At 42.8% G+C, this 468,928-nt stretch overlaps 1 protein-coding gene, 2 long non-coding RNA genes and 1 other non-coding gene across 24 annotated transcripts; 2 read left to right on the forward strand and 2 right to left on the reverse strand.

The window, feature by feature from the left end:
• Positions 1 to 19,754: 19,754 nt before the first annotated feature.
• Positions 19,755 to 430,263, forward strand: FGGY (FGGY carbohydrate kinase domain containing). 21 transcript variants are annotated; one of them, XM_027572804.1, is made up of 17 exons: positions 19,755 to 19,869; positions 20,829 to 21,014; positions 38,247 to 38,461; positions 49,710 to 49,821; positions 56,570 to 56,721; positions 82,193 to 82,281; positions 172,592 to 172,707; positions 217,015 to 217,143; positions 250,868 to 250,971; positions 291,332 to 291,439; positions 308,904 to 308,965; positions 320,207 to 320,354; positions 333,420 to 333,494; positions 339,285 to 339,405; positions 345,762 to 345,856; positions 424,854 to 424,915; positions 430,023 to 430,263. In XM_027572804.1, the coding sequence occupies exons 2-17, from the start codon at positions 20,990 to 20,992 to the stop codon at positions 430,102 to 430,104; spliced, it is 1,695 nt and encodes a 564-aa protein (XP_027428605.1). In that variant the 5' UTR covers positions 19,755 to 19,869; positions 20,829 to 20,989; the 3' UTR covers positions 430,105 to 430,263. The 21 variants fall into 21 exon arrangements, with proteins under 21 accessions (XP_027428605.1, XP_027428690.1, XP_027428679.1 ...); XM_027572816.1 differs by lacking the exon at positions 19,755 to 19,869 and adding an exon at positions 20,043 to 20,098; XM_027572807.1 differs by lacking the exon at positions 19,755 to 19,869 and adding an exon at positions 20,053 to 20,150.
• On the forward strand, positions 186,120 to 186,253 carry LOC113917085. The gene has a single exon (XR_003518119.1). It is a non-coding gene; the product is annotated as a U4 spliceosomal RNA (small nuclear RNA).
• Positions 380,206 to 388,963, reverse strand: LOC118356924. The gene is made up of 4 exons (XR_004820039.1): positions 388,902 to 388,963; positions 385,815 to 385,904; positions 385,280 to 385,442; positions 380,206 to 380,744 (listed from the first exon to the last, which is right to left on the reverse strand). It is a non-coding gene; the product is annotated as an uncharacterized LOC118356924 (long non-coding RNA).
• Positions 388,971 to 397,061, reverse strand: LOC113910673. Its single transcript, XR_003516180.2, has 3 exons — positions 396,778 to 397,061; positions 394,886 to 395,011; positions 388,971 to 389,028 (listed from the first exon to the last, which is right to left on the reverse strand). It is a non-coding gene; the product is annotated as an uncharacterized LOC113910673 (long non-coding RNA).
• Positions 430,264 to 468,928: the final 38,665 nt, after the last annotated feature.

Genomic DNA, 468,928 nt, shown 5'->3' on the forward strand with positions numbered 1-468,928 from the left:
GCTCCCCTCCACTGGTTGCTCTCCTCTGACCCATTTCCCTATCTGTAAAATGGGGATAATAACAGTACATTTCAGAGGTCTCTTGTGAGGATTAAACGAGTTCAAATAGAAGAAGTGCCAGCACAGTGCCTAGCGTGGCACATAGAAGGCAGTAAATGCTAACTATTATTATTTTTCTCTTCAGAAACCAAAATGACTACATACTGTGTGCCTAGGAATTTATCATCGTCACTCTAAAGGTACAGGATGGACCCCCACCCAGACTGTGGTTGGCACATCAAGAATGATGAAGGCACACGTGTGCTAAGGGGGTAATTATAAAAGGTTTCTTATTTGCACAATGAGGCTTTCTGGGGAGAGCAGGGTGGCTTCCAAGCACATCCAAAAATGGCTTGAGAGAGCAGGGACAGGAGAGTTGGTTGGGGTTTTTATGGTGTTCGGGTGAGGCTGGGGTGAAAGTTTCCATGCATGGTTAAAACTTCCCATGGGGGACAAAGGAGGGCGTATTGGGCTTTCTTATCAGCTTCCTGGGTTGTGGGGAAGGAGCAGAGGGAAGGTGAGGCTTAAAAGCTGTCAGCAGCCAAATACTTTTTAAAAATAATAATGATAGGGGCACCTGGGTGGCTCAGATGGTTAAGCGTCTGCCTTTGGCTCAGGTCATGATCCCGGGGTCCTGGGATCAAGTCCCGCATCAGGCTCCCTGCTCCTTGGGAGCCTTGCTTCTCCCTCTGCCTCTCTGTGTGTGTGTGTGTGTGTGTGTGTCTCTCATGAATAAATAAATAAAAAAATCTTAAAAAAATAATGATAATGAGGTCAGACTCTTTATTACAGAGCTAATAGAGCAAGCCTTAGGCAATCAGCCATCAAATATTTCCAATTTTTAATTTGAATTACCTCTAATATGTGCCTCTTCCCTCCCCCTCCCACAATGCTGAATGAACAGAGGCTCCAATCACTTTTTAACCTCAAGTAGCACAAACTTTCCCTTCTGGCTCCCAAACCTCTCTTTCTCCTGTCCCCTCTTGCCTGCTCTGTTCCCAGCTATCTTTGTGATCATGTACAAACTCAGATGTGAGTATTCCTTCCCACTGTAAGGTTCAAAGTGGTTCCCCCATATGACTTTTTAAAACACAGTCCAAAAATTCTTTGACACTCTTCCCAAAAAGAGGTGGGGTGTATATTCCTTCTCAGTGGTTCTATTTCAACCAGTGAGGTGCTGCAAAAGTGCTACTATGGACTTCCCAGGCTAGGCCAGTAAAGGCCATGTGGCTCTACCTGATTTTCTTAGGATGCTTGTCCTGAGGTAAGCCAGCCACTGTCTAAGAAATCTGACTCCCTGAGACTAACATGCTCTGGAGGCTATTCGTAGGGGCTCCTGTTGATAGCCTGGCTGAGCTACTAGTCAGCAGCCAGCATCAACTGTCCCCATGAGAATGAGCCACCTTGGACATCCAGCCCAGTGGAGCCCGCGGATGCCTACAACCAAAGCAGCTAGTGGACCATAACCGTACGAGAGACCCCGGACAAAAACTTCCCAGCAGGCCCTTTCCAAAGTCCCAATCCACACTGTGAGTAAATGAAATGGATGTTGTTTTACATCGCTAATTTTAGAATAACTTGTTATGTGGTAGTAATAACTGGAAACTCTCATTCTGGCATTAAACAGTGGGCTTGCCTAGGTATAATTTCTTAAAAACATAAGCAATTATAAAGTGAACACATGTACAAGACTAATCGAAATCCCTAATGAAGAAACCAACAGATTAGTAAAAATCATTAAAAAAAAAAAACACGTAAGGCAGAAAGTATTTATGTGTGCTAAAGAAAGAATGTCCAAATAAGACAAAACTGGTTAATGTCCTGCTGGGCGATAAAATCATAATCTTTGGGGTTATTTTTCTTCCAGACAAAAATCATTTTCATCTGGCTCGAAAAAAGAGTCTACACGTTGGTATGTTTCATCACAGCATCTGGGCCTTAAACAATAGTACATGATGTCCTAAACAATAGAGAATTAAAAAATCCTAGGGTAAGCCTATTGGACAATGTCTCAGTATGATATTGAAGGAACACACAGCTAACATTTTCGTCTAAGGTGTCGGTAACTTTTCTAATACGACCTACACTAGATCTCACACTTCTGAGGTGGAAAACAACAAGGCACCCGTGGAGGAGTACTGAGGCTTTGGTGTCTATGCCAGACCGTGGAAAGAGGCAGAAAGAGAAGGTTCTGTCCTAACACCTTCAAACCACATCATGTTGTTACCCGTCTCTTTCTGTATTGTGGCTATCATTTAGCAAAATCTGTGGTTTGCAGACAGTATGTGGTTAGAGAGCTGACTGGGTATTTTTCCTTTGGAAAGAAAGGGACTCTCAGTAGTAAAGATTGTGTTGGGGAATGTCCTGAATATCAGGTTTTCAGACTCTTTTCGAGTCTCTATCACTGCGTGATAGATTTCATTTAAGCAGGAGGTGTATGTATGGAAAAACAGAACGTGATCTGGTCCTGAGTCCTTTTTTACGAAGATACCCCTTACCAGCTGAATCACAATCTCCCTGACACCTGGTTTCTTGATCTGCAAAATGGGGCTATTAATACTTACTTTCCTTACTCAGAGAGACAGAGCTTTAGAAATGGTACAGCTCTGTTCCCAAGTAAAGGATTATTATTAGTAGTATTGTTATTACGGATTTGAGGACACACATGGTGGAAAAGGAGGAAACCCCTTCCAGCAGATTGCCAGGTCAATGCAGCCCCACCCAACTGGCTTGTCCTAAAGTTTCCAGTGCAGCTGACTATTACCCAAGGAATTGCTCGGGTGAGCAGGTTGTTTTGACATCCCCTGGCAGGGGCAGCTCAGGAAATCCCCTCTTCACCCCAGCAGTGACTCATAAAATAGACTCAGAAAAACCAAAAGTGAGCTGGGGGGAGTCTCTTGAGCCTTGAACACACCGGATCGAGAGGAAAAACTGGGCCTTCAAGGAAGGGAGGAAGTGATACTGCAGGCTTTGGATTCACAGAGAATCAGGTTAAAGTTAGGTTCTGGCTCTGCTGCTGAGTGGCCATGTGATGGCAGGGAAGTTTCTTACCCTTTCTGATTCTCCATGTTTTCACCCACATAGTAAAGCTGACAATACCCGGTTCACAGAGTTGAAGGGAGATTTGAAACTGGAGATGGGAAAAAAGTAGAGTTCTTCATAGAGTAGGTAATCAGGGAAAAACCCCAATCCGCCCATTCCCACCCCAGCCCCTCGACAGCAGAATAGATAAATCTATGGTGGTGCATGAACACAGCACACTGGACAGGGAAAGGAATTAACCAAAGCTAGACGCATTCGAGTGACTGAGTCTTTGTAATATAATAAATACAAATGTGTGTGTGGGCAAACTGTCCATTTTTTTCATACTGTCCATCAAATGAAGGGAGCTCACTTTGCAAGTTGGAGAGCTTGGAAAGTGGTTAATGGGGATGGACCTACAGGAGGGAGGGAAGAGGAACACAAGGGTAAGTGCCACCGTCCAAGGGTAAGTGCCACCGTCCTGGTCCTCGGGTTCTGTGGCAGGTGCAACGACAGATTGTTTTACTGTTGATGATGAGTGTTACTCAGTATTAAAATGACGAGTATATTATGAACTAAGGATTACAAGGCATTCAGTGTTGTGCAACAATAACACAGAACAGACACTCAATAACTACCTCTTCCTGTCTCCTTGTCTCCTCTCCAAAGTTCTTCTTCTGGAAATGTTAAAAAAATAAAACAATAAAGAAAAGGAAAAAAAAAGTCAAGGAAGAAAAGAGCAAAGCATTTTTCTTTGAGGTAATTTGTTTTCTTCACATTGTATACACAGTCCTTTGTCCCACATGTCTTTAATTAAAGCCGAAAATTATTGGTATAGCTCTGTTTAATAGTTTCCATCTTTGGAAACTGTGTTACTGAAATAGTCATTTGCTTGTCTTCTCTGTCCTGGGTCCTTTCAAACTTCTATTTCCTACCCACGTTTCTAATACAATAAGGGGGAAATGCAGTAAGATATTAAGTAATTGAGAAGAGAATGGTGTCGTACAGACAAGAGGGTGTCGAGACCTTGGACCTGCACAGGAGCCTTTCACAGTCCTGCACCAGACTCAGACTCAGGCGTCCGGTACCCCTCCATTGCAGTCAAACTGAAAGTCATGGTGTCCGCCCAATGTATTGTAACTGTTCAGCCTCTATGCAGGACCCTTCTGGAACACTTTTACCCCCATTTTTTTTTTTCCTCTCAGAAAATTCCTACTCTTCAGAACCACACTGAAATATGACTTCCTCTGTGAAGATTTCCTGAACACCCCCAGGAGGGTCTGTTGCTACCTCTTCTATGCTTTCCTATTCTTGAAAAATACCACTATTTTAGCTCTCAATACGCAGTTCCTCTAACTATGATGTCACTTTTGGCCCCCCAACACTCCTGAGGAGGAACTATACCTACTGCACCTCAGAAGTGTCTGGCACATCACAGACAGGCAAATAAAAGCTTGCATGCATGAGTGGGGAAAGACTGTTACATTACGCATTTCATTCCCCTCCACCCCTTGTCACTGGCTATTCTGACTGCGGGGGGTGCTGCCTGGTAGTGCTAATGACATCCGCCAGCATCCAGACAGGGAGGTTGCTTGGAGAAGGGTTTTTTTTTTTGTGGAGCCTTGGAGGACCAGAAATATGGGAAAGGGGATATCTTTGTTGCAACACCATCAGTCCCTGGTTGTTATCTTTCTTGATCTGCGCCCAGAAGAGCCAGCCCCATCCTAGTAACTGAGCTCCCGTGAGTCCCGCTAAGGCAGAAGATGACTCTCTTGTGAGAGGGTCTCACAGGAAACACACAAGCACTTGCAGGTACAACTTTGAATGGCCTGGGGACAATTTCCAGAGGTGGAAAGTTATGGGATGCTTTTATGTTCCTCCTATGTGGTGACATATATTTCCTCTTCTGAAAGTGTGCAGCCAAGGAAGGGGAGCCGGCATGACTGGTTAATAGGTGAGGTCAGTCAGAACGCCGGTGGAGCCCCTGATAGTTGGTTATGACCTACCGCTCAGGGCTAAGGGTGCTCATGTGCAAGTACTATGGACTATCTAGAAAAAAACAGTGGGGTGTAGTGACCAACGAACAGGATTGGAAATTAGGCGGGGGCTCAAACCCATGTTTCATATACCAACTTAAATATCCTTGGACAAGTTGTTTAACTTTCTGGATCATTTACTTCATCATTGTAGAAATGGGCAGAAAATAACATTTACCTCATAGGACTGTTGTAAGATTAAGTGAGAGGTAAAAACAATGAGCACATCAGAGGTATTCAGTAAATGGTGGTGATGATTATTATTCAAATACTCAGAGTCTGTTTTCTGTAAGAAAGAAAAAGATGAGCAGCAGGCAATGTTCCCTACCTCCAAGGAGGGTTAAATGAGGAAGCATTTAGTAAAAATAGTTAGAATAGTTTTTAGCATATGGCTCAACATTTGATGAATACCTGAATCAAGAAAAGAGGATACCTTAAAAATGAGGGAGTCCAAATTTCTTAATATTTGTTTCTAGATGTGTAATCAGAGACTCTCTTTAATGATCTTAAACAACTTTGAATCATTTGACCTGAGGGAGAAAAAATATATATTTTTATATGATGTATATACATAATCTAAAATTCTAATAAAGTTGTAGTGATTTCCTGCATTTTATTTTTAAAAATGGAGTATTTAGATCTCCAGGTTTAAAATCCCTGATCTAAATAAAGTTATAAAATATGGGTTAGAGGAGATGGGAACTGTACTGGTAGATTATTTTTCCTTGGTTTTAAATAAGTAAATCTATCACTCATTTTAAAAACTCTTACTAACCGAGGCAGGCAGAGTCTTAAGTGTAAATTAATAAACTCTTTTGGTGGATGAAACAGGAAACAATGGCAAATATTTAATCTTTCCTCTTCAAAGTTGGAGTGGTTTAGTCTCTGCCCTTTTTGAACACACTATAGATTTTAATACCCTTTTGGCCTTTTCTTTTGATTACAGCTAATGGAATTGTCCCCCCACTTATGTCCTCATTTTCCATTCCTCAACCTGTCTGGACTTTTGCCTCCAAAGGTTAACATCAGTATGAAGTAATGTAATTCATCATTACTATTTAGACAGATTTATTCAGAGTTCTCTCCCCGCAGATGTCTATAAGCACGGTGAATCTGACATCCAGCATTGCCCAGTAGGGTTGGATATTATACAGGCAGTATCTAAGCCCAAAACTGAAAACAACAACAACAAAAACACCAAAGATCCCTCCAAACCCCCACAACTGTAGATTTAATCAGAATTAAATGACAATGTGTTTCTAACAACTGTCCCAATTAGGGTAGAAAATTCTCCTGAAAACAGGAGAGTTGCAGGTTGGTCTGGCTACATATAGAGATGAGCTCTGGTGAACTTAGTTTCTGTTACTTGGCCTTACATCGATTGGGGCACTGAAGTTAGGCTTACCCAAGAGTTCTGGTTTGGATAAAATGTACAAGGTCATTGAGTCACAGACATTAAGGTTTAGAGGGATGTTTCAAGAACAGCAGTATTTCTCACTGAGCTTCCCTGTGAGCAGTTTTTCCACAGAAGCCCAGGTAGCTACCGCCATCAATCAGTTGGAAATTCCTTAGGAGTAGAAACCTCTTTGCTATTTCTGGGTATTCTAGGAAATGCATTTGGGGAATACCCTGGTCACATCTCCACAGTTGACTCCCTCTTTTGAAGGGGACCTAGTAGCCTGTTCCATCCTGGGGATGCAGAGCTTTCCTGTATCCAAGAGTCAAAACCTGTCTATTCCATTGGAACTGATGTTTCTTCCTTGGGAAATAAAACACATCTAATCCCTCTTCTACTTGACAGACATTCAGCAAAATGTTTAGTTAATTGCTTCATTTACTATTTATTGAGCATTAACTAGGTCCTAGGCACTGTGCCAGACACTTGGGGTAAGCAGGAGAGAGCCCACTTCTCACAGAGCTTCTGTCTCAGCAGGGAAGAGTCGATGGCAACTGTGATTCTTCTGGTCTACAGGCTAACCACTCACAGTCCCATAAACCCTTGGGTGCAGTTCCTTCACCATCCTGCTCACCCTCTTCCACATTTTCTCCAATTGGTCTAGAACCCTCTCAAAGGGTGGGGCCTTAATTGAAAAACCAGGAGGCAGGCAGGGGATAACAAGACTTGTTGCTACTGTCCTATATTAATGACTTTTCCCTAGGCGTCTCTGAGGGCCTCATCATTATTAACCTTCCGTTTGAGTCTCTCAGCTGCTCTATGGGGTAGAGGCTGAGGGCAGTGCCTAGCCAGTCTGAACGATCTGGAATGGGTGTCAGTATCATTCTGATCTGGGGGCACTCCCACTGTAGGGTTACTTATAAATTGAGACTATGGACTTCTGGATCAAAGAGTTCTCTTTAAGTCTCAGCTCTGCCACTTACTAGCTTAAGTAAGTTGGACCAACCTTATGGGCATGTGACCTGTGCAGTTATGGGGGTGAGCAGAGGGGGAGAACCAGAAGGACTCTGAACTTTATTTAAGTTGTTAAATAAACTTAACTGCTGTTGCTATTTTGGAATTCTTTTTTTTCTTTTTTTTAGACTTCATTTATTTATTTATTTATTTATTTATTTGAGAGAGAGAGCATGCCAGAGAGAACACGAGCTGAGTGGAGGGGCAGAGGGAGAGGGAGAAACAGACTCCCCGCTGACCAGGGAGCCAACACAGGGCTTGATCCTAGGACTCCAGGATCATGACCTGAGCCAAAGGCAGGCGCTTAGCCAACTGAGCCACCCAGGTGCTCTGTCATTTTGAAATTCATAATAATTTCTCATCATGGGGCCCTGCATTTTTATTTTACACTAGGCCCTGAAAACTATGTAGCTGGTCCTATGAACAAGTTATTTAACCTCTCTGAACTTTAATGTCCTCATCTAGGACACCGGAGTGATGATGATACCTACTCTACAGGTTCCTGCAAGCTTTAGATGAGACAATGTGTATACATGTCTATCCCATAGTAAGCACCCCCCCACACACATACACATACCAACCGATGTAAGTCAATGACATTGTTATTTAGAATATCTGACATCAACTATTCTTTTTTTTTTAAGATTTTATTTATTTATTTGAGAGAGAGAGAATGAGAGACAGAGAGCATGAGAAGGAGGAGGGTCAGAGGGAGAAGCAGACTCCCTGCTGAACAGGGACTCCAGCCAGGATCATGACCTGAGCCGAAGGCAGTCACTCAACCAACTGAGCCACCCAGGCGCCCTGACATCAACTATTCTGAATTTAGAACATATGCTAACAAAATGAGCTCTTCTAATTTCTCCGTGCCATCAGTTAACCTTTTTGGTACTTCTTCTATTCTCCTAAGTCAAGAATACATATGTGGGAAAGGGACGTTAACTTTTTTTTTCTTTATTAGGCATCTAATTTCTTTGGTTGCAAGTGACAAATACTATTTCTAGGTAACTTATGAAAAGAGAATTTTTGGAATGATAATGTGACTTCAAACAAATAAAAGTGATAGTAAGGCTAGAGAATAAAGCTTGAAAATGAATAGAAACAAAGACAGCTTTGCTCCCTGGTGGAAGAGCTCTGGCAAAGATGAAATGCCAGAACACCTACCATTTTCAGTCTCTGTCACTCTACTGAAGACTCAAGTTCCAGAGAGCACATACCCATGACCTAGCTTGGGTCACATGTTCCTGGCCAGGCAAGTGAAGGACAAGGCATCTGATTACAGCAGCATAGGTTGGGGGCGGAGGGGATTCCCCAGAAGGAAAATGATGTGCTGGTAAGAAGGGGGAAATAGTGCAGTAAAATAAAAACAAAAAAATTTTTTCTCCAGAGTGTCATCTGCTCTATACCTGGCACTCTGCTAGGGACTTTGGGATAGTATTCACTTTACCTTACATACAATGCCTAGCATGCAACAGACACTCCCTAGATATTTGTTGAATAAGTGAATAATTGAGTGAACTTATTTAACCTTCACACAACTCTTGGAGTTAGGTTATATTAGTTCCATTCTACCGAGGAAGCGATTGAGTCTCCGAGAACGTGAATAATTTGCTCAAAAATCACACAACCAGTAAGCAGCAGAGTTGAGGTTAAGACCTGGTTCTGTCTGACTCCAAAGCTTGTCTCCGTGCTGCTGCATGCTGCCGGCCTCCCTTGCGGAGTATGTGAGAGTCTGCTCTAAACCTGAGAACCTTCTGTGGTGCTGCCCCAAAGTCACAGGGGCTCCATGCATTGTTGTTTATTGACAGATTCTAGAAAGTTTATCTAAGCTGGGAAAAGTTCATTTTGTGATTTTCCACTAATTTCAGAAAGGAAGTGATGCAAATGGTGTGACCTTGGACGAGATATCTCAGTCTCTTCAACATTAAAGGGTATGATAGTGGTATCTCCTATGAGGCTATTGTGTGATAGGTGAGGGGATGTTTGTAAAACCCTTAGGACAGCTCCTAGTACAGAAAGCCCTCAGACATGACACTTTACCTAGAGTCTTAGAAGAGTACAGAGAAGCAGGAAGTGAGTGATGGGGGAGGCATCAGGTTTCACTATCATATTTCATCACAGTTAAGACTACCAGCTGAACTGTTAATTTCCATATCTCTGAGAAAGTAAAAGCATCGCCAATGAAGCTATAAGATGCTTTCTAATTACTTCCAGTTTAAATTATTTTATTAATACTGAAAAATCTTTTAGACATAAGTAGACATGATTTAGATATATTTTGAATGAAAATCTTTTAGACCTATTTAGACATACATTTTTTAAAATCACATATTGCCCTTGGGTGTATGTAAAAGGGAAAATACAAGCAAATACGTTGGTGAAAGTATTACCAAGACTTTTTTTCACTTGGAATGGTTCACCTCTTCCACAGCACATTTTGACTGAGTTGTTGATGTGTTTTGCACACAATATTGTCAACTGAGCCCTTGAGAGAGTCTCCAAATGCAGCATTTCTTCAGAGAATGCTGTTGTCTTGGGAAGATTCTGTCAGCCCGCTGGTACCAATTCACAAATTCTGATGTCGGTGCCATTTTTTTTATTCCACTAGAAGACACGAGTAGAAGTTTTCCAGAAAACAACAGCAATACACGTTTTTTCCTCCAAAGGTCCATAGGTGGTTTGTTGACTAAAACATCAACGGCTGTGGTTGCCAATCATTTTACCTCAGAATAATAACCAAGGGCCTCCAGGCAGGCCACGTGACTATGGCATTGCCAGAACCTGGCCATCTGATGTCATTGGTTGTAAGGCATGCCTTGATTTCTGGGACGTTAAATGTTCAATAAGAGTCTGCGCCTCGGAATACGTGAAATACGGCAATAGGAAAAGTCGGGGAATTAGAGGTTCTCAGACCTTTGTTTTATTCCTTCTTTGCCACAACTAGCTTGCCACTGCAGAAAACATTCAAGCATTGAGAGACCTTAGGAATGATCTTTTGGAATCCTCTTTCTTCACACGTAAGAAAACTGAAGGGCAGAGACTTAGACCATCCAAGCACACTCAGAGTAGGATAGCCTGACTGCAGATCCTCCGCCCTACACACTTGGCTGCCCTGGCTCCTATGGGGGAAAGGTAGTTGCAGAAGAGTACACATCATTGGCAGCCCTTTGCTGTCCTGTCATAGAAGCTCCTCGTGCTCTCTAACGGCTCATTGGCTAATCTGGGCATTTCCAACCACTTTAGTCCTTCTTGGCCAACACCTCCCAAATCAAATGTCCTCTATTCTTGGATGACTTTTCTAAGAGCCATTTTCACCTCTTGCTCCCACCCCGAACTCCCCAGGCAGGTAATTGCCCTAGGTTTTGTGGTTTTAGTTCTTGTTTTTCTCATGGAAGTCATCATATTGTTAAATATGACTCGATTTGCTTTTCAAAAACTCATTTTTATGGAAAATTCCGAACATACACAAAATAAACACAATAGTGTAGCAAACCTCTATGTACCCATCATCCAGCTTCCGCAGTTACAAACATCCTGTTATTCCCGATTTTTCTATACCTTGCATCACTCTCCACCCTACCTAGTTATTTTTTTAATACTTTTTTTCACTTAATATGAAGTTCACATGTAATGAAATGCACAATTACAAATGGGTATGCTTGTGTAACCCACACATCTATCAAGATTTTGAACATTTCCATTGTTCTAGAGAGTTTTTTTCTGGTCCTTTCATGATTAGGCTTCCTCCTAATCTCCACCTCTGCACCCTCCAGACAAACTCATGATATTTATTTTCCTTCATAAATTATTTTACATTCTGTTAGCTTAGAACTTCACAGAAACGCAACCATACAGTTGGTACTCTTTTATGGTCAGCTCCTTTCACTTGACCTACTTTCTATGAGATTCATTCCTGTTATTATATGTATCAGTACTTCATTCTATTTTTTTTTTTATGACTGAGTAATATTTACATTGTATGCGTCCACCACAGTTTGTTTATCCATTCTCGTGTTCATGGATATTTAGGTTGTTTCTAGTTTGGAGCTATTAACAATGTACCTTCTATGAACATTCACATACAAATCTTTTTCGTAAATGTGTATTTCCATTTATCTTGGGTTAATACCTAGGCATGAATTGCTGGGTCATAGCGTAGATGTAGAATTTTACAAAATGATTGTACTATTTTATGTTCCCACCAGGAATATAGGAGAGGTCAGCTGCTCCACGTTATCTCCAATATTTGTTGTCAATCTTTTTAATTTAAGCCCTTCTAGATGTTAGGTAATGGTATCTCACTGTGGTTTGAATTTGCATTTCTCTGGGAACTAATGATGTTGAGCAACTTTTCATGGATTTATTGGCCATTCATGTGCCTTCTTTTATGAAGTTGTCCAAGCTTTTTGCCTATTTTTAAAAATTGGAATGTTTGGGGGGTTTTTTTTGTTAAAAAATAAAAATGTTTTATGCATATCTCTTCCCACTCTCTGCCCGCCTATTCATTTTCTTAGTGTTGTTTAATGAAGTTTATTTTATCAGACTTCTATTTTGTGGCTATTGCTTTCCACGTCCTTTACTATTTGCTTACATGCCATTTCTATCTCTAGGCTATGGATTCCTAGAGGAAAAGAATGTGAACATTTTTTATTTTGTGCCCCCAGCCTCCAGCACAGATCTTGACCCATGAGTATATCTGGAAGTTGGGAGGAGGAAATATATTCCTTTTTCTGTCTATTATCTCTTTGGGGAATCATCCTCAACCCTCATTCTTCAGTTTTTCTGGTTCAGGTGATTACCTCTTTCTAATCCATCCCTAGGGATGGATACTTGACCAAAATTGGGCCAATTACAGCTTTATCCAGCACTCTTGTAAGAAATAGGAGCATGGAGAGACACTCACCCACCTCCCATCAAGATTCATAAGGACATCGTAAAGCTAAAGCAATTGCTGGCCGTCTTTGCTACCACATGAATTGATGCTACTTGAGTATGAAGTCAACACAGGAATTGAGACATAAAAAACGGAGACTAAAGATCCTTGAAGACATAATTTATATCCCTGGATCCAACCTTTCCTGAGGTTCACCTACCTTCTGAACTGCAAAAATATATGAGACAATGAATTGCCTTTTGGCCTGTTTGTGTATTTGTTATTTGTTTAATCAAGTCTGAGTTATATTTTTATTTCTTACAACCAAAACATTCCTATCTAATATACTCCTTAATAATGTTACACCCTTTCTGCCAAGTCCCCATAACATTTTCCACAGCTCCAGAAGTCTTTTGGGAGGGGAAGAAGTTGGGGCAGACACCAATACTTGTAAGTTCTGAAACTGTATAAACCATAAAGCAGGACTCCTGATTCTTTTTTTTTTTTAAGATTTTATTTTTATTTATTTGAGAGAGAGACAGAGAGAGAGCACATGAGCAGGGGGAGGGGCAGAGGGAGAAGCAGACTCCCCACTGAGCAGGGAGCCCAACACAGGGCTCTATCCCAGGACCCTGGGATCATGACCTGAGCTGAAGGCAGCTGCCCAACTGACTGAGCCACCCAGGCACCCCTGGAGTCCTGATTCTATATGTTATGTAGCAGTATTGAAAGTCACAAATTTTTCATCATGATATAAACTGAAAACAAAATTAATTGCCAGTCTCCTGCCATGAGAAGACCTGCCATTGTCATATCTGAGTGTACCTTTCTTCCCACTATCATTTAATTTCTACATATTGTCATCAGTAATATTTGATAAGTGGATTTAAAAAAAAAGAATCTTCTAAAAAAGCAAGTTAATTCCCTTTCTTTCAGTAGTGGAACATTTGTCCAATGAATTTTGTAATAGAATTTGTCATGTCAAATTGATAAAGTTGAGTTGTTCTTGTTAAAGTCGTACATATGTATGTATATCTGTGTATATGTGCCTGTATATAAGTATATTTTTGTGTATGTATCTGTGTGGTCTGTGTATCTACATATATGTGTATTTGTTTATATGTGAGTGGTACAAAGTGCGTATGAGACTATATGTGTATATGTGTATGTGTCTGAGGGTCCACGTGTTTGTGTGATTTGTGTGTCTATGTATCCATATGACTATATTTGTGTCTGTGGGTATATGTCTGTGCACCCTATGGTAGCTTCGTTTGCATTTGTGTATGTCTGTTTATGCATGTGTGGGATATGATATGAGTTTGTGTGTGCATGTCTGTATGTGTCTGTGTACTCTGTGTATAGAGTGGATAGATGTCTATATGAGTGTTTGTACAATAATGTGCATGTGCTTGTGCTTCTGTGTGTGAGTCTGTGGGTATGTGTTGTGTGGCTGTATGTGTACGTGTGTTTGCATGCGTGCATGGTGGGGGCAGGGAGGAGAACAAAGCTACCAAAATTCTGTTTTATACACTGTGCGAATTGGGAAAAGTGGACCTCTCTGGTGAGGCCGAGCAGCTTCACAGGCAGAGTTTGGTTAGCAGAGCGGAGACTGGATTTCAGCCCCCACTAGCCCCCTCATCTGGCATCTTGAAGAAAAGAACAACTTGGCAGGGAAGGGAGACATTTCCGAAGGCCCAGAAGTTCATTCCGTCTCTCCTTCACCCTATAGGAAGCTTCCCATAGAATCTACTCTGAAAACTACCCAAACCAGTGCTCTCTAATGCTTTCCAAATGACATGATTCTAGAGAAATTCATGGCACACTTCCTCCAACCGAAGTCCACATACTGCACCGGCTCCAGGGGCCTTTGACTCGGCCCCTGAGGTCATGAGCACGCTCATTCAGCAGGCTGCCTCCCACCTCTCTTCTGGCCTTGTCATCATCTCATGGCCCTGGACTCTCTTCTTCCACCTGTTGCCTTGTTGCAGAAAAACACTGGTGGGGGTTTAGGGTTGCACGTTGTTGTCATGGCTCATCACATAGTTTGCACTTTTATTAAAATAACTCATGGCCAAGAGGCTGTGGGGTTGTGATCAGGTGGTGTTAGGGGAGAAAGATACAGATGGTGTGGAACTGGTTTCGATGGCAAGTGAGGTCTTGGAACTGGGAAGGGGGTGAGCAGCTCAATCCCAGAGGGGAAAATAGGGGCTGTGGGTTGAAACCAGTGAGATTACTAGGACTTACTTCATCGGAAGCCTTTAGATCCAGCATGAGCTTCTCTGCCCACTTTAGCTCCTCAGCAGAAACTCCCTCTTTGGCAGCTTGACATGTGGTCTTGTGATCGATGACCTTGGGCAAGTTGTTCCACGGTTGTGAGCCTTCCCTTCTTCAGCAGCAATCCCTACCCCCACACGTGGGAGTAGGGGAGGAATCACTGAGACTGCATGAGGAGGTACAGAACACAGCACTCAGCAGAAAGTTAATGCAATCTTTCCTCTCCCCTCGTACTCCATACCCCCTCTTCTTCTCATTGGCCTTGGGGTGCCCACAGCACTTCACCTTTACTTTTATGATAGCAGCAGCTCTGGCCTAGCACTTAGCAAGTGCTCGGTATTCAGTCAATGTTTGCTGAGGGAAGAGATGAAGGCAGGCAGCCCGAGGACAGGTAATAAGTAGGCAGTAAATAATAAAGTAAGTTGGAGCATTCTCCTACCTTTGGAAATGAGCTACTGGCATCCTTCAGAGATGAGGGCTGAACAAACTCATGATTTTGTGTATAAAATATGGATCTAGGTGTTGGTCAGAGTGGAGAGGTCAGCAGGCCCTTCTAGAAAGTGCTTTCCCCTTATTGACCATCTGTTTGGGCTCTAATGAACTGTTACAGTTATTTGCCTCCTGAGATGACGGTGGAGATTTGGAAAAAAGAGAGTGTGTATACAGTGGCACCTGTTCCTGCCGGAGGATCAAGTTTAAGGGAGGTTTAAAGGAGTCTAAGTTGAAAAAGAAAGAAAGGAAGAAAGACCAGAGAAAACAAGTTTCATTAGCAGTGAGGGACCCAGTTGGCAGGTAAGGGCTGTCACTGCCACAATTATATTCTAATTACATACCTGCTCTTGCCGCGCACTGTGCTAGTTGCTAAGGCTGTAAAGTAGAAGGCATGGTTCTTGCCTTCCAGAGGCTTCCAATCTAGGGAATGGAAATGGATGGAAGACTGAGCACTGTGGAGCACTTACTATCTGTTTAACACCGGGACACATGTTTTAGGGTATATCTCAAGAAGTCAATATTATTATTCTGCAAGGAAACTAAAATACAGAGAGGCTAAGAAACTTCTTGTAGGTCACCCAGCAAACACGTGGAACTGGGAGAAGAGCCCAGGTCTCTGTCTGGCTCTGGCAGCCTATGCTGCTCCCAGGACTGTGAGCAAGGACATCAGGGCAAGCCTGTGAAAAAGAGAACTCACTCTACAAGGTCTCCTAGGTTCAGCGCCACATGAGCAATAGATAATGATGTTTGTAGGAGTCTAGAAGAGATGTATTAAGGTCTCAAATAGAAGTGGCAACTTGGCAGAGGAATAGGCCCTCCAGTAGATGCTGAAGACAGAATATGAACCCAACAAGAGAAGAAGGGAGGGGGCGGCTTTCAAGGCGGAAGGAGGCAGAGCATGTGCAAAGGTGGAAGGTAGGAAAATGTTCACCTTCTAGATTTGTGGAATACTGGAGAGAGCACAGCCTGCTCCAAACTTAGTAATAGCCTTAGGCCAGCCACCTGATCTCCCTGAGCCTCAGTTTCCCTATCTGTATAATGGTTGTGGGAATAGCCACTTCATAGGATTGTTGAAGACCTGAGATTATGTATGTAAAGCACCTGTTTCCTCAAAATCATCAGTCTAAGTTAGACCTTAATCTAAATCAGTTCCTTCTCTCATAGTATCTTATTTCCCTTTCTACTTGCAATTGAGTCAATTATATATCTGCATGCTATTTATTGAATGTTTGTTTCATGACTGTAAGTTCTGTGAGGATAGGGACAACATCTGTTCTCCTCAATACCATTTCTTTAGTGCCCAGAACAGTAGGCACTCAATAAACCTTCGTTAAATGAATGGATATATGAATGTATGAATGAATAAATGAATTAATAAGTAAATGAATAGCTATATCTATTTATGTGCTGTGACTCTAAGAATCTCAGGGAAGACGTGTCTTTTCTCTGGTGAGGGGGCAGGTTGCTAATGGAAGAAAAAGCCTTCAGAGAATGCCATTAGAGAGTCACAAGGCCTCCACGGGTCATCAGAAGGAGCCCCAGGTCTCCTGTGTGTGTCCTGGTGCTCTACATAACTGTCTCCGAGCAGGAAGGAAATTACACAAACTTCCAGTTCAGCTGGTTCCAGGGTTTCACAACCCATTTCTTTCTGTCTTAAATCCATGGTGCTGCTTTTTCCACCGTGACTTGTGATGTGCCTAGTGCACAATGACTCTGCATGATCCCCATGTTGCCGGGCAATAATTCGGAGGGGTGTCTAGACTTTCCAATAATCAAGCCTTCTGATCCAGTGCAACACAATAACCCCTAATGTAGAGTTGGAGAGGAGGAAAGGGGATATAAGCAGATGCACTAATATTTACTAGGCATTTGATACATTCTATGAATTGCATGTTAGAAGAATAAGGACAGGGACCTGAAGGGTACAGAGAAGGATATCGGGCTTGGCCTGAGGTGAAGCAGCATACACACAGTTGGATAATATCTACAGCTTTTGAAATACGATTATGCATATCATCTCATCTTAGTCTCACTGCAGCCATGGAAAAGGGGGACGTATGGATAACATTTGTATTGTTACTTGTTCCTCACAAAGGGAAACCGAGGCAACTAGGGGTGGTACAGAATATAGATCTGGTTTCACCAGCAGATATAAACTCACTGCCCCAGTCTCATAACTCTCAGTTCAGGGATCTTCTTTTGGGCCACACTGTTCTGCACCACCCTTTACATTGGATAACATTTGTATTGTTACTTGTTCCTCACAAAGGGAAACCGAGGCAACTAGGGGTGGTACAGAATATAGATCTGGTTTCACCAGCAGATATAAACTCACTGCCCCAGTCTCATAATTCTCAGTTCAGGAATCTTCTTTTGGGCCACACTGTCCTGCACCACCCTTTACATTGGTCAACAGTGTGGGGGTGTCTGCAATGTCACAATCCTCCACCTTCTGGAATGTAGTTCCAATGCACTTTTGTGATGGAACATCAATATCAAAAAAATCGGGGGCCACATTACCCCTTTGCCTGCTTTAGTAAATAAAAAAAATTTTTTTGAAACGTAGTCACACCCACACATTTACTATCATCTATGGCTGTTTTTGCACTACAAAGGTAGAGTTGAGTCGTTGAAACAGAAAAGATATGGCTCACAACGTCTAAAATATTTACCATTTGATCCCATACAGAAAAAGTCTGCCACTGCCTAGAATAAATGAATGGAATGGAAGTAGATAGAAAAAAAAAATGGACTCATTCATTCATAATAAGCAGTGGGTCATAATTGAAACTGAGAATGAGAATTGGTCTCAGAATCGAACCTCTGTCACTTGGCTGGATGACCTTGAGCAAATTACTGATACTCTCTGGGCATCTATCACCTTACAGAGTTGCTGTAGGATTTGCACCAGGTAAGGTGTATGTGTCAGTTATGATTAGGTTTGGCCCCATGTGACACAGGGTGAAGGGTCTTGCATAAGACAGCAGCTTATTTCTTTCATGTGGAAGTGAGCAGTGGGTGTTGGTCTGGTGGGGCATGGTGTCAGCAACCCCAGCCTTCTCACCCTGTTGCTTTGCTGTGCATGGCTTTTATTCCTGAGGTTCTCTCATGGTCCAAAATAGCTATTGGAGCTCTAGCCACAGTGCCATGAGTGCTATTACTACTAATGAGTGTATGATGATAAGAGGAAACAAACCAAAAATCAAATACAAGAAGCCCAGAAACAGAGTCATACAAAAAGTCTGGACAACAAATCCACCTTAATTCAAGTCTAGCCAAAACGAGACCTCCTGCCATAGCTCAGGAGGCAACAAGTGTGTTTTGTGTATTCTATTCCCAGGGTACACTGAGGAAGATCTAGAAGCCATGTGGTCCATGTATTCAGCATCTAACACTTTACAACGTATTTCCATAACTATTACTTTATTTGCTTTTCACAGTACTCTAGAAAGGTTAAGACGAATAGGTCTTAATATTATTATTCCTATTGTACCCTGTAATTCAACCAGGTGTTAAGTAATCAGATCCCAGTACCTCCTATCTTCCCAAAGGGTCCGTGGTTAGATCTTTGGATATTTGTTGGAAATGAAAGCGGAGCAGTTCTCATATAGAAGAAAATGACCCCCAAACAGGACCCCTAGCAGATGTAGCTAATCATATGGCCTCACCGAGTCGGTATCCTCACCTATATGATGAAGATAAGAGCATCTATTGATTTGGGGGGTTGTTGACTGTAATGCACACGGCAAATAGGCCAGTTCAGTGAGATCACTGCTATTACCTAGGCTTACCTCTTACATTTGCTGTGTTCTTGGAAACTCACTTCCCTTTACTGGGCCTCAGTTTACTTTCCTAGGAAAGCGAAGTGTTTGGATTCAGCGACTTGCTAAACTATCTTACAAATTCTCCAGTCCCATCAGCCTGGGAACCTGCCTTTTCAAGGGAAAACAGCTGAGATTGGAGCCCAGGTTGGAACTCTCCCTCTGGTTCCCTAGTAGCTCTCTGTGTGTTTCAGAACAAGCTAAAAACGTTTCTGACTCTTCGCATCCGTTAATAGGGACAGATTACTACGTAGTTTACAGGAAAGGCAAGCATCACGAGGATTAAATGAGGTGGGTGTGTCCACGGCTCACAGATTGTAACTTGGGCAAAGCGGGCCTATCTGCTGTGTAGATTTGAAGACTGTGACACCACTTCAGAGGGCTGGCCACAGGATTAGACGGATAAATTCATGTAAAGTATCAGAAACAAGACCTGGCACAAAGTAAGCATTCGGTAATTACTGTTATTATTATTATTATTAACTTCATCCGCCTACAACAGTCTTGGCGTTCAGTAAATGGTCGAGAAGTCGTTATAGGGGACACACTCCACACACACACACATACACACACACGCAACAGAGGCTGCGGAGAGTTTGCGTGAGTCAGCTCGGTGCCTTTGAAAGTCCAAGAGGTGGGAGGAGCCGCGGCGGGGCTGCTGTCCACGCCCCCAGGCAGCCGAGCCAGGCTGCAGGCGACGGGGGCGGGCGCGCGGGCCAATCCCCGGAGCGGTTCAAAGGGCCAATCAGGGCGCGTTTTACAGGGGCTGCGTCCGGCGGGGGCGGGGCCGGGGGCGGAGTGCAGCCGCAGTCGCCCCCGGGGACCGCCCTACCCTGCGCGGTGCACCTCGGTGCGGCAACCTGCAGAGCCCCGCTAGCTAAAATGTAATTTCAGATTGGACAAGTAAGTGACCCTCCTCCCAGTCCCACGTGTGCAGCAGGGGCTTTTGCAGGCGCGCAGGCTCGTAGCGCCCACGTTCTCCAACCCGAGAGCGCACCCGGCCCAAGCCTCCCTCCCCTTTCCCGGAGTCGCCGCCTCTTCCTCCTCCTCGTCCTACTCTGGCCCTTTAAGTCTCGTGCCAGGCCAGCCTCGGCCCCCGGGACGATGTAGAGTTCCCTGTGTCCTCTCCTGGGTGAGGCGTCCGGCCACTCAAGGGAAGGATCGGCCTTTACTGCATCCCCAAGGTTTCCTATGAGATGTCGGGAACCCGGGGTCCTCTGCCATCCCTGACCAGTTAACTGTTCGTTCACTCCAGCTTCCCGTTCCCCCTTCCTTTGCCCTGGACCCTTACTTTAGGATATTTTTCCCAGGCCATTTTGAGCTTTTAATAAAAATCTGGCTACCTAAGAGATTTTTAAAGGCCAGTGCTGCTGCTTGTAACTTTAAACGCTTAGAGCAGCTTGTGATAATGTTTGAGGTGCATTTTAGTTTAGATCGTATAATGCTGTTTGGTTACAGTTATCCTGGGTAGGAAAGGCCTAGGGTTATCTTTCCATTCTAATTCACTTCCCTTCTTTTAAGGATGGACAGGATGCAAAATGGTGAATTCCCTAATCATTGGCTATTTTCCACGAAAGCACTTCTCCTGTCTTAACTAATTTCGTCCCTAAATTAAAGGGTCAGTCATTACCAAGATATGGAAGAGCATTAGGTTAATTTTTAAAATAGGAGATCTGGAGGGAGGAAGTGATTACACTTTTGAGTTGCAAATCAGAAAGAAGGCATGTCTTCTCTAGCTTTGTGGCTGTTACACAGATGGTACAGTTTTGCTTTGTTTTGCTTGCTTTTCTCCTTTTTTTAATGATCCACCAAATGTATATCCTGATTTTTTTTTTTTTTCTTTTTACTTTTTATGTTGCCAGCTGGGTCTTGCAGCCTTCTGACCGCCTCCTGGTCTTCTGGGAGTCTCCTGTTAATGAGGCCTTCTGCCTGGCTCTTGATCTGATGATCACTGGCCTGGCTCTTGGAGGGATCAGCTGAGGAGGACCTGCATGTGGGCGGCCCAGAGGACTGTTGATTAAGGATGATGGGGGAACAGACCAGAGAGGGTGAGAAGGGCCTGGGGATTGATTTTGAGGGGAAGGGAGCTTGGGAGCCTCCCTTGCTGGATTTGGAAATCAAAACATGTGTACTGGGAGAAGGGAATAACCCCGAGGGTGGAGATCTGTGTCTTTCTGGATGAAATTAAGAAGTTTACTAGGAGGAGACTGGGCCTTCTTCCAGGCTGTGTTAATTTTTGCTGTGGGCCTTGTCTTTTCCTGGAATCTGGTTCTCTTTCCCTAACCTTTCACTTAGTTCAAATCACAGTCAATTACCAGCTGGTTTTGAAAACAGTTTGAAGTAATGAATCTTGCCCAGCCAGAGTGGGGACCCCTGGCCTCCTGCCAGGGGATTTGAAATAATTATTTTACCAGAATGCACTACAGAGATCATTTAGCCTCACCTGCCCATCTATTTATAAGAAGAAATACAGGATCAACCCAGCTGGTGGTGTAAGGGGTCATCCAAACCAGGTCTTTCATTCATTCATTTGTTCACTAACCTTGTGGCACGTATTCTGGACTTGGTACTGTGGTAGGCTCTGGGAAAGTAAAGATGAGCAAGACTTGGTCTCCACTTTTAGTCTTTCACTCAAGTCTGCTTGTCTAGTCTGTCGAGGGAGCTTATATGATACCAAGATGAGTGCTGTGGCAAGGTATGTGGGAAATTCTCAGGAATTGGGAGAAGGGCAGATAGCCCAATGTGGGGTTTTGTGGAAAACTTCCCAGAGGAGATAATACCCTGAGCAGAATTTCACAGCCTCAGTATGAGTGGGCTGGGGAATGACAAAAGGGCAGGGGATTATTTGACTTGGGAACAGCATGTGCAAAACTATATAACCTGGCACACTGTTGACTAGTGTGGCTGGGCAGGATAGGGTGAGATGGGAAATCACCAGAAAGGAGGCTGGGGAAGGTGAAAAGGCCAAGGGAGCGTCAGGTGAGTCATAGTAAGGGAGTTTGAAATATATCTCCAGAGCAATCAGGAGCTGTCTGAAGTGACATGGATGTGTGTTTTAGGAAGTTAATTCTGGCCGCAGGGTGGAGAGGGAATTGGTGAGGTGAAGACTGGAGAGAGGCTTTTATAATACAGGTGAGAGATGGGTTAGAGTAATAGTTCTGGAACTGGAGAGAGATGAGAATACAGTTGACCCTACAATACGGGTTTGAATGCAGGTCCACTTATATATGGATTTTTTTTTTTTTTTACAGAATTGGTTTATTTCTTCCTTAAATGTTTGATGGAATTCACCTATGAAGTCATCTAGGCCAGGAGTTTATTTTTATTTTTTTGTGACGAGGGAGTGCTCAATTGATTTAATAATATAAGACTATTCAGATCATCTCTTTCTTCTTAAGTGAGGTTTGATCCTGTATTTTAAGGAATTTGTACATATCTAAACTGCTCGTAATCCCTCATTATCATTTTAATATCTATAGAATCTATTGTGATTTCATCTCCCTCATTCCTAATATAGATAACCCTAATATTGTTATCTTTTCTCTTTATTTTCCTAATCATTCTGTCCAGAAATTTATTAATTTTATTGGACTTCTCAAAAAAAAACTTTTGGTTTTATTTATTTTCTATATTTTTTAACTTACTGATTTCTCCTCTGAAATTTATTATTTCCTTTCTTCTGCTAACTTTGGGTTCCTTTTACTCTTCTCTTTCTAATTTCTTTTTTTCCAAAGATTTTATTTATTTATTTGACAGAGAGAGACACGGTGAGAGAGGGAACACAGCAGGGGGAGTGGGAGGGGGAGAAGCAGGCTTCCTGCAGAGCAGGGAACCCGATGTAGGGCTTGGTCCCAGGACTCTGGGATCATGACCTGAGCCGAAGGCAGATGCTTAATGACTGAACCACCCAGGTGCCCCGACTCTTCCTAATTTCTTAAGGTGGACAATTAAGATTATTTATTTGAGATGACTTTTCTAATAGGCATTTGATGCTATAAATTTACTGCTTCAAGTGCATCCTACAACTTTTGCTATATGTTTATTTTCATTCAGTTAAAATACTTTCTATTTTTTTTAAATGTCTTCTTTGATCCGTGTGTTAGGTAGAAGTGTGTTATTCAGTTTCAAATATTTGAGGACTTTGCGCTCATCTTTTTATTATTGATTTATAATTTAATTCTGTTGTGGTCACAGAAGGTACTTTGGTATGATTTGAATCCTTTTATCTTCTTGAGACTTGTTTTATGGCCCAGAATGTGGTCTGTCTTGGTAAATGATGTATACTTGAAAAGAATGTGTGTTCTGCTCTTGTTGGATAGAGTGCTTTTTACATATCAATTATGTCAGCTTTATTGACTACCGTACATTACATCCTTGCTGATTTTGTGTTTACTTACTGTATCAGTTATTGAGAGAATGGTAGTAGAATCTCTGAGGATAATTGTGGATATATGCATTTCTCTTTGCAGTTCTAACAGATTTTGCTTTATGTATTCTGATGCACTGTTATTAGGTGTGTTAATATTTAGGATTGTTAGGTTATCTTGGTGAATCATCCCCTTTATTATTTCTTAATTTCTGATAATATTCTTTGCTCTGAAATCTACTCAGTCATTATACCTGGTACTATTTTTGCTCTGAAGTCTGCTTAGTATGATAATGATTTAGTTTCTTTTGAATGTTGTTTAATGGCATATCTTTTTTGTCTTTTTACTTTTAACCTATGTGTTTCTTATGTTTGAACTGGGTTTCTTGTGGGCATCATATAGTTAGACTGGGTATCTAAGTAAGGCTTGGTAATCTCTGTGTTTTAATTGGGGATATTTAGACTATATTTAATATAATTATTCATATGGTTTGTTTTAAATACACCATCTAGCTTTTTTTTCTTTTCTATTTGTTCCATCTGTTCTTTGTTCTTTTTATTCTCTTTTTCTGCCTTTTTTTGGATTAGTTTTTTCATAATTTCATTTTTTCCTCCTTTATTGGCTTATTAGGCATAACTGTTTCTTTTGGTATTATTTTAATGGTTGCTTTAGGGTTTATAGTATACACCTTTAATTTATCAGAGTCAACTTTCAAGTGGGATTATACCACTTAACATATAATATAGGAACCCTATAACAATGTTTATAATTCTTGCCTCCTAGCCTTTGTGCTACTGTTGTTTTATGTGTACGTTTTACTTATACGTAAGTTTAAGTTAAGTTTAAGTGGTGGTTATTTCAGTTTTAAGAAGTCAGTTATCTTTTTAAGACATTCAAGTAATTTTTAATTTATGTACCCACATAGTTACCCTTGTGCTCCTCATTCCATTTTATAGATCCAGATTTCCATGTGCTGTCATTTTCCCCTCCTCTTCTTGTGGTGCAGTTCTGCTGGTGATGCATTTTTTTCATCTTTTCTTTGTCTGAATTAGTCTTTATTAAAGCTTTGGTTTTGAAAGTTTTTTTTTCACAAGGTACAGAATTTTAGATATGAAGTTTTTTCTTTCAGTATTTCAAAAATCTTACTCTGCTGTCTCATAGTTTACATTGTTATTTCTGATTTCTCATATTTTTCTTTCTTTTGTGCATATTGTCGTCTCCTCTCCCCCTAAGTTACTTTTAAGATTTTCTTTATCACTGGTTTTGAACCGTTTGAATCTGATGTTTCTTGGGTTAGTTTTCTTCATATTTCTTGTGCTTGGGGTTCATTGATATTCTTGAATCTGTGGGCTTATAGTTTTCATCAAATTTGGAAGGTTTGTGCCCATTATATTTTCAAATATTGCTCCTGACCCCTTCTTTGTTCTTTCCTTCAGGGATTCCCGTTTCACATATATTATGCTACTTGAAGTTTTTCCACAGCTCACTGATGCTATGTTTATTTTTTAAAAATCTTTTTTCTCTCTTTGTTAGTAGATGGTGTCTGTTATTGTTTTTTAAAGGTCATTAATCCTTTCTTCTGTATTGTCCAATCCTGTACATTCAGTTTTTCATTGCAGACATCTTGGTTGTCATTTTTAGCATTTCAGCCTGAGTCTTTTTTATCTTCCATGTCTGGACTTTCAAGTTCAGTCTCTTCTCTAGCTTTCTGAACATATGAAATACAGGTATCATAGCTGTTTTAATATCTGTGTCTACTAATTCTATCAAATTTGTCAATTCTAGGTTAGTGCCCATTGATTTTTCTCATTTTGGATAGTCTTTTCCTGCATCTTTGTGTGCCTGGTAAATTTTGATTGAATAGCAGACATCATGTATTTTATCTTGTTTGGTGCTAGATATTTTTGTAATTTTATAAATACACTTGAACTTTGTTCTGGGGCATGTGTGAGGTATTAGGAAACCATTGGATTCTCTTGAGTCTTGCTTTCAGCTTTGTTAGGTGGGACCAGGGCTCATTCTTCTTCACTGCTGAGGTAAAACCCTTCTGTGTACTGTACCTAGTGCCCTATCAATGACAAGGTTTTCCACTCTGGCTGGTGTGAATAGGCACTATTCATGGCACTGTGTGAAATCCACTGATTGTTTACTCTGGGAGCTTCTGGCTCAGATGGTTTCCTCACATGCATTACAGTGGTGGGTACTTTACTGAATACTTGAGGAGCACCCTTTGCAGTTCTCTGGAATTCTCCCTCTGTGCAACTCTCTCCTTTCTTGTACTATGCCCCAAGAAACCTAACCTCTTGTTTTCTGCAAACTCTTGACTCTGTCTCCTCCACTCAGGGAGACTGCAGGGCTTGGCCTGATTTCTGCTTCCTGTGCCATGGTCCCATGCATTAAGCTTGAGCCAATTCAGGACACTTCTTTTTCCCCCCACCTTGCTGGGATCACTGTACTTCATTTCCTAACGTCCAGTGTGGTGAGAACCCTTGTTTCCTATATTTTGTTTGTTTGTTTTTTTAAGTTGTTTTAAGAAGGGACTATTTGAGCATGTGAGGAAGGGATTTTGAAGTATCCAGGCATCAGCAATAATGGGACCACTTACTTCCCGAGGCCTGAAAGGGCACAGGGCAGGAGGTAGATCAAAAGGAAACAAGACACCCTCCAATTAGGATAATTTTCAGTAACAGAACTATTTAGAGAGATGAGGAGAGATGAGGGCCACCTGAATCATCCCTAGGGCTAATAACAACAGGATTTTTCTATCCTTCTATTTAAAGGGGCAAGGTGAGGAATGGTTACCAGAACCCCAAAGGAGTAACTATGTGCAGAAAGCTGCCTTGAGAGGATTCATTACCTTAGTTCAAGAGATCGGGTAGTTCATTTCAGCTCCCAGCAAAGGGAGTCCTGACTTTTCTCCCTTTCCTCCTTGAAGCTAGTGCTCTCCATTGGCCAAACCCAACTAGAGGACAGAGGATTGGAGTGCTGGGCGATCCATACTATAGTCCCCAGGACACAGGGTAGGCAGAAAAGGATTTGAGTATATAGTGTAGGAGTGGGGGAAGCTGAGAATAACTGCAAGGAGTCATGATAACCTCTAGATGCCTGGCTAAGTAGCACGGTGGTTGGTGGTGCCACTCACTGAGAGAGAGGAGAGAAGGAATAGTATGTCTGGGAAAAGTAGGTTTGACATGTGAGGGAGAAATGATGAGATTTCCTTCCCAAACTAGGCATACTTTTCCCAGGAGACTCCTATAACACCCCCCTCCCCCATCATCTTAAATTATTGAGGAGGCCCTTATCAACATGCAGGAAGCGGAGTTCAAACAGCGGGTACATATACAGTGATGTATGTGTGGGGTGCGTTTCGGGAGAATAGGGAAATGAGGTAGAAATCATTCAGGCTCAATGTATTACCAGTCCCTTGGCCATCTGGCTTTGGGCCTCTGGTTGCAGACCAGCCTGACAGCTGAGTAGCTTGCATTCTGCTCAACTGGCCACAGGATGGAGAGTTTAAAAAAGGACTCAGTTACTGGTGGATTATGGGGGACGAAGGCTGAGAGGAAGATGCTCTAAAAAATTAAGAGTGATTTCAACAGACCAATCTCGGTGTAGTTCACCAAATTCTGGGATTGTAGAGTTTCTGGCCAACTCTGATGTTCAAATGAGGCTACTGTTAGAATGTTTAGAAGTATCGTGTGGCTTGGAGGAGGGGGCATAGGATTGAAGTCCCTCTCTGGTTTTTACTGGCTCTGTGACGGCGGTCAAGTAACCAAAGTGCACAAAACCTTAGTTACCCTATTGCTAACTCTGGACCCCTCTAGGGTTGTTGGCTATTAGCAAGCCAGTGTCCTAAGTTACTGGTACCAGGCCTGGAACAGAGTAAGCACTCCTAAGAAATTTATTGACCCAAGATGAGGCTTGGCTCAAAATACGTTCAGGAAACATTTGGATTCATGTGAAGATACATACTGATAAAACACAGGTCACACTAATTTTAGGGACCTAGGAAGAGAAGACTAGGGTACTTGATGAGGGCTCCCTCAGAACCCTCCATCATAGACAGTTTGTGAAGATATTCGAGCAACTTTTCCCTTTTCTCCTGAACAAATTATTCTGATATTAGTGTCAGAGATTGGGTATTGGGCCGAATGGGCCACCGATTTGTCCCAGTATATGTTGCATCCAGGGGGTTCTCCAGGCAGGTAAAGACCTCTTAGTCCACTTACCTCAGCTCCCCACAATGTCAAATGGAAACACGAGTGTCTGAAGATCATTCTTGGGGAATGTATCAAGTGTGCCTCATTCCTTTTATTTTAGAAAAAGCCAGGGCGTAGGGGAGCGGTTATAGGAACCGAAAATCTATAGCCTGGAGGAAAGAAGACCACTGGGAGGTCACAAGAATCATCTCAAAGCATTTGAAGGGCTAGCTCACCTAAAAGGGATTAGGTGGTTTGGATGATCCTGTGGGACGAGGCGTGGAGGGTGGGAGCCATGCAAAGCAGAGCTCCACTCAGTGTTAGGAAGATCTTTCTTCTTCTTATTAAAGTAACAGCTGATCATTGTGAAAACGCTGGCAGGGGAGAGAGGAATTTAGAGATTGCCCTCCAAGTTTCCACGACCTTTCTTTTCCCTGGGTGTCCCTGTGGGAAGCAGGAGCTTGGGTGTTCTTCCTGAATCTCATCTTTTAGGTCTATATAGGATGCATTGGCTGTCCAGCTGTAGCATGGGTCGGGCTCGCCTGAGGGCTTCTGTGGCACTGGCCTTGGAGCTGCACTCCTAGAATCTCGGAATCAGTAGATCTGGGCTGGAGCCTGAGAATTTGTATTTCTAATGCCTTCCTTGGCCATGCTGATGTTGTTCTGCTGGAGACCAGTTAGAGAACCACCGATAGTCGTCTTTAAAAAAAAAAAAAATAGCACAAATGGGGTCATACTGGCATCTTGAAGAACTTGCTGTTTTATTTAATAACATATCATTAGCGTTTTTCTTTAGCTCCTTCTCATTGGTTTTAATAGCTCCTTATGTATACGTTTTAGCAAGTCCCCTATTAATTAACAGTTAACTTGTTTCCAGAGTTTTTATAAGTGTGCTCTTGCCTTGACAAAAACATGTTGTAGTGTACATTTTTTTATATCTCTCTTTTGCCAATCCGTAAATTCTTAGAAGTTAAACTGTTGGGTAAAAGGGTCAATTTTTAAAAATGGGCAGATTGTTCTAGACAAGGCTGAGCCCATTATTCTGTCACTAAAAGTGTATGAAACTGCCTATTTCCCCACTCTCTTGCCAAAACTCGGTAGAGTTTTGCCTGGAGAACCCCCCGGATGCAACATATACTGGGACCAATCAGGGGCCCATTCAGCCCAATATCCAATCTCTGACACTAATATCAGAATTTCAATTTTTGCCGACTTGTTACATGTAAAATTATATTGTTTTATACTGCATTTCCTCCATTATTTGTGAGGCTAAAGGTTCATATGTATTCATTGTATTTCTTTTTCTGTGAACTGCAAGTTTGTACTCTTTGCATTATAGGAAGAGGGAACAGTATGAGCAAAGGTGCCAAACCTTCATTTGAGGGACTGCTAACAGTTCCTAGGGTTTGAGTATAGGGAGTTGAGATTGGGGGGCAGGCGGGTAGGGGGGTGAGGTTAGGGAGGAAGGCAGGAGCCAGAGTTTTGAGGTTCTTGGGCTTATTTTGGGCAGAAGCAGCACTGCTGTAGTCAGCAATTTGAACTTGTCCTGTAGCTCTTGGTAATTTCAACAGGGTCTGTTTGTGAAAGGCACCGTCCAGTTCCCCAAGTGTAAAATTTAATCTTCAAATAACTCGTTCTTTATGCCTTTCACCTTGGACCTTAAATCCCCTTGGTCATGCTTCATAAATAGGTAAACACAAGAAGAGGCCAAAGACCTTAGCTAGCTTCTGGCTGAGCCTGGTCTCTGACGAAGGAGTTTTGGGAGATTGTGTGGGGAAGGGATTTTGTTGTTCTAGCTAATACTGTCCTGAGCCTTTCCTGAGTTTGCTGACATCTGACAGCAGTCACTGAAGTTGGTGGGTTCTTCTGTTGTTTTAATTTGAGTGATTTTTCTCAGAAAAGCCATGGATTCCGGCCAGTATGCTAATGATAACGGCCTTGCTTTGAAGGTCTGGTTAGTTCTGTAGAAAATCATTTCATAGTTAATTATGTCAGCAAATCAACAGCAGCCTCTTGGAGAAGAAAGTGACAGAGGGAGAGAAACTACACATGTATTTAAATTATTCAGAACTCAGAGGTCAGGAATTCATGTTCCAAAAAGAAGAATCCATGTAATAATAAATGACTAAGTGTGTGTACACTTTTCCCTGTTATGGGCTTAGCTTGGTAATTGGCATATTGGGGTTAAAATATTATAACTTTGCATTTAGAAGCGGGACACCAGCCCTCACTGTCTTTCTTCCTTTTTTTGCTATTTTTCTGCTTCCAGGGCCCTGGCATGGGAGGGTGAGTCCATTGGATTTATGCTCTGGCTTTTAGTGAACTCAGTGTGAATTGGATTTGTAGAAGATAGACTGACTCCGACGAGACCCCTTGTCTGAGGTGTCTCTCTATCAACCTTCTCCCCTCCATATACGTGCCTCGTCAAGGGGGGAGATTGTCCTGGGGGAGGAGCAGGGTGCCTCACATAGAAGAGAGGCTTGCTAATAGTGCTTCTGGAACTCTCCAGGGGCAGAGTCCTTAGAGACTTTTTATTTTGAAAGGTATTTCACTATTTTATACATTAAACATCTTCCCCTCCCCCACAACCCAGTACTTCCCCTGTTACTATCTTTAGCTACACTGTGCCTATCAGCAGGTCCAAGGAAGTAGCTGGCAGAACATTCTCCCTTAATATCTAATGTTGCTTCTAGTAGCATGTATAGTGACATAAAGTAGTCTTTATGAATCAGAGCAGGGAGAAGCCATTTCTAATGATTGAGTATCCAAGAAGGTTTCGTAGGATAAACACACTTGGAAGGGCATTCTGAGTTTGCCCAGGATAAAGGCCACTTGGTTCATAGGGAAAGCCAAGTCACTTCAGGGACAGTAGTAGCAAGAGCCCTGCTCTGGCTTAGACAAACCTGGATTAAATACAGCCTCCTTCCTCTCCTGGCTCTGTGACCATCAACTGGAGATTGATCTCGCAGAATTTCAGCGGCCCCATCTGTAAATGGGAAGAAACGGCATGTGCGTCATCGATGGGTGTTATAAATGGGGCATCCCTTCTCCCCTTCTCTGCAAAGAGAATAGCTAGGTAGGGCATTGTAAGGAGCTTGGGAGGCATTATAACAAATAAGGAGTTGCTTTACCGGGATCACACGGATTGAAAAGAAGAGGGATCCAGCGGTGTCGTACAGAGGAGGATGTGGGACATGCAAAGTTTCATCTGCTCTTAGGGCACTGTTTGTTGTTGGAGTTTGGGGATGTCTTCTCATGAGTCAGGTTTTCCACCCATGATTTCTTTAGGACCTATGCTCTGCATTTGTCCACAACATGGTTGGATTTTGTATTTGTGTCAGCTGTCGTGTCTTGCCTGGGCGGCTGGTGGAGGGTGGTGGTTTTGGCTAACAGCCAGAACTGGCTTCGTTTTGATTCTGTGGCTGCCACATTGTGAGGCAGGCATGGGGGTTTGGTGAGTTCTGACTTCTCTGCCTTTTGGAATCCAACTTTGCATTAACAGAACAGCCAGCCTTTCTACTGTTAATACTATACGCCTCCTTGAATCACCTCGTGCTTATATTTGAAAATGGCCTGATAGACAAGATCCTCAGCATCCTGAAAAGTACGGAGTTTCTGATCTAGTGGTTGGAACAGTGACGAAAACAGTCCACTGGTACTTCCTTTGCCAGCCATCATCGCTGCATTCTGTGGAGAAGGGTGGTGTTGGAATAGGGACACTTGGCCGAGAGTGTGGCTGGGATTCTGGTGGCAGCATGAAGCCACTTTATTGCCATATGTAGCTCGCGAGGTGCATTCGGTTTAGCTTGAAGTACAGAAACTAGGAATAATTTGAGTCATCACCACTTGATTTGCAAAAATCAGATTCTTACATTAAATTGTCAGCTCTAAAATCAGAGCTCCTGTATTTTTTAGCTTCCTTACTGTCCCGGCACAGAGAACGCACTTAACATTTGCTTTGTTTCCTGGAATTTGCGATGTTAGATACAGGCGAACATCCAGGTCTAGACTACGTATGTTGCAGGTGTCCAGAGGCGATTTGGTGTTGGAAGGGACATAATAATGGCCCTGATAATTGCTGCTGTTTACGGAGCATGTACCGTACATCCGGTGTTATGCTAATCAATTATATAATCTCAGTTAATCACAAAACACCTAGGACATTGGAGCTGTGGGAGATAGCTTTTCACGGTAAGAGAAGAACTGTGAGTGACCTGTACTGTTTTCCCCCCTGTGTATTCTTGGTAAAACCAATAGACAACCAGTTATTATTGCCAGATTAGCTCTTTACTTCCCCTCCCAAGCTTTTTTGCCATCTTACATACAGCATGTGTGATTTGTTTAAAGTGCTATTTAGTTCTTTCTGTTAGAAGACTGGAGTGGACAGGCGTACTCATTGTTTATCTTTTTCTTTCCAACCTTACCGACTGTCTGTTTGCAATATGACTAACTAAATAAATTGTGTGGGACTCTTGTACCTGAGCTCCCAGCAAAGTCCAAAGATCAACGTCGAAAGACGATACTGAGTTCCCTCTCCGATCCCTGGGACACTGTTTCTGTGCACACTGTCACCTAATTGGTCCTGGAGAAGTGGCTTTTTAAGAAATAGGACTGAAGGTAAGCTCACCTACTCTAGAGGATTGTAGTCTTAGGAAACAGTATTATTGCTATTAAGTTATGTAGGGGAAAAGGAGGAAGGAAAAATACAAGAACAACCCCCAAATGGTGGGTTTTCAGCACAGTATTTGTAGCATTGACCCCCTTCTTAGAATTACTGAAATAGTTTTGCAAAGAACAGCCTCCCAAGTCCATGTCCCTCTTCCTTTTTCATGCTGCATTTTAGCAACTTACATGTTTGGTGAAGAATCAGCTGTGAAGCCTGTGGTTTCCTGTGGTACATTACTAATAATGTTTATATAAGCTATTACTTAATGAACTGTATAAATATTTATCATAGGAACAGTATTTTGATCATGAATAGGGGCTAAAAATGAGTCCCGTCTGATGTGGGAAACAAAGGCAGAAGAAAAAATATTTCCTTACTACCTACAGCCCATTGACAAGTCCTTGAAATAGGCAGATCTGACCTTCCTCTAGGGACTCAGCTGCCTTGATGTTAATACTTGGCTAAGGGCAAAAGGCAATCTGAACCCAGCCCCTAGGATCCTGTAAGTCTACTTTAACATAAAAAAAAATTCCTTTGGAAACTTCCTTTATCTCTTCCTCTCAAGATACATGTTGGCAATCATCCTCTAAGCATGTGACCCACCAATATACATCTGAAGGGTCTCATGACTGAGGTTTACTAAACAATAATAAATGACCTTTCCAAACAACAGCCAGCCCCTTCTGGATCTTGGAAACCTTGTTTCCAAAATACCTGGGAGGCTTGCGTTGTCCCTAACCCCCTCCCAACTTGAAAGTATATAATGGGCCACTTCTCATGACCCCAGTGCGGCTTTCTGCCCACGGGTCCTGTCCCATGGTGCTTTGATAAAACGACCTTTTTGCACCAAAGACCTCTCAAGAATTCATTCTTGGCCATAGGCCTCGAACCCTAACATCTTTCCTATATCACAGTCCATGCTGGGGACTTGGATGGGAGGCTGTTTCTTCCCTTTGAAGGATCTTACAGACTGAGAAGTTAGGTGGCCCAGGACTCGTGTCCAGCACAGCTTGAATTTTTCTCTATTATTTTCTTTCTCGTGGTCCCCACAGTCCATGTCCTCATTTCTGTCTGCCTGTCACTGTCCCCGTAGCCCTAATAGTAATTTCTCTTTTTAGAGTATTCATCTTTGCCTAAAAAGAATGAGATAGAACCAAAGTTCTGACCCTCACCATTCACAAATTGGGCTTTGCAGCCCTTCCACCTTAGCCTCGAATCCCAGCTCCTCAGGTTCTGCGCTGTGTGACCTTAAACAGCTTTATTGCTGAGAACCTCAGTCTCCTTACCTGGAAAATGGGCTCATACTGCCTACCTCACAGGGTTGTTGCAAGGAGTAGATGCAATCACAAAATCATGTGCGTGATTTGCAGAGAGCGCTTAATTGCTAATCGTTGCTACATTTGTTGTTGATAATTGTTACTGAAGAAGTTAACAAAGAATTCTGTTTTCAGTTATAGGTTGGTGTTGTGGAGGGAGCCCTACACTTGCCATAGAGGCTGGCGTTCAAGCCTCGGTGTTGCCGTTTACTGTGTGTGCCTGGGGTGAATTTCCCCATCCCCCTGAAGTATAAGATGGTGATAGGTTTACCAACTCAGTTGAGTTTCATTTGGAAGAGATTAAGGCATGTGCGCAAGTGCCAGACACACAGACTATCCTCCTCCTTATTACTATTTTTTTCTTAGCAGATTAGAAAATGGAATGTTTTCCATTTTGCAGTTATTTTATTTGTTGAGGAGAAGGGGAACTGGATACAGTTTGGAGCCCAGGACACAGCAGAGTACTTGTGACCCAGGAACAAAGGGCACCAAGGGGAAGACAAGGGATCTGAGTTGGAGAAAATTCTGTGGCAGGGTTTTTAAAACTCTCAGGGTCAAGTTTCAGGGAAGCCGCCCAAGGGCTTGAACTTACTTCCCTGCTTTCAGGGTCCAGGTGTGGAAACAATCACAAAGAGATCACTGAAAACTATAGTAATGGGAAACATGGTGAACCTGAAATATTTAATTAGGATCTATTTCTTAGAAAAACATGAACTGGGAGGTGTGCGTGACCAGTGCTGGGAGGTATGGTGCCCTGGTCCGCGTGGGTTTGACTGTCCCTGACTGATGCCTTGGTTAATGTGGTTTAGAAATGGGTGGTTTGTCAGAGAGAGGCAGCCTGGCATTGGGGAAGGGTCAGGCTCTCGAGGTGCGCGGCTTGAGTTGGGAGGTAGCCAATCTTAGACAAAGGAGGCAGGGTCCTTGGCAGATAGGCATTTAATAGATGGAGGAGAATCAGGCAGTAGAGCACCCTGAGAATGGTTGAGGACTTTGGAGCCAGAGGGAATGGGATGGCTGTCAACTCTATTCCTTACTAGTTATATGACCTACGGGAGCAAGCTACTTTACCTGTCTGGGACTCAATTTTCCTCATCAGTAAAATGGGGATGATATTTTTCTGAATTATCTTCAGGAGTTGAGGTCAGGATTAAAAGTGGTATGGCAATAGAAGCAAGCTGTTGAACAGAGCATTGGAGACACAGTAAACATAGTACCTTTTATTATTCCCTAAGGATAGGTTTTAAAGGGATGCACAGAGTCACAAAGACTCGAGTTCCTGCTCTGTGCCAGGCACCGGGTTAGCACAGGGGCTAGCTGTGATCCCAGCAACAATGGAGTTAATAGTAAAGCTCCACTCCTCATATGAGGTAGGGGCTTTCCTGAAGGGTGGGCCCCTTTCCTGTTTAGTGAAGACATGGATCCAAAACTGGGGTAAGCCCTGGGTCAGCTACAGAGTAGAAATCTGCCTCTAGATTTTCCTGGAAATAAATCGGATGTCTGGGTGGTGGGTGATAAGGTGTTGCGCTCCCTGCCAAGGAAGATAGAGTCAGAAGTGAGGAACCCAGGCTTGAGCTGGGCCAGCCCCCTGGGGGAATCTGTCTCATCACTGGGGCCAAGCAGGAGTGGGTGGCCACATTTTCAGTTCCTACCCAGCAGAGAAGCCTGGGTGATGGCTGGTCAGTTTGGGTAAGCCAGAACATTTGTAGAGACTCTTCACTTCCTACTTAATTCCTTGTTTCTCTTAGAATAGTCTTGGAGAGTTCTAGCCAAGGGCAGAGGGTTGTTGGCATGCTAGGATCAGTGTTAGGAGCAGCACCTCTGGGCCTTCACGCTGGAGACAGTGAGATGCTAGAAGAGGGAGTTCCAAGTGAAGATGTGAGTGTGGGAGGCTGAGCACCTGCTTGGTCAGTCTTCCTCCTATTTGCACATAAAGAATGTTGAGGAAGCTCTGAGCCAGTGCACTGTCCTATTTGGTCCTTTAAGGTATCCTCAGCTCTTAGCAGGGTGCCTGGTGCCTGGCCCAATCTGCGTTTCTTTGAATGTCAATCATGGATTCGTGAGGTGCAGTGCTATTTCACATACCACTAAGAATAAGAAAGACAATGTTACCAATTAATTGTAAGATGCCATCGATTGTGGGATTCATTGATTTCAGAGAGGCAAAATGTGAAAAAAATGAGTGTCCTAGAATTAATAAAATGTGGTTGTAGGCATCCAATAAATATTTGTTAATTGGATGAATGAAGCGTACAGAGATTAGAATCAAAGCAAAACACCAGTACCCATAAGTACAAAATTAGGAATTCAAACTATTAAAGCATGAACCTCTTCGTGCTTGTTTTCTATTGACCTCACCGACCTAGTTGTTCATTCAGTACACATTTATTGAAAACTGATTCTATCTCAGACACTGCTAGGAGCTAGGGATACAGAAATCACTAAGTTCCTTTGTTTTTCAGGTTCAGGCCAGTAAGGGAGTCAGACCTGGAACCCCCAAAAATCACATTTCAGAATGGTTAGGATTTAAAAGGAAGTAGGGAGGCGCCTGGGTGGCTCAGTCGGTTAAGCGACTGCCTTCGGCTCAGGTCATGATCCTGGAGTCCCGGGATCAAGTCCCGCATCGGGCTCCCTGCTCAGCAGGGAATCTGCTTCTCCCTCTGACCCTCCCCCCCTCAAGCTCTGTCTCTCTCATTCTCTCTCTCAAATAAATAAATAAAAATCTTAAAAAAAAAAATAAAAGAACGTAGGGACGCGGTACTCTCCTGGCACCAAGGGACGGAGAAAGGCAAGGAAGTCTTTCCTGAAGGGGAGATGGTTGAGTTGGAACTGAAAATGTGGTCACCAGGCACACAAGAGAGGAAGGGGTTAGGAAGGGAAGGGCAAGTACAAAGCAGTGGGGCAGATGCACCTGAGAACCTGTGAGGGGTCTCAGGACGTCTGGAATTTCGTGTAAGAACGGGCAGGATTGTGTTTGACGACGAGGACGGCCGCAAACGGAGGGAAGCTCCTGGTGGGCCTGGGATGCCATGCCCGGGGCATCAGGCCGTATTGTAGCCATCCTGAGTCCCGAGAAAGGACCCAGCAGAGGGATGGCTCTGGGGAGACGGGGAGGGTGGAGCTGGACCCATCCTTGTTTCACACGGAGCAGCTCTACTTTGACTTGTTTTATTTAAATTTTCTGTGAGTCCTGGCTTGGAGAAGACGAAGGAATGCATAGTTTGACAACTGGTGCTGTGGGTCCTGTGTAGCTCCTGAAACCCTGGAAGCGAGGGAGGCAGGATGATGGTTTAAAGTGCAGAGGCTGGAGCCCAGCTGAAGGTAGCACACGTGCTCACCGTGGCGTCCCTGCTTCCCTCTCCACCTGCCTGGGAGCCTGCAAGCCAAAGGGAGCAGACCCCATTGGGGAATCATTGTGATTAAGTCAGAAGCAATCACTTTTAATGAAGCTGTTTTTGACTGGGATAAATATCCAGGAAGCAGTAACTGAACATCTGTGGGCTGGCTTCGTTTTAGAATCCCCAAGTGTGACTTTGCCGAGGCAACATTACCTTTTTTGCAATGGAAGGGCTCAAACTGCTTTCTCTGTGGAAATGAGACTCCGGGTGCTAAGACTGCCCCGAGCTCACCTGGAGAGCTGTAGCCTGTTCACCGGCGTGCTTGTCTTGGGGGCTTGTTCTTACTCAGTGAAAGGCTGATCTGGGAAATGAGAGCCTCTGTGAGATTTCTTTGTCATATGGGCTAATCTGACCAGAGGGACTTAGAGCAGCAGTGAAGGCCAAGGAATTCCTGAGTGTTCTCTGGTCCGATTTCCTTGTAACTCACAAGGGGTCTGTAAAGAAAACAGATTGTCTAACAAATTCCTGATTCTATCTCCCATGAGGCTCCTTCCCCATTCCCAGTCACTTCATGACTCGGCTGCAGTATATTTGCCTCTTCTCCAAAACGACCCCGCAAGCTGTTAAGAACGAACTGGAAGGGCCTGGGATTGGCAGTGCACAGAGGGGAGACCGTGGGTCCAGGCTGCTTGTGAGTGATGCCGCCACGTCTCTTCACTTCTTCGAGACCTGTTTCCCCGTCAGTACAATGTGCATTATGTACACTTTCTTACGTGTGTGGACCTAGCTGTAAGAGAAAAGTCATGTATCTCTTGGAGTCTCCCCCTGATTACCTGTAAAGTAGAGATTTGAGTATACTCTCCTTCTAGAGTCCCAGTGAAGAATAGAGGGGGTGCATGTACTTTTCACCGTGTTTGGCATGTAATAGGTACTTAGTAGATCTTTTGGAATGAGTGGTTGACAGGGTAGGTGAGGTAGATGAGTACTTTGTAGTACTGTGGCCGCTGTCCTCCTGATTCAAATTCAGTGAGAATAAATGCGTGTCTGTTACCTCTAGATTGGCTGGATTCCACAGCCCCATATATACCTGTATAGCACTTTTCACCCAATATCACGACTTTGCTTAAATTATTATGCAACTTGCAACTGCTGAACATCTGACTTCCTTCCAAGAATGGAAACTCCACGTCTGAGGCCTTGCCTGTCTTGTTTACCCACCACCTAGCGCAGTGTGCCCCTTAACATACTTTTAGCACTCGGCCATTTTGTTGGGTAGAATAAGTAAATGGCCACCAGTTGGTCAGCTGCGCCCCTTTTATTTCCACTTGAAGGTGTTTTGTGCCTGATTTTGCAGACCCACTTGGTCTTCATGTGGTTTTTGTCCTTGGTTACTGCAGGTGGAGGGACCACAATGCCTGGCAGAGATCAGGAACCAAGGAGCTACTACGTGGGTGTGGACGTTGGAACAGGCAGTGTGCGTGCGGCTCTCGTGGACCAGAGGGGCATCCTTTTGGCTTTCGCAGACCAGCCGATCAACCAATGGGAGCCTCAGTTCAACCACCATGAGCAGTCCTCCGAGGACATCTGGGCCGCATGCTGTGTTGTCACAAAGGTATGGCCACAACTGTGGCGTTCTATCCTTGCGTATGCTCCCCTGCTCCCACCTGCTGAGCACGTCTATTGTGCACTCCTGCTACCAGGGACAATGTTGGGATGCTTTAGCTACAGGCCTTGCCTTTCAGGAGCTCACAGTCCAGTGACAGAGACCAGTAGACGGCTAAACTATGACTCGGTAGGTGCTGGGGGCTAAGTGGCTGTGGCTGGAGCTGAGGAAAGAGTAACTTTGAGGGGTTCAGGTGGACGGGACCCAGGATGTGGAACATGAAGAGGTTCTGGTCACATGTGACCGGATGTGGAAGAGGTCACTGATAATCGTAGCTAACACCTGTGCCTTCATGTGTGCCCAGTGCTATGTAGACTGTGTTAGCATGCATCGTGTATGTGAATCCTCTCAAGGACCCTAGGAAGGTAGTCCTTTTACAACCCCTATTGTACTGAGGAGGAAACAGGTGCAGAAAGGTTAGGTGACTTACCCAAGTTCATGCAGTTAGTAAGCAGCAGAGGCAGGAGTGACTCCAATGCTGCACCCTGAGTCGCTGGACTGTCCTCCCTTCCAGGTGGACAAGTGGGAGGAGCCTCATTTTGTTCAGAGGCAACAGCATGTGCCAAGGCATGAGGGGCAAGCGCTTGTGGCATGTTTGGAGAAAGCAGGGACATTGAGTTGTGCCAGACAGATGTTGATGTGGAGTGGCCTTGGATTGCAGTCCGCCCGCTGGCTCGGGAAAGGAGGAGATGCTCATTTGTCTCATTTGACTGTTTGGTTTTAGAACCTGGTGATCTGGAGGGACAGAGATACTTTGGTCTTTTTTTCCTTTTGGAGGGAAAAATAAAAGTCCTGGTTTCTCTTTTCTCTCTGTTCCTAGTTTTGTTCCTTAAATATTCATGAAGGGCTTGGTAATTTGCAGATGGACAATTCACCATTCTGTGTGTATTGATCAGTCTGTTTAGACTTTAATGAGCTCTGGGCTACTGTCAGTACCCCCAGGGAAGAAGGCAGAGAGAGGAGGTGGGCGTGGGCAGCGCCGGTGCTTTTGATAGGAAGAAAAGTGGGGGCACATCTCTTCTGCCTGTTTAATTTTCCTCCTCCCTCCCCACTCTCGGCCCCTGCCTTGGTGAGAATCTTCTACTCTTTGCCCTTGGGTCTCCTTTGTTCTTTGAACATATAGCCTTTCTTGCCATTAAGGAAATTGTCAAGAAGAAAATACAATCCCCTGATGAAAAGCTACTTTAAAAAAGGTCTGCTCTAAGTACAGCTTGGTTTAATGGTAGATTTTTAATCATCTCCTGGTGACGGCCAGCCCGTCATCTGTGTGAGCCCCGTGAGCCCCATGAATGCCGTGGGCATTTGTCCTAAGCGAGGCTGTCTCATTGAGGCTGTTGGGGTAAAGCTGCTGGGTCTTAGGCTGTCCCCTCACATGGAGTATGGCCATGTGGCCGTGGGCCAGCAGGCATAGCATAGGCCTGACACAGCTCATTGCTGGTGTGAGGTTTAGAGAAGGAAGGAAGGTGCCTTTCCTTGACCGTCTGGTCCTGTGAAAAGTGTGTGCCCCCTGAGCAGGGGTCATGTTTTGTTTATCTATAGTTCCCTAGATTTCCTTGCCTCTGATATGCCCAATTCATGTTTGTTGAGTACATGAATGGATGAAATGTCTGTTATTTTCATTATCTGGAATGTTCTTTTACCTTCTTCACCTGCCCAACTCCTGTGCAGGTCCTTGTAATTTCCATCATTACTTGCTCCTGGGAGCCTTCTTTGATGACTTCTGGCCCCTGCCTGCCCTTGCCAACTTGAGAGGAAAGAGAGGGTGAGAAAGCCCTCTCTGCCGCCCCAGAGCCCACTGTCTTCACCTGTCCTCACCACATAGCACTTATTCTGGTCATTATCGGATTGGATTGTAATTGGTGACTTGCGTGGTTTCCTCAAAACCACGAGCCGAACTCTTGAAGAGAATCACCCCTGTACTCCCAGCATCTAACATGTTGCCTGGCATAGCGTTGCTGCTCAGTCAATGGCTGCTGCATTAATGTTACTTAGAGCTAAAAACGAACAAATAAAATTCTGGCATCCCTCATCTTGCTTAAATGTCACATAACTGTGTGAGATAGACTGCCGTTCTTTCTGTTTGACACATGAGAATATTGAGGCTGTGAAACTAACAGGCATTAGAGACAGGACAAGACCCCTAGCAAGATGGCTCCAAATCCTATTCTCTGTTCCACTACTCCCACTGCTCCTAAAATTGGAGGGTCTTTAGTGGGTTGGTACTCACAAATCTAAAAAGTGCTATGGGAACACCTAAGTCTTGGAGGTAGACACTGTCCCTGATTTTAAGGACTTCTATCTCTTTTTGGACCCATAATCTTAATCATCCCAAGAAAGTGAAAACATTGCAAGTTCGTGTCTAGTGAATACCAGCGTCCATTAGGAAAAAGGAAGAAGATAAGCCAGAGGTGTCATTCAGCCAACAGGCATTTGTCGAGTATCATCTAGTTCTCACACAATTTTCTGAGCACCTACTATGTGCTATGGTTTTTGCTAAACCCTGGAGTGTGTACGGAAGAGGTATATAACAAATTCTCTGCCCCTAAGGATGAAATAGTTAAGTTGCATGGAAAAACCCAGCACCTATGAGGCCAACGAAGTAGTGTTTTGTTCTAAGTTGTACTAGCTGTATGAGTAATGGCTGGAGGGAGGAGGAGCAGAGAGGGAGTAACCCATGTGGGATTGAGCAATAATGTTAACCTCTTACAGTCGTAGAACCTGTGTGATTTACAAAGCATGTTCATAGCCTCTGATTGTCATACAAGGTAGGTGGGGCAGGGTGGTGGTTCCCATTTTACAGTTGAAAAGAAAAATGGAGACCCAGAGAGTTAAGTGACTTTCCCTAAGTCACCCAGGAGTTGGCGATAAGCCTGAACTCAGGTCAGATCTTTGCCTTCTTTCCATGTCTAGCACCACGTACCTTTGTTGCTTGTCTGGATTCGTGCAAGAACCTAACAGATGTCACGTATGCACTTCCCCCTTCCAATCCCATCTCCTATTTGCAGCTAGAGTGATTTTTTTTAATTTATTCATTTGAGACAGAGAGATACAGAGAAAGAGAGAGAGCATGAGCAGGGGGAGCTGCAGAGGAAGAGGGAGAAGCAGGCTCTCCACTGAGCAGGGAGCCGGATGTGGGACTCGATCCCAGGACCCTGGGAATCATGACCTGAGCTGAAGGCAGAGGCTTAACCATCTGAGCCACCCAGGTGCCCAGATTTTTTTTTTTTTTTTTTAAATGTAACTGGATCTTGTCACTCTTATGCTCACTATCCATCCATAGCATCACACTACTATTTGGATAGAACTCAGGTTCCTTAATGTGGTCTTCAGGCCCTGCCTGGTTTGGGTTCCACCTACTTTCCTGGCTCATCTCATGATGCTTCTCTCAGCTGCCTTTGTTCCAGCCACACTCTCCTTCTGTCCTGTCCCCAGGCATGCAGTGAATGCTCCTTCTAGTCTCAGGATCTTTATACACATTGTTTCTCCTTCCTACAGACTCTTCCCGCCTTCTGTCAATGTATCTAACTCCTCTTCATCCTTGGATTTACACCATCTAATACACTAGTCACTAGGCATGTGTGGCTATTTAAATTTAAGTATTTAAATAAAAAACAGTTTAAAGTTTGGTTCCTCGGATGCACTGGCCACATTGCAGATGCTTGGGAGCCATGCATGGCTGGTGGCTACTGTATGGGGCAGCACAGACACAGAACATTTCCATCACTGTGGGAAGTTCCACTGGAGAGTGCTGCACCGAATCTTAGCTCAAAAGTCCAGTCCTTCAAGGAGGAAGCCTTTTCTTACCCAATATCACCTCCAAACTAAGTTCTATTTTACTTACTTACCATAGAACTTCACATGGCTTGTGAATCATCCATTTTTTGATGAATAATAAATAATAAAATATCAAATAATAAAAATAAATTTAAAAATAAATCTTTGATTTTTTTGAGTTGATCTCTATCTTATCTCCTAGATTTGATGTTTCAGGGGGGTAGGAACTACAGTTTGTTCACCCATATCCTAACGTCTCGTAGACTCAGGAAGTGTCAAAAGAATGAATGAGTAAAGAAATCGAGATCTCTATACTCCTAGTCAATGGAGAAGGCTTGAGGAAGGGTGTATGGCTAACTGGGACTCTGGAGAACTCTAAGAGATGACATTCAGAGCTGGAGGAATGGCATGGGCAGAAATGCTGACATGGGTATGTGAAGGAGCTAGACAGGGTTGGGGCAGATGGGTTCCAATTGGAGGAAGAGGGGAGACTGCATTGCATGAGGGGGCAAACCTGGGACAGCTGGTTCTGAGGCCATAGGGTATCTTCTAGAATCATCCTGTGTTTCAGATTGACTAGCAGCTGATTCAGGATGGCTTGCAAAGAACAGAAACTAAATTCAAGGATGCCAGTTAGGAGGCAGTTTCTTCTAATGAAGTTCTAGAGGCTGAAATTCCTTTGAACTATCAGCCCTGGGAGGCTAGGACTACGTGTGTCTTATTCAGCATGTGTACTCCTTGCTGGTACATACAGGTGCTTAATAATTTCTTTTTTCCTTTTTAAGATTTATTTATTCGAGAGAGAGAGAGAATGAGCGCACAGCAGGGGGAGGGGCAGAAGGAGAGGGAGAGAATCTTAAGCAGACTCCCTGCTTAGCACATGGAGCCCAAATGTGGGGCTCGATCTCACGACCCTGACATCATGACCTGAGCCAAAATCAGGAGTTGGACACAACCTACTGAGCCACCTGGGCACCTCAGTAATTTCTCTTTAATCATGAATGGCTGGGTGAGAACGTTGGCAGAGGAATAAATAAGAGTGACAAGACTGACTTTGGAAGGAAGATCTAATAGGACTTGGAGAAAGTGGAGAGGAAGGAGGTGAAGGTAGTTTCAGAATTTCCCTTCTTAGGAGAATGTTGGTGTCCTTGATATAAATGGAAGTGTTTGGTCTCCATTTCCACTTATCTTCAAGGGACACCACCACGCCTAAGCCAAGATGCTGTGTAGTCCTGGTCCAGGGTTGGATTTATGCATTGTACTAGTCACTAGAGTAAATTTTGTTAAATAGAGTGTCTCCAGGGGCCTTGCAGGTAACATACTCCCCATACAAGCTGTATTAGCCTGCTTGCTGTTCCCACCTCAGGTCTTTGCCCTGGCTGTTCTCCTGCCTGCAACAATTTCCCACCAGATTTCCCTAAGGTCAGCTCCTCAGGTCCTTTATGTGTTAACTTAAATCTCATATTCTCAGCAACCACCTCCCTCTTTTTTGGCACTCCTCATCCCCTTATCATTTCCTAGTACACTATATGTTTTTTTTTTTGTATTAGGTATTGTCTATTCCTAATTAAATGTAGTCTCCAAAGGAGCAAGGATTTTTTTTTTTTAATATTCTCTTTGTTTCCCAAATACCCAGAAGAGTGCTCAGACTGACTCGAGAAGAGGTTTGATTATATTTGCTGACTGATTGAACGTGTGAGTAATTGAATTGTGTAGGCAACAGGGAGTGATGAGCCTGAGGGAACCAGGGATTTCATAACCCCACACACCCTCAAGGCTGACAGAGGCATTCAGATCAAGATTGAAAAGAATACAGTACCATCCACAAAACTCAGTTGCGAGTTGGACTCTGTCTGCGAGGCCCTAGGCTTTGACCCTTGCTCCAGAGAGAGCTAAAGAAAAAGCCAGGTGTGCCTCTGACCCTCCAGTTCTCAGTTTGGAGGGTTCCAAAGGAATACTGTCCCCCCACCCAATATGGCAGAGCCCGCTGATTTAAAGCACATGCAGGACTGAACTGGTTCCCACCATCAGAACAAAGCGACGCACAATCCCTTCCCCAAATACTTGTTTGCTGCCCCATAGCTACGAGTTGACAGATGTTAGACAATGGACCAGGTTACCAAATGAAGTTGCAGAAATCTTCTCTGGAAATTCTTCAGAAGAGCAATGCGCTTTCTCTCTAGCTGTGGAAGTTCCCTCGATGCCAAGTCATTGGGGTGAGTTTACTGGACTGCTTTCTTCTTCCATTAATAAGAGCACTGAAAGGAATCCTCCGGTCAGAGGTCAAGTCCCAGGTACCTTCTGGGTAGTGTGGCCTTGACAGCCATCTTTCTGGGATGGTTTAGATGGGGGCGGGGTTGGGGAGTCGGGTGGTCCTACTCCTGGATCAGCATGATCATAAGACATTTTCATGTAAGGCTGAGGTTGTGGCTACCTAACCGAATCAGATTTAAATGCATGTCACAATTATTCTTCTAGTTCTTTTTTTTTTTTTAAAAGATTTTATTTATTTATTTGAGAGAGAGAGAATGAGAGATAGAGAGCACGAGAGGGAAGAGGGTCAGAGGGAGAAACAGACTCCCTGCCGAGGAGGGAGCCCGATGTGGGACTCGATCCAGGGACTCCAGGATCATGACCTGAGCCGAAGGCAGTCGCTTAACCAACTGAGCCACCCAGGCGCCCCTTCTAGTTCTTTGTGATTGATTTCTGTTGTAGAGATGGAGAGGTTGAACCTTTGTGAGTGAAAGGGCATGAGTAGAATTTAGAACTTTGTAAGTCTTCAGAGGGGTTCATAAAATAGATTGAAGAGAATATTTTCTTTGCACCTACTGGAAAGTTACTCCCACCATAATTCTTGAGAAGATTTGCATTTATTCAGTCTTTTTGATCACTATTCCCTTTGCCTCTCATTTGTCCGTGTGCTTACGTGACATAGAGCACGCTATGCTTTGTGCATAAGAAAGATTTCATGAATGTAAGTGTAGATTGGTCAGTGTTGTAAAGGTGTGCAGGGCATTCACCTCGTGCTGTGAGGCAAAGATATTGCCAGCAGTCACAGATGGGTCACTAGCAGATGTTCCCCCCACCCCTGGAATCCTAAATCACAAGTCTGGGATTCTAAAACAGGGAAAAAGAAGAATTGTGTATTTTAAATGGGGATGGACACTTTTGAGTTGAATTGTGTGGGATTAAAAGGTTATCATTTTTTGTTTTTTAGAGAGAGCATGCATGTGCTTTTGCATGCACAAGTGGGGGCGAGGGGCAGAGGGAGAGAGAATCATAAGCAGGCTCCACTTTCAGCATAGAATAATAGAAATAATCTATTATTTTACAACTTTAAAAATTATATAACAATGTAAAAAGTCTCCTGTTTCCTCCAACTGCAATTTCTGCTCTTAGAGGTAAACACTACTGTTAACAATTTGTTGTATACAAATTCATCCCTAGCTTATGATTTTTCAACTTTATGATGGTGCGAAAGTGATAGGCATTCCATGGAAACCATACTTCGAATTTTGGGTTTCGATTTTTTCCTGAGCTAGTGATATGTGATATGATGCTCTCTCTTAATGCTGGGCAGTGGTAATGAGCCGCAGCTCCCAGTGAGCCCTGTAATCCTAACGGTAAAGAACCAACACACTTACACCATTCTGTAACCATATAGATGTTCAGTTTTTCACTTCCAGTACAGTATTCAGCAAACTACATGAGATATTCAACACTTTAGTGTAAAATAGGCTTTGTGGTAGATGATTGTACCCAACTGAAGCAAATGTAGGTGTTTTGAGCACATTTAAGGTAGGCTAGGCAAAGCTATGATGTTTGATCGGTTAGGTATATTCAGTGCATTTTTGACTTAACGCTATTTTCAACTTATGATGGGTTTATCTGATGTAAGCACATCCTAAGTGGAGGAAGATCTCTATATTTTTTTAACCTTACTAACATGTCATGGATGTCTTTCCATTTCATCTTTAGCTGAACCTCTTTAAAAATATTTAACAATTTGAGGTATAATTTACATACCATAAAATCCATCCATTTAAATATATAATTCAGTGATAGTACTGAATTTACACATTCGTACAATTATCATTATAGTCACATTTTAGGATACTTCTGCTACTTTAAAAAAGTTCCTTTATGGCTGTTTGTGGTCACTCCCCAGCCCCAGTTATAGATAACTGTTTATCTGCTTTCTGTCTTTATAGTTACTCTTTTTTAGAAATTTCATATAAATGGAATCCTATAACATGCATTCTTTTGTGTCTGACTTCTTTCATTTAGCATAATGTTTTTAAGGTTCATTCATGTTGTTGTACTTAACAGTTGGTGCCTTTTTCTTGCTGAGTACTATTCCATTGTATGGGTATACCACCCTGATTAACCATTTGATTAAACTCTGACGGACATTTGATTTGTTTCCGGTTTGGGGGTATTATGAATAATGCTGCTATGAATATTTACATATAAACATTTATGTTGACATATGATTTTATTTTTCTTGGGTAAATGCTTAAGTAAAATTGCTTGGTTGTATGATAAGTTATATTTAAAAATTGCCAACCTGTTTTCCCAAAGTGGCTGTATTTTCCATTCCTTCCAGCAGTGTATGAGGCTTCTACTTTCTCCCGAATTTTCTAACTCTTAGTATTGTCAGTATTTTCCAATTGTGATTTAGTTTGCCTTTTCTTAATAACTAATGATGTTGAGTATATTTCCATGTACTTATTGGATATCTGTATGTCTTCTTGGGTGATGTGTATATTTAAATCTTTTGTCCATTTTGTAATTGGGTGGTTTTTCTTATTTCAGTTTTAAGAGTTCTTTATGTATTCTATACATAGGTCTATTATAAGATGTATGAATTGCAAATATTTTCTCCAATCTGTAGCTTATCTTTTCATTTTCTTATGGTTGCATTTGAAGAGCAAAATTTAAAAATCTTGATGAAGTCAAATATATCCATTTTTTTTTCTTTTATGAGTCTTGCTTTTAAAGAAATCTTTGTCTAACTCATGTCAGAAAATTTTCACCTACAAGTTTTGTGGTTTTATTTTTTACATTTGGAGATATGACACATTTTGAATTAATTTTTGTGTGCATGTGAGGTAAAAGTCTAGAAGTGTAAATTTTTTTTTGTTCTTGCATGTGAACATTTAGTTGTTCCAGCCCTATTATTTTCCTGTCCTTTTGCCATTGAATTGTCTTGGTACCTTTATAAAAAATTAATCAACCATAAATGTTTAGATTTGTGTCTTATATTTCTGTTCTTTTCCATTTAATCTATAAATTTATCCTATGCCAATCCCACACTAATTATATGATAGTTTTATATAAAGTTGAAATCAGGTAGCTTAAGTTCTCCAACTTTGTTCTTTTCAAAAATGCTTAGGCTCTTCTACATTCTCTACATTGCTACATAAATATTAAGAGCAGCTTGTCAATTTGTAAACAATAACAAAAAAATCCCAAATATCCAAAAACCTGCTGAAATTTTTATAGGGGTTGTGTAGAATCTGTAGATGAATTTGAGGATATTGCCATTTTCACAATGTTGAATTTTCCATTTCATGAATATAGCTTATTTCTCCAATTTGTAGCTTCTTTTGTAGCAATGTTTTATAATTATTAGGGCATTGGTTTTGAATTTCTTTTGATAAATTCATTCCTGAGGGCTTTTTTTTTATGCTATTCTGAATGGAATTATTTCCTTAATTTCAATTTTGATATGTTAGTTGCTCGTATATAGAAATACAGTTAATTTTAATATGCTAATCTTGTATCCTGTGATCTTACTAAACTTGCTTATTATTTCTAGTAGCTTTTTTTTTTTTTTTGGTAGCTATCTTAGGATTTTCTGCATATGAGATCATGTTTTCAGCAAAAAAAGGCACGTGAACTTCTTTCTTTCCAGTCTGTGTGCTTTAAATTTCTTTTCTTGCCTAATTGCATTGGCTGGAAACACTAGCTGCAGGTTGAATAGAAGTGGTGAAAGAGACATTTTTCTTTGTTTATAGTAGGAGGGAATCATTCATTTTATCATGAAATGTATTGTTAGCTGTAGGTTTTTGTAGATGCTCTTTATCAGGTGTGGAAGTTCCCTTGTCTCTGGGTTTATTAATTTGTTTTGTTTTTCTCTCTTTTTTCTGCATCTGTTGAGATGACCATTTGGTATTTGTGCTTTATGCTATTAATATGCATAATACATTAATTGATTTATGGATATAAAATCAACTTTGCATTCCTGGGATAACCCCACGTGGTCATAGTATATAATACATGTTTTGTAGTTAATATTTTGTTAAGGATTTTTACACCTATTTTCATGGCAGATACTGGCCCATAGTGTTCTTTGCTTTTGATGTCTTTGTTTGGCTTTGATAAGAGAGTAGTGCTGGCCATGTAGAATTTGTTGGACAATGTTCCCTCCTTCACTATATCCTAAACAAGTTTGTGAAGGAATGGAATTATTTCTTCCTTGAATGTTTAACAGAATTTGCCAGTGTAGCCATCTGGTCCTAGAGACTTTTGTTTTGTTTTATTTTGCGTTTGTGGGAATGTTTTAAATACAATTTTGATTTTTCAAGAATAAATCCTTCTCAAAAATTAAATGCTTTGATTTTTCAAGAATAAATAAATGTGGCTTTATTCACATTCCATAGCCCCCAGATGCTTGTTTTTGATTATTTTGTCCAGCTTGATATTTTTATTTTGCTGAAAGAATTTGCCACCCCCCTTCAGAGTACCACACTCAGAAGCTACTTCTCTGCATCTTTTTAATGGCTGTACAATATTCCATTTTGCAGATGTACCATAATCTAATAAAAAATAGTTTTTCCAAATTTTAAATATATTCTTAAATAGTGATACAGTTAAATTTAATCCACATACAACTTATGCTAATAATTCACTGAAGTAGGTTCCTAGAAGTGAGTTGGCTGGGCAAAAGTTATGCACATTTTTAATTTTAATAAATACTCTAAAGTTATTCTCCAAAATTTGTACCAAATTATTACAGAGATAGAATAATATAAGAGAAGGTCCACTTCTCTCTATCTGCCACTACTGTATACTGTTAATCTTATACATATTTGCCAATGTAAAAGGCAAAGATTGGTGTATTTTTATTTGCATTAATTTATTTAAGTGGAGTTGGGAATCTTTTTTTATGCTCTTTGTTTCTTTTTATTTTATGAAGTGACTTGCCATGTCCTTTGCTTGATTTACGATTAGATTGGTTGTCTTTGTCTCACTAATTTATAGGATCTTCTGTTATTTTAGTTATATGAAACTTTTATCTGTTTTCTGTTGTAAATATTTATCAATTTAGCCGTTCACTTTTTTTCTAGTCGTAACTGTTTTCAGTCTTTTAAAAGCCTGTCTTGTAATTTATGTTTTTGTTTGTTTGTTTTTAAAACAGCAAGTTGTACAAGGGATTGATGTAAACCAAATCCGAGGGCTTGGGTTTGATGCCACGTGTTCTCTGGTGGTTTTGGATAAGCAGTTTCGTCCTTTACCAGTAAACCATGAAGGTAGGACCATTCCACTTTCTTTCCCTGGTGGTGGGAGACTGGCTGGGCCCCAGGTGTAACATGAGGTCAGGTGTCTCTTATTGCCATGGGTGAGATTTAGTGGTGGAGCACGGAGGCCAGAATCATGTCCTGGAGGTTACCTGCTTAGAGAACTGTTGGTGGCAGTGGTGACATGGGGGCTGGATTAGGGAGAGACTTGGCTCACTAATGCATAGAGCCACAGTGGAGAGCACACTGAAGGAAGGACATGGAATCATTAGCTCATAGTGAGCAGCCTTGAAACAGGCAAGTGGTCTGGGTGTTTTCTGGGAAGGGAGTGTCAGTGCCTGCAGTTGCTTTGTGTATGATACTCCCATAGCATCTTTATTTGGATAGGTGAGCCAAGTCCATATAAAGGAAATAGAATAAGGTAGACAGGACCATGCATCACACAGAAGCTGGAAACAGATTGGCTTCTTTGTTTTCAGTAGCCAGACCAAAGGACATTCCCACTTAATGACATTGTCCTAATAGAGACTTGTGAGTATAATAATGAGCTGTTCCAAATGTATGTGCCACTTGGCTTCACCATCAGAAGCTTTTCATGGGTCAAGATCTGTCCCTCTTGGGAAATTTTAACAAGTAGCACAACACTGAGGTTGCAAACCCAAAAGCCCATAGTAGTCGGGTAGGTAATGAAAATGAGTAAAGTGGACCAGGTTTGAAAAAAACCCGATAGCACATGTGTGGAGATAAATTTCAACTAATTTTTAACCTTTTCATGAGCAGAAGACATTTGGGATGGTGGAGACCACAGCACAGTGGAAATTGCATGTTCCATCTAAGGAGCGTGGCTCTAGGCATCGTCAGCGAGTTGTTGCCAAGATAGCCATTGCAAATGTGTTTTAGGCCAAGATTGTGTTTGAGAACCCTCTGCAGTGGACACTACTATCGCAGTGCCCTTCTTAACAGGTGGCTATGGATACCAGGGTACACTGGGACACCTTGGAACTGGAGTCAGAAAGGTCCTGGATCTCAGCTCTGTTCATGCTGAGTCATGACACCTCGAGCGAGTCACTTTCCCTCTGCATTTTCTGAAAGAATTGGAATTTAGCTTTGCTGTGAGGATTGAGAGCCTGACACCTGAATGCTCAGAAACATTTCTTCCATCCGATCATGAATTCCTAAAAAGAGAATGTGTACCACTCACTTTTATGGACCTAATTCATAGAATAGTGATTTATATAAGTTACATGTGCTGGAAAAAGTATGCAAATGGATGGATGGTTAGAACACAGTGGTAATGATGTCCGTCTTTCTACACACACACATACACACACACACACTCACACACTCACACACTTTTCCCCCTTTTTGCCACATTTATTAGCACCTCCCATGGGCCAAGCCCTGTCTCATTGAGTGTTGGGATGTCAAAGACAAACATGAATGTTCCCTGTTCTCAGTGGCTGATCACTGGCTCGCCTGGCATTGTTCTGGCCTAGGAGGGCAGAACAGCCCCAATCTGGGCCACTTCAGAAAGCACAGACCGAAGAAATGGGGCTGGGCCTAGCAGATCTCAGCTTGCAGCAGCAATAAGCACTCTCCAGTTATGAGATATGGCCAGCCATGGAGCTGGCCCCTTGGGGAAGCTGTCAGCGCTTCCTTGATTGACTTGCTTTCAGTAGTGACCAGGCGATGGTCTCTTAGGGATGCTGTTGGATGAGTTCTCATTTGGGGTGGACTTTAAATGTTAACAGCCCTAGGATCCAAGTGCGCTAACCTCTGATCTGCTAAAATGTGTGGTTTTTAATTCTGGCTTTATATTGAAATCAACGTGGGATCTTTTAAAGTCCCCGATTCATGAGCCTTACCTCCAAGATTTGTATTCGCTTGACTTGTGGTGAGAGTAGGGCATCAATATTGTCAGAGTTTCCTCCATCGTTCTGGTATGTAGAGAGAATCACTGGGTGCAGCTGAATGGGCAGCTAAGATAGCAGCAACAAGAAAGAACACTTGAAGTGGAAGAGAAGAGTTCCCTGTTAAGCCTGCTTACATATGCATCCTCTCTGGGTGCCATCTTTTTTCTCATTGTAGGTGGAATTGCCTCCTGTTAACAGGCCTTCTATTAAAACAGTAGTTAGGTTGCAACCCTAATTATAAGTGTTGAAATAATTTTATTCCACCAAAATGGTTAAAATATACCCATTCATCAAATGCATCCAGCAGTATGTGCCCCTTACCAGCTTCTTGCCTTTCAACGGGTTCTATTAAGGTTAGATTTTATCTGAAATGGATTATCTTGTGCTAGAAAATGAAATTTTAATTTTAAAGGTGAGTCAAAGGTTGTTTCAAGACTTCTTATGCCTGCATGGCAGTGAACAGCTCTTGGCTAACTGGAGTAATTGTGAGGAGCAGGCAGTGAGGTCAGGAAATTAACCATCACCATTTAAAGGCAAACCCACAACACTGGCAAAAATACAAAGACGGTAACAAAAAAAAAAAAAAAAAAAGATAAGGGAAAAAACCCCGAGTAAATTAAGTACAGTAGTTTAAGAACATTAATCATGACTACATGATAAAATATTCTCATTTTAGCCTCTTCTTGTTTGATCTTCTTTCCTTTGAAGATCAGACAGCCCCCAGGTTGGACCGTGGAGCCAATGCTTCCAACTCTGCGACCCCCCCCCCTCCCCAACTCACAGCACAACTCTGCTTGGGTCATCCCAGCCGCAGGAGCTCTTGGGAGCAAGAAGAAGCACGGGTGGTAATTCAGGGTTGGGGAGGGAGTTATCACTTAGGCTACTCTGCAATAGAAACCTAATATTGAGATGTTTTTGCTAATTCATAGTGATTTCCCACAAGCATACCTCCTGTGAGATATTCAGAATGTTAATTGAATGAATACATGGATGAATCATCTGCCCATGGGTAAACTGATTGTATAACCCAAATTCTGCTCTAGTAGTTGCTTCTAATTCTCTTAAAACGTGACACTTTCTAAGGCCTGTGCTTTATTTCACGTGCTGACCCTTTCGTGTTAGAGCCTCCTTCCTCACCCTCCCTTCATCTGGCTGACCAGCAGCCAGTCGTTTTCAGAACTAAATGAAAGCGTCCCTGCCTTCTGGAAGCTCTCTGTGCAGCCTTGGGCTCAGCTGTGCACAGCCTCCTCTGTGCTCCATGTCCCACTTCTGTTCTGACTGTTGACTTACCTGGTAGACTGGCTTTGTCCATCCAGCCACAGGCTGCATACAGGCAGGACTGTGGCATATTCTTCCTGGCATCCCAGCACCCCGCACTGTGCTTGGCAGGTAATAGGTGCTCAGTGAGAGATTAAATGAGCTTTCTTTTTTTTTTTTAAGATTTTATTTATTTATTTGAGAGAGAAAGAATGAGACAGAGAGAGCATAAGGGGGGGAGGGTCAGAGGGGGAAGCAGACTCCCCACCGAGCGGGGAGCCCAATGCAGGACTCGATCCCAGGACTCCAGGATCATGACCTGAGCTGAAGGCCGTCGCTTAACCAACTGAGCCACCCAGGCGCCCTTAAATGAGCTTTCAGTGGAGTCCTTTATTTGTGATTTTCTGTAAGAACCGAAAAATGATTAACTTCCTATTTTTTGTTCACAATGCGAATCATTAATTGATAATCTTCATATACATATATGTAATAAGCTAATAGCGTCTCACAGTTTCATTGTGCAGTTCTGTGTTTTGAGAGCCTCTTCCTGTAGAGGCAGTAGGAGCTGCCAGTTGAAGGTCGTCCCAGTTGAAAGTTCAGCGACAGGTGTTTTTGTCTTGAAGCCATTGCAGTTGCATTTATGTAATATTTAAGAAGCAGTATTAACATCGTTCCCCCTTTTTTTTAAGATTTATTTATTTGAGAGGGAGAGAGAGCACGCGGAGGGGAGGGGGAGAGGCAGAGGGAGAAGGGGAAAGAATCTTAAGCAGACTCTGCTGAGTGTGGAGCCCATGGTGGGACTTGATCCCATGACCCTGAGATCATGACCTGAGCCGAAACCAAGAGTCAGCTACGCCACCAGGTGCCCTGACATTGTCCCCCTTAACACGCACACATACACACATGCATGTGTATGCGTGTGTGCACTTGTGTGTCTGTGTTTGCCTACACACCCACAGTCTGATTCCGTGATGATTCTGGGATGAGACCTGGACATCAATGTTTTTAAAACTATCCTGGGTGGTTCTAATGTGCAAGGAGGGTTGAGAACCGAAACTTTAAGCAGTGATATTATACAGTATAATCACTCAGCTATTTAAAAATAAATCTTAGGGGCACCTGGGTGGCTCAGTCGTTAAGCATCTGCCTTCGGCTCAGATCACGATCCCGGGGTCCTGGGATTGAGCGCCGCATCGGGCTCCCTGCTCGGTGCGGAGTCTGCTTCTCCCTCTCCCATTGTCCCTTCTCCCTGCTTGTGCGCTCTCTCTCTCTTGCTCACCCTCAAATAAATAAAATCTTAAAAAAGAAACCAAACAAATCTTAGATGTGTCTCTGGAAGGTTTCAGGTATTTCATCTTATTTTCCAAATATTACTGTTGTTTGAGGAGCTTCTGTGGGACCTGAACCCCCCAGCAGGCAAAGCTGAGACTGAGTCCTTGCCTCATCATGGTGGTGATGACCTGACTTCCATATTTTCTTAGGTTGGCATTTTTTTTCTTTCAGTTTTAAAGATTCTTTTTCAGAGACATGGCAAAGTAAGGAAAATAAAATTTGTAGCTTCTTGTGTACCCACTACTGAGGATAAAGAGATGAAAATTTGCCATCTTTACCACAGACTTTTTTTAAGAGAAGAAGTACTTGAAGCTTTGGCTCATGCCTCCCCCTGCCCCCGCACCCCGCCCCCCTGGCAGGTGACCGGGCTGCTGTAGTTGGTGTTCATAAACACATTGTTGCTGTGCTTTGCCAACATATGTGTCTACCCTCAACAACAAACAATATATATGGTGTTTAAAAATATCCCAGCTGGTAGCGTTATTCATGTTGATATGTGTAGCTTGAGTTTAAGTTTGTTGTACCAATTTATTTATCCATTCTCTCGGCACAGATCTGTTTCAAAGCACGCTATATGCTTTTCCAAGCTGTGAGATAGGAGGCATGTCTTAAATCTTGGAGTCAGTTTGTCATGGAAAACGACCCAGGTCAGAGAGTTGTTTTGAGGATTAAGTGAGATGATGCGAATAAAATGTTTAGCACAGGGCTTGGGGCACACACACACATGCACACACACACATACACAGAGCTTTATAAATATTTGTTATTAGCAAAGATATATAATTGCTACAGCTCTTCTGCAATTGCAGAATAATGTGTGAAGGGCCTGGTTCAATTACTGTTGGGTCCCCTTTTATCTTTCCCTTTTATTATCTCCCAGTTTATTCATTGCTGCTCTCTGCATTTTGCCATCCAGGAAGCAGAGGACTGTAAAAGTATTGGCTTGCCCATTAGTACATGAGGAATTAATCGAGGCCGTGGAAGGGAGAAAGGGACAGTTTGTTCCTGTGTGGGCTGCAGGACGGTAGAGGTCGGATGTGAGGTGCATGCTTGCGCTGCCTTTCCAGCTAGTTTTAAATTCTGTTTCTTTTTTCTTCTTCTTGAGAGCCTACTATAGGATAGCTACTTGCCTTTATGTGCATTGCCTTGTTCGGTGAACAAAAAAAATCTCAATTAACCCTTAATGCTATTAGGTGTTGTTATCCCTGTTTTATAGGTAAGGACACTTAGGCTAAGAAAAATTTAATGACTCTTGTGAGGTATCTCCACCTGTAACTGAAATAGTGCGTGTTCCCCATGAGGTCCGCCTGATCCCCAGACTGAAAATAATTCCATTGCTTCCCACTCCATGAAACCGAGAGAGGGGGATAAAACAGCTGAGTTAACTGATTTTAATCAAAGTGACTAGAAGAAGTGGGGCTATAAGCAGATAAAAGCCATCGTATGGATGTAGTTGGCATGTTATATTGGATATATTATTCTGTTGAAGTGTCTGTCCAAACAGATCTTAAAAAGCCAACATACTGTTTTAGGCTTACTTCATAGGCTCTTTTCCTGAAGATAGACCCAGAAAAGGTTTTCTGGAACAAAAGGGATAGGAAAGGAGAGGAAGAAGTTGGGAGAGAATGAACGAGAATCTACTATATTGGTAGATCTCAATTGGTTTTGTTTTTGTTTATTTAATTTTTTTTGGTGATTTTTACTAATTTTATTTATTTATTTATTATTATTATGTTATGTTAGTCACCATACATTACATCATTAGTTTTGGATGTAGTGTTCCATGATTCATGTTCACGTATAACACCCAGTGCTCCACGCAGAATGTGCCCTCTTTAATACCCATCACCAGGCTAACCCATCCCCCCACCCCCTCCCCTCTAGAACCCTCAGTTTGTTTCTCAGAGTCCATCGTCTCTCATGATTCATCTCCCCCTCCGATTTCCCCCCTTCATTCTTCCCCTCCTGCTATCTTCTTCTTATTATTCTTTTTTTTTTTAACATATAATGATCTCAACTGGTTTTAATGTCGACATTTGACCCTGGGGTGACACTTAAAGGACACATCGCGCGAAGGCAAATCCAAGGCTTGGGTGGAATGTACTAATTCATGTTGGTGGTAGCCCTCTCCCTTGCTGTTGTTGATGTATGAAATTATAGTAGTTGTGCACATTGGTGCCTTTGGGATTCCGGAAGTGCCTCCTTGAATTAGAAGGCTAAGATTGTGCGTGTGTCTTCCCCTCTCTCGTTTCTGCTAGGGGATCCCCACCGAAACATCATCATGTGGCTGGACCACCGGGCGGTCAGTCAGGTCCACAGGATCAACGAAACCAAGCACAGCGTCCTGCAGTGTGTCGGTGGTGTGATGTCTGTGGAGATGCAGGCCCCGAAGCTTCTGTGGCTCAAAGAGGTGAGCACCTAGGGTGGAGCGAGTGTGGTAATCACAGCCGGGCATTCTGTTTATGCCCGGTGCCAGGCGCCATGCTAAAATCTGTTACGTTTGACTTTTCCCAGCAGCTCTCTGATGAAGGTTGATCCCAATTTATTGATTACGTTGCAGTTAAATCATTCCTGTTTTTAGGTGCTAACTTTAGGCAGGCACGGTTCTAAGTGTTTGACACAGATTATCTTTTTGAATCCTAGCAGCCACCTTATGAAGGTAGGGGTTGTCTCTTTTTTGGGGGAGGGGGTGAGGGTTTTCTGTAGACAAGAAAACTAAAGCTAATAGAGATTAACCAACTCACCCAAAATGACATGATAAGTATATGGCAGAGCCAGGGTTGGAACCTGAGACTGGCTGACTCCAAAATCAGTTCTCTTAATATCCAGGACTCTCCTGGAGTTCAGAGGCTGATTACCATTCAGTAGAAAGTGGCAGAGCTGGGCTTTAAGTCCACATCTTCTGACCAGAACCTTCTTTCTTTGTGCACTTGTATCCCCCGAGGATTAATCTGACGTTGGTGGCATGTTGGGGTTTTTCATGTCGCCTGAACTTGAGTTTCCCTGTCCTTGAGTGATACAGTGATCTCTGGATGGAGCCCTTGTGGGTGGTTCCTGTTTCCAGATGTTCAGATCCATTATGAACTGCGGATAATGGTGATGTCAGCTTCATGGTGCCCAGTAGGGATGGATGTGTGAGAAAGTTCAAGTCCTCTGGGAACCTCGGGGACTTGAAAATCCCTAGGTGGTCTGGTGAGGAGAGAATCCATCTAATGAGTAAGACCTGGCATGATTCATTTACTGGCTCTGGGGTTTCAGGTGATCTGAGTCTTCGATTACTCAAAAAGTATTTGGGGGTGAGGGGAGTGTAAGGGTGCTGAGGAGGTGTCCCTGGATTGCCACCGAGAGCAGAAGAGACAGAAGCAAAGAGGGCATCAGTAATCAAGGGAGGTTTGGCTTGTTACCTGTTTAGCATATTGAGCTGTTATGTAAGCTTTAATTTGCGAAAAGGCTTCTATATTTATTAAGAGTCTGAAAACCAGAACGTTTTAGGAGTCAGGGGTTTCTGACTCTACTGGCATCACCTTATGAGACTTTGAGCAAAGCAGTTCTCATCCCAGGCCTCACTTTGTCCATCTATAAAGTGAGAGAGCTGGTCTGAACCAGTTTGAAAACCTGATATGAATATATCCTGAAATACCAGTCAGAATATAGAACTACTCCACACTGCCCACACCTTCTGCTTTGTGTTCTGTAGACGTTAATTGATTTAATCTTAGCAAGCTCTGCCTGATAGACAGCATGGGAAACTGAGGCTGACAGAGATAGCAGCATGATTTTCCTAAACAGATGGTAGAGCCAGAATTTAAACCCATATCTGCTGGCCTTCAAATCCCAGCTCGCCTCATCATGTTATGCTGCACTGAAATCCCTCTTTAAGGTGTGTCACTTAGGGTAGGACCAGGAACAAGGGAAGTGGTGTTTTTAAACCAACCTAAACACGGTGCAAGGAAACAGATGGGTTGGATACATCACACCCTTCTTGACCACAGGTAAGTAAGAGCTGTACTGAATTAAGGGAGGAGGATCAGGTAGGTGGTCATTGGTATATCCTGAGGGTCTTATTGAGCACCTGCTTCATGGCTGGCTTGGGACTGTATATCCCAGGAGGTCTGAATACACATCTGGTGTGAACCTCTCTGGATGCTCAGCGCTGTGCGCTTGAGATCAAACTGTACTAAATAAAGCACATAGAAAATAATTAGGTTCTAGATTGCATGGCATTCAGTGATTATGACCTCCAGAGACTGACCATCCATCCATCTATCTAATCAGTTCCATTTCAGAGTTTTCTGAGAAAGACCTGAAACATTATCTCATCGTGTATTTAACTACCTGACGGTTGAGCCTCAAATCGGTTTTTAAAATTTCTTAAACTTATTTTTATTTATTTATTTTTGGTAAACACGTACAGGAATCCATGCTAAGAATTCCTTTGATTTTTATCATGATTGCAAATTCAAAATAAAAGATACTGCCTAATACCAGTTTTAGCATTTTCTCCTTAAAGGCTGACCCAGATGGCTTATGACCCTTTTCTGACTTGAAGGTGTAAGTGAATCATCTGAGGATCTTGTTAAATTGTAGATTTCTGATTTAGTATTCCTGGGGTAGGGACTGAGAATTGGCATTTCTGACAAGCTCCCAGGCGATGCTGATGTTGGTGGCCCACAGACTTATAAAACCACTTCTAGTTCGAGAAGCTCTGTGCTTTATATCCTGAAGAGCACCTATTTGTGGAGAATCAGGAGACAGTACCTTCTTTTGAATGGGGCTATGGGAGACTGGGGGACCAGGAAATTAGATACTTTCAAAGAGTTGTTGAACAGCACATCAGAGTCAGAACGTGACTCTGTGCTAAGCTCATGGGGCTGTCATTTGTTTACTCCCTTATTCACTCTTTAATTCACCAAATATTAACTGAGGTTCTGCTGTGACCCAGCAGTGTCACAGGCACTGGGGACACAAGCACAGAGAGGACTCAGGCTTACCCTTGAGGGGTCCAGTGTCCTCTGGGGCAGTGGTGGGGAAGCAAAGGGGGGGTTTGGGTGGAGGAAAGAGACATGGAACCAGAACTGTCGGAAGATGTTCTAAGCACCTCGATAAACGAATATGCAAAGTGCTTTTGGAGAAAATAATTTGCTTCCGGGAGGAGTTCTTGAAGATGAGTCTCAAGATAGGAATGGAGGTTTTGCCTAATAGAGAAGACAGGGAGGAAATTCTAGAGAAAGGCTATGGTTCATTTTTGGTAAGGTACGTAAGTCCTGGGATGAGAGCCCAGGATGCTTCTCTGAGTGTAGTAGGAGATGAGGCCAGGTAAGTAGCCTGGGCTCAGTTTGTTAAGGGCTTATTTGGTGATAGATGGTTTTTAAGCGAGGGGGAGGGAATGTCTTAGATAACTTTGGCAGGGAGGTAGAGACTGGATTAGGGGTGAGGAAATGTGTGTGTGTGGGAGTAAGAACCAGTTTTCATACTTTCCTGATTATAGCACTTTGTTGGCTTGGCTTTGCTCTTAGGATAAATTCCAAAATTTGTAACACAGCCCAGAAGATGGTATGTGATATCATTTTCACCTACCCCTTTCAGCTTACTGTGTGCCCCTCACCTTGCTCACTCTCTCCTCCGGGGCCGCATCAGGGTGTCTCAAACATGCTCTGTTCTTTGCCACCTCCGTCTTGACTAGGGGTTGGCAAACTCCAGTGCATGGGCCACATCTGGCCTGCTGCTTGCTTGGGATGTTTTGGGAGCAAAGAATGGGTTTTACTTCAAATGGCTGAAAAAGGATTCAAAAGGAGAATGATGCTTTGTGACTTGTGAAAATTATGTGAAATTCAGATTTTCAGGGCCATGAAGTTTTATTGAAACACAGCCACACTCATTCATTTATGTTTTGTCTGTGGCTGCTTTTGCATCACATTTGCACCTTCAAGACAAATGCATCACAGTGACAGAGCTGAGTAGTTGAGACAGAGACTGTGTGCCTGCAAGGCTGAAAATATTTACTCTGTAGACCATTAGAGAAAAGTTTCCTGACCCCTGGTCTTGGTGATGTGATGCTATGCTTTCTGCCCCTGAATATTCTTCCCTCTACTCAACACTGATCCTGACTTATCATTCAGGTTTCAGCTTTATTGTTATGTCTTCAGAAAAGCCTTGCCTGACTCTCCAGTAAATTAAAGATCTCTTTCCATTGCCCTCTTACTTCACTGTATCTTTCTTAAATTGTAGTGATGTATTATTTTGTATGATGATTTGCATGGTGCTTGGGTCTTCCCACCACTGTAATCCATGGGGGGATGGAGAGCCTATCCGTTTTGTTCATGACTGTTTCGCTACCCCTAATCAGCCTGGCATATAGTAGGTAGTCAATAAGTAGTTTCGAGTAGGGGCTCGGTAAGGGGCTTTTGCAGTCCCCCAGGTGAGAAGTCATGAGGCGTGAAGTAGGTACTGTGGGGTGGAGAAGAGATAGGTTCCAGAATTTTTAGAGCATACTATCAGCAGGATGTGGAGGCTGATTGGCTATGAGGAGCGAGCGAGATGGCAGAGTCAGAGCTGACCACTCACTTTAGTGCTGCTGTCATTTGTGGGCTCCTTGTCCTTAGCCTGGAATCTGATGACATCGGGAGTCGGGCAGAATCTGGAGTTCAGACTTCCCAGAAGATCCAAGTGATAGACTAGGACCACCGCAGCTCTTGGGCAAAGTCACGCGGGTCCTGGTTCTGCAATGTGGAATTTTAATCGTGTCCTTTACATTTAAAATTTGTGTGTTTCAGGTTGATGTATGTCTCCTTAATAAGAATTGTCAGATAAAAGGAGAAATGCCATTTGAATTTTTCATAACCCCCAGCAGTCTGGCTTTTCCATTTGGTCTCAATGATTCTGACTCTCATCTTAATGAAGGCCAAATGTAAATTAAGTTCTGTCAAGGCTGGAACAGCTGGAGTCTCCTATCTTTATAAACATGAAACATTGCAGGGTAACAAGGTGCAGACTGGGGAAGGTCAAGAGAGTTAAAGGCTGATGCCGATCCTGACAACTCAGTGTTAATGGAAGATAATTAACTGGCGTGTAGGGGCTGCGTGGAGATCTTCCAATCCGACTTTTAACTCATTTCCTCTTTTTGCCATTGTCAGCAGAGCAGAAAGCTAATCATTTTATAGTTTGAGATTTTCATTGTTCATTCCCAACTGGAACCGACTGGCTGGAATGTCCGAGGATTTTGTTGGTGGGTTTAGAAGATCTGTCTGCCCCCGCCTCCCCCATCTCCCCCCAGTTCATGCCTCTGTGCTTCTGTTCCCCTGATAGCGTGCTGGGAAAATGAAGAAATGATTCTCTGGTTCTAATGTGCCTCTTGCTGTGTATGTAGATTCTTTGGAGGAAGCTGGGAGTTGGGATGCCTAGAGAGGTGGTTTGATAACTTCCTGTTAGCTGTGGAAGGTGTGAGTCTGGAGTGCTTTTTGTGAGAACTATTGAAACAAAACAAAACAAAACAAAACTCCTTGAGAGGTCAGGAAAGGCTGGTTCTAGTCCTTTCTGTGAAGTAAGAGGCTTGTCCCAGCTCATTTTTAGTTCCTTGTCTGGCCTCATTCTTTCCTTCTTCTTGACTGTATAATAACATCTATTATCTTAGATTGTTTCTTGCTTGAAATTCTGTGGAAGATAAACAAAGTTAATTTCCTTTCTTTGAAATATACCATTTCTTTTTTAATGGCAATTATGGTGGGAACTACGGTCTTTCTCTGTGAGTTACCCTGGCTTTAAATTGCACGTATAGGCCTATTATTGTTCACCCACATTCATCAGACCTTAGCAGTAGAGCTGATATAAGATATTGGGGAAATTTGGGGGATAAATCACAGTTGTATAACAGAAGTGAAGTACAGGATTTGAAGCCAGACACACTTGCATTTAAATCACTCTCTGCCACTTACCAATTCTGGGACCTCAGACGAATGGAATCAACTTCTCTGAGTCTCACAGTGTTGAGCTGTAAAATGAGACTAGTAGTGTCAGCCTTGTGGAACTATTATAATTTAGTCAGATATTTGTAAAGCACTTTATGCAAGTAGATATTCAGATAGTAGTTACCTCTTCACTTCCATTGCATGAAAAAAAAGTGTGTTCTACTGATGGTCATGTCAGTAATATCCTACCACCAACTGAGAGAATTTTAAAAACTAGAATATCTTATTTCACGTAGTTGGCTGTAATGAGTAGTATTTTTCCTATTTGACTAATAGCTAAGGAAAGCATCTAAAAACCACCATGAGGTTGTCAGAGACAATCATAGAAAATATCCAGTACAATAGTACAAAACATTTTCAGAGTCATTCATTTATGTGAATCATCCACATCCTATGTGTAATCCCTATACCAGAAGGCAGCCGACTTTGAGCTTTGAAGCAGATTTACCTAATACCTTCTACTGTTTCCCCTGAAATTCACCATTGCCTCCAGCCTCAGCATTATTTTATTTCACAAAGATTATTTTATTTACTCTTCACACCCGACTTGTGGAGTCGATATGATCTCTTTTTGTGGGTAAGGAAACTGAAACTCAGAAACATTAAATGACTTACAGTCTCATACTGAGTGAGCAAACCTCCATCGGGAGCCATACCACAGTTCTGTCCCCTGTACCCATCCTGTGGGGGCCTCTGTAATCCACTGTTGGGATCCAGAAGTGGTCTTTGCCTTCAAGAGATTATAGTCTGTTGGGAGAAGAAAGGTAACGGCTCACCTGAGCAATCAGATCGGAGAAAGGAAACAGGTGAAGACAGTAGCTAAAGCGTATATAGTGCTAATTATGTATCTAGCACTTTTCCAAGCATTTTATCCATGGTGAACTCCTCTAATCCTCACTGCCACCCTATGAAGTATCAGATGATAAAACAGACTCAGAGATGTTAAGCAACTTGCCCAAGGTCACTCAGCTAATAAATGGCAAGGCTGGGATTGGAACCTTGGCATTTCAGATCTAGAATCTGGGCTTATCACCATTTCTCCCTACCGCCTTCTTCAGGTGTTTGCCTTGCAAGGTTTGGATAGATTAGTTCAGGGAAGAAATTTGTAAGTGATAACTTCATTGGATGGTGGGTTCATTTTTTTTTCCTTTAACAAATATTGTTTATTGTCTCCTATGCAATAGGCACTGTGTTGGGCGTTAGAGATTCCAAAGTAAGCAAGACAGTAAGGGCCCTGGGTAGGCTTCTGAGAACTTAGATTCTAGTATAGAGAGGCAGAAACTAGACAAAGAGACAAATACACACACACACACACAAAGTGATTATATTTTCTGGAAAATGCTATGAAGGAAAAATACAGATGAACAGATTTGGCATGGCTGGCATGTTCTCTCTTGGGAGGTTTTGTTTGACCTGAATGATGATGATTTCAGGAAGAGAGGACAGCAGATTCATGAGGGGATGAAAGTACCTGTGAGATCAGCAGAGGAGATCAGCAGGGCTGGGAGGGTGTGAGCAAGGCAGAGAGTAGTGGGACGTGGGTTGGAGCACTGGGTAGGGACCAGCTCCTGCATGGCCTTGAGGCCATGGGCAAGAATTTGGATTTTATTCTAACAGTAGTGGGGAAGGGTCAGTGGATTTTAATCATAAGTATGACATGATCTCTGGTTTATGACGTAGAAATCACTCTGGCATAGTACTGGGTAGGTAATAAATATTTGTATAACAACAAAGTTTACATTATAATGTTAAAAGGAAAAATTACAAAACTGCAGTCTTATGAATATATTTGTTTTAAGAAATTATTAATATAGAGGGGGTACTGGGTGGCTCAGTCTGTTAAGTGTCTGCCTTCGGCTCAGGTCATGATCCAGGGGCCCTGGGATGGAGCCCGGAATTGGGCTCCCTGCTCAGAGGAGAGCCTGCTTCTCCCTCTGCCTCCACCTCTCCCCCTCACTCGCGTGGCTCTCTCTCTCTCCTTCTCTCTCTCTCTCAAATAAATAAAATCTTTAAAAAAAGTTATCAGTATAGAAAAAAACTGGCTGTGTATACAAAAAACGTTAACAACGGGGCAATAGTTTGCTACTGTTATAGCACAGTGCTCATGCTTTTATTACTTCTTGGTAATTTTTTCATGAAAAAAATAATCTTGTAGTCCTAGCTAACCTTTCTGGTTTATACTACTTTGTCACTTAGCATAGGAATTTTTTCTTCTTGGGCATGTTTTCCTTAAAAGCACCAACACAGTATTATTACCCCATTATACAGATGAAGAAAACAAGACCCAGAGGGCTTAAATAGCTTCCCCAAAGCTACACAGCAAATATAGGTGGTGCCAGGATTTTCTCAAATCCAGCCCTCCTCCAGGTCCTGGCCTCTCCGCATCAGACCTCAAGGCCTGTTCTCAAAGAGCACTCGTTTCTTGCGACACGCCAGGGCTGCCGGCTGGCAGCCCACAGGCCGAATCTGGTCCCCAGATGGGTTTTGTTTGACCTTACCCTGTGCTTGAAAACAAAAACAAAAACAAAAACTTTTTTTTTTTTGGTATTCGTTTTCAACATTTAAAAACTAAGAAATTTCACATAAAAATCCAAATTTTCTGCTTCTTTAGAAGAAATAACAAAAGGATTTGGCAGTCGGGGCCCACATTCCCATGTGGAAGGAACTGGCTAGTGCTGAGCACGCGCTGCCCCCTTTAGAAGGGGCAAGTGTCCTTCATTTCACAGCCATCCCCACCCAGCTTGCTCTGCTCATTTCCTTTCCCAGCATTACCCTCTAGGCGTTTGGATTGGAGACCCAGTCTGTGGGAATTTGTTCAAGGAATCCATCATTACTTTTCCTATAACAAAATGCTTAGAGAAGTGGAAAGATTTTCCAGATGGCGAACTTCTCCGTCAGTGGCTCTAGGAATGCTATACCCATATTCTCTCACACCTCTGAGTCTTTGCTTAGGTTTTGTTCTGCCTGGCAAACTTACGATTTCGTCCTTCACTTGGGAAAACTTACACTAATTCTTCAAGACTCCAGGAAGCCTTCTTTGACTTTCTCCATTGGGTATTGATTAGGCTCCTGCCCTTTGTCCCCCATGGCATCCCCCCCTTTCCTCTACCTTGGAATTTATTACAGTATATTGTACCTTGTTTATCTCTGTGTTCCTAATGTCTAGGGCACTGCTTAGCATCTAACACTAACCACCCAGTAGATCTTTTAACCGATGGATGGGTGATGAACAGATGAATGAATTTACCAAATCATTTATCATGCTATTTTGATTGTTGTGTACGTCTGACCAACAGTTCCATTCTAAAGTAAAGATCTCCTGCAGACCAAATGTAAGTTCATTTCTCTTCCCCATTGTGGAAAGGGAAGTTTGGAGTATTACCCCTCCTTTCCACCCTCTAGCCACCCCTCAGCTGCAGTCCTGTTACCTTGAGTCACAGCTTGTTTTGTGTGTGCAGTGAAGGCCCCAGATGGAGGCAGGAGCTCCTCCTGGCCTCTCTACTGTGTCTCTGTGTCTTGAGCATAACCCTTGGAGCTGCTTCCTTTACCCTGCGAGAGAATCCAGGGCGTATGTACTGAATCCAACAGCCTCTCTTTGGAATATTTATACCAGGGGCCCTGTTACGTTCGGACCAGATTTCTACCAGCCTTTGAGCAGTGTGGACCGTGTTGTCAGCTGTTGTGAGGGCATCTTTTGTGGATTTTCTCTCCAGGGTTGTCTGCCCATAAACTGGGCTTATAACTAAGTATTCGGAGTGTTGAGGCTGGTGCCTTCATCTACCTGGACAATGAATCCTTTCCTTATCATCTTTGCATTTGCATATTTGATTTATGCCAAGTATGTACTGTATTCTTTTCATTTTATAGTCCAACGAAGTAATTTTAAAAAGTAGACCTCCCCCATATAAAAGGACTTGGTCAGATAACTAGTAACATCTAATAAATGTTGGCTATTATTATACTATGTTTTGTATTTTGCTTTATGGCTTATGGCAGACTTTGATGTATATTTTCTTTATTTGACCTATGACATGGTCTTGTGGGATAAATATTACTATTTGCCACATTTTACAGGTGAATACACAAGACTCAAAGAAATGAAATGCTTGTGCACAGGGATTAGGATTGGGTCCCCTTCAGTGAAGGTTCTCGTGGTTCTAAATCATGTCTTGTTCCTTCTCCTTTGGGTTGATGGATTTTTAGGTCTATAAGAGCAGGGACCAAATCTCTCTATCCATACCTGGTAGTTGTCTCCCCAGAGCCAAACACAGTGCTTGCATTAAAATTGTACTCAATAAATGCCTGCTAAATGAGCTCACGTTGCCTGGTCCGAGCCACACATTTGGCTGTAGCAGGAAGGCCCATGTGCCCAGCATTTCTGCTGCCTGTCTTCCTGACCACTGTGTAGGGATGTCAGCTACATCCAGCCATTTTTAATGTAACCAGAGGCAAGAACAAGATTGCTAAGTTCAGCTGCCTTTATGCCTAGGTGGGATGATTCAATGTAAAACAAAAATTGGACAACATTCTTTTCTTATTGTGGCTACAATGCCACTCTATGAGCTTTAGAAAAGATATGAAGAAAGACCGTGCATTTAATGTGTGTCGTGATAGAGGAACTCGTTGGCACAATCCGCCTTGTGGAAGTGAACTGTAACCTTGGAAATCTGGAGACTCAGGGTAGGTAGATGTTGATTGAGGCAAGAGAGGAGGCAGGCCAGAAGTCAGGAAAGATGCTAGATGGGATTCTTCTGGAAAGATAAGTCAATCTCATTTTCTCTGTATATACAGCTTGGTTTTACTCTTTTTTTTCTTTTTTTTTTGGTTCAAAATGAGAATAGCTGTTCTGTCTTATAGGGACATACTCATTTAATCAGTGAAACAAACTTTTGGCTGGCAACTACTATGTAGAAGATGCTGTGCTTGGGGTTGGGGAGATAAAATGGAAGCTAAAAATCACAAGTTGCTCCCAGGTCTAAGACCAAGTGCAAGAGGCTGTGAAAGCCATTTTCCCCCGACATTTTATGATCATAATCTTTAAACATACAGAAGAGTTGGGAGAATTTTAATCATAAATACTCGGAACCATCACCTGGATTCTGCCATTAACATTTTACTTGCTTTATCAGGTATATGTCCATCTATTTGCCCTTCTATCCATCATCAGTCCTCCTTAAGTTTTTTCAAGTTGAGACATTGTTACATGTACAAAAGCAGTTTGAAATGTGTTCACCTTATTGAGATACTTACTAAATTCTATTTAAGGTATTTACCCTGTTTGATTGCTGTCAACAAACATCATCAACACTAGCACTAGAATTTATTAGATATCTACCATGTGCTTTTAAGTTTGCTATCTGACTTAATGCTTATGAAAGTCCTGTGAGGTGGACGTGATCACTTACTTTGCAGATAAAGAAGGTGAGGATAGAGGAAGTGAAGTAGATAACCACTTACTGACTGATGGTTCTGGCAGGGCTGGAATGGAAACCTGGGTTTTCTAACTCCAGGAAATGGGTTTAAAAAGAAGTTTTAGAGGTTAGCTGGTCAAACTCCAGCCTTTATCAGGCACGGTCCCCCATCTTCTCTACAGATGAAACACCTGGGTAGAGAGCTAGTTCTCATAGTTCAGGTTGCAAATCTCAGATAACAAATTTGTCTGACTGAAATTTTGAAGTTAAATATGAACTCTAGAATAAAAAATAATCAAAGTCATCCTAAGTTAGACTCCCAATTAAAGGATCATGCCTGAGACCCTCCACTACACAAGTTCCAACCCGTTCCTCTTTGTCCGTGCTCTAGCACATTAGTTACCTCTTAAAGAGCTGGCCTTTTCCTCCCCTTTGCATTCACCTTAAAGTGTTTGTAGTTCAAAAAAAAATGAGTGAATGATTTAACTAGTTCCTTACCTCTTCTGAACCCAGGGGTCCTGGAGGCACCTCTGCAGCTGACCTCACTCAAGGGTTATCTCTGTGCATCATGCTGTGGCCACTCTGCTGGCGGAATGATAAAGTCATTCAGGGATCTCCTTAACACCCCACGTCTCCTGAATCCTTCCTATATGGAGAGGCTACGGATTAGGTAAAACTTGGTAATAAAAAGTCTGATCTCAACTCTACAGCCCCATCAGTACCCGTCCCCACACCCTCTTAAAAAGCTGCTTTAGTTTGGCTTCCAAGCTTTGTAATCTCGACAGTCAGTGTCTTCTGGCTCAAAATATGCAAGACTAGGGAGTGCTCAGAGGGAATGAGCAACCTGCCCGAGGAAGTGGCTCTGCCCTTCCTGGCCTCTGTCTCTCATTAGGGCTTTGCCAGAGGGTCGGAACTGTGGCACAGAGACATTTTCTCCCAGTCATGCTACGTGTATAGCTATTGGAGCTTGCCCAAGTAAAGCAAAGCAAGCAATTAGGAAATAAGATCTTTTTGCCAATTAATTATTCATAATATTTTTACTAATAAGGATTTGATCTTCCCCAATATAATAATTATTATTACTTCACCATCGATGCGTGAAAATTATGGGTCATGGACTCGCACCAGTCCATGGTCTGGTATTTGGGAGCAGCTGGTCTCCGTGAGCACTGAAATTCTCCTGCAAAGCTGGCATTCTGTAGATCTAAGATAGATGAGAAGAGAATCAGGACCTGAGTGAACCCTACTGCAGTTGTCTTGGCATGAGTCCATGTGGTCTGGCTTTGGCTGAGGGTCAGAGACAAGCCCATGGACCTGAGAAAGAGGGTGAATCACTGTGCAAGTATTTATCGAGCACCTCCCTTGTCCTGGGAAGCGGCAACCGGACAGTAGTGTATTGGCCTTGGAATTCATGTGGCTGGGGTTTCACCCAGGCTTTTCACTTACTATCTGCATGATCTTGGGCAGTTCTCTTCACTATGGGCCTTAGGTTCCTGTCTATAAAATGGTGTTAACGGCAGTATTGTTTCTCTGTGTCTTAGAGGGGAGGGTATTTGGGAAGTTGTAGAGTGCTGGTATAATGATGTATTTCCAAATGATGAATATGATGGAAGTGGTTGGTTTGGGGAAAGAAAATTAGGCCTATTTTTCATATTCTTCCCTCTAGATGCAGCTGAGAAGGCCAAGAGTGAAGGGGAAAATTCACATTATTGTGAGGACAGGCAATTAACAAAGTGTGCTTAATCTTTAGGGACAACTTGGGTGCAGGTATTACTGTCCTGTTTGAACAGGTGGCAACAGGCTGAGAATATTCACCTCATGCAGCTCATGAGTGGTCAACCTGGGCTCTAACTCGAAGTTACTCAAGCATGTGCTCATAACAGCTCACAGACCAAGGATCGGGGAGAGTGGAAGAGCCTGGGAGAGAGTCAGTTCATCCTGAGATGCTCCAGAGCAGTCTCACTTACCCTATTACTGGTAACTTATGGGGTCTTCAGCAACAAACATGCTCAGGATGATGGCTCTGAGAATGAGTACATCTTTTAGAAGTGGTCTAAGAACAGTGTGTGCTCATCAGTTCCCACCAGAATCAATCAGGGACATTCATTCATTCAGCAAATATTTATTGAAAATGTACTTTATTCCAGGAACTCAGTAAAGTGCTGGGAATATAGCATAAGAGGCCCTATCCTCCAGCTGCTTCTGTTCTAGAAAAGGGACAGAAATGAAGAAATGAAGTCCCAGTGCCCTATAGGTGGGATGGCATCAGGTCTCTGTGGAGGTACACCCCAGTTAGGGGAGAGGAGTCAGGCGGAGGTGGTCTGTAGGCAGGGGCTGAGGTGGAGGGGAGCTAGTTAAGCCCTCTGGTGAGGTGGCTTGCAAAAGGCAGGCCGGGTAGGTGGAGTGGCACTGGGCAAGGTCTGCCCATCTGAGATGAGACCTCCGTGGGGCTGCAAGTACCCTTTGTTGGGAAGGCAATGAGTGAGTCAGTCAGAAAGCACCTTTTGAGCCCCATCTGTGTGTTTACTGCTATTCCTGATGGGAGTGTCCCATTTGCACATGGATAGAGCCACTGTACTCCAGCTACAGGCAGAGAAAGGCTGGGAACTCTCTGCCCCTCCCCCCTTTTCTGACACTCCCATCTCAAGGGCCTGAAGCTGAAACCCAGGGCTCACATGGCTGCTGTGTCCTCTCTGAGCAGAGGGGCAGTGTCCTCATTTCAGTTCCATCAGGACCAGGCTGGACAGCACCCCAGAGAATGAAGTGGTGAATGAACCCCTCTTGTCCAGCAGGGTGGGACCGAAGGCCAGGCAGGGGCTCTTGCCACCTCTCCCTTGGTGGGCGTGTGACTCAGAGGCGGTGACATCAGCCATGACTTCATTTGCCCAGAGGAGAGACGGTGTGCATACCGACAACGGGCTCTGGTTCCTGCCCTTCGTTCCCCATGGTGTGTCTCGTCAGGGACACTGCCACGGTCCTGCTGTTGTTTTCCACACATCTTCATTTTTGTTTTTTTTCTGTCTTATTTTATTCATTTCTCATGCTTAACCTGTTCATTTACTTTGCCCCATCTGTCCTTTCATTTTGTCCATCTTTTGCTTTGTCTTTATTTTCTTCCTTCCCTTTCTTGCACTTTCTCCTCCTCCTGTGTCAGAAATGCATATGGAAAGAGGTCCTCCTGCTTCCTGTGTCTTCTCTCCTCCCGGCTGCCCACATGGCGTTCTGTCCAAACCTTTCTCATACCGTACTCACAAACCACTCCCTGCCAGGACTGGCGTGGCTCCCGTTCTCTTCTGACCTCAGTGTCTAAGACAAATTCAGATTTCCTCTTACTATACTTCAGCATACATCTCTCAGGCTAAACTTCTCAGGATTTCTTTTCCATGTCCAGGGATACAGTTGATGCTTCTTCCTGAACTTTTCTCAGGCAGTTGGCGCCAGCTAAGTCACCCACCACCCCATCTCTCCTGGTCTTTGCCTTCTCTCCACACTGAGTTCAGACACTACCTCCCACATAACACTTTTCCTTGGCTGCTTGCCCACAACCATCTCTTTCTTTCATGACCATGCAGTATCCTTAGTTTATAACAGGTATTATTAAACTTGGGTTATTCTTTTTTTTTTTTAAGATTTTATTTATTTGAGAGAGAGAATGAGAGAGGGGAGGGGTAGAGAGAGAGAGAGGGAGAAGCAGTCTCCCTGCTGAGCAGGAAGCCTGACTCAGGGCTAGATCCCAGAAGATCCCAGGACCTGGAGATCATGACCTGAGTCGAAGGCAGACGCTTAACTGACTGAGCCACCCAGGTGCCCCTAAACTTGGATTATTCCGTACTATTTGTACATGACTGCCAAGTGTTTCATATGCAGACTCTGTTCCACTTACCCAGTAAACAACATGAGAATTGGGGCCAGTATACACCTGCCTTTCATGCATGGTCTTAGCACAGACTTGACCACAAACCGGGGCTGATAGACAAATTGTAGCATGGTCAATAACTATTTCATTTGAGAAATAATTGTTTCATGCTAACTGTAGAGATACAGATGAGAAAATTATGGTCTTTCCCTTAAAGGAGGTGACAGTCTAGTTGGAGAGACAGGCCCCCATATAATTTGAGAAGAGTAAGGATTGAGGAGGAAACTGACAGTTTCCTGTTTATTGGGAATGTGCCAAGATGGGCACATTAACATCTATCAGCTCATCGAGTTGAATCCTACTAACAGTACCGTGAACTAAACATTGCTATAGATGAACGTGAGACCTGTGGATAGTAGGCGACTCACTGTCCAGAAGGAACACAGATAACAAGGAGAAGAACCAAGGTTTGAAGCAGAACGTGTCTGTATCTAAGGCTCCTGCTGCTTCCTGAAGATGGAAACAGGTCACGCCACTGACATTCTAGTAATAAGAACAGTCATTTGAGAAGTGCTTACTCTGTGCCACATGCTCCAAACACTTCACATACAATTGCTCATTTGTTCCCTCAACAACTCGATGGTGTAGGTAGTAGTATTGTTCTCTGTAGTTATTACAGGACCAGGAAATTGAAGTGGAGAGTAGTTAAGTAGCTTTCCCAAAGTCCCACGGCTATGAAGTGTTAGAGCCCGGATATGCACCCTTGCAGTCTGGCCCTGGAGAAGAGTCAGCAGAATGTTCTGAGGCGCCCCCACGGAGAGCAGCATACTGCATTTTCAGAACTGCCACTGCATCAGTCCATTTGGAGAATCAGGGATGGGGGGTTGCTGATAGGTGAAGGTGTTGAGAGGTGAGGCTCAAGAGGAAGCTGGAGCCAGGTCACAGAAATCATATAGTGTTCAGTGCCCTCTACAAAGACCTTCACAAAAGGCACAAGAAATGTTCTATGGAAGGGATGTTTTCTGTGATGTTGAACTATTCTGCATCCACTGAAGTTACGGTCTTTTTCTATTAGTCAAGTTGTGAAAGGATTTCTCCGGTGTGGACCTTGTCTGTGCCTTGCAGGAAATGACAGACGAACTCTGTAACAGTGGGATATACCTGCCCAAATAAGACCCAGAGAAACGCCAAATGGAACAGTAAAGCATACATACCTGCCCTTTACGGGTTGGGGATAAGTAAAGTTCGGATTGAAGGAAATTTGGGGAAGAAAGAGGAGGGGGCATCCATGTCAGCCACCCTGGCCCTGACGCCAGGTTGTCCTCAGGTGTCCCGGAACACTGGCCATTTGATGGAGTGCTGTTCCCGCCTCAGCCCCCTCTGCAATGGTGCTTGGCAGCCATTCAGCACTGGGTTACACTGACCCAGGAATCCAAGCCAGGAAGTGAATGAATCCATTTTCCAATTAAAATGAAACTTCTCCAAAGACCTACTCACCCCAAGAAGAGAAATTTATCTTCCTGGCAGTCTGGTTTGGCTAGAATGTCTCTGCTCCTAAGACAGATGGTGAAAAGCCATTAACTTGAATGAGGAAAGAAAGACTGGGACAGTTCTTATTCACAGTCTCATTCATTTATTCATTCATTCCTTATTCCCATTTCCACAGACTCCTCTTTAGCTTGTACATCTCTGCTCACTTATTTATTCCTCCATTCAGCTAACATTATTCATCATCTATATAGCAGATACAATCCTAGGTCCTAGGTATAGAGAGATTTAAAAGAAGAAAAAGTCTCCCCTCCACCCTCCACCCCCTGCCCCCCACCTTAGAGTTTTCAGTCTAGTGAAGGAGACAGACCCATGAATGGGTGTGACGGGAGGTGCCATGATAGGGATATTCACAGAGTATTATGGCGGTATAGCATGGGACCACCTTACTCAGGGGAAATCAGGGAAGAGTGTGTGGAGTGGGTAATACCTAAGTTGAGTACAGAATGATGAGTACATGTTGGCCAGGTTGAAGAGGGGAGGGTATTCCAGGTAGGATACACTAGGAATCAAGATATAATGGTAAGAAAAAGCACAGTGTATGTGGGTGATTCTAGTATAGTATCTCAGAGTGATCAGAGATGAAGCTGGTGGGTAAGACATGGGTTGTATATGCCATGTTAGTGGATTTTATTTTTTAACTCCAAAGGTAGTAGAAAACTTTGAAGGGTACAAAGTATACTAGATTGAAAGCTCCCTGTAGGTGGGAGCTGTGTTTGTTGTTTGCTTGTTTCCCTAGCACTGAGCATAGTACCTGACATGCAGAAGATACCAAATAATGAATGAATGAGTGAATGATTTATATAATCAAGTGTACATGTTACATAGGCGATTGTGTTCTAATCGGCTGTGTAGATGGTGGGAATCGAAGGGGGAGAGATTTGAAAGTTAGCCACTGTATCAGTTGGGTTGATAACAAACCACTTCAAAACTTAATGGAAAAACCAACCATTTATTTACTTCGTAATTATGCAGGTTGCTGATTTGGGATGAGTTAAGATAAATGATCTTTCTGGTCTCTACTTAGTCAAGAGTAGAGTAGGTTTCCTGGGTAGGGTTTTGGTCTTGGCTTTGCTCAGCTCTCTTGCATGTCTGGAGCCTTGGCTGGGGTGGTTCATTTCTGCTGCACGCGTTCTCTCGTCGTCCAGTAGGCCGGCCTAAACTGCCTCACCAAGCAGCACTCCACTCCAAGAAGACAAGAGCAAGGTATTTTGAAACCTCCATTCAGAAGTAACAAAGTGGCACCTCTGCTCCCTTCCACTGGTCAAAGTAAGGCCAGACCAAGTGAAGTGGTAGACAGACGGATTCACCTCTTGATGGGAAGAGCTACAGGGTTATATCGCAGAGGGCATTAATACAGGGAAAGGAAGAATTGTGGCCACTTGTAGAGTATGCCGTAGATATGATAGCTGTAACCTAGGCAATAGAATGTGATGGACTGAAAATAGGATAGTGATCTAAGATGTAGTGTGATGGTTAATTTTATGTGTCAGCTTGACTGGGCCTCAGAGTGCCCAGACATTTGTTCAGACATCATTTTGAGTGTATCCAAGAGGATGTTTCTGGATGAGATTGACATTTGACCTGGTAGATGGAGTAAAGCAGATTGCCCTCCCCAAGGTGGCCTCATCCAGTCAGTTGAAGATCTGAGTAGAACAAAAAGGCTGAGTAAGAGGGAACTTCGCCTACCTGACTTCCTTGAGCTGGGACATTGGTTTTTTCCTGTCTTTGGACTTGGACTGGTTCTTTTTGGGTCTTGAGCTGTTTTTGGCCTTAAGACTAGAAATTACACCATAAGTTCTCCTGGGTCTCAGGCCTTCGGACTCAGATTTGAACTTCTGGGTTTCCAGCTTGTCTACTGCAGATCTTGGGACTTCTCAGCCTCTATAATTGTGTGAGCCAATCCTTATAATAATTTTTTACATATACATATGTATAAGATTTCATATATATGAAGGAGATTATATATATACATATATATATATATATATATGTATATATAAAATCTCCTTTTGGTTCTATTTCTTTGGAGAATCCTGACTAATACTAATAGCGGGTGAAGTGTTGGGGACCTCTTCATGAATGAATTGGGATGGATGATTGGATGTACAAAATGAGAGAGAAGGGGAAGTAGAAGATGACCCTTTGGGTAACTGGAGCAACTGACATAGAAATCAAGGCAGAGGAAAACATTTGGGGAAAAACCACAGATTCTGCCTTGCACGTGTTGAGTTAGAGGTGCAGTGGAACATCTGGGAGGCATGTCTCAGAGGAGAGTGTGGAGTTTGAGATTTGGCGAGTCATCTGACTTGTTGGTTGGAGCAGTGGGAGTAATTGAGATTGTCTAGGCAGCATGTGAACAGTGAGAACATTTGGGTGAGGGAGGAACTCTGGGGGGCATCCACAATTAAAGGGCAACTAAGGAAAAGGTGCTCAAGAAGTAGATGGAAAAGCGCCTGGGTGGCTCAGTTGGTTAGGCGACTGCTGTCGGCTCAGGTCATGATCCTGGAGTCCCGGGATTGAGTCGTGCATTGGGCTCCCTGCTTGGCAGGGAGTCTGCTTCTCCCTCTGACCCTCCCCCCTCTCATGTGCTCTCTCTCTCTCATTCTTTCTCTCAAATAAATGAATAAAATCTTAAAAAAAAAAATACTGATTTGTTTCTGAAAATGTTAAAAAAAAAAAAAAAAGTAGATGGAAAAGCAATGAGAAGTGATCCAGGAGAATGAAGTATTAGGGAAAACCTCCTCATCTCTTCACTGGTCCAGATCTGCTTTCTTTCACTTCTGTTCAAAACCTTCTTTCCCATGCCAAGGCCTTCTCTTCATATTAGGACCCCATCCATCCCTCCTTCCCATCAACAGTACCACCCACGAGGAATTGTGTTGTCTAGATCACCATCTCCTTTCCTCCTGGTGCTTCTGCATTTTTTTTATGTTTCTGGGAGGTGGGCACCTGAACTAGTCCTGGGCTCATCATTAGTGATCTACATTTTAGTCTGCTTTGCACTTATCTGTGCATAACCTTAGGACAGGGTGCTCCCTTTCTGGGTTTTAGTTTCTCAACCTGCAAGGTGAGGTTGATTGCTTCCTGCCTTCCCTGCCCTACAGAATTACACAGAGCAGATGAGCTCATGCATGTCAAAGTGCTTTGAAATACATGGAGCTCTGTAGCAGTAATGAGGGTGAAACTTGTTGACTTATCAGGCACTCTACATCATTTCATTTATTTCTCACAACATCCTTTGAGATAGATGCTAGTAATATGGCACTTGAGGAAACTGGGGCTTAGAGAATTAATTTGCCTAAAGCTACACAGCTGGGAAGTGGTGAGGCTAGTAATCAGACTCAGGTCTGCCTGACTCCAACATTCTTAGAGCCCACATTCCACAGCCTTGTTTTCCTAATGCATGTGGTGGTATCACATTCCTGGCAAAGTCAGCTTTGCTCGATATAATCAGTTTTCATGAAAATGATAACTTTTTTTTTTTTATGGTTGGGAAATCAACTATAGTGTGGGCTATAAGTTTGCCTTTCTGTACAACCGTAGGGCTCTAGGGGAGATGGTGGGGGAGGATGCTTACAAATCTAGTTCCTAAAAATTAATTTAAATTATACAATGGAATTATTTCATTTCACAAATAAGTTCTATGATGGTACAGTTAAACAAATCCCTCTCTAATGGGGGCTGTCCTGTCAATTCAGATTTTGTTTGTTGGGTTTCCTTCTCAATGGCATAGATGGTTATTCGACTTGACCTCTAGGCTTCTGCTCACATCTCTTCCCCACAAAGACTTTTCTGGCTACTCCAGCCCCAAAGCTCTTTCCCTCCTCTGAACCTTGTCTGTGATTACTCATTAGAGGCAAATATATGGCCTACACAAAATATTATGATAAAGTTATGAGGCTGACTCACCAAACCTTGGTATCAGGCTCATTACATTATTGTCATACATCATCATATTAATTACCTTTTCCTTTGTGCACATCTTTCTCCAGTCCTGCTGTAATTTTCTTTTGAAAGAGCCTGACTTTAAATTTCTTTATACCTCCCGAAACTTTTTGCATCTTTTTTTTTCCCCCATGTGTGAGCTGGTTCTTGCCCTCTGGGAATCTGTCATTTTGAGGCGGATTTTGGCACATGTTTATATAATTGGGATACAGCGGGGCCCTGGAGGGATTCAATGAAAGGATGGCATTTGAGTTGGATTTGAATCAAAAGGTAGAAGTTTGGTTATGGGAGAAGGTGGGGAAGGCAATCCAAGTAGAGGCACGAGCCTCCATACAGGCGTGGAAATGTGGAAGGAGCATAATGCATTTGGGCAAGTGAAGGAAATGAGGTGAGTGCTGGGTGCAGCGCACGAGGAGATGAGACCGGAAGGATTCATCATTATAATGGCCAAGCTGGAGCCAGGGTGTTGAGTGTCCTGAGAGCTATGCCAAGGAGTTCAGTGATTCTAGGCCATAAGAAACTGTCGGATCATTTTAAACAAAGGAATGCAATGGTAAGTTTTCAGTTTTTATATGCCTCTAGTAGCACAAACCTCTCAGCGTTATCTGCCTGTCTGACCAGAGATATGTCTGGTGTTTGGTCTCTTCTTTGTGGATGGGAGTTTGAAACACACAATTGTTTCATTCATTCTGGGAGGTTTCTGGCTGCAGATTATGACCCACTCTATGTTTTCAGCATCATTTTTCTTTTAAGAATGACATTGAGGATTACATTTCCTCCTGAAACATCTTTCTTCTCTGGCCTATCAGTCCGTGCCCTAATTTGGAGTCTATGGTACAGAGTGAGGATAAGGCTTTGCTTTTTCATTGAAAGTTATGCTGGAAAACAACATTGTGAGTACTTGGGCTGTTCAGGCAGGATCATTTAGTGGGTGGGGAATTAGGGAACTCTGTCCCCTCCCTTTTGTTCACTGCACACAGCAGATAGCCCAGACAGAACCTCTTTGCAATTCATAATAAAATCCTTGGATGATCCTGTTTTAGCTGCTCATCCCTACCTTCTCATGCTGCTCCTAGACCCCAGTGTCTTCCGACACACCCTGCAGGACTTGCTTCATGTTCCCCATTAGTTCCTTCAGCATTGAGAAGCCGGGAGATACCTCACTTCCTCCCTGGACACACAGAGAGAGGGCAAGGGAGAAAGTTCCATCTCACTGCTCCGAGGCTGGCAGGGCGGCTGCTGCCTGGCTCTGAATCTTGGCTATATTGCTCTATCTCCACCCTCTGCTGAGACCCGCAGCTGTGTGCACTTTGAGTTGTAGCCTCCTCCCAAGAAATGCTGTGGTTTTATGAAGTAATAGATGATTAAAAAAAAAAAAGTAAGAAGTTGTTCTCTTTGGTTGCTTTCAAGCCTGGGGGATTGCTTAGCTCAAAGGATTCTTATTGGAATGCAGAAGCCTTTAGTGCCAAGTCATACACCCCAAATCACAGCGGATTCCTTTTTTTTTCTTGAAAAGACTAGTTTTTGTTAGTTGCTTGGTAACTGGAAGATAGGCTTAACTCATTCCGCACAGAGAAGTTCTAGTGTGAACTGGCTTCAGCTGTCATGTGATGAGATACAGCTAAAACTGGTGTGTGTTGAGGGCCTGCTCTGTGCTTTCTCCGCCCCGTACACCATCCGTGCATGGAAGGTGTTATTAGGTCCACAGAAGTTAAATGAGCTGTTCAGGTTTGGAAGTGAAATCTCGGAAATTTTTTAAATTGTGGTCAGAAATGTGTTTGGAAGGGCTTTTGCTTGTTTTCTTCTGTAAAGGATGGCAATAGCTTCCATCATGATGTTCCTCAAAGGCCAAACCCCACATTTCTGACGGGTCTGGGAGCCTCAGGATGGTGACTGTGGCATAGTGGGAGAAAGGAGCACTCACTTTAGAGGTAGAAGGCCTCTGTGACTTTGGCCTAAGCCTTGTCTGAAATTGTTTGTATGTCTTTGAGACTGCTGTATATTCACCTACACACCCCTGAACCGCCCTGAGAGTCACATGTGATCAGGCATGTGGGGGCTCTCTTATGAGCTGTGGAGGAATACAGGAGGACAGTCACAGGCCCGATGGTTCAAAAAATAGAATTAATTCAGTAAGATTGAGGCCCTCAGCTGGGACTGTGTACTGGCTGGGGAGTGGGAGGGAAGGAGAGATTTTCCCACAGAACTGGATTAAAAATCCATCCATGGGGCTACGTGCTCTTGGCCCATCTGGCATTCGATGACAAAGCACTTGTGAATCATGTAGCCCAACATAAGAACAGCATGGGATCCTTACAGATAGTCTGTCAGCATCTCAAAGTAAGAGATCAGGCTTTAGGAGATATTCCCTCTCATCCCTGTAAACTCTGCCCCCTTCTCTTTGCTGGCTAATCTCCAGACTGCTTTTGTAGAGAAAGCAGGGACCATATCGCTCTCTCTTCCTCCAAGATCATGTGTGTTCTTAAGGATACCGCATACTTCTATTTAGATGATTCTGGTTTCTCATCTTATAGACAGAGTTTGGACTGGGGTCTGCGGCTTTGGTAGATGAAGCTGGCCCGGTCTCAAGAAGAAATGATGTTCCCTGGCTGCCTCACGCCTCCTACCACAGTGTGTCTCTTTTTGGCAAGAAGCTTGAAGTTCTCTTGGAGACATTTGCTCGGGTCCCATTGTCCACAGTGGCTGTCTGCATGGCTCCAGGCTGAAAGCTCTCATTATGTGAAATCTTTAATGACCATATACAAGATCTAACAGAAGCAGTTGTTTTCGGAGTTTAGGAACATTGTTCAGCTTTGGCTTGAAGTGCTGGTTGTTGCTACTGTGGTTTGGCGGTTCATTTCTGGTGACTTGGCCTTGGGCTTCTGGAGCCCGTGGGAGGAGGCTGCCTTTTCTCCTTCTCCCTAGGAACTGATTGCCGAAACCACAGAGCACAGGGAGAGATTTCGGGGGTTGCCCCGAAGACAGACTAGTAGGTTGACTCACACAGCTTCAAAGGCTACCATTTTCCTGATTGTGACCCTTTTTAGGGTCTGAAGATACAACTGGTTTATAGCTGTGTTAGGCACATTTAGTCAGCTGTGAGTTTTGCCTTGCTTGCCGTGAACATGTATGGGCGTTCAAAGAGAAGCTTAGCCCTTTCTAGATGTAAGCTCTCAACCCCAGTGCTTAGGAATTTAAAACAAATAAACAACAACAGTAATGGAAAATGGGCTTCACACTGTCATTTACTTCTGAATCCTTTTGGTATTACTGTTGTTTTAATGGGACCCTGGACCTGGGATTATACTCAGTTTCTCTGTCATGCACATAGATAGTTCATATAGTAGTGATAGGGAAGGAGGAAGTAGGAAGAACTCAGAGAATTTGAGGGCAAATGTAGATAAAGGCCAGTCATATGTCTATAAAGTAGATGTAATAACACTCAGAACTTTCCCTCATTCAAAGGAGATAACACAGGTGGAATCCATTTCTAAACTCTGAAGCATTCTTCACATGAAAGAGATTGGAAGGTGAAAGTGAGCAGTTTGTCTCGTTGTCCAACAAATATTTATTGAGTATCTGCTGTGTTTCACCCTCTCGGATACTGGAATATATCTCTTGTGGAACTTCTTCACGGTGGCCCTAAGGTTCCCCAAGATACTCTGTGCTTATGATACATTCCTTTTATTGTAGCCTCTTGGGAAGGGAATAATTGAAACCAGGACTTGGAGAGTTGCCTGGATGGTAGGAGACCTTTCTTGCTACTGCTTCTGTCTGCTTTACTCTTTTCTTTGCAAAGTTCTGCTTCTCTAGGTACTTGGCAGAAAATGTCCACTTTATAGTTTCCAAGTTTATCTCCCCTCATTCGTAGGCAGAAGTTAAATGACCCCATTTGGATCCTGAGTCTAACTTCTTTGGAGAAGGAATCTGATTGGCTCAATTAGGTCACATGTCCATCCCAGGGCCAGTTAAGTGTGTAAGGCCACTGGAGTCAGGTAGCTTCTATCTCAGGGCTAACAGTCCAGTCCTTTGGAGGGAAGGAGAGGAGAGAGTTGTGGGGTATATCATAGTGCATAAGATTGACAAGGTCCTTGACATTGTAGAGCTTACATTCTCACAGTAAAGAAAGAGAGTACACAAATAATTGTGGGGTAGTGTGGGTCGTATGAGACTCAGACCTACCCTGAGTAGGAGATCCTGGAAGGCTTCTTCAAGGAAGGGTGGATAGGGTTGACCAAAGGGGGCAGGTGAGTGGATCCTGGGAAGCAACAGGGTGGTGGGTGAGGAATCCATGTTCTAGACAGAGATGGCAGAGGAAAGAAAAAGCCCAGTGGCAAGAAAAAAAATCTGACCACTTTGGCAATGTGGAAGAGACTGGAAGAAACAAATGTTTAGTTATTTTATAAGAATAGCGTGGGGGGCGCCTGGGTGGCTCAGTCGTTAAGTGTCTGCCTTCGGCTCAGGTCATAGTCCCGGGGTCCTGGGATCGAGCCCCACATCGGGCTCCCTGCTCCACGGGAAGCCTGCTTCTCCCTCTCCCACTCTCCCTGCTTGTGTTCCCTCTCTCACTGTGTCTCTCTCTGTCACATAAATAAATAAAATCTTAAAAAAAAAAAAAAAAGAATAGCTTGGGTATGTGCCATTCTCTTTGGCTCAGACTGGAAGTTCTTTGAAGGCAGGGACCAACTGTTCTCCTGCCTTTGGAACCCATTGATGTGGGGAGAATTCTACATGGAAGAACACATTCCATTTCATGGGGTAGTTTCTTAGTGCAGTTTTCTTGCCAGCTTATAACTGTTCAGCTTTGAAACCTTGCTTTGTGTCTTGAAGTGTATCCTGTGACCCCTCACTGGGAAGATGGATTGCACATCCTCACAGAGTGTGCATCTTCCCCTCCAGGCTGGCCAAGGGAATAAAAAAGAAATGACCATTTTTGGAAGGATCAATAATTGCCAATTTTTCTTTCCTATATAGGTACTGCTTACATAGCATCCCCCCCCACCCGGCTCCCCGGCCCCCAGCCCCTGAACAGATGTTTTATGGGACACTGTTGGCTATGCTTTTGTTTGGAAAAATTTGAAACATTATTGAAAGAGGGGAGGGGTAGGGAAAAAAAAGCCCGTAATTGATTCTAATATATATTTAATTTGGCAGAACATGAGAGAGACTTGCTGGGATAAGGCGGGACATTTCTTTGATCTCCCAGACTTCTTATCGTGGAAGGCAACAGGTGTCTCAGCACGGTATGTTAATTACAAGTTGGATTTTATTTGCGCTCATCCATTCTCGGGTGTCTGGATATATATCGCTTTCTTAACTCGCTTTGACTGGATGTACTGTTTGTACATCTGCATGCGATTTTGCATACTTGAAACATCTTGAATCCATCTTCCACCTCCACTGCACATGCCCAAACACCATTGTTCCTATGAGGCCTGGAATGTTGGTATCCAAGGTGAAGACCGTTCATTAAAATTGGACACATTTGAAGGAGATGTGAACAGTCCATCATGAAATGTGACTGTTTTTCCAAAGGCACTTTTTAAAAACATGGTGAATAAAAGAAAAAAATTTTTTTTCGGCCCCTAAATTGAAGGCAAGAGATATGTTTTTCGAGGAAGCTGATTTTAACTGGATGAGTGGGTTGCTTTTTATATTAATGTACCTGAATCATTGCAGAGTGTAGAGGTCTATATGTTGAAGTCACAATATTTTTCAATAAATTATGGATGTTATAAATAAGTATGTGCTACATGGCAGAGGCAATTTAAAAAATACTTGGTGTGAAGTAGCAGCTGCTATAATTAACAGAATGGCCGTGTGTGTGTAATAGAGACAGGTTGAACGTGAAATCTCAATGTCTGCAAGTCTGTTGTCATCCTGACCTCAGGTTTCAGGGGGTACACAAGAGAGGCAGCAGGACAGGGGGAGGGATTTTCTCATCTTGAAAATGATTTAGATAATCTGTATTGAACAAATCTGTGAGGAAGACGATCATTTCCCAGAGGACAGGTAAACCTGTATAAATACATATATTTAGGGAGGCAGGTGTTGATCTTAAAGTCAACTCCTTCAGGGAGGGCTAAATCCTCCCCATTTTCCTTTTTATTTAAAGCTGAGGGAAGCTTGGAATAGGAGTACCATTTTCCCTGTGCTCTTCCTGTCTATCTCATTTTGTATGATTTGGACTTTTTCTTGGTAACAGTTGATAAGAGTTCAGTGTGAGGGGCTTCCAGAAAGGAGATAGTAGAGGGCGTGTTTCACAAGCACGCCATTCTTCATGTGAATTATTCTCCCCTACTGCTAGGGAAATGATCATTAGCCGCAGGTCTCAGGGAGTGGGGATCCACATGTGTATAAAAACAGCCTCAGCACACCTCAGATACTTACCCCTCTCTGGGGGAGCAGGCTCTGGGGGAGTGGTCTGAACTTGACTCCAGAAGGTACAGTTAGTCACTGTTGTACTGCTATCACCAATGGGGATGTCAGTGTGTGGGTGAAGATCTCATCTAGAGCATTCTTCTTTTGATGTGACATTAATTGTCTAAAGTTATTTCTAGAAGGACCTTTCTTTCTACCTTCGTGCAATAGTGAAACAACGATTTCCATCATTTTAGCCAAATGGACCTATTAGTCAAAGCAGTGCTAATAGTGTGGGTGTTGGCAATACCCCATTGGCCCACAAAATTTAAGGGCTCAAAAATAGAACTGCAGGGCACTTGGGTGGCTCAGTCGGTTAAGTGTCTGCCTTGGGGTCAGGATCAAGCCCCATGTCAGACTCCCTTCTCAACGGGGAGTCTGCTTCTCCTTCTCCCTCTCTGCACTCTCTCTCAAGTAAATAAATCCTTTTATAAAAAAAAAAAAATAGAACTGCAGATAGAGGAGGATCTTGCTTTCCTTCTCTTTTTCCTTATGTGTGATTCAACCCAGGGAGTTGACTTCTCTGGTTCTTCCTGATGGCACTGGATAGTCTACACCATTTCCTGGTGTCTGATGCCATATTAAGACAGCAAGGAGTGGGCTTTTGAAGCTAGCTCTGGCTCAGATTTCAGTGTGGTGGCATGCATACCTACTGTAGAGTCACAGTGTGATTTATAGTTCTCCATTCTGCCAGACATGAGATGTGTGACCTTGGGCATGTCCGTTCCTTCTTTGAACCTATCTTTAAAATGGGGGTCATGATACCTACCTTGAAAGCTTGTTGGGAGAGTCCTCTTAAAGCAGTTTTTCCAAACTAGCCTGATGACAGGAATCAGCTGACTCATTTGTTCAAAGCACAAGACCCCCAGGGCCTCCAGTGTTTAGCCTACTGAATCAGAATCTCCTTGGGATACCTGGGAATTTATAGGTTAAACAAGTACCCCAGGTGGTTGTATATGATCAGGTAATTTTGGGCAACACTGCTTACCAGAATATACAGGAAACTGATATGACTCTAAAGTACTTCACACCTGTGAGGGATTGGAAGTATTTTAAAACTTAATGAGCTCGGTAAATTTGAGAACAGGAGCTTCTTTTTTAGCCCATCAGAATGTGCCTGGGGGCTTCCATCCCCACCCACAACAGTCTGAAACCCTCAGGAAGCAGAAAGTTTAATGTTCAGAAATGATTTATTGGCCGTCCACTCTCCCCTGTCATTTTTTTTTTCTTATTGGCTGTGACACTCATGACTCATTCTGTTTTCATTAGTACAAATCTGCAATCCCCCCTCCCCCTGCCCGTTGCCCCGGACTCAGGAGCACCCTCAGAGGCCTTCTCTCCAGCTTCTGTCTCCTCGAGCAGAGCCTGTGGACCTTGGGAGAGGGAGCGTTTCTCTTGCGAGGCGGTTGCCCTCTCCCTGGCACCCCTGGCTCTTACACCTGTCTTTCTCTCCTGTTGGTTCCTCAGTCTCTCAAGTCCTTCTCCCTTCTCTATTTCACCCTGCACAATTAGGACAAAACAAATGAGCCCTCTGAGCTTTCTCGAGTGTAGAATTGGGACAATGACAGCACCCAATCTGGGGCATTATTGTGTGGGCTGACTGAGGTAACAGAACTTCCAACACATTGATGAGAAATTTTTTGAAGGGATTGGCTATTTTATTTAGTTCCCTTTCTCTATCGATTTTGGCGGAGAGTCTTTGCATTAAGTTTCTGGCATAGTGGAAAGAGGGAAATCCTTGTAGTCAGACTGACCTGGGTTCAGTGTCTCCATCGTGTACTGTCTACAAGAACCTGGGGTGAACTAGTTCCCCCACTGAGCCTCAGGTCCTTATCTGGATGTGTCCTCTTAAGGCCATTGAGGGAGTTAGAGGTATTGTACACACAGTATTACAACAGTGCATTGTTCTTTTAATAAAAAAATACCCATTGTCTGTCCCCTTTTCTAGAATAAGGGTGATGAGGGTCTGAGTTTGAATGTGCCTATACAAAAGACTTTGGGCAGTGAAACATGAACTTGGCATCGTTTGGGCCAAGGAGAGGTTCAGATTTGGTCTTTTTTTGGCTCTTACTATGATTGTTTTGGGAGGCTTTGGAGAAATGAGTGCCAGAAAAACTAGAGGGTGTTTTTTCTTTCTTTCTTTTTTTTGCTTTTTATTATTCTAGTGGAGTCAAGGCTAAAAAGTGATCAGATTTCACCTTGTCTTAAAGATTTCAGACTTGTTTTTGGCAGTGACATTGTGTAAGAAGTCCTCCTTCTCCTCTTCCCCTATTTGGCTTTGTCCTCCCCTTTTTGTCCACCCGCCTTTAGTTATTGTTCTCATTCCCCTAAATATGGTAGCTACCCTTGTTTATGTGGGTCACCGAGAAAGTCACCACCTGGCCTTTGATTAATTTGTAAATCAGCACCATTCTTTTCATTATATGAATGAAAATAATGATTGCTATTTTTGTTATTAATGCGATTGTTATTTTCAGGCACCTTCTCTCTATCTGTGCTAGGCGTATTAGCAAATATGAACCCCATTAGTCCTCATGACCATTGGTTACAGCAGGTGGTGTTATCACCATTTTGCAGTTCAGAAATTGAAGCTGGATGCTTTAGTGTTTTGCCCCGTTCTAACCCTTGAGTGGGTCACTACTCAGAATTTTGGTTACATGACAAATGGGAAGTCAGAAATTTGAACAATGCAATTTTGTATTATCAGACAAAAACATATTCATATATATAAATCCTCCCTCTAAAGAGATTTGAGATGACTGGTAATAGGATAAGATAAAAGGTGATAAAATATGTATGAAAAATCACAAAGGAGTGAAAATAGTACTAGAACAACTAAGATGAAGCTACGAACTTTGTAAAAGCTCTAAGATTCTTCATAATTACTAATAGATTTGTTTCCAAGCTTCCTAGTGGCCAAAGCAAAGATTAGAGCATTATCAAGATTAACTGAGTAAACAGATAAGAACCTTACTGCTGTTCAGGAGAAGTAGAACTCTTTCTAACACTGGAGAATGAGAGCAATTTCTCCTAGTTATCAAAGGTTCGCAGTATTCTATAAATTATTTAAAAGTGTGACTTAATAAGTTTAATTATAATTTCAAATACACTTTTTATTTTAAAACAGTTTTAGATTTATAGAAAAGTTGTAAAGACAGTATAGAAGAATTCCTAAATATTTGACACCCAGTTTCCCGTATTATTAATATCTTACATTAGTATGGTACCTCTGTCACAATTGATGGACCAATATTGAGACATTATTATTAACTAAATTCCATACTTTATTTATACAGCTTTAGTTTTTACCTAACGGCCAGGTTCCTATCCAGGATACCATAAATGTATATGGTTTAGTCATATCTCCTTAGGCTTTTCTTGGCTGTGACAGTTTCTCAACTTTGTTCTTGATGACCTTGACAGTTGTGAAGAGGACTAGTCATGTATATTATAGGATGGCCCCCTAATGGAATTTGTCTGATGTTTGTCTCATCATGAGACTTGGGTAGTATGTTTTTGGTAGACCACAGTACCATTCTCATCATATCACATCAAGGGTACACGCTATCAGTGTGACTTCATGTTGATGTTGACTTTGATCACCTGGCTAAGGTATTGTTTGTTAGACTTTTCCACCCTTAAGTTACTCCTCTCCTCCTTTTAGATGATACTTTTTGGAAGGAAGTCTCCATGCACAGTAGGCATGTAGGGAGTTATGTTTCACCTCTGTGAGGGCAGAGTATCTACATTTATTATTTTGAATTATTCTGTATGGGAGATTTGTCTGTTTTCAGTTCACTTATTTTCACTTCTTTGGACTAAAAGAAAGTGATGGCCAGGCTCTTTGAGTATAAGAGACACATTGGTAAGTTTGCTTTAGAACTTACTTACATGTTAGGCACTTGCAGTAATGAGCACTGGGTGTTATATGCAAGTGATGAGTCACTAAATTCTACCTCTGAAACTAATAATACACTATATGTTAATTAAATTGAATTTAAATAGAAAAAAAGAAGTTACATGTTAAAATTTCCGAGACTTTTCTATGGCCCATGAGACAAGGGAGCTGATTTATAAAATCTCAGGTTGGTTTTCCCCTTAGATTTCTTTATAGGATATGTTTGTTTATTTCCCTTCCCTTTCCTCTCCACTACAATGTACAATTCTGTGTAAGTTGTCAGTATTCTGTCCTCTACTTAAAGAGATGAATTTTATGGTTTTAAGAAACTGTAATCCCTATTAAAATTGCAAGTATTTTCCTGATTTGCTTGGTTCTCTATGTTTTGAAATTATAGGAGATATTATTGTACTGTTATTTTTTCATGGTTATTTGCTAATCTGTCAGGAGAAGATTCTGGTCAGGTTATTGATCCAGATCTGTAGTCATTTTCCAGATATAATCTCCAGTATCTCAAAAATAGTATCATATTTAGACTTATTCTACTGTGTTTCTGTTTTTTAAAAAAATTATAAATCTACTTGTATAATTTATTTTTTACTTCATATGGTAGTCTATCTTCCATATCATTAAATATAATCTCAAAACATGTTTTGGATACCTGTATAATATGCTACCCTATATCAGTATAATGTCTGTGTCAATTTTGCCAAGTTTTTAGGATTAAAATAGTATTTTATTTATTTTTTAAGATTTTATTAGAGAGAGCGCATGCACAAGCGAAAGAGAGAGCGAGAGAGAGTGCAAAATGAGAAGCGGGGAGGGGCAAAGGGAGAGGAGAAGCAGACTCCCCGCTGAGCAGGGAGCCCAACACTGGGCTCAATCCCAGAACCCTGGGATCATGACCTGAGCCGAAGGCAGGCACTTAACTGACTGAGCCACTAAGGTGCCCCCAAAATGGTATATTATTTTAACTTTCACTTTTTGACTATTAAATGCAGTAAATTTTTCATATATTTAGCCACCACTGGTTTTATTAATTTATGTCAATGTCAGTTATTATGTCTATTACTATTATAAATGTCAATTACTAATATTTATATTGGATTTTGGTGTTTTCTTAGATATTGGTGAGAACTCTATGTGATCTATCAAAAGGATTGAATTATTGTTTTGCTATTTTCCCCAGGTGTTATTTTTGAAAAAATTTTAAACCTACAGGAAAGTTTAGAGAATGGCATATTGAACACCATATCTTTACCGAACCTTCCTCAACATTTTGTTCCATTTGTATCTCAAGTGCTCTGTGTTTATTTTGCTGAACCATTTGTAAATGAGTTGCAGACATCACCTACTTCCTCCTAAGTTCACAACATGATCACCTAAGACTACTGACAATCTTCTATGTAACCACAGGGTCATCATTACACTTAGAACAATTAACACTGATCTTCATTATTTGAATTCCTAACAGGTATCCCTGTTGTTAAGGGTTCAAAGTGTCACTCACTCTTGATTGCCACTGGGCTTCTGACTGATAGACACTACATAAAAAGCATATTAGCTAAATGAAGAACGGAAACCTACCTCATTATTTCAGAAAATGACACTTTAACCTCTAATGTATAGAGCTTCTGGTATATTGGGTGGATAATGCAGCTCATAAGTGAGACTAAACCACCATCTATGTGTTCAGGTGAACATGTACGTATAGGGGGGAAGGCAGACCAAATATGTCAACCAGTTCTCTAGTTAAGTAACTGGGTCAGCAACATGAATGTAGACCATGCTCAGGTGTGCTTAACTGAAGCCAAAGCCTGCTGGTTGCACTTAGGCATAGAAAGGGAAGGAGTACGGTTTTTCTTTCCTTTCTTTTTTTTTTTTTTGAGGTTTTTATTTATTTGAGAGAGGGAGCACAAGCAGGGAGGAGGGGCAGAGAGAGAGGGAAAAGCAGGCTCCCCTGCTGAGTGGGGAACCCAATGTGGGTTCATGACCTGAGCTGAAGGCAGGCACTTAACTGAGCCACCCAGGCACCCCGGAAGGAGTGCGTTTGATGTTGTTCAAGGCATGGCTTGTCACCTGTCTTTAACACAGTCAGCCTTAAAACGTGTCTTAATATATTCCAGTCTCTCAGCCATCAGATGAGCCCTTACCCCTTTGGAGAAAATTAAATAAGGGCATGGGGTGCAGAGTCCGCTGTGCCTCCCTGGTGCAGCACTGAGTGAATAGAGAAGGCTGTGGCTGCCTCGTCCTCCCTGAGGGCTGAGACAGCAGCATGGCCGGAAGAAAGGAGAAACTTCCCACTCTTGGCCTGTGGTGACCTTCCTGCCATCCATGTCCCTTACTTAGTACTTTACTTCCTGATCGCCTTTTGTAGTTGCGTATCTAAGATAAGACTTGATTAAAAAAGAGTTTTGTTGAGATATAATTCACATCCTATGTAAGTCACCCATTTAAAATATACATACAGTTCAATGCTTTTGATAGATGGCATTATTAATTTTTATTGTAAATTGTAAAAATAAGTATAGCATAAAACTTACCATTTTAACCATTTTTAAGAGTATATAGTTCAGCAATAATTACATTCCTGCTGTTGGACAACCATTACCACTGTTTGTTTTCAAAATTTACTCTTCTCCCCAAACAAAAAACTGTAGACTTTAAGCAGTAGCTCCCCATTCCTCCCTTCCACCAGCCCCTGGTAACCTCTAATCTGCTTTCTGTCTCCATGAATTTGCATACTCTACATACCTCACAGAAGTAGGATCATACAATATTTGGTGTTTTGTGTCTGGCTTATTTTACTTAGCATTATGTTTTCCAGATACATCCATGTTGTAGTCTGTGCCAGAATTTCCTTTTGGTGGCTGAAGGATACTGCATTGTGTTCATATACTACATTTTACTTTTCCATTCATCTGTTGATGGACCCATGATGGATGATTGGGTTGTTTCTTCCTTTTGGCTATTGTAAATAATGCGGTGAACATTGAGGTATAAGTATCCATTTGAGTCTCTTGCTTTCATTTCTTGTGGGTATATACCTAGGGGTAAAATGCCTGCGTCATACGGTTAATCTGTGTTTAGCTTTTTGAGGAATTGCCAGATTTTTCCATAGTGGCTGTACCATTTTACATTCCCACCAGCAGTATATGGGGATGCCAGTTTTTCTACCTCTTCACCAATACTTTATTTCCTTTTGTATTTCTTTTTTATTTTAGCCATCCTTGTAACTATAGAATAGATTCTCATTATGACTTAAGGCTTGATTTTTTTAATGTTAGAAATGTGAATGAAAGTAAAATTGATTGAATTTAAATCATCCTAGAGATAACATTTTTTGGCCAGACCTTAGTTGAAACTGGATAAGGATTCTCTAGGAGTGTAATGAAATTAAAGAGTTCTGGGGGGAAAAAAATCACAGTTGTTCTTGACATGATGAATGCTAAGGCTCTTTGACTTGCATTGTTTTATGGCTCTACTGAAGGATGATTTCCAGAACAATGGTATAAAACAGTGCTTCTAGGTTCTAGGAAGAACGATTCAGTCCTCTCACATCAGCTTATTTTTTAGTATATCTCATAGTGCTGAGAAATGGCCTGTAAATATTAGCTGTTCTTTACCCTTATTTTTGGGAAGGAGAAGTGCTTTCACTGTCTACAGAAGAAGTATGATCTTTACCTCTTCACTGAGAAATAATAGAAATAATAGAAAATTTAAAAAAAATTGCTTAAACACAAGTGTTCATTCTTTTCTGTAAATAAATGGAGACATATGGAGTCTTGAGCTCTTGCATCAGCCCCGTGAAGTTATCAAGGACACTAGCTCTTTTGATATTTTCACTTCACCATCCTTAGCCCTGACTTCTATCCTCAAGGTCACCCCATGGTCCAAGCTGGCTGCTGGAGTCTCTGTTGTCCAGTCTACATTCTTTGTGGCAGGGAGAAGGAAGACAGGGGTGCGTAGAGAGGATGTTCCACATACCTGAGTCAGCCTTATTTAAACAACATTCATAGAAGATCTACCTAATCCTTCTGTTTGTATATCCTTGGCCAGCCCTCAGGTTTATGGTCAAGCTTAGTTTAATGGTGCCCAGACAAAATAGGCTTTTAGCTGGATGCATTGCTACCTGAATGAAATTGGGTTTCTCTTACTACTAAAGCAAAAAAAGAGAATTAGTATTGGGCAGGTAAAAAGATAATCGCAGAATTGTCATTTTGCAGGAAATTACATTGACCCCTATCTCAGATACCAATGTGTAATCCATCTATGATAGTGATCAGGAGGAAGTTGAGGATGGCTGAAGCCATGGGGGAAGTGGTATATGGTTTGAAGTAACTGTGGCTCACAATTTCTGTCATTCATTCATTCACTCATTCACTTATTCCTTGCATAGATATTAATAGAGCACCAAGAAGTACCCTCCCTCTAATCTAGAAGTAGGTAGGTACACATTTGTTTAAACTATTCAAATGTATGTGAAGGCTAGAGCCAGATACTCCTTAGCCCAAAGCTTTGCTCTGCCATTTATCAGCTGGGTAGATTTGGGCAAGTGGTCTTTGGGCAATTCATTTAATCCCTCTCAGTCCCAGGGTAGGTGTCAAGAGACCTCATAAAGGTAAGTATCCAGAGGCTGAAAGTCCAGGTAGGCAGGAGAGAATGGAATGTTCCGAGTCCATCAGGGGACAGGAGAGGGCTTCTCATCCATGCCTAACAGAAGCACCAGAGCCCGGGCACAGATCCTCTGCAACTGGGCCTTCTACTGTTGCCCTACACTGATGCTTGACTGTGGGATCACTGACTGTCCCTCTTTATCTGTCATGTTGAAACTCTGCAGAAGGATGAGTTTCTTTCTTCACTTTTCATCAGTAAAGTAAATCTGGACAGAAAAGGTTAAAAATCCCCACCTTTGTCCTTTGGAACAAAGGAGGTAAAAATGTGTGACCTCGGGTGGTTATATTATGCACCCTTTGTTAAGAACTACTAGTCTGAATTTGTTCGGTGTCTATGCACTTTTTTTTTTCAGCTCTCTGCTGCATACATCTAGACAAGAATTTTCTATGCCTGAAAGATGATAGTCGATATGACTGTGATTTTCCAGCCGAGCAGCAATATAGCGTTTTCTTTACCTAACACTTTGCTCTAAGACCTTGCATCACTTTTAGAATGTAATCCCATGTGCTCTTTCAGTATGGTAAAGTAGAACAACCTCTGAATACGATTCTGCATTTATAAATAGTGTGATGGTGTATTCTCTGCTGGAAATGTTTGAAACTGTGACAGTGTTAAACAGAGATCTCATTTTCCAGGGTGACATGACTGAACCCAGAGATGGAGTAGTGGTTAGATTTTGAAGGGACCTCCCCATACCACACATTGCTTCAGGGTCACTTTTGTGCCCTGAGAAGGCATCCCTCAGACGGACAGGGCATCATGGTCCTTGTGGCTTCTGATATTTGTTTCCCATTCAGGGTGGCTGCCTCTGTTGGACAACTCTTTTGTGAACTTTGCCATTGGGCCTTTGGGATATGTTGTACGTACCTCTGTGATTCTGGGGACCTAGTTTCAGTCACTGATGAAAGGTATAACATTCAGTCCTGGGTCCCATGCTACTGGAAAGGCTTGCTGGTGCCCAGGACCTACATCATGAGATGCACAAGGGGGCATGGTTTGAAACTGGGAAGATGGGTGTCTGGTGCAGCTAGGTCACCTTGGGCCTCCTGTCTCTCAGTTCCTTTGTCTGTGAAACTTGGTGGTTGGATTAGGTGATCCCTTCAGGACTAAAGTTCTCAGTCCATGAGATGTATTGGTATTGGCCAAAATCTCTCTTTGGATTCTTTCTTAAAACTCATTCCTTTGTAAAAAGTTATTGTTAAACTCTACAACTCAACCATTTGGGCTGGAATTTGGTGTCAGAATGCTGTATCCTTTTTCTTCTTTTTTCTCTTCTTCACTTCTATTTAATTTATTTTTTATATATATGTTACTTTTTTCTTGTTTTCTTCATTTTCCTTTCTTCCTCTCTCTAAATTATTGTCAAGGGCCTTTGAAGAGAATTCTTAAATGTTATTAAGAAATTGCAGTCAGGGAGTCCTTTGTTCCCAAGCCATTTAGAAGATTGTTTTTCCTTTTGTTAAATACAAAAAATTGTCAACCTGTGTCATTAAAATGTGCCAAAAACCGCATTCACCAGTAAAAAGTGTCAGCTCTCATTATTGCCCAGATATTATTCTTTTCAAAAGCTGAGCACTCTCCCCAGGCTTTCTAAACAATCTTCGGCTCATTCATCTTCCTGGTTTCGTTACATTTTGAACTTCTCTGGGTCTATATAGGGTGGCAGCCTGTCTTTTAAAAATTAATGGGTTCCAAATGCCATTCAAACCTATTTCCGCCTCAACCTCCCGCTCCTCTCTCCAGCCCTGCCTGTTAGGAGTCTTATATTCTGTATAAATATTGAGCTGGAGATAGTTTCTAAAGAGGTGTTTGGACTTTTAATTAACACTGACAGCCTGTCTGCTTGGGATTTTGCTCTCCTGTCTCCATGGAAAAGTCAGGCAGGTCAGTATGGAGAGGGGAGGGAGGCTCCACAGTGGATATGTTCCTGGCGGCTGGCCCCAGGGACACTGAACTCTGAGCCAACCATGAAGTCATTTTGAATTTAAGGAGTCTTGCTAATCCAAGGCAATGTGTCTTAATTTGACAAAGTAAAGGCTGCCCGATAAGCAACCCTAACTACAAGTTCTGTGAAACTGGGGGTGTTTGTAAGTTTAGATTGTGCTAGAGAAATGTGGTGATGTGGAAGAATGGGCTCATTTTCTTCTGTTTACTCCTTTTCCCACCCCAGCCCCCTCTCCTCTCCTCTCCTCTCTCTCTCTCTCACTCACTCACTTTGGCCCAATTCAGCCCTGCAGTCTGGCCTCTGCAGTGGCTTGATGTGAAATTTGAGAAACATATGTAGTTTTCTATTTCAGGAAAATGATCTCAGGGATTGAATGTGTTTTTTTGTTGGCTGTTAAGCTCTGATCTTGCCCAGTGTGGTTTTTTGATGATGGGAAAGAGGCTTCGAAGTGCTTTTTATCAGAATTTCGTGTAATAAACCTTAAGGCTTGGTTTCTTTAGTTCCGCCCCTCCCCCCTCCCCAGCCCACGACTCAATGTCATCTCTTTTGGCAGAAGTGGGAAGAAGTGCACATTGTTCGTATTACAATCAATTCATTGCTGCTGGCACACATACACAAAAATGGCCACTGTGTCTGTCTTTCACAAAAGCTATTTTAAATGTAGTTCAGTGGAGGACCAGGGGTCTGCATACTGTTGCTCATAAAGGAACAGAGATTCATGGGGGAGAAGTCTGCTTTTGTTTGGCCTTGGAAGGGCCAGTATTCTTCTTTGTTCTAGAGGTGAGTGCCAACAATGGGCCTAGTGCCCTGTAAACCAAACTTCATCGACCCAGCCATGCAGAGGATGCACAGGCCAGCATCTCTGGGGCCTGTCGGGACAGGGGCCCAGTGGATTCAGGCGAGTGGGCCGGGGTGAGGGCCCTGGGCCCTGGCTGAGAGGTGGGAGGTGAACTCAGTATTTTCCGTTAGGTCTGACCTGCCCCATGGCTGAAGCATGACTCCAGCCCTTGCAGGCATCTCCCTCATGGTGGAGAAAGGCTCCATGACCGTGGTTATCCACCAACCATGAGCTTCCTGAAGACAGTAGCGTGTGTGTTGACATCTTTGTATCCGCAGAGCGCTTGCTGAATTAACGAGAGAATAATGTGCTTCGATGGAGGTCTCCACAGGATATGCTGGGGATGCAAAGAGGGGATCAACCTACTCACCCTCAGACTTGGGATGGGGTAAGGAGGATGAAGCAGGAGAAAGCACAGGAAAGGCATATCCAGAGGGAAGGGGGCTGACATTCCTGGCAGTATTATGCTATTTGATCCTTATATCATTTTTACAGATGAGGAAAATAAGACTCAGAGAGGTCAAGCCATACATTCAAGATCACACAGCTACTAAGGAGCAGAGAAACTCTGAAGCTCCTAAGCCATGCCCCTTGTTGTGGCCCATCTTACTAGCAGGGGTCAAGAATGAAAACCCTAGTTCCTCTCACACTGAACTTGGCTCCACCTTCTTTTTTGTCTTAGAGGTGAACTGACCATCTCCTTTGGTTCCCAAAATCTGGCATTTGTTGCAGTAGGTTGGGAAAGTCTAAGAGACTTTAGGGCAGTGGCAGAGGTGGGCCTCCCATAAAGTGAATGCGGTGAAGCTTAAACTTGACCCTCACTTGCATGGGCCCTTCTGAGTGCTGGGAGTTATTGGGAGTTGTAAAATATTCCAGGTGGGGAGAGGTTGCTGTAGGAAGTATTTCTACCTAGGCATTTCTGATCTCAGGAAAAATGGGACTTCAATCCCCAAGGCTCTGGTTATTTGTTTTAATTTTCTTCCTTTTGTAAATATTTGTCATTACGCATGACTTTATATTCATAATTTGTATTCCTTTCCTCAAAGAGCGCCCCCCCCTCCCCCGCCCCACATAAAAGCTTCCAAACCTGGATTTGCCCTGGGTAGTGGTGTGAGGGGAAGGAAGGTGAACTGAAGAGTGGAAGGCTGAGTTCGGATTCTGGTGTAACATGAGAGCCCAGGAACTGATGGTGTGACCTTGAGCAAGTTACTTAGCTTTTGTGCACTATATTTCCCTCCTCTGTACTTCATGGGCTTATTATGGGGACAGGAAGAGTATTTTCACAGAACTGAGACATGAACTGCCTTCATCTTCTGGCACTCTTTATCACACACCAGCATTCCGGCCCCATCTGACGTCCTCCCGGGTCCCTGGGCTTCTTCATGTCCTCTTGCTTTTGCACATACTCTTCCCTCTCTCTAGAATGTCCCTCATGTGCTCTGATTTCTACTTGGTGAGCTGTTGCTGTTGCTCATCCCTTAGGGCCCATCTTCAAACCCATCAGACTCCCTGGGACTTCTCTTTTATACCCTTGACCCTTGATCAGTGCAGGGCTTCCTGGCACTGACCCCCATGCTATTGAAAATCCACATCTCACTTTTTACTCCTCCACAACTACCAATAGGCTACTGTTGACTGGAACCTTACTGGTAACATAAACAATTGACTAACACGTATTTTATGGGTTATATGTATTATACGCTGCATTCTACAATAAAGTAAGCTAGAGAAAAGAAGGGTTATTAAGAAAGTCACAAGGAAGAGAAAATATATTTACAGTACTGTGCTTTATCTATTGAAAAAAATCCACATGTAAGTGGACCCGTGCAGTTCAAACCTGTGTTGGTCTAGGGTCAAGGGTGCTGTAGGTGTTTCTCAGCATGTTTTTCTTCTCTTAGCTCAGGAACCTTTGGGTTAAGAAATGACAGTTTATTCACCTTTGCGGCCCCTGGTGCAGAGCGCATGAAACCTTAGGAGCGGGGAAATTTGGAGGCAATGAATGGAAAGAGTTTCTCTGATCATGCCATTATGTTTTAGAAGTCATAATACATTGTTCCAGAAAAGCTGTATGGTGTGATTACAAATAATCATCTTTTTCCATTCGGTTTATGCTCCACTTTAGGAAGTGTTCTTGGTGTCTGATTGATCTTCAATTTGAAATGACTTTGTAGCCTTTTCTCTTTGCTTCCCTGCTTTTAACATCTGATTTAAGCAGATAACACTTGGTAAACAACTACTTAAGTTGCCTTCCTTGCCTTCCTAACTTTGTGAGTGCGGGACCTTGTGTTTGGTCCATGCTCCATCCTTTTTTTTTTTTTTTTTAAGATTTTATTTATTTATTTGAGAGAGAGAAAATGAGAGAGAGAGAAAGCACATGGCGGGGGGGGAAGGGTCAGAGAGAGAAGCAGACAACCCACTGAGCAGGGAGCCCGATGCGGGACTCGATCCAGGGACTCCAGGATCATGACCCGAGCCCAAGGCAGCCGCTTAACTAACTGAGCCACCCAGGCGCCACGCTCCATCCTTAAGTCCTAACGCTGGGATTGGCACAGAGGAATAGTTCTCGAGGTAGAAAAAGTTATATTATTTATAGTATTAGTAGTTTAAACTTGTTACAGGGTACTTAGCATGTGCTGGCTCATCATGAGCCTTCAGATATACTAGCCCTTTTTGTCTCCCCAGTATCCCTGTGTTATATGTACTGTAATTATCATGCATATTTGGTAGCAAAGGAAACTGAGGCTCAAAGGGGCCAAGAAACTTGTCCAAGGTCACGGAGTTAATGAACGATAGAACTGGGATTTGAACCCAGGCAGTTGTTGTAGAATCCTGGCTTTTTACTGCCATGGTAAACTGTCCCTGATTAGTACTAATTAGCTCAGTAATGTGTTTTGTTTTTTTTTTTACCTGATAATTAAGGGAATCTAATGAGACCCGTTTTTCTAAAGAGTTCATTTGTTAGGTGATTATTCATTTAAACCAGTGGTTCTTCAAAGTGTGGACCACAGACCAGCATGAACATCACCTGGAGATATAGTAGAAATGTATATTTTTCAGCCTCATCCCTACCTGCTGGAGTAGAAACTTGGAAAGCGGGACCCAGTAATCTGTGCTTTAACAGATACTCCAGGAGTTTGATGGATGTTAAAATTTTTTTTTTTTTTTTTTTAAAGATTTTATTTATTTTGAGAGAGAGAGAATGAGAGATAGAGAGCACGAGAGGGGGGAGGGTCAGAGGGAGAAGCAGACTCCCCGCCAAGCAGGGAGCCCGATGCGGGACTCGATCCCAGGACTCCAGGATCATGACCTGAGCCGAAGGCAGTCGCTTAACCAACTGAGCCACCCAGGTGCCCCGGATGTTAAAATTTGAGAACCACTTCCTAAGACCAAATTATTTCCTATGGAATTTTACTCTTTTTTTTTTTTTTTTTTTTTTTTACTTTTTTTTTCTTTTCTTTCTCCTTTTTGCTTGAGGGTAGAAAATAAAGACTTTTTTTCCAGGTTTATTGTGATATAATTGACATCTTACAATTGTGTTGATTTGATACACTTATGTATTACAAAATGATTACCATCTTAGCATTAACAAACACCTCCATCACATCCCATAATTATCCTTTTTGTGTTGAGCACATTTAACATTCACTCTCTTAGCAGCTTTCAAGTGTGTAATATGGCACTGTTAACTCTAATCACCATACTGTACGTTAGGTCCCCACAACTTACAGCTGGAAGTTTGAACACTTTGACCAAGATTTCCGCATTTCCCCAACCCCACAGCTTCTGGCAACTGCCATTTTACTCTGTTTCCAGGAGTTTGTCTTTCCCACATCCCCCTTATAAGTGATATCATGCACTATTTGTCTTTCTCTGTCTGACTTACTTCACTTACCATAATGCCCTTAAGGTCCATCGATGTTGTTGCAGATGGCAAACTTTCCTTCTTTCTCATGGCCGAATAATATTTCATTGTATTTAGGTACCACATCATCTTTATTTGTCCATCCATCCACTGATGGACACTTAGATTCTCTTTTGTGCATATCTTGGCTATTACGAATATGCTGCAGTGAAGATGAGAGTGCAGATATCTCTTAGAAATCCTGCTTTCATTTCCTTTGGATCTGTACCCAGAAGTGGGAATGTTAGATCATATGGTAGTTTTAATGTTTTGAGGACCCTCCATACTGTTTTCCACAGGGGCTGCACAGGTTTGCATTCCCACCAAGAGTGCACGAGGGGTTCTACTTGCCAGTACTTATCCCTTTTTGATGGTACTTAACGGCTTTTCTTAAAATGAGTTATACTTTTGCATATCTCACCTCTGTGTACCCCTGATTTATGTGACGTTTATATGGGGGAACCAAGCTCTAACCTTAGTGAAAGTTTTTGCTAAGGTTCTTGAGAGATTTTGAAGTTTTGGGTGGGTCTGTAGCTTGATGATGTTTTGTTTGTTTTTGTGCTGATAGATTTCAGGATCTGAGAACTTTAAGAATACAGTACCCCCTTCCTCCAGCCCAGCTCTCGCAGGTTGCTGTCATTGGAGGGTGAAGAAGGAGCCCAGAGATACAGGGATTACAGAGAAAGGGGAGGTAGCAGAATCAGGAATGGAGGAACTTAAGTTAATGTCATTGCATTTCCCAGAAATAGCCTCAGCTGCTGTGGACCCTTGGTTTACACATGGTAGAAAAAATAACACTGGACTCTGAACTGGACTTGGAATCCTGATTCAGGGGTGCTTGAGGGGCTCAGTCCGTTAAGCAGCTGCCTTTGGCTCAGGTCAACTGAGCCCTGCCTTGGGCTCCCTGCTCAGTGGGGAGCCTGCTTCTCCCTCTCTCCCTCTGCCCCTCTGCCCTGCTTGTGTTCTCTTTGTCTCTCTCTCTCAAATAAATAAATAAAATCTTTTTTAAAAAACCCAAAACTTTAAAAATATTCTTTAAAAAACACTTCAGGGCATCTGGGTGGCTCAGTTGGTTAAGTGTCTGCCTTTGGCCCAGGTCATGATCCCAGGGTCCTGGGACTGAGCCCCACATCAGGCTCCCCACTCAGCGGGGAGTCTGCTTCTCCCTCTCCCTCTGCCCCTCCCCCCTTCTCATGCTCTCTCTCTGTCTCTCTCAAATAAATAAATAAAATCTTTAAAAAAAATAAAAAGGAATCCTGGTTCAGCTTCTTTACATACATGACTTTAGGGAAGTGACCCTGCTGAGCAGCACTTTCTTTATCTGTGATGTGGGGATAATATACCTACTTGGTGATGGTGATGATGATGATGATGATGGGAGAATTTATTGAGGCACATGGTGAGCATTTAAGTCCTGCCTATTGTATCTGTGTTGAGGGGAAGCAGGAAGAGCTAGATTTAGTCGCCGGCTTCTTTATCAGATAGTGTTTTGAGAAATGGATTGTAGGTTTTACAGAACAGCAAGGACTCCGAAGTATTCCAAATGGCTGGTATTCCAAGGAGTGGGGTTCTGGGAGGTCCACTACCAGAGAAAGCCAGGCACCAGGTTGAACGCTTTATGTCTTAAATCTTTCTGTTTTCAGAAAGGTATCTAGAAGTGATTTAACAATGTCAGGATTTAGACGTAAGTTTTTTTGTGTCTAAGAGACCAGTGCTGCAAGTCAAGGCCTAAGGACTATAAAAATATTGATGCAACTGTCAGGGGTACATGGTATTTGACCTTCTATTAATAAAGACAAATTACTGCATTTCTGTGATATTTGAGTCTCCAAGAACTTCCCTTAATTCCACTGGTATTCCATTCCACAACTACCGGGGCTGTGGGGACGAGCGACACAGGTTGTGTTTCTGATTAATGAGGTGGAATATCAGCCTGATTTACTAAAGCGAAAGTCAGAGAAGGTTCAGATAACAACATTGCGAAGTTTCCTGAATGATAATAGGCACAGAAACACCTCGAGTATTTGGTGGTACAGCATCAAGTTTGGCCAGAAGTTATCCACAGAATAGGGAGGAATATGGAGGAAAAAGAAGTAGGGAAGTACAGATACGTAGAGGGCAAGGCACATACTGAGCAGATGAAGCTGGGAGCAGAGGGACTTTGTTGGGGGTTCTTCACAGACATCTGCAGGATGTAGGCTGTGGAGTGTCCACATGGCGGTCCGCTGACACCATCCCACTACGTGGACTGCTCCTTTTCACCCAGACTTTAATGGCGGGTCATGCTAGCATAGAAAGGTAGGGAAGTATATTCTGCATTACTTAAAAGAAGTCTCAGCTTACACAGGGCAGTGTTTTTATTTTTTATTGTCGCCTTTGCTGCAGTCAGAGAGCACTTGGGAATCAGCTCATGAGAGCCTCAGCCTTTAAAGGGAGCTCATTCTTGTCTGACAACAGTCATGTGAACATCCATTCTTGCCAACTTTCTGACCTTCGGAATCATGCCCACTTGGGTCTGACCTGTCAGTGTCTGTACAGATCCATCTGCATCAAGGACTCCGTATTTTCGAGAGCACATCTAAAGGATGGGGGCCTTCTAATTTTACTCCTCCAGGACTTGTTTGGGGAGAAACCAGCTGCTGCTTCTGGTCTTAATGAGATGTGACTATGGAAGGATTGAGTCTGTGGGGCCTCGACTTACATTATGATCCTGTCCCCTTTTATTACAAGTTGCACGTGATGTTTTTAGCCACTTGTGTCAGCATTTTTTTTAATCTCCAGCTGCAGTCAATTTTATCTAATTCTTGTTAATCATGATTATTGGACTGTAAAAGCATAAAAAGAAAAAAAAAAGTCTTTCCAAAAGCCATTTGTCATGGGCAAACAGGATATGTTGACCTTTCCACATGGGTTTATTTGGGGGCTTTGGGCCATAAGGGTCAGTTCACATGTGGCCTTTGGGACCACTCTATGTGTGTTTCAGACAGTCCAGATGTTTTGAAATTTTGCAGAATGAGAAAGAAAAGCTAGAAAGAAGTCTGATTGATTTGACCAGAACCCGATTGGCTAATTGGGACAATGAAATTCCTAATGGAACTTGTTCATGTCTTTGCAAAATAGTAATGAATAGCATTACTTTATGTTTACATAGTTCCCATCTTTTTAAAGAACTCAAAGCAGCATCCCTTTCTTTATGCCCTCTGTTTCCAAAATATATCCGAAGTGTTGAACGTGTTTTCAAAATTCAGGCACGTCATCATGAATGAAGGACGAGTGCAGTGGTAGTATGGGAAGTACCTGAAATTGGGGGTGAGGACAGCCGGTCAAGCTTCCAGTAGCTACGAGGCATTTTGGTATCTGTTTCTTCATTTGTACTGTGGGGATAATGATCCTCCCTGTATCATAGGGCTATTGTGACCATTGACTGTGTTAATACATGTAAAGCATTTACGTAGTAATTCTGGCACATGATCAGTTCTCAATAAATGCTCTTGAGTTGGTTTTAGTATCAAATATGAATTTGTATGCCTGTGCTGTCACTTATTAGTTGTATAGTATTGGGCAATAACAGTCAAAATGGCTACTATTTATTGAATATTAATTTACAATGCCAGGCCTTATGTTAGGTACTTCATATACATTACTTTTCTCTTAATGCTTTCTCTAACTTTCTGCAGTAGGTAAGATTATATCCATTTTTATAGATGGGCAAGGTAAGGTTGAGAGATGTTTAGGAACTTGCCCACCGTAACAGAGCTAGATGAATGGCAAAGCTGACTCTCTAAAGTTCTTTTTCTTAGTTAGCTACTTAGGTTTCCCGGGCCATGGTTTTATCATTTGTAATAGGAATAACAATAATTATTTGTAGGGGTTATATATTTTACCTAAAGTGTTTGGCACTTATCGGGCACTGTTGACATGAGGCACTGTGATATTATTATCATCTCTGATTAGAGGTTTTCATACAACAGAATTTTGTTTTTTCTTTTTTTCTGTTCCTCATATCACATATATACCTGTAGGGATTGGAAGAAAGTTCTCAAGGATGGGTTCTTGCATTTTTGAGAACTTTAGGATCATATGCATGATCTGGTGCTGTGTCTACCTGGCCATGTGTGTGTACGTGCACCTTCTATCCCATCTAGAGGTGGATGGATACTAAATCTGGGTGCCGTGTAAGGAAAAGCACGAACATTCATGCACTTGAACAGGTCCATGTCGTGGCTTCAACATTTTGCTTTTCTGTTTATTCTGAAAGTTTTTGAGGAAAATGGCTCAGTGAAAGCCAAACATCTGGGAATCACGTGAGTTTGGATGGTAGGGTGGAGTCAGCATTATACATACATTTCTGGCACTCAGAAGCAACAACAGTCTTGTAGACTGGTACGTACAGATGTAATATTCTGTGATGTTTTAGCCTCTGTGTCTTACCTTAGTAAGTGAAAACATATTATAGAATTGGACTGGGGACCACCTCCCCATTTTCTTTCCTCTCCTGCTGTAGTCTGATCACTACACTACACTACACAGTCAGAGCACCCACTTCCTTCATTTATTCACTTACTCTTTCACTTCTCATCCCCCTGTGGTACAGCTTCAACCTTACCGTCTACCATAGAGAGCACTCATAATCCCCTTTACTGTGGTTTATGTCATTAACACAAATCCCAGACATTTCTTCTCACCTGCGTATCAGTCCCACATCCTCCAGAGAAACAAAGTTTTAAGGAATTATTTTCTAATGGCATATTGTAAAGTTTATCATTTTAAAGATTGGTTAGTAGGAACAAAATATGTTTGGGGCATTTCATTTTTCTCTAACACTTCCATTTTATGTACTCTTTGTGTCAGATGATTTATCATCATTGTTCTTGTACATAATTTTAGAATTTTGCTTCCTTGTGAAATTTGGAGATTGTAAAATTGACATTGTGCTTTTAATTTACCTTTATAAGATATGAAGAATTCCTAAATGGAACTTTTTTTTGGGGGGGAGAACTTATTCTTGAAAGACTTTTGACATAAGTATAACTAAACAATCAAACATTGTATGTATTCTTTATTGTTGTTTTATATTATGAGTGTTGAAAATCAGGGTCATAAAAATGAGAATTATAATCTCATTTTTAATATAACTGAATATTTAACTTTTTTATATGGATTCATAGTCTCCAAAAAGATACAGTGTTCTTTGTTAATTCAACTAGTTATGCCCTGTCTCTTGATATTGTCAATCTTTTATTTATTATCCATCTATTATTATTACATCATTTCACATTTTTAAATAATTGATTTGGTACATGATATTAACAGTTTTCAAAATCATCATTAATAGCATTTTTCATTCACGACAATGTGAATAATACTAGGAAATATTTATATTCAACTAACTGGTATAGCTTCACCATATAAAGCCCATAAAGAAATTTTTTCCACCCCCCAGGTGGATCTGAACCACTTACATATATTTAGAAGGGAATATTATGATATTAACAATAAATCCCAGACTGCTTTGTGTTAATGACTGTTGTTAAACTATCTAGATATGGCAGAGACCCTTGTGATGATCACCATCGTTGATCACACACAGGTTAAATAATGCCAGAATGGATGCTGAAATAAGAATGCCAGAGACTGAGGCTAAAAATAAAGCTGATAGTGGTAATGGGTAAATACTGTTGCCATGCTGAACTTGAGTATATTCCTGATTGATCCCCATTTTAGACATGTAGAAAATGTTGAATGGTCTGAGATGTTAAGTAACCTTTCCAAGGTCATATGGCTAGTTAAGTACTTACCAGGATTTAAATGATAAAACTCATGCTTTTAACCACTACAGTCCTGCAAGCCACTCGATATGTATCTGTCTATTAAGGAAATCCATTCCCTCAAGGAATTGATTCTAGTGATGAAGATAAATAATCGTCATAAACTGTAAGTCAATGTGAAAAATGTTGTGACTGCAGAATGAAGAGCACAATAAGAAGCATATGAGTGGCAATAAATTGTGGTGGGACTGGGGACAGAATGAGGGAAGGAAGGGAGAGAGTAGCATCTCAGAGAGGAGGCACCAATTCTGGTCCCAACCCTTTCCTTGGAGCTACCGCACAACCTATATTCACCCCCGCCATAGAACATACTATTTAGTGTTTTGACTTACTTACTTACCTTTACCTCCCAGTAGACTGTAAGCTTTCTAAGGACAGAGGCTAAATCTGTATCTTTATCACTTAGTGTACGAACGGGTTTAATTATGGAATGATGTTTGCAGGGGCTAATACCATGGATAGGTGAAGACAGGACATTACAAAGGTATGAACATGAATGAAGGTATGAAAACTCATTGCAAGTTCAGGGAACAGTGGGTAGTATAGAGTGCATGGAGCATGAAAATGTAGCCTGGAGTCTTGTGAAGAGTTGGGTCTGCCATGTATACAGATACATCATAATTAAGAGTGATATTATTAGATTTCTGAGTACATGCTTTTCCCTAATATACTTTCATCTCTTCCAAGGACAAAGACGGAGGACCAAGAGCTGGGATATATTATGGGAGTTAGAAAGAACTGTTTTCATATCCCACCTCTGCTGCTCATCAGCTGTGTGACATTGGCATGCGACCTAGCTTTGTCATTACACAGTAGATAATTGAAAAGATTTGTCGAATCGATTAATTAATAATAGCCTTTTGTAAGAAGGTTTTGAGGCATTTGAGATGCAGCTATATAAAAGACCTAGTAGTACTGTGCCTACTCGTTAAGTGGGAGACAAGACCCAGGGGCTTCCAGGCATGAGGGACACTGAGTGTTGGTAAGGTAGCAGCTCTGTGGCTCAGAGTGGCTAGTCTCTCTGGAACAGAACCAAGCTGGTCGAGAAAGGTCAAATCTCTTGGGAGATGGATTATTTGGCAAAAAGAAGTAAGGTTCACCCAGGCTCCTAGGGTCAGGGAAAAGGCTCTGTCTCAATGGGGCCCTGGAGTGCAAATCAAGTAACGGATGAGATGGTCAGCTGTTCACACCTCACCTGGTGAAGAGGTCAGGGTTCAGGGACCCCTGGGCATGGCAGCCCTGTGCTCCTGAGGCCTTGGACTGAATGCTGGGGTGCAGGCAACACAGTCAAGTCCAGACTGCCCCATGTGGCTGAATCTAAGATGACTGTTTTGCCCTTGCTATGGTCTGAATGGGGCTTACCTTAAAGGTTGTAGGGCCATGCAAGAAAGGAACTAATGCATTTGGATAGTCAAAAAGTAAAACAAGGTATGAGATACCAGTGAGCTGGATGCTTAAGTATTCTTTGGTTTTCTAAAGCAAATTACTTTTTTCTTTCCTTCCTTTCTATAAATGTTACCAGAGAGTAACATTTTTCTCTTTACTGACTGTGACCACACTCTGTACATGGCCAATGTACAGCTTTAGAGAGCCCTCCATTTCTTTATTCTTTACATGTTCATCAAAGTTCTGCTGTATGCCCTTTCTTTATAGGATATGGGGGCTGAAAGCAGGGGTCCCCCAGATAGTCACTTGGCAGTGCTATTAGCACCTAACGTAAGTCTGGTAGGTTCTAGATTCTGCACCAGCAAAAGGGAGAGTGATCAGCTCCATCCAGGGGATCAGGCAAGGCCTTACAAGGTAGGAAATGAAAGATGAGTGGGAATCTACCAGCTGGATGATGAGGGCTACTTGGCAAATAGGCAGCATGTGCAAAGGTGTAGGCATGAAAACCATGGTCCATCTGCAAAATTGTGAGCATGCGTAGGATTTGGAGAGAAGAACAGAAAGTTCTTCCATGCTTTACTCATGTTTTGGGCTTTAGGAATGGTTTTGGCATGAGCTGTGGAACCAGGCTGCACGGCTGTTAACCCTGACCCTACTGCTGCATGCTTCTGTGGTCTGGGACCAGTGTCCCAGCTTTTCTGTCTCTCTCTTTCCTTATTCGAGATAACAGCGTGGTTGTGAGAATTGGAATAATGACATAAAGCACTTCAAACGTGTCTGCTATCCGTTATTATGAATAATACTTTATTATAATTATGTAACTAGCAGTTATTCTTAAATTTAAACCTATTGTCAGAGTGGAATGACCTGTTGAGGATGATGCCTGGAAAGGTAACTGGCAGCCGCATAGGGTGGAGTGTCACTTGGAACAGCGGACTGAGGCTAGAGGTCGGGAAGTACCGTGGTATTTCCAGGGGTGTTGGAGGGCTCTGATAATGTGGGTAGAGCAGAGGTAGATCTGGAAGATGCTAGGAAGGCAGACCCTTTGGGTTTTGGTGGAAGATTAGATGAAGCCTCTTCTCTCAGTATTCAGAAGTCATGCTAGGTGGATGCTGAGGTCCATATGACATCGAGGTACCACCGTGGTGTTTATGAGCACTCCGCTGAGTGTGCTTTCACAGAGCTCCCATCCACACTGTGCATGCTGGGCAGTGTTCTCTTCATGATGGTTTCATGGTTTCAGCTGACTTAAATGTAACACATGATGATGAACATATTTACATAATGTGTGGCTGGTGAAATCATGGAAGGTTGGAATTTCCCATTTTAATTCCATTTTAAAGATGCTTGTTAAGCAAAAGGATATAATTCATTTTTCAAACTGCTGAAATGTTATTTTGGCCTCTTGAATCAAAGGCATTCCGTAAGTGTTTTCTTTATTACATGCCTTAAACTTTAATTAGAATTTAATTATAAGATCCTGAAGGCATGAGTAAGAGGAGCAGATGGGACAGTAAAAGCAGCTTAGTGAGGGAGGATTAAAGATTAAAAGTCGCTCGTTAATGGCATAAGGAATGAACACAGAGCTAAATTACCATGGCTTTGTGCTATTCTGATGCTTTTTCAGTTCTGAAACTTAGTTTTATTCCTGGTTTGAAGCCGAAGAATCTTATAGATTAGGTTTCATTTTTTTTTTTTTCCATCACCAGAGTAGGTTTGTGCATCTAGAATAAACTCAGAGGACACTTTTTATTTGACTCTTCATTCTAAGCTCAGAAGGATCCTTTACTGTTGGTAAATATTTTTGAATACAAACAGAGAAAGCAGAACCAGGGTATATTCTTTTTCTCCAGCTCTGGCCGGAAAGTATGCATAAAAAAAAGATGGATAGATGTTTCAGGTGTTGTTTATACAACCATGCTTCTAGAACTTGGCTGGACTCATATCATTTTTATAATGTGCACCCTGGGGCATGCTTCAGTGTCAGTGGGCCTGGGATGGTAGAAGGGAACACTGTGCGTGAAATGCATAACTTCATAACTGAGATCTTGAACAAATCACTTCCTTTCTGATCCTCTTTCCTGCCTGTATACATTGTTAAAGAATTCTTACCTCTGTGTTTTGGTTAAGGATTTAATCTGAACGCAGTAATTCTGCAAGGGTTATTGAGGGTCTATTCTCAAGAGGCTTAAACACCAAAGGGAAAATAGGCCAATAAATAAATCAATATAACGTAATGTGCTATAGCGGAAGATAAATCTTAAATGTCAGAGGGGTAGAAATTATTAACAGAGACAATTAGAGGCAGTAGATAATACGTATATAAGAATTTTGTAAATATAAGGTGCTCTATAGATAGAAGCCATTTACATATATAAGATAGTATAGCTAGAGATCCAGACCCTTTGATTATTCACAAAACAGGTAGAACATGATGTGTGACAAAATGGTGTTTTATTCCTTCCAGGACTTAGTACAGTGCTTTGTACATAGTAGGGGCTCAAGTCATAGTTGCTGAATTAAGGCGAAAGAGGCTCACATCATCTCATTAGCAAATGTGAAACGAGCATGAGAGCGATTTTGTTAGAGCTGGAGGGGGCAGGTGTGAGTCTCTGACCCCAGGCTGTGTTGTTTTCTGGGACTGTTTGCTATCTCTTCAGGAAGTTAGTTCCTGTGCCCTTCCTGTCTTTAGCCTGGCCCACAGTCAGCCTTTGCATTTTGCCCACCTTGGATCATTGGCTTGGTTGAGGAGTGGGCTTCCTGGGGGCATATTTAGGATGATCCCCTGCTAAGCTAAATGATTCCACTACTTAATGCCTTTGCCCCTTATTTTTCTTTCCTTTTTGAACCATAAATTTTAGAATCCTGTCTCTCCTTAATTGCAGTCTTAATGCTAACTAGACAACATTTGAGAATAAAAGGGAGGACAGATAAATAATGAAACAAATAGCCTTCTATCTCATAACATCCAGGGCCTTTTTTTTTCTTTAAATATCTTGATGTACAATCAATTCTGATTATTTGCGGACTCCATAGGTACGAACTCTAGTACTTGTAAAATTTTATTTGTAACTCCCAAGTCAATACTAGTGGGGGTTTTTTGCAGTCATTCTTAGACATGTGCAGAGCGGCGAAAAGTTTTCGAGTTGCCTGATGCACATGTTCCCAGCTGAGGTTGAGCAAGATGACCCTCTGACCCCTTATTTCTTCTTTCATACTATACAACAGTGTTCTTTTTTTTTTTAAGATTTTATTTATTTATTTGAGAGAGAGTGAGAGAGAGCATGAGCAGGGGGCAGAAGGAGAAGCAGGCTCCCTGCTTAGCCTGGACCCTGGGATCATGACCGGAGCTGAAGGCAGACCGAGCCACCCAGGCACCCAAACACTGTCCTTTTTGTGGTCTTTTAGTGCCACATTTTTCTCATTTTTGTGCCTTTTGTGGGTGATTTCGGTTTTTAAAATGGCCCCCAAGTATAGTGCCGAAGTGCTGTGTTTCTAAGTGCAAAGGAGTTGCATTGCGTCTTATGGAGAAAATACGTATGTAGGTAGGCTTTATATAGACGTGAGTTAAGAGCCATCGGCCATGCGTTCAGTGTTAGTGAGTCAACAATATATACTTAGTGGGGTGTTTTTAAAACATGCACACATGAAACAAGGCTGTGTATAGATCCGTTGATGAAAATGTAACCAGCGGCTCAGGAACCTAACCTAACCCTGTGTTTCCTTTGGGAACAGCAGTTCAGTATTCCCCAATGAAGCATTTGTGGAGACTTTATAGAACATGATGACTGCGAGTAATGGGAACAGATCATCTTATCTTTCTAGTCTTCCATTTGCTCTTTCTTGATCTTTCCATCTGACAATACCTCAATCTCGGTATTGTATATAGTATGTATATATTTGCTTAAATTACATACGCATACATTTAGCAATGATGACACACTGTTTTAACTTAGCACTTGTGTTGGCCTTTGGCCTCTTTGCGCTCAGATCCATCTGCTGCCCTTGCCGTGCTCCGTTGTGCATTGCAGGGGGTCGACCCCTGCCATCTGACATTTTGACACTGTGGGAGATGGGAGGGCAGGAAGAAGAGGGCGGCCAGAGTGTCGGTCCTTCCCTCTCTCTGCCTTGGGTGATGTTGGCAGTGGCCACATCCCGACTTCAGGGCTCTCCCACCCTCTTGGCAGGCCCCTGTGGCTCCAAATGCTAATAGATGACTTTGGCTCTTGGGGCCCAGCAACTGTACCTCCTTGCCTTGTTCTGTCAACTTCCTGTTGTTTCTAACCTGAGTTTCTTCCCTGTCCCCATGCGTAAAGCACCGGATTCAAAAGCCAAGGGAGGACAAAAAAATGAGAGAACAGTAGCAAGGGTCACACACTGTACGAGAGGGACTGAGAAGGGGATGGAGGGAGTGGTCAGCCATAGGCCGTACGTGTCGAGTGCATGATGCTGGCGCTCTGCGTGCACAGGTTAAGCAGCTAAGATGCCGTGGACGGTTGGAAAGCAACAGGACCTCTCATCTGGAGCTCATTTGTCTGGAATATGATTCCCTTAAACTTGACTAGCTCATCCACTGAGGGAGAAAAAAAAATCTATTCTGATCATTATTCTGACAGGGCTCTAACAGGGCCTCTTTCCCTAGAGTGAAAACAAATATATATTTCTGGCTTCTTTTTATTCCCTTTTTCACCTTAGGACCCTTTCTCCCAAGAGTGTGTGGTCCCTTGCGAGTCTTCTACTCCATTCTGAGCCTTTTGTGTTGGCACAGTCCTTATTAAAAATGCATTTTCTCTGAGTCTGGTGTGTACCCCCTGAAGTGTGGGTGAACAGAAAGGCCTTCAGAGCTGAAAGACATTTTTGAAGAACCACTATACCAGGCGGCATTAAATATTGATCACCTGCCACATGTAAATTGTTCATCTTCTTTCTTTAACTCTTGGACCAGAGTGTTTCTCGTCCCTTTTCTGCTAAAGTGAAGTTCACAGAGAAGCTGCTTTTGACCCTGCTGCGAGTTGCTTGCTTGTCCCAGGAATATGGGACATTTCTCTGTCCTTAGGGAAATACTAGGAAGGATTGCTTCTGACTGTCAGCCTTTCATTGGGGGAAGGGCAGCGATGGGCAGTGATGAGGGCAAAACACCCAGATTCCAGGGCAAATGGAATAGGCTCTGCCACTTGCAAGCCACGTGGGCTTGGGAATCTGATATTTACCATCTAAATTTGTTGTGTTAGTGCAAGGAGGCCGTGCACGCCCAGCACCGAGCACAATTCCCGGCCCCTTGTGGGGCTGCCATCAAACAAAGCTCTCTCCTCACTCTCCTTACTTCTTAGGTTTATCTGGGGCTTTCCCAATACATTTCTAAGCAACCTAGAGTAAAATATGCTATTAATAATAACCCAAAGCACCCAGTATAATCTTATTAAACAAACTGGTTTTGGAATGTTTTTGTAAAAAAAAAGTCTTGATCTTGCTAAAAAAAGCAACAGCATCTCAATGGCTTGTTTCAGCCCTTTGTATTCATACCTGAAAACATCAGAAGTTTGGATAGTTTTGGCATACACACGTGCACACTCGCATATGTGTGTATATATATGTTTTTTTCTCTCTATACGTATATGTACATATATGCAGGCGCACATACATAACTCTTTAAGAAGGGTTCTTCTAGTGTTTTATTTTCTTAAAGTCTGTACTTCACATCATTTCCCCCCCCCCCAGAACTGTTTATCCTCACTCCAGACATGACCGTTGGAAAGGTGGCAGGAAAAACAAACGGCTAGTGTGTTTTGGGGCAGTCTGCATTCCTTTTAACTCTGAGACTGGGCTTATGCTTGGGCTTTCAACCTATTTGTCCTGGGGCCCAACCACTTTGATTTGCTTGAAAATTATCCTGTTGTTCAAGCTCCTGAGAGCTGCCCCAGAGCTTGCTTGGGTTCGCGAACTGGAGATCTATGAAGTGTTTGATTTTATTTGTAACTTTAACCATGGCAGCCTTAACTGGGCTTTTGTTTTCTTATTTAACTTTTATCCTTGTAACCTTAACCTAATTTATTTTTCAAATCTCCATCCTCTCCCATCCCACAGTTCCTAATCCCTCTTTTGTCCTCAGATTTTCCTTCCAAGTCAAGAGAATGACATTTAAATCCATCCTTTAGGAAGTGTCTAAAATGCAACGCACACATAGCATTACTGTCTTCTCCTGGATTTCGTAGGAAGAAAAACAAAGGTTTCAGAACGTAGACTCGGAAAAGCGCTGACAGAGGTTGTGGAGCAGCTTGGGAGTGGGAGTGTGGATTTTGGAAAGCATCGGGACCCTTCCACTTGGCCTTCATACAGACTTTTCCTTCCTCTGTGAGGGGCCCAGGGGCCAGGGCTGTGGATGGCTTTGACAGGAAAGGATTGAAGGGATAACTGCTTCCAGACCCTGATCCTTGAACACTCCGCCATCACTCAGGCTCGTGAGAAAGGGAGCAGGAGAATTGAGGGGTCTAGGGAGTATCCCCCTCAGCTCCAGCTTGCCTCTGCTCATCTCCAGGTGTGTCCCCAGCATGAGGGAAGATACGGCATCCCTCAGGTAACCCCGCCACAACTCTGTGGAAGGGAAAGAAGGAGTTCTCTTTTACAGGTAAGGAAAGGGAACCTCTGGAAGGTTAAGGAAGTGTAAGGAATAACTAGGGTTACACCAAGTCTGGATTCCCCAGTTAGTGGATTTTCTTTCTCACCAGGTTTTTTCCTCCCTGGTTTGTAGGGCCCTTCTTTGGAGATTTCCTTCTTGTGATATTGCAGCCAGAGATCTCTGGAGTCTCTGTTATGCATCGGGCACTGTTTTACGCAAAATGTATTGATGCAGCGTATGTTCTAATAACCTTGTGAAGGGGTGGTATCATCCCCTTTGAGAGAGGAAGCCCCTGAGGGTTAGAGGGCTGGGTAATGTGCTCAAGGTCACACAGGACACAGGAGGTGACTCCAGGATTTGAGTCCAGCTGTGACTCCAGAACTTTTGCCTTGTCTGCTACACCCGCTCTCCATGTTAAGAGGAGGGCCATTGGCGTGAGGCCACTCGCACCAGATGTGGTAGCTGTGAGGCAGTCGGTGCCGAGGAGTCGTGTTTCATGCTCTCTTGTGATCTCAGTTCATTTCTAGCATTGTCGAGATTTAAAGCAGAGATAGGCTTGCTTTCTGAGTCTCCGTCTCCTCGGAAACCGAGATAACAGCAGTGATGGTAGGTATTGCTACCGAATGTGAGCATCTGTGCGTACCAGACAAAGTACTTGATCTTGATGCACATCCTTTCACGTTGACCTTGTAACAATGCTGACATTTTCTCTAATTTGCACTTGTGGAAACAGGGAAGTTGAATCACTTCCCTGCCCCTTGTCACACTACTAGTAAGTGGAGGAGTGGGGATTTGAGCCTAAGACTTCTTACACCAAAACCATAGTCCTTCCTCTCAACCTATGGGACATCTGTCCCTGGGAACATATTACAGAGATTTCCAGTGGCACATAAGATGATTTATAGTAATGTAGGGAACAGGTGTTAAAGAACATGCACTCATGTGCCGGAAAGTGACCCTTCCTTTTTAGTTGTCTTATAAGCAATCTTATTACATCAAGGAGAGAGCCTTAGGTAGGTGCCAGAATGCCTTTTACAACTTTCTAATATTTGTGCTTATTTTTTTTTTCTTTTAAGCAGAAAGAACAGGACTCAGGCTCTGAGGCTTAATCAACAGAACCTAGAACATCATAACATCCATTATATTTTCATTGTATATTTAAATTTTCTCAATTAAAAATACAATATGTTCATACACCCAGAATATAATGTATATGTAAAGTATAGAGAATAATCTAATGGACATCCATGTATCTATCACCTACTGAAAAAGTAGACTAATTTCAGGTACTCTTGGGGCCTTCTGTATATCTCTCCCCATCACATCGTCTTCCTGTCCATCTCACCAACATTTTACATAATCACTTTGCAGCGATTCCAGTCAGGTGATAAACATTCGTGCTGCAGTTACCTAGCTTTGTGAGTCATCTTACTGATGTCTCTGTCTGAGTCAGAATCTAACCTAGGATCACACAGTGCATTTAGTTCTCCTATCTTCTTTGTCTCGTGTCACTTGGAACGGTCCTCAGTCACTACCTGTCTTTCATGACCATGATGCTTTTGAAGCATCACACAGTTATTTTGTGTCACGTCTCAGTTTGCTCGCTGCTTCCTCAAGATGAAATTCAGATTTTGCGTTTTTGGCAGGAAAACCACAGAAATGATGTTGCGCTCTCCATAGTGCATCATATCAGGAGGCACAAGTGATGCCAGTTTGTCCTGTTGCTGGTGAAGTTAACAGGGGATGGCACCTGCTTAAGTTGGTGTCTTTCAGTCTCTGTACTGTAAAGGCACCATTTTCCCTTTTGTAATTAGTAACTGCCTTGTGGGGAAATACCACGATTTTGTAAATATCATGCTTCCTATCATACCTTTGCCTACTAGTTTTAGCTTCCATTAGTAATTCTTGCTTATTGCAATTATTCTGATGGTTTTGCCAGATGGCATTTTTCTGTTCAAAATTCCTTCTATATTTGTTAGGATCTCTACCGTCAATGGCTTTCTCTTTGTCTCCCATTTATTTATTCTTTCAATTATTTATTTATATCAGTATGCACTTATGAAGTATTTTCTTCTATTGCCCTCAATCCATTACTATCATTATCATGCTCAAATAGTCACAAATTTCACCATTGGGAACCCCTTCAGGTTGGCTTCTGTGTCCTTTTGACTTGTCCTCATTTTCTTTTGGAGCACATCTTTTCTTTCTGGCACCATTGGGTGTCACTTAGGACTCTCCTTGCTCCAGCCCTGGAATCAGCTAATACTCTAAGGAGCCCTGAGAGAAGCCTTCTCTTGGTGTTCTGCTTCCTTTTCTCCCAGTCAATACCTTCATCCGCTATAATATGATGTATACCCTTCCCAGTGCACTGATATTGCTGTTGTGAAGGTCACTGCTAATGTGGTGGGTATTCTTGGTTCTTACATTACTGTGTCTCAGACACCTCTGGGTCCTGCATCAGATCCTCTCAGAAGGACGGTAAGGAAAAGTTGCCTCATTTCTTGATCCAGTTGCCCGCGTGGCACCCAGTACTGTGCAGGGCATTCTGCAGGTGTAAACAGTGCCTCACCTCGTGCCGCATGCCTGCCTTGCATGCCGTCCATTATGTAGCATGACGCTTCCCTGTTGATGCCACCTCTCCATCTCACTCTTTGCCCACAGGTGCACAACCTGGACAAAGTGGGGAATTAATGTTCCTTTTTCCCCCATCGTGGATGGTTCTAAGATAAAGTCTGTATGGCTCGGGGGACTAGAGTGTGTGTGGAGGGTGTGGATGGTCCTGTGGATGGAGAATGCGTCACTCTTGTGGAACCAGCTTGATAATGCAACTTCATCTTGCCTCTCCTGCTCCTTATCTGTTTCACTTCCTGTGTCCATTACTCTACTCCTGCTCCTGGAGATTGCGCTTCCTAATGCAGTGCTGCTATGTAACCCTCTCACACAGGGTCTGCTTTCTGGAGGATCCGGGCGAAGATATACTGTGATTAATATCCATTCTCTGTAATCCCTTACCGTCCACAGTATCGCATGTTCGTTCGTTCGTTCGTTTGTTTGTTCATTCATTCATTCACAAACTTGAGACCATCTCTGTGTGAGGCATTGTATAAAGATAAAGTCCTTGACCACATAGAACTTACTGTAGTGTGGGAAATGAACCAAATACACAAGTAAACAAATACAAACATAGCTGAATGATAAGTGCTCTGAAGAAAATGCAGCAGGGAGAGTGGTTGAAAGTGGGTCAAATGAGGAATGGTGTTGAGAAGGTTAATAAGTACTCTCTGAGAAGGTGACCTCTGACTGGAGAAGGGGCCAATGAGAGGAAAGGAGCTGAGGGAAGAGGGATCCATTCAGGAGGAGGAGGACGTGCAAGGGCTTGAGGATGTGCTTGACCTGTTGGGAGAAGAGCAGAGAGCTCAGTGTGACTGAACATAGAGGGGCCGGTTGTTGGAGATGCAGCCAACAGAGGTAGAAAGGGGTCCCTCCTTGGAAGACTGTATAGGGTGTGTTTCTGGGTTTGGATTTTTTCTCTATGTCCTGGGAGGTCACTGGATAGTTTTGGCAAAGGAGTGGTGTGCTCTGATTTACATGTTAATGAGCTTTTTTTATTTGCTGTGTGGGGAATGGATTTTTGGGCAATAAGAGTGGAAACAAAGAGGCGCCGGGGTGTTTCAGCCGGTTAAGCGTCTGCCTTCGGCTCAGGTCATGATCCTAGGGTCCTGGATCGAGCCCTGCATCGGGCTCCCTGCTCAGGGGGGAGTCTGCTTTTCCCACTCCCTCTGCCCTCCCCCCCTCACTCATGCTTTCCCTCTCTCTCTCTCAGATAATTAAATAAAATCTTAAAAAAAAAAAAAAAGAGTGGAAATAAGAGGTGATTCCAGTAACTCCACTGAGCAGTGATGGCGTTTTGGACATGTGTTGAGATGTGGGGTGTACCTCAAGTTGTGGGGGAGGGGAGATATCAGCAGAGCAATCAGGGATGAATGCGTGACTGCTCCATACCCTTTACTTGATGGTACCACACATGCTCTCACTTTTCTGATATGTCTTTCTCGGTCTCATTCAGAGACTCCTCTCTTGGAGTCTTTCTGTGTTAGTCTTCAGAGGCTTCTGATCTTAGTTCTCTGCTCTTCTCATTCACCAGCAGGTCACAGACTCACATTTCCTACCGGATGGCAGAAGGTAGCACAGGGCAAGCAGGGGCAGAGATACCAGCACACGCCGACCTTGTGCAAGTGGGGGCAGCCAGGGTGGGCCGTGTGGTCTGAGCCTGGTCTGGGGGGCTTCCTGAAATGAGCTCTCGCTGCCTGTGTTACCCAGAATGGGAACGCTGGCACCTGGAATTGCAGAATCTCCTGAGTTTTCAAGAGAAGATAGAAATCCAGATTTAGAAAATTCACCATATTAACATTTTTGTATGTTGGCTGAAACTTTTTTTAGAACTCTGGGTGGTGGTGGGGGCAAACAAAACAAGTCTGTGTTCCAGATGTGGCCCTTGGGCCACTGGTTTGCAGCTTCTGCTGAAATATTCTTTCTGGGGTCACTCATTGTATGTGGCTTGGTTTATCGGTTTAATTTACGGGCCAGTGGCTTCTGAGTCTTTATTCCTAGCTCTGTTCTTGGAAATGTTGCTAGCCACTAGACCTAGCTCCATAGCTCTCCACAGTTGTGTCCCACCAGCATTTTCCAGATTCAGATTCCCCACTCCTTTGCCCCTCGCCTGTTGCATCTTAGTGATGGGCCATCTCTTCTCAGGGGTGCAGGCTGACACGTGGCTTCATTCCTGCTGCCTGCTCTGCTGACAAACTGCCTATTGAGAAATCCATCTCTCTGTCTTGTTTAGGTCCCTTTCTAAATATTTTTTAATGTGCCACCTCCTCTCCCTTTCTGCTACCACCTTAATTTGGTCATTCAGCTAGCTTTGGAACCAATATGGCTAAGTCCTCATTCTTATACCCATTTTACAGATGATGAAACTGAGATCTGGAGAACACTTGTAATTTGGCCAAACCACACGGTAGAAAGTGTCAGAGCAGCGATCTGAATGCAGGGCAGTGTTGCAGAATGTGCACATACTGTTTATCAGTATAAAATAATAAATTGATCATCTGTATTATAGGGATTTAAATGACAAGTATATGATTTTGTTAATCATTCCACAATTTGTATGCATATCAAATCATCACCTTGTATACTTGAAATATATACATTTATATTTGTCAGGTGTTCCTTAATAAAGTTGGAAAAAAATAATTCAGTGGCAAAAACATAAAAAAATAAAAACTAAATAAATGATTTCTATATAAAGAAAAGTGGAGGTCATCAACTAGAATCAAACCTCTTCTAGTGAGCTAAGAAAAAATATACAGTTTTAGTTATAGTATCCTCTAGATATGAAACGGTGCTTGCTAAATCCTCAGAGAGTATTTGAAAACACATCTTTCTTTTATAGATTTTTAGTTTTTCCTTGTTTTAGATAAATTTGCTGTATTCACGAGATTGGCTGAATCACAGAGACGTTCAGTATAAATTGTGAAAGTTTGGTGTTCACATTGAAAACATTTTAATATCATTTACAAATATGTCCGTGTAAGGGAGTCCGGGTGTGTGACCGTAAACAGTAGTGACCTCTCCTGACAGGGAGCCTGTTGCCTGCTGTCCCGGAGCCCCAGTTCTGGACGGGCTCTCTGTAGTCATCCCTTTTTTCTGACTGCCTTCACCCAACTGCCCCAGCAAACAGGCCTGGCCTGGCCCGGCTCCCAGAGGGAGATTCTGCCTTGCCACCCCTCTCCGTGGCATTTTCCAGATTTTTTTTTCTTTTCTTTTGTGGTAATAGAAAACCACTGGCAACTGTACTTCGATCATGTGGCAATACCCACTTAGTGGTTGGTTTTCTGCCTACTTAAGAGGATAGCTTTTATTTTGGAAGGACAGTTTTCGTCATCCCCAAGAGAACAAATTTCTTCCTTGGTACATTGATGCTCTGGGTTCAAACATAACCAAAAGGCTTTGTAAGAAACCCACAGGGGTTTTTTTCCACCAAAAATACAACTATAACGGTTATATGTTTCACCTTTGGATTCGGACATTCCTGGGTTGGAGCCCCAGCTCGTTTCTCTGAGCCTAGTTTTAATCTGTAAAATGGGAATGATAATACTGCATAGGATCATTATGTGGATTAAATGAAATGTTGTGAAAGCGTTAGTTGAGTACATGGCATGTAACAAACACTCAGTAAATTTTAGTTATTACTGTTGTTATTACAGTAATTATTTTATTATTGTATTGGCTCATTTAACAGTTCTTCAGTTCGCTCCTATTATGTGTTCTCCCAGTAGAGCTCACACATTGAAGGGACTCCTTAACTACTGTTAAGCCGTGCTTGATCAGCATGTCTTCCTGTCCAGATTTGAATTAAGTAATCAAACAAACAGAATGAGTGTCTAATACGTGCCAGGAACTGCACTAAACCCTGCACACTTAAGAATGGGGCCCTGTGAAATTTCACCCCTTTTCAAGCTGAAACTACATTATTGTGGTTCCTCAAATGCACCCTCTCTCTGCCTACCTGCACATTTTCTTACAGGTTGTTCCTATGACATGGAATGCTCTCTTTCTCTTATCAAGCTGGCAGATTCTTGCCTTTAGCTCAGATCTCATCAGAAGCCAGTTTGACTCCCCCAGGGAGATTGAAGTGTGTGGGTTTGTTTGTTTTTTTCCTGTTGTCCTTGTCCTGTGCTTTGATATTATTTATGATATTCTCATGAGTGTGTGGATCATAATTGTTTACTTATATCCTCCCCTCCAGGAGTAGGAACATTTTGAGGGTAGAGATTGTGTCTGTTTACTTTTGTATTCTTAACAAAGTGCTCATGGGGACTTAATTCTGTTTATGGGTGAATTGGATGGATGAATGGATGGACAGATGGGAGAAAGAAATGATACATGATTAAAATAAGCAAAAAGACCGGTGAATGTCATGGGGACCTTGAGATTCCCAAAGGGGAGACAGGAATGCAAACACTGTCAGGGTACCGTGAGAAATACTTAGAGATCTCTAGGGTGTAAACAGCTGGTGACAACTAGCACATTCTGCCTGTAGACATGTATTGTTTCAGCTCTTCCATGTTTATTTACTTATTTATTTATTTATTTTTAAATCATTCAGGTAGCAAACATAAACATCCAGACCTCTAGCTTCCCAGATTTGGTGACACGGGCCCATTGTCCCGCATGAAATGGTGTAGTCAGGAAGAGCCAAGAGGCATGTGTGGGCATGTGCTCTACAGCTCCCCATCCTGACCCTTGAGTGCACTTGAGTTTGCGACCCCCACTGTTGGGGGTGATTTGGAATTTCTCTCAGTGGGGAAGTGAAGAATGGGGCAGTCCAGTATGGAAAAGGGTCACAGCAAGTAAAAGGGCCTGGAGATGCGAGAACTACATGGAGTATTGGAGCACCGGCGTGGTTCTCATGCACGTGAAGGACACAGAGCTTGTAGGCAGTTCCACAGGGTTGGCAGTGGTCAGAGAAGCCTGCAGGGCCCAGTGGTCAGGCCTGTTTGTATCTCTTGCTAATTTTAGATTTCAGCCTATAGTCAATGGGGAGTCGAGTGGTGGTTGAAGCTGAGGAATGACACGGTTGGACTTGCATTCTGTCTGTGGTACGGTGGATGAGTTCCAGAGGGCACAGGAGTAGGTGCAGGTAGAGCTGATAGAAGCCTATGCTCTAGGCCAGTGGTTCTCAACCTGGGTCGATTTTGCTTTTCAGGGGACACTTGGCAAAGTCTAGAGGGGAGGGGGGTGGGGGGATGCGTTAGCCTGGTGATGGGTATTAAAGAGGCAAAGTCTAGAGAAATTTTTGATTGTGAGGAGGGGTCGTGCTATTGGCATCTTGTGGGAAGAGGCTAGAGATGCTGCTAAACATCCTATAAGGTGTAGGACAGCCACCACAACAACAAAATTATCCATCCCAAAATATCAGTAGTGACAAGGTTGGGAAGCCTTGCTCCAGGCCAACTGAGATGTGAAGAGGACATGAGCTCAGGAGTGACCACGGGTGTTCTTAGAAAAGTTTGGAGGGCTCCTGGGTGGCTCAGTTGGTTAAGTGACTGCCTTCGGCTCAGGTCATGATCCTGGAGTCCCGGGATTGAGTCCCACATCGGGCTCCCTGCTCAGCAGGGAGTCTGCTTCTCCCTCTGACCCTCTTCCCTCTCATGCTCTCTATCTCTCATTCTCTCTCTCTCAAATAAATAAATAAAATCTTAAAAAAAAAAAAGAAAAGGTTGGAGCCCACGTAGATTTAGGAGGTGGAGTCAGCAGGCGTATTGACAGAATACCTGGTTAGAGGAGAGAAAAGGAAAAGCATGAGCAAAATAGGGAGACAAAGCAGAGCAAGATTTATTTAGCAAGTAAAAAAGAAACTGACTTTAAAGGGGGTAACTGAAAGTATTGTTGTCACTTCTACTGATTGAAAGTGCCAACAAATATGTTCTCTTTAAAGATTTTATTTACTTATTTTAGAGATAGGGTATCCAGTGAGTGGGGGGAGGGGCAGAGGGAGAGGGACAAGCGGACTCTATGCTGAGCGAGGAGCCTGATGCAGGGCTTGATCCCTCAACCCTGAGATCATGATCTGAGCTGAAATGAAGAGTTGGATGCTTAACTGACTGAGCCACCGGGCACCCCTGCTATTTGTAATTTTGTTAGTTTGTAGCACACGGCCTATTTGGGAAAAAAATAGAGGAAGGTTTTCTTTTATACTTTGGTGCTTTCACTTGCAAAGCTTTTTTACTTTCAGGTTTTGAAATAAAGATATGAGGCCAAGGTCAGTTTAATTGCTCTCCCAGGTCATTTTCTTGATGTTTTTCTCCCTCCAGAAACTCCTTGATCCTTTAATATACATCCCTTATAAAAATCTATTGGAAGATGAGACATTGTGAGGATAACTCTATCAAAATGTGTTTCAATTTTTCTTCTAACATGACTGTTTTGATACTTGCTCTTACTGGGTAAGGAAGAGTGGAACTTGGGGTTGACAGCTCTTACCTTCCTTGTGCTAAAATTAATTTGATCTATTCCATTGGTGCAGGAAATTCAGCTTTTGAAGGCCCCGTGAGAGGACGAGTGTAGGGCAGAAAGGAAGGGTGATTAATAGTGCCCTGGCAAACTACTCAGTCTTTAAGTCCCAGATCTTCCCCCAAATACTGCTTTTTTTTAAAAAAAAAATAATGGGATATTTTATTACATAAAAAGAAGGTAAAATAAAACCCATAAACAAAATGGAAAGCTGAACAACAAACCAGGAAAAACACTTTCAACATGACCAAGAGTCCTTCTCATTAAACCTATAGAGTCTTATAAATCAAAACCAAAAAGGGGAACTTCCCAATAGTAAAATAGTGAGGTCACAGAAAAGAAGGTGGAATATAATCCTACTTTTCTAAAATAAATATGTATACTATAATACACACACACACACAAAATAGCTCAGAGGCATCTGGATGGCTCAGTTGGTTGAGCATCTGACTCTTGGTTTTGGCTTTATCCAGATTCTTGTTCCCAGGTAACATTTCAGGGTCTCCAGGTTAGGCAGGATTCTGAAGAAGGGGATGGGAAGTACACTTCATCGCCATCTCCATGTAATGATGGCTGTTCTTTGTGTTTCCTTTCTGGAAACTGCCATTATGGAAAGAGGGGTCTCCCCTGCTGTTCCTTTAGTACCCATTGGAACATGTGTGTCCCTTCTGTTTTTCAGTGTATCAGCCAGGGTCCCTGCAAGAAACAGGTGGCACAGTCAGATGGGATAATTTGAGAAGAGTGGGTAAGTGTCGGGAAACCACAAGGGTAGTGCAGGACCTCTGGGCTACCAAAAGCGGAGCTGGTACCAGCTCTGGGCCTCAAGGACAAGGGGCAGGCAGGTCACCAGGTCCCGAGGAGACTCAGTGTGACCTTTGGTGCAGAGAGCCACAGCCAGGCTGCTTTTTCTTTCTGCCTGCTGGTATCCCTCTGTCCTCATTGGCCAAACCCTGCTCAAGGCCGCAGGGGGGAGAGCCTTTGGGTATGCTCCATTCTCCTCAGCATCCATGGGCAGAAAACAGGGTGGAGAAGGGTTCAAGAGTGATTCCGGAGAGTCACGTGGAAGATGTTGGAACATTTGGACATTCTTCCTGATTGGTTGGCTCTTGTGGTCAGATATTTGTGGAGGAGTCAGGTGGTGGTGGGGGCTGTGCTTTGGAGTCGTAGAGTCTGGTGCAGAATCACATCTGCTTCACTTGCTAACTGAGCGATTCTCAGGTCTTTTCAGTTCACCAAGCCCTTATTTCCTCATTGGATCATGGGAGAAGGGTACTGCCTACATCAGAACGCCTTGGGGAGGCTCAAAACAGAAAGTATTCCAGTGCTGTTGACAGACTTGGAAAAGGCTGCTAGAGGATATAGTAAAATATGAGCAGTACACCTCAGCAAAATTGTTTTTCTTTTCTCTCTCAAGTTTTTAAGAGATTTTATTTATTTGACAGAGAGAGAAAGAGTGCACTAGCAGGGGGAGTGGCAGGCAGAGGGAGAAGGAGAAGCAGACCACCCACTGAGCAGGGAGCCCGGGTGGGGCTCAATCCCAGGACTCTGCAATCATGACCTGAGCCGAAGGCAGATGCTTAACCGACTGAGCCACCAGGTGTCCCACAAAATTGTTTTTCTATATAAAACAGAGCTATGTTGTGAGATAAAGGTTGATTTTATTTCTTCCATTATATTTTTCTATATTCTGGATTTTTTACCATCAGAATAACAAAGACATCCATAAATGTGATTAATAAATATGTTAGTAGTGCCCCCCCTCCCCCAATTAGTTTTTTGGTTCTCATTGTGCTCTTTGGGCTGAGGTGTATGAATTTGTAGCTGGCTTGACTGTAGCCACATGAGTGGTGTGTTATCATGGTGTCACCTTTATAGTTAAATGCACATATTCCCAGGGAATCTGTGATGGCCAACAGAGTGGGGTTTATACGATCAAGACAGGTCCAAATTAAATCATTTGGTTACAGTGGAGAAGGAAAATGAATCAATTAGGAATGCATTCAGCTTCCGTGTTAATACTAAGAAACTCTTATTTAAATCAGCAGGTTACACTGGGGAAGAAGCATGTATCAAGAATTCCATTTGCAAGAGGGCGAAAATTGGTTCTTGGTGGATGAAAGGATCTTAGCTATTATAATGGTTTGTAGCCTTCTAAAGCTGAGCCCTACCTAACAATGTAAACCAGTAAATAGGTATTAAACTATCATGGGGGCAGGGATAAGGAAAAGAATGTCTGTTCAGACTTTTCAGTGAGGTTGATGGTTTAAAAAAAAAAAAAGGTTGAGAAGCACTAAGTTACGATGACAGTCATAGTAACTAACTCTTACATAGTACTGACCATGTGCCAGGAGCTGTTGCGAATGTTTTACATATATTATTAACTCATGGGACAATATACCCATTTAACAGTGTCTTATATAAATAGGCTTGAGTTCCTGTTCTCTCACCCCTAAACAAATCCAAAGGTGATTTGATCATGTCAAGGCCAGCATATCTTTAATTCTTTAGACTTTTCCTTCTTGCTAATTACCTCATGGTCGCAGGAGACATTTATCCACCTTTAATCACCTTTAATGCTGAAACATGAGGGAGAACTGGAGAAAACAGAATCTCCTTTCTTTCTTTCTTTTTTTTTTTTTTAATGATAAGAGGAAGTTTTCCCAGAAGGCCTCCTACTAGATTTCTGCTTAGGTTCTCATTGGCTGGAATTAGGTTGCGTGGCTACTTTTAGCTACAAGGGAAGCTGGGAAAGTACAGAACAATATGGTCATGGTTGGCTTAGATCTACACAATTTAGTGTGATAGCCACACAGGACTATTTAAAAGTTTTTTTTTTTTATTGAGATATACTTCACATACCATAAAATTTACCACTTTAATTTTACCTTTTAGTGGTTTTTAATATATTTACAGGATTATACAGCCATCATCACTGTCTAATTCCAGAACATTTTCATCACCCCCCAAAGAAACCCAGTATCTGTTCGTAGTTACTCCCCCTTCCTAACCCTACCTTCACCCTCTGGCAGCACTCACCTACTTTCTGTCTCCCTGGATTTGTATGTTGTGGACATTTCATATAAATGGAATCATACAATATGTAGCACTTTGTGTCTGGCTTCTTTCACCTAACATAATTTTTTCTAGGCTCATCTGTGTTAAAGCATATATCAGTATAAGTATTTTAAAAAATCTGTTCCTTTTCATAACTTACTGATAGTCGACTGCATGGATATGGCACATTTTATCTATTTATTTGTTGGTGGACATTTAAGTTGAAGGACACTTTTGTTACTATAAATAATGCTGCTGTGAACATTCATGTACAAGTTTTTTGGGTGAACGTATTTTCATTTTTTCAATTCTCTTGGGCAAATTCCTAGGAGTAGAATTACTGGATTATAGGGTAACTCTATGTTCAATCCTTTGAGAACATGCCGGACTGTTTTTTCAAAGGGGCTATAGCATTTTATACGTCCTGATGAGAATGGATACGGGTTTCCATTTGCCCACATTCTCACTAACACTTGTACTTTTTGTTTGTTGGTTCTAGCCATGCCAGTGGATGTGAAGTGATATCTCACTATGGTTTTTGTTTGCATTTACAGAATCATTAGTGATATTGAGCATCTTTTCATGTGCCAACTAGCTGTTTGTGTATCTTTCTGGAGAAATGTCTGTTCAGATCCTTTGCCCATTTTATAATTGGGTTGTCACTTTATTGTTGAGTTATGCTGGCTATTTAGATTAACTGAATTTAAATAAAGTCAGAAATTCAGAAATTCAGTTCCTCAGTCATGCTAGCCGCATTTCAAGCACGGCTAGTGGCTACGTTACTGGGCAGTTGCGTACATCAGGCATATCCATCATTGCAGAGAGTTCTGCTGGCTGGCACTGGCTTAGACCATCAGCTTTGATCACTTGGAGCTGGCCACTCTGAATAGAATCAGGGCTTCGGTAAGCCGAGGAAGGAGGGGAATGGATATGGAACACAATCACAGAACGTTCTTCGCAAAAGTCAGATGTCTTGGTCCCTACAGAGATGAATGTGCTTATTCTCTCCTAAGGATGGAGATGAATGTGCTTATTCTCTCCTAAGGATGGAGATGAATGTGCTTATTCTCTCCTAAGGACGCATAGATGTTTCCCAAGGGAGGATCTGGGACAGGACGTGAGAACACACAATTCTAGACCAGGGATTGGCAAACTTCTTTTGTAAAGGACCACATAGTAAATATGCTCAGCTTTGCCAGTTCTATGGTATCTGTCACAACTCTTCAGTTTGACCGTTACAGTGAAGAGGCAGTCAGAGACAATACATACGCCAAGGGGCATGACCGTGTTCCAGTTAAACTGATTTACAAAAACAGGCAGTGGGCGGGATTGGGCCCATAGATCATATTTTGTGAGGAACCCTCTATAGAAAGGGGTGAAAGCTTACAGGGGCTAGTGTGCTGCAATCAAGGGTATGGTGACATATTTGGTATGTTTGGAAAAATAGGCTTTTAGGATGATGGTGTGCAGAAGGTGAGGAAGAGGCAGAACCAAGTTTCAAAGGTCCTCGGTGCCTATCTGGGTTGTTTGTTGTGGTATTTTTGTTTTTAAGTCTTGTAGGTGACAAGAAGCCATCAAAGGATTTTAAGTCAGGTATTAATACAATTACATTGACTTTTTAGACCACCTTCTGGCAGCATTGTGAAGAGTGAAAGGTAAAGAATAGCAGTTAAGAAGCTGTTGAAGGGCCTGAACAAAAGCGAGTAATTCTGTTAGGAAGTATACCTGGCCCTAATCCTGCCAGATAACAGGGTGTTTACAGTATACTAATGATTCGACACAGGTCAAGGCTGTGTGTCTTGGATTAAAGTAAAGATCTGGTAATTTTTGTGCTAATTGCGTAAATCAGCTAACCTATTGGCTGTGGGCTGGGCAGGAAGCATATTGATTTAAATGAGGCGTGAAGAGTGGGACTGGACATGTTCTTTTCCTGTCCCAGGACAGTCACTTGAAGGCCAGGGAGTTGGTGTGGAGGGTTAGTTTCCCTGAGAACGTCAGTGACTCTTGGGAGCTGGGAGAATGGACGTGGGTCGGGGTGAGACTCACTGTGGCCTTGGAAGAGGTGACTTCTAGATGGTGAAGTGAGCTCATTCTCCACTATCCAGTTCTGAGAGGCCATTGGAGGGAGAAAGGAAACCTTGATGAACCCCTAATTTCTAAAGTTAGGTCCCAAGTTAAGCACAGTATGGAGGTCTGCGTGGAACTATTTGCCATCACTAAAGATGAATTATCCACGTGGGCTTAGAAAATTGCAGATGCACGTTCTGTGTCCATGGATCTTTTCTTCAGCATGGTAATCTTAGCCTGTGAGTACACAGCATATTTTCAGAGCTGGTCTGCCAGGCTGAATAATAACGCTACAATAAAGGTTACTATAAACCATTAAGAAGTTGGTTTTCCTACCTATAATTTTAGTACAGAATTCTCTGGTGATTAATTCAAGGCGGGATAGTGATTTCTGACAGTCTTCACTCTGAGACCATACTTTTTAAGAAAGTATTTTGGCTTGTTTGCTAGTTAAATCCTCACTGATTTATAAAATTATGAAATATAAATTATAAGAAACAGCTTAGGGCCTTTCACCAGGCACAATTGCACCTCACCCCGGGAATGAAAATGAATGAATATCTTCTATACATAGCTTTTCACGGATGTCCGGACTCCAAATGCTGTGAGAATCAGAAAATGTCTCCTGAATCTGATTTTGAGTGGCTAGGCCTACATCCAATGGGAATTATGAGTGCTTCCAAGGGTGGGGCAGACAGAGGTGATAACATCAGAAGAGACTGACCCTTGGACAAGAGGCCTGCTTCCTGAAGTCATTTCCCCAGGGCGGGTGGTGATGGGGGGGGGGCGGTGTGTACTGTGTGGGCTGCTGTGGAAACAGGGCTCCCTGGCTTCTCCAGGAACACTCCTGGGTGGAGGCCATGGTGTGCCTTGAACATCAGTCTTTCACACTGTGTTGTGGAGGTGTATGTGGGGAGTGAGGAAACCTCATTCATTTTCTGAATCCAACACCCTGGAACAGAAGGGATGGACTGAATGCAGGGCACTTGAGGTTTACCGAACGTGGCAAAGTATTTTTTTAAGCTTGTAGGGTTTAGGACTTGCCCATATGAATTTGGCCAAGTGCTTGTACACTGGTGTCTATTAAGAGCCATGTATTCTGTATGTTTCTGATTTGTCTGCCCTGGAAATAATCAAAATATTGTACCTTTGAGATCTCTGAAGTCCAGAAAGTTCTTTTGAAATTTTTTTTTTTTTTTTTTTTTTGTGCTTTAATGAAACTAACAGATGTGGGTGATCCCAGTGACCACAAAGAGGCTCCTAGTGACCCCGACTTCCTGGCCACCAAGAAGCCTTGGGCATACATATTTCCTGGGTTATTTGTGCCGCTTTCTAGGATGTGTTTCTAGTTTGCTTTGTACATACTGTCCAACAATCTTTTTTTTTTTTTTTTTTAAATGAAGCTTCTCAAGTCTTTTCTTTGAATGGGGAAACCTTTTTGGGACAAAGAACAAAAAAACCTCCAGCATGAAAAGCTAGTTAGGAGACCTTGTTTCTTAACAACGGCAACAACAAATTGCAAGGGGGTAAAAAGAAAGTTGGAGGGGAGCTGTAATGAACTTACAGCTCTGGAGGCACCTGCACTGCTTGGGATCAGAGCCTTTATTTGAGCCCTCCTGCAAAAAAAAAAACAGCTGTTAAAAGAAGAAAAGTAAAACATGAGGCGAAATATGAATGCAGCATGGATATTTGGTGATGGGAAGGTGTTATTTTTAATTACGATAATCATATTGCAATTACTTTTTAAATGCTCACTACATTGTATGGGTGCAGGCTGAAATACTTGCAGAAAAATAATACAGAGCCTGGAAATTGTTTAAGAAGAATCGGAGTGGGGTATAGATGCAACGTGCTGGCTAGGAATTGAAATGATTTGACGCTGGGTGATAAGCACATGAGGGTTCACTTAGCTGTTCTTTCTAATTTTGAATATACTTGAAATTTAACATACTTCAAATATTTTAAAGAAATTAACAGTTTGGAATCTCTGGAAGTCTTGGATTCCCAAGGGTACTTCTTTGGTCGCCTTAGCTTCTATTCCAAAGCTTCTTTTCCCCAACACTGGGTGGTTTCCTTCCCTAGCTTCTGTGCGTCCGTCTTTCTGTCTCCTTCCTTCTTGCCCCACTCCCTCCCTGTCTGTCTTTCTGTCTTCTTCCTTCTCTTTCCTTTCGTGTCATTTGGGCTGACAAGAAGAAAGGACACATGTTTTGTATCAAGTTGCAGATAGATGTGAGGCCTATTTTCATGGCAACACAAAGGCTGGGCAGTTCTGAAGACTCAGATGTCTGTTGCAGACTGCGAGGGCCTGCCTGGCCCCTAAGTCGTCGAACTGGGCTGAGGTCAAAACTTGCCTAGACCACCCACCCCACAGTTGGTCACTGCAGCATGTTTTTTTCAACATTTTGCCATGATTAGAATGTGAAGAAGTTAACTTTTTATCCGTAGTCTGCATTTGCAAAACGGGTTGTTGGGATCCTGCTCTTACTTTGTTACTATCTGTGATTTGGGATGAGTTCTTGGCTTTGAGATTTTGCTGTGAGATTGGTCTGACCTAACCACAGCCTGAGTAGACAAGCAATTAGGTCATTGGATCCCAAACTAGCCTCAGAAAGTAAGTCATGATGGCAAGAATCACCTGGAGAGATTTTTAATTTTTAATTTAAAAAAATATTACAGTCCCCTGAGAATTCTGTTCAGTAGGTCTGAGTGGCAACAGAAACTAAAAGTCTAGTTTTATCAGCTTCCCACATGAGTCTCATGATCATTAGGTTGGAGATCTACTAGATTCAATGGTTTTTAATAGAATGGAAGGATTCTCGTTCAAGGAACCGATCGAAATTATATCCCCTATAGTTCTGCCTTACAACTGATGTGGCATGTTTTTCGTTGGTATTGTTATTTTTAATTGTTTTTATTTAAGATAACTTGCTCCTGAACAAGGCCTTGCATGTGGTAGTTACCATATAAGCAACTAGGCAAATAAATGGCAAATTCAGAAAGGAAAGGAAAGGGGCAACTAATATTTATTGAGTGCCTATTATTATAGTATTTTTATAGACTTGACTCATCATTTATATTTTCTCCTTTAATGTTTGCCACAGCTTGAAAAGTAATTATTATTACCCAGTTTTGTGTCTGATGAAATTAAAGCTCAGAGAAGCTCAGGATTTTATTCCAAGTCACACAGTAAACCTGTGGCAGAAGGAGTCTTTGACCTCGGATGTGTCTTGCTCTTGTGCCATGCAGCCTTTCAGAACACTGCAGCCTGTTTGTCTGTCCTTCCTTGGCCCCAGATGATTGTGTAACAGGAGGGGAAATCTATGTTAGAGGTCAGGAAACCCAACCAGTGGGGCAGGCCCCCAGAGCTTCCCTTGTCCAGGCTATACTGGCACGTTTGTTTTTCCCCGGTCCAATACCGGGTAAAGGTCCCCGTGAGGGGCTTTGTCACTGCCTATCACTGTGTTATCCCTGGGAACTGTTTGGCAAAGGAACATGGTAGCTGAGGGACAGAAGTCTTTTCTAGATGGTTTGCCCATATCTGAATTTTTCTTTGGCGCCTTGTAACAGGCCTGAGAATGTTGAGAGTTTTGTGCCACTGTGGACACCATCCAGCTTGTTGGCATTCTTTGATAGTGTGAAGATCAAAATGTCAGGTGGGAAGGGAAATTCCCCCAGTGGATTCCAGGCCCTCACTGCCGCTCTCCTGGCATACGGCCGGAGCCTACATTCTGGTCTTCCTTCCTGCAGTCTACCTGCCTTCCAAGTCACTTTCCTCAGAGGGGATCCTCTTAGAAATGCAGATCTGATTATGTGTCTTCCATGTGAAGTCTCTTTAGTGACTCTTGCTTTCCTTGAGGAAAAAGTCTGAGCCTTTGAACATAGCACGGAAGACTTTTCCTGGCCTGGCCCTGTCCCCCCAGCTGCATTTCCCACTCCTTCTCACTTCACGAGCAGCCAGAAATTGGCACTGGACAGCTATGCAGCCCATTTTAGAAAGAGAGTGGAAAAGAACCCCAAGAAAATATATAATTTACAGTTATATAATTTAGTTCTAACTTGCATGGTGCCTGATTTTTCCGTGTCTGCTGTCTGTCTTTGCTCCTGTATGGTAAGCTCCCTGAGGACAGGAGCTTTGTGTTGTCTCCTGTTGTATTGTCTCATGGGGCACAATGCCCAGTCCAGAGTGGGTGTTCACTTACATGAGGGCTCAGTGAATAAATGAACAGTAGGCACTATTCAGTGCTCTTCAAGGCCGAAGGAAGGCATGGATCTTGTGGGCTGGAGTGGTCAAGGAGGCCTTCATAGCAAGCTGGTTGTAAAGGATAGGCTTTTGAGAATCGGCAGAATTGGTTGTGAGCTTTAGTCTTAAGAATCCGAGCTTTAGAAACGCTCTTGCTATATTGGAAAGAATATCAGTTTCCTAACCAGAGAACTTAGGTTCAAATTTGGACTCTCTCACTTACTCGCTGTGTGACTTCAAGATCTTTGCATTTTACTTTCTCCCCCCATAAAATGAGATTGCTGTTCCTTTCCTTAGAGTATTCTCATGAGGAACAAATGTGGTATCATATATAAAGCCTGTAGCACAATGTTCAGCATGTACAGACATAACTCGGAGATATGGTGGGTTGGGTTCTAGACCACTGCCGTAAAGCCGATATCATAATAAAGTGAGTGAAATGAATTTTTTGGCTTCTCAGTGCATATAAAAGTTGTGTTTACACTACACTGGAGTCTGTTAAATGTTCAGTAGCATTATGTCTAAAAATACAGTGTAATGCCTTAATTAAAAGATACTTTATTGATAAAAAAAATGCTAAGCATCATCTGAGCTTTCAGCAAGTCATTATCACAGATCACAGATCACCATAACAAATATAATGAAAAGATTTGAAGCATTGCAAGAATTACCAAAACGTGACACAGAGACATAAAGTCAGCAAATGCTATTGGAAAAATAGCACCAATAGACTTGTTCAAGAGGGTTGCCACAGACCTTCAGTTTCTAAAAAAAACATGTATTTGAGAAGCACAATAAAACGATGCGTGTCTGTATGAGGCTCTAGTAAGTAAAAGCTTATATAGATACAGTACAACCAACATGCCTGAGAAAGATTATTTAGGTGAGGTTGTTAAATTTGATTAAAATGGCATAATTCTGCTGCCCGAGAACAGTTATAATAGATTTCAGTTTTTATAACTGTTTTGAGGTACTACAAAGAGTTCTGTCACATTTCTATACTTTTTTTTTTAAGCTTTTGAAAATTGGGGGTGGGTATGCACCCCCGTCCTACTCACCTGATACCTAGATCTCCTGTCCCCTAACACTGGGGCCTGTTGGAAGGCAGCATGTGCCTAATGTGTAAAAGAGATGGCAGGAACGAGCTTTCTGTTGACTCTTCCAGTGGTTTTTCTTCTGTGTGCACGCACATGCGTGGTTCCCTACAGATCTTCACGTTCGAGTTTTCACTGTGCTCATGATTCTGCCCTCTGCTTCATTCTTCTACTTCATCTCCCACCTTCTCTCTCTCTCTCACTGTTGTCCAGCCACATCTGTGTCTTTAAAATCCCTGAACACGCAGCTCTTTTCAGCCTCGGGTTCTTTGACTCTCCACCCCCCTTGGACCAAAATTCTTTTCCTCTGCCTCTTCCCATTTTTCAGAAAATCAGCAGACTCCTTGTCTTTGGAGTAGTCTTGGAGTAAAAGGACTGAATTGGTTTTTTCATGTTTATTTTACATAATACCAAGGAATAATACTGTAAGAGTGTTTGCAATTCTTAATTTTTTTTAACCAGAGAAATTTAATACATGCCAAATACAAAAATGTAGGCATATGTTAGGAAGCTTTCCTTTGGGTGATTCTGGTGGTACTTCTCCTAGTGTCTGTTCCCTGTGTCTGGGCCCCCCGCGGAGCTACTGTCTCTAACATGGAGGGTGTTTAACCCCGCCACCCCAACCCTGTGGAGCTCCCAGTACCGCCTCCTGGGGCACACCTCCTCTGCCTCAGTTTGCAGCTCCCAATTCCAGCCAGTTTTATTCCTCTCCCTGCTAATTCCGGAGGGATGTCCCTGCTGTGGACTTCATTCCTCCCTTTCCCCAGCAAGAGGTGGGCCAGGCAGAGGAGTAGCCCCAGCTGGGTGGCACAGAGGGGCCCGGAGGGCTTGTCAGTAGGGTACCCAGGATGGGCGAGGAGGCAGAGGATGGAAGGAAGGAGGAGTGGGTTGGGAAGAGTCAAGAAGGACGAGAGAAATTGCTGACTGATGTCTGAAATCACAGTATTACAGCAACAAAAAGAGCACGAATTCAGGACTAAAAAAAATAGCACAATATGCTTTAATACCACAACATGGTGGTGTGTCCCTAATTCTCATCCAGGGTTCTGACATCACAAGTTACCTCCTCAGGGAGGCCTTTTCTGGCCCCTGTTGTGAGTGGGCCTCCCCAACAGTCCAAGTTTATGTCCCCATAGCACTTAACGTTTCTTTGGAAGTATATTGTTTAATTTTTTGTCTGACTCCCCCAAATGAAATCTGAGCTCCATCGAGGTAGGGACCTGGCCTCTTCTCCCCAGTGCCTGGAACTGCATCTAGAAAATAGTTGGTCTCACTCAGTATTTGTTGAACGAATGCGAGGGGATTATCATGGCAATCCACGTTGCTGTGGAGGAGACTAACCTTGAGAAAAGGGGTATAGTTGCCTGCAGTTCTAGAAGCCCAGTCAGGCAGTGCTGATACAGGCTTGGCTATGATTATCACGATTATTATTTGTTTCAAAGCCCTTTCAGGATGCCAGGCATGTGGTAGAATGGAGGGAAGTAAAAATCTTGGAACAGATGGTACCACCTGCAAAAGAGAATAAATCTTTTTTTTTTTTTTTTACCCTACCCTCCACTCCCTATCACAGATACGAATAAACAACAAAAAAATTGTTTTTAATTCTGCCTTTGGAGGTAGGGCACATTTAGTATTCTGAGTCAGGCAAGGAGTCTCTAGCCACAGGACAGCTGGGAACTCAGGTCCATGGAGGACGCCCAGGACTGAGGTGAGGAGAAGGCGCCTCCTTGTCTGGGGACAGCAGCTGGGGCCCTCTCTGCTTCCCTCCCCACAGAGATCCAGTTGGAACCAGCCCCTGCTGGGCTTCTGCCTGCTGGACAGAAACAGATGGCCTCAGGCTGCTGCTGATCTGGTGGCCTGGGCCGCATAGCTACCGCTTTACTCATGGGCCAGTGAGACGGGATGGCCGGCGTGAGGGGCTGTCGCCTCGCATTCCCATCCTCAGCTGAGGTGACTCACTTTGCTGTTAGCAAGAGTTTCAGTTCAGGGTCTCTGGACTGGGAGAGTTTCTAACGTTCATGCTCCTGAGAACCAAACACGGCCAGGAATGTTTGTCGATCTCCACATGGTCAGTCAAAGCATTTGAAAAGAGATCATTAGTTTGCCCCACTCCTCCTCCTTCACCTGCCACAGGAGGGGGCTTGCTGGAATTAGATTACAAGTCATTTGCTACGGGCAGTGGCCCCTCTGGGGCAGCCCTGAGGAGGTTATCCAGGAGGGTGTCAAAGTACCTTCCACCATCTCCCCAAAAATGTTTTGGCAACCCAGAGAGACAGAGCGGAAGTGACTCCACAGGAAGAGTTAGGTGATAACGCATTCTGGGCCAGGACTGTCACTTAACTAAATGGGAGACCCGTGGCAGGCCACTTAAACCTCGGTGGCCTTCTGCTTTCTCTTCTCTCACATTAGATGGTGGGACTGGTTGGAAACCGCAGGTAGTTTAGCTCTCATGCCGGCTCTTATTGACTGGAAATTGCCGTCTGGAAGAGTGTGGGGGAAGCCAATCTAAGTTAAGTGAGAAAGGGCAATCCGCTATTGATGTTTGCCAGTTGTGTGGACGGGCAGTAGTGGCTCATACGCCAGGTATTACCTGACTGATGGTCATTTCTGCCTCTGTTATTTTCCAATTCCATGCATCCTACAGGTGATTCTACAGGGAACACGTAACATTTTCTAGTCTTAATAATTGCGTTGAACTTTATGAATGATGGCAAGGAGCATAGACCTACAACCTGACTTTCATAGAGCAACAACCTCATCCTTCATAGAGAAACTAAGGCTCATAATGATTGAATGACTTGCCCAAAGTCATCCAGCGAATCAGAGAGAGAGAGCTAGAATTCAGACTCAGATCTGTCTGCCTCCAAACCAAGTGCTCCACCACCATCCTGTTCTACTTCCCGGTTGGAGAATCCCTCAATACAGACTATAATGAACTGTCAGTGTGTGGACAGCACGGCCTGCCAGTACACAGAGATCAGAAAGGTGCTTGAAAGACTTGTTAACTGATGTCTGCACAGCTCTTTTGAGCTTACAAAGTACTTTCCAAATACTATGAGCATATGCTGATTGCTGGAGACCTACTATGAGGCATGGTACAGAATGCTTTACCTGGATTCTCTCATTTAAACTTGTCCAACTATTGCTCCCTTTTCCAGATGAGATAACTGAGCCTCAAAGAAGAAGGCAGCTTGCCCCAAGGTCACGTGGCTGGGATCCAAGCCAAGGCCCAGCCACTCTGGAATCTGTGGTGGCATTTTCTAGTATTGGAGAGTCCTCAGTGGACCGCTCAGCAGAATTAGAGGCTTTTTCAATATAAAAGGGGTGGTGGGGCCGAGATTCCTCTCAATACCTGTTGTGTACTCTGGAAATCAGGGATAATTTTGGCCCTTAGTCACTGCTGCAGGAAAGAGAGAGACCCTGGCACTCCTCCTGTGCACCTTTCTCTTGGGGGCGGGGGGGCGGAGAGCTGCTCTGGTCTACGAGCACTCTGCAGGTGTGCTGAGTGGCAGGTCCCCACACAACGGACCTCATGCGGCAGAGGACTCTCTTCACTTTCATGGAAGTGGAGAGCGCCACACTGTCCAATGGATGGCTGCACTGAAGGCGAAGGATTATGGAGAGGTGACATGGCACATAGGTGACCTGGAATAGACCTTGAGAAAAGTGAGTTCTCTGGTGGCTCTGATCCAGTTAATTTCAATAACTTTTTTTTTTTTTAACTAGCTTAGAAACTTAGAGGTTAAATGATAATAATTGTACGTACCAAAAAATATACATGTAGAGGTTTAAATGATGTGCAAAAATCGGGATCTTCAGAGGAGGAGTGGAGTATCACTTTCTGCTTCAACAGTTTCTCCTCTTGACTTTTTCCCTTGGGTAAGTTTCCATCTTCCCAGTCAACTCAGTTCACTTGGTGCTATTGCTTTCCTTTTATGAAAATGATTAATTCTGGGGATTTGATCAGAACAGACTTGAAAACACCACCCTCCAGTTGCAAATATCAGGGAATCTGGACGTTGCCTTTTCTAGGCTAAAGTAATTTGCCCCCGCCTCTACCCCACCACGGTCAGCCTCTTCCACTTCCCAGGTCTCCCTTCCCAGTCGGTGTCCGGCAGATGTGCGCATGCACCCATGCACACACGTGTGCATGCATACATATGCTTGCACACGTTTTTGACTGTGTGTTAGTAGGTAAAGGAAGGCCAACATCATCTAGGCTGGGCCACAGGCCTGTCTGGTTTAAATCTACGCTGCCTGGGAGATCTGGGGTAATAAGTGAGTGACAACAGGTGCACATTTCGTTACACCCTCTGAACTCAGCCCATAGTTCTTTCTTTGAGTCTTTTCACCCAACACCCTTGCCTGAGTTGTGTCCAATAAATTTTATAGCTGCATGATCCTGTTTCAGAGCCGAAGGGAGATTTATTTTTTTCTCTTCACTTGACTAAACGGTGCCCAAGTCAAAACCCCACTTCCTGCCCCCTCCTCACTCCTTAAGAAGTAATAAGGAATAACCCCAGGCCAGAAGCTGCGGGGTCCAGTGTCTTCAGTCTTGCACATGAAGAGCTAATTTTCTGGTCCCGTTTTAGAAAAGCCAAGAATTAACTTGCAGAGAATTAGCCATAATTGGGGAGAAAATAATTACTCGGCTTTTTCTGCCCTGTGATAACTGGAGCCCCATGCAGATCTTTCATTGCAGTGTCCACGCCCACTTCTATTTAAAACAAAGTATTGCTCCAGGGGCCTTGAAAGCCCAATCTCAGTGTTCTCAGGGCTACATTTTTGTGCAAACTACCCTAAATGTTGGCATCAAAAAGGGATTTGTTTCATGTCTTTTTGGTGCAAAGGCCCAGGGCAGTGAGACATTTTATGTCCTATTTGCAAAGGAGAATGGCTTTTGCAGGTGTCAGGTACCTTCATGGGCCCTGCACGAAAGCTTAAGTTTGGGCCAGATCACTGTTCCTTCAGGAACAGGCAGTGGTCTGAGAAGTGAATTGTTTCTGAGAAGGTCCTGTGTCTTCAGGACCTTTTTCTGTTTTGAAACATGCCCAGTTGCCTCTACTCCAGTGTGTGAAGTTAAAAAAAAAAAGTTTTTTTTTAAGATTCCTGGCTCACAGTAAACATGCAGAGGCAGTGGACCTTTTCTTTCTTATTGGAGGCGACCTGAAGACAGTTTGTCAGATACCTTACTTAGTCCCATCAGAGCACAATGAAATGTCATACCTTCCCAGGATTTAAACACCCCCTCCCCATTGATGGCCCACGATGTAAATGTCCTTAGCTCCAGACTTATCGTCAGACACCTCTACCTGCTGCCTCATAGGCATCTCCACCCCAGGTGATTTTCCCTGAAATAAATTTGCTTTTTTTCCTGTGTTTCCTGTCGTGGTGAAAGAACTGTCATCAGTTACCCAAACCAAAAGCCTTGATATGCCATACCTTCTAGGGTATCTCTTAACTGTTACCTAAATAATGGGCAAAAATTATGATGTGGCCTTTTCAGTCTCTCTGGGATCTATTACCCTCCTAACTGGGCTCGTTGGCTCCAGCCCTCCTCCCTGCCTATCTCCCAGCTTCTACCCCACCTCCACCCAACTGATACCCCAGCCCACCTCTAGCCTTTCTCTTTAAATGCAGATCTGATATTCCTTACCTGTTTGAAACCCTCCTGTGGTATTCCCGTGCCTGCAGGATTTAAGTCTTCCCTCTTAGTGTGGCAGGTGAGGTCCATGGTAACCCAGCTACTCCCTGACGCTCCTGTCTCCTGCCCCATCACTCTTCTGCTAGGTGAGATCCAAAGCTTCATTCTCTCTCAGCTTGATTCTCTTCCAACTCATTGTACTTTTGCATGTACTATTTTTTTCTGCTAGTAATGGCCTTTCCTTAACTGGTCTTTCCAGCCCACAGCTATACTTCTGTATTATTAGGTTATAGTATTACTGGTGGTTTAAGTAAGATAGCTTCCTTCTTTCTCACATGGCAGTCCAGAGAGCGATACTTTCCATGAGATGCTCCAGGAAGGCAGGTGGCTTTTGTATTGAACCATCCTTAATGTGACACCCTTGTCTGCATGATCCATGGTGGCTTTCAGCCACAGCCTCTTTCCACGGATGACAAAGAAATACACCTTATCCTATTACAGGCCCATTTTAGATGCTGTACCATCTCCACTTCCCCGTCCTTCATGCCTCCTGGCTCTCTGGTACTCTGTCCCTCTAACAGCAGTGGTGATGGTGACAGTGGTGGTGGTAATAGTAGATCTCTAGTCCAAGTTGTAAGAGTAGTAGGAAGAGTAGGGGGAGGAGTAGAAATAGTACCATGATCTTCCATTCACAGTGTCAGAAGAAACTGAGAGGTTAAATGACCCGGCCAAGGTCACACAGCTGGTAAGTAAAGGGCACAGCATTTGAACACAGAACCCTCCTACTTCAAAGCCCAGTATTAGGCTGTGGTTACTTTTAGTTCCATCCCACTGAATGACAATTGTTTCTTTACATGGTTATCTCTCCCACTAGACTGAACTCCTTGAGAAAAAGGACTTAATCCATTTCGCCTTTGTACTTGCAGAGCTTAACACAAGGCTGAGCATGTAGTCATCACTCAGTAAATATTTTAGACATTGAAATCGGGGTTTCTTAACCCTGGCACTCTTGACATTTTGGACCAGATCATTCTTTGTTCTGGGGCTGTTCTGTTGTGCACTGTAGGATGTTTAGCACCATCCTTGGCATCTACATGCTAGATGCCAGTAGCACATCCCTTTACCCCCCTACCTCCCCAAGAAAAACCAGAAATATCTCCAGACATTGACAGCTGTTTCCTGGGAGGCAGAATCTCTCTATTTAAGAATCATGGATTTAAATTAAATGTCGGCCAAGGAGCTGCAAGTAGTACTGACATCCAGAAAGAGCATCTTCAGGGTTGGTGAGGCTGCTGGGTCTCTCTAGGATGATGATGTCTTTTCCAGGCCTCTCTATGTCTGGAGCAGAGAGTAGGCTTGCTGCACTCACAGGCCGTCACAGAAGCAGCTGGGAGGATCTCCTGGAGTGTGCCAAGCCTTCTTGGGGAACACCACCGAGGGTCTCTCTGGAAGCAGATCTCGCTGGGCCATGCAGACCTGCTGTCTGGCGTGCCACCACCTGGCAAAGTCTCATCACCTTAACCAAAAATATGCTTTTGTAAATCTGGCAAAACAGGGGCCATGTTCTGTTCTCTTTTCTAATTCCAGATGTGTCACTGACACATGGAGCCCAGCGAGAACTCTTTTGGGAGCCCAAGTCTCTCATTCTTCGCCAGCTCCGTTGTCATGATTTTCCTGCTGTCTAAGCCAGTCTAGGTTCTCTAACCCACGTGGTGGGCAGTGCCTGCGTAGCATTTTCACCTTCCTTATCCTCAGTCCCGTAGCATATGGCAAGGAGAAAACTTTATAGGTTATCTCACTAGTGGGGTTAACCCTTCCCCACTTGCAATGCCTTTATTGATGACCAGAGTCGGGAATTCAAAATCCACCATTTATTAGCACCGTCGCTTTGAGCAGTAAACTTAATTTCTTTGACTCTTTTGTTTGTCTACAAAATAGAGTAACCTCTTTGTTCAAGCTACCTCCACAAAGTTCTAAGAGCAGAATAAGATAATCTGTGCAGAAGGCTTAGACTCCCTAGTATGATAGACTCTGAATGTACCTTTGGCATCGAGGGAGCCTACAGCATCCTCGTTCATGGGCATTGGGTTGATTCTAAGTTCAGTTAAGGCCAACTCTGTGTCCTTCTTTCTCTCCCAATTCCCAGGACCTAGAAAGTATTCAGTGAACAAGTGGTGAATGACTTGTATGAAGAAAAGTGAGAAAGTCTGACCCTGTGGTGTCCATTGCTCCGGTGGGGGCAGGAGGGGGAGGGAGGGTTATTGTGTGGTTTATGTGTCACTTATATTTGTGACAGACATCCCAAACAGTCACACTTTTAGGAGTGCAGTGTTTGTTCGGGGTCACAAACCTCAGTGCCTTTAGAGGCAGTACACAGGTAGGAAAGTGAGAGACAAGATGGTGTGGGGAGGGACCCCCACATATGTGACCTGAAGACATTCATAGTCACATGTTTTGAAGTCCCTTCATCAGCCAACAAAATATGTCTTTGGGCCAGTTTAGGTCTTCAAGCAACAATTTTGCAACTCCTAATTTACACAGTACCTAGGATAAACCTGGATAGGTGCTGGTGGATAAAGATGAGGAGCCTGGACTTCAGTAGCAGAGATGGACAGGAAATGAACCATGAGAATGGCCAGGGAACATTCAGAGCTCGGCCAAGCCCTGTTCCACATCCTTTACGAACGGTGCCCTGTATTTAGCCCTCACAGAGGCCCAGTGTGGGGTAGGGGACGTTAGTTTACGGAGGAGGACAGTTGAGTTGCTTGCCAGGGTCATGAAGCCGGTAGCTGGCTAATAATAAAGTGGAAAGTGCTATTTCCAGTGATGAGAGAGAGCACAGAAGCCCCCCTTTTAGATCTCACCCCTTCCCCCCTTGCCCATTTCCTGTCCCTCCTCCACACAGCGGCCTGAGTGTTCTTAACCTATAACTGAGGTCATGTCACTCAGCAGCTCACCAGTTGGCGCAGTAACGTCCCCACTCCACTGAGGCCCCGTGCCCTCGGGATGCCGCCTCCCTCACCAGCCCGGCCCTCCTCTTCGTGCTCTATGCTCAGCTGCACTTGTGCAGGTGGACAGTCCCCTCCCCCGCCCCCAGACCGTCCAGTCACTCTCTCCTCTGCCCAGGTCTCTCCTTATAATGAAGGACCCTTCTGTTTCCTCAGGCCTCAGCTCTGGTGTCCTCTCCTCAGAGGCCTTCTCTGCCCATCCTGCCCAAAGGTTACTCTCTTCCCCCCAGCCACGAGTGTGCTGTGTCCGATGGCTCTGCTAGAATATATGCACTGGGAGTGCAAGGACTTGTCTTATTCCCTGCCACATCCCACTGTGTGACACAGTGGCTGGCACCAAGTAGATGCACAATAAATATCTGTTGATTGAATGAGACAACACGTGGGCAGAGTCTTCGGGACGTTAGTCTCTGCAGAATCGGAGACTGGGACTTACCCAATGTCACAGTGTAACAAGTGGCCTAGTCGGGATTTGAACTGATCAGCACAGTCCCTCAGTTGAAACCCATCATTGCCTCCTCACTACTCTCAGCACCTGACAGGGCTCTTGCCCTTGGTGTCTGGCCCCCCAGCAACCCCTCTGGTCTCCGCTCCCACACTTAGCTACACACCCTCCCTGCAGCGACACCACATGACAGCCCCATCCCACAGTCAGGCCATGTCCTCTCCAATCCATGCCCTTTGTCAGTTCTCTTCCCACAGCCCTTGTGATCCTTAAAGTTTCAGCTTAAACGCACCTTCCCCAGGGATTATTTCCGAAGCTCCTGGACGAGATTGGGGCGCCCCCCTCTCAAGTGACCTTCACTGCATTTATCACAAATGCCCTCATCTACTTCTGACTCTTCTGCCCGTGCCCCACGCATGGCAGCCTGTTCATCCTACTCATCTCTGTGGACCCAGGAGCTCCCCCTGGGCCTGGCAGGTGGCATATTCTAAATATACATTTGTCGAGGGAATGAGTGAGTTAATGGATAAATAAAGAGTGAGCCAGTGATTGAAGACCTCCCCACTCTACTTCTATCCCACCCCCCTCCTCTGGGGAGTCTCACCCAGGATAAGATTTCTCAGCCCAGGCAGCGCTTGCCCCTTGTAGATGCCTTTCCTTTATCTGCTAACAGGGAAATTGAACCACAGGGGCAAGGGAGCCTTGCATTTGTCTTGTCACAACACAGGAAAGGGAAGAACTTGGGCTTTTACTGTTATAACTAGGACTAAAATTAGCTCGCTGGGGGCAATCTTTGTTTACCACGGCCTGAGGCCACTGTGCTTGTAGGAAGGTCAAGAGAAACTGGACAGGAGGTGGGTGTTTACAAGTTCTGTCCAAACTGACCCATAATACCACACCACAGGCCCTTGTTTCCCTGACTCCTTGCTTAGTTAGGGCTGAGGAGGCCACTCGAGGAACTTAAGACGTTAGTTTCTGTTTTTGAGGAAGGATCCAAAACCCAGGGTATCTTCCTCCATGCCAGTATCTCACCAGGTTGTTATGATGCCACCTCCTTAGTAGCTTCTCTTCTTCCTCACGGCCCTTGGGTGATGGGGTGGCAGGGCACGGGGGTCAGAGTTCTGTTGTTTCCTAAGGAGTTCTGTGGCTTAATTTGTGTTACATGTGAAGGTACCCGCCACGACCTCCAGATTGGATGTTCCTCTGGATTGGTGGTTGGGAGCCAGTTCCCTACCGAGATTCAGCCAGAAGGAAAGGGGTGGAGGCAGAGATAAACCCACCTTTGAGGTAATAACAGTGATAACACCACCCACCCTGTGGTGGAGCTCTCTCTACAGGCCAGGCACTCCCTGAGCACACAGTCTACACCCTTCTAGACTAGCCATTCCGAATCATGGTAAGATCCAGAGATCACTTACTAGCTTATCTTTGGGTCTCCTGTACCTTATTAAAGCTTAGAGGAGGCACACAAAACCTTGTGAGTTTGGTTTTTGGTTTTGGTTTTGGTTTTGGTTTTTTTTAGCTAATAAAAGTATTTGAGACCTAGAACTTCATTGGTTTCTAATCCCACCAACACAACTACTCATGTATGCACATCTAACTATATACACAGGTATAGGGACTTATAAAAAGTTATGCAGCTGGTATCTGCTAGGGAGCATCTGGAAAAGGAATCACAGTTGCTGATACTAGTGAGTAATTTTGGCAGTGCAACTGTGCATCGGTTACCTCATTTATTTTCTTCTTACCAGGACTGCTGTGAGGCAAAAATCAGATGAGTCAAAAGTGCCCAGGAGGGGCTGGGCTCAGAGCTGACAGGACACGTCCTGTTCCTTTGATCAGTGTGGCTGCGCCCTGGTTGGGACCCTGCCTTTTCCCTCCCTCCGTCTTTACTGGAAAACACTGATTCATCCTTCAGGTGTCCACTTAAGAGTCCTTCCCTGACCCTCAGAGTAAATTTGGCCCCTCTTACGTGATTTCATGGTACCTGCACTTTTCCCACTGAAGGCAATTGTAAGTATTTATGTAATTGTATGTTAAATACTGGCCTCTCCTCCTTCATCCTGATTCAGGAGGGTGGCTAATACCCTATCTAAATTCCTTCTGTGACTGGCCTTCAGATTGTGAACAGGCATTCAGACTGACTTTCACTAGGGTCAGCATTGGACACTTCCATGCCATTAAGTCCTTTAAAGTTGTTTTTATGTTTTATTGGCAAAAATTTTCGAGGTAGACACCTATAAATAGAAAAGAAATTTCGGTACCTATTACATGTCAAGGCTGAGAATATATTTGCCCTGCATCGTACTTCCTGAGTGTTGGGTCTGGTGACTGCTTTGTTAGGGAAGTGGTCGATAGAACTTAACGCTGGTGTTATAAATGTGTCAGTAGGCAGCTCGCTCTGGAGAATATGTCTGTGTACACCTGTGCCTATGTCAATGATTGCTCTGATGGACGGGTGTGAAGGTAGAGATTTAACTTAAGACGTTTTGGTTGGTAGCTTTGACAGAAATTCCACTGAAGACGTGAATATTTCAGACCCTTTCTCAATCCAGAGTGGTATTAGGCTCAGGGGAACTGAATGACTCTTTGGAGAGAATCTGAGCCAATAATTGATAAGCTGACAAGAGATTTGTGTCATGGTGTAAAACCTGCCCTTTCCACGTGGTCTCTGTACTGGTCAGGGAGCAATTTTGGGGTTTCAGAAGAGACTAATGTGGAGATTTTCTGTTCAGTTTGATGCACAGATTTCAGTAGTACCTGTGTGTGTGTGTGTGTGTGTGTGTGTGAGAGTGTTTAAATGTGGTAAGTTAAGGTGAAGAAATATGAGTGCTGCTAATAATAGTTACTGTTTATTGAAGGCCTACATGGGTCAGTTACTGTGCTAGGGTTTTATTTTGTTTTTTCAATATTTTATTTATTTATTTGACACAGAGAGAGAAAGAGAGTGAGAGAGAGAGATCATGAGCAGGGGGAGCTGCAGGCTGAGGGAGAGAGAGAAATAGGTTCCCCACTGAGCAGGGAGCCTGACGTGGGGCTCCATCCCAGGACCTGGGGTCATGACCTGAGCTGAAGGCAGATGCTTAACCAACTGAGCCACCCAGGCATCCCCGTGCCAGGTTTTTTTGTTTTGTTTTGTTTTACAATATATCTATTCCTCACAACAAGGTTTTAGGCTCGTGTCCTTACCTCCATCTTAGATGGGAGAAAAAATGCAGAAATTCAGAGTTACCCAAACCTAATTACATAGCCAGGGGCAAAGCTGGGATTTAAATCTATGCCCGCCAGTTTCCAAAGCCTTTGCCTTTTCCATAATATTAACAGAGCACCCTAAAACATTCTGTTTATTTGAGAGATAAGTACCGGTTGGGAACTAACTCCTTTATTTCACTGGACAACCCAGAATGCTCTACACATGCTGTTGACATAGCTGACTCTAAGGTTTAGGCATGTCATAGATTTTTAAACAATGGCTGGCATCGGTGTTGCTCTGCTTCTGGTTTGGAAAGATTTTTCGGAATCAGGTATCTATTGTGATAACATTTTTAAACCCTTACTCAAACTGCCAGGTCCATCTCATTAGCTGTTCTAGGCAATCAAATCCCTATTGGTCCCTTATGGATCCATTACAGTGGATGGGAAGCCAAAGGTTTTATATGTGTTTGGCAGCTCTCAGTTAATTGCCTAATTGTGACTTTCCAATATTAGGATTTCTGTTAAAAAATAATACTCTAATAAATTTGGCCTGATTTAGTCCAGCTGAGGGGGGAAATAATTAGGAAATGAATTTATTTTGCTTCAGGGATAATAAATATCTCTTGCCTCACATTTGGAGGTTTACATAGTGGGTCACTTACATGATGACTCAAGCCAACTTTCAAGTTTTTTATTTTTAATCTCCCAACACCCACCTTTGTTCAGATTAAACAAGGACATTGCCTGTTCCCAGGCATGATTCAAGTATTCATATGTCTGTGTCTTTGTCTGTAAGGTTTATAACATTTACCATTTTATGAATTTTTAATACCCACCTCATAATCTACTTCGTCCTCAGATTTTGTCCAGCGCTTGACAGCCGTACTACATATTATCTTTCTATTCTTTTTACTCCATTGGTGCTTCCATCACAGTAATTGATGGGCTCATTTTCTCTCCAGTGGACTGAGGATCAGGACTCATGTTTATCTCCATGCTCCTGACACCTTGCACAGAATTTGCACTTCATAACCACTCAATATATTTCATTAAATTGAAATTTAAAAGGAAACTTGTGTGCTTTTATTTAAATAAGGCCATAAATTTGGCACGACTGTCTTCATGAATTCGAAATTCTCAGAAATGCTGTTCTTCAGTATTGTTCTTTTGTGGCAAAGAGGTTGGCTTTACAGTAAATGAAGTGAACCACACACAGAATCTTCGAACCAGAATCATAACACTAATAATGATAAAAACAGCAGAAGTCATCTATGTAATGCAGTTTCTTCTCTTCAGTCCAGACAATTCCCTGGTCAGCTGAGGCTGATGGGGGCTCTTCTTTCTCAAAGAGCCCTTTAAAGAAGACCATCATCTTCTCATACCAACTCCTCATGACTCCTGGCCCTGTAAGTTAGGCAGCTTTCCCTCTGCTAATCTGAATCCTCCCTTTCTGAAATTTATGCTCACTGCTTTCATAGAAATGAAAAACAGCTGCTTTCAACTGGAAATATTTCCCTTCCTAAAGATGGTTATTCCATCATTCCATATCCTTCTCTTCCCCTGGTGTAATTCTCCCTTGCATCTGACATTCTTCTTTTTCTCTCCCATTTCCAAACTGTTGGAATGCTACTTTGTTAATTTATTGGACTTTTGCTTAAAAAACAAAAAACAAAAAACAGGCTAGGTATGATTAGTAAGTGATCATTGATTTCAGGTGTACTTGGAAATATGTCTCACACCGTTAAAATCAGTCAAACCAGCCAGACTGGTGGGTGACTGAAATACTATGACCCAAGTGATATATGGGGGGTGTCTTTTTAAGCCTGCCATCAACCATTACCATTTCAGTTTCTCTAGTTGCTTAATTTATAAGACATGATTTATTTGTCATAAACTGCTGTGCAAGGTTCAAAAGAAACAGAAATGATGCACAAGGGAAATAGAGTAAATTTAGGCCATTTTTTTTTTCAGATCTGGTTTATAAATAAGTCTTTCTTAATTAGAAAAACACATGATAATTCTCTAGGAGTTAAAAAAAAAAGATCATGGTACACTCCAAGTGCACTCTTACCTTTTTGTATGGTTTCCCAAATAAGAAAGCCCACAAGCTCCTTCATTGAAGCTGGTTATTAAGGATAGCAAACAGGCAACTTTCTTTCCTTTAGTTTAGCAAGGATATCAGTTGACACTTGAACAGAAGCCCTTGGTTCCTTTTGTTTGTTGGCTGTTTTGTTTGTTTTTAGTATTTAAAATCTCAGCATTACGGACTGAGTTGCCATGGTAGAGCTCCCATTCAATGCTCAAAGCAAACTTCCTCAGCAAGAATAAAATGGGTATATTTGTATGCAGTAGTAGGTTAAAGAGGACATCAGTGACAGGTGTTGAGTCGGCAGACATTTATTAAGCATCTTCTATGTGTCAGCCTTCCTCGGAAGCCAAGGATGCGGAAAGTACCATCCTTCTGGTTTACGGTCCAGGGTGGGAGAGAGGACAGTTGAGCCAGCAATTAAAATGCAGTAGGTGCCACAGTGGGGAACACTGGAAACATAGTTGTCTACACCGTTGGACGAATTCCCAAAGGATGGTTCTGAAGATGATTAAGATTTACAAGGGCTAAGTAAGGTGAAGGTGTTTCAGGCGTGACCAATCACAGAAGTGAGAGTGGGCATTCCCCATCCTGGAAGCTGCAGGTGTGTTTCAGCCAGAGAAGAGGCAAACCAGGGATGCCCTCCTCCTCCTTGCCCTGAGATCCCTAGGTTACACATCTTAGGCAGGTTTTCATTTGGCTCTGGTCTTTCAGCGAGGTTTCTAGAACCTCCACGGAATTCGTTTCTCTAGCCTTCTGTGCTCCCCTAGACCGTTGTATATACCTGTATGAAGACCCTTCTTAAATTATTTTTTGCATTTTCCCCTGCATGTCTGTCTTTGCCTTCTATCCTTGGCACTACTCAAGGGAAGAGATCTACTCCTCACCTCTATATCTCTGTGGCGCCGTGCTCAGTGCTGGCAAAAATACGTCTGGGGAATAAGGAACCACTCCATGAGTGGGTGAAGTCTTCTGAGTGGCTTTGCTCCTAACTTTGAGGAGGGGGCGCAGTTTGGGCCCAGTATTGGCATGTAAGTTTAAGATATAAACCAAGAATTTAAATATATAAAACTCAGTTTTATGTTGAGTTGAGCAGGGCTGAGCTGGGTGGTTTACGTCATTAAGTTCATTTAGGTCAGATAATGCTCATGAAGTTAGAGCTGAAAACCCATCTTAATTTGTAGTGTTCTTAGCACTGCATCAAAGCGATTTTTCATTTGAATATTTCTCTTTCATTGATATTTTCTTCCTCAGAGGAAGCTATGAGATGATGATGAGGAGGATGCTCATTTTGATGAAAACAAGAAGAAAAATTACCACCTTTTGTTGGGCGTGTGCTGTGTACCAGGGGCTGTGCTACATGCTTTATGCAGATTAACTCCATGTTACTGAGTTTATGAGGCAAATTACTATTTATCTAGTCCCATTTATCTGGTACTATTGCTCGCCTTAATAGATGAAGAAAATGAAGTACAGGGAGGATCTCTCATTCAGTAGTGAATGATGACATCACCATGTCTGACCCAAAACCTGTCGCTTGTACATGCTCAGTAGTTTCTTCCTCATATCAGCAGTGAAATCAGGAGCCTGGAAGAGTCCTTAGCAGTCAGCTATTCTATCTCCTATCCAGAGGCAGGATCATTCTTGAATTGAATACTTTGCTATATACACTGTGCCTGAAAGGTTTCTCTACCCTCTGTCTACCTGATGAGCTCTTCTCCATATTTCAGGACTCGCAGCTCAAGCTACTCCTCCTAAGGAGTATCTGATATCTCCCAAGTAGACTTGCCCTCCTTCTCTGGTGTCCCTCTTACCTGTGAAATGCCCCTATCACACAAGGGGCATGTTCCTGGAGGCAGTGTGTATAGTAGTTAAGGACATGGGCTTTGAAGCGAACTGTTTGGGGTCAAATGCCAGCTCTACCCATGTCATCAGCTGATCTTAGGTGCTCTTCTGCCCCTGAGAGACTGTGAATCCCTTGGCCTCAAGGGATGATATTTACTCTGAGTAGCTTAGATGGCCAAGATACTAAATCACCATGTTCTTGACATTAATAGCAAACCTGATTGCATCTTCCTGAAGAGCAGATGCACTGTTTCTGCCAGTTTTTGGATCTTGATCCTTGAAGGACATTTGAGAAGTAAGGTTGGTTGGTTGGTTGTTTTTAATATACTTTAATTTTTTAGAGCAGTTTTCGGTTCACAGCACAATTGATTGGAAGGTACAGAGATTTCCCATACTCCCCCCGCTCCCACACATGCACAGCCTGCCCCCCATCCACATTTTCCACCAGAGTGGTGCAATCACTACCAGTGATGAACCTACGTTGACACATCATCATCACTTAAAGCCCATGGCTTACATTACTTTTTTTTTTTTTTGGAGATTATTTATTTATTATTGAGAGACAGATTTTGTTTATTACTGAGAGAGAGAATGAGCGGTAGGGAGGGGCAGAGGGATGGAGAGAGAGAGAGAGAAGCAGACTCCCTACTGAGCGGGAAGCCCGATTCGAGGCTCAATCCCAGGACCTGGAGATCATGATCTGAGCCAAAGGCGGACGCTTAACCCACTGAGCCACCCAGGCGCCCCCCATGGCTTACGTTACTGTTTACTCTTGGTGTTGGACACTCGATGAGTTTGGACAAATGTACGACATGTATCCACCATTATAGTATCATATGGTTTCATTGCTAAAAATCCTCTGTGCTCTGCCTGTTCATCCCTCTAGAAACTAGTTTTGAGGCTGTTTTTCTCTTTGTTTCTTTTTCTTTTCCATTTCATTTTCCAGTTCCTTGCCTTTCCTTCCTTTTCTTAGAGACAGGATAGCCTGAAAGTTTTGAAAACCTCACGTCTGTTCCCTGTCCCCATGGACACTTGCCTGGCTTCTTGCCTCTTCTGCTCCATGCAGACTAACCATCCGTCTGATTGGCAAATCCTTTCTTTCGCCCTCTGAATGCCTTCCGTCTGCTCACTCTGAACCCTGAGTCCTAGAAGCCACTGTGTCTTTTCATGCTAATTTTGTGCATTTCTACTCCAACTCGTGAGTTGGCCTCATAGCTTGAACTCTCGAAAGCAGTGTTCCTTTTTGCCTCTTGAGGGAGCATCTCACTGTTGTCCTTGTGTCCTGGACTATGGTTTGCATCTCTTGAACATCTTAAGTTTTACCAGAACATCTTCATGGGAAACCTAAGGCGCTACTTATTTACCCCTAGATCTCTGTGTTTCTTCATCTGTTTTTATTATTATATTTTTCCTTCATTAAGAAAAGGAGGTAACAGACAAGATAGACACAGAGAAATCAAATATCTCAAATATATTACACTCTTTCACATGCTCTAATTGATTTGTAAATATTCATGAATGGGCCTGGAAAAGCGCATATTTGACCAGTGTAGACTTTTAATCCATCAGACCAGGGTTTAAACTTCTGCCTTGCTCTTTCGTAATGTATGACCTCAAATGAGTTACCCAACCCTCGTGAGCCTCAGTTTCCTTCTCTGTTGAATGGGGATACTGATAGCGTCCTTACCATTTTGTTGTGGGAACACTTGCAATAACGTACATAAAAGTACTGGTATAGTGCATGGTCTGTGGCGGGGACTTATGACGTGTCCCTAGGTTCCTTCCCTTCCCCTTTTACTCCCGCACCCTCATTTTGCTTCTAATCATTGTCATCCTTATTTTTTAGGAGATAAATGCAAGTCCATGAGTCCAGGGGCTTCCCCAAAAGCTTAGAATGTTTTGGCAGTGACTTTAGGATCTTTTGTTTTCTGACTCTTAGATCTCTTTTTCCTTGGAGGCATGGGAAAACTCCCTGAACTTGATTATTTATTCACTTCTTTCATGCTCCCCATATTGTCACAGCCATGTTCAAACCATGTTATCAGCAGGTCTCACCGAAAAGGCAATTTAATATTGCCCTGCGTTGCATCATTGCATATATTATTTCGGTCTGTCACGGGCCTGTCAGCAGGTCTTGATGAAGTGCAGAGCCAATAGTACGAAGCCTGAAATCTGACAGCTCTTTCGAAGAAGCGGCTCTGATTGGTGCAGGGGTATTTCTTCAGAAATAAGGCCGTCTTGGTGTCTTTGTTGATACAATTGGCAATCTAGCCCCAGTCATATCTCCCCCTGAGCTCTATCTTCAGAGCTGGTGATTCAGTCTGTTGTATGGCTTGGAAAAACAGAGCCACGACAGGCCTGGGATGTACTGAAGGCTGCAGCCGGGAATAGTTGGGTAATTTATCCCCACTCTTGGGCTCTAATTATTCTGTTATTCACCAGCTTGTTCGACTGAGACTCTCCAGGTTCTGCCTTACCCAAGCAGAGAACAAAAGGCTTCCCTTGAAAGTGGGGGCCTGGCAATGTCAATACAGTGAACTGCATATAAATAATGCAGCAGTGCCGACTTCCTTTTATAAAATCTTGTTGAGAAAGGCATGATAATGATCAGACCTCTGGAACTCAGCAGGCGTGTGCTTTTGATGTGTGCCTTGCTCTGGGTAAAAGCAGGAAAGGCAAAAGTTCTTGTTCCTGCTAAGGCTTCTTCATGGTCTCAGGAGTGTGACGGGAATCCTGGTGACACTTTCCCTTTGTTTCTCTCAGAGTTGGGGGGCTCCTCCCTGGCTGGAAAAACTCTGATATAAACACAGTGGATCCACAGGAAATATTTTCTGAATTGATGTGTTTTATTAGGATGATGATGATGGTGATGATAATTCTCAGTTACCACTATTCATCATCAAAAATGGATTTTATTGCCATTTTAATCCTCCCAAGACTAGAGTGGCTTATCTCTCAGATTGCCCTCCCAACTGGCCTTCGGTCTTTTCCTTTTTTCTGCTTAGATTCCCCCAAAATGAGTCTTTGGGCTATAAACCTGGCAGCCATGCTCCGGGAGTTGAGTTGGGGGAAGGATCTTGAGGGGCTGACTTGCGAAGAGGCATTTCCTTATTTTATCGCTCTGTTCTTGTCAAGATGCTCCTCCTTGTAGCTGGGCCTTGTTACCCTACTCAGTCTCAGGAGAACCTTTGTCATCTCTCACGGTGCAGGAGAGGGAGTACCCTGGTTGCTCATCGTGAGGGCACATGGGGATCTACTTACTTCCTATGAAGCTTTCAGCCATCTTGCCGTTTTTAGCCCCACCTGTATTCCCACTTTCTGAAGTACCTGGTGCCTTTGCAGGGAAATCATTGTGCTTCTGGACTTTTCACCCTGCTACTTAGGTTTTATCTTTCAAAGTCTACCAAGGTCCTTCCAACTCATCCATCTGTGTTTTCTGCCTTTCAAATCTCTGCTGCTATCATCTCTCCTATTATCTTTGTCATTGTGGGTTTTTGCCTTTCTGAAATACTCTTATACTGCCATCTTTTTGGAATCTTTAAAGTGAGCAGAGGTCAACGTGTATTGCCAATCCTGCATCTTTAACTGGAAGGCTTTTTTTGTTTTTTGCTTTTTTCGAAAGAAAAGAAGATGTGTTAGAGATTCGGCATGTGTTTGTGTCTGGGGACGTAGGTGACGGGAGGTGTGTAAGGTAGACAAAACACGTGGGCGCCTGGGTGGCTCAGTTGGTTAAGCGACTGCCTTTGGCTCAGGTCATGATCCTGGAGTCCCGGGATCAAGTCCCACATCAGGCTTCCTGCTCAGCAGGGAGTCTGCTTCTCCCTCTGACCCTCTTCCCTCTCGTGCTTTCTATCTCTCATTCTCTCTCTCTCTCAAATAAATAAATAAAAAAGAATCTTTAAAAAGAAAAAAGGGTAGACAAAAACACGTTTTCAAAAAGCTCTCCTTGTTCCATTAAGGTGGGTGGTTTGTGCAGGGAACGCAGTGTTCTGCAGTTGCTCTTGGTCACTCCAGGAATCAAGAACCTAGCCTTCTCTCTTCTAGAGCTTGCTCAGAGAGCAGTTGCTGAAGATCTGGGCCTTATAATGGAAACAATTAAAAAGTGATTAGGAACCTGAAAGTTTTCTCATATAACTGACATCCTACGGTTCTCATTAATTTACTTAATAAACATGGATTGAGCTTTCAAAACTTGCCAGAGAGGCACTGTGTCTGGTCCTGGGGAGTGGCATGACGAATAAGGCAGATACAGTCCCTGCTGTGGGAGGTCATGGCCAGACCAGAGGTGCTGAAATTCCCAAAAGGCTGGATGGAGCATCAGGAAATGAAACAAAGTAACATTCTTTTATTAGAAGGAGGTGGATGCTTTAGTACCTCCTGACCTTCCTCACTCAAACAGGCTCTTATCTAAAATACTATAAAAAGACAACAAGCCCACAGTTCTGGACCCCTCCAGCCTGTCAGACCTTTTAATCAACATGGGCCACTGAGACTGATGTATTTTAGGCAAACCTGTGTAAAAAAAAAAAAACAAAAAACAAAAAACAAAAAAAACAAGGGTGACCTTAGGTGGTCACATCCAGTTAAACTGTCATGAATCCTTGATGTCATGTACAGTCTCGCATTGCTTGTTAGTTCTGAGCTAAAACAAAGAAGAAAGAAATCAAACTGTAGCTGAGTTCAAGTTGCCATTCTAACAACGATTTCTTCTTGAAAAGAAGTTGTCTTCTTTTTGTGAACAACTTGTTCACAAGTTGTCTTGATGAATTGACCCTTTTATCATTATGCACCTCTTTTTTCCCTGGTAATATTTCTTGTTCTGAAGTTTACTTTCTGATATTCATATAGCCACATGTACTTATTTATTATGAGTATGTGCCTGGTGTATCTTTTTCTCTCCTTTCACTCTTGAACCTATTTTGCATCTGGATATTTAAATAAGTTTCTTACAGATAGCATGGAGTTGGATTTCATTTTTTTTTTTTAATCCAGCCTGACAATTTTTGCCTTTTCATTGGAATTTTTAGACTAGGTTTTAATCTGCCATCTTGCCATTTGCCTTTTATTTGTTCTGTGTATTCTATGTAATTTTTTCCCTTTTCTTGCCTTCTTCCAGATTACTGAAATGTTTTTAGTATTCCATTTTATCTCCCAAATTGGTTTATTGATTTTATCTCCTTTTTTTTTTTTTACTGGTTCCTCTAGGATTTATAATACACATCTTTAAGTTATCACAGTTTACCTTAAAATAATTTTACACCCCATCACATATAATACCTTTCATATCTTTCATTCATTTGTGCTATTATACTCACGTTTTGTTTGTACATACGTTATAAGCCCTGCAGTACATTGGGTTTTTTTTTTCCTAAATTATCTTTTAAAGATGAAACTGAAAGTCAATTCTCTTTTAAAGAAACTTAAAAATGAAAACCTGCTGCTTGTATCTACCCACATATTTACTGACTCTGATACTTTTTCATTACTTTATATCAATTTATATTTGTATTTAGTGTCCTCTTCCTGCTCCATAAAGAAATGCCTTTAACATGTCCTGCAATGCAAGTTTCTTGGAAATGAATTCTCCCAGTTTTTGTTTGTTTGAAAAACACTCTATTTCAATTGCTTGAAGATCTTTTTTTCTGAATATAGAATTCTAGTTTGATTTTTTTCTTTGTAAAATTTTTCAGTACTTTAAAGATGTCACTCCACTTTCTTCTGGGTTGCATTATTTCTGGTAAAAAGTCTGCTGACCTTGTTGGACTGTTCCTCTATTATATGTCCTTCCTTTCAATGCTTTTAAGATTGTCAACTTTTTTTTTAAATAATTTGATTATATAATGTGTCTTGATGTGGTTTTCTTTGTGTTTATCTTGCTTTGGTTCCAGTGAGCATGGCTCTGTGGGTTGATAGCTTTTATCAAATGAAAAAAAATTGGCCATTGTTTCTTCCATTATTTTTTATTGGATGCTGACGTTAATTTTATGTTGTCCAGTGTCTGGGTTTTGTTGTCTTTTTTTTTTTTTTTTTTTAATGACTGTTGAGCTACTTTTTCTGGTAGGCTGTTAATGTACTTTTGGCTTTGTTTTATTTTTTGAAATGTTCATTCAAAACGTTGTTTATTGTAACCTTTACACAGGAAGGTTCAGTTACACTTCTAAGGCATTCTTTGGGGGTCTCCCCGAATGTCCCAAATGATCAATGAGGACATTCCACTCTAATTTTAATCACTCAGATGATTCGCATTCTTAGGTCTTTGTGAGCCCTGAGAATGTCTCAGCTCATAGCCTTCAACCAGACCTCTTGGAGTGTCCATGTACATATCTGCATCTTTGTAGCTAGATTTCGTGGGACACCTGTGCAGCTTTTCAAGACCCTCTTTCTGCATAGCTACCTCCTCTTTGCCATCACAGCTTCCAGCCACCTCAAATTCCTTGAATTCTCATCTCTGTCTTCCCAATTTTGTGAACCTGACCTGTTTTCCTTGGCATCCTTCTTTCTGCTTTGTGGTCAGGTATGGGCTTCCTGGCAGAAAGCCAGAGTGACGTTAGGGCTCACTGCATTTGTTTCCTTCTCTCAGGGATCACAGTTCTGTGCCGCCTGTTGTTCAAGGTCTGAGAGTAGTTGTGTCATTTTTTTCCCCTGCTATTCCAATTTCTTAAGGTGGGGGGTGGGTAGGTAAAATCCAGTCTCTGTTAGTCCATCATGATTAGAGGAAGCTTCTATTCTTGCTACTTCAATAACAGTTTCTATCTTGATGTGGCCTTTAACTTCATCAAATACTTTTCTTTCTTCAATGTGAGTTGATCATTTTTCTCTCCTTTAATAAAATACTGTGGCAAAATACATAGATCTTTAGTTATTATATCTTAGATCTTTAATTATTAAAATGTTTTGGAATGTTATTCATTATCTACTTTTTCCCCTTTTTTATATAAAATTTGGTCATGACTTCCTTAGAATTTTTATGCCCCCATTCAATAACGTAAGAGTGGCCTCTGATTTTCGTTTCTTATACTGTTTTGTTTGGTTTTATAATATAGTTATCCTAGCTTCATAAATAACTTCGGGAGCATTTCTTCTTCTTCTAGTCTCTGAAATAATGTGGAATGCTTTGTTCCTTGAACATTTGTTACAACTTTCTGGTACAACCATTTGGAATTGAAATTTTATTTGAAGGATAATTTTTAACTGTTGGCTTATTTTTTTTTTAATTTTTCTTTAATTTTTTTATTGTTATGTTAATCACCATAATTACATCATTAGTTTTTGATGTAGTGTTCCATGATTCATTGTGTAAAACACCCAGTGCTCCACGCAGAATGTGCCCTCTTTAATACCCATTACCAGGCTAACCCATCCCCCCACCCCCTTCCCCTCTAGAACCCTCAGTTTGTTTTTCAGAGTCCATCATCTCTCATAGTTCGTCTCCCCCTCCGATGTCCCGCCCTTCATTCTTCCCCTCCTGCTATCGTCTTCTTTTTTTTTTCCTTAACATATATTGCATTATTTGTTTCAGAGGTACAGATCTGTGATTCAACAGTCTTACACAATTCACACCGCTCACCACACCACATACCCTCCCCAGTGTCTATCACCCAGCCACCCCATCCCTCCCACCCCACTCCCACTTCAGCAACCCTCAGTTTGTTTCCTGAGATTAAGAATTCCTCATATCACTGAGGTCATAGGATACATGTCTTTCTCTGATTGACTTATTTCACACGACATAACATCCTCCAGTTCCACCCATGTCATTGCAAGTGGCAAGATCTCATTCCTTTTGATGGCTGCATAATATTCCATCGTGTGTGTGTGTGTGTGTGTGTGTGTGTGTGTGTGTGTGTGTGTGTGTGTGTGTGTGTGTACACACCACATCTTCTTTATCTATTCATCTGTAGATGGAAATCTTGGCTCTTTCCACAGTTTGGCTATCGTGGACATTGCTGCTATAAACATCGGCGTGCATGTACCCCTTCGGATCCCTACATTTGTATCTTTGGGGTAAACACCCAGTAGTGCAATTGCTGGATCATATGGTACCTCTATTTTCAACTGTTTGAGGAACCTACATACTGTTCTCCACAGTGGTTGCACCAGCTTGCATTCCCACCAACAGTGTAGGAGGGTTCCCCTTTCTCCGCATCCCCGCCAACATCTGTCATTTCCTGACTTGTTAATTTTAGCCATTTGGACTGGTGTGAGGTGGTATCTCATTGAGGTTTTGATTTGGATTTCCCTGATGCCCAGCGATGTTGAGCACTTTTTCACGTGTCTGTTGGCCATTTGGATGTCTTCTTTGGAAAAATGTCTGTTCATGTCTTCTGCCCATTTCCTGATTGGATTAGTTGTTCTTTGGGTCTTGAGTTTGATAAGTTCTTTATAGATTTCGCATACAAGCCCTTTATCTGATATATCATTTGCAAATATCTTCTCCCATTCTGTCGGTTGTCTTTTGGTTTTGTGGACTGTTTCTTTTGCTGTGCAAAAGCTTTCTGTCTTGATGAAATCCCAATAGTTCATTTTTGCCCTTGCTTCCCTTGCCTTTCGCGATGTTTCTAGGAAGAAGTTGCTGCGGCTGAGGTCGAAGAGGTTGCTGCCTGTGTTCTCCTTTAGGATTTTGATGGACTCCTGTCTCACTTTAGGTCTTTCAACCATTTTGAGTCTATTTTTGTGTGTGGTATAAGGAAATGGCCCAGGTTCATTCTTTTGCATGTGGTTGTCCAATTTTCCCAACACCATTTGTTGAAGAGACTGTCTTTTCCATTGGACATTCTTTCCTTCTTTGTCAAAGATGAGTTGACCATAGAGTTGAGGGTACATTTCTGGGCTCTCTATTCTGTTCCATTGATCTATGTGTCTGTTTTTGTGCCAGTACACTACTGTCTTGATGATGACAGCGTTGTAATAGAGCTGGAAGTCGGGAATTGTGATGCCACCAGCTTTGCTTTTCTTTTTCAACATTCCTCTGGCTATTCGGGATCTTTTCTGGTTCCATACAAATTTCAGGATTATTTCTTCCATTTCTTTGAAAAAGGTGGATGGTATTTTGATGGGGATCGCATTGAATGTGTAGATTGCTCTAGGTAGCATTGACATCTTCACAATATTTGTTCTTCCAATCCATGAGCATGGAACGTTTTTCCATTTCTTTGTGTCTTCCTCAATTTCTTTGATGAGTATTATATAGGTTTCTGAGTACAGATCCTTTGCCTCTTTGGTTAGATTTATTCCTAGGTATCTTATGGTTTTGGGTGCAATTGTAAATGGGATCATCTGCTTAATTTGTCTCTCTTCTGTCTTGTTGATGTATAGGAATGCCACTGATTTCTGTGCATTGATTTTATATCCTGATACTTTACTGAAGTCCTGTATGAGTTCTAGCAGTTTTGGGGTGGAGTCTTTTGTGTTTTCCACATAAAGTATCATATCATCTGCAAACACTGAGAGTTTGATGACTTCTTTGCCAATTTGTATGCCTTTGATTTCTTTTTGTTGTCTGATTGCTGTGGCTAGGACTTCTAATACTATGTTGAATAGCAGTGGTGAGAGTGGACATCCCTGCCTCGTTCCTGACCTTAGGGGGAAAGCTCTTAGTTTTTCCCCATTGAGAATGATATTCGCTGTAGGTTTTTCATAGATGGCTTTTGTGATATTGAGATATGTACCCTCGATGCCTATACTCTGAAGAGTTTTGATCAAGAAAGGATGCTGTACTTTGTCAAATGCTTTTTCTGCATCTATTGAGATGATCATATGATTCTTGTTCTTTCTTTTGTTAATGTATTGTATCACATTGATTGATTTGCGCATATTGAACCAACCTTGCAGCCCAGGGATAAATCCCACTTGGTCGTGGTGAATAATCCTTGTAATGTCCTGTTGGATCCTATTGTCTAGTATTTTGGTGAGAATTTTTGCATCCACGTTCATCAAGGATATTGGTCTATAATTCTCCTTTATGATGGGGTCTTTTCTGGTTTGGGGATCAAGGTAATGGTGGCCTCATAAAGTGAGTTTGGAAGTTTTCCTTCCACTTCCATTTTTTGGAGCAGTTTCAGAAGAATAGGTATTAATTCTTCTTTAAATGTTTGGTAGAATTCCCCTGGGAAGCCATCTGGCCCTGGGCTTTTGTTTCTTGGGAGATTTTTGATGACTGCTTCAATTTCCTTAGTGGTTATAGGTCTGTTCAGGTTTTCTATTTCTTCCTGGTTCAGTTTTCATAGTTGATACATCTCTAGGAATGCATCCATTTCTTCCAGGTTATCTGATTTACTGGAATAGAGTTGCTCATAATATGTTCTTATAATTGTTTGTATTGCTTTGGTGTTGGTTGTGATCTCTCCTCTTTCATTCATGATTTTGTTGATTTGGGTCCTTTCTCTTTTCTTTTTGATAAGTCTGGCCAGAGGTTTATCAATCTTGTTAATTCTTTCAAAGAACCAGCTCCTAGTTTCATTGATCTGTTCTACTGTTCTTTTGGTTTCTAGTTCATTGATTTCTGCTCTGATGTTTATGATTTCTCTTCTCCTGCTGGGTTTAGGCTTTATTTGCTCTTCTTTCTCCAGCTCCTTTAGGTGTAGGGTTAGGTTGTGTATTTGAGACCTTTCTTGTTTCTTGAGAAAGGCTTGTATTGCTATATACTTTCCTCTCAGGACTGCCTTTGCTGTATCCCAAAGATTTTGAACAGTTGTGTTTTCATTTTCATTGGTTTCCATGAATTTTTTTAATTCTTCTTTAATTTCCTGGTTGACCCATTCATTCTTTAGTAGGATGCTCTTTAGCCTCCATGTATTTGAGTTCTTTCCGACTTTCCTCTTGTGATTGAGTTCTAGTTTCAAAGCATTGTGGTCTGAAAATATGCAGGGAATAATCCCAATCTTTTGGTACCGGTTGAGACCTGATTTGTGACCTAGCATGTGATCAATTCTGGAGAATGTTCCATGGGCACTAGAGAAGAATGTCTATTCCGTTGCTTTGGGATGGAATGTTCTGAATATGTCTGTAAAGTCCATTTGGTCCAATGTTTCATTTAAAGTCTTTATTTCCTTGTTGATCTTTTGCTTAGATGATCTGTCCATTTCAGTCAGGGGGGTGTTAAAGTCCCCACTATTATTGTATTGTTGTCAATGTGTTTCTTTGCTTTTGTTATTAATTGCCTTATATAATTGGCTGCTCCCACGTTAGGGGCATAGATATTTACAATTGTTAGATCTTCTTGTTGGATAGACCCTTTAAGTAGGATATAGTGTCCTTCTTCATCTCTCTTTACAGTCTTTGGTTTAAAATCTAATTTGTCTGATATAAGGATTACCCCCCCCAGCTTTCTTTTGGTGTCCATGAGCATGGTAAATGGTTTTCCACCCCCTCACGTTCAATCTGGGGGTGTCTTTGGGTCTAAAATGAGTCTCTTGCAGACAGCATATCGATGTATCTTGTTTTCTAATCCAATCTGATAGCCTGTGTCTTTTGATTGGGGCATTTACCACATTTACCTTCAGGGTAACTATTGAAAGGTATGAATTTAGTGCCATTGTGTTGCCTGTAAGGAGATTGTTACTGTATATTGTCTGTGTTCCTTTCTGATCTATGCTGCTTTTAGTCTCTCTTTTTGCTTAGAGGACCCCTTTCAATATTTCTTGGAAGGCTGGTTTTGTGTTTGCAAATTCCTTTAGTTTTTGTGTGTCCTGGAAGCTTTTTATCTCTCCTTCTATTTTCAATGACAGCCTAGCTGGATATAATACTTGGCTCCATATTTTTCTCATTTAGTGCTCTGAAGATATTATGCCAGTCCTTTCTGGCCTGTCAGGTCTCTGTGGATAGGTCTGTTGCCAATCTAATGTTTCTACCATTGTAGGTTACATATCTCTTCTCCGAGCTGCTTTCAGGATTTTCTCTTTGTCTCTGAGACTTGTAAGGTTTACTGTTAGATGTCGGGGTGTTGACCTATTTTTATTGATTTTGAGAGGGGTTCTCTGTGCCTCCTGGATTTTGATCCCTGTTTCCTTCCCCACGTTAGGGAAGTTCTCTGCTATTATTTGCTCCAATATACCTTCTGCCCCTCTCTCTCTTTTTTCCTCTTCTGGGATCCCAATTATTCTAATGTTGTTTCATCTTATCGTATCGCTTATCTCTCCAATTCCACCCTCGTGATCCTGTAGTTGTTTCTCTCTCTTTTTCTCAGCCTCTTTATTTTCCATTATTTGGTCTTCTATATCGCTGTTTCTTTCTTCTGCCTCATTTATCCTAGCAGTTAGTGCCCTCGTTTTGGATTGCACCTCATTAATAGCCTTTTTGATTTCGACTTGGTTAGCTTTTAGTTCTTTTATTTCTCCAGAAAGGGTTTCTCTAATAACTTCCACGCTTTTTTCAAGCCCAGGTAGTATCTTTAAAGTCATGATTCTGAACTCTTGGTCCGACATCGTACTAATGTCAGTATTGAGTAGATCCCTGGCAGACGGTACTACCTCTTGTTGTTTTTGCTAAGGTGAATTTTTTTATCTTGTCATTTTGTCCAGAGGAGAACTGATGAATGAGAGAACAGAATGCTAACAGGTTAACAACGTCTCCAGCAAATATACTCTATACAAATCAGAAAAGACATGAAACCAGGGGATTAGAAAGGGAAAGAAAGAAGAGGGGAAAAAAAAAAAGGAAAAAGAAAAAGATAAAAACAGAAAGAGAACAAAAGAAAAAAAAACAGAATATGATCAAATATGATCAGGCTAGTGAATAGATCAGTGCCACACACTAGCTTTTGGGCATAATTTGGTCTGTTAGAAGAAAGTGCCTGCTAAAATTTTAAAGGAAGAAAGACTTATATATGTACAAAATAAGTGTTGATATAATGAAGGGTTGACAGATGAGTGTAAAGATGAAAATTATAAAAGATTTTATAAAAGGAATTGATAAGAAGTTGTTTTTAAAAAGAAAGAAGAAGATTTAAAAAGAAAAAGAAAAAAGAAAAAGGGAGAGAATGTGATCAGGCAGGAGAATAGAACAAAGCCATACACTAGTGATTTAGGGTATATTTTGATCTGTTAGAAGAAATTGTATCTCAAAATTTTAACGAGAGAACAACTTATATATATATGCCAAAAATAAGGGTAACTACTATGAAGGGATAAAAATATGACTCTAAAAATGAAAACTAAAAAGTGTTTTTTTTAAAGGGATTGATAAAAATTTGAAAAAGGGAGAAAGAAAAATTCAAAACAAAAAAGTTAAATTAACTTTGAAAAACTAATGAATTATGGTAAAAAAGCTATGAATTTTATGTGCAGTATTCCCCTAGCACTGGAGTTCTCCCGTTCTCCTTGATCGGTAAACTTGGTCTTGGCTTGCTGGCTGTTCCTGCTGATCTTCTGGGGTAGGAGCCTGTTGCCGTGGTTCCCAAATGTCTTTGCGGAGGCTGAATTGCCCCGCCCTTGTGTGTCCGGGCTAAGCAAGCTTCTCCAGTTTGCTCTCAGGAGCTTTTGTTCCCTGCAAGCTCTCGGTACAGCTTTTGAGGACCAGGGTGAAAATGGTGGCCTCCCAATCTCCGCCCGGAGGAGCTGAGAACTCGGGTTCCCGCTCCTCTGTGCGCCCCCAGAGAAAAGCAATCACTCCCGTCTCCCCGGTCTTCGGCCGCACTCCGTGCTCACCCGGCCTGTGATCGAGTGTTTCTGTCTCTGGCACCCGACCCCGTGTGGAGTCTCTAAACCCAGCAGATCCCTGCGGTGCGCTCCCGCGTCGCTCCTCCCAGGGGAGGAAGGGGAGTCTCCCTGGATCTGCCGCTTGTTGGGTCCCTGGTGGAGGAGCAGCAGCCAGACTGGGCCGCGGATCACAGTTTATGGCAACCCTGAGCCGAGAGCCCGCGCCTCGGCTCCGTCTCTGCAGCCGGCTTCCCCGCTCCGATACCTGGGAGCTCTGCCGCACTCAGGCACCCCCGGTCTTTCTGTGACCCCGAGGGTCCTGAGACCACACTGTCTCGTGAGGGTTCCACCCCCGCTTAGCCTCTGGAGCGATGTCCCTCAGCAGAGCCGGCTTCTAAAAGTTCCAATTTTGTGCTCCGCCGCTCTGTCTCTTGCCAGAAGCGGCCGACAGCGGCCCCCTCCCTCGCCGTCTATCCTCTCGAATATTGCCTCGGATTCACTTCTCCGCACGTCCTACCTTCCAGAAAGTGGTCGCTTTTCTGTTCACAGTGTTGTTACTCTTCTTATCTTCGATCTCCTTTTGAGTTCGTAGGTGTTCAGAATGGTTTGATCCCTATTCAGCTGAATTCCTGAGACCAGACGAAATCCAGGTCTCCTACTCCTCCGCCATCTTGCTCCGCCCCCGACCCATTCATTCTTTAGTAGGATGCTCTTTAGCCTCCATGTATTTGAGTTCTTTCCGACTTTCCTCTTGTGATTGAGTTCTAGTTTCAAAGCATTGTGGTCTGAAAATATGCAGGGAATAATCCCAATCTTTTGGTACCGGTTGAGACCTGATTTGTGACCTAGCATGTGGTCTATTCTAGAGAATGTTCCATGGGCACTCAAAAAAAACGTGTATTCTGTTGCTTTGGGATGGAATGTTCTGAATATATCTGTGAAGTCCATTTGGTCCAGTGTTTCATTTAAAGTCTTTATTTCCTTGTTGATCTTTTGCTTAGATGATCTGTCCATTTCAGTCAGAGGGGTGTTAAAGTCCCCCACTATTACTGTATTGTTGTCAATGTGTTTCTTTGCTTTTGTTATTAATTGCCTTATATAATTGGCTGCTCCCACGTTAGGGGCATAGATATTTACAATTGTTAGATCTTCTTGTTGGATAGACCCTTTAAGTAGGATATAGTGTCCTTCTTCATCTCTCATTACAGTGTTTGGTTTAAAATCTAATTTGTCTGATATAAGGATTGCCCCCCCCAGCTTTCTTTTGGTGTCCATTAGCATGGTAAATGGTTTTCCACCCCCTCACGTTCAATCTGGGGGTGTCTTTGGGTCTAAAATGAGTCTCTTGCAGACAGCATATCGATGTGTCTTGTTTTCTAATCCAATCTGATAGCCTGTGTCTTTTGATTTGGGCATTGAGCCCATTTACCTTCAGAGTAACTATTGAAAGATATGAATGTAGTGCCATTGTATTGCCTGTAAGGTGACTGTTACTGTATAATGTCTGTGTTCCTTTCTGGTCCATGCTGCTTTTAGGCTCTCTCTTTGCTTAGAGGACCCCTTTCAATATTTCTTGGAGGGCTGGTTTTGTGTTTGCAAATTCCTTTAGTTTTTATTTGTCCTGGAAGCTTTTTATCTCTCCTTCTATTTTCAATGACAGCCTAGCTGGATATAGTATTCTTGGCTGCATATTTTCCTCATTTAGTGCTCTGAAGATATCATGCCAGTCCTTTCTGGCCTGCCAGGTCTCTGTGGATTGGTCTGTTGCCAATCTAATGTTTCTACCATTGTAGGTTACATATCTCTTCTTCCGAGCTGCTTTCAGGATTTTCTCTTTGACTCTGAGACTCGTAAGTTTTACTATTAGATGTTGGGGTGTTGACCTAATTTTATTGATTTTGAGAGGGGTTCTCTGTGCCTCCTGGATTTTGATGCCTGTTTCCTTCCTCACATTAGGTAATTTCTCTGCTATTATTTGCTCCAATATACCTTCTGCCCCTCTCTCTCTTTCTTCTTCTTCTGGGATCCCAAGTATTCTAATGTTTCATCTTATGGTATCGCTTATCTCTCGAATTCTGCCCTCGTGATCCAGTAGTTGTTTATCTCTTTTTCTCAGCCTCTTTATTTTCCATCATTTGGTCTTCTATATCGCTGATTCTCTCTTCTGCCTCACTCATCCTAGTAGTTAGTGCCCCCATTTTTTATTGCACCTTATTAATAGTCATTTTGATTTCGGCTTAGTTAGATTTTAGTTCTTTTATTTCTCCAGAAAGGGTTTCTCTAATATCTTCCATCCTTTTTTCAAGCCCAGCTAGGATCTTTAAAATCATAATTCTGAACTCTATGTCCGACCTTTTACTAATGTCCGTATTGAGTAGGTCCCTGGCAGACGGTACTACCTGTTGTTCCTTTTGTTGACGTGATTTTTTCTGTCTTGTCATTTTGTCCAGAGGAGAATAGATGAAGGAAATAATAAAATGCTAACAGGGTAACAACGTCCCCAGAAAATATACTCTAAATAAATCAGAAAAGACCTCAAACCAGGGGAAAAGAAAGGGAAAGAAAGAAAAAAGAAAGAGGAAAAAAAAAAGGAAAAGGAAAAGATAAAAACAAAGAGAACAAAACGAAACAAAACAAAAAGAGAATATGATCAAATATGATTAGGCTAGTGCATAAATCAGTGCCACACACTAGATTTTGGGTGTATTTTGGTCTGTTAGAAGAAAGTGCCTCCCAAAATTTTAAAGAAAGAAATATATGTACAAAATAAGGGTTGATATGATGAAGGGATGGAATATGAGTGTAAAGAGGAAAATTATAAAAAATTTTATAAAAGGAATTGATACGATAAGTTATTTGAAAAAAGAATGAAGAGCATTTAAAAAAAGAAAGAAAGGAAACAAAGGGGGAGAGAATGTGGTCAGGCAGGAGACTAGAACAAAGCCATAGACTAGAGATTTAGGGTGTATTTTGAGCTGTTAGAAGAAATTGTATCTCAAAATTTTAAGGCGAGAACAACTTATATATATGCCAAAAATAAGGGTAACTACTATGAAAGGATAGAATATGACTCTATAAATAAAAAATAAATATGTTTTTTCAAAAAAGGTATTGATAAGGTGTTGGTTGAAAAAGGGAAAAAGAAAAAAATTATAAAAAATTAACTTTGAAAGACTAAAGAATCGTGGTAAAAAAGCCATGAATTCTATGTGCATTATTCCCCTAGCGCTGGAGTTCTGCCGTTCTCATTGATCGGTAAACTTGGTCTTGGCTGGCTGTTCTTGCCGATCTTCTGGGGGAGGTGCCTGTTTCCGTGGTTCCCAAATGTCTTTGCGGGCTGCGGAATTGCCCCACCCTTGTCAGTCTGGGCTACGTAATCTACTCCGGTTTGCTCTCGGGAGCTTTTGTTCCCTGCAAGCTGTCTGTACAGCTTAGGAGGACAAGAGTGAAAATGGTGGCCTCCCAATCTCCACCCCAGAGGAGCCGAGATCTTGGGGCCCTGCTCCTCAGTGCACCCCCAGAGAAAAGTAGTCAGTCACTCCCCTCTCCCCGGTCTCTGGCCTCAGTCGGTGTCACCCGGCCTGTGATCGAGCGTTTCTCTCTCTGGCACTCGACCCCATGTGGAGTCTCCAAAACCAGCAGTTCCCTGCGGTGCGCTCCCGCGCCGCTCCTCCCACGGGCGGAAGGGGAGTCTCCCCAGCTCTGCCATTTGTTGGGTCCCTGCTGGAGGAGCAGTGGCCTGAGTCTGTCACCGATCTTAGTTTATGGCAACCCTGAGCTGAGAGCCCGTGCGGCTCTGCTCCGTCTCTGCAGCCGGCTTCCCCGCTCCGATACCTGGGAGCTCTGCCGCACTCATGCACCCCCGGTCTTTCTGTGACCTCGAGGGTCCTGAGACCACACTGTCCTGTTAGCGTTCCACCCCCCACTTAGCCACTGGAGCAACGTCCCTCAGCAGAGCCGGCTTCTAAAAGTTCCGATTTTTTTGCTCCGCGGCTCTATCACTTGCCAGAAGCGGCCGCCGGAGGCCCCTCCCCTGCCGTCTATCCTCCCGAATATCACCTCGGATTCACTTCTCTGCACATCCTACCTTCCAGAAAGTGGTCACTTTCGTGTTCAGAGAGTTGTTGCTATTCTTTTCTTCGATCTCCTGTTGAGTTCGTAGGTGTTCAGAATGTTTGATCCCCATCCAGCTGAATTCCTGAGACCTGACGAAATTCAGGTCTCCTACTCCTCCGCCATCTTGCTCCATAAGTGTTTGTTTATTTTTTTAATGGAAATAAGTTTACTAAGGTTTTTTTTATGTTTTCTTGAGTCAGTTTTGGTAAGTTCTTGTTTCTAGTCAATTTCCTATTTAATCTAAATTTTGAAACATACAAGCATAATGTTATTTACTTAATCTCTTTTTTCTATTAACGTCAGCTTTTTCTGTAGTTATGTTATGCAGTTATGTAGTTATGAATGAAAATTCATGATACTTATTATTTTTTTCCTTCCTCAATTTTACCAGAGGTTTTTTTGTTTGTTTGTATTGTCTTTTCTTAGAACCATATTTTGGCTCTCTTGATTACCTAAATCTTATCTTATTAAATCTTTCATATGCTTTTATCTTTACTACTCCTTTTGATTTTTTTTCAATTCAATCTATTTTAGTTTTTTATAATTTCTTAAATTGTCTGCTTAGGTTATTGATTTTCATACTTTTCATTTCTAATAAAAACTTAAACTCAAAATTTTTCTGTAAAATACCATTTTGCCTATTTAGTTTCTGCTTGTATTATAAAATGTTATCTTTCTCTCTACCCCTATGTGAACATACAGCATTGAATTTATTGATTGTATTTGAGTCCTTTAATTCCTCAGTAGTAATATTATTATTCTTTTGGTTTACCCATTTCTTAAATTCTGAAAGTACAGTAAAATCTTCAAATAAATTCTCTTTTCAAGTGCCTTTTTTTTTTAATTTCTGGGAGCTCTTGTTTTATATATTTCACATTATGTTGTTCATTCATAAAATTCAATGAACAGTAAGTAATATTCTTGGATTGAGTACTTTGTCATTATGGAATGCCCCTCTTAGTCTTGGCTAATATTTTAAATCTTGTATTCTACTTTGGTATTTAAATTGTCATAATAAAAAATTTGTTATTTTTTGTTGACTTTTTTAAAAGATTTTTTTACTTATTTTAGAATGGGGGAGTGTTGGGGGGGGCAGAAGGAGAGAGAATTCCAAGCCGACTCCATGCTGAGCACAGAGCCCAATGGGGCTCTCAGTTTCATGACCCTGATATCAGAACCTGATCCTAAACCAAGAGTTGGGCACTTAACCATCTGCACCACCCAGGTGCAGCTCTTTGTTGACCTTTTTATAAGAAACCTTTTTATCACATTAAAAAAATCTATGTTGTAAACAAGATATAACTCAATTTTAACCCCAGTGTGATTGCTATTATCTTTTAACCACTTGTGGACAGCCCATTAACGTTTGTTGTCATAACTGAAATAAGTGACTTTATTCTTTCTATGGTATTTTTATTTTCTATTTATATTATGTTTCCCTCTTTCCCTTTTGATTGGTTTAGTTTGGTTTGACTGACTTCTTAATTTTCTCTTCATTCTTTTTTTATTCTTTGTTATTTTGAGAATTTTAAGGTTTTTGTTTCCGTTAGAAATTACCTTCTCATTCCATACACTAAACTTAACATTCTGCCCAAACATACATACACACACATTTGCATACTTCTCCTCTGTACCCCTTCTTTAGTTTCTGACTCTGAGGTTTTGCTTGCAGTATTTTCACTTCTGGACCATTACTACATTTTTCCTTCTAAATATAGCAGGGAGGTGTTTCAGGAAGACTTAATATTACAAATCCCTGCTTACATTATTTATCATCATCTATGTAGATTTTAATATGTGTGTATGTATGTGCACATCTTTGAGCACACGTGTACACGTGTACATCATGTACGCACACACACGCACACGCACACATATGGAGAGAGAGAGTGAACCATCAGTGCTCACCACCGCTGGCTCCACTAGTCTTTGATTTCCCTTATGTGAATCACTTGTTTTCTTGGTTATGTTCATTCTCAAGTATTGTCCTCAGAGCATGTATTTGGGAAGTTTGCTTTTTGAATCTTCGCATGTTGAAAATGTTTTTCTTTTGCCCTGACAGCTGAATAATATTTTGTCTGTCCTATGTCTGGGCATAGGATTCTTGGATCATTTTTCATAATAGTCTGTACATTGTTCCACTGTCTTCTACATTCCAGAGGTGTAGATGAGAATTCCTTAGCTAGTCTGAATCTCTTGCCTTTGCAAGTAACTTATTCTTTCTGTCTGGAAGCTTGTATAATTTTCTGTTTATGCTTGAAATTCAAGTATTTCCTGGATTCACTTCCTGGACTTAATGAGAGTTTTAATCTGCAAGCTTAAATTTCCAGCTCAGTATATTTTTAAAAAAATCTAGTACTGTATTCATTTAATTATAGCATCTCTTTCATCTTCTTTTGGGTGTGTATATATTTTTAATTCTTCCTTCTTTCTTAAAAAAAAAAAATCCCTTCTGTAATTCCAGTTATTCTCATGTTACGTTGTTGGATCTGCTCTCCATGCCTCTGTTCTCTCATCGTTTCTCTCTTCATGTCTTTGCTCTGGGAAGTATGATTTGTTGTTCACTTGGTCTTGCAGATCATTAATTTGCATTTCAGCAGTGCCAGTGATTTTTTTTAGTTCTTCTGCAGAAACTTAAATTGAAAATTGAAAATCGGTGGTTCTTATTCAGAAAGTCTTTCTCGCCGCCTCCTGAGCTCTCACTGCTTCCCTTAGTGACGCTCAGTTCCTGTGGTTTCACCATCCTCTCTTTAGAGAGACCTGCCTCCTATACATGTTCTCTTGGACCTGCTCTTACACGAACTGGACCTCTAACTTAGATATTGTTTTGGTTCTCCCTGCTCATTGATCATTGGTCTTTCGACTTGCATCTAGGATGTTATAGTCTCTTTGGCATTAACAGATCTGCGTGCAGTGAAGGCCTAGCAATTTTTGCCCTGGCAGTCTGGCTCCAGAGAACAAACAGCCAGTGGCCCCTTCTCCCTGGGGACAACACTCCTCCCTGGCTGCCCATCTGTGAAACAGCTCAGCCTGCTAGTGTTGCCCCAGTCTTTCAAAGTCCCCTACCTGCAATTGTAATCCTACAAAGTACATCCTCCACCAGTGGGCTGGTAGGTCAGCTTGCCTGACGATGAAGAGTTATTCTGGGAGTTGCCCGCTGCTCACAAACACCTCGGAATGACAGAAAACTGGTCTTAATAGAGGCCTCAAGGGGGAGGCAAACCTTTTGTTCTGCTACTGGTACCTTGTCTGTACTCACTAAGATAAAATCCTATGCTCCCTCTGTCCTGGAGATTTCTGGAGAACCTGTGGCCTCAGGTGTACTCTCTGTGTTTTGCCAATTCTGCTGCTTTTACACATTTATATTGCCCAGGAGTTGATTTAAAGAGATCTGCATGAAATGGACCCTCATAGTGTTTGAATAATCCTGATGGGGGATGGAGTTGCCCTAGGCATCTGCACCTGTAAATTCCCTGCCTCCTGGGCTAAGTCATTTTCCCTCAAAGCAGGCTCTCTGGCCCCCCATTCTAACTTGCTGTGAGGACTGAGCCATCCCTCTCCTTGCCCTCTTTGGAGGTGGGGGGGGGCGGGTATCTACTTGGAATAACTTAGTTGTACTATAAAATGTTGAGTTAACTATTGACCATTACCAACCACAACCAGTGCTCAGTAGTTTAACATAATAAGGCTTCCATAATAATACTTCCTCCCTTTTCCTTATGGCTCAGGGGTAAGCTCATTTAGGCTGTGGTCGGCTGGGTGATTCTTCTAGTCTTAACTGAACTCACTGAGTCAGGTCTTGACTGCGTGGGAGGGGATGTGGGATCCAGGTTGGGCTTGGTGGTCATTGCTCTGCTCCACCTAACTCTTCTCCTCCTCCTCCCACTAGTGAGCTGGCCCTACCTGATTTTCTCAAGGCTGTGCCAGAGATGCAAGAGAGCAAGCAGAAACGCATAATGCCTCTTGACGCTTAGACTTGAACCCAGAGTGCTGTCCTCCTGCCTTACATTTTTGGCCAAATCCAGTCATGTGACAGAATCCAAAATATAGAGGTAGGAAGGGAGATCATGTCCACAGTGTTGGGGTGGGAGGGGGTAGGGCAGCATGGCAAATTACACAGCAAGAGATGCAGATATGTGGAGGGTCAATGACTTGGGGCATGAACTCAACCTGCCTCTGCTATTAAGAACTAGAATGTAGTATTTTCAAGTTAGAATGCTGCCTCAAAAGAGAGAGCCATGAGTTTACCTTGGAGGTAGCGGGGAGGTGCCATTGCAACCGGACCATCTGGATGACTTGGAGTTTGCCAAGTAGACAAGAATGAGTGGAAGGAACAATAAGCAGTTAAGACAGAAGGAACAGTCAGAACAGAGGCATAGAATTCTGCAAATGAATGGGGCATTTGGAGAGTGAAGGGTTGTTCTGTGTAGTCGAATCATTAGAAATAATCTGTCTACACTATCTTCTGTTCCATAGCATTGTTCTTTGCAGTGAGCTCTCAGAGCTTCCACAAAGTTGGAATTCCAGGCATTGTGCCAGGAGGAATTAACCTATTTTGTATTCTTCAGGATATGCTATACAGGCGACTACCTTCTTTATGCCTGAAAAAAAAAAAAGGAACTTAAAGAAGGGGAAGGATTTAACACATGTGTGTTGCATTTCTATTGGTGCTAACACTCCCTCAGTATATCTATTTTGCTTAGCTTAGCTCAGCTCAGTGTGCTCTGCCATCTACATGACATCTGAAAAAAAAATCAGTAATGATCAATAACATTTGTTTGCTTTCAAAAGAAATTTAGGTCTCACAAAATGTCACCTCTGTGGAGCCTTTCTTGCTTGATACTTCCTCCCTTTTCCTTCCACCACATACCTATCAAGCAACTTTCTTGCTTGATACTTCCTCCCCTTTCCTCCCACCACGTTATATCCGATTCCCCTGCTAAAGGTTTTCACTCATCTCTCTACCTCCTTTAGAACATTATTGTTAGTATGTGATTTTAGATGTGATTGATCAAGTTCTGTCTCCCCCAGTTTAACTGTCAACTTCTATGCGAGCAGAGGACCAAGTCTCTGGCATACCACTGGTTCCCCAGGGCATCAGCTGGTGCCAGAATCATAGTAACTAAATACTAAATATTTGAGTGGGTGAGTGAATCAATGTGAGTGATTGAAGGAGATGCACCTTGACTCTATGAGATAAGTTTATCTTTAAAACTGTGTGAGCCTCCCAGGTTTATCACTTACCTGATAAGTGATAAACGACAGGCGAGGTGGACAAACCATATTCATTTGTTAGTGCTGCCATTTACTCAGTATTCTTTGTGCCTGAATGTAGACTCACTACTGGAGATAGAGCTGAGCAGGACTGGTTTTGCTCTGAAGGAGTAGCTGGAGTTAATGGGAGAGCTAGGGAAGCCAATGGGCAGAGACAGTTACTGTGGTCATTGTTAAGACTATGTCTAGATTGAAGCTTAGAGAAGAGGCTTTGGACTCAGCTTGCCTTTCACTGGGGCCTCATGAAAAGGGATGATCTGAGCTGAGTCATGAAGGCTAACTAGCAAATACATAACAGTGAAGAACATTAGGCAGAATGAAGCAAAGATGCACAGGGAAGTGAGAAATCAAGGCCTGCTATGGGAAACTTCAAATAACTCAGTTTTGTGGAATGGAGAAAGCAAGGGTGGGAACAGCAAGACAGTAGTCTGGTGGTCGGCATAGTCATATCACTAAGGGTGTTTTAAGCCCTGCTAAGGATTGGATTTTTTCCTGAAGGCATTGAGGAACAATTGAAAAGTTTTAATCAGGGATTGATAGCATCAGATTTCATTTTCTAAGGTTTTCTATCAATAAAAGATAAGCATGGAAAGCAGTAGCACTACTGGGAAGATATGTAAAGGAGTTAATTATACAGCATTTTAAGGGCTGTGGTAGAAGGTATGGTGCATGTTCTAGAAGTTCAGAGGAGGAACACTTAGACCCAGAACTGAAGACTCAGCCTAGGCTGGAGAAGTATTTGAGTTATCTGGGGCGGAGAAGCTGGGAAGAATTTTCCAAACAAATAGGAGTAGGGCAAAGGCACAGAAATGTGCAAGAACTTTTTTTTTTTCCCCAGAAGACTGCAAATGATTTTTTTATTGCTGGAGTGTAGAATACTAAGGGTAAATGTATGAGAAATAAAGCTGGAGAGGAAAGTACCTTCAGCATTCCAGTCTTCCTCCAATTAAATATTGCTTTAGACTAGAGCGACCGTATATATACCAGGTACTTTTTCAATTTCTTTTTACCTTTTTTGTTATAGAGAATTTTGAACATGCACAAAACAGAGTAGATCATGAACACCCATTTATCCATCACTCATCCCCATAACCACCAACCCATGCCCAGGTATAAGTGGAGACTTTGGATCTGAACGATGTGTAATTACTTACTTTGGCATGTTCTACTTCTTTAACACTACTGCAGATATCTGGGTAGGTATTTGGCAAAATATAAAGGAAGCCTGACTCATATTATTGGTTCTACCTTTCTCCCATTTACTTAGGTCTCTCTGCTCCCTGGTGTGCAAATGGACATACTCTGCAGAGAAAGGCTGGGATGACAGTTTCTGGAAGATGATCGGATTGGAAGATTTTGTTGCAGATAATTACAGCAAAATAGGTATAAAGCAAACAATGAAAACATCTGGAGAGTAATTATGTGTATGTTCATATAAGGATATTGTCTTTTTTTTTTTTTTTTTTAATGAAATGCAAGGGGTGCCTGGGTGGCTCAGTGGTTAAGTGAATGACTTTGGCTCAGGTCATGATCTTGGGGTCCTGAGATCAAGCCCTGAGTCAGGCTCCCTGCTCACTGGGAAGTCTTCTTGTCCTTCTCCCTCTGCCCTTCCCCCTGCTTGTGTGCTCTCTCTCTCTCAAATAAATAAGTAAAATATTAAAAAAAAAAAAAAAGGGCACCTGGGTGGCTCAGTCAGTTAGGCGTCTGCCTTCGGAACGGGTCTTGAGCTCAGGGTCCTGGGATTGAGCCCTGCACCGTTCCGGGCTCCCTGCTCAGCAGGGAGTCTACTTCTCTTTCAGTCCGTCTCTCTGCTTGTACTCTCTCTCAAATAAATAAGTAAAATTAAAAGAAAAGAAAAGAAATGCAGAAACTCTGCCCTGTTTTTCTAAGAGAAATGAGTCCATTGTGTTGGGTAGACCATGACTAGTAGGCCCTTGTTTTGGGTCTCATACGAACTGAGTAGAGATGTGGAAGTGGAAGTGCAGACTGTGGAAGTCTGCAATGAAATACAGAATTGTAGACATTGAGCTAGATTGAGGGAGACATAGTTGGGAATAGAATAATCAAGGGGGTGTGTATAGATTGTTTCCAGTCAGTATTAGGAAGGTGCTTTGTGAATTACGTTCAAGGAGCCAGACAAGGCCATGAACAGAAAGAAAAACAATTGAGATAAAAAATGAGAAGAAACAGGAGTAAGACAGTAACTACAGCATGAGCCAGTAGTTCCTGACTAAGGCCACAGAGTCCCAGACTTCTAGTTTTATGTGACCAGGTAATAAAGGTGTGGGTGACTGGTCGGGGTTTACTTGGGGAAAGAATTGAGATGCTAGGTACATTTATATAACAATAGCTGGCATTTGAAAGTTTAAGGTTTGCATGTTCATTTCACAGGAAGTTGTTTATTTCCTGTAGTTACTACTTGCAGTTGTAGTAAGCTGTCATCAGGTAGGCAATTACCCCTAATTAAATAGAAATCCTTTTGTACTGTTTAGTGTTTAGGCTAAGACGTTGTAACAATAAAAGTGAAAAGGACAGTGGGTTAATAAACAAGATGGAAGGTAATTCCCTTTTTTATGTAATAGAATAGAGGGAAGTGACTTTCAGGCCAGCTCTGATATTGTCACAACATGGCCTCCAACCTTGGGTCCAAGTTAGTTACTCCAGTTCTCCTCAGTTCCGTGAGTGGGAGGAATGAAAAGGACCAGAGGAATCCATCCACATTTTCCTGGAGAGACCATAACATGGACATGAGCCACGTCATTTCTGATCACATCCCATTAACCAGAATATGTTCCTAAGGCCCCACAAGGCTGCAAGGTGCCTGAGGAATGTCGCCATGGGCTGGGCAGCCATGTGTCCATGCACGTGGCCAGCTAAAATATGAGAGTTGTGCTGTTAAATATTGGCAAAAAACAGTTGTCTGCTACATCTTGTGACTGCCCATGCTAACCGAGTCATGTGGTAGGTCATTTCAGGTTCCCCTTTCTCTGGGGGAGTCCTCATGACCCATCTATTAAAGGGCAAGAGTTTCAGGATAGAAACATGAAAGATTCAAGTAGCACCTATCCTACTACGTTGCAGATAGCCTCACTTGGTTGTCTGTGGTCTGTTCAACTACTAATTGCTAAGTCTGGGGAAAAGAACAGTCAGAGTAGTATGCAGCAGGAGCCATTCTGGAATTTCTGTGGCTCCATGGAAATCATTTCTGGATCTGAGCTGGTAGAGAAGGGGAGGGGCTTGGGGCCACGGAAGAGAAGAAAAAAGCAAAGCATCGATCATTCATCATCAGCTATATTCTGAGTCCTTTGGTAGGTGATTTATGTGCATTATCTCATGTGGCCCTCACAAACCTGTTGGTGTAATTGCTATTCCCATTTTATGGATGGGAAAACCGGGATTCAGTTCCTTGTCCACTATTAAGTTGTCGAGTCAGTATTAGAACTAGGGTCTCTAACTGCACACTTTCCTGTGAAAGCACACTGACTATCGGGATATACGAGACTGAGGGAGCTGGTGTGGCTGTGTGGTTGGCCTCCAGTGGGATTACGCAGTGGTCCAGGATTTAGCTCCCAAAGTCAGCATCAGCCAGACTGGAACAAGTGCGCATACCTGAACATAAGAAAAGCATGATGGGGTCTGAGTGGATAAGTGCAGTATAACTTCACAGGGTGTAAAAAGGTGCTAATACCCTAAGTCATATGATGGTTGGCTTTAAAATTCTGGGTCTTCCAGCCATTTGGAGGCAGCCGCTTGGACAGCAACTGGGGAATATGGTCGGTCTTTCATTCTGGGGGCTGAGTGAGCTGGCTAGAGGCTGGCGTGTTGGGACTCCTGCCATCCCGGCTGGGTTTTTAGACAGGGCTTCCAGTTCATGAGCAGGAATGAGCAGCCACATAAGAAGCCAATGCTAAACCGAAAGCTTCTGGAGGGCAGGGATCAGTGTACCTTACCCTTGAGTGTCTCGGCACAGGCAATGTTGATAAATATCTGCTGGTGGAATGTGTGAGACACAGACACAGTTGCTGGAATGGAGACAGATGGCAAGAGTGAAGAGAAAACTGTGGCAAAGGGATGTCCTGGGTGTCTTAGTCCACCAACGCTGCTGTAGCAAAACACCATAGACTGAGTGATTTACAACAATGGAAATTTGTTTCTCACAGTTCTGGAGGCTGGAAAGTCCAAGATCAAAGTGCCAACAAAGTGAGTTTAGTTCTGAGGCCTCTTTTCTTGGCTGTTGCAGCTGCCTCTTACCGTGTGCTCACATGACCTCTTTTTTGTACATGTGCAGAGTGCGCACAAGAGAGTGCTCACTAGTGTCTCTTCCTCTAAGGGCACAAATCCTATTGGCTCAGAGCCCCACCCTTTTTCTAAAGATTTATTTATTGATTTTAGAGAGAGAGAGTGCAAGTGGGGGAGAGGGGAAGAGAGAGAGAGAGAGACTGACTCTCATGAAGACTCCCCACTGAGTGCAGAGCCCAACACAGGGCTTGATCTCACGTGAGATCATGACCTAAGCTGAAATCAAGAGTCAGACACTCATCTGACTAAGCCACCCAGGCACCCCAGGGCCCTACCCTTTTGACTTCATTTAACCTTAAATACCTCCTTACACACCCTATCTCCAAATATAGTCACGTTGGGGATTAGGGCTTCAACGTATTAATTTTGGGGACTCAATTCAGCCCATAGCACCAGGGTATTAGTGCATGGTCATTAGAGCTAAAGCAGAGCCATCAAGTCCTGAGTCCCCACGCTGCTGTTCTGGAGGCACCCCATGAGCTTGCTGCCTTGATGGAGAACCATCAGGACTGAGTGCCAAGAGAAGGTTTTTTTTGTCTTGTAATTGAGGGGTTATAGGCAAGATGGGTCTAAAACACTGAACTGGGAACTAGAGTGGTTCTAGTTCTGGCGCTAATGGTGTGAACTTAGACTGAGTCTCATCATGTTTCCATATAGTCTTACCTGTGAAGGCATAATTAATGGTAGCAATGAAAACTAATAGCTTACTGCTTCTTGGACATGATACTATTGCATCTTAACCATTATCTTTGTAAATTTTTAAAACCGTGTAGTAGAGTTATTTTTATTTGTCCACTTCTATAGCTGAAGAACCTGAAGGTCAGGAAAGGGAAAAAATGTTTAAATGATGGTTGCACAGTTTGCAAATGGTAGAGGCAGAATATAGACCCATGTTTGGATGATTCCAAATCCTGCTCTAACCCTTTTGCTATATTGACTTTCAATTAATAATATTCATTGTGTGCCTATGAATGGTAGGCGACGTAAATACTAACCCTGCTTCCTTTTCTATATTTCAAGCACATTTTTCTGTGCTTTCCCAGACCTTGTTGCATGTAATTCTCACAATCCATGACAAAAGTAGTGTTACCTTGTTTGCAGATGAAAATTTGGTGAGTAATCTCATCTAACCCCATGCAGAAGTAATAAATGCTAAGTCAGGATTGAAACCTTCCCAATGGGAGTCCCTAGAAGGAGCTAATATCTTTTTGGAACACAAATTTCAACTTCAATTACTTGTGCCCCCCACCCCCTAAATTTGGTTGTTCCTTCTGAGTGTTCTCATGGTATATTGACCATATCTTAGTATAGTATACATTGATTACCTGTATGTGTCTTGATTCTATGCTCCTGTGAGCTCCTTGACATCAGGATTTTCACTAATTTACCTTTGTGTCCTCAGTCCTGGCATAGGGGATGGTACACTTTAGTAGCTCAAATACTATGTGATTAGTAAGTGAGTAAATTGACTTGAGATGGCTGGTGCTAGTCAGATGGCACTTTTTGCTTTTAAAAGCTATAATGATATTTACTGATTTTAGTAGTATTTTCGGTGACTTGGGTCCAACCTCAACTCTGATTTTTTTATTTTAACATTTGGTGCTCCCCCCACCCTGACACAAAACCCATGTTTAATTATTATGTTAGGTTTGCTAATAGAGCAATACCTACAGGAAATATTTGTTAAAAATCCATAATGTTAATCTAGCAGAAAATTTCCAGAGTAACTTTATTAGATTTAACCTCTTAAGTTAATGGATTTTTAATGGATGTCCTAAGGAGACATATCATTAACCAGAATATTGCCATACATGAATTAAAACTTACCCATTCATCAAAATTGTGATATTTCCTTTGATTTTCATTTCTGGTGACTTGAACTTGTAGTTTCCGTCTGATCTAAAAGTGGAAGATAGTAAAGAGTTGTTAACTCTCAGTTGTGACTTTCAGAGATTGCTCTGGAAGATACCTCCAGAGATTCTTCAGTAATTTTTGTAACTTTGAGCAATGAATCTCGGAAGCTTCCCCGTGAAGTGTTAAACATTTCCAGTGGACTCATTGCCCGTCAAGATGTGGGCAATAAAGTGCAAAACCTTTTAACAGATTTGAGCAGAGCTTCATGGATTTGAGCATTAATACAATTACCATAATTCGCTCCATGTGGAGCTTTTAGCCAAGTCTTTACCAGCCTTCCTGGGCTCATGCAGTAAATAAATGCTTTCCCTGAAAACTGAACACCTCAGCAACTGATGGTCTTACTGAGGGATATTTATGAAATAAATTATTGATGGAGTGTAAGTTAAGGATCAAATGCAATATTTATATGGTGCATTTGAAGGACAGGGGAAGAAATTTACAATGTTTTGAGTAACTTACATGCAAATTTTCAAAGCTAAAATGTTACCACCTAATGCCTTCTTTCAAGGAGCTATTTGGATGGTTTGATTGGGGAACATTATACAAAGTAAGGATGAAGAATAGTTTTGTGACTCAAAAGAATACAGTAGACATTTCTTCACAATTGAAGCTATACTAACGAAACTGTTTAATGTTCAGAGTTGATGGGAAACACTTAAACTCGGTGTCTTGCAGGGATTCATCTACCCATAGTCCAATAAAATAATCTGTGCCAGTAAACATTGACCTTCAGTTCCATGTGCATCATCGGCAGGTCACCCATCTAATCCTACATATCTATCAAAAGCAAACAGGAAGGAAGAGAGCAGTGGGGAGAAAGGACCCTTAGGAAGACAAGCAACATCCCACCTGCTCTCATCCATTGTCCAGGCTGTCTTTCAGCATGTCCCAGTTGCCATTTTACTTCCTGAGAAGAATGCTTCCCTGTGTTACTGGGGCAGGCCACTTCATGGAAACTCGTGTGCACATCACAGCTGAATTATAGACTGCTTATTTGCATTACAGTAAGGGCTTTGTTATGTGCAAGGGTGCAGTGTGCTAGCCTCCAGATCATGCATTATGTGGCTTGAGGAGAACCAGGCAAAAAAGAGACTTACAAGCTCAGGTAGAAGGAGTTACTAACTTAAGTGAGAGGCAAAGTTGAAGATATGCACATGTGAAGGAAGACCGTTCCCTAAAGGGAGGAAGGCTACATTTTTGAACTTCTTTTCTCTCCCTCTGGAAGACTGTGTTTTAGGCACAGGGCACTGGCTACTATCTGGCACATAATAGATACTGACAAAATACTTGGTGAATGAGTGAATATATGTTCGAATGGAGGAGTTGATAAACAATTCCTTTTTTGGCCTCAATTGTCCAAAATACTGACGCACTCTCCATAAATTGTTTTGAATTATGTGACATTACTAGGTGACAGACGGTGATTTCATTTCATAATTTCAGTGTTCACAGTTCTTTTTTCATGAATATATTTGCCACTTAAGAAAAGCCTCTGTGGAAGACACACCACAGCCCTGAGTGATAGTTGCAGTCCAACCTCATTCTTGTAGCATTTCTCTGTGAGACTTCTGCATGACAAGGAATATTTCAAACTCCTTCACAGAAAACAAACAAAAAACAAGCAAACTTATTTTAAGATTAGGACTACCACTTTTCCATAGGGTCAGGTAACCCTGAAGTTAACTAAAGCTGCATTTGAGATATTTTTGTCATGTAGGCTTCACACTGGAGGTAAAGAATCATGACTCATCACAAGTATGTATTGAGGACATTGATGGCCCAATATTCACCACTGGTCTGCTCTAAAGTCTAAACAATAGAGCACAGTTCCCAGAGCCAGCTGAAGCAAAGTGCAGTACTGAATTAAAGAGCACGGGAGGGATATCCTACCTCTTTTCTGAACGTGGCTAGACCATGGGACCTGCATGACACTCACCTAATCTATTCATTGGTAGGCCAAGGAGCTCACACAAAGAACGAGACCTGGCTGGGCTTGCTTCGGCATTTGATCTGCTTAATTCACAAATTGAAAGAGCCCACTGGTCTGGGTCTAGGTGGTTCAAGAAGAGAGACCCATGCCAAGCCTGCACTGATTCCATATAAAGGCAGTGGCACTCCTTCCTTGTGAACATGGCCCCAGGGAGGTTGGTTTTCTCCAAGTCTCATGGATTAGCTATCTTCAGCTAATCAGCTAATCTAAACCAGTGATCTTCTTTGCATGGATGGAATATATAAGAGTATACAAACATGAGATGAGAGTATTCATATGAATGCTACTGCATCCTGAGGGAGAGAAGAGGAAATCCCCTTGTGGAAACATGACAAAGGGGTTTCTACCAGTGATAGGCATCATGGCTGATGTTGGGAGCCTGAATCCAGGGATATCATATCATCCATGCTTGTGGGTATTATAAGAATCCTTTTATGGCCATTAATACTCAGTGATCTGAATTGTCCTAATAGAACCAGATATGTTTGCAAGGATTTATCCATTCATTCCTTAGAATTTGAGACTTTTCATTTAGAATTTTGCTGAACTGCTGCTCCAGCTTGGTATCATGAGATGTTCATGCTTTTTTTAGTAATATGTTTTGGGAGATCTGGGGAAATCTTTGGCCACAGGTAATCCCAGCATTTTCTAGGATCTGTGGATCCTTTCACACCACTGTCTCCCATGTCCTGGGGGAGGCCATCCCTCTGGGTGCCCTGGACTAGGCTTTGTCTTTGCTCTTCACCCTGAGTCTTTGGTCTTACCCCACTTTTTTTATTACCCTTCTCATTCCTGTCCAGGTAATAGAATAAGGTCTTTTCAGTGTCTGAGGCAAATTCATATCCTCTGAATATTGTACTGTCTTATTTTATCTTTTTTAAAATAAAACTTCTGCTTAATGGAGAATGACCTAGAAGTCTTCATGTTAGTGGTCCATCCAGTCATGCATCCATCCAAACAACCACACTACTGAATGCTTCCTCTGTGCCAGGTGCTGGACTAAGTACAGGAGATATAAAACTACTCATCATGGTCTATGCCCTTGGGCATCTCATGTCTAGAGGACAGAGGCAAATAAATCAATAATCTCAGTATTTTTCTTGCTTTTCAATAAGTCTAGATATGTTCCAAATACTGTGGGCAAGCAGAGCAGAAAGTCAACTGGCAGTGGTATCAAGGAAGTCTTCTTATGAGATGGCATTTGAGATGTCTAAAAAATATTAGTGGTGGGGCACCTGGGTGGCTCAGTCGTTAAGCGTCTGCCTTCAGCTCAGGGCATGATCCCAGGGTCCTGGGATCAAGCCCCGCATCGGGCTCCCTGCTCGGCGGGAAGCCTGCTTCTCCCTCTCCCACTCCCCCTGCTTGTGTTCCCTCTCTCGCTGTGTCTCTCTCTGTCAAATAAATAAATAAAATCTTAACAAAAAAAAAGTTTAAAAAAAAATATGAGTGGTAGTTTACCAGGCAAAAGTGGTAAATGATTTTTAAGGCAGAAGAAACATCTCAGGCAAAGGCATGGAGGCACAGAAGACTATAGGTGTGCATGAATTTCTGGATGTGGCTTGAGCATAGTGGACCTATGGTGGGAAAGGAGAGGGGACTGGATTTAATTTCTTTTTTTAAGTATTTATTTATTTATTTGAGGGGTGGTGCAGAGGGAGAGAGAATCCCAAGCAGACTCTGTGTGGAGTGCGGAGTCCCATGTGGGGCTCTGTCTCACGACCCTGAGATCATTACCTGAGCTGAACTCAAGAGTCAAACACTTAACCAACTGGGGCGCCTTTGGGCACCTGGGGCACCACCCAGGTGCCCCAGAGGGACTGGGTTTAATTTCTAATGGGGCTTCTATCCTTCCTTAATGAGTCACCAGTAGGAGACTCAAAAAGATTTTCTCCATGCCTCTCAAGAGATGATTCTAATGATTACTCCTGCCCATGCTGTAAATAAAATTGTGGGCAGTTTTAGAAGTTTTGTAGCTCCTATGAAGATGTGTGTGTGTGTGTGTGTGTGTGTGTGTGTGTGTGTGTGTGTGTGTACATGCACGCCCACCAGGTCTGTTTCTTTCCTCTAATCACATACAGTACCCATTACCTACCTCCCTACCATAAAGTTTTGTTGTGGAGCTGAAAGGAGATATCTGATAGCACAGGAGAGTGGTTTACAAAGCCTGGAGACCTGTTAGTTGTTATCATTTTGAAATGTATCTTGGCACCACAAAGACAAGGATCTTTATTCTCTCAACATTTCTGTTCCCTCCCTCTTGGGCCTGAAAAAAGTACTTGTGCTCTCCCCACCCACCACCGCCACTCTTAGATTCCCAGAAGTACTGTTTCAGTTGCTAACCCTTCCAGGAATAGCCCTGTAGAGCCAGGAGGGCAAGGGAGCAGTGATGACCACATCATGCTGTAAGGTAATGGCTTTCAGAAGGCTTGCTGTGTATAGGTTTCATGGAACTGCTCTTCCTTTCAGTATGGCATCTGGAAGATAATTGGAAGCCCCCCCAAAAGTGAAATCAGCCGCCAACTTCTCTTACTGCTGGGCAGAGAATAGCAGAGCTGAAAGGGATCATAGAGATTTTGCTCTCCTGTCTTCATTTTATAGATGAAAGCCCAAGATTCAGGATGGTAGGGTGAATTTCCTTGGTCTTGGAGCACTCTAGTGATAGAGCTGAGACCAGAAACCAGGTCTCCTGACCCCCAGTCTGGTGGCTGTTCCAGTACTCTGTGCCACCTTTCCTTGTCTTACCTTTTTAAAAAAATTTTGGTCATTTAACCAATCTTGTTACCATCATTTGAAAGGGACTAAGCACCAGAAGAATGTCTCTGAGGGACGGGCTTACATATGTGAATTCACCCAGTTGAGTGTCTACATTTCAGCCTTGCAACTGCAGGAATTGGACTTTGCCCAAGCAACCAGGGATCATTGGATCTAGGAATATATCAGTCAAGCTCCTAAGCTACTAATGCAGTTAAACTAAAATCATTAAATACTACATTAGTTGTTGCCTATTTTAATGGCTGAGAATTGGTCATCCGTGTCAGGCCTGTGTTCGGATGGCTCTGTCATCTGCAAGCCATATATGCTCTGCCATATGTATTGTTGGGTGAGGTACTTGATTTTCCTGAGCCTTAATTGGTATATTATGAGGATTAAAGTAAGTAATGTAGGTAAAGATCCTAGCACATAGTAAGTCTTCAAAAAATGTCCCTTCTTACTATCTTAATAACTGTTCATTCTTCTGAACTCAAATTCCTCCCTAGGTGATAGGTCATGTCTGCCAAAGTCAGTACCCCATGAATAATGCCATATAATTACTGCCAACTTCTTCTGACTTTGGGGAATGCTTTTTTTTTTTTCCTTCTGAGCTCTACCCTTGGGTTCACACAGCTTTTGTTCCAAGCAGCATATAATAAAATAATCAGACTTCTGCTTCGAAATCATAATCACATTCCAGTCTTACCTCCTTGAGAGCTTACATTGACCAGAATTATAGGTTTTCTTAAATTCTTCAGCACCATAACTGGCAATCTTTAGCTTTTTCTCATGAACAAAAGGGCACACATCCATAGGCAAATAAAAAATACAGGATACATAGGTGATAATTAGCTAAGAAACTCAGTGACTAATATTCCTACAGTGCTTTGTGACTTTAAAAGAGTATTTCTTTTCATGCACTCTCACACTGATTTCCCGTCCGATTTGAAAAATGGCTTTTATTCCAGATTTACATTTGGGGAAACCAGAAGTTAGAAGTTTTTGAGTTAGAAAGACCTATAATTGAATCCCAGAATCACCACTTATTGACTCTATGACCTTGTGGAAATCACTAAGCCTCTCTGAGACTTGATTTCATCTATAAAACAGGTGTAGGAATACCTACCTTGCATGGTCTTCATGATGGAGTGGTGATGTATGTAAAGTGTCTGACTTCTGGTAAGACCCCGGTAAATAGTAACTACTAAATTAACTGACATGAAGGATTTAATACTATGTAAAATATCATAGTGATAAAGAGAGCTAATATTGGGCTCCCCTAATGTCAAATTCCATGAGCAACCAAAAAAGACTTTTGGTAAGTGTATCCACAGGAAGAAAAACCAAGAAGGTTGGGTTAATGGCTTGCAAAGATTGGATCATATTAACGATTTGGTTAAAAAAAAAAAAGAAGAAGAAACACTCTTATTTTCCTTCTTTGTTCTCACTCATTAACTTAATGCTAGGGATCATGCTACCTGTAGGAGAATAGTGATGAACCAAAGCCGACAGGGTTCCTGCCTTCCTCTAGTTTTCAGTGTAGTAGAGAGTGCATTAGTCCATCAGTCACAAAATTAAGTGCTGAGATAAATGGTACAAAGAATGGGTCAAGGGGGCCTAAAGAATGCGTATTAATGGGATATGGCCTTGTCAGGGAAACTAGGAAATGTTTGAGGAATGGATGTTTAGAGGAGGTTGATATGCAGTAACTCTGAAAAGAGGGCTGAGAACAGTGTTTCAGGTAGAGGGAACAGCATTTGCAGTAATTGTGGCAGGAGGAAGCATGGTGAAGGAAGACCACTGTGACTAGAGCTGAGAAACTTGGAACAGGTTGCAAGATGATGCTGAAATCATTATCTCAGAGGACTGGCTTCATTCAGACTGAGTGTGGTTGAGAGAAAATGGAAAATTTAAGGAAGTATTTTGACAGTCTCAGTCAGTGTTGTATATTCATGCTCAGCTGGGTATTCACAACTAAGAAAATAAGTTGCAGATGTGATCTTGGAGCCCCTGAGAGCAAGATTGAATTGCTGCTCAGATAAGTTACTGCTCCCAGCTTTCCAAAATTTTGACCCCTAAAAATGACCTGTGCACTTCATGTTAATCACACAAGTTATCTTGGTTGTGATTGTTATGCATATAATTGTAAAAGAGGATGTCATTAGGAAGTCACACAGGTTCACTATGAATGAATTCTGCTAACCTAACCTCAGATGTTGTCTGTTCTTGAAATTGCTTTCTCAGGAACACTCTCCTTCTTTAGATTGTTGGGCATAGTTGAAGCTCCAGTAGCACGCAGTGCTTACATCTTGTCCGTCTGCTCTTATATCCTCAACTAGACTGTTTGTGCTGTCTCCTCTGCTCAGCATCACCACTAAATAAAGGCTGGCTGGCTGGCTGGGGGAGATTGAGATCCAACACAGAATTCTTGATTTGCCCACACAACCCAGCTACCTAATATGTTCCTCTTGTTGTCTCTTCTATCTCCCATAAAAGGTACAGTAGCTCTCCTACTTGGTCAGGACCCAGACCCAGAAGTTATTCTTGATGCTTCTCTTTCTCTTTCACCTAGCATTCAATTTGCCAGCAAGTCCTATCTTCTTGGCTCCAAGATGAACCCTGAATTAGGCCATTCCTACCCCTTTTCACTATTACCATCCTAGTTCAAAGTACTTTCATCTCTTGCAGGGTTCATGTACCAGCCTCTTAATTGGTTTCCTTGATTATGTTCTTCCCTCTGATAATCCATTCGCTACCATAGTTGGATTATTATTTTAATAATGTAAATCAGATGATGCTACTCTCATGGCCACATTCTTCCAGTGGCTTTCTATTACAATTAAAAAAAAAATCTAAATCCCTTGACATGCTCTTCAAAGTCCTATGTGATAGCTCTCTCCTTCTACCCTCTTTCATTTCTTGCCACGTCCCCACGTATTTACTGTCCAACCACAGTGATGTTCTGTTTCTCAAACATTTCTGTTATGTGTAGCCTTTGCATTAACTTGGCTCTCTGTCTGCCATGGCTTTTCTAAAAATATTGACATGGTTATCTCTTTCCCTTTGTTCATTGCTCAGTTTAAATGTCATTGGAGAAGAGCCTCCTCCGCCCCTGAGCTACCACTCCCTTCCCTGCTCCAGCAGTATTGTTGCTCTCTTGTATTTTCTTCTTAGTACTTGTCACTATCTTACTACCTTATTCTTCTATGTATTTATGTGTTTATCGACAGAATAGCTGTTCATTAAGTATTTTTGAATAAATAAATGAGTTAGAGTTTTAGAACTGATAAAATGGCATAGAAGAAATGTATCTTGTGTGCTATACATTTTTTAGGAATTTCTAGCAGTTTTCTCCTAGTTAAAATAGAAGACCTTGGAATGAGTGATGCATTCAGAATGGATTCCCAGAGGGCTAAGAAACTACCTCAAAGACTGTGGATAAAGAACTTCATCTCAACTCCTTGTGAGCCCCTGGTGGCATGGCACGTGGCATTCATTGCATTTTAACTTCCCCTTGATAATATTTTCAATCAGCAACTTGGATGAACACATAGAGGACTTGCTGAATAAATATGTAAATGATACAAAGCAGGGAACCATAATTAATACAATTAAATAACATAATTCAGAAATTTTTTAAAGATTTTATTTATTTATTTGAGAGAGAGAGCAAACATGAGTGGGGGTGGAGGGAGAAGCAGGCTTCCTGCTGAGCAGGGGAGCCTGACATGGGGCTCTATCCCAGGACCCTGAGATCATGACCTGAGCCAAAGGCAGGCACTTAACCAACTGAGCCACCCAGGTGCCCCTCAAATTTTTTTTTAAAGAACAACAGATTAGCTTTGCACAGTGGCAGTATCGTAGCCAATGAGGTTTATCCGAGGCGCGATTATTGCTAAAAGAACAACAGATTAGAAGGGTAAGTTAAAATTAATGTGAATTTTTATCAGGGTATGTCTTTTCATTAAAAAATGCATGGAAGGAATGGGTAAAAGATTTGAATATATATTATAAATAAAAGGGAAAATAAAAGGACAATATATCTTTTCTAAAGAAGATATACAGATGGCCAACAGGTACCTGAAAAGATGCTCAGCATCACTAATCCTCAGGGAAGTGCAAATCAAAACCGCTATGAAAAATAAAAAATCACTATGAGATATCACCTTACATCTGTTAGATTGGCTCTTATCAAAAAGACAGGAAATAGTAAGTGCTGGTGAGGATGTGGAGAAAGAGGAGCCCTCATGCACTATTGCTGGGAGTGCAAACTGGCACAGCCACTGTGGAAAACAGTAGGGAGGTTTCTCAAAAAGCTAGAAGTAGAATTACCAAATGATCCAGCAGTTCTACATCTGGGTGTTTATCTAAAGAAAACAAAAACAGTAATTCAAAAAGATACACGCCCCCCCCCCCCCCCCATTTCACTGCAGCATCATTTACAATAACCACGACTTGGAAGCAACCTTAATGTCCATCAGTGGAGGAATGGATAAAGAAGATGTGGTGTGTGTATGTGTGTGGACACAGTGGAATATTATTCAGCCACAAAAGGAATGAAATCTTGCTGTGTGTGACAACATGGGTGGATCTTGAGGCCATTATGCACGGTGAAATAAGTCACTTATATGTGGAATCTTCAAAACAAAACAAAACAAAATAAACAACAAAGCAGCTCATAGATACAGAGAACAGATGGTGGTTGCCAGAGGCAGGGGTGGTAGGTGGGTGAAATGGGTGAAAGAGGTCAAAAGGTACAAACTTCCAGTTATAACAAGTCCATTCTGGGGATGTATGTACAGTATGGTGATTCTAGTTAGTAATGCTGTATTGCATATGTAAAAGTTGCTATGAGAGTAAACCTTAAAAGTCCTCATCACACACAAAAAATATGTAGTAAGGTGATAGATTTTAACTAGACTTAATGTGATCATTTCACAATATATACAAATACCAAATCATTATGTTGTACACTTGAAACTAATATAATGTTATATGTCAGTTATACCTCAATTAAAAAAAAATGAAAAACAAAAGTAGCTTCTCAGTGGTGTATATGTAATCTCAGTAGTAGCCTAAATTTCTTAGAGAATGCTTGATTGCCAAGGAGCAGTGAACCAAGTACGTATTTGTTGAGTACTTATTATGTACCAGTCACTTCCATACGCTTTATAACTATTAACTTATTAATCTGCTTAGCCAGTCTAGGTAGATACTCTTATACTTTACTGATATACTTTACTGATTAGGAAACTGAGGCGCAGAGAGGTTAAGTAAGTTGCTCAGATCACACAGTAAGTAATGGAGCTGGAGATAGTTCTTCTCTAGAGCCTGCATCTCTGACCACAAGGCTGCAGAGCCCCTTGAGGCTGGGCTGCGTTAATATAGCTGCAGTGTTCAGGTCAGGATTAGCAAGAGCCTCAGTTCTGGTCAGATTATATCTGAAATTCTCTGTCCCATTCCAGGCCTCACATTTATAAGGACCACTGACAAAAAAAATAATAATAATAAAAAATAGTGTATCTACAGGGGAATGACCCAGATAAAGAAGATAATTTAGATCTGGTGAATGTGGGAAATAAAACAGTTGACCAGTCTGGGGCTGTCCAACCTGATAAAATCACCTGCCCAAAGTCAAAAACATTAATAAATGATGGCGCTCGATTCTAATTCAGATCTGTGGGCCACCAAAGCCCCTCCTCATTGCTGACTCAAGAAGCTAACAAAAGATGCAAGCCCAATTCCGAGGTTCCTTCTTCCTTTGCTCTGAACTGGCACAGGGAAAAGAGGCCTGAGGATAGGGCTTTCAGAGGATTAGAGTTCTCTTGGCTTCTCTGAAATTCCAGGAGGAGAGTAAGTAGACAATATGACACTTGCAAAGCCACATGCTTCATTCACATTAAAATTCACAAGTCAGTTTGGATTTTTTCCCCTTTACGGAATGTTATTAAGTAGAGACTTGCATCTGGATCCCAGGTGGACATCTGACCTCTTGCCATTATTACCATCCACAAGAGGTCATTTAGTTGAGTGTTCTTGGAGAGTGGCCATTTCCAGTGGCTGCCTTCATCTGCCGTATGCGGCCTGTCCTAGCCGCTGCCTCTCCAACTTAGCTTTTCTTGGGCATGCAGCCGGTAGGTGGTGACCTTGGTTTCCAAGGTGGCCCTTATCCCCAACTTCCTAGCTCCTCTGCGATGCCCTTCACCCCAGTCCTGTGGATTTTGATTGTGAGATACCCATGACCTTTTCTGTTTCCCAGAACGCTCTAACCTTTCTGAGAATCCACATCAGAAGGCTGCTGTGGTCAGGTTGGCAGGTCACCGGTTGACTAATGGCCTCTTCAAGGTTTGCTGACAGATACTGCGTTGTTGTGAACCCTATTGATCCCAGAAGTTGGCCTGCTGCACATACAGCCTCTGTGGGCATGAGGAGGTGGTGAGTCACGGCCCCACCACCCCTACCACGCATCTGTTCTCATGGCAAGGAGAGCAAAGATTATCTCTTTGTGGTATCGTAAAACCTAGAAAGACATTAAAAATTCCGTTAAATTTTCATACGCTTTTAGCTGTTGAAATGTACAATCTATTAGGAGGGGAAAATAGCCTCTTGCAGTTTTTTTTCCCCATTGCTCTTACTTCAGAGGCTACTTAAGGGACCAGGTAATGATCTTACAATATTTATTAATACTTCATGTTCTGCTTCCTCCCCCCGTTCTTTTCTACCAAAGACTATGCATCTGTCTTTAAACTGAAAGTACAGAAGCTGCCAGGGGATCTTTAAGGTACAGAGTTTCTGCAATGTCTTATGTTGTCCTATTACGGACCTTGTATGTAGAGATCTTGGAGCTGCTGGGTGGGGATATCTATTTTTGAAATGCACTTTGGGGTAATGGAAAGAAAATGGGTTTTGGAGCCAAATAGGTTTGAGTTTGAATCCTGGTGCTGCCATTTATCAGCTGTGTGACTAGTATTAAGCAAGCTATTTAACGTCTGAGGGTCTAAGTTCACCTACCTGCCACATTGAGAGAGTAATATCTGAGTAATACCTGGTAATTAGGATGACTGCACATAGATACCTCATAATGTAGGCCTCATGGGAAAAATCTTGTCTAATCTGAGTACTTATATTATTTTTTGTTTATCCTAATTTTTCTGAATAATTTCTTTATTTTCTCTTTCTCTCATGGGCATTATATTAAGTAACTGACAAGATAGCCCTCATCCCTTTGGCTGCTTGAAGATTTAAAGCAAATTTGAGACTCCTCTGTAGTGGATTTTTAAGCCATTGGTGTATATGTTTAACCCTGTCTCAATTAATTTTTTTCCCATCTGTGGTTTTATTTAGCCTTTAATCCCACTGACCTTATTCCATCTTCGTGTACTAGTTATAAGCTCCCTCAAATATTTTCTAAGACAAGATAGCACGTAGAAGAAAGTCTAGAACGTAGCGGATGCTCCATAGATATTGATAAATGTATGAATGACTGAGTGTTAGAGAGTACATTCAGAGACAGATGCTTCAGAGGACAGTCAAAACAAGGTAAAGAAGGTGAAGGCCACGAGTTCCTGCCTCCAAGGTATTCAAACAAAGACCTGGAGAAAGCAGTGAGAAGTTGGAGCCATGAGGCTAGAAAGAGAGATTTGGAAGCCATTGGTGTTGATGGTAGTAAAGCCAGGGGTACATGTAGAAGACTCTAGCCCCAGAAGAAAAATGGATCTGGAGGACAGGAGTCTCAGCACTTAAAGGCCAGGCGCCTGCTAGGGATGGCGCTAAGGAGTACTGGGAGAGAAAAAGACGGGGAGGACTGAAAACTGTCTATTGGATAAAGTGACTTAGAAGCCCCAGGGAAAGCCACCCACTTTATTATAGTAACAGTGGGGGCAAAAGATAAGGGTTGGGGAGCAAATGATCATTTCATAAAAACTACAGTAAACATTTACCAGGCATTTACTAGATGCCAGACCTGGTGCCAGGTGCTGACTGTGGATTCACATGTAGTAACAACAATGTTTTGAGGGAACGTTATCCCTTCCCCCTCTTTTACAGAAGAGGAAGATTGAGGCATAATGAAGTTAATCACCCAGAGTCCCACAGCTGGCTAGTGTGGATTCAAGCCAGGACAGTTGGATGCCAGACTGAAAATACTAGCTGGGAAAACAGCCACATTTAGACATCTCTGTAAGAAATCTGGTTGGGAGGAAAAGAAAGGGAAATGGAGGCAGTGACTAGAGGAGGAAGAAGAATAGTTGAAAGTGGATGGAGTTTCTTGTTGCTCGGTTGGTTGAAGATGAGAGAGATTTGCTCAGGCAGCTCTAATTGCTGGTGGGAAGGTTCGGGTAGTGGAGCGATAGGCTGACGATACTAGAGAGAGGAAAGAGAATTGCTATGCTGAGTTTCCAGAGAAGGCAGGAGGAATTTCTTCTAGAAAGAAGTGGGGATGTAGTTGTCCTGTTGCACTACGAAAAAGGCGATGAGTGCAGACCTGGGGAGGAGGGTATGCTCGGAAGTGGGAAGTGGAGGGAGCTCCCTTTAAGTGGCTTCTGTTTTCTGTGTGAAGTAGATGAGATGATCACCTGAGAGTGTGGTAGAGAAGTAGGGGAGTTGGAAGTCTGAGAAGAGTGGAAAAGGTTTAAGTAGAGAATGGGGGGGTGGAGCAGGAGGACTAGAGAAACCTTGGAGGGTTGTTGAATGATATTGACAGTTTTGCTGAGGGGTTGTCATGAGTTTATCATTAATCTGCCCTGTTGTGTGATTGTCCCCTGCCATGCACAGCCTTCTGGAAGGGGCTATTCAGTTGCTGTCTTGTTCATCGTCCATCCAGTTCTGCGAGCCTGTGATGCTTCTGCCCTGTCTTGATCGGCTCAGTTTCCACCTGCCGGCAGTTCTGTGTTCCACATGTTGTCCACGCACTCTCTCCATCTTAAATGCTACTATGTTTGGGTTCCTGGAAACTCCCACCTGGACTGTGCAACAGGCTTCTTCCTAAACTTCTCACTGAATGGAAACTTGCGTTCTTCAACCCATTCTGTACATGGCCACCAACATGCGCTTTTTATAATAAAAATCTAATCCCGTGACTCCCTAGCATCAACCTTCCCAACTTTTCCCAGTGCTCTTAGGGGACAAAACAGAAGCCCCCCACCCCCCACACCATGACCTCCCCTTCCGGCACCATTCTTCCCTCTGATCTCTGTCTTCCAGTTCACTGCCTTTCTTTTAATCTTCTGCACCTAACCCCCTCACCACACGGCTGGCTTTTCTGGTCTTATTGTCTTGCCTCCAGTATCAAGTCTATGTTGCAGACGGAAGAAGGACATGAACAAACGGCAAAGGTGTGTGTGTGTTAACTGAAGCTGCTTCCATTTTGGGATGTTCCTTTGGACACCTCACCCAGTCACTTCTGTGTATATCTCATTTTAAAGCCAGAAGTATATCACATGAATACCACCATCTGTAAGGAAAAGGTAAGTTTTTCCCTGGTCGCACTGCAGCCTCCAACAACATCAGAGTTGTGTTATTAAGAAAGAAGGGGAGGGTGTGCGCTAAGTAGGCAACTTAGTCTCTCTGTTGTAGATGCGGAGGTGGTTTTCAGGTGAAGAGCTGAGGAAAGTGTATTGCTGATGGAAGTTACAGCCTAAGTAAAAGCTCAGAGCTGACTAATATGGTGTGTGCAGCAGGGAGTTGCTGGAACATTGAGTTTGGGGCAGGAAGAAGACGTGAAGCTGGAGAACCAGGCAGGGACCAAATTATACTGGCCTTTCTGTGCCATGATGAGTTGCTTAAACTTGATCCTGTGTGTCCATGTTCTGTAAATGGGGTTTCATGACCCAAGTGGTGTCAAGCAAGATGGTCCAATGAGTATGGAAAGCAATTTAGAATTTCTATTTACCTCTATTTATTTCATTCTTTTTATTTTTATGTATGTTTCACGATACACACGTATGCCTTATAAATCCACTAGCACATGCATATAATTGATAAGTAATATGTACATTGGGAATCCATGCTGAAGACTTTTTAGTGTCACGCACACTTAAAACGTTTAGAAACCATTGCATGAGGCATCAGGGAACTGTTGAATTTTAAACAAGGAAATGACATGGTCCATTGTGCCATTCTTTTTCCTTTAGAATATAATGTTTTTTAATTTTTAAAAAAATAATTTCAGAGTGTTAGTATTGGGAAAGGGACATAGCAAACATGTACTTTGTTTTAGAAGGAAGATAGCTAAAGGTCAAGAAGGTGAAATAATTAAGGACGATCTCTGAATCAGGTTGTGGCAGAGCTGGGGCTCAAACCCAGGTCCCATCTCCTCAAGGTCCTTTGTGTGTTTTTCTGGCAGGATTCTTTTCTCTTCCTGATGCTCATCCTCTTTCTCTGCAATTACTTTTCTTGCCTCATCCAAACCATGGACATGTGAGCACCAAGAAGGGAGTAAGGGTGTATATTTTTAATAAACATAAACGCCAACAAAATAGAGTGGTGTGGAAATGAATTACCTGCTTCGCTCAGGGTTCTACAAACCTAAAGTCTCGGGGCACAGATTCCCACAGGTTCTCTTTCTGTGATGCTCAAATCATCCACAGTCCAGCTCATGGGAAAGCCCTTTGCCATTGTCCTTGCCATGCTAACAGTCGAAAGTAAGAGACTGAACTGAACAGGTTTCTGACTTGGGAAGAGAGGCTGTCCACGGGGTGCACTGCTCACTTTAGTGCAGCTCTGTGCATAGGAAGAAACGGGCGTTCCCATGGGAACGTGTCTGTATTTGGATATATTTCACAGAGAGTATCTTGTAAAAACCAATAGGGAAAAACGTCTGATTTATAGAATCCTATTTCCTGATGCTGGGAATGCTAGTTCAGGTCTCTGTTAACTACTTCTTGGCCAGTGTAACTGATTTATTTCCACCATGCCGCCCCCCAGCCCAGCTCTGCAAGTATGGGAAGAGCAGAGACTCTCTGATAACCAGGTGGTAACCAAGAGCTGGACTCTGCTGGGTATACTAAACTCTTCAGGCAAGTCTGTTTATAGGGGTACAGACCAAGGGTTAGATGACTCCAGATGAATGTGTTTGTCAAGTGATGATCATGTTTACCAAGATCCTTTTATCACCAGCTGAGTCCTCTTTTAATGGCTTAGGTCACCCTGGAATTATTTCAGAAACAGCCTGATGTTAGAATCTCTTGTGGGCTTGCCAGACACAAATCTAAAGTGAAGTCTGTAGTCTTTTTGGTAGGAGACTCCAACCTCAAGCCCACTTGTATGAATTCTGAACAAATGTTTTCATATTTGAGAAAGTTCTTGCCCCTGCAAAAATGACCATTTATTTAAAAGAGAGAGCTTTGGTTTTATTTATTTATATTAGATATAGTTTTTGGCTATAATAATCTTGACCAATTAAAAAAAAGAATCCTGACTACATTTTCCAAAAGAAATTATATAAAAGGAAAATTATATATATATAATATAGTATATAATTAATTACATATTATATAATATATATTATAATTTTTCACTTGTAATATATAATATTACATATTATATATAGGTATAGTACATGTATACACATATATACACACATACATAGTTATAAGACCTGATAACAGAGTATTAATTTATTTGACAGTCCTGCATTGTCTATGAGATTAGTTTGGATATTGAAATATTCTTATTTCTAGAACATTCTAATGGCTTATGGGCCCAACAAGAAAGAATCTAGTATATACCATGTAATTTTATGGTTGTTGTTGAATAAGTATATATATGACTAGAGTTCCTGATTTTTATTTAGAATACAGGCTGTTGCTGTAATAAAATCTCTAATTCCAGGGCTCAAATAAGAAAGGATTTTATTTCTCATGATCCAGAGCTGGTAGTGTACCTGAATGGATTCAAGGATACAGGCTTGTTCTGCCCTCCATAGGGTTTGGTCCACGTGACTGAAGGGAAAACCATTCCAGTCCTCAGGAAGGAAATAAGAAGAGGAACCTATGTTCCTTCCCTCTAAGGTCAGGAACAAGTGATTATACATATCACTCTTGCTGTCATCCCATTGACCAGAACCTAGTCACAAGGTCAGAACTAGCTGTAGGAGAGCCTGGGAAATGCATTCTTTAGTTGGTGGCCATATACACGGCTGAAATAACATATACTATAGGAAGAAGAGAGAATGTATATCGGGGGGCCAACTCTCAGTCTCCACCATAGTGATTAAGTTGAATGTGTGAGTTTTCCAACATCTTTGGATCTCAAATCCTGTGACACTATCCCTCAGTCTACCCTAAAGTATGATGGAACAGGGTGGCATGAGAACTAAGCTTTGTTGAATATCTACCATGGTCCATGTCCTTTATATATAGTGTCATTTAATTACTATTAACCACCATGAGTAAGTAGTAGTCTTCCCATTTTACAGTGAGGAAACTGAAGCTCAAGAGAGGCAAAATAATGGCACAAAGCCAAGAAATGGTAAATTTGCCACCTTTTCATTGTCCAGTTATTACAAAAGGTGATTCTGGAAAAACTGATTTTTCCTTCCTGGGCTTCCATTACTCTTTTGTGAACTGAGGGCAATGAACTATATCAGCTATTCTCAAAGTGGAACACATATCAGAACACCTGGAGAGATTCTTAAGATGCTGAGTTTCTGATAGAGAAGATATGGAGTGGGGCTGGTGCCCTGGCATTTCCAGCAAGTTCCCAGGTGATGGTCCCCAGCCATACTTTGAGACCCACTGGTGTAGATGGTCTCTCAGATTTCTTCCAGCCGTTACATACTGGAAAGTCAGCAACCTGGCTAGCTTCATTAGTCCTGCATTGGTTGGTGATCAGAAACACTACTACTCCCCAGCTGCTTTGGCCACGTTTAATGGTTCTCCAGGAAAACTGTCAACCTGAATGGAGGAAAATGCTGTTGAAAATCACTTCTCCATGTATTCATTTACTCATTTGTTCAACAGATATTTATTGCTCATTCCATGTGCCAGGCATTGTGCTAGATGCTGGAGAGACTAGGCATGACTAAGATATACCAAGGCCCCTGCCTGGGATGTGTATAGAGACTCTGGAGAAAACAGATTGTTAATTTATTATTATTACTGAAAAATAGACTATGAAGAAACAGATTATTTTTTATTATTTGAGAATGAAATCCATGGACCTATAAGAATAAAATATTCTGCTCTGGAATTTGTGATTATAACTAAACTTTACCTAAAGAGGCTTATTTTCTACTGTGGTCTTAAGTCATAAATTGCCTATTTTTCTGTATCTAGTTTGACTTTGGTTCTTTGCTTTTTGAGATATTTCTATTGTGCCAGCGCAGTAAGTGGCATTTTCATTTAATTTTTGCCAACCCAAACTTTGCCTTCCTGTCCTAGATGAAACCTTGGCTTTGTTCAAAATTTGCATTTTCATTTTTAGCAGATAGTGACAGTTTAAATCAACAGCAAGAACAGAAACCCTTGTCTAAAGCAATTTCCTCACTATTATTCCTCACCTCAATGAAATTAGAAGTCCTAGGGAGATGAATTCAGATAGTCCTCTCCACCCTCACCTGCACCTCCAGCAATTTGCCTTTTTTCTTTTTTTTTAAAGAATAAAAGATGAAGGATAAAGGGTTCTTGAAGGGAGGATATCTAGTCTGAAAAAGAGAGAGAAAGGAAATCATGTACTGATAATGGTGATCATTTGTTGAGTGTGTATTATGTGCCAGGGACCACTGCCAGGCATTTTATGTGAATTATCAGGTAAACTTCCCAACAGAACCATGAGGTGCAGGTACTATTACTATTTTCCTTTACAGATGCGGAAATCAAGGCTCACAGAGGTTAGATAACTGTCACCAAATCTCATACTTATTTGATGGAGGAGCAGGGATTCAAAACTAGGCCTGTCTGACTTTAGAAGCTCATGCTTTTTACTAGTCAATTAAACCTCCAGTCATTTCCATGCATTTTTCATAGGGATGGTGCTGAATCATTTGGCTTACTGGTTTTCTGAGTCATCTCCGCCAACAGGGCCAGATCCAATGTATCTTCTGCACTGTCTTGTATCCTCTCTATTCCTGCCCTTTTTTCTTGTGCACTCCACCTACTCCATCATCTTTCTTTCCAATAGCTTCTTGTGGCCTGTTTCTGTGATGCAGAAGTCTGGTAAGCTTGCCAGGGAGTAAAAGTGCATTTGTTCAGGACTATAATGTTTATTTGAAAGGGAAGTTCAATCACAGATGTGACTTTTTTATGAGCCTCATTCTATATCCTTGTGATTGGGAAAATACATCAGTAAGTAATGCTTCCATGAAGAGTCACTATCATGTCCATTATTTTAAAAGATTGGCCAATAAAAGCACTCCATTATTGATAATCCATAATTAATATGAAGTAAATAATAAGCATTTTAAAGTAAAATTCATCATGATAATAATGAGAAATGAGGGGTTTTTTTGAAAGTCAAAGATTTAGAAAAGGTAGGTTATCTATCACTAAGGAATGTGTAATCACATAATCTGGGGTTCAGTTTTTCTCTTTTTATTGGTGAGAACATTCTGCTCTTCAGAAGAAAGTTTGTGGTTTTATTTTTTAAGCTCATTAGGATGATTCAAAAAGTCTTGGCTAGCAAACACCTTTTAAAAAAATCAATTTTTCAATAATTTAGAGTGAATCAGACCCATATAGTTACATTTCCCTTAAGGGGGATGTGCTTTCAAAATAATTAAAGTAGAGATAGCATTATAGATCTTGAGAAAGTGTGCTCAGAAAATGTCTTTTGATTTGTTATGAACCACAAAACTTTGGTAAAATGGGACAGGACTGGAATGAACTGTCCAGTTTCATCACTAGCTAGTGGAACATGACCAGTAGTACAGAAAGTGCTAAATGTCCACCTAATCTTTATCCTTTTTATTAACAAGAGTCAGACTTTTAGCTGTACATAGGGCTCTTAAAGACCACATTTCCCAGCCTCCTTTGCAGCTACATAGTTTCGTCTAGGTTTTGGCCACTGAGATGTAAGCAGAAATATTCCATGGGATTCCTGAGAGGTCCCCTTTAAAGAGATGGTGGGCAGAGTGTGGATGTGTTTTTCCTTCCTGCAAGCCTGAATCAGGGAGGTTGGCTGGAGTTCTTGCAGCCATTTTAGATAAGGAAGACAAACGCCATACTCTCGGGATGGCTGAACAGTGAGCTTTAACGAGGCTACCATACCAGCCTTGGATTTGCCATCTCTGGACTTCCTTTACATGAGAGAGAAATTTCTTTTTTTCTTATGTCACTTTTTTGTGGATTTGTAGCTACATTTAATCATAACTAAGAAAAACAGTGACTCATCAGATTTGGGGAAAGAGCAAATGCATTAATATAATAAGTTTAGCTACCATTACTGAGTACCTTCTGTATGCCAGGAACTGTTGTGAGAGCTTTATTTCTAATAACTCACATAACTCACTCAACGGTCTTCTAAGAGACTGTTAACCCCATTTTACAGATGATGAAACAGAGGCATAGAGAGGTTAAATAATTTGCCCAAGGGCACACAGCCAAGACGAGTTGAAGCCAGTTAGTCAGCTCTAGAACTTTCTCTGAATCACTGTGGAAGAATGACTTGACAATATTTTAAAAACCAGCAGGGCACCCGGGTGGCTCAGTCTGTTAAGTGTCTGCCTTCCTGGGATGGAGCCCAGCATTGGACTCCATGCTCAGCTGGGCGTCTGCTTCTCCCTCTCCCTCTGCTCCTCCCCCCTGCTCCTGCTCACTCTTTCAAATAAATAAATAAAATGTTAAAAAAAAAAAAAAAAAGCAGAAGCTGTACTCAGACTCCAGCTTTTCTACATAGAACAGAATTATCCCCTAGATTTGACTTTGTCAGTGATTATGTGAGTGACCTCCGACAGGCACATCATTTAACTACCCTGTGCCTTAGACTCTTCACCAGTAAGAGGCGTATGACAGTCCCTCACCATGCCTGTGAGGCATCTACTCTGAGCCTGGCCCTGTGCCAGGTACACAGGTTTGTTAGTGGCCACTCTGCTCTAACCCACTAACCTGTGAGTTAGTGACCCACAGGTGGGTCAAGGAGACAAGGCCTGAAACACTCGAGAAAAAGCAAGGAACAAGGGAAATACATTTGCTTCCCGAATCCTGTGTACAGTTGAATTTGTGTGTCCTATCTATGCAAACCACAGATCTTCTGTACATCCTTTTATAACCCTCATTACATTTGAATTTTTCATGGATTGTTTGTAGTTATGGGTTTAATGTTCCCACTAGAGTATACATCCCATGAGGACAGGGCCATGGGCCCCTCATTAGCTGCTGTGGCCCCAGCAGAAACCTGCCTGGGCTGGTACTGCTCTAATGCTACAGAAACCCTCGAAACTGATAATTATCCAAAGATACTTGGTATATCTAAGGGCCTTTGGACCACCTCAGCTCATTATCACCTCTAAATGGTCTTCTCTCCATTCCCACTGCCAGTCCCATGCCCCAAGGCTCCTCCCCAGCTTGACTTCCACTGAGACCGGTTCACAAGTGAACATCATGGAAACGTGATCTTGAACATATGTCAGTGTGGGCCACTGTTGATGTGTGTTATGATGGAAATAAGATGGCAGCTGAAATGTGGGGAAGACTTTTGGGTTGAGACCTCATCATGGAGATGGTTTTAGCAGTGTGAACATGTGGGCAGGAGTGTTCCTGGCAAATGACAAAACAAAACAAGAGCATGTGCAAAGTCCTAGGGAGAAAAAGAAGTTTGGCATGTTTGAGGAAGTAAAAAAAGGCCAATTTAGTAGAATGCAGTCCAAAAGGGGAATGGCAAGAGATGGGGTAAGAGATTTAAAAAATGTGGAGCCTTGTGAGCCTTGGAGTAAGGCATCCGAAGTTTTCCTAAGGGTAATAACAGAAAGCCACTGGAGGGTTTTGAAGAGGGAAATGTGATGTTAGCTTTTTAACATGCAGTTGGCTTTCAGCAAGTATCTACCATATAGCAGGTACTTATGCAGATACCAGAAATGCTCTATTGAACAGATACTGTGGCCCACAAGGAAATGACAGTCTGGGAAGGAGGAAAGCAGACGGTGTCAGTAAAAGATAGCAGTAGAACCTGTCCTGTGCACTCTGGAACTACAGATGGTTTTTAGGGAAAAAAATTCTCCGTGATCAAATCATATTGGGACTTCATATTTCATACTTCCTTAGAGATTCTCATTGTACACTAGCATATTAAAGTGTCTTGAGAATCACTGCAGCATAGAAACCTGTCTCGGTGCAGCTTGGCATTTCCCGAACTTACTTGCATCGAGATCTGCTTTCAAATAACAGGAGCTTTTTGAACCCGTTGTGTTTGAACCACGCTCTGGGAAACACTGCATTAAGGAAACATGGCAGTTAACTTAGATGCTAGGTGTGACAGCTCCTGAGACAGGATCTAGCTCAGTTCAGGTGCAGAAGGGGCAGGGACTGAGGGTGGCCTTCCTAGAGAAGGTGACCTCTGAGTTGCTTTCTGAAGAGTGATAGAGGTTAGGCATGTGAAGAAGCAGGGAAGGATGTTCCATGGAGAAGGCACAGCTGGAGCAGACATGGAGACCCAAAAGAAAGCACGTGCTCATTCTGGGAAGATAGATTTACAGATTCCAAGAGGAAGAGGAAAAGTTTGTTACTTTCACACCTTAGGGGAATAGTTGTTTTAAAATGGAGACAGAGTAGAATGCAATCTTCCTCATCTGGATTTTAGTCTGAATGCCAATTTTGGCCGTCCCCTGTTCCCACTGTCTGTGCCTCGCCAGTCCCCTTTCTGCACCTTTCTCCTCCTGTGGCTTGCACATGCGGTACAGCTCAGTCTTGGGAAGGCCAGACAGCAAGCCCCTCGCTGTGCACCTTTGTCCCCTGTGTCAGATGGCTCAGCCTTCCCAGAAGTGTGGGTTTCCTGTTCATACCTCCAGCTCCATTGGCACCGCGCTGTTTCTGTCTTCACATTGTTTCTGAATACTCTCACACTGCACCCCGTTTTCCCTTCCACATCCTTCCAGGTTCATTTTTGATTTGTGCAAGGCAGCATAATTAGAGGATGTCACATTTCTCTGCCAGAGAGAGTCTCATGCCTTGCGGGACCCCAAGCGAACTGGAAAGGTTCGCAGATGCCAAAGGGTCTCCCTCCTGTGCAGCCAACTCCTTCCGTTTGATATAATAGAGGTTCTTTTACATGGGTTATTTTTGCTTCGTTCTTATCAGGTGATTAATAAAAATCGCCCCCACTTAACTTGCTGTCGCGTAATCGTTTTTATTTTCACACTCTGAAGTATGTGTTTATGAACTCTATTTTACAAAGGGGAGAAAGCCGGAGAGTAACTTGCCCAAGGTCATTCAGCTAGTTGTGGAAGAAGCCATCGCTTAAACTCAGGGGCAGTTGTAAAGGTCTCACATTAGTACATAATGCCCTTAAAGGGTCTAATTGTAAAAGCATTTCTTTTGGGAGGAGTCTGTGCTTGCATCTCCTTGGGCATCAGGATCACCAGGGAGTTTTTAAAGAAAAAAACAAGGATTCTAGAGTCTTCCTTCATAACCATTGACCAGAAGTCGGGGATGGGGACCCGGTGATAATGCAGGGGTTCTCATCAAAACTGCCTGAGGGGTGACTGCCGGCCCCCCTCCCCCAGCCCCACTGAGTTTCTGCCTCAGTGGGTCTAGGGTGGAGCCTGCACCTGTGCTTTTGCTACATTCTTCCAGGAGCTGTTCACACTGCCTGTTGGGGAACCCACTTTGATAAGCTGGCTTAATGCAGCGGGTGAGAAATGAGGGAACAGGACAGGGATAAGAACTGCAGAGTTGGCGACAGGAACGCTCATGCCTTTTTCATTCTTCCTTTTCTTTTTGAAGCCCTTGAGGTTTTATTTCGTTTTGACCAAACATTTAAGTTAAGAACTAGGAAGGGCTATACCCTAGAGTGGGATTTGGAGCCAGGCAGCTGGGATCAATTCCCACCTGCAGTGCTTAGCGAGGCTCCGTGCTTCAGTTTCCTCTGCTGAGAAACGGAGATGCCAATAGCTGCCCCCAGGCATCGAATCAGTGATGGTTCTGTCCTTATCTCTGTCTTTATCTCTTCCCTTCCCATTCACCTCGGGGTAAGAATAGTGAAAGCCCAGAGGCTCCACTTGGCTGTCTTTAGTTCAGGAGGTTATCCACGCTTTGGAAGTCAGCTGTGCTCTGCATTCATTTTGTGAATTATTTAGGCCTGGTGGTGCTGGTTTCTCTTCGGCCTCTTTTGCATGCTCCTGCAATTGTTCCCAAGAGGAACTGCAAGGGGCGGGGAAGACAGTGGAATCCTGGAGCCTCTGCTGGATAGTCCACTGGTTCTAGGTCTGGGTCACTGGCTCTAGGCCCAGGGGAAAGCAGTACCAGCCTTGCATTGCAGAGGGAGGCTGCAGGTTACCAAGCAGAACCATAGCGAGGGAATTTGCAAGTGCCACGTTTAGGACAGGGTAGTTTTCCCAGAAGGAGTGGGTAGAACTAAGAGCTCTTACCTGGGCCTTGCGAGGGGAGTGTTTTCACTCGTTTGGCTGACGGAGAAGTGTGCTTTCTAATCAGAGCAACTGCCATCTTAAGTCCAATCCTGATGTTTCCTGGAAGGTGGGATTCAGACAAGTTACAAGTCCATCTTGTGTTTGGATGTCTTTATCTGTAGGATGGGGATGGCTGCCCTTCCCTCACAGGATTTATGAGTTTCAGTGAGGTAAGAGCTGTAAAGTAGGGTGTCACACCTTGCGTAGATCACAGCTAGCGCTTAGTACAAAATAGCCCCCTTCCCTTGTATCATGATGTCTTCTATATAACTTCCTTTATATGGGGGGGGGAAGAGGAAAGTAACATATTTATGGGAAATCAGTTAAGGGCCGTGCAGTGTGCTGGGCTCTCTCATGTCCATCATGTCATTCATTTTTCTAGCATTTCTTTTCTGTACTATTCTTCCCATCTTAGACAAGGAGAAATAGAGCAGTGACATAACCTAAAGTTTTAGGGGTGGTAAATGTTGGAGTGGATTTGAACCTGAGCGTTCCGAAATTCAACACTTAGGCTAGTATTATTCTGTCTCACGCAGCAGGGAAACTGGGAGAGCATCGAAGGAAGGAGATTCAGGTTGTTTCAGATTTGATTTTTCAGGCTAGAGAAAATCATTTATACTTTGCCTTGTTTTTCTAGTTCCTTGAGGATATGAGCTACTGGGCCAGAGGATATCAGGCACCTGTTTATTTATGGCTTCCCCTGTTAGGTGAAGGGTAACAGAAGTGCCATTCCTAAGTTCCTCAAAAAAGCCATGATGCCATGTGTCAAGCATGCATGTTCAATGATGTTCTTTACAGTATTATTTATAGTAAGAATAATTAAATGACAGTGTTGGGTTTTCCCTAAGTCCTGTGCTCCTAGAAAATCGTGAAGGTTGATAAATGCCGCCACGCCTGGTGCTCCAGAGATGGCCTATAGCAAAGAATTACTCTTTCCCATTTGACTTTGATAAGACTCCTGAATACCTCCCTTGTTTACTTAGGACAAGACCAGACAGAGACCCTCCAAATTCCCTTTCTCTGTCTTATGAATGATTAGCTGACCTGCGTGTCCTCACTGATCAATTGGAACAAAATGCTCGTTAACCAAACATTGGTTAGGATTCTCTCCTTCCACCTGGGCCCTAAAACTTTGCCCCATCCTCACCCTGGGCCAGGATACAGCCCTCCTTAAGAGTCCTACACTAGTCAGGGCTCTCCAGAGAAACAGCCCGTGTGTGTGTGTGTGTGTGCATGCCTGCGTGCGCGCACTTGTGCATTCACACATGTATTGTGTGCACACGTACCCTACAGTGAATTCACTCATAAGTGTGTGGAGGCTGGTAAGCCTCAAGATCTCTAGGGTGAGTTGGCAAGCTAGAGACCCAGGAAGAGCTGATGTTTCAGTTCAAGTCGCAAAGCAGGATAAAACCCATATACCAAACTGAAGGTTGTCAGGCACAGGGCGCCTGGGTGGTGCAGTTGGTTAAGCATCCAACTCTTGGTTTCAGCTCAGTCATGATCTCAGGGTTGTAACAGCGAGCCTGGCATCAGGTTCCCCGTGGAGTCTGCTTAGGATTCTGTCTCCCTCTCCCTCTGCCCCTGCCCCCCCGTGCCATGCACACTTTCTCTCTCTGTCTCTCTCTCTCTGTGTCAAATAAATAAATAAATCTTGAAAAAAAAGAAGAAGAAGTCTGTCAGGCAGAAAGGATTTTCTCTTACTGAGGAGACCTAGGCTAGGGAGAGGTATCAACCTTTTTGTTCTACTCGGGCCTTCAACTGATTAGATGAGGCCCATCCACATTACAGAGAGCAATCTGCTTTACTCAGTCTATTGATTTAAGTGTTAATCTCATCTAAAACACCCTTGCAGAAACATCCAGAATAATGTTTGACAAAATATTTGGGACAGAATTGTAGCTTACAGATCCAAACTTCCAGACAAGGTGATACATAAAATTAACTATCACAGGTTCCTCCCTCAAAATATACTTACCTCAGAGTAAAACACTCTCTGATCTACTTTCAAGTCACACCACTCTTTTACCCCATTTCCCTACATTCTTTCTCACCTTGTTTATTCCACTATGTAAAAGAAAGACCCATTTTGTCTAACTCCTGAGACAGTTGCCGATCTTGTGGTCACAACATTCTCTGTATTCTCTCTCCCCAGCTGCAAAACCCCTTTACCTCCTTATAGTAATCCTTACTAAGCCTTTTCTTACTAAGTCTGGATGTGTTTTTAATTTGACAAACATACCAAGTGTCTAGTACTAAGGGATTGGTTAAATAATGGGTACATTCAAATTACAGAATATGATACATTTTCAAGAAGAATGTACTAATTGGTGAGGAAAGATGTCTATGAAATACTATTGAGTTCAAGAGGCAGAATATAAAATTGCATACTTATATTATCCCTTTTATTTACAATTAAATATGTGTGTATCTTCATATTTTTCAATGGTGGTCTCTAATAGTTTCTAACATTTCAGTTGTAGTTATCTCTGGGAGGAGGAAAATTAAGGGAGGATCTTTTCTCCTGTCTTTTTGTACTGTTTGAATTGTCTATAATGAAGTTGTATTGTTTTTGTAAACTGAAGGAAAACCACATTGAATAATAGCTTCATGATCTCGATTTTTGATTTAAAAAAAAAATCAATTCTGATCATACAGACGAGGGCCCAGTGGACTGGCCTCTTGGATGCCCCTCTCCATGGATGTCCACCCTTGATCACCTTCCAGAGGCTGTATAATCCCAAAGTCTTTCCCTGGGGAAGACAGTGCCAAAGGGTGGAGTCCTGCACAGTTTATCTGTCTCTCCTCTCAGCTCCATGCACTGAAGCCTGTTGGAGCTTGGATCTCCCTCTCTCTGCCCTCAGTGCTCCCTCTGGAAGCAGCCTCTCTGGCCACTGTGAAGGGATTTGATGGCTGGGGACACTTCTGGGCTTTGGGCCAGCCTTCCTTTTCCATTTTACCTAAGGTCCTTCATTCTTGTGGGTCTTGTGTCCAAAGAATGAGAAACTTAAAAACTGGAGAAACAGATTCTATTTCATTGACAAAGCTTGAAGCTTCCATCTTCTTAGCACTGGAGCGTTTTCCCCACAGTCTGCATGAGCCTCCTGCATTGTATAACATTGTATAACATACACATTGGATGACATAGTTGGAGATTTAAATGACATTAAGTGAGAGCATCAGTTTTGGAATCTTCCCCTGCTGAATTCCCATGGCAATGTGGGTGAGGGCTTCAGGGATTTTACTCTAACGTTTTGGCTAAATGCCAGCCTGGCAAATTCCATTCCTTTCCTTGGATGCTGCAGTGCCAGCCGTCCTCCTTCACCCAGGGTGAGGTCATTGTCTCTGTGATTAAATAGTGGACACTTTCCGCTTCTTCAGCTCCTTCGTTACAGGAAAGCCTAAGAGGAGGGGCTTAGTATTACAGCTCCAGACTCCCATTCCTCTCCTTTTTCATGTCTCCAGATTGGCAATCTCTGCCATAGGTTAAGTTTTAGATTCAAACCTCTGTTCCTCAGCCCCTTATATCTCGATGTTCCTCAAGTGTCAGCGCTAGGGCTCATCACTCTTGAACATTCCCTTCTCTCCTTGAACTAGATCAGATTTATAGTCTAGGGTTCTGTGAAAGATTCCTTTTGGGGAAAAAAAAAATCTGGTCCTTGGAAGAAAGTTTAAAAAATGATTGCCACATTTCATTTCTTTATATATTTGAGGTGTTTCTGGGCTTTAGTGATAAAAGAATCTAACATCTCAGGATAAACACAGTAGCAACAACAAACTTAGCCCTTTGTCTTTCTGTGCTGTGTTTATTGTAGCCTGGCTACTGAACCACAAGGGCTATTAAACTAGAAGTGAGGTCCCATGGCAGCCTCTCCTCGCCTGGTTGAGTTCTCTGTGCAGTGCTGTCTTCTTTGTGTAAGTTCATATCTATGCATTTATTTCCCCTTGAAGGATCTCATGCACAAAGACCCTGGTCTTTTGAATATTGTCTCTGTACTGTTGAGTTTTACCTACTAAACCAGACTGAAGGGATACATTGTCATCTGCTTTCCATGTTCTGTCTGGTAAATGGTTGGTTGTCAGGACAACGGCATAGAAGGTGGAGGGTCGTTGATAACCACATGAATTCTTTAAATAAATGTGATGAGAGCAAATCCCAGTCTGTCCTTGAAAGCAGTACAAGAAGAGGAAAGGTTTCAGACAGGTCCTTCCTTTTTATAAATTTGATACTCCCTTTAAAAATTATCCACAGTTGAAGTTGCTTATACTTTTACTAAAAATTCTGAATAAAGGCATTGCCTTTGTTGGACAATATGTTGCCATTCAGCATATGAAATGTGACTTTTCTGGCCGCCCTTTGGAGCACCTGCCTGTGTCTTGCCAGCTCCCAGAGGACAGCATGGTGGCTCTCTGTTGTCTCTGTGACAGGCACATAGAATGAGTGCCTCATGGGTACCACAGGAACAAACAAATGGTCTCAAATCTTCATGGTGTCCCTTATAGATGGGTTTGATGATTTATAACTGCAAAACAAACTGAGCTCAGAGAGTTTAAGTAACGTTTTCCAAGGCCCTTAAAAGCTTGGGGGTGGGGAGGGTGTGCACAGAATTAGAACCCAATTCATCCTGACTCCTAAGACCACACTCTTTTCATTACAGCACACTGACTTGCTATAAAACACACAAAGAGGAACAAACATTTTAAAAGACAGAACATTTCTAAGATGAAATATATGCTTTTTAAAGCAAGAGTGGAAAACCTTTTTCAAAGGTAGAGTCGTGGAAAAAAAAGAAATAATATGTAATTTAGTATTCATTGAGAATAAGCAATTAATTCTGCCCTCCAGGGGTGAATTTATGTCTAGCTTATTTGCACATGAAAGTACAAGATTAGCTTCATTTATATGAAAGTAAGACATCTGGTTGGGAAGTGAAAAATTTGGTCAATTACCTGAATCATGTTTGGTCTACATGACAGAAAAGCCCCAGATGTCTTCAAATCACCAGATGTTTGGCTTGTGTGGTGAACACCGGACCTACTGACTTTTTCCACATGAGAGCTTGTGGTTCAGTCTCCTGTAGATTCACCCCTTGTTGGGAGGTTGTTAGCATTCTGTAAACTAGTAGTTTGCAAACAGTAGTCTAGACTAGAGACCCGACACTGGCCCCTGACAAAGGGGTATGTGATAGGATGAGAAAATTAGGTCATAGAAGCATATTGTACTTAATTTTTTTAAATGTTCTTATCTTGAGATCATCTCCTTCCTGTCTTTTTAGTGATAAAACATTCCGTTAAATGATCCTGATTCTAATGTTTGGATTTTGTTTTTTGTTTTTTTTTCAAGATTATTTATTTGAGAGAAAGAGCACAAGCAGATGGGAGGGGCAGAAGGAGAGAGAGAGAGAGAGAATCTGAAGCAGATTTGCCACTGAGCACAGAGCCCTAAGTGGGGCTCGATCCCACCACCCTGAGATCATGACCTGAGCTGCAATTAAGAGTCAGACGCTTAACTAACTGAGCCACCCAGGTGCCTCTCTAATGTTTGTTTTTAATGAATCTTTGGGACTAAAGGAAAAATGGAGATGCCTGTGTGAGTCGCACTTTTCTTTATATGACTTCTTTAGTAGATTCTGAAAAAATAAAACCAACCCAAACTGTGAAGGTTACTGCTTTAAACACGTTAATTTCTTTAGCACAATGATAGCTAAAATATTTTTATTTCCCAGATTTGTCTTTCTCTCAGAGTGGGGGAACTGTCTATGTCCAAACTGTTGTCCTGGGTCTTGAAAGCATTGGTCATCTTAACAGCCAAGACTTTTCCTGACAAAATAATCATTTTTCCTCGTGAAACAAACATTTAGTCCTTAAAATAACTCCAAAGAAAACACCTTCTGCACTTTTCACTCTGGAGACTTGCCATGGAGCTATGACTACAAGGGGGACACTTTTTGTGCTGGAAAACTGAATTCCATCACTGTGAATATTTTAACAGCTTTCACAGTCTCTGTGGTTTGCTCTCATGACCCCAAAAGCATATATCTCCACATGCTGTAACATCAAGGATCTCTCCTCAAGCTTTATAAACTCAGCCCGAATGAACTGAGTAACCATTATATGCCAGGCGATATCAGGGAGACCAGGAATACAGAGTTGTTGTAACCATTATAATATCTCCTATTAATTGAGCATTTGCCCCAGGACAGACAGCATCTTAAAGTGCTTTATTTGTATTACTTTGCTTGATTCTCAAATAACATAATAGAGTTATTGTAGCTGTTTTATAGGTGAAGAAATAGTAGCAGAGAAATTAAATCAGTTGCCCACCATCACAAGGCTTCCCGTCTCCTGACCAGAACTGCTAAACTGCATGCCTCCGGCAAATACACCTGTGACAAGAGCGATACCCTCAAGGTGGTTATAATCTAACACGGAAGAACGAGGCACAAGAAAAAAAAGTCATTGTGTAGAACAGAATGATGTAATTCCAAGAAACATGCTGTGGGGTTGTAGAGGAAAAAAGTGATTAATTATGTTCTACCCAGGAAAGGCTTTTGAAGGTGGCCTTAGGCTAGGTGAGAGCAAAATAGGGCATTGGCAATTATCTAGAGAATTAGGTCACTGTGGGTGTCAAAGTGGATGATTTCAAGCTGAAAAGCCTGCACTGTATGCTCTGAATAGTTGAGAATCGGCAGCCTACACCGCTAGAATCCACTGGATTTTGCCAACCCTCTTGTTCGCCCTGTGACTTAGAGTCCTGGCTTGGGTGAGCTTCTTGCCCCAACTGGGGGTGGGTACAGGCTGGTATTGCCACAGCAGGGGTGTGGAAAAGTGTGGCCCCCGGCTTCAATCTAGACTTCTGCCACCACAGCAGGGTGGCCCCAGAGAAGCCACCTCCCTCCCTGGCTTTGGTTTTCTGTCCTGCAAAAGGAATATGCTGAGGTCAGTGGTCACAATGGACCATTCACAATCCAGGGTCTCTGTTTTTGGAACCTGCCTAAGGCAGTAAAGGAAGGAGCTAGAAGATTTGAGCATGCTGGGATTTCATGGCTCTTAGGGGTTTGTTCCTGGACATGACCCCCCAGGGGAGCCTCTGCAAATGAAAGTGCATTCCTTTTCTGTTCATGACTCAACAAACACTTGAGATCATTCTTCCTGGCTCCAGTATCAGCCCCTTCTAATCTACATGATCTAGAAGGGAGATCCTCAATTTTGGAATCTGGGAATCCTGGATTGAAAGCCTGACTGTGCCCCTCATCCGATAGGTGACTGGACAAATTAAATAACCTTTCTGTGATTTTGTTTCTACAGCTGCAAGGCAGTGATTCTAATACCAGCCTCATAGGTCTGTTGCTTAGCATGAAAGGTGAGAGCAACTGAAAAATGCCAAAAACATGACCAGAAAGCGTGTAGGTTTTGATCAACAGGCACTATTATCATTGTGATATTTATCTTCCTAAAATACAAGTTGTCTGCACCACTCCTTGGCTCACTGACCTATATAATAGTTAGCAGTTGCCTGTCAGAACAAGTCCAAACGCCTTGGCCTGCTGTCCATCCTGCCTTCCTCAGACCTACTTAGCAATGAGACCTGTGGCTTTTCACCTGTAAGTTCACCACTGTCCACTTCTTGAATCAGACTTGACCAGCCAAGGAGCATTTAAGAGCCTCTGTTCGTTCCACTAGATGGTGATGTCCACAATGTGTCCGCACCACAGCATCTGGGTGCTTAAGTGAGAGACGTGGGCCTGCTGGTCCCCATTTTCTAGGCATACAGATAGGTCTTGATACCTTACATTGTCTCTGAGTTTGAGAGATGAGGTTGTGTTACTGGTGGGATTATGTTAGGAAACACGTTTCTCTTCTCTTTCCTAGCTGATACTCAGCATCGTGTGTGTGTGTGTGTGTGTGTGTGTGTGTGTGTGTGTGTGTGTGTGTGTGTAATATATTTGTCTAAGTTGATTGATCTGTGTCTATGGTCTTCTCTTTTTAAAAGAAACTATAAATTCAGTTGAATGGATATTACCGAGAACTGTTCTAGGCACTGCTGTGTCCTAGGGGGAGGGAACCTGAATGCAATGATAAAGAAAATCATCTTTGAGTAATTCTGTGTTGAGCAGGAGAGAGAGGAAGAGAAGAGCATGGGGAGAAAACAAAACATAGTGTAAGGGTCATTTAAAATTTGATTTAAACTATGTGATATGTTTATTAAATACCACCTGTAGGTCAGAATATAAGACCAGAGATACAAAGATTTGTAAATGACAGTCCACACCACAGAAGAGCTTACAAGATAAAATATTTACAAGATATAATTCAGAAGAGGTATTGGATGAGAATCCTATGTCTACTGAAAGCCCTATGAGGGTAAGGAACTTCTCCATCTTGTTCCTTAATGCATTTTCTGTATCACAGCAATGCCTGGCACATAGTAGGTACTCAGTAAACCCTTCTGTAATAGATAATGAATGATGAGGATACCATCAGAAAGTTTTACATTTAGTCAATAATTTAAGGTTTAATTCCTAGTTAAAATGAGGTCATTTTTAGGAGGCAAATGAAGGGCAATGAACAAATTAATGTTTCAGAAGTTGTCTTTCACCAGATGGCAGAGCATGTCAGGTTTGAGTTTTTTGTGAATTTCTCCGATTGAGTGAATAGTTCTGGATGTCTGTGACTCCTATTCAGGAGCAAGAATTACCAGAATGTCCTTCAGTCTTGTATCAGTTTTGGTTCCAGAAGGCTCCCTGATCTAACCCTCCCAAACGGAGATCTCTATAGAGGAATTTAGGTGCTTGGTATGGGTCAAGCCCCTAATATTGTCCATTCGTTGAAAGTATCAATAGCCAGTCTACTGGCTGCCATATGCACATGATGCTATTATGTCTTGTTTGGTGAGCTTTCATGCTTCACCTAAGTTTGGAGCTCAACCAGAGTCAGGAACAGGTCGTAACCACCTGTAAAATCACCCCAGCGCAGAGGATGCCTGCATGAAACGACAACCTTACATACACCACCGTATATAAAGATAACTTAAGATTAATACCAGCCTCTCATTGGAGAGTACAAGAGTACAGTCCTGTTTCTGTTCCCCCACTCCTAAACGAGATTGAAAGTGGCTTCAGTCCCAGAGCACTCAGAGAGCCTTGACTGCTGGCAAGGCCAGGTGAGAGCGCCATCCCAGCCAGTCTGGATGGCCTGTTGACCTTGGCAAAGCTGAGCAGGGACAAGTGCCCCTATGCCAGGCACAGAGGAGCCAGGGTCGCATGCCACCCGTGCCCAAACGTCTCTCTCTCTGACATTTCCAAGGACATGAGCCAACTTTTCCCCTGGGTTTCATCTCCTGTTTGTAGGGATACAGAAGAACACTGAACCTTCCAGTTAATAACAATGCCCCTCCCCCATCTCCCCCTTCCTGGAGAGGATCAGAGTTCTGTTGACCATTATAATGCATTTTCTGTCTCCCAGCAATCCACACAGTCATTAATTTCTGCTGCTGACGTCAGAAAAGAGGATTATGTGTGTGTCTGAAACTGTTCCCAAAGTGCTCATTAGTCATAGATAATTGAAAAACTGGTAGGGAAAGATTTGGTGTAATAGTAGCCCCCGCCTGTGAAGAGGGACTTCAACCACCAGATAATTGCAGGCTCCAGCTTTTGACCGCTCACACTGCATCTGCCTGTCTGAATAGGAATTCAGTGGACATGAGCCCACAAACCCTCAGAGTGATTACTTTTTTATACCCCAACATGAGAGTGTGTTGATAGGGACAGAAACCAGCCAAATCAAGAAAAGAAGTGAACTGTCCTTGGACCGCTCCTGCCTTCAGGCTGACGAGCAGGGTTTGGAAAAAGTGCCCAGGATACTCCTTAACTTCATTTTGCTTTTATTTTAACTTTAAGCTAGTTTGTTTTGATCACAAAAGAAATGTAAGGTCACGGTAGAGAGGAAGCACAAATCTTAGGGAAAAATGTCCTACCCTGGGTCCCAATCCCTGCTATAACAATATTCTGCATACTTTTCTAGGACTTTTCTGGAAGTAGAGGTGCTTGTATTTTTGTCTACTTTAACAAAATTCACAAATGAGATCACACTCTGAACACTATTCTGTATCTTGACGGTTTACCAAATTTATCTTGAACTTCCTTCCAATTTCATACCTTAATTCTTCCTCATTCATTTTGATGGCTGTGTGGGATGTTTCTGGATACATGTGCCCTAATTTGTTTACCCTGATTTATGGGGGAAACACCTTTAAAAAATTTACACGAGAAATGTGTAGAAGAGTTTTAGAAAGTATAGGTTGGTAAAAAGAAAAAAAAAACAGTAATAATTTTTTCATCCAGAAACAAAGTTTTCTTTTCTTTTTCCCCCAGGAATGTATTTTTACAAATAGCCCATCTACCCTCTTTGTTGTTGTTCTTTTTTTTTTTTTTTAAGATTTTATTTATTTGACAGAGAGAGACACAGCGAGAGAGGAAACACAAGCAGGGGGAGTGGGAGAGGGAGAAGCAGGCTTCCTGCTGAGCAGGGAGCCTGAAGTGGGACTCGATCCCAGGACCCTGGGATCATGACCTGAGCCGAAGGCAGACGCTTAACCATCTGAGCCACCCAGGTGCCCTTTGTTGTTGTTCTTAAAATGAAGTCACACTAGGCATAATGTTTTGCAGCTTGCATTTCAGTTGGCTTGATAGTTTCACAGATAAAAACTGTTTCCTATTCTAGCCTTTCTCCACTGCAGGTTTATCTTCTTAAAAAACAAATCTTAGTACTCAAAGCTGTTGGCTGGCAGGGCCTCATTGCCTTAGTTGGGGCTCCTTGCCCTGCTGGAGGCCCACACTTCTCTGCTCCTCCCTGGTGCCCCTTTTGCCAACATACTGAATGCCTCAAACACTCTGTGCCCCTTGGGGCTCCCAGCAGTGAACCGCTTTTTGTTCTAATGGCATCCATCTCCCCTGAGCATTCTAGCTCTGAAACCAGCTATCCGCCACCTATCTTACCAGACTGGGCTCAGATGTCACCTTCATCTGGATTTCCTGCACTCTCCTGGGCCAACTCACTGTCCCTCCTCTGGGCGCTGGGAATACCACATACATTCCACCTGCCGAGCCCTTGATGAGAGGCTGAGAGCCCTGGTTTGACCAGACCACTGTGTGAGCCTACTTCACTTACACCCTAGCACCTCAGTGTTGCCACCACTGTTCTTGAAATGTTTAAGATGCGTGGATGAGTGGTGGAACAAAGGCTAGGAAAGACAGCCAGTGCTGAGACTGTGAGGTCTTGATTAAGTCTGGGAAAATGGATGCTGTGATTAACTTAATTTTATGGTCAAGGAAGAGCCGAAAGGAGGATTAATTCCAGAACAGTTGTCAAGGCGCACTAAAGCTTGTTTCTGACAGCTCCTGTAGTCCCTCAGATGCACCCCTGGCTAATAAACTTAAAGCATGATCTGATGGGGTGATTTCTCAGCGATTCCTACCTTTTCGAGCACCTTCTCTTATGCCAAGCCATTTCTGTTTGGTCTTGAAATAAACAAAGCTTCTTCCTGCTTTTGGCCCGGATAGACTATTCCTGAAAGGTGTGGTTCCACTTCAAAGGAGGATGTGAATCTTTGTGCATGTTTATTTTCATTCCGGGGCCACTGGCCTGTGGAGAAGGCCTGGCTGACCACCCTAAGTTGGGTTCTCCGGCAGCAGATGCTGAGACAGATTTGGGGGTACTACAAGGTAATTATTAGGGGTTGCCATCTGTGATAGGAAGAAGGAGAGAGGAGGATTGGGCAGAGCAAGGATTAGAGCTGTAATCCGGCCCCGCCTCCCTTGGCCAGCCCAGAGGAGTGCTCTGGAGTGAAGTGGCGTCCCTCAGAGTCCTTCTGCTCCCAGTACGCTGAGTCATCAGGTGGGGCTGCCCGGGGACAGGGGCCACCTTGGTACAGTGGCCCAAAGGTGCTGGCAGCTAGCAGCTGTCTGCTGATTTGACCCCCCTTCCTGGGCCTCCAGGCTGTCCTTAACAGGGATGTAGGCGGTGGCGTCTCCATAGCTCCCATACTCCCTGTATCCAGGTGACCGCCATGGCCTCTCACTGCCTGCTTCACAAAACCTCTCCCGTTGCCTGCTTCTGCATCTCCCTTGCCCATTCCTTGATGGAGGTCCTCCTCTTCTCTCTTACCAAAATCGCTTCACAAGTGTTCTCCCTAAGCCTCGATGTCTTCTGCTGCAAGTGCTCCCAGAGAAATCTGGAAAAGTGCAGACACAGCCACCTCGCACCCTGGCTGTAATGCTTCTCCAGAGGCTCTCAGTGAGCTTCATGATGGAGTTTGGACGCCTCCGCCAGGATGGCCGTACATGCCTTGTCCCCCTTCCATCTCCAGCCTTATCTGCCCCTTCCACCCCCAGCTCCTCTTCCTCCTTGCGCAGCCCCTTTGGCTGTCTCCCGTGTTTCTTGGCTTTTGCTCCAGATGCTGCCTGTGCTGGGAAATCTACCTGCAGTCCTCCAGAAGCCCGTCTCAACTGCTGCCCAGAAGGCACCCCAGAGTGCCCCATCTTGCTCATCCTCCTGTCTGGAATCTTTTGTTAAGGAAGATTATACCCCTTCTGTTTGTGAAGCTCAGGGATGAAGGTGAAACATTTTTACCTTCCTATAAAAATTAACCCTTTAAGAAAAATCTGAAGGTAGTGAGCATGATTTCCAAACGGTGCTACCGTTTTAAACGTAGCATAATGTTTGTTCTAAAAGTACTTCTTTGGGGGCATCTGGGTGGTTCAGTTGGTGGAGCATCCAGGCTTTTGATTTTGGCTGGGGTCCTGATCTCGGGGTCATGGGATCGAGCCCCGCCCATGGGGAGTCTGCTGGAGATTCTCTCTCTCTCTCTCTCTCTCTCTCTCTCTTTCTCTCTCCCTCTCCCCCCACCCACATGTGGTCACGCTCTCTAAATAAGTAAATAAAATCTTTAAAAAAAGGAAAAGTACTTCACTTGTTTTCTTCATTCACTTAAAATTTTTTTAAAATAGATATACTTGTATGTAATTTAATGAATAAGAGCACAGGTCTGTGTCCATCACAGTGGAATCCATGGCCTGTACTCCAACACTTGTGGGGTATTTACTTTCCCTGTATAAACTGACCTTCCCCATCCGTCTGTGCCATGGGGACACTAGAGTATCCTTCACACGGGGTTATGACAACCAACTGAGAAAATGCATCATATGCCCTTAGCACAGTCCCTCGCACAGAAGTGCTCAGTAAAGATAAATGCTATCTCTTACGTGCTGGATACTAGATGTAGTGCCATACTTGAGATCGTATGTCTCTGGAGACAGATTGTCTCCAGCGAAGGGCACTGCTCTCCTTCAGGTTTCTGCTGGCTTGGGCATTCAGAATAGGTGAGAAGTTCTCCTTGCTTTCCACCCCATCATAGGAGCATCTTGACTTTATCTTCTAGACCAGGGCTATCCTATGGAATATAAGCCACATACATAATTAAAACTTTCCAGAAGCCACATTAAAGGAAAAAGCAATAGGTGAAATTAATGTCAGTGTATCTTATATAACTTAAAACATCCCAAACATCATCTCAGCGTATATTTGATGTAAAAGTTATTAATGAGATATTTTACATTCATTTTTGGCCATACTTTTTCGTATAAAGTCTTTGACAGCTATTGCATATTTGCCACTTAGTACACCCCAGTTTAGACACTAAATTTTCATTGTAAATATTTAGATTTCTTTTTTTATTATGTTAGTCACCATACAGTACATCATTAGTTTTTGATGTAGATTTCCTCAATTAACATTGAAAATGTAGATTTGCGCACCCAAAGTGGTTTCAAACGTACTTAAAAGTTTTACAGTAACTGAATTGAGTATCAGTTTTTAAATTGAAATGAATTAAAATGAAATTAAGTGGAAAATTTAGGTTCTTGCATTATTCCAGCCACATTTCAAGTGCTCTGTCTGCATGTGCCAAGTGGCTACCATATTGGATGGTGAAGCTCCAGAGCACATTGCAGGGGTTTCAGTCTTCTGCTTGCTTTTCTTAGCTAGACATTTTTCAAATTCAATTATAGAAGAAGCTCATTACCTAAAATGGATAAAAATGGTGTCGTGGAGGGTTTTTTTTGTTTCTAGTTAGAGGAGGTCGGTGAGCCACTCACCTTCTGCTTCCCTCAACCCCCACCCTCCCCTCCACCTCCAGAAGTGCTGAGCAAACTGCTGACCGCACATTCAGAATCTTAGAATCTTGGAGCTCAGAAGGGTCTGAGCATATATGTGGGTCCACCCCCCCCTTGCAATGTAGAAATACTTATTATATATTTCTTGGCAGGGGGAAGGGAAGGACTCAGCCTCTGCTAAACACCTGAGAACAGATGGATTTCTTCATTGTATTCTGATTTTCGTGGCTCTCTGTGTCCTGATCTCATCTCCCTAACTAGGTTGGGTGCAAGGACTGCCTTTTACAGCACCACAGCGCCCACACAAAGCAAGACAATCAATAAATTCTTAACTGAAGGGCTGACTGACTGCAGGAATTCAAGGTCACTTGAAATATCAGGGTCGCAGCATTGCACAACTCCAAAGAACACCATTCAGATTGTTTTCTGTGGTTGTGCAAGTAGCAGCCTTGTAAAAGTTTGCAAGATTTAGACTGGGTTCTCTTTTCCAACGGAGAAAAACTTTCAAGACTTTTATATTGGAACAAAATAATCCCCTCCCTTATCCTCTGACAGGAAGCAACTACACAAGTAAATGTTCTCAACTTCCTTAGGAATATATATTAATCAGGGACCGGGTGTGGACGCATATGTGTGTGTGTAAGGTATGCTGGTAGAGCTGCTGCCGCGTTAGGAACAGTTTAACCATTTTAACCTCGTCTTGAAGAGGCCACTGTGTTTATATCTTTTGGAATTTCCCGTGAATGGAATCTTTCTCCAATTTGAAAGGTGCCTTAGAGCTCTTGATTTTGTAAAGGACCGCAGAGCGTGACCCATAGGAACCAAGGACATGCACCTAAGTCACCATATGAGCAAAAGGACTGTTGGTGGGTGCATGGTTTTTATCTTCATGATGTTGACAAAAGGCAGAAGAGAGGGGAGGGAGCGGAGAGGTTCTCTTAAGAAAACCCTATGTTTGCTTTTGTGTTTTTCAAACTGACAGGTGTTTGTTTTTCCTCCTGTCTACCCAGGAAACCAAGTGCTGCCTCCTGGAGCCTCTCTTGGACATGGGCTCACACCAGAGGCAGCGAAGGACCTTGGCCTTCCTGCTGGAATTGCCGTAGCAGCTTCCCTTATTGATGCCCACGCGGGAGGCCTAGGTAACCGCTCACTCCGCGTCCATGAGCAACACCGGGTTCAAATGGAATAGTCCTCAGAACCAAACACGCTCCTTTCCTGTTTTTAAAGCAGGGAACAAGGGCTGGTGGTTCAAGATATAGAAACAAAAAGCCCTTTTACAATTAGGCATTTGGATAGAATTATAGAACTTTTTATCAAATGTGGACTTTAATTTTATTAATTTTTCCATACAGAATAACAGGGGAAGAATCAATATCTGGATGGTTCTTTGGTTTACTGAAAATATGAAAAAGATACGTTAACTTCCAGCTAGCATGTATGGTGGTGGTGTATTTACTTATATGTTTTTTTCTGAAGGTACTCCAAAACCCTGACGAGACTAATTAATTTATTTTCATAATTTTGGCTTCTATCCTATATCCAGTTACTTGAGTGTAGTCTTGATTTCATCTCCTAAATAACTCTCACATCTGGCATTCAAATGTCTTCATTATTTCAAAGACCTGTTGAACACTAACTGTGTCCTAGAGGTGGTGCTTGGGAGCACTGAATTTAAAACCAAACCAAAAACCAATGTATCTCTTCCATGAATTTTAATAGGTAGGCGGACAGTGAGACAAGGTTACAGTCAAGTTGTGATGACTCTCTTCTCCTCTACATCTTTAGTGCTGTTTTTCTTTCTTTCTTTTTCTTTTCTTTTCCTTTCCTTTCCTTTTCTTTCTTTCTTTTCTTTCTTTATTTCTTTTTCTTTCTTTCTCTTTCTTTCTTTCTTTCTTTCTTTCTTTCTTTCTTTCTTTCTTTCCTTCCTTCCTTCCTTCCTTCCTTCCTTCCTTCCTTCCTTCCTTCCTTCCTTCCTTCCTTCCTTTCTTTCTTTCTTTCTTTTCTTTCTTTTCCTTCCTTCCTTCCTTCCTTCCTTTTTTTCTTGGGGGGGGGGTTCAGATTCTCAGTATCTCTCACTTCCACTATAGCCATATTTTTTTTCCTAGCCTTTCTTTCTAACAATCTTGTTGTTGTTGTTAATTATGGTTAAGACTTCATACGATCAATGTAGTTGGTCATGACCATTGGATTTTTCAGAATAGATTTGATTGGAGTAGAAAACATCAGAGTGCATGTCACCTAGTAAGAGTAAACACTGTTTTTATGGAACATACATTTATATTTTGTGTGTAGTACATGTGCATACTGGCCCATGATGAAAATGAATTTCTTACTATGGATCATAGTCAAAGAAACTTTGAAATGTATCCTGTTCCATACTTCGTATCAGAGGTTAGAGGTGTCATTCAAATACCTATACTGACTTGTGCTCCCAGAATTCAATTTGTGTAAACACGTGTATTTCTATTCCCAGACTGATGATCGATCCTCTACTTCTCTCTCTAGCTAACTTCTACTCTAACTTGAAGATTCATAGCAGATGCTTTCTTCTCTGCATAGCCTTTCATGGACCACTCAGATTTATTGTAAAAATCTCTAAGCTGTACTTCTTTCAACACTTTAATCTACTCCTAGTGGAGAAATGATCTACATTGGATTGTAATGACTGATTTATCTGCTTGTCTTTTCTAATGGACTTTGAGCTCCTTGAGGGCATTATATTATTAATCTTGTCTCACCTGTGCCGAGCCCTGGATCAGGATCCTATGGGTGCTTGATAAATTATTAAATGAATACAGTCACATTAATGCAAGAATAAGGTGAAATGGCCTTCGCCTGGAGAGTGGAAGTTCATGGTTCCTTAAGCAACAGGATAATAAGCAGTATCTGGTTCTTCTACATAGTCTATGGACTTCCAGGGCAGGGTAGTGCTCATCAGTCTACGAATGTGTCTGTCTTGTTCATCTTTATGTGTTCAGGATCTAACACAATGCCTGAGAAGTTGTAAACAGCCAGTAACACATGTGGGTTGGTTGAATGGTAGATAATACTGAGTTATAGGCAAGGGTGTTTATCTCCCTTTTCAATGTGAGCAGTGTGTGCTTTTGATTAGAATGGCATGATTTTGGTTTCAGAGAGCAGGCACAGAAAGAACTTGTGGTCTAGATAGATAGGGTGTTTTCCTGTCCCCTCATAATCCTAACATCCTGTACCACGTTTGAGGCCAGGGAATCTTTCTCCATCATGCTTTTTCAATGCTCATGCTTTTTCAATTTGTTTCACCCATCCACCTCCACCCAGGTGCCGAGCACTGGGCTTGGACCACTGCGCTCTGAAAGACGGGCTGTACCTGCAGGGGCTCCTGGTTCAGTTTCCCAGACCTCCTGAAGCGATGAACCAGAGCACCCTTTTTCACTTCTGGCGAGCGCTTGCTGTGCCCTATATGGCACCTGCTATGTGTAGATACTCAGAAAGTGTGGGTTGAATTGTACTGGGAGGAATCCAGGCTATTACAGGACCCCCCTCCCCTTTTCCTAAATAAGAGACGTTCAGTGATAGGAATTTTACCCCTCGAAGCTTGGTCTAAGGCTTTTTATTATTTTTAATGCTCATCAGTTAGTGAGTTTCCCTTGTGTTTTTCACAAGGAAGTTCTTTACGTGGAAAGGTAGAATAAGGGCTTTGGATTCTTTAAGGGCTAAACGTAGGGGCCGGTGGTATCTGGGAAGGCACAGGAAGGGGCTTCTCCGGCAACTGAGAGACAATCAAGATGGTAACTTTGACCAAGATTTATCCTTTGTGTACTTTCTGATACTTCCTCCTCTCCCCTTTCATCCAATTCAGGATTAGGGTGTCTGGGAAGGAGAGGAGGCTTGGAACAGAGCCTTCCTCTTGCTTCTCACCCTGCCTGTACCCTCCGCAGCCCCGAAGGTCTTGCAAAGATCATCCACCATCCAGCCACATAGTCACTAAAGATATGTACCGAGTGCTTGCAAACCTGCCAGTTACTGGTCTAGGCACTGGGGGGTTATGGCGGTGAACAGAGCAGACAAAGCCCCACTCCTTCTGGAGAGAAAATTCTGGTGGTTCTTTCCTGGCTTGCACAGTCGTTGCTTTATAATACTGGTTGGAGACAACTGTTGTTGTGATGTTATAAATAAAGGCTCTGAACATGGAGTCTGAAGATCTGGATGTAAATTCTTACTCTCTCCACCTGTGTACGTTGGGCCACATATCCTCCCTCTTCGCTCCTGTGTTTCCTCTTCTGCAGTAAGAGAGAGCAATGCCCCCCATCCCCCGCTGGGTTGTTAAGAGAGCTGATGTTGTGAGTAGGTAAAGCAGCTGACGTAGTAGCTGGCCCATGGTAGGCATGTTATTATGAGGCATCTCTCTTTGGTTTTCTCACTCTGGAATCACAATGCCTGATGCAAAGAGCTTTTACATTGGAAGTTCTCTCAGTTACTATTGTAGTAAGAAGTGTACTAGGAGAGCTGTCTCCTTTTTGGATAGGCAGTTGGAGAAGAACCTCAGGCTTCTGGACTCTGTCTGCCTTCCCCGAATGTGCCCTAATTCTCCTTGCCGGGCACTTGGTGACAGAATGCAGGATTCACTGCTTTAGATTCTGTATAGGTGGAGGTCAGAAGCAATCTCAAGAAATGGGTAGATGAACTCCATGCTAAGAAGTTGCTGAATGTCAGGTTAAGAATCCAGCTTTGGAGGTCAGAATTGGAGGCCATGCAAGCCTCCTGCAAACAGGCCCTGACAGTTATGGCCCCTTCAAGTGCTGACCTAGCATGACCTACCTTGGACCCTACATCTGACTGGTAGGAGGGGTCAGCACTGTGCTTTGGAGAAATCTCCCTGGGCTCTCATTCTCCAGGGAGCCTGGGGCAGGAGGATAAAGATCAAAGAGGCAAGTAAAATTCAACCCAATGCTTTTTCCAGTTCTGGAAAAAGAGGAGGAAGGACTTTGTGGGAATAAAAATCAAAGATTAAAAAACATTTTGTTCTTAAGGTGCTGGTTAGTAAGTTCTCCAACAGACAGCCAGAAGATAGGAGTAGCTTTGTTTGCTCTTTGTGGGGCTGGTTCTGGCCAGAGCTCCTGCTGCTGCTATTTTCCTAGCTTATAAAAATAGTATTAGCTTTGTTCCAGGTCTGTTCTTGGCTCCAGCACCCCAGCTGTCCTGAAAGGCAATAACAACCCGATTTCTTTCTCAGGCTCCCTTCTCTCGGTTGTTCTAAATTTATCAGACAAACTCCTGATTATCCCTCAAATCTTGACTCCAGTGCCACCTCCTCTGGGAGCCTTCCCTGACTCCCTCGAGCTGACTTAAGCAATCCTTCCTCTGTTCCTATGTATCTTGAACTTGCTTTCCTTTTACTCTGCATGTCACCCAATCTTGCATGAGCATCATGGTCTCACTTACTAGTTGTCAGCTCTTTGAGAGAAAGTACTATGTCATTTCTTCCTTCTATCCCGTTAGCCTGCATGGGGCTTTGCCCGTGGAGGACTCTTAACACATGCATGTTTAGTGACTGAGTGAATGAAAGCAATGAGTGCATCCTCTCCATGAGGGGTGGATGCTACAACTGAGAGAGCGAGGCAATTATCCCTACACAGTAGCTGTGCCTGGCTCAGTTCTTCATGAAGCAAAAGAGTTGGGTTCGGGCACTCCCTGATCCACTCCTGGATGTCTGGGAATGGGTGTCCTTTGTGTCCCATCATGTTAGCAGGTGTTGGCTAAGAGCAAACTTTGTGCCTAGGTTTAGCATTGCTCTTTGCTTCCAGATACTGGATTCTCTGCCAAGTGTTGAATTGGTATAAATTGTTCATCTGAGTTGCAAAGTCAAACCAAAAGGAGGATATTTGAATTCCTCCCTCTCTCCTTCCCTCCCTCCCTTTCTTCCATTCTTGTTTTTTCTCAATAGCAGAAGAATTGGTTTAACCAGTATGATAAAAAGAGCTTCTGGTCCATGCCCTCCCATAGCAAAACATAGTTTATTCCAGTGAGCAGTAAAACTTGTCAGCTACCTATCTTGCCACAATCAGTGGTCTAGAAGCAGTGCTGATTCTCGGCACAACTTTATACTTATACGTCCTATTATTTTGTTCCCGTTTATCAAATGAAACAGTGAGGCTTACAAAGATTACCAGACTTGCCCAAAGCCACACAGTTAGTAAGTGGTAAATCATTTAAATCCATGCCTTCTGATTCCAGAGCTCACATCCTAATTGCTGTGCTATATGGAATGGCATATCTATTAAAATGTATCCAGTCTACTCTTGAATTTGATCCATAAAAATATCATTTTAGCAAGTAACAAATAGTAACAAAAGGATTTCAATAACTATCTATTGATGACCAACTACTAGTTGATGCGAGTATCAGGTGAATATGAGAGAGAATTGGACTTCTGGGAATTTCTGGTCTAGTAGAGAAAATAAACATTCAATAAACAATGACAATTATATGTACCAAGTTGGAGAGCTTCAGAAAAATATAGAATATGCCCCAAATTGGGACTTGAAGAATTATAAAAGAATCCCTAGAGGACGTGGTGTCTGATGATGTAAGCACAACATTTCTTGCCCCATTATGGTTTCTTGGTAAAGCAGAACTTATTTACTCTTTGTAACTTTTTAGCTTCAGTTAGGCTTTATTCTTTTTTTTTTTTTAAGATTTTATTTATTTATTTGACAGAGAGAGACACGGCGAGAGAGGGAACACAAGCAGGGGGAGTGGGAGAGGGAGAAGCAGGCCTCCCGCTGAGCAGGGAGCCCAATGTGGGCTCCATCCCAGGACCCTGGGACCGTGATCTGAGCCGAAGGTAGATGCTTAACGACGGACCCCCCTCAGGTGCCCCCCCCCCAGTTAGGCTTTATTCTTAATAATCATACCAGCAATGAGCACATCAGCATCATTAATAAAAACAAGCATTAGAACCACTACTCTTAATTGGCACCTCTGCTATTAGGACCATTCTTCCTTGCTCTCTGTGTGCCAAGTGCTCTGCCTGACCCTTTATCTGCTTTATCTCTTCTCCCTCACAAGAATCCTCCTCCGCAGAGGTTACTTCCTGTCTTGTGCATGGAGAAATTGAAGGCCAGAAGCAGAATACTTCCGTAATCACATAATTCGTGTCATGGCAACAGCTGAGCTTGCGTTTGACTCCTAAGTTCACCTTCTGTTTCTCTAGACCAGTGGTTCTCAACCAGGGCTGATTTTAAGCCCACCCCACCCCAGGGGCACTGGGCCATGTCTGGAGAAAGTCTTTGGTTGTTAGAGGGGTGTGTGGTGGGTAGAGGCCAGGGATGCTGCCAAACATCCTACAGCACTCAGGATGAGTCCACAGCAAAGAATGAGCCAGCCTTTAATGTCAGTAGGGCTGAAGGTGAGAGGCCTGCTATAGACCCAAACACCCTCACTGATAATGTTTCTCTGCACCAGTTTATTTCTGTGGAAGCCAAAAAGCAGCCCAAAATAAGGGTTGTGCTAATAGATTAGTACTTTATCAACACGTATTTTGTGTAGTGAACTCTTAGGTGAAAATAGCTGGGAGGTGAGAACACAGAAGTGAGAGGGAACAGTGGAGAGACAAGGGGGCCCCTCCCCCATCTGTCTCACTGAGAGGCAGCCTTCACCAGACCGCCCGACCTCCTGTCTGCACATCGCACACCTTCTGCCCCCTTGCCTTTTCTCCTCCTGCTGTTTGCTCTGTTTGGGGGGCCTCTCCACATCACCTGGACAGCCCTGCTCAGGTGTCAGCACTCAGTCTAAATGTGACTTCCCCCGAAGCTGACCCCGCTCTTAGAAAAAATGAATCCCTCTCCGTCTGCAGCACTTTGCCTCTACTTCAGTGTTCCCCCCCAAATCATGCTCACCTTTGTATGCCCGTCATCCAGCGTAGAACCCGGAGTCTGTCCTCAGTAAATCAGTGAGTTGATTAACATAATAACCATGAGAGGATTTTGAAAGATCAAAAACAGGGACGCCTGGGTGGCTCAGTCAGTTAAGCAGCTGCCTTGGGCTCAGGTCATGATCCCAGTGCCCTGGGATTGAGTCCCGCATCGGGCTCCTTGCTCAGCGGGGAGCCTGCTTCTCCCTCTGCCTGCAGCTCCCCCTGCTTGTACTCTCGCTCACTCTCTCTCGCCCACACTCTCTCTCTCTAACAAATAAATAAATAAAATCTTTAAAAAAAAAAAAAGAAAGAAAGATCAAAAACAAAGATTGCTAAATGTGAGTGGGGGAGCCTTTAAAAACCCATAGATTCCTAGGCCCTACCCCCCGACCCATAGGTTCTGAGCCTGACCATCAGGGGGGACCTGGGAAGTGGGTTATGCAGCGGAAGGGTCCCCGGGTGCCCAGAGGGGTCAGCCTGCGGGACAAGTTGGTGCTGGGTGCACAGGGTCAGCAGCAGGAGTGACATGCAACTGCCAAGTAGACAAATCAGACCAAACCAGAGCCATGCAGAGGAGCCAGGCCCGGGCTCAGGCCAGGAGCTAGGCAGGAGGGAGCATATCCAATGGGAAAGGGAAGGTGGATCCAGAGAGGCAGGCGGTCTGTAAGAAATGGAGGGGAAAGACGAGCAGATGAAGCCATGCTGGGGAATCGGGAAGGAGAACCACAGTGTCAGTGCCTGAGCAGATAGAGCAAGGGCAGCACCAGGAGTTCCTGGATGTGACTCGTGGGGGAGGAGGAATCTGGTAATGTGAGTTCCAAGTTCATTGCTTTAAGTTGAGGTTTAGGTTAATGAGAACCAGTGCTGCCTGGGACCTTAGCAGCTGCAGGAGCCCTAGTGAGGCTGGAGGGGGGCTTTGGGTTTCCTGTCCCCAGGCCCCAAGGCTCCCTTGGAGTGCTGGGTTTCTCTGGACTGGGAAGCACTGGCCTCAGCTAGGAGACCAGTCTTTTTTGTCTGTGATCAGAAAGCGAGGAGGACGGCGGGGCCCCGGGGCCATGGCCAGCTCTCCCTGTCCCACCCGCCTCGCGCCCCTGCTCGGAAACGATAACATCTTCTGTGCGATACACCCGCTCCTGTGGATCATGAGTGGTCATAGGCTTCGAACTGAAAGGTTACTCAGAGATTTTCTGTCTCAGATTTTTCACTTTGCAGATGAGAAAGCCGAGGCCTAGAAAACCAGTGAGTCATCCAAGGTTAGTCCGGCAAGTTACTGTCAGAGTTGAAGTTAGAAACTGGGCCTCCTCATTCATCTGTCAGTGCCTCTTCCCCTGTTAGGCTGCACTGTCTCCAAATTAGGAAAAGGGAATGATTGCACACCCCAGGAGAAGAATGGGGTATGCACATGGTTTGTGTGCATACATGTGTGCGTACATACATAGACAGTTGTATATGCATCACATGTGTATGCATATGCTTGTGTATATGCGTGTGTGTGTGTATATTGTGGTACGTGTGTGTAGATGTTATTCCATTTTACACATTCTGTCCCACTGAATGCCACAGTCAGTATTATGGGGGGCTGTTAAATAAGTAAACCCGTTCTCCTCAGCCGCGTATGGACAAGCTGCTTTGTTTGGCTGTCACAACCTGCCCTAAGTCTCCATCAAAAGCTGGTAATAATAAAAACACCTGGTATTCACATTCCTTGTGACGAGCTCAAAGTAGTTATTTTTATTTCACCTACCACTTAATAAACACCTACTCTGTGCCAAGTGTTGGGCTTGCCACTTTAATAGCACCATCGGCTCCCAGCCTCACTGTGAGCTACCCCTGTTTTCTGATTTTAGCATAAGGAAATCAAAGTGCAGTAACTTCCTCCAGGGGACATTTTAATAATTGATGAAGTTGGGTTCTAGGTCCAAGGCTTTCTGACTCGGGTGCGTATGAGCTTTGTCCTGCCCTCCCTGGCATCCTTATGGTAGCCTGTGCTTACACCGATGTAGATATCTGTAACAAAAGGTAGCGCTTCTGTGTAACATTTGGCCAGGCAGGTGTGTTTCTTTTTTCTTTTTTTAAAGATTTTATTTATTTATTTGAGAGAGAGAATGAAAGAGAGCACAAGAGGGGAGAGGGTCAGAGGGAGAAGCAGACTCCCCACTGAACAGGGAGCCCGATGCGGGGCTCGATCCCGGGACTCCAGGATCATGACCTTAGCCGAAGGCAGTTGCCCAACCAACTGAGCCACCCAGGCGCCCAACAGGTGTGTTTCTAGATCCATTTTGTGGTGGAGAAAGTTGAGGCCCAGAATGGGGACGTGACTTAGTAATGAATACTTAAAGCAGCACAGGTTTCCAGGACTCTTATCAGTCGTGGGGAATAAGACCAGGCTTACTAGACCGGCCTTGCTATTGTTTGACTGCATCCTGGGGAAATCAGTAATATTAAAGAGGGTGTTAATTTTGTTAACTTTGTTGATTAATGTCAAAATTAATCTCATCTGTGGGGTAACTTGCCATTTTGAAACCACCACCTGGTATTTTTGCCTCCTTTACTCATTGAGCAAATGGTCATCCTGGAAGTGAAGGGAATTGCCTAAGGTTACAGGATCAGAGACTCAGCCCTGATCTATGGGTTTCTTCCTGTGACTTCACATTGGCTTTGATGCAGCCTTTGCATCAAACAAGGGAGCAAGTACTACTTAGTAAATGGAGCAGAATGTCTTGACCCAACAAGAGTGCCTGTGCCCAGAGCCCCCGACTGTAAGCAAATCTCTACCAGCTCATTATCTGGTTGTCAGAAGTTTCCATTTGTTCTCTCATGTATTAATAGATGACTGAAAAGATGAGTTGCTGTTTTCCTTTGCTGAGCTTGGGAACAAAAACAACACACACAAAGAGCCCAGCCCCAGGTTCGGACACTGCCAGCCACCTGTTAGGAGGACGTCCCATTCTGTGTTCTAAGGTAGAAGACCGCTGGAAAAGTGTTTGGGGGCTCAGCGTCTAATACTGCACTTGCGTCACGGTGACAAGAGTAAGCTTACCCCAAAGACCCACTGTTTTTCATGGCACAGGAACTGAACACCTGGCGCTTCACGTCCATATAACATTTCGGAGCACCAGTGTTTACTTTAGGGCTTGCACATCAGCAGCTGTTGGTGGGAAAGTGCACATCTCCAGCTAGCACCCCTCAGTGGCAGCCTCCCATCTGAGCTGCTGCTTGCTTCCTTATCATGGGCCCACAGGCCCGGCTACTTTCCTCCTTCCAGTTTTCTCTTGGCCATGCATTCATAGAAGTCAGTGTAAAGAGCAAAGAGAAATAATTTTTGATTTCCCCACACTGGGGATCTTGATTGCCTCATGGCACCCCATGGCCAGTGTAGATGTCTGGAAAAACTAAGAAGGAAACTTCCTTGAAATATAGAAAAATTGCAGTAGTCTCCAGTTACATTATTCAACAGCATGCCCCCCCCGCTTTACATAACCTTAACCTTTATCATACTCTGGACTGTGACTCTGATGTAAGAATTTGGCTTCTGAAGGGACACCTGGGTGGGGCAGTCCGTTAAGCATCTGACTCTTGGTTTCAACTGAGGTCATGATCTCGGGGTCGTGAGATCAAGCCCTACGTTGGGTTCCATGTTCAGTGTGGAGTTTGCTTGAGATTCTCTCTCCCTCTCCCTCTGTTCCTACCACCCATGCTCACTCTTTCTCTCTAAAATAGATAAATCTTAAAAAAAAAAAAAAAAGAATTTGCTTCTGAAGACAATGCAAATGAAAGATCTGGAGGTAACCTAGCGTAGTAGTTAAGAACACATGACTGATTCAAATCCTGGTGCCACTTGTTGTATGTGTGACCTTGGGAAGCCACCTGACATACTGTGCCTCACTTTCCCCATCTGTGGAATGGAAATAATAATAGTACCTACCTCACAGAGTTGTTTCAGGAGTAAATGGGCTCATATCAGCAAAGCACTTAGAGCAATGTGTAGCAGTTCTGTGTATTTAGCTATGATTGATGTGATCGCAACAAATTTACAGGATGAATGATAGCAGCGGGCAAGAGAAATTCAAAGATTGATTCCTTTATTTAACACATATGTGATATCTTCCTATTATGTGTCAGGTATCATTTATAGGTGTGTTGGAAATAGTGGTGAACAAAGACAGGTTCCTACTCTAGAGCTTTTATCTGCTGGGGGAGTTCCTAAAGACCCATATAAACATATATGTGCATATTTTATGTGTTGCTTCCATATCTGTGCACACGTGTTTATATACATGTGCATGTGGTTGTTCCATATCTATGCACACATGTGTATTGTGCATGTGTACCTGTGTGCACATCTTCATAAGTGTGCCTATGTCTGTGTTTGCACATATGTATTTATGGGTATACAAATGTTCATGTGTATGCATGCGTCTGCTTATATGTGTGTGTGCTTTGTATGTGAGTATATATGTGTTTGTGTGTGTGTGCATGTGTGTATATCAGGCACTGCCAAGTGTTATGAAGAAAAGGTTTATATAGAGCGATGGAAATTATCAGGAGTTGCTACCAGTACAGAGAGTTCTGAAAAGTTTAGTCCAGAGTGGTGACCTTGGGAAAACGGACCTCAATATAGTGAGGGAACATTTCATGGCATAAGAAAGAAGGTAGAGACGAATTCAATTGGCAAATCTATGTCAGGCCCATGCTTGGCCTCAGGTACCGTCCTGGGTGTGGGGCATACCAGGGTGCTGATGACTCAGTCCTTTCTCTGGAGGGGTCCAGCAGCTTGTGGGGAGACAAAGGCCGTGAAGCACTGTGTGGACCCTGGAGTTCCCAGCTTTTCCACTTATTAGCAAGTTACTTCACAGCTCTGTGTCTCAGACTTCGCTTCTATGAATGGGTATCATGATGGTGCCTCCTTGGGTGGTTGTATAGATGCATTCTCCTGACACATTGTGAGTGTTCATCCAGTGTTAGCTCTTCCCAGTGAACTCAGTTATAAAAGTCCTGGAATTCCAAGCCAAGGAGTTTGGATGCAGAAATTAAGTTGGATCAACTCTATCCATTCAAATAGCTTCCTCAGCACTGACGGTCATTTGAAAACCATGTCAAGTGTCCTACAGCTACACTGGGTTACCTCCAGATCTTTCATTTGCATTGTCTTCAGAAGCCAAATTCTTTTTTTTTTTTTTTTTTTAAGATTTATCTATTTTACAGAGAAAGAGTGAGCATGAATGGTAGGAACGGAGGGAGAGGTAGAGAGAATCTCAAGCAGACTGTACTTGCCTTTGGGAGTACAGCTATGGTTTTTAATACCAGTGGATGATATTCCAAAAGAACAGTATGACCAGTAAGAAAGATACCGTCTCATTTTAAGCTTAGAGCAAAAGCTCACTTCAATAGAATTAAGCAGGTATGTATTTTGCCAGGCTCTGGGGATTCAGAAATAACCCACTCCCTGCCAGGACTTTGCACTCCACCTTTGCAACTTCTCTTAACCCAACCTGCAGCATCGTAGCTGGAAGGGAAACTTGATTCCCCATCCTCTCCATCTCCAGATGATTGTTCCCTCATCCACCGGGTCCAAGGCTGGGCAGTGCTCCTTTTCACCATCTCATACCTCCTCTGATATCCGCCACTGTCTTTTGTGCAAGGAATTTTATCTCTACCGTTTTCTCTTCACTCTGTTATCTCTTCTCTGTCTTCAGATCCAAACAGAGAATGTGCAGGGTTTGCATGCGTTCACTGAAGTATGAACTGGTGGAAATTCTCCCAGAGCCCTAAGGAGTTCTGTGCCCATACTTCGAAATGTTCCATCCTCATTCTGTTGGTGGCAAGACAAACGTTCGCACACCACTTCTCTCTTCCCATTTTAGTTAGCAAATACTGTTTTTACTGAAGATAGAGAATGGAAAATAGATGGAGAAGTGACATGAAAGATTGGGTTCTTTCAGTTATTTCCAATCATTCATAGTAAATTGAATTCATAATGCAGTTAATAAAAAAAGTATTTTAATTTAAACTTAGAATGATTTATAGATGTTTTTAAAAACTATCTGACTTCTGTCCTTATTTACTTTTCAAGCGTGAGTATTCAGAGTCACCCCAGGAACTAGCATAGAATGCAGATTTCCCTACAGCCAGCACCACAACCAACCGAGTCTGCTCAGCAGGTGCCCCTGGGGATTGTATCCTCCCATGAGCCTGATCAGCTTTACCACTGGTATCTTAAAAGACAGCATGAGGGGCAGCCTAAACTCTAGTTGGTCACTGTCAAAAGTTGTCTGTGTATAATCCAGGAGGAGCAAAATTAAACCCAGGTTAACGGAAAGAGTACGTTTTAAAATTTTTGTTTCAAAAGCAGAGCAATGAAGAGCTCTTGGGTCTGGTACACTTCTCACAAGTGACACACTACTTAAGTGTTCACTGAGGCAGTACGTGGTATGGACGTGGCACAAGCTTGCAGCCATGTACTTTCTTGCCCTGCCATATAAAGCCAAAGATGAGACTTAACCTAGGCTCAGGCAGCAAGTCTGGTGGCATTTTGAGAACCTTGGTCTGTCCGACTCCAGGTCTTACCATCATAGAGCTTTACCCAAGCCTGTGTTAACTGAGTTAGCTATAGATAATATTTTTTAAAAAATTTTCAAAACAGAAAACATGGAAAATCTTTGCATCAAATGCAAAGGTCTAGGGAAAGCCTCGGCTCTTATATTTTGTGTAAGTAGGATGGCTTGGGTCGTTGATGTGTATTACTGCAAGCCCCTGGGCTCACTTTAGCTTCGGGAGTTAAAGGTGTACCAACCTGTGGCTCCCCCACTGTGAAGCCCTGAGGGGGACCTCCCCCACCAGGATCAATAATAGGGTCGAAAACTGTATACACCTTCAAGATTCAGGCATCTCACAGCTGAAAGTTGTAAAGAAAAACCCACACAACTCAACTCTGTGAAATGTATTAAGTATACCCGAATAATGTGGCTCTTGTTCATGTGTTCTCTGTGTTACTGCGATGTGACATGATTGCCCAGCCTAATGCCGGTGGCCTGCCCATGATTCCCCCTGTGCCTGTCCATCATTACAGGTAACACACAGACAGTAACACTGAAATGCTTGAAGACATGGTTGCATTACTCTCTGCCCCACTTAGACTGTGAGCTTCTTGTGGGCAATGCAGTCTTGGTCCTATTCATCTTTGTAACTTCAGACCCTGGCATTTAACTCGGTAAATGAATGATTATGTACAGCAGTTAATGGGTTTGTTTATTAACAACATCCTAAGCACTATACTAGTTACTGTGGTGAAGACAGTGATTTAACAAGGTGGAGATAGCATGTGGACCAGGTTGTACAGGGATTTGAAGAAGGGGGATGTCTCAGTAGAAATAGTAAGGCAGGGGAAGGACAAAGATGCTGGTATTCATTGAATGACCTCAGTGTGACAGAAACGTGTGCTGGATCGTCTCCACGTTTAGTCTTGACGTCAACTCCCACAGCTTGCTCCGGGTCATACAACCGGTAATGATAACCCCCTGAGTATCAGCTACCATGCTCCTTCAGGGAAGTGGGAGGTGTCAGCCTTAAAAATAAAACAGCCAGTTATCTGACTGGTGGAATGAGTTTTATTTGGGAATAGCAGAGGAGTTGCAATATGGGACAAGCTAACTATGGCGAACCATTGACAAGTCTGGAGAACAAAGGAGAGGAGCTTGTGTTTGTAGCAGGAAGGAGGCAATTGGGGAGGGTTGTTTTGAACAAAAGTTCACTGGAGAAAAACAAGAGTTTGAGGTGTGGTGGTTCCTCAGTGACTATAAGCGGAGGCTAGTGTGTTGTTGCTGGGGCAGGGAGGGATCTTCCTCCTTTTTCTTACAAGCGGGAGATGGAATTAATTCCTATGTGAAAAATGGCTTCCCTTGCAAGATAATTCTTATCTTCCATCTTTCTGCTGGTGATGCCAGCCTCAGTGAGTAGCACGTGAGTGAGAGCTCCCCCCGCAGGGCTGCCCAACTCCATTTCTAATGGCATTTCTTTTACTTTCACAGAGGGGTAGCTTTGAACTGAACATAAGACAATAGGTATTTTCTCCACTAGAAGCGAAGAAATGTTGAATCTTTTGAATGGAGAAGGTAACGTAAGTGAGGGCACAGGGGCTTGGGAAATGATGAGCTTTTCAGTTTGGCCGAAATCTCTGACATCTCTAAGGGATTCCTGGAATATGGGGCTATCAACATCAAGTAAGTGGGCATGATCAGCAGTCCTTGAGCGCCATTTTGAAAAGTTGGTCCTCCTCCCTCTTCCCCCAGACTTTGGCGAGCCATCAAAGGGAGTTTTACCCAAGTCATTTCCGGCAGGGCTTTGTGTAGTTCTATACATAGTAGTTGAGGAAGAGGAAAGAGCACTGGAGAAGGAGTAACCTCGAATAGGGGTATGGCAGTGGCCCTTGAAAGGAGGACAGGGAATTTGAAAAAGACAGGAAATTTGACACCTTCTTTATTTTCTAAATACATTATTAGGCAAGAGTTATTTAAAATTTTAGATTCTCTTTATATATCATCTAGCTATTACTAAATTAAATGCATGAAAGTGACTTCTTTATTTGAAATAAATTTTCTCTCATATTTGGAAGAAGATAATAACTTGTCAATTTCAAGTCAGTAATTCATCCAATTTCTAAGCTGGGCCTTCATTAAAGTCTCTTATCTTTGGTGGAGATATCCAGTGAACTCATCCATTTAAAGCGGAGCTCTGAATCCTGAAGTTAAATAAGCAAAATGCTAGACCTCCAAAAGTTGAGAAGACACTTGTCTCAGAGTCCACGTACTGTAGGAAAGTCCAAGGACCATTCTCAGCTGTCACGCAGCACTGTTGACTTAGAATTTTGGTAAAATATGGCAGATTGGCAGTAAGAAATAATAGCTGGCAGGGAAAAAAATAGTCCTTTTTTCCCCACCTTCAACCAACAGGTAACACATCCTCACTAAGTGCCAGGTACTGTGCCAGGAACTAGAGATAGACATAGGAACAAAAATCTAAGTCCCTGCCCTCAAGGAGCTCACATTCTAGTTGTAGAAACAGACAAGTAAACTGTCATAATATGGTGTGGGAACTGTTTGATAGAAGCATGCATGGGATATTCCAGGAGTCTAAACTCCTTTTACCTGAGTGGATCGGGAAGATTTCTCCTTCACAAATGGTATTGATTTGACTTGGAAGACGAATAGGAGAGAGGAAAAAGGAATTTATCAGATGGGTAAAGTAGGTATGGGGCAGGCAGGAATGTAGGGGAGAGGAGAGAGGCAGAAGAAGACAGCATGCACTAAAATCCAGAAGCATGAGAGTATCTGTTTGGGCCACACAATACTGAGATGTGTTATCCAGCGTATGCATGTTGAAACAGACGGGTAGGAGGTATGTATGGGGACCAGGTTTTCAAGGGCCTTAAATGCCATTTTAAAGAGTTTGGACTTCTTATCCTTAAGGTAATAGCTTTTATTTATTTTTTTTAAAAGATTTTATTTATCTATTTGACAGAGAGAGACACAGTGAGAGAGGGAACACAAGCAGGGGGAGTGGGAGAGGGAGAAGCAGGCCTCCCGCTCAGCAGGGAGCCCGATGTGGGGCTCAATCCCAGGACCCCGGGATCATGACCTGAGCCGAAGGCAGACACTCAACGACTGAGCCACCCACGCACCCCAAGGTAATAGCTTTTAAGTAGAGACTTTAGAGACCATCAAGTTAATGGCTCAGGATAGGACAGCACTGAGGTAAGATATGTTGAATGCTGGGCCCAAGGCAGAACCAGTAGGAAGGGAAAAGAGGGAAAGATTAAAAAATTAAACAAAAAGAGACTGATGATCAGTGAGAAAAAGATGGTGGCTGTGTCAGATACTGATATGGAAAAAATTGAATGATGGCCTTTATCCTATATAGGAAAATAAATTCCAATTGGATTATAGGCCTAATATGAAATATAAAATATGAAGTTTCTAAAAGGCAGTATTTGGGAGATCTTCATGACTTTAGGATAGGTAGATATTTCTTTAATAGGACATCAGTATAAGTACAACTGTAAAGAAAAAGGTTGATAAATTGGACTACATTAAAACCAGGAAATTCTTTTCCTCAAAAGATGCCAATGAAGAGGGGAAATGGGAGCCACAAAATGAAAAATGCTATTTGCAATACATATAACAAAGGACCTGTATCCAGAGTATAGAAAGAATTTCTACAAATTAGTAAAAAATAATCATCATAAAAAAAATTTAAAAAACACAAACAAAAAAAAACCATTTCCTGCCATGCTGACAGGAGAATGGCAAAAATTATTTGGATGTTTTTGCAGAAAAGAGGACATGCAAATGAACAATAAAATATGAAGTTTCTCTACCTCATTAGTCATTAGGAAAGTCTAAATTAGAACCACAATAGGAGACCACTACACACCCACCATGTTGGCTAGAATTAAGAAGATTGGTAATACTAAGTGTTATCGGGATATGAAGCACCCGAGGGGCTGAAGCACTGCCACGGGGGTAGGAGTTGGTGCATCACCCTGGAGAGAGGTTGGCAGTATCTCCGTATGCACTGAGTCGACAGTCCCAGTTAGGCATCTACCCAACAGCAGTGTGCACCCCCACCCCCAAAAGAGCATGCGCAAGAATACACAGAACACCTTTATTTGTGATAGCCAAAGACTGAAAACACCCCCCTAATGCCCATCCGTAGTAGAATGAATTAGCGGTTGATATATTCATGCAGTGGCATCTCGTTCGGTGATAAAACTGTACAGAAATTGCTGCACACAGCAACGTGATTGAATCTCATAAATGTGGATGACAGAAGCTGGCACAAAGAAAACATCTGAATGGTTCAAAAATTAAAAGTCAGGCAACTCCTATGGTCGAGACACCTAGTAGAGTTTTCTTTGGTGGGTGTGGTGTCTGGAAAAGGGCATGAAGGGGTGTATTTCTTCATCTGGGTAGGTGTGTTTACTTTGTGAGATTTCACTAATGTGTATGTTTAAAATTTGTGGCCTTTTAAGGCATGCTATACTTCACTGATAAAGTTTATTAAAAACGTCAAAGGGAATAAAAGTTATTAAGCGTTAGCATCATGTAGCCCTGCGCCAGCTGCTGGGAATGCAGGCAGGAGAATGACCTGGTCTGGCGGAAGGGGGTGAGGTGAGTGGTTTAATATGTAATAGGCCATAAGAAGCAATCGGATAGGCATGAACTCAGGATGCATCTGCACACAGAGCAACACAACTCAACACCCTTGCTGGCCTGTATTAGTTGCTTAATAAAGTTAGTTCCTCCTTCCTCCTTGGCATAGTGATAAGTCATCGAGAGAGGCAGAAATAATGTTCAGAGTCCTCTTTTTCAGTGCACAGTACATGTTGGGGATAAAGGTGGTAACGTATTTTTCTGTTTTGGTGTCTAAACAGTGAGCTTCCCTTACCAGTGTGTTAAGTAGAATTCCATCCTCCTCAGCTGAAATGAGATCATCAGTTAATGCTCTCTCCACGTCATATTACAGGGACCTTCTCTTATATATATAAGCAAGGACTCTAAGCCCCTTCTGTCTCCACCTTGGACCATGAGTCCAATGGACTCATTGGACTATGGGTCCAAAGCTATGGACTGAGTGTTTGTGGGCCCTGCCCAAATTCATATGTTGAAATTTTAAGCACAGATGTGATGGTATTAGGAAGTGTGGGGCCTTTGAGTGAAAATTCAGTCCTGAGGATGGAGCCCTTGTGATTGGGGTTGGTGCCTTTCTAAGAAGAGTTGGGAGAGCTTGGTGTTTCTCTCTCTGCTCTGAGGACACAGCCAAAAGACAGCCATCTGTAAAGAAAGAAGAAGGCCGACAGCTGAACCTACCCCTGCTGGCACCCTGGTCTCAGCTGGACGTCCAGCCACCAGAATTGTGAGAGAGAAATGCGTCTTCTTTCAGCCAGCAGTTTATGCCATTGTGTGGTAGCAGCCGGAACGGACTCAGGCCACACAGCCCCACGGAAAGACGACAGAGTATAACATGAGGGAATGCCTGCTGGCCTGCCAGAATTTAAGCTGTAGGTTGACAGGCAGAAGGCAGGATGTGGGGAGGACATGAATGATGAGAAGAACGGGTTCACTTTGGGGGACATTGCCCAGGGGGCCACTGCGAGGTTGGGAGGCCCTGGCAGGTGGCATCTGCTTCACATCCTCCCATGGGTTGCTGCCTCTGGGCCACACGGAAGGGGGCCGCCGAGTCCCTGTTCCGGTGTGCTCAGGAGGAAAGGGCCCCGAGTTGGCCACAGTCTGGGCTTGCCTGTGGGTGCTTTGAGGTGGCAGACCGGGAGTTACTTTTTAAATCATTGAAAAATTCTTCCCTTTAAAATATGGAGTTTCAGAAGAGAGCAGAGAGTGAACAGTAATGTGGGTATAGAGCATAGACCCAATAGAAATGTGTACCTGTGTGTACCCAAACCACCTGCACCCTTCCAGCAGCCTAATGGTTGGGGAAAAGCGTGATCCCTGGAGCCAGACTGAGTTAGAGTCCACGCCATCACCTGCTACTCCCTGTGTGACCGCAGGTCAGTTATTTAACCTGGTAGGTCTCAGTTTTCATAAGATGGGCATCATAGTAGCGGTTGTGAGGATGAAATCAATGAATTTCCATTAAGCGCTTGCAACAGTGCCTGGCACAGGTAGATATGACACACATATCAGCTGTGATGATGTAAAGTGACATAAAGAAGCGCTAAGGCTTTTGAGAATAGCCGGGGCCGACCTGGAGCGCAGGTGTGCTCAAGCCATCAGGGTGAAGAGGGAGGAGGGCCGCAGTGGAGAACGCTTGTGTCCCCCCAACCCCCCGCCCCGGGAGTCCTTAGCTCTCCCTGCCAGAGGCTTGTTTGTGCTTCTGTTGCAGACATTGTCAGTCTGCTGTGTTCAAGCATCCATGGCTCCTGTGAGTTTGTAACCTCTTTGAGGACAGTGATTCTGTTTTTGCAAGCATTGTTTCCCCTACAATGCCGAGTGTGGCACTGGACGTAGAGTAGTGCTAGATGAATGTTGTTCACATTGAATCCTACCAAGCGCAGTGGGGAGAGAACATTACTCAGGGCCTAACACGTACCAGCACTGAGCTTTCAAACCAAGGGGATATTTTTACACTTTTACTTTGAAGTCATCACTTCCCCTTTTACAGATGAGGTATCAGAGAAGCAAGGAGCTCAGCTCATTTGCCTGCGATCATACAGTGAGTCACTGGGGTGCCTGGAAGTGTCTCCCTTTCTAGCTATCACCTGTTAGCCCCATGGAGCCTGGAACGGGCACAGAGAAAGGAGAGCCATGCTTGGCCAGGGCTGTGCTCCCAAGAAGCTGGCTTTAGGAGCAGGTGCATAGGTGGAACGGGAGGGCTGAGTCTTGATCTCTGCTGAAGCAGAGATGTTGTTTCAACTGCAGTTTTTGAAAAATGCCAGTGTATTCCTCATGGGATTGCCTGTAATTCGCTTTTGCTCTCATCTTCCACACTATTTATTTACCTAAGCTTTTGTTCTCTTTGAAACTATTTCAGCCACATGTCATTCATTGTGTTAAAACCCTGGGCCCTTCATCCTGCTCAGATTTTTTTTTTTTCTCTCTCTCCAGCTGCTCTCCATATCACTTTTAATTCTCTGCCACTCTGGCCTGGCTCTGGCCTGACTCCTGTCCGGTGCTGAGGGTCGCCTTACACTCCCACCCCCACTCTCCCGGGAATGGGGCTGGAGGTGTTGAATCAGGATCCAGCTTCAAGATCTCTTTTTCTTTTTTGTCTCCTTGTCTGAAGCTTGGGGCAGGGGTAGATTAATCAGTCTAGGTGTGGTGGAGCCCAGTGACTCCCCCTGGAGGAAATCCTCGCCCCATAGAAACTTGGCCTGGTTTGCGCTCGCAGAGTGAATTCCAGGCTTTGAAGAATCTGTCAATGTTCAACTAACCCCACAAAGCCTCTGGAAGTTTTTGATGGAACCGAAACTCCTACCGAGGGAGGAAGTTCTGAGCTTGGCATCAGAGGTTCGGGAGAGCTCGCCTGCCAAATGAGGTCTTTTTCTCTGAGATTTCAGGCCTCACCGTATAGTCCGACTATCCTGTAGGCTGTCTGAGCAAGTCCTATGTCCCTCCTGGTATTTTCCTGCAGCATCTCACTGGTCTGCTCTATGTCTTTGAGGAGATTATCAGGGCTGCTGATTCCTCTCTTCACCTTAAAGGAGCCATCGGAGAATTTTATAAATGAGACCGTTTGTCCGGGGCAAGAAGGTTGCTGAAGGAAATGTACTGTTGCTTTCTCCAGGAGGAAATGGGACACTAACATTTATTTGGCCATTCCTATATCCCAGGCACAAAGCCACTTGCCCTCTACATAGGGTGACCAACGATTCCAGTTTGCTCGGGACTGTGGGGAGGTGTCCTGGGACCCTGGACATACAGTGCTAAAGCCAGGAAGAGTAACTCCATAAAGCACATGCCATTCTTCCCACCTTACAGCTGAGGAAACTCGAGTCTCAAAGTTAGCTGAGATAAGTTAGCTTGTCGAAGGTTGCTGAGCACACTTGTGAACTCAGAATCGAATGTAGATCCATCTGATTCAGACCCAGAGCTTTACACCAACCAAGGTCTTCAGAATACAAGACTCTTGTCACCTCAGACAGTGTGGCCCAGCGACCTTGTGTTCTCTATTTCTCTCTCGTGTTTTTGTTTTGTCTCAAGGTCTACCGGAAACGCCTTTCCCTCCCTCTCTCCTCCCCATGCCAACTGACATGACTCCTGCCTCACCTCCTTCGGTGGGTCCTCCCTGACTGCCCAAGCTAGGTCAGGGGCCAGGGCTCCATACTTCCATTAGACTTACTCAGGTCTGAGTCACAAATTGTTCCATACTGTCTTCTCAGTGTCTGCCTATATATCTCTCCACCCCTACTAGGCTGGGACCATGTAGAATAAAAGGAAACCTCTTCCAGGCTCTAACCCCTAACACAGTGCCTGGCTCTTAATTGGGAGTCAGCATATAGCTGCTGAATTAGTTTGTGAGATATCAGAAGGAAGCTGTGTGATTTAGAATCAGTTTCAGATCTGTTTAAGGATTTATTTCATAAGATACATTTCTTGTACTTGTGCCAGTCCTCTTTCTTTTGATTTCTTTATTTTAGAAAGAAAGTAATTTTTGTGTGTTAACTTGGCCATTTGTGTTGGATTTCAGCCTGACCCTTTACCCTTTCTAATGCCTGCAAGTGAAAAATTGTCTTTTATGAGGTCATAGATGAGAATGTCCAAGTAGTCTGGAGGCTGTATTGAGGTTAAGAAGAAAGGAATTTCTGAAACCAAGTTTTTGCTTTGTCTCTCCTGTGGATTTCGCTAGCATTCTCTAAGGCTCAGATTTCTAAGCTATTACATATTAGTCTACCTTCGAGATTTGATCTTTCTGGCTAGAAGGGAGGGACGGAGGAGTGAGACCCAGTTCTCTGAAGGTTGGTTCTTTGTTCTCTGGCCCTCCCAGGGCTCTTGGGAGGTTTCTGATTGGTGCCAGTCATGGAAAAGTGTAGCATTTAGAAAGAAGTGAGAAACGCCTTTGCCAAGTTGAATTGCAGTATGAGGAGTGCTACATGTTGTTGTGGCTTTTAGAGATAAAAACAGCTTTTGGTTTATTCTCAACAGTGTTTAAAATGTTAGCCTGGATTGTCTTCATCTTCCTTATTCCCCGGGGCCCTGCATTATCCTGTCACCGGTTGTGTACTCAAGGACAGAAAAAAAAAATGTTCCAGTCAATCCAAGTAAACCCAAATAACTCAGGCAGAGCACGCACCATGCCGAACTTGAGTGTCTGCTCTCTCCTGCCAAGCCGCGTTATTAACACCCCAGACCGAGAGTTGTCAGTAGTCACAACAATGGCAAAAATATATTGAGTAAACTATGTTCCAGGCCCTGTTCTTCTCACTTCATCTGCACAATAGCCTTATGAGTTACACAGTATCATCATTCCAATTTTATCAACGAGGAAACTGAGGCACAGGAAGGGGAGGTGATCTTTAAATCAGGTAGTCCAATTCTAGAGCTCTTGTTCTTAACCGTTACATTCTAACTAGTTCAAATGTCCAGTGAAAGTCTGTCCACATCTCATTTAGACGGAGACCTTCGCTGTTCTCTTTCTGGCTCTGAGGAGGGTGCGGTGTGGGGAGGGGAGATGGTGGCCGTGTCAAGGTGTGTAAAATTTCTTTGTGGACTTGTCATGTAGGGGTTTTTGTTGTTGTTGTTGTTGTTTTTAAAGGTAAGTTCTACTTCAGGATTTAGACTGGGTGAATTCTAAACTGCATTTAAAAGCCAAAGTCATATTTCATCAAACACTAGGCTCACAGAAATCTTTTCAGCTGTTTCACTCCCCTTTTTCTGTTGGGCTTGAGATGAACCCTGTGGGCTTGCTCTAGTGGCATTATAACAATAAATCCTGAAAGGGATCTGAGTTCAGCTATGCTGAGTGTGAATCCTTAGCATTCTTGCACACGGTTGAAAAGAAAGGAACCATTTCTGTAGGCTCTTTAGGATTTAGAGTTCAGTAGACCCGCTTGTGACACCCTCTTCCCTCACTCTCCTTCTGAGGGACTTTGGACAAGTTACTTGAAACTTTGCTCTCATTTTCCCTGTTAGTAAAACAGTGTGGTAATAACTACCCCTCAGGATTGTTAGAAGAGTTAATACAGTAGTTTTGCAAAGTGTCAGGCACAAAGCCATCTTGCCATCTTGCAGTAAGCATAAGGACCCCAGGACCTTTCCTCTACCAGTGATTTAACTCTTCTAAACAAGATGTGTCGTGAGGCTCCAGTGATAATTTTACTATTACCCATGAATTGTCACTCAAACCTCTTCAGCACTTTTCACCATTAGTCATATTAAGACACATAGCATTTTTCCATGATTACATCTGCCACTTTTTTCTAGAAAATGCTTTGGACTTTACTAGTACCTGCCTTCTGCCACATGAATGCCATCCATTCATGTATTAAACAACAACGGTGGGGCGCCTGGATGGCTCAATCATTAAGCATCTGCTTTCGGCTCAGGTCATGATCCCAGGGTCCTGGGATTGAGTCCCTGCATTGGGCTTCATGCTCAGCAGGGAGCCTGCTTCTCCCTCTCCTTCTGCTGCTCCCCCTGCTTGTGCGCGCTCTCTCTCTCTCTCTCTCTCTCTCTCTTTCTCTCTGACAAATAAATAAATAAAATATTTTTTAAAAAGCTTAAAACAACAACAACACCAGCAGCAAAATTTAGTGAGCCGCTGCCCTGGCCTCAGTCTGCTCATCGTCTAGTAGAGGGAGACAGCTGTGCACACAAAGAAATCACAGATACACTGATAGACTCTGGACAGTGTCAAGGAGTGGGGTGTAAGAGAGAGGTTCTGTTGGTTCTCCTTGGCCGGAGTACCTGGAGGGATGGGGAAAGATGTGGTCAGGGAAGACTTCTGATGAAAGAGTTGAGTCTTCAAAACATATGACAAAACATGTCAGGGTGATTGTCAGGGGAGGGAGTCTATTGTAGAAAGAATATTCTCAGCAGAAGGAACAGCATGAGCAAATGATCAGTGGTATGGATGAGCAAGACACAGTCAGGACTAAGTAGAAAGACTGTACAATTATGCCAAGCACTTCCATAAGTCCTGGATTTAAGGATTCTCATTTATTGAGTACTGATATGTTCCATATGCATCTCACTTAATTCCCACAGCAAGCTTGTTAGGTAAGTGTTGTTATTCCAGAATCTTCAGATACCGAATTTGAGGTTCTTAGAGATCAAGGCATTTGCCAAGGGCATGTAAGTGAGAGTCAAGTCTCTCAGTCTGAGGACAATAATAACTACAGTAATAAAAACAATAAGCTGTTCCTATAGTGCGGGGCATGCTCTGACCTGCACTGTATGTATCCGCTGGTCACATGTGGCTATTTAAACAAAGTTGAACAAGATAGAAGCGTCAGTCCTTCGCTTGCATGATCCACATTTCAGGTGCTCAGTTGCTAGGTGGGCCTGGTGACTACAATATCGGACTGTGCAGATCTAGAACATTTCCATCATCTCAGAGCATTCTCTCTATTGGACAACACTTTACATATATTCACACATCTAGTCCTTGTAACAGTCCTAGAGGAAGATACCATTATTCAAATTGTACAGATGTGGATACTGAAACATAAAGATAAGAAACGTGAGTTAGGTCCCACAACGAATGAGTCCATGTCTTTAAGCACAGCACTATAATGTCAACCCCATGTGCTCTAGTCTGTATAGCATGGTGGAGTCTTAGAAGAGTAGAGTTCAGTGTTTTCATGTGTATAGACTAGCGTTTCATCCTCTGCAGAGTAAATGTCTTTGATACGATTCTTACCCTTCCAAGAGCTGACTGTTGTTGGTGCAGGCCTTGTAAACGTGAGGCTGGTGGTCTCCAAAGAGCCTCCTCCCCAGAGACCCTATCAACCTCTTAGTAGAACAACTCATTGGATAGAATTATCAATCTATTCATTCCCCCCAAATGGCCAAATCTGTAATCTAAAGATGATATAGTCTTAGGTAGTGTTCAAAACCCTCGTTCTTTTTCTCTTCAGAAAAGGTGTCTGAGGCTGTTATTTCAAGAGAATTTTTTTCAAGATGCCAACACATCTGTAGCAGCCCTTTTTATTTTCAAACACAGGGGAAAACAAAAACAAAACTATAGGCCGGGAGGCTGAAAATCCTAGTTTGAGCCCTACCTCTGCCTCTAAGTAGTTAAATAAACTTGACTGAGTTACTTCATGTCTCTGAAATTCAGTTTCTTCGACTCCGACCTGGAGAGAAAATAACACATTTCTCAGGATTTTTTAAAAGCTAAATGAAGGGTACGGTGTTTGAGGATGCTTTGCAAGTTATAAAGTACTTTATATAGCTATAAAGTATGAGATAATTATAACACAAATCCTAGAACTTGAGATGATTTTTTCCCATATAATCCTTTAAAGTTTACTAAGCAGTGTGGCTTGATAAATTATAGGATGACTTACTCTTAATCATAACATTTGCAAAGTTTCTATTTTCTTTTACATAAATATAGTAGATATTGAAAAAAAGGATGGAAGGAAGAATGGATGGTTGGTAGATAGGGGAGAGGGAGGGAGACAACACATAAGGGTAAATGGGAGAGTTGTACGTGAAGTTTTAATTTTGTTTTAAAACCCATTCCTTCATACGAACTGTGTTCTGTGTATGTGGAGGGGTAGGAATCATTAAATAAGAAGGCTTGCATTGATTGATTCCATAAGCTTATTTTCCTGATTTTTTTTTTTCATTCAACAAAAATTTATTGAGCAACTACCATCAGCTGAGCATTGTTCAAGTTTCAGGAAAAATAAGATTGGATGTCTCACTTTTTTTTTTTTTTTTTTTGGTACCTATTTCTTCAGCTGTTCATTTTGCCCTTTAAGCTTTCTGCCAAATGCCAAATAAACTGACACTTTACAGCCCTATGAAGGGCCCCAGCAGTGTGGAGGGCTGTGCTTGTCAAAATCTCGTCTTGTGAATTGTTTCCTGATGTACACGTGCAGCCTGTGAGTCTTCTCTGAATTGTGCAGTGTATTCATTCAGAAAGGAGGAAGCTCCTCCTGCCCCTTGTTGCTTTCCCTGCTTTGGGCCTCTTTTCTCAGGGAAGGCCCCTCCAAGCTCTATGTGGCCGAAGGAAAAACGAGATACATCAGCTCTCCACTCACAGTGAGCATCAGCTATGCACTGCTGTGGATTGGGGTGGACATGAAACGGGGTTAAAGAGCCTCTCCTGAGGGAAATCTGGACATGACCTGCCTCTCACCCATGTTAGACGAACCTGACCGGAGGTAATTGACATCTCAGAGCTTGAGAGTGTAGGACTTGGGGAGGCGTTTTTCTGCCTTCCTGTTTCTAGGAAAGGAAACACTTCACTTGGTTTTTTGAAGAAGCACCAATACACGATATTTGAAGCACAATACATAAGAGTATTGTGTACTGAGAGTATCTGAGAAAGGATCTCCATTTGTGACCCATGTCTTCACATACATTGTGGATGTGGAGGAACGGTTCAAACTTTGATATAGTGTGGCAGAATTGGGGCTAAAACTCAGATTTTCTAACTCTAAACCCATGGCTCTTACCAAGGTTCTGTGGTGGGCTGATACTTAAATATGTATTTCCCTTACATAAGACAATATAACATCAAAAATTGAGGGAGTGTGGAAGGAGCATGGGCTTTGGAATCAGACAGGACAAGGTCCAGTCCTGACACTCCTTCTATCTGCGTGATGTTCCTTGGGCATGTCACTTGAATACTCTGATCCTTTCCTTCTGCATCTCTTGAGGAGGGGGAAGAATATGGGCATTGTGGAAATTAAATGAGATAATATTTAAAGAGCTTAGCGCAGTACTCAGCCTGTCTTAGATGTCTGGTATGGTTGCTAGAAAGGAAGAAAAAATACAACTGTCTCTTGAGAAATAATTCAGTTGATGTTGATGCTGATGATGGTGCTAGTGGTGAGGGTCATTCTGGTAGTGGTGATGGAGATACAGCTACCATTAATCATACTTTTATTTTTGAAATCTCCTCAGTATCTGAGCAACCCTATGATACTGCTGTTGTCTTCGTTTTATAGCTGGTCTTTCTGTCTCCAAATTCCACTCTTCTCCCATTACTGTGCCCTACTCCTCAGATTCCAAGCCTAGATATATCAACAATGAGTCTACTGGAGAAGAAACAAGCAAACGCTACAGACTTATTTTTTTCTCACTTTCCCATTTGAAACCCTGTGAGATAGGCTTTGCCTGTGCTTTATATATGTGGAGTCTGTAAATATGGGTCATCATTAGAAATTCCCTGAACTTATTTATAACACTGTAAGACCAGCAGTGTCTGACCCCTCTTCTGTCAAGGATCTCAGGATCAGTATCTTTAAGACCCCAGTATTTTGAGATCTACAGCTAAGTAAATATCAGCCACATGGTTATTGGGTTTTTACCTTGGAGAACAACCTAAGAACCAACAGTTTGAAATGAGGCTACCTGGATATGAATCCAAGCCCTGCTTCTTGTGAGCTGTGTGAATGTGGTTAAGTTACCCCTCATTTGTAAGCTTCAGTTTCCTCTTCTCTGAAATGAGGATGATACAGTATCAGTCACATTCAGTGGCTGTAAGAATAAAATGAGACAGGTATGGAGAGAGCATGTGCAAAACCAGCTCAGTTAATACTAACTCATGTCGATCTTGCCATTTGCAACAACGTGGATGGAACTGGAGGGTGTTACGCTGAGTGAAATAAGTCAATCAGAGAAAGACATATATCATATGACCTCACTGATATGAGGAATTCTTAATCTCAGGAAACAAACTGAGTGTTGCTGGAGTGGCAGGGGTGGGAGGGATGGGGTGGCTGGGTGATAGACATTGGGGAGGGTATGTGCTATGGTGAGTGCTGTGAATTGTGCAAGACTGTTGAATCACAGATCTGTACCTCTGAAACAAATAATGCAATATATGTTAAGGAAAAAAAAAAAGAACGGGGCGCCTGGGTGGCTCAGTTGTTTAAGCGACTGCCTTTGGCTCAGGTCATGATCCTGGAGTCCCGGGATTGAGTCCCACATCGGGCTCCCTGCTCAGCGGGGAGTCTGCTTCTCCCTCTGACCCTCCTGCCTCTCATGCTCTCTCTCACTCTCTCTCAAATAAATAAATAAAATCTTAAAAAAAAAAAAAGAAAAAAGAAAAAGAAAAAAAAAGAAGAAGATAGCAGGAGGGGAAGAATGAAGGGGGGAAATCGGAGGGGGAGACGAAGCATGAGAGACGATGGACTCTGAAAAACAAACTGAGGGTTCTAGAGGGGGAGGGGGTGGGGGTGGGTTAGCCTGGTGATGGGTATTAAAGAGGGCACGTTCTGCGTGGAGCACTGGGTGTCATGTACAAACAATGAATCATGGAACACTACATCCAAAACTAATGATGTAATGTATGGTGATTAACATAACAATAAAAAATTAAAAAAAAATACTAGCTCATGTCTAGGGTTTCTTCCTGTGAAAGCTTTTGTGCCCTGGATAGGGAGCTGTGTCACTCAGGGCCCACCTAGAAAAATCTAAACTGCCCTAAGTATTTAAAAAACAGGGAATTTTGTACAGAAAATTGGTGACCCAAATAATGAAGGCGCCAAGACTGGCTATATCCCTGTGAAGCAAGCCAGTGATCAGCAAAATGGAAGCTGTTTCTACCCCTAGGCAGGAGAGACAAAGGAAGGAGGGGGTTACCAGAGTCCAAGGGTGTCAGCAGATGTCAGAGCCATGCAGCCCTGTCAGCAGAGCTGAAGTCAAACAGGAGAAGGAGACACACTCTGCCTGTCTACTTTCTGCAGCCTTCAGATCTCCTGGCCGATATTGAATTGCAGTCTGCAGGAACCCACAGTACTGAGCAGAGCAGGGGACCTGATAAAAACCAATAGGCCCAGGACTCTTACAGGCTCAGTCTCAGACCTCAATCACCCAGTTGCTGGGACCTCACTGCGGTGATAATCACCACAGAAAGTTTGAAAGAGTCTTCCCCCCGCTGCTGGGCCTCTGAACAATGGCCCAGGTTTTCAAGTTGCTGTGCTTGGGGAGGTAGAATTTGGAAAAAGCCTTGGAAAAACCTAGAAAGTTGTTGGAATGTAAGAGCCTCTCCTTGGCCCTCGAGGTCCTGATTTCTGGAAAGTCCTGCTTGCTGAGCAGCCAATGCTGTCAATATCTAGGGATTTATGTTCTGCGGAGGCACCCCTACCCCGCCTTTCCCCTGGCCAGTTCCTGCAGAGCACAGCAGGACCTGGGGGAACCTCCCTGAACCCCTACCGATTGAGCTCAGCTGCTCCTGTGGTCCCCATGCTTCCATCCTATCCTGGCCCCCCTCAGAGAAGGGCTCCTTTAGGGTTCTCTTTCCCTCCTGCCAGACTGGGAGCAGCCCAAGGACAGGGAGTCATCTTCCTTATCCTTGCATCCCCACGCCTTGGTACTCTTGCCTCCTGCTCTGCACTAGCATCTGTGGAGGGGCTGGGCTTCTAAGCATGTGGATAAGAAAGTGTCAGCTTCCAGAAGCTTTTATTATAGAAGAAGAGGCAGGCAGTGTAGGGACTTTAAAACCACCAGTGTCTAATACCTATTCTTCTGAAGCTGTTTCAGAAAATAGAAAGGGTAGGAAAACTTCTAAATTCGTTCCATGAGGCCAGCATTAACTTGATCCCAAAATGAGACAAAGAGCCCACCAAGAAGAAGAATTACAGACCAATATCCCTGAAGAACATAGATGCCAAAATTCTCACCAAGATACTAGCCAGTAGGATCCAACAATGCATTAAAAGGATTCTTCACCACGACCAAGTGGGACTTATTCCTGGACTTCAAGGGTGGTTCAACATTCGCAGATCAATTAACGTGATACATCACATTAATAAAAGAAAGGACAAGAACCATATGATCCTCTCAACTGATGTAAAAAAAGCATTTGACAAAGTACAGCATCCTTTCTTGATCAAAACTCTTCAGAGTATAGGGATAGAGGGTACATACCTCAATATCATAAAATCCATCTATGAAAAGCCCACAGCGAGTATCATTCTCAATGGAAAAAAACTGAGAGCTTTCCCCTAAGGTCAGGAACACAACAGGGATGCCCACTCTCACCACTGCTGTTCAGCATAGTACTAGAAGTCTTAGCCTGAGCGATCAGACAACAAAAAGAAATAAAGGTATTCAAATTGGCAAAGAAGAAGTCAAACTCTTACTCTTTGCAGATGACATGATACTCTGTGTGGAAAACCCAAAAGACTCCACCCCCAAATTGCTAGAACTCATACAAGAATTCAGTAATGTGACAGTATATAAAATCAATGCACAGAAATTAGTAGCATTTCTATACACTAACAATGAGACAGAAGAAAGAGAAATTAAGGAATCAATCCCATTTACAATTGTATCAAAAACCGTTAAGATACCTAGGAATAAATCTAACCAAAGAGGCAAAGGATCTGTATTTTAAAAACTACAGAACACTTATGAAAGAAATCATGGAAGACACAAAGAAATGGAAAAACATTCCATGCTTGTGGATTGGAAGAATAAATATTATTAAAATGTCTGTGCTACCCAGAGCAATGTACACATTCAATGCAATCCTTACCCTATCAAAATATCATCGACACTTTTCACAGAGCTGGAACAAATAATCTTAAAATTTGTATGGAATCAGAAAATACCGTGAATAGCCAGAGGAATGTTGAAAAAGAAAATCAAAGCTGGTGGCATCACAATGCAAGACTTCAAGCTCTATTACAAAGCTATAATCATCAAGACAGTATGATATTGGCACAAAAACAGACACATAGATCAGTGGAACCAAAATAGAGAACCCAGAAATGGACCCTCAACTCTGTGGTCAACCAGTCTTCGACAAAGCAGGGAAGAACATCCAATGGAAAAAGGACAGTCTCTTCAGTAAATGGTGCATCCAATAAAATTGGACAACCACATCTAGATGAATGAAATTTGACCATTTTCTTACACCGTACGCAAAGATAAACTCAAAATGGATGAAAGACCTAAATGTGAGACAGGAATCCATCAAAATCCTAGAGGAGAACACAGGCAGCAACCTCTCCGACCTTGGCCACAGCAACTTCTTGATAGACAAGTCTCCAAAGGCAAGGGAAACAAAAGCAAAAATGAACTACTGGGACTTGATCAAGATAAAAACCTGCACAGAAAGGAAACAGCCAAAAAAACTAAAAGGCAACCTATAGAATGGGAGAAGATATTTGCAAATGACACATCAGATAAAGGGCTAGTATCCATGATCTATAAAGAACTTAATCAAACTCAACACCCAAAAAACAAGTAATCCATCAAGAAATGGGCAGAAGACATGAACAGACATTTCTCCATAGGAGACATCCAGGTGGCCAACAGACACATGAAAAAATGCTCAACACCACTCAGCATCAGGGAAATACAGATCAAAACCACAGTGAGGTACCACCTCACACCAGTCAGAATGGCTAAAATGAACAAGACAGGAAACAACAGATGTTGGCGAGGATGTGGAAAAAGGGGAACCCTCTTACACTGCTGTTGGGAATGCAAGCTGGTATAGCCACTCTGGAAAACAGTATGGACAACTTCCTCAAGAAGTTGAAAATAGAGCTACCCTACGACCAGGCAATTGCACTATTAGGTATTTACCCCAAAGATACAAATGTAGTGATCTGAAGGGGCACCTGCACCCCAATGTACATAGCAGCAAGGTCTACAATAGCCAAACTATGGAAAGAGCCCAGATGTCCATTGACAGATGACTGGATAAAAAAGATGTGGTATACACACACACACAATGGAATATTACTTAGCCATCAGAAAGGATGAAATCTTAACCATTTACATAACCATTTACATGGAACTGGAGGGTATTATGCTGAGCAAAATAAGTAAATCAAATTATCATATGGTTTCACTCATGTGCAATATAAGAAACAGCACAAAGGATCATAAGAGAAGGGAGGGAAAACTGAATGGGAAGTCATCAGAGAGGGAGAAAAACCATGAGAGACTCTTAACTATAGGAAACAAACTGAGGGTTGCTGGAGGGGAGGTGGAGGGGGAGTAGGGTACCTGGGTGATGGGCATTAAGGAGGGCACATGATGTGAAGAGCACTGGGTGTTATATGCAACTGATGAATTACTGAACACTACATCTGAGACTAATGTGCTATATGTTGGCTACTTGTATTTAAATTAAAAAAAAGACAAAACACTATCTTGTGTGCTAGGGAAGTTCAAGGGTGTGTTTGAATACTGAACAGGGAGACTCCCATCTTTCCTGGAGGACCAGGGAAGCCGCCTGAGGAAGTAACATTGGAGTGAGGAATAAATAGGGGGTAACCTGGCAAAGAGGTTGGGGAATGGCATTTCAGATAGAGGCAAGAACAAGTGCAGAGGTCTTGAAGTGGGAAAGAGAGCGGGGAGTGGGGGCGAGGCTGGTGCTGCGTGGAGATGGGGAGGTCCGCGGGAGCCCCATCTCCGCCCTGCCCCCACATGCTGCCCCCCGGCCTGTGTTGTAGTGAGGAATGTTGGCATGTTTGCCGCTCCCACTTCATGACGCCTGCTGTATGGTTTTGTGCATAGAAAATGCTTGTTGGACATTTGAATAAACGATGGACCATTCTAGGATCTAAATAGTCCTTTTAGCTCTGTCATCACATTTATAACTTCATTTATCCAGCAAGTATCAACAAATACAGTCTGTGCAGAAGAAGCCCGAGCTTATACCATTTACGGGAAAGTCTCCATTATCGCGCATTCTTTGAACAGAAACTCACTGTCAGTCACCCTGTCCTTTACACCAAGAGTTCTGTGATAAGTAGTAGTAAGAATGGGGACCTAGAGATGCCAAAAAGATTTAGTCATCACACAGCTCAGTTGCCTTCTTTGAGATTGAAATGGGATGTGTTAAGCCAAATCCCATTCATCTCTGACCTTCACTAGCAGTGTGACCTTGATCGGGTCACTCAACCTCTGTGTGCCTCGGTTTCTACACCGAGGGGTGTGGCACTAACAGTAGGGACTTGACAGGGTTAATAGAAAGGGAGGTCATGCACATAAATATTCACAGTGCCTGGTATTTTCTGAGTGTAGAATCATGGATGGCCGATGCTTTTATTACTCTGACTACGGTTACTGTGATTCCTACAATGGTTAGATGCTGTACACTGACCAGATTAAGCAAGGACAGCACGAGTTACCTAGTTTCCCCATGGCAGGCAGGTATGTTCTCTTGCTTTCCATCTGAGACGGGCCTGCACAGGAATGCTCTCTCAGTGTTTGGCTGTATAAAGGAGTGTCCTATGCTTGTTCTTAGCTTTCTTTTCTCATTCTCCATTTTAGCATTTTTTAAAGAGGGTTTTGTTTTGTTCTGCTTTCTCACAGGAGTGATTGGAGCAGATGTGAGAGGGTACGGCCTCGCCTGTGAGGGACAGCCAGTGACGTCACGGCTGGCTGTCATCTGTGGAACCTCTTCTTGTCACATGGGGGTGAGTCTGCCGGGCAGGGGGCAGGGCCACCACCCCTTGGTGGGGGGAGGGGCAGCCTAAGAGGAGATGTGACTTGCTGGCCCCTTTGCCTGTCAGTTCCTTTCTTCCTGCTGCCCGCCTGTTGTCTAGCCAGAAGCCCAGCCCGTCTCCCAAAAGCTGTGCTTTGATTTGCCGGATCTTTCTTTTTCCAGGGGCCAGATTCTTAAAAAGTGTGCAAAGGTCTGAGTCTGTCTTTGACATCACCCTGGTCAGAGAGCCCAGGCGTGAGGGGTGAAATTGGATCCAAGGGTGGCAACGCCTTGCTCCCAGGCGGATCTGTCCCTAATGGGTTGCTGAGTCTTCTCTGCAAAGGGGTGTCTATTTTCCTTGGCCACTGAGCTCTCTCCAAATCAATATAAATCCATCTCCCTGGGAGCGCCCTGATGATCTATAGAATCAGGCTGCATATCATGACTTCAAAAGAACACTGATAAGCAATTTTCACTGTTAATTTTTCTCCATGAATTAGTGGAAAGGCGTTCTCCCAAGATTGCAGTTAAAATTTAGTGCCTGCCCTAAAATTTATATCTCCTTTAAATGCATGAGTCTGAAAGCATTCCATTTTGATAAGTACCCATTTCTACCATATTTTTATTTAAAAGTCATTACTCTGTTAAACTTAGATGGACGACTCCTTGGATTTTTCCCAGATGAGTAAAATAGAGGGAGAGAGGGAGAGAAGGAGGGGGAAGGTGGGCAAGGATTAGCGTGGACACAGTCCAGGGGCAGAATCTCTGCAGCCATGGAGGGAATCATGTGCCGTGTCAAACTGTGTTGAAGTAACAGTAGGGACCAGTGAGCCTTTTTTACCATTAAATATTTTGGTTGAGTAAATAGTGATACATTTACTTACTTACTTATCCCCTCTTCTTGTGTCTGGAGCTGTGCTGAACCTTGGGGACATAAGGGTGACAGAAGTCCTGCCATTGATGAGGCACAATTATAGCTGGCATTAATAGTACAAGGCCCCAGGATATCCATTCAGATTGAACCTGTGATCCTGAGCATCTACCATGTGCCGAACACTGTGCACAGCTTCCCATTTCACGGAGATGGTAGTGCCAGCCCCATTGGTTTCCAATTTTACTAACTCTGCTTACTAAGTATGGGCCCCCTGGTGAGGTATTTATCCCCTCCGGGCCTCAGATTCCTTATCTACAAAATGTGGAGAGTTCTAGTACACGGCTCCTAGTATTCTGAGCATGAAATGAGGCTGCAGTGTGCTTCACATAAAGTAAGCACACCATAGTGGTTAGCTCTTGATGAGTTGTGCTGGTGCTGTCGGGCAGAAAGGAGACCGGGACTAACTCTGCCTGGGAAGGGTTTTGGGTTAGGGACACCTTCCTGAGGGGACATTTATGTTAGATTCCAAGGTCATAGATTCCCTTGATCCTCCCCTTCCCCCCACCAAAAACAAACAAACAAAAAGTTTTCTTTTTTTTTTTAAGATTTTATTTATTTGTATGTGTGTGTGAGAGAGAGAGCAAGAGCGAGCACGAGCAAAGGGAGAGGCAGAGGCACAGGGAGAAGCAGGCTCCCCGCTGAGCAGGGAGCCCCATGCGGGACTCCATCCCAGGTACCTGGTATCATGACCCGAGCCGAAGGCAGATGCTTAACCGACTGAGGCACCCAGGCATCCCCTCCCCCCCCGTTTTCCTTTTACTTGTTTCTGTGGACAAGGTCTTAAGTGGAACTTCTTTAACTGAAGTTAACAGCAGGCCTGTTGTAGGGCCCAGCTATCCCTGAAGGCAAAGGTCTGCAGAGGCCTCAGGCCTCCTCACACAGGGGCTGCCCTGCTGGGCAGCCCGCACTCATCTCCCTAGACACGAGTCTACACTGGTTAGCTTGTCTTAACTGAACCCTGACTGAAACCTATTTAAATCACCCCCATTTTCACAGGGACACTTCTAATCTGGTTTCTCCTGTGAAATCTGAATTTCAGGCACTTTTACTATACTCAATTCAGATTTCTGAGCAGAAGCAAATCCAAATGAATGTGAGGGACTTTGTCGTGTCCCCACTTCTCATTCTCCTTGTCTCTTAATGGAGATGGTACTCCCTTTTCCTACAGGATCCATTTTGCCAATCAGGCAGCTAAGGAGTAGAAAAGTCCAGCAATGTTCCCTGGGTCACAAGCTGTTAAGCTGGAGCTCAGCACTCAGACCCAGCTCTGTCTCATTCCCAAACGCATCCCTCTCAGTGCCTTGCTGTGTTGTGCACGATGGTCATGTCCCTCAAAGAAGTGGAGACAGCCTGGGCTTCAGAGCTATCCAGATGTGGGTTCAACACCTGTTCATGCACTTTTTGGGCTTGTGACCTGAGAGGTGAGCTACTTTTCCGAATCTCACGTCCCTCCTCCATCCCATCGGGGGTGGCTCTGCCAGTCTCATGGTGTTGCTGGTTACTGTGAATCGTGCACGTATATATCTAGTACAGAGCAGACACTCAGATATGGTGGAGATTCTTAGTACACTTTCCTAGTGTCATATAAGGCTCACATGAAGCAACTGTTGGGGCTTTAACGAGTTTGATGGGCAGCTGCAGTTGGTTGCAATGAATGAGGGCCATAAAATGCCAGTTTATTATGGTCGTGTTGTGCTGGAAATAAAGTCCCCACCCCCATCCCGCTTTGTACTTGGGAGTGGGAAGGGACCTTCTGGGCCAACGGGATTAATCATCAGCTTTAATGTTATGTGGTGAGGGCGAGACTGTGGTCATGCTGGCATCAGAAAGTGCCTTTGATCTTGCTCAGGTGCCGGGCGCCCAGTGAGCTAGCAACAATAACACCTTTGTGAGGTCTAGGGGAGGTGCGGGTCTAAGGAAACACTCCCGGGGAAACTCAAGGACCCCCTTTGTTGTGGTTCTGGCAAATAAAACCACCAACTGTCAGGAAAAATTCACCAAACAGAACACAGGGACCAGAAGGGGCTCTGAGCTTTTCAAAAAGTGGTATTCAACCTGGTCTAAAGGATTCTGTTTCTTCCTGTCTGTGCACTGCTGATGTTTCTGATTCAGTACATTGATTGAGTCAGAATTCCCAAGAATATTTTATGCTTGATCCCGGTTGCCTCTTTCTAGATAATGAATGAATGAATGAATGAATGTCCAAGTAAGCAATTATTCATAAATACTTAGAAGTTCCTTACTCCCGGTCCCTGTTACTTCCAGGAATCTGGAAAAAAGCTTGAGGTTGAACATAAGCCCTACTAATCAGGCCTTTGATATTTTGGAAGATACAAGTGTGGGCTGTACATTTATCTTCCTTTAGGTGATTTAATTAACAAGGAAAAATGAATACTTGTTCCTTTTTTTAACTCCATGAAAGCAGAGCTGCTTGTTCAGAGTTAATTACTACCAAGTCCCCCAAACCCAAGATAATACACAGCGGGGGTTAGCCAGAGGTTGAAAAGTCACGGGGTCAGATGGAGATGATCCTTGCCATTGCTCTACCACCCCTTTCCTGGCGTCGTCAAGTCAAGCGGTTACTTGGCAACCTGTGTTGCAGTTAGCATGTCAGATGAGGAGAGGACCCTGGAAAGTGGAAGAAGTATTGAAGAGGTAAGATGTGAACAGAACACTAGTTGTTGAGGGCTGGGAATTACATCTGCATCTTAAATCACTCAGAACTGAGGTTTTTTGCAAGGACTTAAATGAATGTGGGGATGGTGGTTCTGTCGATCCCAAGGACGTAGGCTCTTGTGCTGGCCCCTCCACGTACTACATTTAGATCAGATACTCCATCTTCTACTCCCTCAGTGTTCTCATCTGTTCAATGTGAGCAATAGTATTTACCCATAAAGATGTTCTGAGGATTAAATGGGGTGATCTTTGTAAACGGCTTGTCACTATTCCCAGCATAAAAGACCAAATACAGTGCTGTTATTAAAAAATGATTCATGAAGGCCAGAATGATCCGTTTGGTAATGGGTTTGAATTAGAGGCATCAGAGTGAACTCATGTTTAGCTTCATCTAGTTTACACATAGATACACATACAAGTATCTATAGACGTGTGTAGATATACAATGCACGACCAGAGTGTGGTGGGAATAGGGAGAAGGGCCCACCCAAAGTCTTGAGTAGACAAGGACGTTTTCCTATAGGATGTGCTATTTCGCTGATCCCATTGGGACACTTCCTGTTAGTAAACATACATATATTTCCTAGCTCTGACAGTTGAGAGGATCTAGAAAACAGAATACCCCAGCAGCTAGTTGTTCCAAGCATACCAATACCCAGATCTTGGTTTCTAATATATTTCTCCAATAAAAAGAGCCAGGATTCCTTAGAGAAATGGTTGATTCTAGGACTGGAGCAGGAAATGGAGGAGATAAGCCTGGGGCATCTTATAGTGCCAGAAAAGTGAGGAAATGCTCAAAAAAAAAAAAAAAAAATATATATATATATATATATATATATATATATATATATATATCAGGAGCCAACTGAGGGTGCTCCCAGTGACCAAGACTGGAACAATGTGGGTGGCAAAATAAAGTGGTACTGGATAATAACCTAAAGTATCACACAAATATCATGAGTCCATAAATGACTAAATGAATAAGACAAATCTCTCCTGCAGAAGAATTCCAAGTAATTTATATAAATACTTCCCCATCAATGAGGTGGAACATAATTTCCCACTCCTTAAGGGTGAGCTGCACTTAGTGACTTTCATTCTAAGTGGACAGTATGAAAAAGGGGGGAAAAGTATAATTTTACAGAGAAGTCTGACAAACGTTACCTCCGCCAGGTGGCGAAGGTCAACATCAACGATGATAAGCCATGTTGATAATATGTACTGTTGATATGATTTAATGAGAATGGCACTTCATCATCCTCCTCAAAACCCATAACCATAGTCTGATCCTAAGAAAAAAATCAGCAAATCCAAACTGAGAGAATTTCTGTGAAATACCTGACCCGTACTCCTCGAAACTGGGAAAGTCATCAAAAAGCAAAGTCTAAAGAATCATCACCTAAACAGATAGGACAACTAAATGTAATGTAGGGTCGTGGGTGGGGTCCTGGAACAGAAAAAGGACATTAGGTGAAAACTCAGCAAATTTGAATAAAGTAAGGCATTTAGTAATGATATATCAATATTGCTCTGTAATTGTGATATTTCTGCCTCATGTGGGATATTAATGGTAGGGGAATCTGGATGTGGGGTATATGGGGGCTCTGTACTATTTTCATAAGTCTTCTGTAATCTAAAACTATTCTAAAATTAAAAGTTTATTTTTAAATCATTCATTAAATCATTCACTCATGATGGAAACATTTTCTTGTACCTGCCTGGCTAAGTGCTAAGGGTATTAAGATCAATATGATGAACGTGGAATGCCTGCCTTCATTGAGAAAGAGACAAGAAGGGGCGCCTGGGTGGCTCAGTCGTTAGGCGTCTGCCTTCCACTCAGGTCATGATCTCCGGGGTCCTGGGATCCAGCCCCGCATCGGGCTCCCTGCTCCTCGGGGAAGCCTGCTTCTCCCTCTTCCGCTCCCCCTGCTTGTGTTCCCTCTCTCGCTGTGTCTCTCTCTGTCAAATAAATAAGTAAAATCTTAAAAAAACAAAAAAAAGGAGACAAGAAGGGGACAACTGCAGCACAGATGGGAATTGCTATGGTCAGTGCACGACCAGAGTGTGGTGGGAATAGGGAGAAGGGCCTGCCCAAAGTCTTGAGTAGACAAGGACGTTTTCCTATAGGATGTGCTATTTCCCTGATTGCACTGGGACACTTCCTGCCAGCCCAGTTTCAGGCCACATGCCCTGTCCTCTCTCTTCACTTTGTTTTTCTCTTCTGTGTCTACAACACCGTGCAGGTGACTTCCTCCGAGTTCTGGATGGGATGTGGTTATGTGCAGGCCCATCAGGAGGCCACCATAGGTGGGGAGAATAGCCACATGTCTTGAACACCTTCTGTTAGCAGTAGCTTGAACACCTTTAAGCCACATGTCTTAACCTTCTGTTAGCAGGTATCACCGCTAAGAAGAGAGTAGTCAGGTAGGACCAGTTTCTCTATCTCAGTCTCTTTAGCAAGTGGTATTGGCTGAGGTCATTGAGAAAGGTGGACAAGGAAGGGGGTCTTCATGGTACAAATAGGATCACTGTTACACCTGCCAATGAAAGAATTAGGGTTCTGTGCATAAAGTGCCCTGCTCCCTCTTAAGTCACCACCATTCCCCGGAGACTCTCCATATGGAGGCTGGCCCAGGGCCTCACAACCACATTTATTGAAAATAGACTATATGCTAGGCATCAGTTTGTCAAGGGGAGGGTTGATGTGGTTCTGTGAGCAGTAAGAAACAGGTCATATACTCAGGAAGCTCAGGGTAGTGCTTCTCCTGGCATTTGAGGCTAGGGAAGTTCTACACTGTTCCGGACGAGGAGGACATTGAACAGCTCTGGACCAGCCTCAGTCAATATGAGGAGACAGACAGTAGTATTAGCTGCTCCCATCTATCCGGCACCTACAGTGTACCCAGCACTGTGCTGAATCCTTTATGTCATGTAAGCAACAATTCTGGGAGATAGCCACCATTACTGTCTTCATTTCCCAAGTGAGAAGAGTGAGGCAAACAGTAGTTGAGTGGGTCATGCCCTGTTCAAGCCCTCTAGGGGACTGACCTCAGAGGCCTCGCTCTTCCCTTTCAGTTCAATAGCTTCTTGCAAAGGTCCAGAGGAGAAGGAGAACAGGCTCAATGCAAATATGAGCAAATGTTGGTGCAGACTTCTCACCAAAGAAAAGATTTGAAAGACAAGCACCTGAGAAGATTCTCACCATCATTCATCATTAGGAACATGCAAACCCAAACCACAGTGACGTACACGCTTATTGGAATGGCCAGTCTCAGGGCGAGGATGTGGGGACTGGAATTTACATGCTGCTGGTGGGGGCGTGAAATGGCACAACCACCTTGGAAAAGACGTTAGCAGTTTCTTCCAGAGTTAATGTACACCTACCATGTGATTCAGCCATCCTGCTCACGAAAGCCTATGTCTGCTCGTAAACTTGTACAGAGATGCTCACAACCGCTTTATTTATAATAGCCCCCCCATTGGAAACAGCCCAAATGTCTGTCTATGGTGACTAGAAGACTATGCTATTGGGATGTCCATTATAATGGTTTACTACTAAGCAATAAAAGGGAATGAACTATTCATATAAAATACAGCATGCATTGATCTCAACGTAAGTAGGCTGATAGAAACCAAACCCCAAAAAAGTACAGACTATGTGATTCCATTTATTTAAAATTCTAAGTAATGCAGACTAACATATAGTGACAGAGAGCAGATCAGCCGTGAGAGCAGGAGAGCAGGTACGGTGAAAGCCAGGAAGATAGGCAGAACACAGATGGCACAAGGAAACTTTGGGGTTGATGGAGATGTTTACCTTGATTATGGTAATGTCTTCACTGGTGTATGCTGTGTCAAGACTTATCAAATCAGACTCTCAATATATGCAGCTTAGTGCATGCTAATTACACCTCGACAAAGCTTGTTGAAAAAACAGAAAGGAAGACCAGAAAAAATTAAAAACAGTAGTATCTGCAATCACTTATATAGTGCTTACTATAATTCAGGCACTGTTCTAAATATATGTATAGAAATTACTTCATCATCATTTTAAAAAACATACAATAAATGTTAGTTTTCACTTATTTCCTTCTAGCCCAACTTAATTCTTCAGCTACTCTGATGTGGTTTATTATTCTCTTCTTTTGGCCCCAGGCACAGACCAATAGTTAGTGTTATTTGTGTTTTACTGGTACCGACTTGTATCTCAGATGAAGCAGACTTGCTCAGTGGGTCCATGTCTCCTGTGGCCCCTGTTGGCCCATCCTGTCCAGTTAGGAGCTAGGGCGTAGTAGATGCTTAGTGACTGCATGGTTGGATTGCTTCCCACCCATTTGTCCCAGAAGTGTGCAAGTGCTTGGATTTTCCAGAGGGTCTTCTTACTTCTTCCTGATCCACCTTTCATCATCTGTCTCTGCTGAATGGGGCTTGAGTGGAAGAAGCCCCTCACATGTGAGTTGCTGGCAGTCTGTTGCCCACCCCACTTTACCAGAGATAGCCGGGTATTCATTTGGCCTCTCTGGGAAGTAAGATTTTTCATTGAACAGTGTTACCTAGTGAGTCCTGGGATACATGAACCATCCATACTTGCTTTCTCTCCTTTCCTCTACCATGACAGCCTTCCAGCGCTTTCCAGTCCTGTGCTCTGCCCACCCTCCCCACCAGCCTGTACCCTTAGGAGGAGAACTGACCCTCCCTACTCCTCCCCCCGCCCCGCCGCCAGCAGCTCATCAGGACACATTTTGTCTCAGAGTCCTTCTATAGCCTGATGTCTGTTCTCTTGGGGAAAGAGAGTTGAGGAGCCTGAGGCTCTGGACTCTAACCACAGCAATGCCCCGTCAGACCTGTGCCGTGTTCTTAGAGTCTTGCTCTTTGGGTGATGGCCTTGGTGCAGCTCTGCAGCTTCCTCACAGCAGGAAGGAGGAAGTTCCCCCAAAGCAGACTGGCCCGGGCCTGGGGCACTGTTTCACGCAGGCCAGTGTTAGAGGAGCAAAGGATGCTCCCCATCATTACTTGGAAGGGGAATGCAAATTGCAACCACCTTGAGGTCCACTGCACGCTTTTCGATTGGCTGCAGTCTTGGTGAGGATGTGGGGATGGGAACTCCTCCACGCTGCTGGTGGGGACGTGAAGCGGCACAACTGTTTTGGAAAAGAGCTTAGCAGTTTCTTACAAAGTCACACCTACTATGTGACCCAGCCATTCCACTCCTATAAAAGCCTGGCAGGGCTGTCTGGTCCTATGTTTCTGGAAGACCAGGAACAATGCAAGGTCAGGTGACCCAAGGCCTCTCCGAAGGTCTGAAACAAAAGCTTCTGGTGGTTTTTGTCAACTGGCCTGAGCCTCGCTTTCCACAAAGACAGCAACCTGCCGGGAACAATGGTCAAAGAAGCAGAGGAAAACAATAAAACTAGCAGCAGTAAGAGTCACAACTAATAATGTACTGCATGCTTATTGTGGGGTAAGAAATGTAAATATCTGATCAAACCTCCCTAATAACCTGATGTAGTTATCAGAATTATCCTCCCACTTTACAGATGCACACAGAGGGTCAGAAAGACAAAGGTTACATAGCTAGTAAGCCCTCGAGATCGGTTTGCAGCGCCACTGTTTGATTCCAGAGCTGATATTCTCAACTCCCAGAGCAATGATGAGATAGAGGCGGCAGGGTGAGCCAGCCGTGCGCATGCGTGTTTTGCGGGAATGAGGGGGTGGAGTGATTACAAGGTAGATCTTTTCCAAAGCCTGATGAGAAGTGCAAAGTTAGGCTTGGATCAAAGCTAGACCACAGTACTCTTGTTTTCCCTTCTTCCCGGGCTTTCAAATCACTGCCTTTCAAGAGGCCACCAGTCTAACGATAACAATAAAAATAAACAGCATCATTTGTCACCATCGTCCCAGGGGAGGAGAGTATTTATGAGTCTTCCCTGTTTCCCTGCTGCTCTGTGGTCAAGTACTTAAATAGGCAATTTGAAAACAGGCAGCCAACCTCCCAACTCATGAAGATGTTTTTATATTCGTTTGGAAGAGCATGAAATGAAAACCACATTGATTTTTTTTTTCCCCCCTTTTCCCATTTACCACTCATCTGCTGTGTGGGTAACTCTGGTAGTGTGGCTGCTGAGGGCGACCTAGCAGTTACAGGAGTGTCTGTGCTTTAACGGAGGCTCATTGCACGTGAAAAAGATGCTGAAGACAGCCTTCCCAGAGCCCTCTCCAAGGACTGGGTACTGCGCCACGGACCTCCACACGCTCCTGTTCACTTAGTTTTATGTGTATTTAGTTCAGAAGTTTTAGTAGTTTGGCCGTGTTGATTTTCTCTTATTTTTCTCATTCCCCTCTCCAACTCCCCTTCTATGCTCCAAGAGCCTCTTTTTTTCATATGTTAATTAAATTTTCATATATTTTGTCCCCCAGAGCCATTGTAAGTTAGGGGTCATTTCTCTTCTTCCACTTAAACACTGTTAGAGCGCGAGGAACAAGAACATCTAAGAAACCGAAGATCCCAGGAAAACCCATGAGAAATTTATTGAACAGTCAAGACTATATATAGGATTGAGACTGAAAGTCTCTTCCTAATGAATAGTCAGTGGTTCCCTACTGCCAATAGGAAAAAATGTTCAAAAGGAAAACTAAATGGACATTTGACCATGTTGTTAAAGATTAAGGATACATTCAATTAAAAAAAAAAAAGGAGTCTTAAATCCAGAGGAGGTGAAAGTTACTGCAATGCTGTCATGTATTTAAAAAAACTGTTTTAATGAAAGATCATTCACATAAAATTCACCCCTGCCATGTATTTTTAAAGCCCCTAGAGAACTGAGTTTAGTGATGTTTGAGAAAGAGAACATTGTAAGTGTGCATCTTTTCGGTGACACTATGAAATGATACCAGCATGTAGCCTTTATTACTTAGGGAGGGAACAGAAAGAGATCTCAAAACAGTAGGTTTCCATTTCCTTGCTCTTAGCACAGTACCTGACATGTGGTTTGGAACCAGTACATGTTGGATTGATGGTTGGATAGAAAGACAGGCAGAAACATACTAGGTAGCCAAATACAGTATACCGGATATACATAAAAGTTCATTGAAGACCAGATCATGCCATACCAGTTTGACTTAACTTTTTTTTATGGATTTATAGGCTATGTGTGAAAGGAAGAACCAGCATGTGAACTACCTAGTCTTCAGGAAGGCTTTAGTTCTTTATTTGATCAACAGACTCTCCCCACTTGACACAGAGCCTTGGTCAATCCAGTAACAAAATTCCACCCACTTGAGAACTGAGTTTTTCAGTAAATTATGGCTTGAAACAGGCCAAAAGCAAAAACATAAAACTGATTGAAAAGTATCCACTACATCCAGTTGCCAAATTTATGTATGGGCTTTTCAACCATTGGTTGCGGCCTTGTGTGGAGCCAGGAAGAGACTGGGTCTTGATTCTGTAGGTCAAGGGTACATTTAGCTGGAAGGTGCTGCTTGGCTTAGACCAGTCATGGAGCCTCCCTGACTTGGGCACCTATCATCTGCCTGCATGTTAAAATTTACTGAAACTTCCTTAGGTTTCCATATAACTCCTACCTGAGAGATTTACTATGGCCTTGGAATATATGGCTAAGGTTCTCTGGAATTAGGGAAATGGCCTATGAAAAAGAAGACAGAACCTGAGAGAAATTGGCCTGTTTTATTAATATGTATATTTGTTTTTCTGTGATGTGCAAGACACTAATTTACATGGACCTGCCTACCCTGATAGACCACAGTGAAGATGCTTCTCAGTATTAAGTCTGATGGCTTCACAGTCTTGATTAAAATCTCTCGGTGTGTCTCCTGAGTCCCAGAATCCAAGCAGGGCATGGCAGATTTCATGTGATCTGGGTCCTACCCACCTCTAGCTTTATCACTCACTGTCCCTCACTTTTCATCTATAGTCTGGCAAGTACATTCACACATCCTTATCTGAATTCCATGGGGCCCAAGATGTTTGAGAATAGACAATATCCACACTTGTAAAAGTTAATAGTGGATGTATGACAGTATGTTACATGACACTGCTGGACAGGTCTGGGGTCCTGTCCTAATAAAACACATCAGTATTTCTACAGTAAAACTTACGAATATTCACACCAAGTAGGTTAAATGGATTCTAAATAGTTTGATCAGTTCACATCGGATTTTACCATCAAATGAATCAGGGAAGAACTTGGTATGTGAACTGCTTTAGATGCAGTACAAAATTCTGTTCGCTCTTCTGGAAAGAAGTCCATGTGCTCTCCTTTGCCCAGCCTTTGAGCATGTGTTTTATCTGCCTGGAGTGGCTACATCTCCCTTCTGCATGGTGGATACCGTCATCACCAGAATCATCACCATTGTTACCATTCACATTTATTGAGCATTTTCTGTATTTAATGCTCCCAGTTAAGTCTGGGGTGGTTCTCATTGAGTTATGATCTCCAGTGTTCAGAAGAGTAAACTGAGGCTTGGAAAGTTCACAGGGCAAGGGGTGGAGCTGAGGTTGTACCGAAGCACAGGGACCTCAAGCCCGTGTCCTCGGTCACTGTGCCATCCTTGGTGTGTGTCTTCCCCAGAGATCCAGCTTAGGCATCTCTGCAAGGCTCTCTTCTTCCTCTACCACGGTTAGTTAACCTTGCCCCTGCGGACCTTCCTAGCTCCTCCTGCACAGCTCCAGCCCAGCGCTTGTCATGACCCATGTCTTCCCCATAAGCCGGAGCGCCGTGAGCAGTTGGGGGAAAGCCTACTTCATGCTCTGTCTCTAGGGCTCACTAGGTGCTCGACACATAGTTTATAATTGGGCTCAACCCCAGAGATACACTACCAGCAAATAATTTGTATCCCCCATGAAATAGATACGAAACACCAAACCCCAAATTTAAGGATGTAAAATCTTGGATCTAAAAAAGAGAAAGAAATATTCACAAAGGAAAAGGCTACTCAGGTTCCTGTCTGGTGTGCAAAGAAGAAGAATTTGTTGGGGACAGTATTTCAAAAATGAGCAAGGAATAGGTTTATACTTAATAATAGAATTTTTTTATAAGATTTTATTTATTTGAGAGAGAACATGAGCAGGGGGAGTTGCAGAGGGAGAGAGAGAAGCAGACTCCCTGCTGAGGAGGGAGCCAGACACGGGGCTCGATCCCAGGGTCCCAGGATCATGGCCTGAGCCAAAGGCACACGCTTAACCAATTGAGTCACCCAGGTGCCCCCCTAGCTAGAATTTATTACATGTGGACCATGCGCGGGGTCCTGTGCCAGTCTGTATATAGCAATTCTAATCCTCACTATTGTGATATGTAAGATTAATTTAAGAGAGAGAAAGATATAGTAGCCATGTTTTAGATCTTAATAAAAGGTAATACTAATATATTCAGATTAAATAAAAAGTGTCATTAGAAGGTAGTAACCTAAAATGGCCCACAAGAGTACCATTTCTCCATCTAAGAGATGATGGAATTGAGGTTGAAGAGATTTGAGGGCTAGGACATGTGGGAAGTGAGGCCTGGATGGGCTCCTGACTTTTATATCCATTCCTTGAAAATGTTAACATGATATCAGGAATGTATCCTGCTATCCTACCCAGGACTGGGTCCAGCTTTGAGCTCTGCTTTCAGAAAAATCTGGGGAACCTGAGACCCGGAAAGAGTCACATGCTACACAGTTACAATGTTTAGAAGAAACTGGCCCCGCTTCTTTATTTTTAATCTTTTTATTCAAAAATGATTTCAGGGGCACCTGGGTGGCTCAGTAGGTTAAGTGTCTACCTTCTGCACAGGTGATGATCTCAGGGTCCTGGGATTGAACTCCTGGGGCTTCCTGCTCAGTGGGGTCTGCTTTTCCCTCTGCCCCTGCTTTTCCCTTTCCCTCTGCCCCTGCTTTTCCCTTTCCCCCTACTCCTGCTCCTGCACTCACGTGCTTTCTTTCTCAAATACATAAAATCTTTAAAAAAATGATCTCAGACTTACAGAAAAATTGCAAAAATAGAACAAAGAATTCTGTATACGCTTCACCTAGATTCTTCTAATATTTTGCATAAGCATTGTACCCATATTTTATATGTAGAAATATTTTTTCTGAATCATTTGAGAGTAGGTTGCAGATATAATGCCCATTTACTCCTAAATACTTCAGTATGTATTTTATAAAAACAAAAATATTCTCTTATATAGCCATAATACAATTATCCTATCAGGAAATAAACACAGATACGATTCTGTTATTTAATCTGTGGACCTTATTCAAATTACATCACCTGTCCACAAACTGTCCTTTACAGTAAAAGGAAAGAAAATGTTCTTCAGAGCTTAGGATAGTTAGAAGGTGGGGTAGTTCTGACTGCTTGAGAGAAACCTTAGGGGTTGGCTTTATTTTCTTGTTTATTTGAAGTTTTTGTGATGATAAAATGACTTAACTCTTTCTTGGTGCTTTGGAGTTGATAAATGCCTGGTGGAATTTGCTACTCGGAATAACTAAGTGAGGCCTTCAGAGCAGGTGCTGTTTTCTTTTTTAAAACGAGGCTCCAAGAAACAGTGATTTGTCCAGCATCCCACAGCTAGCAAGTGATAGGGCCAAGACTCAGATACTCTCTGAGGAAACGCTGAGCCTTCTCCTCTGCATCCTTAGTGGATTCATCTCTATTTACTCAAATTGAAAGATCTGGCACCTGGGGGAAATCTGGTTCATTGCAGGAAGGGCTCCTGATTCTGTCACTAGTCTCCATTGTGACTGGAAATTCTCTGATCTTCAAGCCATTATGTTCTCAGGGTGCATACAGTGGACCTGAGGAACTCCCTAAAATTGCATTTCCCCAGGTCCCACTCCCACAGGGTCTGACTGGGTAAGTCTGCCTGGGAAGGAGTGTCTATGAATCTGTACCTTTAACGTGTGCTGCAGTGCTTCTAAGGGAGGACTTGCAGAAAAACCACGTTCCTCTTTTCCCAAGGAGCAGTTCCAGTATCTTTCCATCAGTGTTTGTGCCGGGCTTCACAGAGCCTCCTGTACATAGGAGGACTCCAAATTTACCCTTGATGAAGGTAAGCGTGAAGTCGATGAATGTAAAATGACTGCAAAATGAAGGAAATCAAGTTGGACAGTCAGTCCCTGTCATTTGGGGACACACTAGGAGGTTCCTTGGGTCCCTTTCCTTTCAAATAAGTTTTCTCTCAGTGAGCTGAAGTGCAGGCGGCATGGGAAGTCAGGACTTGGCTAGAGTACCTGGTGGAATCTGCCAACAATTAGAGATTGTAGAATTCTTATTTTCTCATGAAAAGCAGAATGAAGTGAAACAGAGACCCCATTTGCAGCTCTGCGAAGACAAACAGAAACCAAAGCACAGACACACCAGTATGCAACAGGAAACCACAAAGGCCTAAGATCTTTCAGTGTAAATAGGAAGTCAGTTTACTTTTGAGTCCACAGTGCCAAGCTGAAGCAGAGTGTCTAATCCAGTTCTCTGCCCAGCCCTTCCTGGATCCCTGGCACAGATGAAAGATGATGCCACCTGGGTGAAAGCATTTTAAAATGTTTGTTCTGATCAGGGCTTGGAGCAAGCTCCTTTTGTTTGTGCTGGTGAATAATTTGGGACACAGGTACAGCTTGGACTTGAAAGCATTAATTGGTCTCCCTGGTTTTCCCTGCAGTGATATCTGAGACCCCAGTCTTCCTCTACAAAGTAATCTTAATCCACATACATTCATAAGGCATTTGCCACTGACAGCCAGCTTTCATATACCCCATCTGTGGATCTTTGGGTCCAGGTGCATAGTAGTGCAACTACTGCTGGAGTGTTCTCTGTGTTTTGTAGATTGGCATCTGTAATCTCATTTGATTACTACGATTACATTGGAAAGTAGGATACAAATGATCATCACTCTTTTGAGATCAGGAAAATATAATGTGGTAGAGAAGACATGGGTTTTGAAGTCAGATCTATGCTCACATTGAAAATATGAAACTTTCTTATCCAGAGCACCTTCTTTTATTCAGACAGTTGTTTTTGAGCATCTACTCTGTGCCAGGTGCTGGAGTGAAAATAGCACAAGTAGACTTAGACCTAACAGTCTAGTGGAAGGGAGGGATATTAAGCAAACAGTCACAAAAACATGTAATTATGGACCTTGATAAATGCTTTACAGTCATACCCTGCTGGCGGGAGTATGAATTGGTGCAATCACTTTGGAAAACAGCAAAGTGATGTCCTTTGAATATGCATGTACCCCTCACTCCACCAATTCCATTCCTAGGTAAAAACCTGGAAAAGGTATTGCACCTGTGTACCCATGTGCACCCAGGGACAAGTACAAGAGTATTCATTGCGTAATATCTCATACTGGCCCCAAATGTGAATCAGTGCAGACTTCTACAAGTCACAGAATGGATAATTAAATTGTATTATATTCCTACAGTGGTGTGCCTATTTAAAATGAAGGAACTAAAGCTATATGAACAACAATTTTAAGTGAAAGAAACAGGATATGCAAGAAATACAGAACTATTCATATAAAATTCAAAAAGAGGCAAGAGGAACAGTATATTTTAGGAATGCATATATAGGTGCCAAACTTAGGAAGACAAGTCAGGAAATGATTACTACAAATATCAGGACACTAGTTAATTACATGGCTGGGGATGCTGGTTGTGGAGGTAGAAAGAAGCCTTCTAGTGGGGTTTTGGGGAACTGGCATTTACTGGTGAAAGATGCATGAGTACTTTTTTTTCCCCTTTTTTTTTTAATTTTATTTATTTGAGAGACAAAGATAGCGACAGAGAGCACAAGCGAGATGACCGAGCACGAGCAGGGAGGAGAGGGAGAAGCAGGCTCCCTGGGATCATGACCTGAGCCAAAGGCAGACGCTTAACCAACTGAGCCACCCAGGCACCCCACATGAGTACTTACTATCCGTCTTTAAAATGTACACATACGTTTTATACACTCTTCTGTATATATGATATATAGGTGCTGTAAAGCAAAGGAACAACCATAAGAGCACAGAGCCAAGTGACTGATACAGTTTGGGTGGTTGGCTTCTGTAAGGCAGTGAAGTCACTAAGCAGAGTCTGATAGGGGAGGAAGGAGGTATCTCCATGGTGGTGGTTGAGAAGAAAGTGGTCTAGAAATTGCAGCAGGATAATGGGAGGAAAGTTGGCAGGTTCAAGATGACATAGGAGAATGGAGTGGTACCTGTTAAGGCTGAAGAAGCAAAAGGGCAGGGCAGGTTGGATCTATAAGCCTTATGAAGGATTTTGGTCTTTTATCTTACAAGAAACAAAGGTTTTAATGACAGTGGGTAACATATTTGAATTTACAAAGGATCCAAATAATTGCAATTTTGGAGAACAGGTTGGAGAGAGACCAGAGTGGATGCTAGGGGACCATATAGAGGGAGATGAGGGGTCCGGGTGAGAGGTGATATCATGGCAGCTTGCCTTGGATTATAGTGGGGGAGATGGGGAGAAGTGGATATATTTGAAGGATGTTTAGAAAATGCAATCAGTGACATTTTTGGCAGTAAAAAACACCAACGTTGCAGAGTGGATGCAATATAGCTTTCCTAAGTGAGTCACCCAGTCTTCCAGGATCAGCTAGTGCTTAGTGAGCAGAGATCTGGCTAGACAGTAGTAGGGTCTCAGGCGTTCCTTGGACAGACTCGGCTGACAGGAGCTTTTTTGGCTAACACTATCAGCTGTGTTTTTATGTAAAAATTCAATGTTTTGCCCTTGGCTCTTAGCAAAAGCGAAGGTCTCCCCAAGAAGTAGCCATGTAAGCACATGATTACTTCTGTGGTAGTCCTGACAAAAATGCCTAACCTGAATCTAATCATGAGGAAATGTCAGAAACCCAAATGGAGAGGTATTCTACAAAATAATTTGCCTCTACTCATCAAAAATATCCAGGCCACAAAAAATAAAGACAGGAGGGTTCCAGATTAAAGCAGACTAAAGAGGGGCACCTGGGTGGCTCAGTCGGTTAAGCGTCTGCCTTCGGCTCAGGTCATGATCCCAGGGTCCTGGGATAGAGCCCCGCATTGGGTTCCCTGCTCAGCGGGGAGCCTGCTTCTCCCTCTCCCACTGCCGCTCCCCCTGCTTGTGTTCTCTATCTCTCTGTATGCCAAATAAATAAAGTTTAAACAAACAAAAAAAAAGACTAAAGAGATGTGACAACTGAAGGCCATGTGTGGTCTTGCATTTTTCTTTTGAGGTAAAGGACATGTTGTGGACAATTGATCTAATTTGAATAAGGTCTAAAGATTAAATAATAGAATGGTATCGATGTTTAATTCCTGATAGGATAGTTGTATTATCGCTGTATAAGAGAATTTAGGAGTAAATGGGCATTATATCTGCAACTTACTCTCAAATGATTCAGAAAAAATATAAAAATATAAACATAAAATACGGGTACAATGCTTATGCAAAATATTGGCAGGACCTAGGTGAAGGGTATAGGGAATTCTGTTTTTGCAACTTTTCTGTAAGTCTGAAATCATTTTTGAATGAAAAATTTAAAAATACAGAAAAAAAAAAGTAATAGCCATGTGAAGGCTGGGCCCATGCTGATGAGTTAATAATGTCATTCATTTTACCCCCTATAAAGTCATGCTGGAAAATTTGTTTTAGAATTCATATGACTGGAAAAGTGATCTTTATTTTTTTTTTTTAAAGATTTTATTTATTTATTTGAGAGAGAGAGAGAATGAGAGATAGAAAGCATGAGAGGGAAGAGGGTCAGAGGGAGAAGCAGACTCCCTGCTGAGCAGGAAGCCCGATGCGGGACTCGATCCCGGGACTCCAGGATCATGACCTGAGCCGAAGGCAGTCGCTTAACCAACTGAGCCACCCAGGCACCCGTGGAAAAGTGATCTTTAATCTGAACATCACAATATTTTCTGTTTTCTAGTAATAAAAGCTGTACAACCGATCATCTTTTTTTTTTTCTAACCCTGGAAGCCAGGAAGCTCAGAGTTAATTTAGAACACTCAAGCGAAAATATTGAACCTTCTTTCTGCCATATTTCCACTCTGATTTTCATCAGTCTTATATTACACGTGACTATAATATCTGTGTTGTATGCATGTGTGCACATGTGTATTGGGGAAGTATTTAAAATGTATTCAACCTTTTGTACTAGTTTCCTATGGCTTCTGTAACAAATAACTACAAACTTGGTGACTTAAAACAATGCACATTTATTTTCTTAAGGTTCTGGAGACAAGAAGTCCAAAATCAGTTTCACTAAGCTGCGATTAGCTGTCAGCCGAGCCTACTCCCTCTGAAGGTTGCAGGGTAGACTCTGTTCCTTGCCTCTTTGAGCTGGTTTACCTTGGCTTGTGGCCACATCACTCATCGTGGCCTCTGTGGTCATACTGCCTTCTCCACATCTGTGGCCAGTCTCCCTTATGATTGCACTTAGAGCCCACCTGGATGATCCAGGATTATCTCCCCATCTCAGGATCCTTGTTGTAATCACATCTACAAAATCCTTTCTTTTTTGCCTTATAAGGTAACATTGACAGGTTGGAGGGATTTGGACATGGGTATGTTTTGGGGGGCCATTATTCAGCATACCACACACACCCTTTGTGAAAGAAGTGACACATAAATAAAAATAAAATATATTAGTTTGTTTCTACACTCTAATTCATGTATAGCAATGGAACACAGGTAAAGGAATCAGATTCCTATATTGTGACTTTCAATCGCTTTTATGAATTGCATCTAGTTTTCTATTGTATTTACTATTTAGTTATTGCTGGAGTAGAAAAATATATTTGATCTTAAGACATTGATCTTATGTCCACTAACCTTGCTACATACTCTTACTCAGTTTTAAACTGTGCATGTGTTTTGCAATGTCTGCATGCATACTGTCTTTGCCAGTAATTCTTAAACTATAGAACTAGATGGTCTAATGTGATTTGGATGGTCGGAGAAGGCTTCTGTAAGACAGTAAGTTTGAATTGTAATATTCTGGTTAGAAAAAAGAGCAAGCAGAGGGGACAGTATGAGCTATGTCTGTGAGATCATTTCACCTGCAAAATTTTGTCTCTTTTTTCCCTCCTCAGTACCTTTTGTTGTTGTGAAATTTTGTCTAATTATGTTTGTCAGGACCTCCAGTATTTTGTTGAGCAGTTAGGATAATAAAAAGTAATCTCATCTTGTTTCTTATGTTAGAGGGAATGTATCTAAAATTTCTCCAGTGAGCATGTTATTTGCTGGAGATTTCTGATGTATATACCATTTATGGCATTGAGAAAATGACCTTCTATAGCCTCAGGACAGATGATCAGTATCCTGTGCTTGAATAGCCACTAGGGATTATTTTATTTGGCAGCCTAATTCCATAGCCACAGAGCTCCATCACGGTGAACTTCATGAGGGCAATGACCATTAACTTGCTATGGTATCCACAGTGTCTGGCACAGTGCCTGGGACCTAATTAGGCATTCAATATTGAATGAATGAACGAATGAATGAATGGAAGATAATACATATTTGTTGGATGAATGAATTAAAGTTAGCAAATTATTATTTAAAGTGAGCCAAAAATCTCACCCCTTTCCATACCCGTCATAAAATGAATTGAGTTCATGGTGCTTGCCATTCTTTCTTCCTCTCAGTCCCTGGCACGGTCAGCTAGTCATTTGACATATGAAGGAATAAATGAGTGAGTCAGTTCCAGGACATTCTGCCCATGGCCATTAGACTTTGCCCCTAGAGATTCACATTTATTTGAACTGAAGCCAGGTGGTTAAAGATGATTTAATTAGAACAAAAATAAAATACGCTCTTTAATAGAATAATTGCTTATTTCATTTTCTCCTTAAAGTTAGCCATTCATCTCATGCCACTGTCTTTAAATTTATATATGTTGTCCATGGAGTAATGAAAGTGATTACTCTGAATGAAGTCAAAAGTATTCACTAAGGACTGTCTTATTGTGTGACTAGAGAGTTTATGATTCCAGTATTAAACTAGACACGGGTTGGGTACAGTGGCAGGCTTAGAGTTTACATCAAAAAGACAGGGTTGAACATCTGAGTAAGGACATACACAGATATGCCGGGGAACAACTGAGGGAGGGTGGTTGTCATAAAAGAGGCAGGAAGTTAGGTAGGAATGTCTTAGTTCTTAGTAGTTTTAAATACTTGATGATGGTGGTTCTAATGCTGTGTGTACTTCCCGTTTCAAAGGGGTATTTCATTTAGTAAGTTAGTTCATGTAACACCTCATATTAGAATGTCCAGTGTCTTGAAATTGATTACCTTTTCCTAACTTGGGACTCTGTTCAGAAAGCCTTTGACGACACCATCTTGCCTAGAAAGTAAAAGTCAAGTAGTTTAGACATCTCCAGCTCTGTGTACCCCCTCTCCCAGCACACACGCTGCTTCAGCTGTGTGTAATGGGTTCTTATAATAGGGGTCTTCCTTCTCTGGAGTTTTTGGAAGAGGCCTCAGAGACCAGATCACTTATGCAGGACTTGCTAAAAGATTGCAAAATTTGCCCTGGGGTATAAAATAGAGATGGAGGAAGTCAAAAGTGAGGACTAAGGAAAGAGGCTGAGGTTGACTATTGTATCTGAGATAGTAAGCAGAAAGTGAGGGCTGCTTTTGGGAACAGGCTGTATGTCCACTAAAAACAAGGCAAAGGTGTGTGTGGGTCCAGCACGAAGGAGCCAGCTGGGCAGATCTTAAGTGGGACCCCATCCAAAAGGTTCAACTGAGGGAGCAGTGTGATCCCCATAGACAGGTAAACCACCTGAAGACCAGGGCTGGAAGGGAGTTGGGAGTAGAGCAGTGGACAGAGAGCAAGCTCGCTTCAAGCATACTACTGTGGGGAGGTGGAGGGAGTCCACCGGGGGACACTGCAGTGAATCACCAAGACCACAGGACAAGAGAGCTCATATTGGATGTGCACCCCACCCTGAGGACATATATGGAAGCCCAATCACGACCATATCAGTTAAGTAAGACCTTCCCTAGGCACCCTACCCCCTGTGTGGAGTGCAGAGCCCTTGGAGAAGAAGGTGGAGCAAGAAAAGAGAGAAGCAGGATAGCCCCCCTCCCCTTTTCCAGGTATGCTTCTAAGCCTGAAATAAACTGTTGCTACAGGAGGGAGAATTTTTAATTCAGTGAGATGGGAGTTCTAATTATTACAATAGAGTGCACACATTTAGCGCTTGAAGGTAAACAGTGGACTGTTTGTTATTTAAGAGTTTAGGAATACTATCGATCCACCTAAAATTCCATCTCAGGACAAGGAAAAACAGTTCACAGGACAAGTTTAACAGGGAGTAGTACAGTGAATAAAGCTGTTTTCGTCCTGTACACCACCTGTAAAGGTCCTTTAATAGAGTAGGACATACACAAGGCTCTGTGGATTCTCCCCCTCCTGCATTGACAAATCTCTTTCTCTACTTAATCATTTAAGATTAGAGCCTGCTATAATAGCTGCCTTCTAAAGAACCGGGGGGCGGGGGGAACTCTCTTGACCCCATATCTGACTCCTAATTCCCCATTTATCTACTCGTCTTTACTTTTCCTCCCTCTCTCACTCTTCTCCTCGTTCATACCACTCAAGCTATACTGCTAATATAAGACAGGAAGCACATCCCTGCCACAGGGCCTCTGCACTTGCTTTTACCTTTCTGCTTGTATCATGCCTAACTGCATGCTTCGCTCCCTTCCTCCGTTACAGTCTCTGATTAATCCAACCTCATAATTAAGGTCCACCCAGATCACCCTTCATTAAAATAGCAATGCTTGCCCCGACCATACCACTTAACCTCTCTCTCCTGCTTTATTTTTCTAAATAGCATTATCAGACCTGACGTATTATATATTTGAATATTCATGTGTTTTTATCACCCCACTCTCCATATGACCATATGTTCCATGAAAGTGGGAGTTTGTTTTTTCATAGCTATGTCCTTGCCCCTTGAACAGTGTTTTGAATATAGTAGACACTTACATTCAAGAGATACTTCTTGAATGAAGGAATGCTTTCTATTTGCTTTAGCCTTTCCACATGCCATTCCTTCGGGCAAGAAAGCTTCCTTTTACCCCTTTTCCTTATAGCTGAGCCCCAGCCGAGCCTGCTAAGATTCTGGGTATCCTTTGAGGCTGCATTTCCATGCCCCCTCTGTGCCCCTGCCCTAGCCAGATTTAATCTCTCTCCTCGGGACTCCTAGCTCTCAGTTCTATTTCACTTTAATCAAGTTCATGCTCTTAACCACTACATGGGACTGCCTCTCAGACTTGCATGTTCTTGATTTTTAGGTTTATAGATGACTAACTCAGCAACCACAGGTCCTTCTCACATTGTAGAACTGGAACGTGGCTGTCTTTGAACTCCGTGCAACAGTGTGCATCCTAAATCTAGAATTTTCAATTCTGCAGCCCTGCCACCTGTATTTTCCACCCTTCCTTCTCTTTCTCTGGTTGTTTTTCTCCTCCTCCTCCTCCTCTGCCTCCATCATCATCATCGTCGTCATCATGCAAACGTCCAAGAGCACATGACACATCCGTCAATTTCTTCAAGCTTCTTTTGTTCACTGTTAAGGAAAAAGTGCACCTCTTCCACTGCATGTCCTTCCCCGTGACTATGGGGAGTGAGAATTCTTCCTCTCACTTGGCCTATTTAAAACGCTGCCACGCCCCGATCCATTAAAATCAAATACTGCGTAGTGGTGCTCGATAATGGCTTAGGTGAACTTTTCCTCTAGTTTATACATGGGGGAAATGAGTTGGGGCTGTGGATCACATAGGTCATTTTAGATCTTCCCTGAAAGGGTTTGAGAGATGAGGCTGATAGTCACCTAAGCTCTGTGCCTTCCTAGTAAGATCCCATTAGGTTTTTGGCCAAGAACATGGTAATATTTCACGACAGAACTTGGAAAAGTTAAAAATTTACAGATGAATTAATGCTTTTTTTTTCCTTTCCTCCTTCTAACTTATTCCTTATTTTTTATTCCCTGAGACCATTTGCATGAGGAGGAATTTCATTAGAATCCCCAGGTGAAAAATTCTTCATTGGACACAATTGGGCCTCGAGATAAAATGACTCACAACATGTGTTGAGTGAGATATATTAAACGGTGTCCGAAGCAGCTTATTTATGAACTGCTGGTCACCAATGTAAACACTACCTCTTCTCTAAAGCTTGGCCTAGCTTTCTCCCCTGACCCCAGGCAAAAATAGCCTCCTCTTCCTTTGTGTTACTGTAGCAATTCATTTATATGTTTGTTGTTACACCCATTTTACTTTATAAAAATGTATTAAATGTGTGTCCCTGCCACTACACCTTGAGCTCCCAAGGGCTGCTGCTGTGGCTCATTCATCTCTGCATACTCAAGGTCTTACGTGTAGCAGACAGACAGTAAAAGTTGAAAGAATGTACTGAGCTACAGTCTGTCTAGTCCCATCAATACAGTCATTGGACATTTGCTGAGTAACTGCTTATATGCCAGATATTTTAACATATTTGGTATTCTCTATTCCTTACAGCTTCCCTACAAAGCATTGCTATCCCTTTGTTAGAGATGAGAGAGTAGATAAGGGATTTACCCCCATCACATGGTAAGTGGCAGACCTCGCTTTGATTTCAAGTCACTTGAAGCCATATTCTGTGTTCTGTCTCCTTCATTAGAGCTTAACACTTTTTTCAGGCACCCATCTATAATGTTTAGCTACCAACTCTATAACACCATGAAATAGATTCCCGTTAACTGTCATCATTCATTTGATGAACAGAATGGGAGACCCAGAAGGAACATGTAAAGATCATCTAACTCAATACTCTCAAATACAGGAGACAGAATGGAGTCCTAGAGAGGAAAAAGATCTTAGCCAAAATTGCTCCTACCAGTTCGAAACATGTTATCCTTCTCCTTTACGTGGGGGGACAATCGGAGGGGGAGTCGAACCATGAGAGACGATGGACTCTGAAAAACAAACTGAGGGTTCTAGAGGGGAGGGGGGTGGGGGATGGGTTAGCCTGGTGATGGGTATTAAAGAGGGCACGTTCTGCATGGAGCACTGGGTTGTTATACGCAAACAATGAATCGTGGAACACTACATCAAAAACTAATGATGTAATGTATGGTGATTGACATAACATAATAAAATTAAATTTAAAAAAATCCTTAGCATTCTAATGACCATCTGCATAGCATGGCGCATGATGACCAGTCAACTCACCATAGAATTATTCTTCACATTCTCTCTCCTCCAGCCCTGCTCTACTGTACTCCCTGCTGCTTCTCCCTTTGCTTCCTCTCCCTCTGCCTGCAATGCCCTTCCCTCCCCTCCTTCTCCTGTCTCACTCCCACTTAGCCTTCAGATCTGAGCTCAGGCATCACCTCTTCCTAGACGTTTCAGAATAAATGAGGTGGAGTATCTGTGTGCTCCCATGGCACATACCTATGGCAAAGGGCATACTCCTCCCTGTTTGTTGTTGGTTACCTGGGTGTCTGTCTTCCTTGTTCGCATGGCTGTGAATTCCTTGAGGGCAGATGTTGTGGCTCATTCATTTCTATAACACTTGTGTCTAGTACAGTCCCTGGAACAAAGTGGCTTTCAGTAAATTTTTAATGTAACAGTCACTTAGCAGGATTCCACTGTGAAGGGTGACAAGTCTTGGAGATGTAGTGGTGGTGAAGGCTCAACTTTTTGATATCTGGAAGGTGTTCTTGAAGACTCTTCCAGTATTGAGGATCCAAGGGAACCCACCATTTCTTAATGCCACAACTATGTACTGGTATCTCTAACGTTTGAGTGCTTTTGTTGAGTTGCACCAAGAACTTCTGAAGAAAGGTCTGGCATGGCATATGCAGGCGAGACTCTCACCTAATACTGATGATCTCATGTGTCCGTTCTCTACTGTCGCTAAGGAAGATAAAGTGCATTCATGTCCTTTTTATAGTGTGGTATAACTGACTACAGGATGTGTCCCTGTGCAACATCTGTCTTCTTACCAAAATCAAAGCTTTAAATTAAGTGAGTGAGGCTCTCCTCTGGTGTATCATCCTATAGGAGACCAGAAGGATGATGGCTTTGGGGGGATTATAAGGGTGTTTTTGACTTCTCTGAAATCATGTACATCCATTCTCAGTACTATACCAACAGAGAACTTACTGGCCTTAGAAATAAAAGGAACAGTCTTAATTTTGACATTGACACTTTCTGAGTGATTCATTTGATTTTTCAGGGCCTCCATCTCTTTATCTAAACAGTGATGGCTTTGGGGCATGGGTGGCTCAGTTGGTTAAGTGTTCAACTCCTGACTTCGGCTCCAGTCATGATCTCAGGATCGTGAGATCGAGCCCCATGTCCAGCTCCACGCTGAGCGGGGAGTCTGCTTGAGATTCTCTCCCTCTGCCCTCCCCCTGCACAAATAAATCTTTAAAAAAATTAAAATAAAAAGCCCTGGCCTTTCTTACTTTCTAGATATATCAAGCATTAGTTGAACTAATGATTGTAACAGCTGTCTGGAAACCCTCTGTAGCATGGAGACATCTTAGGTGTCTGGGTGGACTGGGAGGAGGGGATATTTAATGGGGAACATACTTGATATGGGGTATTGCCTCTATGGAAGAGTACCTTTACCTTTGGCCACATGCAAGAGTCCCTCTGTAGGGTGTTGGGCACTAGGCTGGTACCCTCATCTGAATCCAACTCTGGGTGATGATCCTCAACAAGACTTTCAGAGTAGGGAAAGCTAGTGGAGTGCATTTAAGCCAAAGTCATCAGGGGAAGTCAGGATTTGGAAGACTAAATTCAAATGCTAGTCCTCTGGACCAGGCATGTCATGGAAGAGGGATGAAGCGAGGGTCTTGGGCCAGATCTTAACCAAATCAGGGCAGAAGCATGTCTGAAGTGGCTGACAGTTGCCCCCTGCCCCTTTGCGATGTCCCGGGATCACCATTTATGTATTGGCAGATCAGGTGGTTTAAAAGTCCAAGGTCAAGGTAGCAGTTTGGGGCCATTTAAAGCATGGAGGGTCTGAAGGCTGTGGGGAGGGTGAACTGGAAAAGAGGAGATGGATAGAACGAGGTGAGGCAGTGAAGGGCTTTTGGAGAAACAGATTTTGAGGCAAAGCCTCTTCTCCCCTGCCTGGAACTGTTGACTTAGCAAAACAGAAGAAACCACACATACTTCCACACCATGAAGCTGATCTGGAGCTCGGAGGCTCTGTAGGGCCAGGGAAGGCCTAGTTCTGTGTGGAAGAGTTACGTAGCCTGTGACCACAAACTTTTGGGCAACATAACAGGTGATTATCGTTCATTATGCATTCAGTTGTGAATCAGAACAAACTGAAATGAACCACTGTGTAAGTCCAGCCTTTGGTAATCCTGAATACGTGCTTGGGAGGGGACAGTGGTGGGTGTGTGGGCTTCTAGCTACAAAGTAACCAAAACACAAATTGGGATTATTTCCCCATTGCCTTCAAGAGAAGAGTTCCAGCTATTTAGCCTGTCATGAAAGAACCTTTCATGATCTGTCCTCTGCCTGTCCTCCGACTCATAGGTTTGATTTTTTTTTTTTTATATCCTGCTCCATGGAAGCCTTACCTTGAGCAAGTTATATGACCCCTGTAAGCCTCAGTTCCTGCATCTGTAAAATGGAGATACCGATACCTGTCTTTACAGGCCTGTAATAATTATTAAATGAGATAGTGCACGTAAAGCCACTACCATAGTCCTTTGCTCACGGTATATGGCAACATGACATGTGTGGGATTTTTCTCATTATTACTGTAAATTCTACATTCCAGCCAAACCATAGCACTCTCTTCAAGCCATTGTACTAAGAACTTAGACCTTTTTCGTAGATTAACTGTCACATACCCTAACTACATTGAAAACTAGGACAAAGACAGTATCTCTTCATCTCTGTTTCCCCAGAACCTGACCCCCATAGTAGGTGCTCAGTTAAATGTTTGCTGAAGAAATGCATGAACTGTCTCTGTTCTGGAGAATCTTGATTCTCAGCAGATGCTTCATGAGCCCCCCCTCCCCCCGCCATTACCCATACTAGGCACCTACTATGTGTAGGGAAACCATACCAGGTGGTTGGCATGCATGATCTCAGTTAATAGCCCTGCCCCCGCAGAAGGCAGCTATTATGTAAACTCTTGACAGATGAGTACAGAGCCTCAATTAACAGAAATGCCTCAAGTGTAAACAGTAGATGGCTTTTTTACCATGAACCCACTAGGAACCCAAACCGAGATCCAAACAATCCTCTTGGTCTGGCATGAAAAATGAGACCCAGATTTCTTCCACCTAAAACTCACTCTGTCTCCAGCTATTCCCACCCTCTACTGGCACTGCTGTTGTTTGCACCTTACCAGGATTAGCCAGACCAGTCTGTACTCTGAACTCAGAAAAAAAGAAATTAAACATTTCCTGGCTTTAAAAAAAAATGAGAGTAGAGACAGTTAAATAATCAGCTCTTACTTGTTGATTATTTACTGTGGACAGGCGGCATGTCAAGGCTTTCTCTGCATTGGCTCTATTCTTTCCGAACATTTTGGAAGGTGAATGTTCTTGTGTGCCTTTGACACTGGAGGAAACTGGCATCTGTCAGGGTCTCAGAGATGGATCGTGGAGTTGTGATTCCTGACCAGGCTGAACTAAACAAAACTCTATCTTTCCATGGCACTAGTCAGCCTAGAGGAAGCCTTGTCACCGGCCCCCAGGCCTCATGGACCCCCCACACCTTCTCTGAATCCCCCAGAGGCAGGTGTGCAGGGATGTTTCCTCCTTCCACGGCGGAGTGCTCTGTCACCATCCTAAGAGCGCAGGCCAGTGAAGTGGACAAATAGCTCTTACTCCTCACTCCGGCATCTGTCCCTCAGGTGAGAGCCAAATTCTCAAATTGCGAGGCCAATGGCGAATTGGTCTACACTACACACACAAGGTATCAACACAGGGAGTTCTGCTGGAATTCACACATCCTGGAAGCCAGGCTGGTGTTGGTTGCCGGTTTAATTTAATCTTGTCTCTGATGGCTGCATGATTAGTGGAGAGAGGGAGGAAGACAGGAGCGTAGGAAGCACACAGATCTCCAGAAACGGGGTTTGGTTTGCCCCTTGAGAGTACCTTTAGGCACTGCCCTGAGCCTTCTCTGGCAACCCACAGCAACAGCTCACATGTCCAGGGAGGGGGAGGGCTGGTTCTACCGGCCCCTTACATTCATCTGACTTCTGTGGTTCTTCAAGTGGCCAGGTATGAAAAGAGCATGGCCTTCGGAATCAGAAGTGACTCAGATCACTCGACTGCCACTTGGCACCTATATGACCATAAACACATCTTTGAACTTCTGTGAGTCACTGTTTCTTCATCTGTAAACTGAAGGAAATGGCTGGATTATCATGAAGATGATGCACGAGGATGTGTATAAAACAGTCAGCACCTAGTAGGTGCTTGGCAAATGTTAGCTGCCTTCCCTCCCTTCCCCACCCCACCCCCACCCATTCACCTGTAATGCCTTAAAAAAAAAAAGCCATTATAATTGGAGTTTTTTGTGAGCTACATGTGTTACTGATTAATAACACAGAAACTGTTTAAACCGCACTCACAGAACTGTAACCCTGCCCTACATCATGTCATAGCATTTCACAGATAGCTGTTTTTCCCCCTTTTTTCTTCCCTGTTACCCCCTTTTTTTCTCCTTTTCTCTAAGGAAGTCCAGATGGGCCCGATACATTCTTAGACACTGGGTAGCCTCCGCCAAGGGTTAAAATCAGGTCTGTTTCACATGCAGATGATCTATTCATAACAAAAGCTGCCTCCTGGGCCTGGGCCCCAGCTGAACACTATTCCTCTCAAGCCCTCCTTTTCATTTGTTTCTGATGGTTCCGCAGTGTTTACATATCTTACTTATTAGCATGGTCTTTTATAGAGTACAGACAGAGGGCAAACCCCCCAGGATCCGCTTTCCCTCTCAGTGCCCTTTCTTCCTTGAGTCTCCCTACCTCTCTGGACCATTTCCCTTTCATATGAACTCATTCAAATAGGGAAGCAATTTTTAAGTCTCTCCTTTTTCTTTTTTTCTTCTTTAACATGAGAGTCACTTAGCATTCTCAAAGAACTGCTGTTGAATATGGAGAAGAGGCGAAAGATACCACTGGAATGTGTGATTTTTTTTTCTCTCTCTCTCTCCCTCTTCGATGTAGGAAAACCTCATCATGTCCATTGACTTTCTGAGGGACATCTTCCACTCAGGGCACAAGGGGTGCTGGGCTGGCCCCAGACCAGATGTTGAAGATGGTGTCTTCTTCACCTGATGTCTGCCTGCTCTGTCCATGCCTCTCCTGTTTACAGCCTTTTTTCTCTTTAAAAAGGAAAAAAAAAAAAAAGGTGTCTCAGGAAGCCTGTGGACTCTTGAGTCAGATTTGAGTCTAAAAGCTGGTTCTGACCTCTTGACGAGTCTGGGAGCTTAGCCTAATGTCCCTGAAGCTCGGTTCCCATCGAACCTGGAGGACACGGGCTTGCCCAGCATCTCGGGTTGGGGAAATGGCTATACCAGTGCCCCATGTGGGGATGAGAGAAGGTCCGCACAGACGGCTCTGCAGCTGACGGCGGCAGCTCCCTGCGCGCTGGCCTGGGATGGGTTCTGAGGCCTGGCCCAGTGGTGGATCGCTGTCTGACATGGACATTCTGGTCTGTGTGCTACTTATGTGCTGTCCCTCGTGACCTCTTAGGCAACCCAAGTACATGGGGTTCCCACCCTCTCTCTCCATCTTTCTCCTGACCTCCCAACTAACCATCACTATTTTTTAATGCTCTTGCAGTCTGCTTTGTTATAGAGAAGATGTGAGGGATGAAGTCCTTCACCCTAATTAATACTTGATAACCACTTGTCGGTTTCTAATACTTTCGCAGTCCTTCAGTTAGGGAACTACAAAAGCGTCTATGCACAGCTTTTAGTTCTCTTTGCCTGGCCACTTTAGCCTTCTCTTGTTTTAGGCCACAAGTGCAGAGAGAGTTCTGAAGATCTGGATCCTTCAGGTCCAGACTTGTATGGACATGTCCCAAATCCCCTGAGCTGAACCTGAGAAGACAGGAGTGTGTTCTTTTGGAGATCGCTTCCAAAAGGCAGGGATTGATGCATATGCTCAGCAATTCTGACTTTTTTCAAAGGAGTCCCCGATATAATTCAGCCAAGATTCTCTTTGCCTTTACACCGTATGCTGTTAACAGGGTATGTCTCAGGTGCATTTGTTCCTAGTGACATGTCTTTCAAACAGAAATGAATCCATCTGAATGATCATGTTGATTTGTATCTTGCTCTTCTCTAGAGCCAATACAAACCCTGTTCCCTACTTCAGAATTCTAGTCAAGATGGTGTCAGATCTTACTTTTTAAAATTAAATGCCTCCATGTAATCCGCTCCATAAATAAGAAGTACACCTTGGCCAGTATAGGGGTGATGATATTAGGACAGGCTCCAGTTCCCTGGGTTACTGAATGTACCAGGCACTGTACCAAGGCCTATAATAGACTGTGCCACGTTTAATCTTTACAAGTCTATAAAAGAGGTCCTATCTGCCCCATTTTTCAGATGAACACCCCGGGGACCGATGTCATACAGCAAGTTAGGACTAAACATTGAGAGTCAGACCAATCTCTAAATCTGTGGTCAGATTTATGAGACGATATCTGAGACTAGACACTGGTATCAAAGCAAAAGGTCGTAACAAGGGAAACTCAGAAGGCGATCAGGAGCTGGGCAGGAAGAGAAATTGTCCACAGTTTAGCAGTCGGAAATCAGAGGATATCTGACAGAGGTGCTGTGCGTTCGGGTGCCATGTGCTTGTTACCGGGAAAAGGCTGTGTCATCCTCGTCTGCACCTGCTGATCAGCCTCGGCTCTAAAGGCTGCCCTAGGCATTTTTTTAACTGAAGTGTGTAAGGGAGAGCTTCTTTTCCTAACAGCTGACTTAGAATCAAAGGAGGACATTGGTTGGGTCATATTTGAGAAGCACTCAATTAGTCCTATGCTCATTCCTGGGGATGTGGCAGAAATAGAAGATACGGTTCTGACCCTAAAAGTCCAGCTCACTATGTGACATTGAAGCAGAGCTAAGAATCCATCTGGTGACCAGCACACAGAAAGGGCACCCTCTCTTCTCTTGCTCGCCGCCTCCCCTTCCCCCACCCACACCTCCAGCCCCTCCTCCCTTACTCATGGGATCCACAGAAGAGACCAGGAATTGTTTACCCACCACAGATTGTTTAGGCTGTGAAAAAGATGCAAGCTATGATTTTTACATCTTTGGGCTCACACAGCTTTTGGAGCTTTCAAAGCTGAAAGCTCGTCTGAGCTCACTGGAGCCTGTATAGAGGAGGCCCAAGTGTAGCTTCTTATCTGCAAGGGAGAGAAAATTGGGGGAAATTTTAGGCAGGCCTCAAAGTTTTCTTGGCTACTCCGTCACTTGCAAAGCAACTTTGGGTGTGTTTTAAGTGTATGTGAATGAGAAACATATGGATTAAATTTCTATTGTGATCACATATGGGTTTCAAAATGATGAAGAATAAGGAATTCGGGGTTTAGGGAGTCCAAAATAGTTGGCAAATAACTCAGGACATTGCAAGCAACATTTGGCTGCCTCCCTCCATCCCAAATTTGGGGACTGTTTGGTTGGGTGACAAACCCGTTCAGTGCCCTCCCTGCCTGCTCAAACTGCTAAGCCCCAGGAGATATCTGTGGACAGGTTTCATGTGTTCTTGTTTTGCTCAAACTGAAATAAGGGGATTGGATTTCTAGGAAGGGCATACTCTCTACTGGAGGACTCTTAACCTTTCAGAAACCTCCAACCAGAGAAGAGGAAAATTTGGCAAGCCTGAGCTTTATTAACTCTGTGCCACTTATGGGTGATGGAACACATGTCCTATGCTATTATTGCTCTGAATATCTGTGACATTGTTGATAATTTCAGCCATGTGCTGCATTGTGTGATTTAGTTTATAAAGCATTTCATATGCATATTACATACTAAATACACATTACATACGATTTATAGGTACAAGTATATACACATGCACGTATGTAATATACACAATAGACTGTGTATACACGTAACGTATATTGTGTCAGCCTACAGTATAGAAGTACAGAGGATTAAGGAAGATGTAAGAAGAAGCAACTCAGCCAGTCAGGGTTTAGAAAAGCTTCCCAGAGCAGATAATATTGAGCTAAATCCTATAAAAGGACATGGAAGAGTTAGTCAGGGGGAGGTCAGAAGGAATGCCTTTAAGACAGAGGAGAATTTATGAAGACATAGAGATGAGAAAGAAAATGGCACACTTGGGGGAATTTCTAGGCTATGATGGGCTTCTTGGAGTAAAAATGATGGAACAAACAGTGAGGAAATGGTACCATGTGTGATAAGGTGAGACACATAGATAAAAGCCAGGTCAGAAAAGTCTCATATGTCATGGGGGAACTCCTAAAGCATGTAAGGGAATGAGATAATTATAATTAGGTTTGTGTGTTAGAAGGATCATTGTATTGGAGGTAAGGAAGTTGGATTCTCTGAGCAGGGTTTTTGGGGGTCCAGGAGAAGGACAGTATTTGAGACAGGGAAACCAGCTTAATTACTCTTGCAATAACCCAAGCGAGAGATAATAAAGGAGTGGACTAATGGGGCAATGGGGAGAAACAAGCTTTGTTTAAAAAATAGAGTTGACAGTGTATAGGGCCTGTTGTGGGGCAGAGGCGAAAGACGACTGCATCCTAAGGTTAGGAATGGTATCCTAATGGTTGGATAGATAGGCAGACAGGGACCCCAGCACAAGAGCAGCTCTGGGAGGAAGGATGGCGAGTTCTATTTTGGATACATTGATTAGACATCCAGGTCAGGTGTCCAATATGGAACTCGAACAAGGCCTGAGTTTGGGAGAACAATTTGGGTCTCAACAGCATAAAAATTGCCATCGCACCCGTGGGAGGGTTGGGCTGACCCCGTGAGATGTGGTGAACGAGACAAACACGGCGTGAATACAGGAGGGATGAGGAAGGATTAACTCCCAAAGGGACAGAACTAAGAAGGGTAGAGCCTAGACCGGAACCCAGGACTTTGGACTCCAGATCTTTCCACTGTCCCAAAAAGGAGTAGAGTTAAGCCATCTGTTGTTTCACATTTCTTGAGAGCATATTATGTCCTAAGATTTTTATACACATTATACCACTTAGGACTCACACAGAACTCTGTGGGAGGTGAGATTATCCCAGTTATAAATGAGGAAACTGAGTCTCAGACAGATTCAAAGGCACATGGCTAATAAACAGCCTGGCCAGAATCGAAACTCAGATTTGTCTAACTCCCAACGTCTGTGCTCACATTACTAAATCATGTTCACTGTCTTTGAGATAAGAGGTGTCTCCTCACTATTTCGCAGGAGGGGCACCCAACTCATTACAGCTTAATCTGAGAAGTACAGAAATAGAGGTCAAGGCTAAGAGCCCCATTCAAAAACCAAATTCTCTGTGCTCTTTTTTGTACTGTGGAGTGAGCTGGGAGTTGGCTGGAATGTGTGTAAATGGTTTTTTTCCTAGTAAGACGATAGCACGGTCCGTTAGGAGGGAGACATGAGCCACCACGGAAATACTCAGCCCCACACATGCCTGTGGCTACCCTCTAAAATTCCCAACCTGGCTGGAGGCGCTCAGAACAAAACCTCCTGCTCCCTCCCAGCACCACTGGCGCCTGGAGCCTGCCTGCTGCCCCTGCCAGAGGTTTCGGCCAACCCCAGCATGATGGGGTGGGGGCCGGGCAGGACGGAAATTGCTGGAGTGGCTCCCTGCTCCGAGCCCAGTCATCTGTCCCAGCAAGAGGTGTGAGCAGGCGCTTGGGCTTTAGCACTGCAGGGAACCTCAGCTGACGAGAGCGTAGCCTCCGCTGAAACGTAGCCAGTGGCACCCACTCATGGAGCCAGCTTGGGCAAGGACGTGCAAAGAGGCAGGAGCAAATGGAGGGAGGCTTCTGCTCCCTGCTCGGCCCTTTCTCATCCATGTGATCCTGGGTAGTTTGCCCACCCTCCTCACGCCTTTGTCTTCAGTTATCAAATGGGCCGTGCTTGTTCGACTCCACAAACTATCAGGGTAATTGCACATTTGAATACAAATATAAAGTTACAAATCACTTGATACCTCAGTTACCCCAGCCCATTGTGCGCCTTAATTCCTACTAGATTACAAACTGCAGGTGGATACAGGGCTCTGGTGCCCATCTTTCTGTATCTTTGCATGTTTGAAGCAATAGTTTGAACTCCATGTGTATCCAAGAAATATTTGCTGAGTATTTGCTCAGTGAATGTCGGATATTATGGATAGTAGCCATTAAATGCAATTCATGGAGTTGATCGTCAAGAAAGGCCCCTGATAATCTAGGCCACGGTCACAGGGGTGGCTGGGCAAAGTTGGGACTTCAGGAAGCCCCAGGAGGCCACCCAGCGGGATCCCCTGAGCCACGGGGCAGTGTCTGTGTTGAAATAGCCTGCTGGAGAATTCTCATTGGCCAGCTGGGGAAGAATGACTCAACTTCATGGAATCTTAGATAATCTCGAAGACAAAGGAGTTATTAAACTTTCTAGTCCAACCTATTTATTTTATAGATGAGGAAAATAGGGTCTGCAGAGGGAAATAAGTTCATAGCTTGGATCTTGTTTGGATCTGAAGTTACTCTTTTATATATTAGCTCTCTGACCTCCTTCAATTTAGATTTCCTCGTTTTGGGGTGAGTATAATAATAGGACCTATTTCATTCGGTTGTCATGGTATTAAATGACAGAACGTCTGTAAAGAGTCTAGAAGGGTATTTGGCATTTTATAAGCCCGCAGTTAACTGTTAGCAATTACTCTTTTATTATTTCTTATTATTATTCTTATTTCTGTGTGATTATTTCTTACTATCATTGCCTGACTTAGAGGGTGGTTTCACTGAGAACTTTTTCCTTTTCAAAAGCCATGGCTTTTTAAAAAATTGAATTTTTGACGAGCACTAGGGTCTATTGTTGCAAAAATACACCTATCCTTCAAACCTTATGACCTTTTAGTTAAAGTAGAATTCAGAACTGTAAGCCTTCATGAAAACCAAAATGGCTGTGCAGCTTCATGAGTGTGAGCCCAGCCTGGAAACAGTTGTTTCCTTCAGGCCTAGCTCACATGTGGCCATCTCTGGAAAGCTTGGGTTTCTGCCACACTTCTCCCCTACCTGACTATAGCACCTCTCACGCTTTGTTGTAATTTCTACCATTTGTCGGCCTGGTTAAATGAGGAGCCCTTTGAGGAAAGGGGCCATGCCTTATTAGTAATTATTATTGTTATTATTTTACTTTATTATTTTTATAGGCTTGATGCTGATCTCGGTGCCTGGCATATGGTGTGCAACCAAATGTTTTGTTTTATTGCAGTTTTCTATAACTTTATTTTATTTATATCACACATAATTAAAGACTATAGCACATGTCTACATGATGTTTAAACCTTACCAATTTAAATCCTCTTGTGCCACCACCCGTGAGAAGGAGTATTATGGAAGAGAATATTTCCAGTACCTTTTAAGTTTGAAGGTTTAACCATACGATTCAACAAATGTTAACGAGTTTCTTGTATTTTGCTTAATGTTCTAGCTCTTGGAAGTAATTTTGAATCTTGATTTGGACATGCTCCATCATATGGAGCATGATATCCTCCCACGTTTATACTGTCTGAAAATACGATAAGTTTTACTTCTGTATCATGGTCTACTTCATTGTTAAGAATACTGACTAAATTAGACCACGGGCAAATCTAGAGACCTTCTTACCGAGTCGTAATTACTTTTGGCTGTGGTCGTTCAGTCCTGTCCCCTGACTGTTCCACCACAAGCTTCATTTCAAGGAGAACCAACGCGTGTTTGGTGTTGAACATATAATAAGCTGTTTGTAGTTGGCGGCTTATTCCATCCTCACCAAAGTTCCCCAACATTCGTATTGATCCTCCCCGTTTTGAACTGAGGGAACTGAGGCCCAGAAAGATGAGCTTGTGTGAGATCACCTGGCTGGAAATCGGCAGGCTGAAAGAGATAGGTCTCTGACTCAGCCCACACTCAACTCTGTCCGCTCCTCACAAGCCTATAGGGGAAAATTTTCCAAAAGCTTTTTAGAAATGCAGATTCCCTAACTTGTTATCAGGGCCAGAAGGTTTGTTCCATTTGAATGAGTCTGCGCTGGCTGTGATGGCCCTTGCTTTCTGCCCTTGGGAGCCAAAGAAGGATTCAAAGAAGCAGTGGTAGCCTAAAAATAAGACCATACTTTGGCAGAGACAAATTTAGAACCTGCAGAGTGTGGTGCCTGGCTGCTTTGCATTTTTATAACCTTGGACATGGAATTAAACTCTCTCTGCTTTAGTTTATACATCTATATAATAGGGATAGCGGTGGAATCTTCCCTCAGGGTTTTTATGAGGGTTACGTGGTTTAATTCCTATAATATGCTTGGAATAAGGCCTTTAGTAAGTACCCAGTCAATCTTGACTATTGTTGCCAACAGCACCACCATAACTAGAAATCAACGTCCTGTACAGACAATTGTTATCAATGGAATAAAAAGAACTCCCTTCTTTGGGTAACAGAGCAGCCTCCAGGCCAAGATAGCCATCAGCATGGGAAAGAGCTTTCACAAAAATACCTTTAAATATTTAGGTTTATTGCAAAGATATAAAGCACACAGAAACATACAGATGTGCCTCTCTCTCTCTCTCTCTCTCTCTCTCTCTCTCAAAATAAACTATTACTTGTTTTCTCTAAGAGCACCGGGTTTAGAAGTGATTGGAAATGCTCTGGGAAACATATTTCTGTGTGTTGGTTTCCTTGCTTTACTCTGATGTCTGATGAGAAGCATGTGCCATTTCAAACGAGTGAGCACAAACAGGAATCAGCTCAAAACTCTCTCCCTGGCCAGAGCCAGGCAAAGCCTTCATCTGACATTTCTGAGCAGCAGACCCTCATCTTCCAGTGAAGCTCTGCCGCAGCTGACTCGGAATAAGTTTAAATAAATTGTGAGATGGGCTGGAGGTGGGGGCTGATGCATAACCTTCCAAAGCAATTTATGTATCAAAAGTTAAGAATAAAACGTGCCATATGATTTGAGTCCAACATCTGCCTGGGTTCAAATCCTACCTTGGGTGGTTACTGTGTGACTGTGGATGTCTTATGTAACAAGCTCACTGAGACTAATCTTTGAAACGGGGCTAAGAGTTCTGGAAGGGAAGGGGTGCAGGGCATGATAAGAGATGACTTGACTTTGGCAGTTATCCATGTACCTGCCCAAACACTGGGTCCTAAGTGGTTGTGAACATGAGCTTTCTTATTCACCCCAAAGCCACTCTGGGATGAGTAGTGTCTAGGCCTGGCATGTGATAAATTTTCATGGGCAAAGACAAAGTGACGAAAACGAAGACCATTTAGTGTGTGCTCCTTCTGGTGGGAACCGTCTCCATATCATACACACATACACAAACACACACTTACACACACACATGCCCTCACACCTACTGAGTGACTTCTGTGTGTGGTTTGCATCTTAATTCAAATATTGCCTCCTGAAAAAAGCCTTCTGAGACCCCTAGACTAAATTGGGCACCTCACTTATTTGCCCTTATAGTACCTTTGATTTTCATTCATTTATCACAGTTTATAATTACACATCTGTGCAATGATATAACTAATATCTATCTGAGGGTGCCCAGTGCTTTGTCCCATTTGCCCAGGACTGAAGGGTTTTCTAGGACACAAGATCTTGACTGCGAAACCTAGGAGATTCCTGGCCAAACTTGAAGGATTAGCCACTCCCATCTGACCCCATCTCAAGACAGAATGCTTCATGAGGGAAGGGACCATGCTGTTTTATTTCACATTCGTTGCCAGTGCCTGGCACAGGCTTATACCACATAGGGAATTCAGGAAACATCTGTTAAACCAATAAGGAAATGAGTGAATATGTCATTGTAAGCCAAATTGTCTTTTCTTGTAAAAGTCTTTCCTTTTTCCCTGACATTATTCCTATTTTAGGTGCTAAATGTCCCTTTTTATAGATTATCTTTATTTCACAAAATTTAAAGTTGACAGTGTTGTGTAGTTCCCTCACTTTCTTCATATTTGAAGGTTGGAAATCCCACTGATTTGAGGACTCACTAGTTTAGTGAAAAGGGAACTGGAATAGTGCGGGTCAAGACCTTTAAAGAAAGCTTGTTCCTGTGCTAAAATGCTGGGCTACAAATTTCATGAGGGTAGAAATCATGAATATTCAGTTCAATTCTGTATCCCCAGGATGTGACATAGTACCAAGTATATAATAAGGACTGAATAAATATTTGTAGGATAAATGAATGAGTAGATTTGCTACCTGTCCAGAAGACATGTGGGAGTAGACCTGGTATGCTTCACTCCCTTTTCCTCCCCACCCTCTAACTACACCTCTCCACAACCAGAAATATGACTTCAGCATGCATCCCTACTAGATGGATGAGAAGCATGTGCCATTCCAGATGAGTGAACACATGGTCCTTCCTTGTCTGTCCTGGCTCATGTTTTGGTATATTCTCCTAAGACCTGAAAGGACTTCTGTGGAACATAGTGTCTTAAATCCTAAGAGCACCTCTCCCTCACCTACAGGCTTTGTTCAAGCCATTCCCTTGACCTAGCATGCCTGGCTCAATCCTACATCTATATCCTGTTCTCTCAGACCATTCATGCCTTGCCCCCTCTGTCCCTCCATAACATTCTGCATTTTCTCTTTATCATCCCGTGGACCACACTGTATCCTATTTGTCTATTTACTTGTAAAGCTCCCCTCTAGATGAGTAGCTGCTTGAAGACAGAAACTCTGTCTGATTCATCTCTTTATCTCCAGCACCCAAGAGAGGGAGATGGCATGCTAATGGCGGTGACTAGTAAGTGTTTGTAGAAGGAAGGGGATGTATCAGTTATCTACCACAGAAATGCTAGGTGACAAACACACAATCTTAGTGACGTACAACAGGACATGTATTTTTGTTTACAGGTCTGCCAGTTAGTTGGGTGATTTGGTGATCTGGGCTTGTTAGTGTTGGTTGACTAGGATGATTTGCTGATCTTGTTTGGTCTGTCTCTTATATGTGAGATGTCACTTGCTACATTTGGGCTGACTCAGCTCTGTTGCTTGTCCTTCCATCCAGCAGGTTACTCTGGGCTCTTCTGGCAAAGGTAGAGAACCAAGGGAAAGAATAGAAGCACACAGTCCTCTTGAGGCCTAAGCCTGGAAAACCGGCACAGTGTCACTTCCATCTCATTCTGTTCACCAAAACAAGTCACAAAGCTGACCCAGATTCAAGGGGTGGGGACTCCCACCTGTCAATGAGAGGAGCTGCAGAGTCGCCTTGCAAAGGGGTTGGATCCACGGAGGGGGGAGAATGGGGACCATTTTTGCAATGAGTCTACCACAGAGAGGGAGTCAGCAAGGAAATGTCTCATTAGTTTCTTTCCAAAATGATCTCTTTTGCTACCCTGACATCTAAATGAATTTATCAAGAAGGCCTCCAAAGATGAAGCCATGCCTTCCTTTGGAAGGAATGACTTTCTTACCAAAGAAACTATTTAATGAAAAGTTGAATTTCATGGTCATAGAAACAGGATGGGAGGAGGTTAAGGCTTCTTCTAGCCCTGAGCATCACTTATTTTCATCTATATTGTCTCTTTCCTTTCAGATCAGCAAAGACCCAATTTTTGTACCAGGTGTCTGGGGCCCTTATTTCTCAGCCATGGTCCCTGGGTTCTGGCTGAATGAAGGTGGTCAGAGCGTTACTGGAAAACTGGTAAGTTGACACTTTCTCAATATGGGTCTGAATTTTTTTTTAATTTAATTTTATTATGTTACGTTAGTCGCCATACAGTACATCATTAGTTTTTGATGTAGTGTTCCACGATTCATTGTTTTCGTATAACACCCAGTGCTCCATGCAGTACGTGCCCTCCTTAATACCCATCACCAGGCTAACCCATCCCCCCACCCCCTCCCCTCTAGAACCCTCAGTTTGTTTCTCAGAGTCCATCGTCTCTCATGGTTCATCTCCCCCTCTGATTTCCGCCCCCATCTTTCCCTTCCTTCTCCTAATGTCCTCCATGCTATTCTTTATGTTCCACAAGTAAGTGAAATCATGTGATAATTGACTTTCTCTGCTTGACTTATTTCACTTAGCATAATCTCCTCCAGTCCCATCCGTGTTGATGCAAAAGTTGGGTATTCATCCTTTCTGATGGCTGAGTAATATTCCATTGTATATATGGACCACATCTTCTTTATCCATTCATCCGTTGAAGGGCATCTCGGCTCTTTCCACAGTTTGGCTATCGCGGACATTGCTGCTATGAACATTGGGGTGCAGATGGCCCTTCTTTTCACTACATCTGTGTCTTTGGGGTAAATACCCAGGAGTGCAATTGCTGGGTCATACGGTAGCTCTATTTTTAATTTTCTGAGGCATCTCCACACTGTTTTCCAAATGTTTTTATAGCCTTGACCAGCCCATTTTGTCACACTACCCATATACCCAGGATCTGGAAGATTTGCAGGTTCCTAAATCAGAAAACTTAGCTTTGTCAACATATGGTGCATAGGCAGCATGCGTTTGCCAAAGGAATAAATGTTGGTCCAGGCAATGATGACTAACCCGTCTTGTCACCTATCTTTCACACAAAAATCCTTTTTTTTTTCCATGGCAGTGAAAGTGATATTCTCCTTTGTAAAAAGGACCATGTAAGTCACCAGCTGAAATCCTTTAGTGGTTCTCCATAGCCTTGAGGACATCATTCAGATAGTTTTCTGGGCACGTCATGCCTCTCATGGTCCATCCCCTCAGTCCCACACATGTACTTGTCACTGAGGCTAGATTACCCTACCCACAGCTTCCCCATGACTTGTGTTATTCTTTTTTTTTAAAATATTGATTTTTTTTTAAAGATTTTATTTATTTGACAGAGAGAGAGATAGCAAGAGCAGGAACACAAGCAGGCGGAGTGGGAGAGGGAGAAGCAGGCTTCCTGCGGAGCAGGGAGCCCGATGCGGGACTCGATCCCAGGACCCTGGGATCATGACCTGAGCCGAAGGCACACGTTTAACGACTGACCCACCCAGGCACCCATGACTTATGTTATTCTACTCTTCTGTGCCTTTGGATGTGTTTCTTTCCCTGCTCAGAGAGCTCTTTATCACTTAGATAATTTTACTTGTCCTTTAAGACACAACTCTACTTATAATATTCTGTATTCTTATTGGTTTACTAATTTGCCATTTCCAGAAATCTGTGAGCTCCTTAAAGGTAAGGGCCATATCCTACTTTTGTTTGCATCCAGCTCAGTGCCTGGTTCATAGGAGGTAGTTGATAAAAATTTGATGAATTCATGGGGTTGTCTAATAGGGAAGATAGAGGACCCATAGAAGTGAGATGAGTACTGTACCAGAGGGACAAAGCACAGAGCTGGCATTAAGCTAGGTTAAAAAAACATTTTGCAGGGGAGAAAGCAGTTATGTTGAGTCTTAAAAGGTAAATAGAGACCAACCAGGCAAAGAAGGGTAGAGATACTCCTCTAGGCAGGAGAACTGGCATAGGAACAAAGATATGGGAGTGACAAATAACAAGGCATATTTGAGGTGATGGCACATAGTCCAGCATCTCAGCTGTGGCATAAACTGTTCTTAGAAGAATGACTGACAATAAAAGTTAGAAAGGGGGGTAGGGACCACATCATAAGAAGTCCCTGGAGAACATGCTAAGGAAATGATCTCTGTCTGGTAGACCAAGGGGAAGCAGTGCAAGGTTGGAAGAGTGGATGCACATGTTCAGATCTCAGTTGTACAAACTCTGGCTAGCAGCCATGAGGAAGAAGGCCTGAAGGCACACGGCTGAAGGTGGGGGAGACCAGTTTTAGTCCGTTAGTCCACAGACAGAAAGCCATGGGGGCTTGAATGAGGACAAGGGCAGTGATAACTGACAACTGAGGTCAGGAGATCGGCAAGCCTTGGAAGGATTGCATGTGGAAGGCAAGAGAAGAGGAGACCTAGGCTCAGTTAGCCAATCTCACATCGTCTGTTTGTGGTCTCATTCCCATACCAGCTCTTCCAAATTTCAACCAAATGATAACCGATCAGATCCAAGGCTGGCTCTGGATGCAAATCCCCATTGTTTCCATTTCTTAGTATGTGGCTGTTTTATACTTACTGCCTCAAGTTCTCTTTCAAAGTTGGTGGAAGCATAGGTGGCTGGCTGGCTTTGAAGCCCATGTTCTGTGCCCTTGCTTTTGTGCCAGGCTGCAGAATGCATTCAAAGAGCAAGACCTCCATCAGGCCCTGGTTTTGAGGAGCTCGTTGTCTTGTAGACAGTGCCTATAAAAGAAAGAATATCTGGTTGGTCTGCAAGAACCCAATGCTAGAGAAGCTAAGAAGACCACACGGCTGTATGAAGGCGCCGGGGGACTCAGGCTTTGCATTCTCCTACTGAAATGAGTGTCGAGTGTATGCACGTTTCACTTAAAAATCTATTCCCTTTCTGTGACGTATCGAAAGCCCATTACTGAAATATACCGTTTCAACCCTGCATAGTGGTATAATCACCCTTTGCAGACCCAGAACTCATAGAGGACACAATCCAGAGGCTTTTTTTTTTTTAAACAAGAATAACGATCCAGTAAACCAACTCTTTGTGCAGAATGCATTGTCCACGAAGCTGCCCATCAACAGGTTTTCAGAGACTTAGTATGCAAATTGAACATCTGTGTCAGTCTGGAAATACTTTTCCCAGTATTTGGCTCAAAGTTCGCTCTGTTGCTATGGATATAAGCCATCTTTACCCAAACATTATGACATATCTTTATGGATAAGAATTGGTTATGCCTGTTTCAGGATCCTGAATTTAAATAAAAAATGTGACCTCTTTTTGGCCATTAATAAAATCTTCATAATAGTCTACTATGACTTTCGACAGGAATCATGGGAATTGTTAGCCTTTCTCTAGTTAGTGATTTTGCACCGTCACCAACCAAGCTGCACTTGGAGCCCGACTTTGGGCTATTCTACTTATATTTCATTGTCCATACAAGTGGGGCATGATTGACCTGTGCATTATAGAGAGCAAAATCTTAGGAAATCCAAAAGCTAGCATGATGGGGCAAAATCTGAATCAAGAACAGAAGAGACTGCCCAGTAAAGCAACAGTCCAGTCTGGAGGAGGCAAGCAAAGAGACAGAAACAACCTATAAAATAAAGAAATGAAATAAAAATAATGATGATGTCATATGATCTCACTGATATGAGGAATTCTTAATCTCAGGAACAAACTGAGGGTTGCTGGAATGGTGGGGGTGGGAGGGATGGGGTGGCTGGGTGATAGACATTGGGGAGGGTATGTGATAGGGTGAGCACTGTGAATTCTGTAAGACTGTTGAATCACAGATCTGTACTTCTGAAACAAATAATACATTATATGTTAAAAAAAAGATAGTAAGAAGGGAAAAATGAAGGGGGGGTAATCAGAGGGGGAGACAAACCATGAGAGACTGTGGACTCTGAGAAACAAACTGAGGGTTCTAGAGGGGAGGAGGGTGGGGGGATGGGTTAGCCTGGTGATGGGTATTCAAGAGGACACGTACTGAATGGAGCACTGAGTGTTATACGCAAACAATGAATCATGGAACACTACATCAAAAACTAATGATGTACTGTATGGTGATTAACATAACATAATAAAAGAAAAAAATAATGACAATAAAAATCCTACTTTATTGAGGATGTTTTTCTGTGGAAAGGATTTATATATATAATCTTATTAATCCTTGAATGATATTCATGATAATCACAGTGCCTCACATTTATTTATTTTTTTTTTAAAAGGATGTTGCAGTCTTTTTTTTTTAATGATTTTTTATTTATTTATTCATGAGCGACAGAGGTGGGGAGAGAGAGAGAAGCAGAGGGAGAAGCAGGCTCCCAAGGAGCAGGGAGCCCGATGCGGGACTCGATCCCAGGACCCTGGGATCATGACCTGAGCCGAAGGCAGACGCTTAACCATCTGAGCCACCCAGGCGCCCCCTCACATTTATTTTGAAGGCTTATTTCCCAGTCTCGATGCCAAGAGCTTGGCATATACTATCTCATTTAATTCTCTCAAAATCCCTGTGAAATAGGTACAGTGGTTATCCAAATACACAGATGAAGAATGCACACTCAGGGTAGTAAGCACAGCCCAGAGAGATTCCTGATGCACCATCAGTGGCCTTTTTATGTGGCTCCTTTGCCGTTCATCGTTCCTTTCCATTTACTTATTCTCATTTATTCTGTTGTGAAATTCTGATCTCTGGTTTTACAACACATTGTTTTCATGTAGGACTCTGAGAGGAAGTTGCATGTTTTATGTTCGTTGTTTCAAATACACATCTCCGATATGCTGTGTGTGTGAAACTGCTCCATCATTACCTTGTCCACAGTATATTCTAAACACCGTCACAAACATACCATCTGAAGCAGAAGAGAAGAGAGAAAGGAGAAGAAGAGGGAAGGGCAGGAGGAGAAAGAAGGGAAGGAAAAAAGAAAAAAATTACCTAAACACTAGATTTGGGGGGTTGGAGACGCTATTTTGTCTCATTTTTACAATTAAAAAAAAAATCTTCCATCCCAAAGCAAATCATTCCAAGTGTGTGAATAGCTTGGTACTGGGGGGAAAAAAAATTCCATCTGGTTAACTTCAGGATGAAGGAAAAAAAAATAGAATAGGATCTTTTCTGGTTCTGGACCTCTTACAGTTTCATTTGACTAAGATTTGGATTCATTTTTCACTCGTTTCAAGCTTGTGCCACTGATACTCATTTCCTTTTAGAAGGGCACATGCCTCCAGCCCGTGGATGATTGATTTTAGTTGCATCAATCGGGCACCCAGCAGGGCTTGCCTCGTGCTTGTCAATACTCTCTCCAGAATAACTGTGCAAAAAACATTGCTTTTCTGCCCAGACCTTTTCCATAGAACACCAGCCCATGCAGTCACTGCATCCAGATGCTGAAGCTGGTTTCCAGCTGGCCCTTGGCCATCCCTCTCTCCAAGCACTCTTGTCTGTCTTAAGTTGGAGTCATTTTCATTGGGGGAGGTGTGGAGTAAGGGAAGCTAAGTCAAATTCCTAAGCTGCCTCTCTGGTGGCTTTGGCTTTCTGGGATAATTGGACTTGGGTGGGGGTTACCTTTGAATTGTTCCTGTTTTTGTTTTTTAAGATTTTATTTATTTATTTGACAGAGAGAGAGCACAAGCTGGGGGTAGTGGCAGAGGGAGATGGAGAAGCAGGCTCCCTGCTGAGCAGGGAGCCCGATGCAAGACTTGATCCCAGGACCCTGGGATCATGACCTGAGCCAAAGGCAGGTGCTTTAACCTACTGAGCCACCCAGGCGCCCCACCTTTGAATTGTTTGAACCCAGAATTTAAATTTATGAACTTGAGCCCCAGGGTCACCATGTAGCAAGATGCTGTGTGCTCAGAATTTTGGCATTTGTGCATTGGGAGGCGTCTCTCCTGGACCTCTATCCCCAGTGCCACTCAGCCTGAGGCTAGCCTCAGGAAGTCCATCAGTGCTCCACAAATGGGTGTGTGAAGAGCTCGGGTTGTACACATGCTGTGCATGGATGGAGATAGTGATTTCACCCCTTTACTCGTTCATTCTTTCAATCATGTGACAGAGATGACTCTGGGCCAGGCAAGAATACAGTCACGTGATTCCTGTCCTACAGTAGCTTATCATCTAATGGGAGGGTTGGATATAGGCCTGATAATTATAAGTTAGGGTAGCACATAAAGTAGATTGCATGACCCCTGAATCCTACTTAGAGTATCTGTTATGGGACAGACACTTTCAGGCCCTTTTTAAGATTTAGTATTCTTTCTGATCTGCACAGCATGTCTGTGTGGTCAGTGTTGTTATGTTAGTTTTACTAGTGAATAAATAGGTTCAGAACAATGAGGTAACTTCATCAAGATCTTAATAGTTGTAAGTGGGAAAGCCTTGATTCAAACCCAAGTTAACTACCAGAAGACCCAGATCTCTCCAGAACTGGACCTGACTTTGGTGGAGCTACATTTTTGAGTTTTTCTTATACTTGTCTTGTACAGTCCCTGGAGAAGCAATTATTGTGAATTAGTGTGACTTTCTTTTCAAGTACAATGAAGCAAATTCAGTTGGCAGGCTTTGTAAGGCCATGAGAGAAAAAAATGTATGTGTATAGTATTGACAGAATCTGTGTATAGACTTAGGTGTGTCCCCAGCATTTCTCATTGGCTAATTCGAATGACTTCATGGATACAAACACCAACTCTGCATAAACAAATGTTTCTGTGTTCCCTCCCACCTACGCTTGCACTGTATTTTTTGTATACTCACCTGGGTCCCTGCACAGCTCCCTAATTACCTTCTTTTTTCTAATCCTTCCCTCTCTAACCTCTCTTGTCTTAGTTTGGCCACTCTAACAAACCACCATAGACTGGCGGGGGGGGGCAGTGTGTACAACAGAACTTTATTTCTCACAGCTCTAGAGGCTGGAAGCCTGAGATCAAGGTAGCAGCATGGTTGGTTTCTGGTGAGGATCCTTTTCTGGGTTGCAGAGGGCTGACTTTTCCTTGTAGTTTCACATGGTGGAAGGGGAGAACTCTGGTCTCTTCAGACCCTTAGAAGGGTGTTAATCCCGTTCATGAGGGCTCCACCCTCAGACTTACTCACCTCCCAAGGGTCCCACTTCCCAACACCATTACCCTGGTGGTTAGGATTTCAACATGAATTTTGAAGGAACACAAACTTTCCACAACATCCTCTTTAAAGATTGTGGTGAAAGCCCGTAGACATGACCCTGTCACTCTTGATACCTCTCCAGTTATCTATTTAATAAAAGTTTAAACTCTTTAGAGTGATGTTTATTTACACTACGTTCATGGTACTGTTCTGAGTGAAAAATAGGCAGAGAATAAAACAGCCCTTCCTATACCTCACTCCAAAAATCTGCCCCCTTGTCAAGCTTACGTTCTAACAAGAGGAGATAGAACCTACAAAATAAATAAAATGAGAAAGCAGTAAAGTTTATTTTATGGTATAAGTCATTAAAAATAAAAGAGGAAGTAAGTTTATGGGTTCAGGTGAGCAGTTTGCAATTTTAAATAAGGTGGTTACACTAGGCCTTTTTGATGTGACGTACAAACATAACAAGGAAGGGAAGGAAGTTAACCGTTTGGAAACCTAGGGGAAGAACATACCAGGCCAAGGGAAAAACCAGTGCAAAGGTCCTGAGGGCGGATGGCCTGCCTGCAGTATTACAGGGATAGCAAAAAGGCCACAAAGATGGAGCCGAGTGAACCAAAGTGAGAGTTGTAGGGAATCAGTTCACGAGGTAATTTGGGGCTATATTATTGGCCACTGTTAGAAGTTTGGCTTTTACTCTGAGTAAAATGGAAAGCCACTGGGGAATAAGGAGCCCAGGACAGACAGGACTTAGTTTTTAAGGGATCATTCAGACTGCTGCCTGCTACATTGGGAATAAACGATGGGGTGGGGGTAGGAGTGGGGGAGATGGAAGCAGGGGCCCCAGAAAGAGGCCACTGCAGTAAACCAGCTGAGACGTGAGGGTGGTGGCAGTGGAGCTGGTAAAAAGTAGTCGTGTTTGGGGATATATTTTGAAGGTAGAGCTGATGCAGTTTCTTGATGGATTGGATGTGAAGTGTGCAAAAGAGAGAGAAGTCAAGGTTTTTGAAGGATAGCATTGCTATGAATGGAGAGAAGATGGATTCAATGTCAGGGAGACAGGGGGAGGAAGGATTCCAGAATGAGTTTTCTGACTCTAGTAACTGATACATTCTCTAGGTTGATCCTCAATTATTTGTCTTCATTTGAGTAAAGACCACCATCATTTATTTTTTTATTAAAGCCAGAAAATTAGGATTAATTCTTTACCCCTCCTTTCCCTTCCCTGCCCTCATCCAGTCAGAAAGTCCTATGGATTCTAACTCTAAAATGTATATGACCACTCCATCTGTTTTTTTTTAACCTTCACTCCCAACACCATCAGTCAAAGCACCGTCATCTCTGTCCCAGTCTATGTAAAGTGCATCCTTTATACACAGTATATAGTTGGGTCTTGCTTTTCTGCAGTCTTGTAATCTTTGATGTTTACTGAGAATGTTGAAACTATCCACAATTCAATGTGAAGATAAATATTGTTGGATGGGTCTTCCATTTAGCTATTTGTTTTCTGTGGCGGCTCTGTTTTTTGTTTCTCTGTCTCTCCTTTTCTTTCATCTTTTGGATTACTCAAATATCTTTCAGTTTTCAGAATTCCATTTTAATTCTCCTGTTTGCTTTTTAGGCATGATCTTTTGAATTCCTTTTTTAAAATGATTTCTTTAGGAATTACATACAATAAATGTCCTAAATTTTTCAGCCTACTTAGACTGTATGTTATATAACTTCATGTAAAATATAAAAACCATTCAACTCTATAGTTCCCTTTGCCACCCCCCCAACTCTTTATGCTGTAGTCATAGTATGTGTGATGCCTACATATACTCTACGTCCAAGAATATAGTAGTTGCCATGTTGTTTGCTTTAAATAATGTAGTAGTCTGTCCAGCGTGCCATAACGAAACACCATCAACTGGGTGGCTTAAACAATAAACACTCATTTTCTTACAGTTCGGAGGCTAGAAGTCCATGATCAAAGTGCTAGAAAGTTCAGTTTCTCATGAGAGCTCTCTTCCTGGCTTGTAGGCAGCAGCCTTTTCACTGTGTCTTCACATGGCCTTTTCCAGGTGCATGTGTGTAGCCAGAGAGCTTTGGTGATCCTGGCTCTTCTTATAAGGACAGCAATTCTTTTGGAATAGGGCCCCACCCTTACGACCTCATAGAACCTTATTTCCTTCCATCATGTCCCCATTTCTAAAAACAGTCACAGGGAGGGTTGGGGCCTCACATCGGAATTGTGGTAGGATACAATTCCATCTGTAAGAGTCACACGTATTTCAAAGAGATTCTGAGAAATGGACATTGTCTTTTGTATTTACCTACATATTTACCATTTCCATTTTTTTTAATTTCTTTCTGAAAATGTAAATTTCTGTCAGGTATTTCCCCTCAGCCTGATGAACTTCCTTCAGCATTTATTCATCTCTTATAGCTATTGGTAAAAAAAGAAAAAAAAGAAAAAAGAAAAAGAAAAATTCTCTTAGTTTTTTTTTTTTAATGAATTTATTTTATCTTCTATCTTGGAAGATATTTTTGCTCAATCTAGAATTCTTGGTTGACAGGTTTTTTTGTTTGTTTTCCTTCAGTGCTTAAAGATGTTACTGTTTTGTATTCTGGCACCATTGTTTCTTATGAGAAGTCAACCATCATTTGTATTGTTTTTCCCATGTCTACAGTATATTATTTTTCTTCTACTACTTTCTTGATTGTCTCTTAATCTTTGATTTTTAGTGTGGTATGCCACACGTGGTGTTCTTTGGATTTACCCTCCTTTTCCCAGGTTTGCTAAACTTTTTGAATTTATAAATTTCTGTCTTTCACCAAGTTTGGGAAATTGTCAGTATTTATTTATTTAAATATAAATATAATTATTTATATTTAAATATATAATTTATATTATAAATATTTATATTTAAATATAATTATATACATAATGTATATTATATATAATATATAATATATAATTATTATATTTAAATAAATAAATGCTGCATCCATATGCCACAGTAGCAATATAAATGGCAACACAAGATTAATATACCCATAAGACAAAAGAAAATACTTACAACTATGGTTCCCCAGTTACCCAGGAAGAGGTCCTTTCCATAGACCCACCACCTTCAGCATAGGTGGTAGCCCATGACAAGAGTACATTCCCTGATGCAATAGTAAGAAACATCAGCTTTGTAAAGCTAGGAGCAATAAGACAAATGTTTTACAAGCAGGATATGGCAGATATTCATGTATCAAATACAGTAAAGTTTGGTCCTTATGAGCCAGTACCACCCTGGCTTAGGTATTTTCCCTGTGGGATGATACCATATATTTACCCCTTAATAACATCAAAGGGTATGTCTATATTATACATGGACATCTCGGTTGGCACCCATACTAACAGCCTTACTTCAGTACCGAGGTCCCATTTTGCTCTTATTCCTCCTACTGTGACTCCAGTTGCATATATATGAGAGCCTTGGCTATTGTCCCACAGGCCTGTGAGGGATTTTTTTTTATTCTCTGTCTTTCTACTTCTCCCACATCTCTCTCTGTCTCCCTCTCTCCCCCTCCGTCCATCACCCCCTCCCTCCCTTCTTCCTTCTCTCTCACAATTAGATACTGTGTCTATTGAAAGTTCATTGACTCTTTTGTCTATGATCTTCAATTAGCTGTGAGGTCTGTCCACTAAATATTTCAGATACTATCTTTTTCAATACTAGGATTTCCATTTTTAATAGTTTCTTATCTATTGATTGATTATGAGACTATTATCCTTTATATCCTAAAGCATTATTAAACTACTGAATTCATTTTTTAAGTTTATTATTTATTTAAGTGTTTATTTTTTAAGGTGAGCGATGATATTTAAGCAGTATTTATTGACATTCAACAATGTCAAAACATACCAGTGCTCAGATCAAGCAGCGACTTTATAGAGTTCTCACCTCCCCCCCTTTTCAGATAAATGATGATTTTATTTTTTTTTATTTTCAATATAATTAACGCACAGTGTTATATCAGTTTCAGGTATACAATACAGTGATTCAGCAATTCTGTACATTACTCAGCGCTCCTCACGATAAGTGTGCTCTTAATCCCCTTCACCTGTGTCACCCATCCCCCCACCCACCCACCTTCTTTCTGGTAACCATCAGTTTGTTCTCTAGAGTTAAGAGTCTGTTTTTTGTTTGTCTCTTTTTTTGTTTTGTTTCTTAAATTCCGCATATGAGTAAAATCATATGGTGTTTGCCTTTTTCTGACTGACATTTCCCTGACATTATATGTATATGTTCTTTATTTTATTTTAATTTCAGTGTAGTTAACATAGTTATTAGTTTCAGGTATACAATATAGTGATTCAACAATTCATATATTACTCAGTGCTCATCAAGATAAATGTACTCTCAATCCCCTTCACCTATTTATATAAGTTCTTTATATATTTTGGATACTAATCCCTTATCAGATAATGTCTTTTGCAAATATCTTCTCCTGTTCAATAGGTTGTCTTTCAGTTTTGTTGATTGTTTCTTCTGCTGTGCAGAAACTTTTTATTTTGATGTAGTCCCAAGAGTTCATTTTTGCTTTTGTTTCCCTTGACACAGGAGACAAATCTAGAGTAAACTACTGAATTTTTGCCTTCTAATTCCAGCATCTATGTCATCTCAGGGTCATTGGCCATTAAATGGCTTTTCTTTTAAGTATGGATTACATTTTCCTTCTCTGTATATGGCTAGCAATTTGGGATCATATCTTGAACATTATGATTGATATATTGTAGAGACACTGGGTTATTCTTATTCCTCTGAGAAGTATTTTTTTTTAACAGGTGGTTAATTTGGTTGAACTCAAACTCTCAAGTTTTGTCTTTCCTGTGATGATCACCTACTGAAATCTCTGTTGAGTTCTTTCAGCTTTAGCTGGGCTACTTATAATGTAACTCAGATCATCCAGAAGTTGGAGTAGCATTTGGATGAAGTCTTGAGCTGCCTTTCTATGGCTACTGACTCCCCTGTCCTTACTATGACTAGAGCAAAGGAAATGTTCAGTAAACATTAGTGAAATCTATAAAGAACCTGATCAGTCGAGACCATATTTGAATATTGGTATGCTCATTTTCCACTGACAGGCAGGGCTTTGTGAGAGCAATGACTTTTGTTTATCTTTGTAGCTTCAGTTATTAGAGTGATGCCTAACACAGGGTAGCCATATATCATCTTAGTTTCCTGAATAAGTGAATTAATTAACAAACTATAAGAAGACACAAAGCTATTAACTTTGATGTTGAATGATGTTGAATGAAACTGACTAAACTAGCTCTGGATTAAATCAGCATTTTTCTACTTGTAAGAGAAGTTGTTCTATCTCAAGCTAATATTAAAGTTGTGGGAGAAAAAAAAACAGTTTACGTTTTCTTTCAGGAATGTTTGTCGTTCTTAGGAACCGTTCAGTATTGAAACCCACAGTTCTTTCCAGCAACATAAAAGAAATTGTCTAGGCTGGGCTTTCTTCTTTCATTAGATTTTTATGAGAATTTCAAGGCTGGGAAAAATGAGATAAAATGTTTTCACTTTAAGATAAGAAGATGAAGTTAAGTAAAAGAGTTGGAAGAACTGAGATGAAAAAAGTGACTTTGCAGGTAAATACAAATGGCAAAAGGGAGTTGTGATAAGCAAGAAACATTTCCTTGAGCCTAATGATTTCATTATCTGCAAAGCAAGGTGAAAGCTTTGAGACTAATACATAAAATTGGTTTTAATAGAGAAAAAGCCCATCATGCCATAAAATAGCTTTGTCTCAGCAAAATGATCATAGAATCTAAAATTCTGGGATTCTGAATTTGTCTTTGTCATGTGTTTTTCTTGCCTATGGACTCTGTGTGCACAGTTTTGAGATCTCAGGCAATTGCAGTCCTCTGTCTAATTTTCCAAACACTTGGCTATTTGTCATGTTAATTTATTAAATGTTGTAGAGAAAGAACTAAATCTCTTAGGAAAAATAAAGAATAAATCTTAACCAAAAAAAAAAGAAAGAAAGAAATGTTCTTGTTTAAGGTCATTCCCTGAGCCAGAACTGACTCAGGTCTCAGGACTGCCTGTCTCTGTTCTCTCTGTCATTTCAAGAGTCGGAAACTCAAATGCCTAAAGGAGTCAGACAGATAGCATAAACAGATTAGGCAAACAATTTTTTTTTTTTTTTTTACTTTGATAGAGAAGTTTTTCTTTCACCTCATGGCACTCTAGGGAATGATTTTATGTTCCTTTCTTTCATAGAGAGTTGGGTGTAGAGAAATAGATCTCTCCTACAAGTAAAACATTCGTGCAGTCATGATGAGAAATTGGTGAAATCTGGTGTCTGTTGTTGGGGCTGGAGGGGTGGGGAGCAGTGGTGTCTTCTACATACTGAAGGGTGCAGTCCTGTCTGAAGGGATTAGTCATCACTCGGCTCCAGCTGACTCTTGCCATGGGGGAATATGGGTGGCCCAGTGTCCTGCATATGCTGGTTCTTTGGGAGAAACCAAAAATCTGGATTTTAAGTGGAATCTCCCAATTTAAAAATATTGGCTGATTTTTTTAAACATTATATAACCCAAATAAAATACATCTGTGGGCCAGATGTCCCCTCATACTACCCGTTTATGATCTCTGTGTTATACTGTGTTGTGTTTCTGTTTCTCCCATGTTGCAAATGCAGATGCCACCTTTATAAGGAACGACCTAAAAATCCAACCCTAGATGTATATCATAAGACGGCTTTTCCCTCTTGATTTAGAAAGCCATCCTGAAGAAGATCTGACTCAATCCAGCTCAAGCTTCCTACCTATCCATATCGTTTGTACACTTTTCTGCTTGCTCTCAGAGCTGAAATCTGAGAAGATGGAGGAAATAAGAAAGTAATCATAAAGTTAGAGGAGCTCTGTCTATATATTTCTAAGGCAACCAGTTGGCAAATACCGTCATTGTGGTTAAACTGTTACTTCACTGAAAAACAAATAACCACTAATAGGACACTGTGTTCTATACCATGCTAAATGCATTCGAGAATAGAACATAAATAGAGAGATCAACCCTAACATCAGGCATTCCAGGCTTTTGAAATGAGTGCTCGATTATTTGAAAAACTGACTTGGTCTTTGCTAACCAGAGTGGGCCTTTACTACCAGATGTTGCTGGGGGGAAGAAAAAGGCACAGCTGTCCATTTGAGATTCTGTTCTCCCAACCATTTTTGCTCTTTTGGTGGCATGCCCTTCTTTTTAATAATAGATGTTATGAACTGAGAGCCACCTATATACCAGGCACCCCTGCAATGCGAATTTTATTATCACCATTTTACAGTTGTAGGAGATGAGTCTGAGAGGTCAAGTAACTTTTCCTTGGTACCACAGAAGATGAGTGTAGACCATGAATTTGAACCTGAGTCTGTCTGTTTCCAAAGCCTGTGTTCTTTTCACTAAGCCACTGTTGTAAAATGTAGATTTTATTATTATTCCCATATAATGAGGCCAACAGATTAGGGGATGATTGCCACTGAAAGGATAGTTTGTTGCTCACCGTTCTCAAGAGGAGGGGGCACGCCATACCATCATGCGGGGCCACATGTGAAGCCCCAGAGTTGTCCCTAGCTCTCTAATACCCAGCCCTGGGGTGCTTAGAGCAGGGTAGCAGTAGTCCATAGAGGAGGTGGGGGTAGGTAGGCTCTGGAGTAGTTAGCTTGCACATGAAAGGCATGCTCATAGATGAATTGAGTCCTTTGCTATCTCTAGGAATTGCCAGCCCTGCCAGGCGCAGTCTCTCCAGGGGCAATAAGACCACAGACTCAAAGCGTCAGAGGTACCAGAAATAACAAGATGTGATTCATATGGCCACATTGCCTTGTCTTAGACCCCAAACATCTTTCTCGACTGATTTTCTAATGTTCTCTAGTTAGCCACTAAATTTGTTTTCTTCCAAATGTATCTCATTTATTCATTCAAGGTGCCAGGCTCTAATGTAGACACTGGGGATTGGGAACTAATGGGGCTCTTGATTTAAAAGAGCTCAGAGTATAGGGTAAAGATGGACATATAAGCTAATGATTATTAAAAAAAAAAAAAAAAAAACCTGCTAAGTGCTACAGTGGAGCAAGAACAGGAAATATTTTTGCCTCGTGTTCTCACCCTCAGCCTCTGAGCCCTGGCTACATTTCCTGCCCTCTGTGCCTAGCTCTCTCTCTGTCCTGCATACCCCACCAGGCTCATTTTTCTTAACTTCTCATCATCCTGCTCCCCAGATCAAAATAATTTCATGGCCTCTAATCCAATAAAACTATAAACACTTACCTGGCTTTCATGACCCGCTATCTGCCCCCACCCTCCCCATTCATCCACTATCTTCACTACTCCATTTATTCTCTAATTTAACAGTTAGATATGACTGAAGTGTGCCCCACACAAATAGACACAAATGACAAGTGTGTGATCGTGTCCAAGAAGTACCTGGTCCTGTGTGAGCATGTGGTGTGCCTCCATTATGCTTGATGCATCCCACAACCATCCCAGAAATATTTACTGACCAGCTCTGATATGCCAGGCACGGGGCTTGGCCAATCTCCCTACTGTCTGCACCCATATATGTCTTTCCATCTCAGCCTCCTCTCTGGCATGCCTTGGCTCTAGCTTCCTGCTCCTCCAAGCTACCTGTTCTCAGCCTCTCAACTGAAACCTCACCTCCCCCAAATTATTGACCTCTTACTTTATGTAACTATGTATTATATGTCTTGTATTTCTTACTTTCCACTGTATTCCCGGAGCCTAGACACAGTGAATGCATTAGGCATTTAGTAAATACAGAAAACTACGTTCATGCACACACTGCACAGGCTAGGTTCTCTGCTTCCCACTGGATGCTCATGTAAATGTCCCTGCTCTGGACTCTGAAAGTGTTTCCCGTAGAGATCAGCATCAAATTGAGGAATGCCTTTAATTATCCACTACTGATGCAAACTCTTTAAGGTCCATACCTGCCTCATCACAGTCACCTAAAACTGAATCTGTAGGAAGTTAATATTTGAAACCTGCATAGCTTTTTCTCATCGAAATGACCAGTGGCTTTGGTGTCATTTTGAACATTTCTGCATAACTGTACCAATGGAATTCAGCAGCATATACCTGCACGTTATGGCACAGTAGTTAAGAACCAAGGACTTTAGACACAGAGAGACCTCAGCTGGAAACCTAGATCTGTCACTTACCCCTGTGACCGACCTTGGACAAGTTGCTTACTCTCTTTTGAGAAAACTCAGTTTTCTCATCTCTATAGTAGAGAAGAGTACCCTTTTCCTAGGAATCGCGTAAGGAATAAATGGGATCATGTATGTAAAATGCTTAGCTCAGTGTTGATATATGGTAAATGAGTCAGGAAATTTTAGGTGATAGTATTTATACTATTGTTGTCATTATGGCCGACACCTTCTACAGCCCAGCAATCCTGTTTTAAAGGGAGGCTGGGGGGGGGGCTAAGGAGACCATTGAGGCTCAGAGTAGTGTAGTGATTTACACAGTCACACAGCTAGTTAGTATCAGAGCCAGAATCCAGACCTGACCTCTGTGGCTCCAGAAAAAATTCTCTTCCCCTTTACACAGCCCCGGCTGTCAGGAAACACGCTTAGAGAGACTATTTCCAGGAGGCCCAAATAACCAATTGGTTCGTAGTCTGAATGAAAAATGGCTTTGGAGTCCTAGAGACTCATGTGAACATTGGGAAGACAACCAGATTAGGTTCAGGAACACAAGCAGTGTGTTGGGTGTATTTTAGCAAGCAGAGGAGCATCATGGGGAAACATTTCCCTTCCTGATACTATTATGTATTATTTTGTTTAGAGCTACCAAGTAGATTAAGAAATAAAATCCTAGACACGGGATTTCAAATGAGAAGAAGGTAGTTATCCACAGAGCTTAGACATTTCTGTCCTAGGAGAGTGATGTCCCAGTTTCTCCTGTGATAACTTGTCAATCAGGAGAGGTCCTCTGAACAGTTCTAGGGCAACTTTTTGTTGTTGTTGGTTTTTGAACTGGTAATCCCTCCTCCTCACCTCTTTCACTCTGCTTCTCCACTAGTAAGGCAGGGTGAGTAATTCAAGGTCTGACATTGCCCTGGGGTAACAGCCTGGATCAGGAGGCTGACAAGGTGTGATCCAGAGCTTGGTGCTTTAAACACCCAGGCCCTTTACCACATACCTGGAGTTACTCCTTCTCACTCCTGTCCTCATGCCTCCATTTTGGACCTGTTGCTACCAGTTTAGCCTTGAGAGTTTCATTTCCTGCACCTTTTTCTTTAGACTGCTGTGCTTTGTGGATCAAGAGACCAGCACTAGGTGAAGCAAAGCTAAATTTCTGAAAGAGCTCAGACACTCTAGTGGAGTTAGCACGTTAACATTCTTAGATCCTCCATGGACAGAGTTGAAAGAAACCGACATTTTAATATATCTTTTTCTGGCTTAAACATAAATCAGAAAAACTGTAAGACTGACCCATCTCTCTTGTTTTTCAGATAGACCACATGGTGCAGGGCCATGCTGCCTTCCCTGAACTACAAGCCAAGGCCACAGCCAGGTACCTGCTGCCCCCCCGTCCCCCTACAACCTCCCCTGCAATCCTCCATGACGGCATTCACCTTAGGCAGCTGGATGATTTTCAGTTCCTTTGGGTGATGAGAATGCCCGGCAGTGTTGGGTTATAAGACAGTCATCCAGATGATCCAGGACGTACATATGTTAATTTTCAAACAGAGAACTCAAAGAAACTAGAGGTCCCAAAGAATATGCCAGGAACCATGGATGAGAGACTCCGATGTAGTGGAAGGAATGTGGATTTTGTAGTCAACACTTTTTGGGCTCAAATCCAGCTTTGCTCATTACGAGGGGTGTGACCTTGGGCAAGTTATCCAACCTCTTTACACCCATTTCTTCATCCTCTACAACAGAGGATAATAAGTGATATGAAATGATTTCTAGGATATAGTGTTAAGAACGTAAAGGAGTATTTACAGTTATGCTTCCTTTCACGGAGAAAGAAGGTGACAATAAGAAACTATATCTGCATTTACTCATTTGTGCAAAAGAAATACAGGAAGGTCAAACCAGAAACTGGTGAGACTCGTTACCTAGAGGTGGTGGGTAGGAATGGGTTGGAAAAATGGGGGAGTGAGAACAGGGTAAGAGGTGGAGATAGTACTTTTCTGAGTAGATCTTTTTATATAACTGTAATTCTTAGAACCTGGTGATGTTTCACGTGCCCCTTGAAAATATATAGAAGGTAGATTGGTAAGTAGGTTAGATAGTAAGTAGGTAGGTTGGTAGGTAGATAGGTAGATAGATAGGGAGGTAAGTAGGTAGGTAGATAGATAGACAGATACCAGGATGTATGTGTGGTGGGAGTGGGCAAAATGAAATACAATTAGCACAATCTCAACCTATTGTATTAATAGTGAATAACATAACCACAATAAGAAAGATTTGGGAAAGAAAAAAACTAACCTAGTAACTTTGGGAAAGAATATTTTGATAGTATAATGTATGGCTGAAGATAAAATGACTGTATATGAGTATTATACTCTGGGGCCCCTGGGTGGCTCAGTCAGTTAAGCATCTGCCTTCGGGGCCTGATCTCGGGGTCCTGGGATCAAGCCCTGCGTCGGGCTCCATGCTCAGTGGAGAGTCCGCTTCTCCTTCTCCCTCTGCCCCTCCCCTTGCTTGTGCTCTCTCTCTCTGTCGCTTTTTCTCTCTCTCTCCCCTTCTCCCCCCCCTTTCTGTCTCCCTCTCTCTCTCAAATAAATAAATAAAATCTTTAAAAAATTTTTAAGTATTATACTCTAATTCCTAAATTTGTTTTTCATAAATGTCTGGATTAGCTCTTCTGGAAATCCTTTATGTATATACTACAGCTAAGCAAATAAATAAATATGTTGTGGATAATGAGAGCCAGGTTTCTCTTAAATAGGGAAAGGGGAAGGTTACAATGAACCCTATGGCAGTGGGTGGAAGTAGGAGGTATTAGAATCAACTTGTGATTTTGCACATACGTGCGTAGGGATAGCTGTATACAGAGAGAGGTGTAGCCATAGAGAGAACCCAATGCAGTGTGTGTATCTCTGTGTGAGGACGCTTACATACATTCCCTGTGCTCTCTGCTGGGGTGGTCTGGAAACAGTGACCCCTTGCAGCAGTGTGCACACCCCGCACCAGATCCTGGTTTTTAAATACTATGCTCTGCTGAAAAGGAATTAGGAACATGGCTGATTCCAGGGCATGGGCAGGGAACATACATGAACATTTTGTAAAAAGGTGAAAGTAAGAAACTACTCGAAGAAGAATTGCCAAAGTGCATGGGAGCCAGCTTTAAGAATCTTTCTGTGCACAGCCTTTGGGGACAAAAAAACTTTGATCAACAGAATAAGTAATGCTGGAATACAGTGACTCCCCAAGGCCATTCTGATAGAAGGAAATTAATGAAGAAATAAATGGGAAGAAAGGGCAGATCTTCCTATCTACTGCAAGGACCATGTACTTGAAATTAATAAATGTGGAGGAAATAATGGAACTAGAATATTATCATTAGGCAAACACTATAGTAATACTTGTTACAAAGGAGAATCACCCAAAGAGATGCTGAAATTAGTGAAAGTATGATGCAGAGCGGGATATGTGCATAGTCTCAGAGTATCTTGCTGTAAGATACCCATTATTATCAAAGGAAAAATAGTAACTTCCCAGGGGAGAGATCTGGCAGACAACACCTCCCCCACATGATCAAACTCAACAGCACCGGCAATGAGATCTCTCTCACCTCTTTTCATGATGCACCAAGAAGGACACGACATCATTTCTATAAGGCTCTTGCCAAAAATGGATCACCTCAGTGTAAACATAAGAACACATCGGCCAACCCCCAACCAAGGTGCATTCTACAAAATTATTAGCCAGTATTCTTCAAAAGATGATGAAATTTCAGGAATTACTAAAGAACTGCCCCAGATTGGAGGAGACAAAAACAATGTGTGATCATGGTTTAGATCCTGGACTAGAAGAAGGACATGAGTGAGGGAAAACTGTCAACATTCAAATAAGTCAGGGAAAACTGTCAACATTCAAATAAGCTATTTACCAAAGTGTAAATAGCTAATAATATTGTATTTAGATGATGAGTATAAGGGAAGTCTGTATATTCTTTGTAAGTTCTGTAAATCTAAACTTATTTCAAAATGAAATCCATTATTTTTCAGATTCTTTATGATAATAATGCTTCATTACTGGGCTTTTTAGAAAAGTAAGGTATTTTATATTAACAGAGAAACCCCATGTAGCCAGTACACGGAAAATGAGAGATAGTCTAAGGTGGAGGTTAATATCCCAGACTCTGGGGCCAAACTGCTGGTGTCTCAACTTCACCCCTTAGTAGCTAGGTGACCCTAGGCAATTTACTTAACCTCTTTGTGCCTTAGTCCCTCACTGTAAAGGGAAATAATAATAGTAAACACTGCATAAAGTTGTTGAGAAAATTAAATGAATTTGAATAGTGGGTGGCACATGGTGACAATTAAGTGTCAAGCTGTTATAAGTGTTCAATGAGAGTAGTCATGATAGAATTTATTGTTCTGGTTGCTGTAACTTACTTATGTTAGACATTTCCATCCTAATAGGGGAGGCACCCGCACAGAGCAGTATGAGATGCATACTGTACTAGAATATAAGCTGTTTATCATCAGGGTGTAGAGAGGACATGATCCTGACCAGGAGTTTGAGAAAAGCTTCGCAAGCTTTCCCTTCCAGGAATCTCTAGTTAAAACACCATTACCACTGAGAGGGATCACACGTTGAATTTCATCAACTAACACTTTGTTTGGCTTAGAGACCACGTAACCTATGCAGAGCAGGGGTTCCTACATCTAGATCATCCATGAGCCCCTTAATTGTGTGCAGTTTTGTTGATTGTATGCTGACGCATAATTTTCTGTGAAGAGCGGCCATAACTTTCATCAGATTCTTGAAGGGATCCAGCATTTATAAACCACAAACCCGAACACTGGATTTGGAGTTCAGAGATCTGGTTTCAAATCTCAGCTCCAACATGCATCATTGTATGAACTTGTGTCCTCATCAGAACATGGAGTAGTAGCTCTGAGAGAGCCAGCCCTGGGTACCTTTGAGAATTTGTTTTGATTTTAATGAGGTAATATATTTGGCAAGGCTTTGTAAACTCTACTGTGACAGTTAAAACAACAGGCACCACTGCTCTTTCTGCCACTGTTACTAATGGTTTTATTAAAGAGGAGAGCGTTTCAGTGGTGGTGGTTCTAGGGGTGAGACCTTCTTGTGCAAAGTGTGATGAAGTAGCAAGAACCCTGGACTACAAATTAGAGGTCTTGGATTCTTGTGCCAGTTCTGCCATAAATGTCTCAGTGACTGAGTTCCCTCACCCATAAGACCACAATAAGACCACCCTGCTTAACTCATTTTACAGGTATTCTATGGAGGAAAGTAGATTGTGCAAGTGCCAGTCTCTGGAGATCTTAGAGCCCAACACAAACCCAAGGGGTAGTTAGATTTTGCATTGAAATACTCAAAATTTCCAGAACTTTCTTCTGTAGATGAGCCTCATGTGAGTAGTTTTTATTGAGAAGAGGAAAGAGAGATTTATGGATTACCAGTGTAGACTCAGAGAAACAGCAGCAGGGGTGGTTCAGAAGCAGTGATTATTAGGACTCAGATGTGGACTCAGAACTGGATTTAAATCCCAACTCTTTCCATGTACTAGTCAACTTCATACCACCTTCAAACTACCTCCCTGTACTTCTCCCCTTTAGAGCTGAGTTTTTCCAAAGGATGGCCTACATTCTTGGTCACTACTTCCTCGTTTTGCACTCATCCCTTGCCCACTTGTATTTGAATTCTGTCCTCACTGGCCCCTGAAACAGTTAATGATAAGGTCCTCAGCAGCCTCTGTTGATGAGTCTTTCCAGTCCCCATCCTGGGCTCTCAGCAGGATGTGGCACCAGTGATCACACCTTCCTCTCCTTTATAACACTCTCTTTCCTTGGCTTTCTTGCTGGAATGTTGCCTCTTCCCAGTTTTCCTCCTATATCTCTGGCTTGTCGTTCTGAGTCTCCCTTTCAAGCTCAAGATTTCTTTCTTTCTGTCTTTCCTTTCATTCTTTTCTTTTTTCTTTCTTTCTTCTTTTCTTTCTTTTCTTTTCTTTTTTTCTTTTCTTTCTTTCCTTCTTTTTCTTCCTTCCTTCCTTCCTTCCTTCCTTCCTTCCTTCCTTCCTTCCTTCCTTCCTTCCTTCCTTCTTTCCTTTCTTCCTTCCTTCCTTCCTCTCTCTCTCTCTCTCTCTCTCTCTCTCTCTCTCTCCCCACACTGGATGTGGAGCCCAATGTGGGGCTCGAACTCATGATCCTGAGATCAAGACCTGAGCTGAGCTGAGATCAAGAGTCGGACACTTAACCAACTGAGCCACCCAGATATCCCTCAAGATCTTTTTCTTGACCACCACATCAAAGTTCATTACAGCTACGGTCCTGGCCCTCTTCCCTTCTCTCTTTGCCATCTCTTCCAAGATGGTCCCATCTACACTCTTGGCTTCATTTCTTTCTGTATCTCAAATTTTACATCCAGCTCATATATTTAGTAGGTATTCAATAAATGTGGATTCTCTTTCCTTTCACTTTCTTTCTATTGTCTTGTAAAAGAAAGTGCATCTCTGCTTATCAGATATATGAATAGATAATTCCAAGACTATAGGCCCCATTATGCATTAGGTCTTAGGAAGAAATAGGCATAACTGTTATTAAAGTGAATTTGGCTGATTGGAAAGGACAACAAATCCCTTGGAATCAGAACTGCATGCCTCTTTTGGTGTGGCTTGAGGCTCTCTGAAAAAAGAATGCAAGTCACCCTGCCTCAGAGCTTAACATCAGCAAATCCTATTTAAAACTGTAGGAATCTTTTCAGACCCATCCCTGAAGAATAGTTTTGTGAGCTTATAAATTAAGTAAGCAATAACTAGATGTGCTCATCCATGTCACTGGCCAGCAGAGTCTCTCTCTCTATGTGAGGCCAAATATCCAGAGATTTCACTCCTTAGATAGAGATTGCCTGACTGACATTGATCATAACTTTGGCCCTTTTCCTCTAAACTTCCTATTATTGTCTTAATTCTCTTATTGGGAACTGTATTGGGAACCTTAATTCTCTTATTGGGAACCTTAATTCCTGATGTCTCAGAATGATGTTCTAGTGACAGCAGGGTTTGGTGGGAAGGTGTTGGCATAAACCACAAGTGTTCAAGGTTGGTAGCATTTATGATCGTAAACAAAGTAAAAAAAAAAAAAAGTCCCTACTTTCATGTAAATTTCATACACACATGTATATATACATATACGTGTGTGTGTGTGTGTGTGTAGATAAAGAGCACACATTCGCCCACCAGGAATTGGTAAGCTTTCTAAAGAAAAACAGAGATGAGTAAAGAGACAGATGAGGGGTGTTGGGGTGATGGATGGCAATTCTTTCAGGTGAGGAAGCCATCCTTGATAAGGTGACATTTAAGCAGGACTGTGAATACAAAGAGTGGGAGCAAGCCATGATTATATGGGTTATATGGCAAATGAAGAGTATAAAATACTAAATCTGTTCATCAGTACTTGTTTCTACAGTTTGAAATAGGATGTGCTGATGCTAAGCTCTGAGACAGGGGTGTTCTGTTTTTGGAGAGCCCCAGCCCACACCGGAAAGCCTAAGAAACAGCAAGTCCCCAGGCCTTGAGGCAGCAGCCAGCTTGGCAGGCTGCAGGATGCTCTAAAGGCCCCTGCAGCCGGACTAGAGTGGGGGCGAGCTGCGAACAGGTGAGGACTTGAAAGTTAGCCAAGGTCAAACCATGGAGGTCAGTGTAGATAACAGTAAAGCCACCAGAATTTATTCAGGGTTTTAGTTTCTGAGCAAGGGAAAGGCACCGTCAGATTTACCTTAGAAGGATTACTTTGGCTGCTCTGGGGAGAGTAAACTAGACCATTAATGGGGGGGAGACAGAGTAGAAGACAGGGCCCCTGATCTCAGCGAGCTCACAGTCTACTGGAAGGAGAGGACTATAATCAGAGAAGCCCAGCCTATTCCGAGTTACTTTTGCAGAAGTCACTGCAAGCAGTGATCATTTCTCGTTGTAATGCTGCTGGCTTCAGGTCCTAATTTAGGATTATCAGAATGAACTTTTCCTAATTCATATTTTCCCTCCCAACCTTTCTTTTATCCCACTTGCCCTCAATTTTTCTATCATTTCTGTAAGGACGATCAATGTTTCTTGATCGGATTTATTCCTCAGGCCTTTTTGTTTGTTTTGTTTTGCCTCTGTGATTCCCATAATCCCACTGAGGATCAATTTCTTCAAATGCACTGGCCCCCATATGCCAAATCTCAGTTATATTTAAAATTAAAACTCCCCATTAAAGGCTGTATATGTTCCCTTGTGGCAAGGAAAGGAAAAAGAAAAGAGAAGAACATTTATTGAGAACTTGCAGTGTTCCTGGCACTGCACTTGCTGCTGATAGTTGTATGCATATTATCTCATTTAATTCTAGATAAGGAAATGAGGATTATAGGGAACTCAGACTCCACTTCCAAAGATGATTCTCACTTTCCATTCTGCTCTGGTGTTCTCAGATTGCTTCCTTGGCCTTTATGGTTTCTTCAGTCTCGGTCCCTCAGTCTGACAACTGGGGCCATCAGTGTATCAGCAAGTATTTACTTAGGCTCTCCTGAGCTAGGACAGTCATAGAACGAGGGTGATGATATTAATACCTTTCCTCCCCTAGGGTGTGCCAGGATAACCACTGGATTCTTGATAGCTCTTGGATGAGAAATGTTTATTAAACAGAAATAAGACAGAAATTCTAATGCCTTTTTTTGGCTTCTATTTGGCATGCAAGGATAAGAAAGTGCTCAGTGCATTGGGGTTGTCTCAAGAAAACTGAGGACTATGCTGGCTTTAGGAGATAAATTCACCATTTCAAGAGTGGACATCCAAGAGGAAGCATTTGATGGGTTGTTGGCTATCTGACCTGGAACTCATAAGAGAAATAGGCAGGAGATGAGTGTATATTTGAAAGTCCTCAGCCCTAGATGGTACCTGAAGCCACAAGAGGAAGATGGGATCACACAAGGGTATAGAAAGAGTGACAGGAGGGGCAAGGACAGATCTCTGGGAGACTTAAAATATTTAAGGGACAGAGGCTTCTGGGTGGCTCAGTTAGTTAAGCATCTATCTTCGGCTCAGGTCATGATCCCGGATTTCCAGGATCGAGCCCCACATCACGCTCCCTGCTCAGTGGGGAGTCTGCTTCTCCCTCTGCCCCTCACCTCACTTGTGTTGTCTTTCTCTCACTCCCTCACTCTTTCAAATAAAATCTTTAAAAATATATATTTAAGGGACAAGTAACGGAAGAGAGCCAGCTGGGGAGGAGGCAGGAAAACTAAAAGAGTATAGTGTCTGGAATCAAGGGAAGGAGAACAAACGAGTAAGAAGTGGTCAAGTGGTGCAGAATGTGAGAGAGAATTCAAGGAAAATAAAGGCAGAAGATGGTCCATTGGAGTTGGCGGCAAAGGGTATTGTTCCTCACTGTGGGACCAGTTTCAGTAGACTCCATATGTGGAGGGTCAAGAAGTGAAGGAACTAGAGACAGACAGACTTTCCCAACTCCTGGAAAGGGCACAGATGTCTTCTGGTTAGACTATGTGTTCTGATTTTTGGTTTCAAAATATGGTCACTACACTTCTGGGCAGCCCAAGAATCCCAAGAAGTAAATGACTTATAGAGAGGCAGGACAGAGTAGAGATTCTAGGGGTGCTGTCTTCATTTAAGATTGTGAGTGATAAAGTCTGAAAAAAATCATCACTGACTCTTGGATTTTTTAAAGCTAGAAATGAATTTCCTATGATGGGAAGGGAGGGGGAGCTCTTTATTGATTACCTATCATTTTATAGTGCTATAGTGCTCAGGCTCGATATTTAATCTTCATAGCAGCCTATAAGGTGAGAGAATTAGCCCCAAGTACAGAAAAGTAAACTAGGCTTGGGAGGGTTTAGTGTACCTGACCACCCAGCTGCGACATGGTGAAGTCACTGTGTGATTGTTGAAACTGTATTTTTTTTCATCATATGCAGCAGGGAGACCAGGGCAGCAGGAATTCCTCCCTCTGAGAGAAGATATATGAGCCCAGAGTTTGTGAGGGGGAAGAACCACCCACTTGAAACAGCTAACATGTGATCCCCGAGCTTGGAAGAGGGCAGACCGCCATTTGAGAAGGAATTGGTAAAAAATACAAAATGAAATAAAGTCAGAACCAAAAAAGGCATCATGTAAGGTTAAAATTACGTGAATAATGATGTGCATTTGTTATTATAATGTTTTCCAAGTGCATTTCATTTTGAATGATATACTCAGATAGCGCGCATGGTAAGGTATAATTGAAAAAACATGCAGGAGAATGGCTGCATTCAAAGAATAAACATACAGCTGTGAGGAGGTTAGGAGTCAAAGGGGTAAGCATATGCCCTGTCCCCCAGGGATCTCATTAGTGCATGAGTGACCATATATGTAAGAGGCTAAATGAATCTCAGTGTTTGCAAAGACCCACGGTAAATGAGACAATGATGAATCAATAGTAATTAGGCCTATAGATTCTTATTGACCCAGATGTCAGAAACCAAATGCCCTGCCCTGAGATTCCTTGAGAGGCAAATGAAAAGATTTATAGACGTGTGCTTTAAAAAAAAAAAAAAAAAATCCCTTTAAGTGCAGTAATGGTATTCTGAATTGGGATATTGCTAGAATCGGTGCAGACTCTTGACTTCTGGCTCAGGAGGACGTTCTTGTGGCTTTTGTTGTCACTGTCGTTCCTGTTGGACCATGAGCAGAGGGAGCTGGGCAGTAGACAAGCAGAATGTGATCAGATTCGCCCCAGGAGCAAGGCTCTGGCCCTGCCTTCCATGGAGGCCTCAGGGACCCTTTCCTCACTGTCCTGGAATCATGCGAAAACAGAGTTTGAATGTGGGCTTCAACGAGTTATCTCTGACCTGGGTTACAGAAAGCACATGGCATCAGAATCACACAGAGGAGGGTTTATTTAAATTCAGCCTCACTCTCCTGTCTTCACTTCTTTGAGCATCCTTCTGGAAAGGGGTGTTACCGGTCCTGGGCTCCTGAGCCTGGGGTTGAAGGCCTGTGTCCTGTCAGGCAGGTGGTAGAGCTGATGATGCTGTGGCAGGTAAGCCTTTTTCCAACAGTATCATTATCCTCCTAAGAGGATCCAAGGCAGAAGATGTTTACAGATGGAAATGAGGTGTCACAGCGAGAAGCAAAGAGATTGCCTCCACCCAGCATACCTTGCACACACACACACAGGCATGCTCACACACACACTTGCACTCACTCCTGCACTTACATAGACCTGTTTTGTTTTGCTATCTTTTCTGTCTCGGAGTTCCACTTGAAATTTTTATTTAACAAAAGAATTTGAAAACCACCATTCTACTTGTTTGTTTCTTCCTTTAAGCTTCATTTAGGAGACTTTTGGGAACTTCTTGGGCTCCATGGGAACATTCAGTGTCACAAAACTGGAACTAGAAATCTCTGAGCTGCACTCCTAAAGCATTTTTAAAATGCAAATAATATGTTAGGTATGTCAGATACTAACCTCCCTTGGACATTGATTTCCTATACTTTTTCTCCTGCCATTATTCAAGCCATGCTTTTAACCTTTAAAGCTATCTTTCCAAGGTCACCAGTGAGAAGCAGCTTGGATGCCACCCTCTGATAAACCCACTTTCCTCTAGAATCATTGGTTCAAGACTTGGAGAAGGAAGCATGTTTAAAGAGGGGAAGGGTGACCCACTTCAATCTTGGTGCCATGCAGTAAGATTTAGCTCAGTGAGATAGGTATTATGATGCCCATTTTATGTATGGGATAACTGAAGTTCAGAGAGGGTGAGTCACTGGCCCATGTCACCCAGCTAGGATGGGTGGAACCCAGATCTGAGCCCAGGACTCCCTCGGCTCCCAGTCCGCTCATCTCTGTCTCCCTCTCACGCAAACATATGAAGACTGACAGGTGGTGTGACTCCCTCATTCTGCACCCAAGGAACCTGAGCCTTAGAAAGGAGAAAGAATAAATGTCATGCCATTTGGTGCATTTGGGCTGGAAATAAAGTCTCCTAATTCCTGATCTAATTGCACTCCTCTGCCCTGTCACTTCCTTTAGCCAACTCCCATCCTGAGTCTTGGAACTTGCCTTTATATTTGTCACCTCATCCTTATTGTTATAATTAGGAATACTGATTTTAAAAAATCCTTCACATATGTACAGTATTGTACAGTTTGCAAAACACACTATCTTCACATACAGAGTCTCCTTTGATCTTCACAATAACCCTATGAGGTAAATTGGATAGGGATTATAGTATCTGTTTTTACAGATGCTAAGAAAGTGGTTCAGAACGTTTGAATAACTTTCTCATGGTTACATACCTACTGGGGGTAAAGCCCCTCCTGGACCTGGTGCTCTGATTCCAAGCCTTTCCACTTTGCACCAGGACATGCTACCTGTTCTTGGTGATGGCCCAGTATGATCAGAGAGTGCAGTAGTGCAGTGTGCTGGTTCCTGTGGGTTTGGGTAGTTTCTCTGCTGAAGGTTTGGGACCCTGCTTTCTTTCTGGATCTGATATGGAAGTACAAATCGTTTCTTTCTGCAGAACAGTTTGCTTCCCAACCCTACCCCCCTTTTAAAAACAAAATCAACTTCTCTTCCAGATGCCAGAGTGTATATGCATATTTGAACAGTCACCTGGATCTGATTAAGAAGGCTCGGCCTGTGGGTTTTCTCACTGTTGATTTACATGTTTGGCCAGATTTCCATGGCAACCGGTCTCCCTTAGCAGATCTGACACTGAAGGGCATGGTAAGTAACAGCCAGTCCTTGCACTAAGGTGAAGGCAGGCCAAAGGGCTACAAAGTTTGGAAGAAGCAAAGTGAGGAGAAAGAAAAGAGGAAAAATAAACAGGACAGGCCAAGGGCGCACAGGCTTTTTGCAGATGCATCGCTGTTGCAAAGGCTCTTGCAGCTCCCCAGGATGAGCTGCTGAAAGTTCTCATTGTTTCTGAGCCAACCTTGAAAGCGTTAAAAGCACTATTTCTTATATTTAGCTACTGCTGCCTCTTTGTCCTGTGGAGGGGCTGGAAGTCGTGAGCGCCTGCCTGTGTGATTTTTTTATTTACATCACTCTGCAGAGTCATGTTTTCTGCCCTCCCCCCACCCTAGGCCACCCAGTAAATAAGTGGTAAATATTACCACCCATGGTCTTGATTGCCACAACCACATGTCTGTTCAGGCTCTGAGTCAGAGCTGTTCAGAGTGCATGTTAACATTATTAGGATTTCAGATTCAACTTGGCTAAAAGTAAAATAAAATTCATAACTTGGGGGATAAATGGAGCTGCTGGTGACCTTTGGGGTCACGGGTGGTGCAGAAGATCCTGGGCCCTCCTGGAGGGGCCAGGATGAACTTAGGGCAGCGTTTGTAGCCCCCTAAGCTAAGATAGGGCACCCTAGCGTCCAGGCGAGATTAGGTGGCCGAAAGTAGGATAGCCATTGAGAATCGTATTTTAGGTTTGAGAAAGCATGTTCAAGCTGGAGAAATAGAACTAAGCTTCAGAGGCCAGGAGGGGCCACAAATAAGAAAATAAGCCAGGAATTCAGAATCCAGGAAGATGTCAAAAAGTTGAGAAGCAGAGTGTGTGGTGAACGGAGGCGGGGAGTTCAGAGTGGAGGCCGTGAGCAATGCAGGGTTTACACGGCGTGACAGTGGTGCAGGCTGCTAGCTTAAAGAGCTTCAAGACTCAAACTTCTATGGTTTTGTGATTCATTTTATTGAGATTGTTTTCAGTGTTTTTATGATGCCAACAGGAAGACCTGATCTTTATTTTCATTACCTAGTTGGCATAATCAACTTCTGCTAATAAAAAGGAATCATGGGGAAAGAAAAGAAAATTGGACATAGCATAAGTTATGTCTGTCTGGAGTCCATGAAGCGTGCCCACACAACAGATAATGAGCTTGGCCTCCTTACTTGGCCTGTGGAAGCAGAAGAGGAATGTCGGGAGAGGGCCATGTGGCCACAGGCTGCGGCCAGAACGCTGTACTTGCAGATAACTGACTCTCTGGGTACAAACAGAGGTTGGGGAAGAGCACATTTTGTATGGATACAAAAGTGAGTGTTTTAATTGAAAACAAATATCTGAAACCAAATATAATGGACCTTTAAAACGTTAAAGATGTTAAGAAGCATGGCCAGTTCATAAAATGACCCCAGAACAAAGCATGGCTATGTAGTGAAATGATCGTGGGTCTGGACTCCATGGACTTGGACCTGCAGTCCTTCCCTGGGGGCCCTCTCTCACCAACTTCTGTCATTCCTAGCGTGGCAGGACCCATGGCTTCTAGTGGTTTTTGTCTGTTTCTTAAAACCAAGCTTGACATCAGAAGACTTAAGAGTTACCATTATAAGGATATTCTTATAAACGTAACCCAAATCCAGAATGTAATCCCCAAGGAGTCCATGGAGGGTTTTGAAGAATGCCTGCCTCCTTATAATGAGTACTGCTAAGTACATGCTCACCAAGAAGACTACCTGTACGGGGGCATCTCCCCAGTTGTATCAGAAAATCCATTAGTATGTTTAGTTTTTTAAAAAGTTTTATTGTTTTATATTTTTTATTTTTTTAAGATTATTTATTTATTTAAAGAGAGAGCACAAGCAGGGGGGAGCAGCAGGCAGACGGAGAGGCAGAGGGAGAAGCAGGCTCTCCACCGAGCAAGGAGTCTGATGCGGGGCTTGATCCCAGGACCCTGGAATCATTACCTGAGCCAAAGGCAGACACCTAACCAACTAAGCCAACCAGGTGCCCCCCCCAAAAAAAGTTGTGTTGTTTTATAAGCAAACCTCATATATCGCATGGTATTTCTGAGCATTGACTTCCCTTTGTAGCTGCTTGGGTTGGGTTTACATTGGAATAGCTGCCACTCTGTGAGCTTACATCACCACACTGGAAGGAGAAGGTGACCTCGATAAGGAAGGAAATTCTGGGCTAAAAATTTCTCCCAGTATTGCTCTCCCTCAGTTAGTTTTACTTTTTTTTTAAGAGTTTATTTATTTGACAGACACAGCGAGAGAGGGAACACAAGCAGGGGGAGCGGGAGAGGGAGAAGCAGGCTTCCCGCGGAGCAAGGAGCCCAATGTGGGGCTCGATCCCAGGACCCTGGGATCATGACCTGAGCGGAAGGCAGACGCTTAACGACTGAGCCACTCAGGTTCCCCTCCCTCAGTTAGTTTCAGATAACATCAAACTAATCACCCTGAAATCTCTATTGTCCTGTTCTCCTTTGTCAGAACCTGTAATGACTACTGTCTCCAGCACCCATTCAGTAAATACTTATTTGGTACCTAGATCCCAGAACAAAGCATGGCTATGTAGACACAGTAAGGTACAACAAAGCCGATGTTCCTGGAGCATGATTCAAGGGAGGAGAGGGATACAATGTATACATAGCAAGTAGAATAGTCAGGATGTTCCTAGTAGGGAAAGAAACACACATGATTTCTTCTTTTGGTTCCTGAAACATTTCTCTGGGCATATACTACGCAGTTAATATATACTTAATTGATGGTCAGCATGGAGATAAGAAAGAAATCACGTATTGCTTTAAAAACATACATATGAACAATTTGCTAACATGAGATGGGTTAGTTGCTACTCTTACTATCCATATAAGTATTTAATATCAATATTAATGCAGCCGTCCTCTACTTCATTTGAAAATACATATGAAGATGCAAAAAAAAAAAAAAACCCATAAACTCATGCTGACTTTGAAAATTCACATCACATGTCATTCAACTAGCGACACTAGAATTGACAGTCTTGGAATCTGGGAAGATTTTCCAGAATCTAAAAGGCTAACTGGAACTTGTTGGTTAAATCTATGACATATGAACAAAGTGAACCTCCAGCCTTGCAGGAACCCGGACCTCTCCATCTTCTGCTCCTTAGCCGAATGGTGCAAGTTCCCTTTAAGCCTCAGAACAGGGCAGTCCTCCCCTCTTCTCTGCTGCCAATGGTTTTAGGGTGTTTTGGTTTTCTGGAAGCAGCCAGTGAGTTTAACTTTCCAGAACTCTCCCACAACCCAGACCTTATCGTCCCTTTTAATTCAATCCATCAGAAAACTGCCAACCAGGAAGCCAACTGGTCATGAAGTCCAATTTGGAATGACGGGTGATGCCCTGCATTCTAAGGATCCTGAATAACACTTTGTTATTGGGACATAGATAGGAGTTTGGAGGAGAGGTGTAGGTTTGCATGTCAGCTGTCTATTCTAGGGTTAGAAAACTGGGCCGTGGTAAGGCCACCAAAGCTACTCAAAACAAAAACTGCTGGACTCTGGGAACTGGCAATTAGCTATAGATCTGAAGAGGCAAATCCACGTACCAGTGAGTGGGGCTGAGAGTAAATCATGTGTACGGTCTGCTGGGAAACACTGAATATGTATAGCTCTCTAGTTAAAATGAATAAAAAAATAAAGTGAGTCTAGGGACGCCTGGGTGGCTCAGTCGTTAAGCGTCTGCCTTCGGCTCAGGTCATGATCCCAGGGTCCTGGGATCGAGCCCCACATCGGGCTCCCTGCTCGGCGGGAAGCCTGCTTCTCCCTCTCCCACTCGCCCTGCTTGTTCCCTCTCTTGCTGTCTCTCTCTCTCTGTCAATTAAATAAATAAATAAAATCTTTAAAAAAAAAAAAGAAAGTGAGTCTATTAGGAAAAACATGTTGCATGCAAAGCAAAAGGAGTATCATTGGAACACTTAGGGAAAGGCCTCAAAGAATTATATACTACTCAAAGCAAAAGGAAATATTACAACCTCTTTAGCATATTCAGTAGGATTTTTTTAAAGGGCACATCTCTATGAAATAGGGCAGAAACTTAGTGGGGAAAAAATGAGCTCAGATGGAAAAGCAGTGGAATGAGAAGAAAAAGGAAATGATAAAGACAAAAATACAGGAGCAGAATTAAAAAGTGCATTGAAGGCAATGAAAAATAATTTTTACGGAAGAAAATAAGATCAGAGCTGCCATATGACATAGCCTGTGTTTTACATTTATTAGAAAAACATTTTGAGGGTAGAGGCTACCTATGGCATGCATGTTTGCTTTTAAATTTTCAACAGTGTTTAGGTCAAAGACAGGCATCGAATAATTGCCCTATGGCTAAGCGATTATTTCAGTCTTCACTTGTCAAGGGAGGAGTAAACGGTGACCTGCCCAAGGTCACCATGACAAGAAATGGGGAGGTTAAATAAAAATGTGAATCCTGACTTCCAGCATGCACATCCCCACAAGGCTGCCGTAACTCACACCTCTGGACCTCGCTCGATGTGCTGAGGACTCTAAGATAGGAGTCCTACCAACCATCCTCTGCATGGTTTAATACCGAACCACACTTCTCAGCCTAGTCCTCGGTTCCCTGCTGCGAAAACCAGCCTTCTCACTCCTTTCCCATGTTCGTCCCTACCCTGGGCCTTGGATTTAAGCTCTGTCCTCTCTCTCCTCAGTCATGGTTCTTATTTCCTTCACACTCTCACTGACTCAGATTCCAGGAGCAATCACCACTCCTGGTTTGACCTGGCTCTAAACCCTTCTGCTTCAGGTGCCTACCCTCGGAAGTAGGAACAGGGCATGACCCAGGACTCTTGCCATATGCATGAGAGCATCATTTTCTTCTGGTAACAGGTGGCTCCCTGTCATGTGCCTTGCTGCTTCATTTTTCCTTTGGTGATGCAGTATTGACCCATGACACTGGGCGAGAAAGAGGTGGACGTTAGGGGGTGGGCCACTTACTAGTGTGCCTAGACCAAGTAGCCGCCTATGCAAATATTTCTCCTTTCTGCTTGATACATTAGGGTGCAGGACCAGCATGTGGATTCCTTGCAGGGTCATTGTCAGAATCAAATGGGGAGACTGTCACATTGTGGACAGACAGCAACAACAAATACTTTTGAATCTGTAGCTTCTGCTTAGTGGCCCTTGCACTTTAGAAGATGACTAGCAGGCTTCTAAGTGTGGCCTTGGAATGCTGAGCGGCCAGTGATGAGCCATCTGCCATAGCCCAAGGACCAGCTGGACTCACCAGCTATGGAGGTCATCCACCGCTAACAGCCAGCTGGTGTAGCTCAGCAATCACCTGGTCCATCATAGACCACGTCTCACACAGGTACAGAGATTAGTCTTTCTCTGTATGTAAGTCCTTGGCCCTCAAGTCCCTCAACACAGCAGGAAACCCACATTTGATATACAAAACAGCTAGTGCTGTAGGAATTTTGAAAGAGTCCTTGCCTCGTGTATATGACCGGTTTCCATTCTCAAATTAATACTATTTCTTTGTCTTGGGGTGTGTGTCTGTTTATTTTCCTGAAATATCCAAGAAGTAAATTAATCAAATTTAATCGCAGGTGCAAGGCACCTCAAGCGTATCAGGCCATGAAAACACCCTATTCACCAGTGGTTGAAATGTGTTTTTTCTGCTTCATTTTGCAAGTACAGCCCTACCCAGAACAGAAAGTTATTTTCTGGTTCTTTGAAGAGCTGTGATTTCTAACATAAGGCCATATGCTGCTCAAACTGCTGGAGAGGTTGAGTGCTGCTCCAAGGGCTCTTCAAAGCAAGCACAGAGCAAGTGTGCATATGAAAAACTAGGTGGGAGTCAGGAAAGAAGCATGGCAAGATTTTAGCCCGTTCCCAGAGGACTGAACCCCCAGCTAGAGATGGGCATTACTAAACAGAGTCAGATGTGGATGGAGTCAGCAACTCGGATGAGTATTTGCAAGAGCTCAGTAGAAGCCAGAGGTTGTATCCCAGTGGCTTCCTCTGATGGGGAGATGGATGACATAGCTGGAAGCTCATGAGCTAATTCAAGCAGCTTTGGACTGATCTATTTATCAGGCTTGCAAAGACATGGACTCTTTGACATGAGTTTGTTGATGATTTCGTTACAATGTAATGCTGTTTCATCTCACCATTTTTTACATATTTTTCCCTATGACAAATTGAGTCCTATAACAAAGCTTGATATCCTAAGTATCATTTAGCTGGGTTTCCCATAATGTGTTTTCTTATTGAAGCAACTAATTTAGCAGCTGGTATTTTGTTTCGTAATAGGGATCTTTTTTTTTGTTTTGTTTTGTTTTTTTCTGGAAGTGCATTGTATCAGGCCCCATGATAGATGCTTTACATACATCATCACCAACTCTTAGAGTAACCCTGCTTGACAATGTTGTTGCCCCATTTAAAAGAGTGAAGAAACTAAGGCTCAGAGATCAAAGTTATTTGCCCAGAGCAGCAGAAAAAAAACAGATTAGAACCTAGTCAGTTCAAACTGAGGTCATTCACATCCTTTGGGGGAAAAAATTTTTTTTAAGTAAAAAGAAAAACTAGGTTTTTGTGTTTTCATATTTTCCCCTCATTTTAGTGACTTTTCAAAATTATGTCTGATTCAGATACCATTTTCTTAGTGCTTTCTGTCTTCCCTAAATATACCAAAAAACAAGTAAAACCCAGGGGAGGCAGGCAGTGGCAAAATAATTATAGACAGGAGTCCTTCCCCAGGTAGTATGGCATGGTAAAAGACTGAGGGATGAATCAGGGAGAAATCTGCTGGGAGGTCCCAACAGATAAATAATGGGAAAGCTCTAAGGCCAGGGGACCAAAGATGGGATCCAAGTTTGTGTAAATTCAGACAGGTTGGATGACACCAACTAGGGGCCAGGACAGTTGACCAGAACAGCTTTGGCATACTGGAGCACTGAGTACATTAAAATGACTTAGATTTAGAGCATCAGAAGCGGAACAAAGATGTGAAGTGCCTGTTCCATCTGGGGAATCGCAAATGACTAGCGTATCATGTACGGTTCGCCAATAGAATAAGGTTGCAAGGGAGAATGTCAGTCTGGTCATTGTGAGTTTATTGATTGTCTGTTGCTGCTTTAATAAATTATCACAAATTTAGAGGCTTAAATTTATCATCTCACAGTTCTGTAGGTCAGAAGCCCTGGCTGGCTCAGCTGGTCTCTCTGCTCCAGTTTTCATAAGACCAGAACCAAGGACTCTTATCTGGAGACTTTGGGAATAATCTATCAAATTCATCCAAATTGTTGGCCAAGTTGAGCTCCTTGCAGTTATAGGACTGAGGTTCCTATTCCCCGGCTGACTGTCAGCCGGGGGTCCTCAGCTTCTGGAGGCCACCTACATGCATTTCATGACTCATTGCCCCCTTCTTCCATCTTCAAAGCCCCCAGTGGCAGATCATGTCCATCTCATACTTTGAATCTCTCTGGTTTCCATTTCTACCTCATTCCTCCTGCCTTTTACTGGATCACTTGATTGACTCATCTGCCTTCCTCTTCAGCTCGTAAGGGCTCATGTGATTACAGTGGGCTTCTACTGGATAATCCAGGATAATCTCTGTATTTTAAGGTCACCTGGCTAGGAACTAGTTCTCTCTGCAAAGTCCCTTTACAGCAGTGCCTCGATTGGTGGTTGATTGAGTAACTGGGGGTGGAAATCTTGGGGGAACATCTTTCGAGTTCCACTCACCACACTGTGTTAACACATTGATCTGCCTTTCCCAAATCTGGGTGAGTTTTAGGCAATGCCAAGTGGCAGCCTCAATTCCTGGTACTTCCTGAAACCAAAGGAAGATTTTTTCCCTTTGTCTTCCAGTCTGGCTGATCATTTCAGACCTGTTCTTCAATCTCTGTTCTCTCTCCAGAGGTTTCCTATCAATTTTTCTCTGATCCTTCTCATTTCCTTGCTGTCTGTCCATGAGCTCTGCCTGTATTATTGACTGAACAAACAGCATTTTGCTGTTCCTTTGTGTTCTGAAAAGCTTTCAACCAATTCCCCTGAGCCTTGGATACCCCACCATGCTCTGATGACCCTAGAAAATCTCAGGACTGGGGATCCTGTTTTCTTGTCTTTTGTAATCTTTAGAGACCCCTTGAGAATTTATTTCTAAGCTTTTTTTTCTTACTAACAAATATAACTAATTCCTTTAACAACTAAGAAGGAAAAACATTAGCTAACTTACTACTACATTTTTTAAGTAATTTCAACTATTTTAGGACCTACCAACCCATAATTCACAATGCCAAGGTTAAGGACAATTATTTCCACAGTTTATTGTGCATTAGGACCTTGCTGAAATACAAATTGCTGGGCCCACACCAAAGAGTCAATAAATCTGGAGTTGGAGTTCAGAAAATCTCCATTCAGCTAGGATCCTGGGAAAGGGCTAGAAACATGCCCAAGCTCTCACAGCTACTAAGTGGCGGCAAGATTTAAGGTGAAGTCCAGGGTGAAATTCATCTGTCCTTCCTATTTACAGAGTGAATGGAAGTGTGTAGGTTGATAAGGACTAAGGCTTCTCTAAGCAGTCCTTGAAAGTGAGTCCCCCATCATCCTATCCCTGGGCACTGATCAGGGGCGTACTGCTTCTCCACACTCTTGATGTTCTTATCTTTAATATTATGATCCTGATGCTGATGGTTAACATGCCTTTTGCCCTGTCTTCCCCATGCCGTATATGCACTAGTCTTCAGTGCCCCTCATTAATACCCTGGGGGTACCCATACCATGTTGAAGGAGATGCTTTATTGCCACATTCCAATTAATAAATGGGATTGAACCCTTCATGCATTTAAGAGAAAGAGAATGCACATTTATTAAGAGAAAGGGAAAGAAAATCAACGTTAATTGCCACCTATGCTCAGAGTTGGCTCTATAAGGGTTTAGCTCTTGTAGACTCAGTCTAGCTTCCTGAAAAAGTAAGACACTTTGCAAATGATATTTAATCTTCACAAAAATGCCTTGAGGCATCATTATCCCTATTTCATAAATGAAAAAAAAAAAAATTGAGGCTCAGAAAGGTCACAAAACTCACACCGTTGTGCAGCCAGTTGGGAGAATGTCAAGATCTGAACCTTGGTGTCTTCATAGCTTGTCATCTTTCCATTCCCCCACACATCTCTTCCAAGCTCAAAAATACCAAGATTTACGTAAGTATTTTATAACCATTATCTAGGACGTTGGCGTCATCAATAGTAGTTTGCATTTCTTTGGCCACCATATAGATCACCTGTCTCTAAATATTAATTATAAGTGTTTTCTCTTGCAGTTCTCCTCATTACACAATAGCAAAATAAATAAAATGTGCTTACCAGCACAACTCTCCCATGGGGCTTCCCCACACATTTCACTGTCTTACCCAAACATTCAAAATAGACATGCACATTTTCTATAAACACACTGCTTCCATTTATGCTTTTTTCCCACTTCCTCATGGATGGAACCATCCAGCCCGCAGATGGGGGTATCTGCTTATCTGTCACATTCTGGCTTTCTCCCTGGTTACAAAGCCGCACGTCCCCCAGCACATCCCTGGCATTCCAGGGGTGCTGCTGTCGCTTCCCTGCCAAGATGGCTCCCCAAAGGGGAGACCACTCTGTAGCCTCCTGAGTGGTCCACATGGCAGGCACTCCTTAGAAAGTTATCTTGGGCCGACAGCCATTTGACTTTTGCCAAGGCAGGGCTGAGGTCCCTAGTATTGGAGAGAAAGCTCAGATGGAATTAATGATTACCTGCCCTTCCAGAGTCTCCACCTGCATATCAGATGAGATATCAGGCAAGAGGGCCCCGAACCATAGTAACTTTAGAGAGAAATGTCTTTCACTGGGTCACATTTCAACTCCGTGGCCCTGGTGTTTATGGTGAGGAGATGTTAGAGGTGGCTATGGGAGGGCTGTGCATACTTACTGCCTTTTATTGCTGAGTACCTTCTTCCCTAGAATAACATTTTCTTCCATGAAAGCAAGGTATGTTCTATTTATCAGAAAAAGAAAAGCGATGTCACCCATCCTATGTCCCTTTTGCTGGAGCTACTAGCAAGCTCAGGAGTTAAATTTAGTGCTCATTTGCATGATCTCATTCTCAGTTTCTGGTGAAAAGTAACTATCCTCTTCTCTCCTCTATGATTTTTGAGCTCTAGAGGCACTAGACATTTAGAGAAGGGGCGATGATATTTTTTTTGCTTGAATACCAATACTTTGGGGAAGTTCTCATGAATGAAGAAAATGGGGATGAAGAAAATGAAATCTGGTGATATTGTACCCCTTCTTCCTTATGGGTTCTTATGAATTGAGGATATCTTTATCCTCCTTTATCAATGTTACTTTATCAATGTTATACATAGCACTGGGGTTCCTAGTCAATTAATCTCATACACAAAATCAAATTTCTTCCCCATTCCATCACAGTTTACCCAGATCTGGTCTTCAGGACCCACCTATAGGAGATGTGAGTCTACTAAGCAGACACATACCCAGTCCACAAAGGATCATGGCTTGATTCACATCGCAGGCATGACCAGAGAGGAGCCAGAGGTAGCCTGCCTCCCTCACTGGCTCTGGATGAGAGGTCTAGGCCTGGGCCCACTTAGCTTTCCTAGTAGATAAGCAGCAGAGATGCTGTTGAGGCCAGGCCAGTACAGAAGAGAGAGACCATTCATGATGTGTGATCTTTATCCAGGACCATTGCATGCCATGGAGCTGGTTGATCACACATTCGCATGAAGGGACATACAACAGGGCTGGGACCCTGTCCACTCTGCTCCTTTTCATAGTTCATTCTCCCAGATGGGATGCCTTCTGCATTAGTCTGCCTGGAGGGAGTACTTTTATCTAAATCACACGAAAGTTCCGTATGAGCTACAGGGACACTCCTTTTACCCCAATCTTGTACGAGCCACTGTGATGAGGGAAGCTAAGTGTAGAGAGGAGGGAGCATGGAGAGCCTGGAATAAGCAACTAGAAGTAATCTTCCAGTGTTTTCTCTTGGGGCACGTAGCAAATGACCCTCCCCTCTGCAAATATATGGAGAGCCAAGGTGGTGCACATGATCATCCCATAATCGTGGAATTAGACACAAAAGGCTAGGATGTTAGGAAAAACAGTGGTATACAAAAGGAAAAAAGACCATTGTCACTAATTCACACATTCAACAGATAGTTACTTCGTGCCTACTGTGTGCCAGATACTGGGCTAGGCCTTGCAGATGATGCGTGAGTATCCCAGGTAGTCTGTCGGAACAGCTAGGGTCTGGTTTCCATCCTCTGTGTTCCCTGGGGCACATTATTTCCTTACGCACGTTATGAAGTGAACTTCTATAATGTCAACAGTGTTCATGTTCTCCCTTCCAGCATTTTTACTGTGTGTTGAGGTGTCTGGGGAACTTAACGAAGGATGTTCCTTCATGGAGTTACTGGCTTGGGAGGATGCCTACCCAGAATTCCCCTCTGGTCTCTCACTCAAATCTTCCGTGTTCCTGTGTGTTAAAATCAAAGGCGTAGTTCTCATCTGGTTACCCAATTATTTGCCAAGAGAAATTATCAGCAGGTAGCTCTACCGAATTCAGGAGTCCCTGCATGAACAGACTTCCATGAGTAATCAGAATGGCTGGAGCAAAAGATACTAAGTGAGGAAGGGTTTGTACAGATGCTGGGGAAGTAAGCAGGGGCAAGCCTGGGAGAAAGCACCTAAAACAGCATGGGCATTTATGTCTCGAGATGAGGGCAACAGGGAATTTTTAACGGAGTAACACGATCAGATTTGCCTGTGAGAACAATTACTAGCTCCATTGTGGAGAGAAGCACTGTTAGAAAAGGGGCCCTTTCAGCACACACAAAGGAATAATGGTGGCCTGGATTGAGGAAGTGAGTGACAGCACGAAGAGGAGGAATGGATTCACAAAGATTTGGGGGAGCAAGTGGGCAAAACTTGGAGACTGCATAAATATGGGAAGAAGGGAAAAGTCGGGGAAGAGTGCTGACAGGTCTCTGGTCTGGGCCATGGAATGTTGTCTGTGCCCAGCAGTAAGTCATTGCCCAGCCCAGTATGTCTGTGCCCAGCAGCCCTTCATTGTGGCTCAGGGTGCAGTCTGGAAAGGGTAATTAAATGGGACTGGAGAGACGAAGGAAAGGGACCTGGGTAGACCACTCAGCTCCCCCTCTTTGAACGTAGGCTGCCTGTCGCCACCTCATTGCACTCAGGATCATACCCACCGTAGGCCCTGAGTAAGCATAGGTTATGTTAATTAATTTTGTAATGTGAAAATACAAAGTGAGCTCTGGTATTGATGCCCACAAAATTCCGAGTAGGCTTGAAGAACCCAGCAGTTCTTCGCCATCTAGAAATGTCCCAAGAGAAGACGTTCGTAAATGGGAGATGTGAAGGAGGCACTGTGAACAGGTCTTGAAGGCATCCAAATCCAGCATCCTGTTTAGTTCTGGAATCTCTCAGAAATTGACACACTCCATAGAAGCATGTGGTTCCGATTGACTTTAATGGGATTCCCTTGCAAACCACAGATTGTAAATTATCCCCTAGTAGGTATAACATTTATAGGAGACATATTATTTTACCCTGAATCCCCCCTGGATGCTGTTACACTGAATTCTGACAATGGCAGAACTCGGAGTAAGATCATCTTTTACTAGAAGCCACTGCTCCATGTCGATCTCTGTAAGCCAAAGAAAATGGGTGTTTGTCATAAAAGAACATTTTCTTTAAAGGGGAAGAAAGACATTTATTAATTCCATGCTAAGGAATATCAAACACGATCTCCGTAAAGTATTTGTTTTGTTTTGTTAATACAAGGCAGGGCACTTTCTCTTGGAGGAGAAATGATCGTTTTTCCCAGGTCTGGAGATTAAACAATTTGGTAGTCATTTCACGTTCAGCTCACAAAAAGGGGATTTGCATATGAACTTGTTTGGGCAAGAAAACACATCTGAACGTGTTTCATGGGAACTATCTCTATCCGTGGCAGCTCCTTTTGGCCATCTCTTTCTTTTCTTTCCTTCATCCCTACAGGTCACCGGGTTGAAGCTGTCTCAGGACCTCGATGATCTTGCCATTCTGTACCTGGCCACAGTTCAAGCCATTGCTGTAAGACACTTTAATGCCATTTTTAAAGAGACTTAGGGCTATCAATAAACCTTAGGCCGCATGCTTCTCCAAGATACATCATGTGCTTGTGTGACAGAGATTGTTAATTAAAAGGGAGCTTGCCAAAAAGAGATGTGTGTCTTTTCGGAAGGAAATCTTGATGAAGGTCTTCACCTGCTTTACTAATCACCTCACATCGCTGAAAGCTGAAAGGAGTTCGAGTCTTTGAACATCATACTTGTCATTTATTTAATTTGTCTTCCAAGTTCAATTAAGTAGAAGCAGATGCCATTTATTCTTGCATTAAGAAAGGCAATGTTAAGAACGTGCAAACTTATAAAACACACGATATTGTTCACTTCGCAAAAGGATTATAGGGTTCTTTTAAATAGTAAGCATCCTTAGTGTTTGTTTTTAGATAATTAGCTGCTTCAATGAGACATTTGGATGGTTAGAGAGAGGAGGGGAGAATTTAACGCATTAGGAAGTCCTACACTGCAGATCAATCCAAAATGAAAACAAAACCCTAGAAGCTTAAACATCTCGATCTAAGGAATCTTACTCTCCCGAGGTGATCCAAATATGGGGTACATGCACAGAAGACTGTATGTATGCATGTTAGGAAGTACATTTTGGAGGAATGGGTCATGGCTTTCCAGGTTTCAGAGCTGGGAGGAATCCCAAAATACAATTAATTAAGTGAGGCTTAGCCACTCTGGTAAGAGAACGTGGACCAACAGAAAGGAAAAATCAGTTCACTGAATTCTGATTCAAATTTATTTTTCAGAGACACACAGAAAGTTTTTTTGTTAATGTTATGTGGACATATTTATATGCCATTCAGTTATTTTGTTTATATACCACTTCCTTCAAAGCCTTATTCCTTCAAATAACAGAACTACATACATTTTTCCCATACATCCGTATCACTAACAGAAGTGATTTTCTTATGTTCACACTTGTCCAGGTACCATGTAGATGGGCTAAGAGAGCAGAGCTTCCCAACCACGAAGGGAACATACGGTCTTACATGGAATAGGCCAACTTGATGAGATGAAACAGTCCTTGCAGTTTATATACCAGTTTGTATCTTCCTGAAGCAACTGTCATTGATTTAATAGCTTGGCCAGTTCAGTGAAATCAATCAGGCGGCACTATCTATGGGAACTTGGTCAAAACCAGATAATTCTGGCATCTGTCAAAATGGAGGGAGTGAAGAGTAAAATGAACGTGAAGGAGATTAATGTGCATCAGTAGTAAAGACAATTATTTAGTCATCCTGTTTTATGGTAAAAATGATGATAATGATAAATAATATAGTTTTGGGGTATTATGTGCCAGGCACTGTGCTAAATATTTACAAGTGAGGTAGGTGTTAACATCCCCATTCCACACATTAAAAACCTACACCTTAGCAAGGTTCATTAACCTGCCCAATTTCCTATAGCTTGTAAGTGGCAGAGCTGGGATGGGAAGCCATGGCTTTCTGAAATAAAGTAGGTATATGAAGTATTGAGGAACTTTCATTTTCTGGTAGTCAGTGCTGTTGTATGAGAAGTCTTAGAGTGGAATGAAATGACTGCGTGGAAATGGACAGTCAGAGCTGTTGTGCTCGTCCTCTGAGTACATGCTAAGAGGCGGGCCACGGGGCACCGTCCCATGATGACAAGGACTATCACCTCTAACTGACGCCCAGCTGCTGTGCCAGGCACCAGAGCACCTACCCACAGTGGTAGGTGGGATTGTCCTCGTTTTCCAGACAGAGGGAAAACCACCTTGCTGGGTCAGAGAGTGGGCACGTGGTGGAGTCGGGACACGAGCGTGTCCGAGAACCGCGTCAGAGAGTGGGCACGTGGTGGAGTCGGGACACGAGCGTGTCCGAGAACCGCGTCAGAGAGTGGGCACGTGGTGGAGTCGGGACACGAGCGTGTCCGAGAACCGCGTCAGAGAGTGGGCACGTGGTGGAGTCGGGACACGAGCGTGTCCGAGAACCGCGTCAGAGAGTGGGCACGTGGTGGAGTCGGGACACGAGCGTGTCCGAGAACCGCCTGTCTCACTCCCATTCTTCTGCTCTTTCCCCCTCTACCAACCTGCATTTTTCTTTGAAATGTTTGTAAAAGCTACGTGCACGAAATCAGCTTTGAGGCATTTCCAAGACCAGTTTTTCTTGTACACATCTTAGCAAACGTTGTTATTTTGGCCGGGATTGCCTCTCAGAGGCCCCCTTCCTGGTAAGAACACGGCAGCAGAAGTCCAAGAATATATAAATGAGGTTAAACGGGACGTGAGCTGGGTGGAGCCAGCTCCATTTTCCCAAATACCACACACTCGGAAAATCAGTCTTGTATTTAAGGGGTCGTATGTGTATTAAGAGCTATCATATTTATTTTGTCAGTGATCTTAATGACCTTTATAATACCACGAAGGGAAGGAAATTTAAGACCAATCATTTGATAAGGCTTTATTGTGGGGCCAGTTGAATTGTGAGGGGTTCAAACCATTTTTGCAAAGGTACGAGGCTGTGCTGATCTTTCAGGCAAAAATGTGCATTTTAATGAAGTAGTCTGATCACAGATATTTTCCCATGATGATCAACTTGAAAAAAAATTTTTTTTTTTTTGTTTCACTGGCTCTGAATATTGCCCTAGCATCTACTTGTTGTGAATAGGTTAAAGTTAAGCAAATTGCTGTCTATAGTGATATCTGTAGTTGGTATTTTGTAGGAATAGAATGAAAGAGATATTGTAATGAAGTTAACTTGGGACTGTGCGAAAACGCTCCATGAAGTAAAATTCTCTCTTGATCACACTTAATTGAAAGACTTGTCAAACAACCAGTTTATCCATAGCCTGTTCATCTATAGCTTTCCTTTCAGAATAGACCCTTAAAAAGTACTATTTGCATTTGAAGTCTCTCGATTTGCATTTGGTTCTGTACATTCCCAGTGGAATAGCCTAATTTTAATTTAAATTTCTCTGTGAAAACATTTTTTCCAGAAAGGTGAGCACAAAATCATTTTAGCACAAAGCCCTGTGGCAGGGCATTTAGGGAGGGTGGAACGTTTCACAGAGTGGAGCCTGGGACACCCGAAAGGAAGGCCCTGTTGCTAGCTGCCAGCCTGAGTGGGAAATTCCAGCCAACAATGCCACACGGGGGGAGTTGCAGGCTGTCACAGCCCCTCCCAAGGGAGTGCCTCTTGTTCTGATACTTTTTTGCCTTTTCCCAAGGGAATGTGCTTTGTGTTACCCTCCACTCTGGCCTGTTAATCACGTGAGCCACAGGTCTGTGGTTTTAGAAGTATCAGAAATACCAACTTTGCATGGTGTTTCCATGCATATGGGGGGGGGGGTGCAGCTATCCTCTCCCAAGGCAGACCCTACTGCCTCAGGCAAATCCCATAACTCCTACATGGGGAAAACAACGTGCAAGTTTTGAGTTTGTCCTAAGACTAGCAAGGATAGCAAAGTGCCTAGCAGAGTGCCTAGACTACAGCTAGTAACCAGAATCGCGCTCATTTCCACACCCCTTCCATGTACTCGGCACTCCTGTGCGTCTTGTACATACACTGCCTCCAGCAACAGCCGTGCAGGGCAGATATTAATATTTCACCAAATGTAAGACCACATTAAAATTGTTTCTGCATGTTAACATTTCTGACAATTCATGGAGTTCTCAAACCCATGAATATGATAATACTATTACTTTTTTAAAAAAATGAGGATTGAGTCTTAGAAAGGTTGGGTACAGGTTGGATTCCCAGAAGTAGGTGAAATGTCTTAATGCCATCCTAGGTTTCTTGAATTCAAAAGCCATGCTCTTGGCTACTACGGACTCCTGCCCCTCAAGCTGACTAGACTGTCCTGCAAGCCACAGACACCGAATGATCCATGGTAGACGTAAGGGCATCTGTAGGCCTCTCGAAATCATTTATAATGCTATTTTGTAAGTGACTTTCTTCTGGAAAGGTCAGTAGGTTTTATCATATTCTCAAGAGGGTTCATGACCCCCCAAAGGCTTAAGAAAGAACATCTGGGGGTAATCAGCCACATGCAATAAGCAGGATCTGTCCTTATACGGTACAACATGTTTTAATTTTTTTTAACACACTACATCTGTGGATTATTTTTGGAGGCCCAAGTTTTACCTAATCCATATTCTTACCAGATTCGCTAATAGCTGAAGGCCTCTGGGCTGGAACTGCTGTGCTTTTGCTCCCGAACTGCCCCCCATCGCTCATAATTTCCTCCACAGCATTCAGGATTTCATGACCCATGGTCCCCAGAACAACTTCTAGCCACTCCCTCTCCCAGAGGCACCCTCAGTCACGGGGGAGACAGCCCTCCAAGCTGCCTGGTCAAAAGAGGCTTCACTTGCCCTACATCTTACCCCCTGGGGACAGTGGTCAGGGGGACATCCTGACCACTTCCCAAACCCTCTTCCTTCACTTTGGTTAAGCCTCTGATACAGCCTGTCCTCATGCTAAACTACCTCCTTCTCCTTCTCTGCACACTTGGGTACCACCTTCCCAGCAACACCATCACACTGTCACTAAATCCGTGACATTGACTCGAATCCTCTCTCCAGCCCCAACCCTGCCTTCTTGGTGGCTGTCCCATCTGTGGCCTCCCAGATCCTTGACCTCCTCCCTCCACTTCATCAACTCACCCCCTTGTCCACACCTGGCACTGTGTCATCCCTCAGAATTAATCACTCTCTAAACATCTCAAGGGCTCTCTCTCCACCAAAAAAAAAAAAAAAAAACCACAAAAAAACAGTTCTCTCTCATTTCTCTTTGGAGCCCCTTTCTCAACCATTGCCATGTGGCTGCCTCCTAAAGTCATGTCACAGTTCATCTTTTTGGTTTTAATCCTTGACCCCAAGTAAATTAGACTCATGAGCTTCTTGTTTTTGAACTTGCAAATAAACTAGGATTTTTAGCTGTTTGCATATCCTAGTTAAAACTAAAGAATTATACATTAACATTCTCCCTGGGGACCCTACGGTGGTGTCATTTTCCCAGGCATCCATGATTTTTACTGAGTTGAGTAAACTGAGCAAGACAAGGATGAGCATAGCACATTTTAGGGAGTTCCTAGCACACGAGGGCTGAAATGAAAATATGGTGGAACACTGAGCAAGCCAGAGGGTGTGATTTCCACGTCATCCCAGACCACGAAGGACTGACTGGAATGGGCTCTGGCTCCTGAAGCATCCCTGAAGAACCACCACCTGGTTCCAGATGGTAATAAAGGTCAGGTTAGCCCTTTGTCAGTCTGAAGTCTTACTCTCACTTCATGCGATTAGAGCTCTCTTCTGCTGCTGATGTTATTGGATGCTCTTTTCCAAAAAACAAACCTCTTTAGTTCCTATCTCCGGAAGGAAGACTGACTCAAGAGACCACCCCCCCCGGGCCACTTCCTCCATCCCTGGTCCCTGCTGGAGGATCAGGCCCACAGTGGGCACTCCACAAATACTTGCTTCAGTGAACTCTTGTTAATATGAACTGTGTGAACATTGTCAGTTGTTTTTGTCAATGTTGTGTAACTACTGATGGAAGCAAATGGTAGAGTAATTAAGAGGGTTGGGGAGTCAGACAGGCCCAGGTTGGAATTCCTGCTCTGTGACTTCATTAACAGTGATCAGAGGCAACCTGATCTCTCAGAGCTTGTTCTCCGAGACTGGGTGTGCGAAGCTTTCAGTGTGGTGTCTGGGGCTGGGCAAACAGTAAAGGTTCCAGAGCTTTTGCCTTGTGCTGCTCTACTGATGCTTTCTTCTGCCTTTCCCTTTCAGTTTGGCACCCGCCTCATTATAGAGGCCATGGAGGCAGCCGGACACTCTATCAGCACGCTTTTCCTGTGCGGAGGCCTGAGCAAGAATCCCCTTTTTGTGCAGATGCATGCGGACATTACAGGTGAGTCTGAGGAGGAAGAGAATAGGTCATTTGGGGCCTGGCAGTAAATGTGCCTGGCTGACAGCCAGACAGGGTTGGAAATAGCAGAGGGTAGGGGTGATGTGCCAGATTATTTTGAATCTTTAGGTTAAAATGTATGTTTTTTTCCTTATGATAACTGTGAAGTATTTGTAGTCATGATGGAGAAAGTGACTTCTCTGTGAATCCAACTATTGCATGATCCTGAGAAATGAGATGAGAGAGGTCAGCAAGGGCTAGGTCATAACTTAAGTATTTATGGAACCGTCTGAGCACTTCTTCTGATGCACGCTCGTGGGGAATATTGAAGAGACAGAGATGAGTAAGACAAGACTTCTGCCCCCAAAGATCTCAAAGTCTATTGACAAGGACAAATGGATGTGCAAATGTAGTGTGGCAAGAGCTCAGAGTAAGAAATGCACGGAGTTTTATGGAAACATAGTGGGGTACCTCCACCCTGGTTTGGACCTGCGACAGGGCAGGGCAAGTGGTCTGGAGGAAAGGACAAGGAAGCTGTCTTGAAGAACGAATTCAGAGCCCAACTGCTGTGGGAACAAGGGTCTGGCTGCAGATGGGAATTTGAGCCCTGAGATCCCAAGATCCTGTGATTCTTTCATAGCTCCTGACACAGAGAGAGAAAATCCAGAGTCGTGGGCTGATCCCTTTGTGATATGAGCACAGCAGAGCAGGATCCCTGGTGCAGATCCCTGGGCCTTAAGAAGGGGACCCCATTGGCCAGAGGCTCGCTGGTATTACAGAGCCGAGCCTGGACTTCCGTCCCTCTGGAACTCGTGGCCTCATGTCTCTTGCTCCTTTCTCCCCCGGTGTCTCCTGGAGCCTGGCATCCTCCCCACCCCACCCCGGGACCCACCCACCATGGCCAGGCACCAGAGTGGGACAAGGTAAAGGAAACAGAAGGGAATGGACCCTGCCCACAGCCCCAGCTCAAACGTGACATGAGCCCACCCTTCAATGGCGTCCCTTCGTCATGGTCTCTTGCTGCCTCCCATCCTGTGGACTCCTTCCTCTGACAGCTGGGTGAGTCAGGGTCCCTGCCCTTGATGCTGCCTCATCGTATCACCTGTGCCCCCTCACACCCTGCAGATCCCTGCAGAGGAGAGCTATACCAAATGTCAGGCGCATAGTTAACCCTTGCACTTTGTGAGATCCAACTAATTAAATTACTTAGCCCCATTTTAGATAGAGGTAAGTAGACTGAGGCACAAGCCAGAGGACAGTACAAAAAAAAAGCACCTTGTCTAGGGGTAAATATATCAGGATGTTGAGTACAGAAATTACTACCATTAACCAAGCTCCCACTGTGTGTTGCTGGAGCCACTCTGTATACATTTAACCTCATGAACTGCTGAGAGGTAGAAATTGGTGCCTCATCTTAGAGACAAAGAAATTGAGGCTCAGGGAGGTCAATGAATTTGTCTCTCCGGAGTCAGACAAGAGGGGACGGGCGATACCAGGACCGTGACCTGGGAGTGTCTAGGCCCAGCGCCCCCTACTCTGCGCTGCCCAACCAGGTTTCTTAGCTTTTCTGAGCAATTCGTAATCATGTGATGATTACTTTTCCTTTACCAAAGAGTCCACAGCCTATGGATGTGGGCCGTTCTGAGGCAGAAAGAAGAAAGACTTAAAAAAGGAGCCCAAATTAGCTTGTAATTTTTCCAAAGAGAAAACCGATAACCAAATTTTATCTAAAAGTCGCCGGTCAGACAAGATTCACATTTAAAATGTGATCTCTGAGTGACTTCCCAATTTCTAGCCTTCTGATAGCCACGAAGCCTTCCTACCAGGATGCAGGAGGGGAGAGATCTGCCTTGGCTAACACATCACCTGCGGGAAATGGGAAACAGGGCCCCCGAGAGCAGGGCGGTGTGAGTGACCCTGGGTCCTGACCAGGCACCGTGGCTCCAGCCTTAATGAAAGTGGGTCCTTTTCCAGGCCTCACATCCCTGAGCTGACTCAGAAGCAGGGGGTACAGCAGCTTTACAGAAAGTTCTGCTTTGGAAACTGTTCTTCAGGCTGTTGAATGAAAAGGCTGTTCATCGTTATTTGGATTCCGATTGAAACTGGACCCTTTGTCTCTGGCTGTGGACCAGTTACAGTTCCAGACAAAGGGACCTTTTCTTTGGCTGGAATTCCTCTGCTTTGGGAAGCTGTGACTGACAAGTGATGGCAAAGTGCATCTGCCTTTAAATGCTTTGGGTTCTGCTAAACTCATTAATGCATCAGATAAAATAGTTCACATTCCAGGCAGAGCTGCCTTCTTCCTCTCCTTCACCCAGCCGCTCAGAGAAAAGAACACATTTGCATTTGTTCCTGTAAAAGGCACGTACACAGCAGTGGGTGTATAGGTAGAGTCTTTGATGCCTTTAAATATTGTAATTGCTCTAGTTTTCCTGCAAAGAAAGGCTTAGAGAGGACCACGGACCTATATGAGTCTTAGGAATACCTGTCAAAAACACAATGGAATTTAGAAGATTCTTTGGAGACTGTGGAGTCGTGGAAAGAACAGAGGATCCCCTCTGTGACTTTGGGCAAGTTGGTTTACCTATCCCCGAGCCTCAGTTTCCTCTTCTGAAAGAAAGAATATTATTTCCCTCTTGTAGATCATGCTGAGGAGTACCTGCTCACGAGTTTGTGAGCACCAAACTCTTTGCCTGGCTCAAAGTCAGTGTTTAATACATGTCCGTTCACTTCTTCCCTTAAAGCAGCCCCATGCAAAAAAAAAAAAAAAAAGAGGTGTGTTTGAGAAAAAAAAAAAAGAAAAGCAGTTTAATATTTTGTAAGCAAATCTTTGCCATTTGGGGAGCAGGCTTCTCTGTGCAAGCAGCGAGAATGGGGCTTTGCCAACTTGGGAAAATGTCTTCTACGTGAGGAGGAAGAATCTCCCTGTACCTCTGGCAGTTAGTTTAACTGTGGTTTCAAGAAATACTTGTTGTGTACTAAGTAATTGTAGGTTTCCCCCATTGACTTGGGACTCAATGTTCCTCTGTCTGAATTTTGGTTTTTTTCAGCTCTGGCAGTTACAGCAAGGTTCCCCCCCTTTCTGTCTTATTCATTATTTTCATCATTTGTCCCTCCATGTATTCACTCAGAAGCCGTCTCTGAGCACACCAGTGTACCAAGCATGAGCTTGGCAGGGGGATACAAAGAAGAACAATAATGTCCTGCCAAAAGTGTCATTGCAAAGAGAAGAAGTGCTCTCGGTACTCTGCCCAGTGTCCACAGAGTAGAGTGGGGACCCAGGGGATGCTGGTGTCCGTATGAGTCAGGTCCAGGCAGGGAACAGATGACACACTCGAAGTTTGGAGAAAAGTCAAACAAAGGGTCTGTTTGCAGAGGTGTGGGCTGGTGGTAGGGAAACCCCGATGACCAGGCAGCCCCCTGGGGCCACCCACAGTCTTACCACCCCTAGGCTTGCAGGGGCCTGGCAGGGACCTAACCAACCCAGCCTAACCGGCTGCATGAAGAGGCTGCCGGACTAGAGCTTGGTCAAGGATGCAACTATGAGGACAAGCAAGCCATGGGTGAGGTCTACCCACGCCAGTGTCCTGGGACCTACAGCAGCCTGGGGGTGGGCAGGGAAGAGGGGGGACTGACCTCAAGGAGAAGCAGAAGCAGTGAGTTGGTTCCCCCCGCCCCCCACCCTGCCCCGTGGCAGGGATGAGGAGAGGCTTTAGAGATCAGGTCAATATTAAGAATCCTAACAGGGCGCCTGGGTGGCTCAGTTGGTTAAGCGACTGCCTTCGGCTCGGGTCATGATCCTGGAGTCCTGGGATCGAGTCCCACATCGGGCTTCCTGCTCGGCAGGGAGTCTGCTTCTCCCTCTCACCCTCTTCCCTCTCGTGCTTTCTATCTCTCATTCTCTCTCTCTCAAATAAATAAATAAAATCTTTAAAAAAAAAAAAAAAAGAATCCTAACAGCTAATGCTAATTTAGTGCTTTCTCTAAGCCAAGCACTGTTTTAAGTGCCTTACTTATAATCACACTTTTAATCCTCTGAGCAGCTCTAGAGGGAGGTGGAATTTTAGCCCCGTTTTGCAGATGGGGAAACTGAGACACAGAGAGGTCCAGTAACTTGCCTAGGATCACATAGCTAAGTCAGCAAGGAAGCCAGAATTCAAACTCTTCCAGTCTGGCTCCAGAGCACTTAGGGTGCAACTGGAGAGCTGGTGGGGGATTCATCAGGCTCACTCTGGTTTCCCGTTCTCAAGGGGAGGGGACTGACTGTAGGTCACTCCATCCTGCTCAGGACTAATTAGGCTTTTGACAGGGTCAGGAAGGGCTGGGAGGTGTTTGGAGGTGCTTGTGATCTTCTAAAAAGTGCCAGGTCCGCGGGGGTGGCTGTAGTCACACTCCCGTCTGCATCGTCCCTGGATTCTGCAAAGGCATGCAGTGCTCTCCTGATTTGGCCAACACAGCCCTTACGTGTGGCCCGGTGTCTGTCCTTCCCCTGTAGATGGTAGATGGGCACCTGCCCTGTCCCTTCCCCACCATTCCAGTTTCCAGCCCAGTGAAGTATGTGTAGAGGGCCTTCACTCACCGTCAGTCTTCATTCTGACAGTAGTAGCCACCATTCCCAAAGGCTTGACGGAGGCTAGAGATGTGCTGAGCCCCCTGTGTGCTTCTCTCATGAATCCTCACTGCAAACGGTGCAGCAAGTCTTACTATCATCCCCATTTTACACACTGGGAAACCGAGGCTAAATGTTTGAGTAACTTGCTGAAGGGCCCAGGGCTAGTGGGACTGACTCTGAGCTTTTCCCAGAGACCCACCCCTGTACTTTCCAGCAGAGACTTGGGTGCCAGCTCTGCGGTCTGGGGGCTGGTATTCCTGAGCCCTCTGACTGCGTGCGGGAGTTCTGTTCCCTGACCCTTTGTGTGGGAGTTCTGTTCCCTGACCCTTTGTCCGGGTGGCCCGGGCTGCTGACCCAGCCTAGGAGTAGCAGGAGGAGTCAGGAGGTTGTGGGACCCCAGGGGTAGATGTGTCAGGGAGGTCTTCCTAGAAAAGATAGGAAGACAAATCCAGTGTTTGGCAAAGTCAGTCTCCTGTCTTGAGTAGAGGAAGACTTTTAGGTCTGGCTACAGAGCTTACCTCTGTGGAGTCTGCTGCCATCTCCTGATTAGCAAATGCATTTATATTTTGTACATATTTTATTTCTATTATACATATATACACATATACACATATAAAATTCTGAGAATTCTAAATTCTTTCTATTCACCTTAAACCCACCATGAGCCCTGGCATGCGGAGGGCTTTCTTGCTGCCTGGTGGACCACTGTTTGTCCTTCAGGTACCCCCATAACGCTCATCTCCATTCTGATGAACCTCCGTTCCCTCTCCGGGAAATTTGTTCTTTCACCATTTAACCCCTACCATGTGCTAGATCCTGGTTAACTAGTCTCAATTCCAGGGATTCAGCCGTGGCTGAGACCCAGTGCTTGGCCTCATGGAGCTTCTGTTCTAGCAAAGGGAGACAGATGGTAAACAAGAGAAGTAATCATCCTGGGTGGGAAGATGCTGAGGAAACAGAGGGGGGATGAGGAGTGTCGTGGGTAAGTTGTCCCTTTAAACCCAATGGTCAGGAAAGCTGCAGTGGGAAGGGGGTGTTTGCACAAATCCTTGAAGGACGCAGAGGGAGTTGCTATGTGGGCATCTGGGAGGAAGTCACACAGACAGAAGGAACAGCATGGGTGAGGGCCCCGAAGCTGATTCAAGAAAACACGGAGGCCAGGCCAGCGTGGCCAGGAGGGGAGGCGACAGTCGGGGTGGGCACCAGCTCTGGAGGGCCTTGCCGGCCATCATAAGGGCTTTGGCTTGTACGCAGAGAAATAGGAAGCCGCCAGAGGGATTAATCACACCCCCTTACTACTTCCCTGTTCTTAGTGCATCTCAGTTAGAGAACCAACCCCCTGCACCATCTTTATCTCTTTCTCATCCACCTCCCCTTTGAGACCCGGAGAGCAGGACCGAGTCAGATTCATCTCTGCATTCGCTGGGCCCCTTGAGGCACTCAAGTGTTTGTTGAAACAAACTTGAACCAAATGGCAGGTAGCAGCTAGCAGAAGCCTGGGAGATCTGGGCAAAGAGGTCTCATGAGTTGATGTATGGGGTGGCAGGTCCCTTGGGGCTCCTGGCTGCCTCACCAGCAGGCACAGGCTGTGACATCCTTTAGAATCAGGTCATGCCAAGGACCGGAGCACTGTGGGGACCGGGGAGAGGCTGTCCACTGCTGCCTTCACGCCACATCATGTCAGGTGTTTCTGGTGCTGGGGCTGCTGGCCGACTCCCTAATCAAGGTGTGGCCTTGTCCTGTGCAGGCATGCCTGTGGTCCTGTCGCAAGAGGTGGAGTCTGTTCTTGTGGGCGCTGCTATTCTGGGTGCCTGTGCCTCGGGGGATTTCGCTTCTGTACAGGTATGTGAGGACCAAGGGGTGGGTCGTGGCTCCTCCCCTGTCTGAGGCTGTCCTTCCTCTTGACAGCAGCTCCCATCTTGCAAAACACACATAGGATATAATTAAGAAATGATAGGTTCCAGCCAGGGAAAGCACAAACACTTCTAGCCTCAGACATATTTATTGCGGTTTTCATTTGACTTGGCCTCTATTGGTGTTGGTCATTCTGTTCTTCTGTTTTCTTTTTTCTCCTTTAAAATAGCTCTTAAATGATTTCTTTTAATTTCCTGTTGACCTTTTTTTTAAAAAAATTTTGTAGCAAATGAAACAGGTAAGTTTTGAAACTTAAGGTTTTCATGTAAATTTCAGATTTCTGTTTGCTTATTTCATCTCCACCCACCACTTTCCAAATAATTTTGAGGGCTCTATCAATAAGGGACACAAATGAAAATGTTAGTTTAAACAAAAGAATTAAAAGGGAAAATAAGGAACAAAGATACAGGAAGAAGGAAATAACTTGGCGGCGGAGATGGGGCACACAGTTTGATTCTGAGCTTCCTGGCAGCCAAGACAAAAATGAACACATGATAAGTTGCACAATTCTTGTTTTCAAAAAAGAGGAAACATTAGTTTCTTGTGGGAGAGGAGGCTTTTCCTGCAACCAAGTTGCAAAAGACTTCTCACACTAGGTTTTATGGAGAGACTCTGAGTGGTAAAATAACAATATTAACAACAGGTTTATGAAAAGGTAGAGAAGCATCAGAGGAGGAGTCTGAGAGTACAGGCTTTGGACTCCGGCTGCCTGGGCTCAGATCCTACCTTGACTACCTCCTAGCTCTGTGACCTGACCATTCTGTTCTTTGCTCCATTTCTTTATCTGTAATAATCATCAGGAGCACATTATGAGTTCTTTCCCTAGATCAGGAATGCACACGTAGGCCCATTATTCCTGTTTTATAGTTGAAGAAGCCGAGGCATAAAGAAGTGGTAGAAGTTGGCCTCCATTGGGACAGCTAGTAAATGCCAGAACCAAGGAGTCTGGCTACCCAGCCTCATTGGAGAATTCAAGAAATATTTGATCAGAGAGCTTAAATGACTTGTCCAGGGTCTCCAGGCCAGGATGAGAAGCTGGGTTTTCCACCAGTAACCCAGTCACTAGCGTGCTGTTTATGTACCAAGAACTGTGCTGGGTACTCTTACTGTGATCTTGACACCTGTAACCTACACGGGCAGCAGAGGTTAGACAGCAGAGATCCAAAAAGGTAACAGAACCAAAGGGGACACTATTAGAAACACAAGTGCAAAAGTCTGATTCCGCTGTCTGTGCACTTTGTACACATTTTGAGAAGTATGGTACCCTGCGCACTGGCCAAGCACTGGGAACTCATGTCTGTGAAATATCTTTCCCAAGGAATTGAGTCCACTCGTGAATGCTAAGTGGCTTTTAAATGAAGTTGGTAATCAAAGATGGTACAGTTGAATTCTCAACGATTTCTGGATTTTCTGGTACTCTCTCAAAAACATTGCGTGAGCTTCTTTATTGTTGAAATGTTGATGATTTGTCAATTGTTATTTTGATGTATCCTTTTATGAAGATGTTCTCACCACTAGATGCCCTTCCTGGGACAAATAGTAGCTAAACCAAAACAGTAGAGATGCTCCGAGAGGCCCTGCATAGGATTGCATCATATTGTAAACTGAACGCGTCCCCTCATGTGTCCTGTGTTGAAGCCCTAACTCCCAGTGTGATGGTATTTGGAAATTGGGTCTTTGGGGCGGTGATTGGGGTCAGATGAAACCGTGAGGGTGGGGTCCCCATGATGGGCTTCGTGCCCTTCTAAGAAGAGACACCAGAGAGCTGGTGCTTTCTCTCTGCCATGTGAGGACCCAGCCTAATGGTGGCCCTCTGCAAATCAGGAAGAGGGCCCTCACCAGAACCTGACCCCTCTGGCACCTTAATCTTGGACTTCCAGCCTCAAGAACTGTGAGAAAATAAATTTCTGTTGTTTAAATGCCCAATCTATGGTACTCTGTTATGGCGGCATGAGCAGACTAAGGCACCTCATTTGATCTTGACAACCTCCCTGCCTGAAGGGTAGATGTTTTCACCCTTGTGTTCTGTATGAAAGAAACCAAAGCTCAGAGGGGTATTCAGTAATTTTCCCAAGACTACAGGTAATACGAGGCAGAAGCAGAATTGAAACTAAGGCTCTCTGGATCTATATCCCCTCCTGATTTTTCATTCCTTTTATACTTTGTTTGATTTTTTTTTCCTTTTTGTGTTAAAAATAGTTTTTGGCTTTGTAAATATTTAAAGCTGTATTTTCTGAAAAGAAATGCCGTCGGTCACAAATCAGGAGCTAGTCTGCAGCTTGAACAAAGAGTAGCGTGGGATGGGGCTGCTTCATCAGATAGATAGGTAATACCATGACTTTAGGTACCTCAGTGATATCTTGGTCAAATCTGGAGTTTCTAGCTCCAAGACGATCCCGCTCACATCTTTCCCTAAGTGGAAACTGAACTTAATTCCTCACTAACATCATCATCACTACGTGAGATTTTCCATGAGTCTTCTAGAACAGAATCTTAGGTAGGGTATGTCGAATATTGGGATTGGTGATTCAAGTAGCAGCTGCAAGTCTCACAACATTTTAAAGACAAGCTCCTCTCTCTTACTAAACTCAAGGAAGTATGAGCCCCTTGTGACTGGAATTTCTAGGCGATGCTATAATCTAGTAAAGAGAGCCCCCAGCCAAGACAGCCCTGGAAGCTCCTCTGTCATTGTATCCCCAAGAGAATCCTGTCATCCTGACCCCTGTGCTTGCTTGTTGTCTATCTTCAGGCAGTGTCACCTGGCCTGTCCGGGTACTTGCTTTATTTCCTTACTTCCTCTTTAAAAAAGTGTTTGAAGAAGAATTGCCACTCATATGGGACTGTTGAGATAAAGAGCCTTGAAAACTCTTAATGACCTGCATGAGCCCCCGGTGTAATTATGAACATTGCTATAGTCATTACGTTCAGAACCGCTTTGGAAATGTAAATGCACATAGGCCTGTCTTCATTCACCCCTCTCCAAAGAAGAGGCACCAACCCGTGTGCCCCAGGCCTGGGGACGAGCTCAGGATTCTGGCAAGTTGATGTGAAACAGAATTGCTCTCTCCCTGTGATTCATATTTTTCAACCAGAACTTCAGTACAGTTTGTTCTTTGAACTTCAGAGATCCTACTTGGTCTTCAAGGTGCCTGCTGTTCTTCCTTTAAGAAAGTTGAGTGATTCCTGCCAGCAACTCAATGTTGCTTTCTCTTCTCATAGGCCACACAGCCAGTGGTTAGAGGGAGGATTTCAGTTTACACTACCATAGTGTGCAAACTTTGGTAGACCCAGCCAGAGTCATCTCCTCCAGATGAACGAAAGACTAGGAAGAGTTTAGAGGACCCAGGCTGCAGACCTAGGAAAGAGGTCCTAGGGGAGACAGGTTTTCCCAATTTTCTGGGCCCATGAGTGGGTGTCTTTAGCGAGGGATAGAGCCCGATGTGCCTTCCTATAGTGATACCAATAGGTCAGAAGGATTTAGAGTTGCAGTTTTTACTTATAATAATTGCAAACCTATCTATATATTGCAATTCTGGGGAAATTTTATCAGATGGTGAAGGACCGTGGATAGGATGTTCAGGCGGGATATTAAGGGGAGAGATTAGTCAGCATGACGTCCATTACTGTTTCAAGTTTTGAAGCCTGACGACAATGCCTGGCCTCCACTTTTTGTTCTTTTATTCGTTCATGTGTCCATCCTCATAGTCTCTCTCTCTTTCACTCTTCCCTGCTTCCTTCCTGCCCTCCCGTCCCTTAGACATCGAAAGCTTCCTGCTAGTCCCACTTTCAAATGAAGATCTCACATAGGGTACTGATGCAGGCATCCATCTGTATTAAAGAACAGAATGACTAATAGTATCTTAAAGAATTGTCTCTCTCTCGAAATGGTGTTCTCCATTTAGTAGTTTTCAAAACTCTACCTCCAATAGATAGTGTGGCGAGTATCATGGCATGGTTATCTTCACGGATGTCTCAGATCTGCAGCTTAATCAGTAAAATGGAATCAAACCACAGAGATGTCACCTCATGGTAAAAGTTCAACTACTGAGTGAGTGGGAGGGGACGCAAGGGGGTGTCTTCCTTCCTCCTTTTATTCACGGGAATGTGGAATCCACGCAGTCTTGACCTCTGTGACCTTTCCTGATCTCCCAGAAGTCACCCCTCCTCACCCCCTTGGCTGTCCATGCACTACAAAATGATTCTCTAATTCTGAATGTCCTAGAAAGCAAATAATTGTGATTAGAAAGTTGGGAGCATCCCATAACCCTTCTGTAGGCTCCCAGGCCCTGGAAAAGGAACAAACTGGAAAGAAATACGTCCATGAAATACCAATGTGCTCACATTCTCTGAGCACAGGCAGTAGTGAAGCTCGAAGAAATGCCAAGGATACATGAAACAAGAAACCAGTTTCAAGATGCTGTGAAAGAAACTCAGTCAAAGGGCAAAGAGGCAGAAATACAAAATGACTTTCCACTTTCTGCTTCCTGCAGGCTCCCACAGATGTCATTAGCTTTCTGTAATTTCTTATCTTAAAAGACAGGGCTTTCTTCTTGTTGTTGTTCCCAATCTATTTATATGAAAAAAGCTTTAATTCTAACAGTGCTATTTATGTGGACACTTGCTCCCCCCACCTGCCCAAAAAAAAAGCAGCAGAAGAAGCCTCTGAAGCAAAAGTTAGCAAAAGGGGACTGTGACAAGAGATGAAGGAGAATTCCCCAATCAATGTAAGGCGCGTACCAGTATAAAGAAAATAAGCCCTTGCAATCGACCAATTAATCAAAATCTTTCTTCCTCCCACGGTGTGACGGTTGCCGCTTCTGTAAGCCATTGACTCCACGTGTTCCCACCATCAGCTTTCCTTGTCACGTCTCAGACAGACTCCTGTGTCTTGCAGACCAGTATGTGTAAGTGGCCTGTTGAGAGCTGTGATTACTCACCCTTTCTGTGATGTGCGCCCACAAGAGAAATCATCCGCACTAACCACAGTGCTCTGCCCTCGAGGTCAGGCCTTGCAAACATCCTCATTGCTTTGCTGAAGCTTCTCCTTCTATTCTTTTTTTCAAAAAGTTTACTTCCTTCAGAGCCAGTTATATTCATCACCTATTCTGTGCTTCAAAGCCTGTGATTTCATATATGACGCAGTACGTCTTCATTCTGTTTTATTCTGTGGGATTCCGCTCTCTGTGAGTTTGAGATTCATTTGGCTTTCTGTCACCAGCTACTTGCCCGTTTTACATTCTGCAAAGTAAAGCTGATGATTGTGATTTTAGTTGCTGGAGGTTTGGAGAGACTGACAGATCATGGATGTTCAGAAATTGGAAACCGTCCCATTTCTTGGCACATTCCATCTTGATTTGCTTTTTTTCTTTTTTTCCTTTTCCTGGGCTACAAGTCATTAGTCATGTTCAATGGGAAAAAAATAAGAAAATTCAGTGAAGCTGAAAGAAAAATCCAAACACACTGATCTTACTACCCTAAAATCGCCAGTATGGAAGCTTCTAGTTTCTATACCTTTAGTATTTTTATACATACTTTGAAACTGCTTTACACTTTTATAAATTTCAAAAATACAATGCATCATGTTCTGTAGTTTGTCCTCCCACCCAAAAATATGTAGTAAACATTCTTATTTGTCATTTTTATGGATTGCATAATTGTATATCCCATGGAATATATCAGTGCTTATTTCACCAGTCCCCTCGTTTTGAATATTTACAATGTAAATATTTTTTTTTTAGTTTTAAAAGTGCTGCAGCTGACATCTCCGTAGCTGAATTTTTGCAGATACCCTAAGTTATTTCCATAAAATAAATTAGGCAAATATAATTGTTTGGCCAAAAAGTTTCCCAACTTTTAGAATTCGGATATGTACGTATTAATATCTTATCCTCCCCCCAACGGTGGATGAAAATCCAGGGCTCCCATTTCTGGTGTACGAGGAGTCTGTTGTTGTGCATTTTAGTTCCATCTAGCTTTCTTCCTCAGGCCCTTTATAATCCTATTCATTTCACATATGGTCCTGATATTATCAACTTTCTTTAGTAGCCTTTTGCCCTTTGCTGCTTAAGCATGTGTTTCTGGAGATAGGAGACTCTGGTTTCTAATTAAATAGATTCAGATTTCTGGTTGAATTTTCTGAGTGTCCTGTCCCATATGTCAATGCCTCATAGAAAGTCAACAGAAAATCCTGGAATGAGAATTAGTAGTTTAAAGAAGGATTAAATTAAGAATGTGATGCTGGCCCTAACATTCATTATACTTATTGCCACACCTGGTTAACAGTACATTCTTATCTTTTCAAGAATCGCTCCCTCTCCCCCCCCAAAAAAAGGGGGGGGCAACACATTCAGGTTCTGATTAATCGTAAATCTCCTGTTCCAATCTACTTTGCAGAATGGAATCATGGATATAAAAGTCAAAACATTAGCTCAAAGTTAGAATTCTATTTTTAGGCAATTATTTCAATAGATGATATATAACATTTGACTCTCCTGCTCCTTACAGGGTGATCTAGGAAGAGGGCCTGTCATTTTCCATCCCTTACCATTCATACAATCTCTGTGGCAATGAGTGGTTGTGTAATAGTCCCTAGTGTGCACATGAGACTCTGAAACACGGAGACATAATCAAGCCGTACTCCTAACAAAGTCGATGTTCTTTTTATTCCATCAAACCATATCCCAGTAAATATATACACTTTGCCCAGGAAAAGCATAGATTACAACATGGCAGTGCAGCTGACCTTCACTGGGTGGCATGGTTCATAGAAATTCTCAGCAGCACACATTTGTCATCACTGTTTGGGTATCAAGTATAGAAATAAAAATAAGAAGTATGCCCTCTTTGGTTTGGAAATTTTCTGATTCCTTTGCCTGGAGAAGACTTCATCCCATGCCCACCAGTATTGTTTTGTTTTATTTTATTTTTTATTTTATTATTTATTTTGCTTTTAATCATAATCCACCCGTTTACTTTTTATAGAGGTAGATACAGAAAAGCACTTTGATTCAGAGCTTTAATCAAGAGACACATTTTATACTATTGTCATTAACACAAAGATTTAAGCTAACATTTTTTTCCCCCCAAATATGTCCCTCCCCTTTTTTTAGTTAGGAACTTAAGAATTGGACTTTTTATAAGAGCAAACAATGGCCAGACCTCTCCTGAGCCCTTTAGAAACTCAGAAGGATTACAGAACTGTATTTCTAAAATAGAGTTTACCAAACTTTTAACTTGTTTTGTTCAAGACAACATTTCATACTGGTTCAAGTCTGAAAAGATATATAAGATCTTTCTATGGAAATAAATGCTTGCAAGTAATTGACTTCCCATTGTAATGATCATTCATAATAAAATTCCCTTTTGGAATAAACTGGAAATGAAGAGGTTGTCTATAATTTTTTTTTTTCCATCACACTGTGATAACTTATGAAGAGCAGACCCATGCTCTATAAGTTTAATGTTCAGAACAATAAATTGGGCTATGGACCCAAATAGGAGACCAGGAAAGACAAGACCTTTAGTTAAGTCAGGAATTTTCCATAATTGGGGAAAAGACCCTAATAGATGAGACACAATACTCACATACATACACATGTGTATACATATCTACATACCACATGATGTTGGACAAAGTTTGATTCCAAGTCATGGGATGTACAGAGGTTGTATTGAAGTCAGTGAAAGAGGTTTGGTTGCAGCATTGAGGCAAGTGATCAAGAAATATTCAAAAATTAAAAAAAAAAACCTTGCGCTTGTTTATCGGAGGTATCTGGGACTCTGCAGTGAACCATAGGAAAGGACCTTGTGTTCAGAAAGTTGAGTGGATTAAAAAAAAAAAATTGCACTTGTTTATTGGAGGTATCTGGCACTCTACGGTGAGCCATAAAAGACCTTGTGTTCAGAAAGTTGAGTGGCATATCTTTCATAATATGCATATCCAAGAAATTCGAACATTTAGAAATTTGATACCACGTTAAAAGTCATATATGAGGACATTTCCTATCCTGTTAGAATAATTTTACAAATGAGGCAGCAGAGGGGAAATGACTTACCAAAGCCAATGGCTAGAAAGGGATCGAGCCAGAATCCAAGGCTTAGCTTAGGATTTCAAAGCTAAGGGTTATTCAGCTTTGTCACAAATGGAAATGGATTCTTCTGGGGCTGATTGTGATTGCTATTGTTTAAAAAACTAGTACCAGTTTAAAAAACTAGTTGTTGACAGGGCGCCTGAGTGGCTCACTCCGTTAAGCGTCTGCCTTCAGCTCAGGCCACGCATGATCTCAGAATCCCGGGATCAAGCCCTGCATCGGGCTCCCTGCTCACTGGGGTGTCTGCTTCTCTCAGGCTCTCTCCCTCTCAAATAAATAAAATCTTAAAAAAAATTAAAATTAAAAAACTAGTTGTTTAAAAAATAGACAACTAGAATTTGGATGTACCTTAAAATGTCACTGTGTTAGTCCACACCTCCACAGAGCACACTCTCAAATTAGGATAATTTTAGAGAATTTAGTAGAGGGACTGTTTACAGGACTGTAGACCAGGGCATGGAGAAGTCACGAGGGAGGATGTGGTACCCTGGGGTTTGTAACAGTTGGACCTTAAGAGGTGAAGAGCACAGTTGCTGGAACCCCAGAACAGAGGCCTGTGTGGAGACTATTGAGTCAGCCTGCTTGTCAGTGACTCTGGAAGGAAAGAGCTGAGTTACTGACCTCCTTTTCCTCCCACTTTCTGATTTACGGCTGGGTTCCCCATTGGCTGGACTCAGAGTCAGAGGGAACTCGTTGATATAGTTGGTACAAGTGAGCCTGGCAAGGCCCGGAGAAGGGTGGGGAGGGGTTCTCTGGGAGCACATGCAAATGACCAACACAGTCATCGAGGCTGGGCTATTAGGTTGGTCTCTGGACCAGAGGCCAATCTGTGAAAGGTTTGTTACTGATTTGTGATGAGATAAGGGACTTGCATCAGAACACTCATACTAAAATGTTCTCGATGAAAGAGTCAGTATATCCACATTCTGGGGCAAGCTCCTTCTGGCATTATGGCCGGGCTATTCGAATGCCACTGATGGAGACTCCATAGCAGACAAGGACAGACATCGTAGGGTCCTCAAAAGGTGCTCCTTGATTCCTGCTTTCAATTTCCTACCTTACCTCTGCTAAAAAAAAAAAAATAACTAATACTGCCCTGCACATCTTCTGAGTGGGGTACTGTGCTAAGGCACTTTAGATGATACTTAATTCTTGCAAGTTATGTTCTTTACAGATAGAAAACTGAGTCTCAGGAAGTTTAAGTCACGTGCCGGTGGTCTGACAGCTAGCAAGTGGCAAAGCTGTCAGTCAAGTCCAGATCTAATGCCAATCTCTTTACTCTTCTTATGTCGAGACTGTCCCAGGGCTGTTCTTAAAATTACCTGATGCTCACACCCAGGAAATAATGCAGGATTATAGGGGGCTTGCCTTGTTTGGACACCCATGGCTGTGTTCTCTGTTGTCCGTAACAACCAAGTCATGGTTTCTGGGAATAGATGCACCCAATGCCCAAAGAATCAGATGGTACCATTTATAGGTCCCATGTTTCTACATTTCACAAGGCCTTTCCCGACCCAGCCAGCCAGATCAGAAGGTGAAGTCGGTTTGTTTCTAAGTGGCTGTTGTCTGTTTCCATTTCTTTTTAAACCTGGGAGGTCGAGAAGATGATGGGGAGAAAGAATTCATGAGAGGGATGCATTTCCTTAGAAATGTTATTAATTGGCTGGGCAAAACAAGAGAAGGAAATAAAATAGCTCTCCTTACTAAGTAAAGGCATCTCCTTCCCTTAGCTCATTAAAAATTAAAAGCACTCTTGGTTTAAGTAGGGCAAATTAGTAATTAAGTGCTATATAATCAACTTGTGTAAACATAATATTGAAGGGGAGGCCGAATTAATCACTCCACTGGCTTGTTTTTGCCCCTATTAATGTACCTTTTACTCCAGTCCTTCCTGTAATGTCAGGATGCATTTTCTGCTCTCTTCTACTGCTGGAGTTCGGGTGGGCTCTGCGAGCTCAGCTGACAGATGCCAACGGACTAGATGGGGAAAAGGCATGCATGTGGGCCTTGATTCAAGTAGGTGATGAGACTCCCTGTTTCTTTTTTTTTTTAAGATTGTATTTATTTATTTGAGATAGAGAGAATGAGCCACCGGGGTTGGGGGGGTAGAGGGAGAGGGAGAAGCAGACTCCTCGATTAGCAGGGAGCCCGATGCAGGGCTCTGTCCCAGGACCCTGGGTTCATGACCTGAGCCAAAGGCAGACGCCCAACTGACTAAGCCACCCAGGCGCCACATCCCTGTTTAATTCTTTGAGCCAGGGTTCAGCAGCAGGCAACAAGTACGGTCCTAGATGGCCATATGACAAAGACGAATGATATGTCTCTCAGTACCCTCATGGTTCCAATCTAGTGGGGAGGAAATGGACATAGACAGATACCATTATGAAAAAGTCTATACTAAGTGAATGGCAAAGACCTTGGGGCCTTGCTTGGGCTCAGATCATGGCTCTGCCACTTACTTTGGGTGAGTTCCTTAATTTATCTGTGCCTCAGATCCTTCATCTGTAGAAGATAACCATAATATCTGCATCATAGGTATATCATCTCACAATTCGTGTTGTAAGAAGTAAACACGTTAGAACATGTAAGGTGAAATAGTGTTCAGTTAATGTTGGCTATTATTTGTTTAAACTACAGTAGCTATACAATGGGATGATGGACCACCAACAAAAGAGTGTCTTCCACTGTCTTGAGGTCTGGGGAAGTCCTTAAAAGGCAACATTTGAACTGGGCCCCCATGGAGGATTAGCTAGTGGTGGAGCTGGAACTTAGGGGAGGGGCCCATATGACCCCGGGTCTGCTCTTAACCTTTGCAGTGGAGGGGCTTCTAGAAAGCAGAGAAAGGAACCTGTGCTTCAGTCCTACACAAATCTCTCTCCTTTTCAGCTCAACACAATAAATACTAGTAATTGCTGGAGCATCAGTTGTGTGGTGTTCTGTTCGCTGCCTGCCAGGGATCGGGGGTGGAAGAGGGTAAGTGAGCTGAATCCATTGTGGACCAGATGAGAGGAAATAATGGGGCAGACAAGAAAAAGTAGCCCTCTGAGTGATTTGCTACACTCCAGGGTGTGGCTTCTTCTCGGCCTGCTAGCTGTGTGAACTAACCCGGCTGGGCAAGCTGCTTAATTTCTCTGAGCCTCACTTTCATGTTAACTGACGCACTGAGTTACTGCAAAGTTGCCTGGCGCACAGGAAAACACTAATTATTAATTTCATCCTCATAACAAACCTGTGAAGTAGGCGGTATCATCCCCCTTTATAAATATAGCAGGAAATTGAGGCATCAAGACATCAACACACTGGCTTAGGGTCACATCGTTGGCTAGTGTAGAATGAAGGTTTCAACTCAGGCGGTCTTACGGTACACCCAGCCCACCCCCCCACCCCCCCCCCCGCCGCAGCCCAGTGCTTCGGAGGGCACCTAGATCTAGATTTACATAACATGTGCCAGAGATAGAACAGGCGCCGCATGATTGTGTCCAGGCCCCTCACTCACAAGTAAGGAAAAAATTGTCTCTTTCTTGTGCTTGAGGGAAAGCGCAAGATGTGCTGAGCACATCTTAGTATGATAACTGTTTAGCCATGGTAACGCTTTAGCAGGTGGGGCAGACCAGAGGAATGACCAGCCATTGGATGCAGTAAGAATGCAGCTGCTTGCTCTGATTTTGGAAGTTCTGCTTAGTGAAGAAAACAATTTGTTTATTTATCATTTATACTCTATTTCCGTAAAGGATTTGAGGAAGCTTATAATATCTGAATAAGTAGAATAAAACTAAGCAAAATAAAACTCACAAATCAGAAACTATGCAGAAAGAAGAGAATATACCAACCACTTAGACTAGGGGAACCTCAAATTCATATGCCTTCAGGTGACAGGTCATCCATATAAACATGGGGAGATACCAGCAAAGGGCAAAATGATTTGATTCTTTGCCAAGTTGTAGAGTGTATACTCTGTCTGAGGACATTGAAATTCAAATTATTTTAACCCTGGATTGGTGAGTGCCAAACCAAACAGATTTATGGGACGGAGTGGCCTTTAGGTCTCTGACCCATAAATAAGGGAATTACCCTGAGCTTCCAGGCAGCCAAGACGAAACTGGGAAATGTGTCAAGTCCTGTGGTATCCACGGACTCAATAAAGTATACCAGTTCACCAAAAGAGACTACATTTTCCCTGGTACAAAATCCTAAAATTGCTATTGCTTTAAAAACCAACCTAAAAAATCCTTCCATGGAACTTTCACAGAAGCAGCAGAAGAATTCATTATATACTAGTTTGTGAAGAGCCCAGAGCATGATATTGAAACTTGACTTCAAGTAAAGGATCGCTGGGGTTTATAACTTTCTGAAGGTGTCGCTTGACCCAGGGGTGCAGCTGAGAACATGCAGCATGGTCGATGGATGGCATGGCCCTTCACCTCTCCTCCCTGAATACTCCTGCCTTCAGCCAGCTTTATAAGCAAAGCTGTATCGGTGACCCAGGAGTGTCTTAGGGGACCTCAGTACCAAAGCTTTTCACCAGCCTGGCATCGGGGAAGTGCTGAAATGAAGCATCCATCAATCGAGAAGGGCAACAGATGTTGAAGCATATCAAATATCAGTAAACAGCAAGCCTGCAGAGGCCACTGAACTTGGCATCCTCTTAGCAAAAATACCCTGTTGCCTTCATGAGGGAACACCATGGACTTACATAAACTGCATTAAGTGATGCTTTTTTTTTTTTAATCTCTACTTTTTTTTAAGGGCACATTTAATGCTCACAGCATTCTAGGCTTTCAGCCCTAGAAATGTAGGTCTTCAGAATCTCCTCCCAGTAATTATGAGAAGTTTCTGCTTATCCGGTACCCTCCCTTTTTCTGTTAGCACTATGATTCATGTTAGAAGTAATAGCTAGAACCAGAATTAAGAGCACTGACTCTAGTATCCCCTAAATCTATGTTTCAATCCTGTGTTCAAATGTTACAGCCCTACCTTCGGTCAGCCCCTTCTCCACTCTAAGCTGGTTTCCTCATTTATGAAAATAAGACTATTAAGAGTGCTTACTTTGTAAGTTTGTTGTGAAGATTCAATGACATGATATATATAAAGTATTTAGTGCAGTTACTGGTATGAATAAACTTTCAGTGCGAGTCGGACAAAATTATAGTGATATCTATGTCAATCCTATTATTAGCTGACTGTCTAGATCACACACTGTGCCTTTGCTTTGGATGTGTTGCTCAAAGATGGCTGGGCTGGTCATTTGCCGATTTGCCCTCAGATAGCTTTATTCTCCCTTTCCCCCATTCCCTGGCCACACTTTGCTCTGTATTACATTTCCCAGGCTCCCTTGCAGCTGGTGCCTGGGTAGATTTGGCCAGTGGGGGATACCGGTGGAAGACGGATGGTCAGGAAGAGGGGAGTCGTTAGGTCAACCGTCCCTTTACTAGAAAAGCAGCTGCTGCAGCTCCCGTGTGATTCCAGCTCCCAGCCTCTTCCTTTCATCCTCCGCTTCTGGCCACTCAGCCCTTCTTTGGTTTCAGCTCCAGCCTGGCATCCCCAGCTCTTGGCTCTAGCCACCCCACAGCCTCCCATCATCCCCCTGATCCCCAAAAGGGGTGGCAGCTTTCTGCTGTCGCTGATCTCTTGAGTTGTGGCAACATTATCTTCTTGGCTTTTTGTTTTCTTCAGTCACCTATGAAACCAATTTCTTGTATTAAATTCTTTGTGTTGAAAGACCTTGAGTCATTTCGGTTCTCCTGCCTGGACTCTGCTATGGCTGCTTTTTAATTATGAAAAGAGAAGTCAGTCCTTACAGGAAGTTCACTTCTGCTCTTCTCTCCCTATTGGAATGAACTAGGCTACCTGGAGAAGGAGGGCTGGTTACCATGGAGAGCAGTTCACTTTCACTAAGTGATGCCCAAAAGACAGGGAACTGACCTAAGCATCTTTACTGAACACCTGACTTTGAATAACCCAACTCTAAGTTAGGCTTTGAGGCCAACAGCATCACGTAGCTTACCGCCTCTCCAAGGAGACAAGACTTGGTTACAAGTCAGAGTCAGGCACAGTTCAGGGTAGTGCCCAGTCTAGTGCTACTCTTGTTTGAGCCAGAGCTCAGGACCATTCACCATTCTAAGTGAGTCACTGTGTTAGGTATGTGATTATTCACACCCCCACGAACAAGGAAATGGAAGCTCAGAGAGGGCAAATGATTTGCCAAGTCACACAGATATTAAGGAATTGAACTTAAGTTTATATGTCTCAGAGCCTGTTGGTTTATTAGAGAATTGTATCTGCTCCTCAGAGTTTTCCAAGCTTTCTTCTTGGTTCAAAGCAGATAGTAAGGAAGCCGCATGCGTGACTCAGATTGCTGTGGTCTTCTTGTAAAAATTTCCTTATGGGCCAATATTTAACTGTTCTTACCTAATTCTCACAATATCTGGAAAGTATTGTGTCCATTTTTACAAATGAGTAAACAGACTCACAAAACTGAAAGAACTCACCCAGATTCTACTGGGTGTTAATATTCAAACTGGAAATTGAATGCAGGTTTTTCTGTCCCCAAGCACACACTCTTTCTACAGGTGATATCAGAATGCTGCATTATGTGGTATAGGGCCAAGCATTTTTTACAAACAAAAAATACATTAAAAACTTTTTTTAAAAAAAGGAAATGCCACCTTCAAGTGGCTGATAGGCTAGATAAATAAAAATGAAGCAACCTAAAGCCAGAGCATGTCAGTACATCATCTACTCTCTAATAACTAACAGCCAGAAGGAGGAAAGAAAGAGAAGCATGGTTTGGGATAAGAAGTGGGGCTTGAAGTGGAAATGTTAACCACCAGGGAGCAGAGAAACAGCAGGAAGAGGACTTTTCTGGAGGTACTGATGAGAGCAAAGGAATAAACACGGATGGAAGGAAGATCAGCTCAACCCCTGGGAAGAGCCCCAGGTCAGAGCAGCAAGAGAGAAGGCTGTGTGTAATGACTCAGTTGTTTGGAGGTGGGGATTGTTAACTATAAACAGATCAATTAGGAATTTGATCAGGAGTCTTGGGAGAATCCTCTGCCCAACATCCCTTGACTCTCTTGTTAAAAACAAAAAAAAATTGTAGGCTAATAGTCTCATTTAAAAAAAAAAAATCAACATTAGTGCTTCCTAGGTGATAACACTGCTTCCTGCTTAAGAAAAATAGCCTATACATTAATTTAGCCTGGGAGTAATAACAAAGCTTTATTACTTATCTCCAGTTTTGAAGAGTCCCTGAAATAGAAGGGGAACGCTCTTCAAATGCCCCCTAGAAACTGTCCCATTTCACTAGAGCACATCTGTCTGTGTATAGGGCGTTTGGAACATACCATGTTTGAGGATTTCAGGATGGAGAAGGCACCCTTTGAGACAATGCCACTGGGCTGTGGGAATCAAACAAAACGCACCTCGCATCAGCTCAGAATCTACCCCTCTCCCCTCCCCACCACCCTCCCTGTCAACTGACACCTGTGCCGGATGAGCCTGTGTGTTGGATGGAGTTGGTCAGAGTGAAATTCCTACCAAGTTGGCTGTGTCAGTTTCACCTGTCAGCATCTCTGATGAGGAAGGATCCTGGCAGACCAGACGGTTTGGGTAATTGGATTATAGCAGTTGTCTTCATCTCAGTAAGCTGACTAACCACTGCAGACGCCAGAGGAGAAATTCATAGACAACCCTGAAGTGGAGGTTCAAGCAAGTGCTTAGACTTACTAGGAAACAGCCGGCAGTAGTGGGTCCAGCATACTGTGGTGTGGTGTGGTGGGGAGCTGGGACCCCTGTCTTCAGGGGGCTTCTCAAAATGATTCATGTAGTATGCACCGGCCCCTGTCCCTATCCTTTTTGTATATTAACTCATTAGAGTCCCATGAGGTCCTGATATGAGTCGTGCTTTGCATTCTAGGAGGGCTGAATTACAAAGAGGTTAAGTACTTTCCCAAGGTCACAAGGCTGGTGAGCTGTGAACCCAACCTGGATGTTCTGACCCTAGAGTCTGCTCACTGGGATAATACTGAAACCCATCTCTGTAAAGTTGCTTTGGGAAACTCCTCTTGGTAAGGTTCGCCTCTATCCTTCTCTATCCCCCTGTGCTTACCTCTGATGCCGCCCTTAGATGTTTCAGTGTCCCCTTACCCCATTTGAGCGGGAGCTTCCAAGTAAGGGGCCACGTCTTCCTCATCTTTAGCCAGTAGTAGGTGCTGGATAAATGTATGTTGTACTGAACTGGAGGTGAAGTTTCATAGAGACTTGGCTGGTTACACAGAAAGCCAGCCGCTTAAAGCTGTGGTGCCTTTGTGGATAGACTTGGATTTAAAGTCTTTAACAGATAAAATCCGATCCAAGACCACCTAGATTATAGCTGAAACAGCTTTCCCTCTTCACACCAACACTCACTCCAGACTGCTTCTTATGATTCTCAGTTACCCTCATGTTTCAAAAATAAGCTCCCCCATCCTGAGTGGTTCAGTTACAGAACAGCCCAATGTGTGAGCCAGGGCAACAGGTCTACCTCTTTGGGCCTCTGATTCCTCCTATTTAGACTGAAAGAATCAGGTCTAGTTTTCAAAAAATGTAAAGCAGTTGGACATTTGGGAGGCTGATATATAAAAAAGACAGAAGGTGAACCACGGCTCCTGCTTACCCCATCACTCCCTGTCTTTCCCCATGGTAAGCATGGCAGCCTTGGAGAGGCTCTGTAGAACATAAGCAACAATGGACTATATTTTTTCAAAGGAAATAACCCTAATACATTAAAGTAATTAATACTATTACTTAAAAATACAATAATAAAATTACTTCAAAATGGAAGATCCAGGTCATTAAGAAAGGTATGTTCAAGGGCGCTCACGACGGGCCCTCTGTGCCTGCATGATGGTTGGATGCTGTGTGTTGCTAGCAGAGGGGGGTTCAGCTTAGCTTGATTGTGTACAGTGGGTTGGGGAAGCTAAAGCCTCTGGGCCTCATCTTCCTTGGCTGGAAACAGACTGCGTGTCATGGCACTGGTGAATTAGAAATTCTATCCAGCGACTCCTGGAGATTGATTTTCCGTCTGGGGATCTGACCTCTTGCTTCACCAGCAGAGGGGATCAGACTGTTCTGGGAGGGGCCAGGGAGCCAGCCCTCTGAAAGGCCTTCCCTTTCCTTTTCTTTTTCTTTCTTTCTTTATAAACTCTATGTTTCAAAGAGAATTTCTAATTACTTTGGGGGGCTTAACACAGCCAGTTTGAATCCTTCTTGGCACTTAGAGCTTTGAGATATCCATACCACCCACCACATTGATGCTTTGTGCTATAAGATTACTGCAAATTTAATTCCATTTATGCCACTGGATTTATCAAAAACCCTTCTGGAGTTGGAATGAATGCCTCATTTCCTTTATTTTTGTCAATTTTCATAGATCCCTTATGTGAATGCCTCAAGGGTAAGAATCGTGCTTTAATTATTTCCATATCTCCAGTGCCTAACACAGAAACTGACAGTGTAATAGCTGCTTGGTAAATATTTGTTGCTTCATTCCACAAATATCCCCCTAGGTGAAATGATGAGCAAAATAACCATCGTACCAGTTCTCATCACATTTACAGGTGAGTGTTAAGAGACAGCTAAATAAATAAATACAAATAAATATACACTACGCCCGGGGTTAAGAGCTGTAAAGAAAAAGGACAGTTGCAGTGGAAGAACAAATTAGAATGATTGATGAATGAGTGAAGGCAAAATGACCTAAGTCCCCAACCCTAAATGCCTGTTTCATCTCATCTCTTTGTAAATAATAATTATTGCTGTTATGTTAATGATCACTTCTGCTATCATGTTTTGAGTATCCACTACCTTCCAAGCCCTGTGTTAACATCTTCATATTTGTTACATCAAATTCTCAAAATAAACTTGCCCGTTAGGCCTCTTTATCACTTATTCCAGATGAAAAAGTAAAGCCCAGGGAAGATAATTAACTTGTTCAGAGAGCTAATAAGTATGAGAAATGAAATGTGAATCAAAGTTGTCCTGACAGAGCCTCTGCATTGAGTGAAAGGGAAAAAAAAATTCCAAAGATTATCTCCAGGGAACCAACAGGGGTCCCTGTTTGAGAACACTGCATCATGCTTTGTGGCAAAAGGTCCGTTACGTTTGATAGGTGAGGAGAAAGAAAGCAAAAAAATCTTCGCTGGAGAGTGAGGGGTAAAAGGAGAAAGATAGTATTCTTGAATTGGCCGTCTTATCAGCCTAGCAATAATAAACCATCACCATGGCAACAGGAACTCTAATTAATGACAGATGTTGAGTTACTTTAAAAACCACACCAACCAAATGCCGAGCTGGTGCTGTAAACCTCTCTCCCCTACCACAGCTGGGCTAATCTTGTTGGAGAGACCCGCCTTTCAAGGGTGGAGCAAACTCTGGACTTGGCATCAGAAGACTTGCATCTGAGCCCCAAATCTACCCTTTCTTTCTGAGCTCTTTTTGCCTTGAACAATAAGTTTGCCAAAAGTGGGAGGTAGCTATCATTAATATCATTGTTATTACAACTAGTGGTAGCTTTCTGATATTCAGTTTTAAGATCTATAAAGTGATCATATTTGTCTAAAGCGTGGTGAGGAGATTTAAAAACAATGAAGGGTATGGAAGTCCTTAGGAAACATAAAATAACTCACAAAGATAAAGTATTATTAACAGCAGGAGGAAGCCTGATGTGGTAGACAAGGCTTGCTTTGGAATCAGACAGACATGGCTGTATATGGACGGCTTCACCTTGGAACAGTCACTGAAATGCACAGGCTCAGACTCTTAATCAGTAAGATGTCTTAGCACTGATCTGTAAATGGTCTACCCATCCTACAAAATGTGAGTCTTCCTTAATCTCTCTGCACTTCAGTTTCCACCTCTGGAAAACGGAGTTGACACTAGTGCCTCCCTTATGAGCTTGTTGTGAGGATTAAATACGTTAATACTGTAATAACCTGTAGTTAAAGCAAAGCCTGGCACAGACCATGTACCATATAACTGAAGTGTGGTGGTGGTGATCGTGGTGATGGTCATGGTGGTGGTGATCGTGGTGATGGTCATGGTGGTGGTGGTCATGGTGATGGTCATGGTGGTGGTCATGGTGATGGTCATGGCGGTGGTCACAGTGATGGTGGTCATGGTGATGGTGGTCATGGTGATGGCGGTGATGATGATGGAAGAGAAGGAGAAGAGCAGTTGCAGTGACATCTATGCATGGAAGTGTGAAAGCTCTGACGTGAGACACAGATGAGGGCATTCTGGTCATTGTCGAAATACTTTTGGTCAGTTCCTGGACTGGTCAGCTCATGCATATGTCTGGTTTTCTCAAAGGTTATATTGTCTGCATTGCCTTTTGGTCCAGCCCAATATGTTATGTCTCTCCTGTGATTCTGGCTGTATGGTTTAAGTGGAGGAAGGAGAACCCGGACAAAGACCATCAGAAAAATTTGCTCAGAGCTTGAGTTCTGTATAGGCCAGAGTTTTCCAAAGAGTGGTCTTCAGTATATTAAAAGGTATTCCTGAAAGGAATTCATTTGGAAAATGCTATGTTCAAGATAACTAGGTATCTTTATAGCAGGTCTCATAAGACTTTACCATGTAAACATGCATCGTGAATTTCCTGGGATGGGGAGGCATATAGGGAACATAGTCTTCCCCAATTTACTTGACCAAAGAATTAGCTTTGGAGCATCTTACTTTGCTATAGTTTCTAGGACCAAACATTGGGAATGCTGCCATAAACCCATGGTCCAAAGCATCAAGCATACCACAAGCAGTACGACAAAGCAGATTTGAAAAATTCTGCCAATGTTCCCATCAGTTAATGTGTACATTTAACAAATGAAAAGTGCACCAGTGCTGAATTTGGCAGCAACTATATGCAAGATGGGGGAGAAGCAACAATAAGTAAGACCCATGTCTTCCCCACTCTCTGGGAGCTCTTTGGGGCCTCCTGGGGTAAGGGAGAAGTTGCCTGGCAATTTGAGTACAGTGTGGCAAGTGAACAGATAGATGCAGGGCACAGAGCACCGTGGTACCAGGGGCAGCGGCTTCTTATCCAACTTGGTGGGTCAAGAAAAGTTTCCCTTCCCAGAGGAAGTAGCTACTAAGCTGAGATCCAAAGAAACGACTAGAGCTGCAGAACACATTTTCAATGCACTTTCCCATGCGACGCCATCTTGTGTCTTGAGAGCAACCCTCCTGGTGAGATAGGACTAGAGAGAAAGGTTAAAAAAGTAAGTCATGGCTCCTACCACAGGCCAGGCACTGTGTGAGGCACTTTCTACACTCACTGCATTTGATCTTCACCACAGTGAGCTGTCGCCTCAGTTTACACATGAAAGATTGAGGCTCAGGCTTCACAAAGGCACACGTGTGGGGACACCTGGGTGGCTCAGTCAGTTAAGCAGCTGCCTTTGGCTCAGGTCATGATCCCAGGTCCTAGGATCAAGTCCCACTTCAGGCTCTCTGCTCAGTGGGGAGCCTGCTTCTCCCTCTTCCTGCCATTCCCCCTGCTTGTGCTCTCTCTCTCTCTGATAAATAAATAAAATCTTAAAAAAAAAAAAAAAAAGGCGCACATGTGGTTAGTGCACAACCAGGACTTGAACTCAGACTTGACTGATGCCAGAGCCATCTCCCATTGTATCTGTGGCCCATGGGTGCTGAGCCTGTCTGTGGCTGGCCCGTGGCAGAGTTTTCACCAGACTGAGAAACATAGACAAGGAAGCAGAACATCATAAATGTTTTTCTTAAATGATTTACATTATCCTGAAAAGTACTCTTCCCAATCATTTGCTGTAGAAAGTCCTCTGCTTTTTTTTTTTTTTTTTTAATTACCTTGTAGGAGAAGGTTCTTGAGTTCTTCCTTGGCAAAATAAAAACTTGCTTATTGTATGTCAGTCTCCAAAGTAATTTTGGAAATGTTAATGTCCCTGAAATTGGAAAATTTTGGAAGTACTCTCTATTCTATTTTATAGAACCCACTCATTCTAAAGACAAGAGGAATATGAACCAGCACATTGCTTTGTGTGTTGGTTCAAACTTGGATAGGTTACTAAATTCTGTGGCTCAAGTGTCCAGCAGCCATAACTGGCAATAACGTAGGATAATGTGGTATCTCCCAGATGCACACATACACCACCATTGGTACCCAAGATGACTTTAGCTGGCAAGCAGACATTCTTTTTCTAATAGTTATATTTATTTTATGTGTATTAGAAAAAAATTATAACCAGCATCATACTTGGGTTCTCATGGGCATTAGTGTGTAGAACACAGCAATTTAAAAGAAAGAGAAAAAGGGATTTATTCAGAATTTAGAAAAAATATTATACATAATAAATAACTACAGGTAGTACTTGGGTATGGAAACAGTTATGAAGGTGGTGTGTGAATTGCCAAAATTATAAAGTAATAATATGTATGGAAGTGCCTCATGCAGAGAAGACCCCAGTAAATGCTTCCTTCCTTTCTGATTCACGTGGCTAGTAAGCGACAGAGTCCCCGACTGAACCTCATAGCCTCAGACTCCCAGTCCAGTGCTCCTTCCAGGACATTTTTAACTCTTCTGTTTCCTGCCGGCCTACCTCTTCCTGCATCCTTCCTCCCTGCTTTTTAGCCCTTGGGAAAAATGCAATGAGTAGGTACTTCAGAAGCAACTAGTGGCTTGCAAAAATGTTCTGATGAACATCAGTAATAAATGAAGTACACTGAAGAGGTAGACAGTGTTCGCATTTGGAAAAACAGGAATCGGAATCTGAGAATTGAAAGGGCCCTCAGAGATCACCTCACTAACACCCTCTTTTTATGGATGAGGAAGTTGGAACCCAAGAGAGGGGAAGTGCTTTGTTCAGAGTCTAAGCTGATCAAACCAAGATGAGAATTCATATAAAACACGCAGATATAAAATTTTACATGTTGAAAAAAAAAAAAGCCCTGTTTCCTCCAGACTTCCTGCTTTCCAGAAAAGTAGCCGGGACGTACCATAAAAGGACTTTTACTTCCACAAATCTAAAAATTCAGAAGGTCATGTTTCATACCGTGCCAGGCAAGAGACCATTGTAAGTGACCCCTGGAGAACATGTTCCCGGTTGTATTCTTTTGTTTGTTTGTTTTTTAATTGTAAAATACACATAAAACTTGTCACTTTTTTAACTATACAGCTCAGTAATGTTAAGTATTATTCACGTCATTATGCAACCAATTTCCCGAACTCTTTTTCATCTTGCAAAACTGAAACTCTGTACCCACTGAACAACAATTTCCCCCCCCCCCCCCCCCCCGCCAGCCCCTGGCCACCACCATTCTACTTTCTGTCTCTGTGAATGTGACGACTCTAGGAACCTCGTGTAAGTAGAATCATACAGTCTCTGCCTTTTTGTGACGGGCTCCTTTCGCTAGCATCATGGTCTCAAGTTTCATCCATGTGGTTGGGCATGCCCGAATTCCAGTCTTCCTGGTCATGTTCTTAACGCAGCACAGCCTGCTCCCTGTGGTTCCTGATTGTACTCAACATAGCTGTGAAGACTTCAGCATGCTCAACATTTCCATGCATTCTGTCCAGCGAGGGGCATAGACAACTCAATTGTGGATGATGGTGGCAGGGGGAAGGAGTCTCTAAAAGAACTCGGCCCTCTTCCTCCAGTGTTTTGCAAGGAAGTGACAGGGAGATCACTGAGATTGTGCGCGGTGTTCCCCACCCTCACCCCAATTTCCTTCACCACTCCTGTCCGAGGTCCTCAGTCATCCACAGAGAAGCAGTGGGGATTAGGGGTTTAAAAAGTGGATTTCCGAGTAAAATGGCCTTGGGTTCCAGTGCCAACCTCTGTGCCTTGCTAAATGTATGATCTGGGGTAATGTGATAAACCTCTCAGGGCCTCCATCTGGGCATCTGTAAATAGACAGAATGATACCTGTATCCAAAAAGCTTGCTCTTTTTTCCTTCTGAGTCATAAGGTATTTTCTGGACTTTTCTGGGCTTCAACTTAGTCTCTCAAATTAAATAACAATAATAATAATAATAATAATAATGTGACCCATTTCACTGGGTTGTTCAGAGATGTAACGTGGAGTCATCTGACATTTTGGCCTTTCTGAGATGTCTTGTTCCAGCCTGAGAATTTTAAGGAAATTCATGATACTGGAAAAGAGAGAATGCTTATTATTGTGCAGCTTTTGCGTGTCAGATACATTATTTTTTCCATCAGACACACTGAGTAGAACTGTATTATGGTACTTGGCCCTTTGCATTATTCCCATTATCTGTCTCCCTGGTTGTTCTTAACCACACCAGCAACCCCCCCAACTCTTACGCCTCGATCAGTGCCTAATGCAATGCCCCAAAAAATGACAGATGATCCCCCACCATTAAAAAAATAAAAGTGTTTCTTTATTGAATTGGGAATCAGGCAGCATCTGCCTGCATTTATTTGGCCACTAACACATTCCCCATGTCTTAAGATACTGTTTCCACTCCGATAGCCCCATGGCCTCATGGTGAAAGGTACCATTCATTCGACCTCTCAACTTGGGCAAAGAAGGAAGCCTGGCTGTAGAAACTGATTTCGGCTTCTCTCTGAAGTTGGGCATCTCTCTTTGACCAGTTAGGAATTTTTTTTTCCCTGCTTCTGACCTTCCCCTCCTTTCTTTTGATGAACAGGACAGCTGTCCCCAAAGGGATGAGTCCATTACCTTTCACCAGTTGAGTTCATTTTCCATTGCATGTTTCTGTTTAAAGAGAAAGCTTTTTAAAAGGCTTGAGCATACATTGAGTGTGTGTACTTAATTTTTAATATGTGTATGCACACCGCCAAGAGAACGGAGAAGCCTTAAATAACAATTAAAACCGAATTGTACGTGTTGCGTGTTTTTATGTGGCACTGATTCCCAAATAGACTCTTAGCAGCCAGGTATTATTTAATACATCCCATTAATCAAGCTGCCAAATCTAAATGAAAACCATGTTTAAATATATTTAATAAGATTACAGCTTTTGGTTGAATAGCAAACTAACGTAACTGTATTTTTACCCAACCAACCCTCATTTGCTGTCTTATATTTTTACTCTGAGTGCTAGTTCTTTTGTTCTATCAAACCAATCTTGATTATAAAACAATCTATACTGCAAACTTTTAGCCTAGCGTAGGGTTGCACTGAGCCCATCAGTGTAAATGTTTTAGAGTGAGAAAACAACCCTGAGATTTTTTTTCTGGCTGAAAAATGAGATGTCTCTTTGTGGGGTGAGCACTTGAATTAAAAAAGGAAATTAATAATTGGTCTTAGAGATACTAAATCCCGTAGCTTCTGTAATAAATGTAGTCTGCCTTTGAGCTGTTATTGCTTTTAGTGTTTTGTACTAAATGTACTCGACCTTTTTTTTTTCTTTTGACTGTTCAGGCTTCTGTTCGTTTTCTACTAGCGACACCTAGAGGCTCTAAGGAACATGACATGTGCTGCTGAAATGTTCTCAGTACCCTTTAAAAAAGGAATCCCCCTGTTCTTCCAGATGCAATGACAAAAATGCTTGTGGGTCTTGGGGTTAAAGGAGAGAGAAGGCAAGGTCAGCCTGATGACATAGGTTGTGAGTTCCATCCTCCAGGCTTCCACTCTGGCGACAAACCAAAAAGGGCTGTAGCTAGGAAGAACTGTTTTATAAAGAACGAGCCAAACTTAGAGTAATACATTCTTTTTTGGCTGATTTTTTTAAGTTCTTAACAAATATCATTGGATTCATTTAACGTGTTTAACTCTTGTTCTTGTTTTCAGCAGTTTGTTTGCCGTTTTTATCTTTGTTAACAGGGATTTCCCGTAGCGATTTCATTAAAATTACTGGCGGTGGTGCTTCGATTCACTGTCTTGTGCTGATTTCTTGTGTCTCATATATCTAAATGTCCTTCTCTTTGCTTTCCTCACTGTTCTCTGTATTAGTCCTTAAAAGTTCTGTTTCAGCCTGTCAGCCTATGTATCCTCTCCACTGATGATTCATTCCCACTTCTTCCAGCTTCTCCGAGTTCCTACATGGTTATTCACGTTTCCATGTCTTAGAGCTTTTGCATCTTTGATTAATACAATCATAAATGTGCTTATCAAAAACAATAAGATCCTTTGATGATGAATACTGATGAATAATTCTTATGAAACTGTTTTTGTACTGTATTCAATTCAAAATAGGGACATAGGTTTAACTTTGTGTACTGTAGAAATTCTGTGCTTCATTTTAAAATGAAAAAGTAAATAGAGTGCATAGCAATACATAAAATTCTTATCAGTAGATACTACCTGTATGTCATGCCTCTTTGTAGATGGTGATGATGATGATAGGCAACATTTATTGATGCTTTCTCTATGCCGAGTACTGTTCAAGTCACTTTACATGAATTAACTCATTTAGTCACCACAACAATGTCATAGGGCAGGAACTGAAATTGTCCCCATTTACGTATGTTCACAGAAGCTTATGCATTCCCAAAAATTCAACAATGTCCTGCATGAGCCTGCCATATTAGTGTGCAATAAAAGAGTCAAATATTATTAATTCTTGAACTTTCAGAGTCAGTTTGGTTCACTTTGTCCCATTAACTGCCTTTCCCTTTGGGAGCTTGTGCATCTCTTGTACCCTTTGATACCTATCTCTTCTCCCTCAGTACTTCCAGCTATGTCTGTTGAAAAAGAAATGTCAAAAAAGAAAAGAAAAGAATGAAAGAAAAAGCAATGTCTTCGCTCTTAGAGCTTATATTCCAGTAGCAAGGAATCCCGTGACAAGTAACTGTAGCAACAAGTAATCACAACCAAATAGTATGATTTCAGGTAGCAAAAAATTCTGTGAAGTAAAGTAAAGCAACACCCGGGAACAAAGAGGGACTGGACAGGAGCGTGAAGGACCGGCTGTGTGAGCAGTGGGAATGGCCTTCCCGAGGAAGAGATGTATGAAATGAGACTCTAGTGGCAGAGTAAGTGCAAAGGCCCTGAGGTGGGAATGACTTGAATGTGAGGAAAAGCAAAAAGACCTGGGAGGCTGGAGTGTGTTGAGCAAGGAGAATTCTGTGATGTGACTCTCTTCTCTGTCTTTCCTTCTCAGCTCTCTGGCACTCCTTTTTTTTTTTTTTTTTCTCCTGCCTCAGACCCTGATTTCACTGGATCCAAAGAAATGGTCTGTAATGGCAAAATCCTGAGGTGTCATCCATGTCAGTCAGGGGACAGGGAAGTTCATAAGCAAGAGAATCGGAGTGAGAAAGGTTACACTCTGTGTGTCTTCCACATACACTCATATCCCACACATTTATATTCTATAAAGTCAGATTAAGATGAACATACAGCATAAGTGAAATTCAACTTTATTGGTAGTTAGTCATTCATGAGTCATGTCTGCCATAGCACAGGGCAGACCTTGGATATAATACTTCTCACATGTATGGTGACTCTCCTTTGTGTGTCCTCCTCCCACTAGACTGGAAGCCTACTGGAGGGCAGAGTCTATTCATAATCATTCTCCAGTGCGTTTTATTTTGTTCATTTATTCAACAAATGGTTCTTGAGGGCCATCTATGTGCCAGCCACGAGGTCTGTCTCTTTGTTCACAGACAGAATTCTGAACAAGAGAGACTCAGTCCTTGTGCTCAAGTTTCTTACAATATTGCAGAGGAGAAATACAATGAAATACACAACTGTAATAGAATGTGCCGTGTGCTAAGATAGATGACACAGCTCCCCCAGCCTTGAGGAGTCAGAAAAAAACATTTTGAAGGAATGACAGTTGAGACAGTGTTTGGGAATGCTAATTAAACAAAGGTGTGTGTGTGTGTGTGTGTGTGTGTGTGTGTGTGTGTGTGTGTGTGTGTATGTGTATGTGTATGAGTGTGAGGGGCTGAAATGGGAGGGTATGCAGAATTGTAGATCTTGGGAACAAAGGATTTATGAACCCAGAAATGAACTCAGTTGTATATTGGGAAGAAAATATGAATTTGAGTGAATGAATGAATAAATTAATGCGTAACGCTTTTGTCTACACACATGTTGTAGGGGCAGCTCATGAGATGGAAGCATAAAGCCAAGAGGCATTTTGTTAATTCACCTTGATAAATCACTGTTCCAGATTTTCCCCATTATTTCCCTGTAGGCAAACTCTTACTCAAGAAGGTGCTTGCCTAGTAGATTATTCAGTGATTTATTGGGATAAAGGCTAAGCATTCATCTTTGGGAATGGTTTTTCAATGGGATTGGACATATCCAAAACCCAGTGGCCAACATTCCTGCCTTTCCTGAACACTGCTTGAATGAAAATTATGGAATGGATGAATGATTGCAATAAGAAGTCTTAATCCAAGGGTTGCGCATAGAAGGGACAATGGCTACTGGTGTGTTTTAGACACCAGAGGCAGATTGCTGGCTTGGGGAGTAGGGATCTGGGTTCCAGTCTTTGCTCTACCATTAACTTGTAGTGTGGCACTAAGCAAGTAAGGTTTCTCTAACCTGTACAGGGGAGTGCAATGTCCAAGGGCCCTTCCAGCCCTGGAATTCTGTGTTCATTTTAGTTCTGTCTGCCGAGGAGAGGGAGATGGTGAACATGCATGGGCACCAGCAGGGCAGCTCCCTCATCCTTCTTGGGCAACAGCTCTGTCCTGAGGTACTTGTTCCTTCAAAAGCATGGGCATCTCCAGGCCCAGAGCTCCCTGAGAAGGTGTCCTAATCTGCCACGTTCATGGGTAGGTTCTGGTTGTCCATTCCCTGTGCTCTGGCAGGGCCACGAATGACCGTACTCCTGATGTCCTTCTCCTTCCCGTGTACCTGTTCTTCTAAAGTGATCCGAGAGGTAGGCTCTTCCTGATGCAGCCTTCCCTCTGATTCCACACGGGGAGCCTCCACTCTGCCCATGTTCCCTCTCCTCTTCTGCTCTGGCTGGGAGCCAGAGAGCAAGCCTTCAGATCCCGGCCCCTCTACTAACCACCTCCGTGGCCTCAGTCAGCTCTCCTAATCTCTCTGTGCCTGTTTCGTTAATCAAGAAATGCGGATAGCAATTCTTTCTACCTCATAGGGTTAATTGCAGCATTAATGAGATAATTTTTATAAAGCAGTGAAAATAGCGCCTGGCATGTCGCAAGTACAAAGTACATTGCTGCCTTCGTCCCTTAAGTATTTTCTGCCCCATTCTCGGGCAAACAGTGGGGATACTGAGGCAAATAGAACACCATCTCTGCCCTGAGGAGTCCAGTCCAGGGCCATTAAGTGAGTGCCTCCTGGGGGGCAGACACCTTGACTGGATTACCTCAGTGAATTCCCACCACCATCCAACGTGATGCTTATTCTGCCCATTTCACACCCGAGGAAACTGCAGCCCAGAGAAGTCACGTGACTTTCCCAGCATCACGCCACCAGTAAATGGCAGGCTGGAAAACGGAGCTCAGTTTTCCTGGCCCCAAATCCAGTGCTCTTTCCATCAGCTCACCCAGCTACCACGAGACTGCCCTCACGTGTTTGGTTTGAGAAGAAGAAGATGCATAATGGCATGAACTTGATGGGGAATAGAGCTCTCTGCTTGGGGCTCCATGTTTTGCTTTCAGAAGCAGTGGGAAGGCAAGGCTGCTGAGCCCAGCTCCCAGCAGCCCTTGCTTCAGCCCATCTGAAAAGGATCTGTCTTTAAAAGCAAGGAGCCAGAAAAAATAATTCATACTAAAAACAAACTCTGTCATGAGTCATTTGACTTTGCTTTCCCCTGAACACATAGTTTATGTCTTGGGCGAGCTAGGGCTAAAGGAACATCTGATATGTTTTAGGCCAGCAGAGCCATTATTTAAGGAACTTCACATCCAATATGTGCCCGTCGGACCCCGTGGTTTAAATCAAGGCTGGTGCTGACGGGGCCTGACAATTTGTTATTTTTGTTGTGGTCGTATCGGGGTGTGATTGTGTACAAGTTTTATCAAGATGACAAGAATCACTTTGGTCCATGATTCAGAAGTTCTCGAGCCATGCACTAGTCTATGCAGAAGTTATTCTGAGTGACGCCATGTACAAGAGAGGGGGGTACGTGTGCACACACATGTTCTGACGTGTAAGCACCTATGGAAACCGAGAGAGAGAAGGAGGAAAGGCAGCTTCCAAGAGAGCTGCTTTCCACTTCCCTCAGCAGAGGAGGAAGCCTCAGCTCTGAGTCAGAGTATTTCTCAGTCCTGGGTGAACAAAACTCAGAGAACACGGCAAGTGTCTCTGTCTCTGTGGCCAAATTGCTCTTTTTAGGTACGTGAGAAACGATAGGAGTAGACCTACATCGTGAAAACTCCAAGAGTATAGAACTGTAGAGTAAAAGACAAAAGGCACAAACCTCTCTTCTCCTAGAGGTGATCACTATTATACGTTGTGTATGTTTTCTTAGCCTTTTTAATGCTTTCACAGACATACAGATGTGCCTATATAGGATCATATGGTACAAATTGTTCTGCAACTTTGTTCTCACTTACAAGATATTTTGGAGTGTGTTACTGCACATAGAGCTGCCCTGTGTCTGTTACATACTGGTAGTAATTCCAGAGTCCCAGTATATTAAAAATTTATTTAACCATTGTCCTGTTGATAGACACTTAGGTGGTTTTTAGTATGTAGCTTTTATAAACGGTGATACAAGGATCCTCCTTGGTATGGTTCTTTATATATATAAGTACGAAAATGTCTCTTGGAGAGATATGAAAAAGTAGAATTACTACTGGAAGGATTGTGCATTTTTAAAATGTTGTTAACTGTGACCAAAATGTCCTCCAAATAGGCTCTCCCGATTTGTATTCCTGCCAGCAGGATCCCTGTTCCTTTGCCAACACTGGGTATTGTCATTCGTTTAACATTTTTGCCATTTCTTGGGCAGAAAAATGACTGTTCATTGTTGTTTGCCTTTGCTCTGTTACTAGTAAGAATGAACATTTTCTTTATATCCTTGGTCACTTGATTTCTGTTTTCTGTTAATGGCCTATTAATATCCTTTTTTCATTTTCCTATGGGGTTATTTGCCTTTTTCTCACTGATTTGGAGTTCTTTGTATGCTCTGTATATCCATCTTTTGTTTGTCATATATATTGAAGACTTTCTTATAATATGTCCCATACCATCTACCTCAGCTTATGATGTCCTGTGCAGGAGTTTTAAATTTTCATATACTCACATCTGTTATTCTCTGTCTTTACGACTTTGGGATTTCTTGGAAATGTTCCCTGTAAAGTATTTTTTCTCCTAAAACTATTTTTCAGAATGTTAACATTTTAGACCAGAACACACCAGGTTAGCAGAACAGTCTGTGGGTTTATGCAGACATTCTTGGTAATTTCACCATTAATTATGGAAAAATTCTAAAACCATATGGATCAGTCATAGGCAAATGAGTGGCCACAGACATCAGCTGAGAGCATGCAACCTAAAGTCATGTATATATGGGCCTTGGACCATATCCAGGGTCCTTTACTTGCCACTCGATTTTGGGACATCACTTTGCTGCTCTGTGCCTTGGTTTATTTCTCTGTAAAATGGGGTGAATCACCATTTCAAAGGTTATTATGAGGTTTAACAACTCCCACGTTTCAGCATGTGGTCACTACTCAATACATGTTTGTTTCTGTCTTTCCTGACAAAAAGGCCTTTTTTCCCCCCGCTGGATATTTAAATATAACTGGTCATTTAAAACTGTTGACTTCCATCTCTTCTGAGGATTTTGTAGCTGAATAGTGGAATCAGCTTGCTCAAGAGTCTAAGGCAATTTCCTCATGATGCATCTCATGGGCCTAAGGGAAACAAAACACCTACACCATTGCTCAGTGCTGGAAAATTCTCCAGGGTGGCCGACCCCTTTTGGAGGAGAAAGCCAGGGCTCTGGAGGACTGCTTCAATCCATGTGGGTGGAGAGTTTCTTCTCCCAGAGCTTTTGTAGTTCCTGGGCTCACTGAGCCTTTTACTCATGCAGAGATAATTGCCTCTGCATCTGAAACCCTCCCCACTTCCCCTCATCTTGCCTGGCATCGTTCACTTCTTATATCAACATAGTGCTAGAGGCTGGGAGCTCAGACACTTGAGCTGGACTACATGGCTTCAAAATCCAGCTCTGCCACTCTTCCTTGTGGGAGTTACTTAATTTCTCTCTGCCTCCGTCTTCCTATCTGTAAGATGGGAATTCTAGTATACCCTACCTCATGGAGCTCTTACAAGAGTTAATGTTTATAAAGCAGGTGGCCCATGGCATAGTGTTCAAGGAACTACAAGGAGAACATAAATGGTGTCTGAGTTCCATCTCCTCCTTTCATGGCCAGTTGACTCTGCATGACCTACATATTCTGACCTCAGCTTTCTCATTTATAAAATGGGTGTGAAAACAGCTCCTCCGTGGGATTACTGGGAAAGTCCCATGGGATAACGTCTGTTCTGATGATAGGTATTCAATCAGTGGTGGCTACTCTGGTGATGATTCTAGAGAAGGACAGGAGTGAACATACAGGGAGGCTGGTGAGTGCAAGAGAAGGTTCTAGAGTCCAGACACTGAGTTAGTATTCAGCCTCTACCACTCTTGGGCCTGGGACCTTGTACTTAACCTCTCCAACATGCAATTTCCTGATCTATAGAACTGGATGGGTAATGGTGCCTACCTCTACGCTTCTTATAAGGGGGAAATGGTAATAAATTGGGCACATAGAAAATGCTTACTAAAATGAGCTATTATTGATACTCACGTCTCCTGTCCATCTATGGGAGGATCCCTGCCTGCAGACAGGGTTCCCCAGGCAGAAGGAATGGCTGTACAGCCACATCCCCAGCCCAGTCCACTCTGGTGCGTCTGGAACAGAAGCTTGGTTTCTATGGAACAAGCCAAAATGATTAGGGCAGAGAGAAAAACACAACTAAGCAGATCGATCAGGATCTATCTGCAGTGATGCATCTCATTTTAATTCTGAAAATAGTCCTCTTGGGTAGATACTATTATTTCCCGTTTTTACCTGGTGAAATTAAGGGTCAGAGAGGTTCAGTGACTTGCTCAGGGTCACACAACTAAAAAGTGGAGAAACTGGAATTTGAGCCCGGGTCTGTCTGGCCCCAAATCCTTCATGAGATGCTGTTAATATATGTCCTGCCTCTGTTGCGAATGACTCATAGGCCAAGTGAGAGGGAGCGGAGGATGACCCTGTTTCTCTGCGAGAGACTAGAGGAGGCAGGGGCAGGGGCACTAGAGGCCTGGAGCCAAAAGGCTGCATGTAAAATTTCGCCCTGAAAGACAAAAGAGTGTTTTCAGCTGAGACCATTTCCAACTGTACCCTGTGTACTAGGCCAAAGGTAAACCAAAACACAGCCATAAATAGTATTCCCCAGAATTCCCATCACAACAGCCCACTGTGTTCCTTCTGTTTGGAGGTGACTGTTGAAACACCCCACATGAAGATGGTTGAATCACGAAGTCAGTCACAGCCCATTCCGAGGATGTGCATGTGCCTTGGGCGCGAATGAAGATGCGGGAATCCTCAGACATCCGCCACTGCGGAGCCCCAGCCGACGGCTTTGCTCCAGGAATCAGCAGCATCCCTGGACGAGAGGCCACTGCTTTGACAGGGCCCACCCTAGTTCCGCAGGCATGTCCAGCGTGTTACAAAATATGTTTCTACAGCCAACCTTTCTCTATCAAAGCCAAAATAAGTTTGAGCAAGTCATCTAGTCTAATGCGCTTAAAAGACATTTGGTTCTAATACGTTTAAAAGGGACATTTGGTTCCCGAGTGGGAAGCGATGTTCCCAAGGTTGTAGAGAAACAACCTGAGACTGGAATCAGGGTCTTCATCCCAAATGTGTCTAATGCTGCCCTACCTCCGGATCCTTTCCAGTGCGATCACAGGTCTGCTTGCCTCTCCAAAAGGCAGGACAGGAATGTGGGAGCGATGGGAAGGAGCTTGTGTTTATACTCGATGCTTTCTACTCTAACCCCAATTTCAGCACTTCTTCTCACCTGTCAAAGTAACTAGGCCCGTGTGCTCAAATCTCGTTTCTTGAGAAGCATTTTCTCTGATGTCCAGAGTTCTCGCCGCTCACCTATCCAAGGCTTTTCCCTTCTTAGGGCAACAGTGGGCAGTCCCCTCAGCCAGGAGGATGCCTGGGGCATCATTCCTCATCTCTTAACTGATCGCCTGTCACTTGGCTATATAGCCACATTTAATCTGTAAATTAGCATATTTGTGGTAGGTAGATGCTAATATTTCCTTTTACAAATTGAGGAATTCGAAGTTGAGAAAAAGGCAAATCACTTGCTCCATGCTACAGAGCTGGAAGGTGAGAGACCTGGACCTGAACCTAGATTTGTCTGAATATCTGAAGTATAAACTCTTTCAGGTTCCCCCAGCTGGAGAAAGTGAGATTAATGAGCCTGTGTGTGTGCATTCACACACACACACACACACACACACACACACACACACACAAACAGGAGAAAAGTGCTTTCTAAACCGTGAAGTGCCGCCCACCGGGGAAGGATGGTAAAAATGACAGTTTGCCGCCCAGGCCAGGCCAAGTATAAAATGGCTCCCAACAAGCCAGTGCCGAGCGCCGGGGGAAACTGGCCCTCCCCAAGAAAGTCTGGGAATCACAGAGTCTACTCACAGGTGAGAGGAAGGGGGAGCTATTTAGGGACCAGGGTCTGTGAGTAGTCCAGTAGTTCTCAGATGTCACTGAGGGCTACTGCAGGCAGAACCCACTGCATAACTTGTGGGATCCAGTGCCAAATGAGAATGGGAGGCCCTGGCCAGGGACAGGGAAGTCTCCTCTTCCCACAGGCCTGCTGCCTTGGCTCCTGGCTGACAGGTGACCCCCAGGGGTTCCAGTTTCCCAGTGATTCCCCCCACACCCCGTGGCAGTGGAGGTGGCAGGGAGAGCCATTGACTTGCCCCACCCTGAGACGCCCCAGGCTCGTCACCTGGCCTGGCTCTCCCCACACCTGTGCTTGCCCCTGCATGCCGCCCACCTCATGTAGCCCTGTCACCACCCCCGAGGTGCAGGGTCAGCAGTGGGGTGTGGATTAGGGCAGAAGGCAGGGAGCAGACAGTCAAGAATCAGCTCCAGGAAAGGAAAGGCGGCAGCAGACCCCCCAGCCCACACTCCATTGTCCCATCAGCCTTCACTTGCAAAGCACAGATTCAAAAATAAAATTATTAAGAATTTCAAGACAGTGACCACGGATCACTAAGCCCCACACTTGGGCTCTTCCTGACATGGGGCCCTGGGCGACACCACAGAGGACACACCCATGAAGCGGGCCCTCACTGCAGGCCCTCAACAAAGTTTCACTAGCCGATGAGAATAGAGAGAATAAGAGGAGTGTATTGAGTTTCTAACAAAGCTAAATGTAAATCGATCTATTCTGAGGTCAGAGTAACTTTTTTTTTTTTTTATCAGATCTCCTATTCACTATGGCATAATGAATCTCCAAGTAAATGTTGAGGGGTGGGGTTTTTTTAATATGTTTTATTTTTAAAGTCCTTATGTGGCAAAATAAAAAGCTGGTTTCCAGAAGGTTTGGTTATCTTCCTGGCCCAAAATTTGGGAGCTCCCAAGCTCGGCCTTACAGGAAGACAGCCCTTCCTGCTTGTGGGAAGGAGCCTTTTCCCCAGTCCCCAGCATCAGAAAGGTTCCATACAGTGGGTATTGTTGTATGCTTCAGTATTTTCTAGGTTCATCGTCACTTTTGTGAAGTCTGAATTCTGGTGCAGTCTGTCAGAAGAGGCAACACAAAATAAGGGCATGGAAATCAAAATTAAAAGTTTGAAACCTCCCCGTTTCCTGTGACTCTAGAGAGAACGGGGTCTGGTGACAATTACTTCCCCAAACCGCCCAACCATTGACAGCCCCCGAGGAAGGGCGCTAATACATCCCATACAGACCCAGCCTATGTCTTATGTCCTGGTATAATTATTAATAATCTATCATTAAAAGTGTTAGGACTCAGGGGCGCATGGGTGGCTCAGTTGGTTAAGTGTCTGCCTTCGGCTCAGGTCATGATTCTGGAGTCCCAGGATTGAGTCCCCATCGGGCTCCCCGCTCAGCGGGGAGTCTGCTTCTCTCTCTGACCCTGCCCCCTCTCGTGCTCTCTCTCTCATCCTCTCTCTCTCTCTCTCTCTAATAAATAAATAAAATCTTTTTTAAAAAAGTGTTAGGACTCAAAGGTGAATTTTATTGGGATAATAATAAAACTATGGCCACCCTAATTAAAGGTCCATTCATCTCTCCTGAGACAGCAAGCCCCATAGAGGCTGTCATTCCCCTGGGCAGAAAAGCCTATGGCAGCCAGTGGAAGGGCTGCATCTGTCAGCCTGGAGCCCAGAAGATCCACTTAGATTCTAGGCTTCAAAGACGGTGGCGGATGGATCTGTGTGACTCCCAGCCCAGTGGCTTCTACCATTGCATTGTCTTGGAGGAACATCAAGTTGAAGGCCAAGCCACTTTCCATCCTTTGATGAGGGAAAATATATCAACACAGTGGTCCACTGAACTCTGGAAGTAGACAGCATACAGTGCCTTTGGGGGATTGCAGCCTAACTGGTTTTTACTCCAGAAGATGTGGAATTAAACATAAAGGAGACGGCTGATTGCCGTTAAATCCACATGCCCAAAACCCATCATTACAGTGTCTTCTCAGCTACAGAACCAGCGAGGCTTTCCCTAGAATAGACTGAGTGGTAGCCTTGGCTTTAGGGTGGAAGGTGGAAAGGAGGAAGAAGGAGAAGAGGAGGAGAGAAAAATAGTGATAAAACCGAAAGGTGGCTACTTTTGAAATGCACCAAGTCTGTACCATTTAACAGGGATTCTTTTTTTCTTTTTATTCCACGTATTTGATATATGGAAAGAAATCTTTGCTGTCACTGGCTTCATAGTCTCAGGCTTAAGAAGCCAGTCGTTGACCTGAGGAAACAGTTACATAAATCACAGTTTCAAGGATTTCAGACAAAAGAACAACTTGGGGCAAGCTAGAGAGTTTGCAGGGTATTTTGGTGACATTTCTGCATGCCCTTTGTTTCCCCCTTTCAAGAAAAGCCCTTTCTTTCCTTGCCTTCTCACATAACAGCTTGGGATTCTTGACCCCCAACCCCCCACCTCAGAAATGCATTTGAACTTGCTGGGTTTGTTAAGAGTCAGGGCATGAAGCCTTTTTCCATGGTCGAGAAGTTCTGGCATTCCAAAGCAGAACTAATTTGGGATTTGGGAAGGCTGCCCTATTTGTGCACTTAATTAGGGCTCCCCAAAGGCAGCTGATCCACCGGTGTCATAGGAAACCGACGCCCAGGCCAGGGAGGGCTGAGACTGTGTAACCGCCCAAGAGGGTAGTGAACACGGATTCCACACCTGTTCTCCACTGACTGGAATCAGGATTGAAAGGAAGTAAATTGGGGACTTTTCCGACAATACCCATCTGGATCTCAGGCCTGATTTCAGTGTGTGTCCTGTGTTTGAGTCAAGTCCCAAAACACTTGCACATACAGGCCTAGAGCAAGTTTCCCTTTGGGTCTATGAAATAAGGTCTCGGTTCTTATAAGATCCTTGAAGTTGACAAAAGGCACAGTGCACAGCTATAGACTTTAGAGTCCCACAAGTCTGTGCTCCGAGTCTGACCCTGCCACTCGTAGAAGACACCGGGTCTTGGAGAAGTTATTCAGTCATTTCTGAACTTTGGTTTTCTTCCCTGGAAGAGGGCATTCCAACACCTATTGCACGAATTCATTATAATAATAACAGCTAACCTTTGTGGAGCGGTTACTGTGTACAGGGTGCTGTTCTAACAGCATAAGCTTTATTAGCTCTTCAGTCCTCTGGACCTCATGAGGGAGATTCTTTATTAGAGGTTGGCAAACCACTCCCTGTGGGCCGATTCTTGCCCACTGCCCGTTTTTGCAAATAATGTTTTATTGGAAGACCGTCATGCCCGTTTCCTCACATAGAGTCTGTGGCTGCTTTCACGCTACAACTGCGGGGTTGAGTCGTTGTAACAGAAGCTGTGTCCCAGAAACCCTGAAATATTTACTATCTGGCCCTTTGCAGAAAAAAAAAAAAATTTGCCAACTCCTGCTTTAAATTATCCCAGTTTAAAGTTGAAGAAAATACACCGTAGACATTTTAAATAACTTAACAGCTCACACAACTGGTAGCAGATGGAACTGGGATTGGAACCCAGTAGCCTGGGTCCAGGACGGGTGCTCTTCACCAGCGTCCTGTACATCATATAGATGAAGCGCCTAGCACTGTGCCTGACACACAGGAGACACTGACTTCATCAGTTTCACTAGCAATTCTTCACATTCCCCCATAGAATTCCTTTTCCTTCTGCCTTAGGCCCCTATCAGTTCCAAATGCCTTTTCCTTCTCTTCTGCCAGATTGTCTTTTCAACTCAGCAGACTTATACCCGTTATCTCAATCCATCAAACAACTCTTTGAGGTTGGTATTATTGTCTTCATTTAAAAGAAGAAACCACTCCCGACCTCTGAGCTCCCAGGAATTTTTTATTATTATTGTTATTTTTAAGTAGGCTCCATGCCCAGGATGGAGCCCAATGTGGGACTCGAACTCACGACTGTGGGATCAAGACCTGAGCCGATATCAAGAGTTGGATACTTAACTGACAGAGCCAGCCAGGCACCCCTGAGCTCCCAGGAATTTTTACACTCCATTTGGGAACCCTCAGAGTAAAAGTTACTTGGAGCTTTTAGAACATTTTTTTATGCTGAAACGGACATTAAAGAAAACAATCTTAGCTGTTACTCGAGAAAGGATTACAGTCTTAAGTGGGGTGAAAAAAATCAAAATATTGGAACAATGGCAAGCATTCGAAAGTTCTTTAGTCCAGATTGTAGGTGCCTGTGAATCTGAAGAGGTGGGACAGGAGAATGGACCAGGGGCATGGGGGTGCGTGGACAGTTTCCTGGAGATGGTCCAGTGCGAGGGGGCCTTGAACATGGGGCAGAATTAGAAAGGAAAAGCTCCTGTTGGGGCATCATGGGAAAGAACCAGAGAGAAGAGATGGAACTGGAAACATCCTAGAGGAACAAGCCCAGCAAATCCCTGGGAATTGTTGGAAGTCAGAAGGCTTGCCACAGCCTGGTATCTCCCACAGCCTGTCTAGAACCTTTCACTGCATCCCGACCCCAGACCCTCACCCCTGGCCTCCGGGCTCCTGGCCACTCCCCATGCCCTCGGTTTTAGCTTCCTGCCACTGTACGACTGGCACCCAGGACCACTCCTCCAGCTCCCTTTCTTGGAATAATTTCCTTTGCCCTTGGGGCATTTTTACTTCTTTTACTCAAGATGAGCCTGCAGCCCAGCAGCCAGGATCTTCCTCCTGTGCATGCCTGGCATCCGCACCAGCTTGATGTTGCTGGCTCCTCAGAACAGGACTCAATGACTTGTTCAGCCACCTTCTCAAGGCCAGTGCCTGGTAGTTCAACCAGTCCCCCTTGTTCCTGGTAGCCATCAGCCCAACTGGATGAGGCTGTTCTGGGGAGCAACAGGAAGCCTCATTTACCCTAGTTGAGTCTTTCTTAACAAAAGAAGCCAAAAGTGCCTTTTGTATTTTAAATATGCTGTAAAATAACTGCACAGGGTGCCCTAGCAGTTAAGAGCATGGCCTCTGCAATCAGAAGGATGTGGGCTCACAATCCAGTTCTGCTACTTGCTAGCTGGGCCATCCTAGAAGATTGCTCATTTCAGCTCTCCATGTGTAAAGTGGAGCTGAGAGAAGGCCTACCTTAGGCGACTGCGAGAACTCAGTGAAGTGATGTGTGTGAGTGTGGATCACAGCCTCTGACCAGCAGGAAGTGCTCAATAAATGACTGATTATTGGCTCCATAGTAAGTATCACTACAGAAAGTATCATTCCTGACCTTATGACGTTGACGTTACAGAAAGAATCGCTGGTGAGACAGTTCATTCACGCAGTGAGGTATTCACCATTTATCAGGAAGACAGCTATTTGCCAGATCCATGTCAGGTACAAATACAGGCTACAGAAGTATGTTTATAAAAGAAAGCAACACACAAGGACACCTGGGTGGCGCAGTCAGTTAAGTGTCGGACCTCGTGTTTTTGGCTCAGGGCGTGATCTCAGGGTCATGAGATCGAAGCCATGTGGGCTCCATGCTCAGCAGGGAGCCTGCTTAAGGTTCTCTCTCCCTCTCTCTCATCCTCCCGCCCTGTCTCTTTCTCTCAAATAAATAAATAAATCTTTAAAAAAAAAAAGAAAGAAAGAAAGCAACACACATCATCACTTATAAGCTAGACACTGGGGCTCCTGGGTGGCTCAGTCAGTTAAGCGTCCGCCTTCAGCTCTGGTCGTGATCCCAGGGTCCTGGGATCGAGCCCCGCATCGGGCTCCCTGCTCAGTGGGGAGTCTGCTTCTCCCTCTCCCCGCCTCTGTCTCTCTCTGTCAAATAAATAAATAAAATCTTTTAAAAAAACAAACTAGACACTCATTGTTCTAGGGGTTTAGGGACATTATTTCACTTCACCTTGATAAGGGCTTCACAGGCAGACACCATTATTATCATTCAACAGGTGGAAAATTTGAGGTTCAGAGGGGTTAACTCCCCAAAGACGTGTCCAGTGATTGAGTGTGGCACCAATTACCCATATATAGATCAAGATATTCCGAGATGGAGTCCCCACTCCGGAGAGAGCCATGTTTTACTCCCATGCTCATATGGTAGAATGACTTTATGTACATTTCTGGTTAAAGGAAAGTTCACAGAAAGGTGTTTTTTATTTCATCTTTATTGGTGAGAGTTCTGGTGCCTACCTTGGCACACAAGTGATGAGCCTGGTGGGCTGTCCTCTGACCAGTGGGGTTTTTGCCCTCATCCAGGATACTGTCTCTCATAACGCGGGACTAGGAGTAGAGATAGAGAAGGTGGCTGGTAAGGATCTCATATTGGACTCACCCAAGACATACTTCGCAAGTTATTTTGTTTTTTAAACAAGTCCCAGTCATAAGCTTACTCTTTTGGATTTGTGCCTTTTGCCTGTAGCCATTGAAAGCCAAGTATGTCAAGGAAAAAAAGGTCCTTCAGTTAGTTGAGGTTTTATTCTGTTTCTACTTTGGTGGTTTGAAACTAATTACAGACTCTGGGTTGTGCCTACAAGTACAAAATGAAATGAGAGTTTGAGCCAATTACTTTAATAACGAAGAGATGAAAATCCACTTTTCTTTCCATTATCTAAAGATTTCAGGCATATGGAAGTTTCTTTTAAATTGAATTATGTGAAAAGTTGGCCTTAAGCCTTCAGTTCACTTTGCCTGCCTAGAAACCATCTGAGATTTTGTTTCAGAGAGGAGATGGCCTGCCTTAGACAGCTTCTACAGGACTAGAGGGCTTTGTCAGAATAAATGCAGGCTAAGAAATTTTGGCATTGTTATGGTAGAATATTTGTGTGTGCTCTCGGTGGGGGAGGGGAGCGCAGGGAGGTGTATTGTGATGACCACTTAAATTTAAAAAAAAAAAAAGGCTGGAGTACCTAGAATAAATTTCAAGATGAAGAGTTTTCATTCATCTCATTTACTGATTCACTTGCTTCCTGCTTCCTCTGGCCTATAAGGCCCGCCTGGTCCAGCACCCACCCCCTTTCTGACTCCATCACCTGCTCTTCTGTTCCTGGCCCAGGCCACTCCACCTACTCTGGGGCTTCTTTCTTTTCTTTGTGCAAACTGAACACATCCCCAACCTCAGGGCTTTCGCACTTTCAGTTCCTTCTGCATGCAATTCTCTTTCCCTAGATATTTACATGGTTCCCAACCTCATTCCCTTCCCATCTCTGCTCTGATATCGCTTTAGCAGATACCATTTTATCAGAGAGACTGCCTGTGCCACTCATCCTCCATCGTCCTCGCACAACTTGTCTTCTCCTTCTAGGACACAGAACCACCTGACATAATAAATGTACGTGTATATGTGTACATGCATATATATTATTTTAACAAGCTTTATTTTTTAGAACAGTTTTTTTATTTACAGAAAAATTGTGGAACTCTAGTTTTTATAAGCCCCATCCCAGTTTCCCCTAACATTGACATCTTTCCCTTATTGTTACCATCTTAGGTATGTTTTGATGAGTAAGCGAGTAGCGGTATATTATTAGTTAATGTTCCTACTTTATTCAGCGTTTTCTAAGTTTTTACCTAATGGCCTTTTTCTTTTCCAGAATCTCATCCAGAATATCACATTACATTCAGTCATCATGTCTCCTTAGGCTTCTCTGGTTTTTGATGACCTTGACTGTTTTGAGGAGTACTGGTCAGATATTATGTAGCATACTCCTCAGTTGGAATTTGTCTGATATTTCTCTTGTGATTCGACCAGGGTTAAGGTTTTTGGGGAAGAAGACCACAGAGACAAAGTGCCATTCTCATCACATTATATCAAGATACATACTATCAACATGACTTATCACTGTTAGTATTAACTTTGATCATCTAGCTGAGATAGTGTTTGCCAACTTTTTCCACTGTAGAATTACTTTGTTTTTCTTCTTTCCCTATACTCTTTGGAAGAAGTCACTATGTGCAGCCCACACATAAGGAAGTCATGTTGCACCTCCTCAAGGGTGGAATATCTACATAGATTTGGGATTCTTCTGCATGGGACATTTCTCTCTCATTCATTCATTTGTTCATTCAAGTTCTTTAGAACAGTGTGAACTCATAGATATTTATGTGATATTTGGGGTTATAATCCAGTACTACTTTATTATATTCTTCAGTTTTTTTGGTTTTGGCCATTGGAACTCCTCAGCTGGATCCTTTATCTCTCTCAAATGACCACTAACTGTGTGTGTTCTTTTTTTTTTTTTTTTTTACGATTTTATTTATTTGAAGAGAGGGGACACAGGCGGGGGGTGGGAGACGGAAAAGCAGGCTTCCCACAGAGCAGGGAGCCTGATGCGGGGCTCGATCCCAGACACTTAACAACTGAGCCACCCAGGCGCCCTGTGCATGTTCTTTTTTATTAATTCCTTCCTTTCTGACACTACAAGATCCTCCAAGCTCATTTTGTCTATTTCCTGCCCCAGTACTAGAATCAGCCACTACTCTAAGGAGCCCTGATTCTTTTTATTGGAGAATCATCGAAGAAACCAAGATCTGGGCACTAAGTGTGCTCATTGCTACTGAGCCATTGTTGCTTCTAGACCCTCCTTGCCAATACCTGTGTGTGTACTAATCTGTGTGTATACCCGTATCTATAAATATGTATATATGCAATTATCTCTGTCTACATGAAGCTAACCATTAGTTTACTTTATCTCCAACTATAATGTCTTGCCACATGGATCATCCTAGCCTCCCTCTCTTGCTTATCTATAAGTTCCCACTCAAATAGTGAGAGACCTGGCTCCTACCATCAAGCCTACATTTCCTTAATTGTAATTGTGCAATTCTAGGATACAACTGTAGAAATACCAGAGTTGTTAACCCATACCCCTGTGCGCTACAGCTTTATCACCTGGAGTACAGTGCTGATGTACAGTCTCTTTTGCCTTCAGTTTTACAAATTCTTCTCATTTCCAAAGTTCCTTAGGTCAGCACCTTTATCCCCCACAACCTTCAGTGAGATTATTTCATACATTCATAATACAGTGGGATTACTTGTCACATATACAGCACATTCCATTATAGGTTACATATTGCATGATCCCACTTATGTGGCGTTCTGGAAAAGGCAAAATCATTGGGGCAGTAAAAAGATGAGAGGTTGCCAAAGGCTTGGGGAGAGTGGGGGGAGGATTTAATAGGCGAGGCACAGGGATTTTTTGGGGGAGGGGTGTGAAACTATCATGATACTGTCATTGTAAATATGTGACCTTGTACATTTGTTAAAACCGTTGGGAATACCTGGGTGGCTCAGTTGGTTAAACATCTGCCTTCGGCTCAGGTCACGATCCCGGGGTCCTGGAATCAAGTCCCGTGTCGGCCTGCTTCTCCCTCTGCCTGCCGCTCCCCCTGCTCTTGCTCTCTCTCTCTGGCAAATAAAGAAAATCTTTTAAAAAAAACCCGTTGAACATTGTAGTGCAAAGAATGAACATTAAGGTGCATTTTATCAAATGCTTTTTCTGCATCTGTTAATATGATTATATGATTTGTATTCTTTAATTTGTGGATGTGGTGAATTACATTATTGATTTTTGAATGTCGAACCATCCTTGCATACCTAGAATAAATCCCACTTAGCTGTGATATGTTGTTCTTTCTGTTTGTAGCTGGATTTGATTTGCTGTTGATGACTTTTACAGATTCTTATATTATCTGATTAATGTCTGTAAGATCAGTAATGATGACCTCTCTTTAATTTCTGATATTAGTCATTTGTGCCTTCTCTCTTTTTATCTTGGTTAGCCAGGCTAAAAGTTTATCAGTTTTACCGGTCTTTTTAAAGAACCAGCTTTTGGTTTCATTCATTTTCTCTATTATTTTCCAGTATTCAATTTGATTGATTTCTGCTTTTATATTTTTTTATCTCTTTATTATTTCTTTTCTTCTTGCTTCTTTTTCTTGGCTGCTTCTGCTTTAGTCTTAAACTGCCCCTCAGTCTTTGAGCTTCCCGAGGAGCTTCTCCTAAGATAGAGGCTGTGTCTTCTAGTTCTTTTTGCTATAATGTATTATACTGGAGCCCTGTTGGTGTAGTTTTAAGGTGTGGGGAAGGGAAAGCACTCTATGATCTTTTGATTAAATCTTAGCTTTTCGTGAGCCTTTGTCCCTGGACTGTGACCTTCACTAATGTTTCTTGCCTTTTCTCCTCCCTCCTGGGTGAGACAGGAAAGCTAGAGTATACTAGACTCTGACAGACTTCACAGTGTTTAGTCTTTTTCTCCCCCTGCTGGAGTCAAGAGGGGAACATTCTTGCCTCTTCACAGTGAGAACCGGTGGGTTCTTGGCAGTAAAACCCATGCCAGCGTGGGCCTCCCACTAAGACTGCAGCCCTTAAGTTTCTCAGTCTCATGCTCATCCCTAGCACTTCAAAATTATCACTGAATTGCCCCTACCAGTTTGTTGTTCCAGTGGCTTCTGCTCTAGATAAGATGATCTCAACTGTGACTGTCTGGATTCTCTTGTCTCTCCAGAGTTCAGGGTGGTGGCTTGTCCTGCAACCTCAGTTCTCCAGTTGATCCAAGAAAGATCAGTGATTTTCAGTTTTTTAGCTTTTTTCTTGTTGGAAGGAAGGGAGTAAGGACTTCTAACGTTTTTACATGGTGATAGCTCTATCACCAGAAATCTTTCTGTACAGTCAACCCTTGAACAATATAGGTTTTTAACTGGGCAGCAGGTCCACTTCTGTGTGGATTTTTTTGAATGAATACAGTATAGTAATGTAAATGTATTTTCTCGTTATGATTTTCTTAAGATTTTCTTCTATTATTGTAAGAACAGTATATAATGCATATACAAAATATGTATAAAATGACTGTGTATGTTAACAGTAAGGCTTTCAGTCAACCGTAGGCTATTAATAGTTAAGTTTTGGGGGAGTCAAAGGTTATATGCAGATTTTCAACTGTGTAGGGGGTTGGCACCTCTAACCCCTGCAGTGTTCAAGGGCCAACTATCTATCTCCTCAATGTATTTCCTTTTTTTTTTTTAAGATTTTTTTATTTATATATTTGAGAGAGAGAGAGAGCATGAGAGGGGGGACAGTCAGAGGGAGAAGCAGGCTCCCCACTGAGCCAGGAGCCCAACGTGGGGCTCGATGCCAGGATTCCAGCATCATGACCTGAGCTGAAGGCAGACACTTAAACAACTGAGCCACCCAGGTGCCCTCCTTAACATATTTCCTGACTTCCCATACCAGGATGTAAAGTTATGGAAAGGCAGAGGCTGTGTCTCTTTTACGCACTGCTGTATCTTCAGTAGCTAGAATAAGTACCCTGCTCAGAGTAGGTGCTTAATAAATATGTTAAGTAAATTAATTAATCAGTTAATATTCACTGAGCCACATCAATGTACCAAGCACTGTGCTCAGTAAGGAGATAGAACAATGAACAAGAAGACACCATGTGTCTACAGTTGTTCCAGTGGTGGTAGGGGGCATGATGGGCAGACAATGAAAATGGAAAAAACCACAGACTGTGGATTAGAGGATAGGGAGGTGTTGAGGCATAGAAGCCACATACCGTACCGTGGGGGGATGGGGTAACTGGGTGATGGGTATTAAGGAGGGCACGTGATGTGATGAGCACTAAGTGTTATACTGAACTAATGAATCATTGAACACTACACCAAAAACTGGTGATACCTTGGCTAATTGAATTTAAATTAAAAAAATAAGAAGCCACGTGCCAGAACTGGCCTGGGTAAGAGGAAGGTAAAACATTTCCAGAAGAGGAAAGTATCACCTGAGTTGAGTTGTAGAGAATGAGTAGGGGCAGCCGATGTGAGTGAGGGCCATCCTGGCTGGGGGAACAGCACAGGCCTGATCAAGTCCAGGGCAGACAATGGGTGAAGTGATTTTCTCACCCCACCTCACATGACCATTAGCACTCCACACAAGGCAGGGACTATTAACTCCCTTCACCCATCCGAAAGTCTGAGTGACTTGACAAAATGTCACCCATGCTGAGTGATGGAGCAAGTCTGTCTTGGTCCAGAGTTCATTTTCTTTCTGCGACAACAATGACTAAGGCACGACTCAGAGTCTGACTGAGGAGCCAAACACAGAAACAGATCTTTATGGTATCAGTGCTTCCTCAGAATGTGCTTTCTTGTTTTTTTTAAGACTTCGGCCCTAAAAGTAGTAAGCTGAAAATCAGGGCCGCTCTGAGAGGGCCCACAAACTGCTGGGGGAGTTTTGTCAAAGAAGGCGGGAAAGAAAAATAAATGTGGGCTTCTGCTCTTTAAACCTCAGTCCAGTGAGCCTGGCTTCCCGGAATACTTCAGGCCGCTTCAAAGGCCTATTGTGGAAAGTCTCCAGATGTGCATGGAAAACCTCACTGGGGAGCTTCCCAGTGAAGAGGCCTTTTAAGCTTGAACTGAGATGAAGGAAGTTGACGTGATGAGTCCTACCAGGTGGCCCGTTTTCTGAAGGAGCCCCGATTCCACCACAACCTTAGGAAGGCGGGCTGGGGGCCGGGGGGCGGGGAGGGATTAACCAGTTCAGATTCCTTTGTCAAATGGCATCTTCTTTAATTGCAGAAAGCAGGGGGGGTTTTTGTTGCTTTTTTGTGGGGTTTTGTTTTGTTTTTTTTTTGGCCCTAGTGAAAGGTGGGGGGCATTCACCAATGATTTATCTACCTGTAAATTGTTCCTGACATCTTCTGAGGGCTGGAAGGGGGTTCAGGAACGTCGAGGCCTGAGTGATCCGTGCCAGTTTTACAGTAATGCCACTAAGTGTCCTGAGAGCCGGCATCCTCTGGATTTTTGTCCTGATGCTTTGCCCTGCATCTCTGTTAAGCTGTCCACCCAGGTTCCTCAGTGTGTGCTCAGTTGGAGACCCCATCTTCCTCTCATTAGGCACTTTGAAGTCAGGGAAACCCAGGTTTAAATCCTGGCTCTCTGGTTAGCTGTGTCATCTTGGACACAACACCTTCAGCCCCACAGAGCCTCAGTTCCCGCCTCTGTAAGATGAGGGTGATCCTAGCCCCCGCAGCATCTTCTGGCTGGCGAGAGGAAACACACTGCTGAGCTGACGCACACGAAGCGCTCGCACAGTGCTGGCACAGGGTAAGGATTCAGTCTGTTTGCATCGCCTTCCTCTCTGATCCAGTCCTGCGTTCTGGGAAGGCAGGGGCTGTCCCATTTGGCTTTGAGTGTTCCTTCTGTCGCTCTTCAAATCCTCTCCCCACCATGTCCATATGTGCTTAGCGAAGTATTTTGAGATCACAGTGTATTTGAGGGAAGTCCTTTTGGCTACAGCTAAAATTAGGTCTCTCTTTTGCTCCTCTGTTTACCAGCCCCCCCTTCCTATTTTAACTAATTAGAAGCATTGACGCTAAAAAAAACACTTGCGAGAAGTTGGGAGAACAGCTGGGTTCTAGATACCGGCAGCTGCTCCCTCCCGGCAGGCACACAGGCGAGGAGAGAGAAGGCTCGGAGTCGGGGAGGCAGGACGGGTGCCGAGGAGAAGGTGACCGAATGCCAGAGTCTGCAGCTTGGCAGACGGAGCCGGAGCGGGTCTTACCAGGCAGTCCTCCCCTGCTGCCGAGAGGGGCAGGGACAGAGAGAGCGGTGGGGACGGGGCTAAGAGAGGGCAGGGCAGGAAAGCCCTGAGAAGCCCAGCTGGCTGCTTAGTTACGTAAACCGGGTACTTGACGCAAACCCATTACTCCCACTGGACTCCTGCCCTGTTCCCCAGCTGGGCACCTCCGGGCTGCGTCCCACTGCACCCGGAGAGGGCCCGGGGGGAAAGGTCAGTCTCACCCCCCCAAGGCCCCTGCAGTGGGTTTCCACCATCAAATTTAGGAAAAGTTCTAGAACAGATGGCCTCTGTGGCTGGCCGCACCTCTCCCTCCACCCTGCAGTTGTACAGCTCAGCCTCACTGTCCTTCCCTTCACTCCTTCGTTCCCCAGTTCCTTTCCTGGAGCCAGATTACCTGAGTTTTATCTAGGTTTCTCTACCCTCTCGCTATGTGATGGGCAGTCTCCTTCACTTCTCTGGGCGTTATATTCCTCATCTGGAAAATGGGGACAATAATGGTAAATTGCCTCACAGGGTTGTTTGTGGGTTAGATGAATAGTTATTAGATGTTTAGAGTAGTGACTGGCACATAGTAACTATTCAGTAAGTCTTACCTATTGCTTTTATCATCATTGTTATTGTTTCTTTTATTCCTTGGCTGTAATGCTGCCCTCCCCCCACACACACACATTTTTCGTGACCTAGGTCTTCCTCTTCCTTCAGCTCTGAGCTTAAATGCCACTTCCAGAGAGAAGGATCCCCTGACCCCCGCCCCCTGCCCCGCCGTTCTAAGCTACTGTTCCTCACAACATGGTACAGCCCCTTGTCCTCCTGCCTCACAGCACTTAGTGTAATGTGTGATTGCAGATATTTGGCCGAATATTTGTTTATGTCCTCTCCCTTACAAGGCTCTAAGCTTCCCAAGGGTGGGGACCATGCTGACTTTGTTCACTAGTGACTGCCAGAGCCTAAATAGTAATTGGCACATGGTAGATGTTCAATAAACACATGTGAAGGGAGGGGAGGGAAGATGGAAAGGAGAGAGGGAGGTGGCAGCGGGATGGGGGCACGGGTAGGATGATCACTGGGCAAAAGGAAGAAATACTTCCAAAGCCCACTCCACCGGGATCCAGTTGTCACCACTCCTTAAGATCCGAACGGCTGTAGAGAACTCTCTGGCCTCCAGCTCCCTCTCTGTCCACGCTTCTCTTCCTCCCCTCACCCCGCCTTGTCCCATTCCCTGGGGACCTGCTCCCGGCCTCCCCATCTTAGCGGTAGTTGATATAATAAACATGCCTCGCAGGATACGGGCTACCCCACTGATCCCTTCTTGCCAGACTTAACGACTGGGTAAGCATTCGTCTTCTCGAGTTCCTGCCTTCGTTAAACTGTCTTGTAGGTTGAAACTCCAAGTAGTGAGTCAGAGAAATAGGCAAGCTTTCTGGTGGCACCGTTCACTGGGGACTTTCCTCTTTGGGACCCTTCCCTCAACCGCAGGGAACTTTTCAAATATATCATGGCAGCAGACTTGGGAGCTCAGGAAACTTTCCATGTGACCTCGTTTTTGCCGGTTCTCTGCCAGACTCCACGTTAAACTCTAAAGCATTCCATGATGCTAGAGCGCCTGAGCACCAGCACCCCCCCCCCCCCCCCCCCCCCCCCCCCCCCCCCCCCCCCCCCCCCCCCCCCCCCCCCCCCCGTGCCACCTTACCAAGCGATTCTCGCAGCCTCCCTTCTGGACGTTGGCCTTGAGCGTGAGCACTGACCTCACCGTGACCCACCTCACAGAGGAGACCTGGGAACTCTTCTCTCACGGTGGACCACCCAGAAAGGTTGCCTGGAACATACATCATTTTATTTTTAGGGGCAAAATAACAAAAATATATTTTAAAGGATAAAAAAAAAGAGGACACGATACAGCATGACATCTAGAATGTTTTACACAGGATTACAGTCTTGTTTAACAAATGGGCTTGGCGAGGCCTGCTGAAGGGATGCTGACTCCATAGTGCTTTAGCAAAATATAACTTAGTTTCAATGAACTTATAAACGAACATGTTCCCATTTCAAAATAAAAACAACATCCCAAGTCACAGAGATGTTTGTAGAGTTACATTTATCTAGCAACTTAGAAACAGGCCAAAACCAAAATAGATTCTCTAAGGAACACGCTAGGATCTTTGGTATCTAGATCTTAAGGATTGTGCAGTCCTAAAGATAATCCTAAATCTGTGCCTTAGTATGAGTAGTTTTGGGCCCTAAACAGGTCTGGAAACAGCTCACAAATATCAGTGCTAGGAGGGGAGTCTTTTCTCCCTGGGAATGGTGGGTCCATAAGGAATGCTGGGGTGCCCTGCAGCTCAAAGCTACACCAGGATCCATGCTCTTCACACCTGGCAGGGAACTTCCAGGGCTACTCTGGACAGAAGAGGCCAGCTCATTTTGACAGCTTCTGCAAATAACACCTGTTCCACCTTCCTCGCTGAAGAGCAAGGCTCTTCTTCCCTCAAGGAAGACTTCATAGAGGAAGTGGCATTTTAGATTGACCATTCCTTCACCCATATGTTCATTCAGCGAATATCTTTTCGCGTAAACACCACCAGCTTGTTAAGTCAGGTACTTCAGCACTGTAGACACAGCCCCTACCCTCATGGAGTTGATGGTCCAAGGGCAGAGATACACAAGAGAGAAACACAGGTGCATATAACCAGTGTACTTGTTGTTAGGACTTAAAAGAGCAGCACAAAGTGTGACGTGAGTGTTCGGATGGGATTAGAAATCTGCAAAACGTGACTTGTAATTCCTGCCTTCTAGAATGGTTAAACCAGTGGCTTAGGAGGGGTGGAAGATACATCGAGTAGGAGAGGTTTGCCCTAGAGGGGAGATTTTACAACTCATATATTGTTAAGGTACGTGATAAAAAAAAAAGAGATGGATCTTTTAACTAATTTTATTATTATAGTTTAATTCTCTAGAGACAATGCACATGCCCCCCCCCTCCCCAATGCCCACCACCTTGCCCTCTGGTAGCCACTGAGTTTAAGCAAATGGAATCTACTGCCTGGGTTTGAATCCTGAACCTACTCCCATTTATTAGCTGGGTGATCTTGGGCAAGTCACTTACCCTCTGTTCACCTCTCTTTTCCTCTCCTGTGAATTGGAGTCCATAATAATACTCACCTCTCAGGCTTGCTGCAAATATTGATGAGGTAAGGCACGTACACTTGTGACATGGTGCCAAGCACTTAGGGTCCCCAAGAATGTTAGCCAGTTACTAGTGAGTGATTCATGTGTAGTGGTGCTTCTTATTTCTGTCTCTACCTTTTCCACAAAGGTGGAGGTAAAACCTGGTCCCTGAGTAGGAACCTGACGGAGATGAATATGGGGAGGTGGAGGAAGTTTCCTTCCAGTTTCTGATTTAAAAGGACCACCCCCCCCCTTGCATTCCAGCCTTAAAAAGCTGCTGACTGCCTCCCTCAACGGTGAATTCCCTGCCCAAATCTTATACACGTTCACTCCTGGCTGGAGTCCAACCCCTCCTCCAGATAGAGGCTTACAGGATTCCAGGCAGCCGTAGTTTTACAAGATGTGTAATGGCCTTACCTTTGCCGATGGTCTCAGGTCTTCTGTCTTGACAGGCATTTTTCCTGTCCTTCCATCTCCCCCTCACCGCCCCAAGGAAATTGGGAGATGCCTCAGTGGAAAGGTCTGAGCCGCAGGCCCTGTGTTGGCTGTCCAGAGGTTACATTTATAACTCCCAGATTGTCCAGAGCTTCTGCTACTTTAAAAAAAAAAAAAAGTGCCTTCACATCTCAGGTGTTAAGTGCCAGATCTTGCAGCACTTACAAGGACAAATCCATTTCTTAACTGAATAATAGAGCTTAAAATGCACATGACTGGCTGATGTAAGCTTTGGCCAGGTCTGGGAGGAATTTTGCAACATTATTTCTCTTGATGTTCTTTTCTTGTAGCTGTTGTTCTCTGAACAGTAGGCCAGGCTGAGGCTCTGCTTCGCCTTTACCCAGGGACCCGGAAGGAGCCCTGTCAGATCTAGAGAAGCAGACTCTAAGCAAACACCTCTTGGTATCTACCCGTTACCTACCCTACGGGGGGCAGGGGGTGGGGGCGTGTGTGTGGCAGATGCCTAAGCCCAGAAACCTAAGAGTTCCTGAGTATTTCTGACAACTTTTTCTCCCTAACACCCCCATCAGATCCATCACCCAAGCCTCCAGAACACCCCTCATCTGTGTGCATCTCCCTCACTTACCAGCGCCACCCTGATTACCCCCGGACCTCTGCACCTGGCTCGTGCCAGACTGAATGCAGCAGGGCGGCCAGGTGGTGGCACCTCCGGCCTCCCAGGGCCGTAGGAAAGGAGAGTGCAAGGTCCCCTGGTGTGCCCCAGCCTGCCTCTGGGTTCTCTCTCAGCCACACTTGCCCTCCTCGCTCTTTCTGCTCCAGCCATTCTCATTCCTCACGGGTGTCGTTTTCCTTCCTTGTATGTAGTTCTGTCCTCTGCTGGATGCATGCTAATGCCTGTACATCCTTTTAATATCAGCTAAGCCAGAACATACAGGCTACATGCATGCACACACATCCCACCATGTTATACGTGCACATATATCATACGTAACATGAGGCGGTGGAGGCCCAGGAAGGCCGAGACTCCCTCCCCCTTGGCCTCTCCATACCCCGAAACAGTTCCTAGAGCAGGAGAGAACCCTCATCTCTCAGATTCTGACTGCTCTCTGACAGAAAAAGGATTTAGAGACAGCTCAGCCTTCCCACATTGCTCTTCCTCATGCTTCTGAGAAGAGAGGCCTACAGGAGGAGGCTGTGGGCAAGATAATTTCTTGTTCTCTACTTGCCTCTGACCTGCAGATTATTTCTCAGTTACCTCAGATTAATTTGGCGTTTTCAAATAAACTCACAAAGCTTTCCTGCCTAAACTGTCAAACACAGCCTCACCTGTCTGTTTAGCCACATCCAAAAACATACATTCAAATAACTTTTTTTCTCTTGGGTTTCACTCTCCTGGGCACAGAGACTAGTCACGAAGGACTGAGGGCAGAAGGAGAGGGGGTGGGACAGAGGGTGAGAGAAGGAGAGGAAGATACAGAAAACCGCTCAGAGCAACCTGCGGACGTTCACAAAAGGAGGTCCAGCCCCCCGCCAGCACCCCATACATATCCCTGGTCCCTTCGAGGATCTCTCTTCCCCTGACCAGGCTTCTTGAGAAGGCTCAGGCCACCTTCTTCCTTCCTCAGCCATCATCTGGTCTGCAGTGAATCCAACCCAATCCCCTGTTTTTCCCCAGCCTTCTTCAGCTCATGAGAAAGATCTGCAGCCTGGGAGTCAGAAGTCCCAGGTTCTAGGTCAAGGTTTGGCATCCACTGATTTTGTGATCTTCTGTGAGTGTTGTCCATTTCTTCCTCTGAGGCATTGTCAGCATCGTGGCATTTCACCACTGAATCTGCTGTGCGCACAGGTAACCAACATTTGTGAGCACGTGCTTTATGCAAAACACCATGCTAGGATTAGTGATCACTTACCCATTCAGCACCGCTGCAAGGCAGGGAGCAGTCCCGTTTTAGAGAGGGAAGGTCCCACTTAGGAAAATGAAGAAAACTACTCAGGGCCACAGTCTGGGAAGAGAAGAGGCGGGTTTCCAACCCAGGTCTGTGTCTTTCCAGAGCTCGTGAGCCGTCACACTAAGCTGAGGTCCAAGTATATGATAGGAAAAGAAATCATGATGACTTCTTGCAAAACAACAAATAGAGCTCATCGCCTTCCATTCCTACCTTGGGCAGGAGACAGGATGTCTTTCCTGGCTTTTTTCCACCACGCACACCTCTGCTCAGAAGATGGGGAGAAGGAAAGCACACATTGGCACTTGAGGTAGAAATCTAGAAAAGCTGGGGACCCAGGACCAGAGGAAGAGGAGGGAAGAGGAGAGGGAAGGCTGCGGCCTGTGGGACCTGCAGGTGTGGGAGCACACCTAGTCCAAGGCTTTTGATAGGCAACGAGCAGACCAAGGGCCAGAGAGTCACAGAGCTTGTCCGAGTTCACACCATTCACAGATGGAGAGAAAGGTCTAGAACCCAGGTCTCCTGACTCCACAGAATCACCCTCCTCTTCCATTCAAAGCCTCCTCCTCCATTCAAGAAGAAGAACCTCCCGAACATTAATTTTGTACCTGTCTAAAAGCCACACTGAGCTATGCTAAAGGTAACAGACGCTGCAAAAATATTCTTACGGCAACTCCCAGCTGAACACACAAAGGAGCGGGTCCCAGGGAACAGTGTAAGGGTTGTCTGAAGGGATCTTTGCTGGTGAGATTACAAAAATCATAATATATGAATAAATGAACATATGGAAGAAATCAGCAAAGCCCTCTCCTTCTTCCCATATGTAAACTCGGCCTTCGCCTAAAGTCATTAAGCAAACACAGATGCGGCCAACCCAGGCACCAGATGGCAAACGAGAGTTGGACTAAGTGGGAAAGAAAGCTTTCAGTGTTTATTCAAAGAAGAGGAGAAAGCCACGATCCAAAATGCCGCAGTTTCCACAAAATGGTCACCTGGGGTCACCGAGGCCCAAAGGTGACCAAAACAAAACACACACCACACACACACACCACACACACACATACACACAAACCCTGGGGTGATCACGATTGGGAAGCTGTAGGACAACCACGGCTAACTTCAGTGACTGGAATACAGTGGTGGAAAAATGTGATAATGCTGGGAAATGAAAGAGAGAAAGAAAGAAGAAGGAACAGAGGACGACAGACAGGTGGAAGGAATCGGCTTTGGCGGAGCACTTACGAGAACTAGGAGCCTTGCGTCCTTGGGCTCACTGAATCCTCCCAACTCCCTGTCAGGTATTGGCCAAATTTTATAAATGAGGAAGTTTCATAAATGGGCCAAGAGAGGTGAGGCCCTCGGAACAGAGCATGCCTGAGAACCTGACTCCACTTTTATTTCAGAGAGGACACCATTAGGGTGCCTGGGTGGCTCAGATGGTTAAGCATCTTCCTTCGGCTCAGGTCATGATCCTGGAGTCCTGGGATCGAGTCCCACATCAGGCTCCCTGCTCAGCGGGGAGTCCGCTTCTTCCTCTGCCCCAGTTGCTCCCCCTGCGTGTGTGCGTGCGCTCTCTCTCTCAAATAAATAAAAATCTTAAAAAAAAAAAAAAGGGTGAAGACATCCTTTACTCTTCTCATCTTAGCCCACCTCACCTCTTAGTTTGTACATTTGGGATGAGCTTCTGTAATGAAAATACCCAAGGGCATCCTTGCTTTTAAGTGTATATGAATTTATATGTTAGAGGGAGAGAATCCTAATAATGCTTCAGTTTCAACTAAAAGCTTAAATGAACGTGAAAACATGCCCCTGCCCCCCAGAAACAGTTCACTTAAATAAATTATATACATAAATGAACTGTTTCTTTGCCTGTGGAGGCAACAGTAGGGTGGAAAATGCTTTCAAGCTAGGCAGACGTGTCTCCTGACTCCACCACTAAACCTGTTGTCTTGGGCAAGCCACGTTACTGCTTTGAGTCTCAGTTTCCTGGCCTTTCAAGCAGAGTTAACATGCATTTTGAAGGGCTGCTTTTCTTTTCCTCCTGCCCCTCTTCTCTCCACATGGCCAGTGTCCACATGACCATTTTATTTGTTTAACTTTTTTCCCATTGTTTTTGTCTTACCAAACCCCAATCCAGGATGAAGCCTGCTTTCTGCCTGCCTTCTGCCTTCCTAAAGGCCACTGAGCACTGTGAGAAAGCACTCTCCAACCATAAGGCTTGTGTCATTGTATATTGTCCCCAGCCAGCCTCCCTTACCCTGGTGTGTTGTTGGGTGTGGCCAATGGAAGGCACCAGCAGGAGCCTGGAGGAGAGATGGATGCTATGGGTTCCCTCCTTGCTCAGCTGCTCAAGTTAGCTGATCCATCCACCATGGACCACCATTCCTGCAGGTGGCCCTCTCCCTCCGGCTTTCTCTCTGGGTGTTGGGAGCCTCTCCCTCTCCTTGCTCCTTTGGGCCAGGAGGCAGTCATGGCTCCCCATTGTTGCTAGTCATGGGTTACTGGTTTCTTTTCCTAAACCTTCTTTTTTGTTTAACAAACCCATTATTAAGCTTTGCCTCATTACCCAGTATGGGCGTCCATCTGTTTCCTGACTGGAAGCTAACATGTCAGCTCAATTGCCTGTTTTCTGTAATAACTCCATCAAACCTCCCCAATTCCTGGCCGCATCTTTCCTCTCCTGTTCAGACACAGGACTTACTTATTCTCAGCCACCATCCACCTTAAAGAGAAAATAGAAGCCATTAGAAAGACACCTGCCATCCAGTCATATGTCCAGTGGTGTGCCGTTTCTGGTTCACACCTGGCATGAGAGCTGACTGTGCACGTTTCTGCCCCGCTCTCTGTTCACTGACGTCACATCAGTAGCTTGCAGGTGACCACAGCGGAAGGATTTACACTAGAGAAATTGGCAGATGCTACAAAGTAGGGCTTTTTTTTTTTTTTTTTTTTTTGTAGAGCCACTTGTTAACCTTTATCAGTATATCACTGCTTATATCCAGATGCAAACTTTTTCTCCTTCACATTTATTGTAATGGAAGAGATTCCTGTTATCCTCTGGCAGCCCACTCCACCCATTATCCACTCGTGGTCCTGTCTATTTGCTAGCTCCTTCTCAGCAGCATGGAAATGTGCTCTAGACCCGTCCTGTCCAATACAGCAGCCACTCGTCGAATGTGGTTACTGAGCACTTGAAATGTGGCTAGTGCAGTTTGAAATGTGCAAAATATATGCCCGATTTCAGAGTCACTGTGAATAAAAGAACATCAAATGTCTACTAATTGTGTTGATTACTTGCGAAATGATAATATTTGGGGTATAATAAGTTAAATAAAAGGTAATAAAATTACTCATTTCTTTTCACTTTTTAAAATGACTCCTAGAAACTTTAAAATTACCTAACTCACATTATTTCTGTTGGACAGTGCTACTACACACACTCTCATCTTAAACATAAAATCCTCCCTTCTACCTGGCAGCCCGCTCCGATTCTTATCGTCCCACCATCAAAAATGTTTTAAAAGAGGCGTGCCTGGGTGGCTCAGATGGTTGAACGTCTGCCTTCGGCTCGGGTCGTGATCCCGGGATCCTGGGATCGAGCCCCACGTCAGGCTCCTGGCTCAGCGGGGAGCCTGCCTCTCCCCATGCTCCTGCTCGCTCTCTCTCTCTCTCTATCTCTGTGTCTCAAATGAATGAATAAAATCTTTAAAAAAAAAAAGAAAAGTTTTAAAAGATGGCTACCCTCACTGTCCCGATTTTCTCATGACCACCCCCTGCCTCCTTAACCAAGGATGATCAGCCCTTTACTTCCACAATTGTACTAGCCATTTAGGTCACTGATGCTAACCTAGACCACTGCTCAGCACAAAGGACTTTTCAGTCCTTACCCTGCTTTACCTTTGACAGCATTTTGCAACATGGAACACTCCCTGCATTGACACAGTCTTCCATTGACGGCGCGCATCCGTGATTTTCCTCCCACTGCTCTGAACACTGCTTTCCAAATACATTTGCCAGCTCCCCTCTCTCCTCCACTCAGTACTATATGTTGATCTTCTAGCGCATTCTGTCCATCTTATCTACTTCGAAGGACTCATTTACTGTCTGCAGACCCCAGTTCAGCAGCTATCCATATAACATGTCCACTTAAAGGGCTCACAGGTATCTGGCATCAAACGTGTTCAGATCTGAATTCATCATCTCCACCTTGGCCTGCAAAACTGGCACCAGCTCATTCATGGCACGGTCTGTAAATGGCACCACATCTACTCACTCTCCCCTGCCAGAACCTCAAGGACATTGTGAACCCACCCTCTCCTTCCCTTCCACTTCAGTCTCTCATGGTCACTCTCTAAACTATACCTCGTGTCTCTTGAATTCTTGCACTTGGCTTTAATTCCACACTCACCACCCTCGTCTGGGTCATGGTCGTCTCTCACCTGGACTGCTCCAAGGGCCTCTTGAATGCTTTGCTTGCCTCCACATTTACCATTATCTAACCCATTGTCTGTGCATCAGCCAAAGTGATCTTCTACAACTTGAATAGGATTGCTCTTGCTTAAAACCCTCCAAAGGCTTCCTCTTCGGCATGATGATTTACAAGACCATCCAAATTCTGACTCCTGCCTTCATTTGTTGCTTCATCTCCTGTCACTCTTTCTGTTCATTCTATCTACTCTCGGACTTCTTTCAGTCCTTTCAATGTGCTATAATATTTCACTTTCTTTTTTTTTTTAAAGATTTTATTTATTTATTTGACAGAGAGAGACACAGTGAGAGAGGGAACACAAGCAGGGGGAGTGGGAGAGGGAGAAGCAGGCTCCCCCTGAGCAGGGAGCCTGATGTGGGACGCGATCCCAGGACCCTGGGATCATGACCTGAGCCGAAGGCAGACGCTTAACGACTGAGCCACCCAGGCGCCCCTATAATATTTCACTTTCAAATATGCATTCTTTACAGCCTAGATGTCTCTTCATCAACCTTCTTTATGGGGCCAACTCCTTTTGTACCTGTAGGTCATTCCCTAACCCTCAGAGTAGTTTTATCTCCCACTGACCTTCTATAGCATCTGTGTTCCTCTAGTAGAGTCTAAGCTCCCTGCAGTGCAGGGATCAGAGCTTTCTGGTACACTGATGTATCCACAGTGCTTAGCACAATGCCTGGGGCACACAGCAGGTATTCAGTAACCATTTGTTGAACCATGAAACTAACATCTGGCTCAAACTTGCCACTTTGGAGAAGATGAAACTGGGATCCAACAAAAGAAAACAACTTGTTCAGAATTACAGAGCCTAGGAGGGGGCGGAGCAAGATGGCGGAGGAGTAGGAGACCTAGATTTTGTCTGGTCTCAGGAATTCAACTGAATAGGGATCAAACCATTCTGAACACCTACGAACTCAACAGGAGATCGAACAGGACAGTAGCAACAACTCTCTGAACAGAGAAGCGACCACTTACTGGAAGGTAGGACGTGCGGAGAAGTGAATCCGAGGCGATATTCGGGAGGATAGACGGCGGGGGAGGGGCCTCCGCCGGCCGCTTCTGGCAAGTGCTAGAGCCGCGGAGCACAAAATCGGACCTTTTAAAAGTTGGCTCGGCGGAGGGACGTCGCTGCAGTGGCTAAGCGGGGGGTGGAATCCTCCCGGGACAGTGTGGTCTCAGGACCCTTGGGGTCACAGAGAGAGCGGGGGTGCCTGAGTGCGGCAGAGCTCCCAGGTATCGGAGCGGGGAAGCCGGCTGCAGATACGGAGCCGAGGCGCGGGCTCTCAGCTCGGGGTGGCCATAAACTGTGATCTGCGGCCCAGTCGGGGCACGGCTCCCCCAGCAAGGACCCAACAAGCAGCAGATCCGGGGAGACTCCCCTTCCTTCCCGGGGAAGAGCAGTGCGGGAACGCACTGCAGGGATCTGCTGGGTTTGGAGACTCCGAGCGGGGTCGGGTGCCAGAGATAGCAACGCTCGATCACAGGCCGGGTGAGCACGGAGTGCGGCCGGAGACCGGGGACACGGGAGTGACTGCTTTTCTCTGGGGGCGCACCGAGGAGTGGGGCCCCGAGTTCTCAGCTCCTCCGGGCGGAGACTGGGAGGCCGCCATTTTCGCCCTGCTCCTCCAAAGCTGTACCGAGAGCTTGCAGGGAACAAAAGCTCCTGAGAGCAAACTGGAGCAGCTTCCTTAGCCCGGACCGACAAGGGCGGGGCAATTCTGCCTCCGGCAAAGACATTTGGAAACCACAGCAACAGGCCCCTCCCCCAGAAGATCAACACAAACAGCCAGCAAGCCAAGACCAAGTTGATCGATCAAGGAGAACAGGAGAACTCCAGCGCTAGGGGAATACTGCACATAGATTCATGGCTTTTTTTTTTTTTTTTTTTTACCATGATTCATTATTTCATCAAAGTTAATTTTTGTTGACTTTTTTTTATTTTTCTTTTTCCCTTTTTCAACCAACATCTTATAAATCCCTTTTTTAAAAAAAAAAAAAAAAACATTTTTTATTTATTTTTTTTTTTCATTTTTAGAGTCATATTTTATCCCTTCATAGTAGTTATCCTTGTTTTTGGCATATATATATAAGTTGTTCTCTCTTTAAAATTTTGAGGTACAGTTTCTTCTAACAGATCAAAATATACCCTAAACCACTAGTGTATGGCTTTGTTCTAGTCTCCTGCCTGATCACATTCTCTCCCTTTTTCCTTTTTTTTTTTTTTTTCCCCTTAAATCTCCTTTCTTTTTTCAAACAACTTATCTTACCAAGTCCTTTTATAAAATCTTTTATAATTTTCATCTTTACAGTCATCTTCCATCCCTTCATTGTATCAACCCTTATTTTGTACATATATGCCTTTCTTCCTTTAAAATTTTAGGAGGCACTTTTTTCTAACAGACCAAAATACGCCCAAAATCTAGTGTGTGGCACTGATCTATGCACTAGCGTGATCATATTTGATCATATTCTGCCTTTTTTGAATTGTTTTGTTTTTGTTTTTATCTTTTTTCTTTTTTTTTTTCTTTTTCTCTTTCTTTTTTCTTTCTTTCCCTTTCTTTTCCCCTGGTTTCAGGTCTTTTCTGATTTGTATACAGTATATTTGCTGGGGACGTTGTAAACCTGTTAGCCTTTTGTTCTCTCATTCATCTATTCTCCTCTGGACAAAATGACAAGACGAAAGAAATCACCTCAGCAAAAAGAACAAGAGGTAGTACCGTCAGCCAGGGACCTACTCAATATGGACATTAGTACGATGTCAGACCTAGAGTTCAGAATCATGACTTTAAAGATACTAGCTGGGCTTGAAAAAAGCGTGGAAGTTATTAGAGAAACCCTTTCTGGAGAAATAAAAGAACTAAAATCTAACCAAATCGAAATCAAAAAGGCTATTGATGAGGTACAATCAAAAATGGGGGCACTAAATGCTAGGATAAATGAGGCAGAAGAGAGAATCAGCGATATAGAAGACCAAATGATGGAAAATAAAGAGGCTGAGAAAAAGAGAGAGAAACAACTACAGGATCACGAGGGCAGAATTCGAGAGATAAGTGATACGATAAGACGAAACAACATTAGAATAATTGGGATCCCAGAAGAAGAAGAGAGAGAGAGAGGGGCAGAAGGTATATTGGAGCAAATTATAGCAGAGAACTTCCCTAATGTGAGGAAGGAAACAGGCATTAAAATCCAGGAGGCACAGAGAACCCCTCTCAAAATCAATAAAAATAGGTCAACACCCCGACATCTAATAGTAAAACTTACGAGTCTCAGAGACAAAGAGAAAATCCTGAAAGCAGCTCGGGAGAAGAGATATGTAACCTACAATGGTAGAAACATTAGATTGGCAACAGACCTATCCACAGAGACCTGGCAGGCCAGAAAGGACTGGCAAGATATCTTCAGAGCACTAAACGAGAAAAATATGCAGCCAAGAATACTATATCCAGCTAGGCTATCATTGAAAATAGAAGGAGAGATAAAAAGCTTCCAGAACAAACAAAAACTAAAGGAATTTGCAAACACGAAACCAGCCCTCCAAGAAATATTGAGAGGGGTCCTCTAAGCAAAGAGAGAACCTAAAAGCAGCAAAGAGCAGAAACGAACACAGACAACAGACAGTTAACAGTCACCTTACAGGTAATACAATGGCACTAAATTCATACCTTTCAATAGTTACCCTGAATGTAAATGGGCTAAATGCCCCAATCAAAAGACACAGGCTATCAGATTGGATTAAAAAACAAGACCCATCAATATGCTGTCTGCAAGAGACTCATTTTACACCCAAAGACACCCCCAGGTTGAAAGTGAGGGGGTGGAAAACCATTTACCATGCTAATGGACACCAAAAGAAAGCTGGGGTGGCAATCCTTATATCAGACAAACTAGATTTTAAAACAAAGACTGTAATAAGAGATGAGGAAGGACACTATATCCTACTTAAAGGGTCCATCCAACAAGAAGATCTAACAATTGTAAATATCTATGCCCCGAACATGGGAGCAGCCAATTATATAAGGCAATTAATAACAAAAGCAAAGAAACACATTGACAACAATACAATAATAGTGGGGGACTTTAACACCCCCCTGACTGAAATGGACAGATCATCTAAGCAAAAGATCAACAAGGATATAAAGACTTTAAATGACACACTGGACCAAATGGACTTCACAGACATATTCAGAACATTCCATCCCAAAGCAACGGAATACACATTCTTCTCTAGTGCCCATGGAACATTCTCCAGAATTGATCACATCCTAGGTCACAAATCAGGTCTCAATCGGTACCAAAAGATTGGGATCATTCCCTGCATATTTTCAGACCACAATGCTTTGAAACTAGAACTCAACCACAAGAGGAAAGTCGGAAAGAACTCAAATACATGGAGGCTAAAGAGCATCCTACTAAAGAATGAATGGGTCAACCAAGAAATTAAAGAAGAATTAAAAAAATTCATGGAAACCAATGAAAATGAAAACACAACTGTTCAAAATCTTTGGGATACAGCAAAGGCAGTCCTGAGAGGAAAGTATATAGCAATACAAGCCTTTCTCAAGAAACAAGAAAGGTCTCAAATACACAACCTAACCCTACACCTAAAGGAGCTGGAGAAAGAACAGCAAAGAAAGCCTAAACCCAGCAGGAGAAGAGAAATCATAAAGATCAGAGCAGAAATCAACGAACTAGAAACCAAAAGAACAGTAGAACAGATCAACGAAACTAGGAGCTGGTTCTTGGAAAGAATTAACAAGATTGATAAACCCCTGGCCAGACTGATCAAAAAGAAAAGAGAAATGACCCAAATCAACAAAATCATGAATGAAAGAGGAGAGATCACAACCAACACCAAAGAAATACAAACAATTATAAGAACATATTATGAGCAACTCTATGCCAGCAAATTAGATAACCTGGAAGAAATGGGTGCATTCCTAGAGATGTATCAACTACCAAAATTGAACCAGGAAGAAATAGAAAACCTGAACAGACCTATAACCACTAAGGAAATTGAAACAGTCATCAAAAATCTCCCAAGAAACAAAAGCCCAGGGCCAGATGGCTTCCCAGGGGAATTCTATCAGACATTTCAAGAAGAATTAATACCTATTCTCCTGAAACTGTTCCAAAAAATAGAAATGGAAGGGAAACTTCCAAACTCATTTTATGAGGCCAGCATTACCTTGATCCCAAAACCAGACAAAGACCCCATCAAAAAAGAGAATTACAGACCAATATCCTTGATGAACATGGATGCAAAAATTCTCACCAAAATACTAGCCAATAGGATCCAACAGTACATTAAAAGGATTATTCACCACGACCAAGTGGGATTTATCCCTGGGCTTCAAGGCTGGTTCAACATCCGCAAATCAATCAACGTGATACAATACATTAACAAAAGAAAGAACAAGAATCATATGATCCTCTCAATAGATGCAGAAAAAGCATTTGACAAAGTACAACATCCTTTCTTGATCAAAACTCTTCAGAGTATAGGGATAGAGGGTACATACCTCAATATCATAAAAGCCATCTACGAAAAACCTACAGCGAATATCATTCTCAATGGGGAAAGGCTGAGAGCTTTTCCCCTAAGGTCAGGAACGCGGCAGGGATGTCCACTCTCACCACTGCTATTCAACATAGTATTAGAAGTCCTAGCCACAGCAATCAGACAACAAAAAGAAATCAAAGGCATCCAAATCGGCAAAGAGGAAGTCAAACTCTCACTCTTTGCAGATGATATGATACTGTATGTGGAAAACCCAAAAGACTCCACCCCAAAACTGCTAGAACTCATACAGGAATTCAGTAAAGTAGCAGGATATAAAATCAATGCACAGAAATCAGTGGCATTCCTATACACCAACAACAAGACAGAAGAGAGACAAATCAAGGAGTCTATCCCATTTACAATTGCACCCAAAACCATTAGATACCTAGGAATAAATCTAACCAAAGAGGCAAAGGATCTGTACTCAGAAAACTATAAAATACTCAGGAAAGAAATTGAAGAAGACACAAAGAAATGGAAAAACATTCCATGCTCATGGATTGGGAGAATCAACATTGTGAAGATGTCAATGCTACCTAGAGCAATCTACACATTCAATGCAATCCCCATCAAAATACCATCCACTTTTTTCAAAGAAATGGAACAAATAATCCTAAAATTTGTATGGAACCAGAAGAGACCCAGAATAGCCAGAGGAATACCGAAAAAGAAAAGCAAAGCTGGCGGCATCACAATTCCGGACTTCCAGCTCTATTACAAAGCTGTCATCATCAAGACAGTATGGTACTGGCACAAAAACAGACACATAGATCAATGGAACAGAATCGAGAGCCCAGAAATGGACCCTCAACTCTATGGTCAACTTATTTTTGACAAAGCAGGAAAGAATGTCCAATGGCAAAAAGACAGTCTCTTCAACAAATGGTGTTGGGAAAATTGGACAGCCACATGCAGAAGAATGAAACTGGACCATTTCCTTACACCACACACAAAAATAGACTCCAAATGGTTGAAAGACCTAAACGTGAGACAGGAGTCCATCCAAATCCTAAAGGAGAACACAGGTAGCAACCTTTTCGACCTTAGCCGCAGCAACTTCTTCCTAGAAACATCGCCAAAGGCACGGGAAGCCAGGGCAAAAATGAACTATTGGGATTTCATCAAGATAAAAAGCTTCTGCACAGCAAAAGAAACAGTCCACAAAACCAAAAGACAACCGACAGAATGGGAGAAAATATTTGCAAATGACATATCAGATAAAGGGCTAGTATCCAAAATCTATAAAGAACTTATCAAACTCAACACCCAAAGAACAAATAATCCAATCAGGAAATGGGCAGAAGACATGAACAGACATTTCTCCAAGGAAGACATCCAAATGGCCAACAGGCACATGAAAAAGTGCTCAACATCGCTTGGCATCAGGGAAATCCAAATCAAAACCTCAATGAGATACCACCTCACACCCGTCACAATGGCTAAAATTAACAAGTCAGGGAACGACAGATGTTGGCGGGGATGTGGAGAAAGGGGAACCCTCCTACACTGTTGGTGGGAATGCAAGCTGGTGCAACCCCTCTGGAAAACAGTATGGAGGTTCCTCAAACAGTTGAAATTAGAGCTACCGTTCGATCCAGCAATTGCACTACTGGGTATTTACCACAAAGATACAAATGTAGGGACCCGAAGGGGTACGTGTACCCCAATGTTTATAGCAGCAATGTCCACCATAGCCAAACTGTGGAAAGAGCCAAGATGCCCATCGACAGACGAATGGATAAAGAAGACGTGGTATATATACACAATGGAATATTATGCAGCCATCAAAAGGAATGAGATCTTGCCATTTGCAACGACGTGGATGGAACTGGAGGGTGTTATGCTGAGTGAAATAAGTCAATCAGAGAAAGACATGTATCACATGACCTCACTGATATGAGGAATTCTTAATTTCAGGAAAGAAACTGAGTGTTACTGGAGTGGTTGGGGGTGGGAGGGATGGGGTGGCTGGGTGATAGACATTGGGGGGGGTATGTGCTACGGTGAGCGCTGTGAATTGTGCAAGACTGTTGAATCACAGATCTGTACTTCTGAAACAAATAATGCAACATATTTTGAGAAAAAAGAAAAAGAAGATAACAGGAGAGGAAGAAAAGGGGAGTATGTCAGAGGGGGAGACGAACCATGAGAGATGATGGACTCTGAAAAACAAACTGAGGGTTCTAGAGGGGAGGGGGGTAGGGGGATGGGTTAGCCTGGTGATGGGCATTGAGGAGGGCACGTTCTGCATGGAGCACTGGGTGTTATGAACAAACAATGAATCATGGAACACTGCACCAAAAACTAATGATGTAATATATGGTGATTAACATAACAATAAAAAAATAAAAAAAAAAAAAAAAAAAAAAAAAGGAGGCAGGGTCACAAGGTGCGATACTTTGGTGGCTGGGTAACTCAAATATTTTTTAGCTTGGAGGCAGGAAGATTAAAGCAGGGCTAAAAAAAAAAAAAAAAAAAACAGAATTACAGAGCCTAGACTAAGGTTAAGTAGGCCCAGAGCCTCCTGATTTCCGGATCAGTTCTCTTTCCAGTACATCATGTGCCTGTCTATAATTTAGTAACCAGAGAAGTGGACTGAATTCCCTGTGTCTGTGAAAGCCACAGCAAGCTCATATTCATAAACACAGCTGACATAGTTGTTGTTTTCTTTGTTTGTTTTAGGTAAAAGACCCAGAAGTCCAATCCAAAAATAAACTCCATGTTTCCAAACCTAGAGGCTCTTAAACTTTTATTCCCCACAGCCTCCATTCGCTCATCGTTCATCTTCTTTCCCCTCATGAACCAGAGACATCAGCTGGTATTCACTGTTGGTTGGTTTCTTTGTTCCATGCTCTTTATCAGTCCCTTGCCCAGGCAGCATGTCACATGTAACAGAAGATTAGGAAGTAATGTCTTTAAACAGTAACACTCAAGAAAATATTACAGGGTCCTGCATAGTGCTGGGGTGGAGATGGGTATAATAATTATAAGAATGCAGATAACCCTAATTTTTAAGCTATACTTTGTGCCAAGTACTAATTTAAATGCTTGGCATGCATTTTCTTTTTTCTCTTAATAACTCTATGAGTAATTAATTCTATTATTTCTGTTTTGCACATGAGTAAAATGAGGCACAAAGAGGTTAGTCAGTTGGCCAAGCCATTCAGCTAGAAGAGCCAGGGTTCCCATCTAGTTGGTCCAGAGCCTATAACCTTAACTGTGACATCTGACAATGAAGAATGTGTTGAAATGACAGTTAGGAAACACTGAAAAGCTCAACTGAGGGAGATCCCAAAGTTGCTTTATACAGATTCCCCACTCCTGATTCATTCATTATTTCATTAGTCCATCTACTCATTCATTTGTTTTGATTCTCTCAACGTGCCTTTATTGAAGAGTCCCATTATATCAATTACTGGGGATACTGGTAAAAATTGATGGCCTCTATCCTCTTAGATCTCATAGTCTAGTTGGAGAGACATATAAGTAAACAGACATTTATCCTATTGCGTGCTCAGTGCTCAGATAGAGGGAAACCATGGGACTCTGGGAACAAAGCTTATAAACCAAACTGAAAGGACACCGCGATAATTTATCCAGGACCAGCGTCCCACTCCTTTCCCTCTCTCTGTCTGACTTCTGCTTCCTCCCTACCCTCCTGGCTTCCTAGTTTCCCTCCGGCCCTTCCCTTGCTTTGGTCCTTTGGTGCCTTCCTTGGCCTCCACAACTCCTGGCTTTTGATTCAAGCTCCCTCCTTGTCATCTCCCTCCTGAAGTTAGTTTGAAATGAATCCAGGCTTTGCCAGAAGGACACCTATACTGCAAACAGTCAGAAGCCAGCCCCAGAAGCTAAACCAGGGCGTCCAGGACCCACCTTTAATATGACTTTCGCCCAGGAGAGTTGGATATCCAACACAGGAGCTTTAAAGAGTATGGAAGGATGGATGGGTGGATAGATACCCTGTGTCTTAGATAATTTGGTTACTTACCACCTAACCTAAACACAAAGAAATTGGCCCTAAAGGCTACCCAACATTCCTTGCAGCTCAGTCATTGTGCACTATATTAATACTGTCACATTTTGATTTTTTGCTGCTAGTTACAGTTCCTGCTCTGTTGGCCAGAGAATCTTCTCTGTATGTAATTAACTTTGAGGCAGGCAGTATAAATTTCTAAGGTGTTCAAATGCTGAGAATTGTCAGGATGTTGTGCTGTCTCGAGTTCCAATCTCCCATTGGCCTGCTCTGCCCTAAACGAGGTTTCTCTCTTACAGCCATAAATGAAGCATATCCTGGCCAAATGATTTCTATGAATTAGAGGTACCAATTGAATTTTGCAGCTAAGAGAGTATTTGTGATGATTCTTGTTGGTCAATGTGTTTGATATAATAAATCGTGGATTCTACCCTAGCTAACCAAAGAAATTAGAGCCAGAAGGGGTCTGTGGAGTGAAAGAAAAGGAAGGGATTGGGAATCTGAATATTACCATGAGGTGAAGGAGGATCTTTGGTAGGAATGATGGGACAAATGAGAGAATTGGACTGATGGGCAGTTAAAGCCAGAAAGTGGCTATTAGAACATTGGAATATACATAAGTGTACCGGTACCAGCAGACGATAAGTTTCAGAATAGGGCTATGGGGATGAATGCTGGAGTAAAGTGAAGATGAATGGTTTTGGGGTTGGAAACCTTTTGAAGCCATAAGACTTAAGCACTGGATGGGTCTTGTAAATGAATGCTTCAATCTTCCAAGATAATGACAAAGCTCCAGGTAGATGGGAAGACTAGGTGATCTAAGTTTCAGCTTCATTTCCCATAGGAGTGCAGGCAAGAGGCCGAGGGTAATAGCAGTGAGCTGCACAGGAGGCGGGTATGATTGTATGCCTGTCATCAGGTGGTACAAAGCTCAAAGGAGCAAAGCTTTTTGCTTGCAGATGAAGGAATGATTGTCTGGAAATGGTTATGCAGAGCCATGAGAATATTGACACCCAACACCTTTCCCAACCCACCCACTCCCCCAACCTGAAACATACACCCAAGTATATGCTTGTCAACTCTTGCCTTTTAATAAAGTTTCTGGGAAAATAGCGTTTGTTTCAATTGATGGGTAGATAGTGGTAGTAATAATAATAACTTTAGATTTACATTTAATCTCTACAAAACAAACCTATAAAATAAGTATTAAAACTCCGGTTTTCAAAATGAAGAATTTGAGACTCAGAGTGCTAAATGGTAGAGCAAGGATTTGAATTATGGTCTCTGTATCACTGAAGCCTTTGTTCTGCGGTGAACGGGTAAGGGTACAAGTTCTAAAGCTGTGTATTTTCCTCATATTTCAAGTGGGGATATAAAGTAGGTAAAGTAATACTGTACTGGGCCATAGTAAGGACTCAATACATGTTAGCTACTACTACTAATTATTATTGTTGTTGTTGTTGATTTATAGTTATTATTATTGTCATTTCCATTCCAGCCCACTGCAGAACTCTCAGCCAGAAATATCAGCAGGATCCTTTTTCCCCAGTCGATAATAGATTATTAGATGGGTAATGGTTTGCAGTTTTGACGTCTGTAATCTGTCTGATGCTTGTAGTAAGAAGCTTGATATTTTGACTTTTCGAACACCCATAGGAGGCAAGTCAAGCTCAGGTAAATAGGATGAATAGTTGCTCACCTGTTCATATTTGGACCCAACCACTTAGCAACCAAGCCATGTATTAGGACCCCAGTACTTACTACAGCCTCAGAATATTGCAGCAATGGTAGGTAGCCTTCCCTATTGTAGAAACACTCCCCGGTGCCATGTTTGCTGTGACTGAATTTGGAGTGAGATCTCACCTTGCTGGAGAAACACAGTGGGTCTGTTGCCTCTTAGCATGGGCCTAGTAAAACCCTAATAAAATATACCACTGGGAGTTAACTGCTTCACTTGTCAACTGAGAGTTAATCAAAAAAAGACACGTGCGTGGAGCCAACAGATTGCAGACCTGGCGAGACTTTAGAAATAATTTAATCCGACCCCCTCATTTTACTGATAAGGAAAGGGAGTCCCAGGGAGGGGAAAGGTCTCGCTCCAGGTCAAACAGCTGGTGGTAATTTTGTTTGTTTCAAAAATTAATACAAACAGTCTTTCTATACATCAATGAATCCACCTTCCTGCCTTTGTAAACAATATAATGACTATAATTGAATTTGTCTTTGACAGTGGAGAAAGCAAGCTTTTAAGGTTTTACAGGGCCCTACAGTCATCAGGGGAAGATAAATTGTCAGGAACTAACCTGAAGATCTGCCTATGGACTGGCTGTGAGCTCCTTAAGGAATAGGCCTGGTATTATTCATGAGTTAAGGCAAGTTTTAAACCCTACCTAAGCCACTTATTAGCTTAGGCAAGTCACTTAACCTCAGTGAGCCTCTGTTGTAAATTTAGATCCTAAGACCTTTGTCACAGAATGTTTGTGAGCATCAGATGAGGCAAGACATACACAGTGCCTTACTAAAATAGGAATTCAATAAGTATATATGTTCAGCTAATGTTTAACCAATGCCCTGCCAAAAGCTAGGGATACATCAATGAATGAGAAAGCCAAGGACCCTGCTTTGATGGAGCTTAGGTTCAGGAAGGAGTAGTGGTTAGGGCCACAGAGGGAGAAGTAGGCAGTAAACGAGAATGCAGATAAATTAACAATATAATTTGAGGTGATGCTAAGTGCTAGGAAGGGTTTTAAAGACAAGAAAATGAGATGATCTGATAGAAGATGTTTGGGAGAAGTGGACTGTTCTGGCCAAATGGCAGAGTCTGGCCTCTTCAAGATTATATTTGAAGAGGACCTAAATTATGTGAAAAATGCAGACAGTCAAACATCCAGAAGAAGGGCATTCCTGGGGGAGAAGAGCAGGCGGGGGGAGCAAGCTTGACATGTTCAGTCAATGGCAAGATGCCCAGGGTTTCCAGCATGACCAGAACAGTGAGCGAGGGCATGAAATACAGTTGTAGATGACAGCAAAGCACGATCTCAAAGTTCTAGGCCATTCTGCAAAATCTGAATGTCATTCAAAAAGTAGTGGGGGGGGTCCATTGCAGTGTTTAGTAGTGAGAGCAACTGTGATAGAACAAAAACTAAAGATTTTATCTTTGTCCATGATTCCTAGCACACAGCTGCTGAGACCCTTGGAATCTCTGGCATGAAAAGAGTGTCTTTTGTATGCTGATGAGCTGACTGGTGGCTGGAGGTCACGGACAGCTTCCACATGGGTTGGTTCAATCAGTAGCCAATGATTTTTATCAATCAAGCCTATGTAGTGAAACCTCCATAAAAACCCCTGAACAACAGGGTTTGGAGAGCTTTGGGTGGTGCCCCCCAGAGGGCATGGAAGATCCACACCCCTCCTCCCCCAAACCTTGCCTGTGAATCTCTTCTATTTGGCTGTTCCAGAATCATATCCTTTATAATAAACCAGTAGTAGTAAGTGAACTCTTTTCCTGTGAGCGGTTCTAGCAAATTATCCAATCCAAGGTGGCATGGCTGGTCATGGGAACCCCCAGTTTACAGTCAGACAGAAGTACAGGAGGGGCTTGTGACTGGCATCTGAAGTGGGAGGTAATCATGGGGGACTGAACCCTTAAAACTATAGAGTCTAACGCTAACTCTGGGTGGTGTCAGAATTGAATTGAAGGACACCCCGTTGGTGTCTGGAGACGGGAGGAAATTGATTGGTGTGAGGAAGAAAACCCACACTTATTTGGTGTCAGAAGTACTGTGTGTAAAAACAGCCCAGAGAGACAAAATCGAACTTAGCTCATTCATGGATTCATTCAACACATATTTATGGATTACCTATTCTGGCCAGGCACAGTTCTTAGTGCAGTACATGAATCCAGTAACAACCCCTGGCCACATGCTAGTAGGATAATAAATATGTAAAAATGCATGGAGCATTTACTGTGCACTGGTACTGTTCTAGGTGCTTTACCTGAAAAACTCATGTGATCCTCACAGCAGTCTAGTGAGAGGCATACTATTACTATCCCCATTTCCAGAATGGAAAACAGAAGTTAATACAGAAGTCAAATCATTTGTCCATGATGATATAGCCAGCATGTGGTCAAGCCCAACTTCAAACCCTGGCAGTCTGCTATAGTCAGTCTTTCGTCTTAATCACTGCACTACATTTTCTCTTTCTGAAAAATCACTCTGATTGGCCCTGGGGCTCTTAGGGGACCAAAGTAGAAATCAGGAGACTAGTCAGCAAATGGTGGTCAGAGAGTGGGATACAGGAATTTTCAGCAGTGCTGCAAGGAGGTCTTCTTCTTCCCACTTTATAAATGGGAAAACTGAGGCTTAGTTCACACATCTGGTAAGTTAGCAGAGCTCAGATACAATGCCAAGTCTATCTCAAAAACCCAATATCTTTCTACCAGCATCTCCATCTCCTGAAGCATTGCAGAGCCTCAGCACACCCTCTCCTTTATGATCAGGAGGCTAATATGAGGTGTATTTATAGTCAAGATTAGAAGGCTGGGCTGCTTAAATTTTGCTTTTCTGTTTGGTAGGTCTTCTATAATTATGAATTACAGAAAATATGACTATTCCAACACATTCACTTATACACGTGGTGTTTGTTTTCTTTTTTTTTACAATTTTTGCATTGAGATACAGTATACATAAAGTGAAATACACAGATCTTAAGCAGACAGTGTGATGAATTTTGATAAATGTGTATACTTATGTAATTACCACCCTAGACAAGACCTATGTGTGCACGTATGTGAGTAGATAGGTAGGTAGGTATATAGATAGATAGAACTTAAAATTACAAATGAAGGGCAAGTCTCCACATCATGATTAATGATTAAGACTTCTACTCTTTCCTCTCTCTCATCCCTTCTTGCTTCTAAATTGACATTGTTGTCATCAATGCGTGGAGGTTACACAGAATACCAGGTGCAGGTCAAAAGATGACTGTATCAAAAAGCAAAGCAAAACAAAATAAATAGAAGAACAACTAGCCACTTCTTCATGTTTGTTGGAGGAACAAAATCACATTGCTATACTTTCTGTTTTTCTATGGAGGGGTCATGTGCCTCAGCCCACACATTACCATGTGAACTTGTTTTCCAGTAAAATGACTCAGAGTTCGTCAAGAAGGCAGATTCATGTATTCAGAGCTATGTGTCAGCATCTCTGGAAAAAGGTGCAGTGTACTGTACAGGCATATTGTGCATGTGCGTGTGTGTGTGTGCGCACACGCGCGCGCACACACACACACACACACTTTTCACCCAGGGAGTTCACACAAGTAATAACACACAATCTTCACCCAGGGAGTTCACACAATTAATAAGCAGCAGAAATGGGATTTGAACTCAAGCTTAGGGGACTCACTCAAGGGCCAGGCTTTCTGTATTACAGGGAGGACAGGAGCATTGAGTCTGAGTGTGGGGTTAAGCAGTGGCCTGGAGTCAGAACTGGACTGGAATTCTGGCTTCACTACATATTGGCTTTGAGCAAATGACTTGTACTTTGTTCCCTTCCTTGATTCCAAGGTTCACATTTCCTTGGATAGAGGATGATACCGACATCATAAATTCGTGTTGAGGATTAAAAAGGTCACATACATAAAGCCATTAGGACAGTGCACAGCATAGAGTAGTAAGCACCTGGGAAATGTTGGCTTGAACCAGTAACCTAGCAATGGCCATGGGAGTTGGCTGCTAAATCAGTGGACACCACGCTTTTTGAATCAGTCAAAAAATGTTCAAGCTTGCATCTTCAGTACATGGAAACTTGTTGATGAAAAGGCATAGTTCTGTTCTACTCTACTTGTAGATTCCATACAGTATAAGGCAGGTGAAATACAGCTGCAATAAAATATTTCCAATTCTTACCTATCATTATACTTTCATACTAACACTATGCAATACCTCAACGTATATTATATATCTATGGCCAAGTGAGTTTCTAATGATTTTTAAAGTTTTTTGATGATTTCCAAATGAGTTTGTGTGTGCCTGTGTATCTATCTATATCTCAGCCGGTATTCTAGGTAATTTTGATTTCTTCCCAATTCTTGTCTTATCTGACCAGGTCTTCATTGCTTTTGTATTCTAATATGAAGAACTAGTACCAAGTAAAAGTGTCACTATTTTCTTATTTATTTGGATCTGAATGATCACCATTACCTTTAATCCATTGACTGAATCTTTTTCAGCTGCTTGTCCATTTTGTGAGGGTTAATATAAATGAAACTAGGTAATACCTGTAAATCCACTAGCCTGGAACGTGTAAGTGACAACATGGGCACATCCCTGGATGCTGGGAACCCGGGCGATCGCCATGCTGTCATCCCCTGTGTGGTGTATAGATCCCATACTTCTTTTAAGAAACCTCACACACCTTATGTGACTCATGTCTATCCAGTGCGTGGACCAACTAACCAATCTGGTAACGATCTGCATATTAAATGCTGGTAAAGCTTAACTAATTTCTTGAGATTAGAAATCATATAAATCACACTCTTAGTATTTTCTCCTGGAATCCTAGTGGATCATCTTGTGCACTCCCTGGAGTACATGTGCTGTTTCAGAAACGCTGGCTTATATGATCTTACATTGCCCTCGTGATGAAAGTCCTCACCCTTTCATTCAGCGACTCAGCAAACATTAACCAAGCACCTGTGAGTACTAGGACCACGCTAGGTTTGACACCTGCAGTAACATGGTTCTTGCTTTTGGGGAATGCACAGTATAGCTCCCACCAGGCTAGGTCCTGATCATTCTTCCCTGTAGACTGTGACTCTGCACATTGCCAAGCTTGCAACGCCCTTTGGTGCCTAGGTCTAGACTACCTCATAGCCTTCCCAAATTCTCAAGGCCATTGTTTCACGTCCTCTGGCTAGGGGAGAAGGTACCAGATACCCCATTCCTCAAATTGCCAATATTAGTGTGTCTGCCACTCATGGGATCCCTATCTTCTCTGTGGGTGTTGAAGAGCCCCTTTCTTCCCTTAACCTAATTTCCCTGGGTAACTCACCCCAGTGTAGCCTTAAAGCCCTTTGCTAGCTCCCAAGCCAGGCCATAACCCATGAGAACTGGGTGTTTCCCATGCCCACGCAGGCCTGGCGATTGCTGGTGCTGCAGCCTGAGGGGTGGTGAGCAGTGTGTGCGGACTGGTATCTCAGCCTTGACCCGGCAGGGAAGGGTCAGACCCCATGAATGCAGTCTTTCATGACCATGGTACAGGGCCCCTATTTTTTCCTACAGAAACCCTTCGCTTGCTTTCAGAAGTGACAATCAAATGTGAACTTTCATGGTTTATTTATAGCGCTGCCTTATAGAGAGAAAGAAAAGAAGTGATTAAAATGCAATTTTACAAAATATTTTGTTTTTAAAAAGCTTTCATTGTGTGGGCAAAAAGGAAAGAGAAAAGTCACTGTATTCATTGTGCTGTCTAGACTCTCACACAAAGAGGGTAGCGTGCTGCAAATTAAGATTGTCCGGCCCCGGCCTGCTGACAAAAAGTATGAATTTTGAGGCCAACTTCAAACAAACCTTTTTGAACAGAAATATATTGTGGGGGGTGACTATATTTAGCACGTGTCAGCATTCCCATAATAAATTCATATTGTTATGCTGTGGTAATTTCCAGATTTATTGCAGCCAGTGGGTTCCTGAGGTTTTGGCTTTGTGTTAGTGATTTGGAGAAATCAGAAAAGCCAGCAGGGCTGTGTCTGATGACAACAGTGATTCTCCGGGCATCCTCCACATTGGGCCCAGTACCCGTAATGAGCTTTGCCTCCCAGGAGACTGGAGGAACAGGAGTCGTTTTGAGTGCCTATATAAGCATAACTTTTTTTTTTTTTTTTAGAATGCAGTATTTTTTTTAATTATCCTTAAATTATCAAATCCACATATGCCACTGCAGAAAATTTAGAAAAGACAAAAAAGAGAGAAAAAAAAATTGCCACCCATGCTCTTGAACCTGTTAATGTTCCCGTATATTTTCATCCAGTGTTTATTGTGCATATGTAACTTGTGTTGAGGACAAACACGATTCTTGAGACAGCAATGAGAAACGACTGTGTTTGTTACTCCCACCGTCCCCTGAGCCGTTGTGCAGTAGAACAAGTTTTTCTCTGCCCTGGTTAAAAATGCTGGTAGTTCCATTGCTTTCTTAGATTAAGTACAAAGTCTGTCTTAGATAACACAAGTTTTATGGTGTCCTTAAGTTGTGAGACATGGCCCAAATTCAGAAATTAGGTTATCAAGAAATATGTAATAATCATCACATGAGTTTCCATCTGAAGATGAGAGCTCTCCCCACTTCCCAGCTGGGGTCTGCTGCAGGTGCGAGGACAAAGCTCTGATCAGTGTTCTCTCCTCCCCACTTACTCCCTCTCCAGCAGATTCAGTTTTTTCCTTGTTCCTCTGAGGTAGTTGGAGGGCGTATGGGGAAGAGAGGTCAGGGGTGTAGAAAGTTCTTATCTGAACAGTTCCCTTCGCCTAGTAGGTGTTTGTAGCTAGGGTCCATCATAGATTTTTTTTGGAAATCCTCTACTTTTGGAAGCCTCCCACGTATCATATCATGTCCTTGTTAATGCTACTCTAGGAGATTGTTTACTCTTCATTCCCAAGAACCGAGTAGGTCATCTCAAGCTTCTTTATGCAGACTCCCTCTGCCTCATGAGGTGGCCATATTGGACGGTATCTGAGACAATCCATGGCAGCTCGCTCACATGTGGGCCACCTAGGGTCCATGGGAGCCAGCCATGCGTTTTGGAGTCTGACAGACTCTGGCAGTGCTGGCTGACCCCGGTGCGGGCTCCTTCACTGCTACACTGAAGCTGCCAGCCGGCCCTTCTCTTCCACATGGTCATCCCACTCCGTCCACTGTATCGCACAGCCTCAGGGACACATATCAGGTTCCCCGTTCTCAGTGAAGCCCTGCTCTCTTGACTTGTGAAGACTCCTCTCACCCCTCCCCTGGAAGTAGGCCTGATGCACAATAAACCAACAGTTCGCTCCTAAAAAAAAAAAAAAAAAAAACCTTCTTTTTCTGTCCTTCCATGTGGATAAAAGGTTTAAGAGTTTGATTAATGGGTCCTCAACCACCCTTTTTACAAATTCTTCAGGGTGGTCTGTTTCCAGCTCACTTTGGTATCTTATATCTGTCAACTTTAGATCTCAGCCAAAATGTCCATTTTAGCATTCTGTCACGTGTCTGACCCTTAAGTTCATTCATCCCGTAGACGTTCCCTTAGTGCACACGATATACCAGATGCTGAGTTTGGCAGTGGAAATAATTATAACAGTTCCTGTCTTAAGGAGCTCACAGTCTAGTCGGGGAGGCTGGTATGCTAACAGAAAATTGTGGTGCCATGTCATAAATGCTAGGATAGATGGTAGCTCAAGTTGCTGTGGGAGCAAATAATTCAGTCTAGGTGGGAGGCAGGCAGCAGGGATGAGTCAGAAAAAGCCTCGTCAGTAGAGTCAATACCTGAGCTAAGTTTAATGTTTAAATCTGTATTTTTTTAGGGAACAAAAGAACTTTTTTTAAACCTTTGAAATCTCCAGTGCCGATGTTTGTTTCCCAATAATTTATTTAAAACACACACACACCACACACACACACACACACACACACACACACAAAACAACAGGAGAGGTAATGTGAAGAAAGGAAGAAAGCCCTACCATCTGCCGTGTGTCCACACATCTGTTTCAGTGGGAAGGGAAGGGACATTTGTGGAGCACCTTCTATGACACAAGCTTCCTGGGTCCTACCCACAAAAGCAGCCCTAGAATGTGGTCTCAGGGCTGAGGCGTCAGCTCAACCCAGAGGAGTATTTCCCTAGGGCATTTTCAGGAGTCTGAGGAGGTAGAAGAGGCAGAACCCCTCTGGAAACCCTGCAGAGTGCTACTCTGAAAGAAGCAGCAAGGATGGGGCAAGAGAATGTGTGGCAGGCAGAGTGCACGCTGGGGATCGCTGAGGCCGCCTCCACAAGACGTGGGGCTCACTTGAAGGGAATCAAAACTTAGTCTGTGAAGGAAAACACAGGGTGAGCAGAGCCCTTCAAATATCCTTGTGAAGTGCAGTAGCAGCAACCTCAAGATGTGTTTGGCTGTTCATCCCTCCACAAAATGGCCCCAGATTGTCCTTTTTTAGTTCTTTTAACCGTGGTTTCCTTTCCAGTAATTTTTCATAATTTAGAAAATCTCCTCCTTTCTTAAGACTGCCGTTTCTTTCTGTTGTCACTGTGCTTGCTAACCTCAGCATCTCTGATTCCTAGTCAGCACTTTTAAATCCGTTGAGAGCTGGGAAACCAGAGAACTCGTTCAGAATGTTCATGCCATCCTTGGGAAAGAGTTGGTAGAACATCCTAGCCAGAGTGGAAGTATGTGTAAGTGATTAGCAGATGAGACAGTATCAAGTTTCCTAATCCTTGAATAACTACTGAAAAGATATTTATCTGTTTCTAGCGAAGTGTTTATCACCCTCTATTTTGATCACAGTTAATGTCTCTTCCACTCTATGATGAGCCCCGTGGTGAAAGGACCCATGCAGTCTTCATCTCTGTTTTTCTGTTGAATGCTGCTCTTGACACATACAAGGGGCTTGGTTTATTTTATGAATATTCTAGGTGCTGAGTAAGCAGTAAGTAGACAAAGCCCCTGGCCTCAAGTAGCTGGCATTCTGGGGAGGGCAAGGAGTGAGAGGGAAGATAAGGAACGCATGCACCAGTAAAGACGTGGCATACCAGGAGGGAGTCAGTGCTAAATAATATATGGAATATATATATGTATGTAAATATAAATAAATTTATATAAATAATATATAAATTATGTCTTCCCCAGCTACTGTGTAAGTTTCCCCAAGACACAGAGTATGCCTTATGCAAATCTAACATAATGTCTGGTACATATGAGTAATTAACAAACATGTGGAATAAGAGGTTGTACATATGTGACCCCAGGATGACTACATCCTTAACAATAAGAGCTCAATATCCGTTCCTAAGGCAGGCCTGTCTGCGGAGCAGGCCATTGCCTGCCCTCTCCTTAGTCAAGTCGGTCGGACTCCAGAGTTTGGGTTCACTCCATTCCCCCTAACTTTTCCATTGCTTTACCAGCTTGGGGAGACTGCCCAAGGAAACCGAGCCCTCTCATTCCTGTAACGGAGCCCACGCAAGCTGTGGTTGATCTGGATGCCGTACACATCGGCCACGGCCACGCGGACTGCCATTCGCTGTCTGCCCGATTGCCCCGTTGTAAAGACAAGAATGTCCTGAAGTCCACAACTCAACTAAATTAGACTCAGCCTGGAGGCCTCACATCTATGCTCACAGTTTTAGGAAAAAGAACTTACATTGAACAGACGAGGTCTTAAGGATGTTATCCCTAAATAGCAGGTGCAAAGTGGGTTCCATTCAGTTATAGTTATCTTGAGTTTAAGTAAACAATGCGCTTAGTGGCTGATTGTGTTGCCTTCTTAAGCCCTCAAGTCCAGGTAATGGGAAGACAAAATAAGTTCATCCCACCCCTCCCTGCAGGTGATCACAATTGTGCTTTGCTGTTGGGGTTGGTTAAGCCCTGGAGCCTTCAATACCGAATCATTTCTTAAGTCCAGGCTGTGTGGTCATAGATGTAACTTTTAATGTCCATTGGATTTTATTCTTACTACCAAAGAGAATAAGTTGAAAAAATTAAAAAATGGACTCACTGAACATCTTCAGGGGAAGTGAATTCTTTTTTTTTTTTAAGATTTTATTTATTTATTTATTTGACAGAGAGACATAGCGAGAGAGGGAACACAAGCAGGGGGAGGGGGAGAGGAAGAAGCAGGCTTCCTGCTGAGCAGGGAGCCCGATGTGGGGCTCGATCCCAGGGTCCTGGGATCATGACCTAAGCTCAAGGCAGACGCTTAAGGACTGAGCCACCCAGGTGCCCCAAGGGGAAGTGAATGCTAATTAGAATGTTCTTGCCCGTGACAAGCCTCACTTTGATCTTAGCTTTCCAACTCAGCTCTTTGTGTTCTGTTTTCCATTTGACAGGAGGCAATGGCAAGAATGAGCAAAGTTGGGAAGGTCGTGCTTCCCAGACTTGAGGATAAAAGGTAAGTTTGTATTTTTTATATGCACCGTGCTGAGGAATGAGGACCTACAAAGACATGTAACTGGAGAGCTAGAATAAACCTTGGGGGCCAGGAATCCAGTTCTTTCATTTAATAGTTGATACGACCGAGTCCCAGAGGGATGATGTCACTTTGTTACCTAAAGTCACAGAGCTAGGTAGGGCCAGACCTGGGGGTCAGATACAGACTTCTGAACTCCCAGAGCAGGGTTCTTTCCCCTAGGTCATTAGCAGTACATCTGGTCTGTTCTGAAATGGGGATCTCTTATATCTTCCATCAAAGAACACAGTAGCATCTGTCTGTCCTGCCCTTTGCATCACTTGGCACTGAGAACTACAACATGACCTTGATCAGTATTTTAACCCCAATTCACAAAATACTAATTTTTTGAGCTCCTGCTATATTCACAGCATTATGCTAATTTGCCTAGAAACAGGGTTTACAGGAGAATGAGACATAGTTTTACGTGTGCACATAGATCATTTCAGAAGGAAAGGATAAGTTCTACAATAGGAGTATTACCAGGTAACAAAGTAGCCCAAGGAAGAAAGGAATGTGACCATGTAGGGGTGAGAGAAAACTTTTGAGAGGAGATGAAGTCTACGCTGACTTTAATGCTTAAAAGAAATGGGGAGGACATCCTCAGTAGAGGGAGTTACATATGCAAAGCTGTAAAGGTGGGAACAGCATGCCACGTTCAGATAACTGTAAACAACTCAGAATTCTGAAATGCACAGTATGAGCTGGGGACAGGCAGGAGGTGAAACTCGGAGGAGGGCAGGTGGAAGGGGTCATCTCATAAGGAACTTTGAGGCCTTGCTGAAGACTTCAGACCTCATCCCATGGGCAGATGGGGGATACTGAACTTTAGGCAGTGGTAGGACCTGGCCAGATGCAGATTTTAGAAAGATCCTCTCAGAGGATGGATTAGAAGGCCCACGGGTAAAAGCAGAGCGGCCACACAGAAGGCTTTTTCAATAACCTAGTGACAGATGAAAAAGACCTATATTAAGCCATTGGTAGTGAGTTTAAAAATGGAAGGATAGGGGTGCCTGGCTGGCTCAGTCTAAAGAACATGTGACTTTTGATCTCGGGGTCATGAGTTTTGAGCCCCACACTGGGCATAGAGATTACTTAAGAAATAAAGTCTTTATAAAAAAATTTTAAAAATAAAAATGGAGCACAGTTGTGCAAGTGACTTTATAATTGTATTTGAAGTTAAGCATAAAAACAAATTCCACCTCCTATAACAGGCAAAGGTGTTGATCCCACCAAAGCGTGATTGGTATTTAACAGAATTGGAAATATCCATGGAAAAAGCAATCCAATTTCTTTTCCTTTTCTTAAAGAAGGTCTCCAAGTGGAGTTGGATTGCTAACCCTCTGAATATAAAACCTTCTCTAAATACTGGGGTCAGAGAGGCAGGCCATTATGTGGGGGGAACTCAAGTCAGGAACATGGAGAGGTCTGAGCTCCCAATGGCCTTGGGACCCTACGCTAGCAGCTTCCTTTTTTTGTAGAAACAGATTATTCTTCTCCATCTCTTTGCTGACCCTCCCAAGACGTTTGAGAGAAGTCTATTTTTAAGTTCCTTCAGTAAATCCACATGTTCTTTTGAAAAGAATGTTTAACTTCTCAGTCACCAGGAGCCCTCCTCTGTGGAGGCAGCACACGTGGTGCTCTGGCACCATCTACAGGCAGCCCCAAGGTTTACAAGTAGAAAGACAGCATTTCCTTCTGAATGACTCTCTTCAGCATCTCATTACCTCAAATCACATTATTATCTATATGAGACATTTACTGAGGTCTGTGCTACACAGAAGCCACTGACTGAGTGTGGGGAGAATTTGGAAGAGAGGGGATTCAGTGGATTTTAAAATTCAGGATCACAGAGAGCATAATCTGGTGACCGTGGTTCAATATGCTTTTTAGGAAGATCCCAAATCTCATCCTTATGTCTAGACCGAATTTATCTGTGCACTCAGAGTAGTCACTTAAAAGTGCCCTGGAAAAAAAATTTGTGCTCCAAAAGGCACTATCAACAGAGTAAAAAGGCAGCCTACAGAATTAGAGAAAATATTTGTTTATCATATATCTGATAAAGGATTAATACCTAGGATATACAGAGTACTCTTAAGACTCAATAACAAACAACAGAAACAATCCAAATCAAAAGTGGGCAAAGGTCTTGACTAGATATTTTTCTAAAGATTATGTACAAATGGCCAATAAGCCATGAAAAGATGTTCAACATCACTAATCATTAGGGGAAATGCAAGTCAAAAACTGCAATGAAATACCCACCTCACACCCATTAGGTTGATTACAATAAAAAAAAACAGAAAATAACAAGGATCAACAAGCATGTGGAGAGATTGGATCCCTTGTCCACTGGTTGGTAGGAATGTAAAACGATAACAACCACTGAGGTGGTTCCTCAAAAGTTAAAAATAGAATTACCACGTGATCCAGAAATTTCACTTCTGGGTATGTACCCCAAAGAACCGAAATCAGGATCTCAAAAGAGATTTATACACACATGATCAGAGCATTATTCACAGTAGCTAAAACACCGGAAGCAACCCAGTGGTCATTGGCGGGTGAACGGATAAAGAAAAAGTCGTGTGTCCATACAATGGAAGTCATTCTGCCTTAAAAAGGAAGGACATTCTGACACATGCCACAACATGGACGAACTTTGAAGACGTGATGCGAAATGAAAAGAGCCAGTTACGAAAGGACAAATATTGTATGATTCCACTCCTATGAGGTACCTAGAGTCAAATTCATAGAGAGAGGAAAGTAGATTGGTGGTTGCCAGGGGCTGCGGGAAGAAGAGAATGAGTTACTTTTTACTGGGTGCAGAGTTTTAGTCTTGCAAGATGAAGGGAGTTTGCCGATGGAAGGCGGTGATGGTCGCACAACGGCGTGGATGTACTTAATGTCACTGCAGTGTACACTTAAAATGGCTAAATTTCCTGTTCTGTGTATTTTTTTGTTAAAGATTTTATTTATGGGGTGCCTGGGTGGCTCAGCTCGTTAAGCGTCTCTGCCTTCGGGGAACACAGGCAGGGGGAGTGGGAGAGAGAGAAGCAGGCTCCCCGACCGAGCAGGGAGCCCGATGCGGGGCTCGATCCCAGGACCCTGGGATCATGACCTGAGCCGAAGGCAGACGCTTAACGACTGAGCCACCCAGGCGCCCCTATGTTCTGTGTATTTTATGATAAAAAATTTTTTGAAAAAAAGACAAAACCAGAGGGGGGAAATGTGCCTTGGACCTCAGCTTCCACATGTAAACAAGGAAAAATGCAGTCTATCCATCTATCCAACACCATCTTGGTGTTCCGGAATTATGGAAGAATATAAAAACTACCTCAGTCCCTATTTGTGAGCACGTGACAGCTCACAAAGTATTTCGTGTCTAAAATCCAGTCCTCTATGATGTAGGTATGGTTATGATCCCTCTTACAGCAGGGAAACTGAGACTCCCACCATCTAAAGTAGTTGCCCCGACAGTCACCCAGACTTTCTTGGCCTGCACAGCCAATGCTTCTTCACTGTACAAAGAATAAGACCAGTGAACAAATATTGCTGCAAAATTGTCAGATTAAAATGGGAAATCTTCAAGTGTATGAGAAAGTTATTGACCCAAGCTTCCTTCAAGCAGTTTGAGATTCCAGAGTGAGGAAATCCATCTCATCTAACGTAAGAAGTAGTATGTTAAACTGTCATAGAGTATCATTAGAAGGAGAAAATTTCTGTCTCCAGAATCATTCTATCATTAATAAATGTCAAGCCATAGAGCGGCTTTTACTGGAAACTTACTTATCACAAAAGATTGATGATATTGTTGGAATATTAATTTTTTTAAAAAAGTAGTGACCATAACTGGCACTGATAACACTAGATCCAGGCACTGTTCAAAGCACTTTTCACGCATTACCTCATTTAATTCATGTAACAGCTCTATTGAGATAGGTCCTCTAATTCCTCATTTGTAGGTGAGGAAAATTTAGACGCAGATGGATTGAGTAACATACCCAGTGTCACACAGCTAGTATTGGCCAAGCTGAGATTCAACCCAGGCTTCAGAGTTCACCTCTTGACTCTGTATTTGTAAGCATGGTTAAGGTTAGAACTCATTAATCTGTTTAGCTCTCCATGTTACAAGAAGTCCCTGTGTATACCCAGGGTTGCTTTTGCAATCTCTTTCTTCTGATTCACAGCTTGCACCAAAACTCCTTCCCTGAGGACTCCTTTCCAGAACATCCAGAATCTACTGAGACATGCTAAACTGGCGTCATCAACCCCTCGCCCACGTCAGCTCCTCCCACCCAAGGGGAGTAAGGACAAAGTTGCAAGCATTCACATATAATTTGTTCTAGCTGCTGTTATCCCCTTTCAAATTCAGGCTGCTCTGCCTTCTGTCTCAGGGCCCAAGTACATTTGAACAGGTGCAGAGATAACAAGTCTACCAGGACCCAGACAGAGAGTAGAGCGAGAGGCAAGGTCCACTCTGGGATGCTGGACCGCAGGACACATCTACAGGGAAAACATTAGGGACATTTTCACGGGGTTTTACTTCCAGATAAAGGTGTCTGCAAAGGAAACATAGGTGTGGAATCCACAAAGGGTGATGAAAATGTTCAGTCTCATCCCCTGGTCAGGCTGTGGTTTTTAAACCAGTCATCAAACCTGGACTAGTCATACCTGACATATTTATTGAAGCTGGGAGTGATAAAGGGCCTGTGTTGAGCCTGGGCCCTTTTAGTATGTCACAGCAGAAGCTGTGAAGTCAGACAGACCTCAGTTTGCATTCCAGCCTTGCCGGTGTTGAGCTAGACTTCTTTAGATATGCCTCTCTGAGCAAATGTCTTTACTTCTACAATGAGGATAATAACACCCCATGTAGGTTACAGATAATAGCTATGAATCATGCCGATCCATTGCTCAGGATGCTATAAGCATTCAGAAAATGGGAGATGTCTGGCCAACCATAAGGGATACATTCCTGTTCTTCTAAATATAAGGGGAAGCTGCATAACGGTTTTATCTGAGATCATTTAACATATTCATTTTTCTCCCACAGATACTATGACAAGAAATATCAAGTATTCCTGAAGCTGGTTGAACACCAGAAGGAATATGCAGCAATCATGAAAGGAGACTGAAGAGAGCTTGCAGGTGCCGGTGCCAGAAGGTTCTGCGTCACTGCATCAGGGACCTCTGTTCTCTCATCTTATATCCGAGATCCTTTAGGTATCACTTTATCATTTCTGTATCGTCTTTTAATAAAGACAACCGAGACATGTACAACCGGAACTAGAGTCTTCCATTTCAAAGTACCACCACTATGTAGTTGGCAGTTTCTGCAGACACCACCAGAAAGACAGAAGTTTCACACGGGGTCAGAGAGTTTCCTGTACCACTAGAGCTTGGGGCTCAGTCGGTCCAGGCGAAGCTCATACTTGTTGACTGAGTCAGTGTCAGCCATTGAATGAAAGACTTGCATGGCTGTAGGTAGGAAATCTAATGCTTATTTTATAGGTGGCCGAAAGCTTATTAACTTCTTATTTGGAAACAATTTCAGACTTACAGAAAAGTGGCAAGAATGGGGATGATAACCAGAAACACCCACGCAACTACCTTTTCCCATTCACCCCGTTTGCTATATTGTTTGTACATTCTTTCCACACATATATACGGATACATATATGTATATACACACACATGAATTTTTGAGTTGTTTGAGAGTGAATTTCCATAGACTTAACTTTTATAGAGCACTTTAATTTTCTATTCGTATTCCAATTTTGCCAATAACTCCAAGTGCTTCAGGGCAGTTTTTCCCTTCCCGTACAGGATCCAGTCTAGAACCAGATATTGCATTTAATGACAGAATTCTCATCTTGCAATCATCATATTAAAAATAGGTACAGGTAGGAATTGTGAACGGATCCAGGACGGAATTTTGACAAGTCACAGGATGTATGTATGGTCTTAAAATGTCTCCTCACGGATCGTTTATTAGTTACAAGAGGAGAAATGACATTAACTATACAAGGATGAAATGGGACAGCATCTTGATTGGGTGATCAAAATTAATTTCAGATGGGTAGATGGGCATCATGGGCCCACAGATGTGAGAGCCTGAGGTCACAGCATCAGTCTGGCTGGGAATGCATAGCCTGAATCTACTCATAAAAAAAAAAAAAAAAAAAAAAGACAAACTGACAATGGGCAGCATTCTATTTTTTAATGGACTATGTTCTTCAAAAATGTCTATGTCATAAAGTCAAAGAAAGGCTATGGAAAGCTTCCAGATTAAAGGAAACTAAAGAAACACAGTGGCTAAAAGCTTTTGATGTAGACAAGTATTTGAAAAAAAAAAAAAAACAAAAGATAGTTCCTTCACTGATACCATAACACATGCATAAACACACACAGACATACACATATGTATACACATACTCACACGCCATCTCAGACCCAAGAGTAACCACTAATGTTGATTCTAGAGCTGTGGTAAGTCAGATGAGTTTGGAGAGAGGACGTACAGACTTCAGCAAGTAGGGGGAAAAGGTCACTGTGAGTCAGTCAACCAAACATCTTGAAGTACTTACTCTGTGCCAGGTATTGTGCAAGCACTGGAGCCCAGGTGTTAAATGAAAGCAGGGCCCAGAGGTCCCCATTTAATGAGAGAGAGAGAGAGACAAGTGAAAGCCATCAGAGGACATTGTAAGAGACCCTCCATTAAAAGGGGGTCCCTGCTGCTGCCGTAAAGAAGACCCAACACCCAGAAAAGGAGGAAGTAGCAGAGGGTTGACAGAAGGGATGGCAGCGTGGTGTAGGGGCTGTGAGCCCAGGCTCAGGACTCAGGGCCTGGCTTTCCCTCTTCCTAGCTGTGTGACTTGAGAAAGACCCTCAACCTTCCTTAAGACTCAGCTCCCTCATTTTTAAAAAGAAGATATTAATAGTTCCTACTTTACAGGATGATAGTGAGGATTCAGAGAGATGATATACGTAAGGCACTCAGCTCAGCTGCCTGGGCCATGCCTAACTTTTGCAGGGCCTGGTACCTAGAAGATGCTCAGAATACTAACAATAAAAGTTACTGAGTAGGATGACCCCACCCAGTTGCAAAGGCCAGCTCTACAATGGTATTCTGTGGTAGCCAAAGGGTATCGACATCTTGGACACGGCCCAGGTTGAAGGTAGGTGTGGGTGAGCTCACTCAGCTAGACCTCAGCCAGCACTCAGGCTGGAAATGGAGAAGGACTGGAGAGTCAGACTCAGCACCTCAGAGGAAAAGTCGGGAAGAGCAGGGCTCAGGCAGGAGGTCAGGACCACGGCCAGACAGGCTTCTACTGCTAAAGCTGATGGGCACTGACTCCGACCCTAGGACGGGCCTGGGCCTGCTCTGGCAAAGCAGGAGTGAATGCAGTAGCTGTGTGCGCGGCCGGAGCACAGAGGTCGGGGGACTGAAGAATTGCTACCTGTCTTCCTCTGTGTTCTCTTACTATAGTGCTGAGAGGCAGGCAGCACTAACCTCACATCCCAGCTGAGAAAGTGAGGCTCAGAGAGATAAGCAGCTTGTCCAGAGTCCCCCAGTGGTAGAGATAGTATTCAACTTCAGATTTTCCCTGAGGCAGAGCTTTGGGGGTCACCCCCTTGTGGCAGCTGGAGAGGAATTCTGCCCCGGCACCTGCTCTTTAGCTCCAGTGTGCATGCTGTGGGTTCCCTATGCTCCAGGGCCAACTGCTGTGCCGCCCGGACCTGACCGTGGGTTCCCCCGGCTTTATAGAGAAAGGAAAATATACACAGATGAGGCAAAGATTATGGGAACACTAGGAAGCCTCTGGCATCTCAACAGCGAAGAGCAGCCTGATAGAAGGGCTGAAAGATCTTGGGCAAGATTCTTAACCTCCAGGCCCCAGTCTCCCTGTCCATCGATGGGATAATCCTGCTATCTACCTTGTAGGGTTAGGGGTAAGGAATCAGTGAGAAACCTATATGTAAGGTCCCTGGCATGGTGCCCTGCAGGTAATAGGCACTCCACAAATACCACTTCTACAGTGTTCTCTTTGGGCCATCTGGCAGGAGGGTTAATTCCTAAGGAAATAATTCTGGTCCCTACTCTAAAGCCAGCGTGGTAGGAAAATGCAAGTGTCTATGTGGATTTCTAGAACCATGTGTGGCTTGAGAACAAAAATTTTAATGACTCCAACACTCACCTTCTTGCACTGGGAAAGGGGGCTTTATTGAATGCACACATGTGAAGGGTAAGTATATTTTGCTTTTATGAATAAGAATTACAATGTGGCCAGTGGTTTGTGGGATTTTTGTTTTGTTTTGCTGCCTACTGAAAGCTTTTCTTTCAAGTTGAAGCCAGCGTTGCTTAACGAATCCTTCTGCCAAGGAACACATTGTATAGGTTTTTAGTGTTGACCAAAAATACTTGCCATATGTGAAGAACATAAATGTGGCTTTCAAAAGAGCCCAAGAGAACAAAAGCAGGGAAAGGGAAGCGGGAAATAAAAGACAAGAACAGCAGAATGGTCTGACATGGTGCAGAGCTGCCATAACCCACAGACCCCACGCCACAGTTTGCTGGGCGTCTAGGGTCAAATGAGGCATCTAGACAGGATGCCCTCTCTTAGGGAGACCCAGACTGGGCACTGGACTTTATATGCAGAGCATCGTCCATGTGGTTGCCAGTTGCACTGGGAGGTAGAGGGATAGAGGGGTAGAAGTTCCAAAGGGAGCAGTAAAAACATGGTAGGACATCCTGGAAACTCCCAGCTGTGAGGAGGTGCCAAATCAGCAGGTGTTGGGAAGAAGCTGAAATGTTAACATGATCCGCTATTTCTCCCAGGCCTGAGGATAATCGGGTTCTTTGGGTTTGTTTGTTTGTCCCTCCTGCCACTGACCTGTGAGCTCTTGTGTGGGGCACCGACTCCCTCAGGGTCTATGTCCTCTGCACCTAAACAGTGCCCAGCACACCCGGTGCTCGATAAATGAATAAATACATGAACACAAGATATTTTTCTGCACAAAGACTAGGAGAACTAGAAATATCTCACATGTACCTTACTTTGGGGCCAATCTATGATACATGTTACTGTGCCTTCATTTGGGCAATGCCAAAGACTTGAAAATGGGCCATCGTCCATTCAGGGTTAAGAAAATCATGCCTTATACCTCACAAGTTGCTTTTAGGTTTTTATTGCACACCCATACGGATAACCACACAGCTTCGTTCTGGATTGTAGCTCAAGCTCCGAAACCTTTTGCAAATTTTCAGTGTTGTTCCAGACCATTTCCCGTATGGTCCCTCAGGGGAAGCCAATTGCGTCCTAGTTTAGAAATACCCATTGTTGAGCGGGGCCACAGTACACATGCTTTCAAAATTCAAGGGCATAGTTACAAATAATTACCATCAAAGGATTTAAAATGAAGGACATTGTCGCTAAACAAGAAACTAATGACTGAGTGGAGCTGTGTAATGTAATTATACTTAAGATGGGCCTTCTGATGAATCACAGAGGAATCTTTGTGCTGCCTTGTGTCCATAAATTCACTTAACTGCTACTGACAGTAATAGGAGGGAGTCAAATATAAAAAGCTTTTCCCCCCTTTTCCAGTTTCTAGAGGGAGAACTTAAAAAGAAAAAGGACATTTTTAAAAAGGATGTTCTACCCAGTGCTTCTGGATATTTGACAACTGTACGAAGTCACGAAACAAAAATAACTTAAAATAAAAACAAACATTACCACTAATAAATTCAGGTTTCTGTATCATTAACACACCCGGATCTTACGGTCAATTTCCATTCTGCACAGAAGATCACTTAAAATTACATATTAAAATAAGTGTTTCTAAGGACCCTATTTTTATTTACTTAAGTCCTGCCCCAAGCCTTCATTAGAAGTGTTTTCTTATTAAAAATCTGCAGTAAGCCTGGCTTCCTGCTGTACAACGTTAACACATCTGAAGTGGAAAATGTTTGATATTTCGACAAAGCCAGTGATGATGCGTCCCGCTGGAATATGTCTTTGCTGTTTTCATATCGATTGCGCATACATTACCTCAGCTACTCCTCGTAATAAATTGGTGAAGGAGGCCTGGCAAGGAGTGGGATCCCATCTTACAACGACAAAAACCACGGCTCTGAGAGTTTAAGTGACTGGCCTAGGATTGTGTGGCTGGAACACGGAGGCAGCATGACTCCACTGCTTCTTCCTAAATAAATTCAATTAGCTTATTTGTGCAACAGAGGATGATTCATTAGTTTGCTAATTGCTCTCTCCTCCACGGTTCCCTTCTTTAGCAGATGTATAAATATCTAGGAGGCCCCTTCTGATGCTCATTGGTTGATCAAAGTACTATGTTATTTCTCTTGGCAAGCAGAGTGGTAAAGTGAGAGAGCCTTGAGCCATGGAGTCACTGAGTCCTTCTTCACAGCTTCCCTACTTAGTAATTGACGTGGTATGTGAACTCACACAAGCGAGTTAACCTGTGCATCTTTGTTTCTTAGCCTATAACGTAGGAGGAAAGAAAATCTGCCTCAGGGCTGATGTGAGGAATACATGGGATGATGTTTCGAAGGGCCTGGCACAGTGCCTCAAATAAAACAGAAGTACAACAAATGCCAGTTTTTCTCCTCAACCAATCCATTTTTCTCATTAGCAGATTTCTAGAAGCATTGCTTCAGGTCAAGGTGGACGCCTTCATATCCAGTTTCTATGAGTAACTCTTCTGTGTTCCGTCATCAACAACCAACCAGTTATTGAGCTTGTACAACGTCAAGAGATCCGGAACAGTCCCTGTTGACGCACAAAGGGGCCAGCGTTAGGCTCAAAAGAGAGAGAGGACATACACGGAAAGAGATTTCACAGAAATTTCAAGCTCAGTGCCAATGAGCAGAGAGCTGATGGGCACTTCAAGAGGCCCAAGGATGCCAGGAACGTAGGTCTGTCTGGAAAGGCTCATCCAGAAATGATGAAAGCCCTGCATGTCCAGCCCTGCCTTTCTGAGATCTGTTAAGCTATAGGTACTGAACGTCTTCTGCTGGAAGGTTCAGCTCTGCTCTATCCCTGAGGTAACCCAGACTGAGGCAGGCCATATGTATCCAGTTCAGACCAGCCCCAACTCTTCCTGCCAGTGGGTGTGGAATTCACCTTTTTGCCCTTAGCCCCTGGGCGCCTGGAGCCTCACTAAATCATAGACTTCTCCCCTAAAATATAAATATTTGTCAAATCCAGCATGACCCCTTAAAATTGTGCCAGGATCCTTTGCTAGTCACGAAGCAAGAGAAATGATGAGTCCTGTCACATGGTTCACTACATTATTCCTAAGCCATTCGTCAAAACCCACACCTCACGTTACATTTCACGTTACATGTTACACCTGCAGGCCTCCTGAGCTCAGGCTTTGTTTACTTATTCTCTTTTTTCTGACCTGACTACTTCCTTCAAGTTTGACTTTTGAAACTCTCCCTGGCTTTCCTTCAACCATAGGTTTGCTTAAATTCTCCTTCCTGCTTCTCTGACTTGAAATCATCTCTCCCATCCTACGTGGTCCCAGGAAGTCCTGTCTCAAGTGAAATCATATGGAAGGCTTACCGCCCTGCACTCAGCAAACAGAAACCAAGGGTAGGTGTCTCATTGGCCCTCCAGTTCTCCTAGGACTAGAATCCTGCCTTGAATTTTAGGCTGCTTGGATGGAATCCTGATACATTTAACATTTAGCAAATGCCAAATCCAGTTCCCTATAATTCTCTAGCCAACAACCTGGGCCTTGTTTTTGCCCAGACAAACCTCCCAGAAAGAATCCAAGGTACTCAAGCATACTTTCTGACTAGAAACTTCTATAGCTATGCCATCCATTCTGATGTGAGTGATAGCAGTTGATGGGGGGGGGCGGTGTTTTCTCTTTCCTGTTCCTGGCCCCCTTGTGGTTAAGGGGGATCTTGTAACCAGTTCTGTTTAATGAGCTGTGGGAGATGGTAGGTGTTAGTTCGGGACCAAGTCTTTGATTGTCAGAGCGTGAATCCCCAGAGCTTTCTTTTCTGTTACGGGAACAATTAGCAATGTTCCAAGTGGGGATTCTCCCTCAGCCTGGGTTCCACAGTGAAGATGACTCAAAGCAGAGTGCCCCACCAGCCCACAATGAACATGTAGCTTGAGTGAGACATAAACTTCTGTTGTGGAAAACACGGAGATTTTAAAGTTGTTTCTTCCCTCTGCATAATCTGTTCTGTCTTGACTGATACACCCCATACTATGTGAGCCACACTGACCCCTATGAGGCCACCTTCGCCATGATCAGAACAACAGGCTCAGTCTCGCATCGGGAAAGACTTGTAGCTAAATTAGTCCTTGTGGTCTGAGCCCTCAACAGCCCGTCATGTGTCCTTTCCCCACAAGCATGCACTGAATGCTCAGCCTCACAGGAAATCGGCAGCATTTCATTGCCAGGATCTGCTAACAGTGGCTTATACGATATTTATTTCCTTTATAAGAAATATGGAGACAAGCCGTCTTCAAGTTGACCTGTGGCTTCAACCATCCCATCAGAGATCCAAGCTCTTACCCTTCAGTTCCCCCAGGTTTTGGCCTCAAGTTTGTCACTTCCTGATTGAGATATGCTGCCACATTTCGAGGCATCCTGTTTTTCAGGTAACAGCATCCAAAGCATAATAAAAACTTCTCTCCATGCCACCACATTTTTTTTTTTTTTTTAATCTAAGTGAACTTCTTCGGTCTCCCTGACCAGATTGTGCATCACCAGCCTGTCACTAGGGACTGCCAAGGCTGGCTTAGAGACCTCATGAGGCCCTGGGACTGGGCATGCTGCTATTCCAATGAAATCAGGGAGCACAGGGAAGCCAACATGTTTTACCAGAATAATGATAGGTTTTCCTTGGGAAAAAAGAGCCATGGTCAACTAAGTTTGGGAAACAGTGAGTTCAATAGGCTTTGTTACTACAGAATATCTTAGAATAGTCTTTTGATATGCTATGTGCATCGTGAATCTCCAAGAGAGAGGTGAGTTGTGAAGCATATCCCAGACTTATTCCATCAAAGGTTTGTACAGAGCATCTCATTGTACTCATATAGAACCACTCCAGTAATTTGGGCCCTAATTAACCAAGAGGTCATAATGTTTTGACCGGAGTTGTATGAATGTTTTCTTTCATGTTAACTGTGAATAGGAGGTTTACTCAGCAAATTAATGGCTACTGAATGAAATTTGGTTGCTTTACCTAATTATAGAAACAAAATGCTATTCACTACTTTACTATATCAATTTACTATATTCACTGCTTTATCGAATAATGTCTTACAAATGAATGTTACTAATTATCAGTGTCTCAGCTAGTCATTAAAAATAGGCTCAAAGAAGACCTCAATTTGGAAATACATTGTAAGAAGTCTTTCAGTTAAATTATCCTTTAAGTTAAATTAAATCGTAGCTCTAGAAGCACCATAAATCAAAACTATTGGGATAGCAAGTGTCAAATACCAATAATACAATCCTGCATTTCTTTGTGATCTTTTTAAAGTTAGTATTTCCATTTATTCTAACTTTTAAATCTTCCTCTCATCTGTTATATATTCCAGGTAGGAAACTCCCTAGCCACATAGAGCCGGCTGAAGACAGCTCCCTCATCCCTCTTAACCTCCCCTTCCTGCACACAGACATCACAGATCACCTTAACATAATGTTAAGCCTTTGGCTAAAAGGAGAAGAAAGTTCTTTGCATGAGACTAAGCAAATATCAAAGAATAGATCTAACATTGGCTCCTTTGTGACCCATGGAGTTTTTAATACTGAATTTCATGAGTTGCATTAAAGACGTGCTGGTTGAAGTCCAATATCGTACAGAAATTTTAATATCATCCTTTTGACAATATGCTTCTAAGATTTTCAGTACTTTCATGATTTTAGAAGACATTTTGGCATATACTACAAGACAAAAACTTGTTACAATTTAAAAAGATTTGAAGAAACCATGAAGAGTTATGTTAATAGCAAACACATGTTTATTTTTTAAGCAAATGTGCATTTTCCTTTTTGACCTCTACTTAGTAATTTTTAAAGTATGATTTCAGAAACATATGGCTTAGCTGTTCTACACAGGTGTTCTCTAGCGCTGTGGGACATATTGTGCTTATAGGTATTCAAGCACATGCTTCAGTCCTGCTCCTCGTACAACAAACACTTCATAGACTTCCTGCTATTTATGTCAGGAACACGCATTTGGCCTTGATATCACCTGCTCTTTTTAATACAGGGGCTTACCAGGAAACTTCTGGGAGCTTATAAAATCTACAGGAAATAAATACAATGTTGACTTTGTTATAAAGGTGATTGAGTTGGTAGGGAAGTGGTTAAAAAAAATCCTTTATGACTGAAAATGTAGCATGAGATAACAATGTGTGCCCCTTTTAAGCATTTCCTTATTATTTTACTCTCCCCATAACCCTTTGGCATTTGTATAAAAACTTAACTTGGTGTTTTAAACGTCATTGTTTCTCAGACTCTATTTTAATCACAGCCTTCATTTTCAAGAATATGACAGTCCATGTACCAGTAAGTATAACTACTAATAATAGTAGTTAATGTTGAATAAGTGCTATCAAAGACTATTAGGTCATATTAAAATAATACTAGAACCAACATGAAGGGTTTTCTACTGGCCAAAGATAGGAAAATTTTTGCATCAAAAAAGCAATGACTATAATGGATTAATATACACATATCACAATATGTAAACATCCATGAGTGGTCCCTAAATATAGACATGACTTAATTTATACTTATCCACTAGATAACGCTGCAACATACTGTACATATATTTATACAAATATATTTGGCCAAATCCTTCCACCCTGGACCTGAATCTAGGGTGATACCCAACTATGACTACTGCTTTTAGGGAAATGGAGGTTCGTGTTTCTTACCAGAGAAGAAGAATAGGTTGTTTACTCAAATTTGGAGGCACAAAGGATCATAAGAATGTTATCTGTATTAGGGTTCTTCAGAGAAGCAGAGCCAATAGTATATATAGATGTAGATAAAGATATATTCATATATATATATATATATACACACACACACACATGTATATATACATAATAAATGTATATGTGTATGTAAAGCAATGTATTGTAAGGAATTGACTGGCACAATTATGGAGGCTGAGAAGTCCCACAATCTGCTCTCTGCAAGTTGGAAACTCAGGAAATCTGTTGGCGTACTCTAGCCCGAGGACCAGGAGAGCCAATGGTATAAATCCCAGTGGGAGGGCAGGAGGAAAAATGTTCCAGCTCACTCAGTCCAGCAGAGATCAAATTCTCCCTCTGCCCTTTTGTTCTGTTCAGGCCCTCAAGAGATTGGATAATACCCGCCCACATTTAGGAGCACAGCCTGCTTTTCTCAGTCGACAGATCTAATCTCATCCAAAAACACCCTCACAGACACACCAGGAAATAATGTTTAATCAAATGTCTGGGCAATCCCATGGCCCTGTTAAGTTGACACATAGAATTAACCATCACATCATCCAAATTCAGATCCATGCTTCCTCTGGTATAGAGATCCTCACTCCTAGCTGCATGTTAGGATTACCTGCTGAGCTTGAACTCTATCTACTTCCAGAGACTTTCACTGAATTGCTCTGGGATGTGGTCTGTCATTGTTATGTTTGAAAATGCCAAAGTAATTCTAAAGTATGGCTCCAACCTCATGCTGTCTCTGGGAGGGGGCTCTGTGGAACAGGAATGAGAGAGAAGATCCTTCAGGAAATACACTTAAAAACACCATCACCAAAAATAACAAGCTACTAAATGCCAGACATACCAGATCAGACAGTGTTATTTATTTAATCCTCTAAAAAAACACTGTAAGGGACATACTATTATCTGTATTTTTATAGATGAATGAACTGAAGCACAAAGAAGTTAAATAAATGACCAATGGTCACAGAGCCAATACATAGGGAAGCCAAGACTCAGACCAGATCTGCATGAATGCAAAACCCATTCTTCACAATATAACACTTCAGATATTTCCTTCTGACTCTTAGCTAAAAACGGTCTGCTGTCTAGGCTGAGCAGATAACAGCTCAGTTTCAGCCTGTAGTGATAAAGATTTTCATTATTCTTCATCAAATAGCCACCTCTGAGGAAGTGAATAATGCCAGATCTATTTTTACAGGTGATGGAAAGAAGGCATATATGATTTGTGACTTACTTGAGACTACAGCATAAGACCACTGGTTCTTCCGAATCATTGAATGGTAGTATTTTAAATACACGGTACCTAATGGTAGCATTTTAAAATATATATATTTAAGTGTAGTGATCAATATTTGATAGACATAAACTACTACTTTCTAAAATTTTTAATTTTTTTTTTTTCGAGAGAGGGGGAGAGAGCACGAGCCGGGGCGGGGTGGGGCAGGGGGATGGGGGGGAGAAGAGGGGCGGAGGAAGAAGCAGATGACCTGAGCCAAAGGCCAACGCTTAAACGACTGAGCCACCCAGGCGCCCAAACTACTACTTTCAAGAGAATCTAGAATTTCTATATAGAAATTTTTTAGGGAACTCAATATGGTAGAAAGGAGAACCTAACAGGCTTGGCATAAAACTATTTTTGCAGATCCCTTTCCATAAGAATGAGAAAATGTCAACTGTCCAGATCGAAGAATTCAGGAGGAAAACTGGTGAAAGTTGTAGAGAAGCTAAAGCCCCCTCACCCTAAAAAAACAAAACGAAACAAACAAAAAAACCTATTGTCGTCGGGGCTGTCCCTCAGATAGATGAGGATGTTTATGTAACCGTCAGATTAGGGTTAAAAGGGATGAATTAGGTACACTGTAAGCTATAGTGTGTCTTTATGATTAAATATTGTTTACTATAACTATCCTCCTTTAAAAGAAATCTCTCCGATTTCCCATGCATCTTCACCTCTTCCACTCTCAGAGTCGAGGTTCTAATCATACCAAACTGCTTCTGAGCCACCTTTTTGTCTCTATCCCTCTTTCCTTTACTGAAGCCTGACTATGGCTGTCAGTCTCATCATCAGCTCTTCTGTCCTTTCATTTGGTTTCCTATTCTCAAGGGTAAAATAAAGTAAAAGGGAGACCATGGTGAGGTCTTGAATGGGGTTGTAGCAGCAGAGTCCTTCATCAAAGTGCTGGATATATGAGAAGCTGGAAGACAAATGCCAGAATGATGGCCCGGAAGAGATACCAAGGTCAAGGGTCGGATAGCTGGCCAAGCCAAGCTCTTATTCCCAAGGGCTAAGTGAAAAACAGATGGAAGAGATGAGACCAAATGAGGAGGACAGAGAGCGAGGGCTCAAGTGAAGAGTGGTCTAAATGAATACCAGAGACAAAATGCTGATGACGGTAGCATCTTTTTGTAGGAAGGCCCAGCGAGAGTAAGCCAGATTTTACAGAGGCTAGAATCGTATAGATACCCTGTTCTGGCTCCAGTACCCTGACATGTGTCTGAGCAGGAGGGGCTCCTCAACCAACGCCCCTGAAGGACCTGTCACTGGATCTGTTGTTGTGTCTGGGATTCTGAAACTTACTCCTCCCATCAGATTTGTTAGTTCTGTGTGGGACTGCCCAGAAGGCAGTGGTGTCTGAGTAATCCTAAACAGGCTTTCACTGGCACCTCCTTCTTCTAAACTTCACAATACCCCAAAGCCCGGCAAGTTCAGGGCGCACTGACTGTATAACTGATACTTAGGAATCCACAACCAGTGTCTGCCTGTGGTTGTACTGGAAAACCTTCCCCAGAGTTCTGGTCAGTCTGGAAAACAGGGAGTTCCATCATGCCTTTTGTTTCTGTCAGTCTAACCAGGAAATAGAAGCCACTTGAGCATACATAAGAGGGATTTCAAAACCAGGGATAAGTTATACAGGCGATGGACGAGCTGAGAGCCAAAGAGGCAGCCCAGGGAATAATTACAGAAGGAAGCCACCAAGACCCTGGAGTGGAAGGACAGAGGAAAAGGTGGTGTTACTGGCCCCTGGCCAGAAGCTGAGACCACAGCGGGTCTGTTCATGGAAGAGATGTAGCTGCTGCTGGAATTGCTGTCCAAGACAGAGAAGGAAGGAGAGAAAAACTCTGGCTTCTCCCTTTCTCCTACTCTCCAGTCTCCCACTCGTGTCTCCTATTGACCACATTCAGCCAAAACCAGCTGAAGTGGGAGGCTGAGAAATGCAGCTGGAAGGGTTAGACCCCTGCAAACACAGGGCAAAGCGGGGAAGCATGGAGAAGCCACCTGGGCAATGTACCCCAGTGAGGCTAATTGCTCTTCTTGGTCAGCCTTCACTACCAATCAAAACACAGGCCCTCAGACATACTTCCATATCAGCATTGCTCCTGGCTTCACCACCCCCCAATTTATCCTTATACTTTTTCCATCCTGATACCAACCCATGACTGTGCCTCATGAAGCCCCCATTCCATTCATCCTACTCTGTCCCCTGAACCTCTTCTCCAGACCCTTTTTGATGTTGTTGGAATTGTGACTTGCTCTTAGCCAAAACAAAAAAGAAAAAGAAAAAAGCCTTGCACCATTCATTCTCATTCAATGTTGATATATTAAATGGGAATTGCGTCAACGATAACTTGCACTGTTGTATGTTTTTTACACATAAGGCCTCCAGTTCTCACAACCACTTTATATGCCTTTCTTAGATGAGAAAGCTGAGATATTTCAATGGAATGCTTACAAAACTTGCTGGTAGCACAGTCCACAAGTGACAGAGCCAGGAATCAAACACGCAGCCTACTCTAGAACCCAAAGTTCTATCCGGCAGGCACCCCTATTCTAGAAATGGGCATACAGCAGTGATCACTGAGGATGACTCCTGCTAATGGAGTTATAGTTTAGTTGGAGAAGATATTTTTAACTTTTTTAAGTTCAACTAGCCAACGTATAGTACATCCTTAGTTTTAGATTTTTAACTTTTCATTTTGCAATCAGTTTAGAGGAGAGCTGTAAACAACACAGAACGTTCCCCTTGTATCTCATGTTGACATCTGACACAACCATAACATATTTATTATTGCTAACGATCCACATTGCTGCAATACTATTAACTGTGTTGCAATAGACAATATCATGATCACATCTCCTGAGTCTTCTGCAGCCTGTGACAGTTTCTCAGACTTCCTTTGTTTCATAGGACCTTGACACCTTGGAAAATTATTGGTCAGGTATTTTGTAGGAAGTCCCTCAGTGTGGGTTTGTCTGATATTTTCTCATAAGAGACGGGAGTTATGGATTTTTTGGATGGGTAATATAAGGGTGAAGAGCCTTTTTCATCACATCATGTCCAGGATGCACGCTATAAACATGATTTACCACTGGTGATGTTAACCTTAAGCACTTAGTTGAGGTATTGTATGTACCTCACTTCCTTCCTGTAAAGTTACTATTTTTATGTTTTCATATTCTGTTAGTTAGAAGTGAGTGACTAAGACTAGCCCACATTCAAGGGAGAGGAATGCAGTTCTACCTCCTGGAGGGCGGGAGCAACCACATTTATTATCTGTGATTCTTCTGTAAGTAACATCTGTCCCTCCTCCTCTGATTACTTATTCAATCATTTATATCAGTGTAGATTCATGGACATTTATTTTATTTAAGTTATAATCCAATACTATCATTGTTTATTTTCTGGCTCCAACTATTCCAGCTTTGGTCTGTGTGACTCTTGCAGGTTGACTACTGTCTTTTTCACATATCACTATTTTTAAAGCACTTCCTTGCTTCCTGTCACTCCAAGATGCTCCAGACTCACCTTGCATTTTCTCTGCCCTAGCCCTAGAATCAACTATTTCTCCAAGGAGCCCTGGTTCCTTTTATTGGATAAAGGTATTAGAAACCCAAGTTCTCAGGCTAGATGTACTTCTAGACCCTCAGTGGAAAGAGCTAGAAAATATATGTATGGATGTATACAAACCCATGTACAAACTTTAAGGAGAAAAGGTACAAATATGTTATTAATGCCAGAAATGAAGAAAAATGCCAGATACCATGTAAAAGAATTAAAGGCATGATTAAGATAAAGGGAGTGAGGTGAAAGTCAGTGTGGTCTTCTCTGCAGAAGGGATACTTAAACCAAAATCTATCAAATGAATAGAAAATAGCCAGGTGGAAGGGCAAGGAGAAAGCACTTCAGGCAGAAGGAGCAGCACCTGAAGAAGTACTGAGTAGGAGGAGCTCAATGCATTTGAAGAATTGGTAGAGGTCCATCATGGTGTGAGCAGAGTAATCCAGGGAAAATGTGACCGCAAATAAGCAGAAGCTGGGTCATGAAGGGCCTTGAAGACCATGGTAAGAATTTCAATTTTTTTCATAAATGCGATGGGTTGCCATCAAAGGGTTTTAAATAGGGAAGGGAGATGCATCCTATTTCACTGAGAAATGTAGAGCTTTGTGAAGTAGGAACCTCACCAACTTCCTCAGCTCGCCCACCCCACCTCCTATAAGCTTTTTTCTGCTGGCTGTCACCCCCAGGAAATTTTGCACCTGGCCACAACATAGGCTTACCTTTCTAGGTTTGGGATTTCACTAAGGTCTTATCTATAACATACACTCATATGAGGGACAATGGTTCTCTCTCTTACTCAGTTGCTAAAAACTCATGACTATGTTTTGTTTTGTTTTTTAAAAAGATTTTATTTATTTGTAGGAGAGGAGACAACACAAACGGGAAGTGGCAGAGGGAGAGGGAGAAGCAGACTCCCCATTGAGCAGGGAGCCTGACGTGGGGCTCGATCCCGGGACTCCAGGATCATGACCTGAGCCGAAGGCAGACGCTTAACCAACTGAGCCACCCAGGCGCCCCATGACTATGTTTTCTCTACACGGTCATATTTTCCTGACCTATGAATTCATAATAAAATATAACTCCTCTCCTTCTCCTTCACTGATTAGTTACCTTAAGTGAATGCTGGCATTGTTGTTGTTTTTTATTATTATAAATAACTGTACTTTCACTGTAAGTAAATTGAAGACCTCTTTTGAAATTAGGACAGTTACACACTTTGTAAAAATTAACAAAGATATAAAGAGGCCCATCCTATTACTTGAAGCAGGAATTTGCTCTTTAGCCCCACCACCAGCCTCATCCTGAGGATTGCAGTTACGTGGAACTCCTGAGGTAGTTCTGTTTTTCTGAACAGCTCTAATTACCGCAAAGTTATTAGATGTTTATTGATTATTATGCCAAATGAATAAACAATGGTCTGTTGTTAAATAATGAGGCACTAGTTGTTTAAAGATGTTTATAGTGTCTTATGTAAAATCTTAGGGTTTACGAAGTGTAAAACACATGAAGAAAATAATTTGCTTATTAAAAAGCAAAATTCAAAATTGCACGCATCAAATATAACTATAAAAATGAAAAGAGAAGTTTCTACATCATCTATAGAGTAGTGCTGTTAGAATGCAATAGAGAAAAATAATTATCCCCAGGGGAACACTATTACAGCCATTGCTTAATTATGGTTTATTTTTCCTTTCCTCTTGTGATAATTATGCACTCCTTCGGACTAAGAGATGCTGACAGTTCACTAACAGTATGGCTGTTTTTGTTCCACACACCCTGTGGTTGCCTCTAATTTTAGTCCTAAGACAATGTATTCAATTACTTTCAGGTTCTAAGTTTGTTTTAGTGGTGCCTACATCTGTTTAGATTAATGAGTCTCTAATTTAAGAAATTACACCAATTCTATTTTGATATTTAAAAAATATACTGAGCACCAGTTAACATGCTAAGGAATTCTCAGTCCTTCCCCCATACATAAATTTCAGTTTGAAAGTCAAGCCAGGAGAGTGCTGGGACTTGGAGTCTCAAGATTTGACTTTGAATGGCAACTCCATACCTACTAATTGCTACTGAACTTGGACAAATCAATCCCTGGAGGTAGCTTTTTTTTTTAAGATAGAGTTGGTAAAAAAAAAAAAAAAAAAAAAAAAAGAGTTGGTAATCATTCCTATACCTTCTTTTTTTTAAATTTTTTATTGTTATGTTAATCACCATACATTACATCATTAGTTCTTGATGCAGTGTTCCATGATTCGTTGTTTGTGCGTAACACCCAGTGCTCCACGCAGAACGTGCCCTCCTCAATACCCATCACCAGGCTAACCCATCCCCCCACCCCCTCCCCTCTAGAACCCTCAGTTTGTTTTTCAGAGTCCATCGTCTCTCATGGTTCGTCTCCCCCTCCGACTTACTCCCCTTCATTCTTCCCCTCCTGCTATCTTCTTCTTTTTCTTTTTTCCTAACATATGTTGCATTATTTGTTTCAGAGGTACAGATCTGTGATTCAACAGTCTTGCACAATTCACAGCGCTCACCGTAGCCATTCCTATACCTTCTTTACTTGGCTGTTATATGGTTCAAATGGAATAATGGCTGGAAAACTGTTTGCTTTGTACACTATAAAGTTCTTGTCAAGTATCAATCATAGTATATGTATGCATTCGTATCAAAAACATCGAACACACACTATGTGCCAGGCCCAATGCTCATGCCAAAAAATGTGCAGATGTTTGAAAAGGAGGTTATGATTATAATGATGATGACAATGACAGCAACCAAAGTTGCATAGGGTTAAAAATATGTGTAGTAGTTCTTAAATCTAGGTAACAACTTCAGAATATTATTTTTTATTTTATTGTATTTAAATTCAATTAATTAACATACAGTGTATTATTAGTTTCAGAGGTAGAGTTCAGTGATTCATCAGTTGTATATAACACCCAGTGCTCATTACATCACGTGCCCTCCTTAACGCCCATCGCCCAGTTACGCCATCCCTCCACACCCCTTCCCTCCAGCAACCTTCGGTTTGTTTCCTAGAGTTAAAAGTCTCTTATGGTTTGTCTCCCTCTCTGATTTCATCTTATTTTATTTTTCCCTTCATTCCTCTATGATCCTCTGTTTTGTTTCTTAAATTCCACATATGAATTAAATTCACATGATAACTGTCTTTCTCTGATTGACTTATTTCACATAGCATAATACCCTCTAGTTCCATCCCGTTGCAAATGGAAGATTTCAAAATTTTTTTGATGGCTGAGTAATATTCTATTGTATATATAGACCACATCTTCTTTACCCATTCATCTGTCGATGGATATCTGGGCTCTTTCCATAGTTTGGCTATCGTGGACCTTGCTGCTATAAACATTGTGGTGCAGGTGCCCCTTCAGATCACTACATTTGTATCTTTTGAGTAAATACCTAGTAGTACAATTGCTGGGTCGCAGGGTAGCTCTATTTTGAACTTTTTAAGGAACCTCCAGACTGTTTTCTAGAATGGCTGTATCAGCTTGCATTCCCACCAGCAGTGTAAGAGAGTTCCCCTTTTTCCAGTTTCTCACCAACACCATTTGTTGAAGAGACTATCTTTTTTCCATTGGATATTCTTTCCTGCTTTGTTGAAGATTAGTTGACCATAGAGTTGAGGGCCCATTTCTGGGTTCTCTGTTCTGTTCCATTGATCTATGTGTCTGTTTTTATGCCAGTACCATACTGTCTAAATGATTATAGCTTTGTAACACAGCTTGAAGTCTGGAATTGTGATGCCTCCAGCTTTGGTTTTCTTTTTCAATATTCCTTTGCCTATTCAGGGTCTTTTCTAGTTCCAGACAAATTTTAGGTTTGTTTGTTCCAGCTCTGTGAAAAATGCTGGTGATATTTTGATAGGGATTGCTTTGAATGTGTAGGTTGCTTTGGGTAACATAGACATTTTAACAATATTTGTTCTTCTAATCCATGAGCATGGAATGTTTTTCCATTTCTTTGTGTCTTCCTCGATTTCTTTCATAAGTGTTCTATAGTCTATAATTAACCAGTGAGAAACTGGTTAATTGCCTATTTAACTGGTGAATTCGACCAGAGTACAGATCCTTTACCTCATTGGTTAGGTTTAGTCCTAGGTATTATATGGTTTTTGGTGCAATTTTAAGTGGGATCAATTCCTTAATTTCTCAGGAATTAAGAAAGCTCAAAAAATAGAGAGCTTTTCCCTCCTTGAGGGTGATGTTCACTGTGGGTTTTTCAAAAATGGCTTTTATGATATTAAGGTATGTTCCCTCTATCCCTCCATGGCAGAGAGCTTTTATCAAGAAAGGATGCTATATTTTTCTGCATCTATTGAGAGGATTATACGGTTCTTGTCCTTTCTTTTATTAATGTAATGTATATCACATTGATTGATCTGGGGATGTTAAACCACCCTTGCTGCCCAGGAATAAATCCCACTTGGTCGTGGTGAATAATCCTTCTAATGTACTATTGGATCCTATTAGCTAGTATCTTGGTGTGAATTTTTGCATCCATGACTATCAGGGATATTGGTTTATAATTCACCTTTTTAGCGTGGTCTTTGGTTTTGGGACCGAGGTAATTGTGGCTTCATAGGATGAATTTGGGAGTTTTAGTCATTTAAAGAAATAATCTTATTCTAAATTTGTCATGGATATTATATACTGAATGTCAACAATGTAGTTGAAACTCTGGACTCGTAAACAGGATATAACTTATGATGCTGTTATTTCTAGTAAAAAAGTGAGAAGCTGGTTAATTGTGTATTTAACTGGTGAATTCTACCAGGTTTTATGTTGAGTTCCCAGTGATTTCTCTGATCAGCTTTTCCATTTCAGACTGACAATGGGCCCAGGCAGAGTTTCAGTACAAATTGTCATGGGGAAAAACTTTTGAGACCTTCTGTATCATCTATTTTTCAGGATTTTATTTGAGAGTCAGAAACATAAATGACAATAAGGATTCCAAGAGCAAGAGAAATGTGAGCTGTTGCATCGGGGCAGCAAGGAACTGTAATTATTATATGGACAGCAAGAGACATCAAGATTTTATGCTGACTTCACATAATTAGTCAACAAACACTGATGGAGTATTTGCTATGCACAAAGCACTGTGCTGGTGACAGGGAATATACTAGTGAACAGAGCCTGATACCTCTTCATGGAGCTTAGAAAAATCAGGAAGAGTTAAGAAAAGTTAGGAAGAATCTTGTAGACAAAATGGCACTTGGGAAGGCCTGAGTGTAAGAAGAAGTATACTGCCTGTAAGTTACTCCTGGAGCATAGATGACATATTCTAGCTGTTCTATATATCTGTGTATCCCTCACAATGTCTGGTATTGTGTTGTATACACAGAGACACACAACAGGTATTTTGGAATCAATAATAAATGATGACTACCAATGACTATGACACCATTGGATCAGTGGGCCCTCCCAGATTTTGTCTAGTTCTGAAGGCTAGAACATGAATATCTTCCCTGGTAGAGTGTGCATCATGATACCTAACTACATAGGATGATATAGAAATATATTGAGATGATATATGAAAAAACAATATTTAAAATGCATAAACATCATCAACATGCTCATTGTTCATCTTCAAAACAAAGAGAGTAGAAAAAGCATGGAAAGAACATCAAGGAAGATCATCATTAGAAGAGGTCAGAATCCTGAGCATTTTATTAATTTAATTCTCAAACACATAAAATAATGTATCTGAAGCAGAAATAGCCAAACTGTGACAATGTTAAAGTCTCATCAACTTGACTTGGGGGAGAATGAGAAAATGCTCAGGCTACCAGCTTGAGTAAAGGAATAGTCATTTCTCATGGTCAAAGCTCACAAGTCACTGCACCTGAGTTTCACACAACAGCTAGAAGTTGAACAATTTGGTTAAAGAACATATTAATGATGGCAATCAATGAATTTGGATAGATTTCCCTGCACAATCAAACTCTTGATTATACATTTATATACACAGAGAGAGTATATATGTGTTAAAAAGAAATGTGTTAAAGTTTTGTTTTGGGGCTATGAGATACTATATATATGAAAACACATTATCATGTACAAATACTTATAGAACTATAAGAAACTATTACTATCAGTAGTATTTTTACTTTATATTTCTTCATGCCATTATAATCTTATGGGCAAGGCTTCTTAATAGTGGCCCCTTGGGAGCTTTCACTAAATGATCTTGAGTGGAATCCAAGTCTTGAATTGCTTAAATGAATTCCACTCTCTCCTGAATGGTAGAGTGCTTCTTCAGGATGTTAGTTAATGGAATTGTGACCCTACAACTTTAGTGGAGCTATCTCTATTAATAAGGCCAAATAGGCCTTTATTTAGGGTAATAAAAACAAATAGCACAGCAATTTTTAAAAAAAAATAGCCACTGAGATATCCTTGGAATAATGCCACAGATTTGAGTCTGGAGAAGAAAAATCAATTTGGAGAGGGAGTGCATTCACATATTGCTCATCCTGCCTTTTACTAAAGTATTTGAAGTATGAGAAACAGAATATACTGATGCTCATCACATACAATGAGCCTGAGTAAAAGGCTCTCAGGATGCCTGCTATTAAACGTGGAAGCCACTCTCTCCATAGGGCATTTCCATATTAAATATCTTGAGGTATTATCAGTTAATTTACTGGTCATATTACATTGCAAATAGGTTTCAGTTCCCCTGCCAATTCTAACTGATTGGTAGTGGCTGTTGGGGGCACTTTGTTGAATTGAACTGTGATGGTAAAATCAAACTCTAAAGCAAAGGTCATGGATGTGTATATTTGAGGGTGGGGGGGAGGGGCTGACAGTCCTTATGCAGTGAGTCATGGCTCTGGATTAAGAAAAAGGCTGATTAAGCACAGGCCTATGGCTACATACTTGTTTATTCATTTTCTTACCCCTTACTTCTTAAAAAAAATGGAAGAAAATATTTAATATAAAAAGATGAAATCAGGGAAAAAGGCAGGTAAGATCAAATAACAAGATAAGGCCACTGAGAAATGCAATCCATAAATTCCTGCACCCTTAGCAAAGGGGGCTTAAAACTTGACTCTGGGGGCACCTGGGTGGCTCAGCCATTGGGCATCTGCCTTCGGCTCAGGCCATGATCTCAGGGTCCTGGGATCGAGCCCCACATCGGGCTCCCTGCTCAGCAGGGAGTCTACTTCTCCCTCTCCCACTCCCCCTGCTTATGTTCCCTCTCTTGCTGCATCTCTCTCTGTCAGGTAAATAAATAAAATCTTTAAAAAAGTAAATAAATAAAAATAAAACTTGACTCTGAACTTCCTAGTAGCTAAATTAAAAATGGGAGTCACAATCTAGTAGCTAAATTAAAAATGGGGGTCACAATCGTTTACAAGATCCACGTTGTCAAAAGTATAAGGAAGTTCCTATAAGGAAAGTATAAAATAGACACGTTGGTAAAAAAGAATAGAAGTGGAACTCGAAGGCGTGAATTTAAATCCTATTTACATTTAGTAGCCATGTGACTTTCAGCAAATTACTTAAACTTGACTACCTCAATGTCTTCATTTGTAAAATTTGGATACTACTACTTCATGAATTGTTTCAAAGTTAAATTCCAAAGTGAATGTGCTCTTTATTTTTCTTTTGGGGACCTCACTTCTCTGCCCTGCTCCATGCCATGGGAGGCTGACCCTGTAAACTGCATCATCCAGGATCCCTTTGCCCTCTGGCTTCCAGTTTGGTTCAGCCAAGAAGAAGTAACCTCTCCCCACTGCATCAATACTGAAAGTAATGGTAGCCACTCCCTCTATAGCTACAGCTTCTGATGGGCAGCAGCCTTCCATAATGCCAGCTGTCCCCAGGCTCCAAAAATACTGCTGCCTCCGCCTTGCCTAAGAGTAGTAACAACTTCTAGATGCCTGGTGCCTCTAATCACTTGTTGGTTTCCTCAATTGCATTCATACTTCTGTAATTAGGCCCTTCATTAAATTCTCATCAGAATCCAATGTGAGCATGCATTCTGTTTCTGGCCAGGGCCCTGACTGATAACAATAAATATTTATAACAAGACGGAAGAGGAAGGGAATAGAGTCCTAGTTTTGAGCCCCTAATCCAGGCCAAGCACAGACACTGTTTATGATAGATATTCAATAAATGATGATAAGTCTGAACAAAGGGGAATGAGACAGGATAAAAGAAACTGTGGTATCACAAGAATTTGAGACACAGGACAGAGTTCTTTTCATCAGATGGCCTCCTTTCCCCATTTGGAATGTGAACAGAAGAAAGAAAATCAGGATTTAGTCTGGACAACAACAACACGCTAGAATTTTTGAAGATAGAAAAATGTCCTCAGTTTTAATACAATTCAAAGAGAAATGATGTGGCAAAGAGCAAGTCACGATATTTCTTTGTGCCATTTTACGTACTTAGGTGTAAGGTAGAGGTGGTTGGGTATAATATAGTTAATGGAATGACTAGTATTCTCACATGCTAACCACTTTTTGGAATGATTTACAATGTTCAAATAATGTGCCATCAGAAAATAAATATTTTGCCTCCTTTTCACTAAAAAAGGGGGAAGTCAACTTTCAGAATGACTTAAAACAATAGAGAAACTAACTAGCGCCCTCAAACTGTATTGTTCACAGGGTCTAGTAGAGGTACAACAAAAGGTCTGTGGGAATCCAGCAAATTCTGTTGTTATTCCCAGAAATCACCAAAGTCATCTCATCCCAAGTGTTTCTCTTAATAAACTATCCTACATGTCACTGTGGTCAGGAGAGGTCCTCTTCCTCAGATCCTCTCTATTATTAGAGATACGTTTTTTTCTCTTTTGATGCATTTTTTTTTTACAGGAGAGCAGAGACGTCTTAGATCTTTTGTTTATAAATCATCTCCATAAACAGACAGATCTTGTATAAAATAACCACAGTGTAGGGGAGGACTTAGAAAAAAAAACTCATAAAGTAAAACACTTTGCTTTTCTTTTTGCCATTTTCATCCTGTTTTGATTTTCAACATGTGTAAATCATTCTGTTGCTATAAAACTTATTAAATGAGGTAAAAGAGCAAAGACCAAAAATGTAATAATGAAGCAAAGTTTTAATCCTTTACAATTTTTTGGCACGATCAGCTTGATTATATTTGATATACACTTAAGGGTTTTGTGTTTCAGAGGGAACTTTCCTTAAAACTGTTTACGTGTCCCAGATGTGACCTAGTTTCATTCTGGGAAATGGATGCTGAGTGTTGCACCGGCAAGCCAAACAGACGCGGCTATTTTAGGAGTCATAAATGCAGTATACTTACAGGAACCAAATATGAAATCCCAGCTGGCCAGAGAAAACTTTTATTGAGCATGTACTATGTGCTGAGCACAGAAATATAAAAACAAAAGACAAGTCCTGATGTTAAGGAGCTCATAGACTAGTAAGAGAGACAATAAACATGTCACACTGTAAAAAAAACAAACATAAAAGTAAAACCAAAGCATAATATGTTCAAATATCAGGAGGTGGGAGTAGAGAAGCATTACGTACAATGTAGCCCCCCTTTTTTTTCTGTTTTACAAGAGTTAAGAGGATTCTTCATAGAGGAGGTGGAATTTCAGCAAATTCTGAAGTTTTAATTCCAGTTTGCAAATTCTCTTCAATGAAGTCATGACCTGTTTATGGACAAATGTCCACTTGGATCAGTGAGATAATGGATAGAAAATGACTAGCACAAGGCAGGGCATAAAATAAGAATTATTAAATGTTTCCTCTTTCCTTCTGTATCTTTTAATTGAGTTAAAATTCACCTAACATAAATTCACCCTTTTAGTCATTTTAAAGTGTACAATTTGGTGGTGCTTAGTACATTCACAGTGTTTTGCAACTCTTACCACTTTCTAATTCCAGAATGCCTTCATCGTTCCACAAAGAACACCATGCGCATCGGACAGTCACTGGCCATTCCCCCCTCCCCGTAGCACCTTGCAACCTCTCATCTGCTTTCTGTGTCTGGGCCTTTTGTGGACATTTCCTATAAATACAGTCATACGGTATGTGGCCTTTTGTGTCTGGCTGCTTTCACATAGCTTACTGTTTTCAAGGTTCATCCATGCTGTAGCATGAATCAGGACTTCCATTCCTTTTTATGGCTGATGAATATCCCACTGAGTGTGTATACCACGTTTTATTTATCCATTCAGCTGTTGACGGACACTGGGTTGTTTCCACACTTTGGCTATTGTGAATGGCGCTGCTATAAACATTTGCATACAAGTTTTTACTTAAAAACGTGTACATATAACATATTCATGTCATCTGTGACTAGAGTTTTCCTCTTCCTTTCCAATTTGGATGCATTTTATGTTTCTGGCCTTGTTGCTCTGACTAGAACTTCCAGTACAGTGTTGAATAGAAGTGGCAGAAGTAGACATCCTTGTCTTGTTTCTGATCTTAGGGTAAGCTTTCATTCTTTCACATTGAGTGGGATTGTCATAGATGGCTTTTATCACATTGAGGAAGTTGCCTTGTTTTCCTACTTTTCTGAGTATTTTTATCATGAAAGATTATTGAATTTTATCCAATGCCTTTTCTGCATCAATTGTGATGGCTGTGGGCAGTTTTTCTTTCCTTCTTTTAATATGCTATAATATATTGATTGTTTTTCATATGCCGGACCACCTTTGCATTCCTGGGATAAATCCTACTTGGTCATGGGATATAATGCTTTTAATATGCTGTTGGCTTGCCTTGCTGGCATTTTGTGGGGGCCCTTTGCATCTAAATTCATAAGGGATATTTTTCGTATCATTTTCTTTTCTCATGATGTCTTTGGTGTTATCAGGGTAATGCTGGCTTCATAGAATAATGTGTCCCCTCCTCTTCTATTTTTTGGAAGAGTATGAGGAAAATTGGTGTTATTTCTTAAAACATTTGGTAGACTCTACCAGTGAAGCCATCCAGTTCTGAGCTTTTCTTTGTTGGAGGCTTTTGATTATTGATTCAATCTCCTTACTTGTTTTAGGTCTGATGAGATTTTCTATTTCATCTTGAGTAAGTTTTGATAGTTGGTGTGTGTGTAGTTTGTGTGTTTAAGGGAATTTGTTTATTTTATCTAGGTTATCTAACTTGTTGATACACAAATGTTTGATGACTGGTGAATGAATAAAGAAGAGGTGGTATATGTATACAATGGAATATCACTCAAGAATGAAATCCTACCATTTGCAACAACCTGGATGGCTCTAGAAAGTATTATGCTAAGTGAAAGAAGTCAGAGAAAGACAAATATCATATGATTTCACTCATCTGTGGAATTTAAGAAAACAAACAAGCAAAGGGAAAAAGAGAGAGAGAGAGAGAGAGAGGTAAACCAAGAAACAGCCTTTTAACTATAAAGCACAAACTGATAGTTACCAGAGGTGAGGTAAGTGGTGAAGATGGGTAAAGTAGGTGATGGGGACTAAGGAGTGCACTTGTGATGAACACTGAGTGTTGTATGGAAGTGTCGAATCACTATATCATACACCTTAAACTAATATTATATTGTATGTTAACTATACTGGAATATAAATAAAAACTTAAGAAAAAAAAGACTACACATTGGGCTTTTTGCTGGCAATGGGCCAAGTGTAAGAGAGCATGGTATAACCCCGTGTGGCCTGAAATGGACCAGGGCTATGTGAGATCAGTACATGGAAGTATGTGTACTGCTGTGCAGCTTTTAGAAGCTATGTGTGTTTAACAAAATCATGTAAAATACCACATGAAAAATATTCATAGTATTCCCTTATAAATTTTATTTTTATAAACAGTAATATCCCATTTCATTTTTTATTTTAGTAGTTTGAATCTTTTTTCCCCCTTGATTAGCAGAGCTAAAGGTTTGGTAATTTTGTTACTTTTTCAAAGAACCAACTTTTTATTTCATTTACTCTTTTATTTTTCTATTTCATTTATCTCTATTCAAATCTTTATTACTTTCTTCTGCTTGCTTTGGGTTTAGTTAGCTCTTTCTTTGCTAGTTGCTTAGGAAGGTGAGATTATTGATATAAGATTTTTCTTTTCCATAAATGTAGGCATTTAGAACCACAAATTTCCCTCTGAGCAAGCACTCTTTAGCTGCATCACATGAGTTTTGCTGTGTTGTGTTTCTTTATTCATTCATCTCACAGTATTTTCTAATTTTCTGTGACTTCCCTTTTGACCCATTGGTTGTTTAAGAATGAATGTGTGGTCTAATTTCCACGTATTTGTGAATTTGCCAGTTCTCCTTCTGTTCTTTTTTTCTTTCTTCCTCCCTCCCTCCCTTCCTCTGTCCATTCTTTCCTTCCAAAAGGATTTGTGTGTGTGTGTGTGTTTATGTGTGTGTGGTAAGAACATTAAACATGAAATCTACTATCTTAAAGAATTTTAAGTGTACAATACAGTATTGTTAACTATAGGCACAATGTTGTAAAGCAGATCTCTAGAACTTATCTTACATAACTGAAACTTTGTACCCATTGAACAGCAACTCCCTATTTTCCCCTTTCTCCAGCCCTTGGCAACCACCATTCTACTCTCTGTTTCTAAGAGTCTGTTTTAGATACCTCATATAAGTGGAATCAGGCAGTATTTGTTCTGTGACTGACTTATTTTACTTAGCATAATATCCTCTAGGTTATTCCATGTTGTCACATAGAGCAGATTTCCTTCTTTTTAAAATCTGAGTAATATTCTATTGTATGTATATACCACATTCATCAGTTGATGGACATTTAAGTTATTTCTATATGTTCGCTATTGAAATAATGCTGCAATGAACATGGAAAGTGCATATATCTCACTGAAATCCTAATTTTAATTTTTTTAGATATATATTTGTTAGACTAGATGGTAATTCTAATCTTAATTTTTTGAGGAAATCCCATAATGTTTTCCACAAAGGCTGCACCGTTTTGTATTTTACATGTACCAACAATGTACAAGGGCTCCAATTTCTCCATATCCTTATGAACAACTTATATAGATAGATAGATATACAGATAGATATATATAGATATTAGACATCCCAACAGATATTAGTGATATCTCATTGTGGTTTTGATATGCATTTCTCTGATTAGTGATGTTGAGCATTTTTTCATATACTTGTTAGCCACTGTATGCCTTCTCTGGAGAAAGGTCAACTCAAGTTCGTTGCCTATTTTTTAATTAAGTTATTTGTTTTTGCTGTTGAGCAAAAACATATATTGGATATTAATCCCTTGTCCGATATATGATTTTAAAATATTTTTTCCCATTCTTAGTTTGCCTTTTCATTCTGTTGGCCACCTCCTTTGCTGTGCAGAAGATTTTTGGTTCAATTACTTTTGTAACTGTGCTTGTGTTGCTTGTGCTTTTGGAGTTATATGCAAGAAATCATTGCCAAACACAATGTCATGAGCCTTTCCTCTGTTTTTCTTCTAGGAGTTTTACAGTTACTTCTAATTTTATTCCATTGTGGTCAGAGGAAATGCACTGTATGGCTTCAGTCATTTAAAATGTACTGAGATTTATTTTATGGCCTAATGTGTGGTCTTTTCTGGAGAATGTTCCATGTGCACTTGAGAAGAATGTATATTCTGCTATGGGGTAGAGTGTTCTATATATGTCGCTTAGAGCTGGTTGTTTCATAGTGTTGTTCAAGGCTTCTATTTCCTTGTTGATCTTCTGTCTCATTGTTCTATCCATTATTGAAAGTGGGATATATAAGTGTCCTACTATTATCATTGAACTATTTTATCTGTAATTGTCAGTTTTTGCTTCATATATTTTGGGCCTCAGTTTATATGTTTATAATTGGTGTATTTTTTTGATGGGTTAATTTTTACTCATTATGTAATGTCCTTCTTTGTCCATTGTAACACTTTCTTAAACTCTATTTTGTCTGGTATTAATATAGCCAATCCAGCTATCTTTTGGAGAGTATTTGCATGGAATATATTTCATATCCTTTGTCAACTTAGCTTTCTTTGGATCTAAAGTGAGCCTCTTGTAGATAACATGTGGCTGAGTCATGTTTTTTACTCCATTCTCCCATTATTTGCCTTTTGTTTGGAGTCTTTGGGTTTTTTTTGTTTGTTTTTTTAAGATTATTTATTAGAGAGAGAGAGAGAGAGAGGATGAGTGGCAGAGGGAGAGGGAGAGGAGAAGCGGACTCCCCATTGAGTGGGGAGCCCGACATGGGGCTTGATCCCAGGACCCTGAGATCATGACCTGAGCTGAAGTCAGATGCTTAACCGACTGAGCCACCCAGGCACCCCTTGTTTGTAGTTTTTATTCCATTTACATTTAAGTAATTACTGATAAAGAAGGACTTCTATTTGGCTATATGTTTTCTATATGTCATATCTTTTTCTCATTTCCTCCATAACTGCCTTCTTTTGTGTTAAATATATATTTTCTAGTATACCACGTTTTTTTTCCTACACATTTTTAAGTTATTTTCTTAGTGGTTTGCCATCTAATTAGGGGGATTACAATTAACAATTTAATTTATAGCAATGCACTTTGAATGAGTTTCAGGTTAGTTTCAATTTTATATATCAAAGTTTTCTTGTATACAACTCCATCCCTCCCTTTATGTTGTTATAGCTACAGATTACATTTTTATACGTTGCGTACTCATCAACATAGATTTATAATTATTATCTTATGCAGTTTTTTAAAAAAATCACACAGGAAAAATAAGGAGTTGCAAATTAAAATACTGACATATATTTACCTATGGAGTCACCTTTACGGCTCCCCCTGTGCTTTCTTTTTTTCCTTCCCTTCCCCCCTTCACTTTTCACTCATCCTTTTGTTCTTTGTTTCTTCCTTGTTCTCTCTTTTCTTTCAAACGTTGGTAGGAAAAAAGAGAAAGTTGTACTTTACTATTATCTTACGTTGGGAAGCTTATAATGTCCTCGGTGATTAATTCTTTCTCTCCTCTTTGACACATGATTTGTTACAACTATGTCTCTGTATTATTCATGTGCCTTTTTGATGTGCAAGTCCAGCATCCTTAATTACATGGTAGCATAGTAAGGGTAGAGACTCTGCCTTATAATTCCCCACATTTCCAGAGTCAAAGGAAATGTTCTATTTATAGAATGCACTTAAAATGTGGTTGGTGATGTTGTCCTAGATATCCTGCCTTCTTTCTTCAGGCAGGCAAGCTATTATTATCCCCATTTATAGTGAGAAACTGAGAACCAAGAAGGTTCAGGAACTTCACCAAGGTAATAAGAAGAAGGGGAGAAAAACATGTTCTTCTGGGCTTTGTACCCAACATTGTTTTCCAGGCAGCTTGTCTCAGTTATCTCTTACAAGCCTGCAACAAGCTTTCCCACCACTAGCACTAACTTCTGGCAATAGGCAATACTTGTAATGAATAATCCAACCGAGACAGCATCCAATTTGAGATGCTTATCTGTTCTTTTTGAATCGACACTGAAAGCAAATGAAATAGAATTGTTTCCCACAGGCTTCCTGAGCAGTAGAGAGAAACACTTGAAGCTATTTTTTTCAACCAAAGGACAAAGTTTGTGAGGGTGGCTGTGCATGCAAGTCACAATGAGTAACTGCAAGTGAAATAGGAAGGCAGCATGTTCACAGCTTGCATTTCTCAAATTTAGAAGTGGGTGAACTTTTTCTTCTCAGCCCACAGACCTCCTTGCTTGGCTTGCAGAATGGCCTGGTGTAGTAGAAGCCATAGGCGAGGCTTCTACAGTTAAAAAGGGGGCATATGGGCTATCTGCCATATGCATTGCAACTTTGAACAAGTAACTTCCTCATTTGCAGAAATAAGGATTAATGTGAGGATTAATTTATATCCTGCCTGTGAGGTGCCTGGAAGAGAAAAAATTGACACCTGCCTTCTTTCCTCATCAGGGTCCCTCTCACTTCTCCATTGTCCCTCCCACTTTCACATTGTTCAGTGTCTTCATTCCCTTAGCTTTTTATCCCTTATAAAATACATGACATGATAAATACTTTCACCCTAAAATGTAATAAATGACTATTAGGTTCAATACTGAATTTTTACAGGAACGTGCTCATTTTAACAGGGGACTAAAATCGAATGGCCAATGAATGAAATAATCATTATAAAATGGAACCATGTTTGGTTACAGAAATTCAGGCTTACTAAACATCATTCCTCACCAAATGGAGGCAGGGCTTCTTGGAGAAATGGATGATTCCAGGATAGGGACATAAAAGCACCTGAAACATCTTGTCCCAGGAAGTATAGAAGCATTTAAAAGACAGGAGGTATGCAGAAAGGACACAGAGACCAACTTGAAAGGGTTCCCACTGGCTGACCTCGGGAAAATTTGATGATTAAAATGAATAGTGACAAGAATGGATTATATCATATTGAATGAAAATACATTTATGAATCCATAATAACACTTAAAAATTTAAAGGTGGGTATGGACAGAAGAGGAAAAACCCTTTTTTTGTAAAAACAGAATAGTGGGGCACCTGGGTGGCTCAGATGGTTAAGCCTCTGCTTTCGGCTCAGGTTCTGGGATCAAGCCCCACATCCAGTTCCCAGCTCAGCAGGGAGTCTGCTTCTCCCTCTGCCTCTGCCTCTCCCCCTGCTTGTGCTCTCTCTCTCTCTCTCAAATGAATAAATAAAATCTTTAAAAAATATTTTAGAAAACCCAGAATAGTGCCAATTAATGGATATAAGAGGGATAACAGAAATAGAAAATCATTTTATGACCACCATAATAATAATAAATTCAGACAGTAACATGGATGCTAAAAGCTCTGTGTGATAAACTTTTGAGGAACCATATATCCACACAGTTTCAAGATTTACTAATTGCAGTGGGAAAAATATCTTTATAATGGAGAAATCTGGTGGACACCATCCTAACTAAATGATAAAATTTAACATCTCCCATAACTGGACAATCCAATACTATGCTCCTGCCAATGTGATGCACTGAGCTCACAATATAATCTCTGCTAAACATGATCATGAAATAAATCTGATCATGAAGAAACAATCTGACAAATCTTGCTGGACTGGACTATCAAAAATGTTGTTGTCATGAAATATCACAATACATACACACGTCCAGATAGGGAACTGACCTACATTAGAGGAGACAAAAGAGACATGGCCATAAACACAATGATTCTTGATTCCTTGATTTTGGATTCCAGAGGGAAAAAATAGAGAAAAATAATTGGGGACAATTAGGTAAATTTAAAGAAGGATTGCATATTAAATAATAATATTAAATTTAAATTTCCCAAGTTTGACAATTACATATGGTTATCTTAAGAGAGTGTCCTTATTCTTAGAAGATAGATGCTGACATATTTAAGGGCAAAGGATAATTATTTTTGTTACTCTTAAAATATATATATGGAAAGAGAAAATGTGGTTGGTTAACTATAACCAAAAAAGAACTTTGTACAGAAAAAAATACACCACAAAGAATAGGCCAGTTATTTAATCCAAATGGTCAGTTTAGTTATTCTTCAGAAGAATCATGTGAAGTTTATAAGGAGAATTGTGTTTGAAGTAAAAGTCCAAGTTTACACTTGTGAGCATAGCATAATGTAGAGAGTTGTCGAATCACTATTTTGTACACCTGAAAGTAATGTAACATTTTGTGTAAACTGTACTTCAATAAAAAAAGTGTTAAAATCTCAAAATATGTTTAAATATTGGCCTTTATTTTTAAAATCTGCTTACATGGATTAGAAGGATTTTTTTTACATAAAAAATAGGGTCACCATTGGAATGATAAGCATGGATCATCTCTTTAACAGTGTAAAATGATGACATGTCTTGTGATTCACTTAAATTGAAATATAAAGCATAGGATTTATAGGTTTCAATGATACTTTATTTTTAAAGATTTTATTTATTCATTTGAGGCACAGAGATAGAGAGAGAGAGAGAGAGAGCATGAGCAGGGGGAGAGGCAGAGGGAGAGGGAGAAGCAGGCTCCCTGCTGAGCCAGGAGCCTGATGTGGGGCTCGATCCCGGGACCCCAGGATCATGACCTGAGCCGAAGGCAGACGATTAACCATCTGAGCCACTCAGGTGCCCCTTGATGATACTTTAGATTAGTAACACTATCAGTACATTTTACTAAATGTCTTTTTATTACCTATTTTTAAGTTTTTGAAAACATAGTACATATATCTTTTTATTAATTTTTTTATCATCTGAGTTACTTTAGGACAAGATGAAATAATTATGTCCAATTTTATTTCACTTAGGACTTTGGGATGAATTTAAATATGCCTTATAAATAAGATGGTTGCATTAATTTTAACTCAATAAATGGCAAACTAAACATCCCTTTCCATCAGCTTTAATACAATTTCTAGGGGCCCCTGGGTGGCTCAGTCATTTAAACATCTGACCCATCATGATTTTGGTTCAGGTCATAATCTCGTGGGTTGTAGGATCCAGCCCCTTGTCAGGCTCTGCACTCAGTTGGGAGTCTGCTTGAGATTGTCTCTCTCCCTCTGCCCCACTCCCCCTCTCAAATAAGCAAATAAATCTTTTTAAAAATTCAATTTATAATATTACCCTGTGCTGTGATTTATCTTTTTGTAATTTCTGTTTCCCAAGTACTCTAAGGTGGCATCTGTTTAGTGATTTGACACCAAGTCACTACATGAAGTTATAGCTGTGACTACAATCCCCTTCCATTTTGGAGCTTTTCAATATAAGAAACAAGGCCAACATTCTTCCTCTGTGACCATTTTAACTTTGCAGTTATACTATTGCCACAGTTAGAGATACTTTTCCATTTCTGACACCATGCTTTACCATTCTGAATGATGGCATACCATGTCCACCCAGAAGATAATGTGATGTGATGCCCAGATCCCCAACATTTGGGAATGCTGTTGTGAATTGCCTTGGCTGGCACACCACCTTTTCAGGAGAGCTCACATCCAATGATTGATCAACATGGAGGCATAAAGACTAAGTCACTTTCATCCAAACTCAGACAACCTGGAAGGGCCACTCTAGCTTCAGAGCTCCCCAGGGGTTGGTTGAAACTTTCATTAGGTAACTGCACTACAGCCTGTTTTCTCCCTCTGTGCACTTCTGCTTCCCTTTCTTCTCCTCCACAGCCCTCAATTCCCAAGACCACTTCTTAATAAACCTCCTGCCTGCTAATTTCCATCTCAGAGTCTACTTCCTGCAATTTTTCTGCTTATAGTGTAATTTTAAAAACCCTTGTACTATATAGATGTACATGCCCCAGTAACAGAGATGCCTTCACCCTTAACTTGAACTTCTCCATCAAAATCTTAAAATAGTTTCTGTTTGGGCAGCCCACCAGGTTAGTGATAACATTGCTTGCAAGCACTGAACTGAAATGCATCAAAAGGCAGTTTCACTAAATGATTTAAAAGTCTCTTGAACTTAAGTCTATAAAAGCACCAAAAGCAAAATTCTTGGTGTCACCTACAGTCTCCATGTAGCATTAGTTTCATAACAGGACTCAGTTCCTGGCCAGTGTGAGGAATAGATATTTCCTTTTATACAGTGGGAAGTAGTCCACATTCTTGATCCCCTTCCTCTAGTCTCTACGCAAATAGGTACCCCAGCTGGAAATATCTGTGGAGATTAAGTCTCTCCCAACTCCATCACCTAAAAGTTCAGATCTACTGAGTATCCAAGTCAATGCTGTCCAAGATTTTCTCTTTATTAGAAAGCCAAAGCTTACCCATGGTTAGTGCCTGGGATTGGTCTTGCTTCCCTAAACCCAGTACAGTAGTTAGTAGATCTAGGCACTAATGCCCACTGGGATCACATGACTAGGAAAAAGCAGTTTTAAAATGTCAATTTTTGTCACCATTTCTCTTCCCTAGAACTCTGACAAGGGCTTTTAAATCTTTCCCAGAGCCTAGACGCTATCATTCCAAAGTATCTCTCAGATTCTGAAAATTGTCAATCTAGAAGTATCTGCTGTTACATTTAACTGCCTGTGGACCTTGATGCTGATTGGACATAACCTGAGTCTGCTATAGTTCTTTGGATAGTGTGGACTGCAGACCAATCCTGGGGGTATCATATAGAAAACCAAGTTAACCCCTATGGTAGATCTTACATCATTCTGGCTTCTTCTCTCTGTTGCTGAGATGTAGCCTATTTTGCTTTTTTTTCCTCCTTCCTTCTTCCCTCCCTTTCTTTATCCCTTTTCCCTTCTTTCTGTCCTTAAAACATCTGTAGGACTTCTGGTTGAGGGACTATGCAAGGTACAGCTGCACCTAAACAATGCTGTATCTTGTATATGGGGCCCAGTAGTTTGCTTCAGGAATAAGTGCTTTGCTAATGAGGTCCACTTGGAAGGTTTGCAGCTGGTATGGTCACTCTGCTAGAATGGGTGCTGTGTCTGAATATCTAGATCAGTGCCTGTCCAGGCCAGAGTTTTCCTCTAGCTGAGGTCTACTCTCAGTCATTCAAGGTATCTAGGTATCAGCAGGGGAAACCTTTGATGTTTCCATCTCTTCTCAACATCACTTGTATGTGCAAGGTACAGATTTCCTCTTTACAAGTAGAGCCTACTACAGTTCTATTTGAGATACCTAAAGGGATTCTCTTTTATCATTTCTCCTTCCGCTTATAGCAGAATTCAGAGTTTAAAACCTCATCCTGACCCCATCTTTCTCTAAGAAAATATTTGTTTTTATTTATTTTTTAAATTTAAATTTAATTTTACTTATCTTTTGTTTTATTTTAATTAAAAAGGTGATATTTGTTCACTTTGATGAAATTGGAAAATAAAAATTAATAATCACAACGAATAACCACTCCTAATATTCTAATATATTTACTTTGTTTTAAAAAATGAGTGGAAACATAAGCATGCACACACACAGCCCCCACACACATATACACAGTGTATATAATAGCTAACGTGTACTGAGCAATTATGTTCTGTTAAGCATTTTATATTCATTTGATCTTCACAGGAACCATGTGAAATTATGTGGAGAGAATTGTTTTCATTTTTGTCTGCAGGCATCCATCTCCCCCACCCTCCATCAACCACCCCATAATTTCACCTTGGTACTAGTCCTGGTGGAACAGATAGTCTGGGGACGTGCTTTTTTATGGCATAGGGCTGAACACATATCCTATGACAGGCCAATCGGATGCCCTCTCTGGAAACTGAATCTTGAATAGAATGACTCAGAAAGACTTAGCAGCCAGTTGATCATATTCATCTAGGTGGTGTTCTCCTGAAAAACTTCCACAGATTTCTTACCTACATCTTATGAGTGGCTTTGGGACCTGCTCTTGCCCATGCTGGCTTCTTCAGATACTCCTCTGAATCTAAGATTCCTCATATCCTTGCAACAACATTGTTCTTTATAAAGTTACCCAGGTTTGATTTCTCCCACTTACCACCAAAAAATCCATAACTAATATAGAAATACATAGTAGTAATAATAATAATACAAGTATTATTCTATTTTGCAGAGACAAACTGAAGCTTACTGAAATGAAGTGACTTGCTCAAGATCACCCAGGCAATAAGAAATCATATCAGATCTCCGTAATACTAAAGTTTGTGCTTAATTCTAACCAACTCTCTTTTCGATCTCCTTCTGTACAGATAGTATGTGTGTGTGTGTGTGTGTGTGTGTGTGTGTATTATATGTATTCTTCCACATTAAGATCTGGCCATATTAAAAATTTTAATCATTTTCAGCCTTCAGTTTTTTTGTCTGATAATAAAATCACTTAAGAAAAATTTTAAATTACTGTAAAGTACAAAGAAGGTAAAACTTACCCATTATTTCAATACCCTGATATCATCAAAATTACTATTAACATTTTGGTTTGTTTAGTCTCTCTTCTCTTTCTCTCTTTCTCTCTCTCTCTCAGTGGGTTATATATACACTCATATGCATACAAAATAGGGGTCCATACATAAATTTACATATATAGTATATATATAAAAAACAGCGAGAAAGGGAGAGAGCCATACTGTATATACAGATTTGTATCATCAATTTTTCCTTTTGATATTATTCTTTAAACCTTTTCCTGAGCAATTAAACTTCTTTCCAAATATTTTAATAGCTACAATATATTTCATTGTATGGATATACCATAATGTATTTAATCACTCTTCTTTGAGACATTTAATGGCTGTTTCTTTTTCTACTTTGATAACTAGCGCCACAACCAACAATTTTGTTGGCATCTGATTATTTTCTTAGAATAGATTCTAGAAGTGAAACTATTGGTTTAAAGGCTTTGAGCATTTTAAAGATTCTTGATATATATTGTCAAAAATTTTTCAAAAGGTTATTCCAATTTACAACCCCACAACTAGTGTTTAAAAATCAGTTTTATTCAGTGCTCCAAATATAGATGCCAACTTTTAGAAATGAATGTCAACAGTGGGAAAATGATAGACTAAATTGTATTAGGCATTTTTTCAATATATATTTTTTCTAATTATAAAGTAATACAAACTAATTGCAGGTTGAAAAATATAGATTACAGAAAATAATCCCTTCATCCATAAATAAAAATGACAGCTTGATGAACATTCCTTTGTCTTCTTGCTGTGCACATATTAAATAAATATTTATAATGTTGAGATCATATGACTCATACTTTATATATGAATTTTTAATTTAATGTTATATATCATTACAAATTTATATTAAATATTCTCCAAAGCATTTTTTTATTAGTTGCCAAATCTATCTTGTAAACTGGCTATAATGTAGTTAACCTTTCTTTCTTATTGTATGTGCATTGATCAGCATATATAGAATTGCAATACATAACATTGTTCATAACCTGACTACATTTCTGATAATTTCAATAGAATTTATGATGAGAAGTGGAATTATAGAATCATGGGCTTAAATAGCATGGATATTTTAAAGTTTCTTGATAAATATTGATAGAAAATCAGAAAAATTATTCTAAAATGTTTGTTCCAGCTTTGTATGAAAGTGCACTTCACTCTTCTCAACATTTTTTTTCATTGTTTTATTTCAATGATTCATGTTTTGCATTTTTCTAACCTTTTCATATTCCTTGAATTATTTGTATTTCTTCTTTGAATTCACTGATCATGTCCTTCACATATTTTCCCATTAGACCTAGTATCATGAAGACAACAGAGCATCCTTCTCTGAGGATCTGTTCTCTGCTTCTACAGAGCTCAGAAGAATAACTCAGTTGCCCCCCGGTTACTTTTCTTAAATATTCCTAGTAATTCACCTGTGACTCTTAGTGATTAGCATATATGATCGTAGTAACTCATATTTGTAAAGGACTATCCAATTCATAAAACTCTTCCACATCCATGATCAGTCTTGCCCCTGTGAACGAGATTGGGCAGGTTAGTGTCATTAGCATCACTGTAGAAATGTGGACGTTGGGTTCCACAGGTGAAAGCTGTTAACAGCCAGTGGGGAGTAAAGTGAAGACTCAGACCAGGTCTTCAATTCCTAGATCTCTTCCTCTTCATTAAGTCACTTTACTGATGGTGCTAGTGTCCAGAAATATAAAACGACTCCACATGGGGTAAGAAAGTTCTGGAATAATGTTAAGAGACTTGATAGCAAATGCAAGGACTCTATTCTTAGAATGAGACTGATTTACATTTGAGGGCTTTTAATTGCAGTCATCTATCAGTTTTAAACTTTCAATGTCTAAATATAAAGACGCGGCAATATAAACGAGCCAGCTGCATTTTTACACAGCGCATGAACTGATGAGTTTATGAATGAGTGAAGTGATGGAAATCAACAGCAGGAGTAAGAATATCCCAACCCATACATCAGCCTAAGCCATACATCAGTACCTTGGAGAGCTTCCAACTTTAAGTCAGCCCCTCCCTCACATTCTCAAAAAAGACAGGTTTTCAACCTCCAAAGGAAAATCGGAAGCATTTTACACTGATATCTTCCATGTTTTTTTGGAAACTACAAGGTGATTTCATTTTCCATTTTCCTACCTGAAAATGGTCTTCCCTTTTGCCCCATTTCAAATAAAAGCGCCCGTGGCTTGTGATCTTGTGAGAGCTTATTTAATTTAAGCAGCTTTACGGTATTTTTCCCCCCTCAGCGAACACATTTCTTTGCCATGCCTGCAAATTAAAATGTCCTTTGCCAT

The sequence above is a fragment of the Zalophus californianus genome, chromosome 4 (assembly GCF_009762305.2).
Source record: "Zalophus californianus isolate mZalCal1 chromosome 4, mZalCal1.pri.v2, whole genome shotgun sequence".
Taxonomy (NCBI): Eukaryota; Metazoa; Chordata; class Mammalia; order Carnivora; family Otariidae; genus Zalophus; species Zalophus californianus.

Excerpts from the sequence above, each read along its gene's own strand:
- FGGY (XM_027572804.1), top strand. The coding sequence starts at position 20,990 with ATGATGGGGGAACAGACCAGAGAGG. Across the intron at positions 49,822-56,569 it reads TTTACCAGTAAACCATGAAG|GGGATCCCCACCGAAACATC; the intron begins GTAGGACCATTC and ends CGTTTCTGCTAG. Across the intron at positions 291,440-308,903 it reads AGAGCGTTACTGGAAAACTG|ATAGACCACATGGTGCAGGG; the intron begins GTAAGTTGACAC and ends CTTGTTTTTCAG.